The following is a 504,909-nucleotide window of genomic DNA, read 5'->3' on the forward strand; positions in this document are numbered from 1 at the left end:
ATATACAACAACTGATTATGAAAGTTGAGTCTCATGAAAGTGGTTGGAAGAAGGAAAATCACACAAATACGAGAAAACTCTACAGCTCCAAAATACAAAATGCTAATTGTAGTGCAATCGATGAGTATATTTTAAATTCCAAAAATAAATCTAAAAGAGCCTTGAATGTCATTAAAAGGGAAATATCAACAAAGAAAACAGTACCTATCCCTACTGCCTGTGAGATACTCCATGAATATTTAAATGAAGCTAGCACCATGACACCATTCAATAATGCTACTATAGATGCAGAAGTCCTGTTCACTCAGTCAAAGCAAATAAGTGAGAAATTTACTTAGACCTTAATCATTTTACTTAATACTCGCAAATCAATATGCAAAGAAAGCAATTCCTAAACAAAAGACTAATTTGGAATCAGTAATTTCATAAAAAGTATATAGCAAAGGAAATTAAAATGCAGTTCTCTCATAGTCAAACACAGTACTAGATGAAAGAATTTTCCCAGATGTCTTAAACTCATAGTTACATTACCTATGCACAAAAAGGTGATGAAACCTCCCAAATAACTACTTGCCAATTTCAGCAGCATCAATCCTATCCAGGATAACAGAAAACTGCATTCATAAACAGATATATAACTATTTTGAAAACATGAGTGCCAGCACTAGAAATAATAGAGCATATGCAAATTATTCCAACTTGTAATATGGATTTTGTGAAGCAAATTTAATCAAATTATTGACATTTAAAACTAAAGACACTGTACTAACTCAGCAGCTCCATGACTTTGGGAAGACAGCTTCAAAATATTTAGTAGGAATGGTATTGAAAATCTATTCTTTGTTGGCAAATAAATATGTCACTCTCAAATGGAAATGTTCAATTTTACAGTTGAATGACTTTTCACAGGATAGCATCCCTAAGGCACTCAGTTGTTGTTCTTTCATGGTGTGTCGCAGGAATGTTTTAAGTCTCTTGAGCTTCAAAAGGCTTCATTCAGCTTCTAATGTCGACATAGGTGTCGTTATTAGAAATTTCAAAACTTTTAACAGTCTCATCAGATGTGTCACGAAGTTCATCCTCTAGAATCAGGGAAAGAAATGGAACTGTGCCAAAACTGCTCTCAACTCAAGCTAACGTAGATGACTTGAACCTCACCCACCTAATTTCTTTTTTACAGAAATGTATATGTGTCTGTAATTTCAAGGTATTTGTGTGGAAAATATATGATGTATTTGTCAAACTGATTTACATCAAATACAATGGCTGCAATGAGGTGTCCAGTGAAATGAAAATGTAATTTTGTTTCAGAAAGTATGGCAACGCATACTTTCAAAGCATCTCTTTTTTTTTTTTTTTTTTTTGCCCATCAAAAATCTGTGCCTTCATGACAGGCATCATTTCATCATATTTGAAACTAATGTCATGAAGGATTGAGTCAATGTCATCTCTGATGTTTTGCATTGCCTCTTCAAAGTTCTGGATGTCTTGTTTTGCTTTGGTTGAAGCTGATTAAAAAGTATGTCTGCATGAGGAATTATCTTACAGAAAAATGATAGAAAATGAGTTCATTATCTTGCAGTCTTTGTTTGTATGAACCAGCTTTTTCAATAGTAAAAGATAGTTTTATGCTCTCACTTGTTTCAGTTACTTCCATAACAGCAATAGGATCTTCCCTGTTTTCAAAAACATCTTTTACCACTCCAGAATGGTAATTCCATCTCATGACACACACATGGGGCAAGCTTTTTAGAATAATACTATGCAACACTTTTGATCTTATTGGCGAATAAAGAAAGAATGAAGAAATACCAGAAAGATGTGTAAAAAGATGCGGGCTTTGCAATTAACAGAGGCTGCCGTAGATATAATAAGGTTGAACTGATGTGCATAACAGTGGATGCAGTTTTCATTTGGGTTTTTGTCTTTAATTAAATTAATTTCTTAACCCCATTTGACTTGCCACTCATAACATTTGCACCATTGTAACTCTGAGCTATTAGTTTTGCTCAGTCATGACCAATTAATGGTTCAATTTCTTTCAGCTATGGTATGAACATTCTGACTTCCTGGATTAACAAAGTTTTTTCATCATGGTACACTTCCAACATGCAGTGCAGTAGTTCATTCTCAACAGTCTTAGAAATACCTTTGAACACTGATGCTTGACTAAAATGAACATTAAGATCTTTATCCTCTTCCACACTGAAGTACATTAGCTCACGGAAAACCCTCTATTTTGACAGGCATCAGATTCATTGTGGCCCCTGAGAGCCAATTCCAAAGCTCCAAAGAATTGAATACAGTTTACAATTAAATTTAATATATATCTATTCTTTTCTACATGTTTGTTGTGGCTGTCAGTGGTTTGTCTATATTGCAAATCTAATTTCTGCTGACTGTTGGTTTTGGCTAGAAATGAAAGACTAAGCACATTATTGACATGTCACTTTGATGTTTCATGTACTAATATTTTAGACCATACATGCCACAAATCCATTTGACCTTTGGTAAATTTCTGGATTAAACTTAGAGCATTGATTTTTTGTTTGCTGCTGCAGATTCAGATTCAGGAGTGGCCTACCTAGTGTTTTTATCTGAAGTTTTTCACTGAGAGTCCTGTCACTAAATGGCATTTTTAATAACTCATTTACTTTGTTCACATTTGCTATTTTCACAGTCAACTGAATTTTCCCTTACAGATAACACTGTGTACACAGCTATATACTGTCAGTTACCTGACCTCACAATAACTACAACATGTATAAACAGAAATACGACACTGTTGTTTGAAAACTGGATGCTCAACAGGTGGTGAATATATTAGTTTTTTTGTTCTGTTCCTATAGCTCTGCTGTTGTGAAATATACCAATGTTGAAATAATGCATCTTAGTTTCAAAATCTAAGGGCATAATAATATTCAAATTGTATAATACTATATATAATGGTAATTAAGTTTATTATTGCTGTATTTGATTTAAATAAGCATTAATTTGAGTGTAGGAATGCTTTAGCATTAACTTGCAGAAAGATAATAGGACTGGGTTACAAGAAGTTTGCACCCTGATGTATTCTAACATGATTGTTAGATGACAGATCACATGTTTCTAGAGTTCTGCACTGTACTGCTCTCTGGTGGAAGGAACACGAATCTCCAAAGCCAGACCAGCTATGGTTCCATTCACGACCATAAGAAGCATGTATAAACCGATGGCTGAGCATCTTCGGTGGAACTCGGAAGAGTTGCGCCCTTCAAGAATTGTTGTGTACAATTGTTAAAGAGTTAGGAATTGCACCAGATGCAGCAGCAGTCACAACCAGTGGCCCAGCAGCAATGCCAGTGCCAGTTCCAGTTCGAGTTCCAGCAGCACCAGCAGGTTCCAGCAGCCCAGCAGGTTCCAGCAGTCCAGCCACTTCCAGCAGCCCAGCAGGTTCCAGCAGCCCAGCGGGTTCCAGCAGCCCAGCCAGTTCCAGCAGCACAGCCGGTTCCAGCAGCTCAGCCGGTTCCAGCAGCCCAGCCGTTTCCAGCAGCCCAACATCCCAGCAGCAGAGCAGCCCGCGGCGGCACCAGCGACAGCAGCTGCAGCAACAGCTGACGCGGTCCGGCCCATCACCGCCCCCGGTGGTGGATGTTGCCCCTGCTGCCGCTCTCCCATCAGCAGCAGCGCAGTGGGGCTTTGGCCCTGGCCAGCATCCTCGTCTTCATTTTCATCTTCTCCATCATGTGTGATTCATCGTTTTCTTCGTCCTTCTTCTACCCCTGTTTTCTGTTTCCCCTGTTCCGTTTCCCTTCTTCCCCTTCACCATGACTACCCCCACCACCACCGCAACCACCATAGCCATCATCTATACCTCCCCCTCTGCCACCGCCACCATGATTACGTGCTGCGCCCCCCCCCCCCACCCATCCCCCTGCTTCTCACCCTTCCCACTCCTGCGCCCTTCGTAGCCCCATCTCCTGCCCCCTCTCCACACACCCCCTTATCCACTCTTGATCCCTTCCTTCCACTCCGCCATGCTGTTCTGTCCACTACTACAGCCCCCGCCACGGTGGTCACCTGAAGAGCCATGGCACATGCCACCATCACGCCGACACTGGGACCTGCCACCTCCCGCCATCTCCCGGTCACACCTGTCCCCCAAGCCTCCTTACACCCTTCTGCTGCGTTAAATGCCCCAGCGACACCCACACCTCTTCAACTCCTGAGAAATCCCAGCCTTTCTCTCCTCCGCCCCTCCGAAATGCCATGGACATCTCCCCACCTGCCTCTTCTGCCCCCCCCCCTCCACTGCCCTCTCCTCTCCCTCCCCTTCCCATAAATACCTCCTGTGCAATCCGGACCCATCCCTCCTGGAGGCACAGAACCTCACCCTGCTCTTACTCAAACACTTCCCAGGAGCCCCTATCTCTCTCCTCACTCCCTGTACAGACTCCGTCCTCATCACCTTCACTAGCCCCACCCTCCATACCAACATCCTCTCCCAAATGCCTATTGCCCACTTTGGCCCCAATGCCTCCCTCACCCCAGCTCCTCCACCTTCCTCTTCCCGCCAACCCCAACCCCTGCATCGCCCACCGACCCTCACCACAGTGACCACTCGGCTTAGTCCGATGATCACAGAGGCGGAGGTTTTGGCAGAGCTCCAGCCACATCCCTATCTGGAAATGATTGATATCCACTAAATCTACAATCCTACTGGCCCCACCCGCCTCATACAGGTCTTCTCTGAGCACACCCCCTCCATCGACCTTCTCCTAAAACAGGGTGCCCTCCTGTTCCACCACCGGTATAAGGTTGACCCTTCCCATTCCCCTCCCCAATCCGTCTGCTGCCAGAGGTGCTTGCGTTATGATGCGACTTCCTTTCCCATATCAACCGTACCTTCTCTTCCTACATGACTGCCACTGACCTCAACATCCATAGTCATTCCGCCACCCAGCTACGGCAGTGGCACCGGTTCCTCACCACCCTCCAAGGTGACCTCCTTCCCCTTCCCCAACACACCCATCCTGAATCCAATACCACTCCCAATGTCGTCCTGATCTCCCCCAACCTCCTTGCCTGCATCACAGTGGACGTCCTCGACCCTATTGGCAGTGACCATCTCCCTGTCCTCCTCACCATATCAGATGGTCGTCGCCCCCACCCAGACCCTCACATCAACCCCTCCCCCAAAATATGTCCATGACCATTCCCACGCCAACTGGAATGCCTACCAGGATACCCTCACTACCCGGATTGATAGCCAACCCCTTGCCTACCACCACCCCGATGACATTACCCATGCCACCTCCTTTCTCTAGCAGACCATGTCTGTGGCCGTGGAGGCACACATCCCTACCGTCGCCATCCACCCGCACCACCCCACCTCATCCCCAAAGGCCGTCCTCCTCCTTCATGAATCCCATGATCTATACAGTGAGTTCCTTCACACACGGGACCAGGACACACTACAACAGCACCGGCAAGTCCAACGACATGTCCGAAACTTGCTCGCGGCCAAGAAACACCAGGACTGGTGACAGACATACATCCGCCTTAATGCTACCCTGCATATTAACTCGTCTAAGTACTAACTACTGGTCAGCCTTCTGCCACCTTACTGGGTCTAAACCTCCCCCCCCCCCTCTACTACCCTCTCCTTCACGATGACCACCCCTTTCCTGATAACCTTAGTAGCCCCAACCATTTTGCTTCCTACCTATTCAATATCTTTACCATCCCTGATGATCCCCAGTTTGATTACACCCTTTTCCCTGATGTACATGATTGAACTGACACCTCTGCCCCTCCACTTGCTCCTGGGTTCCAGTACTTGGACAACATTCCACACACTGAACTCAACACCCCAATCATAACTCAGGATATCATAGCTACACTACACAAGAAACGCAACACCACTCCCAGTCACAACCGTGTTACCTACCATCACCTCCGTTACGCTCCCGCCTCCTTCCTCTCCACCCTGGCCAGACTATATAATGTGGTCTTGTCCATTGGCTTCTAGCCTGACCTGTGGAAAACCTCATGGATCCTGATGTTCCTCAAACCAGACAAACTGCCTTCCGCTGTCTCATCCTACCAGCCCATCAGCCTTACGTCAGTCTTCAGTAAGGTTCTGGAATCCATCCTCACCCAATGCATCCACTGGCACTTCCTCCTTCCCTCTACCCAATACGACTTTCGACCATCCCTCACTGCCGATGACCTTCTCCTTCACCTCACTCACCTCCTCTCCGAACAACTAAATTCCTGTCATACCCCCATCTTCCTCTCTCTCAACCTTGAGTGTGCCTCCGACTGTGTATGGCATTCGTGTCTCCTCTTCAAGCTCCAAACCTTCACCCTTCCTCTTAATTACATCTGTCTGATTACTTCCTTCCTTTCTCACTGTCCTTCCTATGTCACCATCCATAACGCGGATTCCTACACTTTCCACCCCTCCGCCGGTGTGCCCCTAGGTTTCGTCCTCTCCCCTCTTCTCTACCTTCTACATATGGCGGACATGCTGCTGCCTTCACCCCCCATCTACCTTCTCCAATACACTGATAACTCTGCCTTCCTTGCCCTCGCCCCCACCCTGCAACACTCCCAGCACCTTCTCCAATCCCATCTTGACCGGTTCACCACTTGGTGTAACCAGTGGCTGCTCAAGGTCAATCCTTCCAAAACCCAGGCAGTCACTGTAGGCAAAACCACCCCTTCCTTCCTCCTCCTTGATTTTTATCTCACCATCTATGACCGTCCTATTAACCTCACCCCCACCCTCAAGTACCTTGGTGTCACCCTTGACCGTCGCCTTTCCTGGACCCCCCATCTCCGGACGAACCAAGCCAAGGCATGCCCGACTTCACCTCCTGAAACTCCTCTCTGGCCGCCCATGGACCCTTCCACCATTCTCCACGCTTATAAATCCCTCATCCGCCCCATCCTCTGTTATCCCCATCCTGCCTGGATTTCCACCCCTCCTACCTTCTACAAGACCCTTCAAATCCTGGAAAGCCATGCGCTCTCCCTCGCCTATCGCATCTACATCCCGTCCCCCATGCGGATCCTCTACAACTTAATTCCTTTCCCCCACCTCCTCCTCTTCCTTGAATGGACACGGATCCTTTACACCTCCCGTAAAATTGATCCCTTCACCCGCTTGTCTCTCCCAACCTTTCGCACCTTTGTCCGCTGCCCTGCCTGTACTACTGCATCACACCCACTCTCCATCTTACCACACTCCATACCCTTGCCCAAGGTGGCTTCTGCCAACTCCACCTCCCTGATGATACCCTCATCACCTACCTCCACCTACCCCTCCTACCAGCTTTGATCCTCCCCTTCCTACTACTGTGTTTTTTCCCCCAGGGCTCCCTCTTTTCCCCTCTCTTCTCCTCACTTCCTCCCTCTCCTCTCTCCCTCTCCTGCCCCCCTTCCCAGGCTTCCACACCCTCCAATACCCTGTCCCCTCCCCCTCCCTTCTTCTCTCCCACTGGCATCTTCCCCCCTCCCTCCTACCATCCCCTCTTCCCTATGGCTGGCCTCCGACTTTTTCATGAAAACAGTATGTTTTATTTCGTCGCCACTGTGCTAGTGTTTCTCTTCCCAAATGTATGTCTTCCTGTTTAATGTATGTTTTTCTATGGTCGAAGAGTGGCGTAGATAGTCCACTGCCAGCCTGCATTTATGTAAAGGTTTGAAAATAACAATAAAGGAAATGAAAAAGAAAAGATGGCCAAGCCTTTCACACAGTGATTGTGAGAGCAGATGGTGCCAATCTGCAGTTGGCTCCAAGCTTCAGAAAACCACCACGAGAGAGCGCGCAGCAAAACGTGCCTTTTCAAATCAGAAAATACATACACCGAAACATGTTCTTTGTGCAGTTTGTATAGATTTCTCTTTCTTTTTCATACAAGTGGCACCATGGCACAGTGGCACTACCTCAGAAGCCATCCCTGCTATTGACTATAAAATTTTGATACCTGTCTCATCACTTATCAATCTATTATTGACAATGATGAAGAAAGTACTGGTTCACCTATTTCATACTTTCCAAAGTTAAAATAACACTTGAAAACCCTGAAGCCAAATTGGTTTCTACTCTCAGTGAATTGCTTTCTGCCGAATTAACAATATTCAATTCTCCTTCAAACTTAACTACGTCCAACTACACCACATGTAGATTTAAAGTTCATTCTCTATAAAAATGTACTCATTGTTGGCCATACATGTATTGCTGTGCATGCATGGCAACACTTATCTCATATTTGATGTTTGTTGCATTCATCATCTCCAAAGATTGCACTGAAAGTTTTTCTCTCCATACTTACTTGCATGTTGACATTTAATAGCATGGGTTTCCTTGAGGATGTGGATAATGATGGTACAGTCATCTGAAGATCAATTATTTAATCAACAAGTTTCTTGTATTTGTTTCGTGACAAAATATAAATAACACACTTCTGTTTCAATGTTGTGTGACATTAAAAACAACTTGATTCTAACTACACTCATCATAACAGTGGAGCACAAGATAATTCTAATCTAAGCACAAAATCAATGTGAATTCCATGAGTGGTAGCAAATGCACACTTCAGACCACACCAAATCACAAGCTAGTCTCTTGAGAGAAAATTCTGAAGAAAGACATCAATAAAGAGTGCCACAGGTGTCACCAAAGGCAACCTTTAACTTATTTTACCGGTTTATGAATGTTCTTTTACAGCTCACAGGCATGTCAAAAACCAACACTCTAAATATTAGTAATAATAAGAACTATACCACTGCCCATTAAAATTGCAGCACCAGGAAAGGTAACAAATAACAAAATTTTACTTATTGTCTGCAGCAGAGTAGGAAGAATATACAGCACTGCCACCTCTGACAGCAACAATAGGCCTAACCTGGCTTGGATGCTAGACACATGGCATTCAGTGCTGCTTCATCATTGTATGTCAAGAGTTCAATGTAGTGGCTGGCAAGTGGTGGCATGTCAGTCTCTCAGCACGAGATGACCAGATGTCATTAGAGGAGAGGGAATTTGAGAACATACTAACCACGATAGTGTCCTCTATATCAAGTTGAGTCAGGACGGCACTGGCAGAATGTAGTCTTGCATAATCTTCTTGAAAGATGTTACAGAGGTCTCAAAAACAGGGTACAATAAGGTGAGTATATGACATGCTGCTGGTGTCAGGAAGGGGATCAAATAATGAACAAATTTTATTATGGACATTATGCTTTTAGTAGCTGTTGGTGAGCATGTTGGAATTCTCAGATGGAATCACAAAGGTAAGGTAGGTAATTGATAGTGTTGGAAAATTAGTAAACATTCACTCCTCATACTATACATCTTCTCACCTTCCAGTTTTCACATCTATTTCTCCTTCTCTACCACTTTCAGCCTGGACAACTATCCATAAACAGTCAATATTAGCGTATGTATTGTGTAATGCAACTGCATATCTGTGTGATGGCGTACCAGAGAATGTGTTTCACAAAGTCTGGAGTATTGTTTATTATCATGTGTGTCTATGCACCATACATCAGTCAGCTACATGCAAATAAAGTTAACAAATGTGTTGGAAAATGTATGCCATGGATGATCGAAGATTCAAACCTTAGGCAGATCTGAGTATTTATTTTTTTTTTCCTTGGTATCTTATAATTTCTTTCATAAGTCTCCTATAAAGTAATGTGATAGAAATGTATGTATCTAGCACCCTTTTGTCAATAGGGCCTAATCTACAAACAATAAATAGTACAAATCAATGAGCTATAAGATAAATTAGTTGTAAAGCATAGATCTTTTCCTTGTGATGGTGATCTTACAGGTTTCATAACTCAACATTACCATTTAATATTATACACTTCTCAACTCATAGATCCCTTCACTAGCACACTGAACAAAACATTAGTCATTCCCTGCACAAATCTTGCAAAAACCCTGCATTGCCACTTCCAATCTGGCTAATGGCATCAATTTAGTGAGATAGAGAGCCCACAAGTTTCTACATGTTTGCCATTCCCAGCTGATGGCACTTATTAATAATTAGATATGGTAGAAGCACCAGAGTGCAGGGACTGCTATGTTTCAGCTACTGTTCCAAATGTTCTATGGTGTCTGATGATTTAGTCAATCATTCAAGCTGCAATATAGGGCCTCAATGTTTTTTAAATCAGGAACATGTATGTTTGGCCCTGTGGAAAATTCTGTAGTCATCTCGGAAAACTGAAGTCAACAGAATGTTCATCACAAAGATGTAGAAGAAACGGCAACACATGATCACCAATATTATTGATATAAGTGTCCTAGTTGATGTTCATGGTAACTTATATTAATAGGCCTATTTCATGGTACGAAAAACACCCCAAAAGTATCATGGAACTACACACACTGCAGGTTAAATTTCTCATTTGGTATCAGTGCACTTGACACCCTAAGTTATTTGAAAATAGAACAAATAAAGACTCATCAGCCCATACTACACACCTCCAGTCAGAAACTGTCAGATACTGTGTAGTTTTGGCCATTGAAGAAGTGAAGCTCTATGTACTACTGTGAACAATGGCCTTTATGAGGCACTTCACACTGAATGTGCACAGCGTGCAGTTCTTTGCAATGTTCACTCACCAATGGTTGAGAAGGCCTGCATTCACTGACCACAGCTATTTCTGAAGGGTTTTAAAACAATTATCATTGAGAACATGTGACACTAGTCACCAGTCCCTCTCAAAATCCTTTTATGACACTGTTCCTACACTTTGGTTCATGGATGTGAGTGCTACATCTACATTGTAGATGTGGTCAACAGTCCACATTAATGCAACTACAATCTGGGCTACTTAATTCACATACAGTCTTACGATTGTCCAAACATAATAGCTCATTTTCTGCCATTGTATCATATCTCCACATCGACCTACCTTACTCTATGATTCTAAATAACCAGCTGGCACATGCAAACCATTTCACTGCTGTGACTTACATCAGTCACATGACATGACCAGTGTGCACATTTAAAGGGTGACTAATATTTTGTCTAGTGACATTACTTTCAGTATTTTGGGCTCACCTCAAGAGAATGGACGAAGTATTCATTGTACCACAGGAACAATCCAGTAAGTGGCTCATCACAGTAGCCATCATTAATTACTTTTATTGTTGTCTCATTGAATTGTGTAACAGCTTGCTGCTCTTCAAAGGTATGGCGTCCAATATAAATCAAACGATGTAGAAAGGTCCTCTGAAATTATTTAAATTACTTTTCAATGAAGTTTTTCTAAAAGAAATGGTTAATTATGAATTACACAAGCAATACTATATTATCCTTCATTTTAGCTGTAAATGATTTTCCTTTATTTTTATATTTACTAGGTTTTCATTTATTAGCTATATTTTTATATTTCACACATACTTATAATAACTGATATCAAATTTTATAAAATTAAGTGAAAGTATTCTATAACTATAGAGTTCATGGAAAATGAAAAACTAAAAAAAAAAATTAAACAATAATTTAACAGTATCATGGATGTCCATTACTTGTGTTGGACAATACACTACAAGAGGTATCTCACTCACTACATATTTCTAGCATTTAACTGTAGTGACTTTGATAACAATGTTTTATACTACTGAGTATTAAGATTAATTTGTGTAGTTGTTTGCTTTAATGTGCTATGATAAAAAAGTAATGTATCAGTTAGACTTCTGACTCTTGACAAACAACACAATGTAGAGAAGGCAAGGAATGTACTGTAAATTTGAAGGATCATAGTTTGGTAACAAGTTATGTGGATAATTAAAACATATCACAAATTTATGGAACTATATTTTCATTCTTCAGACAAGCGTAACTGTTAGCTAATTTCTATTCTAAACAAGAAAATTGGCAGCATTGATCATAAGAGGTTTGAAATCAATTATTACAGCAAATTGATCTCATTCACTGTGTGATTATCTACAGTGCAAATATTAGATTCTCAATTACTAATGCAATAAAAGCACATATTACAACTTCGTATGGTGTCAATACAGAAGAACCATAGCAGCTAACAAACAAAATTTAGAGTAATAAATGATTTCAAACCCGTTACAACTAATGCTGCCAATTTTCTTGTTTAAAATACTGATATTTTGGTCACTGAGCACATGGTTTCCAATGGAATCCAACCTCTAATTTCTATTTGTATTCATCAAAGATGTTCATACTAACAATTGGTCAGCCTATTAGGAGGCTTCACTTACATAAGAAAACTGCAAATAATACAATAATTTACTCACTTTTTTAAACGTATGACATACAGACATGACAGAACTGCAAAATGAGTAAAAGATCAGGGTTTAATACCTTGTCAGTGTCAAAGTTGTTGACAGATAGTTAACAAGATAGAAATAAACAATAAGTGGGAGCTAAAATGCCTCAAATTTTTTTGAAGACAACTGCTAACGCCCACCTTAAGTACTTAATAAAATCACATAAAACATAAATTGGAATGCAGATCGACTCTCTTAAACACTGAGCTACCTCGCTTGGGGACAAAACTATTGACAAAATGTAAAATCTTAGCATGAAAGATGGTTTGAACTCCACAGCATCATTTTAGGTACAGCCAGTCAGAGGCTGCAGGGTTTTCCTGACTTCCAACAAAAAACACATTGTGAACATGTTTCTGAGATCCACTATTTAATATGGGAGTACACTGAATTCATCTCACTGAAAATTACAAAACCATAAACCAGAAATGGAAAATCAACAAGCAGCTATACAAGGTTACCAAATAATCAATGTTTCCTAAGATTGGCTCTCATTATAACATCAAATAAAACTGAGGTAATTTCCAGCCAAAAGAAGATTTTACTAAGTGCCTACGCAGAAGGTCTAGACTTGACATTTAATGAGCTGAGGAGATCAACTGTGTACTATGTAGTCAGCACAAGAAAGTAGGGGATATAAAATTAACATTAGAATAACAATGTGACAGTTGTTACAATACAATCTTTGTCAGACTTAATGCGTGTATCTTCTCCTGCATTTATGGACAAAAACTTCAGCAACTTACCAACAATAGGATTGTTCAATGTGGCCATCAGTTTGTTATGCAAGCCATCAGCATTTGTTTCTGCCTAGTGGTAGACAGTCAGTTCTTGGCTGTCACCTGTGACTGAGCAGCAGAGCATAAAGTTACATATTAACCTATTCCTGTGCAGTTTCTTATTTTAATACTTAAATTCTGTGCATTTTTTCACATTTAAGATGTAATCTCTTACATTTTAGTAACTGTAAAATGTAGATCTACCCATTCTGTAAAGCAACTGTCATTTGTTTGTTTTGAAGGGCCAGTAACAGCTCAATTTTGGCTGCCACCTGCGATGCACCAGTAGAGTAATAAGTTACTCATTTAGCTTTTTCTATGTTTTTTTAGCTTAATTCATAAATTCTGTGTGTACTTTTATATTTAAGAAGTGTAATCTCATGTTTTAGTAATGTTAACTATAGTTTCATGTATTCTGTAGAGGAGTTATTTGCTTGTTTCAAAGGGCCAGCAACAGTTCATTTCAGCCTAGTGAGCCAGTCAGTTTCTGGCTGCTGCCTTTGGTGTTCCAATTGAGCAGCTAGTTAGATATTTAGCATTTGCTGACTTTTCATTATTTAATTCTTAAAATCCCTGTGCATCTTTGTATTTAAAAGGCGCACTCTCATGTTGTAGTAACTGTAAAGTGTAGATTGACACTGTCTGTAAAGCAGTTATTTCTTTTGAACAGCCAGCTATGTAGTTTATCAAGGCCCACGATTTCTACATATATGTGATGTGGTCTGTTGCATTGGAAAAGATGCCAACAGGTGCACGAGTGTGCCTTCAACTTTGGTGTGCTGGCAGGCACTGGTGGTCATCTTTCCATAGCTCTGGCCAGACAAAAAGCATGGCCACAATTGACACAGAGATATTGATGCTGGGGTGTGACAGACTATGGATTCGGTTGAAAGCACTGCACGAGAATCCTTCTAGAAGAAACGGGTGTTACAAATCTGTTAAAACATCATGCCAAAGCTTGTGGGCAGAGCTTGTAATGGGCACTAGCTCAACCCAAAAAAGCCACTGGAGGTGTCCTGACAGAAATTGTCCAGTTACTCATCACTCTCCTGTCTTTGGGTAACGTTCTCAAGGTCCACAGGAGGAGAGATAATGGCACAAGAGTGGAACAAGCAGTTAGCAACAATACTGTCTATTCCTGAAATATCGTGGATGCCCATGGAGAATTGTTGACACTCCAACTGCCAGAACTGACACAGAGAACAGTTATTACGTTTGTTCTAAAATGCATGAGTTATCAGCTTGTGGTTGGTTAAAATCATGAAGGGACAGGTTTCCACAGATGGGCAGAAGTATTTCACCACTTCATACACCACAAGCAACTCAAAGTTGTAAGCACTCCAACTACATTGCACTCCGATAGCTTACAGGAGAAAAAACCAAGTAGCTGCCAACATATTGTTGAAGCACTGCATGTATGGCAGTGTGGCTGGTGTCTACAACCATAGCTAATTAAGAACTACACATGGGTGATCAATCAGCGTCACTTCTGCAAGGCTCTGTTTGGACTCAGTAATGCTTTTCTCCAACGCATCAGTCCTTATCTCAGAAGTCCTTCCTTTGGGGTGGGTCCATGTACAGCTGCCATCGAGGGTTATAGAGTAGCAGTGTCAACAAAAGTTTGCCATGCTGAGGTAGTGCTACAATTCTTTGTACATCTGTGGACATGGAATGTTCACTGTCATCTGCAACTTCTTTGGCAGTGGTGTGGATCCGCTTTGGGTGGTTAAATGCCTGAGAAATTCTATTCCTTGTGCCCTGCATATGCACTTCATGAGATTAATGATAATCCCCCTTCAGTGAGGCGCTGGATGATGGTCATTAGGTGTCAGTTACGGAGTCCAGGCAACTCTGAAAATACAACCCTCACAAGATGCCATCCAGGAAACGTTGCCAGGTCTGGGCAGCATTCTGAAGACTGACCAGCACGTACATGCTCTCAAGAAGTGCAAAGGGCATGATGATGGCTGTTTTAAGTATGTCATCATGCTCCCTGAGGCTAAAATACTGCAAATGCATTACTGGATATCGGTCTAGCACATTTGTGCATTTAAGCATGACAGTCCCACATGGCATCCATGAACTGTCCTGTTTTGGGCCTAAGTGCAAGGCAGAGGAAATTTTCTACTTGATGTTCGAACAACACCCTGTTGCAGTAGGACATCAAACTCAACCTTTACTACTGTGAGTCGCTTGGGCACAAACTGATGTGGACAGCATGAGGTGTGGGGTGGGCATAGTCACAGTGTGGTGGACTGTCGAACATTTGACTTTCCTCAGTGCATCAGGCGGGCGAGTGAGCTTCAGAAATTTGTCCATAATGTCTATTTATGGTCCAAAGCACTTCACAGGTTTTACACTGAAGAAAGCAACCTGCTGTCACTGTCCTGCTATCTTCAAACTTGCTGTCGAATCAGTCAGCTGGGTGTTTGTAATATTGGCTAGTAACTTGATGGGGCTGAAAAAATCCGCAGCCAGAGTTGGCTCAGCCACAATGGAAGGTCCACACAAATATGCAGTGTTGTCCAAGGTCCAAATTTTAGTGATGTGTGACGTACATTTTTTTGGATTAATTACTTGCAGCAGTAACAAGACAGTTGTCGGTAGTCCTGCAGTCACTCAGCAGGGCTTGCAGGAATAACGACAGGTATGAATCCATGTTGACAAGATATTCAACACTGCCAGTCTATTCCGCGGCAAAGAGAAGCTTAGAAATAACACTGAAGCTTGAGGCACTTAGATCTGGATGCAGCTGGCATTTGGGTGCATGCAGGGTGGCTGACACTTTGCTACACCGGTGCTGAAGTGAGCCTGGTACCATCAAGAGCTGCTCAATAGCTGCTCTGATGTCAGTGGAGTGCCGCTAGATAGGCTGGTGCTGCATTGCTGGTTGCACGAGCCAGGTCGCTGGTAGCTGGATCGGCTGCTCAAATGGTTCAAATGGCTCTGAGCACTATGCGACTTAACATCTGAGGTCATCGGCCCCCTAGAACTTAGAACTACTTAAACCTAATTAACCTAAGGACATCACACACATCCATGCTCAAGGCAGGATTCGAACCTGCGACCGTAGCAGTCGCGCGGTTCCAGACTGAAGCAGATCGGCTGCTGCTATGGCACCTGCTGCCCTCTGTCTGTGCCTGAGCGAAGTGGTCGACCTGCATACTGAGTGTTGCCTTCTGGCCGAACAGATTTTGGATTAGGTTTGTGATCGAAGCAAAAACACAGAAAAAAACTGTTCATACAAAAAACTCGATGGTTTGTCTACTTATGGTTCTATGTCACACACATGAACGAAAGTTCGTCACCAAGTGTTATGCACAGATCACGTCTGGATCACCAGTGACGACGGAACATGCTAATATTGCTGCTCACATGTCAGTTGCGCAGTGAACTGGCTTTATTGCTGTACACTTGCACTGGGTTGAGGGACAAGGATAAAGTGATGGTATGGCGACGGAACTCGATGAAGTTTGTTTGCCATAAATATATTTACTCTGCACAAAAGAGTAAACAAGTAACCGACAAATGAAATCTATTTATAATGTCTACTAGCTGGCGAATGCGGTAAATGATGTTCGCACAGGAGTGCTCCTTGAGGGTATATAGGCCTCAGTGATATGTGCATGTCGTCCAATCACGTGACCACGCAATAACAATGGACTAAGTCTGGAATGAAGCAAACTTTCTTTATGATTCAAGATTCAAGATTCAAGATTCAAGATTCTTTATTAGCCATTGATCATGCAAGATGAAATAGGCTTCGTCAGTACATAAAATAATATTAATATTCCAGACACTATATATAAGGCATAGATATAATTAGCATATGAGTAACTTACAAATAACATAAACCTTAAGCAGGTGACTACAATGCTTAATACATATTCTTGTTTCAGATACATACAAAGGTACCAAAAATGAGTTACATTGTAGTAGCAAACACGGTAGTTACGTAACACATCATAACACTGGCAAATAAAGTAGTTACCTAACGCAGTTGAAATACAAAGGTATTAAATATGAAATATTTTGTAACAGTATATATAGTAGTTAATTAAGTTAATTATGCAATTACAGGTTTATCTCTGTGCTACTCAGATCATAATATTCTTGCATAGAATAAAATGGATTGTCAGATAACCAATTGTACAAATTTTGTTTAAGAATTTTTGTGGGCATGTCCCGAGCAGATTGCGGTAGTTTGTTGAATATTTTCAAGGTATTCACTTTGTGTGAGTTACTACTTTTTGTTAGTCTGTGTCTTGGTATATCATAATCTGCCTTCCTTCTAGTGTTGTAGTTATGAATTTCTTCCCTGACAACACCTTCCATACCATTGTTTTTAATGTGTAACACACAGATATAAATATACAAGTTTACAATGGTCAACAGTCTTAGCCTTATAAAGAGAGGACGACAGTGCTCCGTGGGACCGACTTTACACATTATGCGCAGCATTCTTTTCTGCATCAACAAAATTTTGTTACTGTGAGAGCTGTGCCCCCATATGAGAAGGCCATATGTAATATGTGACTGGAAGAGTCCACAGTACATTGTTCTCAGAAAGTTCATGCTAATCATGTCCCTAAGTTTCCAAAGGAGATAGGAGACTCTTGAAAGCTTTTTGCAAACCTGATTTACGTGTTCTTCCCAGTTAAGTTTGGAATCAATATGCATTCCTAATAGTTTTACAGTTTTGTTTTCTATGGTTTTGGGTAACCCTAAGAGAAGCTGTTGTGTTTTCTCTGAGTTACACAGTAATTTATTGGATGTGAACCAGTGGATGGCTGATTTGAGTGATTCCTGTGTGTTATTGTCCAAAGCTGAGATGTTCTGATGTGAGGTGAGGAGGGTTGTGTCATCTGCATAGCATATGGTAGTACTATTTATGTGATGAGGTAGGTCATTGATGGCTATGATGAAGAAGAAGGGTCCCAGAACCGAGCCCTGTGGTACACCAGTACTAACTGCTGCTACAGGGGAGTAATTATTTTTAACTGAGACAAACTGTCTTCTATTATGAAGATATGACTCTATTACTGCTAATGCTGGGTTACATACACCATAAAATTCTAGTTTTGCAACCAGGGTGCCAAAGGGAATGCAGTCAAAAGCTTTGCTCAGATCACACAAGACAAGTGACACCATATTCCGGTCTTCAAAGGCTGTTAATGTCTGGTCAACAATTTCCAGGATGGCCGCAGTGGTATTTCTGCCCTGTCGGAATCCGAACTGACTATTGCTCAAAAGGTTGTGTGTCTCAAAATAGCTACTTAATTGAGTGTACATAAGTGACTCAAATACTTTAGAAAATATTGGCACAATTGAGATTGGGCGATAACTTTTAGGAAGATGTTTGTCACCCTTTTTAAACACTGGAATAACTTTGGAAATTTTGAGGGAGTCAGGAAACACTCCTGACTGTAAACATTTATTAAATATGAATGCCAATGGTTTAGCGATCGAGTCTACAGTTTTTTTTACTATGTAATTGGAGAGCCAGTAGCAGTCCATACTTTTAGAATTTGAAAATTTTGTGACTGTTCTTTTAATCTGAGCAGGTGTGATACTATACCAGTTAAAGACATGATCTACTGGTGGAAGGGCATTAAGTAAATCGCTTGCAGATGTATCTGTTTTTTCTATCTTACTTTCAATTTCTTTAATTGAGCTAATGAAGTAGTCATTTAGTTCCCTTGGAGTGAGCTGAGTTTCATGTGTGTGACGTGTGGGATTTTCTTGTGCTACAATCTGCCATGCTGCCTTGCACTTGTTTGTTGCACCTTCTATGTACCCTTCATAAGCAGCCTTTTTTGTCTGTATCAGCTTAAGTTTGTAGAATTTTTTACATTTTTGGTATGCTGCATAAAAGGTGCCCTCCTGCTATGATCTTTGTTTACATGCATTTTTATATGCTGTGTATAGTACGAGCATGTTTTTTCTTATCTGGACCAGTTCGTCTGTGTACCATTCCAGCTTTTTATTTTTATATGTTCCAGAAGAGTTGGTTTTAATTAGTGGTGAGCATGAATACCATAATTCTGTATAACTTTTAAGGAAGTTTTCAAAGGTAGTTTCAACATCAGACTTCTCAGATGAACACTTATAGACAAAGTCCCAACTTGCATCCTCTAGTATACGAATAAATGACATAATGTATTCTTCTTTTTGTCTTCTTACCCATGTCATATTGTGCACACTAGTGGAATTTGGTTGCTTACTAAAGAGATTAAGAAGCAATGGGTCGTGGTCTGCAAAGCACCCATTTGCAAGGCTAACAGTGTAGCTGCCACGGGGAAAATTCACAATAATATTGTCTATGCATGAATTTTTACGTGGTGTTGGACACTGGATGGTACAGTACAGATTAAGGGACCTTAATAAATTAAGAAAAGTTCTTGAGGGCTCATTACTTGTGTTTACCATTTCTATATTAAGATCACCACATATGGCAATCTTTGTTTTATGCATTAGTATTTTTCTAACCAGTAGTTCAAATCTTTCAAAAAATGTATCAATGTTGCCATTGGGAGATCTGTATAGGCTTACAATTATTAGATTTTCATCAGTCATTTTTATACAACTAAATTCTGCATCTAACTCTGTACAGTAAGATGATACATCTATTTTTGTAAAGTTGAAATTATCTCTGATAAAGATCCCAGCCCCACCATTTCGCCTCTGCTTTCTGCACATTATGTCTGCAGTGACGTATCCTTGAGGTACAAACATATCTACCTCATTTGCAACTAACCAATGCTCACATACACATATTACATCAACATTCTTAATCTTACAGAAATGTTCCAATTCTAACATCTTATTTCTAATACAACAAATATTAACTTGAAGTAATGTCAGCATATTATCTCTCTTTTTGTTTATCTGGATACAGTTTGACTTTGAATCACAGTTTATATTTTTTACATTACCTACGAGTGGTGTGCTTGTCAGATTGTTGATCCCCATGTCTGTTATGGTGTGCTGTTGCTGATCTGGGGCCAACAAAAATCCTGACTTCTCGCAGGTGGTTGCCTCTTGTGAATTGGTCGGCTGCTGCTGGCTTCATTGTATACAAAATCCTGGTCCTTTAGCTGTTTCTTTCTTCTCTCTCCTCTCCCATATCTTGGCTGCAGGATCTCTGAAGGTGGTGCTTCTTCTTCAGCTGGTGGTGTCACAACTTCTTCTTCTGGAGGTGACAACACTGGTTCTTCTGCTGGTAATAACACTGATTTTTCCTTTATAGGGCAAAGTGGTGACTCTTCCTTTTCTTCCTTCACTGGTGGCAGTGTTATGGGTGGATGTATCTGTTCTTGTGGTTTGTCAATTTTTTCTAATATTTCTTTGCACAGAATTGTTTTACCAAAATTGTTTCTGTGCAACCCATGCTTTGTAAAATGATCTCTCTGAGAGCTTGTTGCATCAATAAATGTTACATTGGCGAAACTGCTACAGATCTTTCTAAATTTTCTATTTGTTCGAATAATTTCTTTATTTACGCATGAAGCTTCCATCAAGTCGTGTCTTTGTGGAATGCTTACAACATATACATCTGAATGTGTAATTTTCCCTAATGTTTCACGTAGAGCCCTTGTTGCATTGACACTTTCGTTTCTATAAACGTCGTTACCTCCTCCAATAATGACACATTTCGAACCTTTTGTTACTGATGTTTCACAGTTTTTTAGCACTTCTCGTAGAGGAGCCCCAGGCTTGGTGGTTCCACTTACTTTTCGTTTATTTTGCATAGTGGCCATTTTACCTGCTAAGCCTCTTCCGTGGCTAGCTGAAAAAATGTAAACATCGCCCTTACTCTCACTTCGTGAACCATTTTGCGAAACACATCAGTAGCTCACGTTAAGCTCAACCCATGTAGTCCATGGCTTGTGCACCAGACCTGGAATATGTGTCTACACGGCACTATAGCCCATCTCAAACTGGTTTGTTTTTTACTCCTATGTGCGCCATACCATTGTCATAATTTGGCCTAACAGAATATCTGCTTGTCAGCGGATACCATGTGCCACACGCTTTGTGCTGATTGCCGTTCACATATTTCTGCAGCACAGTTGTCGCAATAGTACTGTCTGAAACTCGAGCAGTATTTCTCAGCATATAACGTATCAGGTGAATCACAATGCTCTTCCCTTTTTTTGTGGGTAGGATTGTATTTTTAGGTTGTGTAGAAAGCTGTTTCCTGAGTTAGCCCAAATCCTACCCTATCAAGACATTGTTCGAAATCTGGATGGCTTCTTCAAAGCTCAGAATCATGTAGCTGCTGTTTGTTTCAAATTTGTTCGTATACTTCACCATAACAAGCGATCTTGCAAGCAATGGATCTCTGAACCAAAGTGCTTGACTAAGAAGTAAATTTAACTGCACTTGTAGATCCTCATTTCAAGATAAAATGCTTCATGATGCCGTCATTCAAAACCTTGCTGATAACAGAATACGAACTAAGATTCTAAAGCATTGGAATCCTGGTTTCAGTTACGAGTTCAAAGCAATAGAAGCTCTGGAAGTTCAAGCCTTCAGTGAGCTTCTTCACTTTAATGTGCTTCTTGTTGCAACATTGACAGCAGATAGCTCGCAGTAACCCTACTTTTGCATAGTGCGCAACAACTGCCGTGACAGGCAACACCCCAAATACAGTGTGAGATGCATATCTGCGACCTCGGGTAGTCAAACCTTCCTACGTCTTGTGCGAAAGGTTGTGTGGCACATGACCTTAAAAACTGTTTCCTCCACCCAGCAGAATATCAACTCTACCATAAATCAGAACACACACAACAGATGTGCTTGCAAAATGAATGAAAATTAAATTCTATTTCACACAAATATTGAGTTGAGAAAATGGAAATAAACATGATCTCTCATTCTGAATCCGTATCCACTCCTCCCGGCAATTTACACAGCAATTGTGGATGGAAGCAATGGAATCGCATAGTTAAACACACAGTGCAAAACTTGTCTCGTTCTGATCACCTCTTCTCTACTAGATATACAACTAAACGCTTCGTCAGTCACAATTCAAAGAAAGACAGTCTTCCAAAAGTTAGATCAGATAATCAAATTCAGAGGACAAACCACGAACTGTTCATTTCTCTGCAGATTTGATATCAAAACGTGGTCTAGTGGTAGTGTCTTTGATTCATAATCAAAACGTCTTTGGCGCCGGGTGCGATCCCCGCCACTGCCTAAATTTTGATAAATAATCAGCATTGGCGGCCGAAGACTTCCGGCATAAGAAGTCAGCCTCATTCTGCCAACGGCAAAGGGGCGGAGGAGCGGATAGAGGTTCAGGGCACTCTCTTGTCCTAGGGGTGGGAAATTGCCCCTAAAGGCGGAAGAATCAGCAATGATCAACGACATGAGGATGGAGAAGGCAATGGAAACCACTGCATTAAAGACACGTAACGTGTATCCACAGGACATGTGGCCTGTATTTGAAGAAGTGTCATGATGATCTCTCCATTGGCAAAAGATTCCGGAATAGTCCCCCATTCGGATCTCCGGGAGGGGACTGCCAAGGGGGAGGTTACCATGAGAAAAAGATTGAATAATCAACGAAAGGATAACGTTCTACGAGTCGGGGCGTGGAATGTCAGAAGCTTGAACATGGTAGGGAAACTAGAAAATCTGAAAAGGGAAATGCAAAGGCTTAATCTAGATATAGTAGGGGTCAGTGAAGTCAAGTGGAAGGAAGACAAGGATTTCTAGTCACATAAGTATCGGGTAATATCAACAGCAGCAGAAAATAGTATAACAGGTGTAGGATTCGTTATGAATAGGAAGGTAGGGCAGAGGGTGTGTTACTGTGAACAGTTCAGTGACCGGGTTGTTCTAATCAGAATCGACAGCAGACCAACACCGACAACGATAGTTCAGGTATACATGCCGACGTCGCAAGCTGAAGATGAACAGATAGAGAAAGTGTATGAGGATATTGAAAGGGTAATGCAGTATGAGAAGGGGGACGAAAATCTAATAGTCATGGGCGACTGGAATGCAGTTGTAGGGGAAGGAGTAGAAGAAAAGGTTACAGGAGAATATGGGCTTGGGACAAGGAATGAAAGAGGAGAAAGACTAATTGAGTTCTGTAACAAGTTTCAGCTAGTAATAGCGAATACCCTGTTCAAGAATCACAAGAGGAGGAGGTATACTTGGAAAAGGCCGGGAGATACGGGAAGATTTCAATTAGATTACATCATGGTCAGACAGAGATTCCGAAATCAGATACTAGATTGTAAGGCGTACCCAGGAGCAGATATAGACTCAGATCACAATATAGTAGTGATGAAGAGTAGGCTGAAGTTCAAGACATTAGTCAGGAAGAATCAAGACGCAAAGAAGTGGGATACGGAAGTACTAAGGAATGACGAGATATGTTTGAAGTTCTCTAACGCTATAGATACAGCAATAAGGAATAGCGCAATAGGCAGTACAGTTGAAGAGGAATGGACATCTCTAAAAAGGGCCATCACAGAAGTTGGGAAGGAAAACATAGGTACAGAGAAGGTAGCTGCGAAGAAACCATGGGTAACAGAAGAAATACTTCAGTTGATTGATGAAAGGAGGAGTTACAAACATGTTCCGCGAAAATCAGGAATACAGAAATACAAGTCGCTGAGGAATGAAATAAATAGGAAGTGCAGGGAAGCTAAGACGAAATGGCTGCAGGAAAAATGTGAAGACATCGAAAAAGATATGATTGTCGGAAGGACAGACTCAGCATACAGGAAAGTCAAAACAACCTTTGGTGACATTAAAAGCAACGGTGTTAACATTAAGAGTGCAACGGGAATTCCACTGTTAAATGCAGAGGAGGGAGCAGATAGGTGGAAAGAATACATTGAAAGCCTCTATGAGGGTGAAGATTTGTCTGATGTGATAGAAGAAGAAACAGGAGTCGATTTAGAAGAGGTAGGGGATCCAGTATTAGAATCGGAATTTAAAAGAGCTTTGGAGGACTTACGGTCAAATAAGGCAGAAGGGATAGATAACATTCCATCAGAATTTCTAAAATCATTGGGGGAAGTGGCAACAAAACGACTATTCACGTTGGTGTGTAGAATATATGAGTCTGGCGATATACCATCTGACTTTCGGAAAAGCATCATCCACACAATTCCGAAGACGGCAAGAGCTGACAAGTGCGAGAATTATCGCACAATCAGCTTAACAGCTCATGCATCGAAGCTGCTTACAAGAATAATATGCAGAAGAATGGAAAAGAAAATTGAGAATGCGCTAGGTGACGATCAGTTTGGCTTTAGGAAAAGTAAAGGGACGAGAGAGGCAATCCTGACGTTACGGCTAATAATGGAAGCAAGGCTAAAGAAAAATCGAGACACTTTCATAGGATTTGTCGACCTGGAAAAAGCGTTCGACAATATAAAATGGTGCAAGCTGTTCGAGATTCTGAAAAAAGTAGGGGTAAGCTATAGGGAGAGACGGGTCATATACAATATGTACAACAACCAAGAGGGAATAAGAGTGGACGATCAAGAACGAAGTGCTCGTATTAAGAAGGGTGTAAGACAAGGCTGTAGCCTTTCGCCCCTACTCTTCAATCTGTACATCGAGGAAGCAATGATGGAAATAAAAGAAAGGTTCAGGAGTGGAATTAAAATACAAGGTGAAAGGATATCAATGATACGATTCGCTGATGACATTGCTAACCTGAGTGAAAGTGAAGAAGAATTAAATGATCTGCTGAACGGAATGAACAGTCTAATGAGTACAAAGTATGGTTTGAGAGTAAATCGGAGAAAGACGACGGTAATGAGAAGTAGTAGAAATGAGAACAGCGAGAAACTTAACATCAGGATTGATGGTCACGAAGTCAATGAAGTTAAGGAATTCTGCTACCTATGCAGTAAAATAACCAATGACGAACGGAGCAAGGAGGACATCAAATACAGACTCGCTATGGCAAAAAAGGCTTTCCTGGCCAAGAGAAGTCTACTAATATTAAATACCGGCCTTAATTTGAGGAAGAAATTTCTGAGGATGTACATCTGGAGTACAGCATTGTATGGTAGTGGAACATGGACTGTGGGAAAACCGGAACAGAAGAGAATCGAAGCATTTGAGATGTGGTGCCATAGACGAATGTTGAAAATTAGGTGGACTGATAAGGTAAGGAATGAGGAGGTTCTACGCAGAATCGGGGAGGAAAGGAATATGTGGAAAACACTGATAAGGAGAAGGGACAGGATGATAGGACATCTGCTAAGACATGAGGGAATGACTTCCATGGTACTAGAGGGAGCTGTAGAGGGCAAAAATTGTAGAGGAAGACAGAGATTGGAATACGTAAGCAAATAATTGAGGATGTATCCAGAATGAGATTTTCACTCTGCAGCGGAGTGTGCGCTGATATGAAACTTCCTGGCAGATTAAAACTGTTTGCCCGACCGAGACTCGAACTCGGGACCTTTGCCTTTCGCGGGCAAGTGCTCTACCATCTGAGCTACCGAAGCACGACTCACGCCCGGTACTCACACGCGAAAGGCAAAGGTCCCGAGTTCGAGTCTCGGTCGGGCACACAGTTTTAATCTGCCAGGAAGTTTCATTTCAGCGCACACTCCGCTGCAGAGTGAAAATCTCATTTTGGAAACATCCCCCAGGCTGTGGCTAAGCCATGTCTCCGCTATATCCTTTCTTTCAGGAGTGCTAGTTCTGCAAGGTTCGCAGGAGAGCTTCTGTAAAGTTTGGAAGGTAGGATACGAGATACTGGCAGAAGTAAAGCTGTGAGTACCGGGCGTGAGTCGTGCTTCGGTAGCTCAGATGGTAGAGCACTTGCCCGCGAAAGGCAAAGGTCCCGAGTTCGAGTCTCGGTCGGGCACACAGTTTTAATCTGCCAGGAAGTTTCAATTGAGGATGTAGGTTGCAAGTGCTACTCTGAGATGAAGAGGTTAGCACAGGAAAGGAATTCGTGGTGGGCCGAATCAAACCTGTCAGTAGACTGATGACCAAAAAAAAAAAAAAAAAAGTACCTTTTCAGTTAGATACTGGTACTTCAGTCACACTAATTAACCAAATTACTTTTGAGCTATTGGGATACCCTCAACTAGAAAAAGCACACCTGAACCTTAGGCCTACAATGGCGAAAGTTCTTTGCAAATAAAATATAGATACTGTAAACGACTATATCAGTGCTTTTCACAGTAGTTCAGTCTCGTTCTAGTTCCAATATTTTTGAAGTGGATACTTTTGATTTCTTTGGTTAAGATAGTCAAAACAACGTGCATGCTACGAGGGTAAGTCAATTATTATCCGCAATTTAGTTATATTTTTGTTTATTTTGGTAGTACTGTCGTTTTACGTTGATGACGCATGCTTTGTTTATTTGTTGTTATATCTTTGCAATTTTCAGGCTGCTAGGTTAGTTTTGTTATAGCTGCGATGCTGTTAATCATGGCTGCACCGCAGAAGTGCAACGTTAAGTGATCCGTTTTTTGTGGTGGGAAGGCGTATTCTGGGGCCGAAGTTCGTCGAAGACGTTTGGTTCAGTACGGTAACATTGTTTTGCCAGAACGGAGTGTCTTCGAATGGATTGAAAAATTCCGAAATGGTCGCACAAGTGTTACGCACGACGAAGGAATCGGACGACCGTTTACCGCCACAAATGAAGAAACCATTGAGCGTTCACATGAAATGATTCTCTTAGACAGACGATTAACTATTGATGCAGTGGCACATCGTCTGTAAATTAGTCACGGTTCTGCCTACGAAATCATCCACAACAGACTTGCTTTCATAAAGTTTGTGCAAGATGGGTCCCAAAACAACTCACACAGTTGCATAAACAAACGCGCTTGGACACCTGCAAAAACACATTTGGATCGCTATGGTAACGAAAGGGACAACTTCTTAGACAGGATAATTACTGGTGACGAAACATGGCTCCATCATTACAAGCTGGAGAGTAAACGGAATAGTATGGAATAGAAACATTCAAATTCGCCGTGCAAGAAAAAATTCAAGACCCAACCGTCTGCAAGAAAACTGATGCTTACGGTTTTTTGGGACGCACAAGGTCCAGTACTGGAACATTATGGGGAAAGGGGCACAAAAATGAACAGCGTACGTTACAGTGAGATGCTTACTGCCAGGCTAATGCCTGTAATTCGAAGCAAACGCCAAGGATTGCTGTCAAAAGGTGTTGTGTTGTTGCACGACAATGCCCATCAGCATACTGCTGCCCACACTGCTGAAAAGCTCCAGAAACTCAAATTTGAAGTACTGGATCATCCTCCATATAGTCCTGATCTTGCCCCTTCTGACTATCACTTGTTTGGTCCACTCAAACAGGCATTAAGGGGCTGTCGATTTGCCTCAGATGAAGCAGTGAAAGAAGCTGTGCATGCCTGGCTCGCCCTCTTTCATGAGGGCATCAGGAAGCTTGTACAATGATGGACCAAGTGCGTTGAAATGCAAGGAAACTATATCGATAAATGATGTTCTTGTAAGTTTCCTATTTGATTACAATAAAATTTTATAAGTACTTTGCGGATAATAATTGACTTATCTTCGTATTTTTTATATTTGTTTTGTTTTGTTGTGGTTTCAGGGTACAAAACTGGTACGGTCATTAGCGCCCGTTCTGTGGCTTAGGGAAGGGTAAAAAATACCAAACTGGAAATCAGCAGCAATTGGAGCGAAACTCATAAAGTGGGGAAACTAAAAAACAGAAGGAAAGCTTAGAAAACCACCATAGAAGGGGGGGGGGGGGTTGTTTTCCCCAAAAAAAGCTTCAAATGACCGACGTCATCTCACTGACACTTATTTGTTTATTTATTTGCAACAAATTCCATTACAATAATTGTAATACCATGCTGCATGTATGTATTGTCTGTGTGTGTGTGTGTGTGTGGTTCAAATGGTTCAAATGGCTCCGAGCACTATGGGACTCAACTGCTGAGGTTATTAGTCCCCTAGAACTTAGAACTAGTTAAACCTAACTAACCTAAGGACATCACAAACATCCATGCCCGAGGCAGGATTCGAACCTGCGACCGTAGCGGTCTTGCGGTTCCAGACTGCAGCGCCTTTAACCGCACGGCCACTTCGGCCGGCTGTGTGTGTGTGTGTGTGTGTGTGTGTGTGTGTGTGTGTTTATGTTTATGGCGTGTAATGTAATGTTTGTGTTGTGTGATAACAATGGTGGTGATGAGAGAAGGAAGAAGGTGACCCGGTACCGGCCCCATAGCGTGCATGTACAGGCGCTCAGTGCCAAGGTTATCAGCGCATCGCTTACTTCTCGCGAATAGTACCTGGGGGACTGTCAAGCATGACGTTCTCATCCGACGGACGGATCACCGTCAATAGTGTCACATGCCTCGTTCCATGAGATACTGCGGAGAGCTTTATTATTTAAACTAGGACATTGGCACAAAGTATGGTGATGAATTTTAGGTCACCACCTCTCCGCCCCTTTCTGGCCAAACACTGGCAGTGTGCATGCTACTGATATACAACTTTACTATGCCAGTATTCATCAGTTACGTGAAAAAATAAGGACATTCGTTCAACTGCGACATGAAGGATTTTCATGCGCACGTTACACTTAAGGACAACGTAAAACCAAAGTTTTATCGTGCTCTTCTGGTACCCCACGCCATTCACGATGAAGTTGGTTCTGCAGTCAACAGATTAGAACAAACAGGACATCTGAAAACCGTTTCTACAAGTCAGTGGGTACCTCCCCTTGTGTTCAGAAGAAAACCGAACGGGAAGATCAGACTTTGTGTCGAGTTTAAAGCGGCAGTTAATACTCAAATAGTAATTAATTCCACAGATTAATTAATTTATGGATTATCTAGCAGGTGGACAATTCTTTTCAAGAGGTGATTCAGCCGATACTTATCTTCAACTTCTCATGGATGAAACGAACAGAACTGAGGTGGTTAACATACACCTCGACATAAATAGCAGCGCCTTCCCTTCGGAAGCGCCTCGGTACTGCAATATTTCAACGCTTTCTTGAGCAAGTGACGTCCAAAGCCCATTCGTTTCAAATTGTTCAGATCATATCGTTATAAATGGACAAATATCAGAACAGTATCTCAAAAATTTATAGTCTCTTTTTCAGGTTTTAATTGACGCAGAACTCAAGTGTAATTTAGATAAATGTTCATTTTTCAGTATTGAGCTCGAGTACTTGTGACATGTCATAGACATCCCTCAACTAAGCATTTGGAGGTCATTATCTTCTCATACAACTGTACGAGAACTCCCAGCTGTTCCTGGCAAACTAGTAAACTATGTCAAATTCATTACGAACGCAGTGCAAACAGCCGCTCCTTTGCATTGCCTCCAGCATAAAAATATTCGTTTTAATTGGACTGGAGAATGCAAACAACCGTTTCAGAAGCTGAAGAAAGGTTTGCTTAGTCGCCCATGTCTTATGCATTTTCATCAGCAAAAACCAGCAGTGCTCGCAGCTGATGCATCATCACATAGAATAGTGGTAGTTTCATCTCACAATGTTGGCAACACAGAAGATTCCGGAACGTTTGCGTCTAAGACGTTGAACAAGGCCCAAGTCAACTGCGGCCAGTTGTTTTTTATCAGGCGAAAGATGTACCTGGTCACACAGCACAGAAGCTGCATGCAACATTAGTCACAACTTCTTTCCAACTGTCAATATGACGTCTTTATCGCTTTACGGCACAGCGTGTAAACACAGATACTCTGTCTCGCTTACCTATGGGAAATGATACCAATATCGATGCATCAGAAGTTTCTTGTCCTCAAATTTATTCACAAGCACTGCAAGCTTTTCCCACTGATTCTTGGAGGATCGCACCAAGATTGCTCAAGTAGTACATTCAGATGGGTTGGCCTCATAATCCGAAATCAATCTCAGATGCAGTAGTTCGCAAATACATTGCACAACACGAAAGTCTTTCTCTTCAGAATGGTGTAATTTTCTTACATTATCCTAAACAACAAACGCCATCCCTGTTTCTCAGATTTTCGTTCATGTGTTGAACCTATTACAAAGAGGATACTGGGGAATCGTTAGAACTAACCAGTTAGCGTGCCAGCATTGTTTATGGCTCGAGCTTCATAAACAGATAAAAATTATCACCACCCACTGCCACCCAAGTGCGCGTAACCAGTCAGTGCCACGCCAAGTGTTCTTCTATATGCTTCGACCTGGCAGTCCTTGGCAACGTATTAATATTGATTTTGCTGGTCCTTTCTGGAACACACAATGACTCATATTACTGATGCATAAAGAAAATATCCTTTTGTCATTCCAATGCATGCGACTACTCGCTCTAACACTATCAATACACTAATGTCTGTATTTTGTTTAGAAGGTTTGCCACAAGCAATAGTTTCAGACAATGGCCCACAGTTTTCTTCGTTGAGATTTCAACAGTTTCGCTAACTGAATGGAATTCAAATTATTCAAATGGCGCTGTTATCTCCTCAATCGAACAGTTCAACTCTGATGTTCAAACTTCATGTACTGCTCTCAATGGAAAACGCTTTGTTGTTACTTCTGAGCACCTATCACATTCTGCCTGTTCATGACGCTTTGCCGCACAATTCTTACATGGTCCTCGCGACGAAGATCCACATGGAGGACAACGTTTTCTATTGTATCTGTAACAAGCCTCAAACCCAAGAATCCACCGTCATCACTCATAATCTGGCTGTGCTCATTATATCACCCACAGTGTATCAGTCACCCACAGACGGCATGAAAATTAACTTCGTTACTGCGCTCATAGTGATCCTGCATTGATTTTTTCAGACACGCTGCCTGTAACCCAATCTACTAACCCCCAGAAGCTCTTGCCGGTGCCTGACGTCTGGGTGCAGGAGTCTTCCGATGACTCTGCCGTGGAGATCGACCCCTGCTGCCTACGCAGCCACTGCCATCTCCACAGCAGCTTCCACATCCGCTGCCCCGTCGGAGGTTCGAGTCCTCCCTAGGGCATGTGTGTGTGTGTGTTGTCCTTAGCGTACGTTAGTTTAAGTTAGATTAAGTAGTGTGTAAGCCTAAGGACCGACGACCTCGTCAATTTGGTCCCATAGGAACTTATCACAAATTTCCAATTTCCACACGCTGCAGCCGCCCCCGTGACAAAATCTTGGCTACGTCCTTGCTCCAGTGCTAGGCTACAACGTTGCGTCACTCCCCACTCAACGTTTTCTTACCTTTCATATACTTCGACTCTTATAACTGCATCCTGATTTCTGTACAAGTTGGGAATAACCTTTTGCTTCCTGTGTTTTATTTCTCTTCCCTTCAGAATTTCCTGGGTTGCAATAAACATTGTCACAAGATTTCCCAACATTCCACAAAGGTTATAAACGTAGGTTTGCCTTTCTGCGTGCTATAGTCTAAGTCGTGGTGTCACTATATCTTCATCTGTTCCCAAAGTTCTCCTGAACCCAAGATGATTTTCCTTCCCGTGCCTTATATATCTTGTACATCAGGTGGAATAGGTCTTCATGGCTGACTCTCCCAAGGATGTCAGTCTTCGATTGGCATTGAAGTGAAGTCGTATACTCCAGAGGCTTTGTTTTGACTCAGGCCTGTCAGTGGTCTATCGCAATATATCCTACCAACTCATGTTTATCTGCATCCTGCTCCTTTTCTAAAACTCTATCTTCAAGTTGATTTCCCTTGTTTCGTATCTTTAACAACCACAAATCATGCAGTTATTTATTGCACTTATGTCTGTTTATATTTAACCTTTTAATGCGTAGTTTTTTGTATTAATGACTTTTTGTATATGAGCTTACGAGTTATAGATGTCAGAGAAACTAGTGAATGAACAACAGTTATTTTTTGCGCTATATTTTTTATTGGCAACCTAAAATTGGTACTTTTGATGAACAGAAAAGTACTTTTGAATGCAGTTGTACCAGTGTACCAACTTTGCTTATAAGCAAATGTTATCCAGTGATTGAAAATTTGGGTTTTTATATATACTTTTATGTCGCTAATTTTGTGTCCTTATGCCGCCTTTTTTTTTAAAAAACATCCGACACTATAGCCCGATTTTCTCCAAACTGGATCTGGCAGCACAAGATCCCCAACCCTATCTTTAACACATTCGTTATAGCCCTTATACTTAATACAAACTGATTTTGCATCATAAAAATATTTCTCACATACAATAGCACATATAAATTACCATTATAGTTTCCAGAGTATTATATACCAATTTCATGTGAAAAACTTGACTGCGATACGAAATTAGTTGACAGTAAATAGTTGTTGCTTTGATCGGTCGGTGATCGGCCATCTGACAAAAACAGTGCACCAATGTTTTCCAGCGAGTTGCCTAGCTCAGCGATTTACAGTCACATAGGCTTGCACAACTGTTCTACGTCATGCAGCGGGTACAGATAATATTCAAGAAGGAAGTCAGCGAAAAACCACTTAAACCTTTCTTCGGTATTGAGCAACACAATATATAAACTGTACTGAGAGATAACATCCACATTAAACGAAACTATAAGTTCAGATTAATCTCTCAGAAAAAATTTGCTGGCACCATATGTTGTGACTTGGCAAGACAGCCAAGTCACTATGAGGAAGCCGAAAGGCAAGCGTTTAAGCTCACGCAGGCTGGCGTGAGGTCTGGAGCATTTAAGGAAGTTAGACTTAGCAAAAAAGGTCGTAGCTGTTGGAATACTTAACTTTAATCCATAATTGGTGAACATCGGTCTGACGGTACAGGCATCACAAGATAAATAGCAAATGATAATGGCGCCTTGCTAGGTCGTAGCAAATGACGTAGCTGAAGGCTATGCTAACTATCGTCTCGGCAAATGAGAGCGTAATTTGTCAGCGAACCATCGCTAGCAAAGTCGGCTGTACAACTGGGCGAGTGCTAGGAAGACTCTCTAGACCTGCCGTGTGGCGGCGCTCGGTCTGCAATCACTGACAGTGGCGACACGCGGGTCCGACGTATACTAACGGACCGCGGCCGATTTAAAGGCTACCACCTAGCAAGTGTGGTGTCTGGCGGTGACACCACACCATATTCTTAGGCTGTTCACTGTACAGTGCTGTAGCGACTAGATTCTCGCTTGACAGCGCAACACGGCACCGTATTTGTCGGTTTCCTGTTTGGAACGCCGCCATTGTCACTGACTGTCTTTCGATGTCGGTCATTTCTCAGGAGAGGGGAAATGTCATCAACGTGCATTGACGACGAAAGAAATGGACTAACCACGTTAAGTATTAGCAAGAACTAAAAGCGAAAATGGAAGGCCGTTATGATTGAATATAAAATTACATCCGTCTTGTTTCTGGGCATCTTTTCGTTTTCAAAACAAAGTCTCCTGTACGTTGTACATTGGTCCATGAACTAATTTTGTAGAGAATTTTATGGCGCACTGAGGTCCGTAGACACATGCGCTTATCAGACAAACGAAAACTCCTCCTATGAAAGAGGTAATGAGCTTCTGCAAGTTAACACTGATGTTGCTGTCATTCCGCGTTATAAATGGGAACTCTTTCTCGGTTCCTCTGTCTCAGTGGAAATGCGTAACTCTTCACCGCTCACCATTATTTCTCCGAGTACGAACCCTATACTCACTCAGGTCCTCTGGAGAACTAACAGAGTGGCCTGAAACATGTTCCCTGTAAACCTACAATGATTGCTCTTTGTCAAGTTCACTGTTTTCTGTTCCGCGGTTTGACAAACAACGAGTGACTTTACGATCTGAGCTTGTCAATCTCGTCTTCATTAAGCTCTCTTCATGCTGTGCCACTGCTTCACACTATTTACAAATGACTCTAACATGTGTATTAGGAATAATAAGAATGCGTGGGTGTATCCTCGAGGAATAGTTAACATTAACACCTGTGAAAATGTGATGAAGGAAATATTGTGTACAGAACCTAATCGACACCGGTATATTAACATTATGCGAACGGACAAACAAAATTTTGATGTCTTGTTGGAAATATTTCAACCTCAGCTTGAGTAAAAGCACATAGTTATTTGAAAATCTGTTGCTATTCCGTGACAATGTACCGTAGCGTAGAATCGAAAAATCTTAACTTCTTGATTTTCTCGAGAGATCAAAAAGTTTTAACTTCTTGATTTTCTCGCTCTCACTCTTCCAAGTTTTCAAACTAGAAAAATATGTCCGGATTTCTAGTCCAATAGAAAAAAATCCTCAAATCATATAAATGTATAGTAATTAGGACTATAATTATATTTGTGTCTTAGCAGAATGCTTGATGAAGAAAATCAGAGAGTTATTCAGGCTGGGACTGCATATTGCTAAAGACTACTTTGTGCTACACAGTTCCTGGGGACATCGAGGTTGGTGTTTCATCTACATCTACATAAATAATTCGCAAGTCGCCATGGGTGCATGGTAGAGGATACCTTGCACCTTCCCTTACACTCTCGCAAACGGAGAAGTCAGTCGCATATGCCAGTTCGCTAAATCTTCTCAACAGTGCTTTGCTAAAAAAAACATTCTGCTCTCAAGGGAATCCCATTTTTCACGAAGCACTTCAGAATATTTGAGTGTTGATCGAAACGACCAGTAACAAATCTTGCATCCTTCTTCAGAATGCTTCGATGTCTTCATTCCGACCTCGTGGGGAGCCCAATCACTCGAGCAGTACTCAAGAACGGGTCGCACTAGTGTTCTATAGGCGGTCTCTTGTGAGATGAGTTACACTTTCCTAGAAGCCTCACAATAAACCGAAGTCGACCATTCTCATCGCCTACTACCGACTTTAAATACTCGTTCCATTTCGTATCGCTCTGCAACGTTACATTCAGATCCGTAATTCCCAAATTTTTGACTCCAATCTGCTGGGGTCATCGAAAAATGTGGATCTGCGAGAGTGTATCCGATTTAGGCAGATTGAAACAAAGTTTTAAGTAATTACGCTATGAAAACATCCACGCTGGAGGATCATCTGAGAAGGTTTCACCTTGACAGAACCAGTAAAGATTTGAAATACTTTGAGAAATAAAGAGGACTTCAAGAGAGACCCACAGTGGACATTGTATTCACTTAGACGTCACAAAGAGATGATGATAGCTTGCGGGCGTTTCACAGTATCTAGCTACTTACAATCAAATCTGGAACTGGGGACACTTAATTTTGACAGCCACTGAACAGATTTTAAAAACTGCTCTACACAAACCCGCTTATGACATACTCAAAAGAACTCTTTGAACAGCAACACAGTTCAAAGACGTACTGATGGAATGAGTTACGATATTTAAAGCATCTTGTATAATTATCTGCAAACGACAATTTCTCCATACAAATGGCCGAGTCACCTTTACCTGGCAATGAAGGTTATTGACAAAAATGTTCCTTTGTAATCGACCAAGAAATCCATGAAGAACTGCTCTTCTTGAAAACTTTGACAACAGGCTAAAAAAGGTGAATCAGTATTTAATGTTCTGAAAGATTATTTCATGAAAAAAGTGACCCCTTCATGAAATATAGTATTAGCTGCAGTTTATGGAGCACCTGCCATGTTTGGGCGCTATCGTGGAATTATTGGTCATTTAAGACAAAACGTGCCCTCGGTGTTTGCAATACACTGCATCATCCGTCGATAATATTTACTTGCTAAAAATCAGAGTGGCAGGTTGCATTGATCTCTCATACTTGTGATTAATGCAGTAAACAAAATCCGAACCAACACGTCGAATTCTCGATTATTTATGCAGTTATGCGAAGAAAATGACGAGAGGTTTGATCGGTTACCCCTTCACACTGAAGTAACACTGGCTGTCAAAAGACACGTTTGACAAGATTTTTCTCTCTTGTTGAGACTGTTTCAGAGTTTCTGGATGTTAAATATCCAATGTCAAAAGATAATTTAATCAAGTGGAAAACTAGACATTGTTTATTTAACTGATTTGCTTACTAAATTTAATGAGGTTAGCTTGCAGCTGCAATGTGACAGCCTAAATTTGAGAAAAATAAAATCTTTCATTTTCACTTTTCTTGCCAGAATTAAATCAGTGAAGGCGAACACTGGTTGTCGAGGATATTCCCAGATTGTCACAGATAGACTGCCAGAATGATGACATTTCAGCCTATGTTCGACTATTAATTGTCCTTTAAACAGACTTTGAAACTAGGTGTGCGAATGTTTTAATTATGAAAATACCTAACTAAATCAGTCCATACAGTGATAGTTGAGGAAACGGATCTGATATTACAAGAACTAATAGGAATAAGCGCTAACGAAGAATTTAAGGTACTGTTTAGAAAAAAGTAGCAATTCTGGCATCAGGGAGATATAACTGTTACGTATCGTGAGTTATGGACTATAGGGAGAAAGTTTTTGATAGCTTTTCCATCTTAAAATCTTATGGAAAGGGATTACAGCATGGTTGCCAATCTACTTGCAAATAAAAAAACAGATTGGTAATCAATGATTTTAATTTTGTATGGAGCCATGGTCATATATAGTAGGTAATAAAGCATCTGGCTCATCCCTCCCATTAAAAGCATCAATTTTAGTAGCTTTGCATTTTGCGTTGTTAAAATTAATAAATGTACGAGTATAAAACATGTTTTTAAAGCTTTTCAATTTTACAGTTAAACCTATCAAAGTGAGTAGCGTTGTTATCGGCTGTCAAAAACAAATTTGAAGATGATGAGTTTGTAAAAATTCTATGTGTGAAAGGCAGGCGGTCTACTTAAGAAGTCTTCAAGCCACTCCGCATGCTCGGGACTTTGTTAACAGTCTGCAGTTGGACATTGTGTCAAACTCTATCTGTAATCTAGGAGTATAGAATCTGCATGTTGCCCCTTATCCGTGGTGGGCAGGATACAAAGCGAGAGAAGGGCAAGCTTATCTTCGCACGAGCGATGCTTTCTAAATTAATATTGAATTCTGATCAGAAGCTTTTCTGTCTCAAGGAGCCCCAACAGACATTCTCTTTAAACAAAATAACTGGAATTTCTTCAAACTAATAAAACACATCGCCACATTAGATACCGCTCAGGAAGACATTTGTGAAGTGTAAGGTCTCTTAAAACCAATGTTCACTATCTCAGTAAAGAATGGAAAATAGATTCATCACTCTTTTATCAAACAGATATTCCGAATCGCATTTTGAATGAACTTAAAAGACAGTAAACATACCCCTAGCGTGAGTCACACAAAACAAATGTCACTGGTCGTTCGGTGCGTTCACACCGAAGCTAGTGAAAAAATAGTTACCAAAAAAGCATTTCCTTTGCTTTATACCACTTACAGACACTACTGGTGAATGTCTGCCTGATGTTATCTTTAACTAATCGGGAGGACGGTATATTCCTTTCAAAAGCACATGTGGCTAAGGATCTGATAACATTTGGACAGGGAAAAATATAAGACTTTAACTCTCTAGCACGTGTTATCTCATGTGTGCTCACTCGTTGGACCTTGTTGTGAAAGATGCAACATTGTCATGTCCTATTTCTGTCAACCTGTCAATTAAAAAAAAAATGGCTCTGAGCACTATGGGACTTAACTTCTGAGGTCATCAGTCCCCTATAACTTAGAAATAGTTTAACTTAACTAACGTAAGGACATCACACACATCCATGCCCGAGGCAGGATTCGAACCTGCGACCGTAGCGGTCGCGCGGTTCCAGACTGTAGCGCCTAGAACCGCTCGGCCACTCAAGCCGGCAACCTGTCAATACAGTTCAAGAAATTTTCAAGTTCTGTACTGCATCTACGTATCCGTTTGGAACACCAAATAGGTACCTTGCAGCGGCCTAGATTCTACAGTGAACAAGTGCATGTTGCTGATTATGAAGCTGGCGAAGATTCTAAAGGCAATGCATTTGCAAGAAACGTCCACTAGTATTACAACAAAGATAACAAGAATACAGATTTCTTTGTTGGAAGGTGATCCGGTATGAAATTTACTTTAGCATGAATTAGGTGAGCAAAGTTCTCCAAAGAGTTCCTGTAAGCCTACAGAATGCTGTGGATCTAGTTGAAAGGGTTGGCAGCTTTCCGAAGATAAGATCAGACTAGGAATTTAATAGTGTGGTAACACATGTAAAAGAGTTTAAAATTCGTCCCAGGCGAGTGAAGAAGAAATTTACCAGCGAATCTAACAGGCACCTATCGATGAAGGTGAAACAGAAATCACGTTTAAGGTAATTATTTTTGATGCAGCTAACTGCTCACCAAAAGACAGGTTTGAGCTTATGGACAGTCACAGTAAACACTTCGGTTTTCTTTACGACAGTCATGATCTGCAGTTGTGGGATACCCCTGTGTAAAACTAAACACCGCAAGCATTGCTTTTGAGACTGTGTTGTGATGAATGTAACCAGCTGGAACGAACTAAACAGTAAAGTTTTGATCTTAAGGCCCATTCTTCCAGCTGGAAGTTCTCCGCAAGGCTCTTTATCTTACACCATAAAAAACTACTTTACTACATCATACCCATTGCCCCTATGAGTTTACGGATACTCCTGACTTTGTCTAGATCTGTAGCTAGTAGTGAAAGACATTTTTTTTTTTCAAAATTAAAGTTGATAAAGACATACATTAGATCAGTGATACACAGAGCGGGCCCGCTGGTCGTGTATTTCCTTTTCCATATACAACAGGAGGCAGCTGTGCCTTGACAAACGCTCGGGTTCCTAACTTTTCCCTTTCTAAACTCGTGTTCGGTTCAAGGCGCGCGTCCTGGAATCGTGCACGGGTTTATAATTGGTGTGCCCACTGATTGAGGGCTACAAACCAGTGTTTGTTTGGAGTATGTTTTGTATGTGATGATTGGGGAATATAAAGCAAAATCTGTATGTATTTTTTATTAATAGGATAGAAATAAAACTATATTCAAAGACGTATACAATATGTAAGGCAACAACATAGCTAGATACATAAAAACTAATTCATTACTATAGCCGGCCGCTGTGGCCAGCGGTTAAAGGCGCTACAGTCTGGAACCGCGTGACCACTACGGTCGCAGGTACGAATCCTGCCTCGGGCATGGGTGTGTGTGATGTCCTTAGGTTAGTTAGGTTTAAGTAGTTCTAAGTTCTAGGGGACTGATGACCTTAGAAGTTAAGTCCCATAGTGCTGAGAGCCATTTGAACCAATCATTTCTATAAAATCAGTTTTTTTTTAGCAGGAGGTTCGTTATCATCGATATTTGATGCAAATTTGTGAACACGTTTTCTTTTCTTCAGTTCAGACTTGGCTGGTCGTCCTGACTGAAGCCTTCCATTGCCGCCTGGAAGACCCATTTTCTTGCAGCGTGCGATCGTTGTAGTTTGTACACTAATTTTTTGAGATCTTTGCCGATGTTTTCCAGCAATAAATGATACAATACTTGATGGAGTCTTTATCTTCGACAAATCAAGATTTAGTTTGGTGAGAATTTTTGTATGTTCAGCATCTGAATTCCTTTCCAAGGTATTAGTATTTCGAACATCATTGTTAAAAGTTTTCATTACTGATAGTTATGTTGCTTTCTTACAATTTATTCGAAGTGTAAATGTTTCTGGTACTCCATCTGGTGTAATAGAGTCAGTTTTCTGTTTTCTTTATTTGTACTTGATTCACACGTAATATTTTCGAAGAACGACGCTGAAAATTGGTCAGCCAGAGCGTAATTTGTAAACTGTTGACGATTCTGAGTCTTTTAAATATAGTCACGTGGTAAGCACGGACCCATGCTTTTTCTCCCTGCAACAGAAAGATGTTTACATAATCGGCCCCCAGCTGCATTTGGACAATCACACGTTGCAATTTTGCAATCAACTGTGTACAGATTAGTCCTCTTTTTGGCGAAGTAAGTATTGTCATCCACGTGTGTAATATCTTCAATATTGTCACTTGCTTGGCAAAATTTTTCATACGCTAACGCAAGATTCTCGCCCTCCTACCGGCAAACTGAAACAACCTTTTCTTGTGGTTTGATTCAAAGGTCTTCGCGGTAAAGTCCACTAACGCGCACGTATTAAATATTTTACAGCGCTGCAATACTACGTCTTTAAAAATTCGTACTGAGATTCACAGTAATTCTCTGTTATTCCCCCGGGTGATATGCTAAACACCACTCCTCACACCGTTCCCACAAACGTGTTGGTGCTTTTCCAGCTTTTTATTTTTCTTCATTTGCTCCTATTTAATAAATCAGAAACAGTGACTTCGGCTTTTTGCATTGTACTGGAGAACATTACAGTTCGGTATTTCCTTAAAGCTGGTTGTCGATCGTCCTTATTAACGACATTACCACTTTCCCACAAGCAACGCCAAAGAGCTTGATTGGCTTGAAATATGCAGAGAAGTAATGTGCGATTTGGAAGTACACCTTATAAGGCATTCCTTTCTATACTGTTGTCATTTGTCGTAATTATTTTTGCGTGAAAAACTTTCTGGGAAGTCTCTAAATAAGCTTTTGCTGATTGAAAGGCATTTATGTAATTGTCTGGAGACTGACTTGCGTGCAAAATTGCAACAACAGGCATAGCACCAATTTTCATTTCAGAAAATATAAATGTTATACTGGCATTTGTTTGCTGACAGGATAGACTCGTATCAAAAAACACCGTTTCATCAACCAAACCGGCCATAAACATTCTTTGCATAGATGTTATTGTAATCCACACCTATGTTCTTTGACAAAATATATACGTTTATGTTATATAACTCAATCTCCTTTTGCTTTAAAACGTCGATAACATTACTGAAGTCTCGCGTCCCGTGGTTCATTGAAACCTCTGCCAGGCACTTTATTGTGAATAGTAGAGTAATCGTGTGTAGATGTAGGTTCGATGACGCCATTGTTAATATAGATACATGGCTTGACGGTCAAGTGGATTTTTTGTGCGTTGCACAACTTAATGTAAACGTCTTTCTCACATTCCTCAGTGAGAACCATTTCATGATAAGACGTGGCTGCAGCAGCTGTCATGCTCTCTTCAAAATACGGTTCAAATTACTTTTTAACGTCTTTAGAACAACGCAGCACCCTCAATACTTGGGCTACATTAACTCGATGAGAACGATTATAGTTAAACTCTATTAGGACAATGATTATAATTAATCTCTGTTAAGACAACGATTATAATTAATCCGTATTAGGGCAGTCAATCCCCGTCTCAATGGTGAATTTTTAGGGTACTCTTAGTTACTTTTAAAAACGTGATTCCTATATTTGCTTTAAAATTAAAGTTTCTATTTTCGCCTTTCTTTTTGTCTTTGTTTTTGTTTCGTTCCGGAAGATGACAGTTACATACTTCTCTAAAATAATATCGCACCTGCTACGAATAACGTCCCATCATAATCCAAATGGTTTGAGATGACTCCGAAAATGTTTCAATGAAATAACCATACTTTGCGTCGTATTCACCTTCATATTATAAAGAACATCGAATTTTACATTGGTAATTATCATTCTCTCCATCAAATTTACAATTTCAAAACTGTCCGCCATACCACGAAGAACGACCTTCAAAAGTTCCGTATTAACCGACAGTACACGCTGGAAATGTAACGTCAAGCACTGCACAGTGAAAATCAAACGTGACTGACGGATGAAACACGAGCGACCTGAAGTAAACGCGCGAACTTCGTGACCATGTTCCATGCATCGCCTTAATTATGTGTTTGGAAGAACATTACAAACCCGTGCACGATTGGAGAACGCGCTCCTAGAAATGAACATGAATTTAGAGGGGGAATTTAACGTAACAAACCCGTGCGTGTTTCAAGACAGTATTGGCTCCTACTAAACACGGAGAAGGAATAACGCCAGCCGGTCGCATGCGGTCTGCCATTGATCTGGTAGCGGCACGCCCCTAAACATTCGTTTTCTATTTTGTTTTCTTTACTCCTACGCTGAAAGAACTTCCCATCTTTGAACTTGCGCGCTAGCGCAATGATACAGTTGCGGCAATACGAGTTGTATATGACAGTGGAGTGAATGACGTGCTTCTGTAAAAATATATTATTGTTACATTTGTTAAACAAAATGAATATCTGGGAAACAAATTAGTGAACTAGTATTTATTACTTTTTCCGACGCTTTCGCTGTCTCAGAGAGGCGTTCGGCCCAAGGTACTACCAAGTCTGTACTCCCCTGCCTTAGATCAACACTTTCGTAGCAACAATTGTGTGAACTGTCAGTCTAGCCACTGAAAGCGATACCTTTAAATTAAAAGACTCTGATTCTATTTTGAAAGATTTTTCTAAGTTAAAGGCGAGGGAACAGGCCTGTTGAATGTTATGCTTTCATCTGAGAGAGAAATTGTACGTACACTGAAACGCTGAGTTTTCTTCTCGTGTGATATAGACTGCCCACACAAATTAAGTTGCCACTCGGCATGTTGCCTGATGGGAGCGACGGCAAATGAGAAAAACCGTTACGGTTGCTCCCTTGAGCCACAGCGCCGAATGTCAACTTAGTTTGTGTGGACAGTAACTTGCGCAGTTAAACAATGACTTATGTTTAACATGTCTATACAAACTACTATGATTTTCTTTATTTATTACTTTTCCAGATGAAAAGTGAAATAATTTGTAAATTATAGAATTAAAAAGTTTCGTTATGAAACTAAAAAATTAACATACAGTAGGCCTATAGTAGATTTTTACTGAAACTAGAACAGTAGGTCTTATTGCTTCTGCCTTCGCTAAAAGCTAATGATCACAGGAATTATCTTAAATGGAAGTGAATTGTTTCTTTTTTTAATATTTAGCACTGGAATAAGATTAAGAAATTTATTTCTGTTTCAGAGAAATCTCTTTGTAGTACTTATTTCACAAGGATAAACAATCCATTTCCACGATCAATATATTTGGATTTTTTTAAAGGTCTTTTAAGAAGAGCCCAAGAAAACGGAACCAATGTGTAGAAAATTATCTAGACTGGCCCTGCTTATGAAATATAGATTTTTAATTGTGTTTTCTCCACAAACGTCTAAAACATTAAAATGTCATGTAAGACTAAGGACAAAAAATCCCTTGCTGCCACTCGCATTTTGCCATGCGGGATCTACGTTGATAATACATTCATGTTTCGAGTACACATAAGTTCTGATAAACCACTTTCGAGGTGATGTTAGTAATTTGTAGGTCTACTCATTTTCTAGCTGCAGTGAGAAACTTTATACTTATAAGAATTTAACGGAGTTAAAAGGAAGTGTGTTCATTTTGAGGTTCGCAGTCGTTGGCGTAAGTGAACGGGGTAAATATACTTAGCTCACAAGTGCCGTCATCATTTATTTAAAAAAAAACTAAGGGTGTTGATTTAGACTTACTATAGTCAAAGTTTTGATACAAATAGCTCCTGTAAGTTTTAATTTACGATTATTTGACAAAAAATTTAAAAATATAGGTTTGAAACGATGCTTTATATGTCTTCGTCATGTGGGCCTTACCCTGACAAATAAAGATTAAGTTAATCATATGGATACTTTTGAATGTTGTGGTGTTTATTACAGGTTCTCCATTACTGACACCGGAAAACACTAGTTAATTCGACTCATATGAAAGTAACTGGCAGTTTAACCGATGCATTCCGCTACTTGACTGGCAAATTGTCTCTGTAATGCTTGTTCTTAGAAGGTCTCAGTTTACACATACTCCTCGGGTATTAGCGATATAGTCTTACACACATTTTTATCAACTCTAAAAGTATTCTACCTGAGTACTTACTCTTCCAGCTGCCGCTAAATTCCCTTTAAGCACATCATAGAGGGATCTCCTTTCTTCCATATTGCCGACGAGATTGAAGGTTGTTTATTCGTGCGGAGGCGTTGTTATAGTTACGAGCAGAATATACGTATCGGTTCTAAAAAATGTTCGATAAGACCTCTGATGATTACTGAGTTACTCACAGAAGATTTTTGACAGTGTAATGGAACTGTCTGTGTCTGACGTTCAGTTACCTCTCGGAGCTGGTATGAAGTAAGCTGAGCTTTGGCGGGACTTATGAATGTAGTGATTTTTAGACAGCGCGGATTTACTGTCTAGGGAACATGTAAATAGCTAACTAACAAAATAAGTACGTAAACACATTTACTTCAAACACACCTTCAAAAGCATATTTAGTGCATTACATATTCGTTCTCGACTGGTGAAAGCAGCAAATAGTGCTACACAAAATCACGTCTGCTTTCTAAACCAGTAGAGATAGCATTTTAGATTGCAAAAGGTGGAATAATTTTGATTTTCAGCTATGTTGTATGTATTTTCCCTCTCGTGAAAAAGCCAAGTTTTAGGCCTTCTCCCCCTTGTGCGTTATCCACCATCTTAAAAAAACCATGGAGTATGGTTTGGTTCAATTTGTAGCTACACCCACGTAATCACTTTATTTATGCTATCCAATATTCCACGTGAACTGGAGATCGTCTATACTTTCTTCTTCAGCTTTGTCGTTCTCATCCTCGACGGCATCACTACCCTCTATTGGAACAGCATCGATAATGTCCTTGTCATTTAAGATCTCGAAATCGGTTCTTCGTCGTCGTCGACTAACCAACGGTTCAAATCTTCAAGATCAGTACCTCGCTATAGAACATCACATGCAGACTGGTGACTGCTGTTGAAACCTATGTCAGTGCAGCGTTCACAGTTGCATTTTCTTCAATGGAACACTTCTTCCAGCAATTTCTAATAGTGGTCGGACCGATACTTTGCCACGCCATATCTCCTGAATAAGCAACACTTTAAAGATTTACACATTTCAAGAACATTTCCATTTCCTCACCTGAATTTGCTCGTATGAATAATGCCGTCATGTTTTTTTTCGCAAAAAAGTTTTTTTTTATTTTTCCATCTTCTGACTACAACACATCAGCAGGTGGATGTGCTGGACAGTGATTAAGGATTATTAAAGCTTATTCTCTCAAGAGACCGTAGTTGCTTTCTCACTGACAGAACAAACTCTTCCTGAAACCAATTGCTGAAAACGTCATATGACATCAAAGCATTCTTTGAATGCGTGGTAAGTGAATCATAATGATGACATGTTTACATGATTGGAACATCTAGGGCTTTTACTTTCACCTATTCAAAGAGGTTTCAGTTAAGGCTGCCCGATTTATTTGTGGCAAAGAGGTGAGTTATTCTATCTTTATTCATTTTCAAACCCATCTTATTCCGTGATTCTTATTATCGAGAGTTCTGGCGGGAAGCTGTTGATAATAAAGCGACATTCAATCACAATTATTCACTTTTTTAATAATTTAAATTTTCATCTACCATTACTTTGTACAGAATTTCGGGAAACTGTGAAGCAGAGACACTATCGCAAGACCTTGCTTCTCCTTCAATCGTTAGGCGAATTCTGAGGCGACGTTTACATCTTGAAAACCACCCATCGGAAACTATAAAATTCTTCTTGCCATATATATATAAAAGTGAAATTTTTCGGCTTGGGCTTTTATAATTGGTCCGGAAAGTGGTACACCTCCACGTCTCTTTATTAAAAACCACCTATAAAGGCATTCGTCAAGTTCACTGTCTTTTCCCAGCATAGAGCTTTTTCTGTCCATTCCAGCATCACTTTCAACTGTGTTTACAAAACTGCTTAGTTTATTTTCTTATTTCACCTGTCCCCTGATTGCTCCTCCAGCTACACCACACGCGCGTGATAAAATTGCTGTAATGACGCCATTCTTCATACGATCAATAATTTTTAGTTTATCACTCGCAGAATACGCTTTCCGTTCCTGAGACTTCGTAACAAGCACAAACAAATCTGGACAATCAAAGAATAATTTACGATCCACATGATGGTTGCTATCATTTCGGCTGTTGCCAAGCATTGTATGCATAGTGATTTTTTTGACTACGTCACAGTGTTATACGTGAGATTTGTATTCAAAGCTTGTGTCCAGCAACAATCCCAAACGTTGATAAGACAAACAGAGACTGGGTTTAATTACGTCCATCTATTTTAGTTATTGTTTAGAGAGCTTGGAGGCTGCAGCAGTAAATTATACTGCAGAAAGACTACATGCAGACTGTAATGAGATTTTTTTCAAGCTTATAAGGTATACTAAGAATTCAAAAATCTTTCGTAAATGATATTTTATTTTGGGGAACATATTCCATACTACGTTATACCCGAATCCACTGTATATCGAACCTTGGTACATTAGGCTTCTACTGTAATTGGCTTTCCACCTTCTTAAGGTCATTCATTACCATAGGCGTCACCAAGGGGGTGGAGAACAAAAGGGGGCACTTGCTCCGTCCTGGAGCTTGGGTACAGTATTTTTATTTATTACAGGATTATCTCAGATATCTAGTAGTCATTGTCTCCGACTACAGAACACTGCAGATTTAACACCGACGACCGCGACGGGAAATACTGCAATATATCCTACTTCTTATTTTTGTTTTTTAAGGATAATTATGACGATTCAATTGGCGTGGCTGCAGTTTCGGCGCCTTTCTGCAATCAAGATGGATGCGAACCTTTACAGAACAGTACCGAAGTAACATCTTCTATCTTTTCTGTCGTTTACTCGTTCAGCCATTACCGTGCTACGGGAAAGACTCAGTTCAACTCTCCTGAGCGCCAATTCCTTCGCCACTTCCCCAACACATCAAAAACATGGCAGCTGCATACGTGCTAGTCACCCATCCGTGATTTTCACACCCTTGCTGCACAATATAATCACGACAGTAGTTTACCATTTGTCTGTCCCCGATTTTCACACCCTTGCTGCACAATAGAATACGACAGTAGTTTACCATTTGTCTGTCGGCAGGCTGGCTTGATGATACAGTATACAGTTTCACATGACGCAAGTGCGTATTGTAGTACAATCGGAAGAACACAGCCATGCTATGCTGTAAGTTCGTACAGCTATGCCGTAATCTATCCAACCGAACAAAGCACTCAAAAGAACTATTACCATTTTACGTTGCAGAAGAGAAGGAAAAAAGTGTAAAATTCCGGGCCGAAAAATGTGGCCTCCAAGGTGGGACCTTCTCGAAGTCAGTCAGTGCAACACAGCGCCTAATGCAGTCACAGAGTACGATATCTGCATTCTAGCAGGAAAGCTGTAGAATAATGTAAGGACAGGGGTTGCCTTGCTGCAGTCCTACGCTGCTAAAAGTTTATTCTACAGACCAGTTTGATAGTGGTTCTGAGAGGTTTTTTCCACATGCATTTAGTCGTATAATGGCCCTGGGCTACACTTTAACTAACCAACACAAAAAATGTAGCCTTCAACACACATTTTGTTCAACTTCAGTTATGCCAATCGACACTAAAAAACTGAAATCATGGAAGTAATGCAATAAATCCATTAACATGCGAAGTGTTATAAGCAAACAAAGTTTTCCAAATGGCATCAAAGTTGAATAAACCTTTTTTTTTAAATTTATTTCCTGTTTCTCTGCTTTGAGGTGTATTAATGTGGCATTTTTGTTGATATTCAGTAGGATTATCTCAATAATTCCTTTTTTTTTTTTGGCTGATGAATGGGACACAACTCGTCGGCTTTGACCAATGATAATTTGTTTATTTCTGAACCATAGATAATAAATCGCTTATTTTGGGATACGAAGCGTCTAATTGTATATTTAAATAGCATTAAAAGAAAGAAACTGTGTATTCGTTAGTAGTAGGGAGAAGGAGGCATGAGCGCAATTTTGATATCAAATTGATATGCAAATTAATTAAATTGACCAATTAATTACCCCTCTAACCACGTCCACCACCCCACCCCCAGATGAAGTCATGTGTTTTTCTCAGCCTGCAGGTGGGTCACTGCACCCTCTCCCCACCCCTCCCCCTCCATCTCCCCCTACTATAACGGTGGGAATTTCGAATTTTGACGGAAATTTCACATTTTAGCGGGAATTTCGAGTTTTTGCTGTACAATTCAATTGTCAAGCACAGGACTTAATATTAACGGAAATTGTCGATGGAAATTGTTTATAAAACGGAAATAGGTGGTAGAAATGGAAAAAAATCAAAGGACGGGAAATCAGTGAATGATGCTCTGAGAAGGACATAATTTGCATTTCGTAGGACAGGGATACTCTTGTTTAACTTCCGATCGCTCTATCGCTTTGTATACTGCCATCACAAAGTCATTAAGACGCTCTGCGGAGCGCTGCCCATGACGCGAGTGCAATAGTCATGTGCCAGGGTTCATCCCTTACCCACCTTCTGCACCACGCCACCTTGCATGTTCTTGGGGAGGGGGGAGGGAGGGGGGGGCTCGATCTGCATTCATGACGGCTGCTGGAGCTGCCTCGCCTCCAGACACGCCTACCCCCACCTCCTGCCCTGCTCGGTTGCTCGAGATTAAAGGGCGCCGCGCCAAGTGCGTTCATTGCTCTCCGCAGCAGATCTTAGATGACACAATCCGCCACGTTCACCGCTTGGCTTGGTGTCCGGCGATCTGCACGATGGTCACCCACACTTGCGGCCTCCTCGGCTACCACATCACAGGGGGGCAGCAGCCAGCCAGCAGTTGGAAATCGGTAGATGATTGTAATGTACAATGCCATTCTCAGGGCGCGCTTTGTTGGGCATCTACCATGAAGAATAGATTTGTTTTCGAAGGTTAGTGTCTTTCCCCACAGCTCTGTCCTAACGAAAACAACAACATGTAGTTCTAGGGATGCAGCTGGCATTGGCTGTACCAGAGTCTCAGAATGATTAAGGGGAGTTTTTCTGAAGATAGCAGGTGCGTCCACTTTTCCAGCCACTTGCCAGCAAACAAAGGATGTTTTCAGAAGGGGGCTCTATCTGTTTCACAGAACTGTTTTGTCCCCACAGCTGCCAGCCGCACTAAGCCTACTTGAAGAAAAAAAAACAAATGTGAGGTTAGCATCCTCACCCCACAGCTTTACCCTAACAACAATACGTATTTCGATGGATGCAGCTGGCATCAGAAGTATCAAGCTATCTGTTTGCCTCAGAATGAAAAAAGAGTATTTTTCTAAAGCTAGCGGCTGCGTCTAATTTTGCAACCACTTGCCAGCAAATCAAGATGTTTGTCTCAGAATATTTTGCCTCCCCCACAGACGTGATCTCTTCCTCAAACACCTGCACCAAGCTTGCTTAAAAAAAAGGCAAGATGTAACTTGCTGGTATGGTATTCTGAATTTTTATTGGTAATCTGCAAAATAAAAGGCGGAGTCTGAAGGTATACAGGGTGCAGCGAAATTCGCGCACTCGGCACTTGGGCGTCGTAACGCGACTCCTCACGTGCCAATGATAAAAAATGTCTGTCACAAAATTTCGTCCGGTGAGTACATCCGCAGAAAAAGGACGTTAAAGAGTGGCAATCTGGCAACACTGTAACTAAATGTACTAAGTATCTCTGTAGGAGGTATCGTTTGTGCTGTACAGTTGGTGCAATGGCTGAAGTTTTGGGTTAGCATGTAGGAGATCGAGGGTTCGATCCTGGGTTAGGGCGTATTTTTTTATTTGCTAATTTCATTCTGTATCCTAAATTTACAACATTTTGCAAAACGCTGAACATAACAAATACGTAGTTAGACAAATAAGAAATAGGCAGTTGAAACAAATGACCTGTCATAAGGCAGAATAACTACAAAAACAATATCAATTTCGAGATGATAAAGATGATAGCACAGTACAATAACACAACATATTCTTGTCATTTATACTACATGTAATATGAGCACTCAGATGTCGGACATTAGCAACCAGTGGCAATAATAATGTCCATATTAATGACCGCATGACCTTCACAACAGAATACGTTGTCCTCAGAACAACAGGTGCACAAAACGACCTCCCTGCACGTCCAAACATTGCGCAACCCGCCGGATCATACAGCTCTGGACCCTTTGCAGCAAATCTGCGTCCACAGTACCAAGAGCAGCATGAACTTGCGGCGGCGGAGTAGAGTACACGTGCTCCTGCAAGTGTCCCCACAGTAATAAATCCGGGGGATTTAGGTCAGGTGAACGTGGTGGCCATAAAACTGGACCTCCATGTCCGATCCATTTGCCTGGATATTTTCTGTCCAAATACTGCTGCACACTAATTCCAGAGTGTGGAGGTGCACCATCATGTTAGCCGGCCGGAGTGGCCGTGCGGTTCTAGGCGCTACGGTCTGGAGCCCAGCTACCGCTACGGTCGCAGGTTCGAATCCTGCCTTGGGCATGGATGTGTATGATGTCCTTAGGTTAGTTAGGTTCAATTAGTTCTAAATTCTAGGAGACTGATGACCTCAGAAGTTAAGTCGCGTAGTGCTCAGAGCCATTTGAACCATCATGCTGGGACCATATTCTCTGCTGAACATGTAGTAGAACGTCTTCCAGCGCGTCAGGCAGATAGGAATGCATGATACCTTCGTGCAGGCAACCAGTCAGGCAACATGTAAAGGCCCAAACACCTGTCTCCCAATATTCCAGCCCAGACGTTGATGCCAAAGCGAACTTGATATCCATGATCGCAGGTGACTTACGGGTTAACCTCACACCAATGGTGGGCATTGTGCAGACTGATGACACCCTCACGAGTGAATGCTGCTTCATTCAACCATATTATGGTGTTCGCAAAGTCATCGTTGGCTTCCTGTTGTTGTTGGAACCATTCACAGAACTGTATCCGCTGATGGCGATCTACAGGATGCAAGTGTTGCGTGAAAGCATAATGATAGGGGTGCAGGCCATGCTCATGCACCACGTTAACGAACGTGTGTTGCAAGACACGCAGCTGCCTTGCTACGCTATGTTTACTTCGCTGAGGTTCTTGGTGAATGACCTCCAGAATGGTTTCCTCAGTTGGAGTACGGCGAGTCCATAGATGACCTCTGTCATACAGTGGTGGAAGGAGAGAACCTGACTCTGGAAGGGGCAGCTCCAGACGACGAAACACATTTTTATCTGGATAGAATTGATGAGGATATCTAACAGCATATTCACGACCAGCAACACCAGCCCGGTCATCAGAAGCACCAAGGACCAAAAGCATATCCACATAGTCATCGTTCGTTTATGCCGTACATCTGCCACACTGATTTAGAGATTTACAATGAGAAAATTCTATACGTCTATACATGTACATTGGAGTCTGTCACGGGCGCATTACTCCGCTCGCAACTAGTCCCTGTCTGGTGGACAGCGCATACAGTATAAACACGCCGTCAGTCATGCGCGCTGTTCCACCTAACACGCATTACACCTTTGACAGATATTGCTTTGCATGATTCATCCTGACACCGCTAATTGTGAAATGTTTGGTTTCAAATTACACTGTTTCCCTAACGGTAACAGACGTGATGTTTCCACAATCCCCTCAATAGAATAATAATAATAATAAATTGAAATACATACTAAGCAGCATGCGGTTACCAGACTCGATGTTGAAAGGCATAATTAGTGGTACCATGGTGATAACACATACAAATACACTCCTGGAAATTGAAATAAGAACACCGTGAATTCATTGTCCCAGGAAGGGGAAACTTTATTGACACATTCCTGGGGTCAGATACATCACATGATCACACTGACAGAAGGCACATAGACACAGGCAACAGAGCATGCACAATGTCGGCACTAGTACAGTGTATATCCACCTTTCGCAGCAATGCAGGCTGCTATTCTCCCATGGAGACGATCGTAGAGATGCTGGATGTAGTCCTGTGGAACGGCTTGCCATGCCATTTCCACCTGGCGCCTCAGTTGGACCAGCGTTCGTGCTGGACGTGCAGACCGCGTGAGACGACGCTTCATCCAGTCCCAAACATGCTCAATGGGGGACAGATCCGGAGATCTTGCTGGCCAGGGTAGTTGACTTACACCTTCTAGAGCACGTTGGGTGGCACGGGATACATGAGGACGTGCATTGTCCTGTTGGAACAGCAAGTTCCCTTGCCGGTCTAGGAATGGTAGAACGATGGGTTCGATGACGGTTTGGATGTACCGTGCACTATTCAGTGTCCCCTCGACGATCACCAGTGGTGTACGGCCAGTGTAGGAGATCGCTCCCCACACCATGATGCCGGGTGTTGGCCCTATGTGCCTCGGTCGTATGCAGTCCTGATTGTGGAGCTCACCTGCACGGCGCCAAACACGCATACGACCATCATTGGCACCAAGGCAGAAGCGACTCTCATCGCTGAAGACGACACGTCTCCATTCGTCCCTCCATTCACGCCTGTCGCGACACCACTGGAGGCGGGCTGCACGATGTTGGGGCGTGAGCGGAAGACGGCCTAACGGTGTGCGGGACCGTAGCCCAGCTTCATGGAGACGGTTGCGAATGGTCCTCGCCGATACCCCAGGAGCAACAGTGTCCCTAATTTGCTGGGAAGTGGCGGTGCGGTCCCCTACGGCACTGCGTAGGATCCTACGGTCTTGGCGTGCATCCGTGCGTCGCTGCGGTCCGGTCCCAGGTCGACGGGCACGTGCACCTTCCGCCGACCACTGGCGACAACATCGATGTACTGTGGAGACCTCACGCCCCACGTGTTGAGCAATTCGGCGGTACGTCCACCCGGCCTCCCGCATGCCCACTACACGCCCTCGCTCAAAGTCCGTCAACTGCACATACGGTTCACGTCCACGCTGTCGCGGCATGCTACCAGTGTTAAAGACTGCGATGGAGCTCCGTATGCCACGGCAAACTGGCTGACACTGACGGCGGCGGTGCACAAATGCTGCGCAGCTAGCGCCATTCGACGGCCAACACCGCGGTTCCTGGTGTGTCCGCTGTGCCGTGCGTGTGATCATTGCTTGTACAGCCTTCTCGCAGTGTCCGGAGCAAGTATGGTGGGTCTGACACACCGGTGTCAATGTGTTCTTTTTTCCATTTCCAGGAGTGTAGTAACCAAGTTTCGACATGATTCACAAAGCACGTTCCCAGTCCTACTGGTAACGTAACGCACTAACGAAATGTAATGGACCTGAATGATGCAAGAATAATAGTTGGTACTAATCTTACGGGACATTGGAGGAGGGTACAAAGAAAGCAGGTTTCGCATCTAGTATGTGAAGTGGTGCGAATAAATTAACGCCCAAGACGTGGAAAGGGCTTCTTTCAAAGCTGACCAATCTTCCATTTCTACGATTGTAGTATGTAAGTGCAAATGTTTTCTAGAGGACCCGCTGCAATTGCTGTTGCAATTGCCAGTTACCGTACCACCTGGACTACATTTACCAAATAAAAAGCTTACACCTCAACTGTTTTCGATTATAGCTTTTTTCTATGCATTGTTAAATACGCACTTGGTCTGTGATATGTATGCGCCATCACACGTGCTCACGAATGTACGAGAGATGTCCTACCATCAACGCCGGCCGAGGCGGCCCAGCGGTTCTAGGCGCTTCAGTCCAGAACCACGCGGCTGCTACGGTCGCAGGTTCGAATCCTGCCTCGGGCATGGATGTGTGTGATGTCCTTAGGTTAGTTAGGTTTTAAATAGTTCTAAGTTTAGGGGACTGATGACCTCAGCTGTTAAGACCCATAGTGCTTAGAGCCATTTGAACCAACACCCAACACTTGGCAGCAGTATGGTATCCAATACACACTTGGCAGCAGTATGGAATCCAATCTCCACAAGAACGGCCCCACTACACATCTTAGTCTCAACAGCAAGTTTCCATTTCACCTGTCAAGTCTTGATATTTCATTGAGTTCTACACAGTACCTCTACTCTGTAGACTGTAGTAGTTATGCTATACTCTAAATTCCTCCCGTACAGGCCTCGGAAGACCCCACGGTACCGACCGACCGCCGTGTCGTGCTCAGCCGATACGCGTCACTGGATGCGGATAAGAAGGGGCATGTGGTCAGCACACCGCTATCCCGGCCGTTGTCAGTTTTCGTGACTGAAGTCGCTACTTCTCAGGCAAGTAGCCGCTCAGTTGATCCTAGAAGGGCCGGATATACCCCTCTTGCCAACAGCACTCGACAGACTCAGACGGTCATCCACCCAAGTACTAACCAAGCCCGATAGAGCTTAATTTCAGTGATCTGACAGAAACCAGTCTTAACACTGTGACAAGACCATCGGCATTCGTGCTATATTGTAATAATCGCATTCACCTATACCTCATATGTGAATCCAAACGCAGAAGGAAGTTTCTTCAAGAAACACCAACTTCTGCCCTGTAAGAGAGGAAAAATGGTGAAATATCAAGGGGAGAAGGTATTTGGACTTTCTTAAACTATAAAAGATGACATCCAGCCATAGAGTTGCGATTCTGAAGTCCATTTGCCATAGGTACACAATACTTTGCCAAACATGGGAGGCGAGGATCGTTTTGATTCAGTCCTAGGCTGTTAAGTGTTGGATCTACTGACCAATTATATGATTTTTTGTAGGTTTCCTACATTATATTAATATTAATAGGACAAACATATACGCACTTCGGATTTTCTAATGACACATGCTTTCCTTAAGGTATAACAGTAATCTAATTTCATAAAAATATTGACTGGATGACTATCAAACGTTTAAGATACAGTAAACTTAGCACACATCCTATCAGTTTTATTTCTTGGAACTCAGATAATCAGTTAAATAAAAAATGGCACTTTTGGAATCTTTCCCCGCCCCCACACTCTTGACTAAATTTCTGCGGACATCCACAGACAGGAGCTAATGTCGCTTCACGCCTGACATTTGGCTTTTGCTGTCTTGCAGAAGACAGCGAGTCGATAACATCAGCAATTTCCCGATTCAGTCTGCACTTCTGCTGATTTAAATCTGAATATTCAGTATTTTCTCTGTTGAGTTTGCTTTTTTCTCACTTACTACTTCCCATTCTTTGTACATAACTAGTGTATCTGCCTGAGTCTCGACACTGCCAGCACGAAAGTTAATGTGATTCCGGGTGTTCAGTCAGTTGTTGCTTCCAATAGTGTATAAAACAGAAACAACAACTCGACTGAACACTCAGAAACACAACACTGAACAGTCACTGTGACAGAAGCTTAGAGATCACAGGGCTGAAGTGGGTAACTGGTTTACTTTATCGAGGTAGACTGAATATGTTTACACGTGTTCCACTTGGTGCTGGATCTCGGCATGAACATGTGTACTGATTGATGCACACTTGACAAGCAATAAAAATCATGCTGCAGCAGCACTCATTCGAATTTTATTGAAGAAAATAGCTAAATTCACCTAGGAAGAAGATCGTACAGCGCTAGAAGATAAACATGCTCAAAAAAAATAACTTCTCGTTCCTGCATGAAACTTCTCACTAGCTTCACTTCAGCTAGACTTTCCTCCGATTTAGTTTTCGAACATATATTTTTTTCTTCTCTTCGCTGTCGATGCACCACGAACTGTTGGAATTGTGTGAACAATATATTTCGTGTGTGACGGCGCAAAGTGCACTGTGTAAAATAGACCTCTTTGGCATTGTCTAACACTCTTTGTGTGCGCTAATCATTCTGTTGTGTTCGCTGTATATTTTTTTTGTTCTTGAATGTGCAAATATAGTTATTAGTAAAGTGTCCTTTTTTTCTCCTTAATACTTATTCAGCTGCGCAAATTCCAATAGGTTATGGGCCCAGGCTGCATTTGAAATAAGTATATCAATAAAATAGTAGGGAGAAAGTATTGGAAAAGTTACAATTTACGTGAAGTGCGAGTTATCCTTACAAGACGATCGCAATTTTTTTCCCCATTATTTTTCGGTGTTCTTTACGGCAATAAAAAGCAAGTTACCGTTAAGAATGAGTGCGGCACAAATTCCACGGATTGAAAAACTTATAGGTCGCGAAAACTATGCAACCTGGAAGTTCGCAGTAGAAGCGTATTTACGTTTAGACGACCTATGGGACGTGGTAGATGAGACAATGAAATCCACAGATCAGAATTATTCAAATAAGGATAGGAAAGCAAAATCAAAATTGATATTACTGATTGATTCGGTGAATTATGTTCACGTTGAAAAAGCTGCTTCATCGAAAGAAGTCTGGGACAATTTACGAATTGCATTCGAGGATGGTGGTCCTACGAGAAAAGTACGATTATTACGCGAGTTAATTACCACTCGTCTGGACAAATGTAAGAGTGTAGACGAATACGTTAACAAAATAATAACCACGTCGAACCGACTGAGAAACATCAGATTCGAGATCGCTGGCGAATGGATAGGAACATTGCTGTTGGTAGGACTGCCCGAAAGGTATGCACCTATGATTATGGGACTTGAAAGCTCGGGTATACCAATCACAGGCGACAGTGTTAAGGTGAAAATCCTGCAGGACGTAAAGAGTGCTCCAAGCTGTTGTACATTGGAGAAAGAAGGCGCGTCTGCTCTCTACTCAAAAAACAAAAAGAAGAAATCGGTGAGGTGCTATAAATGTCAGAAGATGGGACATATTGCGTCTCACTGCAAAGAAAAAGTAAGCCCAAGATCAGACACTCAGCAAAAGAGGTATGTTACTGATAGCCCAGAGAGAAGGACCAATAACAAAGATAAAGCACTCTCATGTTTGTATTCTTTTGGTGGGATGAGTAATCGTGATATGGAATGGATTTTAGACTCAGGTGCATCTGTGCATATTGTTAAAGATAAATCACTTCTTTATGACATCAAAGATAAGACTCATATGGGAATATCTACTGTTGATGGCAACAAGCTCCAGTGTCACCTGGCTGGGAAACTAGATCTACATGTAAGTGTAAATGGTGAATCAGATATGGTTACAGCATACAATGTTCATTATGTGAAAAATGTGGCAACTAACCTGCTGTCTGTAGGGGAATTTGTCAAGAAAGGAAATACAGTCACTTTTGACATGCAGGGTGCAAGAGTAATCAGTGAAAGTGGTGAAGTTATAGCTACAGCAAGTAACGAAAGGGGTATTTTTAAGTTGGATACCATTGACAGTAAACATAAAAATGTTAGTGATTCAGTATATTCAGCAGAAGGTTTTTTATGGCACCGGAGGCTTGGACATCTAAATAGAAAGAGTATGTCTATAATAAAGGATATGGTACAGGGAATACAGAATTTTAGTGTGTCCAAGGATCCTTGTGAGACATGTATAAAGGGAAAACAAGCAAGGTTACCCTTCAAGACTAGTAAGAGTAAATCCACAGAAGTCTTACAGTTAATCCACACAGATGTAGTGGCCCGATAGAGTATGAATCCATAGGTGGGAGTAATTATTTTCTTACGTTTATTTATGATTACTCACGATATACTCATGTTTATTTTCTTAGTTCTAAAGACCAAGTGAGAGATATCTTTGAGGAATATTGCAATATGGTTGAAAGGTGGACGGGAAAGAAGATCAAGATCATTAGGTCTGGTAACGGGAGGGAATATATTAACCAGAAATTGAAAAAACTTTTGGCAGAAAAGGGAATCAGGGATCAAACTACCATAAGGTACAACCCATCTCAAAATGGGGTTGCTGAGTGGGCTAATAGGACCATTGTTGAGAAAGCAAGGAGCATGATGACTGACGCTGAATTATCCAAAGATTTTTGGGCAGAGGCAGTGTCAACAGCTGTATATTTGAACAATAGATCACCTACAAAAGCATTAAAGAATAGAACCCCTTATGAGATATGGATAGGAAAGAAACCTGATCTAAGCAATATAAGGGTTTTTGGGTGTGATGCAATGGCACATGTTCCAAAACAGCTAAGAGGAAAATGGGATCCGAAAGCTAAAAAGTATATTTTTGTAGGCTATTGTGAAAATTCAAAGGGCTACCGATTAATGGATCCATTGACTAAAAAGATTGTCACAAGTAGAGATGTAATATTCTTTGAAAAAAGAAAGGACTCAAAAGAGAGCAAAACCACTAAGTCAATTGCACCTAGTTCAGAAGGTGAAACCTTGTGCGAGGAAATAGAAAGTGAAGAAGAGGAAGACGACAGCCAAGGACAAATGGATACAATTTATGATGACAATGAGTTAGAGGATGAAAAAAATGAAGAAAACAATGTGAGGCGTTCTTCTCGTGTACCAAAACCGAAGGAATATCCGGATTTTGAGCTGTATACAGCACAGTCTTTTAATGATGAGCCAAGAACAGCAGAAGAAGCAATGAGTGGCCCAAACTCTCAAGAATGGAAAGAAGCGATGAAGAGAGAATTAGAATCTTTATATCAGAACGAAACCTTTGAATGGATAGATATGCCAGGAGATAAGAAACCACTGCAGGCAAGATGGGTATTCAATTTGAAGAACCCTGAAAGCTCGTCACCAAAATACAAAGCAAGACTTGTGGTAAAAGGATATTCACAAAAACAAGGGGTAGATTACGAAGAAACTTTTTCACCTGTAGTCAAGTATGCATCATTGAGATATCTTTTAGCCTTGGCAGTAAAACGAAATTTAATAATTCATCATATGGATGTTAAAACGGCATATTTAAATGGGAAATTGGAGGAGGAGATATATGTCATTCCACCAAGGGAAGCCATAAAAACCAGATCAGAAAGTAAAAAGATTTGGCGTTTGAGAAAAAGTATTTATGGACTTAAACAAAGTTGACGTTGCTGGAATCGATGTCTACATGAAACTCTAATAAATATGAATATGAAGCAATCCAAGGCAGATCCCAGCATTTACTATAAAGGGAGAAAAGAAGAAATAATAATAATGGCGATATGGGTGGACGATTTCTTTATCTTGACTGAAAATGAAGGCCAAATGAGAATTTTCAAGAAACAGCTGCAAACCAAGTTTAAGGTGCATGATTTGGGAGAAGTCAAATGTTATTTAGGTATGCAGATTACTAAGGATGAAGAAAAACAAGAATTGAGCATAAGTCAATCATCATACACGGAAAAAATATTAAAGAAATTTGGCATGAGTGATTGCAAACCCATAAGTACTCCAATGGAAGTAGGAGTGAAGTTAAGAGTAAATGAGACTGATGTGGAATATGACAAGAATGTTCCTTATTTAGAAGCAGTAGGGAGTCTGTTATATTTGTCTCAAACGTCACGACCCGACATTGCTTTTGCCACCAATGCAGTGAGCAGATATTGCAGAGACCCAAAGGAAAAGCACTGGAAAGCTGTAAAGAGGATATTCCGATACCTAAGAGGAACCTCAAACTATGAGTTAAAATACCATAGAGATATTCGGGACCACATAGAGCGACAGAACATTGCCGTGGACTATCTGCGCACAGAAGACATGTTAGCTGACCTTCTGACCAAACCCTTGGAAAGGGAGAAGTTTGAGAAGATTGTGGGACTATTTGGTTTATCTTGTGGAAGTAACACACAAAATATAAGTTCAAGGAGGGGTGTTGGAATTGTGTGAACAATATATTTCATGTGTGACGGCGCAAAGTGCACTGTGTAAAATAGACCTCTTTGGCATTGTCTAACACTATTTGTGTGCGCTAATTATTCTGTTGTGTTCGCTGTATTTTTTTTTGTTCTTGAATGTGCAAATATAGTTATTAGTAAAATGTCCTTTTGTTCTCCTTAATACTTATTCAGCTGCGCAAATTCCAATACGAACAACAGTTTCCTCTTTGGTTCTGACATCTGTGAAAACCAATCATTTTAAAATGATTGAATTAAACATGGCATTAATTACTGAAGGCGTATCTTAAGTACGTCAGACTTTATTTCTTCAACAAACAATGATATCACCTCTTGATATGACCTGATTGACATAAGGAAAATAGAAGAAAAACCTCGTCTCATGTCGTCAAAGACAAGAAGTGCAATGAATTCAAAATAACAGCTATTTTAATTCCGAAGATTTCATCGAGTCAAATAAAATCACTGTCATATTTTGTCAGGGTTTTGAACAAAATCATCCTTGCCTTAGGCTCTCTGCATCTTGTGGTTTGAAGAATGACACAGAGAGGTTATCGCTAGCCTTGATCGCGATAACCCACGCTTCTGCCATCAGCTTTATCTCTCGTGACATGATAATACTCAGTTTCTATAAATATTTATGAGCTGTGTGACTGCTCAAGTTACCTGCTAGAGAAACCAAAATTGCAATTTAACTACAGCTACTCAAAGGAGATAGAAAGCTCGGGATCTTTGCTGATGGACAAACTTGTGGTTGGTACATAATTTTAATTTCAACTACAGAACAGATCTCATTATGACAGAATTACAGCATTAGAATAACAACATAAAAATTTAATTCGGACCTTTGTCCTCTTAAGCAAATATACAACTGACCTTAGAAAAACTATGTGATTGGATCATGAATTAATATAACAAACAGTATTTTAAAGATAAGAATTAGATTTGATTGCAAAAGAACCACAGACAGTCACCACCATAAGCACCCTATTCGGTTCATTGCTTACGTAACCACAATTTACATAACTCTAATGATTCACCTTGCGTTACTTATAAAAAGATCTTTTTCGTCCCGGAGGACAGGCCGGATATTTAACTAAAGGATGGGAGCGCGGCTTATACGCGGTGGTACTCGGAACAAACGAGTAAAAAGCAACCGCCAAGCAATTTCGAAGATGATCAGGCTGCAAGCCAGGGCAGGAAACACGCTTAACGCACACACGATCTCAGCCTGTACGCCAAGGTGACAAACCCCATCTGCCTCACATACCAGAACATTTCTGCAATAGCAAATAATTCACGCGACAGACAAATTCAACTCGTGATTCACCTTTTTCAAGACCATGAACGGCTTACTAACTATGTGACTATCTGTAACATAGATGAAAACCAAACTGAGACATTTAACGAATAGGAGAACAATTAAAATTACACTGACTTAACAAAACTCTGCCCTTCATATTAAAAGAAAGTCTAAAACTAAAACTGGGCGAAGAGCACACTAATGAACATACTACATCAAATTAACACTGCAAGGAACCTTTAAAAACAAGCAGTAAAACTCCATGCCCTTTTGCACTTCCCGAAATACTTAGACTCTGCTACGCGGAAACAACACGTGGAAGCCTTAGACTTCCTTAACTGGTCTCCGGCAGAGACAACGTGACACCAGAAGTTTCACAAATCTTCACAGGTTAACAGCAGCATATGAATCATACGTAACTTAATGCTTCCAGTTACGCGATGAGAAGATGTCCAGCCTGAGATGACGGACCCGCCACCGTTTCGCACGCAAACGCGCCGACTAATCAGCACCGTACCCCCGTCGCCAAAAGGGCAAGGACGGCGAGGCCCAGGCACTGAGGATCGAGACGAGGGCCTGCCTTCAAAACATGTTGCCTCGTTGAACGCCGACCGGAGAGAGCCCAGAGCCCTCGGCCACACGCCAAGCCGGAAAACCAAAGGCGGAACAGTCAGAGATACAAGACCAGACGAGTGTCGGTATCAGCGACGCAAGTGGAGCATAACTAGCGCCAGTCGCCATGGCTCAATTTTCTGTCACCAGGTTGATTCACTCTGGCTTAAAACCTGATTAAATATATTTTATTTTGTCAACTAATATACCAAATGGAACTCTATTTGCGTGTCCGTAGCTAGCATATTTCTTTCTGCTTCTGTCGAGCCTAGATGACATACCATTCTGATGATCCTCATGAGTAACCACAGATTTGATTTTGCAGCTAGCATCACCAACTTCGGTTACTAAAATGTCGGCGAGACAGACACCTACTACACTCCTGGAAATGGAAAAAAGAACACATTGACACCGGTGTGTCAGACCCACCATACTTGCTCCGGACACTGCGAGAGGGCTGTACAAGCAATGATCACACGCACGGCACAGCGGACACACCAGGAACCGCGGTGTTGGCCGTCGAATGGCGCTAGCTGCGCACCGCCGCCGTCAGTGTCAGCCAGTTTGCCGTGGCATACGGAGCTCCATCGCAGTCTTTAACACTGGTAGCATGCCGCGACAGCGTGGACGTGAACCGTATGTGCAGTTGACGGACTTTGAGCAGAGCGTATAGTGGGCATGCGGGAGGCCGGGTGGACGTACCGCCGAATTGCTCAACACGTGGGGCGTGAGGTCTCCACAGTACATCGATGTTGTCGCCAGTGGTCGGCGGAAGGTGCACGTGCCCGTCGACCTGGGACCGAACCGCAGCGACGCACGGATGCACGCCAAGACCGTAGGATCCTACGCAGTGCCGTAGGGGACCGCACCGCCACTTCCCAGCAAATTAGGGACACTGTTGCTCCTGGGGTATCGGCGAGGACCATTCGCAACCGTCTCCATGAAGCTGGGCTACGGTCCCGCACACCGTTAGGCCGTCTTCCGCTCACGCCCCAACATCGTGCAGCCCGCCTCCAGTGGTGTCGCGACAGGCGTGAATGGAGGGACGAATGGAGACGTGTCGTCTTCAGCGATGAGAGTCGCTTCTGCCTTGGTGCCAATGATGGTCGTATGCGTGTTTGGCGCCGTGCAGGTGAGCGCCACAATCAGGACTGCATACGACCGAGGCACACAGGGCCAACACCCGGCATCATGGTGTGGGGAGCGATCTCCTACACTGGCCGTACACCACTGGTGATCGTCGAGGGGACACTGAATAGTGCACGGTACATCCAAACCGTCATCGAACCCATCGTTCTACCATTCCTAGACCGGCAAGGGAACTTGCTGTTCCAACAGGACAATGCACGTCCGCATGTATCCCGTGCCACCCAACGTGCTTTAGAAGGTGTAAGTCAACTACCCTGGCCAGCAAGATCTCCGGATCTGTCCCCCATTGAGCATGTTTGGGACTGGATGAAGCGTCGTCTCACGCGGTCTGCACGTCCAGCACGAACGCTGGTCCAACTGAGGCGCCAGGTGGAAATGGCATGGCAAGCCGTTCCACAGGACTACATCCAGCATCTCTACGATCGTCTCCATGGGAGAATAGCAGCCTGCATTGCTGCGAAAGGTGGATATACACTGTACTAGTGCCGACATTGTGCATGCTCTGTTGCCTGTGTCTATGTGCCTGTGGTTCTGTCAGTGTGATCATGTGATGTATCTGACCCCAGGAATGTGTCAATAAAGTTTCCCCTTCCTGGGACAATGAATTCACGGTGTTCTTATTTCAATTTCCAGGAGTGTATTTTGTAATTCCCTTGAGTATTCATGTGACGCATCTTAGATACGTAATGTCCTGAACGATGACACACAGACATGATGTGTGTCTTTAAAGTATAATACGACAGATGCTTTTTTACATAAAGTGACAACGCATTTCTTTCAGCGTCCTGCTTCCAGTCAACGAATTCCTGAAAAGATTAAAATTCAGTCTCTTCTGGCGAGAATGGAACTTCAGATTTCAACGCCAACTGATTAATATAGCATCTCTTAGAAGCTACTGAAGGCTAGCATTATAGACATTTTATTTGCTTACTACAGCTGTTCTCCGATGCATGTGTGTTTCTCTTGTTACACATGAAATAATACTTCTGGCTTAACTGTTTGCCATATAAACTACATAAATGTTTCGATAGCACGAAATTTTCCTGGATTTACCTGTGTCACGTGGTTTCTCAGATCCTTGAAGTAATCGTAGCTTTTCCCACGCTTTGAATATATGTACTTTTCCCTTCATTCATAGTGTTTGTGATGGTACGAGTCTAGTGCGAATTAAAGAAGGAATAATTTTTCTCTCTTTAACCACACCCCAAAAATTTTATGGCACATTACTGAAAACTGCACACTCTTTACGCACAGACAGACCAACTGGGTTAAAAGCCGTCATTAATGAAGCCACCGAACATGCGTCCTTTTCATCCACTCTATTATATCTTGAGATATTTGTCCAATAACCATAGTAGCACGTCTAGGGTTAGACTCAAGTTTTAGGCCTAAAGATAGTCGACCTTCAGATCCTACTTTCACATTCGCTTCAGCAAAACCGCCCCTGTAAAGTACTAAGTGTATTCAAGAACTGGACAAGAATATGGAGACACCACGAGAAAAGCATGCTTGACAAACAAATGCAGATGCTAGCCAGCCTGTTGTACACACATGCTCATAAATTAAGGATAATGCTGATACATGGTGAAACAACGCTCTGGTGGGCGGTTTGCGGGTTTAAATCACCTCGGGGTATGATCATGCGGTGCATTTGACCTGCGGCCGTCGCACGGTGGCGCTGGCCTGGCAGCAGTCCACATACGCAGAGGGGTGTTGGCGCATGTCAGAGTACGGTGCAGCGAGTAAGTGTGCAGACGTTTTCAGACGTGCTAATGGTGACTGTGTTTTGAAAATGGCTCAAAGGACACATTCTGATGACGTTATGAGGGGTAGAATACTAGGGCGACTGGAGGATAGTCAAACACAGCAGGTCGTAGCACGGGCCCCCCGTGTGCCACAAAGTGTGATCTCAAGATTATGGCAACGAATCCAGCAGACAGGAAACGTGTCCAAGCGCTACAGTACGGGACGTCCACAGTGTACAACAGCACAAGAAGACCGATATCTCACTATCAGTGCCCGCAGACAGCCACGGAGTACTGCAGGTAGCCTTGCTCGGAACCTTACCGCAGCCACTGGAACAGTTCTCCAGACACACAGTCTACAGACGACTGAACAGATATGGTTTATTCGCCCAGAGACCTGCAAGGTGCATTCCACTGGCTCCTGGTCGCAGGAGAGCCCGTAAAGCCTGGTGTCAAGAACACAGAACATGATCATTGGAACAGCGGTCCCAGGTTATGTTCACGAATGAGTCCAGCTATAGTCTGAACAGTGATTCTCACCTGGTTTTCATCTGGCGTGAACCAGGAATCAGGTAGCAACCCCTTAATGTCCTTGAAAGGGACCTGTATGGGGGTCGGGGTTTGATGTTGTGGGGTGGGATTATGACTGGTGCACATACACCCCTGCATCTCTTTGACAGAGGAATTGTAACAGGTCAGGTGCATCGGGATGTCATTTTGCACCAGTAAGTCAGCCTTTTCATGGGTGCAGTGGGTCCCACCTTCCTCTTTATGGATGATAACGCACGGCCCCACCGAGCTGCCATCGTGGAGGAGAACCTTGAAACAGAAGATATCAGCCGAATGGAGTGGCCTGCCTGTTCTCCATACCTAAAACCCATCGAGCACGTCTGGGAAGCTCTCTGTCGACGTATCGCTGCACGTCTTCAAACCACTAGGACACTTCAGGAGCTCCGACATGCACTGATGCAAGAATGAGAGGCTATACCCCAGCAGCTGCTCGACCACCTGATCCAGAGTATGCCAACCCATTGTGCGGCCTGTGTACGTGTGCATGGTGATCATATCCCATATTGATGTCGGGGTCGGGACGGTTTTCTCAACTTGTCACCAATACTGTGGACTTACAGATCTGTGTCGTGTGTGTCCCCTATGTGCCTATGCTAATAGCGCCAGTTATGTGTAGTGCCACGTTGTGTGGCACCACATTCTGCAGTTATCCTTAATTTATGAGCATGAGTGTATTACACCTCGAACGGTGTCTCTGCAATGTCCTCAATACGTTCTAAGCGGCGGTTATGGTCAGAACAGTGTTCTGTATAATTGTGAGGGCGTTATGTCGGAGCTAAGTGAATTCGAACTTGGGAAATAGTCCGCGCTCGTATGGTGGGTGATTCCGTAGCCAAAGCAGCCGAAGTGTTCGGTGTTTGAAGAGGCACCTTATCGAATATTTATATACCGCTTATAGGGAAAGCGTTGAAACATCATATGCTAAGTTACAACGCGGACTAAAGTGTGCACTGAGCGATCGTGACAGACGGTCATTGAAGAATGAAATAACTGGATAGCCTCAAAAGTCACTACAGAACAGAAGGTCGCACACGCGAATACTGTCAGCACCAAAACAACATAAAGGAAGCTCCATAAGCTGGGAATTGCAGGGCGAGCTGGTATTCCAAAGCCACGCATCGGTAAAGCAAATGTCGTTAACAGGAAAATTACGTGCCGAAGCCATAAAACCTAGGCTAAGGAGAAATGGAAGAATCTCATTTGGTCGGATGAATCTTGTTTCAAACTGTTTCCAACTTCTGGCCGTGTTTAAGTCCAAAGAGTGAATCATGGCGGAGGTTCAGAGATAATTTGGTGAGCCATATTGTGATAGTCCATGGGGTCTCATGGCTACTCTGCAAGGTTGTATTACTGCCAAGGATCATGTGACCACTTTGGCTGGTCAGGTCTATCCCATGGTAGAATGTTTGTCCCCCAATGGTGAAGCTGCGTTCCAAGGCGACGAGGTCCCCATTCACAGGACTGGTTTTGTGAGCACCAGGATGAACTGTCGCGTCTCCCCTGGCCACCACAGCCATGTTGTTATACCTTTGTGGTTTACTTTGGAGAGAAGGGTGCACTATCGCTATCCATCTACATCATCTTTACCTGAACTTGCTACTATTTTGCACGAAGAATGATATAAGACTCCTCTGAAAGCCGTATTTATCCAGTCCTAGATGACTGGAAACTGTTTGAATGCCAACGGTTTCCTACATTGTGTTGCGCACGGTAACTTATTGTGTTTATCGTGTTTCCACCTTTTTGTTCACCCTTGTGTACTGGGCTTGACAATGTTCATAAATGAATTGTCTACCCTTCAATATCTGTACGCTGGAAGTTCGCCTGTCGTGAGTTCTGTTCGAATTCGTACCTTTTCTGGGTAATTTCAGAATTTTGCAATCACAGTTGAAAGCATAATTGGTGTTCTTTATGTTTCTGGGCACATCCCAACCGTAACTTTCTAGCATCATGCTGGTGGTGACCCTAACAACCATTCATTTCTTATCATTGTTCTATTTTAATTATGTAAATTCATTCTCAGATTGTTTTATAATCTCAAAGATTATGTGTCAAACGTAATTTTTGTACACTGTTTGAATAAATATTATTTTGTTGTTGTTGTTGTGGTCTTCAGTCCTGAGACTGGTTTGATGCAGCTCTCCATGCTACTGTATCCTGTGCAAGCTCCTTCATCTCCCAGTACCTACTGCAACTTACATCCTTCTGAATCTGCTTAGTGTATTCACCTCTTGGTCTCCCCCTACGATTTTTACACTCCACGCTGCCCTCCAATACTAAATTGGTGATCCCTTGATGCCTCAGAACATGTCCTACCAACCGATCCTTTCTTCTGGTTCTCCAGCCGTAAGCAACGGGCGAGGCCCCTAACGAGTTCAGGAACTTACCAATAACGTTTTCCGATGTGTGCGGCAGTTGATTTTTCAAGTAGGCTATTAGCTTCATGGGGAGTAATCTATAATTTTAAATGATGCGGGGTAATAGCTGCAGCACCAGTCTAATTAGCATACCCACGGAGTACCTGCTAAGAAAGAGGTCATTGTCACAGCGTACTCGACTATTGGCAAGCTCTTGAGGTCTGCACTTTACCGTCCTTGTTTATTGAACTTTTTTTCCTTTTTTGGTCCATACTGCCTCCTCCAAAATATGGGATCCAGAGTTCGCACGAACAGATGTGTTTCACAGGTCGAAGATGAAGGAGTGCTCATAGCTCTTAAGATATGCATTTTAGAACCCATGTTTACTGGAGGTTTTTTTTTTTCTCCGTTCTACCACCTCTGAAAGTTACCTGCCCTACAATGATGGCAACAACAATACTAACGGTAGGCAATGTTTGCAAATCCACATGCCACCTAGAAGCTCTAACTGTAATCCAGTTCCATCTTTGGAAGGAAGTGATTTGTTTGTAGAATAACGACCAATACACGTTTGCGCACTGTCCTTGTGGGAGAAGGTATAAGTTACCTTAGACAAATCCAATATCAGTGCCATTCCCCACTCTTCAATAAGACGAGGCAGAAATAAACAATGTGTGTGTTATTGTACGCACACTATATAGTGGCAGTTTTGGCGGGGAGATTTTTGAACTATAGTTGCATGAGGTACCGGTAGAAGTTGGGCCTGAACTACCACTGCCAACCTAAACAAACAATTCTGGCGCAGCCACTACCAAATACGTACTTTGTTACTCCAATTTGCCTTTTGTTGCAGACTGATTTTTTTCTTATTCTGAAATGAGTGAAGAGAGTAATCCTGGTGCATAAAGGGCTCGAATGCGACTCTCACCATGACGAAATGAATCAGCGATCGCTATGACCGTTACGTCAGTTCTACTTTCGTGGAAGCACAGAACGCGGACGTAGGATGGCAGCCCTCCGAGAGGGAGGCGGTGCTTATTTCCCCGCACCTCTTCTCTCCCCTCGGGCAGTCGACTTCTCGTTTGTTTACGGTTTGCGACTCACTGCCACGACATACTGTCTGCGTAATACCACCTCGCGCTTAACCAGTCGCCGACGTTGCCTCCGCACCACGGCATCACGCTGTATCACTGGTCAGACCAGTGGAGTACGCAGCCGTGGTGTGGCGAATCGCCACCGCCGACCACATCGAAGAACTCCATACGGTGCAAAATGGGGCCCTGAAGCTCACCATGCGCCTTCCACATCTGTGTTTTCACGTACTCTCGGCTGAGGGCATGGGCATCAGATTCAGGCCCGTACGAAAAGGTGGGTCTATTCCACAACCGGATCGTCAGGAAACTGGACCACCAAACGCACCACAGGCCGACTGCACGTTTTCCCAACATGCTGAGGGAGTAGCACTCCACACAACCACTGAGGAGGACATAGAAAACACAACTACCTAAGGCCAATCCATACAAGAGAGGCCACAACGGTTCCACAACACCGAGGAGAAGCGAGAATAGTACGCAAGTGCTTTGCCTGCCTCCAGTCAAGCCTGGAACACTTGCCATTAAACGCGACTGCGAACACCTCCTGCTGTTCCTGAACTACGTAAATGATTTAGTAAACAATGTGAGCAGCCATCTTTGATGGTTTGCAGAGTATGCTGTCATTTACAGTCTTGTTAAGTCATCGGATGATAAAAAACAATTGCAAAATAATTTAGACACGGTATCCGTATGGTGTGCCAACGGCCTTGCCGCAGTGGTAACACCGGTTCCCGTCAGATTACCGAAGTTAAGCGCTGTCAGGCTGGGTTGTAAGTTTAGTGGTTAGTATCGTTATAAATGGTTAGTAGAATATGCCATCATACAGCCTATCCGTTATATACATGTAGCCTCCCCTTTTTACTTCCCATGTTAATTCCTCTATACATTCACGTTCTTGTTAATTATGATCTAATCCAAAAGAGGAGAGAAGATATCATCGCCCATAACGAGTTACCTCGCATTTCCGAGCCTGGCGTTTTTTTTTCTACGTGCTTGTCCCCGTACTTCCACATCTCCCTTATGTCTTTTTTTTTTCCTTTCATCATTTCGAATTCCCACACTATAAGGAGTACCATAAGCACCTCTGTCCCCTTCTCGTCATCGTTACTGTGGCACAACTGTCTCTTACCTGTGAACATATTACAAAACAAAATAACAACATAACATTACTTTCAAATAACCTTATTATGTCTGGCCTTCATGCCATTTAAATTGGTGGGACATCATTTTTTTTTTTCACACTGTGTCAATGGGCAGTGCAGCCCCAGTTATTCTTGTATTCCTTACAATCCTCCATGGTTGTTAGTGAGGTTGTAAAAAGTGCGTATCTTGGTTAGTATTTATTACCTTCTTTGTCTCTCCCTGCAGTAAATGTCGCCGCTTTATACTTATATGGAAAAAATAAAGATTTCGTTTTATTTTGCAAGAATCCTTCGTTACAATCAAGTTTATCCCCTGGCCAGCTGTTCAGTCACATACTTTACTATTAGTCCACTTATCATTTCGCCCTTCACATCCTTCGACTAGTTTTAAGGCACAACACTTGCTCGCTGATCTACAACAAATATACAATGTCATTCACTTTCTTCCACAATATACTCGTACAAAAAAATATCGCATGTATTCTGGATGTGGGCCATCATATTCAGCCTCACACATTACGTCCCGACACTCGTTCATCATGGACAAATACAAAAAAAATCATCTACTGTTCCCCTCACAAGTGTTCATTCTCTCTTTTGCTTACTAATTTGGCAAAACAAACCCAAGCTTTCCAGAAGCCGCGTGCTTTCCTGTACATTCTAGTATTCCACTCCTTCTCATAATGCACATTCCCTCTGCTACTGGGTTTTATCAGGCTCCTGGCAAAACTTATGCACTTAACTATAGTTTCTTATTGTCAGTAATATAAATCCCTCCTTTATGATATATTCTACGCACTGTACTCCCGAGTTGGTCTCTTCTTTCCCAATGCCTACATTTACTCCAAGTAACTCGCAATATAATTTGAATCACCACATATTTCGCTACCTATCACCTGATTTCCCTTAAACCTACTAGATTATGTCATTTCTTCTTATCCCAAAGAACTTGTTCACATTTTGAGTAACTCCCTAAAAGGTTTAACATGGCTAATATGGTGTTTTCCCCTTTATTTACCTGGCTTGAGATTCACCAACGCTACGACACTGGTATAACTAATGTCCCGGATCCTCACTTGCCCATAGTACAGCAGGAAGAATTTATGACATACACCCTTCTATCTGCTTGATAGTCTACACGGTTGTGTCAGAAACTACTGACTTCTTTCATAGCTCCTTGTTTTAGCGTTACTTCCCATTCTTTCTTTTCTCTTCGCCGCCATTGTTCTTAATTTCTTTATTGCCGACGCTGTCACTACTTTGTGCCATGGTGTTACCTGTTCGAGAAATCTACCATCTCTACAACCTTGTCTCATGCTGGCTTTCTTCAGTACAGTTATCAGAGAGATTCCTGGTGCACTACGAGTCAAATTATTCATCATCTCCTGAAAGTCTGTGAGGGACGTGTCCCACGGTGCATAACGTTTACTGCTATAGTGTGGTGGGGTGCCAGCTTCCGCTTGAAAAGTCAGGGGTTCAGTACACACAGGAAGTAGAGATGGGCAACACGATTCTTTTTCCCGATTCGATTCCTACGATTCAATCTCACATTGCGAATCGATTCCTACGATTCGTTCACGATTCTTTCACGATTCATTCAAATCTGCGATGGCACGATTCTTACGGAATGCAAAAAGTTCTACATCTTACCCACAGATGGCAGGCCATGTCTGAAATTGTCAATGGGGTTAGAATCGAACTGCGTCATGAAAAGATATGCATATGATGTTACAAGTATGACTCTCGATATATGCGTGCAATGCCTTAATTGATGAAAGGTTACGTTTGATTTCATTGCATCTATTGTTTTATTTCAGTATGCCAGGAAAGAGGAGTCGATTTGTGCGAAAGGTGGTGCAAAATTGCTTCGTTTGTTCACACGCATCCTCTACTTGATTGCCATCTGGCGGTCGTAATCATTCGGCACGACTCGGCATGATTCGAAAGTTGCGTTCGAAGCATAGCGTACAGGGGGGTGAAACTCATATAGGGATTTCCGGTAACACGACGTTGGTTTGGTCCCAGGCCACTTGGAGCGCTGCAAGTTTAACAATTTATAGTCTCGTGTTCCTATTGGATGATGTAGTCTTCCATAATTGTTTTGGTATCGTAGCAACGTGACCGTGATTTATCGTTTAAATTACAGTGTAAGTATGTTGCTATTAATCTGCTTAATTTTTGGATGCATTCGTAATATTTGATGGTGTGATGATTCAGTATTTACTTTTTTACTTTTGTTTCATATAAAACACGAGGTTGTATCATCACATTACGTTCTGTGGACTCTTGTGTATTTGTTCCTACAAAGAAATACAATTTCCGTTGCTCAGTTTCCTTAAAGGGTAAGTATATGTCTTATCTCTGTTAATATTTCCTTGTATTTCATAGAGAATCCCATGCTAGCAGCTTTTGACATAGTTTGTATTCAACTTTCCGAATCCTGTAATGGAATATAATTCTGGCTTTGATTCATCTTCCTTTTTGCCACGAAGTACTCTTAGTGACATAATAAGTATCATTTATTGTGCCGTTTACTACATACCAAATATTGGACGTGTTACAATTGATTCATATTGCCTTGAGTGTGTTCTATTTCCCGTTTTCGACAGTAAATATTCTGTACAGTACATAACACTCTACACAGGTAAAAAGTGTTTGTTGCTGTTGTATCGACAAAGGTTGTGTTCTCACATAATAAGACATTTGTTTCGAAGTCACACAAAGCAGGTCCTTCAAGCAGTTGAACATTTACACGTATTATTGTGGCAATATCCAATGCAGTAGAAATCTTCTCGCACTTTAATGCTCAACACAATGTAATACAGATTTACAGCTGTAACTGTTACTGATAATGTACAGTTGAATTTGGTATCTATCATGGTATTTAGATGCTGAAATATACTGAAATGGTACAATAAGCAGTGTTTCTACCACCTGATAGCACTGTTTAGCACTGTTTAACGAAGTAGTGTTGAATATAGAATATAGTGCAACTACGCTCACACAGTTATATATAGAGTGATGTGCATATCCGTAGTAGAAATGAGAATTTGTTTCGTTTTTTCACTATTTTGTAGCAATAACACATCAGATAACAAGCCATGATAGCAGTTATCAATACTTCAGTACAGGATAGCTGCATTTAGACATAAGCTAATACGATTTTTGATAGTGAAATTAATTTCACATTGAGTTTTCTTTAACATTAATCAATGTAAACCATACCTGATCTTTTTTCTCGTTCCTAATTTTTGGTTTGAATAACATTTCAGACACATGAGGATGGATCATACAGGAAGAGAAGAATCCAGTATGAGATTGAAATTGAAATACTTGTGCAAGTTTCCTGGATGCAGGGGTAGTTATTATGTAAAAATAAATTCCAAACACAAGAATAAACATTTCTATAAATTTCCAGCTGCATCAAAAAGTGAGACTTTAAAGAAGTGGAAATTGATCTGTAATATAGATGAAGGTGTCAACTGTAGTTATTATTATGTGTGTGAGGATCATTTTTATGAAGCAGATTTTGTGAACTTTACTAGACACAGGCTAAATCCTGGTGTTATACCAAAGCACATGGAATTGGTGTTGTATCATCCTCCCCCCACCCATCTGTGTTACACTGGTGGTGGTGGTGGTGGTTTCACCACATCGGGTGCAAATATAAGTGTGCAAGAGACAGGTCACAATGCAAAATCTACAGTAATACAACGAAGCAGTCCCCCTTTGCAGAACACAGATGATGGAGAGTACAGCTTTTTATCCTCACCTGTTTATGATGTTGAAAGTAGTGCAGGTGTAATGGGATTTGGCGTTTCTAAAGGTGATTTAACTCCAAGAAAACACAAAATGTATAAATTGCATAGAATTACAGTTTCCAGAGTGTGTAAATTGAAAAAACAGCTACAGAATGAGAGGAATAAATTGAAAATTCTAAAAGAGTTGTATGATGACAGGAAATTTCAGTTAATTGAAGAAGAGTTGAATGATGTGACTAAAACTTTTATTAATAGTCAGTTAAGAAATGCCAATATGCATCCCACAGCAGTTCGGTGGTCTATACAAGATAAGGCATTTGCTTTATCTAAACTCCTGGAAATTGAAATAAGAACACCGTGAATTCATTGTCCCAGGAAGGGGAAACTTTATTGACACATTCCTGGGGTCAGATACATCACATGATCACACTGACAGAACCACAGGCACATAGACACAGGCAACAGAGCATGCACAATGTCGGCACTAGTACAGTGTATATCCACCTTTCGCAGCAATGCAGGCTGCTATTCTCCCATGGAGACGATCGTAGAGATGCTGGATGTAGTCCTGTGGAACGGCTTGCCATGCCATTTCCACCTGGCGCCTCAGTTGGACCAGCGTTCGTGCTGGACGTGCAGACCGCGTGAGACGACGCTTCATCCAGTCCCAAACATGCTCAATGGGGGACAGATCCGGAGATCTTGCTGGCCAGGGTAGTTGACTTACACCTTCTAGAGCACGTTGGGTGGCACGGGATACATGCGGACGTGCATTGTCCTGTTGGAACAGCAAGTTCCCTTGCCGGTCTAGGAATGGTAGAACGATGGGTTCGATGACGGTTTGGATGTACCGTGCACTATTCAGTGTCCCCTCGACGATCACCAGTGGTGTACGGCCAGTGTAGGAGATCGCTCCCCACACCATGATGCCGGGTGTTGGCCCTGTGTGCCTCGGTCGTATGCAGTCCTGATTGTGGCGCTCACCTGCACGGCGCCAAACAAGCATACGACCATCATTGGCACCAAGGCAGAAGCGACTCTCATCGCTGAAGACGACACGTCTCCATTCGTCCCTCCATTCACGCCTGTCGCGACACCACTGGAGGCGGGCTGCACGATGTTGGGGCGTGAGCGGAAGACGGCCTAACGGTGTGGGGGACCGTAGCCCAGCTTCATGGAGACGGTTGCGAATGGTCCTCGCCGATACCCCAGGAGCAACAGTGTCCCTAATTTGCTGGGAAGTGGCGGTGCGGTCCCCTACGGCACTGCGTAGGATCCTACGGTCTTGGCGTGCATCCGTGCGTTGCTGCGGTCCGGTCCCAGGTCGACGGGCACGTGCACCTTCCGCCGACCACTGGCGACAACATCGATGTACTGTGGAGACCTCACACCCCACGTGTTGAGCAATTCGGCGGTACGTCCACCCGGCCTCCCGCATGCCCACTATACGCCCTCGCTCAAAGTCCGTCAACTGCACATACGGTTCACGTCCATGCTGTCGCGGCATGCTACCAGTGTTAAAGACTGCGATGGAGCTCCGTATGCCACGGCAAACTGGCTGACACTGACGGTGGCGGTGCACAAATGCTGCGCAGCTAGCGCCGTTCGACGGCCAACACCGCGGTTCCTGGTGTGTCCGCTGTGCCGTGCATGTGATCATTGCTTGTACAGCCCTCTTGCAGTGTCCGGAGCAAGTATGGTGGGTCTGACACACCGGTGTCAATGTGTTCTTTTTTCCATTTCCAGGAGTGTATTTATAAGCGTAGTCCCTGGTGGTACAGATATTTGGCCACATACTTCTCCCTTCCATCTGTCAGGCTGCTCAAGGGAGTGCTTTCCCACATACCATTTGATACAGGACTTAATCCAGCTTTATTAAACTTTTTAGCAAGGTAAGTAAGTAATATGAATGAAAATGACAAGTATTGTGCTCTACTTTTTGATGAAATGTCTCTGGATGATGGTATGTACTATGATGCACACAAACAGCTAATCTATGGGTGTCAGGACTTGGGTCATTTAGGACGTTCACGTGTAGCTGCTAGTCAAGCATTGGTTTTTATGCTGAAAGGCATTCACAGAACTTGGAAACAAGTTCTAGCATATTACTTTACTGCAACCACTTTCCACTACACCCATTTGAAATCACTCATTGTTCACATCATAAGTGAACTTCAGAATATTGGGTTCAAAGTGGTTTGTACTGTATGTGACCAGAATGTGACTAACCAAAAGGCCCTTAAGCAACTGTGTGAAGCAAATTTGTTGAAGCCCAGTATATTTCATTTTGTCGTCAATAATCAACCAATTGTTACCATTTATGATGTACCACATCTGCTCAAAAACACTAGAAATGCTTTGATAGATAATAAAATTCAATTTGAACCTCACAAAGCAGCAAAGTTTGAGTACATCAGTACAGTGTTCTTTTTGGATTAAAAAAAAAAGGTTCAAAACTCTGCTCAAATTAAAAGCACAACACTTTAACTTTTCTGATTCCCATTTCAAAATGAAGGTAAAAGTTACTGTTGCACAAATGAGCCATACTGTTGCAGCTGCAATTGAAACATATGTTTCTACTCACACATTACCATCTGAAGCTATACATACAGCTGAGTTTGTGGAAAAGGTAGATAATCTCTTTGATTCACACAACAGTAATGAGCAATATCCCAGGGATGGAAAACAATTTAGGTGTGCTTTATCAGAAAATTCGCCACATTTAGAAATGTGGTATAGCATATTGAGCGAATTAGGCAGCTGGCAAATAATAGATTTGAAAACGGGAAGAAACAAGACTAATATGTTTAGCTTCATAAAAGGTTGGCAGATTACATTACAGTCTATTATTTTCTTGTGGAGGAGCTTGAAAGTGGTTGGCTTTAAGTACTTAAATTTAAAGGCGTTCAATCAAGATGATTTAGAAAATTTCTTTTGTTGTATAAGACAACATGGTATTGCTAATACAAACCCAACTTGTTTTCATTTTGTACAAGCTCTGAAGACTTGTGTTGTCAATCATATGACTTTGCCTTTCAAGGCCATGAGTGTAAGTAACTGTGAAAATGATGATTACACTCCCTTGAGTAGTTTGTGTCACTTTTTGGCAGCTAGTGGTAGGAGTGAACATTTAAGTGAATGTGAGATGAAAGACACTGATACACCTGAGCAAATTTCTTCTTACTCAGATGGTATCATCAAGTCTGTAGATCAACAATCCTTAACCTATGTAGCAGGCTATGTACTAAAAGCCATAGATGTACCAGATGATTGTGAAACATGTAATACCAGTCTCTACTCCTCTGTTGTGACTGAAAATCATTTGTTTACCTCATTTAAAGAGAATAGTGAGGAGCATTCTCATTTGAAATATGCAAGCGAAAGAGTCATGATTTTCCTAAGGGCACTCCATGATCAGCTGTATGAGTATCTAAATAGTCATGGTCACACAACAAAACTACATGATAATTTAAAAAAAAAAAACATTTGTTCTGTCTCATACAACAATTTGTAATAAACATGACATTGAAGAGAGACTTCTGAAGACAGGTATTCCATTTATAATATACAAGTATGTGAAAGAAAAGAAATTTACAAACAAGAGGAAATTGTGTATGCAACAACTTGAAAAGAAGTTCAAATCATGTTAAAAGACTTTGTATTTTGTTTATTATGTGTACAATGAGAGTAAGCTCCCTATACATATACAAATGTTCTTGTATCAAAATCATGCCTTTCACTTGTTATGACAAAATCTGGTAATTCATCAGGCACATAACTTAACACTTTCTAGATGTGATGATTGGATTCTAAAAGTATAATGAATAAAGTGCTGTCAAGGGGAATTTGTGTTAATTTTCAGTAGTTTACCAAACAGTGTTTTCAAAGAGGAAGTAAATAAATAAAAATGTTAAAAATAAATGTTGTACCAGTGTCTTCTTTCATTATTTAAACATGATGGGTGTTGCCAAAATAACAGCCAAGTTGGGGAAAAAAGAAAAAAAAAGTTGTGTTGCAGTTCATTTTCTTTGTATGTCTCATTGGCAAAAACATTTTGGCTACATTCATGGAGTGTCTACCTGCTCTGCTCCCAATTTGTTTTTCAGTTTTGTAAAGTAGTATTTTGTGTGTTTCATAAATTTATTTGAACTGTGCAGAAGTTCAATTTCAGATGACTGAATATCCATAAATAACAATCAACAGAAAAAAATAATAAATCGGATTTTGTAGACTTTACAGTACATCCTTGGTTTGTAGCACAGATTTTTTTGTAAATGACCTCTTGGTTATCCATTAGCTGTGTAGTTATTTATTTGTGTAACCTACTATTCCACTTTCGATCATGCGAGTGGACATAATGTGCTTTAGGATATGTGGAAACGTAAAAATCATTTATATATGCATGCAATGTCAGATGATTTTTGTCTGCCATGTGTTAAAGCTCGTTTATTTCCACATGATAATGGCCACACGGCCAAAATCGCAATATTGAGTTTTACAAAAAAATTTCACAGTCAAAAGGTGACGAAATTTACGAAAATTTTCACAATGTAAACTGCAGCTACGAGTAGTTAATGTTTGTTTTTGATTGAGATTTCTTTTATATATTACTTTGCAAGATCTCAAAAACCTTTATTACTGCACTATGCGGCCCACATTCAAAGATTAAATGAAAAATATTGTCCTCTAATTCGCGTATTTAGAAATAAACATAAGAGATTTTCGCGCCATATTTTTTTCGTATTGAAGTTCACAGCCAGGCCACAAGTAGCGCTGGTGTCGTTCTGTGTTTCCGTATAATAATGTGGTCTTTGCACTTCTACTATATTGGTGTTCTGTGATAGCGTACTAAGAATCGATGAATCGTTGGAACTTGGAATCGTCACGATTCGAAAACACGCAATCGTTCTTACGATTCTTCTGAACGACGATTCGTCCGTATCGCGATTCGATTCTTTATTTAGAGTCGTTCAAATGAACGACTCATTCACGAATCGCCACAACTCTAACAGGAAGCAGCTACATGGGTAGCGGGGGCTGTGTGTAGCGGACTGGACGATATTTAGGTTAGAGGTTCTCAGGAAACTACAGAAAGGGCGTCAGTGTAAAAGGGTGCAGATCGATCACAGGAAGGGAGACTAGTAACAACTGGTATTGTAGCTGTAAACTGTCCTAACTATGTTAGAAAACAACCAGAGCTCCAAGCGCTAATAGAAACCACTGAAGCTGAAATCGTTAGAGGTATGGAAAGCTGTCTAAAGCCGGAGGTAAGTTCAACCACAATATTTACAAAGGACATAACGGTGTTCAGAAAGGATAGATTAAATACAGTTGGTGGTGGAGTGCTTATCTTTGACAGAAGTAGTTTACCTCCTTTTGTTCTTTGCGGCCCGCAGCGCAAAATATGTCTTTTAATGACATGATTATTATGAATAATAGCCAGCTACACTGCTATGTAAATTGTTTATATTTTATATCATTCACGATGAGCCCATTTCGGCAGATTGACATCGTCAGATGCTCTGTAAATACATAAGTAAGCCATGGTCATAATATAATGCTCTTGTAACTATGATCTGAAAATCGTAATATCGTTGCTGTCATGTCCTGTCTTTCTTAGAATTATTACTTTCTCCCAGGTGTACACTGGAGATGTATATCGGATTCTTCTTGTTTTCCATGCACGCTACTTTTCTGATGGCGTGGATGACAGTGGGCCAGCAATATTACATATTTACCATTATAGATAAGAGATTGTGAAATTCAGCTATTTTTTATTATTTTAATAGGGTTGTTTCTAATTATGTTTTTGCCTGGAGTTCGTTTTCGTTTTATTTCAGATTTTTATTTTATGTTTTTAATTTTTTCGTAATGATTGTTGTTGCCTATGATTTATGTTAGTGTTATGTCTCTGTTTCATACTACTCATATTGTTATCGCTGTTACTATGGATATTGTTATTCAGCGTCTCTGATTTTATTATTTTACCAGTTTTCTTGATTTATAACATGAATAAAGTTTTCTATAAACTTTTTGTGCTTTTGTGTTACTAAAAATCAAATGAATTTCACACGTCACTTATTTATAATGGTAACTATGTAAACATGTAATATCGCTGACCCACTGTCATTCACGCTGTCAGAAAAGTAGCATACATCGAAAACAAGAAAAATCCGATATACATCTCCAGTGTACACCTGGGAGAAAGTAATGACTCTAAAAAGACAGGAAATGACGGCAACAATGTTAACATGTAAGGTAAAAACACCATATGATGTGTTATAGCTTTTCAGATTACAGTTACAAGAGCATTATATTAAGACTATCTCTTACTTACGTACCTCGTATTTACAGAGCACCTGACGATGTCAATTTGTCGAAATGGGCTCATTGTGAATGATATAAAATACATACAATTTACATAGCAGTATAGCTGGCTATTATTCATAATAGTTTACCTCCTCGTGAAATTGAAGTAGATGGTTACTGTGAGTTAGTATGGATAGAGGTTATACTTGACAACTGGAATAAATTGATAATTGGTTCCTTTTAGCGACCCCTTGACTCAGATGATACATTTGCTGAACAGTTCAAGGAAAAGTTGAGTTGTAATTGTGACATGAAGTGAAGCAGGAACAATGCGACCATACTACAAATCTATAGGAATACTGTACAGTTACTGTACTGGTCACTAAATAACAAGCCACCAGCTGGTAAACCAATGTCTTTATTTGACGCGTTTTGGGTAGAACCTATCCTCATATTGTCATGAACATCTTGATGATTAGATGTATATAGGCAGTATGTAACAAACAAAGCTGCCACTGGTGTTGCATGTTCGGGGACTCTACCATCTCTGTAACCTTGTCTACTGCTGTCTTATTCTTTAGTGCAGTTATCGAAGCGATCCCTGTTGCACTGTACAACAAATTATTCATCACCTCCTGAAAGTCCGTGAGGAACACATACCATGATACGTGATGTTATCTGCCATGATAGCTTTGTTTGTTACGTACTGTCTTTATACATCTGATCACAAAGATGTTCACGACAAACTGAGGGGGGTTCTACACGAAATGCGTCAAATAAAGTTATTGGTTTATCTGCTAGTGCAGCAACTGTGCAGTACTCCTATTGAAAACATTTGTGTCATTTCAAATAGATACCCATCCCATACAATTGTAGTTGGTGGTGACATCAACCTCTCCTCGATATGTTAGCGAAAATAAATGTTTAAAGTCGGAGGTAGGCATAAAACAACATCCGAAATCGTACTGCATGCGCTCTCACAAACCAATTTCGAACAATGAGCTCAGCAGCACAACCCAAGTATAAATGTTTGCGAAAACGCGTTTGATCTCATAGCAATATACAATCCTGAGCAAATAAGGAGCATCATGACGGACAGAGAGATCAGTGACCAAAAGGTTAAATATCGTAACATCCAAAACATCAAAAATAAACGTAAAATACATCTATTTAAAAAAGCAGATAAAAATTCACTTAACGCTTTCCTAAGTGACAGTCTTCATCCGATCTGACTACGTAAGCGAAGTCCTGATGTGGTTTGCATCAAGAGAAATAGTATTGACGGCATTTGAGAGATACATACCAAATAAATTAATAAGAAGTACAACTGATCCTCCGTGGTACACGAAACAGATCAGAACACTGCTGCAGAAGCAACCAAAAAGCGAATCCAATTTAAAAGGACGCAAAAACCTCAAGATTGGCAAAGTTCTACAGAATCTCGAAGTTTAGCGGGAACTTCAGTGCCAGGTGCTTTTAGTAGTTTCCACAACGAAGGTGTGTCTCGAAATCTGGCAGGAAATCCAAAGAGATTCTGGCCATATGTAAAGTACCGGAAAGACGCAATCAATACCTTCACTGCACGGTAACAATGGTGATATTACTGACGACAGTGCCTCTAAAGCAGAGTTACTAAACGCAGTTTTCCGAAACGCCTTCACCAAAGAAGACGAAGTAAATATTCTAGAATTCACATAAAGGAAAACTGTAAACATGAGAAACTTATAAGATCTGTAAACAACTCAACATCCTTAGGATTAAGGACTCAGATATCATGGTGAGCTTTGACATCGTTTCATTATTCATCAGGATGGCTCTACATGGCTCACTAAAACTCATTGGTGAGAAATTTGACGAGAAGATCACCGACTTTTTTCAGGCATGTCCTAATCGCCACGTATTTTCTATTTAATGGACAATACTGTGAGCAAACGGAGGGAGTCGTCGTGGGCAGCCCATTCTCGCCAGTGGTTGCGAATTCGTATAAGGAGCACTTCGAGGAAGAGGCTCTGACGTCATCCAAATGGAATCCCACCTGATTTTTACCTTATGTGGATGACACGTTCTTCATTTGGCCCCAAGGAGGAGACAAACTCCTTGACTTCCTTCGACACTGAACTCTACACATCCCAAAATTAAATTTGCTGTGGAGACCGAAGAAGGAAGAAGACTACCATTCCTGGACGTCATGTTCAAGAGAAGGCACACTGACCTATATTTGCACACAGATAACTGCCACCATCCTGTGCAGAGGAATGGGATACTAAAAACATTAGTACACGGGATGCACAGAGAGTCTGCTCCAGAAACTTGAACAACTCAGAACTATGTTCCAAAAAAGCGGATACCCAGAAAGGCAGACTAAGAGCGCTATTCGCCCCATCAGTGCAGTATAACTTGTGGAGACGGAAGCAATCACGGAGGAAGAGGTAGCCACAGACTTTATACCGTATACCGGCGCGTTGTCGGAAAATTCGGGCCCTTACTCTAAAAGCATTGCTACGAACTTTTACCTGCCCAGTAAAACACGAGCATTACTGGCGAGTGTCAGAGATGATCTTGGTCTGTGGAAGACCGGCACATATAAGATACCGTGCCAATGTCGCAAGACAGTATACTGGACAAACAGTGTCCACCACTGAGGACCGATGTCGTGAACACCAGCGGCACACTGGACTAATCTACCAATGTACCCCAACAAGTCGACGGTCGCAGAACACTGTTTGTCAGAAAATCACGCTATGAAATATGACTGTGCCAGGATTCTAGCAGAAACTTCTAAGTATTGGGACAGTGTTGTTAGAGAAACCATCGAAATTCATACAGGGATAATCTTACCAGTCAGAACGGCAGCTATACTCTCAGCAAGCCTTGGGAACCAGCACTGGGTCTAATTTAGAAGGTGCTTAGCAGACACAACGATCTGGCCACCAGGGCAGACAGAGCAACTACATCAACGCTGTCATACGCGCCCACCCAAGTACCTCCGTGACCGTCCACGCTCGCCCTTGGACGCGGACCGCGGAGGAAACGGCTTGCAGTGTGGGGGGGGGGGGGGGGGGGGAATATAATTTGGCCGTGCGTCCGATGTTCTCGACATTGTAATCATCAAGCTAGATGCACACTAGAGATGGGCAAAGTCGTTCCTCCTTGGGAACTAGTTCACCGGTGATCGCTCTTTTTTGGGAACCGTTCATTTTTACTCATTCACCATTCATTGTGCTTGGGCTATGGTTCTTATGAAAAACTGAAAATTAGTAGCATAGGTGACAGAAGATGGAAGGCGCCAAGAGGGGGCACTTGCCTCCCCCCTAGAATACAGTGTTTTTATACATAACAGAACTCTCAGACACTTGTAATTTTCGTGATTCTACAAAACATCTCGTTTAACCAACTGTAGCGTTGTGTGGCTGATTGCAGGGAAATAATATAAGTTGGCGCACGAAAAACCGGCCCCGAGCACAGACTGCTCGCCAATTAAGCACGATTTGTTGACAGCTACGAGCAGAATAGATAAACATGTAATAACAGGCAGTGAAGAAATAACAAATAAGCTAATGCAAACAACTTCGAAACAATAGGTGACGACTGGTAAGCGACAATGAGCAGTCTAGTACTTGGGGCCGATTTTTCGTGGGCCACCCTGTACCACTGAAATAATCTTTACAAAATGTGACACCACACACTCGATTACGAAGCACGGGCTTCATTCGATTCTTAGTCGGTCTGCCTTCCATGACAATGAACATGCTCTTTTACCTTGAATCAAAAAAAGACGGAAAATGGCCACTCGCGTGTGCCGTGCCGACGTCCTTTGCATGTGTAATAACAAAAAATCTTGCCTTTTTACAAGTATTTCTACTGCTGTTTATCGAAATAATGTAGTAAGCTGATACGCCGTTTTGTTACCTGAAAAGATGTATATATTACATACCACGTAATTTTTATGTAATTTACGTAATTATAAAATACATTTTAATTACCGGTCGTGGACGCTGAATAGAATACGAAAAGAACCAGAAGTTTAGAGTTCAAAAAAGGTTTGTAACAGATCTAGAATGGGCGTGCAAAGCGAACGGAACGAATAACAACTCGAAACGGAACTAACTATGAGCAGTCGGCAGTGGAATTGCGACAAGTGGCCACGCGACGGAGGACGAGTGAGCGAAACCGAGACCGAGACAGGCGGGAACGGGACCGAGGCTGGAACGAGACCGGCCTACGTGCCGTTGCGGGAACGAGACCGACCGTTTCCCGTTCCCTGAAACTATAAGTAGAAAGCCGAGAACGAAGTGACCTATGAAAGACCGTTCCTTAGAATTAGTTCCTCGCTCGTTCCGTTCATCTTGGTGAACCGTTTCTTTGGACCCGTTAATTCGCGAACGACCCATCTCCACTGCACACAACACAGTCGCGACCACCCACTGTGCATTGTCATCCGATAACCCGCCAGTGATCTTCGACTTGGACACAGACGGGGTGGCACCACAAGAACATCGCAGACCTCTTCGTAACACCAACTGGGAGCACTTCCACCAACACCTAGCAGAGACATTCGCCTCCGCTCCCGATCCGGCGGAGGAGGGTGTGTGCAGTACTAATCGCATTCATTCACTACACACTAGCAGCGGCAGATTCAGCCTTCCGCAACCGTCGAATAAGCTGTAGAACAACTCCAACTGGTAGCTACACAATAAATAAGAGCATAAGAAAGGTTGTAGATTTTCTTACAATAGCTGGCGGGGGGGGGGGGGGGGGGGGGAGTAGAAGTGGCAGTCACATACCTGAAGACACTGCAAAAAGTGCAGAACAAAACTCTCCGACTGGCGCTGCATCTAATCCGGAACTTCAACATGAGACATTTTCACGTCATCGCCGGCCTCCCGATGCTGAGGCAATGCATCCGTGAGCTCGCCACAAGATTCTGCGCGACAGCGCTAAACTCGGCGAACGCGCTGATCAAAGGACTGGGAAACCAAATACACTGGCGCCCGGCTAAAGGATGGCTGGAGTGACACATCTGGCAGCAAGTGAAACTCGAAAAATACAACACCAACACGAGAGGTCACCACTTCCGTCATGTGTTCAAATCAGGAACAGTAGGCTCTGCTTAACCTGCATCCACCGTGCGTGAATGCTCACGTGCATCACATGTCTATCAGGAACGAAGTGCATCAGTGCACGTGACGATGGCGACTTGTCTGATCGTCGAAATGTTGTGCCCGTTGGACACTGTGGACAGGCAGTACACCTGTGGATTGCTCGATCAACAAATACGCCGAGAGAAACTGAAGAATGAGCACTTAAAAATAAATATATCCTCGGTGTAGCGAAGCAGCTTAAAACACTTAAGAAAAGGAAGGCTTTCAGTCCAGATTGCATACCAATCAGGTACCTTTCAGAGTATGCCGATACAATAGCTCCATACTTAGTAGTAATATACAACTGCTTGCTTGTAGAACGATCCGTATCCAGAAATTGGAGAATTACACAAGACGTACCAGTGCCCAAGAAAATAAATGGGAATAATTCGGTGAATTGCAGATCCATATCACAAACGGCGATCTGCAGTAGGATTTTGGAAGATATACTGTGCTCTAACAGTATGAATCACATCGAAGAAAATTATTTCTTGACAAATAGCCAGCACGGATTCAGAAACTATCATTCTTGTGAAACAACTAGCTCTTTATTCTCACGAAACAATGAGTGCCATTGAGAGGGAATGTCAAATTTATTCCATATTTTTAGATTTCCAGAAGGCTTTTGACACCGTTCCTTACAAATGACTTCTAATTAAATTCCGTTCCTATGGAGTATCGTCTCAGTCGTACGATCAGCTTTGTGATTTCCTGTCAGAATGGTCACAGTTCGTAGTAACTGAGGGAAAGTCATTAAGTAAAACAGAAGTAATATCCGGCGTTCCCCATCGAAGGTTGTAGGCCCTCTGCTGTTCCTGATCTACATACGTGATTTAGGAGACAATTTGAGCAGTCCTCTCAGATTTCTGGCAGATGATACTGTCATTTCCCGTCTTGTAAAGACATCAGATGATCAAAACCAATTGCAACATAATTTAGAAAAGTGGCAGTTGAGTCTAAACAAGGAAAAACGTGAAGTCATCTACATGAGTACTAAAAGGAATCCGCTAAATTTCAGTTGCACGATAAATCATACAGATCTAAAGGCGGCCAGTTCAACTAAATATTTAGCGATTACAATTACGATCACACAGATAATATTGTGTTGAAAGAAAACCAAATACTGTGATTTATTGGCAGAACACTTAGAAAATGCAAATATTTACTAAACCGACTGTTTACCCTACGTTTGTACGCCCACTTCTGGAGTACTGCTGTGCGGTTTGGTTTGCTCATCAGTTAGGATTAATGGAGGACATCGAAAAATTCAAAAGAAGGGCAGCTCGTTTTGTACTACCCCGAAATAGGGGAGAGAATGCCACAGATATGATACGCGAATTGGTGTGGTAATAGTTAAAACAACGGCGTTTTTCGTTGCAGCAGGATCTTCTCATGAAATTTCAATCACCACTTTTTCCTCAGAATGTGGAAATATCTTGTTGGTGCTCACCTGCATATGGAGGAATGATCATAATAATAAAATAATGGAATTTACAAAGCCGTGACATAAAGTCACGCAGTGGGAAAGCGACTGTGGTGAACCATATATGTATAGTCTGTAGGAAGCTGAGAAGTCTGTTCATGCTGATTAAGTTAATATCGTGTAACTATCAGGTACTGGTTACCTTCAGTGCCAGTATTATCTGATGATGACATACGCTGAAACGCGTCATTGTGATAAGAGGATACTCCGAAACGCGTCATTTTAATCAGTAAAGTCATTTTTAATTTAGTTAATGACTTGTTGCCTTCCCACCTACTCAGCTTTCTATAGACGGCATATATGGCTCATCATGATTGCTTTCCTCCTGCGTGACTTTGTTACGTCGCTTTGACTTTATAGAAAACAACTTATACGTAGGTGTTTATCTGTATATGAAGATAATTTAGAAGATGTTTTGTTATTTTTCAAGCAAATGAACGTAAATGAGTGCTGAGACATGGTTGTAGATGGGATGATTTGTTCGAAAGAAAGAAGACTTTGAAGAAAGCTTGGAACAGAATACTAAAGCGGGAGCACGAAAATTGAATAACGGGTACGGATGATTCTGTTTTGGAAGATATTATTGAGCTAATGGTAAACCTAAAGATGTGCCAGGAATGTGATGTCGATGATGTGGAAAGTAGCTCACTAGTGACCGTAATGATCAAAGTTTCCAGATCATGTAGGGTAACGAAATTGTTGGAAACATATTTGCAGGCAAACGAACTGCAGGAAGAGATGAAACAGAAGAAAACATAGATGCAGTAAATGATGCAGGACCATCTCATGTGGAAGCATTTCAGGCTCTGGATACCGCTTTCAAATGGTTCAAAAAGAAACAGAGTGTGTGCCGTAAGTTTACTACAGTTAAAACGAATTCCTGACGTAGCAGTAATGAAGAGGAAAAATTGTTTATATTATACGTTAGTTACCTAATAGCATTGCGGAGGCTCTTCAGCTATACTGGAATAGCACCTTAGGAATAAACGAAATGGGGGTTGTGCCTCAAACCCAGACATAGATGCTTTAACCAAAAGGAACTACATGCTTCCAGAAACCTTACCAAGTCTCAAACATCTATGATGTATATATGTAGACTGAAGTGACGAATTAAAGTTTGTACCAAGGTCGGGATTCGAATTCAGGTCTCCTGGTCAAAGGGCACGTGCACTGACTACTACGCCTCCCTGGCACTGACGCTTTGCACAACTGCATGGACTATCCCAGCGTGCCTTGTTCCGAAACCCAAATTCCCTTTGAGGCCTCAGCCCAATTGATATCCACAATAAACTCGAACAGCACTGCAGGGGCTCTCCAGTTGTTCTGGAATAGCACCTCAACATCGAACGAAAGGGAGTATCCAGAAACCAAGGCTGTTCGACTTTAGGGCGAATACCGAGTGGTCTGTGGTATCAACGGGAATTTGGACTGAGGAGGGAAGTGTGCTAGGGTAGTCTGTACAGTTGTGCAAAGCCACCGTGGTAGAGTGGCGTAGTGGTTGAGTGCATCTGCCAAGTGAGCAGGCAACCCGGTCTTGGTACAAATTTTCATTCGTGGCTTCAGTCTGTGTATATATATCACAGATGTACGATGATGATGATAATGTTTGGTTTGTGGGGTGCTCAACTGCTCGGTTATCAGCGCCCGTACAAATTCCCAACCTTCGCTCATTCCAAGCTCGCCACTTTCATGAATAATGATGAAATGATGAGGACAGCACAAAACACCCAGTCATCTCGAGGCAAGTGAAAATCCCTGACACCGACGGGAATCGAACCCGGGACCCCGTGCTCGGGAAGCGAGAACGCGACTGCGAGACCACGAGCTGCGGACTACAGATGTACGAGACTTGAGAAGGTCTCGGCAACCATATAGCCTAGTTTCATTTAATTAAAGCATCTATGCCTGGATTTCAGGCAGGATCCCCCATTTCGTTTACTGCTGAGGTGATATTTCAGTACAGTAATTATCAAATATTTTAAATAAAATTGAACTATAGTGACTGTCCTATGTGACTTTTGTTGGGTTTTTCATGATTAAGATTGCGGTACTTCAGCAATTTTAAGAAAATAGGAATATACATACGAAACTGTCTTTAACCTCTTAATAAACACATTCTTTTGTTGATTTTACTAAGTTTAATTTGTTTTTATTGTTGTGAATAAACACCTGAATTATGTATTAACCACAGAAAGATAACCACATGGCAATATACCTAAAAGATAGTAATATACAGGTGGTGTAGATTGTCTTCCTAGAGTTAATAATACTTTTTCTTCATACATTCAGCTATCCTGATTTTCTATTATCCGAATGACTTAGGACAACAGTTAATCTGTTTAATCGAATCTCCACTTTTCTATATAGCATGAGTTTCTTTTCATTCTGCTTTCCAGTTATTTTGGTGTCGACAACGTGACATCTCAATGATTATCATACTTTGTTAACATGTCCTCATAGTACTGTTTAACCCTTTTTTCAATACATAAGTAGTTTTTTTTCTTACATTATTTTTCATGACTTGTTTTTATTAAAATATAGTATGTGGTACCCTCTTTTGTCTAGGAATTTTTCTAAGTAGAAGCGAGGTCACTCGTGAATTATATATGAAATCTTACTCTTTTTCAATTCCTTTGCCTGTAAGTTACAAAAGATGAGAAATGAAGGACAGGTCGACTAACAATCAAACTATACCTACAAATACCTCGTATTGTTATCCTTAGTGCACACCAATGACGCACCTACCACTACCATCGCCATTCATTCCACAAATATGGTTACTTTGCAAACAGTTTCTACACTGTTGCCTTTTTATTTGCTACGTATACAAGACTGGCTAGGAGTAGCACTCACTTCAACTTCACTCAGAACTGACTTCCCCTTCCCATCTTCACACTACAAATTCCTAAAATATTTTCTCCTTTTATCGCACTAACCTCTTCGGCCACACATCTTCCAACACGGCGTTAGTTTCACAGGCTAATAAATCGCTTCATACAATAGTCTACTCTGCTTTCTAGACTCTACCACATTCACTGCATCAGGCTATCTGGCTGACAAAGAATCCCATAAAACATCCATCATCCCGTGACGAGAAACCACCATTAAAACAACATTCTGCCTGAACGTTTGGACCTTTTTTTCTGCACTTTATACGTATCATTACGGCCTTCCCATAAGTAATTGTCTTCCTTACTCCCATGAAACTGGACCGCACACTTCCGTCACTGCTTGAAAAATGTGCAGTCGCACCAGCACTGTGTTCCTACGCGCAACTCAGGTCATCTTAGTGAACTCTCTCCATTCCTTTAATCTTTTAATTAGAACATATTTAATAATTCTTTGTCGCTACATCACAATGATGCCTCCTCCATATCTTTCAGTGTTTTATGTTACTGAAGCACCAAAACGGAAGTTGGACAACATTACACTGCTGCCTCCTCCAGGCTTTCATTCTATACTTAGTAACGCTGGTATGTCTTTTACCACCTTATTTCAATGACATCGATAAACATCTCAAACATTTCATTCGAGGATACAATTATTGACCTACTCATTATTTTGTATATTTATATGATATATCCGCGTGTACGCTTATCCTCTACCGCGTTACATGATTATTCACAACCTACTGCTTACAAATTTTCGAATGGCTATTTCGATAAATATTTACTTTGGTTTTACCTCAGGTAAGTTTCCCACAGAATCTTACTCTGGAAGATCTGTAAGGTTTTACATCTTCTACACTAATGTAAAGATATCAGGTCTCCAAGGAACCTCGAATCGAGTATACCGTGGGCAAAATAAACAGGTGGATTCTATTGTAACAGTTTCCGAACAAAAATATTGTAGACTAAATGTATTTTTACTTGTATTCGTTAGTATATAAAATTTATGTTTCTTTTCTTAAGCACTGTTCAGGTCGTGGCAATCAAGCAGATTTTTTGGAGATATCGAATCAGCGCATCACTCCCAACAACTTTCCTTACGAAAAAAGTTCGGTTTCGAGAGCCCTATTCAACTTTTATAATTTTGGGCGAGTCACGCATTTAGAATTCCGTAAATGATTACTTTTTTCCCACTTTTTGGCAAATTCCAAACAATGCTGTATTTATCTTTCAGTTCATTCTTAATTGGTTGCGTGAAACACATTTACCGTGAAACTCTCGGGCATGTCATTTACGAGAGAAACGTTTAAACCCAGTTTTTTGTCACATTTTTCACTGCATCCTACACATGTTTAGCTACGTAGTACTACACAAAACATAGTCAGTAGAGATATAACTCTAGGAGAAAACTCAGCAATGATGTAGTCGAAGATCTAAAGAGAAATGTTACTGTTAGGCTGTATCGATAAATTGCTGATTGAGAAAAGAATGGGATCTGTGTTGCTCAATAGCTTATGTTTTTATTGCAATCGTATAATGAAACCAGATTTTATTCCCGATTAGATCTCAGTATTCCGATAATGCAGAGATTAGTAGACACATTGTAGCAGAGCCTGATATCTGGAGAGGTACGGGAGAATGAATCGATGTTGGCCTTGGTGAATCAATATTGCAGGCGCTTGTGTGAAGTGGACTGAGGCAATCACGGGTAGTTAGACCCGATTTGCCCACCTGGGGTGCTCCTGAGTACTGGTCTAGAGTATTACCATTCTACAGCCACACTCGATATGAGGTTTGACAGTCTCATACGTAAGCTGATACCACTTTGACCTTGTTTGTTTTTGAGATAGCTCGGTAATTGGCACTGTTCTGGAGACACTCCGATTATTGATAAAGTAAGGTGGTATAAAAACCGCTAGCATCGGGCGGCGCACGTCGAACCAGTCACAGAGATGTCGATGTCCGCCGTGATTGTGTTGCTGTTGTGTGCAGTCTGCAGCGCTGCGCCGTCCGCGAGACCTCGTGGTCTCTGGGCTCGCTTTGGCGGCCGAATTGTGGGCGGCGACCCGGTGGACATCTCGCAGTACCCGTGGCAGGTCTCGATCCAACTGATGGGCGGGCACTACTGCGGCGGCTCCATCATCAGCAGCACCTGGGTGCTGTCAGCAGCACACTGCTTCTACGGTAGCCGCGCATCAGAGTTCTCCGTGAGGGCGGGTACCTCTATACGCGAGAGCGGTGGCACCGTGTACCAGACTGCTGCCATACAAATACACGAAGATTTCAGCTATTCCACTGGAGATTATGACGTCGCCGTCGTTTCTATCTCGGGATCATTCTCTTTTGATGGCAACGTCCAGGTACGGCCTATAGTTAGTCAGAGTCATAAATTACAGCGGAGTACATGGACGATAAATAGTTTAGACAAGAAGAGAATAGAGGCTTCAGAAATGTGGTGCTACAGGCCGGCCGGAGTGGCCGAGCGGTTCTAGGCGCTTCAGTCTGGAACCGCGCGACCGCTGCGGTCGCAGGTTCGAATCCTGCCTCAGGCATGGATGTGTGTGATGTCCTTAGGTTAGTTAGGTTTAAGTAGTTCTAAGTTCTAGGGGACTGATGACCTCAGATGTTAAATCCCATAGTGCTCAGAACCATTTGAACCTTTTTTTTGTGCTGCTACAGAAGTATGCTGAAGATAGGATTGGTAGATCACAAAACTAATAAGGAGGTATTGAATAGAATTGGGGAGAAGAGGAATTTGTGGCACAACTTGACTAGAAGAAGGGATCGGTTGGTAGGACATGTTCTGAGGCATCAAGGATCACCAATTTAGTACTGGAGGGCAGCGGGAGGGTAAAAATCGTAGAGGGAGACCAAGAGATGAATACACTAAGCAGATTTAGAAGGATGTAGGCTGCAGTAGGTACTGGGAGATGAAGAACCTTACACGGGATAGAGTAGCATGGAGAGCTGCATCAAACCAGTCTCAGGACTGAAGACCACAACAACAACATGTAAAGCCCCTTTTACACAACCGGCATTCTTGCTTGTCTCATTGGACCACTCGGGGTAAGTGAAAGTATTTCAGCGCCCCTGGCGTTTTGTTCCTGTTCTGAGTCTCACCTGTCACGATTATTGGTTTTCGTTTACAGGTCGCAATTGACTGATTGATTTACATAGAGAAACAAACCGACAATGGTCTTTGCTCACTGTTGCCCGCACCGAAACTAAATTCACTGTCCAGTTTCAATCCCTGTAAATCTAGTAACGCCAACTTGAAACTTTGAAGAGTAGTAGGAGGCCTTTTACTAGTTCTTTGTTAGATGCTATTTCTTCTTGAGGAATTAATGAACCGCATATGCTGTGTTTTTTGACCTCCAACGCCGTGGTGCGACTTCATCCTCCTCACCGCATAGCCTGAGCTATGGTGTTTTTTAAAGCTTCCATGGCGAGTCATCAGTTCTACCATGAGTTCAACCTACCTCCTGTTCAAACCCAGGATTACAGAAATTCTCTTGAAACATGGCTACTGTAGCTTACCATGTCTGTTTTTGGATCTTAGTCAAGTATTCTGCTTCCTGCATCCTAATCCATCTACTTAGTTTTGTTCCTGCCATCGGCCTAGTGATGGATCTGACAGTTTCCGGTCAAACAAATGGAGTCGTCATCCTAGACAGCCTATCAGATTGTTCATTGCTACTATGTGACCAGTAGATCGCCCTGTTGCTTCGATCTCGTTTCAGGGGCTGACAGAGATTTCAGAGTTGCTTGGCTGTCTGAATAACGCGTTACCGACGACAGCTGCGAGTATAGTGAGAGCTATCTGTTGTGCAGTTTGGTACCTGTGCGCTGAAAGTGAAGTTAAGGGGTTTTGTATGGCTACAGGAAAATAAAGGGAGAGAAATTTAAATTGCGAGTTATTCCAATAAATATTAAACCTGAAATGTTAGAATTAGAATGAGAGTTACTTGAGTGATAAGATAGATATTAATGTGCTTCACAGAGAAGTCTTTCCCTTTAACTGAGAGTGCCTGTAAATGGATCTCAGCTTTCAGGATAGTCCAGCTATACCTGTGTTTAAAAAGTTTACTTGTATGATAGGAGGTCCGTACTGTCGCCGTAATGATCAAATGGCAGCGTTACGAAGCTGTAGCCTCCGCACTGCTGATGTTGCACGCCGCTCTCCTGAAAAGCTTATTTAAGCTTATTTCCCACGTTAGACATGCGTAGCCACCTACACCCTTAGGATGCGAGAATGTAGTTCTCTCAGTTTTGGGGGGGAGAAAGTATTAGTAAATTACAGTTCCAGTTCAAAGATGACCTATTGCGGCGGGATAGGACAGCCTGTAAGCTCGAACTAACACTCAAAAACCGGCAAAGACGAAGGTCTAATCTTGCGTACATGTAAACTTGAAGCACGAATTTCCAACGTTGTTAAAATGATGAAATTACTCGCCTTTGAATATATATTTATTTATACGATAGTTCTCTTTAACAAAACAACAACTTTCGTGTTTCTATTCACAGATAAATGAACTCTAACGAATTCCTTAATGACTGCCGTGTAACAGCAAAATTAAAACCGCCCCGACAACACGTCTTTCTACTCCAGTATCTCAAGCCGTAGTAAAAAGTATTGTTAATCCAGTGTCAAGGATGCTGTATCAGCAAAGGGTACCACAGCATACACAGAGTTTATGTACATGGTCACTTTCTTTCGCTGCAGAAAATACGTTAATTGTCAAGCGCACCTAGAGAAGAGTTTGTTGAACTACAATCTGTGCTGTACAATACTGTCAAACTGATATACACAATCCATTTCAAAATTATCACATTTCTATTCTTTTAAGTCGATTTGTAGAGGGACCATCCTTTTAGCGAAATTAATCGAAATGTAATATCAGACTGAAGGCACGAGGAAAGATAATACAGTTTGTTGAACAAAGCAAAATTTATGGTGGATGTTCTTGGCAAAGATCTTCTGGTAAATTCTCAACACTCCTGAGAACTGAAAGAATGGGAAAGAGTTGTCCAAACATTTCAAAACATCTATACTCATTTGCTCGAAAAAATACGCCTTCAGAAACATGTCAAACAATATCCAGAAGACAGTAAATTGCCCTTTTTTGTTTTTTCCTTTGTATCTTGTTTTGTTGCTAAGTGACATGCAACGCAGAAAATTATTTGTTCCATTAAACATATTCAACCTTTTCACTGTTAAAACAATTTCCGTTAAGAAAATTTTTATATATTTACGTTCTTATCTGTGCATCGCATAGGCTTTTTTTTCAGGTATTTGGAAACGCAGATACCTCATTGCTTTCAAACATATTGTCGCTGCTGTGGGAAAACACTATATCAAAAACACCAATCCCTCGTGCAACCATTGCAGTGTGCCAAGAAAACAAGTAAACAACAAAATGCAGATTAAGAAGAAACAAAAGCACTATAACAGAAGTGAGCTCAGCGAGAATAGGCTATCTTCTCACGTTTACATGGCGCTCCCAAAACCGGACATCATAAACCTATTTCACAATACCTTTTCTGGTTGGTCATGTAAAACTCCAAAATCTATTCTGGAAATCCATGACTAGTTGCCGGTTTTCCACTTTCACAATCGGCTTTCGCTCCCATGTAAACGCACAATCATTTTTGAAACATGCTCGGATTATCAGGTTACGTCTTGTTTTCAGAATATTCGACTAATACGGACAGGATGACTCATTGTGCAATGAAGGAGAAGCAGAATTATTAGACTGAGCACGAAACTGTCTATCTTTAATATTTAAGTGAAAAGGAATAGGCACTGTGCTGACTAAACCAGAAATTGGAACAGCTGTTATCCAGACGCTATATTTACCTGAGCTAGCAAATCCGCTTCAGCCCGTAACTCGTAAACACGACAGCGAAAAACAGTTTTCGGAACTCGTTTTTCGTCTTTCGGCAGATGTGTCGCGTGTAAACGTAGTGAATAGACGACGCCACAGTCTCTTCTTTCTGCACTTGAGCAGCCTGTTACCCTCTCACGTCAAAATTAAAATGTGTTTCTTTCGATGGTTTATTCGTTATTTCTCTTCCGCATGTCCCTATAAATGTTTCCACAAGTTTCATTGTTTTTCATGGAGGCCCTCTCAAGTAGCGAAAGTTTAATTACAATTTTTTTGGAAGGAGAGCTAGAAATAGTGGCGCGATGTCATACAAGCCAGCGTTGCCAGTTACTAGGATACTCAATAAATGTAATGTGTGGTGTAAGGCAGAGAGCACACTGGAAACACTGCAAAGTGCTCTCCGACTGACTGTGCAGTACACCTCGTGCACTCGCCTTCTCGTTTACTCACCACTCTAGCCGCTGATTTTTAGTAACTCCCTAAGACCGACTTTCAGTACTTTCTTGTACGTGGAATTGTAAATCTGTGACTTCTGTATACTTCACTGATTTCCTTCCTATGCTTACTATTTGCGATATGTACAGGCGATAGGCAAAATAGTGTGAACACCTCTACTTACTCGGGAATGGTTTATTAACAAGGGGTTGGACCTCCCCATTTGCCCGTAATACAGCTGCGATTCTTCTTGGAATACTAGCATATAATGAATGTATAGTCTCCAGTGGAATGTTATGCCGGTCTTCGATCAAAACCTCTTCTAACACCTGTACTGACGAGGGAGGCGGAAATCTGCTCCGGAGTCTGCGCCCCAACACCGCCCACAAGGGTTCGATTTTGTTCAAATCCGGGTACTGTGCTGGCCACGGAAGACGTTGCAGTTCGGTTGCATAGTACTCATACCACGATTGTACTATCCTGGCCGTGTGAATGGGTGTATTATCGTCTTAAAATATGGCATCATTGTTGGGGAACAATTGTTGGCTGTAACACGGCCTTTGAAGGTAGCGAAGGGAGCAGCAGAATACCATAATGTGGCTGCCCATACCATCACACTTCCACCTCCATGATTAATCGTTCGAATAAAGCAATCAGGATTATAGGCTTCTTTTGGCGTTCTCCAGACATAAGCCCGACCAGATGTTAGAAATAACGAAAACGTTAGCTCGTCGGACCAAATAACGTGTTTCTACTGATCAGCCGTCCAGGATTTACGCTCCTGACACCATGTTTCACGCTACTTTTTCGTTGGTTGTCGTCACTAATGGTTTCGTTATAACAGCTCATCCATGAATATTCGCTTTATGGAGTTCTCGGCAGACAGTGTCGATAGCTATGGAGTCTCGAAGATGGCTATTTAGCTCTGCAGTTAACTGCCATAGTTCGTGTTGTTTTGACACAATTCGTGTTAGCGTACGATGATTTCTGTCATTTAGTTTTGATTTGCGTCCACTATTACGTTTACACGATGCGTCTTTCCCAGGTTGTGTGTAGGCTATCATGACTCTCGAAACATTTAATAAGTTGGCTGTCTTGGTTACTAATGCTCCAGCTAATCGGACCCCCACTATCTGCCCTCTTTGGGACTCTGTTAGGTCTTTCATTGCACGTCGACATCGGCGTCAGAATGCAAATAAGAAGTGTACGCTACTCATAAACAACCTGCATTGTTGCCTAGTCCGTACTGAACACGCACAGCCCAGCGCGACACATGCCTTACCTGCGTTGTTGAGCGTCGAACACAACCATCCCATTACTAACACTGATCACATTATTTTGTCTATCCCCTTTATTATGAGACTACAACATTTCTTGCCTTGCAGCTTGAACCAAGGCTTATTTGGAAAGGGTATGGATCCTTTTTTTCAAAAGGCCTTTCCTGACTCTTAACTGCACTTGTTTCTGAAAAAAATATTTATAAATTACTCGTTTGCTAAAATTTTTTACGCTCTAAAAGAATCATTTGTCCCACATGAGAGTGATAAAGCTGCACATAGCGTAGACTATTGCAGATTTTGAATTACATAGCCACTGGGCGACAGGAGAAGGAACATTTTGTTTCATTAAACAAAACAATCCATTAACAAAAATAAGACTGATATTTTGGGACATTTGTGCTGGATAAATACAACAGGCTGACAAAACCTATCTCTAAATATCTTAGGGAAAAGAAATTAATGGAAGTTGGATCCGAGAAGTTAAAAAAGATTTAGAAATCCACAACACGCAGGTTCAAGGAACGGCAGAAAGAGGTATTTTCAAAAGGAAAATTAAATTTATAAGGATTCCAAGGCAGTAACAGTGAGAGAACGGGTGTAAAGTGGCCAGAAGAAAGAAAAAAAGGAGATGAAGTGAAAAAATGAGACGGTATTGAAGAAAAAGAGAAGTGCGAATGAAGAGGAATTGAAATTATCTGAAATCATTACGTCGTCCTAATTGGCCAAACCAGTAAGGAAAAGAATCTGAAATGGAATCCTTGCGAAAGGTCTTGTAAGAAGGAGTTATACAAATCATGATTATTTGAAAATTATGTAACGTAAATACCACCCTCTTATGAATGTGGCGTTCATTCAGTGTTGGAACTTCCCCATTGATCTTTCCGACATACTACAACGACGGAAAAAAGAATCGCGACACAAAGAAGGAGTTGTGCGACATCAACGAAAGTTGGTGGCCGTGGATCTCCATCTGAAGGATGCAATGTTGAGGATGCCAAATCGGGTTTGCTTCAAGTACACACTGTAACAGTGTAACAGGCATGAGCGTTAGTTACGTTTTAGACTGGACACCGTGAGATGATGTAAGTCAGGAATGCTTTTAAGATGACGAAGACGTCTTTATCAACACCTCACTGAGTTTGAAACAAGGTCGTGTAATTGGGCTACGAGAAGCTGGATGTTCCTTCAGCGATGTTGCGGAAAGACTTGACAGAAATGTAGACACTGTAGATCACGAGAATGTACGGTCGCAAGAAGACCGGGCAGCCGGCCACGTGGCGCTACTCGGTGGGAAGACCACCGCGTTCGGTGTTAAGTTTCTGGCGCAAAGTATTGTATTTGCAGCAGCAATTTGAGGAGCGCTTGGCGCCACAGTGACATAACTAAACTGTTACAAATTGGTTACTTCAATGACACTTCCGCGCCAGATGCCCTGCAGCGTGCATTCCGCCCACCCCTAACCGCAGCCATTTGTTACTTCAGTGATGTCAAACGAGGGCTCATTGGAGGGCGGGCTGGAGGTCTGCTTGCTTTGTGAAACCTGCTTCTGCGTCGGTGCCAGTGATGGCCGTGTGTTTTTTAGAAGGAGGCCATCTAAGGGCCTGCACCCACCCTATCTGCATGCTAGACACACTGAATCTAGACCTGAAGTTAAGGTCTGTGGCGCGATTTCGTATGACAGCACGGGCACTCTCGTGGGTATTCCAAACACCGTGACTGCAAATTTGTACATCAGTTTGGAGATTCGATCCGTTCTGCTGTCACTCACGAACTGCATTCCAGGTGGTGTTTTCCAACAGGATAACACTCTCCCACATACCGCTGCTGTAACCCAACATGCTCTACAGAACGTCGGCATGTTTCCTTGGCCTGCTCGATCACCAGATCTGTCTTCAATCGAGCACGTACGGCACATCATCGGACGACAACTCCAGCATTACCCACAAGCAGCATTAACCGTCCCTCTATTGACCAACCAAAGCATCAGGCATGGAACTCTATCCTACAAAGTGACGTCTGGCACTTCCATAACGCAATGCATACACGTCTCTATGTTTACATTCAAGATTCTGGCAGTTACACTGATCTTAAATGTATCAGAATTTGACATTTACAATGGCTTTTCTCGCGCTTACAGTAACCTGTGATCTTGCAATGTTAATCACTTAAAAATGGTATCTAGACAAATGTATTGTAGAAATTTCATTGCTCGGCGTTAATTAATTTTTGGTGTTGCAATTTTTTCTGTTATTGTAGCTCACCACAATTCACTTTGTGTAAAGAGCCGCGTCATGTGGAAGTAGATTATAGTGTAGTCCCAGATGTAGATAAAACTAGGGATGAAAATTTAACTCGACCTGGACAATTCAGCATGGCAAGCCGCCGGCTCCATAAAATTATTAACCTCGTAATTTTATGGAGTACGTGGACGGACATCTCAGTCGTTCACTTTCTTTTTCAGTCTTCTAGGAATTCTCACAAACCTTTATATTTCATCTTATGAGCGGATATGGCCGAGCTACAATAACTGAACAAGGAAATCCGAAGTGCCTCAGCGCAACTTGCGAATTTTCCTTGATTTAATAATTTTATACATCGAAACCTTATTATTTGAAACTTCCAATTTCTATGTCCCGTTCTACAAAATAGTTACTTTATGATACAATGAATGCTATGATAACATCTTGATCATGTCATAACATTAAAGTGACATTCGCTGTGTGTCATAGGTACTGCTATCAGGCTGACTGGATTTTTTGTCCTGGTATCTTGGGGAAATTGGTGGTCAATTTTCCAAATTACATTGTTTCTTACGTTCCTCATCAGGGAAATACTACAACACTAGGTCTGCAGGGGAAAGTGTGCAGTAACTTGTGCCAGCAAGGATTAGACATTTGACACAACGAGGGACGGGTCGTTGCGTTGTTCTACTACAAGCATAGGGGTGTATCTAGGGATAGTATGTACGTGGATAACGTACAAGACATATGACTAAACAAGCTGTGATCTTATCCCACAAGGAATAAGGTATTAGCAATATAACTGACTTACTGTATTCCTTGTAGCATATATTAGCCAGTGCAGAGCAGTCTGAAAACAGAACACTGAAATCAATTATTATTTTACGGCGAGTTAACCATAAATCACAGGGAGGTGACAGAACTATCTGGCCAGACTCTCGATGCTGTCCACCATCCGGCAATTATGCTGATCGCTGGAATATTTTTGTACCAATCCTATCCCTAGCCTCTCTGCTGAGGCTGAGAAGTCGCACCCTACCACCTTGTCATGTTACGACAAGCCAAGAATATTTGCCCAAGTATTTGCATACAATGCTGTTATTCGTTCACGGTGCAGCAACATTTGAAAAATCATTTTTGAGCATTGAAGGTCTTCGATATAGGTATGTGTAAAGAATTATGATTTAGAAATGAGTGTGGCAAATATCAGTGTTTTAAGGCGAGGTTGGAGTAGATCACCTAGGATGTTTGACGACTTTTAGGAAAAAAACACACTCCACATGTGATATTTAGGTGCTTGTTTGATAAAATTTCAAAAAAGTACGACTGTTTTATTATTATGTACACTAATGAGTCGAAATGGGGAGAGGTTACTGGCTATTTGGCATGCGCTGAAGACAAATTCGTGTCGTTGTTACACTGAAGATTAACCGTACAACAAAACATCTAATTTTCCAACAGACCTTGAAGAAAATTTTCCCTAATTGAAATATATATAATCGCCATTTCGTCGTAACTTCCTATGACTCAATTGTTTTCCTTATCTGTATTTCCATCTGAACTAAGGTCATTTTACAGCTAAATCAGTTTTACGCCATACGCTTGTAATAATAAATGTGATATGGAGCACACTGTTAAATGAATTCCACACGCTAGCAATAGGTGTGGCGAACCGTTATTTCCAAAAACTGCGAGATCTCACAATCACTTTAAATGCGCGTGCACACACACACACACACACACACACACACACACACACACACACATACAGACATACACACGCAAACACTCATACAAACACACACAAACACACATCTTCATATCCCACAGAAATGGCATAAAATTATGTTTTGTCTTTATTTTATATTTAATCGATTAACAATGAGTCTTTCTGTTTCATCATTTACTGCATCATATTATTCGCTCTATTTGTCACTGCTTTCACTTGAAAGGATTCTACTAACATTTATATTCCTTACAGACAGTCGGTCTTGGCACTGCAGACATCGAAGCTGGCACATCAGTGACCATCACCGGGTGGGGCGCCTTGGATTATACACAGACCCTACCTGAGCAGCTTCAGGCTGTCACCACGGTCATCGTCGCACGTCGTGACTGCAATATCTATTACTTGGGTGGCATCACGGAGAACATGATCTGCGCCGGTGAATATGGCAGAGGTGCCTGCAACGGAGACAGCGGCGGACCGCTGGTTGTTGGGCCTACGCAGTACGGCATCGTCTCCATGGGCTACTGCGCTCAGGGAATCCCCGAGGTCTACACCAGTGTCGTTGCCGTACGATCGTGGATTAGCACAGCGACTGGCGTCTAGCAGACTGCCAAAATTATCTGTTTAACAAATTTTGGTACTAGTGTCATGGTCACCTGGCTCTCAAATTACTGTCAAAGAACGTACTTCATGCTGTAAAGAGCGACTGTAGTGTATGGTTAAAGTTTCGCCAAATAATAAAAGGAATTAAATCAGTTATCGAGATAATCACATTCTGTGAAGTAGACACTCCTTGTCCGTGTCCAACTCTACCTTCCTGGCGCTCTCTCTCTCCACAACCCCCCCTCCCCCCCCCCCCCCCACACACACACATTTTAATTGTAGGCATGATTATAATGAAACTGACAAACTAGAGGGACGATTCCTGATTGGAAATGGAGGAAAGAGATCCTATATACATGTGTCCGGAAATGCACCGTCGCCAGTGTAGATGCGCTGATGACCATGTGCCGTGTGTTCCTTGTTTGTTACAGGTTGTGTGATTGATGCAGTGTACTGTAATTAATAGAATGGTCCGGTATTCATGTTTGGAACAAGCCGAGATGGTGTTTGCGGTAGGGCCAAGCAGATGTAAACATTCTATAGGCAGCACGGCTAATATGTTTACAGACACCGAACCACATCACACAACAATTGAAGCCCTTTTTGAGCGTTTGTATGATCATGGGTCCTTTCAGACAGACGAACGTACAGGGATGTGGCGGACTGTTCTTACACCAGACCAGGAGGATCGAGTTCTGCCTCTCGACCGTTTCTATCTGCTTGGCAGCACACAAACAAAATCTCGGCTTGTTCCTCACATGAATACCAGACCGTTCTGCCGCTTACACTGCACTGCGTCAATCACACAGCTGGCAACGCATGAGGAACACACGGCAGGTGGTCAGAGGAACTTTCGTTCGTCGGTGCCATCTATCCTGGCAACGACGCTTTTCTGAACACTTGTTCAAAGGACTTTTTCTCCTCCATTTCCAGTCAGGAATCCGCCCTGCAGTTTGTAAGTTTTATTAATTTTTCACTCTGTATACAAATACATAGGAGAACTGTTCGCTGTATTGTGTAAGAGTCTATATAATAATCTGAAAAGCTCAGGTTAGGCCGTCCACTATCCCTCCTCTTCTGGTGTCTTCCAAAGGCTACCTGTGACGAATTATTTAATGGATAAAGGCTTTTATTCCTTATGTAGTTGGTATTACGACCATGTGTCACCACGCCGCAGGTTCAAAAATGGCTCTGAGCACTATGGGACTCAACATCTGAGGTCATCAGTCCCCTAGAACTTAGAACTACTTAAACCTAACTAACCTAAGGACATCACACACATCCATGCCCGAGGCAGGATTCGAACCTGCGACCGTAGCAGTCGCGCAGTTCCAGACTGAAGCGCCTAGAACCGCTCGGCCAGGCTGCAGGTGCAAATCATAGTGTAACCTGGAATTAGAAGAACCCGCATCAATCATTACCCAATTAGATTTTCTCTGTTAAATTCTGTTCTTCCATAGCAGATCGTTTTCGCTAACAAGGAGACCCAGGGATAACTTCGGCTTGGAAAGTCGAATTAAGACGCGTGAAACAAACGAAGAGTCAATACATTGATGTTCCAACACGATAATCTCTTATGTTAATGTCCTCTTTCACATACTTTTACAATGAAAGTGTTTAACGATAAGCCTCTTCTTGAGTACGTAAGCATTTGAATAACTCACTTAAAGTGATATCATTAGGTGCATTTCGTTAACGTTCTTCACGTCAGCTACGAGTCACGAGTCGGAGATACAAGCTTACTGGTAATCAGAATACTGCGTGACAAACTACCATTCCGATATCGGTCATAAGTGTTTTGTAAGTTCTCAGTACACCGACAAAAGTCGCCATCAGCCTAGGTGCCGTTAATCGTTCTATTCAGTTCACTCGCCGTACTCTCACGCACTGAATTAACAGGCGTAGTAACATAGTTCACTGATTGCCATTTAACTGTCAAATAACTATTACGCTCATTAAACGACCATTCTCAGTTCGTAAAGCTTGTTTAAAGTTCCGTATGCATTGATTACTGAAGTGCAAGATAATCAGCTAAACTTCGCAACATTAACTGTCAGAGATATTGCTATACATCAGATGCTATACAATGTGTAAGAATATTTACTGTCATTTAAACTTCAATTTAAACTTCCATTTACATCCTCTGAGCTATAAAAATCTCCATTCAGAGTTGCTTCGCTAATCTTCCTTTAACTCAAAAGTCTCAAAATTAAAGCTTGTGAGAATCTTAGTTTATCTTCTGAGCACTTATTACTTACAATCAATTACCAGTACATACCTATCTGATATAATGCAATTTTTAATGTCCAGAGTCGGACCTCAGATACAAAAGTGCAAACAAGGCCTTTTTTTAGTAATTAAATTCAGTCTCGACAAAATTTTACACGTGGTCTGCGGCCGACTAACTGTCTGTTGCTCTTCAACAGCGCCCGGTACACTCGCTCCCACGTCGTCAGAACAGCACTGGAACGCCTTGCAGAAAACGATAATAGATCATGAACAAAAATAAAACAAACACTTTTATTACATCATATAAAATCTATGATTCAAAACTATAGCACCTATTTATACTTGCCTGGTGTCGCTCAGCGGAACCTATCAGTGTTTGTGACAATCTAATGTAAACACTACGGCAGGAAGTTAATGAGATACTTCCCAACGACCGGTGCATCTCCCCGTCATCAGAGACAAATTATGCGCCACTCCCAACGTCTTACGTAGAATAGCATGCCACAGTGGTACACCGTTAAGGATAGATGCGGCTAGCACGGGTCGCTACACATAGTTTGCGTAACCGATAAATTAGCCGTTACTGAGCACTGGCTGAATACAGGACGCGTGTTGTACGACAGAAATGTACAGAACTTCAATGCATATTCCTGTTTCTGGGACAGTGTTATCAGAGGAACTGTTCTCATTCGCACAATTGTTGATTAAAACTAACAGATGCACTGAATATCGTCTTAACAGTGCGTGCGGTCAGTTGCCTGCCGCCTTTTGAAACCCCGTCTGCGGAAAAACACGACACAAAAAGGAGATAGGTGGTTCATAGCTCCGTGTCTTAGGATTCAGTAACACACCTGATGGCAAATATTCACTGCAAAACAACACGAAACTTTGTTGTTCAGCTACCAACCAGAACACCGTTTCGTCGCGTCCTTTTTCCGGTTGGCGCCAGGACTATTTAACCTGAGCATCGCAGCGTGTGACACTTACTCAGGAAACCTGCTGAAACTGCTAATTTATTTAGGGACACTGAGTGAGTTCCAAAAAAATCGGCTGAAAACAGCGACACATAGCAATGCATGTAACGATAATGGGGAGGAAAGAGGAAGGGGATAACGTAAGCCAATGCTCAGGTAAAGAAAGAAAACTGTTCATAAAAATCGAGGTAAGTGAAGTGCGAGGTGTGTAAGGAAAGTAATGAGACTAATTTTTTTTAATATAGCAAAATTTTTATTTTTTTCAAACAATAACATTGTTCGCTTCAAAATAGTTCCCCTCGGCAGCTATACACTGTTGGAGTCGTTGTTCCCAGTCTTGCCAGCAGCGCTGAAAGGCTTGAACTAGTAGGGCCGTTAACATGTCGGTCATATTCTTTTGAATGTTCTCCAAAGTTCCAAACTGACGTCCTTTTAAGATGTTTTTTTTTTTTTTTTTACTTTCGAGAAAAGGATAAAGTGACAAGGATGGAGATCACGTGAATAGGGAGACCGCGGATCCACAGAAATGCCTTTTGAGGTCAAAAATTCAGTGATGGAAATGTCTGTGTGACATGGGGCGTTGACAAGATGCAGCATCCACTTGTCTGCAACGTACAGTCTCACTCGATTCCCGTTTTCCTGAGCCTTTCAAGGAAATTTTTGTAAAACACTTGGTTGACAGTTTATCCTGGAGGAAATTTTTTTTATGCATGGTACCCTTGCTGTCAAAAAACCAAAGCACAACTATTTTGATATTTGATTTGCTCATTTGAGCTTTTTCCGGTCGAGGGGAGTCTTCCACTTTGCCAATTTTTCTCAGGATCGTACTCAAAAATCCAGGTTTCATCACCTGCGATCACACGAATAAACCTTTTGTGGTCATTGGCAATCTGTCAAGAAGATCAATGGACAAGTTTCCTCGATTGTAAGCTGGAGATCTACCAAAGCAAGGTCCATCTTCAGTCTGTTCTCGGATTTTCGAAACGGATTTTTTCAAGCGAAAAACCTGTGCTCTTGTAAAGGAATGTTTCCCATGGAACTATTTCAACTTTTCGGAGGTCACACTAGCGGATTACGCAAGTTTAACACAAAACTTGATGGCATAACTTTGATCTAAATTCCGTTGTTCCATTTTCGTAACACACAACAAAAGCACAACTTCACTGATGGCGTTCTCAAAAATCATGTGATGACTGTACGAAGCTGAAACTAGTACTGAGCATCTGGAAGGGATGAACATAGCAGTCAACAGAGGCACAACAACACAGTGTTGCCAGATCGCTCACAGAGTTGCCTTTTATATGATATGCGTCTGCGTTTCTAACGGAAGAGTTCACAGAGACTGCAGAAGAACTAAAATAATCAGCATTCACAAAAACAAAAATCAGAAGTCAGTGATACAGAACAATATGCCCTTCCAAATCTATACTACTATATAAAGAGAGGTTGTAATTTAACATTGTTCCCAAGAACTTCGAAAGTACTCGACGGATTTACTTCAAATTTTTACATGACACTCTAATAATCGTTTGCATGGGTATGGTTTACACATTGCTAATGTATATGGTAAATAAATATGTATGTACTTTATGAAAGGGAGAATTTTTTTATCAAAAGGCTCCGAAAGTTATTGCCCAATTAACTTCAGATTTTTACACGATAATTTAATTAATGTTTGAATGGGCATAGACTACACTTTTTTTAATTTACATGATGGCTCTGAGCACTATGGGACTCAACATCTTAGGTCGTAAGTCCCCTAGAACTTAGAACTACTTAAACCTAACTAACCTAAGGACATCACACACATCCATGCCCGAGGCAGGATTCGAACCTGCGACCGTAGCAGTCCCGCGGTTCCGGACTGCAGCGCCAGAACCGCTAGATCACCGCGGCCGGCTAATTTACATGATGTATAAGTATATATACAGTATATAAATGGGAATGGTTGTTTACAAAAATCTCGAAAATTAGTCGCAGTCTTCTATAAAGCATAAAACATAATTTACGAGCTAGTTCTTTAGATCACTTCGTTTCAAACAAACATGTCTTCAATTGTTGTACATCTTTAACCACCAATACGGCATTTTTCGCCATTTCATTACAAACAGTTTTACCAATCCGACGCGTTTCCGAGTGTTGCTCAGTGTGCTGGTGTTTTGAAACAGAATTTGTTCACGGACATAAGATAAATGAGCTACTGCTTTAATTCGTCTGCTTGAAACAGACCAACTGTTGCAACTAGTTTTCAGAGTTTCTACAAATAAACTTATGTTGTTGAGACACTTTAACGAACACTGTTCAATATATATAAGTTATTGGATTCAATGCTAGCTGGCCTCAGCCTGTTGTTGCTTGTACATCGCGGTCGAAAAAGGCAAATTAGGAAAACAGTTAGCACAACTTTTTCAGTAAGTTTGGGAATTAATTTTTGCAAACACTTTAATCTCTCCCTTATGAAGTGTCTAGTCCACACAAATGCAGAACTTTATACCTCTATAAACAACGTAACTTCGAGGTTAACGTACCCTACAGTATAGAAAAATCAAAACCTCCAGCTCTCTCTATTTGAGGTGAATGTTCTTGTTTCGAACGTCATGTTCATCATATGTGCTGTGAACCAAACGATCACGAAAGCCCATGGACAGCTCTTTTCGTCTTTTGACACAGCGTATGACGTCAAACTGACGCCATGTGTGCACGAAGTCTTGCAACTGTAGATTACCACGTAGGTTACCGAGGTGTTTTATGTCCGCTCACAGGGTATGGAAGCATGTGCGCTCAAAATCAGTCTTACCGATTAAACAATATTTTGCGCAGCAGCATTGCAAGAGTCTTGGTTGAATGCTGCGATTCGTTACTGCTAATGCGTTATTCAACAAGTAAACATATTCAGCGATGCAAATTTCGATTAGACGGAACATTTCAGCAGTCGTAGTATGTTTGAAAGCAGGACAATGTTAGCATCTGCCACAGAGTAAACTCAATTTGTAATTTGTACTAACTGTATTGGAGATTAAGCTGGTGTACCTATATGGGTGTATGTTTTATTTTTTTCTGTCTATTTTTCTCCATTCATTCGCCTAAGTTGTTCACGGCAAAAATTAAACGCGGTATGCCCAAAGCAATCAATGCTGTGGAGCTAGCGAGAAAAGATGTAGAACATTAATTTTCTATGTTTGTAAGAACTTCTATCGGATGTTTCCCGCCCATGACAGAGAGAGGACGCGGATTTCTGTTTAGTTCACTAATAATATGAAATATATTAATTTATAGTACGAAGTGAACTTCACTTACTAGTTCCTTATTTCACCTGCTCTATCTGTCTGCTTTACCGGTAACTGTAACACTTCAGAGAAGCAAGCTGGACGCCGGAAGAGATAAATAACTTCAAGGATCGAAGAACTATCGTCTAATAAACCAACATTACACGTTTCAGATTTCTCGTGTGTACGAAATATCATAAGTCTGTCTGGTGTGTGCTCGCTGTGCTTAAATTATCTGAAACATACGCTCTCCAGCGAACTCACTAATTGTTACGCCTCTTGTACGACGCCAGATTTCCATCGCAATTATTATTCTTAAAATTATTAATTAATCAGCAGAACTGGCGACCGTTCCCTGGATGATGCGAGATAGATTATACAGGTGAAATAATTAAATGATATAAAACACACTGTGAAACGTGTTATTGTACTAATCGTTTTTTTATTTACTTTGTTTCATGATTGGAATATTGCCGAGAGAAAACCAACGTCAAATACCACATAAATTACAAATCGTACCAACAACATTTAAGAAGATGGTCCATAAGATAGGAAAGAACTCCAACTCATAGCTCGGATGATCGCACTTGGTAACGCCTCGACCAAAAGTAGTAGCACTACCTTACCCTATCCAGTCATAAAACTGAGGCATTTTTTAAAGCAATAGAGGTTTGGGTTAACATTATTTTGATTTTTAGGAACGTGGATACAAAAACTGTAAACGATAACAATAAGCTGCAATTGTTGTTGTTGTTGTGGTCTTCAGTCCTGAGACTGGTTTGATGCAGCTCTCCATGCTACTCTATCCTGTGCAAGCTTCTTCATCTCCCAGTACCTACTGCAACCTACATCCTTCTGAATCTGTTTAGTGTACTCATCTCTTGGTCTCCCTGTACGATTTTTACCTTCCACGCTGCCCTCCAATGATATATTGGTGATCCCTTGATGCCTCAGAACATGTCCTACCAACCGATCCCTTCTTCTAGTTAAGTTGTGCCACAAACTTCTCTTCTCCCCAATCCTATTCAATACCTCCTCATTAGTTAAATGATCTACCCATCTAATCTTCTGCATTCTTCGCTAGCACCACATTTCGAAAGCTTCTATTCTCTTCTTGTCCAGACTAGTTATCATCCACGTTTCACTTCCATACATGGCTACGCTCCATACAAATACTTTCAGAAACGACTTCCTGACACTTAAATCAATACTCGATGTTAACAAATTTCTCTTCTTCAGAAACGCTTTCCTTGCCATTGCCAGTCTACATTTTATATCCTCTCTACTTCGACCATCATCAGTTATTTTGCTCCCCAAATAGCAAAACTCCTTTACTACTTTAAGTGTCTCATTTCCTAATCTAATTCCATCAGCATCACCCGACTTAATTCGACTACAATCCATTATCCTCGTTTTGCTTTTGTTGATGCTCATCTTATACCCTCCTTTCATGACACTGTCCATTCCACTCAACTGCTCTTCCAAGTCCTTTGCTGTCTCCGACAGAATTACAATGTCATCGGCGAACCTCAAAGTTTTTATTTCTTCTCCATGGATTTTAATACCTACTCCGAATTTTTCTTTTGTTTACTTCACTGCTTGCTCAATATACAGATTGAATAACATCGGGGATAGGCTCCAACCCTGTCTCACTCCCTTCCCAACCACTGCTTCCCTTGCGTGCCCCTCGACTCGTATAACTGCCATCTGGTTTCTGTACAAATTGTAAATAGCCTTTCGCTCCCTGTACTTTACCCCTGCCACCTTCAGAGTTTGAAAGAGAGTATTCCAGTCAACATTGTCAAAAGCTTTCTCTAAGTCTACAACTGCTAGAAACGTAGGTTTGCCTTTCCTTAATCTTTCTTCTAAGATAAGTCGTAGGGTCAGTATTGCCTCACGTGTTCCAGTATTTCTACGGAATCCAAACTGATCTTCCCCGAGGTCAGCTTCTACCAGTTTTTCCATTCGTCTGTAGAGAATACGCATTAGTATTTTGCAGCTGTGACTTATTAAACTGATAGTTCGGTAATTTTCACATCTGTCAACACCTGCTTTCTTTGGGATTGGAATTATTATATTCTTCTTGAAGTCTGAGGGTATTTCGCCTGTCTCATACATCTTGCTCACCAGATGGTAGAGTTTTGTCAGGACTGGCTCTGCCAAGGCCGTCAGTAGTTCTAATGGAATGTTGTCTATTCCCGGAGCCTTGTTTCGACTCAGGTCTTCCAGTGCTCTGTCGAACTCTTCACGCAGTATCGTATCTCCCATTTCATCTTCACCTACATCCTCTTCCATTTCCATAATATTGTCCTCAAGTACACTGCCGTTGTATAGGCTCCCTATACACCCCCTCCACCTTTCAGCTTTCCCTTCTTTGCTTAGAACTGGGTTTCCATCTGAGCTCTTGATATTCATACAAGTGGTTCTCTTTTCTCCAAAGGTCTCTTTAATTTTCCTGTAGACAGTATCTATCTTACCCCTAGTGAGATAACCCTCTACATCCTTACATTTGTCTTCTAGCCATCCTTGCTTAGCCATTTTGCACTTACTGTCGATTATGAGTTTTCAAAATGACAGTTCATTCTTACATCTATCTATAAGTAGTTGGACATCATTCAAAGTTGTCAGTCTGCATTTTTAAAGTAAATGAGTAACATCTATGTAGGACGTGCTCTCGTTGTTGACTCACATCACAATTATGTACATCCAATATGTGAAAATACATGGACTGACAACTGTGAAACTCAATAATTTTAAAACAAGTACTGTGGACTGTCATTGTGAACTGATTGAGTTATTGTTAGACTCAATGACTCATTTGATGGACTCACTTAAATGAACCACTGGAATGTAACTGTCTTTTAACAGGAACAATACTAAGTGATAACTGCAATATTTTCAAATCAAAAGGAACTGTTTACTTCATTCTGTAATTGAAAATGTTACCACTGTTATGGTGCATGCTAGCCTGAAGACCTGTGTTAATAATTTGTTTGTAGTGTAAAAACTGGACACTGTAATTAATAACTGAACTTCAAAGGAATTAAATGTGTGCATTATCATCATCTAAACTGTGGTGTCATGTTGTTGTGGTCTTCAGTCCAGTGACCGGTTTGATGCAGCTCTCCATGCTACTCTATCCTGTGCAAGCTTCTTCATCTCCCAGTACCTACTGCAACCTACATCCTTCTGAATCTGTTTAGTGTATTCATCTCTTGGACTCCCTCTACGATTTTTACCCTCCACGCTGCCCTCCAATGCTAAATTGGTGATCCCTTGATGCCTCAGAACATGTCCTACCAACCGATCCCTTCTTCTGGTCAAGTTGTGCCACAAATTTCTCTTCTCCCTAATTCTATTCAATACCTCCTCATTAGTTATGTGATCTACCCATCTAATCTTCAGCATTCTACTGTAGCACCACATTTCGAAAGGTTCTATTCTCTTCTTGTCCAAACTATTTGTCATCCATGTTTCACTTCTATACATGGCCACTCTCCATACAAATACCTTCAGAAACGTCTTCCTGACACTTAAATCAATACTCGATGTTAACAAATTTCTCTTCTTCAGAAACACTTTCCTTGCCATTGCCAGTCTACATTTTATATCCTCTCTACTTTGACCATCATCAGTTATATTGCTCCCCAAATAGCAAAACTCCTTTACTACTTTAAGTGTCTCATTTCCTAATCTAATACCCTCAGCATCACCTGATTTAATTCGACTACATTCCATTATCCTCGTATTGCTTTTGTTGATGTTCATCTTATATCCTCCTTTCAAGACACTGTTCATTCCATTCAGCTGCTCTTCCAGGTCCTTTGCTGTGTCTGACAGAATTACAATGTCATCGGTGAATCTCAAAGTTTTTATTTCTTCTCCATGGATTTTAATTCCTACTCTGAATTTTTCTTTTGTTTCCTTTACTGCTTGCTCAATAAGCAGATTGAATAGCACCGGGGATAGGCTACAACCCTGTCTCACTCCCTTCCCAACCACTACTTCCCTTTCACGTCCCTCGACTCTTATAACTGCCATCTGCTTTCTGTACAAATTGTAAATAGCCTTTCGCTCCCTGTATTTTGCCCCTGCCACCTTCAGAATTTGAAAGAGAGCATTCCAGTCAACATTGTCAAAAGCTTTCTCTAAGTCTACAAATGCTAGAAACGTAGGTTTGCCTTTCCTTAATCTTTCTTCTAAGTCGTAGGGTCAGTATTGCCTCACGTGTTCCAACATCTCCATGGAATCCAAACTGATCATCTCTGAGGTTGGCTTCCACCAGTTTTTCCATTCGTCTGTAAAGAATTGGTGTTATTATTTTGCACCGTGGCTTATTAAACTGATAGTTTGGTAATTTTTATATCTGTCAAAACCTGCTTTCTTTGGGATTGGAATTGTTATATTCTTCTTGAAGTCAGAATGTATTTCGCCTGTCTCACACATCTTGCTCACCAGATGCTGGACTTTTGTCAGGACTGGCTCTCCCAAGGCTATCAGTAGTTCTAATGGAATGTTGTCTACTCCCAGTTCCTTGTTTCGGCTTAGGTCTTCAAGTGCTCTGTCAAACTCTTCATGCAGTATCATATCTCCCATTTCATCTTCATCTACCTCATCTTCCATTTCCATAATATTGTCCTCAAATACATCACCCTCATACAGAACCTCTATACAATCCTTCCACCTTTCTGCTTTCTCTTCTTTGCTTAGAACTGGGTTTCCATCTAAGGTCTTGATATTCATGCAAGTGGTTCTCTTTTCTCCAAAGGTCTCTTTAATTTTCCTGTACGCAGTATCTATCTTACCCCTCATGAGATAAGCCTGTACAGCATTACATTTGTCCTCTAGCCATCCCTGCTTAGCCATTTTGCACTTCCTGTCGATCTCATTTTTGAGACATTTGTATTCCTTTTTGCCTGCTTCATTTACTGCATTTTTATATTTTCTCCTTTCACCGATTAAAATCAGTATTTCTTCTGTTACCCAAGGATTTCTACTAGCCCTCTTCTTTTTACCTACTAGGTCCTCTGCTGCCTTCACAACTTCATCTCTCAAAGCTACCCATTCTTCTTCTACTGTATTTCTTTCCCCCATTCCTGTCAATTGTTCCCTTATGCTCTCCCTGAAACTCTGTACAACCTCTGGTTCTTTCAGTTTATCCAGGTCCCATTTCCTTAAATTCCCACCTGTTTGCAGTTTCTTCAGTTTTAATCTACAGTTCATAACCAATAGATTGTGGTCAGAGTCCACATCTGCCCCTGGGAATGTCTTACAATTTAAAACCTGGTTCCTAAATCTCTGTCTTACCATTATATAACCTATCTGAGACCTGTCACTATCTCCAGGATTCTTCCAGGTATACAACCTTCTTTTATGATTCTTGAACCAAGTGTTAGCTATGATTAAACTATGCTCTGTGCAAAATTCTACCAGACGGCTTCCTCTTTCATTTCCCTCCCCCAATCCATATTCACCCACTATGTTTCCTTCTCTCCCTTTTCCTACTCTCGAATTCCAGTCACCCATGACTATTAAATTTTCGTCTCCCTTCACTACCTGAATAATTTCTTTTATCTCATCATACATTTCATCAATTTCTTCATCTGCAGAGCTAGTTGGCCTATAAACTTGTACTACTGTAGTAGGCATGGGCTTCGTGTCTATCTTGGCCACAATAATGCGTTCACTATGCTGTTTGTAGTAGCTTACCCGCACTCCTATTTTTTATTCATTATTAAACCTACTCCTGCATTGCCTCTATTTGGCTTTGTATTTATAACCCTGTATTCACCTGACCAAAAGTCTTGTTCCTCCTGCCAGCGAACTTCACTAATTCCCACTATATCTAACCTCAACCTATCCATTTCCCTTTTTAAATTTTCTAACCTACCTGCCCGAATAAGGGATCTGACATTCCACGCTCCAATCCGTAGAACGCCAGTTTTCTTTCTCCTGATAACGACGTCCTCTTGAGTAGTCCCCGCCCGGAGATCTGAATGGGGGACTATTTTACCTCCGGAATATTTTACCCAAGAGGACGCCATCATCATTTAATCATACAGTTAAAAGCTGCATGCCCTCGGGAAAAATTACAGCCGTAGTTTCCCATTGCTTTCAGCTGTTCGCAGTACCAGCACAGCAAGGCCGTTTAGTTAGTGTTACAAGGCCAGATCAGTCAATCATCCAGATTGTTGCCCCTGCAACTACTGAAAAGGCTGCTGCCCCTCTTCAGGAACCACAGGTTTGTCTGGCCTCTCAACAGAGACCCCTCCGTTTTGGTTGCACCTACGGTACGGCTATCTGTATCGCTGAGGCACGCAGGCGTCCCCACCAACGGCAAAGTCCATGGTTCTTTAAGAGTAAATTTCACTTTTATTTCATATTTATAACTTTAAAAAATTTACAAAATTGAACCAATTAAAAATGTTGTGCCGACTAAGGGGAACATAGTGTAGAGATGCTAAATGTCGCCGCAGTGGGTGCGACGACAAATGATAGTGACACCGAAAATGTGAATCATATCGACAACACTCTGGAATGTTACACAAATTCAATTTATGATGCTGATAATAATTTCATGCTTCATGACGCTTCCATGCTCGGTGGACGAGACTAATTCTCAAATCTCACTGAGAAGCATTTTCTTGCATGAAGTCAGTGAAAGACTTGCAAGTGCGGAATCTACAGCTACATCTACGTGATTACTCTGCTATTCACAATAAAGTGAATGGCAGAGGGTGCAATAAACCACCTTCAAGCACGGGAAAAACGAGCACTTAAATTTTTCTGTGCCACTCCAGATTTCTCTTTATTTTATCGTGATGATCATTTCTCCATATGTAGGTGGGTGCCAACAGGAAGTTTTCGCAATCGCAGGACAAAACTGGTGATTGAATTTTCATGAGAAGACCCCGTCGCAGACGAAGAACGCCTTTGTTTTAATGTTTGCCACTCCAATTCACGTATCATGTCTGTGGCACTACATCCCCTATTTCGCGGTAATACAAAACGAGCTGCCCTTCTTTGAACTTTTTCGATGTTGTCAGTCGATCCCACCTGATGCGGATCCCACACCGCACAGCAAAACTCCAGAATAGGGCGGACAAGCGTGGTGTAAGCACTCACTTTTAATACACCTGTTGCACCTATTAAGTGTTCTGCCAAAGAATCGCAGTCTTTAGTTTGCTCTACCCACAAAATTATCTCTATGATCGTTCCAATTTAGGGTATTTGTAATTGCGATTCCTAAGTATTTAGTTGAATTCACAGCCTTCAGATTTGTGTGACTTATCGCGTAATGGAAATTTAGCGGATTTCTTTTAGTGCTCACGTGAATCACTTCACAGTTTTTCTTTATTCAGGATGAATTGCCACTTTTCGCACCATATAAATATCTTATCTAAATCATTTTGCAGTTCGTTTTCGTCATCTGATGACTTTACAAGACGGTAAATGACAGCATCATTTGCAAACAATCTAAGAAGGCTACTCTTATTGTCTCCTGTGTCAATAATATTGATCAGGAGCAGTAAATGACCTATAACGCTTCCTTGGGGAACTCCGGATATTACTTGTTTTACTCGATGACTTTCCGTCTATTACTACGAACTGTGACCTTCCTGATAGGAAATCATGAATCCAGCCGCACAACTGAGGCGATATTCCATAGGCATGCAGTTTGGTTAGAAGACGCTTGTGAGGAACGGTGGCAAAGCCGTCTGGAAATCTAAAAATATGGAATCAATCTGATATCCCCTGTCGATAGCACTCGTTACTTCATGAGTATAAAGAGCTAGTTGTGTTTCAGAAGAACTATATTTTCTGAATCCGTGCTGACTATGTGTCAATAAATCGTTTTCTTCAAGGTGATTCATACTGTTCGAACACAGTATGTGTTCTAAAACCCTACTGTAAATCGACGTTAATATATGGGCCTGTAATTCAGCGGTTTACTCCTATTTCCATTTTTGGGTTTTGGTGTGACTTGAGCAATTTTCCAATATTTAGGTACGGATCTTTCTGTGAGCGAGCGGTTCTATATAATTGCTAAATATGGAGCTATTATATCAGCATACTCTGAAAGGAACCTAATTGTTATACAATCTGTACTGGAGGCATTGCCTTTATTAAGTGATTTAAGCTGCTTTGCTACACCGAGGATATCTACTTCTATGTTTCTCACCTTGGCAGTTGTTCTTGATTGGAATTCAGGAATATTTACTTCGTCTTCTTTGGCGAAGAAGTTTAGGGAAATCATGTTTAATAACTCTGCTTTAGTGGCACTGTCATTAGTGACTTCACCGTTGTTATCGTGCAGTGAAGGAATTGAATGCCTCTTGCCACTGGTATGCTTTATGTATGACCAGAATATCTTTGGGTTTTCTGCCCGAGGGAAAATGACAATGTTAAAAAATGTAGATGGCTCCTCTATAGACTGTGTAACAAATGCAAAATTTCTAGGAATGAATATTGATTCTCAGTTGAAGTGGTGTGAACATACAAAGGTACTTGCAAACAGAATGTCATCAGCGTGTTATGCCCTTAGAATTCTATCATCAGTGTGTAACATGCAGTGTCCTTTAGTTACATACCGTTAATATGTACACTCAATTCTTAGCTATGGCATTTTTTTGGGGGAACAAATGCACAAAATATGAACACAATTTTCAAACTCCAGAAAAGAACCATAAAAATCATACCCAAAAATGGTAGTCGAGCTCACTGTAAAGATCTGCTCAAAACATTGAGAATTTCAACTGCTCCGTTTCAATACATTTACCAGTCAGTTGTACACATCAAAAATAACATTGGTAGTTATTGCACAAACAGCTCTGTCCATGACCATGGAACAAGAGCTAGACTCAAATAACATTTGCCAAGAAAAAATAAACATAAAACTCAAAACCGCATTTTCTACCAAGGAATAAAACTGTACAACAAATTACCGAAAGAGATACAAGAAATTGCAAAAATACACTTATTTAAAAAGGCAGCTAAAAAGTACCTGTTATGCTTTAAACGGTGAAGGATTACTTAGATAAAACAGAGCAGGAGTTTGGTAAAAAAATGTGATACAAATAATTAATAATAAAGATTATAAAACATCCAACATTCCACATAACACCTTCACAGTACATATTTTTCCTTCTATTTTCCCTTTCTAGAGAAACATACCCCCAAGCTGTGCTTTGCACAATACTAGCACCTCTTCCTCTTTCTTAGCTCAACATCTCACTCATTATAGAGGGATGCTTACTCAGTTCCTCAGCATAGCAAATGGGAAGTTGTGGTACAGAAAATGGCCCAGTGTGTGTGTGTGTGTGTGTGTGTGTGTGTGTGTGTGTGTGTGTGTGTGTATGTGTGTAGTGAGTGAAGTGATATGAAACAATGTGTGTATAGCGTGTGCAGTGACTAATAGTGAGATATAAGTGAACAGTGTGGCATTACATTAGTTAATAGCTATTTGTAAAAAGAAGTATTGTATACCAGGAGTAAATCTAAAGATTGTCTATAACAAGAAGTCTGTAAATGTATGTGTATGCAAATTAGTTTATTTTAATTAGTCTAAACTTGTAAATACTTTGACATGTCCTATATCCCAGTATGAAGGAATCAATGGATGAATAAAGCTACTACTACTTCTACTATTACTACTACAGAATATACGGTGCAGTGCTTAAGGGGAGCCTCCACCCAAGAATTTAACTTTTATTCTACCTAACTGATAGCAACCAAATTTTAAAATCGTGTTTATTATGTAAAAATGTAGCAATACCCAACTTTTGAAGTCCATAAGTTCCTTGGCTTTCGAGTAGGAAATTCTTTATATGGTTTTAATGATGCTCTTGAAAACCAGCTTCTGGTACTCGCGCCGCAATTGTCACATGCCAGATTTTGTAGGTGCATTCGCAAGACATAGTTCAACGGTTCTGTTCATTCATTTTATGAGAAATATAAATAATTTGCTTTCAGTTTTTATTTCAAATTTCAACCTTAAATCTTCTTTAATTATCGGTACATAAATGTGATGATAAAATAAGCAAATTACGTTTTAGATAATATTAATGCTTAGAGATATCCAAACACATCGAGACTACTTCCTGCAAAAATTTCATTCAGATTGGTTAATAAAGCTGGCACTAAGCTAGGAAAACAAACTTATGGTAAAATGGATTTTAGCATTTAATCAAAAAATGAATGTTATTACAAGACATATATCCATTAAAAATCACTGGCTTCAGAACATTTTCCCATCATCCTTATACAAGGCGTCTTCTTGTAATTTAAAGATCAAGCTAAATCTTTTCTTGAATTTTCTGAATAAAAATCTACTCACAATCTTCTTGAGGAGATGCAGTGCTAGCGATACCTGATTGTAAGCCAACATTTATTTCCTTGAGACTTGTTGAATGTACTGAATAGGACTTCAGAGAATTCCCTAAATTTACTTTTACACAGTCAATAGGCAAAGTAATAGATTTCCAACGACTGACTGCCAGTTGTTTTGCTTCAGTTTTTCAGGAAATCTTACAACTTTTTTTTCCAAGTTTGAGTTTATGACAAGTTTGGAGTAAAGATGGTTCTTTTTGATGGCGACAGGAAATTATCTGGGACATCTTTCGGTGTGCCACAGACCCTTATGCAACTCGTATTTCAAACATTTCTTATATGTACTTGGGTCATTCCATGTCAAGTGCCATAAATTTAGACAAGCTCTCCACTCGACCATCTCCAATTTTGACGAAATTTTTACAGAATGTACATATAGACCTTACATGAAGCTCTGCCAAATTACAGCTTCGTAAGTAGTATGGTGGGGCCACTAGCCACCTTTTCGTAAAGGCTCGTTTTTTGACATTGCGACTGAAATGAATAAATGATCAACTTTGTTTTACCATTGTTCAGGATCTGATCGGCCTGTCGTGCTGAAACTTTGTGATCCTGTTCAACTTTTTGGGTACAATTGCTTAGTTGTAGTACAAATGGTCAAACTATGGTAAATTCATCATAGTGTGCTATCAAAGTGGCTCATAAATCTTGTCATACCAAATTTTAGCTATACTTTATTGAACTGTATCTACTGAAAGAGTAATTTTCTGAAGCTAATACTTTAGTTATCTGCAGCCTGCCAGCATGTCATAAAGCTCTGCAAGTGGCACTAAGATTGCTCAAATAACTGTTATCGAAGTTCAGAGTGTGCTAAAAAATTTAATCAGTCAATTTTGGCTTCCTTTCAAAAGGTCATATCTCAAAAGAGGTCACTCAAATTTGATTTTTCTCGGCACCATTGAAAAGAGCTCACCTTGTTTGATAAAAAAAAGTTTTTATTTTGGAGACTTAGCATTTAAGAACAAATAAACGTTTCGTTACATTACATTTCTCGACATTGCGACATAAATGAATAAATGAACAACTTTGTTTTACCATTACTCAGGATCTAAGAGACCTGTCATGCTGAAACTTTGTGATCCTGTTCAACTTGTTGGGTACAATATCTTAGCTGTAAAACAAAAGGTCAAACTATTGTAAATTCAGCATAGTGTGCTATCAAAGTGGCCCATAAATCTTGTCATACCAAATAAACTTACATTGATATTACATTAAATAATATATGTACCAGTCATACTCTTTATGGTTCTCAAGCCAAATATTTCAGTTCTTATTAATTCATTTGCTGAAATTTGTTACTAATAGCAATTACAGTAGATTCTAACAACCTATAATGTCGGCCCATTCTTGTTGCTGATGGAGCTGGATTGACAGAAATAATGTGATGGTTTGGAATCCAACAAGCATTCTGCCTAGCTAGCCAATAGAATGAATGTACAGGTCCATTGGGGTGCATGAAACTGACTAAAACATCATTTTCTTCTTCCAAAACTTCAGACACATAACCAATCCACCACTTTCCATCATATATACAGGCAATGTATTGGCCTGATTGTATGCTGATATATCTCTGAATGAAATTGTTGCTTGACTTTGGTAAACATTTGCCACAAAAAAATTTGTATCATTGGATACTCTTCTAATATAAACTTGCTTTTCATTTAATGGCACAAAATGGTCATTCTCTCTTGTTCCTGATACAGTGAGCTGTTTTTGAACCTTGCTTCCTGCTCAGTTTTTAATGTTTCAATTTCTACTTTTGAAACAAAAATGAATTGGATTCCTCTGATATTCTTTGTACAGTACTTAAACAAATCAGTTGGTGTCAAAATCTGATCCTCAGTTGGTCTTTGACGGCTTGCTTTTACTTCCAGGCACTTCACAGTTCCTCCAATTCCATCACATGGAGATTTTCCATGGCTTGTAGCAAAAAAGTTCCATTCAGCTGAGATTCCAAAGTCATTTTGATGGTGGCAGAGATTCAGAAAACTTTTGAAGTTTTTGTACTGTGCTGCTGACCAATCACTGAAGTAGTAAATGTGTGTGATTTTTTCAAGGAGACACTTTAAATCCTCTATTAATTTCACTATAAATGCATGTTTCAGGCTGTCGCTTATTATACAGTAGCTGATGCTGCTGATCTCCAAGTTATTTCTGGAGTACACAACAAATGAGTGTAAAGTTGCTTGACTGTTATTCCAGTGAAAACCTTGCACCCTGGACAATGAAGGAATAATTTTCAGCAAAGTCCATTAATATGATCAGTTCATTTGGCTTACAGCTTTCTTTTATGCATTTTGGGTGCTTGCTCTGGTGCTTTGCAACATAATGATGAGTAGAAAATTTGTCAATTTTTGAAATAAGATCTTCAATAAAATTCTCGGTGGTCATCTGCTTGGTTTCTAATGTATCTCTATCAGTGTGCACCCACTGTTTGAACTCAATGGTATCATCTGGATCACTGTCTTCAAAACTACTTTCTAAAAACTGTTCCAGTAGTTCTTTTCCCAGACAGATTCCGCGGTGATCAAGCATGCAGTCTTTGGATTCCAGATCACACACTGTTTTAGCAATCTGACTCTTATAATCTTCTTTAATTGGAGTGCTTTCAAGCATCAGTTTCACATTCTGGTGTAAAGTGCAAACACAGACTGAGTGGATTCCTGCAGCACCCACAGTGATGCACCATTTTGGCCTCAATTCGCAAAATTTGGAAAATCCTATTTCAGGCCCATGCTGAAGTCGATATGCAGCAAACATTTCTTTCAAATGATTCAGAAGAAGGTATTTTTGCATCAAAACTTTCTTTCCTTCTATTCTAATTGATGCACAGTCTTATTTACCCGAACAAATTCGGCTAAATTCTTCATTCTGAAAAAATGTTACCACTCTTTCTTTTACGGTATCTGGAATCTTCTTGCCACACTTGTTCTTTGGCAGAGCTAATATACCATTTTCTGCCTGTAACTTCCTATCTGCTTTTACCATCCTCTCTGAAACACCAAAGTCTTGCATTGTCTCTTTTATAGTCCAGCTTTGTGGTACTAATGTCAGTATTTGCAATTTTTTCAGGCTGCCTTGACAATTGCAACTTCTCTTTCAATTATTTCATCAGCTGCTTATAATCTTCACAATCAGGACATGTCTCGCTTGTACTAGGTGTTTGAATATCTTTTGGGGCGAATGCTCTAGTAGCAGCAATGTTTTTCGCAATTGCCTCTTGAGCTTCGCTTATTTTTCGTTTTGTGTAACCTTTCAGCTCCCTTTTTGATACTCTCTGAAATTTTAGAGGGGAGACCCAAAAAGCAGTTAGACTTTGTAAGGGATCCGTGATCCCACGAACATAGATGCTAGTATCCGACGCCCAGGTCGATAGTAGACAGGAGTCGATTGTCAAGCGCTGCAGGAGGCAGTGAGACGAGTGTCGAGGGCATGAGTAGTACTGGAGAGTGTCGAGTGAGAAGTGGTGCGGGAAAGACGGGCAAGAATGGTGGTCGAGTAAAATTCACCGGAGTATGACGAGTGAGCACGTCCCCCTGATCAACGTGGGGTTGACCCTCACTAATACCGATTCGCGAGTGATATGAAACAGAAAGTGACAAGTGCCGAATTACGTGTTTCGCGTCAACCGCGTCGGCCAGCAACAACCATGGATTGCAGTGAGGATTGTTGTGAATGTTAACCATCAGCATTGCGTGTGACGAAATACCTAAAATCAACAACCAATAAAAACATATAACTGTGATTAGACGTGTAAGGCGAAGGTAGCAACTGCCTCAGAATTTGTATGTTCGTAGAAAATACAATACAGTTTGTACATCGCAACCTTTGTGGTCCTTAATAATAGACAAACTTTCAATCATTCCACTATTCAGCTGCAAAACAGCCGCTCTGAGTTGAAATACTCCCGAAACCACAGCAGAAAAACCGATAGCCTTTCATCCATTAAGCACACAGTCATATAATCATAACAATTAACTGTTTGGCGGCTTCGGTAAATTACCCAAAATCCAGTACAGCAATTTAATAGAGGGTGTTTCATCTTGGCTCCCGTGAAAAGGGCAGTTGCAATCTTCGGATCTGAACAATGGTTTTTTAAGCACCATTTTCGGTTTTAGTGGAAAGACATTTGCAATTATCGGACGATTTTAGTGCAAGAATAACTCGGTATTGTCGTTACCGCGACAAAAATTATAGTATTCCAACTAGAAACAACGTAATGAAACGTATTTATGGTGAAATTAGAAATCGCGTGAACGAAGCACATTATTTAGACAATACAGTGCAAAAGTGACTGAGGAACAGTAAACAATTTCTTTCCACAAGTTCAAGTGACAAAAGCAGTGTTAATAAACAATATATTGAAGTACTGACACAAAAACCTGCATGAAGTACTGTAAAATTCATACTCTAAGAAAAGGCGCGTTTGTGCGTAACCGCGAGAGAACCAGCCAAAATTCCGTTACGAAAGTATCAGGAACATGTTTTCAAGTGACTTTGTATCCGAAATTATCCTTCAACAGTGCAAATAGCCCAATTTAATGTGGACCCATAAACTGTTACTCCGTTTGCGAGTGTTGATTGTGGCGTAATTGTTGGATGACGTCACACAGACTGTGAGCGGCTAGCCAAGGAAGGATGTGGATAGGCTTCTGTAATTTATGGTGTTCAATGGAGAGGTCTATTTTGCCAGTCTGTGTTAACCTAATACAGTGAAGGATTATTTCGTTATTAGCTAATTAGTAAGTGTTTGAGTTACTAAGAGGCTATTTTTTTATTTCTTTTTCTGGTCTGTGCATAGTGAATAGTTAGAATGGATCCTGAATTGAAAGAGAAGGTTGTGGAGGAGGTAGTTAGAAAAATGGAGATAGGGCAGGAGGACAAGGATGAGTCAGGAATTGGTAGTAGTGCAATTATTATTATTATTGTCAATGGACAGCCCATTGGGTCATTTAACCGGTTACCCTGAGACACCAGTAAAACCTATACAGTTTGTACATCGCAACCTTTGTGGTCCTTAATAATAGACAAACTTTCAATCATTCCACTATTCAGTTGCAAAACAGCCGCCCTCAGTTGAAATACTCCCGAAATCACAGCAGAAAAACCGATAGCCTTTCATCCATTAAGCACATGGTCATATAATCATAACAATTAACTGTTTGGCGGCTTCGGTAAATTACCCAAAATCCAGTAAAGGAATTTAATCGGGGGTGTTTCAACTTGAATTGAGTGATACTTCTGGATATGCTTCATCTTCTGACTGGTTTGAAATTGAGTGTGATTTTTCTGCTTTCTTTGCTAAAAATTGTTTTCTGCAAGTTGGACAGATCTTCTGACCAGGTCTCACATTGCTCTTAGTCATAGATTGCAATTGTTTTGCTGTTTCCACATTGACAATCTGTAAACCCTTTTCAACAAAATGGTTCTTTGCACCAAAAGGATTACAATAAGATCTCCGTAGAAAGTCATATTTGTCCACAAATATTGCTTTGTGATGAAAGCATATTTGTGCATTTTCAGTAAGACATGTCTCACTTATTTGGTTTATTAGTTCCTGTTGCTCTAACGAAAATTCTTTGATTGCAATGAAACCTTGTTGATTTGTGTGTTTTCAGATGACATGCAGAATTATCTGCAAGGCCAATGACACATGGTACTGGAACCTCATTGATATCCATAACTCTACAATTAAATTTATGCTTCAAATTGCCGTTTGTTTCAATATTAGATAAAGTAGAAGTGGTGTATATTTCCAACTGAAAAATATTAAACAAGCATAGATAATGGGAACTTCCTTGAGAATACAGCAGAAAAAAAATTAAATAACCTGGTAAACATTTCTTAAGAGTCACCCTGTACCTTGAAATAATTTTTACTTACCGAAAAGAGATGTTTATCCATTAATGACAACATGCTCTACATCATTTAAAAAGGCACACACAACATCTGAACACTCTCCACTACATAACAGTGTGCTTCAGACTGATTGTTGAAGCATGTTACCGAATTCCGTTGTTGACACTTAACATTGTTGACACTAAACTGTTCTGTCTCCAAAATAAAAACAACTTTTTCTGATCAGATGAGGTGAGCTGAAATAACTCAGCTATTATTTGAGCAATCTGGATGCCACGTGCAGAGCTTTATGACATGCTGCCAGGCTGCGGATAAGTAAAGTATTAGCTTCAGAAAATTACTCTTTCAGTAGATACAATTCAACAAAGTATAGCCAAAATTTGGTATGACAAGATTTATGAGCAACGTTGATAGAACACTATGATGAATTTACCATAGTTTGACCTTTTGTACTACAACTAAGCTATTGTACCCAAAAAGTTGAACAGGATCACAAAGTTTCAGCACGACAGGCCGATCAGATCCTGAACAATGGTAAAACAAAGTTGATCATTTATTCATTTCAGTCGCAATGTCAAAAAACGAGCCTTTACGAAAAGGTGGCTAGTGGCCCCACCATACCACTTATGAGGCTGTAATTTGATAGTGCTTCATATAAGGTCTATATGCACATCCTGCAAGATTTTCATCGAAATTCGAGATGGTCAAGTGGGCACCCTTAGGCTACTTGACATGGAATATGACCCACGTGTAATTCGAATGGAGCTAGTCTGTGATCTGAGCGTATACACTCCAAAGATGTGAAGAAGCCACTAAACTCTCTTCCAAAAAAATTGAAGTTTTAGGGTGGAGTCTAACCTTAAAATAGAGAGTAGCCGTTTTCAAAGCGATGGAAAGTAGCGTAACGTATCAGTGCAGGATGCCTAGTCTATATATTCGTTGTATGCGATGATATCTTGACACACTTAGTGTTCTATTAACGTGCTTCAAAACTTCGAACATAGTGAAAAAATTCAGTTTACAACAACATTACAATAGATTCCATTCAAAATATTATGCACATGCGAGCTGATGTGAAGAAAATAAGAAAAATGTTTTTAAGCGATATGACTGAAGAAACTACTCATCATACGGGAGCAGAGAAATAAACGACTCAATAATTTTCCAATATTTTCACTATTAAAAAACATTTTTGTTTTCAGGAGGGACAACCAACTTGCGCAGTTTCACTGATTTTCGGGTTAAGTTGACTGTGTGGAAGCTTGGCTGCAACTAGAACTTATACACACAGAATGTGACGTTTGCATGATTAGTTTCACAGCAAAATTAGTCTCGTAGACGGCAGTTTCCTAAAGGAAATTTTGCCAACTTAACAAGTCTGCAGCTCTGATAAAGTCGATGTTTAGACTTTTCATGTACATTCTACTCTTTTATGCAAGGAAGAGAACGACTTTGCTCCTTTAGTGACAAACTAAATAAGTCATATTCACACGTTTAGTGTTTTCTACATTTAACTTTTAAATAAAATAGCAACAAAATATAAATTTGTTAATTTAAATTTCGTCCTGAAACGGCAGTCATCATTAGGCTGCAAAAGTCGTAAGAAATACAATGTTCCTTACTTAGCTGCCCCCCCCCCTTGGTTCTCTGCATCATCAATATCTTAAAAGAGATATAGAATTTCTTTATTGGATGTCATTGTCAGTTCTCATTAATACAACAGGCTTAAAAATAAGTTTGCCACAAAACGCTTTAATGAGGCGTCTCCTAGCAGTACATTGTTGCTCACTGCTGTGGTGTGAGCGCGAGCTAGCTCTCATGAGCAGGTGTGCTGACCTCCTAGACTTCTTAGTGTGCCTGTACCTGCGAAAAGCCGATTGACCCGCAAGAGCCCCAGGCTCCTTGCAAGTGTCACTCCATGCACATGTCACTCTGTGCAATTGTTCCAATCCCGTGAAGTGATGCTGCTGCACGATAACACTCGCCCGCATACTGCTAGACTGGCGCACTATACAGGAGCAGAAAATACGCTCCGAATATGGCTCGACTAGTTCTTCGCCTCAAAAACACATTATTTATATAGTCGCGGAATCGAAAAGTTACCCGGCGTTGGCAAACTGTTATAAATAGTGAAGGATAATATATTACTGTTGACTAAAATCTCTGTTATTTATATCTGTTGTATTTATTAAACTTCTGGCAAAACGCTACGAACTTATGCACCAACCAATATTTCACATACAGGAGACTAAAATTCGGAATCTACAACCGGCATTCAGATCGGGTCACGTGGTGTCCCTCGCTCTCTGCTTTGTAGACGCCATATTAATCGTATTTTGTTTTTATGTATTATAACTTGTGTGTTAGGACAGTAGGCCGTTTCAAGGCAATGGCGCTTTGAAGATTTGTCACAAACGTCACTCCTGGTGCGATTTGTTACAATTAAATGTCACTTAACGACAAATTGGTGGTAGACAGACTTTAGGAGTGCTTAACATAAACAATAAAGCGCTACGTATGTGATCTCGTAGTTGGAGATGTCTGGTTATGCAGTTGAATGAAGTTGTAACGTTTATGCAACAAATATATAACGTAGCTACAGCCCATATTGCCTATGTTCGCCTTTGAACATGGACATGATAAGCAACCTGAGCTACCAGTAAACAGAATCTAACTAACCTGCATAACACTGTGTGCTTGTTGTATGAGTGTCAGTTTCACAGTCATTTAAGCCCTCAACAGATCGTTGCACGAAAAACTTAACACTAACCTTTGGATAAGCCATCTGACTGCGTATTTGAATATTAATTTACAAGTGATACAGAATCTGACTTGTGCAACGGAATTTACTGGACTACTCGTTCGACCTATACTTGAGTGTTGCTCATCAGTGTGGGATCCGTACCACGTCGTGTTGACAGAGGAGATAGAGAAGATCCAAAGAAGAGCAGCGTGTTTCGTCACAGGGTTATTTCGTAAGCACTACGGAGATGTTTAGCAAACTCAAGTGGCAGACTCTGCAAGAGAGGCGCTCTGCATCACGGTGTAGCTTGCTGTACAGGTTTCGAGAGGGTGCATTTCTGGATGAGGTATTGAATATATTGCTTCCCCCTATTTATACCTCCCGAGGAGATCACGAATGTAAAATTAGAGAGATTCTAACGCGCACAGAGGCTTTCCGGCAGTCTTTCTTCCCGCGAACCATACGCGACTGGAACAGGAAAGGGAGGTAATGACAGTGGCATGTAAAGTGCCCTCCGCCACACACCGTTGGGTGGCTTGCGGAGTACAAATGTAGATGTAGATGCAGAAAGTACATGACATGTTGTGGCGTGTCAGTGTCTCTGTTTTGGCAATAAGTTTTGCAGTCGCCTCTTTAGATGACTGCCTTTTTCCATGTGGTTTACAGCAATTCGCAGCAGCGGCGACTAAAGCTTATTGTTACTAAGAATGAATATAATGAAAAGGAGTTTGCTTGGGTCCTGTTAACTATTAAATAACTTGTGAGAAGGGATTTCATTAATTAAGTCTATTTAAAACTTCAGAATCATCATGAACAAGTATTAATAATGGCAATGACAATGATATATGTGCCAGTCAAGGACGAGTGCCAGATGAACAGATTATTTCAGTTTCAAAGTTACATTAACATTTAATAACCACAGCAGTTACATATGAATTAGATGTGGAAAATAATTATTATTATTTGGATGATAAGGAGGCTTCTTTAATTACAAGCAAAACATGGGATTATTGCAGACTCGGACTAACAATCACGAGCCTAACACTGCAATTGCTTTTGAGCTATGCTTGCGCATTTTACCTTGAATTCCATCTTCAAGCGTAGTTAAGCCATCTAAATCTCTCCTGGCTATATAAGTGGAATCAGGCCTTGAGCGTGCAAAGGTCTGCCATGGACCGACGTGAGGGCAGAGTGACGCGTCTTCCGTCTCCGAGCTCTGGACCGACACTACTCCTTCCACTCTTACAGACAAACTTCGTCTCACAACAATGCTTAGAATCGCGCTCCTATGTTTCGCCCTCAGATTGTTATTGTCGATATCTGAGCGTTTACATAACGCAAAGAATACCGTTAAGTTGACTATATTGTTTTCAATGTAATGGAGAGTGCTGACACTCCTTACAAAGTACGAGTATGTTCACATTGTAATGGTCGCCTGGTCGTAGATATTGCTAATTGCTATAATCGCACTATTTCACTCCCATTTACGGAGCTTGTTAGCACTTGATGTTAGGTTGGCGCCATTACAATGCATTGTAGTAATCACTGCTGCTTGCTGGATCGCTGCTGTGTCTCGATGTTGATGCTGGCTCTAAATCTGGTTGTCTAGGGTTAAAAACATGAGGTCCCGTGTTTTGTTTTGTGTGCTTTTGATGATAAAGGATGAACGAAACCAACAAATATGTAAACTTCAAATATTTATTTCTCTGGTGGCCATCTTAGTTCCACTGTCCACCAAAGACTATGACACAACACAACTTCCTTTACATGTTCTTTGGATTGTTTATCCACCTCAAACAATAACACACTAACACACTGTACCAAAGTGACATTCCGACTGCCTCTCGACCCTTCTTGCTGCTCGTATTTATAACATTGTCAAAGAACTACTAAAAAGAGATATAGTTTACAAGTCACATGTACATCTGTTATCATAATTTGTGCAGAAAAGTTATTAATTTGCATCGAGTGACATAATTTAACATGTTATTAAAATGACAGACAGATTTGTTGACTAGACAGAATAATTCTTTGTTACAAAAAGTCCGTTTTCTAGAAGTTTGTCAATTGACTTCTCTAATTTGCATAAATAAGTAATTAACATGAATTATTAAGAAATCCATTGGTTTTCGTCTAAAACAGGATTGATTTCGTGAATACTAAGTGAAACCGCTCCTAGTGAACAAATAGGTTTCACTGGGTGATTTTTATTTAAGGAGATCCAAAATACCTAAGTTGTACACTATTTTTAGTACTTCATATTAATTATTTAAGATGAACTCAGTGTTTTTACATGATGACATTTGCTGTATCAGTGATCAAGTGATATTAACTTCTGTGTGGGTTAGTTATTCAGTATAATTTAATGGGTTGACTGTTTATGGAGACATGTTACGCAATCATTGTTAACATACACAATAACTTTTCTATAATCATAAATACTCGTTAAACTGGTTGAATTTGGAGGGTATCACATACTTCGGTACAGTAAAGCCTTTAATATGTTCCATTACAATACCCCCCTCGGGTAATATCATTTACAGACTGTTAATGATATTAGCCGACTAGGACAAATGTGTCAAATGGTTAAAATTAGGAAAAGTACTACTTTAATAATTTTTTTTTGTTTTACTATGCATAATGTGAATGTATGCAATGACCGTTACACCATTCCAAAATGACTTTTTCCCGCAAACATTTTAGTTGTGTTGTTTCAAATGCATTTTGAGTTATGTCATTCAGTATGACAGCATAATAAAAATAATTAGTAATATATGAAAGTAAAAAAAAAATGTTAATCTTTGCTCCCAGTGAGCCACATGGAAAATGATTAAAAACAGACACAAATATATCACATGCGATTTTAAGATATATAAAAAATATATGTAAATTATTTCAGAGTCAGTTCTCATTGAGTCACAGATTAATCAAGATAATAGAAGGGACATAAATATATTACATAGATGGACAGGTCATATGTCCATAGGAAAATATTGCAACTGTCTGCTCTTTTTGAGCCACATAAAAGAAATGAAAACAAAGAACATAAATATAAGTATGGACATGATATATAAACACAAACACTAGAGAAGTCACATGTATGAATATAATATGCACTTGCAAAAAAAGGAAATATTTAAAAAACTTTTCTCCCATTGAGACGCATAGTCAAGACAGTACAAGAACATATTAATACTAAAATTGGACACTTAAATTGGTCACAACATAACACAAACATCAAACTTGGTGAACATCTGATTAACTGTAGAAAATTGTACACAAATCTTATGCCTAAGAACACAATAGTCACAAAATGATAGGTCTTGTACAACAATTTTTTCATTGTCTTTTATTTGGTGCAAGTATGTACCATATTCAACAATACAAAAGGAAAGTAATAAATGTTTGTCACCTTCTTGCCCATTGCAAGTAAAGAAGATGTCTCACAATTTAATATTCAATAGTGACAATATAAATATAAAAACATTCTCTCAGAGATCTGGAACTTCTCCAGGGTCTGTAGGATGAGTGGTAGTTGCTATTAGACACACCCAGTAAAAAACTTTGCTGATAACATGCTTTATGGAAAATGGGTAAGTAACTGTATTCAAACAGGGAAATGTGCTTAACCATGTTTATATGGTTTCAATTCAGTGATGTTTCTTAATCCAAATAACCTTCTTGATCTGGGAAAGATAAGTCTATACGAATTAGGATGTGGGCTTTCTTTTATTTCAAATGGACAAATGTCAATGTTTACTTTAACATATGGACAACCTAGCTCAACATCTTTGTCTATTTCAGTATTTTCAAACAATAGATCATTTTCAATTTCTTTAGTTCCTAAGTCTAATGTCTCTTTCCTACACTTAGACACATCCCTCTCTGTTTGCAAAGCATTGACATTCAAACATAAACCTTTATTTTCATCTGTTCCTTTTAACACTGTGTTGTCACTTAAACTACTGTTTTCACCCCCTTTTTTATAAAGTCCACTACGGATTCTTGTCCACCATGTAGGATACAAGGTTGCACTTACCTTTGCTAATTCTTTCCAAAAGGCATCTTTGTTTATACAGTTTCCATAGTTGTTCCACAAAACTTCTAAAAACTTTTCCCCTTTCTCTTGAAAACACACATTTACATTCCATCCCTTTTCTTTAATATTATTATTATTACCATTCTCATAGATTAGTGTTTCATAGTTCCCAATAGGCAATAGCTTGTCCTCAGATACACATTCCCTAGTCTGCATTTCACTTACATTAACCTCACTATTACCCATGTTTGTCACATCACTTACCTTTACCTCATCATCACTTTTCAATTCTATAAATACCTTTATTTCTTCCTCCACACTCTCATCAACAACATCACTTGATTTAGGATCATTATTTAAATGTCCCTCTATTACTTCTTCCTCCTCCTCCGCAACAACCCCATCTTCAGTTTCCCCCCTATGTATCTGAATCTCAGCAATTGAGTCTTTGGCTCCATTAAACACTTCGTCATCCCCCTTCTTATCAAATAAACCCCCCAAAATAGATTCTATTTGTGGTGTGTCTGACTTGATATTAACACCAGTATCTTTTTCAGCCCAACTATGGAACTCTGCAATACCTTCAACTTCTGCACTTTCACTAACTACCTATGCTTGAACACTGTTTTTGTTAACTGTATCACTTTTACTCATAGTATCCCAAAACCTTTTATTAAATTCTAATTTATTCATTCTAACAACATCAGTGTTTTCATGGTACTTACTCCTTACATTGTATCCTCTCCTTTTCCAGTTTCGGTTATGTGTTGTCCTATCATAATATTGTCTAGCCCCAAAACTACGGACATCTAGTGGGACTGTCCACCGTTTCCCGGCTGGTTCCCTCGGTCTGTCCGTTTGTAGTTGTCGTTTTGTTCACTAGTTTCAGCAAACCCCCTTCTATCTTGTTCTCTTCCCCAATACCTACTTCTATCATTCCTGTTATCTCTCCTCCATCCTCCCTCCTGTGTATTGTTTCTGAAATCATTTTCATATCTCCTATCTCCCCTATTTGGAGCATTATTTCCAGAATTTTCAAAGTCTCTCCTCCCATAATAATCTCTATTTACATTCCTGTTCCACCCCCCATACTGGTTGTTGCCAGAGCCAAAACTTTGGTTATTTTCTCTTTCCAAGGCCCTATCTAATCTATCTACAAATTTCAGGAACTCTTCCATTGAATCGTCTGGTCCATGGACCAATTCCCACTGCAGTCTCTCTGGTAACCTTCTTTTTAAAACATCAGTTTGTGTCAGAATATCAAAAGAGTTATTCAAGTGAGCAAGCTTTTTCAATTGATCTCTGCAAAATTTTTGCATTCCCCCTACTTTCCCTCTATACACTGGTCCATTTAGAAATTCTGACTTTAATCTGGCTTGTATGGATTGTGACCAAAATTTGCAAATAAATTTAGCTTCAAACTCTTCAAAAGTATTCCAAGAATCATTATTCTCATTTGCCCAGGATAGGGCCTCCCCTTCTAGAAACCGTTTTACTAACTTAATTTTTATGTTATCTGACATTCCTACCACAAACATATCCTTACATTGGTGAATAAAGTCAATAGGGTGCAGATTTTCACCAGGAAAGCATTTCACTTGGATGTGCCCATACATTGTATTTTGATTGTAAATCGTTTGTTTGGACATCAATGCGTCCTCCAATTGTGTACATTTAGTGTGCATATTTTCTACTTTTGTATCTACATTAGTGGTATACAGGTTGTATTCTTGTTTAAGGTTTTCTGAAGTTTTGTCTATTCTCTGATCTAATCTTTCAACTTCAGTATCTACTCTGTTGTAGATGACAGCAATGCTGTCTGTGTTAGCTTGTATGTTTTCATTTAAACTTTCAACTTTAACTTGAAATTCTTTTCTAAAGTGTATCAACTGTTCTCTAGTGTCCTTACTGAGGATAGTTTTAATTTCCTCACACTGCTCATTGAGATGAGTACTTAATACATCAAAATTGAAACTTAACTTATCCAGTCTATCTGTGTTTTCTTTCAGTTTCACACTTATTTCTTCACTGGATTGTTTAAGTTGCGAGCTTATTTGAGTTGCAAACCCTGCTAGCCACTCTGTTAAGTTTACTTGTTCACCATCCCCTGGTTCAATTTTTACATTTCCTACGATCTCATCACTCTCAGGTAGAGACATGTTAACTATTAATTATTTTAAATGACAACAACAACAAAATACCTTGCTTTATGCTATGATGTCGTGATCGGTGTTCCTGTTGGTTTCTTCACTTCTATTTGGTTTTATTGAAGCTGAGGTCTTGATTGATGAATTCCGTTGACATAATCCAGACATTAATCTTCCGAGCTGTGTGATGATGGTTTTTGGTAGTCGCACAAACACACTTTATTTATTTATTTATTTTTGACATATTTTCACTGTTGCCACACTGCACAAATAAACTTTTTTTGGAATGCTAAGCACTTACGAAATTTATCGCTGCACTATTATCATCGATGCACTTAAAGATCCCGGCTGAGCCCCCACTTTTGTAATGGTCGCCTGGTCGTAGATATTGCTAATTGCTATAATCGCACTATTTCACTCCCATTTACGGAGCTTGTTAGCACTTGATGTTAGGTTGGCGCCATTACAATGCATTGTAGTAATCACTGCTGCTTGCTGGATCGCTGCTGTGTCTCGATGTTGATGCTGGCTCTAAATCTGGTTGTCTAGGGTTAAAAACATGAGGTCCCGTGTTTTGTTTTGTGTGCTTTTGATGATAAAGGATGAACGAAACCAACAAATATGTAAACTTCAAATATTTATTTCTCTGGTGGCCATCTTAGTTCCACTGTCCACCAAAGACTATGACACAACACAACTTCCTTTACATGTTCTTTGGATTGTTTATCCACCTCAAACAATAACACACTAACACACTGTACCAAAGTGACATTCCGACTGCTTCTCGACCCTTCTTGCTGCTCGTATTTATAACATTGTCAAAGAACTACTAAAAAGAGATATAGTTTACAAGTCACATGTACATCTGTTATCATAATTTGTGCAGAAAAGTTATTAATTTGCATCGAGTGACATAATTTAACATGTTATTAAAATGACAGACAGATTTGTTGACTAGACAGAATAATTCTTTGTTACAAAAAGTCCGTTTTCTAGAAGTTTGTCAATTGACTTCTCTAATTTGCATAAATAAGTAATTAACATGAATTATTAAGAAATCCATTGGTTTTCGTCTAAAACAGGATTGATTTCGTGAATACTAAGTGAAACCGCTCCTAGTGAACAAATAGGTTTCACTGGGTGATTTTTATTTAAGGAGATCCAAAATACCTAAGTTGTACACTATTTTTAGTACTTCATATTAATTATTTAAGATGAACTCAGTGTTTTTACATGATGACATTTGCTGTATCAGTGATCAAGTGATATTAACTTCTGTGTGGGTTAGTTATTCAGTATAATTTAATGGGTTGACTGTTTATGGAGACATGTTACGCAATCATTGTTAACATACACAATAACTTTTCTATAATCATAAATACTCGTTAAACTGGTTGAACTTGGAGGGTATCACATACTTCGGTACAGTAAAGCCTTTAATATGTTCCGTTACAACATCCAGACACATGCAAATAATTTTTCCCATCTTCATGTTCGTAACAGATTCTGGTTCTTTCTTATTCACGTAATAGAAGTGTGTTCCGCAATATTCGATTTTATTTACATGAAAAGCGCGCTTTTACGATAAAAAAAAAGGAAAAATAAAACTCCCGAAAGTGTAACGACCAGCAATATTCGTATTCTTGATAGTCATAAATATCTGTCCGCCTTTTTCCAATAGGTGGATAGGCAGGGAACCTTAAGAGCACTGCTTAAATTTGCTGCGAGTGAAACGAGAAGCAGTGACATTTATATTCTTGCTTCACACAAATATTTAGCTGTGACTGAATCGTTAGCAACCCCTTCGTAAATTCGGCGGTCGAGATAAAGATCGCACCACCCATCGCGTGAGGGACGTCACATGACCCGAACGCCAGCCAAATGCCGCATGGCCGTTGTAGCTTCCGAATACAGTCACTCGTATTCCACACTGATGTTCAAAGTTTACAGAAGTGCATTGCTATCGAAGTTTTCTCAAAAATTCTCGCGAAATTTGAAGTGAGAACATATTCTCTCTGTAGAACTTCCAGGCGTCGCAAAGACACATGCAGAGTGAAAAGCATGAGGGCAACTAAGTGGAGCAGTCCAGCTTGCAAAAAAGCGGCAGTCTTCCATTGGCAGCAGCTGTGAACCTGCGAAACGAAGAAAAGGGACTGTGGACACCTGGCCCAAAGGAAGGCCAACATTCCACTCCACAATATGGAAAATTAAAATTTGTAACAGTGAATGAACTAATTCACTGAAAGTGAGCAGCGTTTTGTTAATGGTAAAAATATAACTTGACCATCACCTTGTTAAAAGATGGAACTTAACATTTAGTAAAGTAATTCAGTTTCCTCTACTACAGCAACAAATTATTTTAAAAACTCAGATAAATAGATGCTGGTAATATCCCACATGTAGAAATAGTGACGTAAATTCTCATGCCTTCAATATAACAACGACGAATAAATGACGCAGTGGAGCAACTAGCAGAAAAAAAATGCACATCTTCATCTACATACATACTTCGCAAGCCACCGTACAGTGCATGGTGTAGGATACCTTGTACCACTACTATAAAGTCGTTTCCCTTCTTGTTCTATTCGCAAATGGAGCGAGGGGAAAACGACTACCTGTATGCCTTCGTATGAATTTCTCTTATCTTACGCTTGCGGTCCTTACGTGAAATATTGATTGGTGGCAGAAGGATAGTTCTGCAGTCAACTTCCAATGCCGGTTCTCTAAATTTTTGTCAGTTGCGTTCCTCGGAAAGAACGTCACCTTCCCTTCAGGGATTCCCATTTGAACTCCCGAAGCATCTCCGTAATATGTGTGTGTTGAGCGAACTTACAAGTAACAAATCTAGCAGTCGTCTTTGAATAGCTTTGACGTCATCCTTTAATCCGACCTGATGGGAATTTCAAACACTCGAGCAGTACATAAGAATGGGTGGCACTGTTGATCTACAAATGGTCTTCTGGAGGGATGAACCACATGTTCCTAAAGGCCTCCCAGTAAACCGAAGTCAGCCTTCCCTACTACAATCCTTACACGCTAGTCCCATTTCATAACGCTTTCTAACATTACGCCTTGATATTCAAACGACTTGACTGTGTCAAGTAGGACGCTAGTAATACTGTATCCGAACATTACAGGTTTGATCTTCCTACTCATCCTCATTAACTTCTAAGTTCTAGGGGACTGATGACCACCGTTGTTAAGTCCCATAGTGTTCAGAGCCATTTGAACATTTTTCCACATTTAGGGCTATCTGCCGTTCATCACACTATCTGGAAATTTTTTCTAGATCGTCTTGTATCCTCCTACAGTCGCTCAACTTCTGCACCTTCCCGTACACCACAGCAACATCAGCAAACAGCCGCAGACTGCCGCTCACCCTGTCAATCAGATCAATCATGTATGTAGAGCATAATGGTGGTCCTGTCACACTTCCCTGAGCACTCCTGACGATACCCTTGTTTCTGATGAACTCTCGCCATCGAATACAACGTATTGGACCCCTATTACTTAACACTTCTTCGTGCCGCTCACGTAACGGGGAATCTATTCTCTACGCTTACGTTCTGCACTGGGGAACCTTGTCAGACGCTTTTCAGAAATCTAGGAACATGGAATCTGACTGTTGTCCATCATCCATAGCTTGCAGGATACGATATGAGAAGACAGTCTGAGTTCCGCACGAGTGATGCTTTCTAAAACAGTTCTGATTTGTGGACAGAAGCTTTCTCGTCTGAGGAAACTTTAGGCTATGACATTCGAAGTGAGAAAATGTATAAGAATTCTGCTGCAAACGGATGTTAAGAATGTAGGTAAATTAATCCCTGATCTCAACACATGTCCTATCATTCTGTCCCTTCCTCTTGACAATGTATTCCATATATTCTGCGGGGAGCCTCTTCATTCCTTACCTTACAACACCTAGTTTTCAACTTTCACCCGTAGCATCACATTTAAAATGCTTCGATTCTCTTCTGTTCCGATTTTTCCACAATCCATGTTTAACTGCCATGCTTTGCTGTGCTCCAGATGCACATTCTCAGAAATTTCGTCCTCAAATTACGGCCTTTGTTTGACATTAGTAGACTTCTCTTGGCCAAGAGTGGCCTTTTTGTCAGTACTGGTCTGCTTTTTATTTCCTCCTTGATCGGTCCGTCATAAGTTATTTTGCTGCCTTGGTACTAAAATTCCTTAACTTCGTCTACTTTGAGATCCCCAATTCTGGTGTTAAGTTCTTGCTATTTCATTTTTGTTGCTCTCATTACTTTCATCTTTCTTCTGAATCCATATTCTGTACTCACTACTCTGTTCATTTGATTCAACACATCCTCTGATTTTTCTTCACTTTCCCTGACGATTGCAATGTCATCAGCGAATCTTAAATCTCAATCTTGGACTTTTGTTTCATTTCCGTCATTGCTTCTTCAATGTGTATATTGAACACCAGTTTAATCTGCGCACTTCGTTCTTGGTCTTCCAGTCTTATTGTTCCCTCCTGCTTCTTGTTCATATTATATATCTACGTCTACATAGACACTCCGCAAGCCACTGTAAGTGGCTCCTGTTCCACTCGCAAATAGAGCGAGGGAAAAACGACAGTCTGTACGCCTCCGTATGAGCCCTAATTTCACGCATCTTATCTTCGTGGTTCTTCCGCGCTATGTATGTTGGCGGGAGCAGCATCGTTCGGCAGTTAGCTTCAAATACTGGTTCTCCACATTATCTCAGTAGTGTTACCCGAAAAGAACACCGCCTTCCCTCCAGAGATTCCCATTTGAGTTCGCGAAGCATTTCCGTAACATTTAAGTTTTGTTCGAACCTACCGGTAACAAACCTAGCAGCCCTCCTCTGAATTATTTGGGAGTCTTCCTTCAATCTGACCTGGTACGGATCCAAAACACTCTAGCAGTACTCAAGAATAGGTCGCACCAGCGTCCTATATGCGGTCTCCTTTACAGGTGAACCATTCTTTCCTAAAATTCTTCCAATAAACCGAAGTCAACCATTTGCCTTCCCTACCACATGCCCGTTACACCTCATATCGCTTTGCACCGTTACGCCCAGATATACCCGTCTTTCCCTTTAGTTTACCCCTATTTTTTTCAGAATTGCACCATTTTACACAGTCGAACGTTTTTTCTAGGTCAACAAATCTTACGTACCTGTCTTGATTTTTCTTCAGTCTTGCTCCCATTGTCAACCATAACTTCCGAACTTCCTCTCTGAAAGCCAAACTGATCGTCATCTAACAGATGCTCACATTTCTTTCCCATTCCTCTGTATATTATTCCTGTCAACAACTTGGATGCATGAGCTGCTAAGCTGATTGTGCGATAATTGTCGCACTTGTGGTTTTAGAAATTCTGATGCAGTGTTATTTATCCCTTCTGTCTTATTTGAACTGAAGTCGTCCAAACCTCTTTTAAATTATGATTCTAGTAATGGATTGCCCGTTTTCGCTGTCGACTCCTTTTATCTCATCATCAGACAAGTGCTCCTCCTCACAAAAGCCTTCAGTGAACTCTTTCCACCTATCTGCTGCTCATCTGCATTTAACAGTGGAATTTTCACTGGACACTTAATGTAGCCGCCCTTGCTTTTAAATTCACAGAACGTTGTTTTGACTTTTCTAAATGCTAAGTCCGTCCTTCCGACGATCATATGTTTTTCGATTTCTTCACATTTTTCATGCAGCCACTTTGCCTTAGCTTCCCTCAAATCCTATTATTTCGTAGCTACTCATCCCTTATATTTCTGTATTCCTAAATTTCCCTGAACTTTTTTGTACTTCCTTCTTTCGTCGATCAGCTGAAGTATTTCCTCTGTTACCCATGGTTTCTTCGCAGTTATCTTTCTTGTGTGTAAGTTTTTCTCTCCAATTCCTGTTACTGCCATTTTGGAGACGTCCTTTCCTGCTCAACTGAACTGCGCACTGAGCTATTCATTATTGCATATCTGTAGGGTTAGAGAACTTCAAGTGCATCTCTTTCTTCCGTAGTACTTCTGTATCGCACTTCTTTGCGCAATGATTCTTCCCTATTAGTCACTTAAGCTTCAGCCTACTCTTCATTATTACTAAATTGTGATCTGAGTCTATATCTGCTTCTGGGTGAGCCTTACAACACAACACCTGATTTCGGAACCTCTGTTTGGCCAAGCTATAATCTAACTGGAATCTTGTCTTATCTCCCGGCCTCTTCCAAATATATCCCATCCTCTTGTGATTCTTGAACAGAGAATAAGCTGAAAATTATTACAGAACTCATTGAGTCTTTCTCATCTCTCCACAAAGCCCATATTCTCCAGTAGCCCTTTCTTTTACACCTTCCCCTTCCAGTCCCCCATGACTATTAGATTTTCATATCCCTTTACCTATTGAATTATCCGTTCAGTACTCTCTTACTCTTTGCAAAACCGAAATGGGATTCCATGCAGACATCAAGACTTATTTGTTTACAAAGCCTTCCGTTGCTTCTCCGCACCAGGGATGCTTATTACTACATCCGCCATAAGAGAGTCTGTGCGATGGTCAAACGATGGTATGTGTATACGATCCTATTGTGTGAACGATTTCTTAAACCTATTGCGTGAACGATTTCTTAAACGCGAAATTTAAAATTTTGGCTTTTCTTTTGCTGTCTACTATCGCTACGAGAGACTGGTCAACAAGTGACTGGACAAAAGCCATAGACGTGCTTAGCGATTTTACGTAGGACTAAAATTTTCTCGGGTTCTCGGCTAGATCTTTGGGTAATGTGGACGGTGGTAGTTGCATGTTCACCCATCGATCGTTTTACATACACACGAATTTCTACCAACTTTTGCCTGTCGTCATTTTCACGTGGTCTTTTGAACCAATAGTGCAACAATTTTCCGAATTTTGTTATTAAACCGCGGTGGATGTTTTCCATCCTTAATCCAATTACTCGACACTCACAATCCATTTCAAATTTGCCCATAGTTCTTATAAGTCCATCATACAGGAACTAAATGGTATTACTAATTACAGAGAAACTGAAGGTGTGCTAGCCGTTCGAAACGCGTCGTAATTAATAAAACACTTTCAGTGTTTTCTATTTTTGGAATAATGAGTCACTGTTGCTGCACCAGGCAAAAATGGAGCGGAGTAATGTCTTGCGCAGATAATTCGATAGACCACACGATTTTAGATCTAGCAGCTACAAACAGGCCTGACCTTTTTGACAGTGTCAGAATAGAGACAGAGGTTTGTGAACATGATGTCATCATAGCGACGATGATTACTAAAATTAATACATCTACCAAGAAGTCTAGGAGAATATTTTTGCTTAAAACGGCAGATAAGTAGTCGCTATCATCCCACTTACAGAATGAGTCGACATCCTTTAGTTCCAATATGATGGACTTAGAAGAACTACAGGCAAAGTTTAAACGGACTGCGAATCACACTCTGGAGAAGTATGTGCTGAGTAGGTGGATTAACGTCGGAAAAGACCTACTGCAGTTAAATAACAAAAATCGGAAAATGCTGAGGAAGCAAAGATTGTTGATCTATTGGTTCAAAGAGAACTCGCAAATGATTACAGGCAGAAACGGGTGGTCAGTGAGGATTCTGGCGAGATCCTCTCCTGGAAATGCAGAACCTGTAGTAGAAATAAGTTGATAGAGGAGCAGCAGCGTAAGATCTGTGCCCTTCAGGTGCAGTTACGCACAAAGGAGGAGCTAGATAGGCCGAGGAGGGTGAATGCTGCTGGGGAACGGGAACTGGCAGCTGGCAAGAAGGCAGCTAGGACGAGGTTTTCAGACAGTTATACTTTCCGTATATGCAACAGATTTGACCAACTGTCAGAGTTGAGGGGAGAGGTGTAGGTGTAGGTAACATGCAGCAGCCCTCAGCCGTTTGGAGGCCTAGGTCCATTGCAAAGTCTAACAGAAAGAAGAAGGTTCTGCTGCTAGGTAGTTCGCACACTAGAGCTGTGGGCCAGCAGTTGCAGGAAGTGTTGGGGAGTGAGTACCAGGTCACCAGCATTGTGAAGCTTAATACAGTGTTGGCTCAGGTGACTGACAGCATAGGGGAGTAATGTAAGAATTTTACGAAAGAGAATCACGTCGTGAACATCCGTGGAGCTCGGAATAGTCTTGAAAGGGACGGGGAGCATGATGTAGGGGGTGACCTGGTAAAGATAGCTACTCTAACTGGTGGCACTGATATGCACATCGTGCATTTGTTTCAGTGTCATTATCAGCCTCATCTTAATGCTACTGTTACGCGTGTTAACTTGGGGCTGGATGATGCACTGATGGCTGAGGGTATGGCTCAAATTGCAGTGGTGTCAGTAGATCAGGTTACACTAGGCATGGCCTGCACCTCAGTAGGTATGGGAAGGGAAGACTGGCAAAGCTTATGGATGACAGTATAGAAGGCGGTGGTGGAATCACTCTGGAAAAATTTCTGAAGCGGTTGGTGTTAGAGCTACACCTTTTTTAGATTGAAGTCAGCTGATAAGTATCCCTGCTTAAAGGAAGTCCCTCTAACAAAGGAATCACCTTCCGAGGACGTCAGGTATCCAGATAGTGAAGGAATTAGCTTATTTCATCAAAATATAAAAGGTACGAGGGTCACTCCAAAAGAAATGCACGCTATTTTTGTAAAAATAAGTTTTCATTCTGCATGTGCGAAAGTTTTACAGTGCGTCGATACATCGTTCCCGCTTGTTCTCAAACTTACATCAACCTGTTCCCGTGAGTGGCGTCGTCACAGCATGTCTTCGAGATGGCTGCTATACTTGACGTTTGTCAGACGCAACGTGCTGTCATAGAATTCCTGTGCTGTGAAAACGAGACAGTGGGAAACATCCACAAGAGGTTGAAAAAGGTGAATGGAGATGCTGCTGTCGATCGCAGTACAGTTAGTCGGTGGGCAAGCAGGTTACGTGATGAAAGCGGGCACGACAATATTGAGGATTGTCCTCGCAGCGGCAGGCCTCGTACTGCACACACTCCAGACAATGTGCAGAGAGTTAACGAATTGGTGACTGCTGGCAGACGCATAACAGTGAATGAATTGTCACGCTACGTTGGGATAAGGGAAGGAAGTGTTTGCAGAATACTGTAAGTGTTGGCGTTAAAAAAGGTTTATGCCAGGTGGGTTCCCAGGATGTCGACAGTGACTCACAAAGAAACAAGAAAAACGGTCTGCAGCGCACTTTTGGAACAGTACGAGAATGGTGGAGCCGAATTTCGTGGAAGAATTGTGACAGGTGATGAAACATTGCTCCATCATTTTTCAACAGAGACGAAGAGGCAATCAATGGAGTGGCATCATGCAAATTCACCCAAGAAAAAAATATTCAAAACCACACCTTCTGCTGGAAAAGTTATGGCTATGGTGTTTTTCGATTTCGAAGGACTCTTGCTTGTGGACATCATACTAAGTGGAACTACCATAAATTCTGATGCGTATGTGACGACACTGAAGAAACTTCAAGCTGGACTGAGTCGTGTTCGACCACATCGGCAAAAGCAGGATGTTTTGCTGTTGCACGACAATGCACGGCCACATGTCAGTCAAAAAACCATGGAAGCGATCACAAAACTCGGATGGACAACACTGAAACACCCGCCTTACAGTCCTGACCTGGCTCCATGTGACTATCATATCTTTGGGAAACTGAAAGACTCTTCGTGGAGCAAGGTTTGAAGATGATGACTCCCTTGTGAATGCTGCCAAACAGTGGCTCCAACAGGTTGGTCCAGAATTTTACCATGCGGGTATACAGGCGCTGGTTCCAAGCTGGCGTAAGGCAGTTGAGAGGGATGGAAATTGTGTGGATAAATGAAAATATTGTTCCTAAAGGATGTATCTACACACTGCAAAACTTTCAAACATGTAGAATAAAAGACGGATTTCAAAAAAAATATTGTAGATTTCTTTTGGAGTGACCCTCATAGATGCATACACCTCCACATTTATAAGTTCCCTGCAAAAGCTACTTATTAAGTCAAAGTCTGGTACACGTACAAACATGAGATAAATTGAAAAATACTCGCAAAATCTTTAAAGTATTAGCTACACTATTACAACTGTGTTATGAGACCAGCAGCAGCACGAACAACATCTAAATGACAGCTAAATTCCTTATGAACTTTACACAGTGCCTCTCCTGTTAGAGAAGCTATGACAGATGTTACTCTGTTTTTCACTTCTTCTATGTCACGAGGTAAATGGGAGATGAACGCACTTTCCTTCACATATCCCCTCAAGAAAAAAACGCATGGGGTCATATCTGGCGATCTTGGAGGCTAAGAATACGGGGCAGTATTTTGGGGCTCCATGCCCAGCATTGAGGCAGAGTGTCGTTAAGAAACTGATGTACGTTGTTATGCCAATGTCGTGAAGCTCTATCCTGTTGGAAAATGAAGTCATCGGAAGTTGTGGAAAAAGCCAGTTCTGCAGCATTTGAAAATAGCTCAACCCTGGATAGGACGCACAGGACCCCGAGACACTGCCCTACATTCTTAACCTCCAAGATCGCCAGACATGACCCAGTGCGATTTTTTTCTTGTGGGGATATGTGAAGGAAAGTACATTCACCTCCCCTTTATCTCGTGACATAGAAGAAGTGAAGAACAGAATAATAGCCACCATAATTTCTGTAAACGCAAATACATTATGTAAGGTTTATGACGAATTTAGCTATTCTCTGGACATTGTTCATGCCACTACTGCTGGCGGACACAGAGATCGTTTTGTAAACGCATAGCTAAAACTCTAAGATTTTGTGGGTATTTTGCAATCCACTCCATATTTGCAGTACTTTTTATCAATAAATATGGAAAATTTGAAGTCAGGTCATTCTTTTTGAAGCTTACCATATATCATTGTTAGAACTACTTAAGTATTTTAAAGCTACATCTGTGAAGATTGGTATTTGGCTTCTTGATTACAAGTAAAAAGAAGGAAAACTTATTCATTGTTTTGAAATTGGACTCCTAAACGAGTGATAAAGGGCATGAGATTGTTTACGAAAATATTTTGTTGTGAAAGCATTTTTAATACTAAATCATTGAAAATTTAAATTTGGCTTCTCAGTTAGAAATAAAAAATATGTAATTGTCAATGTCAATTAAATTCGCCAAAAGCCATGTAACTTAAGATGATACTTATTTTATTTTTAAAGCTACTATTTTCAGCATTTTATTATGCCACCTTCAGGCCCCTTATACACCTCTCCAAACGAACGAAAATGTGATATACGGCCATAAATCACTGGATGTCGCGAATTATACAGCCATAAATCACTGGATGTCGTGAGTTCAATCGTTTCACTAGTGCTTCAGTCGAAGACTAATGTCGCTTGGACAATTAGCAAGCTAACCACAGCCACTGAAGTAAGCACGTGTACAGCCTGCTCATCGGATTAGTGCAATGAAGGAGCATGAAGAACAATGTATGTTTGTGAAATTCTGTTACAAACTTGGCAAACCTTTCACAGAGACATTTCAGATGCTTAGCCAAGCATATGGGGTGGACTGTGTGACTCGCACGCAGTGTTACGAGTGATTTAAATGTTTTCAGCAGGTCAGAATGTCGGTCTGTGATGATTCCAAGTCTGGACGTCCGTCCATATCAACAGATGACGTCCATGTGGATAGCGCTCATGCTGTGATTTGCGGAAATTGTCGTTTAACTTTCTGGGAAGTTGCTGAGGAAGTAGGCATCAGCGTAGGATCATGCCATCAAATTTTGAGTGAGAAACTTGAGATGTGTCGTGTCAGTGCAAAATTCGTACCGCGCTTGTTGACTGAAGATCAGAAACAGACCCGTGTTTAAATGTGCGAGGAACTGCTTGCCACTGTTAATGACAATGAAAACTTTCTTAAGAACATCATAACAGGTGAGATGTACAGCTATGATGCTCAAACGAAGATACAGTCGTCACAGTGAGTGGGTCATCATTCAAAAAAAGCATGCATGAGTACGTCAAAGATCAAGGCAATGTTGGTTGTGTTTTTTTGACTACAAAAACATAATCTATCATGAATTTGTGTCCTGTGATCAGGTGGTAAACAAGAAATTATACGAGCAAATCCCACTGTGCATGAGGGATGCTGTACACAGGAAGAGCCCTGAATTATAGGAAAACCGCCAGCAGCTAGAATGAGAACTGTTTTAATTACTTAAAATGGCGACGTTTTCCTTACTTGAACAGTGTGCAATCATTCGTTTTCTGAATTTGCGTGGTGTAAAACCAACTGAAATTCATCGACAGTTGAAGGAGACGTGGTGATGGAGTGTCGAAAGTGCGTTTCTGGGTGCGATAGTTTAATAAAGGCAGAACATCGTGTGACAACAAACCGAAACAACCTCGGGCTCACACAAGCTGGTCTGACGACATGATCGAGAAAGTGGAGAGAATTGTTTTGGGGGATCGCCGAATGACTGTTGAACAGATCGCCTCCAGAGTTGGCATTTCTGTGGGTTCTGTGCACACAATCCTGCATGACGACCTGAAAATGCGAAAAGTGTCATCCAGGTGGGTGCCATGAATGCTGACGGACGACCACATGGCTGCCCGTGTGGCATGTTGCCAAGCAATGTTGACGCGCAATGACAGCATGAATGGGACTTTCTTTTCGTCGGTTGTGACAATGGGTGAGACGTGGATGACATTTTTCAATCCAGAAACAAAGCGCCAGTCAGCTCAATGGAAGCACACAGATTCACCGCCACCAAAAAAATTTTGGGTAACCGCCAGTGCTGATAAAATGATGGTGTCCATGTTCTGGGACAGCGAGGGCGTAATCCTCACCCATTGCGTTCCAAAGGGCACTACGGTAACAGGTGCATCCTACGAAAATGTTTTGAAGAACAAATTCCTTCCTGCACTGCAACAAAAACGTCTGGGAAGGGCTGCGCGTGTGCTGTTTCACCAAGACCACGCACCCGCACATCGAGCTAACGTTACGCAACAGTTTCTTCGTGATAACAACTTTGAAGTGATTCCTCATGCTCCCTACTCACCTGACCTGGCTCCTAGTGACTTTTGGCTTTTTCCAACAATGAAAGACACTCTCTGTGGCCGCACATTCACCAGCCGTGCTGCTATTGCCTCAGCGATTTTGCAGTGGTCAAAACAGACTCCTAAAGAAGCCTTCGCCGCTGCCATGGAATCATAGCGTCAGCGTTGTGAAAAATGTGTACGTCTGCAGGGCGATTACGTCGAGAAGTAACGCCAGTTTCATCGATTTCGGGTGAGTAGCTAATTAGAAAAAAATTCGGAGGCCTTAGAACTTGAATGCACCTCGTATTCTAAAATATTTCACCATGAATAAGTTGTTGATTATGTCATTGAATAAGTGAGATTCGGCTGTTTCTACGTTTATTTCGCGATAATGTATGTCTCTTGGTAATTTACCACTGCATGGAATACAAATTATTTCGTTAATTGAATAGAAAACCCTTAAAAAGCATTATCCTTACAAGACATATAACTGTCTGCTTTCTAACCGCTTGGAGCGCTAGAGTAGCCCCTTTGTCTAACAGAAACAACTTTCGCGTCAGAGAGTGTCGAGACCATGGAGTATAAATATACAATGTATAACTTATATCTAGGTGTCAGTCGTGTTGGAGCTCTGACGGTGTTTACTTGTGAGTGCGTGAATGTCGTTTGTAATACTTGTGAGCTCTGCTGAGTGTTGCTAGTCGTAGTACTTGACTCGACTTTGATTTGTTGTTTGGTGTCTCGGAATAAATGGAATTTATAGGCGACAGGAGTTAGGGTATTTGTCAGTCAGGGCTCTGGCTATGTCAGCCAGGTCGAGGCTGACTGTGAATAGTGCCAAGGACAGGATTCCACAGCTGTACGAATCTTCCGATACCCCTCCACATGGCAATGTGACGCCTGCTGATCAAGGTCCACCCTGGCATGATACCAGAGGCGCTGGTACCAACACCTCCCAATGGGTTAAGGACTGAGCTCACCTTGCCTTGCACCACAAGTCACCAGTAACCACTGACAGTGATACCAATTCACGAGCCCCTCATAAGAGACCAATCTTCTACCTTGTCATTCGATGACACGCATGGCTGCCTGGTGATAGACCTCATGCTCAACAACTCAGGTCATGTCGGCACTAAACGCTGATGCAACCAACCACCGTGTGGACACCGTATCAAGTGCTGTTTCCTGTTTCAGCTATACAGTCTCGATGGCCCAGTGGGCCTTCTGGGGACTCTACCCCTGTTGGTCACCCCTCCCCCCTCCCCCTTGGCTGGACATCCAAATGGTCATCCACTCATGCCCTTCACAGTGGCTGTAGTTGGAATTTAGATGTATCTCTCCCACAGGAAGCTGCACCTGTTGGTGCCATGGACCAGGTCACGGTTCCCCCTCTCGATCCCACTTCTCAGAATCAACCTCCAATACCACCAAAAAAAAGGAGAAGATACCTCTTATCATGGTTTACAATTCCATGAATTACATTAAACTGAACACTGAACTGCAACGCCTTATTACAAGTTAGCTGCAGGCACTTTACCAGAAACACCAAGTAAAGTACCTACTTGACACAAAGGGCGACTGTCTCACAGTCCTCAAATTTGTGAAGTCAAAGACCATGAATTACTACACACATCAGGCTTCAAGCGACAGAAGTTACAGAAACAGATGTTAGGGATACTCTGTCTCAAGTTCCTCGACCTTTTGGTCCACTAACATAACAACAGGAAGCAGCTCATGTTATCTTCCATATTAGGAGAGAAGATGTCGAATGTATCCGCCAAATCAGGTCTTTCATATGCCAAGGTGCGTATTGAATCATATGAAGAGCAACAAACTACTCCTCTGCCATGGGTGTCAATGTTTGCAATACACCACTGTCTTTGCAATGTGTCAACTGTGCCAGCCTGAAAGCATCAGAGAACTGCAAACTCACAGCTTCAAAAAAAAAAAAAAAAAAAAAAAAAAACAAACCACATGCACACAATGCTTCAGCACCTCTCTTGAACTCCACCATATGGCCTCCCCGAAGATTTGTCCTACATATCAAAAGGCGATGAAGTCTTCACATCCTCCAAGAAGGAAACGAAGGACGAATCAGCCACCATTGCCACCACAGACACACACCCATTTCCCTATGTTATGGAGCCAACCCAACAATAATCAAATCACAGATGATGAGTGCCTGAAACATTTGCAACACAAAGACCTCTTCTCGTTCCATCTCCTATAACTACTTTTGCTGGTGCAGCTCAGTATCCTCCTGCTAATTCGTCTCCTGTGATGAATACCAACGCCCACCAAACAGAAAAACCATGTTCTGCCTCCCAACGCCAACCTGTCAAAGCGACTCCACCCCCCCCCCCCCCCCCCATTGTGGCACCTTCTCCAACTATCACAACGCCTGCCCACCTCAGGGTCAAGCAGCCTACCCAGGGTCAGACAGATGCTTCATTTCAGGATGACATGTGAGAGATCCTCCAGGTCATCTCGCAGTCCCACATCAGAGCTGTCACTCGTGAAACAACTCAGAAGATCCATCGGTCACAGGACAGACTCACAAAGATCATCATCCTGTTGAAGGACTCAACTGGATTTTGTTATAGTGGCAGATCACCAACCACATATCCACCAGTCCCCTTGGGTTCCAGTAGCCTGTTTTTTTAATGCTAAGGGCGTTTAACAGATGAATACGACCACCATGTGAACATTTTACTTGTTATAGAACCCCACCTCAAACTGGCCGACGATTTTCGTCTGCACAGGATGGTCTGCTATCACAGACGGCCTCCATCGCCGAGATGGGGGCACAGTTCCTACATAAAACACTCATCCACAGTCACAAGGCTATCCAACCACTGTAATATGTAGGGTTCACAGTGGCCACTGTCTTTGCCCACCTTGGAGCCACTATTTCTGCTGCAGCTCCTCTAACCTGCTACTTCTTGAAGCGGACCTCCCCAAGTTGACGTCATTTGACAGACTCATTGTTAGAGTTTATCTGAATGCCAAGCATTCGGCTTGACATTCACACATTGCTTATCCCTAGTGCAGACTCCTCCTTGAACTGGAAGATATTCCAGCAGTATCTGTCTATGGCTCACAGATTCCCACACATGTACCAGTCCGCTCCAACTGCCAGCCAGATGTTCTGGATGTGTCCATTTTGGAGAACATAGCGGCGCCGTTTTCGTTGGAAACTCTCCACAAACATCTGACCACATACCAGTTCTCCTGCACCTTACCAATGTAGCTCTGTCCGTAGACGTCCATTTTGCCTTGACCATCACAGATCAGGACAAATTTGCCAAAGTCCTCAACATCATCATCCAGCAAAACCTCAACCTGACAACACCGGCCAATCTGGTTAGCGCTGTAGATTACCTAACTCCGAAAATCCAGAAGGCAATAAAGGCCTCTATTTCCATTGTAACCAGGCTTTAACCCCCTTGGGTGACTTGCCTCCCCTATTGCACAAACTGAAGATCCAGAAGAACCAATACTGCAGTGGTGGAAGCAGTTCCTCGACCCTCTGGACATGTTCACATGAGGCATCTCCAGCGCGAATTCTGCAACCTCCTCGCTGATTGGAACATGGAACAATGGGAGGGCAAGATGACCGCCTTTCTCCTCCATCATAAGTCGGAATGGCTTGTTGTTTGAGCCCTGAGGTTGTCCATGGTGACAACCAGTCATCTCATTTGCATGGCAGAGGGCTTAACTTTGATGTCCTCCGTGTGGTGGGAAGTCTGGCCAAAGCATTTGAAGCGCAAAATCAACTGCTCGTCCAGGACCTCACGCCTGATGAACTCCGGAATGAACACATTATTCAGAAGGCAGTTGCTGCCTTCAGAAACAGTCCAAATCTTACTGACCCTCACCTTACGACCCTGGCAGAATTCTGACAGATCTTCCAGCAGAAGTGTGGGCAGTCAGCTCCTGGACTGGACAACATCTTAAACAAACACCTCGGTTGGCTCCTGTGAAGTCACTGGTCTTATTCACCAATGTTCTGAACCAACATCTCATGACTGGCCATTTCCCTTGACAGTGGAAGCAGGAAAAACTGATTACAATCCTAAAGCCCTTGAAGGAGCCTATGGTCCATACCAACAACTAATGCCTTTTGAATACCATGGCGAAAGTCCTGGAATATTTGATTCTACATAACATTTCTCAGCCTCTGGCAGTGGGTGGGACAATCTGTCCAGAACAACTTGGTGTCACTTCCCACTCATTGGCCAAACAAAAAGTTCTCAGGGTCACAGAACAAGTCAGTAAGGACTCTGAATCCACGTCATACCTGGACCTATAAAATTCTTATGGCCGGATTTGGCTGGACAATCATGTGTACACAATGCTGACGTAGACGATCATCCTGGACTTGTATGTCAAGATCGTGGATGATTTCCTTCATGACAGGACCTTCCTGATTATTCAGAAAGGCAAATGCTTGAGCATATGTCACACATAGGTGAGTACCCCTCAATGCTCTGTGTTGTCTTCCATCCCCTCTAACACTTATGTTAATGATATGCCAATCATCCCACAGCGCCACCTGGCGAAATATGCTGATGATAAGGAGCTCTATATGACTGGCCACAACCCAGACCATCTCATTGCTTGTCTCAGAAGTAGGTGGATGCAATGGTCACTTGGTGTTGTTGAAACAAGATTTCCCTCAATGCTAACAAAACTAAGTGGTCTACTGCGTTAAATGGCACCCTATCCTCCATCACATCACTTTACAGGCGTCCAGGTCCTATGGTCTCTGGATACCAAATGTGTAGGAGTCCGGATGGACAACAAACTACTTTTCCACCGATATGCAGGGGTACATCACCCAAAAGGGGCTGAAGCTGATAAAACATTGTGCCCCCACTTCACCAACAGAGAAGTGATCTTAGACATCATGCTCTGTCTGTACCTAATGGTTGTTCAACCTTCCTTCACCTATGGCTCCACTGTGAGGGCCTAGTGTCTCCTGGGTGCAGACCCTCCATCGCCTGCAGAATAAGGTGCTTTGGTGGAACCTGATTGCCCCTCAACTCATGAGGATTGTAACACTGTACTAGGAGACAAACATCATCTCTCTAAAGGTGTCTGTTCGAGAGAAGGCAAGGCGACTCTATGACAATGTGAATGACTGCACGAAATGGTCGATGGGTTGCAACACATTGGCACTATAACTCCCCAGCTCTGGCACCGCCACCTTGTTCCTCTTATCATCTTCAAGGACTCGGATTTGGATACAGCTAATGATAATCCTGGTACAGCCACTAATAATATGTCAGTTTTGATATGGTCACTCATTATATGAAATCCTTGGTACAGCCAATACTATAGCTTTCTATGCAGCTGTATCACTTCTTATTGGCAACCTTGAACTCCCACCGTCAGATGGTAGTAGGCGACTTCAAGCCCCGCTGCCACACATTCAGCATACAGTACAATGATGTCATTGTAAGATAGGGAGATTTTACTCCTACATCAAAACAGTTATTAGACCACTCTAAACCGATGGATCTAAGGACAGCAAATCTGCAGGGTGCGCCAACTGGTTGTGCTCAGTTGACCTCGGGTCTGCAACTCATAGCACTTCCTGTTGATAGAGTGTGAAAGCTTACAATCGCCTTTCGATCAAGAAGCTGTTTGGTAGATTCCGAGCGCAATTCAAAATTGTATGTGTTACTGAAGATTTAAAGCTCATGTACATTGTTGCAGTCTTCCCATCACAATCTATCAAAGTGCCTAGGCCACTTATGCAGATTTTAGGACCTACTGTTTATGGTAATGAAGAACTATACAAAAATTTCTGGAAAATTTTCCGATAGATGAAAACATAGGTAAGTCCTCCAAAAAATACCAATAGTTTTTCAAGAGAAAAGTGTTCCAGTTCTTATTACATTAACTGACTAACACTATGCGTTTCTGACTATAGAGTAATACACTCATGGATTGGTCTGAATCCCATGTTTACCACCAATGGCTGCACAGATGTCATGAAGACTGGTTCCCTTCATTAACCTTGAGCTGAATTTGATCTTTAGGTAGCGGAACTGTATGTATTATTGGAGCAGCTTCTATGCAGTATCACTGTTTACATAGTTTTTGCCACTGCATGAAATATTTTTAAAATTAGACGAACTGTTTTATAGTGGGTATGCTGGGTGACAAAGGAAATTTTCTTGGTAAAGATGCAACAGATGCAGAAATTGCTAATAACATGCAAACTTTTGCAGGAGTTCGTGTGTTTAATTATGAAGCCTACTTTAGTGCCATCAACAGTATGAGTTTAGAATAAAATCTGCACGCACTGACTGATTGCCATCAGTATTTTTGCTGCTCAATAAAAAGCAAACAAAAAATTTTTACTGCTAATGAAAATAACGTAAAAAATAAAGCAAGCTCTCACAGCTCTGTTTTTATGTTGAGAACCATGACAAAGTAGGTGACAGTATGTTTCTTTGATACAGTCTGAAATTTAGAAATGTCTCCGAAATGAGATTTTAAACTGCACATACAACAAATGAGACATTCTATATCAGACTGTTCAATTTTTTTTATTTTATTTCATCAGTTTCGGTTTTAATGGAAGGACATAAATTACACATATGATAAGCCTAATGTTTAGTATGAGAGTAGAAGAAGGCAACATTGTTCTTTGGTATGAGAGTAGAAGATGGCAACATTGTTCTTTCCATACTTTTGTGGGTTAGCAAGATTTGAAACATACAAGATTAAAAGTCAGGGAGAATAATCTTTAAATACAAACTGTACTAAGGATTTGAAATTTAAGCAGAAATCTGTATTCCCTTAGCTTCTAAAGTGACTTTCACTCTCCTAAAGTAAAGAAAGAAGCTATGTCCATTTGTAAGTACTCTTACTTTTGACTCAAATTCTGCATTAGACTCCAGCTGAAATGTTGGTTTAGCTGACAGGCTGACCTGCAGTGCAGCCCGAGATCTAGGTTAGAGTGGAAGATAACAATTTGGTTATGAGTAGGCGAAGCCAAATGATGTGAAAGCAGAAAATCTCGTTATGGTGACAAATTGACAGGTAGTGTCATATTGAAAAATGCAGCATTGGGGGAGGGGGGATTCCAAAACGTAGCTTTTACCTTAATTTTTACAAAAATTTTGATTATCATGCCTGTATCTTGGTCAGTTTAATGATAAAAGCTATTATTATGTCTGTATGATGCTCTGCACAGATTGTTCCTATAGTTCATCATTTTTTAAATGAAAGCTGTCTTAATGTAAAAAGACATACAAAAGAAAACCACAGGGACAAGACACAGAATGAGAAGACAACTGTCTGTAAGCTTTCGCTGTCTGCCACTAGAGAGCGCTATGAGCTGCTTATCCAAAGCCAACCGAGTGCACCCAATCGGCACCAAGATATACTGTCCCTAGACACAAGTTAATCTATACCCTATGGTCGCAGCATAGAGTAAATATCTCTGGAGTGAGCATTCACAAGCGCAGAACAGATTTTGTGTTGTCAACTGAACATTAATTGCCGGCCTGGTCACGTGTTCTCGGGACGTCGTGTTTTTGTCCGTATAGCGACCTGTATATTTCGAATGTCACTGCATCCCTAGTACAGACGGAGTCTTTTCGTACGTGTCACGGATTATTTATATATGTTGCGCAGGTATTTTAACAGTATCCATTTGATACCGGGAATAAACCAGCTACGTAACTTTAAAGGGCAAGTGATATTGCATTCTGCTTCTTTGCGATGTGTGTCACAGTTCAGATGCACTCAATTTTTGGTAGTTTTCGGTATGATACGGCACTTTATAGTATTACAGAGCTTGACGTACATTTTTGCAGTGATAGTCTTGCAAAACGATTTGACAGTACGCTAGAACTTTTGCAAGTGTCCGAAAAACACCGAATTTGCCACACATTAGCGATTATATCCCTGCTGATTCGTCCATATTTCTGCGTATTTATTTTCTCGTTTTTGCGACCTAAAGCACAATCTTTCTTACTGGTGACACTTTGAAGAGTTTATTTAACGCATTTTACGTACTAGTTCCCAGTTCATTAAATAAATAGTAGACTGAGTAAGAAGGGGGAAAAAGGCGATCGGAGAATAAATGTACTGTAAAGCAAATGCAGTTGGCCATGTAACAGTCAACCCACATAACACCATTAAGGAAAGTGGAAAGTGACATAAATGAAAGAGTTTGGGGAATGTTTACTAATATTTTACGCTTCTTAATTAAATGGTGAAGAAAATAAATTGAAGACAAAATACACCAAACAAGATGAATGTGTACTTTGATTAGCTACACTATTGTGTTTTTTATTTGATTTGTACAGAAAATGTATTTAAGCTGAATTTAGGAATTGGTAGTAGGTGCTGTGGAAAAATAAAAATAGTTGGTATAGCATCTCCCTTCAGCCACACACGTCCAAATTTTTCTCTATCTAAACATTACTCTTCAAAGTGTTTTGAACATACTTTGGAATATTTTGTGGGGACAAAATCACTCCTCCTTATTTTCTGGAGCCACATCTTTACCTCTTGTTCATCCTTCGGGAAACTAAAATATAAATCACACATAATCATTCTCCATGTCCTAAACACTTAACATGGTCTCCTACTGTAACTTTATCGTAAACAAAAATGTTTGGACACACATATTATACGAAGACAATTACAGACTCCCACTCTATTGAATTTACCTGTCTCCCGTCTTTCAAATCTATATACATAATCAACAAGTCACTGATAAATGAATGGAGGATACTATTTGCTGAAACAACTAACCATTCCCTTTCCTGTTCCACTAGCAAATTTACGAGAGGAAGCGATTGTCTGTAAGCTTTTGTACGAGCCGTAATATCTATCTTATAGACATAAAATCGTAGAAAAATAGGTCTACAGAATCAAGCAATAATTATAATGCGTCTCGAAATTTTTAAACATAGTACCCATGAAAAGTTACTATCCCTCCTTTCACATGTTTTTCTTTGCATCCGTAGCAACAACAGCAATTCACCATCGCTATTACACTATCAACAATCAGTGAAAACACAACAAAAACTCTTGATATTATAAACTTCAAACTCTGAGGGAAACACACACGCACAGCGAAGTCCCGGAAACATGTGACAATCCTGGTTTAATGTTGACAACTTCACAACATGTGCAGAACGCAATGCTCACTCCAGAGATATTTACTCTATGGGCCACGGTGGTTTTAGGGATAGTAACTCTGACGGGCGAATTTGAATGCATTCATTTGTTTCAGTCATCCAGTGTTTAAATATCTATGCTATGTCAATTTGCGCGACTAACAAGTGTTTTGAAAATGTGGTTTGAGGGGTTGAAGTGACTAACCCATTTGCATAAAAACAGCTGTTCTTTCGCAAGAAGTGAACGATATTTTGTGTTACAGAGCCTGTCGATTTTATATATTGAACTTTTTTTACTTATTTATTTCGTGTTGTATGTTTGAGATATGGATGAACAAATATTTCCCCCATCGCCGAATTGGTATTCTAGTAACGTGATATCCTGCGGGGAGTCCGGTCGCATTGCTTACGCTTCTCGGAATAATATAGTTTTAGTTAACACTCCAGCAGCACTTACTGTTGACTGTAAGATAATATGTGAAGCGCATAAAGATAAAGTAAATGCTATAACTTTCTGTAAGTCTGATGGGAATAATAGCTACACAAACTGGCTGGCTTCTGTCGGCGGCGATTCGGTAGTTAAAATGTGGGACACAAACCTGTGTACAGTTGTTTTGGCTCATAACGCTCATGGAGTACGTAAGATTTATATAGCACATACTACACTGTGTAACATTTTTTCACCGTATAACGAGAGAGTTTGGAATTCCAGATGGCTGACAAGATAACTTGCATGGATTGGTCACCGGCTGACCCTCATTTAATTGTGTCTGCCGACGAATCGAATTTAGTTTGTTGGGATTTGAAAAGCAACACAACACGCTGTGTCAAACCTGGAAAGTTATTACCTACCAGCCTCTCCTGTTCGTGGCATGAAAAATCTATTGTTGCATTAGGCACAAAATACGGATTAGTATGTGTTCTTGATATAAGAGGTAGGGGAAATACAGTCTGTTTTTTTTACTACTATTTTCATATTCCACATGTCATCTAGTGTGTCAATGCAAGAACTTCCGCTAAATAATATATATGTTAAATGAAATTGTTTACGAGGCAAAACTTGGCATTGTTGGCTGATAAAACGTAATTCAGGTGCTTTTGATGTTGGTGTCTAGCAAGAAGTCATGACAATGTTACTGAAAAGTTATATTTTAGTTTTCTGATTTGCCCTTTTCTTTCTTCATAGTTAAATGCTGTGATGGGTTACTAATATGAAAAATATATATTTAGAATGTGGACAATTGACAATTCAGTTGCTTGTAGACACTGATTTTCTGTTCCAGATTTTAAACTCTGTACTTAGTCTACAAAACTGAAAGAGAGTTTATTTTAAATATGTTTCAAATTCCACCATTTATAGATTCTCCAGATATGTACAGAATATATACGTGCTTGTAAAGTTTATGGCAGTGATTTGTGTTGTAATGCCCCTGAAAGAGTAAAGACCATATGTTCTGAAAGGCACATAATGGTTTGAACTAAATTTGTTGACAGAAAGATAAATTACACTTAAATATGACATTTTTTCTTGCATTAGGCATGGTCCCACTTGGGATACATTGATGCCCTAAATTCTGCACAATTGTTGGATTAGCTGAAGTGTTTGATACTTTGTCAACTTTCAAACACATTTCAACTTAACCTCGGGCTATGCTGCAGATTAGTGTGTCACCAAAACCAAGATTTCAGATGAGTGAAGCCACTGTTAATCATTTTTGTGTACTGTTCAACATCATATGATTTTTAATTTAGGCTCTACAAGACATTATTCATTAATGACTCCTGTTCATTACTAACTTTTATAGATGAATGGGGTGATGGACAAAGCATAACTCAATTTCTGTTTGTCTGACTGCACTGTGTGCAGTAAGCATACTGCGGATAAAAAGGAATATCTGATAGTAGTCGTTGGGTTTGCCCAGTGTTGTCTGAAATGTGCGGTTAATGTCATAAACAACATGGTGACTGTAACATGATTTCAGCAGAGATTTTTTCAAATAGGCTGAGCTAAAGCTTACTCTATCAAAACATGTGGCCATTTTGGTTTCATGTTAGCTGGCAAACTCAACAAATCTGAGAAAATATGCACCTTAGCTGTGTATTTCAAACTTATTATTTACAAACTTGCAACCTCTAAGTCCATGGATAACTCGACACAAGCCTGAAGTAGTGTTACAACTTAGGTAGGAACTGCAGTTTACATAATGTATTAGCACTGAATTGGGATGTCTCTCTCAGAGTATTGTGCAGAGTAGTCAGCAACAGAATTACCAGTGGGAACTTGATGCAGTGTCAAATGGAGAAACCTGCAATAAATGAATTATTAAAATTTCCTTTTAACTCCTGCTGCTCAGTATACCAACTTGTCCCCAGTTTTTTTTATTTTATTTTAAATGTATAACATCTCTCCCATTTCTTATTAATTTCTTGACCTCTCAGTATTCTTAGTTTCCTTGTCTAACGCCACTGCTGATAGCCCCACTAATTGACCATTTGTTTTATTGCCGACTTTCCATTTTATTTAATTTTCCTTTAATTTCCAAATATTGCACCTAACACTTTTGTTGTCGTTTTTCTCATTTGTATTTTTATTTTATGTTTTTGTTGTATTCTGTTTTGTCTCAGTTGCTCACATGTTATCTTTTTTGTTGGTATTCAATTATTACATTACGTGTTAATACTAGCACTGAGCCCATGCAAAGATTTGCCGTTTACCATTGCACAGATGTTTTGTTGCTTGTACAGTTGTGGGTATTGCTTGCAATGTATAGGCGTTTCACAAAGCTAAGTGCCTCCTAAATACACTGGTGTCCAACATTAAAGGAAGGAACCGAAATCTTGCAAGGTTGCATTTATTTTGCCACAAAACAGTATTATCAGGTGATAGTGAAACAGAAATAATATAGAGAATACAGAATGTAAACAACTGCAACATGCATAATGGGAGACAAAAGTGTTTTTCATTTTTTCCCAATGTAACGGATTTACATACACTTTCTGACAACTGGTTAATGCATTCAGTGTGGAGTGTGACCACCTCTGGCAGTAATACACACTTGACAAATGATCCCTGCTGTGAATGATTCCTTCAATCTCATGTTGAACCAGTAATGCCCATTCTTCCTGCAGCACTACTTGGAGGTCTTGGAGAGGGTTTGGTGGGTGCTGACGTGATGGAACCCATGCCCCTCGTGCATCCCAGACATGCTCAGTGGGATTCAGGTAGAGAAAGTAAGCAGTTCAAGCCATGCGTGCAATATATTCCGTTTCCAGGAAAACATCAACCACCTGTTCTCTATGAGGTCGAGCATTATCCTCAGCATTACGAAGTCTTTGCCTACAGCTCCTTCCAAGAGCTGCGCATGAGGTCCCAATATATCATCACAATACCTGACAGCAGTTAAACTTTGGCGACTTAACCATACAATTTCATGAAGAGGTGTTTGAATGGTGAACATAATCACTGCCCACACCGTTAGGGATCATCCTAGATACCAGTCTCTTTCCACAATGGTTGGGTTCCGAAATCATTTTCCACGTTCTCTCCACATACGAATCCATCAAGAAAGTTTGTCCTGCCCAAATTGGGACTCATCTGTGAAAAGGCCATTGGCATACTGTTCAACTGTCCAGGTAGCATGTTGATGGCACCACTCTAGATGTTCTCCTCTGTGAAGAAACAAACATCCAACAATAAAGCCAACTCTGCTGAAGCCTTCTGTACACTGTTTGCCGCACTTCAATGCATCCAGTGGATGCAACGAGATTCAGTACTAAGGCGGTACCTTACAGCCAAATAATGGTTCTCTCTTCCTGATGTTACACATGATTGGCCCAGCCCTTGTCTTCAGGACAGTTTCGATCTCTATAAACTGTCGCCACATCCAAAAAACAATAGAACGATTCACATTAAGCTATTGGGCTACAGCGATTGTGGATATGGGACTACCTGGCAAACACTGTAATGTTTGACAGGTGCTCTGACATTGTTGGCGTGGTTGTCTGTTGACCAGAATGCCATCTTCCATGCACAACATGTTCATACAGATATCTGTTGACATTTTGTATGATTATGTCATGAATTAGACGCAGGATGGAAAAATAGTGGTTTGTTGGTTTAATTTTGGACACCAGTGTAGTTCTGAATGGTCAGTTCCCCGAGGAATTTGGGTAGCTTTAGCTGGGTATGGGTGATTCCTGAACTGATCAACACCTTTGCAGGTATGCAGGGCTGTGCTCAACTTGATTTTTATTTCCCTAACTTATGGTGGGACCAAAATTGCTCAAAATTCTTTTGATAGGTCAGTTGGAACTGCCATCTAAGAGTCCTCGATTTTCTAGTCCTCCATAGCTGTCAGTAGTTAAAGACTAAACTGCTGATGAAAGCTGCACATACTGTTGAGTGGAAAAACCTGTAACAATCTGATTATTAAAATATCCTTTTTTATTGAGTACTGTCTCATTTTATCCACATTGTCAGTTGATTTGGTATGGCCACAGGACGACATTGGATCAGTAGAAGTTGCTTAGTTACCAGTCTGCTTTGAGGGTTGTATACAGTGTGGCTCATAGAAACTGTAATAAAAAAAAATCTGAAATTGCTGGTCATGCTGCAACTACTATTAATCCAAAGATGTTCTGTATCTGAACAAAACTTATCATTGTACAAAAAATGCAACTGTAGAATATAATAAAACATTTTTTAAACATATCAATAATGACAGAATAAGTCTGTAGTAAAGGATAATCATTCTAAAGAAAAAGAAAGAACAAACTTTCTAGAAGGTTAATCCTTATACAGGGTGGAGAAAAATTGTCATGAAATTTTAACCCTGGATAGCTGATGCCACTAGGAACCAAAATTACTATAGTTGTGTAGATTGACAATGCACCATTTTTAAACTATGGCAACTTGGCGCCACATGCTACGATTTGGCTGTGGGATTGCCCTGTTGCCATTTGTCGGTTGACGGGCAGCACTTTGGTTATAAGTTCACACATAGAAACGTCCCTTGCCCCGTCACTGCCCCAACATGATATGCACACGTGTCAAATAGGTCTTGCTGTTCGCCTCCTCCTCATGTCGGAGGCATTCATGCATAAGCTTCGCTTCGGAGCATGCACACATCACCTGTGATTTAGTCATACAGTAAGCATGGCGGCACAGTATTCGTTTGAAGAACGACGAGATACAGCTTTTGTTTATGGACTAGCCAACAGTAATGTGCATGAAGCTTGACAGTTGTATGAGGAACGGTACCCAGCAAGACGCCACCTGCAAATGTTTACAGCAGTTCACCAACGACTTGGCGAAACAGGCTCATTAGGGGGATATGGTGGTGCTGGAAGACCTCAAACATGACAGGATGCTACATTTGAAGAGACTGTTCTCGAGGGCTTCAAGGAAGCACCTACGACAAGTACTCCAGTGGTTGGACATGAGATGGGGTTCACTCATTTGTTAGTCTGGGCGGTTTTGAGGGAGATGGTCAGCATCCATTTAGTTTCCACCCTGTCCAAGACCTAAATCCTGTGGCGGACTATGAACATTTGCTGGTGTCTTCTGCGACGTGTTGCACGAGATCCTAACTTCCCCGCCATTGTGTTGTTTACCGACGAGTGCACCTTCCATACAACATTCGAAATGTTCATTACTGGGCAGGGATACATCTTCACATCATATATGTCCATGGGCACCAGGAATGATTTTCGCTCAACATTTGGGCGTGGATTGTTGGTGACAATCTGATTGGACTGGTCCGTCTACCTCCTCGACTTGCGGGGGCAAATTACCTTTACTTTTTTGCAAGAAACTCCACCTGGCCTTCTGGAAGAGGTTCCCCTGGACATACGGCTATGCATGTGGTTGCAGCATGATGTTGCGCCCACACATAAGTCATGCTCTTTGCAGATATTTAAATGAACTCTTCGACAGCTGGGTAATTGGCAGAGGTGCTCGTAGGACATAGCCCTCGTGATCGCCAGACCTCAAGCCACCGGAGTTTTTCCTGTGGGGATTCTTCAAGGTTCGATTCACCCACCCAGACGTGAACCTCCTAGAAACAAACAGGAATTAATGGATCACGTTTAACATGCCGCCAAGCACATCAGGGCAATTCCAGGAATCTTTGAAAGAGTTCGGCAAAACACCGTTCAATGTTACCAAGCTTTTCGCATCAGAGGGTCGCCAGTTCAAGCAACTGCTTTAAGTAAACAATGTCCTAGCTACTGAAAGGTCCATTTCAGGACCAGCACAATTTGTAAAAGACTTCCTGTGTGCTGTCTAACAGCTGTCGACGGATTTGTCCCTGTACATCTCATCATGAAACTACAGTGAATGTGTCAGGATCCTGATGGATTCGCCATCAGAGTGGAAGGCTGGCGCACCAGTAATGAGCTTGTGGGCCGCCTTGGATAAATCGTGATCTCTGGCAGGTAAAGCATTCCCAGTCATGCGTTGTGAAGAGCATCCAGCAACAGGGCAGTCCAGTGGCCAATCAGAGCGTGTGGCACCAAGTCTCCGTAGTTTAAAATTTGTGCATTGTCGACCTACACAGCATTAGTCATTTTGGTTCCTAATGGCATCAGCTATCCAAGGTAAAATTTTGTGCCACAATTTTCTCCACCCTGTATATATTGAGAATGCATTTGTATAAGTTTAAGATCTGTCAGATGCCTCTAGAATTGTATTATCACTTGCAGAATCATAAACTGAAGCAATCAGAACTGCTCTTGAGTGTAAAATGTTAGATGAATACCATATGTTGAACTATACAACATGTCAGTATATTTTGTGTGATTCACTTACTTTGCCAGGTTAGATTAAATAATGATAGGAACAGTGAAACAAAAAGTTGTTCAGTCGTTTGTTGGAAAACAGTCAGCTCATTTGCTTCTAGTTTAATGAAAAAGTCGAGTTACTCATTTTTTATTTGAGCAAAACCAGTGTATGGGAATAACATATTATTTCCAGTCAACTCGGTTGTAGTTTGTATGTATGGTTGGATTATTACTCATTTCTTATGAATGAACACAGTCTGTACTATTTCCATATGTTAAACTACAGCAGTGATACAGAGTTGGAGTACACATACCCCAAAGGATACCTGTGCCGCTGGGGGGGGGGGGGGGGGGGGCTGTGATGGAATTTCAGGGAGTAAGCCAGATCAGACATGTTCATTTACTTATGTACTGAATATACACTAATTCTTCTTTTCATAATTTGCAATTGAGTAATAAATTGCTGTGGATTAAATTGTTCCAGATGCAGTTAATGCATTACTAGTTTAGCTGATATATTGTTTGGGGTACAAAGTTGAGTGAAAAAGTTCCCTTACGGGCACATGAAAAAGAAACAAACATTGCCAAATTTTAGCAGTAGTTTGCATTCCATTTTACTTAAAAGGTAAAGTATTTGAATCTAGCTCGTAAACATTTGTTCAGCTATTTATTTGTGTGGAAGTAAACATGATGATGAAGTCCCATACTCTTTGACAGAGCGTTGGGGAACGGTGCGGGAGGCCCACACTGTCGTACTAGGCAAGGTCCTAGTGGAGGTGGTTTGCCATTGCCTTCCTTACAGTAAACATACTGTAAAGAAAATCACCAGATATGTAGGCACAAATCACAGTAATGCACACAAACCTGTTTAAATTTCACAGGTTGTGAAAAGTGGTAGGTACAGTATTTAATGGGTGTGAAGAAGTGCTGTTCATATCTTTATTTCAATTTCAAAGTTAAACTTGTCTATACCCAACAGCCTGAAAGTGTGTTTGCAAACCTCTGGGCAGCTGGGAGAGACAATTGGACTCAGTATCAATCTAGAGCTTTCATGTCATTAAATCATTAGTGCTGACTTCACTCTGTCTCTCTTACTGTCATTCCAATATTTCCTTTTTATCTACTGCCAGTACGTATCTTTTAGTTTGAATAGTGCATTTCCTTAATAGTGAACTTTGTGTTGATCAGAACACTGAAATATTCAGCGGTGTGGAAATGGGACAAATCGTATGACTGCATAGAAAGTGATCCTCAAGATAAGTTCCATATGATTTACAGTGTACAGTATCTGCAAGGATGATTCATATTCTGAAACTACATTAATTAAAGAAATTCAAAGAAAATTAGCAAATGGAGATGAGTATTTTCACAAAAATACTTTCAACAGGTGCCCGAGAAACACATGATTAAGCCACCGAATAATTTAAAAATATTGTTTTTTGTTCACACCACCTCAGAATTTGACAACATAATTATAGTTCATGTATAACTGAAAAGGGTAAGCAAGTATGTAAATGGAACTATTCATCCCAGAAATGGAGTGAAAATTTCTGTATAATAGGGTAACTGTCAAGAGACTAGTCAGCCAGTTGTCTCACATGTATACCTGCATAAAATGTTTGATGATATTCCATTCATGAAACCCTCTCTCTAACTTTCGTGTCAGTGGTAGTGTAGCCTGGGACAAAATGTTATGCAGCCACCTGGATGCAACAAAGTAACAAGTGCAAATACATGTTCATCCCTGTGAACTTGTTACATTATTGCCTTCATTCCAATACCCATCTAATTAGCTGCAGCAAGGAGTGGAACACATGGGAAGCTACTAGTGACAGTACGAAACAAAAAGGGGTGGTCCATCCAAAGAACGCCAAAATACACACCACCAATGCTCTGTAGCTAAAGCTCAATCAAGAACTAGAAAGAAAGAGGTGATTCCGAAGCCATCAGAACATGTTTGCTAGTGCTGTCAAAGGGCTCTGGAAGATCTCTTAAAAGCAGTGGACAATGTAGCATGCTGTATGCTTACATATTGGCAACAAGATGAGGGAGCATACTTAGAAAAACCTTGCTGACAAAATGGAACATGTTCTGCCAATACTGTCAAAGGAATGCAAAATGTCATCTGTACAGAAGCTGCAGATGGTGTGGCCTGGTATGTGCTTACAGTAGTGGCAGCAAGATGAGAGGGTATACATAGAAAAGCCTCTGCAATAAAATGACTCACTTACTTCAGTTGAATCTAAATGTGGCCAAGATTCATGTGGAGGAACTTTAACTCCTAACACAGAGAAGACATCTGTGCCTTTGCGAGACATATGGAAATCTTTTTAAGATAATATAAACATTTTATCAAGAATGAATACTGCTCCTTGCCCCTCTCAGTGCCTTGCTACAGTTATTTTAGCAATGTGTACATCTTACGGAGCAAGAATATGTACAGTGTGGCTCTCACTAACTTTTATTGCACAGATGCTCCATTCGTTCTTCCTTTCTGGGGACTTTCTAATGCATATTATGTGTGCTAAGGCACTCTTTCATCGGCCCCATTAGCAAACTGTTGGGGAATCTTACACCTTCAGAAAGATTATCTTCTGTGGATTGGGCTACACGAGCAATTGTATAGGTCCTTATCATTTACCTCTCAAAATTCTCCTCCACCTGTAGAGACAGTGCTCTGCAGAAAGTGGTTGTTTATTGACACTCTGTATCACCGTTTTAATAAATTTAGCATATCGAGCAGTGCTTGTAAGGAAGCCCTCGCTTTGGATGCTGAGTAACACAAACTGGTCACTATTTATCCAGTTGGCTGCATTTACACACCTCAGTGACAGGATGGGTGGATCACATGATGACCGTGATCCAATAATTGCTGATGCATCCATTCCAAAATCAAGGTAGTTGCAGAGAACACAGTGTTCTTCTCAGAGGTTATCAGAAATTGGTTTCACCATTGTGCACCCCCTTTTTGTGCCAAAGACAACCTTAATGTGGAGTAATGAATTTTGTTTTTCCTTCTGGCATTGTAATTATGTGCATTGGTGTTCTGTATAAACTGTAGTGTATTATTTACAACAAAATACATGAGGGAAGAAATATAATCTGAAGCAGTAATCAGAATGTCTAATACTTTAAACAGATTTCTACAATATGATTGTGGGTGAGCACCACATATTCTTATGGCACATTTTTGAGCAGTGAAGACTTTCTTTCTTAACCCTCAAGAAGGCACACCTATGTATAAAGTGTGCCAATCACAAACAACATTGTCTGTACCATTTCATTGTTTTTTTTTTTGTTTTTTTTTTTTTTTTTTTTTAATTTTATTGCTTCAGCCAACACAGTGAGACGTTGTGCTATTGTACATTCAAGTGAGCAGCAGTATTATAAAATAAACCAGAAACTAGCTGAGAAAAATTTTACGATCTGTCAAGTAAATGACCCACTTTCTGAGATGGCAGCACATTCCTACAGTGAGGGGTTTGCTTACAAGATAATTAGCAATTGAATAAGCAGTTGGTTAGGATCTCTTGCAACTGTGCTGTTTAATGCTTTGAGTTGATCGTTACAGTGGGTAACATTGTACGTGACAACAGAGTGATATAACGAAAATTTATTACATTATTTTTTTTTTTAATTTAACATTGACTTAGCTGATATAAAGTAAGTTTATTTTGTCATTGTTTAATTAAGCTGAGACTAAACTGGTTTTGCTCTTACATGGTACCTTGGTAACATAAAGACATCTATTCTTTACATGTGCACAAAGTACGCTATGTGCTCGCTTGTGTCATAAAAAATGTTTGAGGGTGAAAGATGAGTTAATCCAGGACATTATCCCATATGACATTAATGAATGAAAATTTGTCAACTTACTGATTTCTCTCTCCCCATTTGCAATGAGTTCTATGTGCTAATGTGGTTGAAGTAAGTTGTTTTAGGAGTTTCAAAATTGTGCTTTTTCTGGTTTAAATTCTCATCATTAAGGACACACATTAATTTTGAAGTTTCTGCCCTGTTTATTATTTCCTCGCCATGTGTTACACTTATCATTGCTGTAGTAGCCCTAGATATGCGGAACTAAATATGCTGCATCTTTTTGTAATTGAGGATGCTACCATTCGCAGAGTACCAGTCAGTGACACTTTTAAGAACATTGTTTACCATTATTTCTGTTTTTGTACATATACGTGGATTGGTTACAATACTAGTGACATCTGCAAAAAGAACTATTTCTGCTTGTTGTATATAAGATGGAAGATAGTTTAAATCTGTGAGAAACAATAGCAGATCTAAGATTAATTTCTCTCTAGCCAGAAATACGTCCCCGTACTATATTGGTTGAACTACTACGTACAACATTCTGCATTCTTTTGGTTAAATAAGACATTATCCATTGATTGTCTATATCATCAATCCCATAAAACTACAATTTATGTATGAGAATACTGTGATTCACACAGTCTAATGTCTTAGATAGCTTGCAGCATATAACAATTGACACTTTGAGGTAGACCGTTCGCCGAGTGCAAGTCTTTCGATTTGACGCCACTTCGGTGACTTGCGCGTCAATGGGTATACATTTTACTAAAAAGATTACATTACTATGGGAGATGTTCGATGGTTTATGACTAATGTGGGAGTTGCTCACTGGCTTAATGAGAAATTATTTCCAGACCAGCCAGAGAGCATTGCACAAGGGGTTACCAACACTAATCTTCATGAGTTCCATCACCAAGAAACCTTACAACAGTCCCTTATCCATGTGACAGCTGCATTAGGCACTATCTGTGGCTTGTGACACAACACCTGGTCATGAGAAAATTTGATGTGCCCTTAGTGGTACTTCACAAGGACAACTATAAATACCCTCCTTACCCTATTCATTTGTATTTGGAATAAAGGAAACTACACCAACTGTCCAAGGGAATCCTTTAGTGCCCCTAGTGCTTGTCGAAGTGTTCATCTCACTTTGTCAGTAGGCCTGTGGCACTGATTGTGTACCACTTTGTTCTTTCATGTGCAGGCAGCTCCTAAGTCACTTTCAGTTTTTATTTCAGGGTATATCCTTCTGCTGATACCTTGATATTGTTGAAGGTAACTATTCAACTTTCCTGTGCAAGCAACAACTCATTAGGATCTATTTCATTCTTTGAAAAGGTGTATTTTGTCAGAGTGTTCCACCAATGAGCTTTTGAGAATATTTATGCACATTCATTATGACCCTTTCTCTTGCAGTTTTCTTCCGCTGTCAGTATGGAGAAATCTGTTGGAACTGTTCAGACAAGAGAATGTAGTCCCTCAAGGCTTTGTTTTCAGTGTTATGAAGAGCTGTTGCCATCGGAAGTATTTCATTCACTGTTAGGAGGCCATTTCAGTGTTATTTATATATGGATAAATTCACTCTCTCTTCTGACCCTCCAGCAGCAGTTCACAAGTTACAGATCATTACCATGTTGAAGCAATGAATACAGTGCACTAGCTTTTGGTTCTCAACACAATTACCAGTGTGCATCAGTATCAACTTTTCTCGTATAAAAAAATTTTTGGACTTCTTTCCACGTCAATTTAGGGTAAAACCTTGAGCTTTTGATGATTGTCTTCAACAGGAGCAACTGACTTTCAAAATGGCTGGTGTGGTGGCATTATATAGCCCATAGGCAGTTTCTGATTGATCGATTATTACGCAATGTTACTGCATGTGGTATCAGTGTCTGTGCTGTTGGCGCCACTGCTCCAGTTGTAGCATAAACATTGTGACAAATGTCTCTGGCTCTTCTCTGCATTTAGAGCTGCTTCCATGCACCGCTGAGATTATATCCACTGCCAAGGCTGAAGATCTCACACATTCTTATTTCTGCAGCCTCTTTAATTACAGAATCCCAGTTTGTAGAAGCCTAGGACAAAATTTTGGTTTCGTCAAATAGTATTTTATTATGGTAATTCAAATGAAAAATCTTTAAACATCCACAAAATTTTGAAGAGTTGTGCAGTAGAGTTGGTAGGTGGTATTAGTGTTTCTTGAGGTTCAGAAAGTGACAGATAGGTGGCAGAGTAATGCTACAACACAGGAAAGGTGGCAGAGTAATGCTACAACACAGGAAAAGGCAGCAGCATCCAAACAAGATGGCCAGCCCACTGTCTACATGCACTGTAATTGAGCAGTATGCATTTTTGTCTAGTGGAGATGTTAAACCAATCAAAATTTTTCGCAGAATGATGGTGCAATATCGTGAATCATGCTTATCATTGCTCTAAATGTATGAGTGGTATAGGAAGTTTAAAAGCCATGTAACTTCTGTGGAGGCTGCCCCAAGAACAGGGAAGGCTCACCGTGTAGCGACGGATGAGAACATTGCATTAGTAGAGGAGCTTGTAAAGGAGAACAGATGCTTAACTGTGAATGAAATAGCAACAAGTTTGAAGATTAGTATTGTACTGTATTGAACTGGGGACCTAGAAATGACAGAGAGGCTTCGTCACTGTCGTATTAGCCCTCGGTGGTTCACAGCCCCACAATAGGCTACAGCAGTCCACTCACCCCACCGCCGCCCCACACTGAACCCAGGGTTATTGTGTAGTTTGGCCCCCAGTGGACCCTTCCCAGGAACGTCTCACACCAGACGAGTGTAACCCCAAATGTTTACGTGGTAGAGTAATTATGGTGTACGTGTATGTGGAGACAGTGTTTGCCCAACAATCGCTGACATAGTGTAACTGAGGCAAAATAAGGGGAACCAGCCTGCATTCTGTGAGGCAGATGAAAAAGTGCCTTAAAAACCATCCACAGACTGGCCAGCACACCAGACCTCGACACTAATCCGCTGGGCAGATTCATGCCGAGGACTGGCACGCCTTTCCGTCCGGAAAGCAGTGTTAGACCGCATGGCTAACCGGGTGGGCTAAGATTAGTATTGGTTCAGTGCAGAATATTTTCACTGTGTACTGCTCTTCAAAGGTGATTCATTTCTGGGAAAAATTTGTACTGGCTATAAGACTTGGGTCTACTACCATTGCCAACTAGAAACGGAAAGGTCAAGCAAGGAATGGCGCTACGGCTCATTGCTGAAGCCAGAAAAATTCTGCATTTAACTCTCTGTTGGAAAAGTTATGCTCATTCTCTTCTAGGATGCAAGTGGAGTAATTATGGGGCATTACATGGATAGAGGAGTTATGGTAGCCATAATTCATATTCAGACATACTGAAAAAGTCAGCTTTACCTGCAACGATCAGGAGTAAACGACGAGAACATCTGACTTCAGGAGTACTGCCATACCATGGCAATGCCCGACTGAAAACAGCCTGTAAGACAGTTGATCTGGTACCGCGCGCCGCGGAATTTGAATCCCCACCAGATGTCATGGACATCGAAGACCCATAGAGGTCTCTGTACCATTGCACCATAAGCTGTGGCGGCGCGCGCCTACTGGCTCGCATTTAGAGTGAGGGCGCCACAATGGAACATGTGGTTGCAGCGGCCAATAGCAGTATTCCCGATCGAGTACTTAAGCGCCTGCCTGTCGCTCAGCCTCCCAGTCTAACCTCGCATGCGTCTCAGGACATATCGCCTCGCATTAGACAGCGTATTGACTTTCGTGTTTTCTTTACGAGTGGATGTGGTTGTCTTATGGTTTGTGACTCTGTTGTCTGTTCTTGTTGTGTCGTAAGGTCCTTCGTTGGTCGTGTCCATCCTCTCCTGTTGTGTTGTTCAGTGGGCTGCTCTGCGGGGCCCGTCGCGTTTCCATCATTACAACCCTGCGACCGTTCTGGTCGCCGTTACGACAGTTGAAACTATTCAGGAAATTAAATTTGAATGTCTGCTACATCCTCCTTATTCAGCAGACCTCACTTCTAGTGACTTTCAGCGACGAAGAGGTGAAAACGGAGGTGCATGACTGGTCCACACACACACACACACACACACACACACACACACACACACACACCAAAACAATACCTCCAACATGGTATCTACACACCTCCGAAGTGGTGGAATACGTGATACGTGATACGTACACAGTGTCAGGGAGACTCCTCTGAAAAATAGCATGTGTATTTTGTTCATTGTTGCAGTTGAAAATATAGCACCTTTTAGGTTTCCATTAAATTGCCCTCATTTGTTTGTTTGTTTGTGAGGCTGTGCTCAGCAACTGCAGATTTCTCCAGTTCGTGAGTTTTAATATGCTGTTCATGTTCAGCACAGCAGTTGGAAGTGGTGCAGATGGACTGACATGTAATTGCGTCCATACTCAAGGGATGTAAATCCCAAGGATCTTGAAACGAGACTGTCCTCAACAGGGTTTAGCATCTCCTTAAGAGGTTGGAAAATACTTTTATACCTCATCTTTACAGGACTCTACCTATTTTGCTGGATGTAGCTCCACAAAAAGGAAGGAATGCAATCAGTGGCTCAACGTATAAATATTCAACATTTCCACATTTCCTTTTCTTGGAGAAAGGTGACTCCATATTACAAGTTCCACAGTTGTTCTTTTGGAACCACTAAGGTATAAATTGGTGGGAGTCAGCTTGTGGTACACTGAGTGGCCAAGATGCCCATCTAAATTTCAGTGTACCAAAACATCAAAAAGTGGCAGCTTTCCCTCTTTCTCTGTCTTGACAGTGAACTGGATGTTTGGGTGCATACTGTTCATGAAAAGGCTCAAAACATCTCTGCTGTGTAGCCAGACTATGTACCTGTCATCAACGTAACAGTAAAATGAAGATTGAACATTTTGATGAACATGCATTAAATTTGGGTACCCTTTGTCAATCTGCAGCTGCTGAGTGCAGCCTCACAAACACATACATTGTGTGAATCTTTTTGTTGTACCTGTCGCGACTCAGCATCTTCACTACATGGTGAGTAGCAACTTTCCTTCTCTGGCATTGTTACACACAAAGTACTATTTGACGAAACGAAAGTTTTGTCCCAGGCTCCTACATACTGGGATTCTGTAGTTAGAGAGGCTTCAGAAGTAAGAATGTGTGAGAAGATCTCCAACTGTGGCAATGGGTATAATCTCAGCGGTGTATGGAAGTGAGCTCTCAGTGCAGAGAAGAGCCAGAGATATTAATCACAGTGTTTACGCGATGGCTGGAGTGGTGGCACCAGCAGCACAGACGTTGACACCATCTGCGACAGCATTGCATAATTACCGACCAATTGGGAGCTGTCTGTTGGCTACACGTTACCACAACAGCAGTTTTGACAGTCATTTGTTCCTGGCAAAAATGAAAGCTTGAGATTTTACTCTGAATTGACGTGGCAAGAAGTTCGAAAATGTTTTATGCGACAGTGCTGTCGTGAAAGACTTTGTTCTCGTCAACTGTTCTTGACGCATTTGTACTTGCGTTTTGCAACTTAGTAAATAATTCTGAGCATGAATGTTCCTTAGATTATGAATCTTCATGATTACCATGTGTTATCTCCCCCAGCTCTTTTGTGGGTACATACGTTGCATGCACTGGGCGAGCTGTTGCAGCGTTTCTTCTCTCCTGGACTGCATTTCCTTCCCAATACTGCTCCTTCCCATCCCAACTCCTCCCCTTTCTGTGACTCTCCATCCCTGCTACCCTCCCTCCTTCCTTCGACCCCACTCTTTCTTCCTCCTGTTATGATGACCTGGCTACTCCCTCAGTTCCACTATGCCTTTTTGGCTTGTCTCTCATATTTTCACTCCTCCTACTGGGGCTTTGACTTCCCTTTCCAAATTCTGTTACTGTCATATGAGCTGTCGCCCTTGCCCTCTCCCTACCCTGCTGTAGCCCCCTCTCCTCCCCCTCCCTGCAAGGTTGCCAGCACATGTAGCCAGTCTATGTGGTGGGTTATGTCCCCTCTGGCTGAGCCTCCTGACAACAAAGGAATCATACTTCTGGTACCTGAGGTGTCACTGTCCCCTGTATGCCTAGGAAGGGTTGCTGGTCTTTTTTGTTCATCAGAACTCTTGGCAAAGGCCACCCTGCCAAGTGACCCTTGCTGCAGCTGGGTGGTGCTCACAGGATGAACCCCTGATCAGAGTGGGTGTATTAGGGTGGACACTCTGCAAATGAAGTGTACTAAGCACTGTACTTCTGTCTGCTCTTCTGCAGCCATCTCTTGAGGTGGGAACAGTTCTCTCTCTGCTCCTACTTCTGTTTACTCAGCCTTCCCCTCCCTGACCACCCCCTGGGAGGAGTGCCAGGCCTGCTGTTTGGGACAAAACCATTTCCACATTACTTGCTTTGTTCTAAGACAGATTGGGAAACTTTTGCCACTACCAATTCGCACCTTTTTTTTTTATTTTTTTGTAGAACCTGTTGCAGATAAGCTCAGAAAGTCAGAAAAAAACGGATATACAGGGAAGATAATTTTGGTGAAATTGACTCACTTAGCAAGATGTGATCTGGTTCCCTACTGATTAAAACTTCTGCCAGTCAGTTGACTTCCTTTTAGCACTTACAGACATCCCTGTGGACATTACTCCTCATTAGTCTTTAAATGTGACTCAGGACATTATTTTTCACAGGGATCTCCTTCTTCAGCCTGAACAGGAACTCAGGACTTACCTGGAATAGTGAGGCGTTCGTGTTGTGTGGCCTGTTCAGAGTGGTCCTAAGGACAATCAAGTTTATTCCACTGCTTTCATTTTGGCTTTTGATGTTGTTACCGTTCCAGAACATGTTATGATTTACTGTTGTAACGTGAAACCCTGTGTCCCATCTCCCATGTGTTGTTTCCAGTGTCTCCATTGTGGTCACACATATTTGCAATGTGAGGTGAATCCTATTAGCAGACACTTGCTTCATGTGTGGACTCCTTGCACCCAACTGCCCAATTGTGTGAAATGTTTTGGCCTACATTCTCCTCGCTCACCAGATTGCCCAATCTATAAAAAAAGGAAAAGAGGAATCATGAATTCAAAACTCTTGATCGTCTATCCTACTCTGAGGCCCAACAGAAATTTGACTATCTCCAGCCAGTATCTTTAATGTGTATCTTTGCTTTTGTTGCATACTTCCCTCCTCCTGGACCCTCCTTACGTCCATCCTGTCTGCCTTCCCTTCCCTTCTCTTTCCTTCTCCCTAATGGTTCCCCATTTCCTCCTCTTCAAGAACTGCTCCTTCTCCTCAGCTGGAGAAGATATCCTCTTCTCTGGTACCTGCTGGGTATGGGACTCACTCTAGGAACCTCCCTCCCTGGTGTCTCAGACACAAGAAGCCTCTTACTTTGAGTTGGATGTGAGACTCATGTTCTGTGGGCCTCAAGGCTGCTTGTTATCTTTCAGGTCCTGATATTGCTGCGACTTGCTCTCTTACTGCCCCAACCGCGCCTCTTCTTGTCCTCCAAAACAGAAAAAGAAGATCCTTAAGTCTTTTGGAACACATTCCCCTCCCCCTCCTGCCAACCACATAATGCCTCAGGGGATTTCACCCCCCACCCTGTCAATTAGGATCTATCTGGCCTCTTGTACTACTCTCCTTCAATGGAACTGTAATGATTATGATCGTCACCTTCTGGAATTGCATTCTCTTCTTCCTATCTACTCTGTAGCTAGTGTTGTGTTGCAGGAACCTTGTTTTGTGGATACTCATTTGCCAATTGTTTGTGGTTTCCAAGTCTTCTGCTGGCACTGTATTGGGCATTTGGGAGCTTCTGATGTTGTCTTTATGTTGGTCCGCATGTACATTGTTAGTTCTGTGGGATTTATTCTCTACAGTAACAACATGCAATCTTTATCCCCCCCCCCTCCAACTCCCCCCCCCTGCCCCCGACTGGTCTCCTACACTTCCTGCTCTTCTTGCCCTCCTTTTACAACTCCCTCCTCCTTCCTTTTCCTTGGAGATTTTAATGTCAACAACGTGTTGTGGGGTGGTACTGTGATGACTGACTCGGGCAGGATTGTTGATAACCTGCCTCCTCAACATTGGAGCCCACAACACTTTAGTGTGGCACATGGCACTTTCTCAGCCATTTCAACTTCCATCTGTAGCCAAGGATTCCTCCCCTCCATTCAGTGGGGAGTTCGTGACAATTTTTGCGACAGTGATAATTTTTTGATTGTCTTATCTTCCCTTCGGCATCACTAGCCTGGATGTCCTCCCAGGTGGGCCTTTACTAATGTGGTTTGTGAAGCCTTTTCCTTGGCTGGCATCTCAACCGCTCCACCACACGACAACATTGATGACTCCATATGGAGTTTGACTGATGCCATCTGTTTGGCAGCTGCTTTGGCGATTCCTTTTTCCTCGGGTTCTCTCCGATAGAAGAGTGTCCCTGGCTGGTACCTCCAAATTGCTGCACCTATCAAAGAGCACCCTAGTGCCCTTCAAGGCTCCAAATGGCATCCATCTCTCGAACATCTCCTGGCCTTTAAACAGCTTCATGCCCAGGCCCGTTACCTTCTTAAACACCAGAAATCGATTTGTTGAGAACAATATGTCACTGTCATAGTGCCACACACTCCCTCTTTGCTGACATGGGCAAAGATAGTTGCATTTTTGCCGCCGCTCTCCTGGTTTCCCAAGAATTTCCCTGAATGGTGGTATTCTCACCAACCTGGATTTTACCGCTGAGCATTTTGCTTGGCATTTCACCCAGGCCTCAGTGTCGTCCACTATTCTCCCACATTCTGTCTTCTCAAACACCTTCTAGACAGACTCCCTTTATCTTGCATTCCCCGCCACCGGGAGCCTTACAATGCTCCATTTGCGAGTGGGAATTCGCCATAGCCCTTGCTATCTACCCTGACTTGGCTCCTGGACCATACCAGGTGCAAACTGTTGCACCAGATCAGGTACAAAACCAAATGCTTCAACAGATTTTGGTGACTAGTCAATTTTTTTGTGTACTTGCCCTTTTCATCAGTGTCTGGAGCAAGGGGGGGATTTCCTTCCCAGTGGAGAGAAAGTGTCATTATTTGAGTTTCAAAATCGGGTAAACTACTTTGTCAGATGGATAGCTATAATCCGAGTAGTTTAACCAATGTCCTTTGAAAGTTACTTGAATGTATGATGTGTCAAAGGTTGTATTGGATCCTTGAATTCCAGAATCTTTTGGTTCCGACCCAGGGTGGTTTTCACTGCGGCAGCTCCACTGCAGATAATTTAATCCACCTAGAGTCTGCTATCCAAATGGCTTTTGTCCGGCATCAACACAGTGTTGTTTGAGCTGTATAAGGTTATGGTACCACATGATGCCAGCACATCCTTGCCAACTTACATGAGTGACTGGTGGCCGGTCTTGATTTTTCTCTAGAACTTCCTTTCATTCCGCACTTTTCAGGTACAGGATGGTGCCTTCCGTAGCAACTTCCATCTATTGGAGAGTGGGGTTCTGCAGGGTTCTGTTTTGAGTGCCCCTCTCATTCAAGTGACTGTCAATGGTCTGGTGGTGACTGTGAGGGCCTATGTTGTCCTCCTTTTTGTATGCTGATGAGTTCTGCATTTATTTTTGTTCATCTACAATAGGCATTGCTGAACGTAGACTGCAGGTAGTAATGTACCAAGTGCAATCTCAGGTTCTAACTCTTGACTTCCATTTTTTGGCTGCCAAGACCTGCATTATGCACTTTTGTCTTCACTGTCCAGTCCATCCCATCCACATCTCAACCTTGACAGCCAATCCCTCAACATGGTGGACTCTTACCATCTTTTGGGATTGGTCTTGGATACGTGGTTGACGTGGCTTCTCCATCTTTGTCTGGTAAAGTGGACATGTTGGTCACATCTCAATGCTCTTTGGTGCCTTGGCAACACCAACTGGGGTGCAGACCGCTCTACTCCGATATGGCTCTACACAGCATTGGTCCAGTGCCATCAAGATTATGGGAGTCTCGCATATGGCTTGGCAACACCTATGACTGTACAAATACTAGATCCGATACACCTTTGTGACGTATGGCTGTCAACTGGTGCCTTTAGTTGTAGGTTCCGCACCAACAACAGTTAATCACGTATGTGTTACACATAAACTTCTTCCCAGAGCACCCAAACTACCATCTCCTCTTTTGAGATACAGAAATCTATTTCTCACAATGGCAGCCCAGGTATGGAGTTATAATCACCATCTGCATTTGGAGCCTTTTTTCCTGAACTCCAGATTTCCCCTCTTAACATCTCTTCATCTTGCCCACTCACGTATACTTACATAGTGCATCCCCCATCCACAGCTCTGTCTTGACATATGGTAACGTTCAAAAGATTCTGCTCATCCTGCAGCCCTCCACTGCCAGTTCTTCTCCATTCTCAGTGCATTCTGGGATTCAGTAGTAGTCTATACTGATGGCTTGATGTGTGCTGGTCTCGTTGGCTTTGCCTACATTCATGAGGGATTTAATTAACTCTGCTCCTTGCCCTATGGCTGCAGTGTTTTCACTGTGGAATTGGTAACCCTCTCTCGTGTTCTTGAGTGTATCCATTCCTACACTGTTGACTCCATCCTTATCTGTAGTAACACTTTGAGCAGTTTACAAACTCATGACCAGTATTACCCTTTCCATCCCTTGGTCCTGATTTTCCTGGATTCCCTTGTTGCCCTCAAACAATGTGTACACTCAGTAGTCTTTGTCTGGACCCCAGATCACATTGTGATCCCGGGGAACAAAATCATTGACAGACTGACTAAATTAACTATTGGCAAACTTCCTCACAATCAGTTTCCGACATTGGACCATCGATCGGTATTATGCCATGAAGTTCTGATTTTTGTGCCAGACTTATAATCTTCCTGACACGCGTCCGCAGCTCATGGTCTCACGGTTGCGTTCTTGCTTTCCGAGCATGGGGTCTTGGGTTCTATTCCCGGCGGGGTCAGGGATTTTCGTCTGCCTTGAGATGATTGGGTGTTTGTGTTGTCCTCATCATTTCATCATCATTCATGAAAGTGGCGAGATTGGACTGAGCAAAGGTTGGAAATTTGTACCGGTGCTGATAATCGCACAGTTGAGCGCCCCACAAACTGATCATGACTACCCTTGGTGTTTGCAGATGATGCCACAGTGGTCCACTCCAGCCCTCGCCCTATCTGCTCTTGTGCTCTTTTGCCCCCTTCTCATGTACTATGTTTGACTTGATGTTCTTCCTTTGTTTTCCTGTGCTTCTTTCACCCTGTTTGTGTCGCTAGTCTTTTCTGGGTGTTGTCAGGTGGGGTGCCTCTGGTAAGTGGGGGAGGTTGTCCGCCGTTGCACTTTCTGCCTTCGGTGGCCTCCTGCTACTCCCTTGGTGGGGCATCTAACCTGCCTTTCTTCCTTTCCCTCCTTTTCTTCTTCCTTGTTCCTTTTCATGGCTTTGTTGACCTTCAGTAGGTCATGGGGTAGCACATTTTGTATTATAGTGAAATTGGGGAGAGAGTCACTCAAATGATACTGGATTTGGGGTGGACATCATTGAAACAAAGGCATTTTTTGCTGCGGCGGAAACTTCTCATGAAATTTCGATCACCAACTTTCTCCTCCAAATGTGAAAATGTTTTGCTGACGCTGACCTACATAGAGAAAAATGATCACCATAATCAAATAAGGGAAATCAGAGCTTGCTCGGAAAGCTATAGGTGTTCATTTTTTCCGCGCAGTATATGAGATTGGAATAATGGAGAATTGTGAAGGTGGTTCGATGAACCCTCTGCCAGGCACTTAATGTGATTTGCAGAGTATCAATGTAGATGGGGTTTCTTTCCTTTGGTTTTGCACACTAGGTCCTCCTTTGGTGTTTAGTTTTGTTGACTTGTCTGTTAATGGTAGGAGAGATTGACAACCTCGTAGTTTGGTCACTTTAATGATTAAACCAACCAACCAACCATCTGTTAGTAGATTGAATTGAATTGCTCCTTATCTAACATCATGAAGTGTCTTACCTGCAGGTTATAGGGAGCAGAGTTCATCTGATCCAATTTAAAAGGTAGTTTTAAAAGTGGTTTGCATTATGCATTCCAGTTGTATTTTTCAAGAAGTCCTACTTGCTTGGAGATTTTGGATGCCATCCACTGTAAGGGGATGGGGTTTGCCGATGGTGCCTACAGGATCGGCTTCATACCAAAATATTTTACTACATCTGGTGAGTAATTACTACCTATCTGGCAGCAACTCCTGATGGTGTGAAAGACATGATCTTGTCAGACCCATAATCACCAGTATTTCACCTGGTTGAATGCCGAGCCATGGAACCAACATTTTCAAATTCCCTCACATGTGGGATTTGCACAAGAGCTGACCTACTGACACTAGTGGCAAAATTCCAGACCTCCAGGAATGGTATCAGGTGCCAATCTAGATATTCAACAGGTCCAGTCTCTGGGAACATATTTTAATTTCATTCATAGAATGATTTTATTAATGAGATACTTGTGCTGGAGTTGTGTGTGTGTGTGTGTGTGTGTGTGTGTGTGTGTGTGTGTGTGTGTGTGTCTTTGTTGAATGTTCATTCACTTTACCTTCCATCATCATTACCGTGCATTAGAAAACCATTGCTGGATAAGGAGCTCTGATATGCGTCTCCATGTACTAATGTATTCAGCTGCACTTATCCATGTTGATGCTGTATGTATTTTGATGTCATCTACCAACCTTCCATTAGGTCATTGCCTCAGTCTTTTCTTATTTTTTGGAGTCCAACAACAAACTTCCTTGGTCCATCTAGCATCTATACATACAGCTATATGTACTGTCCACCTCCATTTCATTTTTATTGGAGTCAGAATTCTGTCTCCAACTCCAGTCAGTTTTAGATAGTTTTTCACATTAAAAGTCCATGTCTCGCAGTTACAAACGGCACAACTTTCAGTAATGGGCACTTGGGAAGCTTAATTTTGAAAACTAATTTACCAAATGTACTGTAGGCTGATTTTACTTTCCTGTTTATTTCATTTTCTGACCATCCAGGCAAAGTCTTAAACTGCCCTTATTATTAGCTGAAAAGAACCAGTTTTGCTTATTCCTTACGTCAATTTGTTTTCGGGATTGCAAAGGAAGTGCTCTAGCAGAGTGACTAACTTGTTCAGAGTGTATTCTCATAAACCACGTTTGTTGTTTTGCTTTCGATTACAAATAATAATAAGTTTTGCAGTTCTTCAACATGAGAACATGCTACACGAGTTGTCTGTAGTAAAAATGTGATTATTTTAAATTCACCGTGCAGCATTAGAATGTTTTCCTGTAAACTTTTTTGATAGTCACATTGTACACTAGTCTTACTGGAAAGTGGAGCCTTCAAAAGCTGAATGGCAAGTTAGTTGAAACGAGTGGAATTCATTATGTGAACTCTGATTTGCCTTTTTCCTGATTAGTATTTTCTCTTCTATGATGTTGTTTAGAAACATTTTTGTGAGGACATACCGGGGACACTGAGTGAATCCATCATCGTCGTCATCAACATTATTATTATTATTATTATTATTAGTATTCACATATGGGCCCAAAAGGACCACTCGAGATACAATCCATCAACGTCACTTTTGATGGTTGGCCTTCCTTTGTGTCCAAATTTGTTTCATTCTTTCAGAATGAAGTTTCTTTCTTTAACCAGACCATGGTGTTCCAGTCCGTTTTCTAATTTCCCTCTGCCCAACTTTCCAAGCAAATATCTTTTGCCTGAACGTTTTTCTATCTGTAACATCTGCTTGAGCTATATCAGCTACTTTAAGATCCTCCCTAATAGCAGTGATCCATTTAATTGGCTCAGTTTTGGCTGTATTAATTTTTTTGTAGAATTCTACTATTTGTTTTGTCAACCTAGTGGGTGCCATTCTTTTAATGTGTCCATAATATTGAAATCTTTGTTTTCTCATGTCACCATTTATGTCTGCGTATTCTTCTATTTCCTTATTACTCCTCAGCTTATACGTTTCCCCATCAGTAATTTTGGGGCCTAATACACTCCTGGAAATTGAAATAAGAACACCGTGAATTCATTGTCCCAGGAAGGGGAAACTTTATTGACACATTCCTGGGGTCAGATACATCACATGATCACACTGACAGAACCACAGGCACATAGACACAGGCAGCAGAGCATGCACAATGTCGGCACTAGTACAGTGTATATCCACCTTTCGCAGCAATGCAGGCTGCTATTCTCCCATGGAGACGATCGTAGAGATGCTGGATGTAATCCTGTGGAACGGCTTGCCATGCCATTTCCACCTGGCGCCTCAGTTGGACCAGCGTTCGTGCTGGACGTGCAGACCGCGTGAGACGACGCTTCATCCAGTCCCAAACGTGCTCAATGGGGGACAGATCCGGAGATCTTGCTGGCCAGGGTAGTTGACTTACACCTTCTAGAGCACGTTGGGTGGCACGGGATACATGCGGACGTGCATTGTCCTGTTGGAACAGCAAGTTCCCTTGCCGGTCTAGGAATGGTAGAACGATGGGTTCGATGACGGTTTGGATGTACTGTGCACTATTCAGTGTCCCCTCGACGATGACCAGTGGTGTACGGCCAGTGTAGGAGATCGCTCCCCACACCATGATGCCGGGTGTTGGCCCTGTGTGCCTCGGTCGTATGCAGTCCTGATTGTGGCGCTCACCTGCACGGCGCCAAACACGCATACGACCATCATTGGCACCAAGGCAGAAGTGACTCTCATCGCTGAAGACGACACGTCTCCATTCGTCCCTCCATTCACGCCTGTCGCGACACCACTGGAGGCGGGCTGCACGATGTTGGGGCGTGAGCGGAAGACGGCCTAACGGTGTGCGGGACCGTAGCCCAGCTTCATGGAGACGGTTGCGAATGGTCCTCGCCGATACCCCAGGAGCAACAGTGTCCCTAATTTGCTGGGAAGTGGCGGTGCGGTCCCCTACGGCACTGCGTAGGATCCTACGGTCTTGGCGTGCATCCGTGCGTCGCTGCGGTCCGGTCCCAGGTCGACAGGCACGTGCACCTTCCGCCGACCACTGGCGACAACATCGATGTACTGTGGAGACCTCACGCCCCACGTGTTGAGCAATTCGGCGGTACGTCCACCCGGCCTCCCGCATGCCCACTATACGCCCTCGCTCAAAGTCCGTCAACTGCACATACGGTTCACGTCCACGCTGTCGCGGCATGCTACCAGTGTTAAAGACTGCGATGGAGCTCCGTATGCCACGGCAAACTGGCTGACACTGACGGCGGCGGTGCACAAATGCTGCGCAGCTAGCGCCATTCGACGGCCAACACCGCGGTTCCTGGTGTGTCTGCTGTGCCGTGCGTGTGATCATTGCTTGTACAACCCTCTCGCAGTGTCCGGAGCAAGTATGGTGGGTCTGACACACCGGTGTCAATGTGTTCTTTTTTCCATTTCCAGGAGTGTATTTTCCTAATAATATTTTTTTTCTTTTCAATTTCTTCAATATCCCTCTTTCTATTTAATGTTTCTGTTTCATAAAGTCATTCAGGTTTAATCACAGTGCTGTAATGCCTAAGTTTACTGAATGTAGAAAGTGATTTTTTTATTATAAATATTTTGTATTAATCTGAACGCAGTTGTCATTTTTGGTCAGCAATCTTCGTTCGCAACTTTTTCCAGAGTGTTTTCTTGTATGATTTCCCCCCAAGTATTCAAACTGAGAAACCCTTTTTATTTTTCTATATTTTGTGTTCAAAAACTTTGGTACTTGTTTGTTGCATGTATGAATATATTCCGTTTTTTCGAATGATATTTGTAGTCCTACTTTTTCCGCAACTTCTTTAAGAATTTCAGTTTGTTTTGAGCTATGGTAATATCCCCATTAAGATGGTAGATCATCTGCAAAGGTGAGGCAATCTACTCTAATGTTATTTCTACCTAAATTGATTGATTGATCTATGGTTTGACTCGACTTTTGCTCTTGCCATTCTGTAATCACCTATTCTAAAACACAGTTAAACAGTAATGGGGAGAGTCCATCTCCCTGTTTAACACCAGCCTCTGTATCAAATGGTTCAGAAATTTCTGCCATGAATTCAAGTTTAGCGCTAATGTCAGTTAATGTTTCCTTAATCAGTGTTAGAGTTTTATTATCTAGCCCTTGCTCCTTTAAAATCTGGAAAAGAGATTCATGATCAACTGAGTCATAGGCCTTTTTAAAATCCACAAATGTACATAAAACATTGTTACCAGAAATCTTTTGGTGCCTAAGGATTAGTTTTAAATTGTTTTGGACAGGATCTGTGTGGTCAAAAGCCTACTTGGTATTCACCAGTTTTAGGCTGTAACTGTTCTGCTTGATTGAGTAAATAATGCGAGAGAATTTTTTATGTGACCAGGAGAAGAGATACTCCTCTGTAATTATTAACAGCAGTTCTATCCCCTTCTTTTGTTTTAAAGAGTTTTTGAGGTTGAAGTTTTACTGTTATTCACATTAAATAATGGTCAGAATCTATATTAGCCCTTTCCTAACTTGGACGTTTAAAATTTCTCTGTAGTTCGGGTATGAAATTGCTACATGATGGATTTGGAAAAAAATCCCAAATAAATGTATTGGGTGCCTGCCAAGTTTCTTGTTTGGAAGGGTTCTTTTTAAACTGTGATGACATGATTTTAAGGAAAATTTTTGCATATTTCAACAGGTCCTTGGCCATTTTGGTTATCCATTTACACACTGGAAATCCACCCTCTATTATGAGCATTAAAATCACCCATTAAAATTATAACATTGTTTGAGGGAGTTTTCAAGGTGATGCTTTCTAACATCTCCCAAAATTCATTAACTTCTTCAGGTTTTTTATGGTTATCCTCATTGACTGGCATATGGGCATTAATTAAAATGTGTGCCTTATTTGCACATTCAAGAGAAATTGTCATTAGTCTGCTATTAATTGGTTTTACCTCCATTATTGATTTTAAAATATTTTTGGAGACTGCAAAAGCAAGTCCCAGATGTCATGTATTATTAAGTATTTTTTTATCAGTTTTACTTTTAAAAAGGCAATAATTGCTGAAATCCATGGTGTTATTGTCCATCATTTGTGTTCCTGGAATTGGCAGAATTTGAATATTCTTTTCTTTTAATGTATCTCCCAATTTATGAAGTTTACCTGGTTGCAAAAGTGTTGGTATGTTATGTGTTGCAAAAAAAATTATTTCTTTCAGTTTTAAGGTGACCAGAGACTCGGACACCCTCTGTTGAATCACACTGCATTTTAACCTGGCCGCCTCAGAATCCGAAAGACCAGTTGTGACAGTAATACTGGCAGTGAATTGACCACCTGGGGTAATACTGTGATTATCAAAATGCTCCGTGGTGATTGTACCTGAAATCTTGTGGGGTTGATTAGACTCATTGAGTGAACTCAGTATGTTAAGCTTGGAAGGGTTAGTTCCAGAATATAAATTTCAGCCGCACCACTGGTGAACAGACATTGACCACTTTGCCACTTGCTACAACACAGACATAAAGTTGATTTGGTTTTATTTTGCCTTGGTCCATGACTGCTTATTCTGTAGTCGCAGCTATCTTTATTATATTGCACAACTCATTGGGTAAGACGATTTTTCCAGAGTGCAGATCAATGTGATATGTACCATTTCCAAGTTGCATCCCAGAACATTCAAGAATATTGTAGAACATTTGAAAATATTCATTAACACTGAGAAATATTCATAAAAGCTTGAGAACATTATAGAACAGTCCCATATTTTTTCCATGAAATGTATATTTATGAAAAAAAGACAAATGATACCGCAGTGACCACCAGGATGTGATGGTGATGACTTCGCTCATATCTCTGCAAGCACATCATCAACTCCCGCACAATCACTATAGTGCACAACGGGGAAAGTTAATTTACAGTGAAGTGGCCTATTTGTGAAAAGTGGGACAGGAGCATCTGTCAAAGAAAGCTTGCAAACATATATCTAACAGAAATGCAAAATAATGTGCCAGTATTTGAACATCATATTTGTTTCACAATTTTTACTGTTACCCAACTGAATACAGCTGTTACAACATCTAAAATAGTTTCTTTGATACTTTTCAGGTGATGGTAAAATTCTGTACCGAATGCGTGGTCATTCGACAGAAGTTGTATCATTATCATGGTGCCCTGTCAGCCAAAATGTGTGCAGTCAGCAAGAGGAGAACAAAGACATGTTGCTTGCATCGGGTGGAAAAGACAAAGAAGTCTATGTCTGGCGTGCTGGAGGTGATGGCCGCTACGAGCTGTTGCTGAATTTACCTGATGCTCCTTTAACTAGTCAACACAGGTTTGGAAGCTTGGAATCTTCTGCAGTTGCCGAAATTTACCAATATATTTAAAAAGATTATTATTTGTAAAATAAGCAACTTTTGATATGTTCTCATTTGAGTGAATTTTTATTAGTGCATTGTGCAGGTTCTGGTAATAGTGATATCTCTTACAGTTTTCTGCTAATAATGGTAACTGTTACGGTTTGGTTACAAATGTGAAAAGTTTAATCTAGGAGAAGACATATCAGATCTGATAAATGTGCCGTGCACAGTAACTGTCTATCTAAAAATCTTGGAAAGTATCAAATCATTTTGAATACAGAACTGTTTGAAATTTAGTGCTTATTATAGATTTCTGCCAAGCATTTCAGGGTGATCATTTTGCCTAGGTGACAATTTTCATTTGTGTAACATTTACTGTATAGTTAAACTGATATTCATCTACCCTGTGGTGTAGAGGACAATGAGGCACGTCAATCTTTTGCCGTATGGAACTTTGCCTACTGCCTCTCTCTCCAGTAGTCCCTTCTCCTGCAGTGAATTTTCAGATCAGCCTTAAAAAGTCATTTTTGAGGGCTTTAGTCCTATCTTATCTCTCACTTTTACTTCCTCCATTTACCTTAGCAAGCAGTCTTTTGACATTTACTGGAGATGTCCAGACCGCTTCAGTACTTGCTTGTGTAAGTTTCCGCTAGCACCTTTTCACTTAAGTTTTTCCGAATGACAATGTTTTGAAACTTACCTATGCCAGTTTGGTTTTGCAATTTTGGAAGTATCTTATTGCTTCTCCTTGCATCTTTTTTGAACTCTCACATCCCATCAAATATTTACATCCATGTTCTTCATCTGTTTGTGTTATAGATCAGGAAACTTTAAACTCACCAGTGAGGTTCCGTGATGTCATTGCCAAACTTTCTGTGTCTGTGTGCTTGGAGATTCAATTTAGAAGCCTCTGCTACTGCTCATTTAACTGAAAACTCATCGCTTTAGCCTGTTGTTAGGTACAAACGGACTCAATCTGCTTAGAAAGGAGAGCGAGTACATGAGTTTACAAGTATAACTGCATACTGAGGCGTTGCCGCAATGTACGGAATCGCTGGACGTGATGATTGTCGTGAGTGTGTGTGTGTGTGTGTGTGTGTGTGTGTGTGAGAGAGAGAGAGAGAGAGAGAGAGAGAGAGAGAGAGAGAGAGAGAGGAGGAAAATGTCAATATTCAGGGATATGACAGGAATGCTTGTTTGAAGCAAAAAAATTCATATGGACATAAGCCCTATTCCAGATGGTTTCTGAGCTAGAACACATTTAATGTACATTTGCTTTTGATATAATATATGCATATATGTGTTTTACCAACGCAAACTCTGTGACTTCTTATTTGAGCCCAACCTACCTTGTTGCCTGGAACCTCTTTGCTCAGGATGCCTTTCTGCCATGGAACTAGTGTGCTGAATGCATTTTCATCCATGGTGTGATGTGAGTGAAGTAGTGCGAGGGATTGAGAGTGTATCAGAGGGAAGCATCAGTTAACTGTGTTTTTACATTTACTGGTTAAAATTCCACACATCTTTATTAATGAAGATTATGCAGATATAGCAGACGTTTATGGTTTGTGCAGTGGTTGTACTGCTGCTGCTGCTGAAGAAGAATACTGTCAGCACTTTCAGACCTCTGGAATTCCTGGTCATTGAGAGTTTACTAGAGCTTTCTGTGCATTACATGAAACAGGTATTTTTTCAAGTTCCCATTTTTCGTAACACACTGTTGAAATGGTGCAGTGTGGTCCAACTACCGCAACACAGCTACTTTCTGTGCAAATCTATGTCCCACGAACACATGCTGATAGTTTTTAAAGCACATTGTTTAATGTTTAACCTGACAATGTATTGAATAATACAGAAAAAATGATGACGTTTGTAAAATGTGTTCTATCTCAGAAACAATTTGGAACAGAACATAACATATTCATACGAAGTTTTTTCCTTCAGTTGGTTGTTCCTGCCGTATCCCTGAAAATTGACTATCCCATCAGGGTAACCCTGTATGTATATGTGTAATGGGCAGTCAAATGAAAACCAAACAGACTGAAAAAAGTAAGTAAACTGTTTATTATTACAAATGTAGTAAATGTAACTGTAATACATTTGTTCCAGTGTGAGAAAAAATTGTCAATGCCTTCATGGCAAAAAGTTTGCAGTTGCCTACAGAATCACGATTGTACCCAAGGGTGTATCTCTTTGTCCAAGGCAAGTCAGTGGGCACAAATGTCTTTCTTCAGGGCACCAAAAATTTGCAAATCACAAGGGAAGAGATCAGGACTATGGAGGATGTGTAAGGGTTTCCCAGCAAAACTTCTGCACGGTAGTTGAAACCACAGGCATACCAGCTCCTGGAAAGTCGTGACCTCCTTCGACTGCAAGGGCCTGCTTCTCATCCACTTTCCGGAACACGGCACCACGTTTAATGCACAGTAGTACGTGGACACTTTGTAAAAATTGAAGCTTGCCCTTGAGTCCAAATGCTCAAGAATGTTGACAGATACCATCATTCTCTTGGTGGATAATGCCTGCCCACATGTTGGCAAGGATATATTGAATATGCTGCAGAAGTTTTGCTGGAAGCCGTTAAATGTCCCCCATAAGGGTCCATTCTCTCCCCATGTGGTTTCCATATGTTTGGAGCTCTGAAGAAAGACATTCATGGCTCTCTATTTGCTCCAAAGAGCTGCACACCTGAGTATAATCATGATTCTGTAGGCAATGGCAAACACATTGCCATGTAGCCATTGACTGTCTTGTGTCACAATGGGATGTAGATGTTAACAGTTAATGATGGTATATATCTGGGGATTGTGAGGGCCATCCATTAAGTACCCTGTCTGCCAATCCGTTCATCAAATTTTTCATCTAGAAAGTCCGTGACAGTAACTGCATAGTGCTGGGGTGCCCCATCCTGTCACTACATAAACTTTCCTGTGTTCTAAAAATGGACTATTCTCCATTGCCACAAGTGGATTTGTAGAATCCCAATAGACACAGTTATGTCTGCTCACTCTGCCATTCACCTAAAAAGTTGGTTTGTCACTCCAATGAATACTTTTGCACAACTTACATCTTGATTTTTGTCGCAGTGTGTATAAAATACAGAATTCCGTGCGCCTATCTTGATCATCTTCATTTAGGGTTTGAAGTAAAGTAGGCCTATATGATCTCTTTCAGGTGTTTCTGAATTCTCTGTGGGCTTGGTTGTGCAATTCCATAATCCTTGGACACTTTTCTTTGAGGTTTAGTCAGTAGCAGACTTTGGCTTACCTAAATGAGGAAGCTCCACCATTGACACAGTCTTTTCAAATCTTAATAAATCCAATTTGCAGATATCTTGTTAAGATGGAGATTGGATGTTTGGAAAACATTCTATAAAAATCACACTAATCACCGTAATTATGATCATGTTTCTATCTTGTTCGCAAAACAAATGTGCACACTGTTGTGTAGTTAACTTTCTGTTCATTGTTTCTCAGATAACAACAGTTAACAAAACTTCAAGCTCCACTACACACAGCAGGCGGCTACACAGGTAGCAGGGGTTGTGTGGCATGGACTGGGCGGTTTTTTAGGTTAGATGGCCTCGGGCAAGTACAGAAAGGGCAACAGCCTCAAAGGGTGCGGGGCAAAGTCAGGACATGCGGGGACCAAGCAGCAATCGGTATTGTAATTGTAAACTGTCGAAGCTGCATTGGTAAAGTACCAGAACTTCAAGCACTGATAGAAAGCACCGAAGCTGAAATCATTATAGGTACAGAAAGCTGGCTGAAGCCAGAGATAAATTCTGCCAAAATTTTTGCAAAGGCACAGACGGTGTTTAGAAAGGATAGATTGCATGAAACCGGTGGTGGCGTGTTTGTCGCTGTTAGTAGTAGTTTATCATGTAGTGAAGTAGAAGTGGATAGTTCCTGTGAGTTATTATGGGTGGAGGTTACAATCAACAACCGAGCTAGGTTAATAATTGGCTCCTTTTACCGACCTCCCGACTCAGCAGCATTAGTGGCTGAACAACTGAGAGAAAATCTGGAATACATTTCACATAAATTTTCTCAGCATGCTATAGTCTTAGGTGGAGATTTCAATTTACCAGATACAGACTGGGACACTCAGATGTTTAGGACGGGTGGTAGGGACAGAACATTGAGTGACATTATACTGAGTGCACTATCCGAAAATTACCTCGAGCAATTAAACAGAGAACCAACTCGTGGAGATAACATCTTGGACCTACTGATAACAAACAGACCCGAACTTTTTGACTCTATAAGCACAGAGCAGGGAATCAGTGATCATAAGGCCATTGCAGCATCCCTGAATATGGAATTTAATAGGAATATAAAAAAGGGAGGAAGGTTTATCTGTTTAGCAAGAGTAATAGAAGGAAGATTTCAGACTACCTAACAGATCAAAAAATTTTTGTTCCGACACTGACAATGTTGAGTGTTTATGGAAAAAGTTCAGGGCAATCATAAAATGCTGTTTTAGACAAGTACGTGCCGAGTAAAACTGTTAGGGACGGGAAAAACCCACCGTGGTTCAACAACAAAGTTAGGAAACCACTGCGAAAGCAAAGAGAGCTTCACTCCAAGTTTAAACGCAGCCAAACCTCTCAGACAAACAGAAGCTAAACAATGTCGAAGTTAGCATAAGGAGGGCTATGTGTGAAGTGTTCAGTGAATTCGAAAGTAAAATTCTATGTACTGACTTGACAGAAAATCCTAGGAAGTTCTGGTCTTACGTTAAATCAGTAAGTGGCTTGAAACAGCATATCCAGACACTCCGGGATGATGGTGGCATTGAAACAGAGGATGACACGCATAAAGCTGAAATACTAAACACCTTCTTCCAAAGCTGTTTCACAGAGGAAGACCGCACTGCAGTTCCTTCTCTAAATCCTCGCACAAACGAAAAATGGCTGACATTGAAATAAGTGTCCAAGGAATAGAAAAGCAACTGGAATCACTCAACAGAGGAAAGTCCACTGGACCTGACGGGATACCAATTCGATTCTACACAGAGTACGTGAAAGAACTTGCCCCCATTCTAACAGCCGTGTTACGCACGTCTCTAGAGGAACGGAAGTTTCCAAATGATTGGAAAAGAGCACAGGTAGTCCCAGTATTCAAGAAGGGTCATCGAGTAGATGCGCAAAACTATAGACCTATATCTCTGACGTCGATCTGTTGTAGAATTTTAGAACATGTTTTTTGCTCGCGTACCATATCATTTCTGGAAACCCCAGAATCTACTCTGTAGGAATGAACATGGATTCCGGAAACAGCGATCGTGTGAAACCTAACTCGCTTTATTTGTTCATGAGACCCAGAAAATATTAGATACAGGCTACCAGGTAGACACCATTTTCCTTGACTTCTGGAAGGCGTTCGATACAGCTCCGCACTGTCGCCTGATAAACAAAGTAAGAGCCTACGGAATATCAGACCACTTGTGTGGCTGGATTGAAGAGTTTTTAGCAACCAGAACACAGCATGTTGTTCTCAATGGAGAGATGTCTACAGACGTTAAAGTAACCTCTGGCATGCCACAGGGGAGTGTTATGGGAACATTGCTTTTCACAATATATATAAATGACCTAGTAGATGGTGTCGGAAGTTCCATGCGGCTTTTCGCGGATGATGCTGTAGTATACAGGGAAGTTGCAGCATTAGAAAATTGCAACGAAATGCAGGAAGATCTGCAGCGGATAGGCACTTGGTGCAGGGAGTGGCAACTGGCCCTTAACGTAGACAAATGTAATGTATTGCGAATACGTAGAAAGAAGGATCCTTTATTGTATGATTATATGATAGCAGAACAAACACTGATAGCAGTTACTTCTGTAAAATATCTGGAGTATGCGTGCGGAATGATTTGAAGTGGAATGATCGTATAAAATTAATTGTTGGTAAGGCGGGTACCAGGTTGAGATTCATTGGGAGAGTCCTTAGAAAATGTAGTCCATCAACAAAGGAGGTGGCTTACAAAACACTTGTTCGACCTATACTTGAGTATTGCTCATCAGTGTGGGATCCGTACCAGGTCGGGTTGACAGAGGAGATAGAGAAGATCCAAAGAAGAGCGGTGCGTTTCGTCACAGGGTTATTTGGTAAGCATGATAGCGTTACGGAGATGTTTAGCAAACTCAAGTGGCAGACTCTGCAAGAGAGGCGCTCTGCATCACGGTTTAGCTTGCTGTCCAGGTTTCGAGAGGGTGCATTTCTGGATGAGGTATCGAATATATTGCTTCCCCCCTACTGATACCTCCCGAGGAGATCATGAATATAAAATTAGAGGGATTCGAGCACGCATGGAGGCTTTCCGGTAGTCGTTCTTCCCGTGAACCATACACGACTGGAACAGGAAAGGGAGGTAATGACAGTGGCAATAGACTAGACTCCATAAACAACTGAACAATTTGAAAAATAAAATGAAAATCTAGTCCAAGCTGCACTGCTAACTTTCCTAATTGTTGGGTATGAGTGTACATTGTTTGTGAATCCATTATTTTTCACCAGAGGAGCAGCCCTACAAAAGAATCATAGACTCATTGTGAACCTCCTTAGCCTCAGCACTGCAATTAACATTCTTTGGTTCCCCGTTTGGCAAGATCACCAGACTTAAAAGTTTCAGTATCAGTACAAATAGATTCACACACACTTCCCATATATTCATTACTCATCATAAAAATCAAAGTTATCATCATCATTAACGCTTTCACCCCCTCCTCCCCCCAACATTCTTACTCGTCTCTTCACTGTGTAGATTATGAAAACATTCTACATCTAGTCTACATTCATATCTTCACCCAGTTTCTAAATCTCTCCTATTGCATGTATCAGACTTCATTGCCTTCAAAAAATTTCTATCGAAATGTAATCTAACCATCTGCTGAGGCCCCTTACTATTGAATCCTCCTATGTATATCTTGCAAAGAGACCATGAGGATAAAATCAGAGAGATTAGAGCCCACACAGAAGCATACCGACAATCTTTCTTTCCACGGACAATACAAGACTGGAATAGAAGGGAGAACCGATAGAGGTACTCAAAGTACCCTCCACCACACGCCGTCAGGTGGCTTGCGGAGTATGGATGTAGATGTAGATGTAGATTTCACATTACCGTCTTTGGTCCTTTTGCCTGATTCCCGTGTTTTCTCTCACTCCAAACTGACAGACACCTATTGAGGTAACCTTCAGTCGTCCTGATCAGTGCCTCTGTTGTCTTGTCTCAAGTTATGGTATTCCCTCCTCTCTCTCCCATGGTCTATTCCTGTTATCTATTTCTCTGTTACTCTTCATGTCTCTATCACTCCATTGATTGTCCCTTCTATTTCCTCATTTCTGAAGTCATTCCCATCGCTCATCACATAGTTATCCTGATTATTACTCTGATTCCACCAGTTTGGTTGATATCTCTAATTCATACGAAAGTTACTGTCTTTCGCTTTCCATTTCGTTCTAAGGTGCTGTTGATTTTGTCCATGTATTTTCGGAATTACTCTGCAAATTTGTGTAGTCCATACACAAGTCTCCGCTGTGCTCTATTTGGAAATCTCCTTTTCAATGCATCAATTTGAGTGAGTTCATTACATGGTTTGTTTAAATGAATTAGTCTCCTAAGTTGTTTTTTGCAAAATGAAATTGCTTGCCTGCCCCTTTCTATAAATCGCTCCATTCAAAAATTCACTCTTTATTCTTACTTGCTCTGTTTCAGACCAAAATGTATTAAAAGAATACCTCTTAGATTCATCATAAGACATATCAGTATTAATATTTTGATTTACCCATGATAGTGCCTACTTATCCAAAAACTTACAAATTTGATTTTTAAATTCTCAGTCATACTACTTACAAAGTTTCCCCCACATTGGGTAAAAAATCAGTTGGGTCAATTGTACTGTCACCTGGAAATTGCTTAAGCAAAAGCAAGCACGATTGTTACTAAAGCTTTTAGCTACAAAATTTTCCTGCAACTCAAGAAATTTCTTGTTCGTATCATTTGTTTTGCTACTACATGCAGCTGTATTGGTAGATAGAAGTGTTTTTTACCTTAGTGACTTTGAAGTCTAATCCGATACTATTATTACAATGATTGTCTAATTTTCTGACTTCCTCTTATTTATTACATTTTTTTGTTAAAAAGTAATTTTCTGATCAACTATGAAATTGTGTTCAGTACGAGTAATTTCCATGGTGAGTTGTGTCAGGAGTACCATCTTTAGTTTCCACAAACACAAAACCTTTTTCCAATCTGTTTCTTCTTCATTTTTAAGCTTTGTTAGCTCCTCTTTGTTTTTAGTTATTCTTGTGTTGCTATTTTCCAGTTGTGTTTTAAGGTCCTTCAGTGTATTGTTTCAGCAATTTGACCATCTAAGGTACTAGTTAAACTATTAGCTGTTTCGGTAATTCTGCCACTTAAAGCTACAGCTGTTTTAGTAATTCTACCAGTTATGTTTTTTGTTTCACCTATTAACCTTGACAATAATTCTACAATTCCACCGTTCAAGCCTGCAGCTTCAGTTATGTCAAAACCAAGAAATGATGGACAAGCACTCACATTACCACTTCCTGCTGCTCACTGTAACAAATCTATTTGTGTGCTACCTCATTGTTAACTTTGCTTTCACTTTCATTATCGGTAATGCTGTTGTTCAAACTCGAAACATTGTATACTACATGTTCCTGATTTTCTGCTGGTACAATGCCTTGCTTACTCTTGCTTGCCATATTGATAAACAAACACAGTGCTAAATACTTTGAATGAAAATTTCAGTCCTCACACTAAAATTCTAGTTTTCAAACAAAATTTTTTACCACACATGAAAAAGAATAACAATCAAAGTACTTTTCTCAATTGTCCTTGACGACATAATTCCACTCCTCAAATTTTTTTTTTTTTTTTTTGTCTACTTTTCAGTTCTCGTCTCTCTATTCACTTTTTGGTGACAATATATAATCCATTTCAGATTTCCATGCCAGTGCTTTCTTTTAAATTTTCCATTGTATCATCCATTATTGTATAAATCACCCTGAAAGTCAGAAAGCCAGCCGAAGTGGCCATGCGGTTCTAGGCGCTGCAGTCTGGAACCGCGAGACCGCTGTGGTCGCAGGTTCGAATCCTGCCTTGGGCATGGATGTGTGTGATGTCCTTAGGTTAGTTAGGTTTAACTAATTCTAAGTTCTAGGGGACTAATGACTTCAGAAGTTGAGTCCCATAGTGCTCAGAGCCATTTGAATCATTTTTTGATTTGAAAGTCAGAATTCTGTAGGCAAAACCTCATTAGCAGGACAGCCATAATCCCAGACTCTCCATCAAAATTAAAGTATCACAGGACTGTCTATGTGTCGTGGTTAGCAGAAAATACTTATCTTCATTTTCAGTGAAGTCCAGTGCTGCAGTGTGATTATTATCTGCTCCAACAAATTTGCTGCAACTTCCTAAGCTGACCAGTCAGTCTAACAATTTATTATATCAAGAGAAATTTTAAGTAAACAGCTTGACACGACGTTTCAGTTTCATAGTTACAAGATTATTGTAACTGTAACAAAACTGTTTCTCTCGAAGCCATAACAAAACTGGCACTCAAAAACTTTAATAAAAATGACCCCCTCATGACTGAATCGCCACTGCTTACATATCATTCCAATAATTTCAGGTGAGATCATGCATTATTACAGACAGAAAATTTAAAGTTTATAATCAAAAACCAGTTGGCGGTTTACAGACTGATAGTACTCAGCATTAATTCTCTCGTACCATGCTCCAACATGAAGTTGTACTTGACTCTTAGTTTCTAATACTGAAATTTACAAACAGTGTTCACTAACAATGTGTTTTACAAAGTCGCTTATATCATGAGAGTTATTAGCTTTTGCTAACATGTACATGACCAAGCAAGGTGGCACAATGGTTAGCCCACTGGGCACGCATTCAGGAGGATGATGGTTCAAACCCACGTGTAGCCATCCTGATTTGGGTTTTCTGTGATTTCCTTAAATCACTTCAGTTAAGTGCTGGGTTGATTCTTGTGAAAGGGCACAGCCAACACACTTCCCTAATCCAATTGACATCACTGTTTGTTTGCTCGCCCCCTTCCCCTACGGAATCAACCAACCAACCAGCCAGCCAGCCATGTACACGAGTCCTTTACATAAATACAAACAAAAAGTTAGTTTCACTTCTTGTGAAAAGTATTCTGGATTCTGGAATGACAAAATGAGAATTGTTTATGATTTATGTTCAAGTATCAATTACTAGCAGTCAAACCAAACCAGAGATGTTGTTGTACTCAATAAAATTGAAATTAATTTAATGACAAAATAATGAAGTGACCTTAAAAATGACCTGAATCGGACTGTAACAAAATTTATGTGAGCTAGTAAATGTGGCAGCCCGACACCCGAGGTTAACACTTCGTCGTACTTACATTAACAATCACATATTGGCAAATTTCATTCTTCACTTTTTTTAATTGTTCCTTGACTGTTTCGTTTTCTCTGTGTTGTTGATATTATGTACGTATCAGCAAATATTGGTTGCTCCTTATTTCAAAACATTAATAAATTGTACAATTCTTCTCCATGTTAAAATAATTCTTTTTTGCTGTTATCTTAATTATTGTTAGAAAAGTGGTCATTCTGTCAGAATTCTTGTTTTCCTGTTGGTGGATCCACTGGTGTGAAAACCTATTTGTCATTGCTTGGTCATTAGCCATTTAATTTTCAACTAATTTAAGTAACTCCGCGCTCTCTTTATCTACCAGCTGCCTCATTTTCTCCTCCAGCTACTTTCTAAATCTAACCTTAAAGTCTTGTAATGTTATAACTTCTGCAAGAGGGTCACTCACTGTGTTCTGAAGCTTTTCATAGAACCTTTCTTTATCCACATTCCTCTTATCATAATTAGTACCATACACCATGATGGAAGATGTTAGCTCTAAACTTGGATCCCATGTGCATTGTTGATACTACTCTTGCATTTTTTGTCTGTTTGATACTGACTCCACTATATGTGAATACAGAATTATTATTTAGTGTTCCCATGCCTTGTACCTTCTTTATTCTGTGTCCATTGGCCCTAACACTATCAGCCTCACTCCCTCAAATACTTTTACCTCCATTTTCTCTTGCACATGTATTCCATGTTCCACAAGTCTTTGTTACAGCTCGCACAAAAATAGCATAATGCCTTCACAAAAACACATTTTGATTTTGAGCTGTGACTGAGGCCATCCCTCAGTTAACTGTTGTCTGCTGACCTGCACACTTCGAGGATTGTAGAATTTGCAGTTTCTTAACTACATTGCAGCGCACTGGAGTCCTCATGCTCCGTAGCTGCCGGGAAAGTTCTTCAGAATTTGGCATGTGCGATTATATGCTATCCCATTGGAAAAGGCAAATGAGGACACAAAAATTTCATTAAAAATGTGCTTGAGAGAGTTGCAGTAACCACTAACTTTTATATCACACAATAACAAGAGTGGAGGTGGAGAAGAAAAACATATCTAAAAGTACTTCCCAAGGCTTCTTCACTCCAGGAAAGACGTGGAAAAAGAGAAGGGTTATTTTACATTTAGGTAATATTGATGAACAGATTGTCAAGACAAAATTGTTAAGGCTTTCGTGGCCACTTGTTGACAAACTGCCTATTGGCTTCTGTCTCGGGTTCTTCGGCCGACGTTCATCTAATGATTTTTCTGACGTTTCGCCAGCACGAGTGGCTGGCATTGTCAAAGCTTCACCCTCCATTCACCACCGGCAATGGAGGGTGAAGCTTTGACAATGCCAGCCACTCGTGCTGGCGAAACGTCAGAAAAATCATTAGATGAACGTTGGCCGAAGAACCCGAGACAGAAGCCAATAGGCAGTTTGTCAGATTGTCAAGAGACGGACATCTATCTTCTGTATGACTTGTGTTCTTTTTTTCACATTTTCGATATTGTAGTAAGCATCATATGCAACACTTCATTTTTTACACTTTTTTGTTTTGCCGATCATTTCTTTTTCAGTATTCTAGTGCGAAACTTGACATTCAACATCCATATTTGTGAAATTATTGGTTGTACTGACATAACATGTTAATGTAAGCCTTTGCAGGTATGCTAGCTGTAGCTCACATTTATGTGAGATGCGCATGTGCGTAGGCTTCAACTGCCAAAATGCGTGGTGGTCAATTATATCACAACCCCGCGCCACTATCGATTCCTTTTCCCGACAGTGCCATTTGCGCAGGTTGCCAGGTTACTTTGTGGGTACACTAATAATGCTGACATTTCTGTATAAGTAGATAAGGCAAGTTTCACAGCGAGATTGAACTTTATTCATAAACACCCTAATCGCTTAACATAAAACAAATAGTGAGTATGTACAACAGAGTGTATTTGTGCTGCTGTGTAGCCTTCTCTTTCTGACAGACGAAATAAATTCGTGAATGGAAATTTTCTGCTTATATGGCACTTTGATAAATGTTTTGTTACTATTGTGGCTAAGTTGATCAGCCTGGTGTTGTATCAGCTGTTGAAGTTGCAAGGGTGCATGTTCTGTGACATCGGGTTATTATAGCTGGCGTTATCCTGAAAGACTGATAAGCAGTCAGCTGATTCAGAATGCGCCAATAGGCTTTCCATTTAACTTCACAGGAGATTATGTTGTTTGGTGAGAGTATGTTTTGGGTAGAATGCTACTTTCAGCAGTTGTATCACTGCTGCCTTTTTTTGAGGAAGACAAGATGGGCATCTTTTTGTTTCCTGAGCACTGTGCAAGAAGGAATATAGATATTCTTTTTCTGCACCATATTCTGAATTGTAACTAAACCACTGAATAAGTAGGCCATTTCTTAATATCAGAACCACTTTCTGCAATCTTTATTTTATTATAGTAGAAAAAAAATCTAGGGGTGAATCTATAGCATTTGCTTGATGACATTGCCATTTTCCTGGAGCAAAGCCATCATAATCTGGTACTGCAGTTTAAAGTAAAAAGAAGATAGGTAAGAGACAGATAAACAGTAAAATATAAGGTCATTTGAGACCTTTGGTTTTTATTGAAGTCACTATGAAAACTGTGGACCATATCAGTATTACTGTTAATTCACTTGCGTCCCTTCATTTATGACATTTTCGACAGTGGATATCAGTTGTACTAAATGAGTCTCAAATGTCATTTAGTGACAGTTCAGAACTCACAGGACTTAAAACATTAAGTTGTGTAGGTGCCATGTAATGATGAGTGTTTTGTAATATGTTCTTCTTTCCTTTCGTGCCACCAAAGAAAGGGACCTTCTGCCTCTGCTGGTGGTTCAGTGAACTGGGTTTCTGTGTGCTGGCCAACTGGAGACACACTGTTGACTAATTCACTATGGGGAGAGCTCCTAAGTTGGAATGTACGAAAGATCGCTGCAGCTAACAGGTACGTGATTTAACAATAAAACTTTTGGTCTGGTTTATAAATCTTTTATTCTTAAATACACTCTTATTGATTCCAGTTTGCATTGCTTTTGACAATGGTGGTTACCGTATTTACTCGAATCTAAGCCGCACTCGGATCTAAGCCACACCTGAAAAATGAGACTCGAAATCAAGGAAAAAAAATTTCCCGAATCTAAGCCGCACCTGAAATTTGAGACTCAAAATTCAAGGGGAGAGAAAAGTTTATGACCGCTCCTCCAAATTGAAACAAAGTTGGTCCATTGCAATATGAGACACGATTCAGGTCGAATGAATGACGATACAGCTACAGTAGTTCGATTTGAGTCGTAAGCTTAGCAGTTAAGCTTTACCAGGTAGCCATTGCTATGCGTCAGGCGCTCCATCTGTATTTATATGGGTACCCTTCCTTCCTTCACGTGATTCATTTCGTTTGAATTCATTGCTTGTTTTTGTTTGATCTGATAAATGCCATTCTCTTTGTTATAGGTGTTTACGTCACTGTAAGCTGAAAATGCCTTATTGTACTGTGTCATCCATTGTTTGTCGCATTCTGATGATGAATGTTTACGACCTGTCGCCGATCGCGACATGGCTTGCTTTAGTGCGCACTGCCGCTGCTTACAATTAAAAAAACAGAGAGGAATCGTCTCATTAGCGAAACAATGGGAAGAGACTGCTATTTGTTGTTACTTACACTGCTGCTTTCTTTGATAATGATCAGCAAGAACCAAATAATAGACTGCGTATGATAGAAGATGTTCTGAACAAGAGTTCGAAAATTTTTCTGTTTGAAAATCTTTGCAGGTGCCTCTTTAGTACATTACATTCTGCACAGAAATTAGATTCATCTTAAATTTAAAAATATAGTCAATTGCTGTGCTTCATTTCTGACTGTATCACTATTAGGCATAAGAATAATACGAATATAAATATGACATGATATGTATATTCTTCTGCGTTTGCTGTTGTCTCACACTAGTTTCGTAGTTTATGAGGCAGACAGGATTTAAATGAGATAGCAGCAAACACTAAACAATACATGGCAAAATGTTTATATTCGTATTATTCTTACGGTGAAGAGAATACTGCATGTCATTCACAATTCATAAAAGTTCCTATTAGCAACCAACTCTTCTCACGAGTAGGAAAAAATTCAGAACGTGGAGTTGGCCATATTGACAAACATCCCAAACAGTCTTGCCAGTGGATTTTCATAGTACATTGAAATGCTGCTACATTAGAAGATGAACAATACGGAATTTGTATTTACTTCGTTGGATAATGTATGAAAATGCAGTGGTCGAACCACGGGGCAGAGAAAAAAAGCCCATCTTCCACTTTTTTTTTTTTTTTTTTTTTTTTCTGACGCAGAGGTTTTGCCGCCAGTATTTATCTTTGTGCAGGCCAAGGCATGCCTGTGTAGCGCTACATATATTCGACGGCAGAAGTTAGTTGTGGCGGCACCTACCAACATTTTTCAGAACTTCTGCTTGCTTTGCACTCGATTCTAAGCCGCAGGTGGTTTTTCGGATTACAAAAAATGGAAAAAAGTGCGGCTTAGATTCGAGTAAATACGGTAACCATCCAACACTATATGAAATTATTTAATTGGATAGATAAAAAAAATCTACTCACCAAGTGGTGGCAGAACACACACATAAAAGACTGTTGTGTATTCTGCCACTGCTTTGTGAGTAATTTTTTATCCATCCAATTAAATAATTTTATCAATAATTGATTGTTTTCATTGTTATATTAGCAACACTATAGGAAGATATGTTACTTAGTATTAATGCCTTCTTTTTAATATCTTTACAAGCTGTCACCTTTTTGCAAGTGTTAATCTTCATAATAGGGAAAAAAACTGCCATTTTAAAATTCTAGTAGCTGAGTGTTCCATTTTGCTTTTATTGTACTGTGGAATATTTCTCCAACTTTGGGGATACTTTAATTCAGAGTTTTATTCTTCATTTACAGTATTACATTTAATTAAAAATTATATACCTATTGATAATATGCTGCAGACTTAATAAACTATAAATGTGGCATCTAGCCCTTCCATAATATTTTTACAATAATTTATTTGTCCTTATTACTTTGTTTAGAAAAGGTGAAGGCACTCGAAGGAAACCATGGAAGTTAATTCATTCCTGTCATGCACGAGGTTTATTCAGCATTATGTGCATTCCATGCATGGAATGTGGAGTTCTCAATAACACTTTGGAAGAAGGTGATTAATTTTGAAATTTTTCTTTCTCTGATGGCTGTGTGTGTGTGTGTGTGTGTGTGTGTGTGTGTGTGTGTGTGTGTGTGTGCGCGCGTGTGTGCGTGTGTGTCCGTGTGTGTGTAGATCATGGCTGAAGTCTTGGCTGAGATAGTGGCAGCCTCAGCATAGCACACAGCGAGTGAGAGGCTAGTGTTAGTTATCCAATGAGAAGTGAGAAAAGAGGCAATGTTTTTTAAACACTGAAGGTGAAATCTTTTCATTTCTACAACTTTGACGTATTTTGATAGAATGTGGGTTATGTTGATTGGCTTAAGGCATAGCCTGAAGTCTAGCTTTGGTTGAGGTGTAAGTTGGCAAAGTAAGAAATTTTATGCTAAAATGCAAGGATCTTGATAAATTTGTTGCGCAGTTGAAGTACTTATTCAGATACAGTAAGTTATCACTGGTTACGTATATCTCACATTCCTTTAAATTGTCATTAAGACTGTAAGATGTGCGACAAATTTATTTTAATTTTTATGGCCATTAGTTTGCGATTACAATACCTGTGTTTTGGAATACACTGTGCATTTTGTCCTTATATTGACATTAGGATCTGACACAGTTTGTGCTTTCAGTGTGAACACATTGTCTTTTGCTCTCTCATTGGTTACTTATAACCAATTGCTGAGAACTCGTATGTTCTCAGCGCACTTCAGAACAAGCACAGCCAATGTTGCTCCACTAAACACTGAAGTAATGGCACAGCCCTCAATCAAATAATGTATCCTCGTATGCCAGTTCATTTCAATATGTTGAACTTAGACAGTCAGAAATTTATTTGTATTATGATGTTGTAAGTAATGACTTTACTATGGAGAGTTTTGGTAGCTGCAATAGGTCTTTCTTTCTACCAAATGAATTTTTAAATTACTACGAGTATCATCAGTAATCAGTTTGTTCTCTCCTTAAATTATCCAAGTGTGTTTTGTTTAACATTATCATAAGTTTTTATTACTCATAGTACTACACTATGTAGCATTTATGTAAATATGATATAATCATTTGTAGGGGTATAGAGTCTGTGATACCAAAATTGTGGTTCTGTACAAATATACAGAAGTACATTTCTGTATATAATACAACCAAGTACATAAACGTTACTTATGGCGAAGACTGACACCAGTTTCTGAGAGAACACTTCTTGGCAGTGTCAGGAGATAACAAATTAGCCACTGATGGAGCTTTGAAATAAAATGAAACACAGTTGATTGAAACAGTGAAGTTACAATGAAGGCATAATTTGTAAAACCGTGACTACCTTGGGGACCATAGAAACCAAGATTAAAAGTAGTTGTTTTGAGACGAACTAATTGTAGATCACAATTTCCAACAATTTGCATTACCATAAATTCACAATAAGTCCATAAGTTTGTTACGAAGCAGTTAGATCTTTTTACAGTTGGGAATTTATCAGTCGTAGCTTTCTTGCAAATGTTGTGCAGAGACACAGCAAACTAAAGTCACAAAGGCACTGCAGACTTCCTTTGTCTGAAATTCTCCAAATTCAATTTGAACTGTTAATCTTAATTACATACCACTACTGCTCCATTTAACCCTGACAGCCGTCACATGAAACTTAAAACCATAAGCAAGTTGTATAAATATCTACATCATCCAAAGAAGGTATTTTCATCATCATCATCATCATCTTCTTCTTCTTCTTCTTCTTCTTCTTCTTCTTTCTTGTGTTTTCCTTATTCTCTATTGGTTCAAGCATTGTTTTTCTCGATGGGGTCAGCATTATTATAAGGGTTTTGGCATTGTAAGAGAAAATGTCTGTGCAGATGCCATTCCTGAAGTCACCACTCTCTCCTGGGACAAAATTTGTGTACTCAATCTCTTTAAATTTAGAATAAATCTCACATTTAAGTGTGAAATGTTAACTAAATGTTTGTGCAGCATGTATCTGGGGCAGGACATTTGTACTAGCCCAGTGTTTATCTAGGTGGGTGTGAGAAACCACCTAAAACCACATTCAGGCTAGCTGGGTCACTAGATCTTGTCATTAGTCTGCAATATGTATTCGATCCAGGGCAGGCACGTCTCTCCAAATTCCAGCTCAGCTATCCAAGTGCTTGCTCTTCATTCTAACAGTCATTCATTTATAATGCAGTCACCAATATCTAATCAGTGGCCTATAACACTCTAGCTACCCTTCAAAGTAATAACATTATTTTGTCCACAGTTTGTAAAGAAGTGTAGTCGTAGATATGCATGACACAATTTTAGCCACTTTCTTAGATGTTCACAAACAACCACAGATAATTGACAGGACTCTCGGAAAGTTAACTTTTTTCATTTGCACTTTTCTGAAAGTGCCAGATTAACACTGTGTTAAAAATAAAGTAATACCCACATCAGCTCAGCATAGCGTTTGCAACTAAATTGTTTTTCAGAAACAGTGTGTTTTCTCCATTGAATCTTTTCTTTTTACATGACATTGTTATGAGCCTTCTTACTTGTAAGGGACTGATTATGTATTCTGTACAAAAAAAAGGACCCCTTTTAATTATAACTATAGATAGGTATCCACTGGGAAATTTTAAACTGTCTGTGAGCAATCTGGATTCATTACTATGTTGTCAGACAGCAGCAAGCAATTAAGTCTGTGGTGACTTCAGTGTAGTTTTTCTAAGGAATTCTGATAGGCAGTAGGACCATTGGTGAAGCTCAACATAAGAAAATAACTGTTTACCCACTAACAAAAGCTCTCCCTGATAATGATGCAGAGTTAGTTAGGATAAATAACATAGTGCCTTACAGTATGGATACTTCTCAGTGGAAATCAGTTGGAGTAATTAATGACTCCATGACAAGTGTTTTTAAGAATAATTTAAAAGAGATAACCTGGGATGAAATTTATAATGAACCAAATGGTAACATAAAATGTAGTCCATTCCATGATAAGTTCATATCATAATTTGAAAATAGCTTTCTCCGTAAGCTAATCGAAAGGACATTAAATAGCCATGTAAAAACTGTGGCTCACTAGAGTGATTAAAGTATCTTGTGACAGAAAAAGGAAATTCTCTCGTTTGGCAAGAACAATTAGAGATCCTACAGTAGTCAAATACTACTCAAAACTACTAAGAAAGATTATTAAAAGAATCAATGAATATGCACATGATGTCAGAAATCAGTAATTCGAACAGGCTTAAGGCTTTATGGAATGCAGTGAAACAAGCGATAAAACAACCAGCCACAGAACAGGTTAACATCACTATTGAACTGGATGAGTCACAGATCGTGGATGTATTTTATAATCATTTTGTAAATATAGGAGAAATAAAGTATAGGGAGAAACAATTTAAGAGAAAAATCACAGTGGTGTGTTGGAAAAGTAACTCTCAGAAAATTATATCACTTCTCATTCTGAAATTAAGAAAATTATACATTCTTTCAGAAGTAAAAGCTCCTCTGGTTTTGGTGGATAGAGTACTAAAGATTTGTTTCCCTACCCCCTCCCGCCCAATGAACCATGGACCTTGGCGTTGGTGGGGAGGCTTGCGTGCCTCATGATACAGATAGGTGCAACCACAATGGAGGGTTATATGTTGAGAGGACAGACAAATGTATGGTTCCTGAAGAGGGGCTGCAGCCTTTTCAGTAGTTTCAGGGGCAACATTCTAGATGATGACTTATCTGGCCTTGTAACATCAACCAAAATGGCCTTGCTGCGCTGGTATTGCGAATGGCAGAAAGCAAGGTAAAACTACAGCTGTAATTTTTCCTGAGGACATGCAGCTTTACTGTATGCTTAAATGATGATGGTGTCCTCTTGGGTAAAATATTCTGGAGGTAAAATACTCCCCCATTTGGATCTACGGGCAGAACCTACTCAGGAAGACATCGTTATTGGCAGAATCAAAACTGGTCTCCTATGGATCAGAGCATTGAATTTCAGAACCCTTAATTGGGTACGTAGGTAAGAAAATTTAAAAAGGGTAAATGGATATGTTGATGTTAGATGTAGTGGGAATTAGTGAAGTTCAGTGGCAGGAGGAAGAAGACTTCTGGTCAGATGAATACAGGATTGCAAATAAAATATCAAATAATGGTAATTCCAGGAGTAGTTTTAATAATGAATAAAAAAGTAGGAATGCAGATAAGCTAGTACGAACAGCATAGTAAATGCATTATTGTAACCAAGAAAGATACAAAGCCCGCACCTACCACAGTAGTACAAGTTTATATGCCAACTAGCTCCGCAGATGACAAAGAGACTGAAGAAATGTATGCTGTGATAAAAGAAATTATTCAGATAGTTAAGGGAGATGAAAATTTAATAGTCATGGGAGACGAATTCTATTGTAGGAAAAGGAAGAAAAGGAAAAGTAGTAGCTGAATAAGGCCTGGGGGTAAGGAATGAAAGAGGAAGCCGCCTGGTAGAATTAACTTAATCATAGCTAACACTTGGTTTAAGAATCATGAAAGAAGGTTGTATTTGTAGAAGATGCCTGGAGATGCTGGAAGGTTTCAGAGAGACAATGGAAGGTTTCAGATAGATTATGTAATGGTAAGACCGAGATTTAGGAACTAGGTTTTGAATAGTAAGACATTTACAGGGGCTGATGTAGACTTTGTAATATCTCTTTATATTCGATGAATTATTCCGATACAATTCTACCCTTGAATGACGTTTACTAATTTTCTATCTTCATACTCGCAGAATCCATGCGAAAAGTAGTTCATACAATAGCTATGCCATGAGCGCATAAGTATTCTTTGTAGTACTCTTCTTGGTGGTTGTTAGAAAAAAAAAGAAAGGGAGCTTCCGAGATTGTCTTCGTGCCGATTAGCATGAGCTTGGTTTGGAAGAAATGTAATTTGATTATTGAGATTTATCACAGAAGATAACTGATACGAACTGTACGATTAAAAAGGAAATATATATATATTGCTCCTTCAAAAAAAGGTGTGTATGTGACATTTGGGAATTAATGATATTTATCGATATATTGCGTAGTTGTTAATCAGAAGGGACTTCCGAAAGACTGGATACGAACCTGCATTTAATAATCCAAGAGCTCCATTACTTATTCGGAAGGTTAAACTTCATCAAAGCCAAATATTCGCTTGATCTGAGGTTTCCCGACTGATTATACAACGCTCTCAAAATTACGAGGCATTTTATTTGTACAGATTAGCAGACTGCCGCAAAGCACGAGCCTGCAGAGAAGAAGAATCATCACCTGATTTCATTCTAACAAGTAAAATTTCAGAATCATTTTTGAGTGACTTATGACTGTGTTTCCTATCATGAATGATTGATTGCTCAAATGAATTGAGAGCTACATAATTACGTAGATAGGAGAGGAAAAATTACAACTTTTACCACAATTTATTGGTTATGAACTGTAGACTATAACTGAAAAACACTGCAAAAAGGTAGGAATTTAAGGAGATTGGACCTAGATAAACTAAAAGAACCAGAGGTTGTAGAGAGTTTCAGAGACAGCATTAGGGAATGATTGACAAGAACAGTGGAATTTTCTGTGTGTTTTTGCTTTTAGGAAGCTTTAATTTTCGAGTACTAGCAATAGTGTTCCATAGATTTACTATAACATATTTCACTAATTCCCACACTATTCCATAGATTTAGTTTTGAATAAAGTCCAGAGACAGTTAGTGCTTATTTTCATTGTTTCCAACCAGAAGTGTCTAGTAACCACAGTTTAGTCAGCTATCAGCCACCTTTAGTGAATTAGCAGTTTAGTTAAAAGTTGATTACTTAACTCTCTACAGTAAATTGTTGATTTTTTAGGATGGATAGGATGTGTGACTGCTGTGTACGGATGCAGGAGGAGCTGGCCACTGTTCATGAACAGCTGAACATGCTGATGGCCGCTGTCAGCCGTCTTCAGGCTGCTGCCTCGGAGTGTAGCGGCAGTGGGGAGTCTGGTGCGTCACATGGTACACCTCAGGTGTTACATGCTTCACCCACGGTCCCTGCTGTCGAGACACCTTCGCAGGTACTGGACGTGGTTGGGTCACCATCTCCCCAAGGGGAGTGGCCGATTCAACAGCGTTCACGTCGCACAAGGTGGAGGGTCAATGTGGAGGCTGACCATGTGGCATCACCCACTCTGCCTGTGAGTGGACATGCGGCTGCTCCTTCAGCAAGGTCCGAGCAGGCACACGGGGGGAGGAGTTTATTAGTGATTGGGAGTTCCAATGTTAGGTGGGTGATGGAGCCCCTTAGGGAAATAGCGGAAAGGTCGGGAAAGAAGGCCAGTGTTCACTCTGTCTGCTTGCCGGGGGGTCTCATCCGAGATGTGGAGGAGGCCCTGCTGGCGGCGATAGAGAGCACTGGGTGCACCTGACTGCAAATTGTTGCTCATGTTGGTACCAATGACTCCTGCCGCCTGGGTTCAGAGGTCATCCTCAGCTCATACAGGTGGTTGGCAGATTTGGTGAAGGTGGAAAGCCTCGCTTGCAGGGTGGAATCTGAGCTAACTATTTGTAGTGTTGTTCCCAGAACCGATCATGGTCCTCTGGTTTGGAGGCGAGTGGAAGGCTTAAACCAGAGGCTCAGATGATTCTGCGGAGATCTGGGGTGCAAATTTCTCGATCTCCGCTATCGGGTGGAGAAATTTAGGGTCCGCCTGAATAGGTCAGGCGTGCACTACACACAGGAAGTGGGTACAAGGGTAGCAGAGTGTGTGTGGAGTGCACATGTGGGTTTTTTAGGTTAGAGAATTCCCTCCTCAGGCCTGACAAGAGCCTCCTGAGACACAAAAAGGGTAGCAGTAGGCAAAATGCAACAGGGAATGACAATATTAATGAGGTAACAGTAAACTGCAGGAGCGTCTATAGAAAGGTCCCAGAACTGCTCTTATTAATAAATGGTCACAATGCCCACATAGTACTAGGGATGGAAAGTTGGCTGAAACCAGATGTAAACAGTAATGAAATTCTAAACTCAGATTGGAATGTATACCACAGAGACAGGCTGTACAGTGAAGGGGAAGGCGTGTTATAGTGATAAAAAGTGCAATAGTATTGAAGGAAATTGATGGAGATCCGAAATGTGAAATAATTTGGGGTGAAGATCATGGTTAAAGCAGGCTCAAACATGGCAACTGGATGTGTCTCTAGGCCCCCTGGCTTAGCAGTTGTTGTGGCTGAGCACCTGAAGCATAATTTGGAAAATATTTCGAGTAGATTTCCCCATCATGTTATAGTTCTGGGTGGAGATTTTAATTTGCCGGATATAGACTGGGAGAGTCAAACGTTCATAATGGGTGGCAGGGACAAAGAATCCAGTGAATTTTAAACAGTTAACGGAGAACAGGGAATCAGCGATCATAAAGCGGTTACTGCATCGATGATTTGAGCCATAAATAGAAATATTAAAAAAGGTAGGAAGATTTTTCTGTTTAGCAAAAGTGACAAAAAGCAGATTTCAGAGTATTTGACAGCTCAACACAAAAGTTTCATCTCAAGTACAGATAGTGTTGAGGATCAGTGGACAAAGTTCAAAACCATTGTACAATATACATTAGATGAGTATGTGCCAAGCGAGATCGTAAGAGATGCAAAAGAGCCACTGTGGTACAGCAACCAAGTTAGAAAACTGCTACAGAAGCAAAGGGAACTTCACAGCAAACATAAACATAGCCAAACCCTTGCAGACAAACAAAAATTACATGCAGCGAAATGTTGTGTGAGGAGTGCTATGCGAAAGACGTTCAACGAATTCGAAAGTAAAGTTCTGTGTACTGACTTGGCAGAAAATCCTAAGAAATTTTGGTCCTATGTCAAAGCGGTAGGTGGATCAAAACAAAATGTCCAGACACTCTGTGACCAAAACGGTACTGAAACAGAGGATGACAGACTAAAGGCCTAAATACTGAATGTCTTTTTCTAAAGCTGTTTCACAGAGGAAGACTGCACTGTAGTTCCGTCTCTAGATTGTCGCACAGATAACAAAATGGCAGATATCGAAATAGATGACAGAGGGATAGAAAAACATTTAAAATTGCTCAAAAGAGGAAAGGCCGCTGGACCTGATGGGGTACCAGTTCGATTTTACACAGAGTACGGAACTTGCCCCTTCTTGCAGCGGTGTACTGTAGGTCTCTAGAAGAGCATAGTGTTCCAAAATATTGGAAAAGGGCACAGGTCACCCCGTTTTCGAGTAGGACATCGAACAGATGTGCAGAACTATAGATCTATATCTCTAACATCGATCAGTTGTAGAATTTTGGAATACGTATTATGTTAAAGTATAATGACTTCCCTGGAGACTAGAAATCTACTCTGTAGGAATCAGAATGGGTTTCGAAAAAGACAATCATGTGAAACCCAACTTGCGCTATTCGTCCACAAGACTCAGAGGGTCGTAGACAATGGTTCCCAGGTAGATGCCGTGTTTCTTGACTTCCGCAAGACATTTGATACAGTTCCCCACAGTCGTTTAATGAACAAAGTGAAAGCATATGAACTATCAGACCAATTGTGTGATTGGATTGAAGAGTTCCTAGATAACAGAATGCAGCATGTCACTCTCCATAGAGAGAAGTCTTCCGAAGTAAGAGTGATTTCAGATGTGCCGCAGGGGAGTGTTGCTATTCACAATATTTATAAATGCTTTGTGAATAACATCAGAAGTTCACTGCGGGTTTTTGCGGATGATGCTGTAGTATATCGAGAGGTTGTAGCAATGGAACATTGTACTGAAATGCAGGAGGATCTGCAACGAATTGACGCATGGTGCAGGGAATGGCAATTGAATCTCTATGTAGACAAGTGTAATGTGCTGTGAATACATAGAAAGAAACATCCTTTATCATTTAGCTACACTGTAGCAGGTCAGCAACTGGAAGCAGTTAATTCCATAAATTATCTGGGAGTAGGCATTAGAAGTGATTTAAAATGGAATGACCATATAAAATTAATCGTCGGTAAAGCAGATGTCAGATGAGATTCATTGGAAGAATCCTAAGTAAATGCAGTCTGAAAACAAAGAAGTAGGTTACAGTACACTTGTTAGCCCACTGCTTGAATACTGCTCACTGGTGTGTTATCTGTACCAGATAGGGTTGATAAAAGAGAGAGAGAAGATCCAATGGAGAGCAGCGCGCTTCGTTACAGGATCATTTAGTAATTGCGAAAGCATTATGGAGATGATAGATAAACTCCAGTGGAAGACTCTGCAAGAGAGATGCTCAGTAGCTCGGTACGGGCTTTTGTTGAAGTTTCGAGAACATACCTTCACCGAGGAGTCAAGCAGTATATTGCTCCCTCCTACGTATATCTCGCGAAGAAAGCATGAGGATAAAATCAGAGAGATTAGAGCCTACACAGAGGCATACCGACAATCTTTCTTTCCACGAACAATACGAGACTGGAAAAGAAGGGAGAACCAATAGAGGTACTCAAGGTACCCTCCGCCACACACCGTCAGGTGGCTTGTGGAGTATGGATGTAGATGTAGGTGTAGATGTAGAAAGAGATACAGTGGAAGAAGAATGGATAGCTTTGAGAGATGAAATAGTGAAGGCAGCAGAGGGTCAAGTAGGTAAAACTATGAGGGCTAGTAGAAAGCCGTGGGTAACAGAAGAGATACTGAATTTAATTGATGAAAGGAGAAAATATAAAAATACAGTAAATGAAGCAGGCGAAAAGGAATACAAATGTCTCAAAAATAAGATCGACAGGAAGTGCAAAATATCTAAGCAGGGATGGCTAGAGGACAAATGTAAGGATGCAGAAGCATTTATCACTAGGGGTAAGATAGATACTGCCTAGAGGAAAATTAAAGAGACCTTTAGAGAAAAGATAACCAACTGTATGAATATCAATAACTTAGATGGAAAACTAGTCCTAAGCATAAAAGGGAAAGTAGGAAAGTGGAAAGAGTATATAGTAAGTCTAGACAAGGGTGATGTACTTGATGGCAATGTTATGGAAACGGAAGAGGATGTAGATGACGATGAATGGGAGATATGATACTGCTTGAAGAATTTGACAGAATACTGGAAGACCTAAGTCAAAAAAAGTCCCCGGGTGTAGACAACATTCCATTGGAACTACTGATAGCCTTGGGAGAGCCAGCCATGACAAAACTTTACCATCTGGTGAGCAAGATGTATGAGACAGGCACAATACCCTCAGACTTCAGGAAGGATATAATAATTCCAATCCCAAAGAAAGCAGGTATCGACAGATGTGAAAATTACCGAACTATCAGTTTAATAAGTCACGGTTGCAAAATACTAACACAGATTCTTTACAAATGGATGGAAAGACTGGTAGAAGCTGACCTTGGGGAAGATCAGTTTAGATTCCGTAGAAATGTTGGAACACGCGAGGCAACTTTGCTTAAGGAAAGATAAATTAAGGGAAGGCAAACCTATGTTTCTAGTATTTTTAGACTTAGAGAAAGCTTTTGACAATGTTGACTGGAATACTGTCTTTCAAATTCTGAAGGTGGTAGGGGTCAAATATGGGGATCGAAAGGCTATTTACAATTTGTACAGAAACCAGAAGGCAGTTATAAGAGTCGAGGGGCATGAAAGGGAAGCAGTGGTTGAGAAAGGAGTGAGACAGGGTTGTAGCCTATCACCGATGTTATTTAATCTGTATATTGAGCAAGCAGTAAAGGAAACAAAAGGAAAATTTGGAGTAGGAATTAAAATCCATGGATAAGAAATAAAAACTTTGAGGTTTGCTGACGACATTGTAATTCTGTCAGAGACAGCAAAGGACCTGGAATAGCAGCTGAACCGAGTGGACAGTGTCTTGAAAGGAGGGTATAAGATATCAACATCAACAAAAGCAAAATGAGGATAACTGAATGTGGTCAAATTAAATCAGGTGATGCTGAGGGACTCAGATTAGGAAATGAGACACTTAAAGTAGTAGGGAAGGTATAAAATGTAGACTCACTGTGGTAAGTAAAGCATTTTTTAAGAAGAGAAATTTGTTAACACCAAGTATAGATGTGCCAGGAAGTCTTTTCTGAAAGTATTTGTATGGAGTGTAGACATGTATGGAAGTGAAACATGAACAATAAATAGTTTAGGCAAGGAGGTAATAGAAGCTTTCAAAATGTGATGCTACAGTAGAATGCTGAAGATTAGAGGGGTAGATCATGTAACTAATGAGGAGGTACTGAATAGAATTTGGGAGAAGTGGAATTTGTGGCACAACCTGACTAAAATAAGGGATCAATTGGTAGGACATATTCTGAGGCACTAAGGGATCACCAATTTAGTAGTGGAGGGAAGTGTGGAGGGTAAAAATCATAGAGGGAGACCAAGAGATGATTACATTAAGCAGATTCAGAAGAATGTAGGTTGCAGTAGTTATTCAGATATGAAGCAGCTTGCACAGGATAGAGTAGCATGGAGAGCTGCATCAAACCAGTGCATGGACTGGTGACATGTTTTTTGGACTGGATGGTTCTGAGTGTTATTTTGTTATCTGAATCCCTGAAAGGCTTTGTGTGTGTGTGTGTGTGTGTGTGTGTGTGTGTGTGTGTGTGTGTGTTTGTTTGTTTGTGTGTGAGTGGTTATATCGTGTGTCTTAATCATCATACTTGTAGTATTTTGATCCAGTCTTTTGTTTTTCATTATGATGAAAAACTACAACTCTTTTTCTTGAAGCAATATTCAGAACAATTTCCATAGATTATCAAGTCAGTGAAAGGTTCATTGTTTGGATTTAGTACCCTTTGCTGATGTGGCATCTGTATATCATATGGTGGAAAAATCAATGTTTCAAAAAACACAGAAACAAAATGTTAAGTGTGTGAATAACAATAACGAAAGTGAAAGTGATGGAGTGATAAATGCTGAATGCTTATTTACCTAGTTTATTTTATAACACAATTTGCCAATGTATTGTGCTGACCATGCAGGCCACCTGTTCAGGAAAATGTTCCCAGACAGCACTATAGTGAAAAAATACGTCTGGACAAGAACAGAAACATAGTTTAGATCAGGGGTCTTCAAAAAATTTAGCCTGAGGGACACTGGCTCTTCCACTAATTCCCAAGGGCCAAGACCTATACACTCTTAAGTTTTCTTAAGGCCTGATAATCTAGTGTTGCTTGGAACTTCTCAGTACAATTCAGAAGTTTTTGTGATGCTTACCACTGCTACCAGTCTTTAGGAGCTGACACTGAGTGTCTTCACAGCAGTTATTATGCAGTCATATGCTCATTGTTTGATTTTGAGCTGTGGCCTTAATTTCATTTCATATACATTGCTGAAAATACCCACTATTCATGTAGGCCATTATAATGAGCTTTCATGAAACATTGTTACTTCTGTATGTCATTAAAATTGTAACAAGTGGTCAGAATGTAGTGCAAGCTGCATATGGCTTTAGCACTGTGCGTTATTTTCCCACCGCAACTTCATCCACATCTGCGAACAATTGTTAAGTGGAAAATTACAGTTACATAAATCTCATTAGTAGCACTTACAATGCTTGGTTTCATTATGTGAACTGCCTATGTATGCCACTTCAGCGCAGTAAATTTTCAGGATATTAATGATGATTACAGTTAAAATGTTAAATTACATTAAATATGTCACGTAATGTGTATCTTAGTTGGTCATAAAATAAAAACAACCGATTATTGTACAAATTTTGATTTACTTGCATTGTAAATTTTACACTGTACAGTGTTACACCACTTAGTGAGCAAGATTCAGTCCTGAATTATGTTCGTAATCAATAGTCATTAAGTGAAATACTTTTTCCATATGGATTAGGTTAATGCATTTCATTCCAATAATATAGGTACTCGAACACATTTGTAATACATTATAAAAATCTTGTAGTTACAATGCATACATCCTATTTTAGAAGAAATTTGTCTTAAGATATTTGTTTATGCCTGTGCTTCAAAATTTGTCAAAAAAGTGACATAGCATTATCATTAATAAATTCGTAGTGGCCATAGCTATTGCCTTATGGGAATCTTTAATGAATTTGTATTAGTTAGCGATGACAAATAGGAATTGGAGTTCATAAACAGATACTGCAAGGGAAAAGTTCGCCATGTGCTAGTGAAGGTGAAAGGGGGGGGGGGGGGGGGGAATATTGCTACATTCTTCCGGAGAATTTGCAGCATTACCAGGGAAGTCCGAGAAGTTGTATGTGTGGGTGATAAAAGCTGCAGAATGAGAGCAGTAGTTTACAGTAGAATACATGAAAGATTTTTCATACCTAGAAGTCATAGATAACGATCCAGGTCAGAAAGTGGTTTTTGAAATCGTTATTAAAGACTGAAAACATAATGCTAATAGACTCTTTATCTAAAATATTGTTCATTACGCAAATCAGTTTCCTATGTTTTCTTCTACTCATGTGTGGTCACTCACTCAGCAAGGTTTGACAGCAATAAAAAAGATTAAGATGGGCCAGATACCTTGCATTTCTGACCCGTTACCACGGGCTGGATTGATGGTGTCCATGGCATGCTGTTGGCCTGTGGGTTGAAGTGTGGAGACCCCTGGTTTAGATAATCAACTGGTGATGAACATGTGGAGATGTTGTTGATAGTAAAATTAAGAATAGAAGGTGACTGCTTCCAGTAAATCTTTGACAAAGAATTTCTCAGAAAGACAAAATCTTCAACAGTTTCTTCCTTGAATCAATACAAATATGTTGTAAAGTGTTTGTGTAAAGATAATTACATATCTGTGCTGCCATCCTTTCTCCATCCTCACCATGTATTGGATGTTTAATTAAGGAGAAACATGATAGGTCCTGAACAGGTTGAAGAAACGCTTTCTTCTTCAGTAAGTGGGGACACAAATTAATTAGTGTATTTCAGAACATTTAAAGAGTGAACTTCTATTTTATTTGATAATTGTTTCAGTTCATTAGTACACACACACATCATCATCATCATTCTGATTCTGTACTGTGGAAGCAATTTCTAATTCAGCCATGAGAAGAAAAGTACAGTGCTTGTTTTTATGATTGCTTAGTATTACTCAATATTCAAGCATAACTGAATATCAATGGACTACATAGCTAGAGTTATAAATATCATGAGAATTTTACAGATTTATTTAATGACGTATTTTCCATGAAGATATGTAATACCAACTAACTTCAAAAGTGCCAAGCCTATGTTTACAATTTTCATATGTATGTCATAAAGCAATATGATTAAAACTGTATTATCTTTTTTTTATTATTTTCACTTAGAAAACATCTCAACCTAATTCCATTTACCAGGGCTACACTACAGATAAGGGGATGGAATCAATATTTTGGATAGGTGTAGTGTTTTCATTTGTGTGTTTATAGCCATCGTATAAATTTTTGTTGTCATAGGGAAAGACCCACATTAGTTGCCTCAGGATTCTACTGAAAAGAGTCACAGTTTTTGACCATTAATATAGCCTGATTTTTGGTTAGGGTTCACATGTATGCCAGTGCTTTTACTAAGACTTTTAGGGTAAATTCGTGTAAAAGGTAGAACTCCAGAATAAATATTGTTTGCAAGGAAGCAGCTACTAGCAGAGCAAAATATTGCAACTTAGACAAATCCATAGATCTTATAGAGAACACTCATGAGTGTATTCCATCAAAACAAGAAGCCTTGTGAACAAATAGAATACACTTCCAATGTCAATACAAGAAAATGAAAGGGCAAGTGAGTTATCGATAGCTGTCTTGGATATCCAGATGGATAAAAGCTAATGTCATATACTCTTCCATGGAGTAATTGCTGTTACATCCCAGGCTGACAGTTTAAATAAAACTGTTATTCGAATGCTGTACCATAGAGGTTGATCTGGGACCATACTAACAAGTATTTATGAGTTACCAGCAGGAATTTCTCAAGTTCCATCCAGCAGTTACTATGGTAACAAGAGTTTGGAGATTTAAGTGAAGACCGGCCGGAGTGGCCGAGTGGTTCTAGGCACTTCAATCTGGAACCGCGCGACCGCTATGGTTGCAGGTTCGAATCCTGATTCATGCATGGATGTGTGTGATGTTCTTAGGTTAGTTATGTTTAAGTAGTTCTCAGCTCTAGGGGACTGATGACCTCAGATGTTAAGTCCCATAGTGCTCAAAGCCATCTGAACCATTTAAGTGAAGCTTTAGTATTTGTGGGGATTTTAATGAAACTGGTCCTCATTGTGACCTCACAATACAGCAGCGCCTTTGATAGTGGTATTGTAGTGCGATAGAGATGTAGGACTATGGTTGCATCAAAAAGTCTCATGTGCATACATCTCCGTTAAGAAGTTTTGCCATATTTTAGAGGGATGGCAGTTCACCCTAGTCACAGACCACAAGCCACTGATATATGGTTTCCACCAGCATCCAGAGAAAGCATCACCTTGTCAGCTGCACCATCATATCGGACAGTTCATCACCCATATAGTCCATGTCCAGGAAGACCTGAAAGTGACAGTGGATGCTCTCACTTGGGTCGAAGCAATCACTGACACAGTTGATTTCAAAGCTCCCGCTGCAATGCGACAACCAAACAGCGAGCTGCGAGACTTTTTGATGCAACCATAGACCTACATCTCTATCGCACTACAATACCACTATCAAAGATGCTGCTGTATTGTGAGGTCACAACAACCAAACCACGACCATTTGTGACTGTTGACTATCCGCAGCAGGCCATCATCTCCTTACATGACCTGTTGCACCCTGGGGCACAGGCCACTAAGAACATGGTGTAATGAGCTTTTGTATGGCCAAACATGGACAAAGATTGTAAGCAATATGTGTGCCAAAGTGTGGCCTGCCAATGGAACACAGTTAGCCAGCATTGGAGGGCACCTCTTGGCTTGTTCATTGCGTCAAACTAGAGATTTGAGCATGTGCATCTGGTAATCGTCTGACCACCCTCACCATTGGAAGGGTTTACCTACTGTCTTACAGCCATTGACCATTTCCCAAGCTGATCAGAGATGTTCCCTATGGTCAACATTACTGATGAAACTGTTGCAACCACATTTTAGAATTCTTCAGAAATTTGCCAGATGACCACATTGAATGCTCAAACTTTGTATGCAACCTACATGTACAAATCCGACAGCTACGTCTCATTGCTCTGAAGGCTCAGCAGACCTGTCACCCCTATGATTTTTGATGAGCTATGGAGATGTGATTGTTTCTGTACGACATGACGCAGTGTGCAAGCCACTACAGCCACCTTACAACAGACCGTATTGGATTATCAGTAGGGAGGAATAGACATTCATGATGGGTACACCAATCACCATCACCATTGACAGGCTCTAAACAGCTTTCAGCACCCCATTCTGTGGTACAGACACTCATTCTTGGGTGCACCCACCGCAGACTTGACAAATGCACCAGCTGTTCCACCATAGATAATCTGCAGTGGACATAAGAGGATACCGCTGATGACTCAGCAGCAGCAGCCTGTGCAAGACCTGTTGTTACCTGGTCCAGATGAAACATCCTATTCAACAAGAAATATCATTTGACACTGAAGGGCAAGTGGTGAAGTTCAGTGTTCAGTGAAGTGCAGTGCTATGTATGCAATTGATTACTATTTATGTTTACTCTCTGTGCTCTAATTATTCTGTTATTTACATTCCCTGTGTTTAAAAAAATGGTCATATTAGTTACAGAATAGTTTTAAATGTTGCGATAAAGTTAATTTATTAAATCCACAACACTGTGTTTGTATCTGGTTGATTAAACAGGAGGGGGGGAGAGGAATGGACAATATCTGGGTTTACAGTGAAGAGATAAGTATACTTAGGACCACCTTGTACCTAAGGTGACATACATTGTTTGGGAAAATATATAGGACTATTTAGCTTTTTGGTATGCAGTTGGTTGGCAGCCTTAAAAACGATTGAACAATCCACTTTTTGATGCTGTTCAGCGGCCATTGAGAGAGTTGGAGGATTTTTCTTGTTTTTGCTCAGTTGAAATAAAATTTCCTGCCTTTATTTCTACCTTTTTTCCTTCAAAGTTAAGCTCTATAGATTTTCTCTATATGTATAAATTAAAGCAGTATTTATTGTTATAGTGTATCAGACAGTTGCCCAAGAATTTGAGTTAATTCAGTCACATTAGCAAATTACTGTAAAAGTTCATATCCAAGACCACTTCCCATTCTTATACCTAGGGCCATGGACCGTGATAAAAGGATACTATAGAGCTTGTCAAGACAGTGCATAATTTTTGCAGCAAATAAAAATATCAGAAAGAATTTTCAACTTATAAATAATTTCAGTGAAAATAAAACTGAATGAAGGGCAAAAAGATGTGAAGACCTATGGTAGCTGCAATCACGAAAACAGTGAAAGAAAGGGTGTTAGATGGCTTATCTCTAAGAGAAGCTACCAAACAGTATTTGTGTTCCAGAAATATTCTCCAGAAAGACTCATACCATGGAGCTAATTTCAAGTAGGCACATGTGTGTTGTTTCAAAAGATGTACTTAGGAACTGTTTTCATAGAAGAAAAGGAATTTTAACTTGAACAGTATCTCTCGCAATCTGGTAAAACATGATACAGGTTGTCACATGAAGAGATTAGGAAATATGCTTTTGTGTTGCACTGAATTCCTTGAAAATAAATAGTAAAGCTGGAAAGCAATAGTATGCAGACTTCATGAAGTAGCTTAAATATCTTCTTCTTAGGTCTTCAACGATGTGGTTGGTTAGCAGCAGTTCACTATGAATTTGTGTGTTCAGCCTTCCTCTTGAGAGCAGTACAGGTGGTGCAGCTGCTATCCTCCATGATGTGTTTGGTGTATTCTAGTCTTGGTGTGCCTCTTATATTTTTCCCTTCTACTGTCCCTTAAACGATACTTTTCCTGATACCATCATGTCAACCTAAATATGCCTTTAGGTTAAGAAAACCAGGAGCAATAGCTACTGATTTTAATAAAGTTAATTTTCAGCTGTTTTTGAAAAATATTCTTAAGTTATGGAAAAACACACATTCATTCCAGAACACATCTACAGCATCAATGAATCAGCCATGTGGATACATCATATTCAGAAAAGTGTTTGCTCCTGGAAGAGGAGCCGAGCAAGTGAGATGCATTTCCTTGGGGGCGGGGAGAGATTAGATTAGATTAGATTAATACTTGTTCCATAGATCATGAATACGACACTTCGTAATGATGTGGAACGTGTCAGGTTAATAAAAGAGGTCTGTACAAGATATTACATTACACAAAATATTGCGTGACACAAATGTTTAAGTTGGGTTTTTTCCCCCTCCCGTAATTTATATCTAAAAATTCAGCCAATGAGTAGAAGGAGTTGTCATCTAGAAATTCTTTTAATTTATTTTTAAATGTTGGTTGGCTATCTGTCAGGCTTTTGATGCTGTTTAGTAGGTGACCAAAGACTTTTGTGGCAGCATAATTTACCCCTTTCTGTGCCAAAGTCAGATTTAACCCTGCATAGTGAAGATCATCCTTTCTCCTGGTGTTATAGATATGCACACTGCTATTAACTTTGAACTGGGTTGGATTATTAACAACAAATTTCATAAGTGAATATATATACTGTGAGATCACTGTGAGGATCCCTAGATCCTTAAATAGATGTCTGCAGGATGACTGTGGGTGGGCACCAGCAATTATTCTGATTACACGTTTTTGAGCAATGAATACCTTTCTATTCAACGATGAATTACCCCAGAATATGATGCCATACGAAAGCAGTGAATGAAAGTAGGCATAGTAAGCTAATTTCCTGAGATTCTTATCACTAAAATTTGCAATAACCCTAATAGCATACGTAGCTGAACTCAGACGTTTCAGCAGACCATCAATGTGTTGCTTCCAGTTTAACCTCTCATCAATGGACACACCTAAAAATTTTGAAAATTCTACCTTAGCTACAGACTTCTGTTCAAAGTGTATATTTATTACTGGAGTTGTGCCATTTACTGTACGGAAATGTATATACTATCAAAATTTAAAGAGAGTCCGTTTGCTGAGAACCACTTAATAATATTGTGAAATACAGGGTGATTCAAAAAGAATACCACAACTTTAGGAATTTAAAACTCTGCAACGACAAAAGTCAGAGCTAAGCACTGTCTGTCGGCGAATTAAGGGAGCTATAAAGTTTCATTTAGTTGTACATTTGTTCGCTTGAGGCGCTGTTGACTAGGCGTCAGCGTCAGTTGATGCTAAGATGGCGACTGCTCAACAGAAAGCTTTTTGAGTTATTGAGTACGGCAGAAGTGAATCGACGACAGTTGTTCAGCGTGCATTTCGAACGACGTATGGTGTTAAACCTCCTGATACGTGGTATATTAAACGTTGGTATAAACAGTCAACTACCCGAGGCGATGGATCAGCCGCCAGGCAGCCCGTGACAGAGCACTTCATCACTGGCCTCCAAGAAGCCCTGATCTTACCCCCTGCGATTTTTTCTTATGGGGGTATGTTAAGGATATGGTGTTTCGGCCACCTCTCCCAGCCACCATTGATGATTTGAAACGAGAAATAACAGAAGCTATCCAAACTGTTACGCCTGATATGCTACAGAGAGTGTGGAACGAGTTGGAGTATCGGGTTGATATTGCTCGAGTGTCTGGAGGGGGCCATATTGAACATCTCTGAACTTGTTTTTGAGTGAAAAAAAACCTTTTTAAATACTCTTTGTAATGATGTATAACAGAAGGTTATATTATGTTTCTTTCATTAAATACACATTTTTAAAGTTATGGTATTCTTTTTTAATCACCCTGTACATCATTTACAATTACATCACTTAGTTCTTGGTTTTTGGATGTTATTACTATACTTGTATCATCAGCAAAAAGAACTAACTTTGCATCTTCATCAATGTGGAATGGTAAGTCATTAATGTATATCAAGAACAGTAAAGGACCTAAGACCGAACCATGTGGGACCCCGTACCTGATAGCCTCCCAGTTTGAGGAAGCAGCTGTTGTTTTAATATTACATGAACCACCTATTTCAACTTTCTGCATTCTTCCAGTTAAGTATGAATTAAACCATTTGTGCACTGCCCCCCTCAAACTATGATGATTTAGCTTATCTAAAAGAATTCCATGATTTACACAATCAAAGATCACAAAAAATACCAATGGGTGATGTCCGGTTATTCAGAGCATTTAATATTTGATCAGTGAAAGCGTATATAGCATTTTCTGTTGAAAAGCCTTTCTGATAACCAAACTGACATTTTGTTAGTACTTTATTTTTACAAATATGGGAGACTACACTTGAATACATTACTTTCTCAAAAAATTTTGATAGAGCTGTCAGAAGAGAGATTGTGCTGTAGTTGTTGACATCCGACGTATCCCCCTTTTTATGCAATGGTTTTACAATGGCATATTTCAGTCTATCGGGGAAAACACCCTGCTCCAAAGAGCTATTACATACGTGGCTGAGAATCCTACTTATCTGTGGGGAACAAGCTTTAAGTTGCTGGAAATGCCATCAATTTCTCTAATAGGTTTCTAAGATTTTAACATTACTCTATAAAACTTATTAATGTATGTTATTCTGTTAACTTTACCTCGGCCATGTGCTACAATTTCTAAATACATGCATATTAGCTGCAGCACTGAGCCACTTAGCTCTTTCACTTGTTTTTCTTTTTAGTATTATAGTAGTTTTAAGAAAACTTCCGAAATGAAATTTTCACTCTGCAGCGGAGTGTGTGCTGATATGAAACTTCCTGACAGATTAAAACTGTGTGCCAGATCGAGACTCGAACTCAGGTCCTTTGCCTTTCGTGGGCAAGTGCTCTACCAGCTGAGCTACCCAAGCATGACTCACGCTCCGTCCTCACAGCTTTACTCCTGCCAGAGTCTCATCTCCTACCTTCCAAACTTCACAGAATCTCTCCTGAACATCGCCTGATGACATTTCAGGATTTTTTTAATCCCCTGTGTTACCTCATCTTTGTTCCCTAGATTAATTGCCAGGAGACCAACCTTACAATCACAGAAAGAATTCCCACTCTGTGCCTCAAAACTGATCGTGACCTGAGCATCCTCCCACCACATAAAGACCTCACCATAATTGTTGTGGATCACAGTAGTTGTGTAATGGAGGGTCTTTCTCCAGGTGTCCAGCATGTCCACTCAAAAGGCCTGCCTACAAGCCCAGTCTCAGAAATGCAGCATAAACTCCAGTCCCATCTCAAATACCTAGACCCTTCCCCAAACCTGGCCTGACTGTTTCCCTCCACATTTCCACTGTTTCATTGACACCCACTTCCTATTTATTTGGCAGTACCTATAGACCAACTTCATATCTTAACTTTGATGTGACCACATTTTATTTGAGTATTAGCACAAACTAAACATCCACAAAGATGCAGAGCTTCTGCCAAACTGTGGCCAAAGGACAGCTAGTTGACTCGACCAAGTTGGGGAGTATGGTGTCAAATGTGATTTGGTTGAGTGCAAATGCCGTTTTACAATCTCTGTCATTGAATATTCGTATCTTGTTGTCCACTGAGTGAGACCGAGATAAGGCCAATTCAGAAAGGTTTTGCTGCCACAATTGAAGTTTAGGTAACTCATAGAACTCGTAACAGGAAAATCGATGCACTGAACACGGAGTGAAGAAATATTTGGTATGTATTCCCCGAAATTTTGTGGTTTCTCAGATTCCTTCACATGATGTGTACTACAGAGAATGCTAATATGTAGTTGAATTAAAAATGCAACTTATGTCAAAAAGCAACTCTTTCTACAGTTCCAGTGTAACAGCTCATTTGAAAACTGGCTGTGGTAACTGACACTCATAAATTTTGCCAGTGAGTTGAATAGTCAAGCCAATTTTGGACCTCGTGTTGAATACTCAGTACTTCATGGACTTTTGTTCCAGCAAATTCGACTGAACTTCCTACAACCAGTTACAAAAACATGAATAAGAGACAATGACATTTCTCCAGTTCAGGGGAAGTATTTTCTTGAACTATCCTAATTCCTCAAGAAACATGAGATTCCAGTGATATTTTATTGCCAACTAAGATTGTAGGTTATGAATACTGATATTATAATCCACAAGACAGACAGGTATTAAGTTGCTTGTGAAGTTTGTAAAAGTATTTTGTCTTATACTGGACAAACTGCTTGCTCGACAGAGGAACCTTGTGTTGAATATGCTTTCTTCAGTATAACAAGTCTGTGGTAGTTATTTCTACTGTCCATCTAATGGATTATGCCAATGTGGGTTCCTAACTAGAGCTTCAGCTATCTGGTGTTTGCTGTTTAAATAGCTATAGAAATGGTGAATGGCTTGTGGTTCTCTCTCATAACAAATCAAACTGTTTTACCTGTCTTAAAGTCATGGAGCTCTGTTAAAATGGCAGCGTTCATTATTATCTCTGCGCGGCATTTTCAGTTAAGTTAATCTTAATTCATGTGTAATTATGTATGTGCACTTCATGGACCTCAAGGTTCAACACACTTTGAACTGTCTGGACAGAACACAAAGCAGCTGTCTGGTTTGTGAAGCACTGAGTAGATTATGTCTACTAAAAATCTTACTGAGTACTAGAAGATTGTTTCATTCCTTCAGTCTTGGTTCTAGAAGAATCTGATGTCATTTGCTCCTAGCTCCTACAGTTATTGGGGACATACAAATTGTTACCAGAGGATTTATACTGTATGTATGATGGACATGATCTAAATGTTCTTTGGGACAATGTTAATGGCATCTACTGTTACCTTTCAGTGCATGATCTGCTGCTTGAAATGTCTTTTGAAGTTTTTTTATCCTCTTTGCTATCTGCAGACTTAATTATATGACCTGCACACTTTCCTCAATTGATATCATTGTGTAAACTGACAAGTGCCTTTTGGGCAGTGGAAAGAAAGTGGAAATATTTTTCCAGGTAATTGAAGCCTCAAAGAATGGGGGAGAACAACCAGATTCAAAAACAGGGGTAAACAGTTCACAATTTTTTGTTAGTGTTCCACAGCCACGTCATTCATAGACATTCTCTACCATTTCATCTGATCAAATTTGTCTTGGAAGCTGTGGCTCAAAATTTTGTATGTATGGAATGTCAGCTTAGTGATTTTTTTAAATCTATGGTTTCCATGCAGCAGCACGTAAACAAGTGGTAATGTACCGTTGAACGATGTGATAAAAGTTTTTCTAACATAATGCTATAAAATGGTTTGTTTATCTATTTTGTGAGACTTAGCATTTACATGACATTTATTAATGGGAATAAAAGATTAAAGTTTCCTTGTTTGATAGGAAAAATTCGTAATACAGAAACGCCCATGGTGAAATCTTAAAGGCAGCGTGATGCATTAACAAAAATTTCACTAAAAACTAGAAGAAACTTTCAAACACTCTTAGCCACATAATTTAAAGCTTCTCATATGAAAGGTTGTGTGTGCATACATTTATTAAGTGTCACTTTGTGAGCCAGGCTTTGCTTCCTGAGGGAAACTGCACTAAATTTATAATTATTGTTTGGTATCTATGTGAAACACTAATCAAAAGTTGTTTATAATTTTACTTTAGTAATGAAATCACTTCAGTACTGTAAAAAAATATAATGCAGATGAACTTCAGCATAGACTCTTTTCTGCTAACATTATAACACAATTTGTCTTAGGAAGATTTCTGGCTTCAGACTTGGTCCTGGGTCCCTTTTGTAGTGAAAACTTAATTTAATTTGTGAAGTGTCATTGGTAATATACTCTGTGAAAGGCAGGGATCTGGGTTCAGATTTATAATTTTCCCAGGTTTGAACTATAAGCAAACCTAAAATTGCTCCTGCTGCACTGTTAATTGAAATTGATGTTTAGATCCAGATTGAAAACATACTGCTCATAATAAATTTAAAATTGCTTTGTCAGTATTTGTTTTATGGGATCCTTTTTTTAAATTGTTATTCTACAGCTTATGTAGTATCATGGAATACATAGTTGTTACATTTGTGATGCCTTGCATAAACATGCCTTTCATAATCATTCTGTACAATTTGTGTCTTACAGTTTTCACTGTTTTTTAATTATTTCTTTCGATATAATGATTGTATAGTGCATAAATGTATCTTTTGTTTTAGTGAAAACTGACGCCAAACAATGCGAAAAAAACCACATTGTATGGACAGCAGCACAAGATAGACACATCATTGGTTGTGATCTACATACAGGAAAAGTTGCTTTTGATATAGCGACCATGGGTGGATTTGTATATTGTCTTGCTGTGTCACCCCTTGACACTAACAGGTATTGTAAATTTGAAAGTTCAGAATATTCTTTCTACCCTCTCTCTCCCATCTCTCCCCCCTCTGTCCCCCTTCTCTAACCCTTCTCCCCCTCTCTAACCCCTCTCCCCCTCTCTAACCCCCCTCCCCCTCTCTAACCCCCCTCCCCCTCTCTAACCCCTCTCCCCCTCTCTAACCCCTCTCCCCCTCTCTAACCCCTCTCCCCCTCTCTAACCCCACTCTAACCCCTCTCCGCCTCTCTAACCCCTCTCCGCCTCTCTAACCCCTCTCCGCCTCTCTAACCCCTCTCCGCCTCTCTAACCCCTCTCCGCCCTCTCTAACCCCTCTCCGCCCTCTCTAACCCCTCTCCGCCCTCTCTAACCCCACTCCCACCTCTCTAACCCCACTCCCCCCTCTCTAACCCCACTCCCCCCTCTCTAACCCCTCTCCCCCCTCTCTAACCCCTCTCCCCCTGTCTCCTCCCTTCCCCTTGTCGCCTCCCTTCCGCCTTTCTCCTCCCTTCCGCCTGTCTCCTCCCTCCCCCCGTCTCCTCCCTCCCCCCGTCTCCTCCCTCCCCCCGTCTCCTCCCTCCTCCCCGTCTCCTCCCTCCTCCTCCCTCCTCCCCGTCTCCTCCCTCCTCCCCGTCTCCTCCCTCCCCCCCGTCTCCTCCCTCCCCCCGTCTCCTCCCTCCCCCCGTCTCCTCCCTCGCCCCCCCGTCTCCTCCCTCGCCCCCCGTCTCCTCCCTCGCCCCCCCGTCTCCTCCCTCGCCCCCCCGTCTCCTCCCTCGCCCCCCCGTCTCCTCCCTCGCCCCCCCGTCTCCTCCCTCGCCCCCCGTCTCCTCCCTCGCCCCCCGTCTCCTCCCTCGCCCCCCGTCTCCTCCCTCGCCCCCCGTCTCCTCCCTCGCCCCCCGTCTCCTCCCTCGCCCCCCGTCTCCTCCCTCGGCCCCGCCTCCTCCCTCGGCCCCGCCTCCTCCCTCGGCCCCGCCTCCTCCCTCGGCCCCGCCTCCTCCCTCGGCCCCGCCTCCTCCCTCGGCCCCGCCTCCTCCCTCGGCCCCGCCTCCTCCCTCGGCCCCGCCTCCTCCCTCGGCCCCGCCTCCTCCCTCGGCCCCGCCTCCTCCCTCGGCCCCGCCTCCTCCCTCGGCCCCGTCTCATACTGGGTTCTATTACCTAAGATGTTTTTGAGCAAATCATGTACCTGAGAACCTACTCAACATGGTAGTATCTGTTAACAGTCTGCGGTGGGGCATTGTCAGAGCTTTCTGGAAATCTAGAAAAGTGGAATCTGCCTGTTGCCCTTCATCCATAGTTTGCAGTATAACATGTGAGAAAAGGGCAAGCTGAGTTTCACATGAGCAATAATTTGTACAATCTTCTTAATTTGTGGACATAAGATTCTCGGTATCTAGGAAATTTATTATATTTGAATGAAAAATTCTGCTGAGAACAGATGTTAAAGTTGTTGGTCTGTAATTTACCCTTCTTATATACAGGTGTAACCTGCCATTTTTGTAAAACTGAACTGGGATTCCATACGGACCTGGTGATTTGTTTGTTTTGAAGTTTTTCAGTTGTTTCTCTATGCCAGGGACGTCGTCCATACTGAAGTCATTATGATGGTCAAATGACAGTATGTTTGTGCGATTCTCCTGCATGAAAAATTTCTTAAGCGCAAACAAAGCTTAGCATTTGTTTTGCTGTCTTCAACTGCCGTACCAGACTGGTCAACAAGTGAATGAATGGAAGAGTTAGACCCACTTAGCAATTTTCCATAGGATCAGAATTTTCTCAGGTTCTTGAACAGATCTTTTGCTAAGGTACAATGGCAGTAGTTGTTGTATGCTTCATATATAGATCTTTTTACAGACACATGAATCTCCACTTACCCATGCCTGTCACCATTTGCACATTGTCTTTGAGCTGAGAGTGCCACAGGTTTTGCTTCCTCAGCATTTTCGAAATTTCATTGTTAAACTATGGTGGGTCTTTTCCAGCCTTAATCCACATACGATGGCATACTTCTACAGACCATGATTTACGATTTGTCCGCAAGATGAGTCCTAAGAATGCTGACAGAAGACCACAAACAGCAACACATTGAAACTGCCCGCAAATTTCTTCATTGCCATGCAGATGAAAAGGACAACCTTTTGGATTCAATAGTCACGGGTGATGAAACTTGTGCTGGACTTCACACCTGACCCCAACTAATGATTACAAGAGTGATGGCATTCCGATTCACCCAAGCTGAGAAAATTGAAAAGAACACAGTTTGCCAGTAAAGTCATGGCAGATATGTTTTCGGATCGAAAGGGGATATTGTTGATCGACTTTTGTGATTCAGAACTGAAGAAGAGGAATGTTGAGCAAGGGCATAAGCCTTTCCCCATGACAATGCTCGCCCCTACATCGCCCATCAAACTATGGATCTTCTGCTACAGTTTGGATGGGACATCATCATCTGTCCTCCCTGTATCCCAGACTTAGTACCCAGTGGGTACCAGTTGTTTCCCTATTTGAAAGAACACTTGGCTGGAAGGCACTTCAGTGACAACAGTGAGGTGAAATATGAGGTCCTATGTTTCTTTAATAGCATGACAGCAGCCTGGTATGTCATGGTCATACAGAAATGTATCGATTGAAATGGCAATTCTGTGGACAACTAGAAAAATGTTCAAGCTTCAAAATTATGTACAATTTATTGTAAGTAAACATTTCTTTATATTAAAAAAAACTGGAGATCTTACTTTTGGGATCACTCCTGTGGATATCAAAATATAATGTGTTATAGAATGTAAAGCTCTTACACAACTGTATTATGAATAAAGTAAACTTAAGAAGGCAGTAATATTAAGCAGAGGGGGCAAAAAAAGGAGTGAGGATCATCTTACGAACTTTGCATTACAAATTCAGCATTCTACTAGTTACTTTACAAAGAACAGCAAGCATTAATTGGCAGATAATGTTACATATGATAGGTACATAATCCATGACGAGAAATGTTTAGTCATTTCACATAGTCTAGCAGACACGTATGGAAATATATCTTTTCTTCCAATCTGATGCAAATATATTTTGCATGTTTCTGCATTCCTTTCGCCTTATGGAAATTGGTGAAGCCTACTACCAGGCTCTGCCCTCGAATAGCAGTATACTAATCGGGTCCAAAATGGCTTCCTTGTACCATGTGATGTTCGATTGGCCATTGGTACCACTCAGTCTTTGGCAATTCAGACATAAAAAGTTGTCGCTGCTTTCTTTATTCAGAGCTTTGTTTCCTATTGACTGCTGCCTCCTACATATGTTCATTTTTGTCTCATACAAAGTGTTGTACTTTTGTTCTTGTTGCCGTCGTCACCAACCTTTTATAGGACCACAGCTCACTTAACTCCCTGACAATAATTTTTTTCTGAAGTCAGATAACTAATTCTGTTGTCTTTATTGTTGCTGCAGTATTGACAGATGAATTACTTAATTTCTTTATCTACATCACTGCTGATGGTGCCAAGTAACGAAACAATATTTTGCAGGGAGTCATGTTTCTTTTTAATATTTTTAAAACTATGACTCTGAACATTCCAGAGGCATTCCTGTGCCTCATAGTGTGTGAGAAGTTTGTAAATTTTGCTTCTTTTCCACTTCATTTCATCAAGGACTACATGGAAAGACAATACGCAACACTATAGACAGAGCAAAAACGAATACTAGCACAGCGTAGCAGCATTTATTGATAGCAGGCCAAGAACAGAAATCCTTTGATCTGTAATGACACAGCCCTGGAACAGTGGTTTTGTTGTGGAACATGTTTTGTACTCAGTTTAGACACACCTTAAGGAAGAAGTGAGCAGACCTAGGCCTGTGCTCCATGAACTATTTTTGTCATTCATTGAATGTATTGCCATAATGAGGGACTGTGTGACATTTGTTCTGTGGTTCTTTGAAAGAAAAAACAAAAATAAGATAATTTAAAGCATCCCACTCTGGTAGTTTTTATTAAGCCTGTGTCATGAACATTGTTACAGTATAATGGTACTCAAAGTTTCATGTAACTGTTATTTGTACATCCCTTAGTTGCACATTTTTCTTTTTAAAGTTACACATTATCATCCATCTGCCCATTCCATCTTCTCAGTGTTCATGTCCATCATTTCATTTGTTGGCCCTGTGTAGGAGGAGATTGCAAGTTTTATTTTTCAAGCTTTATTTTTCCCCATGTGGCAGTGTGCTTGTTAAATGGATACATGTGCGTACATTACCATACTGTGCTGCTCCACATTGCTTTTTAGATGCACATTTATTACCATAATAGTGGAAATGCTGACATTAAATTGTATTTCTTATTGATATTCTGATTCATTTGTTTTCCTTGTGGCAGATTGTAATGCACCAGTCCCTCCAAAATGTTCTGTTCGCTTCCCATTAGGGGTGACTGACCTTTCCCATCTGCTTACCTTTTAGCTGTAGTGCTGGCTTCTTGCTGTAGAGGTGGGGTGTTGATTGCACCATTTGACCTTCAGTAAATCCACAATAAAGTCTCCGTAACATCTTGGTGACATATGACACCAGTTGTGTAGTTGTTATTTGTCTGTCTTATTTATCAACATTTTGTGTTTATTGTGACAATAAATCAGTAACCCCCTGCAGATCTGGGGGTTAGAATAAGCCCGAGGTATTCCTGCATGTCATAAGAGGCGACTAAAAGGAATCTCACATATTTCGGCCTTTATGTGATGGTCCATTGTCGGGTTTGACCTCCACTTTTCCAAATTTTCCCAAAGAGCGAGCCAATTGGGGAAGGGCGCCTTACACGGTCCATCATGCGCTGAGACCTCATCCGTCCTTTGTCGATGTGGATCTGCACTTCCGCTCATTCTCCAGCTGTTGGGTGAGGTCACCCTCCTGGGTGCATTTTCCTCCATCCACTGTGTAGTATCGTTTTCTGCGCTGACAATGATAATGGACATGTTTGCTTGGTTACACCTGATATCCAGCACGGTAGCCAGTCCGTTGTGGTAGGGCCGCCATGTACCCTGTTAGTTGAAGCCCCCTGACCACACAGGGATCGCTCTGCTGAAGCCTGCGCCATTAACTCCCCGTGTATGCCAAGGAATAGATGCCTGTCACCCTGGGGCATCAGGACTCCCAGCAATGGCCATCCTGGTGCGATGGTGTCTTTCCATTGCAATAGCAGGAGAGCACCATCATACCAGTGCTCAAACCTGGCAAAAACCCACTTGATGTGGATAGCTATCGGACCATCAGCCTCACCAACGTTCTTTGTAAGCTGCTAGAACGTATGGGGTGTCAGGGGTAGATTGGGTCCTGGAGTCATGTGGCCTACTGACTCATGCCAGGGCAGTTTCTACCACTGATCATCTTGTGTCCCTCGAGTCTGCCATCTGAACAGCCTTTTCCAGACGGCAACACCTTGTTGCCGTCTTTTTTTATTTACAAAAAGCATATTACACCACCTGGTGACATCATATCCTTGCCACATTATACGAGTGGGGTCTCCGAGGCCTGCTCCTGATTTTTATCCAAAATTTCCTGTCACTTCCTACTTTCCATGTCCAAGTTGGTGCCTCCCACAGTTCGCCCCCATATCCAGGAAAATGAAGTCCCGCAGGGCTCTGTAGTGATTGTATATCTATTTTTAGTGGCCATTAAGAGTCTAGCAGCAGTGTAGGGCCGCCCGTCGCACCTTCTCTGTATGCAGGCGACTTCTGAATTTTGTACTGCTCCACCAGTACTGGTGTTGCTGAGCAGCGCCTACAGGGAGCCATCAAAAGGTGCAGTCATGGACTGTAGCCCATGGTTTCCAGTTTTCAGCTGCAAAGTCATGCGTTATGCACTTCTGTTGGTGTTGTACCATTCATCCTGAACCAGAACTTTACCTTAATGACGATCCACTCATTGTAGTAGAGACATATTGATTCTTAGGACTGGTTTTCAACACTCGATTGACTTGGCTTCCTCACTTTTGTCAGTTTAGGTGGGGTGCAGATCACTCTACACTGCTGCAGCTCTACAGAGCCCTCGTTCAATCCCGCCTTGACTATGGGAGTGTGGTTTATGGTTCAGCGGCAATCTCAGCATTTCATTTACTCGACCCAGTGCACCACTGTGGTGTTCAACTAGCGACGGGAGCTTTTAGGACGAGTCCAGTGACTAGTGTCTTGCTGGAGGATGGGGTCCCTCCATTGAAGCTTAGGCGTGCACAACTGCTCACCAGTTACGTTGCACACATTCGTAGGTCTCCTGAGCGTCTGAATTACCATCTCTTTTTCCCTACCCATGGTGGTTCATCTCCCGCAGCAGTGCCCCAGGTCAGGGCTTACAATTGCAGTTCGCATCTGATCCTTTCTATCCGAACTGGAGTCCTTACCTTTACCACCTACACTTGAGGTCCATTCACGTACACCTCCATGGTGTACACGCAGGCTGTGGCTTCCCCTGGACCTATCACGTGGCCCTAAGGACTCAGTTGACCCCATGGCTTTCCGCTGCCACTTCCTGTTAATTCTTGACATGTACCGAGGCCATGAAATGTTTTACACCAACAGCTTGATGGCTGATGGTCACGTCTGCTTTGCTTATGTCCATGGAGGACATATTGAACGGTATTCCTTGCGCAATGGCTGCGGTGTTTTCACTGCAGTAGTGGTGGCTATATCTCATGCTCTTGAGCACATCCGTTCATGTCCTGGGGAGTCATTTCTTCTGTGTACTGACTCCTTGAGTAGCCTACAAGCTATCAACCAGTGCTACCCCGTCATCCTTTGGTAGCAACCATCCAAGGGTACAGCCCTGGAACAGTTCAGTCGTTCAGTGGGATTTGTCTGGACCCCAGGTCACGTTGGAATCCCAGATGCCAGGTCATGTTGGAATCCCAGGCAACGAACTTGCCGACAGGCTGGCCAAATAGGCTACGCAGAAACCACTTATGGGGATTGGCTTCTCTGAACCCGACCTGCGTTCTGTCTTATGCCGCAGCCGGCCGGGGTGGCCGAGCGGTTCTAGGTGCTACAGTCTGGACCGCTACGGTCGCAGGTTCGAATCCTGCCTTGGGCATGGATGTGTGTGATGCCCTTAGGCTAGTTAGGTTTAAGTAGTTCTAAGTTCTAGGGGACTGATGACCTTAGAAGTTAAGTCCCATAGTGCTCAGAGCCATTTGAACCATTTTTATCTTATGCCACAAGGCTTTCAGCTTTGGGAGATGGAATGGCATAACAGTACTCACAACAAACTGCGTGTCATTAAGGAGAATACGAATGTGGGGAAGCCTTCCATGCAGGCCTCTCGCAGGGAACCAGTTGTCCTTTGCCATCTCCGCATTGGCCATACGTTGCTAGCCCATGGTAACCTCCTCCAACCCGAGGACCCACCTCGGTGTCGCTGTGGCTCACAAATGACTGTCATCCATCTCTTGCTGGACTGCCCACTTTTAGCCACTCTGCGGTGGACTTTTAACTTTCCCAGCACCCTACCTTCATTGTTGGGCAACAATGCCTCAACAGCAGCTTTAGTTTTATGTTTTATTCAGGAGGGTGGTTTATGTCATTTTATCTAAGATTTCGCGCATGTCCTTTGTCCCTCCGTGTCCTCCACCCTAGTGCTTTTATGGTGGAGTTTTCAATGTGTTGCAGAGTGGCTGGCTTCTCCCTTTTTATTCTCATGGCCATTGTAATCCGTTTTCTTGTTTTACTCTCTTCTAACTGTTTCTTTAGTCTCTCTGTTGTTTTCTTGTCCTCTTTTGTTCATTTTAGTGTTTGTTACCTTTCCTTTATTCCTGTGGTTTTTCCTTTCTTTCCGTTTTGTGTTGTACGTCTTGTTTGTTTTATTCTCCCCCTTGTGGCATTGTTTCATTTGGAACAAGGGACTGATGACCAAGCAGTTTGGTCCCTTCCCCTCCTCTTTTAAACCAATCAAATCAGTAACAAACTCCTGGAGTTGGAAAGACACCACAATATCATTTACAGTAAAAAGTTGTATGATATCAGTTAAGGGTTAATGAATGTCTTATACTGAACTTTACTTATCAAGCTCATAAATGCATTTATTCCAAGTACCTGTCTTGTCTGAAAAAACAACATGTAACAGATGTATTTTTAAACTATTATGACTTTATTATTATTATTATTAAATGTGAAAATAATCTTATTTGGACCCTAAAATTTTCTCTCTGTAATTATTTTTCAAGTATGTGTGGATAAAGTCAATATGACTATAATTGACAATGTTTTCTTAGATGGAGCTCAAAGCAAACAATAACTATGTACTCAGTAACAAGTGCTCTCTGATCGTGATGCACAATTTGTTAGGATAAAAATTACGGAGACTTTCATTACAGATTTCCCTCAGCTAAAATCAAATTCAATAATTAATGACTCTAGGACAAATATTTCGAGATGGTTGGGGATGCAATTTATACTGAACCAAATGCTGACATAAACCTTAATCTATTCAATGATAAATTCTTATCATGATTTGAAAATAGCTTTACTCTAAAAGTAATCAGAAAGGACATAAATAATCATGTGAAAATCCATGGATAACTAAAACGTTTAAGGTATCTTTTGAAAGGAAAAGAGAAGTGTATATGTTGGCAAGAAAAAGCGGAGATCCAGTAGTACTTGCACATTACAAAAATTACTCAAAATTAAAAGTTTTTAGATAGTCAAGGAACATGCACCATGGCACATTTACATCTACATGGATACTCTGCAAATCACATTTAAGTGCCTGGCAGAGGGTAATTGCGAGTAATTCTGACAACAGACTTAAGTCTGTATGAAATGAAATGCAGCGAAACGAGACAGAACAGTACATCACATAACAGGTTAACATCACTAATGATTAAAATGGATGGCTGTAAGTGATCAGTAACAGCTAATAAATATGTGGAATAATCATTTCTTAGAAGTAGTAGGAAATATAAGAACAAATGGTTCAGGAAATAAAATCAGAGCAGTATGTAGAAAAAGAAATGCTAATAAAATTCAATCAGTGCATTTCTCAAGCACTTCTTCTTCTGAAATTAAGAAAATTATATCTTCTCTCAAAAATGAAAGCTCATCTGGATTTAATGGCGTGTCCGACAGGACACTGAAGACTTGTTCCCTGTATAATAAGGGCTACGTTTCTAATGTATATGATACATGGAGGGCATTTTTCCATAGAGGTTGCAATATGAGGTTAAAACCCTCTATAAGAAAGGTGATTAGGAGTGATGTCAATAACTACCAACTTGTTTCAGTACTCATACATTTTCCAAAACTTTTTAGTAGGTGGTACACTGTAGAACAGTATAACACTTGAGCAACAGTAATATCCTTGGTAAATCACAGTTTGAATTTCATAAGAATTGCTCAATTGAGAATGCCATTTATGTGTTCATTCACCAAAATTTCACAAGCATTAGGTAACCAGATAGCACTGACTGGTATTTTCTTTGATCTCTCTAAGGCCTTTGTATTTGTGAATCACAGAATGCTCATAGATAAATGGAAGTTTTATGGAATTGGTGATATAGCCAACCAATATCATATCTAACCAAAAGAATGCAGAAAATTGTTCTTCATAATGTAAATAGGTGAGTTTTGGGATTGCAGAGGGATTACGCCAACCTTTTGCCACAATATTTTGGCTGATAATCATGCAGCCATCTTCAGGTGAGTGTTTTGCAATGGAGATTGGTAGTTCATTTTGCTAAGTTTATGGCAAAAATCTTAAAGAAACAGTATGCCAAAGCAATCTCCCACTCACCTATAGAGACTTCTGCTCTTGTCAGTTTGGCAGAGGACAATTTGCAATTGCAGAGGGCTGGAATCTACGGAATACCTTGCCAGTATGGCAAAGCCTACATTGGTTAGACAATGTGCGCAGTTCGTGAAAGATGCATTGAATATGATCACCACATGAGAATTTTGCAACCTGATAAGTCAGCCATAGCCAAGCATTGTATCTCCACGGTACATTCCATGGATTATTCTGCCATGGAAATCTTGGCCTCAATGAAGCCCTTCTGGAGGCAACTTTTAACTGGGTAAGGTGTGGGAACCAGTGATTTCTTTAATTTCTTCCAAAAGAGCACGAGCACGCATTTCGATGGAGAGCATGCTTGTAGTTTCACCATTATGCATTTCCCTGCGTGCCACAGATGGAGCAATATACGAAGAGGGCGCTCATGTAGTGACTGTCTTCATGCATGCTTCTCCACGCCAATTTTTGGTATAAAGTTAGCAATGTGAACTACCAATCCCCAGTACAAAACACTCACCTAAAAATATCAGAATTAATGTCAGCTAAAATTCTGTGACAAGTTAACATAATGTGACTGCGATCCTAAAACTTCATGGAATACTCTTTATGCCAGAAAAATTTTGAGACACACAGGTGAGATTCTTCTGATACGGGAATTGTTTCTTTTTTCAGATGACACTTGTACTGTAATCAATCCAAATGTATACTAAACAGTGGAAGAAATGGTAAATACTGTTTGCAAAAGTATTATTGAGTGATTTTCTGCTAATGGTCTCACTGTGTTTCAGTTCTACATGTCTGGAAGTACTACACCAATGAAAAGTATGACGTGCTGAGAAAATAATATGTTTGATGTAAATAACCCACTACACTCCAGAAGGGACAATGAAGTACATAAGTATTCCACATTAAGTATCACTTCAGCACAAAAGGGGTGCGGACAGTGCTGCTACAAAAGTTGTTGATCACTTACTCAATGAAATAAAATTTCTGATATGAAGCAAAGTAAAATATTAAAAAAAAATTTGAAAAATGTTTTCCTTGACATATCCTCCTGTATTGTAGAAGAATTTTTGTTTATTTAATAAGGAAAAAGATCATGGGTAAGAATACTAATTTGCATCTTTATTATTTAAAACAAATAAAGGAAAAAAAAAACCTCTTGGTCCTCGGTCAGCAGGCGCACACATTTACAAAAAATGTGTACTGTAAATGTAAAATGACTTGTTCCATATCGCTATGATTAATCGTATGAATGATACTTGGAATGTGAAACTATATCCAAAAAGCAAACAAATTTTTGTCTTGCTTTATTTTCAGGATCGCTGTTGGAGTAGGGGATGCAATGATTCGTGTGTGGAATCTCAGTAATAAAAGTAAGATTGATATTACCGCATTTTGGCAGAAGATTAATGGGAAAGTAACAGCAGTAAGTATTAAATATTTGTGTAATAGTAATTGTTGGTGACATATTTTTATGGTTTACACAGCATCTATGAAAAGTATTATCAGCAAGTATGATTTTTTGGGGGCATAAATGTTAGAAAGTAATATTTTCACTTTTGTTAACGCTATGACTACAGTGGATTGCTACAACAGTCAAAGCACTCTGTGACATGAGTGCCGTTGACTACAGCATTTGCAAACTCATGGTGCTGTCAACTGCAGTAGAAGTTTTGAGACACATGCTTGTTTATCATTTACATATGATAGAATACAAGGCCCATTTGCTTACGACACTTCTGGTATACTCTCAACAAATCTTTTAATTTGCTGTAAATCCAATAGATGCTGTTTCAATGTACAATACACTGCTTTGTTTTCAGTCTAATTTTTGGTAGGTGTGTACCAACCATTGACCTTTGCTATAAAAGCAACAGGCAGGAATTCAGTGTACATCACCTGATTTCATTGTAAAGCTGATGTCAATGCTTTCAGCAAAATTTCACCACATTTCTTAGTTCACTGTAAATACAGTAGATGATGCTTCGTGTACATGTGTGTTTTCTGTCATTCCTGCATTGTGCTGTGATACTGTTTTGTTAGTACAGACTACAATAAAAATTATAAATATCATAAATAAATTCTCTCAACTTTCCCAGTGCCAGTTCAAACGTCTGAACAATAAGCAAGTTGAGAAATTGCGAGTAAGACGGAAGTATTCATCATTCACTGCACGAGGAGTGTGCTGATTAGTATCTGGGGTACACACACAGTGTTCCATGCAGCAGTCAAAGGGTTAATTTTGGATCTCAGCTATGTTTCCATTTTGAGGAATTTGTAGTCATAAACAAGAGAGTCAAAACTAACATGTTCTTAAAAAGTAACTGAAGAAATTCCATGATCATGAAATAAATGAAAGACTAAAAATAGGAACAACCTGTGAAGAGTTACGTATTAGAAGAGGCTGTGAAAATTATTTTTACTTTTCTGTTTACTGAACACAGATTACCTATGGTGAACTGCGTCAAGGGGAAAAAGAAAAACTTATGTCTATAAGAAACAGTAATTCTGCTCTGATTTAAAAGAGTGAGAAATATTGACTTTAGGGTGTGGGAAGAAGAGAGAATAATTAATTTTTCATCAAGAATGAATGTAGAGTTGATGAACTTTGAAAACAAATGTTGTGAGATATAGTAAAATGATCAGTCAAAGAGAATACCATGGAAGAAGCCAGTGTGTAGTAGGTGCTTGAAATAAAATGGCAGCTGAAATCCAAATAATTATCAGTTCTCTGCCAAATCTTGTAATGGGTATTTTGTTAGTGGAGATATAGTATTGCACCTTCCATGATGCAAACTAAATATATCTAACCCAGATTTATTATAAGGAGATGGTACCTAACAAATTTAGGGACCAGGGCAGCTGTATTTCAAAAATATGCTCCTCAAATCACTTTAGTACTTTGCTGGCCATAAATCATAGATAAATGTCCTGCTGGAAACCACAATGTTCAGTGTAGTAGAAAATAGATCTGAAGAGATTCATTATTCACAACTCTTCTGCTAGCCGCATGTGATAAAGACCCCAAATTGAATGTCCCCTGTGGCATAATATTGCCACCACAAATACGCCCCTCACTGTGTGTCTAGAGTTGGCATTATTCTTGAATACTGTTATACAATATGAACATAATAATGTTTAAGATAAATGTGATATTTGGAACACACAGCTAATTAAACTGAACGAACAGAAATAGAGTTTTGACTCATATAATGATACAACATATTATGCTTGAAGGTGTCTCGGGCATGCAGCCGGTTGACTGGTCATTGTAGAACAAACTTTTGATGGCGTAACGTGCCATCATCATCAGGTTACTCCTGCTGACTGACGTCCTAGGCTGGCGGGTGGTGTGGTATATATACCTGTCGCCTCTCCCCTCCACTGACTCTGCGTATGGACCGGGGGATGTGCAGGCCGCGGTGGTGGGGGTCGCTCGCGCTGACGAGATGACTGATGGGTGTCAGTATACATGCCGCCTTCGGCGGGTGTGGTGCCCCTTTCCGCTGCTCCTGCAGAACTTTTATTGCTGGATTCCACACTTGGCTGAGTTGAAATCCGTTGTCCTTGTTAATAAGGTTCTCGTGCAGCCGGATTTCAATTGCTTCCTTGTATACACATTGAACTTCTTCGAAGTACCTTTACAGATGAGACAGCGAAGAAACTTCGGCCGCGTGCTGCTGCACCACCAAGACTCTACGGACTTTCAAAGGTACACGAGATGGGCACTCCTCTGAGACCGATAGTGAGCACTATAGGAGCGCCAACATACCAGCTTGCCAGACACTTGACCGCAGTATTGAGTCCATTGGTTGGCAAATGTGGGCACCACATCAAAAACTCAGCTCAGTTTGTGGAACATATGGGGAAACTCAAGTTGGCCAGCTCAGATCTTATGGTCAGTTTCGATGTTGTATCACTTTTCATGAGAGTTCCACTCAAGGATTTGCTGGATCTTATTGAGAAGAAATTTGGGCCCAATTCACGAAAGTATTTAACTTTGTGTTCACGTCAACATATTTTCTTTTTGATGGACATTACTACGAACAGACAGACGGTGTACCTATGGGTAGCCCTCTGTCACCTGTGGTGGCCAACATGTACATGGAAGAGTTTGAGGAGAAAGCTTTAGAATCAGCACCACTAAAACCAACAGTTTTCTACAGATATGTCAAAACATATTCGTCATTTGGCCACACAGGGAAGAGAAGCTCCAACTGTTCTTACATCATCAGAACTCTATCCACCCCCAAATTCAGTTCACCATGGAAGTGGAGAAAAATGGTCAGCTACCAGTCTTGGATGTTCTGGTACAGAAAAAGCCTGATGGAACACTGGGACACAGCGTCTACCGGAAGACAACCCACACGGATCTGTATCTTCACCCCTCCAGCTGTCATCACCCGTCACAAAGGGAAGGAGTACTAAATACATTGGTTCACAGAGCTCGTGTGATTTCCGACGAAGAAAGCTTAAAACCGGAACTAGACCATCTCAAGTATGTGTTCCAGAAGAACAGCTATAGTGACTGACCGCCAAATTCGACGCGCCTTTAAGCAGAAGACCACACCACAGCCAACACCTGATGATCCACCGAAAGCAACAGCCTACATACCATACGCAGGCAATGTATCTGGAAAAATAGGCAGGATTCTAGGACTTCATAACATCAAATGCATCTACCGCCCACCGCCAAAGATCATTTCCCTTGTAGGGACAGTGAAGGACGATTTAGGACTCTGGAAATCTGGAGTTTATTTCATACCGTGTGAGTGTGGCAAAGCATATGTGGGGCAAACCATTCGCACGATCGAGGAAAGGTGTACTGAACACAAACGGCACAACGATCTCCAACACCTACAAAATCTGCAATAGCAGAACATTGCCTCGAGACAAATCATCTTATGAAATACAAGAACACAGAAGTCCTGCACAATACATCCTGCTTTTGTTACTGTGTATACAAGGAAGGAATTGAAATCCAGCTGCACGAAAACCTTATTAACAAGGACAATGGATTTCAACTCAGCCAATCATGGAATCCAGCAATAAAAGTTCTGCAAGAGCAGCGGAAACGGGGCACCACACCCACCAAAGGCGACATGCATACTGACACCCATCAGTCATCTCGTCAGCACAAGCTACCCCCACCACCATGGCCTGCACATCCCTCGGTCCATATGCGGAGTCAGTGGAGGGGAGAGGCAGCAGGTATATATACCACACCACCCGCCAGCCTAGGACGTCAGTAACCTGATGATGATGGCATGTTACGCCATCGAAAATTCATTCTACAATGACCAGTCAACCCGACTGCATGCCCGAGAGACTTTCAAGCATCTCATTCGCCGGGAAAACCTACGAACACACGCAACATATTATAATTTTTCAGTAATAAAACAGTGTTAATGGCAAATGTTATTTCCCTTTCCCGGGTGTGTTCTTTACTGCAGGTTGTTGCCTGTTATTTTCTTAGTGGGCAAATAACTAACAAAATGCAATTAAAAATTATTCAGGAACATATGTTTCTGTGGCATTGTGTTCTGATTTCAGCTGTGTCTCAGGTTATTGTCTGTTAATGATTCACTGGGTGAGCAAGCCTCCACTGTCTTCATTCACAGAAGAGCCATAGATGTTTATGTCTTGCTGTTTTTCTTTGTCATTTCTCATTTCAGAGCACATAAACATGCCTTTCTTGTAGTTTCCTAGCTGCCAAGCCATCATTCTGACCTTTATCAAAGTCGCTAAAATACACTGCCATTCCTAGTGTCTGATTATTAAGGATTTGATGCAATAATTTCTCTGTTTCCCTGCCATCTTCTACATGCATTGTGTGCTGGATCAAATGTTTTTTATGTGACCAATGGGTTTGCATTCCTTCAGTAATGGCGCTGAGCTTTATATTGATAAAGCTTGTTTGCTTGTGGGAAAATGTCAAAAGGGTTTTCAAAAGAAAAGGCACGAAACGACACTGTGGGTATAATTGACGTCATTATTCGAAAGTAATCACCAGAGGATTGAGCACAACTATCCCATTGTTTCACGAGCTGAAGAATTGCCTGTTCAGAGAATCCCTGTGGCCATGACAGAAGCCAGTCCTCCATTGTGTTCTTCAGTTCACCGTCCTAGTTGAAACGTTTCCCTTGGAGATGTTTCTTTGGTGGACCAAATACATGGAAGTTGCAGGGTGACATGTCTTGGCTCTAGGGCAGATGCCCAAGCTGCTCCCACTTGAACTTGGTCACTACACTTTGTGTGACCTAGGACACATGTAGACGTGTGTTATTTTGGAGCAGAATCCTTCCCTCCATGAACAGCCCAGGCTGTTTGCTCCTGTTGGACTTCCATAGGTTGTGGGGTCAGTATACATCACGGGTTTGTCTGTGTTCAAGGAATTCGGTGAGTATGGGACCTTAGTTCTTGGGAAAGACAGTGAGCATCATCTTGCCTGCTGAGGGCACAACTTAGAAATTGTTTTTTTTTTTTTTTTTTTTTTGGGGGGGGGGGGGGGGGGGCGGCGATAACACTACATTTGCGTCCTACACATCTCACTATGTTATCGCAAAGCAACATAAGCACATTTCAACTGGTTTGGTTCTTATAACGTTTCGTACCTTTTCACTTGAACACTCCCTACACATGCACAGTAAACAATGAATATTTCACATTTTATATGTTGAGTATGTATCTTACATATTTTCTTGCTTAATGTTTAGTTGGCCTGGCATCCTATAGAAGAGGATCGACTCGCTTATGGAACTGCTGAGGGCCGAGTTGGTATAATGAATGTTTCATCTGGTGGCCCACCTACAGTATTGAAGCTATATCATCGCAGGACAGTTTATTCACTTACCTGGGGTCCATCTCTATCAAAAGGTAAAAGATTAATTGTAAGCTACACAGTTAACTGAGCTATTCTTACGGTCTTATAGATTGTGTACAATAACTCACTTTTTTTTATTTCTGTTTGTTGTTGTTGTTGTTGTTGTTGTTGTTGCAGTTGCAGCTCTCTATGTTGATCTATTTGTCATGCATCTTCATCTCCAAATAATTATTCCAACCTCATCCATTTGAATCTGCTCACTGTAGTCAGTCTTAGTCTCCCACACAGTACAATTCCTCCCACACACAAACACTCGACTTCCTTCCATTACCAAATTGGTGATTTCTTGATGTCTCAGGATGGGTCCTTTTCTTTTAGTCAAGCTTTGCCACAAATTGCTTTTCTCTCCAGTTCAATGTAGTTGCTCCTCATTACTTACTTCACCTATTGATCTAATTCTTCTGTACCACCATATTTCAAAAGCTTCTAGTCTCTTCTCCGAGCAGCTTACTGCCCATATTTCACCTCTGTACAGAGCTACACTCTAGGTTAGGCCTGGCCAAGATGTGTGCTCCCAGAGTGCACTCGCATCCTGTGAGCGCAGCTGAGTGTATTCACTGCTCTGGCTTCACCCACCACTGCACTATTCAGAGCAGCTGTGCGAGTAAGAAGGGTGCACGTGCAGGAAGCTCTCTATTTGTAGCATCGTTCCCAGAGTGGATCGGGGTCCTTTAGTTTGAAGCCGAGTGGAGGGTCTCAACCAGAGGCTTCGTCGTATCTGTGATTGTCTTGGCTGCAGATTTCTAGACTTGCGCTATTGGGTGGGGAATTGTAGGACACCCCTAGATGGGTCAGGGTTGCACTACACAAAGGAAGCAGCTACTCGGGTAGCAGAGTACTTGCGGCGTGCACATGGGAGTTTTTTAGGCTAGGCAGTAGTGCGAGTTGTCCTGATGAACACTCACCAGTCGACGTGCAGGCATGGGAATCAGGACACGCTCAGTGTAAAGACACTTCAGCTATCACGATATTAGCAGTAAATTTTCAGAGTGTTCGGAATAAAGTTGCTGAATTTACTGCTCTCCAGGAAGCATGTGGCGCGCAAATTATTCTCGGGAATGAGACATGGCTGAACCCTGAGATAGAAAGTTCTGAAACATTTAGTGAGGGTTGGAACGTGTATCAGAAAGACAGATTAGACACCATAGGAGGTGGTGTCTTCATTGCAGTTGACAAAAATATTGTGTCTGCTGAGGTTGAAGTAGAGTGTGATTGTGAAGTTATCTGGACACATTTAACAGGGCTAGGGGAAATAAAGTTAATTGTGGGTTGTTATTACCGGCCACCAGGTTCCACCGTGACAGTTCTAGAAACATTCAAAGGGAGTCTACATTCTGTATCGCAGAAGTACCCGGATCATGCTATGTTAGTCGGAGGCGACTTCAACCTACTTAGTATAGACTGGGATGTATATGGATTCATTACAGGTGGTACAGACAAGCCGTCGTATGAATTACTTTTGAACACATTATCCAAAAACTGTCTTGAGCAGCTAAATCGACAGCCAACGCGTAATGGAAATATTTTAGATCTGGTAGCCACGAACAGACCAGACCTCATCGACAGTGTCAGTGTTGAGACAGGGATTAGTGATCATGATGTTGTCATTACGACTATGGTTACGAAAATTAAAAAGTTGGTCAAGAAGGCTAGGAGAGTATTCTTACTAGAAAGAGCAGATAAGCAATTGTTAGCATCCCACTTAGTAAATGAATCGACTTCATTTATTTCTGGTACGATGGACGTGGAAGAATTATGGGCAAATTTTAAACACATTGTAAATCACGTATTGGACAAGTATGTACCGAAAAAGTGGCTTACGGACGGAAAAGACCCACCGTGGCTTAACAGCGCAATTCGGAGAATGCTCAGGAAGCAAAGGCAGTTGCACTCGCGGTGCAAGAAAGATCGGGAGAATGAGGAGAGGCATAAGTTAGTAGAGATTCGTACTGCTGTAAAAAGAGCGATGCGCGAAGCATTCAACCACTACCACCGTCATACCTTAGCAAAAGATCTTGCTGAAAACCCAAAGAAATTCTGGTCTTACGTAAAATTGGTAAGCGGGTCAAAGGCTTCCATCCAGTCACTCACTGATTAGTCTGGCCTGGCAACGGAAAACAGCTAAACAAAAGCTTAAATTTTAAATTTAGCATTTGAGAAATCTTTCAGGCAGGAGGATCATACAAACATACCGCCGTTTGAGTCTCGTACAGATTCCCCTATGGAGTACATAGTGATAGAGATCCCTGGGGTTGTGAAGCAGCTGAATGGGTTGAAAATAAATAAATTGCCAGGTCCTGATGGGATTCCACTTCGGTTTTACAGAGAGTACTCTACTGCATTGGCTCCTTACTTAGTTTGCATTTATCGCAAATCTCTTGCCCAACGTAAAGTCCCAAGCGACTGGAAAAAAGCGCAGGTGACGCCTGTATATAAGAAGGGTAGAAGGACAGATCCTCAAAATTTCAGACCAATATCCTTAACATCGGTTTATTGAAGGATTCTCGAACATATTCTCAGTTCGGATATAATGAATTTCCTTGAGACAGAGAAGTTGCTGTCCACACATCAGCACGGCTTTAGAAAGCATCGCTCCTGCAAAACACAACACACCCTTTTTTCTCATATCATCTTGCAAACCATGGATGAAGGGTATCAGACGGATGCCATATTCCTTGACTTGCGGAAAATGTTTGACTCGGTGCCCCACTGCAGACCCCTAACTAAGGTACGAGCATATGGGATTGGTTCCCAAGTATGTGAGTGGCTCGAAGGCTTCTTTAGTAATAGAACCCAGTACGTTGTCCTCGATGGTGAGTGTTCATCGGAGGTGAGGGTATCATCTGGAGTGCCCCAGGGAAGTGTGGTTGGTCCGCTGTTGTTTTCTATCTACATAAATGATCTTTTGGATAGGGTGGATAGCAATGTACGGCTGTTTGGTGATGATGCCTGGTGTACGGGAAGGTGTTGTCGTTGAATGACTGTAGGAGGATACAAGATGACTTGGACAGGATTTGTGATCGGTGTAAAGAATGGCAGCTAACTCTAAATATAGATAAATGTAAACTAATGCAGATAAATAGGAAAAAGAATCCTGCAATGTTTGAATGCTCCATTGGTAGTGTAGCGCTTGACACAGTCGATTAAATATTTGGGCGTAACATTGCAGAGTGATATGAAATGGGACAAGCATGTAATGGCAGTTGTGGGGAAGGCGGATAGTCGTCTTCGGTTCATTGGTAGAATTTTGGGAAGGTGTGGTTCATCTGTAAAGGAGACCACTTATAAAACACTAATACGACCTATTCTTGAGTACTGCTCGAGTGTTTAGTATCCCTATCAGGTCGGATTGAGGGAGGACGTAGAAGCAATTCAGAGGCGGGCTGCTAGATTTGTTACTGGTAGGTTTGATTGTCACGTGAGTGTTACGGAAATGCTTCAGGAACTCGGGTCTCTAGAGGAAAGGAGGCATTCTTTTCGTGAATCGCTACTGAGGAAATTTAGAGAACCAGCATTTGAGGCTGACTACAGTAAAATTTTACTGCCGCCAACTTACATTTCGCGGAAAGACCACAAAGATAAGAGAGATTAGGGCTCGTACAGAGGCATATAGACAGCCATTTTTCCCTCGTTCTGTTTGGGAGTGGAACAGGGAGAGAAGATGATAGTTGTGGTACGAGGTACCCTCCACCACACACCGTATGGTGGATTGTGGAGTATGTATGTAGATGTAGATGTAGATGTAGAAGATGTGTTTGCGACACAATGCAACTGCTTCTAAGAGGGGAATATTGCAGCATACCTTTATAAGCAGGAGTTTATCATGTGTGTTTGTTTTCAAATTATTATTTTCCTACCAAAACTTTTATTACTTGATTAAATAAGTATGTTAAATAGTGCTAAAAACATTACAAAATGCTTTGCATACAGCCATTTAACATTAAGTAGGTATAATGAATGTTTCGTCTGATGACCCACCTACAGTATTGTAGCTACCGTATTTACTCGAATCTAAGCCGCACTTTTTTTCCGGTTTTTGTAATCCAAAAAATCGCCTGCGGCTTAGAATCGAGTGCAAAGCAAGCGGAAGTTCTGAAAAATGTTGGTAGGTGCCGTTGAATATATGTAGCGCTACACAGGCATGCTTTGTAGGCACAAAGATAAATACTGGCGCCAAAACCTCTGCGTCAGTTAAAAAAAAAAAAGTGGAAGACGAGCTTTTTTTTTCTCTGCCCCGAGTTTAGACCACTGCATTTTCACACATTATCCAACGAAGTAAATACAAATTCCGTATTGTTCATCTCCGAATGTAGTAGAATTTCAATGTACTACGAAAATCCGACTGGCAAGACTGGGATGTTTTTCAATATGGCCAACTCTACGTTCTAAATTTTTTCCTAACTGTCAGAAGAAATGGTTGCTAATAGTAACCTGATGAAATGTGAATCACAAGCAGTATTCTCTTCACCATTCACCATAAGAATAATACGAATATAAACATTTTGCCATGTATTCTTCCGTGTTTGTTGCTATCTCATTTAAATCCTGTCTGCCTAATAAACTACGAAACTAGAGTGAGACAACAGCAAACACAGAAGAATATACGTATCGTGTCATGTTTATATTCATATTATTCTTATGCCTAATAGTGATACAGTCAGAAATGAAGCACGGCAACTGACTAGATTTTTAAATCTAAGATGACTCTAATTTCTGTGCAGAATTTGATGTACTAAAGAAGCGCCCGCAAAGATTTTCAAACGGAGAAAAATTTTCGCCTAACTCTCGTTCAGAACGTGTTCTATCATACGCAGCCTATTATTTGGTTCTTGTTGATCATTCTCAAAGAAAGCAGCAGTGTAAGTAACAACTTGACATTGCTTCGCTAATGAGATGATTCGCCTCTTTTTAGTTGTAAGCGGCGCTAGCGGGCACAAAAGCAAGCCATGCCGCGAGCGGCGACAGGCCGTAAACACGCACTATCAGAATGCGACAAACAATGCATGACACAGTACAGTGATGCATTTTCAACTTAGAGTGACGTAAACACCTATAACAGAGAAAACGGCACTTATCAGATCAAAGCAAAATAAGCAATCGATTCAAACCAGACGAAGCACATGAAAAAGGAAGGGTACCCGTATAAATACGGACGGAGCGCCTGACGCATAGCAATGGCTACCTGGTAAAGCTTGACTGCTAAGCTTACGACTCGAACCAAACTACTGTAGCTGTATCGTCATTCATTCGACCTAAATTGTGTCTCATAATGCAATGGACCAACTTTGTTTCAATTTGGAGGTGCGGCCTAAAACTTTTCTCTCCCATTGAATTTTGAGTCTCAAATTTCTCACCATCCTACTCACCCTTAAATCAGTTTTTGCCTAATGGCTACCTTCATTTCAGCTAACAGTTACTGTCATTTGTCAGACAACACGTGCATCATATTGTCTCTTTGGCTTGTGTTGTAGTGACGTTCAAATAAGTGTTTTTGCAGCTCATAATAGTGCAGTGTTATATTATGAGTAAGCACTTTGCATGGCCTGTAAAAGATAGGAACAGTAACGTAATAGTGCAGAGACACTACAGTATTTCCAATGCAGAACATAAACTTCATTTAATACAAGCAGTTTTGTCAGAAAAGTGCTTGGGTTCTAACAAGTTGACTGCTTTGCTCTAGCAGCTTTCAGATATAGCCTTCATTTTCCTGTTCCCCTTCATCCCATACTGCTGACACCATTCACCGCTGGGCTCTGAGAGCTAGGCACGAGCGTGGCCAGAGCATTCGTGCTTACGGAGTGCTGTTTGACTAGGCCTCCTCTAGACATATATCTTCAGAAAAGACTTTGTAACACTTAACATTTATATTCAATTTTAACCAAATTTCTCTTTCTCAGATACAATTTGCCAGCCTTTGTAATTTGACCATTGTCACTTATTTTATTGCCCAAATAGCAGAACTCATTGACTACTTTTACTGTCTCAATCCCTTAGCATCATCTGATTGAGTTCAGTTACATTCCAGTACCCTTGTTTATTTTGTTGATGTTCATTGTATACTCTCTTTTCAAGATACGATCCATTCCTTTCAACTGCTCTTCCAAGTCATTTGTCATCTCTGACAAAATTGCAGTATCATTGGCAAACCTCAAAGTATTTATATGTTCTTCCTTAACTTTAATTCCATTTCCATATTTCTCATTCATTTCCTTTATCGCTCACTCAATTTAATAACATCAGAGATAGACTACAGCCCCATCTCACTCTCTTCTCAAACACCATCTCCTGTTCATGCCCCCCAATGCTCAAAACTGCAGTTGGTTTCTGTACAAGTTACAGACTAGTTTTCATTTCCTGTATTTTATCCCTTCAGAATTTCAAAGTATTCTAATGAACTGTGTCAGAATCTTTCTCCAAATCTAGAACTTCTATTTATGGAGGTTTGTCTTTTTTGAGTCTATCTTCTAAGATAAGTTGTAGTTGCACATTCTCCCCAAGGTTGGCTTCTACCAATGTTTGCAAACTGCTATAAATAATTCATGTCAGTATTCTGCAACCATGGGTTATTAAACTGATGTTTCAATAATGTTCGCATCTATCGGTACTTTTTTTTTTTTTTTTTTTTTTTTAGAATTTATTGCAACTTAGTCTAAGGGCACTTCACCTGTCTCATATATATTGTTTTATTATTGTTAGCTCTCCCAAGAATGTCAATAATTCAGAGGGAATGTCATCTACTCCAGTGTCCTTGTTTCAGTGCCCTATCAAATCCTTATATATGTCTTCCATCTTATCATCATCCACTTACACTTCTCTTCCTATGCTATTGTTTAGTTTTTAGATATTTCTTTATCAGTGGCTTATTTGTGTGTGTGTGTGTGTGTGTGTGTGTGTGTGTGTGTGTGTGTGTGTGTTCTGCTATGCTCAATTAGAGTGTGTGTTGTTGGAAATAGAAATTACTTTGACATGAAACATAACATTGTTCAAGCATAAATAAGTACTTTATACACTGTATTTGCACTGTTACCTTATGATAAACCAATGTTATACATAGTAGAGCAAAAATCTAAGGAAAATACAAATTATCTAAGGATGCATCACAACTCACCAAATGAAGGAGACATTTAGTAGCAGATATGCTTGAAACAGAGAGATCTATGAAAAAAAAGGCAGCGATTAGGAAAGATTGTACAGGATTGGTACTTTCGTAAAACCATCCCTGATCACTCTAATGTCTGTTTTGTTATTGCTTTCTCTTACTCCAAATCCGCCATCTATTAACTGTTCAACTTAGCCAGTATTAAGTAGTGAGATATCCTTATATAAATACTTATATTATTGAGTTTTGAAAAAAGTTCTGTTATCCTGTTACTGTGCCCAAGAATCAGATGAAAAAATTTTACAGACATGAGAGATTGTCAGGATTTTTGTGGCACTGAGAATACTGAAATTTATAAATGTTGTCCTCTGAGATGCTTTGGTTCAATTAATGGTAGTACATCTCCAGTTCACCCTCATTGAAAAATCAATTGACACAGCTAGTTGTAGTAGGGCTGTATTATTTAATATAGACTCTGAACAATAATGAAAATTTTAAGTACACCAAACATTGCTCAGGTAAAGTTATATAAGATATCAGTGGAGAAAGGATGAAACCATCCAGGGATTGAACTCCAAATCTTTGGATTAGAACCCTGATACTTAAAAGTAGAGTTATCAATCCATTCTTGATAGTACCATTGAACCGTAAACATGTGAAACCCACCTTACTTTTTTTTTTTTAAATATATATATATATATATATATATATATATATATATATATATATAAAATGTCTGCTTGTGTCTGTGTATGTGTGGATGGATATGTGTGTGTGTGCGAGTGTATACCTGTCCTTTTTTCCCCCTAAGGTAAGTCTTTCCGCTCCCGGGATTGGAATGACTCCTTACCCTCTCCCTTAAAACCCATATCCTTTTGTCTTTCCTCCTCCTTCCCTCTTTCCTGACGAGGCAACCGTTGGTTGCGAAAGCTTGGATTTTGTGTGTATGTTTGTGTTTGTTTGTGTGTCTGTCGACCTGCCAGCACTTTCATTTGGTAAGTCACATCATCTTTGTTTTTAAATATATTTTTCCTTCGTGGAATGTTTCCTTCTATTATAACCCTATATATATATATATATATATATATATATATATATATATATATATATATATATATATATATATATATATATATATATATATATAGACTTACCCAACAAAAGCGCTGGCAGGTCGATAGACACACAAATAAACACAAACATACACACAAAACTCAAGCTTTCGCAACAAACTGTTGCCTCATCAGGAAAGAGGGAAGGAGAGGGAAAGACGAAAGGATATGGGTTTTAAGGGAGAGGGTAAGGAGTCATTCCAATCCCGGGAGCGGAAAGACTTACCTTAGGGGGAAAAAAGGACAGGTATACACTCGCACACACACACATATCCATCCATACATACAAGACACAAGCAGACATTTGTAATTTACAAATGTCTGCTTGTGTCTTGTATGTATGGATGGATATGTGTGTGTGTGCGAGTGTATACCTGTCCTTTTTTCCCCCTAAGGTAAGTCTTTCCGCTCCCGGGATTGGAATGACTCCTTACCCTCTCCCTTAAAACCCATATCCTTTCGTCTTTCCCTCTCCTTCCCTCTTTCCTGATGAGGCAACAGTTTGTTGCGAAAGCTTGAGTTTTGTGTGTATGTTTGTGTTTATTTGTGTGTCTATCGACCTGCCAGCGCTTTTGTTGGGTAAGTCTCATCATCTTTCTTTTTAAATATATTTTTCCCACGTGGAATGTTTCCCTCTATTATATATATATATATATATATATATATATATATATATATATATATATATATATATATAAAGAGAGGTCGTGCTGTATATTTCTAATCTACTTTTTGTACTCACCAGGTTAATGTTCATGCATCATACTATCTTCAGGTACCTGCAGTTTGTATTGGTGGTTCTTCCCTTTCTCTAGTAACTTATTGCTTACTTCCTAAAGGCCTGGAAACTGATGTCGCGCAGCCTGGCTAAGATTTGTGCTCTCAGAACGCACTCACAATCCAACCATGAGTGCAGCTAGGTTTGCTCAGCACTCCAGCTTCCCCCACCACTATGATATTTCGAGTAGATGTGAGAGTTACAATAATATATTCTGAAGGTTGCACACGTGAAAAACTTAAGATGGTGTATTTGCAGCACAGTGCAACTACTTGTAAGAAGCAAATGTTGCAGCATGCTCTTATAAGCTGGAGTTTATTATGTGTGTGTGTTTTTTACTTTTTATTTTTCTGACAAAGCAAACATTTTTATTATTTGATTAAATAAGTGCATTAGATAGTGCTGACATGGTGAGCAGAACTACAGAAAGCGTTACATACAGGCATAAAGTTACGATTTATTTTTTTTATTTATTTACACGTCTCATTATATAGGACCAAATTGAGGAGCAAATCTCCAAGGTCATGCAACATTTCAGTATATGAAATTACAACGTAAAAGTAATAACAGATAAAATAAAATGTTATGAACCCAACAAAAGTCAAGCCATAAGTTTAAGTAAATGCAATCAACAATGTAACATAAGACTCAGCTTAATGTTTCAAGGAACTCCTCAACAGAATAGGAGTAGTGAGCCATGAGGAAACTCTTCAGGTTTGATTTGAAAGCACGTCGATTACTGCTAAGATTTTTGAATTTTTTTGGTAGCTGATTGAAAATGGATGCAGCGGTATACTGCACACCTTTCTGCACAAAAGTGAAGGAAGTGTGATCCAAATGCAGATTGGATTTCTGCGGAGTATTAACTGAGTGAAAGCTGCTATTTCTTGGGAATAAGTTGATATTGTTAACAAGAAACGACAGTAAAGAATATGTGTTTGGAGAGGGCAATGTCAAAATACCCAGACTAGTGAACAGGCGTCAAAAAGAGGTTCATGAACTTACATCACTTATTGCCCGAACTGCCCCTTTCTGAGACAAAAATATCCTTTCATAATGGGAAGAGTTACCCCAAAATATAATACCACATGACATAAGCGAATGAAAATAAGCAAATTAGACTAATTTTTGAACAACCACTTACTTCAGATACCCTTCGAGTAGTAAAAATGGCAGCATTAAGTCTTTGAGCAAGATCCTGAATGTGGGCTTTCCATGAAAGTTTACTAGCAATCTGAACACCTAGAGATTTGAACTGTTCAGTTTCACTAATCATATGCCCATTCTGTGGAATTAAAATGTTGGGTTTTGTTGAATTGTTTTTTAGAAACTGTAAAAATTGAGTTTTACTGTGATTTAGCATTAGTTTATTTTCTACAAGCCATGAACTTACATCATGAACTGTTCTATTTGACACAGAACCAATGTTGCACACAACTTCCTGGACTACCAAGTTAGTGTCAGCACCAAACATAAATATTTTAGAATTCCCTGTAATACCAAAGAGCATGTCATTTATATAAATAAGGAACAGGAGTGGCCCCAACACCGATCCTGGAGTACCCCCGATTTGACCATACCCCACACAGACCCCACATCACAGCCATTCTGAACACTGTGAATAATGACCTTTTGCTGTATATTCTTGGCATTTGAAGCTTTTTGTTCAGTCCATCCAGTACCTCGCAGAGAAAAGAGAATATAGCATTTTCAGTTGTTAAACGACTTCTAATGCCAATGTACATTTGATAGCAAATTAGGTGATATAAAATGATAAATTGTCCTTACATACACAGCCTTTCAGCAACTTTAGCAAACATTGATTCCATAGAAACAGGTCTAAAGTGGTCCAAATTATACCTTTCTCCCTTTTTATAAAGCAGCTTTACTACTGGGTACTTCAATAGTACAGGAAAGTGACAATTCTTAATGGAAAAATTATGAATATGCCTAAGTACTGAGCTAATATGTGCAGCACAATACTGTAATATTCTACTAGGCACTCCCATCATATCCATGAGAGTCCTTAGTCTTCAGTGATTTAATTATTGGCTCAATCTCCCTCTTGCCAGTATCACAGGGGAGTATTTCATACATCAGTCTCGGAAAGGTATTTCCCAAGAGTGTTATATGATTACCTGTGGAAACTTTATAAGTTTTTATTTAACTCACCAGCAATGCTCAGAAAATGATTGTTAAATACTGTACATATATCTGACTTATCAGTAACAGAAATATTTTTAGTGCAAACTGACTGTGTATCATTGACCTTGTGCTGATGACCAGACACTTCCTTCACAACTGACCATATGCTTTTAATTTTATCCTTTGAATTAGCTATTATATTTGTGTACCACATACTCTCTGCCCTGCTAATAACATATTTAAGCACCTTATAATACTGTTTGTAATGGACTACTGTAGCTTGATTGTGACTACATTGTTCTACATGATATCCTTATCCCACTAGTCAGCCACTCAGGCTGCCTTTTATTGCCAGTACCCCATTCAGAAGATTCTAATGGAAAGCAACTCTCAAAGAGCATGAGAAATGTGTTAAGGAAAGCATTATGTTTGTCATCTATGTTATTGGCACTATAAACATCCTGCCACTCATGTTCCTTAACAAGGTTTTTAAAAAAACTGGTGCCGTTGGATTAGCTTTCATACATAGTTTGTAATTATATGTGACATTTGTTTGAGCACAAAAGCCTTTTAGTGTTAAAATTTGTGCATAATGGTCTGAAGGGCTATTCATCCCTTTACTGTCAGAATACACATCTAGTAATGAAGAATGAATAAAAATATTGTCTATGGCTGCACTAGTGTTTCCCTGGACCCTAACTTGGAGAAAACACAGTCTGCATCAGATCAAATGAGTTTAGGAGATCTACTTAAATCATTTTTGTTGCACAATCATATACAACATTAATACTGAAATCACCACATATAACTAATTTCTGGTACTTCCTATTAAGTGAACCAAGAACCCGCCCTAGCTTGAGCAGAAATGCTCTGAAGTCAGAGTTAGGGGACCTATAAACAACAACAATTAGAAATTTAGTTTCACTAAATTCAACTGCCCCTGCTCAGCATTCAAATATCTGTTCAATGCAATGCTGTGATACGTTTATGGACTCAAATGGAATACTGGTTTTTATGTACATCGCCATTCCCCACTCCGCAAGTATCTCCTTGAAAAACAGTCAGCTAAACTGTAATCTGGTAAAGGAAGCCTCTAAGTTGTCTAATTATCTAAGTAGTGCTCCGTTATTATAGCAATAATGTCAGAGTTAACATCTATAAGCAGTTTACTAACTTTATCTATAATACCTCTTATTTTTTGATGAAGTGTGCTAATTCCTTCTCTACTTGGGTACCTGACCACCTCTGAAGGTGATTCCTTAGTTACAGGGTCTTCCTTTAAGCATGTATACCTATCAGCTGACTTCAATCTAAAAAAGGTACAGCTCTATCACCAACTGCTACAAAAAAATTTTCCGTGAGTAATCCCATGACCACCCACTACACTCACCTATAAGCTTTGCCAGTGTTCCTTTCCCATACCTATTGAGGTACAGGCCATGCCTAGTGAACCTAGTGAAATCCACTCTATTGATAGACTCAACTGGCACCATTGCAGTGTGACCCATGCCCTCTGCCATCAATGCCTTCTCTAGCCCCATGTTAACATGCCTAACAGCCGTGTTATGATGAGGCCGATCATGACACTGAAACAGCCACACAAAATGCACGTTAGTGCCACCAGTTTGAGTAGCTATCTTTACCAGGTCACCACTTACATTATATTCCCTGTCACTACCAAGGCTTTTCTCTGCTCCAACCACTACCACCACCTGAGCCTCTTTCATAAAATTCCTGCCTAAGTCCCCTATGCTGTCAGTCACTTGTGCCAATCCTGCACTAGGCTTCACATGCTGGTGACCTGGTGCTCATTCCCCAAACACTTAATATGACTGCTGGCCCACACCTTTACCATGAGAACCACCTAGCAGCAGAACATTCTTCTTTCTGTTAGAGTTTGCAACTGGCTAAGGCCTCCTAACTGCTGAGGACTGCTGCATGTTACCTACACCTACAGCTACAAGAGGCTGCTCTCCACTCAACTCTGACAGTGGATCAAATCTATTGCACATACGCAAAGTAAAACTGTCTGAATACCTCCTCCTCCTAGCTGCCTTCTTGCAAACAGCCAGTTCCCATTTAGCAGCACCTTTCACCCTCCTCAGCGTATCTAGTTCCTCCTTTGTGTATTGTAACTGCACCTGAAGGACACAGATCTTATGCTCCTGCTCCTCTGTCAACTTACTTCTACTACAGATTCTGCATTCACAGGAGAGGACGCCACTAGAATGTCCACTGGGTTCTCCACTGCATCCCCCCCCCCCCCCCCCCCCTGCCCAATGAAAATGCTTTGAACAAATCCCACATGGTAACCCACTACTCACAAACCTACGACAAAGCCCACACTTCTCACTCATGGTAAAATTGTACAGTTACTCAAAAAAAAGCTAAACGTCTACGTTACCTAAGTCCAATTACACCAATAGAACTATTTATAGAATTAACAATAGTAGTCTTGATTTCTCTCTCTACTAAGAAAGCATTAACTTTTCTTAATACTACTGAACAACAACTAATACCAGTACCAACAAAACTTCACACATTTTGTTAGCTAAAACCAAAAATTCAAGCAGCAACAAAGTTAAAGCTGTGACTGAAAATTTTACTAAAATATTTCATTAGAAACAGTAAAAAATGTCAGCTGAAAACTACTGCACAAAATTTACTGAAAGACAACACACAGAAAACTGTAAAAAACACAGTAAGTGAATGTTTCCAGAAATTTATTAAACAATTATTTTGCCACGAACAGCATGAGACACTCGGAGCTTAAGAACCGCTGCAGCTGCAACTGCATGTCGCGAAATCTAAACACACTGCTCATATTTGGATGAACGATTGAAAACTACTAGATTTAATTTTTGAATACAGTGCACAAACAATTTTGACAGTACTTAGGTTTATAACCACTACAACTGGAACTGCACGCTGCAAAATGTAAACACTGCTGAGGTGTGAGACACGGATGAAGGACACAAGCACACTCGTAAATAACAGACTACTCGAAACAATAACACAGAAAGAAAGACTGAGATGAATGCAAATCCAGTAATAGGTTACTTTTAAGCAAATATTAATACAAATAAACTTTAAAATAAGTAACCAAAGATTAAAATTTTATAAAATATTGATGAGCAATTTTAACAACAGTCCAGCACACATGACGTCACACCATAGATCTCCAAAATGTATATAAATTTGTACGCATTTCAGTTTTAGAATATATGAGGGCTACCCAAAAAGTAGATTACATTTTTGTCTGCAGCAACAGTGGGTGGGGCTAGCACAACCCTATTGTTATCTGAGCATTCATCTGTCCAGTTGACATCCAGCTATGCCAAAATTATGAAGATGTGCCATTTCCCATTATTTCACAATAACAGTTTTAAATGTGTGCAACAGTTGAAAATCTCAAAAGTTTAAAGTAAAGTCAGTAATAAGGTTTTTGTTCGAAGAACCATAAACCAATTGAAATTTATTGGCAGCTGTGTGTACTGTAAGGAAACAATGTAATCACTGAATGTGGATTGTGCCAATGGTTTAAAAGTGCCTGGACTAATTTTCATGATGAAGAGCAAAGTGTACAGGCAACTGTTGTGACTGAGGAACTGGTTGTAAATGTCGATGAGAAGATCCAAGAAACCTTCCAACTCAGAATGTCAGAACTCTGATTTAGTTTTTCACAAGTTTTACGAAATTTGTTGCATCAAATCATTGCATTGACACTAGGCTGCCACAGATTTTGTGCAAGATGGGTACTCTTGACAGAACCACAAGAACCGGTGTATGGCTGCAACATTGACATTTCCACATTCTTCACCAAACAGTTATGTAGATGTCACTCAGGAACTTTTAAAGGTGGTTATAACAACTGACGAAACATGGGTACAAGGGTATGACATCAAAACCATGGGCCAGTTGTCCCAGTGGAAACTGCCTGAAGAGCCAAGACCAAAAAAATTCAAGTTCGATCATGTGTGAAGTTTCTTCGCGTTGTTTTCTTTGATTACAGTGGGGTAGTGCACCATGAGTTCCTGCATTATGGTCATACAGTCAGTAAGGAATACTACCTGACCTGGATGTTATGTACCGTTTTTGTAAAGTTATCCAAAGAAAACGATCAGAATTGTGGCAAAACTACTTGTGTAAATTGTGTCACAGTAATGCTCCCGCTCACATCTCAGTGCTTGTTCACAATTGTTTGACAAAAAACAAAACTATTACATTGCCTCAGCCACCATATTTGCCAGACATGCCCCCCCCCCCCCCCCGCCCCCCGCCCCCGATTTCTTTCTATGCCTGATGCTGAAGAGCACCATCAGATGATGTCATTTTGCCATCATTGATGAGATAAAAACAGAATCACTGAAGGAGCTGAGCACCATAACATATAGTGTATTCCAGAAGTGCTTCCAAGATTGGAAAAAGAGCTGGCACAAGTGTGTTATGTCTGAGGGGAGAACCTGACTTTAAAGGGAAAAAGTTGATGATGATGATGATGATGATGATGATGATGATGAAATAAAGATTCTTTAAATAAAAGAAAAATTCGTGTTACTTTTTGATCACATCTCGTACTGGTACTGTTGCCCAGTCCAGCTTCCATGTGCTGAATATTTCTGCAGCACTTGGCGTGACAACTTCGTCTGCCACTCTAGGTTTCACCATTATCAGTACATAATAAATACAGCTACTCTGACAACTAAAGTTTTTCATTTTAAAGGTCCTGTAGAAATGAATTACTGCATTGTAAAACACATGGGTATATCAACATTGTTTCAAGACTAAGAACTGCATCTTTCCGGTGTTTTTAGTAGGAATTTAGTAGCCTGTGATGAAAGTGATGTATTACTTGAGATTCACTTCACTGACATAGTGTTATTTCATAGTTACTCTTCCATAACACCTGTTGCTCACCATATATTCATCACTATAACAACTCAAGGAAAGGATGATGTATCTTTCTCTGATATTGCCCTAATGCATCGGCAGTCATTGGGAACCACAGCAATAACATTTTCGCACTGTGTTAGTAGAATCCATATTGTGAAATGTCCTTGATAATTTCATATATGATTTTTTTCATACACAGTAGCAGAGGAATCGCTTTGCCACCGTGGAATAGATTGCAGGCATGTAGTACATACTTTCTGGTAACAGTGTGACTGTGGCACATCCCCAGCTGTCCAGTCTAACTGTCTCCCCCCCCCCCCCCCCCCCTCCATCCCCTCCCCCTAATTGTTCACACATATTAGTTGCCTCGCAATAACTCCCATGTTAGATATTTTCTAACAAGGACAGTTTTTATGTATTTTAGGTGTAAATTTGATACAAATGTATATTTACCAGGTAAATTATTTCTTTGTTATTACCAACACATTAAAATATCTATAAACATAAAATTAAGCATATATATTGCTTAAAATAAAAATATTTCAGTTTGTAATGCTTAGACATAGTTAATTGTTACAGTCAGATCTCTCCTAACAGCATTTCAAAATATTCATACTTGGTTAAGTTGTATATACGTTTGACATTGTGTCAGCTGTTGGGGTAATCTAAATTGCTATATTATTCTTTAAAAGAAGAAAAAAAAAACAAACAGGATCGCTAAGATTGCTTGTAAATCTTTTTATTGACTATCAGTTTTGACAGATCTGTGCTGTCACCATCTGGATCTTGTAACATATTAAAAGAAGTTAATCTTTACAAACTCGCAAGTCACATAGTAATGTTGGTTCACTTTACAATAAAAGATACCAAGTGAGATCAGTATGTCACATATAAAATACCAGAAATGTAGAACTCAAATACTGATGTGCCGATGTCCTAGCATGCTCATTCACCTAACACCACAATGTAATGGCAGACAGTGAAAACCTCATAACTCTGTTCGTTACATTTTACATGGGAACCAATAGTGGATTCTTAAAAAATAATATAAAGTGACACAGAAAACATTGCTACATGTGTGACTGTTTTGTAGAAACGTAGTTATTGACAGATGAGAGAAATCTATGCACTTTCAAATTTCTCTTTGATAGTGGAATTACTGGTTAGTGATTTTTCACTGTCTACCATAGAATGGCAACTCAGAAAGACTTTTCCAGCAGTATTGACATCTTGGTTACTCTCTTGATTCACTTGTTCCTTCTGCTGTGGAAATCTACAAAACCTTCTGTTTTATATTTAAAAAGAAAGATGATGAGACTTACCAAACAAAAGCGCTGGCAGGTCGATAGACACACAAACAAACACAAACATACACACAAAATCTAGCTTTCGCAACCAACGGTTGCCTCGTCAGGAAAGAGGGAAGGAGAAGGAAAGACAAAAGGATATGGGTTTTAAGGGAGAGGGTAAGGAGTCATTCCAATCCCGGGAGCGGAAAGACTTACCTTAGGGGGAAAAAAGGACTGGTATACACTCGCACACACACACATATCCATCCACACATACAAGACACAAGCAGACATTTGTAAAGGCAAAGAGTTTGAGCAGAGATGTCAGTCGGGACGGAAGTACAGAGGCAAAGATGATGTTGAAAGACAGGTGAGGTATGAGCGGCGGCAGATTGAAATTAGGAATTAGCAGAGATTGAGGCCTGGCGGATAGCGAGAAGAGAGGATATGCTGAAGGGCAAGTTCCCATCTCCGGAGTTCTGACAGGTTGGTGTTAGTGGGAAGTATCCAGATAACCCGGACGGTGTAACACTGTGCCAAGATGTGCTGGCCGTGCACCAAAACCTTCTGTTTTCTTTTGCAAGTGGTGTGGTGTGCCAAGAGTTGATGTGTGTTTAGGCATATAGTGCAATTTCGTTAGTATGTTTTTGAAAGGACCACAGATTTTGAATGTCATAAGTGGAGTAAACATGCTACCAAAAACTACCTAATTTGGCATAATGTATTATTATTATTATTATTATTATTATTATTTTTATTTTTAATTCAGCTGTGAAAATGTGAAGGTAAAAGTAGCACATTCAGAGTAATATGCAATCTCGTAATGCCACACTTCCTAACATGATATATCTATGAATTATAATTTTAAACAAACCTTTTTTGAGAATACATTTGTTATAACTTCAAGTTAAACAAATATATTTCAAGGATGACGCAATACATGAAGTCACAGATCAAGTAAACAGAGTAAGACGTGTGTACACTTTAACAGTCAACTCATAACTGAGTCCAAGTCTAGCAGCCGCTGGCTGGCTGCTTAGGTGGCGCTGCTGCAGCATGGCTGGCAGACAGCGCCGCATGTAGAGGACACGCGTAACTGTGCGGCAGCACTTTGAAAGATCGGCGAGTCACAACAACATTCGAAATATCTCACCCAAAAACTCAAAACTATATAAGAAGCGAACCTATTTGAAATTCATTGACACTGGCAACAGCCATGCTGCTGGACATTTACACTTAAGCCAACAGCCGATTGGAGTGTAGGTACATAACATGGTATGAGAGCATATCCCCTAGCATCCAAAGTACAAATCCATATTTTAGGAACATATCTGAAGGACTTGGATATCAACATTTAATTTCAATTCAAGTTGATTTTTTATATGTTAATATGTACATGTATATGTTAATCACATTAAAATCCAATTTCAATTTTACTGTGGATAAAACCACCAGTACTCATATGTAACTAGTAAAAAATAATATTTTGTATAGATAAAGTAACCGGTTAATAGAGAGATACTGCCACCTAAAACAATTTGAACAATAAATAAATAAATAAATAAATAAATAAATTTGAACCTGGCAGATGATGATTTTATTTATTCCCAAAGAGGGGCACAGTTTACACATCTTTCCCGTAAGTTTAGTCACTACTGATCATATAGATTGTCATTGCTAAAACAATTGGTATACTGTATGTATTAACCTAACTACGCTACACTACACAACATTATACTACACTGCACTGCTTAGTCTTATCTTCACAGGCATTTAAAGAACATGTCAGTTGTTGCTTATTTCTTCTTTTCTAATTTTAATATCATGTTGTCCATCTTCATTAACATTTTCAACACTTCATCAGCTTCAAAGCTTAACACACAGTGTTTAATTGTGTTCATGGCTTCAGTGGCTTTCAATATTGTAGGGACTGGCAGAGGTTCTGTTTATCCTTATCCTCACTTTCTTGTTTCTCTGCCATCTACTCCTGCAACACTTCATCAGTTGTCATGGACTGACAGATGGCAACACCTTCATCACACTCTCCATAAACATTGAAGCTAAGGCAAGTGGTATTTTTATGCTGCCCTATTATTTGCTGCCATTGTTCAGCTGCATTGTTTTCTGGTGTGGTGTCTTCTTCTGCAATGGCATTATTTGCTGATGTGATCTCTCCTGTAAGTGCCAGTATCCGATTAAAACCAGCCAGCCTTCTGAAAACAGTTGAATATTGTGATTTCTTGCACAGAATCTCAGGCATTTTCCACAAAATGCATAGAATGTAAGATCATCACTTTTCTTGTTGTACCATGAAGACATGCCGGCCTCTTCTGTATAAGAAATTTTCTGTGTTTTTGTTTCAGACATTTTATAATGCCTTGGTTGAGTGCTTGAAGGTGACTTGTAAAATTGGCAGGAAAAACATTACATTTGTATTAAGAATTTACAATGTATCTTGAGGATGTGCTGCACATTGGTCAATAAGAGGATGATTTTACTGTTTCTGACACCCAGCTTTCCATCCCAAGCGCTTAGATATTCTTCACATATGTGTGTCATTACTCATGCTTTCAATTATATGTATATATGGGTGGAAATGACCCCATATTTTTGAAACCATGGACTTTCTGTCTTGCCAGTTACTAGTTGCACAAACTTTTCTGTTCCAGTTTTATTGCAACATGACAGAACAACCAGCCTCTCTTTGCTGAATTTTTCACCGTGGCATTTCTCTCCTCTGAGCTCAAGGATTTTGTGACGAAGAAGGTGAAAAAATAGGCATGTTTCTTCTGTATTGTAAATATCATTGGGACTATACCTCTCAATGATTGATGGAAGAGTATTTTCTATGATTGAGTAGTTTTAGTGTTCACACTTCCAATCTCACCTTGAACAGATTCACACACTAAATTGTGTCGGCTGTTAAATGCTTCGATCCAGCCATGGATGCCTTGAAATCTTTGAGTCTTAGTTGTGCCAAATATGTAATTTTAGCATGAAGCTCACTACCATCAACTGGAATGTTCACTGTGTGAGCTTCCTTAAATCACTTTAGCAGGACACTTTCCAGTACTGGAAACTGACCATCATGGTTAAGTTTTCTTTTGCCTTTTCCCCCTTCTAGATATTTAGCTTAAATTCTTTTTCGCTTGTTCACTATGGTGTTTAATGTTGATAGAGGAATGTTCAGTTTTTGTGCAGTATCAGCACGCTTCATGTGGGAGTTTTTGTACACTTCTTGAATAATGTTCCACTTTTCTTCATAAGTGAATTGCCTTTTATCCATGGTGTATCAATACACTTTTTGACACAAGAAAGAAAATTATGCACTGAGATTAAACAAGCTCTGATGTTACGCTATACCACACTCAAACAAAGAAAGGCCAGTGACTGAGTTACACATGGTTTATCGTTTATGTTTGGGTGCTACAACATCGCTCCTGCTTCTGAACGGCACTTGTCAATAGGTCGCAAGTTCTTGGACTAGTGCCAACCTATACAAACTACATTACTACCCTGTACTTCCCGCGTGTCAAATTGGTCAGTTCCACCATAGCTGATGAACTGCACAGTTGCTGGCACTGTAAAACACCATCAAATTTGAACGCACTAAGAGGGAAGAGAGAACATATAAATGAATCTGTTAACACGCATTTCAATGCTATTAGGATTGGAACTTCCAAACCTGGACATACTATGTGGGAAAATGTGGTAATGAGGAATGTACTAACGAGATCCAACTGTACCAGTTTAATGCTGTAAGCACCATGCTCAGTTCTGTAAGGAATCTTCTCCTTTGCATTAAGTCATTTGTCTTTGCCCTGTATATTATTTGAGCCTTTGTTGCCCCAATGAGCAAGCTAAAAAATAGTTTAACAGACTACCAGTTGCTTAGTCTTGAAACAGAATATTCCAATTATAGATCATTGACAACATCTGCACCTCCTTTTGTGGGATTGTAGAATGTAATCACTTCATATTTATTCACTTCACCACTCTCAATGACTGTACTCCTGTCACTGTGGGTGGTAGATGCTATTAGTAAATTAATTTTCTGTTTTTTGTGTGGAACATATGCACATAGGTTGCAATTGTTACCTGGTTACTCTCCCAACATGAAAATATTGTCGTTTATTGGCCTACTCGTTACTGACAGGAGTTCCAGTGGAAGTTCTCTCCTATTCCTCTCCAGAGTACCTACTACTGTGTGTCGATGATCAGTGTGCAGCTCATTAGCGACTGGTATGGATATAAAATAGTGGCCCATCATCATGTTCCTACCTGTGTTGTCAGTGTATTGAATTAATAGTAACATCTCATTCCTTCATCACTGGGTATTTGAAGTGGTCCAGCAGGCTGTTTGCCTGCATATACTTCCATATTTAGGGTGTGAAAAATTCTTCCATGACAGAGAACACACAGTTTTATACAGTATTTTACTGGCTTATTTGGAGTATTCCATCTGAATTACTTTTAGATAGAATAATCAGTAATGAGAGTTTCGGGTGAAGTTTACACACCTCCAGGCCAATATCAGTTGAATTAATTGAATTAAATTACTATCAGATCCCATCTTCATTAACATTTTTTCACCCGTCAAATCCACTATAAATAAAAATCTATTGTATCACACCATCTCTTAACTATAAGCTACAGCTTGACCTGAAATATTATCTAATTATAAATCAATGAAAGATTTGCTGATAATGGTGATGTACATACAAATAAGTCCATGGAATTCTTCCAGATTATTTTCTGTTGTTGTTAATGTTCATACACATCCACAAACTCATTAAACATTTAATAGGTACCAGGTTGTGTGTTTCCTTCTTCTGCACCCTCATAGACTTTTGTCAAATATTACAGCTTGGAGAAGAGTATCAAACTGCCATTCACTCATTGGTGCAATTACAAAACTCTGGTGCAGCCCCATCGGTGGCCCACAATTCATCAGAAGTGAGATGCTGTGACTTTTTCACTCTTGAAGTATGAAACACCAAGGAAAACAGATAATTCTTCGAAATCTGTATGTGGGTAGTCTTGAGCTCTTCATGGATAAGTTCCTGGCATTCTGTCTAGTTCTTTGTTTGTGTATTTTAAAACGCGGTGAATTACACCATCTCAGAAATTTTTTTTGCAGTAATCCAGAACCTTTTTTGGATTTTTGGCTTTCCCTTCACACCTGGAAGCTGTTTCCCAATATTATGGCAAGCAGTTTTTGCTAGAGGGGCTCTATGCTTGAACCATTTAGTTTTTCCATCCCTATCTTGATACATATGACATTTTGCAAAAATTGGGGGTACAGTAGAAACAGTTTTAAGGGCCCTGTATTTACATGGATACTGGCACCATCTTCTCCATACAGGCAGTGTCTGCACAGATAAATTATTGCTTATGAATGGATCACTGACAAATTTTTTTCTTTGTCACTGTCTGTATTCAGCCTGTGCGAATTCTGGTGGTGCTCGAATTGACGCAGACCCAATGTCCAAATGAAGTGAAATGCATTAGTATTTAATGTATAAAATTACATGGTTCCAGAATGATGTGGTTCACCGATGTAGGTGATATCACAACAGCAAATTTTAGATCAGAATAGCGTATGCTAGTTGCCAAATATGTCAATGTTACTATAATGTAATTAGATAGATAAAAACTCTACTCACCAAATGGCAACAGGAGAACATACATATAAAAGGTACTACAAATGCAAGCTTCTGAAGCCAGTGGCTCCTTCTTCTGGCAGATAGTTTGAAGAGGAAGGAAGAGGGGTGAAGGAAAAGGACTGGTGAGGTTTAAGGAAAAGGGCAGAGTTCAGAAAAGCCACCCAGAACCTCGGATCAGGTGAAACTTACTGGACGGGTGAGAAGGAAACACTTTTCCGAAGTCTCTCCATTTTCCTAACTCTCACCAGTCCTTTTCCTTAATCCGTCTTCCTTCCCCTTCAACGCTTCTGCCAGGAGGAGGAGCCACTGGTGTCAAAAGCTTGCATACATAGTACCTTTTTCCCTGTTATATTTTCAAAAACTGGTTATTTTCAATGTTTTTATAAGGCTTTCATAAAGACTTGATGATTTTCTCATAACAGAGTCATTTTCCCTTACATACAATGTAATATGCTGCAGTAGCACAAAGTATGTGTCTTTGTCCTAGATAGTTAAACAAATCCTCTTTTTTCAGTATTTAGCTCCTTCAAAAGATAAACATGCAAAAACATTTCATGTTTTGCAGGCCGTTCTTTTGTCCATCTTCTTCTTACTGATTTGTTTATTTTTATAACTTCACAAATAACAGCATTGACAGACTAAGCATCTTGTAAGCAAATTTAATTAATCTGGGCTTGGTTAGAAAATATTCTGCACTCTCGGACTACTGATTCAGAACTGAGTGAAAGCTGCATTGAGACTGGAAGGTGTGGATGTGAATTGAATACTTCAGACCCGATGTGCAGATGATCATTGTGAACATGGAATCACTTGCAGACTGCTCTATTGCTGTGTTGAACTCGTCGCACTCTGACTTTGCATTGGTATTTGAAGACAAGTCCCTTACATGAATACTCTCATCTCTTGCTTTCTCTAGCCACATTAATAGCTATTTGTATACTATGACTCATTCCCTCTAAAATTTAATATATTTTTACAGCTGACAGAGAATGTCATGTTTTCCATGTACACATCTGCTTCATTCAGTATGTAAATGAGAATACTTAACCTTTCTTATAGAGGATCTAATATATGCAGAATTTGTGCAGGAGGAAAAATTGACCCAGTCACACATTATTAGCACAAAGAAACAAACTGAAAGAGAAGCACAGTGGCGATTCAGAAGTGTAGAAGAAATTGTTACTTAATAACTTCCATGTGAGGAAAAAATCTAACACTGTGCACTGCTTCAAAGAAAGTCAGTACTAGCAGGCTTTACTTTAGTTTAACTGACAAAGGACCCCTGGACTTCAGAGAGATCAAAGAAAGCATTGCTACATCAACACTTCAATATCATTAAAATGCAGTATATTCAAATATTTCAGTAAAATGATGAATGTTAGACTTTTTTCTCTAGTATGCGCTATCGTGGGATCCTTTCCAATCACTTCTTGTGTATTGGAAATGGGCAACTGCCTCCATTTGAGTTTTCTGTGATGCAGTGATGCATCAGTTTTAGTTTTTTTTTAACAGAAGGTAAACACTGAAAAAGTAAAAAATTCAAACTTCTCCTTTTCATCAGTGTTAGTTCAAAAGCTCTTCTGCAGGCAACTTCTGGGAGAAGTAATCTGCATACTGGAAGTTCATCATTCTGTATCAAGATCATAAATGCAATAAAATTTCTCTACACAGACCCCAAACCAGGTACTTAGTTTCTAAATAATTCTTGAATATCAGGAATTTTGTTTCATTGACACAATGAATACTGTACTTTTAATTCTTGTACTTCAAGTACTAATACCTTTAACACCCTCTGCATATATTTTCCAATCTTCTTTTTGATGTGGCCTAGCGCAGGCGAAGTTAAAAATATATTTTTATTTTGCTTTTGTTCTCTCTCTCTCTCTCTCTCTCTCTCTCTCTCTCTCTCTCTCTCTCTCTCTCTCTCTCTCTCTCCCCCTCCCTCCCTCCCTCCCTCCCCCCTCCCCCTCTCTCCCCCTCCCCCTCTTCAAAAAGAGACATACCTCTGTATGTCATCTGTTCTGTGTGGTTATCCATGGTTAATAATTTTTTTTATATGATAAGCTTCATAATGTGATACCACACACAGTAGTATTTCCATGTTCTGAATTCATACCAGGCTCACGGATGCACTTTCTGTTCCGAGCACACAGCACATTTAAGCACTGGTGTACCCTGCTTTGATTTGGAAAGGATTGTTTGGAAAATCCTTGCCAATATATGGTAGAAGATCCTTATCATCAAAGCTCTTTCCTTGCTAGCTTTCCTCCATTTCAACAGTTTGTCTTACCAGAGACAGAAGACACTCTGGTATTGGCATTTTTTTGCCATTAATACTCAATAGAGAGCATGAGCATTTTAAAATGTACAGATGGAGTAAGTACAAAAAGAGCTTTTTATTCCGCTTCAAACTGTTCCACACTGGTTTGACTGGACTCAGTAGCATGCCAATACAGACAACTGCCCCCATACTCAAGTCATAATACATAACAAATGGAGGTCTTGTAATCCTTTCACCAGTGTTTCTGTCAGTCTTTTCAGTCTGAAACATTTTGTAATATTACTGGTGGTCAACAACTACACTCCTCATTTGTGGTACCACTTGCAGGGCAGGTCAAACATTGGATCAGTAGATATAAACTGGATTTCTCCTCATTTCAGTTTGTCTTGTAGTTTTGGGCATGTTGTGCATGTTGCTGTTAACAGTAACACACATGTTAGATAAATTGTTATGAAGCCAGAGGGAGAGGTGTGTGCTTGAATGAATACCAATTGTCAATGTAAACAGCATGACCCGGGTTCAGATATGGCTTCATGAGTGTTACCACTATGTTGTCAGTTTTCCCCAAATTGTGGAAGCCATTTTCCATGGTTGCATCCGTGTACTCAACTAAATCTAGGACGTAACTTTTCCAACAATCGCACAACACATGTTTTTATTCCAGACCTAATTCTTTTGGACGGAATGTATTGTTTGAAAGATAATTGCTCTTTAAACATCAATGCAGAGCCTCAGTTCGAATGAAATACAGTCTGGAATGTTGTGCAAACTTTATCCACAATGTTTCTAATTTTGAATGGCCTGTTTCAATTGTTGCTGGCAGAGTTATCACTAAAATAAAGCGTTCTCAAAATAAACTGAAAACAGTCTTTGGACATAATTTTGTCAAAAACTAGTGTGTTCCAGAATCATTCCCTGGACGATTAGTCAATAATTTTCAGCTTTTTCACATGAGCCATAAGCAGACACATAACAGTGGAGGAATAGAGTTCCTCAGGTCCCATTTCTATCCATCTGGACAAATGAGGATGCACCGATTCTGGCATATTTGCCTTGGTGTATAAATAAAATCTATTGGTTTCATCTGCAACAGATTTCATCAGCGCTTCTGTGAAAAATATCAGGAAATATGAGAGAATACTGGAGTTTTGATCTAATACACACTTGCATCCCAAAGCTGAAACATCGAATGCAAGCAGAAATCAACAAAAATCGCTTTTTTCCTAGTCAAACATGTCGCTAAAGTGTGCTCTTTTACCAAACAGTTAGCTCTTATTATCAGGAACTTCAGATTCTGAAGAAATTTCATCTCTTGTAGAGACGGATGGATGTGTTGTATTGACTCAGAACTGTTGTTTCAGAATTCTGTTGAAGTGTCGTCACTGTCAAAGAGTTCATTCTGACTGCCACTTCTAATTAGAATCTCTAAGACTTCTTCCTGTTTACAATCATGATGGCATGCCATTTTCCCAATCAAAAATGAGTATGCAAACAGCAATGCAAATAAAATATCAGTATCAAATGCACACAACCCAGGCATTGAAAAGCTACTGAGCACTCAGAACAGAAATACAGCTACATGGCTGCTCTACCTGGCCCCTCTATCTGGCTGTTAAGTACCTCGCGCGGTAATACATCAGGAGCGCACAGAGACTGCAGCGGCCAAATCTATTAACTTGCTGGGAGCACAAAGGTGGCAGCAAGGGGCCACGTGTATACACTTCTAGATCAGCTGATGGAAGGATCAGAGAAGCACGTCAGTGCCTCCAGAACATTACAGAATGGAATCAGCAAAAACTGTTAACATGTTTAGAATAGTCAAAGGATTAAAATTCAGGGTGAAAAAACATTGATAAGATTCGTTGACAACGTTGCTATCCTCAGTGAAGGTGAAGAACAACTAATGAATGAAATTAACAGGCCAGAGAGTACAGAATATTGATTGAGAGAAAAGCAAGGAAAGACAAATGTAATGAGACACAGCAGAAGTCAGAAGGGTGAGAAACTTAAATTGGTGATCACAGAGTAGACAAAATTAAGGAAATGTGCTATTTTGGAAACAAAATAACTCAGGTTAACCTCCATTCAGAGGCTGTTGGACGCAGTGACTGTTATTTTGACTTGTAAATAATAGATTTCAGCTATCAGTCACCCTTTGGAATTTTTATTGGCAGATCTAAATTTCAGCTAGAAACTAGCCACTCTCAATGCACTATCGTTTTTGGTCAATGCATGTAATGTCTGTTGGTCGGGCTTTGTCCACAGTTCATTGAATACTAGTATGGCTAGTTTCTAGCTGAAATCTAGATCTGCCAATAAAAATTCCAAAGGACAACTGATAGCTGAAGTCTACTATTTACGAATCAAAATAACTCATAATGTATGAAGCAAACAGGACATAAAAAGCAGACTGGCACAAGCAAAAAGGGCATTCCTGGCCAGGAGAAGTCTACTGGTATCAGACATATGTCTCAATTTGAGTAAGTAATTCCTGAGAATGTATGTTTGGAGGTCAGCGTTGTATGGTAGTGCTTCATGGACTGCGGAAAAACTGTAACAGAAGGCATGTGAGATGATGTGCTATAGGAGAATGTTGAAAGGTTGTTGTTGTGGTCTTCAGTTCTGAGACTGGTTTGATGCGGCTCTCCATGCTACTCTATCCTGTGCAAGCTTCTTCATCTCCCAGTACCTACTGCAACCTACATCCTTCTGAATCTGTTTAGTGTATTCATCTCTTGGACTCCCTCTACGATTTTTACCCTCCACGCTGCCCTCCAATGCTAAATTGGTGATCCCTTGATGCCTCAGAACATGTCCTACCAACCAATCCCTTCTTCTAGTCAAGTTGTGCCACAAACTCCTCTTCTCCCCAATCCTATTCAATACCTCCTCATTAGTTGTGTGATCTAACCATCTAATCTTCAGCATTCTTCTGTAGCACCACATTTCGAAAGCTTCTATTCTCTTCTTGTCCAAACTATTTATAGTTTATGTTGCACTTCCATACATGGCTACACTCCATACAAATACTTTCAGAAACAACTTCCTGACACTTAAATCTATACTCGATGTTAACAAATTTCTCTTCTTCAAAAATGCTTTCCTGACCATTGCCAGTCTACATTTTATATCCTCTCTACTTCGACCATCATCAGTTATTTTGCTCCCCAAATAGCAAAACTCCTTTACTACTTTAAGTGTCTCATTTCCTAATCTAATTCCCTCAGCATCGCCCGACTTAATTCAACTACATTCCATTATCCTCGTTTTGCTTTTGTTGATGTTCATTTTATATCCTGCTTTCAAGACACTGTCCATTCCGTTCAACTGCTCTTCCAAGTCCTTTGCTGTCTCTCACAGAATTACAATGTCATCGGCGAACCTCAATGTTTTTATTTCTTCTCCATGGACTTTAATACCTACTCCGAATTTTTCTTTTGTTTCCTTTACTGCTTGCTCAATATACAGATTGAATAGCATCGTGGAGAGGCTACAACCCTGTCTCACTCCCTTCCCGACCACTGCTTCCTTTTCATGCCGCTCGACTCTTATAACGGCCATCTGGTTTCTGTACAAATTGTAAATAGCCTTTCGCTCCCTGTATTTTACCTCTGCCACCTTCAGAAGTAAGTGGACTGATAAAGTAAAGAATGAGTTTGTTCTCTGCAGAATCAATGAAGAAAGGAACATATGGGAAACACTGACAAGAAGAAAGGATGATAAGTCATGTGTTGAGACATCAGAGAATAACTTCCCTGGTATTAGAGGGAGCTGTAGAGGGTAAAAACTGTAGATGAAGACAGAGATTGAAATACAGCCAACAAATAATTGAGGGCATAGGTTGCAAGTGCTACTCTGATATGAAGAGATTGGCACTTCGTGGTTGGCTGCATCAAACCAGTCAGAAAACTGATGACTTAAGGGGATAAACAAAAGTGATGTCCTCTCAATAGATTGTCATTATGCAATAGGTCCCCTAAAGAGACTCCTACCCTATACTCGTTGATTCTCTTCTGTAGTGTTGCTGCACAGTAAGGGATTGACAGAGAACATTGAAAAAGTTCAAAGGGGGGTAACATTTTGTGTTGCTGTGGAATAGGGGAGAGAGAGTCACAGATATGGTACATGAGTTAAGGAGGCAGTCATTAAAACAAAGGTGTTTTTTGTTGTGGCGAAATCTTTTCATGAAATTTTAATCACCAATTTTATCCTCTGAATGTGAAAATATTTTGTTGAAGCCCACCTACATAGGGAGAGATGATTGTCGTAAGACAACAGGGGAAGTCTGAGCTTGTGTGGAAAGAGTAAAATGTTAATTTTTTCCATGCACTGTATAAGGTGGAATGGTAGAGAAATTGTCTGAACATGATTTGATGAACATTCTGCAAAGCACGTAGGTGTGAGTTGCAGAGTAGTCATGTAGATGTAAATGTGCATTATTGATAAGAATTTTGTGAGTAATCACTGTTAAGATATTTATTCACTGTTCTGGATGTGTCAAAAGTGCTTTTACACTGACAACTTTTACACAGTATGTTTTCGTTAATAACTTTATGCATTCATAATGTTTTGTGAAGTTTGATTTTGTGTTCTGTTTGCATTGATTCTCAAAACAATGGGTAACCTTTCCAGGTTCCTCTGAAGCTGCTGATAAACATTTGTTGCTCTACTCATGTGGCGATGGTGAGGTTGTCATATATGATCCAAAGAAACCAGACGCAGGTTTGAAAATATTTTGTTCATAACTCTTTCTTGTGTATTAATGTATTAATTTGATTCTGACCATTGAGGCCATTGTACAGTGTACTGAACTGATTTCAAAGCGTTAATGAAAGGAAGTCTGTGTGTTGCTGCTAATTTCGAATAATTATTTTTTGTGTATTAGTTGTGTGGAAAATATATTAGTAAAAAGTTCTGTTGATGAACGAAATAAGTTTACCAATCTAGTATATTGCTAATTAAGATCTTGGAGGGAAAAAGCATGTGACCTCACAACTGTTCTTATTTGTAATAGGTCCAGGAAAATATTGGGAATGGTGGTTTGAGTAGAGCTACTCTTAAAGTAAATTTCATATTACGCAAGCTTTTTTGTAATATGAAAAAATGTAGTGTACATGTTGCCACACATCAAAGATATTTCCAAAATTCATTGTTTTTTGCTGGGTTCCTTAAAAAAAAATTTGCAGTGTATGTGTTGCCACACGTAAAAGATCTTTCCAAAACACACTGTTTTTCCTGGTTTCCATTTCCCAAACTGTCTGGAAGTTCTATGCCAGTATATAAAACCTTTATCAATCAAGGGACTGATAAGTTTCACAGCTCCGAGATAAAGTATAATGTCAGTTAACACTTTCATCCAGGGTAGGCTTACAGTGTATTTTCATCTCGAAGAAAGTGTATTTTCACACAGGAAAAAGAGTATTTGTAACCAAGAAATCCAGGAAAAATCCATGAATGTTTTTTCCTTGTTTTTATACACCAATCCATAAGCTGCTGTTAGAAGTTGAACATGACAAATATGACTGGATTTTTGGTTAGGCTAGCCCCAAGTTTTGAGATATTGGCAGAAGAATTATGCCAACAAATGAATGTTACATATGGTTTAACCCCCCCACTCCCCCTTTTAGACACTTAAGTTGAGAGTTGTTCAGTTCATAGGACAGGTGTTTTTTTCCAGTAATATTAAAGTAAGGTGTAATAATGAAACACTACCAATGTGCTGGCATCTTTTTGCTGCATTTGAAGCAAATATATCATTTGAGAATTTATCCTCTCTCTTCACACTTAGATATGGAAGTGATTTTTAAGTCAGGGTAGTGAATGAATAATGACACCCTCCTTTTTGATATTACCGATTCTGTGTAGGATGGTTATTTCTTAAAGAAGTAGACATCAAATTAACTTCAGTGAAGATGTAACCAAAAGCAAGCTTCAGTAAAGATATAGCAAAAGCAGGGATGTTAAGAATACTGATTGTAAAGATCTACAAAAGGAATAAAAAGATGGAGTTTGCAAGCAAGGATATGTTATGAAACTGTGGATGTTATGTACTGTGGATTTAAAAGCTGTCTATAATTATTGCAGTTCACCAGTTTTGTGTGAACACACAAAGGCTGAATGTATATGCCTGAAATTGTAATCCTGCATCCATAATTCTATAAGATTGTGTACATACCAAGAGTTATGAGATTATTTATTGTCTTAGAAAAGGTAAATATTTCATAGGGAGCAAGTAATTAGTTTTGTATAATGTCATTGTGTTTTTATACACATTCATCTCTTAGTTATTGGAATAAGGGCTTTAATAAGCTTGTTATTGATCAGCACAGTACAAACTCCTGTGCATCATCAGTTGTAGATAATTGTAATCAGTCCAATGTATGGCACACAAGTTTCATTAATATGACTTCTTTTAACATAACCATTTTGCATTTTTGATAAAGGTATTGATTCATGCCACATGCTCTTTGTTACTGAAAGCCCTCCTCATCCTCCTCCCCCCCCCCCCCCCCCCCCCCCCCACTCTCTCTCCAAGTGTCAAGTAACAGGGATGTTTTTGTTATACGTGACTCCAAGATCCAAGAATTGCTCATATTTTGCTCCTGTAGTCTTACAAAATTCTCCCTGGGTAAATACTGACGACTGGCATTCTTACAAATACTGTATGAACATATCAAACAGATGATAATGCCTCTCAGAAAGTAGAATGGTCATTGGTCATGAAGAACATCACTTGGTACTCTGAGAAAGTCTGGCAGCTGCACTGGTTTATAAGTAGACCAGATGCAGGAAATAACGTCTTTCAAATTGTGGAGAAGTGGTACCTTGTTAAAAATATCCTTGTATTATTATTAAGCAGTTGATTTTTAAGTTGCTTTCCAGTAAACTGTCTTTCAGTGTCCTATCAGCTGAAGTTATGTGACATTGGAATTCTTGGACCATGTAACATATGTTGCTAAGAAAACAGTATGTAAAATAAGGGAAAGGCAACCACTCACCTATAGCAGCATAGAAACACATGACAGGGAACACTGTTCATATTAACTTCTGAGCTCTTGTTATTTTACTAAAAAAGTACTACATCCATGCACATAACCACATAGATTGGTTATTGTGTGTGAATGAATGTTTGAACTTTAACATGTAAAACAACAAGAGCTGGAAAGCTAATGTGAATGGTCTTTTTGTGATCCACACCTCAGTCCGCTACAGGTAAGTGGGTTCTTACCCTTATTTTACATATTATTCCATCTAAATCTGTTATTGTTTAAGAAAACACAATAATAATAATAATAATAATAATTTTTCTATCATCAGCAATTTTTTTTCTGTTTGTTGGAATAATCAGTAACCAGCACAAAAGAAATTTTATTTCTTTACCTGTTTCAAGCACCTAGTGCCCTTTTTCAGAAGGCTATACTGAAAAATATACCATAAATAAGTATAAATTAGATAAGAATATTAAAATTTAAGAACAAAAGGTTTAAAAATTTAACAATGAATAAGTGGTAGTTACTTACAATTTTCGCATTATTTGTAGGCTTCAAAAGTAAGAGATATGCAGCATATTGCTGTGGCCCTAGAAAATACACCAATAATATTTAATAAAATAATGAAAACATTAATGCAAAAATAGCTCTTATATGCTTAAATGTGGTTCATAGTGTGTGTACAAAAATGATATAAGCAAACGAAACAACAAGTGTAGATATTGTGACATAACTAAAGCTAATCTTCTAATAACATGCATATCTTGAGGTTATACTAAAGTATAATCAAACAAAGAACAAAAACTTACGCAATTTTAGTTGCCATAAGGCATTAATGAAATTGTAAGTGCAAATACTCAGTGTAGTAAGCAATGTATAAAAACCTATGATAAATATAATAAGTTAATACAAACAAGTGGTGCTGTGGATGGGAATTGTGGGAAATCATCTCAGAAACAGCTCTAGTGGGGTCAGTAGTGTGGTAGCTGGGAAACTGTTGGCAAAAACAAAGTGAAAAGTGCATCGTGTGGCTAGAACCTGTAACTTGGGCACATAGAGAGAGAATTTTCTATCATTAGCTAGTATTAAGTATCAGAAAGTGTTGGCACAATTGTGTACTTCTGCAATAGTGAAACAACTAGTACTGGAATGTATGCAGGTCACAAGTACGATTCACAAAAGAATAGTAATGAGCAGCATTCGTAACAATTGTATGGTACCGTAAGTTGTAGAACACATTGCTGAAATGGTGTAGAGATGTCAGTAGTGTGCTACCAGGAAATACTTTCACACAAACAGTATGGGAGATGTACTAAGGGGTAAGGAGCAATAACTGGAGTAAATAGAGAAACAATTCCTAGTCAGTATCCAAAATGAAAGGTCAAAAATTATTGGAGGAGAAAGGAAACATGGGCATCAGTGTACACTTCTGTTACAGTGGAATAACTAGTTCAGAAATATATGCAAGTAACAGCTCAACACAGTGGTAAATTGCCAAGCTACAGTGTGTAATATACTAACAATCTACTGACTGTAAATAGCAAATCTATGATGATCCATGTATAGCCACTTTCTGCAAATTACTGAGACTAATGTAGCAATTGCAACCTGCTGACTATGACTTACTGAACATAACTACAAACAAAGTGTTGTAGTAACGATTGTCACTTACCAAATGACAGTGTTCTACCTATGAGAACTGCTGCCACTTACACGAAATGAAATGAAATTTCGTGTGGTGAGGACCTCCTGGTGGATGGACCTGATCGCCTGGTGAAAGTCTTTTGAGATGACGCCACTTCGGCGACTTGCGCATCGATGAGGATGAAATGATGATGAAGATGATGCAAACACCCAGTCCCTGAGTGGAGAAAACCTCCAACCCATCCGGGAATCAAACCCGAGCTCCCCAGCATGACAAGCGGATACGCTGTCAGCTACAGTGGTGGACACCACTTACCTTTTCAGGTAGCTAACCATTTATTATTGCAGATACTAAGCCATCTGCAACCTACAGGTGCATTTTTGCTAGAGATGGTTAGCTCTGTATAAACAGTGGCCTATAGAGATACTATTCTTAAACTTACAGATGCTCTAGTTTATAGTTACAAATAGTGTTGATTGGTAATAAGCACTTTTAGTCATTCAGTGTTAGATAATCAAACCTATTGTACTTATGAGTGTCACTAGTTATATTTACTTAATGAAGCCTATTTAGGACTTTGTACACATTTATGAACTAGTTATTCCACTGAAACAGAAGTACAAAATGATGCCTATATTTCCTTTTTTCTGTAGTTGTTTTCAGCCCTTCATTTTTGCACTGATTAGAAATTGTTTCTCCATTTACTCCAGTTACTGCTTCTCACCCCTTAGTGCATCTCAGGTGCTGTTCGCGCACTGTATTTCCTGCTGCATGCTATTGGCCCTTCTACACCAGATCAGCAAAGTGTTCTAAAACTTACAGTCCCATACAATTTCTACGAATGCCGCTAGTTACAATTCTTTCATAAATTGTACTTATGACCTGCATATATTGCAGTACTAGCCATTTCACTATAATCAGTCCATATTTATATATTACAAAAATAAGTGTAAAATGTGTGTTCTGCTAAAACTCAGAAACAAGTCCTGGTACAATCAAGGGAGTTATATGTTGTGGTAGCCATTTGTCACCCATTCCCACCCATGAAGAAGGTTCCCATTTTTACCTGAAGGGTGTGCTTTTGAAGATATAAGAGCTGGGAAATTTTGCCCTCTAGAAATTTCTAGGACATTCCAGAACGTTCATGGGTATTCGAGAACATTCCAGAACATTTGAGAGCATGCCATAACATTCCAGAACATTCTCAAATGTTGTGGAATGTTCTGGAGGATTGGGACCATTCAAAGCCATTTTGGTATGAGTAGAATTCGCCACTGATGGTGCTACCCATTAGTAGGGGTATATAAAGAAAGACCCATCATGGGTTCGAATGTCAGTTTCTTATCAGTGAGAAAGAGAGGAGCTGGAAAAGTAGTGCAGTGAGTGAATAAAAACAAACAGTCAAGGTTGAGTAGTCAATGTGATACGGTGACTGAATATAAATTGAACATAAAGTGTGTAAAGTGTACTTTGTATTTGTTAATAAAAAGTTAATTTGATTTATATTTTAGGCACTGCCCAAATGTAAAAGTAGATACGTATGCAAAAATAGAAGTGGAATGGATGCTTTAAGTAAGACTGAATCGGAAGAAACTACACACAGAAGACTACATCCACCTTTGATGACATTGGAACATTGGTAATCCTACCCTCATCATACACATGCACGAATACACTCAAGATGCCATGAACTACATATGAACATGTGGACGACCTGACTTCTTGAGAACATTCACATGCAACTCATGGCCAAAAATCAAAGAACAGCTAAAATATGCGCAAGCCCCCAGGCACTGACACGACATGATAGCTTGAGTTTTCCAACAAAAACAAATTAGATGTATTAAAGTCATCATAAAATACCACATCTTTTGAACTGTTAGATGCTGGATGTACACAATCAAATGGCAAAAATGAGGACTACCTCACTCACACAATCTCACATGACTACATGATTGAATTCATCCCACACACCTTGACAAAATCATCCGAGCTGAATTCCCCAATCCACAAAAAAATACAGAACTGTACGACATAGTTGTGAAAAACGTGATTCCTGGAGCATGCGAGTCATTACAACCCAATTCGCCATGTTTGAGTGATTGAAAATGTAAGGAAAAAAAAAAAAAAAAAACCAGAACCATAAGTGGATGACACACAAACCGGAGTTGATGGCTACCTCAAGTACAGAAAACGACAACCCAAAAACAGTGGCTTCACAGCAAAAATACGAATATGAAGCAGTGACAAACTGGAAACAAATAATCACTGGGTATTACCATATAACACACTACTTTCTAAAATGTTCCAAGCACACGTAAAACTAGAATACTGGAATTCAGTGAAATCTATCAAATATGTATGTAAGTATGTGAACAAAGGCAGTGGCAAGGTTGTATTTCAGATTGCCAAAGACTGTGAACAACAAAAAAAGAAACAATGAGTTCCTCATGTACCAAATGGGAAGATACATAAACAGTAATGAAGCAGCATGTCACATTTTCAGTTTTCCCATATAAGAATGCGAACCAGCTGTGCAATATCTAGCTGTACATCTGGAGAATGGATAGAGGGTTTAGTTCACAAAAGACACTGCCAGAAAAATTTCAAGCAAACCACCTCGGACCACAACATCAACAGCTTTCTACCAACTGTGCCAAATGGATCTATTCATGAAAACATGACTACATGTCGACATCCTTACATATTATATGTGGAACACAACAAGGGAAAAATCTTTTGACGACAAAAACAGGGAACTCCAGTAGGAGATCATCCAGGAATCATGAAAACTGGTGGCATTAGGCCAAGTATACATCATACATCTGAACAATGCCGAATGTTTCCATCTTTGTATGTTGCTACACGAAACATGGGGACCAACAAGTTTAACAAAGCTCAAGACCATTGACAGTTACCTATGACAGATGTACAGAGAGAAGCGTGCCACTTAAGACTACTGAATAACAACAACCACTAGGAATTCACACTACAAGAAGCCTCACTCACAGCCTCAGCTGAATGAGTGAAAGACTTAATTTGCATGATTCTAAAAACATGTAATCCATCAAATTCAAAACAACAGCTGTGGAACTCCTTTAAAGAGAGTTTGAGTGATGACATCCTGTACCAAATTCGACAACCTCACCATGAACTGACCATCAAATTAAACGACAACATCTTCATTGGAACACTCATTTGCCTAGAATATAAATGTTTAGCAATAAGCAACCAGACCTTAGTAAAACTTCAGTTGCAAGCATCCTGAAAAAATGCTGTCAGTGCTAAAATTCAAAATTACAAAGGAAAAAGCTACAACATTAATGAACTACTTCAGTACATTGTTCACAACAAAATCACTACTCAGTGACAATCAGTAAGAAATTTACAATGTTATCATGGGCCAGATCAACAACACTGGCATAATTATTTACTTGGACGCACCAGGCAGCGACGGAAAAATGTTTCTAATAAATCTGTTGCTGGCAGAAATATGTGTTGAACAACACATTGCTCTTGCACTCGTATCATCTGGCATTTGCAGCCACACTTATGGAAGACCAACGAACTGCTCAGTCTGCCCTACAACTACCATTGAATATAGCTGAAGAACAGTTCCCGGTATGTAAAACCTCAAGAGCATCTGGACAGGATGAACATCTAAAGCAAGCTAAAATTATCTTCTGGGACGAATGCACAATGGCACATAAAAAAGTACCAGAAGCCAGGAACAGAAGATTACAAGACTTGCAAGGAATCTCTGAAGTGATGGGAAGAAGATTTCCTACAAAAATTTCCGATTATCCTTGAGTCAACACCCCTGACCCTGCGGGTCCAGGGTTAGAATAGGCCCGAGGTATTCCTGTCTGTCATAAGAGGCAACTAAAAGGAGTCACACATGTTTCGACCTTTATGTGATGGTCCCCTGTTGGTTTTGATCTCCATTATTCAAAATTTTCTCGAAGAGCAAGCCAATTGGGGAAGAGCGCCTTACATGGTGCATAGTGTCCATCATGCGTTGAGACCTCTCGCGTCCTTTATTGACGTAGATCTGCACTTCCGCTCATTCTCCAACTCTTGGTTGAGGTTACCCTCCTGGGTGCGTTTGCCTCCATCTTCTGTGCAGATCGCTTTCTGCATTGTCAACGATAATAGACTCCTTAGCTCATTTGCACCTGATATCCATCTTGGTAGCAGTCCGTGGGTGTAACCCCCTGACCACATAGGGATCACTCTGCTGATGCCTGCGCCATTAACTCCCCACATATACATATGCCAAGGAGTAGATGCCCGTCATCCTGGGGCATCAGGACTCCCAGCACAGGCCATCCTGCCAGATGGCCTTTGCTGCCACTGGGTGTCACCCGTGGGGAGGGCCCCTGGTTGGAGTAGGTGGCATCAGAGCGGATGACATGCCATGAAGTGTACTATGTCATCTCTTGCTGGTGGTCAAACACCAGCAGTCTCTAAGTGGTCAAGGTCTAACTTCAATGCTAAGAAATACGACCCCAAATAGTCGTTGAGCAGGTCACAACAACAATCGTTTCTGTGGCAGAATACGCGATCCCTCGTCCTTTATGGTGCCCTCGGTGAAAGACAGTCCCTTGGTGGTTGCCAGAAGTCGGTGAGGCAATTAAAGAGCATCGGTGAGCTCTACAGTGACATAAGTAGCACCCTCCCCTAGGACACCTAATAGCCTTTAAGCGGCTCCGTGCCTGCATTTGCCAGCTTATAAAAAGATGGAAACAGGAATGTTGGGAGAGATACGTGTCAATCATTGGGTGCCATACATCACCTTCCTAAGCCTCCCCTGAACTGGGGTTCTGGGCAGCTTTTCTGAACTCTCCCCATTTCCTAAATCTCACCAGTCCTCGCACCCTCAAATGGCAGATGAAAAGGATAGTCCTCTCATTCATTGCATGCCACAGTGAACCCTATAACGCCCATTTACAGAGTGGGAGCTCCTCAGTGCCCTTGCACATTGCCCCGACACAGCTCCTGGGTCAGATCAGATGCACAGTCAAATGATTAAACATCTCTCGTCTGACTACAAGTGAAATCTCCTCATCATCTTCAACCTGATCTGGTGCGATGGCATCTTTCCATTGCAATGGCGGAAGAGCACAATCATACCGGTGCTCAAACCCGGTCAAAACCCGCTTGATGTGGATAGCTATCTGCCCACTCGGTCATCTTGTCACAATGTTTCAATGAGTTTCTTACCCATCATCTTCCACCACTCGGCTGATAACCCAAGAAGAATTCGTCAGTGGAATACGCCAATAAAGACTGCAATTTCATATGTTAACAAGCAGTTTGGCGCAAAATCACCTGCTGTCCCTGCATGTTTAATGACTGTTGGTTCGGCAGTAACTCAAGTTTCATTTATGCACACTATATTTTCGAATATCTCATCCATTATCGTATGCAGAAATCTGCACCACCATGCAACCACATCTGTCCTTTCCGTTAATATTTTGTATCCACTAAACACTGAATAACTAAAACCTATGTCATTCAGCACTGTATGCAATGAAAATTTACTTCCTGTAAAAAAAAAAAAAAAAAAAAAAAAAAAAAAAAAAAAAAAAAAAAAAAAAAAAAAAACAAGTAATTTAGATAAAGTGGGATGTTTCCTTCTCTTATAATAACTATATGTATGATGACAAATAGTGTCTTTCTGAAAATAGACCTTGTCTGTTTCTACCCTGGTGTGTGCAGCCTTGTTGTGGCACTTGCACCACAACCTGTACTGTACTACTCTTTACCTATCATTACAACAGTGTTCTTGCTTATTTTCAATGCTTTTGCAGTCCTCTTAATGACCTGAGCATCAGGAAATAGGGCACACCTTTTTTTCCTTTTCTTTCTCAAACTAGTCCCTCATCAAGCACACAAATTTGCAGGCCTGGGTGTGTAGCATATTTTTCTTCCTCCATTTCATTTTAGATGTTGAGCTGGCACCACTCGTCGCATTTGGCATTGTTTAAAACAAAACATAAACAAATAAACACTAAAAACAACAAAAATGAAATAAACAACGAACTGGAACTATTAAAGACAAAACAACAAAATGACAACACTGGTTGCACATGAGGCACTCACTGGTACGTTTTAGACACATGCGCATCAGGTTTCCAGAGCAACAAATGTCTCTCCTGCTACCTGGTCAAGTGCAGTCCTTCGTCAGTTAGTTACCTGCAGTTGCTGGCCAACAGAGCGACACTACTGAGCTGCCAATACCAAAGACTTGTCTTTAAGACTGTAACTTATTTTATTTATCATTAGGTTTTTATGTTGTCCTTATTACACTGCTTATGCTCACCTACATATACATTTTCATTGATTTATTTTAGCAACCACAGTTGCTTAAGTTTTTATTCCATTAATTTTTCATACTTTTATTCCCTTCCTAACACTAGCCTCAAGATATGCATGTCATTAGCTGATTTGCTTCAGTTCTGGCATGTTGTCTGCATGTGTTGTTCGGTTTCCTTATACTATTTTAGGGATAAATTCTAGTGTCCGATTCCACTTGTCAGATTTGAGCAAAGACATCGTATCTAAGGCAAAGACGATACGTATGAGCAGTCTCATAAAGCAACGGATCATACTTGTAAACAAATGAATGTAGCATGCGATAAAATTACAATACTTAGCTATGAATTATATCGAAATGAATTGAAGATATTGAAAATAAATATGAACAAGAATTAAAAATTAATTTTCCTGTCTGATGAGACTTATTCTCTTAATTTATGCTAGTAGAAAAGCACAGAGAATCTTTAAATTGCATCACAGTAAAGCACTTGTTGAAGTCATAGTATTATAAAATAACTAGAATTGACCTTATACATAGGTCAATTCTAGTTACCGATTCCCATATTAGTAACTTTTTTGCAATAATTCAGAGAGCAATTAAAAGTGCAAAAACCTTATTACCCTCCATTTTAGTGCAGACACTTGCTGAAAAAAACAATCCGATTAATAAACCATCAAATAGTTGGAACCAATAACTAGATTTGACCCATATAGACGGTCAGTTCTAGCTACCAATTCCAAATACTCGATGGTTCATAATTTTGGACATTTTTGCAGTTAATTTATGGGCTAGGTTTCTGTAGGAATTCTAGATTACTTATTGATCTCAGAACTACTACAAAAAAGTAACAAATATTGTAGGTACAGATTCCAGACTTTCTCTTTCTCATGGCAGTGAATAGAGGAATACGGAATGTAGAAATCCTGTAACACTTTAGTGCACACACTAGTCGTTAAAACAGCCTAAATAACAAATCGTGGAATTAAACTATATAGGTCAGTTCTAGTTACCATTTCCAATATTATTCATTTTTTCGCTGAAGTTCAGACAGCAATTACAAATGCAGAAACCTTATTACAGTTCAGTACACAATGTACTGTGAAATGGTTGGAATCTGTAATGAGAATTTAAGTATATATCTTTTTTCTACTTACCAATTCCAATATTTGATAGACTCTGCTTTTTGTGAATTTTCATTACTTGTCTACTAGTCCCGTTAGATTCAATAACTATTAAACATTTTCGCTCTTTCATAATATGATGTCATCATGTAATGTACTGTAATGGATTTGCAGGTTCTCTGTGCTTTTCTTACTCACATATTATGATAATTTATTTCAGACATGTATACTCCTTTTTCTGTTCTTATTTATTTTTGTTACCTTCAGTTCTCTTTGATATAATTTGTGGCTGCAGTATCCCATGGCCCATGCTAGCGGATACAGATTGGTTCAACAACCTTCCTATTGTTATTGGATTAAAGTGAATAAATATTTATTCCATGACTTAGAGTTACTCTGTGGCGATTGATGAAAAGCAAGAAAATCGGAATGTGACGGGACTTTCTTACGAGACAGGATACCGAGAGGATGTGTAGGAAGTGTGTGCAATGAAACAGTCATTGTTAGCCACCATTTTGTATAATTTGTGTTTTTTGAGATTCACAAGTGATATTTAATGTTAATGTGGAGTTTAGTAATGGCCATAATACAGTCTGTTGCTTTTCAAAGGTAATTGCGCGTATTTAATTTTGATCAAAGAATTCTGGGATTAACTATTATGTACTGCAAGCTTATATAAGACTTCGAATATTTGGTGGTTGATGTTTGCTGTAGAAGCTACTTCACTAACACGGTCAAAAGCATAGAGAAAGTTTTCTCTGCTAAAATGAACTCATTTCACTCGCAGACAATCATTAAATGACGAAATGTGAATGGTAGTGTACCAATCCCAGAAGATCCTATAGAAGTTTTCTTTCTCTTACATTTCAGTAATTTTACAGGCAACCATTGGAGTTGGCAGCTGCTTCTACACCAAGAGAGTAAACTTGTCTGTGTGTACAAAATTATGTATGTTGCGGGGGTTGTCGATGACACGTGGAATATTGCACTTCACAGATATACAGAGAAACTACACACACTAGTTCAGTAACAATGAGTTTAATATTACCAGCTTAAACATTAATTCTTCTTTTGAGCAGTAAAATACAGTAAAAATGGCTAAAACGAGACAGGACGTACAAGGAGTGAAACATAGACACCGTCAACTATTCGTGTCCAAAAACAAATTAATACATGATCATTCAGTTATATGTATTGAGATTTGTTGTCATAAATGTGTATTTTATGTTACGTATTTGTACTAATGTTGTGCTTTGTATAATTTCGTGTACGACTGATGGAATCATTCTATGTGGCCCTCAGGGGCTCAGCATTTGTTTGCTGAGTACAGGCTTGGTGACCCCGGGGTTTCTGAACTGGGGCTGGTACGCGTCACCAGTCTCCTGCCACCGTAAGGTCTGGGCATGCTTCAGCGACCACCATGCGGCATGGTGGTGGAACATTGTGTGTCTCAGGGAACGGGGGTCTGGGCTTGACCACCTAGATCGCGAGGATGGAATAAACCTCTGTTAAAAAAAAAAAAACTCAATATCAAGGTATGCTGCACGCTGATGAGATGCATGGCTGTTGAGGTGCAACAGTCATTAATGGGCAACCTCTGGGGAACCTGCCGCACCTCAGTTGTATGCTGGCCGGAGTGGCTGTGTGGTTCTAGGCGCTACAGGTTCGAATCCTGCCTCGGGCATGGATGTGTGTGATGTCCTTAGGTTTAATTAGTTCTAAGTTCTAGGCGACTGATGACCTCCAAAGTTAAGTCACATTGTGCTCAGAGCCATTTGAACCATTTGAACCTCAGTTGTATAAGGTGTACTCAGACACTCAGGGCTCTGTCTGAGTGGACCCTTATTTCCCTAGCTGCTCATGCGACTGAGATGGAACCCTCAAAATTTTCTTCTTCTTCTCCTCCCAGCGGGAAGGGCGTACCACCTGGGAGTTCTCACGCCCATTCATCCAAAAGAATGAGGGAGGCTAGTCCTCCTTATAATCATTTTGTTGTCAGTAATGAGGCTCAAGGAGTCATGAATAATAATGTCCTTGTAGTGATCAAGAGGAAGGAGGAGACATTTGAATAAGTGTCCCCCTTCTATATCCATGAAGGCTTAGAAGGGCTGGCTGGTACCCTAAAGTCTGTTAAGTGGTTGTGCAATGGTTCCTTGTTTGTTGAGACTAACCGGGCAAAGCAGGTGGAACTCTTCCAGAAGCCACAGAAATTGGGTGAGTACGACATCATTCCTTTACTCCAGCAAAGGTGTGGTAACCCGCCGTGATATTATGGATATAGATGTTGCTGAGCTCAAACAAGAATGGGCACCACAGAGGATCATAGATGTGGAGCAAAGGACTCACAAGAACAATGGAGAAACTGAGAAGACTGACACTTATATTGTGACCTACAATTCTCCAACGCTATCTGAACACATCATGGCAGGTTTCCTGTGACTTAGGGTTCAGCCCTATGTACCTAACCCTATGTGATGCTTCAAATGCCAGCGTTTTGGCCATAGAATGCTGACTTTCAGAGGTGAAGCGACTTGTGGGAAGTGTGGAAAGGCAGCCCATGAAGCTGGGATGGACTGTCCCTCTCCATCAGTCTGTATTAACTGCCCTGGAAGCCACCCAGTCTGGAGCCAAGCCTGCCCTGTTTTGGCAGAGGAATGAAAATTCAGGAAATCAAAGTGACCAAGCAGATCCCCTACGCAGAAGTCAAAAAGGACTATCAGGCGATGAAACTCCCTGTCTTTGCCACTTCTTATGCTTTGTTGGTGCACGAACCTGTTACTGCGGTTGACGCTTCGACTCAGATGACGTCCATTGTTCCTTTATCTACCTCTAGCACCTGTACTTGCACATGTACGTGCCAAAGTAAAGTGAAAGACATAGCAATCCAGACAGCTATGATGACAGAGACCAGCAATCCTACCACAGTGCACAGCACGAAAGCATCCCAAAAGCAGTGTGCCCCTCAACGCCAAGTTTATTAAAAAAAAAAGGGCTCTCACCCACCCCTTTCCCCCCTCATCCTTGCTGGGAAAGTGAGCAGGGAAAGGATCCCAACATTCGGGTCAGAAGCTGACCTGGGTGCCATCAGAAGTCATTCTGGCACATCTGACTGATGAAGACAATCATGGATTTTGATGCCTCATCACCAGACCCAGCCAAACCTAAAACCCCACCTCACCCTACAAGTGCCTCACCATCCAGTCATAAATAAAGGAGTAAATTAAGACCACATTGATGAAATGGCTCCCATACTTCAATAGAATACAAATGGATACAGTACTCATCTGGCAGAACTAAGACTCCTTGTACAGGGCAGACCCTTTTGCCTCAGCCTTCAAGAGACTTATTTTAAAGAGACTAACACACCTGTTCTTGGAGGCTATCACATGACAACAGCATTACAAGCAGTTGCTGTTCGGATAGTGGCCCATGTTGACATCACAGTGTGCTCTGTGTACTTACCACCCCATGAGCCTCTTGATAGTGGGGTCCTCACTCATCTTCGTGATTAACTACCCCAACCCTTTCTCCTTTTGGGGGACTTCAATGCACACAGTGCACTATGGGGTTCTAACACCACATGCCCGAAGGGTCGGGTACCTGAGGATATGCTACACACAACAGATCTTACACTGCTGAATATGGGTCAAGCCACACATTTCAGCACTGCAACACGTTTGTCTACAGCCATAGACCTCACCTTGTGCTTGCTTGCTCTTGGGGACACTGCTCAGAGGGCAGTGGACGATGACCTTCATGATAGTGTCCACTTCCCTGTCTGGATCCATCTGCCTGATGGAGCAGATCCTGAAAGAAAGCCACAGAGTTGGTTATTCAAGAAAGCTAAATGAATGCTTTACAGGCAGTTAGCTGTTTTCAAGCAAAGTGAAGGCATCCAGGACTGGGTGATCACATTACAGCTGTGATTCACCATGCCGCTGATGCATCCATCCCAGAGACTGTGAAGTGCCTAGTAGACAACCTGTCCCTTGGTGGAATGATGAGTGTCGTTTTGCAATCAGGCACGGGAGGGCAGCTATGCGCAGATTCAATTGATGCCATACAGATGACAATCTTGTGGACTTTAGAATGGTGCATGTAAAGGCAAGGAAAACATTTCCAGAATGAAAACATCCACCAGGCTGCGGCTAATCCATGTCTCCACAATATCCTTTCTTTCAGGAGTACTAGTTCTGCAAGGTTCACAGGAGAGCTTCTGTAAAGTTTGGAAGGTAGGAGATGAGGTATTGGCAGAAGTACAGCTGTGAGGACGGGGTGTGAGTCGTGCTTGGGTAGCTCAGATGGTAGAGCACTTGCCCGTGAAAGGCAAAGGTCTTGAGTTCGAGTCTCAGTCCGGCGCACAGTTTTAATCTGCCAGGAAGTTTCGCAAGGAGAATAATTCAGTAGAGTAAGCAGAGCTCTTGGCAAGAGCTCCTGAACTCCATGAATAGGTCCACACCCACATGTAAAGTATGGGAAGCCATTAGGAGGATCTCAAGGCACAACTCTTGACCGCCAATAGCAGCTGTACAAATACAGGGGTCTCTTGTTACATCGACAAGGTATATAGCTCAGACATTGGCTGAATCATATAAATCCATTACGGCCGATTCCAGCCAGGATCCCCACCTTCTGTCAATATCGGGAGGCACAGGAGAAGGCTGATCTTGATTTTCGTTCCACCAACATGAAAGAATACAAACAGCCTTTCTCTCTGTGGGAGCTGGATTCTGCATTGTCAGTTGCTTGTATTACAACCCCTGAAAACGACCTGATGACCAACAGCATGTTGCAACAGTTGGACCGGCGGTCGATGGAAGTCCTCCTTCAGCCCTTCAATAAAATTTGGACAACTGGCGACTTTCCCAACTTGTTGTAGGAATTTATTTTAATCACAATTTTAAAACCAGGTAAGGATCAGATGGACCCTGGTAGTTATCATAGTATTAGCCTGATAAGCTGCTTAGGAAAGACACTGGAGCATATGGTCAATTGGCACCTAGTGTGGGTTCTGGAAACCAGGTCCATACTCAGTTGCTCCCAGTGTAGGTTCAGGAGGTACCGATCCACTCTTGATAACCCAACCCTGCTCAAATCTGCAATTCAACAAGATTTCCTTCATAACAACACCTTATCAGTGTTTTCTTCGATTTGTAAAAGGCTATGACACTACTTGGAGGCATAATATTTTGTCGCAACTCCATCAATGGGGATTTTGTAGACGTCTACCGACCTTCATATGGTCCTTTCTCTCAGACAGATATTTTAGATACAGGGTTGGGAATGCCCTGTCTGACCATTTTAAGCAGGAGAATGGTGTCCCTCATGGGAGTGTTTTAAGTGTCATTGCTTTCACCATTGTGCTCAATAGTTTATAACCAGAGTAGTGGTCAGGTTTGTTACTTTAGCCACTATATTTGCCTGTTCCACAGCTATGGTTTCTACATTTGCAGAAATAGCCACCTGGAGAGCTGACATATTCGCTTACTCAGCGAACACTTTCACCTGTGTAGCAGACGTGTTGGACTGTTCCGAAGCTAAATTTTCAAAATAAGGCTGTTGAAATATTCACTTCTAAAGCATCTACATCTACATCTACGTCCATACTCCGCAAGCCACCTGAAGGTGTGTGGCGGAGGGTACCTTCAGTACCTCTATCGGTTCTCCCTTCTATTCCAGTCTCGTATTGTTCGTGGAAAGAAGGATTGTCGGTATGCCTCTGTGTGGGCTCTAATCTCTCTGATTTTATCCTCATGGTCTCTTCGCGAGATATACGTAGGAGGGAGCAATATACTGCTTGACTCTTCGGTGAAGGTATGTTCTCGAAACTTTGACAAAAGCCCGTACCGAGCTACTGAGCGTCTCTCCTGCAGAGTCTTCCACTGGAGTTTATCTATCATCTCCGTAACGCTTTCGCGATTACTAAATGATCCTGTAACGAAGCGCGCTGCTCTCCGTTGGATCTTTTCTATGTCTTGTATCAACCCTATCTGGTACGGATCCCACACTGCTGAGCAGTATTCAAGCAGTGGGCGAACAAGCGTACTGTAACCTACTTCCTTTGCTTTCGGATTGCATTTCCTTAGGATTCTTCCAATGAATCTCAGTCTGGCATCTGCTTTACCGACAATCAACATTATATGATCATTCCATTTTAAATCACTCCTAATGCGTACTCCCAGATAATTTATGGTATTAACTGCTTCCAGTTGCTGACCTGCTATTTTGTAGCTAAATGATAAAGGATCTATCTTTCTGTGTATTCGCAGCACATTACACTTGTCTACACTGAGATTCAGTTGCCATTTCCTGCACCATGCGTCAATTCGCTGCAGATCCTCCTGCATTTCAGTACAATTTTCCATTGTTACAACCTCTCGATACACCACAGCATCATCTGCAAAAAGCCTCAGTGAACTTCCAATGTCATCCACCAGGTCATTTATGTATATTGTGAATAGCAACGGTCCTATGACACTCCCCTGCGGCACACCTGAAATTACTCTTACTTCGGAAGACTTCTCTCCATTGAGAATAACATGCTGCGTCCTGTTATCTAGGAACTCCTCAATCCAATCACACAATTTGTCTGATAGTCCATATGCTCTTACTTTGTTCAATAAACGACTGTGGGGAACTGTATCGAACGCCTTGCGGAAGTCAAGAAACACGGCATCCACCTGTGAACCCGTGTCTATGGCCCTCTGAGTCTCGTGGACGAATAGCGCGAGCTGGGTTTCACATGACCGTCTTTTTCGAAACCCATGCTGATTCCTACAGAGTAGATTTCTAGTCTCCAGAAAAGTCATTATACTCGAACACAATACGTGTTCCAAAATTCTACAACTGATCGACGTTAGAGATATAGGTCTATAGTTCTGCACATCTGTTCGACGTCCCTTCTTGAAAACGGGGATGACCTGTGCCCTTTTCCAATCCTTTGGAACGCTACGCTCTTCTAGAGACCTACTGTACACCGCTGCAAGAAGGGGGGCAAGTTCCTTCGCGTAATCTGTGTAAAATTGAACTGGTATCCCATCAGGTCCAGAGGCCTTTCCTCTTTTGAGCGATTTTAATTGTTTCTCTATCCCTCTGTCGTCTATTTCGATATCTACCATTTTGTCATCTGTGCGACAATCTAGAGAAGGAACTACAGTGCAATCTTCCTCTGTGAAACAACTTTGGAAAAAGACATTTAGTATTTCGGCCATTAGTCTGTCATCCTCTGTTTCAGTACCATTTTGGTCACAGAGTGTCTGGACATTTTGTTTTGATCCACCTACCGCTTTGACATAAGACCAAAATTTCTTAGGATTTTCTGCCAAGTCAGTACATAGAACTTTACTTTCGAATTCATTGAACGCCTCTCGCATAGCTCTCTTCACACTACATTTCGCTTCGCGTAATTTTTGTTTGTCTGCAAGGCTTTGGCTATGTTTATGTTTGCTGTGAAGTTCCCTTTGCTTCCGCAGCAGTTTTCTAACTCGGTTGTTGAACCACGGTGGCTCTTTTCCATCTCTTACGATCTTGCTTGGCACATACTCATCTAACGCATATTGTACGATGGTTTTGAACTTTGTCCACTGATCCTCAACACTATCAGTACTTGAGACAAAACTTTTGTGTTGAGCCAACAGGTACTCTGAAATCTGCTTTTTGTCACTTTTTCTAAACAGAAAAATCTTCCTACCCTTTTTAATATTCCTATTTACGGCTGAAACCATCGATGCCTTAACCGCTTTATGATCGCTGATTCCCTGTTCTGCATTAACTTTTTCAAATAGTTCGGTTCTGTTTGTCACCAGAAGGTCTAATATGTTATTGCCACGAGTCGGTTCTCTGTTTAACTGCTCAAGGTAGTTTTCAGATAAAGCAATTAAAAAAATTTCTCTGGATTCTTTGTCCCTGCCACCCGTTATGAACGTCTGAGTCTCCCAGTCTATATCCGGCAAATTAAAATCTCCACCCAGAACTATAACATGGTGGGGAAATCTACTCGAAATATTTTCCAAATTATCCTTCAGGTGCTCAGCCACAACAGCTGCTGAGCCAGGGGGCCTATAGAGACATCCAATTACCATGTCTGAGCCTGCTTTAACCGCGACCTTCACCCAAATCATTTCACATTTCGGATCTCCATCAATTTCCTTCGATACTATTGCACTTCTTACCGCTATAAACACGCCTCCCCCTTCACTGTTCAGCCTGTCTCTGCAGTATACATTCCAATCTGAGTTTAGGATTTCATTACTGTTTACGTCTGGTTTCAGCCAACTTTCTGTCCCTAGTACTATATGGGCGTTGTGATCGTTTATTAATGAGAGCAGTTCTGGGACCTTTCTATAGACGCTCCTGCAGTTTACTATTAGCACATTAATATTGTTATTCCCTGTTGCATTTTGCCTACTCCTATCTTGCCGCGTCTCAGGAGGCGTCTTGTCGGGCCTAGGGAGGGGATTCTCTAACCTAAAAAACCCCCATGTGCACTCCACACGTACTCCGCTACCCTTGTAGCCGCTTCCGGCGTGTAGTGCACGCCTGACCTATTCAGGGGGATCCTACATTTCTCCACCCGATAGCGGAGGTCGAGAAATTTGCACCCCAGATCTCCGCAGAATCGTCTGAGCCTCTGGTTTAAGCCTTCCACTCGGCTCCAAACCAGAGGACCGCGATCGGTTCTGGGAACGATACTACAAATAGTGAGCTCTGATTCCACCCCGCGAGCGAGGCTTTCCACCTTCACCAATTCTGCCAACCGCCTGTACGAACTGAGGATGACCTCTGAACCCAGACGGCAGGAGTCATTGGTGCCGACATGAGCAACAATTTGCAGTCGGGTGCACCCAGTGCTCTCTATCGCTGCCGGTAGGGCCTCCTCCACATCTCGGATGAGACCCCCCGGCAAGCAGACAGAGTGAACACTGGGCTTCTTCCCCGACCTTCTCGCTATTTCCCTAAGGGGCTCCATCACCCGCCTAACGTTGGAGCTCCCAATAACTAATAAACCCCTCCCCCCGTGTGCCTGCTCGGACCTTGCTGAAGGAGCAGCCACATGTCCCCTCACAGGCAGAGCGGGCGATGCCACACGGCCAGCCTCCACATTGACCTTCCGCCTCGTGCGCCGCGAACGCCGCTGAACCCGCCACTCCCCTTGGGGAGAGGGTGGCCCAACCGTGCCCGGTACCCGCAAAGATGTCTCGACAGCAGGGACAGTGGGTGAAGCATGTAACACCTGGGGTGTACCTTGCGATGCACCAGACTCCCCACTGCCGCTACACTCCGAGGCAGCAGCCTGAAGACGGCTGACCGCGGCCATCAACACGCTCAGCTGTTCGCGAACAGTGGCCAGCTCCTCCTCCAGATATGTGAGACTGCTCCAAAGCTAAATTTTCAACTGTTGTTGAAATATTCACTTGTGTAGCAGACATATGAGACCGATATGCAGCTAAACTAGCTACGGTATTCATCAAAAGTTTCATTTGATTTAAGAGTTCGGCCATAGGGTCTTTGGATTATCCTTGGCCAGCATCTGCCGTTTGCCCTGGGTTTTGTTCATCACCACTGGGCTGCAAATTCGCTTCCTGTTCCCTCTCCATTTTAAACGGTGATCTGTTTTTAACCATAAGAATTCAGTTGTTCACTATTTTTTTAATTACTTTACTCTGGACACAATTCAGCTTTGCCCCATGAAAATACACATCAGATTCTATACTCCAGAACATCTCTCCACAATTTGAACATGTCAAAACAAAGAAAACAAAAAAACAATAAAAAAGAGAGAGAGAAGCATATATCACTCTGCATATACTAAAGTATACAATAACTAAATCTACAAATATTCCTAACCTAGTCATTATCTGCAAAGACCAGATTAATGTGTGCAGTGAGTTAGCGTGCCATTCTTGTGCTTGCCTTTGCTGCAGAATAGAACCGCATGAAGTTCATATGTGATGGACCCGCATTATCGTGGCTGCCTGACGTCGGATGTAGGTCGCATAGAATGTTGATGATGATGATGATTTATGGTGGAGGGTGCTAAACAGCTAGGTCATCAGCGCCCTTGCATTAATGTTATATCGAAGAAGATTTTCACAATCCATGGAAGAAGATCAGTAAACTGGAAAACTACTTTGGATCCCACCACAGGAAACATAAAGCAATCCCAAGAAGGTGAGGTTCATAAAAGCTCGTAACAAAACCCCAGTGAGAGACAGCGGGATAACTAAATAAAATCATGTACAAATAACTGTGGCTGGATGACGACTTAGACATAATTCGTGACCCAGCCACTCTGACACATTAAGATCTTACACCCAGTATTTCAGGAAGAATTCTGGACACCACACAAAATTTTAAGACACGAACAACGCTCACCTTGTTATCAGTTAAAATAGAGGGAAGATCCTGTGGAAGTTGAACCCTCAGGTCATAATATAAAACACACTCAGTTAAAAGTTGTCATACTGACAGCTGTGCCCTGCATCTCTGACATACTGGAGACTCCTCCCAATGCATGAGGAAGCCATGTGTCAATGGACAATGTCCCACTCTAAGCTGAATAAGGGCTACTTCTTCACACCGTTGCGAGCGAAAGAACGTGATCCACGGTCGCACTGAAGTCTTGATGGAACGTAGTTTATTGTTCCTCACTTCCAGCCACTGAGACTCCCACCAACATATGGCCTTCCTAGTCACAAATGAAGTGACAGCCTGCAGAGGTACTGAACAGCGGGCAGCAGGAGGAAGGGAGCAAACCTCCTTAGCAGCAGCAGCACCAGCAGCGAGTGCATTTCCCTGGATGCCTATGTGCCCTGGAACCCAGCAAAAAAGGACTAACCTTGTTTTGTCTTTGAAGAGAGGGAGAGATCCTGCACTTGTAGCGCCATCTGATCTGTTGGGTACATCTGCCCAACAGCAAGGAGGCCACTTTGAGAATCAGAACAGAGGATAAAATTTTTGTCGCAACACAGTCTCATATGCTCCACTGCCCTCAGGATAGCAAACAGTTCCACGTAATAAACTGAAAACTCCTCTGGGTGCCCTATCCTGAGGACAATATCGGGGAACACGACGGAACAACTGAAAACATCTCCCTGCTTAGGACCATCCGTGTAGACGGCAATAAAATATGTGTGGCTATGTAAAATTTTATTAAATTTTATTTTAAAAACGTGGTCTGGGGTACAGTGCTTCTTGTAAGCAGTCAGTTCTAAAAGCAATCTGGCCCTTGGTAGTAGCCATGGGGAGACCCTACTGCACCCCTGGCTTTGGACCTGAATGCTCCCCACCTGTAATAACTGAAGGCTATCCCTTGCACAGATCCCAAATGGCCACGTTCCTTGTGGTAGATGATTGAACAGCCGTTCCAGTGGTGGCCGAACAATGTAACTGGATGCTGGTGATGTAGGAATGGACAATGCCCTATATGCTTGGCATACCACGAGAAGAAGACGTCGAATAGACAGCGGAGGCTCACCAGCCTCTGCACACAAACTAACAACAGGGCTACATCTACATCTACATCTACATACATACTCCGCAATCCATCATACGGTGCTTGGCGGAGGGTACTTCATACCACAACTAGCATCTTCTCTCCCCGTTCCACTCCCAAACAGAACGAGGGAAAAAAAGACTGCCTATATGCCTCTGTACAAGCCCTAATCTCACTGATCTTATCTTTGTGGTCTTTCCGCGAAATGTAAGCTGGTGGCAGTAAAATTTTACTGCATTCAGCCTCAAATGCTGGTTCTCTAAATTTCCTCAGTAGCGATTCAGGAAAAGAACGCCTCCTTTCCTCCAGAGACTCCCATCCGAGTTCCTGAAGCATTTCCGTAACACTCACATGATGATCAAACCTCGTGCGATAGGCCCCTGTTGACAGCCTAATACCGTCATGGTGAACTGCAACCAGCATTTTAACATATGACGGCCTTGCTGACCCATAAATCTGTCATCCAAATTCAAACCGGGGTCACACCAACCAAGACCATATAAAGTTGGAACAGACACACTCTGTCAGCTCCCCAAGACCTATGACTGACACATTTTAGGATGTTTAAGGGCTTGAGACATCTCGGTTTCAGTTCTTTAAGGTGTGGCAACCTATTAGCGTCTGATCAAAGATAAGACCCAGATACTTCACCTTTTCCTTAAGTCCGCCGCTCATGGTCTCGCGGTAGCGTTCTCGCTTCCCGAGCACGGGGTCCCGGGTTCGATTCCCGGCGGGGTCAGGGATTTTCACCTGCCTCGAGATGACTGGGTGTTTGTGTTGTCCTCATCATTTCATCATCATCCAGGAAAGTGGCGAAATTGGACTGAGCAAAGATTGGGTAATTGTACGGGCACTGATAACCACGCAGTTGAGCGCCCCACAAACCAAACATCATCATCAACACCTTTTCCTTAAAAGCGAGAACGGTGTCCCCCAGTTTTAAAATGGGCAAATGAAACAGACAGCGGGAACGATTAAAATCAACACAAACTGTTTTTTCTAATGAGAATTTAAAACCTGTGGTGCAAGACCATTCCTCCAACCGCCTGATCGTCGGTTGCAATTGCTGAGTATCTGTGGTGAGGCTGGACGATGCACCGAAGATGGAGAAGTTGTCCACAAACAAGGAACATAGTACTGGACGTCACACAGGAAGTGAATATGCAGCCCAGTGGTGATGAACAAAACACAGGGCAATCGGCAGATGCTGGCCAAGGATAATCCAAAGATCCTGTGGCCAAACTCTTAAACCAAATGAAACTTTTGATGAATACCGTAGCTAGTTTAGCTGCAGATCAGTCTCATATGTCTGTTATTCTAGCGAATATTTCAACAACAGTTGAAAATTTAGCTTTGGAACAGTCTCACATATCTGCTACACAAGCAAATATTTCAACAACAGTTGAAAATTTAGCTTCGGAACAGTCCAACATGTCTGCTACATAGGCGAAACTGTTCGCTGAGCAACCAAATATGTCAGTTGCCCAGGTGGCTATTTCTGCAAATGCAGAAACCATAGCTGTGCAACAGGCAAATACAGTGGCTAAAGTAACAAACCTGACCACTACTGTGAGTAATTTAGTTGCAGAACAGGCAGAGTTAGCGGAGAAAGTAAAGGGTATAACCAATAAAATGAACGGACTGCCCACAAGGGAAGATTTTGTTAAAGTATTAGCTGATGTGACTACTTTGACAAAGGAACAGACAGAAATCAGAAAAGAAATAAATAGTATGAAGCAAACCCATGAACAATTTCGAAAGCAATCACCTGTAAACTGTTTTAGATACAACAATGGAATGGGGATCATTGAGGAGTTAATGGAAGATGTAAATCCTGGGGAACGAGTTTGTAATAAAGTGCCTGTATCAGCGACCCGTGCCGAAATAGACATATCCATCTGAGTAATCATGGATACCGAAGCTTCGATAAATGCAATCTCCAACAAATTATTTAATCACCTATCCCAGAGGCCAGAGTTATCGATGGTGCCGATATGAACTTGTAAGATCATTGGAGCCGTAGGTACCCACTCACAACCAGTCCAGATAGAAACTTTGCTAGCTGTAAGAATAGGAAATACAGCAATAAGATGCATGTTCCTAGTAATTCAAAAATTAATAGAAGATTGTATCAGTGGATTAGAGACTATGAGGAAGAAGGACTTAAAAATAGACTTCTTGTCTGGTTGTGATGGTTTGCCTTCTTTACTGGCTAAAAAAATAGGGGGTGAAAGTGCAGTACAGTCTACTGTAAATGATTTAACCAACAGGTGCACATTTGCTTTTCACAGTTGTTTACTTTCAGTTTTCACAACCCCCCTATATACATTTAATATGACCAGTGCACTATTGTTTTAATTTTCGATAAGCCTCATTAATAGTTTGCAGGCAAACCTCCACATACTGCTACAATAGTTTACTTTAGAACATCTACGAGCAGTAAAAACCTAACCACAAAGTTCACAGTTCTTGAAGAACAGAAAGATACGTATAGAGCAGACACTGTCACTGTTTTAACACATGGCCTGATTATGTAACAATTGTTGTTCTAACCAACACAGGTTTCTCGTCTGAAACTTGGCCGTGGACTTACTGTCTTGGGACGAAAAATCGGGCCCTTTTATATCCTCACAATAATGGGTACTGAAACTACACATTGTTTGAAATTAAATTTACAGAAATTGCAATTAAAACTTAACTCATTAAATTAACTGAATACGTCGAAAAATTGGTTCTTTTTAACAGTTTCTTCTACTACAAGAGTTAGACCATATTATTTGCTTAAATGATGAAATTAACAAATATTGTTATGCAAACCATACTTTTGACAAAACTGGTAATTACTTTGGAATTAGTGAAGGGCTGATTTCGCTAACATGTTTTCGAATAGAGCCAATTATATACTTTAAGATTACTATTAGTTTTTCCTCCAAATGCTTATAATTAATACAGAATTTGTATTTGAATATAATAGAGGGAAACATTCCACGTGGGAAAAATATATCTAAAAACAAAGATGATGAGACTTACCAAACAAAAGCGCTGGCAGGTCGATAGACACACAAACAAACACAAACATACACACAAAATTCAAGCTTTCGCAACAAACGGTTGCTTCGTCAGGAAAGAGGAAGGAGAGGGAAAGACGGAAGGATGTGGGTTCTAAGGGAGAGGGTAAGGAGTCATTGCAATCCCAGGAGCGGAAAGACTTACCTTAGGGGGAAAAAAGGACAGGTATACACTCGCGCACACACACACATATCCATCCGTGTCTGTGTATATGCGGATGTCCCACTAAAATAATACAAACTTTTGACCACTGGGACTTCTACATCTCACATTTGTCTAGTGTTACGATGTAGTGAGATGCTTTCGGAACTTGAAGCAAAATACTGCAGACCATGGAATGGATATATAGAAGGCTGTGAGTGATCAAATGAGGTGGTACATGTTTATGGCTGGCACAGGGCATCATTTTCACGATGTCACCTTCTTCTCCATTCCAAGAATGTCTGAGGTAACTGTTGTCTTTTGCTTACATTATAGATATTGTGTGGAAATATTACTATACACGTTAAGTAATTCAGCTGGTTTGTACATAATTTGTATGCAGTAGGATGTGTATGCCCCAGGAAACTTCATATAATGTAGAAAACATTGGTGCGTGGTTTGTCAAATGCTCAAATGTTATGCTATAAACTTGTGTGTGTTATTTCATGTTTTTCATTGTCAGGAGAAGAAATGTGTTTTGGGACTGATTTGTGATTTTTCCTATAATTTCCACCCTGATAAAACAATTTTAAAATTAAAAATTTCACTCTGAAAATCCTAGATTCAAAAGAAAACATTTATCTAGTTAGGTTTGTGATAAATTTTAACTTCAGCAGTGTGGCTTATTAGTCATTGCAGACTTTACCCCCCCCCCCCCCCCCCCCCCTGCCCCTTTCCCCCAAGCCAGCACTCAACATTTTTATTTAACTGCAGATCTTTGCATTCGGAATATTGTACAAGCATTTCACTTCTTGCTGTAGGAAGCTTGCTCAGTCTATGAACGAAATAATTCTAGGTAGTTTGGTTAAATCAGCAAACATCTGTCACATTTTATTTGGCAGTCCTATTATTTGTTGCATCCTCATAATTTTTATTTTTTTTTTATTTATTTATTTTTTTATTTTAATCAAAAGTGCTTTCATGGGATTTTAATGAATGTGAGCAAGTTAATTGTGATAAATCAGAGTGGATGTATTCTTTAAACTGAATGGAGACAGTCTTCTACCATCAAATCATCACCCTCAGCTCCTCCATAGGAGAACGAAATTGATTGTTAATGAGGGTGTGGTCATTCCTGTTTTGATTATTGAAATTTTTATAAAATCTCCAATTACATCTGTTGCTGTTCCCCTCTCTTCTGCAGTATGACTTGTGTCAGTGCAGACTTTACACTCCATCCCCACCCCACCCCACCCCACCCCACAACTTTGCAACAGCACAATGCCACAACGTGGCTGATAATCATAAAAGATTTCACCAATGAAATTCACCAAGATAGGTGCATTCCAGCATTGAATGAGTACCATAACACTGCAACGAGGGTAGATTTGCATTCAAAGGTAAGATAAATGATATGTTTTAATCAGACAGATTGTATTGTATTGTATTGTATGGAACTGGCAACCTAGAAATGATAGGGAGGCTTCTTCAGTGGTCATTGCGGACTTTACCCCCTGCCCCCTGCCCATTTCCCCCAAGCCAGCACTCATCACCTCAGTGGTACGCAACCCCACAACAGGCTACAGCAGTCAACTCACCCCACCACCGCCCCACACTGAACCCAGGGTTATTGTGTGGTTCGGTCCCCAGTGGACCCCCCAGGAACGCCTCGCACCAGACGAGTGTAACACCAATGTTTGCGTGGTAGAGTAATGATGGTGTACGCATACGTGGAGAAAGTGTTTGCGGAGCAACTGCCGACATTGTGTAACTGATACAGAATAAGGGGAACCAGCCCGCATTTGCTGAGGCAGGTGGAAAACCGCCTTAAAAACCATCCACAGACTGCCCGGCCCAGGCTAATCAACAGATAGTAATGCCATGACAAATCTTTTACCTCCATAGGAGCTACCCATCACTGTAATAAAAATGATGCGTCTACCAGCACTATGTCACAGACTTGGATGCATTCTACCTTGCTGCTGAGATGCAGCTACATTATTGTCATATCAGTCATATTTGTTCTGTGAAGCAGCAGTTCGTATATAACTAATTCTGCAGAATTTTAATGTAATTGGAAAAATTAGAATGATTTTGTGTCTTAGAAGATTTCATGTTCTCCGTCGTATGATTTGTCCTCTTCGCTTGTCAATGTTGTAAGTGTTTATGGATCAGATATTTAAAAAAAAAAAAAACACATCTTGCCTTTTCAACAGGATGAACAAAATTTTATATTGTACTTTCTTTTCCTTTTTTCTTTAGCTCCACATCTCCTGAATTCTGAACTGAGAAAAGAAAGCAGTCTACAGAATAAAGGCTCTAAGACAGAAGTCTCCTGGAATTCCGAGTGCAGCTTGTTGGCTGTTGGTAATGACGATGGGTTAGTAAGTTTATTTTTGCATGTTTAGTAGGTAAATGTGAACCTAATCACCACTTCCCAAAGTTTCTGTTCCTTTCTGATGGACGAGTATGCGCAAAAATTAGTTCACAGTTAGCAGATACCACAGTACTTTTGACTTCCTCCTCTCTGGTTTTTGCTGCTGCTGTGTGATTTGAATGATTCTAGCAAAAAATACTCTTAACTGTGAATTAGTGACAGGTTACTATTCAGAATACTCTGTTATTTTGATTCACTGGAATACTTTTCATAATAGCTGCTGCATAATACTGTTGTTCAGCATACTACAGTAGTTATTTTTAATTTTTTTCTTGTTTTCTGTGTCACGAAATCTCCCTTTAAGTAGTTATCTGTGTAGTGTTTCATAAATACTGAATTTGTGATAGATTAGTCAGTAATGTGAGAATTGTGCATTGGTCTTTCACTTGCATGAAGGCAAATGAAGAATTTGGTGAGGTTCTCTCAAGAAGTTGTGGATTGTGTAAGAGTAATAACAGAATGATAGAGTAGAGAAGAATGATTCATTAGAAATGCCTCTTTTTTATTTAGACTGATTAAAGGGAAAGAGACAGTGGGAATTGGGAAATAGTAACAAGAGAAAGACAAAGGTACAGAATTTGTAAAATGTAGGATGAGGGAGATGAATAGGTGTAATATTAAGGTAACAGTGTGATGAAAGCAAAGCTGCACATAGCCAGATTACAGAGAACATAGGGGCTTTGTGTAAATATTTTGGTAGAGAAAGATCAAGTGATGTAGTAGGAAACATGCTAATGATTAGATGCAGAAAAGGAGAGAAGTAAAAACACTGGATGCATTGATGGAGTGAGGGCTGAGTAGTGCTGGAATGGGAACAGGGAAGGGCTGTATGGGTGAGAAAAATGACCAACGAAGTTTGGGGCCAGGAGGGTTAGGGAATGTAGGGTATATTGCAGGGGGAGTTCCCACCTGTGCAATTCAGAAAAGCTGGTGTTGGTGGGAAGGATCCCTACAGCACTGACTGTGAAGCAGTCATTGAAATGAAGAATGTCATGTTGGGCAGTGTGCTCAGCAACAGGGTGGTCCACTTGTTTCTTGGCTATAGTTTGTTGGTGGCCATTTATGTGGACAGACAGTTTGTTGATTGTCATGCCCAAATAGAATGCAGCACAGTGGTTGCAGCTTAGATTGTAGATTACTTGACTGGTTTCACAGGTAGCTCTGCCTTTGATGGGATAGGTGATGCTTGTGCTGGGACTGGAGTAGGTGGTGGTAGCAGGAGGATGTATGGGACAGTTCCTGCATTTAGGTGTATTACAGGGATATTAGGTAAGGGGTTGGGAGCAGGGGTTGTGTAGTGATGGACGAGTATATTGTGTAGGTTTGGTGGACGGTGGAATACCACTGTGGGGTGTGTGGGAAGGACAGTGGGCAGGACATTTCTCTTTTCAGGGTACAACGAGAGGTAGTCGAAACCCTGGTGGAGAATGTAATTCAGTTGCTCCAGTCCTGGATGGTACAAAGTTACAAGGGGAATGCTCCTCTGTGGCCATACGGTGAGACTTTGAGAAGTTCTGGGAGACGGGAAAGATAAGGCATGAGAGATTTGTTTTTGTACAAGGTTGGGAGGATGATTATGATTTGTGAAGGCCCCAGTGAGACCCTCGATATATTTCAAGAGGGACTGCTCATCACTGCAGATTCGATGACCACAGGTGGCTAGGCTGTAAGGAAGGGACTTCTTGGTATGGAACGAGTGGCAGCTGTCAAAGTGGAGGTATTGCTAGTGGTTAGTAGGTGTGATATGGACAGAGGTACTGATGAAGCCATCTTTGAGGTGGAGGTCAACATCTAGGAAGGTGGTTTGTTGGGTTGAGTAGGACCAGGTGAAGCAAATGGGGGAGAAGCTGTTGAGGTTCTGGACGAATGTGGATAGGGTGTCCCCCACCCTCTATCCAGAATGCAAAGATGTCATCAGTGAATCTGAACAAGGTGAGAGGTTTAGGATTCTGGTTGTTCAGGAAGGATTCCTCTAGGTAGTCCATAAAGGTTGGCATAGGATGGTGCCATGCGAATGCCCATAGCCATACCCCAGATTTGTTTGTAGGTAATGCCTTCAAAGGAGAAGTAATTGTGGGTGAGAATATAGCTGGTCATGGTGACTTGGAAGGAGGCTGTTGGTTTGGAATCCATCAGGTGTTGGGAAAGATAGTGTTCAACAGTGGTAAGGCCATGGGCATTAGGGATGTTAGTGTAAAGGGAGATGACATCTGTAGTGATGAGCAGGGCACTGTGTGGTATAGGGACAGGATCTGTGGAGAGTTGGTGGTGGAAATGGTTGGTATCTTTTATATAGGGGAGTAGTTTCCGGGTAGTAGGCTGAAGATGTTGGTCTATGAAAGCAGAGACTATCTCAGTGGGGGCACAGTAACTGGCCACAATGAGGTGTCCTGGGTGGTTGGGTTTATGGACTTTAGGAAGCATGTAGAAGGTAGGAGTGCAGGGAGTGGTAGGGGTGAGGAGAGAGATGGACTCCGGTGAGAGGTTCTGGGATGGGCTCAAGGAATTTGAGGAAAGACTGGAGATCCTGCTGGATTTCTGGAATGGGGTCACTGTGGCGAGGTTTGTAGGTAGATGTATCTTGACAGCTGGCAGAATCCTTTTGTGGTTGAAAACAACAGTGGTGGAGCTTTTGTCGCCAGATAGGATCGTAAGGTTGGGATCTGTTTTTAGATGGTCGACTGCTGCTGATTCTGTGGATGTAAGATTAATTTGCATGTTGAGAAATGATGGTGAGGCAAGGTTCGAGGTTAAGAAGTTCTGTTAACAGGGGGTGATTTGGGGGCTGTGGGGGTGGATCACGGTTGACTGGAGGACTGAACTGAGTCAGGCAAAGTTCAACATTGGTCTTTGTTGGAGTCTGATTGGTAGGGTTGGTGGCGAAACAAGTGGACCACCCTTTTGCTGAGTGTGCTGCCCAACAAGACATCCTTCATTTCAGTGACTGCTTCACAGCCTGTGCCCACCAACACCAGTTTTTCTGAATTGCACTGGTGGGAACTCCCCCTTGCAATATATCCTACATTTCTGTAATCCTCCTGACCTCAACCTTTGTTAGATATTTTTCTCACCAATCCAGCCCCTTCCCTATTCCCATTCTAGCACTACACAGCCTTCACTCCACCATCATACCCAGTCTTTTTACCTTTTATGTTTCTACAATCCACCCCATACCCTCCACCTCTCCCCCTCTTCCCTGCCCTCCGTCTAACCTCTCAACTGCATCTAGCTGCCCTACCCACTCTCCACCTCACTCTTGTACACTCCCCAGGAGCACTTCACTGTCCCTCAGCCCTGTCCTGCTATCCCTACTCACCCCAGCCTCCTCCTTACCTCCACCCAATTGCCACTCCTATCATGCAAAGTGCTACTGTTCTTGCAGTGTGACTTCAGCTGCCAGAGGCTGTAATTACGTGTGTGAGTTACGTCTGTGCGTGCATGCAGGCGCACTTTGTGTGTGTGTGTGTGTGTGGGGGGGGGGGGGGGGGGGGGTCATCTATTTTCGATAAAGTCTTTTGATGGCCAAAAGCTTATATTTTGACAGTCTTTTTGTTGTGCCTATCTGCGACTCAGCATCTCCACTACATGGTGAGATGCAACTTTCCTTTTCATAATGTTTGTACATTCCATCCTGGATTTTCCATTGTTTGATTACAATAGTTTTTTTTTCCATGATAAGCAAAACATTATTTTATCTGCATTTTGCAACATAACTTTTATGATTCTGGGAGACTGAGTTTGACATAAAAAGGTATCTCTTGAAAATGGGCTCTGGTGAAACTAATTGCAAAAAAGTAAATATAGTTGAAGCTGTGGTGGAGTGAAAGAGATGTCTCTCTCTAACACTTTATTGAAGGCACCGAACATGATCTACAAAAAATATTCACATATGTAAAAATTGAACACAGAGTGAAAAATATTGAACGAAGGTTTTGCATAGATCAGAACCTAGAAACATGCTTGTGAGTTGTTACTGAAGAATAAATCTCTTGTAATTGTGTGCAGACCTTGCTGCAGAACTTACCTAGATTTTGTAGCCTCTCCTAGTTAGCACCATTCTTGATCATGGCATAGCTGAAAATCTAATTGAGTATGGTATGGTGTTTGTCCCCAATGAACCACGGACCTTGCCGTTCGTGGGGAGGCTTGCGTGCCTCAGCGATACAGATAGCTGTACTGTAGGTGCAACCACAATGGAGGGTTATCTGTTGAGAGGCCAGACAAACGTGTGGTTCCTGAAGAGGGGCAGCAGCCTTTTCAGTTGTTGCAGGGGCAACAGTCTGGATGATTGACTGATCTGGCCTTGTAAGACTAACCAAAATGTCCGTTCTTTACAGACGAATGGAAAAACTGGTGGAAGCCAACCTCAGAGATGATCAGTTTAGATTCCGTGGAAATGTTGGAACACATGAGGCAATACTGACCCTACGACTTAGAAGAAAGATTAAGGAAAGGCAAACCTACGTTTCTAGCATTTGTAGACTTAGAGAAAGCTTTTGACAATGTTGACTGGAATGCTCTCTTTCAAATTCTGAAGGTGGCAGGGGCAAAATACAGGGAGCGAAAGGCTATTTACAATTTGTACAGAAACCAGATGGCAGTTATAAGAGTCGAGGGACGTGAAAGGGAAGTAGTGGTTGGGAAGGGAGTGAGACAGGGTTGTAGCCTATCCCCGATGCTATTCAATCTGTATATTGAGCAAGCAGTAAAGGAAACAAAAGAAAAATTCGGAGTAGGAATTAAAATCCATGGAGAAGAAATAAAAACTTTGAGATTCACCGATGACATTGTAATTCTGTCAGACACAGCAAAGGACCTGGAAGAGCAGCTGAACGGAATGGACAGTGTCTTGAAAGGAGGATATAAGATGAACATCAACAAAAGCAAAACGAGGATAATGGAATGTAGTCGAATTAAATCAGGTGATGCTGAGGGTATTAGATTAGGAAATGAGACACTTAAAGTAGTAAAGGAGTTTTGCTATGTGGGGAGCAAAATAACTGATGATGGCCGAAGTAGAGAGGATATAAAATGTAGACTGGCAATGGCAAGGAAAGTGTTTCTGAAGAAGAGAAATTTGTTAACATCGAGTATAGATTTAAGTGTCAGGAAGACGTTTCTGAAGGTATTTGTATGGAGTGTGGCCATGTATAGAAGTGAAACATGGGCAAGAAGAGAATAGAAGCTTTTGAAATGTGGTGCTACAGAAGAATGCTGAAGATTAGATGGGTAGATCACATAACTAATGAGGAGGTATTGAATAGAATTAGGGAGAAGAGAAATTTGTGGCACACCTTGGCCAGAAGAAGGGATCGGTTGGTAGGACATATTCTGAGGCATCAAGGGATCACCAATTTAGCATTGGAGGGCAGCGTGGAGGGTAAAAATCGTAGAGGGAGTCCAAGAGATGAATACACTAAACAGATTCAGAGGGATGTAGATTGCAGTAGGTACTGGGATATGATGAAGCTTGCACAGGATAGAGTAGCATGGAGAGCTGCATCAAACCAGTCACTGGACTGAAGACCACAACAACATGACACCACAGTTTAGATGATGATAATGCACACATTTAATTCCTTTGAAGTTCAGTTATTAATTACAGTGTCCAGTTTTTACACTACAAACAAATTATTAACACAGGTCTTCAGGCTAGCATGCACCATAACAGTGGTAACATTTTCAATTACAGAATGAAGTAAACAGTTCCTTTTGATTTGAAAATATTGCAGTTATCACTTAGTATTGTTCCTGTTAAAAGACAGTTACATTCCAGTGGTTCATTTAAGTGAGTCCATCAAATGAGTCATTGAGTCTAACAATAACTCAATCAGTTCACAATGACAGTCCACAGTACTTGTTTTAAAATTATTGAGTTTCACAGTTGTCAGTCCATGTATTTTCACATATTGGATGTACATAATTGTGATGTGAGTAAACAACGAGAGCACGTCCTACATAGATGTTACTCATTTACTTTAAAAATGCAGACTGACAACTTTGGATGATGTCCAAGAATGAACTGTCATTTTGAAAACTCATAATACTTTGTATAATGGCTAGGTTGGAATTTACTGTTTTTGATGTGATACAAGAATCAGCGGAGTTTTACATTACAAAAAAAAATTTTTGGTTATTTTTCTTTTTCTTTCTATGACTGCTGTTAATAGTTTATGGCAATTTTCACACACTCAGTTGATTAACAGTAGTCTGATCTAGACAAGTTGAGATATTATATTTAAGACCTCTATTTAAAATGTTAAGTTCTGCTGTATCTGAGGATATGTTGGTTTTCTCAATGACCCTCTTATAGAAAGGAAAATGAGTGGTGGTATAAATTGGTTTCTTTTTGTAACAGTGAGATTTTTGAGCAGATTCAAGGGATAAAAGTTTTTTGTAGCGACATTGAATGATCGGATCTCGCTCCACGATTAACCACTCGTGAATGGATTTTAAAATAACATCATAGTGTGTGGCATGCCATAATTAACTAAGTTTTAAGAGTAACAGAAGAGAGTCTTTCTTACAGTATGATTCATTGTTAATCAAGAAACACAAACATTTCTTCATAACCACAGAAGGGGCATAATTTTTCTGAATTTTCGTATGTGCTGACACATATTTAGGTATGGATTATCCATTGCCTTTCCTGTGGGGAAATGCAAAGTATCTTAGGAACGAACAGTCAACCACAATATTTTATGTTCTTCCCTAGTACCGGTCGAGTCTGGATGCGCTTCTTCCATTTCAATAAATGTTAACATTTTGTAATAATTGATTCCAGTACATGGGATATAGTATTTCATGCATTCGGTTCTACATAAAGTGACAGGTCTCCAAAATCTTAATGAAAGTTTAACATCTTCTCTTGTTTTTGTGACATAATGCCAATTATCATGGCACTCACTGCTCTATGGTATGTGGGGCTTGTGGTCTTGCGGTAGCGTTCTCGCTTCCCGCGCACAGGGTCCCGGGTTCTATTCCCGGCATGGTCAGGGATTTTCTCTGCCTCGAGATGACTGGGTGTTGTGTGTCTTTCATCATCATTTCATCCTCGTTGTTGTTGTTGTTGTTGTTGTGGTCTTCAGTCCTGAGACTGGTTTGATGCAGCCCTCCATGCTACTCTATCCTGTGCAAGCTTCTACCCAGTTCAAAAGTAATAGCAGTGTGCATAGCTATAACACCAGGAGAAAGGATGATCTTCACTATGCAGGGTTAAATCTGACTTTGGCACAGAAAGGGGTAAATTATGCTGCCACAAAAGTCTTTGGTCACCTGCCAAACAGCATCAAAAGCCTGACAGATAGCCAACCAACATTTAAAAATAAATTAAAAGAATTTCTAGATGACAACCCTTTCTATTCATTGGCTAAATTTTTAGATATAAATTAAGGGGGAAAAAACAACTTAAACATCAGTGTCATGCAAACATTAATGTCATGCAATATTTCGTGTAATGTAATATCTTGTACAGACATCTTTTATTAACCTGACACGTTCCACATCATTACGAAGTGTCGTATTCATGATCTATGGAACAGGTATTAATCTAATCTAATCTGTGGTGCATCTCTGAGCCAGGATGAGAGTGCTTGGAAGAAACCACATAAATCAGCAAATACCATGGATCATAATAAAGCAGCTATTGTCATGCCCTGTAGAAATGCTGCTTCCAACCAGATCAGATTACATTCCCAAACCATTGAAACTTCCAAAGAATATAAAAGCCTAAACACACTGTTCAAACTAAAACATATCTGCTGGTGGTGATCATCATTCATTGGTTTGTAGCAGTTCTACCTGCTTTATTTAGTTCTTCATTTGTTGATCCTCGGTGTCAATGTACTAGCTCAAAAATGGGGTGTGGAACTCGAGTACAGACTACTTTAAATGATGTAGGTGACAGATGCTCAGTTGCATTTTACAGTCTTTTACTTCCACTTTTCACAACTACCCCATATACACATTTAATATGGCCAGTGCACTATTGTTTAACTTTCCATGAGCCACATTAATAGTTTGCAGGCAAACTTCCGCATACTGCTACAATAGTTTATTATAGAACATCTACAAGCAGTAAAAACCTAATCACAAAGTATACAGTTCTTGAAGAATAGAAAGGTACGTATGGAGCAGACATTGTCATTGTTTTAACACACGACCTATTGGTATAACACTTATTTCACTGTTTAGTTGATGCATTGTTGTCATTCTAACCAACAGAGGTTCCTCATCTGAAACTCGGCTGTGGGCTGACTATTTTTTGACCAAAAATTGGGCCTTTATTTATGCTCACAATAATAGGTACTGAAACTTAACAGAAATTACAATTAAAACTTAACTCATTAAATTAACTGAATGCATTGAAAAATTTGTTCTTTTTTAACAGTTTTTTGTACTAAAAGAGGTAGTTCGAATTATTTGTTTAAATCATGAAATTAACAAATATAAGTACGCAAACAATACTTTTGACAAAACTGTTAACTACTTTGGAATTAATGAAGGGATGGTTTTGCTAACACGTTTACAAATAGAGCCAAATAGATACTTTAAGATTAGTATCAGTTGTTCCTTCAAATGTTTATAATGAATACAGAATTTATGTTTGTTTGTAGGTCAAAAGTAGAATTTAAGTTGCGAGACAATTATTGATTTCCCCCAACAACAAAAGATACTAACAAGTAATGGTCAATATGAATTAGTAAACCAATTACCTACATAAAACTAAGCACAAGATTAGATTTGGTGTTATATTCTTTAAAACTGAGGGCGAACCTTTCCCTTTTATGAAAACACAGATTATATTCACACATGTTAATGGTAATTAGTGAAAAAAAAAAACGAATTGAAGGAGGCAGATGGCAAACAGCTTGCTTCGTCACAGGTTCTGTAAGTGTTGTGCAATACATCACTACAATGCCTCTGCTGTAGCCTCCATTGTAATCCAAAGGTGTAGAGGGGCATGATCAGCATGGTCACCATCACAGCAGTTGGTATGCTGCTAATTCTGCATTTTATGGCTAAGCAGACCAATCTCTTCACCTTGCCAATGCTACATTTACTCTCAACCTCTAGCCACGAGTCATACCCCAGGGGCCTAAATATGGTAAGATGTCAGTGTCATCCAGCTGCAAGCCTAGAACCTCATGTAACTAGTTTTGCTATTTAATTAAAGATTAGTAGTGTAATTTTTTTCTTCTTGTGGTTGTATTAAGATGTCTTAAATAATTATTCAGCCTCTAAAAATTCCTTTGAGGACAACTTTTTTTCTAGTAGGATTACAGGTTTTATCTGGACTCCAAGGGCTAGGTTACTCACATTTCCATCGTAGCTATTGATAACTAATAATGAAATTCATGCAAAAATTTTGATTTTTATCATTTGCAATGGAACAAACTGAATTGCCTTGCACAAGAAAACTACTATAGTTTACATTGTGACGCACACTAGTTCTTTGGCATTATTTTGCACATTTATTTGTGAAGTTGACTAAATCATTAAATTATTGATATCAATAGTTATTGTTATACTGTTAGTTCCTCGGGACTGTTCTGGGATGGGAAAATGTACTGACTTTTTCACAGGGATTCGTGTAATGCACTAGTCCAAAAAGTGTCGAGACTGGATTAATAAAACATAGAGAAGCATTAAAATGGTGTTTGAATGTTGTAGATACTCAACAAAGTTCCCTTCGTCTGAGTACAACACGCAGAAAATTCTTACAAGCATGTGAAACTGTCAGAAAAGTAATTCTTTGGAATCTTGTTCATCTCTGGCGTCACATCGGCTTGAATGTCAGTCATGTCATCATGGCTGTTGACCCTTCATTAGAATTTCTGCACTTTGTTGTTTTGCAGTAGGTTCAAATTGATAACATAAAGTCTTGCCACCTGTACGATTTTTTTGAGAAAAGAACTATCCGTGTTCCACATTTCAATCAAGACAAGTTGGGAAATTACCTTCATACCGACTGCTACAACACATGTATCAAGGTAACTTTGAACATTAATAACTTCTAAACTGTACAAGATGGACAAAAACAAATTACATCACTCGATTTCAGAGCTCAAGCGAGTGTCATTTGGTGTGTCATACACCTCCCTCCCCATTTAAAAAAAATGGCTTGAATCGAAAATGGTGGATTTCAACATGGCGGCCATGAATGACATTCACTCCAAAAGTTACAGCCCCACGTCAAACCTATGTTCCCATTATCACATTTCAATTTTCCCTTTAATCTTCCAACTTGTGAAGGTGTCCAAGGACTTTTGACTCACCCTGTACTGTTTGTTGATGTAATTACTGAGCGAGTCACTCATTGTGAGAGTGTTAAGAGCTCTATGCATTGAGTACCTTCTGAGTTGCCTATTTACACTGTGATCCAGTGTTTCAGATAGTCTTCTGTTAACTAACACATCGAGGGAAGGTTGTCGAAAATAGTGCATAAAATGGAAACAACAAATTGGCTGTACACCCGGAAGTATACCACTAATAGATCGGAGCATCCCATTGGTGAAAATGTGTGTGTGTGTAAGAAAACTTGAAGAAAAAGGTGTGGGACATGTAAATGTAGTAAGCACTGTCTTCTTTTGGTCAAAGATTATAGGAAGCAGTGAATAGTAAGTAGTAAATATGCATAAAAAATAACAAATAAAGAGAATAAAACAAATAATGTATAATAACTGTACCGTACAGAATCACCATACAGATTGAGTTTTATTTTGTTTTACTTTTTGCAGGTCTGTCCAAGTCTGGAAAATTCCTGATTTATTAGAAATCAGACTTTACCCTCATAAGAAAGCAATACAGTCTTTGGCGTGGCATCCTGCTAGCACCTATACTGATACAGAATTCTCAGTATGTCGAAACTGGTTGGCAGTTGCATCTAATGAAACAGTAATTAAAGTATATGATTTAAAGCGCCTGTTGGAAGGTATGTAATTATTTATAAGAAAAGAGCAACGTTCATGTGGTGTATTTAATGAGTCGTGTATCACTGCATTATCCTATTGTGTCCAAAATCATCACACTCCATTCCTTTAACCAAATGGAAGATGTTTTATTGATGGAAAACAAGTTTGTGTAAGAGCAGAGTTTATCATAACATTTTTTCAGGTTGATTTAAAGAACATTAAGTTTAAATGTTAAATGCTCGAGGATGTAAACAAAACTGTGACTAATCGTAGTATTGAGAAGGTCTCATGCAATCCTTTGCAATGTTGTGTGATTTTTGATTTCCTTTTTGTCACTTACACTTGCAAAAATGTGATCATTGGTGACACTAACAATGTTGATTCCAGTGCTCATCAATCCTTGGTTTGTGTGATTTTGTGAATGATTAGCTGTATTTTTAACTATAGTTTGTTGTTTTTATTACTCAGATATGTTTTGCCAAATCATTTGAGGCATCTGCAGTGATCTTTTTTTATATTTGGGGCTGTTTTTGTCTACAGATGTTCGTGTAGAAAAGACCAGCTGTACTCCATGCTCTTCATTAGTATGTCATAGATTGTCCATTTTTATGTTTGGCATATTGTTGCTGTGGTCTCTTAAGTATAAACACTTGTTACAAATATTTTGAAAGACAATCTGAAAAGCTAAGAAAGTATTAAGAGTAAATTAATGATTGTTGAACAAGTGTGCAGCACACTCCTGACCTTGCTAGCCATCTACATTGTCCATTAGAGAATGACACTGTGAGTGGAACAGTAATGACACGAGAGTACAATTTTTGTGCACCAGGAGAATTACTGTTAAGAGACTTTTGTAATGTACGTAACAGAGCAGTGTGTAGCACTAGTATTTGAGTCAAGCTATTAAAATATTCAGTAGTCATCATCTTTCACCTTTCATGTGCTAATTAAACTATGCAGATAAACAGTCAGTGGTTAATCAGGTTGCTGACTTGCAAGGTAGATGTTGTGGATGACTAATAGATGCATAATTTATTAACAAATACATGTAGATATAAATAACTCTGAACTATAATAAAGAAGACTACGTACAACAAAGGGAGTATACAAATGGTACGGAAATCTATAGATATGATGTACATGCACAGACAAACAAATGATTACAATTTCTGAAAAAAATGGATGTTTTATTCAAGAGAAAATGCTTCAGAAATTGAGCACATCAGTAACGTGTTGGTCTACCTCTGGTCTTTATGCCAAGCATTTATTCAAATTAACATTAATTGATAGACTTATTGGATTTCCTACTGAGAGATATCATGCCATATTTTGTCCAACTGGCACATAGATCATCAAAATCCTGAGGTGGTTGGAAGGCCCTGCCCATAATGCTCCAAACATGCTTGATTGGGGAGTTATTGAATGACCTTCCTGGCCAAGATAGGGTTTAGCAAGCCTGAAGACAACAGTAGAACCTCTCTCCATGTGCACATTAACTTGCTGAAATGTAAGCCCAGTATGGCCTGCCGCAAAGGGCAAAAAAACGGGACATCGAAGATAGTCAATAAACTGTTGTGTTGCTAGGATGCCAAAGGGGCTATAAAATGAAATGGCACACAAGACAATTACTCCTGTCTGTCAGGCTGTAGGGTGGGCAACAGTCAGTTTGGTATCCCACCGCTGCCCAGTGTGTCTCCAGATATATCCTTGCTGGTTATCGGAGCTCAGTTCGAAGAAGGACTCATCACCAAAGACAGTTCTACTCCAGTCAATGAGATTCCAAGCCAAAGATGTGTCTGGGGATGTCCCGGACAACAGTGGTGTACCAGTCTGACTGTTGCCCAGCATACGGCCTGGCAACCATGAATGATGGTCTGTGGTGCCATTTCTCTTCATAGCAGGATCCCTTTGGTTCTCATCCACAGCAGCCCTACAGCACAGTGGTACGTGAACTGTATTCTATGCCCCATTTTGTTTCCCTTCATGGCAAGCCATCACAGTCTTGCAATTTCAGCAAGTTAATGCCCACCCACACATGGCGAGAGTTTGTACTTCTTGTCTTCGTGCTTGCCAAACCCTACCTACACCAGCGAGGTCACTGGATCTCTCCTCAATTGAGAACATTTGGAGCATTAAGGGCAGGGCCCTCCAACCATGTCAGGATTTAGATGATCTAATGTGACATTCATTTGATTGATGATTTTGTGCAAGCTTTAACAACAGTAGAAATATTAAGTGGAAGCAATGCAGATGCAGACTTGATGTGAGAATCTTCTGCTTTATACTTATATGGTGGAGAATGCAGTTCGTCATTGTTTTCCTCATATGCAGTTTGTCTTATCTAGACCATAGACGAATAATATCTCGAGGCATAATTCCCTACCTTGAACAATTTAACTGGTTACTTGGCTCTGTCATCATTTATGCCAAGAGGAAATGGTTTAGAAAGTTAAATATTTGATTATATAGAAGGCATTAGGGAGTGTAAGGGCCAGCAGTAAATGGCAGTGATGTGAAGAGTTAATGAGGCTGCCAGGTCGCTGGAGTCTTGGTAGATCTGTGTACACTCAGCCATGCAATACCTTAGATAGTGAATAGACATTGTTTAATAAAATAATTAAAATTTAATTACAGAAAAAATAACTTACTTCATTTAGTACAAACACAATTATGCTGTATTAAGAGTTGAAAACAAGAAAAAGAAGCCACAAGTTAACATTTAAAAAAATGAAAGATCGGTGTTTAATTACAGAATGTACGTATAGCCACCTTGGCTGCATAAAATCGTTGTCAAATTGACCATGGTTTCGACAGCTCTAAGTCTGTCTTCATCAGAATAAAAATTACATAGGTTTATCTAAAAAATATAATGACATGGCTCAAAAATACAATATAATTAATAGGATTACTTCAATATATTGTACAAACGGTGTACTTACATGTAATCACACCATAGGTGAAAAACATCTGAGCAAAAATGCTCTTGTCAAGTTGAAAAAATCACAAGAATAAAAATTAAACTGTAAAAATATAACATGTTTGTCAATTGGAATAAAATGTTCCATTGAAATACAATGGCAGTCACAAGGTCACTTTGAGTGAAACAACTGCATCAAACTGCCGCTATCATCAGACTAGACGGCTAACAGGCCTAGGCAGCCACAAGTTGGACATGAAAACAGATTTGCACCATCTAGCAAATGATAGCACTAGTTGTCGAATTCATTAGAATGAGATATGGATATCTACTGTGTGCATCGATGGTAATCACCCACCATGTACTTGGCAAAGGACCAGCAAAATCAGCGCTTATGCATTTCCAGTGACTGTCAGGTTGAAGCCAATTTACAAATTTTTGGCATGGCACTGCTTGGTTATCAATGAACACGTGACTGTGGAGCAGTCATCTGTTCTCTTTTCTCGTCCACCTCAAGCCATGTACAGTGCTGGTGCACTAGCTGCTTAGTTCTAATGATTCTCCAGTGTCTTCTACGTAATAGTTTCAAAACATGTTGTTGCAGTGAAGTGGTAATCATGAATTGTTTGTTCATTCTGAGGAGAAAGGCTGTTGTATTGCGCATAGTATTTGCTTACTTTGGCATCTGGAATTGTTTCCAGATTACGGGCCAACCCATCCAAATGTAATACTTGGGCAATTGTAGTGATTGATCTCGTTCAGTAGCTTGTGTGATCTCTCAACAATCAATGGTAAAATCTTGCTGCGTGTGCATATTAGGTTGGTCAGTTTGAAGACAAGAAGCTTCTGATGCATTGAATTCCTGATCATTTCCCATAGGTAAATGAGACAAGAGTGTCTGCATTTGCTGCTGTGCAGTAGGGCGATAGAAAATTTCATACTGATAATTGGGCAGAAGTAGTGACCAGTGTTGCAGGTTCATGCTGTATGATCAGGCTTATCTTTCATCGGATGAATAAGAGCAGACAACAGCTTTTGATCCCTTATGAGAAATTTCAACCATGCCGATTTTGATGAAATTTCATGACACATATGATGGTGGCTAAGGCTTCCTTTCCCAGCTGACTATAACTGTCTTGGGCCTCATTCAGTGTCTTCGAAGCGAAAGCTATGGGGCATTCAGCGTTTCCAACCTTGTGAGATAAAATTGTCCGCACTCCCTATGATCTCGCATCAACTGCAAGCACTACTGATATTTTTTAGTATCGAAATGAATAAGACATGCGTAATTAAGTGTGGATTTTTCAACTTTTTAAATGGTAGTTTGCATACTCCAGTCCATTGGAAAGGAACATTTTCACACTGGACGTGATTCAAAGGAGCATCAATTTGCACTGCAGTCCAAATAAATTTGATATAATAGGTCAGTTTATCAGAACTGGCTGAAGGTCCCATACATCCTTAGGAGGAAGCAATTTCCAGATGGCCACTAAATGCTCGGTCAACGGGCGAGCGACATGGATGTCAATGAAATGTCCCAGATATGCAATTTCTGTATTGAAAAATGAACACTTCTATAAATTAGACTTATGCCCTGTGCCAGTTAAAACTAGAAAAAGAGATTTGAGATGCTGCTCCAGCATTTGTCAGGATACAGAGATGTCATCCAAATAATTTAAACATGACAAAAATTTCAACATAGCTTGTTCAAGAAAGTATTGAAAAAATGCAGAAACAGATGCGCTTCCAAAGGGAAGATGCTGGTACTGATATGAGCTAACATCTTTATTGACCTCCTTTTTTTTCCCCTTTTCTTCCTCATCCAGGGGAAGTTGGAGGTAAGCATCAACTAAATCGGTCTTGGAGAAGAATTGTCCAGTTAGCTCCTCAGTACATAGAACTGCGAAAGAATCGATAACCATTTGAGTGTCAAGTGGTGCTTAAAGTCAGCAAAAGTCTAATTCTCCTGTTCAGATTTCTTGTGATAACCAGAGCAGATGCCCATTGAATACCTGAAATAGGTTTTAAGACAAGTTCAGAAACAACTTCATCATTAATGGCATGAGGCATTGGAAGGCTGGAGTGATACTTTTGTCTGAGCATTGTATTTGCTTGTGATTTGTGTCAGAAAATGCTCTACACATCTCAATGTGCCATCAAACAAATGTCCTCATTTTTCAAATGATTTATAAATGCTTACATGAGAAACTTGTATATCAATAGCATGTATATTGTCCTCAATATCTAATCCAAACAAATCAAACGCATAGATGCCAAATGTACTAAGACATGAGTGTGTTTGAACTATTGTGAATAGCACTGATACAGCCATATTTCAGTATTTTACTAGCGAAGTACACATCTCAAACACAAAGGTACTTTATCCCCAATTGCTCATAAGTAGTTTGATGAATCAATTGTGACTGAAGCAATACTATGTAACTGGAATGGTACAAATTGATTGCAAATCTGTAAAGATATAAGGAGTTTGTGGGTTTTCTCCATATGAGACTGTCCGTTCAGCTTTTGGAGGACTGCTTTTTCTGTTTTGCGAGGGACAGAGCCATTTGCTGTTTCTTCATGTGAGGAGAGCTGATGCAAATTAGCCAAGTTTTGTACTCTGTGTGTTGATTCGCAATTTGTGCACTTGCATCCACAGTCACTATGAGCATTGCCAGGAGAAGCGGGTATAAATTCATAATGTGAGATCATATTAGTCTCCATTTCCTCAAATCTAGGTTGAATTGGGACAGTGTGTGCTTTGTGCTTCTGATGGAGGCACACTTGCTGCTTGTGTCCTGATTTTTGACAGTGTTGGAATTTCGCTTAGCAGGAGGAGGAGTGTTTGTGATTGTGTATGACATAACACGTGACACAAGACTTTACATGTGAATTTGCAGTATAAGTTGCTGGGCATCTCATGTCCTGCTTATGCCATGGCTTCCAGCTGTTGAGCTATGCAACAACAGGCAAATTAAAGTTAGTTTTCATATTCTCTGAGCTTTGATTGCTTTAAGTTGGTCATTACGACAAGGATTGCAGTGCTTCAGAATTTCATTGTGTTGTCTGCAAGGTTCTGAATAAAGGCATCGTGAAACTTTTCATCTTGAATAGAAGCTCCACAAGTGCAGCTAAATTTATAGTTTCCAGTCATGCTGTTGAGTTCAGCGATCCACTTTTAGCAAAACTGATTACTATTATGATGTGTGTGAAAAAGTTTAAAATGAGCAGCAGTTACATGAATCTACACTTCAAAAAAATTCATCAAGTTTGCTAGTGACTTCCTCGTAGGATAGGGCTTGGGGTTCTACAGTTCTGTATGGAACCTAAATATGGACACTCCTTACCCAAGGACAAAAGAAAGAACATCATGAGTCACCTGTGATTTTGTAGGCTGTGAAATATTTGAGCTGGATTTAATACTCCTTCCACTCCTCTTGTTTCTCATCAAAATAGTGGAAGGGAGGTGGCAGCAGTGGCACTTGGCCTCCAGAGTTCTGTGCTTAAGCTATAGTTTCTTGTGCTTACTATGGATTTAGCACTCTGGTAATGCTTGCCATTAACTGTTGAATTTGTTGGCTCTGAAACTGAATAAGTGCAGTGTTTGTGCTCCAGAAGTTGCCATTATATACAAAATTTAAAACACTGCAAGAATAGATATAACAAATTAAGGAATACTGTAATAATAATATAATAATAATAATAATAATTGACCAGACATAACGTCTGAGAAAAGAAAGAAAGAAAGAAAGAATAATAATAATAATAATAATAATGCAAAAATGAAGAAATCGAGACACTTTCCACTTCTAGATATTTCTAGAAAAGACAATTTCAGTTAATTCCACTGGCAGTGAAGAAAATTTTGATTAGTTTATTATGCAACTGTGTCGAAACTACTTCTGCGGATCCAAGTAGTCACTATCATGAATTTGTCAGCAGAAATATCTGCTACATCCATTGATGTAATGAACTGGATGTACATTTTAGAACTCAAAAACTATAGAAGGATAATACATAATCCTATATAAAGCATTCATAAGTTATAATCCTTTAGTCTCTCTCTCTTTTTCTTTCTTTCTTTTTCTGTTCCACTAGTACCAGTTTCGAATAGTTGCTAGCACTTGAAGTAGCAATGCCATTACACTGGATTCATAAAGTCTCACTGACATTTTACTATGTTCGTAAGATCTCACTCCACTGTCATCCGTACACTTGGTGTGATCAGGTAGTAGTCTGACCTCTGATGATAATCTGAAGACAATCAGAAGTGGAGCTCTGAGTGCAGTGGCTTCAAAAGACATGGATCAGTCATAATTGCAGGCAGCGAGGTGATGCAAATGCAGCATCACCTGATGGCATGTGTAGTACCACCTGGCGGTATGTAACGAGTCCTCTGTAGCAGCAGTTCATTGATAGCTGATTTAAAGGTATCTTCTGTGAAGATGAGAGCTGTGGGCAATGCACTGAGTGCAGTCAATGAACAGACCGTTGATACTGCAATATTCCTTGTTGACTTTTAACATTAATGCCAACCACACACACACACTTTGTTTTAACAATTTTATTGTCAGGCACAGCACTTTCACCTATTCGCTGATTGGAACTGGCAATAAAGTTGTTACGACATTATGTTAATCAGACTACTCTTTCGACCAAGTCTGTTTTACCGACCTATTGTTTTGTTTAGAAATTATTTGTTTAAGAATATAAATTGTTCAATATAGTACACTGATTTGAGCCATAAATGTCAGAAAAATGTATTTGCACATGGGGAATTGAACTCAGATATCCTATTTTAGTTTCCATTTTTTCCTCCTAAGTACATATATTTCTAACAGACTTGTCATTAGATACATATCAGTGACCCTAATCACAGCCCCTCTCTGAATTTGTTTTTGATATAGGTATAGTGCAGATTATACACTTTGAAGTTGATTGCTGATTGATGGAACTGATACTTTTAATTATTTTGTTATGTTGTATTTTTTCAGGTTTCATTGTTGGTTTGTAGCACTGATATTATTTTTAAATTTATTTTTGCACTTACAATGCCCATCAGATTTAAGTTTTTATCTTCCGTGTTATTAGAAAAAGCGTTTAACTTTGAATGGACATGCTAATAATTGCTTGGTAAGCTTTTGCTAATTTTTGTAAATATTAGATTCCAGTTCATTTTTTTCTGCTTTAGGTAGTGCAACCACTGACAGAAAACCAATGGCTGAGTTGAGTGGACATTTGAGCAGGGTAGTGAGTGTGTCTTGGAGTCCACATATTAGTGGCCAGCTTGTATCTGCTTCGTATGATGGAACAGCGCAGTTAAGTATCTCATATTAATAAGGATTATTGAAATGAATTGTATATCAGTCAGTGAACTTAGTAGATTAAGAAAAGGATGGATTACTTTATTATTGAGAGGATCAGTGCTTTGCATGTTGGACTCGTGCTTAATTATTGTGAGCTGTGGTCCACTATTTCATATAGAATATCTGATTGTACTTTTAACAGTTTGCGGAGCTGACACACATACAAATACATCCCAACAATTTATAATATGTTGGTATTTCATCAGAAATGGTCTGTAGGAAATGTGGAAAATAAATAAAGGTTACGGTAATCATTGTGAAGTTTTTATGCCAGAAATCCTAGTCAGTTATCCCTGTTTCAACATTTGATAAGTAGATGTTGCTCTTCTTTTCAAATATAAACATTGAAGGTCATGTTGGGAGAGAGGAGTACTTGTCTCAGAGTACTAGTTCAAAGAAAAAGGAGAGACTGGTTGATAGGACACATCCTGAGGCTGGCAGGAATCATCAGTTTGATAATAGATGGAAGTTTGTGTGTTGGGGGGGGGGGGGGGGGGGGGTAATTACAGCGAGAGACCAAGGTCTGACGACAATAAGTAAGTTCAAATGGCAGTTGTTACCAGAGATGAAGATGTTTGCATGGGATGGAGTAGCGTGGAGGACTGCCACAAACCACTCTTTGGACAGAAGACCTCAACAAAAAGCACAGTTTTAAAGCTGGAATAAAAAAGGATATTTCAGAAATAACTTGCAACAAAAGACTCCATAGTCCAGTGTTGACAACATCAACAACAATGATACTTACTTCAGGCGACAATTGCAGTATGGTCAGTTGGCAAATTTAAAGGTAAAGAAACTCCCTAGTAATCAGAAGTGTTTTTTCCTTCCCATGAGAGGAAAGAGGGATAGGTTGGGAAGGAGGGGAAGACCACTCAGGCCTCCTTCATGTCTCGCCCCTCCGCCCCTCTTGTCCTCACAATTAGTTTGGTCCCTCTTCTCAATCTTCTCAAACATATTCCTCATTTGTTCCTGTGAAAGGAACTGGCAGATCAAAAGCTGAGTATTCTTTTAAGTGTCTATTAGCTACACTGAAGTTTCACATCTTGAAGGCAAGTACTGGCCATTCTGTCCCCTTGCAATTTTACAGTTTTGTCTGTCCATTTCAGACACTGTATAATCTTTGTTTTGAAAACGTCATTTACTTAACCAAAACCAATCCAGATTGTTTTTACTGTGCATGCTATTTCTTTTCAGTGTATATATTATGCATTTGAGGTCTAAAAATTACATCTGGTGCTGTTGAGAATAGTTTTCATTAAAGAATCTCTGTGACTGACACCTTGTTCTTTTTTGTGTTTGTGAGTATCCTGAAGAAACCTGATGAAATATATAATGTTCACATATGTATTCTCCAGTATACTAACATAGGTTGAACAAGTTCCTTACTTCATAAAGTTATTTAGTGTAGATTTGGTTGAAACTGAGTCGAAAGCTTTCTCAAAATCTAAGAGTTTCAAAGTTGTGATTTGTACTTTTGACTTGTTTCTAAATTTTGCTCGCACCTTATGAATGGTCCACCATGGTACACCAGCTACTGATAGCTGCTTGTTCATTTGCTTTTTTAAAATCTAATGTTTTTCTTTGTGTTGTTGGTAAGTTTAGTGAATAGGTATACTCTGTAAGTCCAAATAGTTTCGGGAATGGCTTCATAAAAAAATAGAAAAATGTTTTAAGATGGCGGTTTAAATGCATCAGATAGTTTACGTATCCCCCCCCCCCCCATACACACACACACACACACACACACACACACACACACACACACACACACACACACACACACACACCTACACTTACATTTACACTTTGATTTACTGAACATTAATACAAGCATGTGCAACTGTTGGAAACATTGTTTGGAATGTTGTTTAACTCGTACGTGACAGTCTTGAATGTCATTTATGTTGTCAGAGTGCTGACACTTCATGTGAATTTCTATACTTTGTCCTTCTGTGGTAGGTTTGTATTGACGCCAAGTCTCATAACCTGTGACAATAAAACTGTGCCCCCCCCCCCCCCCCCTCCCATGTGAGAAAATAATTTTTCACATTTTGGATTTCAATCAAGTCATTGCGGGTGAACATGCATCATTTTTCTTCGGAAGTCAAGGTGTGAGGAACAGATTTGGGTCACACTTTTGCCTTCTTCAAAACATTCTGGAGAATGTCTTGAACACTTGATTTAGAGATATTGCTTCATTAAGATTTATTACAACAACATTGACACACTACAGGCACATAACCAATACTTAACACTGCCTGCTAACAACTGATTGGTTGAATGCACTTCTGTTGTTTACAGTTGTCAGTTCAAACTGCTATCAAAGTTACTGTGCCTCTGTTGTTTACAGTTGCTACTGGAAGTTGCCACCACAGTTACTGCGCCTCTGTTGTTTACATTTGTTAGTGGAAGTTGCCACCACAGTATCTGCGCCAACATCGCTTGTACTCCAGGAAGTTCCTTTTGTATGACTTATCCTCCTGCTTTAATCATTTCTACTGAAAAATTCTTTTTTTTCATACTTCAAGTGGATTTATGTACTTCATTTGGCAGTATTTCTAGAATATAACTATTTTCATTTTCGACCATTTGTGATTTTCATTCATCTTGTGAACGATTTGAAATTTTAAAACATCCACGTTGTCTTCATAAAATGTGTATCCATTGTATGTTTCTAGTCACCACTCTCATCACTTGTGACTTGTTCATTGATTAAGATGGTGTAATGATTAAGACCACAGGTTCATATTCAAGAGGAGTGGGGTGTGATTGTCCGTAAAGCCTTCGAGCTTCAGATTTTCCCTAAATTACCTGAGGGTAATGGCCTGACAGTATGTTTCAGAAGGACAGTTGTTTTTATTACCCATCCTTGTTCATTCTGATTTTGAGCTGCATCTTTACCAAGGAACACTCAGGAGCATTGGCTCTAGTTTAATTCTCATGTCACTGAAAAGGTGCTTGAAACAAATATTAGAGTCATTGATGGTAAGAAAGAGCTGAAATCCTTAAAAATGAATAAAGCTTCAGGGCCCAATGGCACACTGGACTCACATTCAGTAGGACAGTGGTTCAAACTCACATCCATCCATCCAGATTTAGGTTTCCTGTGGGATGGTTTCTTTCAGAGGGACGGATGTTTTCCTTCCCCATCGACATAATCCGAACTTGCGCTCAGTCTCTGATGGCCTTGATGTCAACAGGAATTAAAATCAGTCTTCATTTCTTCCTACTAGGGCTCAATGGCAGGATGTCCAGCATCCTGGAAAACCTAGAAGATAGGGAAATCTCAGGGAATTTTTTTGTTCTAGGGAACACAAGAAATTTTTCCATTTTCCATAAAAACCCTGGAAAGACATGATGTCTCATTTGACTTTGGCCAGAGGCATTTGTCTGCATTCTGCTTGGCTTGATACAGTACTGTGCTAACTGTTCACCATCAGCAGCAAGCCAACCAGCTCAGCCTGGCCAAGTCCAGATGAGCTATGCAGAGGTTTGTTGTTGTTTACATGGAATAGCTGGTATGCCTGTCACCATAGCCTGGGCATCCTATGCTAGTTTGTTGTTGTGTCATGATTCTTTGTGTTTGTAACACACTGTGATGCTCAAGGATCTGTGATGTGTTTGGGTGGTTTACATTTACATCTTTTCAGATGTACTGCTTTGTTTGCTAACATGGTTTTTATCACAAAGACATGTGCTTTTCGGGGAGGTTGTGGCCTATTCAAATCCATTAATTTGGAACCAGGAATACTAGGGTGTGATAGGTTTGCACACAGTTCATTTTTTGGACATATAACAAAAAATTACTGTTGTGCATGCTAGCAGCTGTCTATCTCTTTATGTTGCGTACAAATAAGATTGATTACAGATCTTTTGTGGTTGGAACCTTATTGTGTAATTAGAACACTAACCAGGAGTCGTTGGGGCTTTGGCATGTAGTTGTTGGCTTAATTGACATTGAGCTAAAGCTTGCAGTGGAATGCAGGGGGTCAGATGTTGAGTGGGGACTGTGGAAGTAGGTGCCTAAGGTATGGGGGTGAGATGACTTTTTGCATCACTTCTACCCACAATGACCAGTATTTCCAATTCTGCTGTGGGTTTTAGTCAACATAAACTACTTTCAATTACACACATGGAAGGAAGATTTTATCACTTTGCTTTGGACCCACTCAGGGAGACACATAAGTCAGGGGGAGTGGTGGAAGTTGCTCATGACAAAGAAAAAAGCACAGTTGTGAAATTTTCTAGTGGCATCCTGTCTCTGTGAACTCTTGGATCACATCTCACTTTGTTATTTAAGTATGATCCTGTCTAATGCCTATGTTACCTCAGGCTTACTCAATGAACTGTAAATGTGCATTCAACCCTTGCTGGACTGAGTATCGAGAATTTTGGTGGATCATAGAGCACACATCTGAAAAATTCAATGTTTGGTTCATGTTGTCTAAAACTTGTCACTCAGAAATACAGACAAGCAAACCTTGTCCAGTCTTGCAAAGGAAAGAAGTAAGCTGGGCTCCAGGCTGCTAGGAAGCTTACATTGTCTATATCTATGCTGTTCGCTGCAAATAGACATGAGTTTGTGATTTTTGCTCCATATGCGACTTTCAGTTCAACTTTTGCTATTGCATTGAACATGGCCTCTGCAGTGCCACCTGCCACCTCTGGATGCCTCCAGCTAAATGTCAACTCTGACAATGGAAAAGACAATCTTGATGATGCCCTTGATTCACCATGTGTACCGGAAATAAAATAACCAGTTTCAGTGAAAAAAAGCAGTATTTCTAATCAGCTTCCATGTACTTTTAGTCTGCTGCAATGCAGGCAGGGAGTGCATCATGCAATTGTGGTGTGTCCTAGCTACCAGGCATTACCCTGAAGGCAGTCACATCAAGCACCTACTACAGGAACTTCTGGACTGTGGCTGATGATACTAGATTATGTGCAGAGGGATGCCATGATGAAGACGGAGATCCATTTCTATCTGTTGGCTGCTGTGAGGCACCAGTCTTCTCAGGACATTGGCACCTTAGCAGCCAGTAACATTGCCTCTAAAATGCAGCTTCAGAAGTCAAAAATAAAATGTGGCATTGCATTTAGACTAGAGCCATTTTTCACAAAATAACTACAGGAGAGTGTTGTTGCATGTGATGTGATAGTGATGGTGTTTGATATGTTTGCATGTTTTTGGAATAGTGGTTGTGCCACGTTTCAAGCTGGTACCTCACTTCAGTGTTTTTGAGAAAAGGTGCTATAAAAGATTTAGTTGAATTTGAGGCAGGTGCATCCAATCTGAGGTAAATCTAAACACGCAAGTTATTCATTTGTCCATGGATGGCCATTGTGTAAATGAAGCATTCCTAAGAGAGCTGTAAAGCCAGCTCAAAGGCAAGGGTAATTGAGAGGGGACATGTGGCCTACATATAGTGCAAGATGGCTTTAAGACAGGTTTTACTAGCTTTAGTTGAAATCTTGTTCAGTTTCTGAGAGCTTTGTGTAATCTTCTCAATGTTCCCTCCTGCCAAGCTGATTTCAACAATATTACAAGCACGTCTGTTTTCCCACAGAAGCTTTGTGCTGTTTGTTGGGTGGAAAATAAAATTGTGCCTGTCTGGGCTCAGCAAATGTTTAAAAATGTGTAAAGGCAGTAGAAAGAGTGAAGAAGGAACAGAAGTGGGCAAAACCAAAGCCTAAGGTCACTACTGTAATTCCTGGGAGTCTTAACTACGAGGTAGTGTGTGAGTCGTTTAGGGGCAAGATGCTGACAGTACATTTCACCTTTTTTGAAACTGTGGCTGCTCAGGTTGACTTTTTTATGACTAAATTTCAGTGATATGCTTGTGTAACTCCTTTCTTCTGTAATTCCCTGTTGTTGGTTGTCAAAGAATTAATTGAGAAAATTTGTCCAAGCAGAAGTTTGTAGAAACAGTGTAGCATCAGCATTGATCTGAATAACAATAAAATCAGTAGCAGCCTCAGAAAGTGGACATCAGGTAAGAAGCAGTGAAGATCTGGGTCAATATTACATATCGGAGAAATATATCTTGGTGTTCCAGAATGAGTGCCTTACATTTGTGAAGAGTATGGTATCCACAATTATGGATAAATAGCCCCTGGCTTATTTCTTTATGAAAGGCGTTCCATGTTCTGTCCCCGAAGTGCCAATTAATGCTGACCATGAGAATAGACAGTTATGCACTGCATTGATACGTCTCACTACCTTATATTGCTTTGGTGGCCATGATGATGGCGCCTTTGCCAATGGCGCCTTTGCTGATGAGTTCCAAAGTTTAGTGGAGATGATGTCAGTAAAGGAAGTCCTCGAAGAATTTGATGGGGATCATGTTCGCATCAGTCAGTTCTGGATTATGGCCATTTGGGTGAAGAGTAGACATGAAAATTTGAAGAGATTTATCAAGATTTCTTGCAGTCTTTTCCATGACTGTGCCAGCCTTAGAAGAGGTTTCTCTGACAACTCAATCCTGGTAAAAATTTGACTGAAACCTTTCTCATAGCTGTTCATACTGTTGGCGAAGTCATGAAGGTCACTGGGGGGGGGGGGGGGGGTTGATCTGTAATCATCACAAAACAGTAATACACAGCTTTAGAAATGCATGTGATAGGTGCCATGACATAGTACCAGAGAAAAGGACAGTTGAGAAGTCATCAGAAGAAAATGAGAGAAAGAAAAAAGTGAGTAGAGACGACCTAAGAGCACTACAAACTATAAAAAACAAAGCTCATGGAAAGAGATGAGAAAGAGATTTATCTGATTCAGGTAGTAATTCCATCACTGCAACTACTTGTTTGTGACTTACTGTCCATTTATGTGTCCTCGTTAGACTAGTGTATTACTGTGATTCGTCAGTTTCTCCTGGCATATTTGTTGAGCAAGCAGTCCATCGGTATGCTGCCAGTTCATAGTGTCCAACGGACACACTATTTCGGCGATCAGACATTCAGACATGTCGCCATCATCAGGTGCGCTGGCAAACTGAACTCCTGAGGGTGTGCTTCTGACCATATCCCCTACCCTGAGAGCCGTTCCACCTGTGATCCGCACACCTGTCTTTGTATCAGAGGTCACAGAGATGCAAATGTCGGCATCTGTGGTAGCGTTGATGTAGAGGACCTGTTTTCCCTTGTCGCCAGATCGTTTTGTCTGCTGAAAGTCTTCGTGATTAAACTTAGTGCTCATTCCCAAGTCATACTAAAATTATAGCCACAGTTTTGGTTGGTGACATTTTCCCTGTTGCGAATTTCTATATCTCTCTAATAATGCTGTCCCAGTATTTGGAAGCCTGTGCCAAGATCCTGGTACGTTCATACTCCATCACGTGATTCTTGGACAAACAGTGCTCTACAACTGTGGACATGTTGGGATGCATGAGTTGAGCATGCCTCGGGTTTTCTCGGCAATGATCTTAAATGGTGTGTCCTGTTTGTCCAATATATGAGGGCTGTTCAGAAAGTAAGGTGACTTTTCAAATTTTGCAGGCAATGTAAATTACATTATTGATATTTTTTTATTATGTTGGTACACACATCCCGGACATATGTTCACCGTTTCAAGTGAACAGCATACTTTGTGTTTGACAGATAGAAAGGTTAGACCTGTCTTAGTGTGCTTGACGATTTTCGATTATTATAAAAGTGGAGCAAAGAATTTGCATCAAATTTTGTGTGAAAAATGGAATCAAATGTGCTAAAACACTTGAAATGTTGACAGTGGTATATGGTGAGTCTGCTCTAAATAAAAAAATATGTTTACGAATGGTACAAGCTCTTCCAAGATGGCCGAGGAGATGCCAATGACGAACTTTGCTCTGGACGCCCCAGCACATCAATAACAGGTGATAATGAAGCTGTGAAGAAAATTGTTTTCGAAAATTGTCGGATTATTTTAAGAGAAGTTGCTGAGAGTGTTGGCATATCAGTCGGCTCTTGTTGTGCAATTTTTTCTGATGCTTTGTGCATGAGATGTGCATCAGTGAAGTTTGTTCTAGAATGTCTCAATTCTAATCAGTAGAACTGTCGCATGAGCATCGCTCAGGAGCTCTTGAATGACATCAGCGATGATACTGATTGGCTGGGAAGGGTCATAACTGGTGATGATACATGGGTTTACAGTTATGACATCTAAATCAAAGCCCAGTCATCCCAATGGAAGCATCCCGCAGATCCAAGACCGAGAAAAGCATGCCAAGTTCGATCAAATGTCAAAGTTCCGCTCACTGTTTCTTTCAATTACTGTGCATCATGAATTTTTGCCTCAAGGTCATAGGGTCAGTAATGAGTATTACCTTGATGTTATGCGCTGTTTGCGAGAATCAATACACAAAAAAGTCCAGAATTATGGAAAACCAATTCATGGCTTTTGCATCAAGACAATGCACCTGCTCATTCATCATTGCTTGAGAGATTTTTTGGCCAAAAACAACACAATAACTGTGCCTCAGTCACCATATTCACCGAATTTGGCCCCCTTCTACTTTTTCCTGTTCCCAGACTGGAAAGATCTATAAAAGGATGAAGATTTTCAACAATTGAGGAAATAAAAACTTCATCGCTGGAAGTACTCAAGGCTGTACCAAAAAGTGCTTATGAGAAATGCTTTGAGGATTGGAAGAAGTGTTGGCACAAGTGTACTGTATCTGAGGGGAATTACTTTGAAGGGAACAACATGCATATTGATGAGTAAATAAATATTTTTTTATAAAAATATAAAGTAACCTTACTTTTTGAACATGCCTCATATGTCTTTCCACACTGACATGGAATCTGTTATACTCTGGCCTTCCGCAAACTGAGATCCTCTTTGAAATCAAAGATGATCTCAGTTTGCAGACAGTCAGCATGTACTGGATTCCGTGTTAGTGTTAAAAGACATGTACTGGACAGGCAGGGAGCACTGCTGAAGATCGTTACCGAGAACACCTGAGGCACACTCAACTCATGTATCCCAGTTAGTCAGCAGTCACAGGGCATTGTTTGTCTGAGAATCACGCAATAGTGTTTGAAAGTGCCAGGATGTTGGCACAGTCTTCCAAATACCGAGACAGCGTTGTTGGAGATGTCATAACAATTCACACCAGGGACGATCTCTCAACTGAGATTGGGGCTTAATCTTAGCAAGGCTTGGAAGTCAGCACTGAGTTTAGTCAAGAATACTCTCAGCAAACAAAACAATCTGGTGACCAGGGCGAACAGAGCACCTACATCATCCATACCACAGATGTCAATGCTAGTGTCTCTGTAACCGCCGAAGCAAGGACATGGTGCGGACCACAGATGGAATGCCTTGCAGGGGCAGGGGATATAGTGGGCCGCGTGCCCTCTGGAGCTCAATTCGTTAGCGCATCTGACACTGGCAACACATCTGATCACCGAAATATTGAGCCGTTGGACACAATGAACCGGTAGTACACCTGTGGACTGTTTGGTCGACAAATAAATTGGGAGAAACTAAAGGATCACATCATAGAACTTTATGGGGAGGAGATGTATCACAGCATGAAGAAATTCGAGAAGCTTTAGAACTTTATGGGGAGGAGATGTATCACAGCATGAAGAAATTCGAGAAGCTTTACCATCAGAGATGCCTTTTGCTGAGTGCTCTAGCATTTCTGAAGAGATGTTGTGCCCAGCATGTTGTGCCGAACTTTGCTAAGGTCAGGCAGCACATCGATTCTGCAGCAGCCAGGAAAACTGAAAAGCGTGCCAGCCTTGCCTTGATACATGAGAGAGTGTACTTTTCTCGCTGGAGCCTTGAGTATACTTCCCAGGAACTATTTAGATGATATTTGCAGTTGGCTAATCATTTTAATTATTGGACATAGGACTGGATTTATAGTGTTACCTGGGTGGCAGCCAATTCTGCTCAAAGGAAAGCTACAGGACGTCAAATATTAAAGTTGTCACGTCTCTCTGACAATTCATCACTGGAGGCACCAAGTAAGACCGTGAACAATCTGACTGACTTGGAGCGGAGTAATGATGCAGTTTCATTTCCTGAGAAGGGAGTTAACTTTGCTCCCACTTCGGTCATGGACATCATCAGCACAGTTGAACAGTTTGCAGCACAACTACTGCCTAAAATAGCTGAAGAAGTATGTTGTGAAACCTGCCATGCTCTGACGAGAACTAAGCTTTTGAAATCATACATTACCAGCAGAGAAAGGGCGGCCATTTGGGACCTGAGAGGGTGCCCTGAGAGTGTTGTCTTACTTCCTGACAAAAGCAGTGCAACTTTTGTTCTTTCCCACAAGGACTACTTTGGGATAATGCAGAGCCAGCTAGATGAAGTCTCCTACTGGAAGACCAACACTCACCCCACAAAGAAGGCGAAGAACGATACTAGGGCTCTTCTCAAGGACACGGGTTTACAAGAGGGGGTTGCCAGGAAACTGTTACCTTAAGGACTTGTACTCTCAAAACTTTATGGACTTCGTAGAGTCCAAAAGATGAGGTGCCTTTGCACCAGACTGTCAGCAACATTAGGGCACCTATATATTTGCTGACAAATTACCTGATAGAAATACTAAGCCCTCTTGTGGGTAAATGCACTCATCATATCTGCAGTTCCATGGTTTTTGTAAAATGTCTCAACAACTTCAGAGTGAAAGACTCAGATATCCTGGTGAGTTCTGATGTCATTTCATTGTTTACCAGGGTACCTCTATGAGAGTCGCTAGAGCTTATTGGTTAGAAATTTGACACACAGACCACTGGATCTTTAGGCATGTCCTGGCCTCCACATATTTTCTGTTTAATGGAGAATACTATGAACAAATAGGAGGAGTCACAGTAGACAACCCACTCTCACTTGTGGTTGTGAATTTGTGTATGGCATACTTCAAGGAAGAAGCCCTGTCGTCTCCAAATTGAAACCCATTTGTTTTTTCTTTATGTGAATGGCACTTTTGTTATATGGCCCCACAGAAGGGGCAAACTTGCTGACTTCCTTACGCATTTTAACTCCTTACATCCCAACATTAAATTCACTATGGAGACGGAAGCAGAAGGAAGATTACGTGCCATTCATGGACTTCATGGCCAGGAGAAGAGCTGATGACACCTTGGTTCATGGCACGTACCAGAAGAAGACAGACACTGACCTGTATTTGCATACAGACAGTTGCCACCACTCTTAACTGAGGAATGAGGTACTAAAAGCACTAGTACACTGGTCATCCTCTATTTCAGATGCAGAGTGTCTGCCTGAGGAACTGGAAAACCTCAGAACTGTATTTCGAAATAAAAGGTATCCAGAAAACACACTAGATGCGCTCTTCACCCCACAACAGTACAACCTGTGGAGATGGAAGAGGAAGAGGCAGCCACTGCCTTTATACCATACACTGGCACACAATTAGAAAAATCGGAAGCACATTAAGGAAACACTGAGTAAAGATTGCCTTTTGCCCTCCAAATAAAAGTGGGCATCATTGAGAAGCCTCAGAGGTGAGCTTGGTTTGGGGAAGGCCAGTATATACCAGATTCCATGCTAATGTCGAAAGATATATATTGGACAGACAGTGTACACTGTTAAAGATCGTTGCCAAGAACACCAGAGTCACACTCGACTCATGTATCCCAACAAGTCAGCGGTTGCAGTGAACTAGTTGTCTGAGAATCACACAATGGAGAACGAATGTACCAGGATCTTGACGCAGACTTCCAAATACTGGGACAGGTTGATAAGAGGGGCCATAGCAATTCGCACCAGGGACGATCTCAGCAATTGAGATTGCTGCTATAATCTCAGTAAGACTTGGGAACCAGCACTGAGTTTAATCAAGAAGTATCTCAGGAAACAAAATGATTTGGTGATCAGGATGAACAGAGTGCTTGCATCAATGCTGCCACAAATGCCAACGCTAGAATCTCCCCAACCGCAGACCGTAGAAGGGATGGCTTTTGCGGGCAGGGAATATTAGTTGGCCACGCGACCTCAGAAGCTCAGTTCATTAATGGTGACATGTCTTATCATGAAATATTGTGCCTGTTGGACACCATGAACAAGCAATACACCCGTGGACTGTTTGTCTGTTACTGTTCCTTCTTTAATCATTTTGTTCAGATGGTATTTGGATTTTATTCTTAAATCTCTATGTAAAAAGTGTAATTTTTTACTTGTATACATAATGCTCTTCATTTTTATGTCTTGTGTGCTGCCAACAGCTGATTGTTCCTAATTTGACTAGTTATTAATAATGTTACTTCATACTTCCTTTGCTACCAAGTCTCATACACTGTCCAGTCACATTAATGGACCAACTGCCAAAATCCTGAATATGATCTCCAAGACCAGATACGTGCTTGTGTTGATCCATTGGGCCTTCCAGAATGATGTCATCTAGGGAATGCCACAAAAACATTCCCACAGACCATAACATTTGCCCCTTTGGCCTAGACCCTTGCTTTCAGACTTTCATGTCATACTCACCTACAGCCATCTATCTGATGGAACAAAACTAGGTTTATCAGAACACTCAGTGGATGTCCCGTTGCTGTTATTAGTTTGCAAATTCCAGACATAATTGCCACTGAACAGCAGTCAGCATAGGTGCATGAACTAGGTGCTTGCTGTGGAGGGCCAACGGCAGCAACATTCGCTGAACAGTCATTGAGGAGACACCATTGGTATCCCTGTGATTCATCTAGATGGACAGTTTTGCAACAGTTGCACATCTGTTCACCCATACACATCTCTGCAGCTGTAATTCCCCCCCCCCCCCCCCCCCCATCACCTATGGCCTGTGATGTACCACTGTTGCCTCAATGCGTTGTTAGATAGTGCCATTTTGAAACTTCCTGGCAGATTAAAACTGTGTGCCAGACTGAGATTCAAATTCAGGACCTTGCCGAAGAAAGGCAAAGGTCCTGAGTTCAAGTACGGTCCAGCACACAGTTTTAATCTGCCAGGAAGTTTCATATCACCGCACTCTCTGCTGCAGGTGAAAATTTCACTCTAGCACCATACTACCATGCACACTATACTATACCACAGCAGTATTTGAACAGTTTACAAATTTAGCAGTAATGAAAATGCTTCCAGCTTTGGCCCGAAAGCCAACAATCGTACCCTTTTAGACATCAGATAAATTGCTCCATGTCCGCATTACAACAACAACTGCACTGTATTCTGCGTCACCCAATGGTCTTTATATACCATACCATCCCCTACTAAAGTGCGCGTAATTTATGTTGGAGGCCGAGTTTAGGTTCGTTCTGCGCATCTGACTTCACAAAACACAGTCAGCCAATGAACAGAGAACGACGTTGCCACATCTCGACTGCAGTGCAGAGCATGGACGAGTGTCTTCAGTTTTAGAAACTTTCAGTCATAAATAAAGTAATAGAACAAAAGCAATGTCTTGATAGCAGACATTCTTTTATAGAAAGTTTGGAAAAAGCATTCTTTATACCAATTGCTTCATATTCTATTAATTAATTAAACCAAACAAGCAATAAGACTCCTAATTCAGGCGATAGGAAGGAAAGGTGTTTGTATCAATCTCACGAACCGCTTTTTCGCAATAAAGAACAGCGGTAATTGTTTATTTCCTATTGTACTTCGACGAAGTGTGAGTAATTCATAGTCATACCAACAGCGTTTGTCAGTATTTTGCGTGACGTGTTATACTCCTCAGGCGTTATGTAGTCAGACGAGGTGCGTTAGCGTAACGGTTAAGGTGTTGGGCTGCTACGCGGAAGGTTATGAGTTCAAACATTATGCGGCGCTTAATATTTTCATTATTTAAAAACAATATCGAAGTGCCTTACTTCACGAATTATATTCGTTTGAATGCAATTTTTTGAAATTTCTAGTGCTTTGTCTCTTCATTAACCCTTTCGCTGCTACAAAGACGTGCTCCCTGCATTCCGCGCTGTGTACGATTTTGTCACTGCACTGCTTGCCTGTGCAGACACATCGTGTTCCAACTTCTTTGACACTCTTTTCAATTGATTTCACAAAAACTATTTGGCCCAAAAATTTGATTTTTACACGTCTTCTTGACTGATACCTTCCCCCCATAAATGACTTAATTTTGTTTCGATGTTCAACGCAGTTATTATGCAGCATTAAATATAGTAAACCATTGCACGAAATTTTGAAGAGTTTGCAGAGGTAAAAGTCCATAGAGTATACTTTCCGTATGGTCGATTTTAGTTGCCACAATGTTGAGAATGAAATGTGGACAAGATACCTAAATTTCATATAAAATTTACTATATAACAATATCTCATTTAATTGAAGTACGACATAGGTGTCGTATGTAATACTGAGAAATATTCCGTCTTTCGCGACTGTAATAAAAGAATTATTTACACCGGACGTGTTTGGCTTTATTTTAAAGCACTTCAATCAAGGAAAGGTATGGCACATACACAATGGTACTCATGTTCTCTTTCTCGTTTTTGTTCCACAGTCGCAGTTTTACCAATGGTACTGAAATATATTCCTCTTCTGCAACTGCAATAAGGGACTTGTTTAGACCAGACGCATTTCTCTCTTTTGAATCATCTTCAGTGGACAGTATTTTGTCTCCTCCATTGCCAAGTCACCTTTCGTAGTTTTGTGCTGCGGTAACACAATATCCAACGTTTGTATTGGCAGATCAGTGTTTTAGCAAATAAATGATGTTTGTGTGTGCCACACACAAAAATTATATTTGACATAGCTCAGAGCACTTCACTGATAGACGGTATATTCAAATCCTAATGTTTTTGTAAGTCCACAGTTTTGTTTAATGTATTTTGTCTACTTCCTGTTAATTGATTGAAGTGCTTTAAAATAAAGCCAAACGTGCTCAGTGTAAATAAAACTTTTGTTGCAGTCGCGAAAGACGGAATATTTCTCAATATTACATACGACACCTATGTCGTACTTAAATTAAATGAGATATTGTTATACAGTAAATTTTATATGAAATTTATGTATCTTGTCCACATTTCATTCTCAACGTTGTGGCAACTAAAATCGACCATACGGAAAGTATACTCTGTGGACTTTTACCTCTGCAAACTCTTCAAAATTTCGTGCAATGGTTTACTATATTTAATGCTGCATAATAACTGCGTTGAACATCGAAACAAAATTAAGTCATTTATGGGGGGAAGGTATCAGTCAAGAAGATGTGTAAAAATCTAATTTTTGGGCCAAATAGTTTTTGTGGGATCGATTGAAAAGAGTGTCAAAGCAGTCGGAACACGATGTGTCTGCACAGGCGAGCAGTGCAGTGACAAAATCGCGCACAGCGCGGAATGCAGGGAGCACGTCTTTGTAGCAGCGAAAGGGTTAATGTGGTCGTGGTGGCTGTACTTCATAAATTGCGTGCTCCCACCTACACGTAAGCTTGCGAACTATGCTATACTATGGCGCTGCTTCTATTGGTGCGTGCGTCGTGTGCAACTGGCAACGCAGCAATCTCCCGCGTCTGGGCGGGCATGCGCAAGCCGCCAAGATAAAAGAATTGAACTATAGTGCTGCCACATCCATCGGTGAGTAGTTCTTGGACATTGATTTCAAACACAGGCAGTGGTTAAATTAATGTGACTGAACCATCTAATTTTCCTGTGGTCCCCCCCCCCCCCCCCCCCCACCCACCCACGCCCTGCCCCCTCCCATCCACAACACATTTTCCACTTAATTCTGTTGTCATATCCCGGTACGTTTATTTCTTGGTTAAAATAAACCATGTTCATTTTAAACTAATTTTTTTTCTTTGAACTCTGAGTATATCCCTCATTACTTCCTACATGTTGGCAAAATTTTTGGTTTTTGTCATAAAATCAATCAAAACTGGGTAGGCTCTAAGCACAGTGTGACCCTGGAAAAATCAAAAATTGGCCTAGAAAACCTGGAAAACACAGGGAATTTTTTTGAGTCTCACTGGACACCAAGGAAGGGAACCCTGTCAGATTCTATACTGATTTTGCGGCTGAGTTAGCTCCTCTTTTAACTGCAATCTGCCTTAGATCGATCAAACAAAAAACCATTCCCATTAGTCGGAAAAAAGCACAGATCACACCTGTCTACGAGAAGCGTGGCAAAAGTGATGCACAAAACTACTGATCAGTATCCTTGACATCCATTTGTTGTAGAATCTTACAATATACTCTAAGCTCAAATGTAATGAGGTATTTCAAACAGAATGATCTCCTCATGCCAGCTAGCACAGATTCCAAAACATCAGTCATGTGAAGCCCAACTCATTCTTTTATCTTTTGATGTACTGAAAGCCATAGATCGAAGCAGTCAGGTAGATGCTGTATTTCAGGACTTTTGAAAAGCGTTTGACTGAGTACCACATCTGTGCTTGTTATCAAAAATAGGATTGTAGTGGATATCGAGCAAAATTTGTGACTACACGGGCTAACATAGCAACGAAAGTAATCCATTTTTGAAGAAATAATGGAATCTACTTCCCGATGGCGGGAGAACACATGAATAAAGGTATTTAAGTTTACAATCTTTTGGAGCCAGCGGCTCCTTCTTCTTGCTGAAGGGTTGAAGGAAAAGGAAGAGGGGTGAAGGAAGAGGACTGATAAGGTTTAGGAAGAGGGCTACATTTTGGAAAAGTCGCCCATAACTGTGGATCAGGTTACCATATGGGATGACAAGAAAGACTGACTGTTGGGTACTGCATTGGATGAGATATGAAAACATGAGAGATACGGTAGTAGGCAAGGCAAAGATTACTGCTGAAACATTATACACAAGTTAATAAGAGTGGATAGCTAAGTGCATTGTATAGACTGATCCGAAAATGAAAGATATAGGAGACGAAAAGGGAGTGAAGAAAGACAAAGTTACTCAGAAGAAATGCTGAGATAGAAAGTACTATGTAAGTTAAGCTAAATGGGTGGCAAGAACCAAGGACATGTTGTAGCGCGAATTTGTTCTTGTTTTATATATATTGGTTTTTCACTCCTACTTGCATAGTGGGCGCCCTGGATTAAACACAGTCACGTTGTATGTCTTTGAATAGACAGTTGGTTTGTATTTATTAAAATAAGACCATTGACTTACAATGTCATTGAAACAATCGAAGCAATACGTTAATTTGCAAGATAGAAATTGTCTTCCACATCTTTATAAATGTGATGAAATGTGACATTTTTCCTGCTTACTCCAGTGTTCTGCACTCTGCAGGAAAGAAATAACTGTTTGTTTCTTATGTTTCAGGTGTGGGATGTTAGATCTCAACAGCCGATAGCAAATTGTTCATTGCACAGTGATGCTGTACTGTGTTGTCTGTGGAGCCCTCTTGATCCTGATTATATTATAACTGGCTCAGCAGATAACACACTGTGTGTGTGGAAAATCAGCAAACAGACTAATAAGGTTCCCATTGAAAACAGTATGTATAGTCATAATTTAGGTTTTATTTAAAAGTAAAAGTGTGCTTAAAATATTTAAATAATTTATTTATTCTCTTAGAGACATCAACCCCTATAGAACTTGTAACTAGTAGAATAAATGTGATTCACAACCCAAACTACATTGTGTGTGCATGTGTGCGCATTTGGTCGCGGCCGCGCATGCACGTGTGTGTGTGTGTGGTCCGCGCACGCCTGTGCTTGTGTATGTGCTTGCATGTGTCAGCACCCAGACCAGCTCTGTGGTTTCGAAATAGACAATTGATTTGCTTCACTTAAACATTTCTATCTCAAGTTAAAACCCCTAATAAAAATACAATAATATCCATGACAGTGGCAGAGTGGTGATACTTTTGGCCAAATCAAGGTGCTCTCACAGTGTATACACGTGATGCTGTGAAAATGTGAAAAACCCAGTGCCTGCATGACCTTGGAGCTGCATTGTCCCCAACATTAGACTCGTGCAACCTGGCTAAGACCAATTGTTTTGATGCATCACATCTTAATCCATGTTCTGTCATATTAGGTTAGACAGATAGCATCACAGTCATGTGGCAGACCAGAATGGTTTTTTCTTAATGGCAGAAGAGAGTTCTGTCTTTCCATCCCACCCATTATCTGAGAATCAATTGTTTATGACTCTGTGAACAATGTTTATATGATGATTGTTTTCCTTTTTATTGTTTTCGCACCTTATATCTATATTGTGGTGTAATCTCCCCCCCCCCCCCTCTCTTTCTCTCTTTTCCCGTCCCCCTCTCTCTTCAACATCACCTCCACTCATGTGCTTTTCATCTCACCCTCCCCCTCCCCCCTGCTTTCCACCTCAACATATGTCTTCCACCTCAACTTCCCTCTCTTCCACCTCACTTTCTAATTTCTTCCACCTCACCTTCTAATTTCTTCCACCTCTCCTTCTAATTTCTTCCACCTCACCTTTTGATTACTTCCACCTCACCTTTTGCTTTCTTCCACCTCACCTTCTAATTTCTTCCACCTCACCTTCTAATTTCTTCCACCTCACCTTCTAATTTCTTCCACCTCACCTTCTAATTTCTTCCACCTCACCTTTTGATTTCTTCCACCTCACCTTTTGATTTCTTCCACCTCACCTTTTGATTTCTTCCACCTCACCTTTTGATTTCTTCCACCTCACCTTCTAATTTCTTCCACCTCACCTTCTAATTTCTTCCACCTCACCTTCTAATTTCTTCCACCTCACCTTCTAATTTCTTCCACCTCACCTTCCAGTTTCTTTCACCTTGCCTCCCAATTTCTTTCACCTCATCTCCCCACCTCTCCTTTACACATACCCTCCCCTCTCTTCAACCTCCCCACACCTCTCATCACACCCTTCACCAAACCTCCCTTCTCTTCACTCTCGTGTCCCCTCCCTTCTCTTCACTCTCGCGTCCCCTCCCTTCTCTTCACTCTCGCGTCCCCTCCCTTCTCTTCACTCTCGCGTCCCCTCCCTTCTCTTCACTCTCGCGTCCCCTCACTTCTCTTCGCTCTCGCGTCCCCTCACTTCTCTTCGCTCTCGCCTCCCCTATCTTCTCTTCGCTCTCGCCTCCCCTCCCTTCACTCTCCCCTCCCCTCCCTTCACTCTCGCCTCCCCTCCCTTCTCTTCGCTCTCGCCTTCCCTCCCTTCTCTTCGCTCTCGCCTTCCCTCCCTTCTCTTTGCTCTCGCCTCCCCTCCCTTCTCTTCGCTCTCGCCTCCCCTCCCTTCTCTTCGCTCTCGCCTCCCCTCCCTTCTCTTTGCTCTCGCCTCCCCTCCCTTCTCTTTGCTCTCGCCTCCCCTCCCTTCTCTTTGCTCTCGCCTCCCCTCCCTTCTCTTCGCTCTCGCCTCCCCTCCCTTCTCTTCGCTCTCGCCTCCCCTCCCTTCTCTTTGCTCTCGCCTCCCCTCCCTTCTCTTTGCTCTCACCTCCCCTCCCTTCTCTTCACTCTCGCCTCCCCTCCCTTATCTTCACTCTCTTCTCCTCCATATACCCTTCCTTCCCTTCAGCCTCGGCCGGCCAGTGTGGCCGAGTGGTTCTAGGCGCTACAGTTTGGAACCACTACGGTCGCAGGTTTGAATCCTGCCCCGGGCATGGATGTGTGTGATGACCTTTGGTTAGTTAGGTTTAAGTAGTTCTAAGTTCTAGGGGACTGATGACCTCAGCAGTTAAGTCCCATAGTGCTCAGAGCCATTTGAACCTTCAGCCTCCCCTTCCTTCCCTTCAGCCTCCCCTCCCTTCAATCTAACCTGCTTCCCTACAATCTCCCACCTTCCGTTCAGTTTCCCATCTCGCCCTCAGTCTGTCCCCTTCCCTTCCCTTCCCATCCCTTCCCTTCAAACCGAGCAAGGTGGCACAGTGGCTAGCACACTGGACTTGCATTAGGGAGGATTACGGTTCAACCTCGCGTCCGGCCATCCTGATTTAGGTTTTCTGTGATTTCCCTAAATCGCTCCAGGTAAATGCAGGGATGGTTCCTTTGGAAAGGCATGGCCGACTTCCTTCCCCATCCTTCCCTAATCCGATGAGACTGATGACCTCGCTGTCTGGCATCCTCCCCCACACAACCCAACCCAACCCAGCCTTCCCTTCCGCCTCCTTCCGCCTCCTTTCCCCTCCCGTCCCCCTTCCTCCTTCCCCCTTCCCTTCAGTTTCTTAAAATTCCACTCCCTTCCCTTTCTGCATGTTCACCACCACTCCCCTCACTTCACCTGCCCATCTCCTTTGCTCTTCAGCTGCTCCTGCCCTCTCTACAACTTCCCCTGCCCTCTCTACAACTTCCCCTGCCCTCCATTCCACCACCCCTCCTTCTCTTGCCTGTCTCCCTCCCCTTTCTACCACTTGCCCCATGCATTCTCTTTAACTTCACCCCCTCAGACCCTTCCACATCCCCTCAACAACTCCCCCCCCCCCCCCCATGTTGCTTCTACAGCCCTCCTTCATCTCTTCCACCTCCTGCCTCCCTTTCTTCTGCCTCTCACTTTCCCTTTCTTTCACCACTCCCCCATCTCTTCCAACTAATTTCTGCCATCCCTCCCCTTTCCCACCTATCCTTCCTCCTCACCTTCTCTCTGCCTCAAAATCTCCCTTGCCCCATTGGCCTCTTCATTCTCCTTGGCAGCTCCCATGTCTGCATGGCCTCTTCATTTCGCCCGATCTCAAACCTCCCCTGCCCCATCTCGAGCCTCCGCCCACCCCCAGCCCATCTTGATCCTCCCCCAAACCCCGGCCCATCTTGATCCTCCCCCAAACCACGACCCATTTCGAGCCCCCCCCCAACCCTGACCCACCTTGAGCCTCCCCCCAACCCCAACCTACCTTGAGCCTCACCCAACCCCGACCCAATTCGAGCCTACCCCCAACCCAGTTCGAGCCTCCCCCAACCCCGACCCACCTCGAGCCTCCCCCCACCCCCAGCCCCAGCCCACTGTGAGCCTGCCCCCCACCCCCGGCCCACCTCGAGCCTCCCCCCATCCCCGGCTCACCTCGGGCCTCCCCCCAACCCCAGCCCATCTCTAGCCTCCCCCCACCCCCGGCCCATCTCCAGCCTCCCCCCACCCCCTGCCCACCTCGAGCCTCCCCCCACCCCCTGCCCACCTCGAGCCTCCCCCACCCCCTGCCCACCTCGAGCCTCCCCCACCCCCTGCCCACCTCGAGCCTCCCCCCACCCCCGGCCCACCTCGAGCCTCCCCCCACCCCCGGCACACCTCTAGCCTCCCCCCACCCCCGACCCACCTCGAGCCTCCCCCCACCCCCGGCCCACCTCGAGCCTCCCCCCACCCCCGGCCCACCTCGAGCCCCCCTCACCCCCGGCCCAGCTGGAGCCTCCCCCCACCCCAGGCCCACCTCGAGCCTCCCCCCACCCCCGGCCCACCTCGAGCCTCCCTCCACCCCCGGCCCACCTCGAGCGTCCCCCCACCCCCGGCCCACCTCGAGCGTCCCCCGCACCCCCGGCCCACCTCGAGCGTCCCCCGCACCCCCGGCCCACCTCGAGCGTCCCCCGCACCCCCGGCCCACCACGAGCTTCCCCCGCACCCCCGGCCCACCACGAGCTTCCCCCGCACCCCCGGCCCACCTCGAGCCTCCCCCCACCCCCGGCCCACCTCGAGCCTCCCCCCGCCCCAGGCCCACGTCGAGCCTGCCCCCCCAGCCCCAGCCCACCATGAGCCTGCCCCCCACCCCCACCAGTGTGCTCTCCAGCCCATCTCGAGTCCCCCTCACCCATCTCAAGCCCCCTCCCAGCCACATCTCAAGCCCCCAGCCCCCTATCTCAAGCCTCCAAGCCCTTATCTCGAGCCCCCACCCCCACCCCCCCTCCACCCCGAATTCATCTCCAATCTCCCCGCTGGCCCAATCTCCGAGCCGTAGCCCTCCAACCGCACCCCAAGCCACTCTGCCTGGCTGAGGCCTGCGAGCGAGGGGTTCCTTTGAGATGCCTTGGCCTCCCCCCCACACTTCTCTCAGTTGAGAATGGCATACCCATCTAGCAGATACATGCCAGAAGCTGGGTGTTGCCAATTGTCCCAACAGCGTAGACAGGGTGATTGTGACTGCACCATCCAGTGGATGGGTTTTGTTGTGGGTGTTTGGAAAGGCTCAGTAATAATGGCGGAGCATATTATTATTGCTTTTGTTCCCACCAGACATATCATTTACCCATGGAGCAAAGTACTATATTAGTAGTATAGTGGTGTGGATGGTGAAATCTAGTTTGGATTGTGTTCTCAGTTTTCACCCAATGTCTGTCCTTTCAAGCACATCTAGAATGTTGTTAAATAACACCTTACAAACAACTGCCTTCTCAGAATCGACATGTATATAGTGAAGTATATAGGAATGCATGACACTAATTGTGTGTTTCCTCTTTTTATGTGCAGAACATGTGCAATTCGTTGTGGTATGTAGTTTGCTAATTCTTGACAGAGGGTCAATTGTAGGTCCACAGTTTCTTCTCATCTAATCTCAGTTTCTTTATTTCTGTTTTCATGTAAATAAATGAAGGTTTTCTATCTTTCTTTTTATTATTAGCTTCCTATCTCCCACATAGTCATTTTCTTCTTATCACTTAGCAATGAGCAATTAAAATTTGTAGCTAGAAATATACTCTAGCATTCCTGTTGTTTACTATTTATTTGCATTTTACAATGACCTTTAACTTCTTTCTTTTCAGGGAAACAGAAGAAACAGGCAAAAATGCACAGCAAATCTGTTTCAAAAATGCTAGCACAAAATGCAGAGGATAAATTGCCCCAAGGTAAGAAGATCAAAATGAAGAATTATACTGAAATACATTAATATTCTACCAAAATCCAGAACATCATTTATCTTTCTTTCATTTAGAAAAAGCTGTTGAGATGTATGAAACATGAAGGAGCTTTAGTAAGAAGTTTAATATATTTGCTGTACCCTAAGTTACGTTATTCAGATGAATAATTGTAGTTACTGCAAAAGCTATTTAATTTTTGAACACTTGTGCTCCGTAAAAATATAAACACTAGGTCCCATTCTTGATATTAAAACTTCAGAATCTCAACAATTTCCGAATTGACATAGATTTAGACATACAAGCCTGCAGGTGCCATTATTTGTCATGACATGAATCCATGTTTGGACACAGGATTCACATAGTCCATGACCAAGGGAGTCAATAAGTTGAGTTAAACTTGCAGATTTTTTGAAAAATTGCTACAATTACTGGCAGATCCAATGCGTCCCAAAGCCAACACCATACTTCCACTTCTACTTCTCCAGCAGAGCCAGACCCAACTATGGAGAACCTAAGATCAACAGCAGTGGCCAGCAGATACATAATCTGTAGCCTAGAGTAAGATAGCTTGCAACAGTGTTACAAAATTTAGAGCAATGTTACCCAGCTGAATATCCATGAGCAGTCCAAAAAGGAAGGGCATGCCAAGAAGATATTGCTGGATACGTGAAATGGATGACTTCTGATACCATGGTTTACTCAGTCCCTAACTGAAAAGTGCCAATGGAATACTAGCCAAGATGTGTGCCTCATATACATTTTCAACCACTACTATTTCAACCCCCCCCCCCCCCCTCCCCCAATGAACCATGGACCTTGCCGTTGGTGGGGAGGCTTGCATGCCTCAACGATACAGATAGCCGTACCGTAGGTGCAACCATAACGGAGGGGTATCTTTTGAGAGGCCAGACAAATGTGTGGTTCCTGAAAAGGGGCAGCAGCCTTTTCAGTAGTTGCAGGGGCAACAGTCTGGATGATTGACTGATCTGGCCCTGTAACACTAACCAAAACATCCTTGCTGTTGTGGTACTGTGAACGGCTGAAAGCAAGGGGAAACTGAGGGCATACAGCTTTACTGTATGATTAAATGATGATGGCGTCCTCTTGGGTAAAATATTCCGGAGGTAAAATAGTCCCCCATTCGGATCTCCGGGCAGGGACTACTCAAGAGGACGTCGTTATCAGGAGAAAGAAAACTGGCGTTCTACGGATCGGAGCATGGAATGTCAGATCCATTAATCAGGCAGGTAGGTTAGAAAATTTAAAAAGGGAAATGGATAGGTTAAAGTTAGATATAGTGGGACTTAGTGAAGTATGGTGGCAGGAGGAACAAGACTTTTGGTCAGGTGATTACAGGGTTATAAATACAAAATCAAATAGGGGTAATGCAGGAGTAGGTTTAATAATGAATAAAAATATAGGAGTGAGGGTAAGCTACTACAAACAGCATAGTGAATGCATTATTGTGGCCAAGATAGACACGAATCCCACGCCTACTACAGTAGTACAAGTTTATATGCCAACTAGCTCTGCAGATGATGAAGAAATTGATGAAATGTATGATGAGATAAAAGAAATTATTCAGGTAGTGAAGGGAGATGAAAATTTAATAGTCATGGGTGACTGGAATTCGACAGTAGGAAAAGGAAGAGAAGGAAATGTAGTAGGTAAATATGGATTGGGGCTAAGAAATGAAAGAGGAACCTGCCTGGTAGAATTTTGCACAGAGCATAACTTAATCATAGCTAACACTTGGTTCAAGAATCATGAAAGAAGGTTGTATACATGGAAGAACCCTGGAGATACTAGAAGGTTTCAGATAGGTTGTATAATGGTAAGACAGAGATTTAGGAACCAGGTTTTAAATTGTAAGACATTTCCAGGGGCAGATGTGGATTCTGACCACAATCTATTGGTTATGAACTGTAGATTAAAACTGAAGAAACTGCAAAACGGTGGGAATTTAAGGAGATGGCACCTGGATAAACTGAAAGAACCAGCGGTTGTAGAGAGTTTCAGGGAGAGCAAAAGGGAACAATTGACAGGAATGCGGGAAAGAAATACAGTAGAAGAAGAATGGGTAGCTCTGAGGGATGAAATAGTGAAGGCAGCAGAGGATCAAGTAGGTAAAAAGATGAGGGCTAGTAGAAATCCTTAGGTAACAGAAGAAATATTGAATTTAATGAATTTAATTAATGAAAGAAGAAAATATAAAAATGCAGTAAATTAAGCAGGCAAAAAGGAATACAAATGTCTCAAAAATGAGATCGACAGGAAGTGCAAAATGGCTAAGCAGGGATGGCTAGAGGACAAATGTAATGCTGTACAGGCTTATCTCACGAGGAGTAAGATAGATACTGCCTACAGGAAAATTAAAGAGACCTTTGGAGAAAAGAGAACCACTTGCATGAATATCAAGAGCTCAGATGGAAACCCAGTTCTAAGCAAAGAAGGTAAAGCAGAAAGGTGGAAGGAGTATATAGAGGGTCTATACAAGGGCGATGTTCTTGAGGACAATATTATGGAAATGGAAGAGGAGGTAGATGAAGATGAAATGGGAGATATGATACTGGGTGAAGAGTTTGACAGAGCACTGAAAGACATAAGTCAAAACAAGGCCCCGGGAGTAGACAACATTCCATTAGAACTACTGATAGCCTTGGGAGAGCCAGTCCTGACAAAACTCTACCATCTGGTGAGCAAGATGTATGAGACAGGCGAAATTCCCTCAGACTTCAAGAAGAATATAATAATTACAATCCCAAAGAAAGCAGGTGTTCACAGATGTGAAAATTACCGAACTATCAGTTCAATAAGTCACAGCTGCAAAATACTAACACGAATTCTTTACAGACGAATGGAAAAACTGGTAGAAGCCGACCTCGGGGAAGATCAGTATGGATTCCGTAGAAATGTTGGGACCCCTAAGGCAATACTGACCCTACGACTTAGAAGAAAGATTAAGGAAAGGCAAACCTACGTTTCTAGCATTTGTAGACTTAGAGAAAGCTTATGACAATGTTTACTGGAATGCTCTCTTTCAAATTCTGAAGGTGGCATGGGCAAAATACAGGGAGCGAAAGGCTATTTACAATTTGTGCAGAAAGCAGATGGCAGTTATAAGAGTCGAGGGACGTGGAAGGGAAGTAGTGGTTGGGAAGGGAGTGAGACAGGGTTGTAGTCTATCCCCGTTGCTATTAAATCTGTATATTGAGCAAGCAATAACGGAAACAAAAGAAAAGTTCGGAGTAGGAATTAAAATCTATAGAGAAGAAATAAAAACTTTGAGGTGCGCCGATGACATTGTAATTCTGTCAGAGACAGCAAAGGACTTGGAAGAGCAGTTGAACGGAATGGACAGTGTCTTGGAAGGAGGGTATAAGATGAACATCAACACAATCAAAACAAGGATAATGGAATGTAGTCGAATTAAGTTGGGTGATGCTGAGGGAATTAGATTAGGAAATGAGACACTTAAAGTAGTAAAGGAGTTTTGCTATTTGGGGAGCAAAATAACTGATGATGGTCAAAGTAGAGAGGATATAAAATGTAGACTGGCAATGGCAAAGAAAGCATTTCTGAAGAAGAGAAATTTGTTAATAACTGATGATGGTCAAAGTAGAGAGGATATAAAATGTAGACTGGCAATGGCAAAGAAAGCATTTCTGAAGAAGAGAAATTTGTTAACATCAAGTATTGATTTAAGTGTCAGGAAGTCGTTTCTGAAAGTATTTGTATGGAGTGTAGCCATGCATGGAAGCGAAACGTGGACGATAAATAGTTTAGACAAGAAGAGATAGAAGCTTTCGAAATGTGGTGCTACAGAAGAATGCTGGAGATTAGCTGGGTAGATCACATAACTAATGAGGAGGTATTGAACAGAATTAGGGAGAAGAGGAGTTTGTGGCACAACTTGACTAGAAGAAGGGACCGGTTGGTAGGACATGTTCTGAGACATCAAAGGATCACCAATGTAGTACTGGAGGGCAACGTGGAGGGTAAAAATTGTAGAGGGAGACGAAGAGATGAATACACTAAGCAGATTCAGAAGGATGTAGGCTGCAGTAGGTACTGGGAGATGAAGAAGCTTATATGTGTTTACAATATTGTGAGAAGGAAAGTTGCTACGCACCATAGAGCGGATGTGCTGAGCTGCAGATAGGCACAACAAAAATGTTGTGTGTTTACATTGATGTTAGTCATTAATCTTTCCACAACTTTAACATTTATCACATATTTACTTTTTGTCATTAGAACTCCATAAATCTGCTATGCTCATGTCCAGGCAATCTGTGCTGTCTTCCATTCTTTCTTTTCCTAGCAATTAGTCTCATAGTTATTTTCCTTATTGCACAGTGTCTGGCTACATAACCTGCCAACTATTCCTTTCTTCAGTATGGCTCTCTGACTGACTTCTTTCTTTGCCTATTGGAATGTGTTTGGATTTGGCACTCAAATTTCATTTGTGTGGTTGTAATTTGTGGTATTTGTATTGTATTCTTTCCTAGACTTCCACTTTTCACACTTCACTTCCTTGCAGTATCCTCGGAATATACTGTTCAGTAAACTGTTTCTTCAACTTTAGAAATACTGTGTAGAAAAATTCTATATTCATGTGTATCATTTTCATTGTTGCTACTCTTCAGTAATTTTCTTGTCTTAATTGAAAAAATTATCCTGTGCATCAATTTTTTATCTCCACACCTCCATTGGGACACAGATAAGTGGCACCAAAAAAGTGAGCTCATACTCTAGTCAATGTAAATGAATCTTTATTTCTTTTGTCAGCTGAGCTGTCTTTCTTGCAACCTACCAACTCTTATTGTTCAATCTTACTGTAGTTTAATTAAAGAGTGTTTTACAGCAGACACTATTATTTATAAAGCATCTTCTGTGGTTATTCTGCAGATTGGATACATAAGTCTGTGCAGTTTTGATTGTTTTATATTGAAAACAGTATTTTTATTTGTAAAGTTGATGTGTACTTTACTTCCGGTGTTTCTGCCTCTTGCTTACATATTTTCCAAATCACTGCTTCTTGCAGTAGGAAGATGGAGAAACCAATAGTAACTGCTGTGGAAGATGGTCATGCAAACAAACATATTTTCCGTATGTGTCTGCCCACTATTTCACGGATATTGCTGTATCTTTAGAGCGTCGTCTTATCGTGTCTCCGTATTCATGATGGGGACTGTGAATTAATTACGCCAAAAAGTTTTTTGTATGTACGGTTGCGAATTTTCTTACAGTATTTAGAAGTTCATTTAACAAACATAAAAGAATATCCGTTTGGTATGAGTTAAGGTTGCCCTATTACTGGCAGAGATTAAGTCCAGAATGGTTGTAAGATCATATAGCATCCTCAAAAAAGTGCACTGTTTTGGTGTATCAAATTATGATCTTTATTTGTTCTAAAAAACATTTACAAAATACATAAACATGTTGATCACACCAATCCATTTTCGGTACGAAAAGTGTTTGGCATATGACTTTCTCTACTGTGCTGGCATGCAAGAACTGTTGATGAAATTTGCCATGACTGTCTGACAAGACTTTTGCACTTCACTGACAACACTACAAATTTCTTCTGTTAACTTGCATATGTTTTGTGGTTTATTGATATACATTGATGATTTATGATAACCCCAAAGAAAAAAAAGTCTTCTGATGTTAGTTGCCATTGTTGGTCACCACAGTGGGCGATTCGGGGACCTGGAAACTGTTCGTGGAATAATTCAGTTGTTTTGAGGGAAGTGTGATAGTGGCTTCATCCTGCCAAAACCACAAATTTTGAACATCCATTCCATTGAAATTACACTACGAAAAAAATTTATTTTCATCGCACTGGTGACCCGCTTCAAGGGCTGATGATGCCACCCACCTGAAAGCCACACCAAACCATTATTTGCTGTGTATGTATTTTCCTTTGTTGAAGCCTATAAGGATTTTCAGATCCTCAGATATGGCAGTACTGTTTATTCACAAATCCATTTAAGTTAAGTGCACCTCATCACTGCAGATCATTTTCCTCTCAAAACTGTTGTCTCCTTAGAAAACAGTCAACAAAAGTCTCATTTTCTCATGATAGGCTTCTTTCAGCTGCAGCATTAACTGAATTCTGTTAGGATGATAATGGAGATCAAACCAAACATCCTATGTGCCATTCTTGGGAATGATGAGGAATCTTAACAAAATTATACTATGTTGATTAGTACCAATGTAATTTTTTTTTTAAGGACTCTTTAGGTTGTAGTGGAGAGACAGATAGATCTTTACCTCTTTTAGATGAGCATCTTCAGACTTTTACCTATAGCTGTAATTCATAATTTAAGATGTAAAACACTTATCCACTTCCATTTTCTAGTTCATATCCCATTAACACTGTCACTCTGGGCACAAACCTTGAATGTTAGATTTTGTGTCACTGGATGAGATGGATGAGGATGAAAGGGCCATGAATTTCAGTATAGGAAGTAAGGACTGCCTTAAATGCAGTGAAGAGTAGAAAAGAAACATACATTACTGCAAGGGAAATCTTTAAGTGCCTGTGTGAAGAATAAAAGTAGTGGAATTTCTGTGACTACAATAATGAAACAATGGAAGGGGAATATGTAAGAGTCTTTTAATTGTGCCCATCTGCAACTTGGTTTGCCTTCTTTACAGTAAGTAGCAATCTGCCTTTTCCTACATTATGACTACAATAAAATACATGACACAGGGTGAATTGTTTAAAGATGGCTGCAGTAATTAATTCAATACTGAATAAACAGTACTACAACAAGGACATACCCAGGGGCAGCCTACTGCTGTTTCACCCCCAAAACAACATCTTCACAAACTGCACTCCCGTCCCGCTCCATCAATCAGACTTAACAATTCAGTATCAGTTTGAAGGCAATCAGAACTGGTAATGGATATAAACTAGTAAAATGTACCTAGAGCCATTTGTGGTGACATTTCAAAACTGTTTCGCCCTTTGCCCATCCTCCATCATTAGTGTCAATCGTGTACTTGAAAATGTAGTGAGCAGAGAACCCTCAGACGCATGCTACATGGTTTGGTTCAGAGTGGTAAGCAGAAAACTGAAAAGAAAAATTTAAAAAAAGCATTGGTAATTAGCAATTTATGTTTAAGGGAGAGATTTATTGAGAGGGGAAAGAGCTTAAAAATTGTTTCATAGGCTTGCAGGAAGTTTAAACAGTATGAACTGGAAAAAGCTTGTGAATATATTGAAGGAAAGATGAGTGAACTGGAAAGGCAGACCACTTTTAAACTGACTGTATTGGAAACAAAAGGTTTTTACAAGTCAGAAAGGAGAGAATGCCAACCCGATAGAATTAAGGAATGGTCTAAGACAAGATAAGATTGTTGTCTGTCGCCCACTCTTCAACATATATTTAAAAGGCAGGATTGAGTATTATCAATGGAAGGGGGCAAAAATGGTGGTTGAAGCACATGACATTTACAGATAGTATGGTTATTTTAGCCGGGCATGGAAAAGAGGTCCAAGAAATGGCAGAGGAAATTGAAACTATTGTAAGAGATCATGGAATGAAAATAAATGAAAATGGTGACGAGCTAGAGATGAAATGACAAAAATAATGGTGAATTGAGAGGAAATGGAATATGTATATTTTTAGTTCCTAGGGAGTCAAATAGAAAGTAATCGGAGGTTCAACATAGACATTTAATTTAGAACAGCTGTGGAAAAATTTGTAACTGAGATGAAGGAAAAGTTGATAAAATTTTTTGTTTGATGTATCTTATTGTATGGTGCCAAAACTTGGATTGTGAGAAATGAGGACAGGAAGAGGCTGGAGGCTTTTGACTGTGGACACAACAGAGAAGGGTGAAAGAAAATTGATTGACAGAGTGACAAACAAACAAAAATCTGATGAGGGTGGGAAAAGAAAGGCCTCCCCCTTCTCAATCTTCCCACCCAAGCCACACACCCCATATAAAAAAATTCACCCTCCTTACCCCTTGCTGATGTGCAATTACTAACCCCCAGACCGAACATCAGTGAGAGTTCTTCTCTTTAAAGCATGTCACTCAGTTGAATCTGGTACATCTTGAGTGTTATGGTAACTTAAAGATCATTATTTACAGGAATATATGAGAGATGGTCAAAAAGTTTTAATAGTGACCTTCAGGGGGAAAATGTGATTAATGTTTTGTTTGTTCATAGGTACATGTCTCCATGACACACCACTCTAGCTTGTTGCTAGATGAGCCAAACCAAAATGGTGCAGCCCTGTTGATATAGTGTAGTTTCATGCGGTAATTCATCTTTGGTAGCAGCGGAAATCAGTTTACTGCATGATACTACTGTTTTATCTGTGAGCTGTACCATTTTGTTTTGGCACATCTAATGGTATGCTATGGTACTGTGGACGTGGGAAGTTCAATATGTACCAGGATGCAGACATGTACCTACCAACAAATAAAAATAATTATAGGGCACTTTCTTTTTTATCTGATAATTAAGTCTTCATGGCTAACCTTCATACAAAAATTCTTCTTACCAGGTTCATTTAGTCATTTTACCCCTAAAATCCACTGAGACAGTGTAAATATTGTTTTGACCACCATTCACTATTGTTATACACATAATCAAGACTTTGTGCATTTGAGAAACCATACATTCTAGGAATTGCTGCAGATACAGATTTTTTCCCATTATAATCTTGGTTCAATATTAATACTCTGTATGCAAAATGAAATGTAGTTGGTAAGATTCTGCATTCTAGTTTCGATTTTCTTTTTAGGTAACAGCGTGGGAAATAATGGAACTTCAGATGCAGTGGCAGGTGGGATTGAGTATGCAACAACTGAAAAAGGTAAAAAATGTTCTCTTCTGTTTTGTGTTAGTTGGTCATATACACACTCAGACAAGTAGCTTAGTAATGTATGTATAAAAAAAAAAATACTTAACTATTCTGAAGGAGCATAAAACAGATCATGAAAAAAGAAAAGATCATCAGCATTATTGAATGCAGCAGTATGTGGGACAAGCAGTGCTTATAGACATCTACATCTACATCCATACTCCGCAAGCCACCTGACAGTGTGTGGTGGAGGGTACCTTGAGTACCTCTATCAGTTCTCCCATCTATTCCAGTCTCGTATTGTTCGTAGAAAGAAGGATTGTTGGTATGCCTCTGTGTGGGCTCTAATCTCTCTGATTTTATCCTCATGGTCTCTTCGCGAGATATATGTAGGAGGGAGCAATATACTGCGTGACTCTTCGGAGAAGGTATGTTCTCGAAACTTCAACAAAAGCCCGTACCGAGCTACTGAGCATCTCTCCTGCAGAGTCTTCCACTGGAGTTTATCTATCATCTCTGTAACGCTTTCGCGGTTACTAAATGATCCTGTAACGAAGTGCGCTGCTCTCCGTTGGATCTTCTCTATCTCTTCTATCAACCCTATCTGGTACGGATCCCACACTGCTGAGCAGTATTCAAGCATTGGGCGAACAAGCGTACTGTAACCTACTTCCTTTGTTTTCGGATTGCATTTCCTAAGATTCTTCCAATGAATCTCAGTCTGGCATCTGCTTTACCGACGATCAACCATATATGATCATTCCATTTTAAATCACTCCTAATGCTTACTCCCAGATAATTTATGGAATTAACTGCTTCCACTTGCTGACCTGCTATATTGTAGCTAAATGATAAGGGATCTTTCTTTCTGTGTATTCACAGCACATTCCACTTGTCTACATTGAGATACAATTGCCATTCCCTGCACCATGCGTCAATTCGCTGCAGATCCTCCTGCCTTTCAGTACAATTTTCCATTGTTACAACGTCTCGACATACCACAGCATCATCCACAAAAAGCCTCAGTGAACTTCCAATGTCATCCACAAGATCATTTATGTATATTGTGAATAGCAACGGTCCTACGACACTCCCCTGCGGCACACCTGAAATCACTCTTACTTCAGAAGACTTCTCTCCATTGACAATGACATGCTGTGTTGTGTTATCTAGGAACTCTTCAATCCAATCACACAATTGGTCTGATAGTCCATATGCTCTTACTTTGTTCATTTAACGACTGTGGGGAACTGTATCGAACGCCTTGCGGAAGTCAAGAAACACGGCATCTACCTGGGAACCCGTGTCTATGGCCCTCTGAGCCTCGTGGACGAATAGCGCAAGCTGGGTTTCACATGACCGTCTTTTTCAAAACCCATGCTGATTCCTACAGGGTAGATTTCTAGTCTCCAGAAAAGTTATTATACTCGAACATAATACGTGTTCCAAAGTTTTACAACTGATCGACGTTAGAGATATAGGTCTACAGATCTGCACATCTGTTCGATGTCTCTTCTTGAAAACTGGGATGACCTGTGCCCTTTTCCAATCCTTTGGAACGCTACGCTCTTCTAGAGACCTACGGTACACCGCTGCAAGAAGGGGGGCAAGTTCCTTCGCGTACTCTGTGTAAAGTCGAACTGGTATCCCATCAGGTCCAGTGGCCTTTCCTCTTTTGAGCGATTTTAATTGTTACTCTATCCCTCTGTCGTCTATTTCGATATCTACCATTTTGTCATCTGTGCGGCAATCTAGAGAAGGAACTACAGGGCAGTCTGCCTCTGTGAAACAGCTTTGGAAAAAGACATTTAGTATTTCGGCCTTTAGTCTGTCATCCTCTGTTTCAGTACCATTTTGGCCACAGAGTGTCTGGACATTTTGTTTTGATCCACCTACCGCTTTGACATAAGACCAAAATTTCTTAGGATTTTCTGCCAAGTCAGTACATAGAACTTTACTTTCCAATTCATTGAACACCTCTCGCATAGCCCTCCTCACATTACATTTCGCTTCGCGTACTTTTTATTTGTCTGCAAGGCTTTGGCTATGTTTATGTTTGCTGTGAAGTTCCCTTTGCTTCCGCAGCAGTTTTCTAACTCGGTTGTTGTACCACAGTGGCTCTTTTCCATCTCTTACGATCTTGCTAGGCACATACTCATCTAATGTATATTGTACGATGGTTTTGACCTTTGTCCACTGATCCTCAACATTATCTGTACTTGAGACAAAACTTTTGTGTTGAGCCATCAGGTACTCTGAAATCTGCTTTTTGTCACTTTTGCTAAACAGATAAATCTTCCTACCTTTTTTAATATTTCTATTTACGGCTGTAATCATCGATGCAGTAACCGCTTTATGATCGCTGATTCCTGCGTTAACTGTTTCAAATAGTTCAGGTCTGTTTGTCACCAGAAGATCTAATATGTTATCACCACGAGTCAGTTCTCTGTTTAACTGCTCAAGGTAGTTTTCAGATAAAGCACTTAAACAAATTTCACTGGATTCTTTGTCCCTGCTACCTGTTATGAACGTTTGAGTCTCCCAGTCTGTATCCAGCAAATTAAAATCTCCACCCAGAACTATAACATGATGGGGAAATCTACTCGAAATATTTTCCAAATCATCCTTCAGGTGCTCAGCCACAACAGCTGCTGAGCCAGTGGGCCTATAGAGACATCCAATTACCATGTCTGAGCCTGCTTTAACCGTGACCTTCACCCAAATTATTTCATATTTCGTATCTCCATAAGTTTCCTTCGATACTATTGCACTTCTTATCGCTCTAAACACGCCTCCCCCTTCACTGTCCAGCCTGTCTCTGTGGTATACATTCCAATCTGAGTTTAGAATTTCGTGACTGTTTATATCTGGTTTCAGCCAACTTTCTGTCCCTAGTACTATGTGGGCATTGTGACCGTTTATTAATGAGAGCAGTTCTGGAACCTTTCTATAGATGCTCCTGCAGTTTACTATTAGCACATTAATATTGTTATTCCCTGTTGCATTTTGCGTACTCCTACCTTGCCGTGTCTCAGGAGGCGTCCTTTTGGGCCTAGGGAGGGAATTCTCCAACCTAAAAAACCCACATGTGCACTCCACACGTACTCCGCTGCCCTTGTAGCCGCTTCCTGCGTGTAGTGCACGCCTGACATATTCAGGGAGACCCTACATTTCTCCACCCGATAGCGGAGGTCGAGAAATTTGCACCCCAGAGCCTCTGGTTTAAGCCTTCCACTCAGCTCCAAACCAGAGGACCGCAATCGTTTCTGGGAACGATACTACAAATGTTAACTCAGATTCCACCCCTTGAGCGAGGCTTTCCACCTTCACCAACTCCGCCAACCGCCTGTACGAACTGAGGATGACCTCTGAACCAAGACGGCAGGAGTCATTGGTGCCGACATGAGCAACACTTTGCAGTCGGGTGCACCCAGTGCTCTCAATCGCCGCCGGCAGGGCATCCTCCACATCTCAGATGAGATGTGGAGGAGGCCCCCCCCCTCCTTAATTGACCTGGTCGCCCAAGACTCCTCTTAAGCGACCATATTGATGGCGATCTCAGTGCAGACGCCCTTTCAACACAGGATGCTGTGAAACAGTACTCCCATCCTCAGACTATCCACTACACCCAGCCTCCAGGTCGCTGGATTACAGGAGCACGCCACCACTCCCTAGACCAGGGTGTATTTATATTCCTATCTCCATTATCAGATTTACATTTACCTTGACATTTTTATAAATTCAGTGTGATGATGGAGCATCTCCATGTTCAGTTTGAAGTGTGTGTTGTAGGTTATGATTAGTTTGTGGCGTATCTGCACAGAAAATAGACCAGTAAAAATGAGGATACATTTGAGTAATCGATAATATTCTATCAAAGAAAAATTTAAACAAGAGAACTTATAAATCATGAGACGCCTTGCTGGCTGGTGCTTCCCTGCTGGAGGCAAGATATGTAGTAGTGTCCATAGACAAACATAAAAGTAAAAGTGATGTCACAATCGTAGCTTTCAGAAATATTTATTCCTTCCTATTTGTTCCAAAAGCTAAGGTAGAGTCATAACGGGCTGATAACTGCAGGATTTTGTAGAAAGAGAAACGTCTGAGGGAGCGGAAAATGGTTGATGAGGCATATAGGTCACATATTAGCTGGGTAAGTGCAAGAAATTGCTGTATTTGAAACTGTAAAAGAGCCTGGTGTAGAGTTACACTTACCAACAACTGTCATGGAAGTATGTTCTGTCTGGGCAACTAATAGACAATAAACAAACTGCTTTCAGTCAGTTGCATAGACGGAACATACCTCCATGAATTTTGAAGCAACTAATGAACAATGGAAAACAGAAAAAATGATGCGATGACCAACAAATACTTCTTCTTTGAGGGGCAGACACACAAACAGATCAGGGGTACGGCCTAGGAACTGGGATGGCTCCTTCATAAGCCAACCTTTTCATGGGTCGCCTGGAGGGGGCTTTCCTGGGATCCATAAGTCTTCAGCCACTGGTTTGGTGTAGATACATTGATGAGACCATTATCATATGGACTGATCTGTTAAAAATCCTGGAATATCTTAACACCTTCTCCCAATTAAATTTCATGTGGTCCTATTCTGAAACCTGTGCCACTTCCCTTGATGTTGATCTTGTCCTCATTGAAGGCCAACTACACTCTTCTGTCCACATTAAATCTACTAACAGGCAACAGTACTTACATTTTGACAGTTGACAACCTTTCCATGTCAAACATTCCCTCCAACACAGCTTTGGCATTCAAGGCAAATGTATTTGTTCAGATGCGGACTCCTTACAGCAATACACCACTATTCTCACCACAGCCTTCAGGACATAATTACCCCACCAGCGTAGTTCAGAGGCAGATTTCCCAGCCATCACATCCAATCTGTTCGGAGCACACCACTTGTCACTCAGTATTATCCTGATCAGGAATGTATTACTCAGCTATTTCAACAAGGCCATGACTTCCATAAATCATGCCCTGAAATGAGATCGATTCTGTCTGATATTTTGCCGACCACACCTAGAATATTTTTTCATCGTCCTCCCAATCTCTACAATATTCTTGTCAGACCCTATGCTTCTTCTGCACCCATTTCCCTATCACAGGGCTCCTAACTCTTTGACCATCGCCACTGCAAGACTTGCCCTATGCACCCTCCTACAACCACCTATACCAGCCTTGTTACTGGCAAAACATATACCATCAAAGGGAGAGCCGCCTGTGAAATGACATGTCATATACCAGCTGTTATGTAAACACTGTTTGGCCTTTTCCATTGGCATGACTACCACCAAATTATCAGTTAGGATGATTGGGCATAGACAGAGGGTATATATGAGGGCAGTTCAATAAGTAATGCAACACATTTTTTTCTGAAACAGGGGTTGTTTTATTCAGCATTGAAATACACCAGGTTATTCCCCAATCTTTTAGCTACACAACACTATTTTTCAACGTAATCTCCATTCAATGCTACGGCCTTACGCCACCTTGAAATGAGGGCCTGTATGCCTGCACGGTACCATTCCACTGGTCGATGTCGGAGCCAACGTCGTACTGCATCAATAACTTCTTCATCATCCGCGTAGTGCCTCCCACGGATTGCGTCCTTCATTGGGCCAAACATATGGAAATCAGACGGTGCGAGATCGGGGCTGTAGGGTGCATGAGGAAGAACAGTCCACTGAAGTTTTGTGAGCTCCTCTCGGGTGCGAAGACTTGTGTGAGGTCTTGCGTTGTCATGAAGAAGGAGAAGTTCGTTCAGATTTTTGTGCCTACAAACACGCTGAAGTCGTTTCTTCAATTTCTGAAGAGTAGCACAATACACTTCAGAGTTGATCGTTTGACCATGGGGGAAGGACATCGAACAGAATAACCCCTTCAGCGTCCCAGAAGACTGTAACCATGACTTTACCGGCTGAGGGTATGGCTTTAAACTTTTTCTTGGTAGGGGAGTGGGTGTGGCGCCACTCCATTGATTGCCGTTTTGTTTCAGGTTCGAAGTGATGAACCCATGTTTCATCGCCTGTAACAATCTTTGACAAGAAATTGTCACCCTCAGCCACATGACGAGCAAGCAATTCCGCACAGATGGTTCTCCTTTGCTCTTTATGGTGTTCGGTTAGACAACGAGGGACCCAGCGGGAACAAACCTTTGAATATCCCAACTGGTGAACAATTGTGACAGCACTACCAACAGAGATGTCAAGTTGAGCACTGAGTTGTTTGATGGTGATCCGTCGATCATCTCGAACGAGTGTGTTCGCACGCTCCGCCATTGCAGGAGTCACAGCTGTGCACGGTCGGCCCGCACGCGGGAGATCAGACAGTCTTGCTTGACCTTGCGGCGATGATGACACACGCTTTGCCCAATGACTCACCGTGGTTTTGTCCACTGCCAGATCACCGTAGACATTCTGCAAGCGCCTATGAATATCTGAGATGCCCTGGTTTTCCGCCAAAAGAAACTCGATCACTGCCCGTTGTTTGCAACGCACATCCGTTACAGACGCCATTTTAACAGCTCCGTACAGCGCTGCCACCTGTCGGAAGTCAATGAAACTATACGAGACGAAACGGGAATGTTTGAAAATATTCCACAAGAAATTTCCGGTTTTTTCAACCAAAATTGGCCGAGAAAAAAAATGTGTTGCATTACTTATTGAACTGCCCTCGTACATGCAACACACAGTATCCTGTTGTGACCTTGTTGTCTGTTTCACCACATGCGCCATCTGGACACTGGACACCAGTTTCTCAGAACTCCGCAGGTGGGAACTAGTGCTACAACATGTCCTTGATTCTGACCATCAGCTGGCCTTAATTGACGTTAATTTCTTCCATCTTTTCATTTCTTCACAGAAACTATTCCTTTCTTCGCCCTGTTTTAGTTATCTACATCTTCCATTTTCTTATTTTTTGCCCTCTTCCTCCCACCTGTGTTATGTACAATGTACTTAGCTTTTCATTCTCATTAACTTGTGCAGTAATCTCTGTCTCGCATATTACCCTGTCTTCCACTTTTAAGCTCTCATGTTTTTAACTCTCATCCAGAGCAGTCCACATATATCAGTCTTTTCATCTCATCCCGTCCAGTAAGTCCCTCCTGACCCGAGGGTGTGTGCGACTAACCCTTTTCCTAGATCTCTCCAGTCCTTTTCCTTCACTCCTCTTCCTTCCCCTTCAACCCTTCTGCCGCAAAAAGAAGCCACTGGCTCCAAAAGCTTGCATAATCACAATCTTTTTTTATGTGCGTGTTCTGCCACCGCATGGCAAGTAAGTTTTTATCTATCCAATTACATTACACAACTTTTTACAGAATTATAAGCAAAAAGTCACAGGTAACCTCGATGGTTACTTGTGAAATACAAAGTATTGGGCAGCCAAGTGGTGTGTCCAGCATTGAAACAATTGTTCATTGTAATAACGTCATGCTTTGTAGTGATATTTAAGTGGTGTCTCAACTGTTTGGAATATGTTGTACCTGGAGTTGTCATCAAGCATTGTGAACATATCTCAATAACATTATCTGCCTCAAAAATTAATAGGCTGTAGAAGACACATTTTTATTACTGTACAAAAAAGCGTGAATCTTTAGTAGAAGTTTTAATATACCTAGCGAGATGCAGTCAGAATGTTAGACAGTGGGGATAAGGGGGCAAGGGACGACTTCCGCCACCCCATGGCTAACCTTCCGACTGCGCCTAGCTGCTCTACTCTATCCCCACCACATCCCTGCATGCTAACACAAGCAGTACTTTACCACCACTATCCGCTATCCCTCCCACTCCCTATCCAAGCCTTCTTACCCTCATCACCCAGATTGTTTCTCTAGCCGAAGGTAGTGGTTATGTGTGAGTGAATTGTGCTTGGGTGAATGTGTGTGTGTGTGTGTGTGTGTGTGTGTGTGTGTGTGTGTGTGTGTGTGTGTTTTGCCTATTTTAAAAGTAGGCCTTTTGGCTGAAAGCTCATGTGTTTAACATTCTTTTTGTTGTGTTCGTCTGTGACTCAACTTCTCTTGAGTACGATGAGTGGAAATCATCTTTTACATAATATTGTTGTTATCATTACCACACATGATGGCATTGAGGTGGCATATTGGGAACCTTCATGCGTGACCCTTTTGGTAGATGACTTAGGCAAAATTTTTATTTTGTGTGATGAATGGCTGCTTGCTCTGAATTAACAAAAATGTAATTTAATGCAAGTAAGTGGGGAAAACAATCCCATGTTTTAGAATGCAGTGTTAATAGTGTACGGCCTGACACAGTCACAGCCACTGGTGGCTGGAGCTCAATTTCTTTGGTGCAGCCTAAATAAAATGTCAATAAACTTTGTAATGAAATTATTCCAAATTGTTTGTTATATAAACTTCATTTACACCATACTGCTTAAAAAGTAGTAAATATGGTAAATTATACAGTTCTAAATATTGACATAATCCACAAAATACTGAAGCTAATAGTAAAGTACAGACAGAAGTGAACTCAGTAACTTTTTGTGTGTGTAGTATTTTGATCGATTGATATGCACTTAAACATGTGACTTTTAGCTCTTTTCCATACTTAGCAAATTAAGGGCCATGTTTAGAAAACCATCTGCTTTTTCATTTTAAAATCACTATGAGAATACTCAGGCTTTAACCACGCAGCTCCAGAATATGGAAAGCGATGAGAGTGAAAATTTGAGCTTCTGGCAGGCCTGTACCAAGGCCATGAAGAAAGAGGACCCCCACCGTGGGTGCAAGCACAGAGGGTATGCAAAAACAGCCTAGTTAAACCAGCAAGAAAGACAATTTAAAAACTGACTGGGAAAGGCATGTGAGCTCCTGCCCTACATGATCCTATCTCCTGCCTGCAAGAAGCCCTCCCTCTGCACGAGACTGAAAATGCGCGTCCTAGTCACAGTGTCATTTCGTCAAAGTAGCACATAAATGACTACTGCTGAACATGTGTCACTTGAGTTGTGTGTCAACAGTGCACTGGGTTCGTACAGCTGCTGCCTAGACAGCTAGCTCATGTTCAACAATGGAGCTTTTGTGCTACTTCGCTGTAGTATTTTTAGGATCTCAAAGATTGGCAGTTGGGACTCGAAGAAAGTAACATGTTGTTCAACCAAAGGCTTCCTAATTCTGTCAACTGAGGACTGAAATGAAACTGTTTAATCTAGACTGCTTCAATATATTTGAAAGGCTAATAAGTGAAATGGGAAACAGAAATCACGTATATAACCCAATGTTTCATTTCACTTTAATTTTCTGGCAGAAAAGAGCTAGATGAAATCTCTGCATCTTACTTTGAAAAATATGTAGCTAATTTTTGTGCCAAATATAGCAAAAACACCGATACAACAGATCTACCAAAATGAAATTTTAACTCTGCAGTGGAGTGTGTGCTGATGCGATATTTCCTGACAGATTAAAACGTGTGCAGGACTGAGGCTTGAACTCTAGACCTTTGCCTTTCGCTGGTAAGTGCTATACCGACTGAGCCACACTAGCGCGACTCACTACCTGTCCTCACAGCTCTACTTCCACCAGTACCTCGTCTCCTTCCTTCCAAACATCACAGAAGCTCTCCTGTGCAGGGAAGCTTCTGTAAAATTCTGAAGGCAGAAGGTTAGGTACTGCCAGAAGTAAAGCTGTGACGATGGATTGTGAGTCATGCTTGTGCAGTTCAGTCAGTAGAGCACTTGCATGTGAAAGAAAAGATTCTGAGTTTGAGTCTCGATTCAGTACACAGTTTTAATCTGCCAGGAAGTTTCACAGCAGAGCTACTTAATTAAATGGCTGCTGTCAAATTCCTGTAGAAAGAGCTGGTGAAGAGCACTGACATGGATTCCCATTTGGATATTTTGAATCCCCTCCCATGCAATATGGGTTATGAGATTCTTATCCAGTCATGAGTTGTGGTGCTAGCAGTGTGACCTAGTGGCTAGTGTTGCTGGCTTGTGTGTCATGGGGCATCATTTCAAACCCAACCACCAGCAGTTATTTAATATAAAAATAACCCAATTTTTAAAAAAATCATTACTATTATGTTATTTGAGACATGTGCATGAACAGTGTACTGTTGGAAAGAGTAAACTTGCTAGTTTTACATGGTTCCCACTAGGTAACAGCAGTGTGCACCCACTTCAGTTCAAATAAGAGTGGTGTTGTGACAACAAAAAGTGTCTTGTGTTCTACATGTTGCGCATTGTGGGTCAGTAATAACTGCGCAGCCTGACTTTCACCCTAGGTGTGATATGGATCCTCACACAGCACAGAACATTAGATGATGGCATGAACAATTCCAAGAAACAGGTTGTTTGTGTAAAGGCAAATCGCCGGGCCATCCCCGAGTGCCTGACGCAGACGTCGAACACATCCGCCATAGTTTCACAAGGAGTCTGCAGAAATCCATTCGCATGTGCAGCTCGACAGCTCAACATGCCTCCGATGTTTGTATGGCATGTGTTGCGTCGACATTTACACATGAAACCATACAAAATTCAGCTACTGCAAGCTCTTAATGAAGGTGACAAACACAATGTGTGGAGTTCTGTAACTTCATTCTTGGCAGGATGGGGGATGACAGTTTTCTTCCACACTTAGTGCTTAGTGTCGAGGCAACATTCCCTTTAAATGAAAAGGTGAACCATAATAATGTGAGAGTATGGGGTATGGAACAACCACATGAAGTTGTGCAATGTGAGAGGGGCTCTCCAAAATTTAATGTATTTTGTGCAGTTTCACAGGAAAATTGTATGGTCCATTTTTCTTTGTCAAGAACACTGTTACAGGAAGCACATATCTCGATATGCTGGAGAACCTTCTTTTTGTACAGTTGCAGACTGATTCGAATGACTTTATCTACTAACAACGTGGGGCACTTCCACATTGACATCTGGAAGTGGGGGAATTTTTAAATCAAAGGATTACTGAACGATGGATTGGTCGTACTGGACCAAATGATTCAGCCTTATATTACTGGCCTCAAAGGTCACTGGATGTGACTGTATGTGATTATTTCTTGTGGGGTTTTTATAAAAGACTTTGTGTCTTGGTTACCAACAACAATGAATGAATTGAGACGATGCATAACAGCAGCTGTGGAAGCTGTAACTCAACACATGCTTGCTACTATGTGGGAACAATTTTAATACCACATTGACATATGCCATGCATTTCAAGGGGGGGGGGGGGGGGGGGGGTAATGAACACCTAAGAAAAGCTGTGGAAAAAGAAATCATTATATGAAGCATGTGCATAAATAATGCTGTATGGCACATTTTGCAGTTGTTGGGAAATTGACAAAAACTGTTAGTTCCAGAGAATTAATACGATATAGTAATGTAATAGCAGATATGTATTGTTTGTGCATACTGACTGTGGAAGATACTAATTTCTGGTTTTTAAAATTGTGCTAAGTACAGATTTTTCGAAAATAAGTAAGTTTTAAACTGGAATAACACTGTATGGCAATGAATATACAGCGTTATTCCAGATCAGTCAGTGCTCTTTTGTAATTATAAGGTGTCTAGAATCCAAAAATAGTAAGTAAGAGATTTAAAACAAGATACTAAATAATATTTATTGTAAACTGAATTGCTTGATCTTAAAAAAAAAAAAATAAATAAATAAATAAATAAATAAATAAAATAAAAAAAACATTAGTTTATCAAGTTTAGGCTCAAATCTAGTACATTATAGTCAGTTGTCACACTGCAGGTTTTCATAAAACTGCCTGTATTTTGGTTCCAAATATTTCGTCATGTCCAGTAGATCCCTTTTCTTCTCCTTATGAACTTTCAGCGTCCCGTTATAGAGCAACCGGAATTCAGAAGGCAATGGACAATTTTTTACTTAATGTTCACAACCATGCTTTACAATACAGTGTCTTTCCCATCGGCGAAGCACATTGTGGGTACGGTGCATGCTTAAACCTCGAGGATCATCACTACACAGCTTCAACCAAAGTACATCGGTAATTTTCAAAGCAGGCGCCTTCTTCAAAAGCAACTTGATGGATCCTATGTCCTTGAAGTCTTCCATCATCATCTCATGAATGGTCTGTTTTGAAGGGTCGACAAAGGCCTCAACAATGACGTGCTTCCATTCTGAAGGAACCATAACTTTTGACACTTTCTTTCTTTTCTCGATGACTGCAAAATCCCTGTCACAAGGTAGGAAACAGTGACCCGAACATAAAAACGTCTGATGTATTTCTGTAAAGTACTTGCAGCTGATCAGATAGAAATAAAGCTCTAAAACTCTCCAGTTGTTCTGCCCGACACAGCGGTCAGACCAAACAATTAGTTTTCGTTCCATACCTTGTTCAAGCGTATCATAATTGTGCGTCACAAATTTAAGCAGACAGGAAACTAATTCAGCTGAACCTCTCCTTGCGGTGGATTCATCCCACAAATTTACGGTGATGTTTCCAGTACCAACGTCATGAACCGTGAAATTATACGACGACAGCTGTCTCTGGTAGAATACTGTGGAATGAGTCAATCTAAGACAAAGTAAAACCTGTTGTAGGTCAACACATATAACATGTATATTGTTATTCCTCTTAGCCATTTCCGTATCGTTTTTTAGGGCTTTGAATGCTTGGTCTGCCCTTGAATGATGCAACTGACTCTCAATTTCGATCTTGTGCAGTTCTATTTCATCCGAAGCTGCAATCATTTTGTTAAACAACAAATCGCACAGTCTGCAAGTATCTGATCTAGGTGTTCCGAAACGCAGATTAAAATCTGTTTGAAACACACTTTGATAGTATGACCTGCTTATTAACTTATCAGGAAACTTTTCGGTAAACAATCGATACATTCTACAGAGGTTGAGACATTCTTTTGAGGATTTATTCGTGCTGTAATGGCTCATCTGCTTTGGGAAACTTGATATGTGTTGCCGAATAAGAGGCCTGTCGTCATTTGATATGGCATGTGGCCTATTGCAATGTTTTCCTCTACCGTCTTTAGGAGTGGTTATTCCACCTTTTACTTTACGTTGCAGAGTCTGCATTCATCGCTGGGTGATGGAAAATATGTCAAGCAATGTTCTTTGACACACTTCTTTTGAGTAAACTTTGTATTTGAAAGTAGCTTGTTTTCGTGAAGTATCGTCTGTCTTACCTCTCTTGCGCCTGGCTGGCACGCCTATTTCCATGGATTTTATTAAGTATATGGACTGCTCATCATATGTTAAGGCATGATATTATTCGTACAGCTTTAACTTCATTTCCAGGTTTATGTCCTTGCATCCTTCTTTTAAGCACTCTTCTGCATTTCATACACAATCCTGAATCACGAACACAATCACTATTACTACCTAATATTCAACTAGATTATCGAATTTCACATTCTCTTTTAATAATATAGCATTACTCAGACTGAGTATTCTATTTTTTCGCCAAGAACTGTAGTTAATTTCATTCACGTTACATACTTTTACTGTAATGTTTTCAGAAGATACACATAACATCTCATTAGAGCCATGTACTCTACAGGGCACGTCGCCGCTTTACAGGACACATATGCTTCTCTAAAGACATACACCTTTTTACAAAACCCATACGGCATTATTCCGCTCACCTGTGTTGGAGGCTGTTTCGCAGGAACTACCTTTCCTTTTCATGATTTATGTTCCAGTCCAGCATCACGAAGCCTTTTCCTCTTAATATCCTGCCAGCTACCAATGTTAATTTTCCTTTTCCGTGCATTATTTGCACGTTTCAAACCACTTGCGGTAAGCGTCACCTTGCTGCACTCCGCCATTCTTGTAACATACAGCATTGTTCGCGCAGAGACAAGAAAATTGTGCACATCTCGTCGCTGTTTAGTGCTGCCCTCGGACGGTGAACATGTCAATTATAACAGCAGGCGATGCAAACTGCCGTATACAGCATTATTCCACGTGATTCTACGAAGTATCAAAATGTGCCATACAGCGTTATTCGTGCGCAAGCTTCATATGTTTGTTAATTTCAGAAATATAGAAATGCCAAATCAGATGATTCTTTTTGATACAACCTGTATATCATTTTAGGAAGGTTCTCAAAATGTCTTGTGTTTGTGTATTCTGGAGTGTTTTATGTTTCTGTAAATAGCAGCACTCTCTGTCCAGGAATTCAGTTCTCCTCTGACTGGATGTTGTTGTCAGTAATAAACAAGCTTTCAGAACTAAGTGCTGTACTTCTTTTACAGCACTGTCTTTAGACTTGGACTTCATTGTGGTTTCAGTCTAACAATATTCACTTGTACATGTAAATTTATGGCTAGAGTTCATTTAAAGTGTATATTAATTGATATCATAGTGAACTGTAGATCATCAATACTGGTTTTGAAGGTCATAATGAGTTTCAGAAAATTAAGAGATTGAGTTTTGCTGTGAACCAGCTTTAAGTCTCTTTAGATTTAGCTGGGTGAAGGGCAGGGACTAGTGAAGGTTGAGGTCAGGGTGGTTATGGGAACGTAGGATATATTCCAGGGAGAGATCCCAACTGCACAATTCAGAAAAGCTGATATTGGTAGGAAGGATCCAGATGGTGCACTCTGTGTAGCAGTCACGGAAGTGAAGCATGGTGTTTTGGGCAACATGTTCAGATATTGGGTGGTCCAGTTGTCTCTTGGTCACAGTTTGGTGGTGGCCATTCATGCAGACAGACAGCTTGTTAGTTATAAAGCCCACGTAGAATGGAGAACAGTGGTTGCAGCTTAGTTTGAAGGTCACATAAGAGGACCTACTCCACTCCAATCACAGGCATCTCCTATCCCATCAAAAGTAGGGTTACCTATGAGGGCAGTCATGTGATCTACAAACTAAGCTGCAGCCACTGTGCTGCTTTCTATCTGGGCATGACAACCAACAAGCTGGCTGTCCACATGAATGGCCACTGACAAACTGTGACCAAGAGACATGTGGATCACCCAGTTGGTGAAAATGCTGCCCAACACAACATGCCTCAGTTACATGACAGCTTCACAACCTGTGCCAACAGAATCTTTGCTACCAATACCAGCTTTCCTCAGTGGTGCGAGTGGGAAATCTCCTTGCAGTCATCCTATGTTCCCGTACCCACTGTCCCCCACCCACCCCCTGGTCCGATCTTTGCTAGATCCTGTCCTCCACCTGGCTATCCCCTTCCCTGCCCTCACTCCAGCACATCACAACACAGCCTTCTATTCAGCCAACAAACACACTAGCCTTTTTTGTCCTTTTGCCTCTATGTCTCTCCTTTCCCACCTCCCACCCCCTCCCTCCTCAAGCCTCCTCCTTACCCGAACCTCTTGCTTATTGCTTCTCCCATCAGGCACAGTTTCTGTGCACAATCCAGCCTCACCTGCCAGAGGCAGTAGTCATATAAGTGTGTGTGTGTGTGTGTGTGTGTGTGTGTGTGTGTGTGTGTGTGTGTGTGTGTGTTTTCTCCACTTTTTCAACCTTTGATGGATTATAATGAGCTTAACACAGATTTGAACAATTTGGAAGCTCTTGCTTACAAAATCAACTTTCTTAATTAATGTAATTATTTTTAAGATATTATTGGTAATTAATTTTTTCGTAAAGCACACACCATTAACAGTCACCAATTATGTTCCTATTCATGTTCTTAGTTGTGAATTGATTTTTTAGGTTCCATTGGAAAACAACTGTCCAAGTCAACAAGGCTTCAGATTCGTAAATCACACTTTCCAGTCTCATCACAGCAGCGAAGTCTAGGAAAAGTAGAGGACTTCGCTCGTATACAGAGGATGTTATCAGGATCTAATATTGGCCCTACTTTTTTTGGGGCCCGTGAGGATCTTGTGAAGCTTCTAGATTCTGAAGGTAAGTGTATATGGGGATACTTATGCAGTGATGGAGGTGATTTGTACACAGTCCATAACTCTCATCTCTTATCCACCCTGCATTTCATCTGTCAGTGTTCCTAGGATTGTTCTTGTTGTTAATTTGATAAGTCTTAATGAATACAAAGGAAGTAAGATTAGAATTTAAAGCCTGGCTGATGACAAGACCTTTAGAGACACAACAGGCTAAGGAAGTTAGGTATTTCATTTTCAAAGACCCACTTAGTGAATATAAATAATGATAGTTCACACTACGGTTTTGACAAAATTTTAGTGTTACTGTCTGACTGACTAGGTGGTTCGGTTCTTGGGCCAGATGAAGAGATACTATTAGCATATCTGTCATGGCCCAATTTTTCTTGAACTCATTCATGTCCTTGATGGCCTGCTGTCATGTGGCCAAGTGTGCAATCGACAGATCAGGCCTAACATCTTGGTATTATTTTGAAATACCTTCTCCTTTCCAGGATTGAGGATTTGCCAGGTATGTGTTCTCTTCCAAACTGATGAAACTCCACTTTTAACCTTGCTATCCTATAGGCAACACAGTGTAATCCTGTTCGTGGATCCAGATTATTGATGACAAATGTACGAGGGTCCTTCAATAAGTAATGCCCCACATCTTTTTCTCAGAACTTATTTATTGTTAAATAGTCAGAATTTGGTGACAATATATATCAACATTTCTTGTCCATGTCCTATTTTTCTACGTAGTCTCCATCACGTTCTGTGGCTGTTCGCCAACATTGTGGAAAATGATGTATTCCCTGCTGGTAAAAGTTCTTGTCATGTAGACATAGCCATGTTTTCATGTTTCAGCACTCCAGTGCTGACCAACTTAGAGCCAATTCTCAAGCTGTGTTGCGCCGGTTGGCATGAATAATGGCATCCACATGATTCAGCGTGTTTGCAACAGTGGCTGTGACAAGTCATCCCGAGCATGGCTGATCATGGAGCTCTATTTCTGCATTTCCTGAGGCTGTCAATTTTTTTACCCATCACCCAACTGTATTCCTATCAACTGCAGCATCGCCATACACTGCACACAAATATTTATGGATGTTCACCTTCTTTTTCTGCACACAAGAATTCAATAACAGCACACTGCTTGTAATGTGAGTCATACGTAGATGCCATTTTGATGCTGTACTACGGCTCTGCCATCTGCCAGAATGGTTCGAAACTTCACCGGTGCACAGAACAAACATCAAATCTGAAGCACCTACAAGGAAGTTTGTCTATGTATATTAATGGCTTTTTTTACAAAATGTGGGGCATTCTTATTGAATGACACTTGTAGTTAAATGTCAAGCCTATTCCCTGCTGTATGATGATCATGTTATTTGTGTAGATTCAGTGACATTGTGTTTTCCTATACCACATTTACTAGGTTAAGGAGCTCATCTGTAGTGCTTGAACCTCTCCAGTAAATTCTTCTACAGCAGCCACCTGCACAGGCAAGCAACTGAAATCATACTAGGCCTCTGTACGTGAAATATAAGTCTCCAAATCTCTCAGAGGTCACAACTTCCATGTGAAGAAAATGAAAAACTGAGAAAAATGATTATATTCTCTCCATGTCTGTTAAGATGACAAGAATCTCTCCTCAATCCATGGTGATCCACTGAACTCGCAAATCCAGATTGTTTCCGCATGTATATTCAGTCTTTCAGTGCTACTGAATTACTGGCTTTTGCCTCAGTAACAATCATTCTATTTGATTTTTGCACCTTTTCTGCTAATTGCACTCCTCTGCTCCTCTGATATTTGCTGCTTTCTGAGAGTACTTCATGTTGCTGTTACAGTGAAACCCCAATTTTAGGTTTTCATGCTGTCCAGATGTAAAAAACGCTAAATCGAGGAAAATGCGAAATCGAGGAAAACATTAAGACCCCCAAAATACAAATACGTAATTGGCACAAATTATTAAAAATCACAATCTTCTCCAATACATTGTATAAAATCTATATAACTGAATGAAATTAAATGTACAATACAATGTTTCTAATTTAATTTGTGGTAATGAATTTCATCACTTCTTAAAAAATCACAGATGTGTAGCAACAAGTGGAAACTTAGAAAAAAGTTGAAATTGGTATCTGGGTACAAGGTAATCAAGCAAGTTTCCGACTACAAGCACAAATTATATGTCAAAACAAGTGTTTTTTAGAGATCTTTCCTTTGCACTCACCTAGGAAAAAGTCAAAATTGGTGAACATGGTGAATTAAACTGAAAATATCACAGCAGCTGAGTCATTAAACCATAAGCATAAATGTAGACATCTGCTTAATGACAAACTTTGTCTTTGTTATGAGGCATGCATCATATGCTTGCCACTGTCAAAATGTTATTTTAGGCTGAATGAGAGAAACAGAGACTTGAAAAAATTAGTTCACTTCCCCAATTGACGTTGCAAGCTTATTAGAAGTCGGCTCAGTGAATTTCTCTACACTGTGTAAAATGTAAATTAAAAAAAAAAAATCAGGTGCTACAGCTTTGCTTCATGTATTGTATCACTATTGCCAATCTTAATGATCAACAGTGTGTGGTGCAAACTATGTATGTGTGTAGTGTGTGTAGCTGTTGTGACTGTATCATATCAGATTTGAACACCAAAGTCTTTAAAGTGTGCTATTGCAAAACCCTTGTTCTGTTTCGCGTGACATTTCTGCCATGCAGATGATCTGGATGAAAAGTACATTTTCAGCACTTTACAGAATGCTTTCACCCCTATGTGAACTCCCATGGTTGAAGGGCCTCTCCTCCTCTCTACGCATCCAGCAGGTGAGCTCGTATTGTGTGTATTAGTGTGGTGTGGTGGCTGCCCTGGCTGTTGGGTAACGTAATAAGTCGCCAGCCGATAAGAGCTCACTAGCCGAAAATGGTCGACACTTCCTTGATTCTGACCGAGCGTATTCTTTGAGAATCAGTGTTTGAACTTAAAAGGTTGATGATTGATGTTGCTGCTGAATACAGTACATTGGAAATGCAAGTAAAAAGATGAGGCTGAGTTATAAGCGGCACAAGAAGAGACAGCAGCTGGGCCCCTTGGTTATGCATTGGCTCAGTCCGGAGCAATTCGTGTCAATTAATTTGTTTTCCCGTAGCTGCCACAACCTAGCAGTAGTCATATCATAACTGCATGGAGAAGCTAAACATTGCAAGTTGTATTGCCAACACCGCTTGTGGATTATGTCAACATTTCCCCTCTCACATCTCCCCTGTCTGCAACAGCATAAAATATTCCTTTAACTCCGTAACCACTCATGGTGCGAACCATCTATCTTTTGTGCCACTTGTAATTCGTTCAGTCAAATCAAATGTCAATAGGAAGAAAACAGGATGAAATCGAGCAAGACATCAAGAACAATGTAGGATCGAGGTAAACCTTACTAGGAAGAAAAGTAAAATGTGGTAATTTTTTGTGTTGCTTTTATGGGTTTTTCACAGGTGCTATGAATTTGTGGTGTAGAATTGCGAAAAAAGGAAAATCGATGTTCCACTGTATTTACATCCTGATGTTCAGAAAAGTTTCAACTGACATCATGGGAAACAGTGTTCCCAACATGATTTAGGGTGTGGTCTTAACATCAGATTTCAGTGTTGATAACCCTTCCTAAAATCCAAACTGTACTCAAGCAAGAGAAATCTAACCATCATTAATGGTGCATCATTAAAAGAGACACCTGTATGTGTACAGACCAGGTGGATCTCTCACTTGAAAAGCTCCAGAAATGCCTGTCACTGTCTCAGTTTCAAGAAATTGTGCACACATTGCATCATTCTCTTATGTCATATTTAATATATGTAAAACCTCTCCCTCATTGCTATGTTTCCTTATAAGGCTATGTCTGGAGACTTGAAATAACATTCCTGGCCTGGCTGTGGCTCCTACCTCCCTACCCCATTTCCCAGTCACCCATTTAAGGGGATGTGGGCTCTAAGGTGAAAACAGTAATTTCTTAATTTGAATTTTTTTCGCAATTGCATAGGTGCATTACCCTAGCAGAAGAAAAGCCTCTAAACTATTCTTCCAAATTCTTTCAAACAACCTGAAGAAGTCTTCCTCCAGTACAGAAATCCATTGTCACTGTCTTATGATCTTCTTCTGTGATTTTGACAATGTGTTCACTTGCAGCAGAGAAAGTGTACGCAGGTGTTTTCACACACTCCTTCCAAGTTTTCTTTTTCTTGTAAGAGCATCTTGGAGAAGATTCAGACACATTACTACCACTTTGTCGGTTGCTCAGATTTGTGCAGTTGCATTTCTTGATCAGTTATGATGATAAACATTAACTTTGTGTGGACTGAAAGTACAAATTTTCACCTTCAAGAGTATTTATTTAATGTTTCATTGTTTGAAAGCAAAGAAAGTCCAAAGCAGTAGGGGGACAGTAATTTCCAAATGCCAAATGCAGTTGTTCATGGCATTCACCCACACTCAGAAGTACTTCGAAGTCACATTGTTAGACTTCTACTGTATCCATGGCTAACATGAATACCTAATAGTGCTTCTCATACTCACACACTATTGAATCTTGTATCAGTGGAATAGAATGCTACCACATATATTTCTTGGAAGTGTGACAATGTACCAGAACCAAGTCATTCTCAAAAGGAGTTCCCTGCATCTGTGACATCCACTGTCTAAGCCATACAATTCTCTTGGGTCAAGCCAAAAAGCAGTATCTTTGTGATCTTAGACTTTCGTGGCTGAGTTCAGGTTTGGTGAAACACGATTCCCTGTGCTGGGAATTGTTGTTCCCGGCCAATGCTCTCTGATCATAAACATTGTTTGTGTTTCAGCAACCACTGTGTGTTCTATCAGGGTTTCAGCTGCTCTTGATCACAAGGAGAATATAAACCTCCATTAAGAAATAAGCAAAAAAGAAAGATAAAACACCTAACCTCAAATTGTGCTATGTGCTGAAGGGGTGGGCAGCTATTGAGGTGAAACGGTCATCAACCAGATACCTCAGTTGTACAAGGCAGGTGGGCTCTGGGTGGTATTCTGTATTGTTAGCTGCTTTTGGGATCACCATGGTGAACTCATTACACAGAAATGTCCCCAATAGAAAAGAGATCCGTATTGACTGCTGTGAGCTTCAGCTCAGAAAAGATGGCCAGTAACAGGATGGGAATGTGTGTCAGAATGTATTCCAGATAATTAAGAGAAAGGGCATTAGTTTGGAAAATAATCACTTTTCTATGAACGTAAGAGGTACAACACTTAGCTAGTATACTGTTTGAGAAACAGAAAACCATTGGTAGAAACAACTATGTCATGTGAAGCTGACCATATACGCTGAGCTGATGGAGTCATGGAATAGCAATATGCACATACATGGATGTTGGTAGTATCACATACACAATGTAAAAAAGGGCAGTGCATTGGCAGAGTTGTCATTTGCACTCAGGTGATTCGTGTGAAAAGGTGTCTGAAGTGATTATGGCCGCACAATGGGAATGAACAGACTTTAAACATGGAATGCTAGTTGTAGTTAAATGCATAGGAAGTGCCATTTTGGAAATCATAAGGGAATTCAGTATTTTGGGATCCACAGTGTCAAGAGTCTGCCGAGAATACCAAATTTCAGGCATTGCCACACGCCACAGACAGTGCAGTGGCCACCTACCTTCACTTAATGACAGAGAATTGCAGTGTTTGCTTAGAGTTGTCAATGCTAAGCAACACTGCATGAAATAAATGCAGAAATCAATGTGGGAAGTATGACAGATGTATCCATTAGGACAGTATGGCTAAATTGGCATTAATGGCCTGTGGCACAAACAATGGATGTGAGTGCTTTTGCTGCAGCACAACATCACCTGCAGTGCCTCTCTTGGTCTCATGACCATATTATTTGGATCCTAGATGACTGGAAAACTATGGCCTGATCAAGTGAGTCCTGATTTCAGTTGGTAAGAGCTGATTATGGTAGGATTTGAGGGTAACACAGACCCCAAAAGCCATGGACCCAAGTAGTCAACAAGGCTCTGTGCAAGCTGGTGGTGGCTCCACAATGATGTGGGCTGTGTTTACACGGAGTGGACTGGGTCCTCTGTTCCAACTGAACTGATCATTTACCAGATATGGTTATGTTCAGCTTCTTGGAAAACATTTGCAGCTATTCAGGGAATTCATGTTCCCATGACAATGTGCCATGTCACTGGGCCACAATTGTTCATGACTGGTTTGAAGAACTTTCTGGACAGTTCAAGTGAATGATCTGGCTACACAGTTTGCTTGACTTGAATCCCATCAAACATATGTGAGACATAATGGAGAGGTCAGTTTGTGCAGAGAATCGTGTGCCAGCAACACTTTCGCAATTATGAATAGCTTTAGAGTCAGCTTTGCTCAATACTGCTGCAGGAGACTTCCAGCAACTTGTTCAGTCCATGCCATGTTGAGTTTCTGCACTATGCTGGGCAAAAGGAGCTCTAATACAATTTTAAGAGGTATCCCATGACTTTTGTCATCTCATTGTATAAGGGGAGTGAAATGCAAACAAGATAGATGGAATAAGTAATTAAACTGCTTATTGTTTCAAAAGTATGTGCCATAACTGTTAACACTTTATCCCTCTGTGAGACAAGATGGCCAGTGCCTTCATGGAAAAATGTTTACCTTGCCTACTGAACCATGGTTGTACCCAGCTGTGCACCTCTTCATCCAGAGCAAATCAGTGGCCACAGATGTCTTTCTTCAGGAGTACAAAAGTATGGAATAGCATGTGGAGAGATCAGGATTATATGGAGGATATGTAAGGACTTCTCAGTGAAATTCCTACAGTGTAGTCTAAATGACCGTGGTGACATGTGGGTCTGCCTGTATTTGTGGCCATCAGTTTGCTTTAGTACAGTCATGGTTCAGTAGGCAATCACTAACATTTTTTCATGAAGGCATTGACCCTCTTCTGTCCATCGTGAGGTAAATGTATTAAAAGTTAAAATATTGAACAGTTTAATTACTTTTTTCCATCTGCACTGTATTCATTTGACTACTCATTATATATTACTAGCCGTTTCCTGTGGCTTCACTCCTGTATGTGTTCAACATACATCTGCTTCCCCCCCACCCCCACCCCCTCCCCTCTTAACCCTTTGTGTTCACCTATTCCTTGCCCAGCCCCTCTAACCACCTCATCCTCTCACCTCTATCTGTCCATTATCTACTCCGCACTCTGTCGGTTTCTTCGTTTCCTTTTCCACACCAACTCGTCATTCCCCTCTCTCTGAACATACAGTATCTTCCTATCTCTCCTCCTCCTCCTCCTCTTCCTCCTCCACCTCCACCTCCACCTACATCTACCCTCCGCCCCTTCCACCTGCCTCCTCACTGCCTGTCTCATCCTCCCCCCCCCCCCCTTCTACCAATCTTCTCCTCTCCCCCCTCTGCCAATCTTCTCCTCCCCCCTCTCCAAATCTTCTCTTCCACTTTTCTTTGTACATCTCTCCCCCCCTCTTCCTTTGTCTGCCCATCTCCTCCTCCCCTCTCTGTACAACTCTTCCTCTGCCTTCCTTTCCCCTCCCCCACCTCTCTCTCTCTCTCTCTCTCTCTCTCTCTCTCTCCCTCCCTCCCTCCCTCCCTCCCTCCCTCCCTCCCTCCCTGTCCATCCCCTACTCCCCCCTCTCTGTCCACATCATCCTCCCCCTCTCTTTGTTTATCCCCTGCTCCACTCTATCTCTCTGTCCACATCATTCTTCCCCCCTCTCTCCCTATCCATTGCTGTCTGCCCCTTCTCTCTGTCCATTCCATCTATGTTCATCTCAACCTTGCCACCACCCATGCCATTCTGTATGTGTAGCTCTACTCGCACAAAACACCTGTCGTGCGTGGTAGCCTACACGTCGGGGGCTTGAGAAATGGTTTTGCCCCAACGTTAGGCTGTCGTGCAATGCAGGTTGATGAAGTACGCTGCTATTATTCCCACACAACATACGTGTCCTACAGGGCAGCCTATATGGGAAGGGAGGAGGGGGGACACTTTTGCCTCTTTGTCCGCTGCTATTGAGCTAAGACATTATAAACCCCGCAGTGCTAAATATGTATTGGAATTGGATGGACTTTATAATTTCCTGCCTCCTCCCCCCGTCAATCTCTTCCTTCCCCTCTCCTCCTCCTCCTCCTCCTCCTCCTCCTCCTCCTCCTCCTCCTCCCCCTCCCTCTCTCTGTCCCTTTCCTACTCCCTCTCTCTCTGTCCATCCCTCCTTTCCCTATTTCCTCAAACCCTTTCGCCCTCTATCTCCTCGTCCCCCCTTTCCCCCATCAACGTTTAACACAAGACTAATAGACACTGAGTAAAACAATCAGATCAGTGTCTCCCTAAATACACCATCACAAGAGACCTAAAGAATTGTTAATATTAATATCTTAACATTGAAAATTGAAATAGCGAATTTTGATGTTAATTATAGGAGGAGACCAGTGAAACATACATTCGAAGGTGCTTTGGTATAGAAATGCACACAAAAAGTTGTGTGTATGTTGACATTAAGAGAGGTAAAAGAAATAAGACGTATGCAAATGTAAAAAGTTTGCCTCTGTGTCTCACACTGCTATGAACTTCTGTCCTGCATAATGATTAGGGGCTATGGTAGAAATTACGCTTGTAAGTAACAATGGTTCATAAAATCTCATTCTAGGGATGTTCATATTTAAATGTTGTGGATACTCCAGTTGCAGTAACACACACACATATCGCATTACTTTTAGTTCCTTTTGTCTGAAGGCAAATGGAACTATCTTTCTTGTTCATTGGTCTGCATTACCACAGAATTTGAAATAAGTTCCTAACATTCAGTTTCCTCATTTTGGATAGCTGTGACTTCCCTTAGTATACGGAAACTATATTTGTTGTAGGCTATGCCTTGAAGAATACTAATGGGTGGGACTGAAAGACAAACAGTTAGACAGAGACAATTGTTACTTAGACACAGTATAATTGCCAGCCAGATGAAAACAGATAGACAGAAAAAAAGTTAACTTTTATTGTTTCAAAAATAATTGCCATAACTTTTAATACATTTATCTCAGTGTGAGAGAAAATGATCAACGACTTCATGAGAAAATGTTTGTAGTTGCCTGTTGAACTGTGATTGTACCCAGGGATGCTCCTCTTTGTGCGAAGCAAATCGACGGCCACATATGTTTTTCTTTAGGGCTCCAAAAATATGGAAATTTTGTGGGGAGAGATCAAGACTGTATAGAGAATCTGTAACGGCTTCCAAGTGAAGCTTCTGCAGCATACCGTATTTACTCGAATCTAAGCCGCACTCGAATCTAAGCCGCACCTGAAAAATGAGACTCGAAATAAAGGAAAAAAAATTTCCCGAATCTAAGCCGCACCTGAAATCTGAGACTTGAAATTCAAGGTGAGAGAAAAGTTGTAGGCCGCACCTCCAAATCGAAACAAAGTTGGTCCATTGTAATATGAGACACAATTTAGGTCGAATGAATGACGATACAGCCACAGTAGTTTGGTTCGAGTCGTAAGCTTAGCAGTTAAGCTTTACCAGGTAGCCATTGCTATGCGTCAGGCGCTCCGTCCGTATTTATACGGATGCCCTTCCTTTTTCACGTGCTTCGTCTGGTTTGAATCGATTGCTTATTTTGCTTTGATCTGATAATTGCCGTTTTCTTTGTTACAGGTGTTTGCGTCATTCTTAAGCTGAAAATGCATTACTGCACTGTGTCATGCATTGTTTGTCGCATTCTGATAGTGCATGTTTACGGCCTGTCGCGGCTCGCGGCATGGCTTGCTTTTGTGCACGCTACCGCCGCGTACAATTAAAAAAAAAGAGAGGAATCGTCTCATTAGCGAAACAATGGCAAGAGACTGCTATTTGTTGTTACTTACACTGCTGCTTTCTTTGATAATGATCAACAAGAATCAAATAATAGACTGCGTATGATAGAACATGTTCTGAACGAGAGTTGGGCGAAAATTTTTCTCCGCTTGAAAATCTTTGCGGCCGCTTCTTTATTACATCAAATTCTGCACAGAAATTAGAGTCATCTTAGATTTAAAAATCTAGTCACTTGCCGTTCTTCATTTCTGACTGTATCACTATTAGGCATAAGAATAATACGAATATAAACATGACACGATACGTATATTCTTCCGCATTTTGCTGTTGTCTCACTCTAGTTTCGTAGTTTATTAGGCAGACAGGATTTAAATGAGATAGCAGCAAACACGAAACAATACATGGCAAAATGTTTATATTCGTATTATTCTTATGGTGAAGAGAATACTGTATGTGATTCAAATTTCATCAGGTTCCTATTAGCAACCATCTCTTCTCACAGATAGGAAAAAATTCAGAACATAGAATTGGCCATATTGACAAACATCCCAAACAGTCTTGCCAGTCAGATTTTCGTAGTACACTGAAATTGTGCTACATTCGAAGATGAACGATACGGAATTTGTATTTACTTCGTTGAATAATGTATGGAAATGCAGTGGTCGAAACTCGCGGCGGAGAAAAAAAGCTCGTCTTCAACTTTTTTTTTTTAATTTATTTACTGACGCAGAGGTTTTGGCGCCAGTATTTATCTTTGTGCCTACAAAGCATATATTCGACGGCAGAAGTTAGTTGTGGCGGCATGTACCAACATTTTTCATAACTTCCGCTTGCTTTGCACTCGATTCTAAGCCGCAGGCGGTTTTTTGGATTACGAAAACCGGAAAAAAAGTGCGGCTTAGATTCGAGTGAATACGGTAATCAAAACAACCTGCCATCCAAATGGTTGATTCATATGTTGCCATGGTTGTTGAGAGTATGCTACAGAAGTTTCATTGGAAAGCCCTTATACATCCTCCATACAGTCCTAATCTCTTCTCATGATTTACACCTTTTTGGAGCTCTGTAGAAAGACACTTCATTGCCTTTAATTTGCTTCAGATGAAGAACTGTAAACCTGAATACAATCTTTGTGTTTAAGCCTTCATACTCCACTGCTACTGTCTGTCACTCACACTGTCTGCTTCTGTCTTTTTTTCCAGTGCTACCTTCTCCACCATACTTCAGCAGCTCAAAAATGTTTTACTGTAATTTTGGGCCAAAATGTGCCATCACTTATACCTATGTATTAAAGTTTGTTGGACTGGGAGGGTCCAGACCTCCTATATATGGTCTTCTCTGTATTTTTCATTTCCACGTCTCCTCCTCTATTGCTCACACTGCTTCTATCTCTATCCATCTCTCGTTCTCTTTTACTGCCACTGTCTCTTACTGACTATTAATATTTCCTCTCTATTTGGCCCCCAGTGCTGTTGTCTTCAGTCATACATATATATATATCTCTCTCTCTCTCTCTCTCTCTCTCTCCCCCCCCCCCCCACCTCCCCCCCCCCCCTTTTTCTCTTTCCCTCCCAATGACACTGTATCCTTTCTTTTCCATCACGTCATTGCCTCTCTGCTGCTTTCTCTCAGCACAAAGAAGTGTGAATATGTTTGCATGCCAGAATTTTTGGTGAGGGAAGGCAGAATGGGGTTGAGGCAGCTGGTTCCCCATTCTTCTGTCAAAGTCATTTAAAGAGGAACATATTCATTTTCTTAGTGCTCCAATGCATTTTTTCGCTGGTTGCCTTCTTTACTCTCCTACAGCGAAGTGTGCTGCTTAAATAAAACATATTTTATAGGTGAGTAAAGTTTTGACAACTTATTCTTTGTCACATATAAACAACAAACAAGTTTGCATAATATAAGGTTAACACAAAATCATTTGCCTTACATTTGTACTGAATACTTTGCTCATCAATCACAATTCATCAAAAAACACTTGGCTTACGATTTTTACAAGGAGCATAAAAAAACTGGAATTATTTTTTAAAAGCTATATATTTTCCAACTGTTTACAAAACAGTCTTATCCCCTTTAAAAGACTATCCATTGTAATTAATACATGTGCCCCACTAGTGCTTCCACTGTTCGAAAGATTTTTTGTAGTCATATTTAGAAACGGCTTACAACTTGTAACGGAATATATTAAAGGCTTTACTTTACCGAAGTATGCGATACCCTCCAAATTCAACCAGTTTAACGAGTATTTATGATTATAGAAAAGGTATTGTGTATGTTAACAATGATTGCATAACATGTCTCCATAAACAGTCAACCCATTAAATTATACTGAATAACTGACCCACACAAAAGTTAATATCACTTGATCACTGATACAGCAAATGTCATCATGTAAAAACGCTAAGTTCATCTTAAATAATTAATATGAAGTACGAAAAATAGTGGCCAACTTAGGTATTTTGGATCTCCTTAAATAAAAATCACCCAGTGAAACCTATTTGTTCACTAGGAGCGTTTTCACTCAGTATTCACGTAAGCAATCCTATTTTAGATGAAAACCAATGTAATTCTTAATGATTCATGTTATTTACTTATTTATGCAAATTAGAGAAGTCAATTGACAAACTTCTAAAAAACAGCCTTTTTGTAATAAAGAATTATTCTGTCAAGTCAACAAATCTGTCTGTCATTTTAATAACATGTTAAATTATGTCACTCGATGCAAATTAATAACTTTTCTGCACAAATTATGATAACAGATGTACATGTGACTTATAAACTATATCTCTTTTTAGTAGTTCTTTGACAATGTTATAAATACAAGCAGCAAGAAGGGTCGAGGGGGCAGTCGGAATGTCACTTTGGTAAAGTGTGTTTGTGTGTTATTGTTTGAGGTGGATAAACAATGCAAAGAACATGTAAAGGAAGTACTACTTTGTGTTGTGTCATGGTCTTTGGTGGACAGTGGAATTAAGATGGCCACCAGAGTAATAAATATTTGAAGTTTACATATTTGTTGGTTTCGCTCGTTCTTTATCAAAAGCACATAAAAAACACGGGACCTCATGTTTTTAACACTAGACAACCAGATTTAGAGCCAGCATCAGCATCGAGACACGGCAGCGATCCAGCAAGTAGCAGTGATTGCCACAACACAATGCATTTTAATGGCACCAACCTAACATCAAGTGCTAACAAGCTCCGTAAATAGGAGTGAAATAGTGTGATTATAGCAATTAGCAATATCTACGACTAGGCGACCATTACAAACTCCTCCCTCGTGTTTTCCTTGACGTCTTCAGTGTGGTCAAATGGGTGTCCTCCCATGCCCCTTTTCATGTGTGGGAATAAGAAAAAGTCGCATGGAGCTAGGTCAGGTAAGGTGCATCAACTGAACCATGCCATTTTTAGCAAAAACTGTCTAACAGAGATGGCTGTGTGTGCATATGATGTTGTGGTGGAAGAACCAGTCTCCTGTATGCCACAATTCAGCTCGTTTTGGGCTAACATTGTTCCACAATCTCCTTAAAATTTTCAAATAAAAGATTTGATTAATGGTCTGACTTGGGGAGCAGTTTTATTCAATATTTTCGTTGATTTGGATAGTTGCTGGATGTCCAGAATGAGGTTCGTCATCAATCAACATGCCGCCATTTTTAAATCGAGCAAACCACTCGTACACTCGAGTTTTTCCCATAGCATTATCTTGGTAAACTGTTTTCAACATTAAAACAGTTTCATCAGCATTTTTACCGAGTAGAAAACAAAATTTCACAGGTGAACATTGTTCACTTTATCTTACCACCATAAAAACCAAAACATGTACAAAACAGCGCTAGCAAAAACAATCACTGCAGATAAAGAGAACAAGCCACGTTGACAACACAGGCGGTGCTGAACTGGCAGTGAGTTGCACTACACATGCCTAGTGGCAGAAATGCATACTACACAAGCTCTGCCTGCAGTAATGTTATTTTTTTTTCACTGCAATACCTTGTGGGTGTATTTGTGTTGTGTCTAGACAAGACAGCCTAGACACAATGAGAGGAAGCCGAAAGGCACGCGCTTAAACTCACGCAGGCTGGCATGAGGTCTGAAGCAGGATACGTAATGAATGCTATAAAGAAAAGTACGTAGCTTCTGGAATACTTAACTTTAATCCACATTTGTAGAACATCGCTCTTGATGATACATTAATAGAATCTCAATATCAATTGAATACGGCGCCTTGCTAGGTCGTAGCAAATGTAGCTGAAGGCTATGCTAACTATTGTCTCGGCAAATGAGAGCGTAATTCTCAGTGAACCATGGCTAGCAATGTCAGCTGTACAACTGGGACGAGTGCTAGGATCTGTCTCTAGACCTGCCGTGTAGCGACGCTCGGTCTGCCATCACTGACAGTGGCGACACGCGGGTCCGTTGTATACTAGCGGACCGCGGCCGATTTAAAAGCTACCACCTAGCAAGTGTGGTGTCTGGCGGTGACACCACATTCCTCCCCCGCAAATCGGCGAACGGTTGTATTATAAGGCTTCCGCCCGCTGTGGGGAGGACCCCATGTTGACGTATGCGACGAGGTGGGGAGCCTAACAACAGGCGAGGCTGTGCCACCCGCACCCGGCCATTCGGTCCGAGGGGAGCTAGGAAACGCCTGAAAACCTAGTCCAGGGTGCACGCCAACATGCGGTGTATGCGCCCGTAGATAGTCAGGAGGGGCCGAAGGGCCGACCTCCATTGAGTCGGAGCACCCGATTGGCGAAGACGACAGATGGTCCGGAGCGGGCAAGAGTTCCATGGCGGAGGACAGCTGGTCACGGGAAGCGATCGGCGGCGCGTGACCCAGGGAGGCGTCCGGCGGTTGCAGCGATGCGTCCACTGCGGGCGGCGGCGGCTGCGGCGGCAGCGCGACGCCATGGGGCAAAATGGAAGGCAGCGTCGGTAACACCTGGGGATGAGGCGAGCCAGTAGATGGGTCCCCAGGGCGCTGACCGGACGGCACCGTCGCTGAAAGCAGACGGGGAGCGGCAGAACCCATGCGACGACAGAGGCGCAGCTGATTGAGATGCCGACGCACCTCACCAGCGGCCCCCAAAACCAGATACATCGCGCGGCCGAGGCAGCGAAGAATGCGCCCTGCGAGCCAACGCCGTGAACTGCGATAGTTGCGATAGTATATAACGTCGCCAGGGGCAAAAGCAGGTGTCTGCCGCTGCACAGGAACCTGATGCGACGGATGCAGCAAAGACATCAAGGTTCGATGAGGGCGACCATGAAGCAACTCAGCCGGCGAGCGACCATCGCGGGGCTGAGAGCGATACGAAGACAAAAAGAGGAATAACGCATCCTCCCGAGAATGCGACTCTTTCAACTTCAACATCTGGAACTTGAAAGTCCGGACCAAATGCTCAGCGGCACCGTTTGAGTGAGGCGAAAACGGCGCAGATGTCAGATGTTGAATACCATTGGCCGTGCAGAATGACTGAAATTCTGCGGACATGAATTGTGGGCCATTGTCGGAAACAATAGTCTGTGGAAGACCTTCAATGCAAAAGATAGCAGACAACATTTGGATTGTGGCAGAAGACGTCGTGGAAGACATCCGGACAACAAAAGGAAAATTACTGAAGGAATCCACCACAACCAACCATCGAGCATTCCAGAATGGACCAGCAAAATCGATGTGTAAGCGTTGCCAAGGGGAAGTGGCTTTCAGCCATGCAAAGAATTTCCGCGGTGGTGCGGATTGTTGTCGGCACACGCCATGAAAGAAGATCACATATTCGTAATCGCAGCATCGATTCCGAACCAAGTACAGTGCTGACGAGCAAGTTGTTTCGTTCTCACTATACCCCAATGTCCTTGGTGGAGAAGCCATAAGACAGAGGACTGTAATGAACGTGGGACCACGACCCTGGACTGATCATTATCAGAACGCAACAGCAAAACACCACGTCGTACAAAAAGTCTCTCCTTGTGAGCAAAAAATCGGCGAACCAACGGATCCTCGATCCGTGACTTTGACAAGGGTCATTGCGTAGCAACAAAACGCAAAACGGTAGCAAGGACAGGGTCAGCAGCTGTGGCTGTAGCTACACGACGAAAATCAATCGGAAACGATTCAACCACATCATCGGTTTCCGAGTCAATGAACATGCAAGCAAGTTCGGAGGAATCGAATGCTCTATGCTCAGCAACAGGTAAACGGGACAACGCATCGCGTTTCCGTGCTTAGCAGTGGACCGATACAAGATATCCTAGCGGTACTGCGAGAGGAAAATAGACCAGCGAATGAATTTCTGCGCTGTACGTGGAGGTACAGGCTTGGACAGATCAAAAAGCGATGTCAAAGGTTTGTGGTCTGTGATGATGGTAAAGTGACGACCATACAAGAAATCATGAAACTTTTTAACACCAAATACGAGAGCCAAAGCTTCTTTCTCGATCTGTGAAGAATTTCTTTGTGCAGATGACAGCAATTTGGACGCAAAGGCAATAAGGCGATCATGCGAACCCTCTTTGTGCGCAAGCACAGCACCGATCACGAAATCCGATGCATCAACCACCAACAAAAGGGGTTTCTGGGGATCGAATGGCGTAAGGCAAGTATTGGAAAGCAACGCCGATTTCAACTGGCGAAAGGCGCGTTCGCATTCAGTCGACCAGACGAACGGAACACCTTTACGGCGTAAGCGATGAAGTGGAGCTGAAATGGAAGAGGCATGTGGAACAGATTTATTGTAATAATTAATTTTTCCCAGCACACTCTGTAGCTGCTTCAAATTCTGCAGCGAAGGCAAGTCTTGTAGGGCACGAAGGTGCTCTGGACTGGGATGTATGCCTTGGGCATTGAGTACATGTCCCAGATATGGCAAATCACGAGCAAAAAACACACATTTGTCCTTCCGCAAGCGAAGACCATTTTGTCGCAAGACCTGAAATAATGTTCGGAGATTGGCTAAATGTTCGTCGTCCGTCTTTCCGGAGATCACAATATCGTCCAGATAGGTTGCTGCAGTAGGGACCGATGCACAAACAATGTAGATATTGTGAAACAATGCAGGGGCAGATGCACACCCGAATGGCAGTCTTTTGAATCGGTACAAAGCAAGATGCGTGTTAACCACCAATACGCGCTGGGATTCTTCGGCCACCGGTATTTGCGAGTACACATCTGCTAGGTCCAACTTCGAAAAATGTTTACCCGGGCACAGTTTGTCAAAAAGATCGTCCGGGCGGGGTAAAGGATAAGTTGCAATCACTAGTTGAGGATTCACTGTTGCCTTGAAGTCCACGCAAAGTCTCAATTTTCCGGAACGTTTTGGCAAAATTACTAAGGGTGAAGCCCAGAGAGAAGCCTGCACACGTTCAATTACACCTTGTGATTCCAAATCGTGTAATGTTCTTGCGACCTCATCATGCAATGCGTGGGGAACATTGCGCGCTCTGAAAAATTTCGGTTGCGCGTTTACTTTCAGTTCCAAATGTGCTTCATAGTTCTTAGCGCAACCAAGGCCCGGTGCAAAAATGTCTGCAAATTCTTCACATAGACGAGAAACACTGGCTGAAGGCACAGTCTGGTTCACTGATAGGACCTGAATGACTATAGACAAGTTAAACAACTGAAATAAATCTAAACCAAACAAGTTCACTGCAGAAGAAGAACGAAGGACGTAAAAAGACACAAGTTTTGTTTGTCCCTTGTATGTTGCAAGAAGACTGCACTGTCCTAACACAGGGATATGCTGTCCTGAATAACTAGTGAGCTTAACATTTGCGGCATGCAACGGAGGTTTGCCCAGCTGTGTGTACGTGTCGTGATTGATCAATGAAACTGCAGCTCCGGTATCGAGCTGGAACGGAATCACTTTTCCGTCAAAGTCCAAATCTACAAAAAGTTTATTGTCCTGCTGACGACAAGAGCAACTGTGTCGTGCAACGTGAACTGACACTGGTACAGAATCACTTGCGACCGGATGGGATTTCCGTCGACGTCGACACACACTATTTGTGGGACGAACACAGTCACTGTTAGAGAGAGTAGCACAGGACGGAGTGGCAGTAACTACATGAATTTCCATGGGCGAAGGTTCACGAGCCTGGGTATGCTTGGTTCGATTCCAGCGCGAAGCAAAGGGCCTGGAATGGTTGTTAGTGTCCGTTTTGAGCTTTTTCTGGAAAACACTTTGATCATGACCTTTCTTATTACAGAAAAAGCAAATAGCTTGGCGTGACAGGAAATTCTCACGCGAATGTCTAGTAGCACACCGCGGGCATGATTTCACTGCATTTGCGTGCTTGCGCGGTACATGTGGCTGCGCGGACATGCGCGAGGGCTGTTTACAGTTCCGTGCAGCTCACCCGGTGGGCCGGTTAATGTGACACACAGCTGGCGAAGTTTCAAATGATTCCTGAGCAAAGTCAAGTGTGTCTTGCCGATCCAATATGTCTATCACTTGTTGAAGGGAAGGATTGACTAGTTTCAAAATCTGTTCCCTTATGCGAACATCAGAAACGTTCTGTGCAATTGCATCACGCACCATAGTATCTGAATAAGGGAGTCCACATTCACATTCAAAAGCACAATCCCTAGTAAGGCCTTGCAATGATGCAACCCACTCCCTATTAGTCTGACCGGCCGTACGTTCTGTACGAAAGAACGTATACCTTTTTGCAACGACATTGACTGATTCCTTGAAATAGGCATCTAAAGCAGACAAAATTTCTTCGTAGGACAGAGTTGCTACGTCGCGTCGGGGAAACAATTTCACTATCACACGGTAGGTGGACACACCGACACAAGAAAGGAGATGAGGCTGCCGCTCGTTACCTTGAATTCTGTAGGCGGCGAGATGGAATCCAAATTGGCGTGACCACTCCGTCCAGCTTTCCATTTCCGCTTGAAACGGACGAAAAGGTGGTGCAACTGCGTGTTGTGGCTGCGGTAGTGATGAAGCGGCGGCGGCCGCATCGTTTTGCATTGCACGTTGACCTTGTACGATCTGTCCAAGGGCATCCAATAAGGCCTGCGTCTACTGATTCTGCAAGCGATAAAATTCGGACAGTACATCTGGAGAATGTGGCGATGCCATGACACAAGTAAATTGGGGCAAAGCAAGTAGAAAGAAGAAGACCCTTTTGAGACTCGTCGCCAAATATGTTGTGTCTAGACAAGACAGCCTAGACACAATGAGAGGGAGCCGAAAGGCACGTGCTTCAACTCACGCAGGCTGGTGTGAGGTCTGAAACAGGATACGTAATGAATGCTATAAAGAAAAGTACGTAGCTTCTGGAATACTTAACTTTAATCCACATTTGTAGAACATCGCTCTTGATGATACATTAATAGAATCTCAATATCAATTGAATACGGCGCCTTGCTAGGTCGTAGCAAATGTAGCTGAAGGCTATGCTAACTATCGTCTCGGCAAATGAGAGCGTAATTCTCAGTGAACCATGGCTAGCAACGTCGACTGTACAATTGGGACGAGTGCTAGGATCTGTCTCTAGACCTGCCGTGTGGCGGCGCTTGGTCTGCCATCACTGACAGTGGCGACTTGCGGGTCCGTCGTATACTAGCGGACCACGGCCGATTTAAAAGCTACCACCTAGCAAGTGTGGTGTCTGGCGGTGACACCACAATTTGCACAGATGTGAGGTGCCCATTACACAGAGACAGCTCAACATAAAATTTTATTGGTGAAATGCTGACTTAGAGCCCTTGCCTTGTGTTCACTACATTGCTTAAAACTACACTTATGCCTCATACCAGATAATATTATGTGCATATGTTTGCTTGGTATGTACTGTAACTTTGAACCTCCAGATACTGATATCATAAAAAGTTTCAAGGTTCCCCGAGAACATCATCTTTAGAACAAACTTATGATAAAAATATGATTTGCTATGAACAGAAATTATATAAGTGGCTAGCTGCATAATTAATACTGGGTGGCTACAAAGTGCAGCTACTCATGGAGATCCAGTTTGGGTTGTAATAATCTTATGGCAGTGAAACTCGGTAGATGTGCTAATGCATTAATGCCAAACCAATTGAAAAAGAAAAAAAAAGAAAAAAAAAAAAACTGATTCCTCTTGTGGTCAATAGGTGCGAATCTGGCCCTGTACACTATTTGTATGATGGTATGGCATCCACGCTGTCATTTGACGAGCCATAATGTGAGTGAACAATATGACTATCAAGAAGAGAGACTGTGTGCTATTAGTAAAAATGTTTTATGTGAATGACAGCAATTACAGTGGTGCATTCAGAGATTATTGCCAACTGAAAGATTTGAGGAGAGATCTGACGTCTTTAATATTTTAAAGAAGACATGAATGAAGTTCGAAATCACAGTTGAGTGTGGTGTGATACCTGGACGCTTTAACGCCAGAGGTTTTCCAGATGTATAGCATGCAAGATCACTGGATCAAATTCGATGTGACTTTTGGCTCTGGGAATATCTAAAAGAATGCATTTGGCATGGACAAGTTCGGTCTCTAGGTGATCTGGAGGCCAGCACACAGGAACGTGTTCAGATTCCACTGCAAGCAAATGTTGGTCACGTCATTTTATGGATCCAGCACCTAGTCGATATCTCCGGTGGTTGCATTGAACAAATTATGTAAGTGGCAGGCAATAATAAAATCAGTGTTATGCCTTTCTCACCTGTTTGAACTTTGTTGCCCACATTCTGTTGCTAATCCATTACACATGGAAACAAGTCTATATATCTTTCTTGCATTTACAGATTTGCACCTAGTGGCTAAAACTGGAACTAAAATTGGTTCAACATTAACACATTAGCACATCTATAAAGTTTCACTGCCATATGATAATTACAGCCACAATGAACCTCTGTGTGTAGTTGCACTGTAAGTATAACCATTCATTATTTTAGATACCCAAAAATCGTGATTTTCCGGGAGTATCTTGATAATGGGTTCATATTTTCAAAAATGGAAGAATGGAATTTCTAGATGAATATCTAAAGAACGTACAATTAAAATGAGAACCATTTGCTATAGTTAGTTATTTAGATAATAGTGACCCAAAGTGTAAAAACAGCTAAAAACTGGGTTTTGCTGTTTCCTACATAAGTACGGTAACTTTGAACATCTGGATCTCAGTAATGTATGATGATAGTGAAAAAATATCATCTTAAGAACATGTGGTAAAAATTTCAACAACTACCAATTTCAAATATCTACCAGAAGTAGCCCCCCATGAACCATGGACCTTGCCGTTGGTGGGGAGGCTTGCGTGCCTCAGTGATACAGATAGCCGTACCGTAGGTACAACCACAATGGAGGGGTATCTGTTGAGAGGCCAGACAAACGTGTGGTTCCTGAAGAGGGGCAGCAGCCTTTTCAGTAGTTGCAAGGGCAACAGTCTGGATGATTGACTGATCTGGCCTTGTAACAATAACCAAAACGGCCTTGCTGTGCTGGTACTGCGAACGGCTGAAAGCAAGGGGAAACTACGGCCGTAATTTTTCCCGAGGGCATGCAGCTTTACTGTATGATTAAATGATGATGTCGTCCTCTTGGGTAAAATATTCCGGAGGTAAAATAGTCCCCCATTCGGATCTCCGGGCGGGGACTACTCAAGAGGATGTCGTTATCAGGAGAAAGAAAACTGGCGTTCTACGGATCGGAGCGTGGAATGTCAGATCCCTTAATCGGGCAGGTAGGTTAGAAAATTTAAAAAGGGAAATGGATAGGTTAAAGTTAGATATAGTGGGAATTAGTGAAGTTCGGTGGCAGGAGGAACAAGACTTCTGGTCAGGTGACTACAGGGTTATAAATACAAAATCAAATAGGGGTAATGCAGGAGTAGGTTTAATAATGAATAGGAAAATAGGAATGCGGGTAAGCTACTACAAACAGCATAGTGAACGCATTATTGTGGCCAAGATAGATACGAAGCCCACACCTACTACAATAGTACAAGTTTATATGCCAACTACCTCTGCAGATGACGAAGAAATTGAAGAAATGTATGATGAAATAAAAGAAATTATTCAGATAGTGAAGGGAGATGAAAATTTAATAGTCATGGGTGATTGGAATTCGAGTGTAGGAAAAGGGAGAGAAGGAAACGTAGTAGGTGAATATGGATTGGGGCTAAGAAATGAAAGAGGAAGCCGCCTGGTAGAATTTTGCACAGAGCACAACTTACATCATAGCTAACACTTGGTTTAAGAATCATGATAGAAGGTTGTATACATGGAAGAACCCTGGAGATACTAAAAGGTATCAGATAGATTATATAATGGTAAGACAGAGATTTAGGAACCAGGTTTTAAATTGTAAGACATTTCCAGGGGCAGATGTAGACTCTGACCACAACCTATTGGTTATGACCTGTAGATTAAAACTGAAGAAACTGCAAAAAGGTGGGAATTTAAGGAGATGGGACCTGGATAAACTGAAAGAACCAGAGGTTGTACAGAGTTTCAGGGAGAGCATAAGGGAACAATTGTCAAAAATGGGGGAAAGAAATGCAGTAGAAGAAGAATGGGTAGCTTTGAGGGATGAAGTAGTGAAGGCAGCAGAGGATCAAGTAGGTAAAAAGACGAGGGCTAGTAGAAATCCTTGGGTAACAGAAGAAATATTGAATTTAATTGATGAAAGGAGAAAATATAAAAATGCAGTAAATGAAGCAGGCAAAAAGGAATACAAACGTCTCAAAAATGATATCGACAGGAAGTGCAAAATGGCTAAGCAGGGATGGCTAGAGGACAAATGTAAGGATGTAGAGGCTTATCTCACTAGGGGTAAGATAAATACTGCCTACAGGAAAATTAAAGAGACCTTTGGAGATAAGAGAACCACTTGTATGAACATCAAGAGCTCAGATGGAAACCCAGTTCTAAGCAAAGACGGGAAAGCAGAAAGGTGGAAGGAGTATATAGAGGGTCTATACAAGGGCGATGTACTTGAGGAAAATATTGTGGAAATGGAAGAGGATGTAGATGAAGATGAAATGGGAGATACGATACAGCGTGAAGAGTTTGACAGAGCACTGAAAGACCTGAGTCGAAACAAGGCCCCCGGAGTAGACAACATTCCATTGGAACTACTGACGGCCTTGGGAGAGCCAGTCCTGACAAAACTCTACCATCTGGTGAGCAAGATATATGAAACAGGCGAAATACCCTCAGACTTCAAGAAGAATATAATAATTCCAATCCCAAAGAAAGCGGGTGTTGACAGATGTGAAAATTACCGAACAATCAGTTTAATAAGCCACAGCTGCAAAATACTAACACGAATTCTTTACAGACGAATGGAAAAACTAGTAGAAGCCGACCTCGGGGAAGATCAGTTTGGATTCCGTAGAAATACTGGAACACGTGAGGCAATACTGACCTTACGACTTATCTTAGAAGAAAGATTAAGGAAAGGCAAACCTACGTTTCTAGCATTTGTAGACTTAGAGAAAGCTTTTGACAATGTTGACTGGAATACTCTCTTTCAAATTCTAAAGGTGGCAGGGGTAAAATACAGGGAGCGAAAGGCTATTTACAATTTGTACAGAAACCAGATGGCAGTTATAAGAGTCGAGGGACATGAAAGGGAGGCAGTGGTTGGGAAGGGAGTGAGACAGGGTTGTAGCCTCTCCCCGATGTTATTCAATCTGTATATTGAGCAAGCAGTAAAGGAAACAAAAGAAAAATTTGGAGTAGGTATTAAAATCCATGGAGAAGAAATAAAAACTTTGAGGTTCGCCGATGACATTGTAATTCTGTCAGAGACAGCAAAGGACTTGGAAGAGCAGTTGAATGGAATGGATGGTGTCTTGAAGGGAGGATATAAGATGAACATCAACAAAAGCAAAACGAGGATAATGGAATGTAGTCGAATTAAGTCGGGTGATGTTGAGGATATTAGATTAGGAAATGAGACACTTAAAGTAGTAAAGGAGTTTTGCTATTTGGGGAGCAAAATAACTGATGATGGTCGAAGTAGAGAGGATATAAAATGTAGACTGGCAATGGCAAGGAAGGCGTTTCTGAAGAAGAGAAATTTGTTAACATCGAGTATAGATTTCAGTGTCAGGAAATCATTTCTGAAAGTATTTGTATGGAGTGTAGCCATGTATGGAAGTGAAACATGGACGGTAAATAGTTTGGACAAGAAGAGAATAGAAGCTTTTGAAATGTGGTGCTACAGAAGAATGCTGAAGATTAGATGGGTCGACCACATAACTAATGAGGAAGTATTGAATACGATTGGGGAGAAGAGAAGTTTGTGGCACAACTTGACCAGAAGAAGGGATCGGTTGGTAGGACATGTTCTGAGGCATCAAGGGATCACCAATTTAGTATTGGAGGGCAGCGTGGAGGGTAAAAATCGTAGGGGGAGACCAAGAGATGAATACACTAAGCAGATTCAGAAGGATGTAGGTTGCAGTAGATACTGGGAGATGAAGAAGCTTGCACAGGATAGAGTAGCATGGAGAGCTGCATCAAACCAATCTCAGGACTGAAGACCACAACAACAACAACAACCAGAAGTAGAAATGATGGAAGTGGCCATTCCCACAATTTGTACTTCTCGTACCCAAAAGTCTTGGTTTTTCAGCATTTTTTCAGGAATCACCCATGAACAAAAGTTGCTTTTATAAGCTGCCTAAGAGCTAATGCAAAAGTACCAACCATTTTGCTCCATTTGCCTGGGCTAGAGGAAGTGTATAATGTTTAAATTTTGACCCTGTACTGTAGGAAAGCTACAGTATGCCCATTCTTCTGATAGGTGTACAAATGTTTGCTGGGCTAAGGGCTATCCAGAACACTTGACCCTTATCGCAGTGACCGATAGAACACAAGGTATGACCCCCTGAAAATTCACATTTTCATGTGCGGCATTTTGGAACTTGGTGGTACTGTGCAAGGACAGTGAAGGCATTGACCATCTTGTCTCGCACTCGGATAAATGTATTGGCAGCTGTGGCATTTGGTTTTTAAATAATAAACAGTTTACTTACTTTTTACCTGCCTCACTTTCGTCTCATTGGCCCTTACAATGAGAATGTGCACATGGATAATGATAATTCTATTGTATCAGGCTACTTTCCATTACGAATGTGGGTGCACTCAGTGACAATGATCTGATTTATAAATGGTAGAGCACAGCAATCAGTTGTCTTTTTTTTTTTTTTTTTTTTTTGCCTAGCCATTATCACCATTATCGATGCTAAAAAATACAAGAAGTACATGGTCAGGCGATACTATAAAAAGTTACTGCTCGTGGCATAATCCATATGTCTTATACATTAGATTACATACCACTATTTTCTAGTCTCAATGCATGTCTGTTTTCTGTTGTTTGGGCGTCAGTCACAGTTCTTTGAATACTACTGTATAATGAAGGTAGGCTGTGTGGAGAACATTGATTGGCTGTATGGCGTCCTCTATATGAGCTACATAATATATAACACTCAATGGAAAGCAGCAAAAAACTTCAAATTTACATGGGAATTACATAAAATAAAATACTGTAAAACTCACTCAAAACGGAATTGCCAGGGACTAAAATAATTTTCCAAATTGGACAATTTTCTAGATTACACAAAACTCATTGAGCTACGTAAAATTTGACAGATATCATGCTCCTAGAAGCGGCTATTCAGCAGACTTTCCTCCGTCAGCATCACTATATTGGCATATTCTTCGATATCAGTAAGGCGTACGATACTACTTGGAAACACTGTATTCTCGCACAACTGCATCATTGGGGCTTTCGTGGCCACTTCCCCATTTTAATTCGGTCTTTCCTGTCTCAGCATTTTTTTTGGACCCGAGTTGGTCACACACTGTCTGATCAATTTGAGTAGGAGCATGGTGTCCCCCAGGGCAGTGTTTTAAGTGTTACCCTCTTTGCAATAGCCATCAGCGGTATAACATCTATGGTACGGAGTCCAGTACAGTGCTCCAGTGTTGCAACGATGAGCCATCAGTTGCAACTTACAGTGCAGTGGTTAGAGGAGTGGGCTGCCAAGACAGGTTTTCATTTTTCTGCCGATAAGTGTGTATGTGTTCACTTTAATCGTTCTCATCATCCTTTTAATGTGCTTGCCTTGCATATGGGGGACACTATCCTACATTTTAGAGAGGCAGTGCAGTTTGTGGGCCACATTTTTGACTCCAGATTGTCATGGTTGCCACACCTGCAAGACTTGAAAGCCAGAACCGTGGAGGCACTGAACATCCTCAATTGCCTCAGCCACAGGTCTTGGGAAATGGACAGGGTGTCTCCCCTCCAGTTTTATTGGGCTTTTGTGCATTCGTGGCTGGACTACAGGTGCACAGGGGTCAGCAAGGCCCTCTTATTTGCGGATCCTTGATGCTGTCCACCATACAGGTATTCGGCTGGCCACGGGTGCTTATCGAACCAGTCCCATACGCAGCCCCTGTGCTGAGGCCGGGGAACTGCCACTTACCATCCAGCAGCAGCTTCTCCTGGTATGCCAGATGTGTAAGTTTCTTGCATCTCCAACCTCACCTGCTAACCATATTGTTGCTCATCTTCCTCTGGACTGTCTTTTTTCCCCACCGTTCCCGAGCCACGATGCCGTTTGGAATCTGTGTGCGTGTGCTCGGTGTGGAGCCCATATGGCCCCAAATCTGGGGTTTTAACCACTTACCCCCCTGGTTACTGGAGAGGCTCAGAGTGATTTTAGATTTGGTGCAGTACAAGAGAGATTGCACTCACATTCAAGTGTCATTATAGGTGATTACGGATGCAGTCTTTTATTCGTAGTGTTGAAGAAGCCAAAAGTGTGTTTGCTCTTGCACAGTCAGTTTCTGTCCTGGATACACATGGTCAGCACACCGCTCTCCTGACCATATGTCAGTTTACCAGACTGGAGCCTCTACTTCTCAATCAGGTAGCTCCTCAGGTTGTCTGAGTGCACTCCACTTGTCATTAGCGGCAGAACAGATGGTCACTCATGCAAGTGCTAGCCCAGCCCGACAACGCTTAACTTCAGTGATCTGATGAGAACCAGTGTTACTACTGCTGTCTTTCTTCAGGTCACCAAATATGTGAAAATCACTTAGTGAAAGATCTGGGCTGTACAGAGGATGTTGCAGTGTTTGAAAGTTTCTTAAGAAAAAACTTTTAAAGCTAGCACTTTACACACATACTGTATAGGCAGTTGATAATTGAGTTGGGGGAGAAACAACAGAAAAGTCTTTCAGATTACGTGCTATGCTGTCACATATGTTTTCTCTTTGTCATACTTTCTACAAAGCTGCACACACACAGCCAGCACTGTCTCAATTAGAAGCTACCATGATAATGAACTCTGTAGTTTGATGCAGAAAGGAACATGAAAATAATAGTGGGTAGATACAACCAACCAGGACAAGTCTATGCATGATGTGTCTAAAAAGTTCGGTGTATGGTGTCATATCTGAACAGCAATTTGGCACATGTGTGCTTGCATGCGCATGGGTCTTGAGAGACTTGAGGAGAATCAATACAAGGCATGCACTGCATGAGGCCAGTTGAACGTAATCATTGTCAGAGAAGTGCCATAGTGCAATGGAGTAACTTTTAAACATCAAGTTCTGCTACCAGTCAGGGAAAACTGCAGCAGAGACATGGGATGTTGGTGCAGTTGTACAGGAGGGGAAACTGTGAGCAGAAAACGTGTTTACGGATGGGTTTAAATGCTTCCATGAAGGGAAGGAAACAACTAAGACTGAGCCACGTTCAGGTTGGCCATTGACAAGCAGAACCCCTGAAAAGATCAAGAAAGTGTGACAAATGCTGGCACAATATCAGCGATGGACTCTGAGATTGAATGTAGAGGAATTGGGCATTAGCGAGGACACGGTGCACACTATTATCTATAATGATTTGTGTAAGTGGGAGATCTGCTCCCGATTTGTACTGCACAAGCTCACAGACGAGCAGCAAGCAAAACGGATGGGAACTTCTGCTGATTTCCTTTCCATGTGTGACCAGGATCCATTGCTTCTGAACACCATCGTCTTGAGAGACGAGACCTGGTGCTATCAGTTCAATTCGCAATGTCATTGTGTTCACAATCTTCCCCGTGACCAAATAAAAGCTGTCTGCAAAAATGCAAGGTGGAAATACTGTTGATTGCCTTCTTCGACAACAATGGCATCATCCACAAGGAATTTGTTCCTGCAGGTCAAACCATTAATGCTGCATTTTACCAGTCCGTTTTGAACTGATTGCTACAGTCTGGCGGGTTCAGCCAAAGTTCACACAGGACTGGAAAATGGATGCTGCTCTATGACAATGACCCTGCACACTGCGTGATCCATGCGCACCAATTCCTGGCACAGAAGATGGTAACTGTTCTTGAACACCCTCTGTACCCCCTTATCTGACTCCTGCGGCCTTCTTCCTGTTTGCCCACTTGAAGGCAGCCATGAAAGGTGAACGTTGTGCAGATGTGAATGCGAACTAAGATTGTGTGACAGCCATTCTGCAGTCGATTGCACAGGAAGTCTTTGCTTATAGTTTCCAGAAGCTGTACGAACATTGTCAAAAGTATGTTTTAGCATGTGGTGACTATTTTGAAGGGCCATAAAGAACATTTGTTTGTATCTGTTGGTTTATTTGTTGTCTGATAGCATTAACAGAACATTTTAGACACACCACGTAAGTTGTATTATTGAGTTACCAATGATTTTCTCCGGCAGTGTGTGTGTGTGTGTGTGTGTGTGTGTGTGTGTGTGTGAGAGAGAGAGAGAGAGAGAGAGAGAGAGAGAGAGGGGATGACAGAGTTTACAGTTCACTTTGATTGTTGAGGCTCTGTTGTAAAGCATGTGTCTTCTGTGACAGTCTAAAAAGGAGGAATGGGAAAACAGTAAAACAGGAGATTAAATCTTTAGAAAGGAAAGAAGTACTGCGAAATGGAAAATTTATAGTAGTTAAAACCAAATTGGAAAGAAATTACATCTATCTATTTAAGAGCTTAGGCTTGTTCCTTCATAAAATTTTATAGGATGTTTGTCAATGGTAATGACAAAACAGGTGTAAAATTACTTCATGCCCATTCACTTATGCATAAACAATCTTTGGTCTAAATGTGATGCCCTGTTATGATTGTGCTATGGTCATCACATTCTGGTGGCTCTTTTTTACAGTTGAAAAACCTATATGTTAAAGGACAAGGTCCTGTATGGAGGTTAATTAGAATTACCTCATATTGTTAGAGAATGGAGGCATGTCATAATTGTTTTATTCTCCCTACAACCAGCTCGCCCACTTCCTATCTATGGCTAACAGCCCCTCTCAAGAATGGCATTACTGTATGCAGGATAATAGTGCATTCAGATGTCACACTTTTCTCCACAAGCCAGTTCAACTGCTCTGTCTACCATCTCATTACTGTGGTTTCTAATGTGTGTTAGTAAGCAGCATTATGGTAGCTGTTTACACTGATTTGAGGGGAAAAGATGTTCTGATGTCTTAGACAGATGGGTTCATTTGCTATATAGTCCAAAAATGCCAGAGAATCAGAACTGGTGAGGAGCTTCAGTGCTCAGTCACATCTGATCAAGAGTGAAGAAGGGGGATTTTTTTCTTTTAAGCTATTAAGGAAACTTGATTGTGGATCAATCCAAATAATAATTAGTCTACAGCAACTAGACAATGTCGACTGAGTTACTATGTGTTTATCTTACTGGCCTTTATATTTTCTTGCTTTGGCTTGTCAATAGGCAGCCACGGCCTTTGACACTGGTATGCTAGTTGACTTATCTTTGGCATAGTTGTAAAGTTTATCACTAGTATGTTGAGATGCTCATGTAATATGTTATTACAAGGGGTGTGTGAAAAGTCCATGCAAAGCCCGAGAGATGCACCACTGGCACGTATCGAGGTCATGTTTAGTTAGTAGCATCTTTGGAAAGAACGCACACCAAGTATCAGCCATATTGGTCTATTCCTTTGTGTTTGGCATTCGTGTGAATCAAGGAAGTCGAGTGATCGTCAAAAAATGGACAAAAAAGAATTTTGCGCGGTGATTAAACATTACTTTATGAAAGGCAAAACGTCTCGGGAGACTAAAGAGAAGCTGGATAAACATTATGGTGACTCTGTACCTTTGATTAGAACAGTTTACAATTGGTTTCAAAATTTTCGGAGTGGCCATATGGACACAAGTGATGCTGAACATTCTTGACGCCCTGTGGAGGTTACGACTCCAGAAATCATTGATAAAATCCATGATATGGTGATGAATGACAGAAGAGTTAATCTGTATGAGATTGATAGTGCTGTGGGCATCTCGAATGAATGGGTACATAATATTTTGAATAAACATTTGGACATGAGAAAGCTATCTGCAAGATGGGATCCGCAATTGCTCACTCTTTCTCTAAAACAGCATTGTGCGAAGTGTTGCAAGGATGGTTTGCAGTTGTTCAGGAAGAATCTGCAGGACTTAAAGTATCATTTCGTGATTGTGGATGAAACATGGATACAGTATTATATTCCTGAGACCAAACAACAATCTAAACAATGTGTTACCAAGGCGACTGTCTTTCGGGATTCACAAGGGATAATCCTTATCAACTGTCTGGAAAAGGGTAAAACTATTACAGGTGAATATTATTCATTGTTATTGGACAGTTTGAAAACCGAGCTGCAAGAAAAACACCAGCGATTGGACCGCAGGAAAATCCTTTTCCATCACAACAATGCACCAGCACACACCTCAGCAGTTGTGGTCGCAAAATTAGTGGAAATAGGATTCCAACTCATTTCACATCCCCCCTACTCTCCAGACTTGGCTCCCTCGGACTAGTATTTGTTCCCCAATTTGAAGAAATGGCTGGCGGGACAAATATTTTATTCAAACAAGGAGGTGATTGCAGAAACTAACAGCTATTTTGCAGTCTTGGACAAGTCCTATTATTCGGAAGAGATCAAAAAATTAGAACAGCATTGGACGAAGTGTATTAGTCTAAAAGGAGACAATGTTGAAAAATAAAAAAAGGTTTACCCCAAACATATAAGTATTTTTAATTTTTGCATGGGTTGATTTATGATGAGGATTATTGTGCATGCAATAATATCAGCTGCTCTCACATGTCTGTCTGTCTGGGGGTGTGTGTGTTTGTGGTATAATGCATAGGTGCCCCCCCCCCCCCCCTCCCCCAGTCCTTCAACTAACCCATTGCACTACGACATGGCACACGTACATTGTTGCTGCCGAGCTGTGCGTTCGATCGGGCACGAGCAATGGTGCACATCTATGCATTGTACTATTGAGGTAGCTAAACATTATACAGTGCATATATTATGCGACAAATTTAATAATTTTTTGACATGGTTTATGTGCATTGATGTTAAAAGTTGTCCTCTCCTCATTTTACACGAAATAGTCTGTGCTCTGCATGGTACAAGCTATCCGCATATCAAATTTCACAAAATTAGTTTAGTGGTTTCGTTATGGAAAGATAACAGACAAACACACTTTTGCATTTATAAAACTTTAAATTATGACATTTTTTTCTGTGATCTGATTTTGATGAAGTAATCCCTCTGTGTTTCCCCAAGCTATGCTCATATTTCCTGTAAAATCCCATGAAAATTTGTCTAGTAATTTTGGAAATTAGTGTATTCAGACAGACATGATGGCCTTACAGTTTTATAATTAGTATGGCTGAGAAGTAATAATAGTTTTTATCTATCACTTGTAAAACAAATTAACAATAATTTACAAGCAGTAAATTAAATGTAATCGAGCGTGATCCTGCTGTGTCAAGTATTTGAACTCCACTAGTTTTTAGTTGTGTACTCCCCAGCCACTGTTGTATGCCTGTCTTCTTCTGTAGTGTATCTGTCTTCTGACAGGTTTCAGCTGGAGGCTCTCCAGTGCCCTGCTTAATTTGAGAGTTTCTCTTGTGTCTTATATCATTATTCCTTCTTGTAACTTCTTTGTGGTAATATTATTCAGAAACTGTTGTTGCCTTGGAATAATTTGTTGCAGTTAAATAATGAAATAAAATATTTTACAAGTGTCATTATTTTTTCTCCCTAATAAATTTTCAGTTGATGTTGGAACAGCAGCTGCGTTTGTTAAATATCAAATCATAAATTCCAAATTCTGTCTCTAGTAATTCTTAGGATTTTTCAGACACTTAATAGTTTTACAGCTCATAAAATATTGTATTTATTTAAAAATTTGAAATTGTGTTGTATTGTATACCTCAGTATAAACACATCACTTTGAATTGAGCTGAATCTGATGAGAACTGAACAAGATGGTTCAGTGATTCAAACATAGGACTTCTATTTGTGTTCAAATGACTTCCGGCCTTCCACATTTAGGTTTTCCATGGTTAAACTAAATCTCAAAAAGTAAATGCTGAGATAGTACCTTTGAAAAGGGCATGGCTGACTTCTTCCTCATTCTTCCCCAATCGTAGCTTGTGCCCAGTATCTAAAGTCATTGATAGTACATGAAACGCTGATCATCATTTCTCTGGGGTAAGATACACATCATCCAATTTTCAATACACCATGATAATTATAACATTGTGGTCTTGTAACAAACCCCTGGTTGATTATTACTGTAATTTTTTAGGCTGTTCCTTTGTAATTTATGGTAGCCTTTTTTCTTTACTTAGAAATGATAGTCTTGGTACAGATTTTGTCAACTTCCTACTCTAAAACTTCTGCATTTATTTCAGAGAGAGATATATTTGTTAAATAGTAGAGAAGTTGCTTCACTTAGTGCGTAAAGATAATGTGGTAAAGCTTGCTGGTTCCTTTTTTTTACAGAGGAATTGCATACAAAAAATGGACATTTTGAGTTTGTGCAAGAAATGGAACATTGGAAAGGAAACCTGGCAAATATAATAAAAGAAGCAACTGAGAGAAAGAGTTTAAGTGATTGGCTGGTTTCATTATCACCTATGATCTCCCAAAGGTAAACATTCTTGTGAGGTACTGCACTTTTTATAATGTACTGTTATAGTACACTTGAAACATCATGGATATTTCAAAACTCGTGCAGATAAAAATGGAGTAATTAGAAGGTTATTACTTACAATGCATGTAACAGTCAACCCCTCATTTCTACAGCAAATGTAGGAATTTGGGTCATTAAGAGACAACAAAGCCAGTTTTATTTTGTATTTGTAATATTTCATGGTTTTGTGTAACCTTTATGTTGTGGCAATGTATTATAGTGACAGTAGTTCAGATATGATAGTTGAAAAAGCTGGGAAGTTCACCATCATTGTTTATTCTTTGTAATTTACTGGTTGTCATAATTGAGTGTTTATCAAAGTAATAATAAAGATTTGGTTTTTGGGTTCGACTCAAATCCAGTTATTTCAGAGAATAGTGATCAGCTACAATGGCATAAAATTTTGCGAGTGACTGTGGTAAAAGCTGTGGGTATGCTTTATATAACTTGAGTATGCCTTGAACACTATTTTAGATTGCTATCTGTTACCTTAAGTGTCTCTTCTTGATGATTGTTGCCTTGCTATTCATTCTGGTGGTCCAGATCCTCCTTGCCACCATCCTGCTCGAACATCCAACTCTTCTGGGCTTTTTTTCATCTTACAGGGAATGCTAAATGAAAGATCGCAACTTCAACTCCGAGCTACGAAATGACTTTGAATGACCTCTCATTTCAACTCTTCCATATTTTAAAGTTCATTACTTTTCATTAACATATATTACAGTAACTCAAATAGGCTATATCAGTCATAACAGATATCAATCATTAAAACATGTCTGACTTAAAATTCATACAGTCAGTCAGTGGAATATTGGAAGAAAATTCATTTCTCTTGATGATAATGTTAGCATTGTCAGTAGGCTGTGTATTCTGAACAGCCCATGACACATTCAGCTGGTGACATCATGTTGTAAATATGTGCATCCAGCTGAAAGATTCTGCACATTCACCCTCAACATACCTCGGCCCTCCCTCAATGACTGTGCCAAAATAAACCTGCGCAGACAACCTCTAATTTCAGCTTACTTATTTCTACCTTTTTTCCTCTATTGTGATCATCTTATGCTGGAAAGCCACCTTGATGCACTACATATTCCCACACTCAGTCTGAAGTTGTTGTGTACAGTTTTCTTAATTGTATACATTCTCAATGTTATAGTATATTTCTAACAGAGATGTTGTGTAGTGACTCTTAATTATACACATTATGCTTGTAATGCATATGCAATTTCCAAGAAAATATTTTTCCTTCAATTCAGTCGATCAAGATTATCGCAGCACTTAACTACTTTCTTTTACATTTGCAGGTATAATCATGCTTTATCAAAGTTCTTAAAATTTGTTCATGTAGGCAGATATTATTTTTTGCTGGGGCCTGATGTAGTAATAACAGGACAGATTTGCTTTAAAATTTTCTAATGTCCGCATCTTATGTTCTCATTGAATATTTTTAACACAGATCATGCAAATGTATATTATGTTGTTTTCTAGATGCAACTTATATGGATTCCTTGTTATCTTTCATGAGTACTTGCTAATATTTCAAATATTTCTGCATTAGTTCATATGCCAATGGAAAAGGTCTCCATGCCTCACAGCATGGAAAACCTTAACTAGCATGGAAAACCTCTCCAGTTGCATAACAATTGTAACTGCAACCATTTGACTACCGTATTTACTCGAATCTAAGCCGCACTCGAATCTAAGCCGCACCTGAAAAATGAGACTCGAAATAAAGGAAAAAAATTATTTCCCGAATCTAAGCCACACCTGAAATTTGAGACTCGAAATTCAAGGGGAGAGAAAAGTTTTAGGCCGCACCTCCAAATCGAAACAAAGTTGGTCCATTGTAATATGCGACACAATTTAGGTCGAATGGAAGACGATACGTCTACAGTAGTTTGGTTCGAGTCGTAAGCTTAGCAGTTAAGCTTTACCAGGTAGCCATTGCTATGCGTCAGGCGCTCCGTCCGTATTTATACGGGTACCCTTCCTTTTTCACGTGCTTCGTCTGGTTTGAATCGATTGCTTATTTTGCTTTGATCTGATAAGTGCCGTTTTCTTTGTTATAGGTGTTTACGTCACTCTAAGCTGAAAATGCATTACTGTACTGTGTCATGCATTGTTTGTCGCATTCTGATAGTGCGTGTTTACGGCCTGTCGTCGCTCACGGCATGACTTGCTTTTGTGCGCGCTACCGCCGCTTTTTAGCGAAACACTGGCAAGAGACTGCTATTTGTTGTTACTTACATTGCTGCTTTCTTTGATAATGATCAACAAGAACCAAATAATAGACTGCGTATCTATTATTTAGTAACCTTGCTGCGTATGATAGAACATGTTCTGAACGAGAGTTAGGCGCAAATTTTTCTCCGTTTGAAAATCTTTGCGGCCGCTTCTTTAGTACATCAAATTCTGCGCAGAAATTAGCCATCTTACATTTAAAATCTTGTCAGTTGCCGTGCTTCATTTCTGACTATATCACTGTTAGGCATAAGAATAATACGAATATAAACATGACACGATACGTATATTCTTCCGCGTTTGCTGTTGTTTCATTCTAGTTTCGTAGTTTATTAGGCAGACAGGATTTAAATGAGGTAGTAGCAAACACGAAAGAATACATGGCAAAATGTTTATTTTCGTATTATTCTTATGGTGAAGAGAATACTGCATGTGATTCCTATTTCATCAGGTTCCTATTAGCAACCATCTCTTCTCACAGGTAGGAAAAAACTCGGAACGTAGAGTTGGCCATATTGACAAACAAACAGTCTTGCCAGTCGGATTTTCGTAGTACATTGAAATTCTGCTACATTCGAAGATGAACAATACGGAATTTGTATTTACTTCGTTGGATAATGTATGAAAATGCAGTAGTCGAAACTCGGGGCGGAGAAAAAAAAGATTTTGGCGCCAGTATTTACCTTTGTGTCCACAAAGCATGCTTGTGTAGCGCTACATATATTCGACGGCAGAAGTTCGTTGTGGCGGCACCTACCAACATTTTTCACAACTTCCGCTTGCTTTGCACTCGATTCTAAGCCGCAGGCGGTTTTTTGGATTACAAAAACCGAAAAAAAAGTGCGGCTTAGATTCGAGTAAATACGGTATATTATCAAATAATAATTTACCTCTCTTATGGGTAGAGAGTGTACAATCTTTCTTTCTTTATTTCTGTGGCTGCCCCATTTCAATCCCTACAAATAATGGTACATGTTTTTTCTTTCTTAAATGCACCTGACCAACAGCGTAGCTCAGTCTTTTATGGATGTGTCTCCTGTCTTCAATCCATCCTTCCTCAATTCAGATACACTTCACCTTTTTAACTAATTGAACCATGTAACCTCTTTTTTTCTTATCACTCTGAAGTTCCTTATTTTACTTTTTTGACAGAGCCCAGATGTCAGTATAAGCTCCTCATCAGTCAGTCTCTACAGTTCTCTAATATAGACGCATTTTCTTACGTTACAGCATATCTACATTAACCTAATCTTTCCTGCATTGTTTTACATCTACCTACTGCAGCTTAAAGCTTGTATCATTTTGCATACCTTTACTGCTGTGTGATCTATGAATGCTCTTCTTTATCAAATAAACAAGTGGGAAGCCTTGTGGCTACTCCTACTGCAGTCCTTATTCTATGACTCATTGAAAGATCCTCTCACCATTACGGTTGTTTGCTCTGTTATTTATACATGTCAGTGTGCATTAGTATCTATGGTATAATAGTATTTTCACACCTATAGCTAATAAGTCTTCATGAGAACATTCGTCTCACTACATATTTTGAATTTAACAGTTCATAATACTCTGTACATATTTATTCAATGTTTTTCCTCGGGAATATTAAGTATTGTTATCAACCTCTTCCTTACATCACTATTTGCACTATCTGTCTAATTCACAGTGTACTTCTCACTATGGTGTCTGCTCTTGTCAAACAAGCAGCACTTCATTAGTTAGGCTTTCAAATGTTTACCACATCATTCACTATGTCTCTGTCACCTTGCTCAGGTATATTCTCTCCCCCAGAATTGCTGGCACGCCTAAATACAAATTTACTACGTCCTTTCTTGCCTTTTGTCCATGTCCTATCATCACATGTGTAGATCAGTCTTGGCTATTCATTGAAAACAGGGTGTAATTAAACAGATAAAAGTTCCATGATGGAGGTTATTGAATGTGGACAAAGGTAAAGATAGAATTGGACCTTGCATACTAGTAGGAGGAGAATGGTGTTGTTAGAGCTGGAGAAGAAAAGAAGACGGATCCCAAAGACTGGTTAACCCCCCCTCTGCACGACAAGGATCCCAACTTGGCAGATATATCCCTATGACCTTGGAGGATGTACATCTTGAGCATGTCCTACAGAACAAAATGTTACAGTTCATCCTGACTGTGTTCCTGAAAAGTAGTTGCAACAAACCCCTATTGTAAGCATGTTGAGACTGATGCAACAACACGTGATAAAAAGAAAATCTCTAATTTATAAATCGTAAAATTCCTAAGTTGAGTCTAATGTCTTAAATATCACACACTTCCTCTTGTTGTTATTTAAGTATGTTACTGTAATGAAATTTATTTCTATTTTATCTTTTGTTAAGATACATAAATTTGTGCTATTTTGTCTAAAACAGACATGGTGACACCGTGGCTGTGTACAATTAATGTAGGTTGAGATCTTACAAAGAAGACAGCAACCAATTTGTGACATGTATGCTGCGACACAGCTAGCATTCATGAAATATTTCCAGAATGAGATTTTCACTCTGCAGCGGAGTGTGCGCTGATATGAAACTTCCTGGCAGATTAAAAATGTGTGCCCGACCGAGACTCGAACTCGGGACCTTTTCCTTTCGCGGGCAAGTGCTCTACCATCTGAGCTACCGAAGCACAGCTCAGATGGTAGAGCACTTGCCCGCGAAAGGCAAAGGTCCCGAGTTCGAGTCTCGGTCGGGCACACAGTTTTAATCTGCCAGGAAGTTTCATGAAATATTTCCTTTATTTGTTATTCAAATGGCATACAACTAATTTTAAATACCTTATCTATGGTTTCAGTCATGTCAAGGTAATATTTTCTTTTACTTGAAACAAATGGTACTCATTCACAAATCTGAAATTTCTCTAGTACTTTTGATGCTAATCATTTATAGCAATAATATCGTAGAAGTTCAGTTAACAGTTGATGAATAAAAAATGAATTTGCCTTATCCTTCACCTACTTGGTCATATTTATAGTTACCATGAGTTATACTATTATACAGAGAAGGGAACCACGAATGGTTACAGGTTTGTTTAATCAGTGGAAGAGTGTCACAGAGATAGTGAAGGGACTAAACGGAAGACTCTCGAAGATAGATGCAAACTATCCTGAGAAAGAATAAGATTTTCACTCTGCAGCGGAGTGTGCGCTGATATGAAACTTCCTGGCAGATTAAAACTGTGTGCCCGACCGAGACTCGAACTCGGGACCTTTGCCTTTCGCGGGCAAGTGCTCTACCAACTGAGCTACCGAAGCACGACTCACGCCCGGTACTCACAGCTTTACTTCTGCCAGTACCTCGTCTCCTACCTTCCAAACTTTAAAGAAGCTCTCCTGCGAAAGGCAAAGGTCCCGAGTTCGAGTCTCGGTCGGGCACACAGTTTTAATCTGCCAGGAAGTTTCATATCCTGAGAAAGTCTGGTAACAAAGTTTCAAGAATCAGCTTTACATGGTTACTCTATATCTACATCTACATCAATACTCTGCAAATCACATTGAAGTGCCTGGCAGACGGTTCATCAAACCACCTTCACAATTCTCTAGTATTCCAAACTCGTATAGCGCACGGGAAGAACGAACTCATATATCTTTCCATATGAGCTCTGATTTCCCTTATTTTATTGTGATGTTCATTTCTCCCTTTGTAGGTCAGTGTCAACAAAATATTTTCACATTCGGAGGAGAAAGTTGGTGATTGGAAATATACTAGAACCCCCTACATATCGCTGACATGGGGATCATGAAGATAAGATTAGAATAATTATGCATCCACAGTCACATTCTAACAGACATTGTTCCCAATCTATGTATGTGAATGGAACGAGAAGAAACCTTAATAACTGGTACAATGGGACATACCCTCTGCCTTACACCAGAGTGATTTGCAGAGTATAGATGTAGAAGTACATTTACATCTACAATGGACACTCCGCAAATCACACTTAAGTGCCTGGCAGAGGGTTCATCTAACCACCTCCACAATAATTCTCTATTATCCCAATCTTGAACACCTGTATCTTTTCATGTGAGCTCTGATTTCCTGTATTTTGTGATGGTGATTGTTTCTCCCGATGTAGGCTGGCATCAACAAAATATTTTCACATTCGGAGGAGAAAGTTGGTGATTGAAATTTTGTGAGAAGATTCTGCCACAATGAAAAATTCCCATGTTTTAATGATGTCCACTCCAAATCCTGTATCATTTCAGTGACACTCTGTATTTCGCAGTAATACAAAAGTTCTTCTTTGAACTTTCTCTATGTACTCCATTAATCCTATCTGGTAAGGGTCCTACACCGCACAGCAGTACTCCAAAAGAGGATGGACAAGCGTAGTGAAGGCAGTCTCTTTAGTAGATCAGTTGCATTTTCTATTTGTTCTTACCAATGTAAGTTGTTTGTAATTATAATTCCTAGGTATTTAGTTGAATTACGGCCTTTAGATATTCTTTAACCGAAATTGAACAGATTTCCTTTAGCACTCATATGGATGATGTTACACTTTTCATTATTTAAAGTCAATTGCCGATTTTTGCACCATACATATATCTTTTCTAAATAATTTTGCAATTTGTTTTGGTCTTCTGATGAATTTGTTGTTGTTGTGGTCTTCAGTCCTGAGACTGGTTTGATGCAGCTCTCCATGCTACTCTATCCTGTGCAAGCTTCTTCATCTCCCAGTATCTACTGCAACCTACATCCTTCTGAATCTGCTTAGTGTATTCATCTCTTGGTCTCCCTCTACGATTTTTACCCTCCACACTGCCCTCCAATGCTAAATTTGTGATCCCTTGATGCCTCAAAACATGTCCTACCAACCGATCCCTTCTTCTAGTCAAGTTGTGCCACAAACTTCTCTTCTCCCCAATCCTATTCAATACCTCCTCATTAGTTACATGATCTACCCACCTTATCTTCAGCATTCTTCTGTAGCACCACATTTCGAAAGCTTCTATTCTCTTCTTGTCCAAACTAGTTATCGTCCATGTTTCACTTCCATACATGGCTACACTCCATACAAATACTTTCAGAAACGACTTCCTGACACTTAAATCTATACTCGATGTTAACAAACTCCTCTTCTTGAGAAACGCTTTCCGTGCCATTGCCAGTCTACATTTTATATCCTCTCTACTTCGACCATCATCGGTTATTTTACTCCCTAAATAGCAAAACTCCTTTACTACTTTAAGTGTCTCATTTCCTAATCTAATTCCCTCAGCATCATGCTCTGTGTTCCAACATTTCTAAGGAATCCAAACTGATCTTCCCCGAGGTCGGCTTCTACCAGTTTTTCCATTCGTCTGTAAAGAATTCGCGTTAGTATTTTGCAGCTGTGGCTTATTAAACTGATAGTTCGGTAATTTTCACATCTGTCAACACCTGCTTTCTTTGGGATTGGAATTATTATATTCTTCTTGAAGTCTGAGGGTATTTCGCCTGTCTCATACATCGTGCTCACCAGATGGTAGAGTTTTGTCAGGACTGGCTGTCCCGAGGCCATCAGTAGTTCAAATGGAATGTTGTCTACTCCCGGGGCCTTGTTTCGGCTCAGGTCTTTCAGTGCTCTGTCAAACTCTTCACGCAGTATCTTATCTCCCATGAATTTACAAGACGATAAATGACAGCATCATCTGCAAACAACCTAAGATGGCTACTCAGATTGTCTCCTAAATCATTTACATAGATAAGAAACAGCAGAGGGCCTATAACACTACCTTGGGGAATGCCAGAAATCACTTCTGTTTCACTAAATGCTTTTCCGTCATTTACTACAAACTGTGACCTCTCTGACAGGAAATCACAAATCCAGTCACGTAACTGAGATTATATTTCATAAGCATGCAAGTTCACTACAAATCATTTGTATGGTACAGTGTCAGTAGCCTTCTGGAAATCTAGAAATATAGAATCTATTTGAAATCCCATGTCAATAGCACTCACTTCATGTGTGTAAAGAGCTAGTTGTGTTTCATAAGAACAATGTTTTCGAAATCCACATTGACTGTGTGTCAATAGACTGCTCTCTTCAACATAATTCACAACTTCCAAACACAATATGTGTTCCACTATCATGCTGCATATCGACATTAATGATATGGGCCTGAAATGTAGTGGATTACTCCTATTCTCTTTCATGAATATTGGTGTGGCCTGTTCAGCTTTCCAGTCTTTGAGTATGGCTCTTTCGTCAAGTGGACAATTGTATATGGTTGTTAAGAATGGAGCTATTGTATCAGCATACTCTGAAAAGAACCTGATTGGTATAGTGTCTGGACCGGAAAACTTATATCTACTTCTAAGTTTCTTGTTCACATCTGTTCTTGATTTGAATTCTGGAATATCCCCTTCATTTTCTTTGGTGAAGGAATTTTGGAATGCTGTGTTTAGTAACTTGCTTTGGCAGCACTGTTGTCAATCCATTTCCATTGCTGTTGTGCGGAGAAGGCATTGATTGTGTCCAGCCACTAGCATACTTCACATATGACCAGAATCTCTTGGGATTTCCTGTCAGGCTTTGAGAGAAAGTTTCATTTTGGAAACTATTATAAGCAAATCACATTGATGTCTGCGCTAAATTTTGAGCTTCTGTAAAAGATCGCCAGTCTTGGGGATTTTGTGTTTGTTTAAATTTGGCATGCTTTCTTTGTTGTTTCTGCAACAGTGTTCTGACCTATTTTGTGTACCAAGGATGATAAGCTCCATTGTTTGTTAATTTATTTGGTACAAATGTCTCAATAGCTGTCGATACTATTTCTTTGAATTCAAGCCATATCTGGTGTACACTTACTGGTAGAATGTTAATTTGGAAGGAGTGGAGGTTGTGTGTCAGGAAGGCACCAAGTGAATTTTTATCTGCTTTTTTGAATAGGTGTATTTTTCATTTATTTTTTGTGGATTTGGGGGCTACAACATTTAGTCTCGTTACAACAACCCTGTGTTCACTGATCCTAGTAACTGGTTTGATGCTTGTTGTCAACTCAAGATTATTTGTTACTAAGAGGTCATGTGTATTTTCATAACTGTTTACTATTCACTTGGGTTCATAAACTAACTGCTCAAAATAATTTTCAGATAGTTTAGCACAATTCCAGATGATTATTCATGACTACGTCTGGATTTAAACATGTATTTTTACCAACATATCAACGGTAAATTAAAATCATGACCAACTATGATTGCATGAGTCAGTTACATCTTTGAAATTAAACTCAAGTTTTCTTTGAACCTTTCAGTAATTGTATCATCTGAGTTGGGAGGTCAGTAAAGGGATTGAATTATTATTTCATTCCAGTTACCAAGAATATGATGGCGTACATTCCTAGGTAACAAGTGGATTGAAGTTTTTGAGCATACCGTATTCACATAGTGCAAACCCTATACTTAACCTGTATTTGGCTTGATCAAGAAAACTGCTTTTGCTTGTGATATACTGATTATTTTGTAAGGCCTACTTTATCTCAGAAAAAATCTGTATGTTTGTTTCTTCTTCTTATGCTGGAAGTCTGATGATTTCTATTCAAAATTTAAGCAGTGGCTGGGTTCAAATCCAGGACCCATGACATTTTGATTACTAATCAAAGATGCTACTCCTAGACCTTGACACTTCTCCTGATCGTGTGTTAGTTGGTATTATTAATTGGGAAGCACTAAGTATTTGATTAAAATGAAGACCAAAAATGCACTAAAAATGTAACTGTACGTGTTTGTGTCATCTGTTGATTACATAACATAAAATGATGATGTGAAGGAGTGTAGGGCCTGGACAGTTTTCACCCAAGGATGTTATTTTTACGTTTTTATTTGAATTTTTCTGACAATGGCAAAGTCAATTATTTTTGGTTAGTCTGATTTGTGCATTGTTTTTCTGTATCTACACAAATACTTAAAAGTATATCTATGATTTTCAGAGTGTGGAGAGAGACAGTAGAGGTTTATGCCAAGCAGCTTACTGATGCTGGTTTTTATCATAAAGCAGCCTCATATTTATTGGTGTTGAATAAAGTGAATGAAGCAGTGAAAATGTTGTCATCCAACAAACTTCATCGGGAAGCATTGAGCATAGCCAAATGCAGACTTTCAGAAGACGATCCTTTGATTAAGAATGTGCTACATGAATGGGCAACTCATCTCGTAAATGGTGGCAGCTATGAACAAGCAACAGAGTGGTAAGTTAAGACACATAAGATATAAGTAATAACTTCTGGCTCTTGTCATATCATTATGAATATGACATCAGTGGCCTAAACATTTTAATATTGGAAGTGTGTGTGTGTGTGTGAGTGTGTGTGTGTGTGTGTGTGTGAGCTGCGGAGGGGGGAGGAATTTTTAGACAGGTGGTTAGTTACAATCCCTAAATTGAATGTTGAAATGCGGCACTGCTTATACATAGCATGACTTCTTTCACATACGACCCTACTTTTTAGAGGATAGGAATTGCGTGTCACTGAACTGCGATAGGAGATAATGGATTGGCATGTAGTAGAGGTCTTGCACCTAGGTTGTGTGCAAGAAAAAGACCCAGGTGGTGCAGGATTGCAGGTAGGGTTTGTGTGATAATAGACTAGGATATTGCATTTGTTGGATGGGTAACAGAATGCTATCTTGGACTATGAGGGTAGGATATAAGACAGGATATTCATTATCTCAGGGCAATTTGAAAAGTGGTAAATGCACTGGCAGTGGATGTAGTTATGTTTTTCAAGGCCTGTGTGACATTCCATGAAGAGAGATGTACTGGTTAGTGATTGATTGACAGTGGCTATTGGTTTTTTGGTGTCAAACAAATGAGCCCATTATCACACCTGTGGAACAGGATGTTCCACCCAGTCACCACTGAATGCCTTTCAATAATTCTTCACCTCTAATTTTGTTTCTCATTTAGTCCCTATTGATCTTGTAGTCCAACACCACATCTATGGAACAAAACTGAAACAGATTTCTATGACGTCTCCTTCAGTTACAACAGCAAATCTGTGGCATCTGTGAACTAGTTACCGATTAGAACTCTTCTGACCACCTAGTAGCACACAGGCATGGAAATTCTCAATCACATTCTTTACCAGGGCCTCAGTTACCTCTCACTCTATCCCAAAATAAGGAATATCCTACCCAAAATCTTACCATCATTACCAAACATAATATGCTGCTTCCCATCAAATCTATTCAATATTCCAATCCATCCCCAAGCTAAAGCAATTCTGCAATATTCAGGTAATGCACCTGTAGACAGTCAAGATACAAGACATGTCTTACACAGCCTTCCGCCACCTGCTACTGTAGTCCTGTCACATGAATTTCCTATCCTATAAAAACGAAAACAATCAATTATTGATCAGATTATTTAATTGGATAGTACTCCCTAAAAGCTGATGACTCCATCATTATCCTCCCAGCCGACAAAGGATCTACCACTGTAGTACATGACCGAAATGAATATGTTAGTGAAGGTCTATGCCAGCTGTCTGACACCTCTATATACAGCGTCTGCCATCAAGACCGCATCCCTGTGATTCAAACTGACCTGCAGTCCTTCCTTAAAAACGCAGGCCCCTCATAAGGACTAACACCTCTATCCATAGAACTTCTCACCACACCCAAACCACACACCCCAACATTTACCTTCTTCCTAAAATCCACAAACCCAATCATCCTGGTCGTCCAGTAGTTGCTGGCTTCAAAGCACCCATTGAACATATATCTGCCTTAGTTGACCAACATCTGCAACCTATAGTACAAAAACTCCCCTCCTACATCAAAGATACCAATCATTTCATAGATTGTCTGAGATACATGCCCATCCCAGTCCCACTACACACCTTGCTTGTCACCATGGATGCCACTTCCCTCTATACAAACATCCCTCACGTATATGGTCTGCCTGCTGCTGAACATTTCCTTAGTCGGTGCCCACCTGATCCCAAACCTATGACATCCTTCCTACTCCCTTTTTCAACTTTATACCTGTACCTGTTTTGGTTTAGGTACATTAACAACACCTTTACTATATGGACTGATGGTGAGGCTGACCTGCTAAAATTCCTGGAATCTCTGAATAGCTTCTCCCAGTTAAATTTTGCATGGTCCTGTTCTGAATCCCATGTCACTTTCATTGATGTTGATCACATCGTCACCGAAGGCCAGCTACACGCTTCCGTTCACATTAAACCTACCAGCAAACAACAGTACTTACATTTTGACGATTGGTGTCCTTTCCATGTCAAATGTTCCCTTCCATACAGCCTTGGCATCCAAGGCAAATGTATTTGTTCAGATGCACACTCTTCACGGAATACACCCCCAATTTCACCTCAGCCTTCACTGCACATGATTACCCCACCAGCCTAGTTAAAAAGCAGACTTCCTGGGCCATCACATCCAATCCTGGTACTGCTGATCCCTCCACAAAAAAGCTTCAGAACACACTATTGGTGACTCAGTATTATCTTGGTCTGGAATGGGTTAATCAGCTACTTCAACAGGGCCATAATTTCCTAAAATCATGCCCTGAAATGAGATCCATTCTGCCTGATATTTTGCCCTCCACGCCATAGCTTTCCATTGTCTGCCCAATGTCCACAGTATTCTTGTCAGACTGTATGCTTCTTCTGCACCCATCTCTCTACTGTATGGCTCCTACCCCTGTGGCCATCCCCACTGCAAGACTTGCCCTATGCACTCTCCTACCACCACCTATTCCAGCCCTGTAACTGGCAAAACATACACTATCAAAGGGAGAGCCACCTGTGAAATGACGTACCATATATCATCTGTTATGTAAACACTGTTTGGCTTTTTACATTGGCATGACTACCACCAAATTATCATTTACGATGACTGTGCATAGGCAGAGGGTATATACTGACAACTTGCAATATCCTGTTGCAGAGCATGCTGTACAATATGACATTTGTGACCTCGGCGCCTGTTTCATCACATGTGCCATCTGGATTCTTCCCCCCCAGACACCAGGTTCTCAGAACTCCGCAGTTGGGAACTAGCACTAAAACATGTCCTTGGTTCTTGGTACCTACCAGGCCTTAATTTACGTTAATTTCTTCCCTCTCAGCTTTTCTTCACTGTAACTACTCTTTGCTTCACTCCGTTTCAATTTCATCCATCTCTCATTGACTTTCCTGTCTATTTTTCACTGCCCCCTCCTGCCTCTGTTATGTACATGTTGTGTACATAGTTACACGTAGTCAGCGTGTAAGAGCGCGCACCGCTAAGCACAACAGCGCAGGCGCAACGCTCGTCCGTCTCCGCAGTAAGAGATGGTGCTGCCTTAGAGACGGACCAAATTCTGCTTCCGCCGATCCGCGTATTAATATGTAACGCAGTGAATGAGATTGCTGCTTACGTAGAACCTTTTCTCCTCGCGGATCACACTTGCGCACTGATACCTGAACGCGCGAGGTATTATAATGAGTGTACAGACCTCCAATTAGTCAGTCTGCATTAGTCTGTACGAGTCTGCACCAGTCTGTACCAGTCTGCATTAGTCTGTACCAGTCTATAGTCAAGTTTCAGTCTGCACCTAAGAAGATTATCATATTCCTGTACATAGCCATGAAGATAAATGTATAGACACTTTGTCAAGTATCAGAGATATGTGAGAATAAGATTAACATACCAAGACCAAAGGAACTTTGATTGTCAGTTGTAAACAGCATCCAAAATCAAGTTACGTAATGTCTATGCTTTTTATTATTTTAATAAATGTGTGTGAAAATTAATGAAGTTCTGTTTAAAGTTGGTCAGCTTCTTGGAGGTCTTTTGCAGCAAATCATGGGTTTCATGTTCCCAAACAATGATGGAATTTTTATGGATGATAATACACCATGTCACCGGGCAACAATTGTTCACGACCGGTCTGAAGCATATTTGGACGCTTCAAGTTAAGGTTATACAAATCACTCAGTATGACCCATCACACATTTGCAGGACATAATCAAAAGATCAGTTCATGCACAAAGTTCTGCACTGGCAAAACTTTGGCAATTATGGGCGGCTATAGAGGCAGCATGGCTCAGTGTTTCTGCAATGGACTTCCAACAAATTGTTGAGTCCATTCCACGTCAAGTTGCTGCACTACTCCGGGCAAAAGAAAGTCCGACATGTTATTAGGAGGTATTGTATTACTTTTGTCACCTTAGTGTAAACCAGCTTTACTACAATTAGTCCACAGCATTTAATATGAATGTGACAACTAACAAGCTGCTTATTCACTTCAGTGGCCACTGCCAACTCGTGGCGAATCACAAACTCACCTACCTAATTGGTGAGCCTGCTTAACACCACATCAGTGATTTTAGTAGCTGATTAAATGTGTGTGTGATTTGGTTCCACTTCCGGCGATCATACCTGCTCAACTACCTCAACAGGAAAAAATCTCTGTCTAGCGTACTCTACATTCTCACAATCCTCTTGGTCTAGACCTCTGCTAATCACCCTTCCCCTTTTAATTTTTCTCTCCATTAATTTTCCACATGACCCTTTCCTGTACAAACCTTAAAAGGCCATGTACCCCTAGAGCTTGGCTTACAGAAATGTTAGTAACAGCGCTACGGTTCTCTCTGTGACAGGTCATGCAGCACTGCTTGCATATGTTGAGCTTTTCTGTGCAGCACTTGACATGAAGGCTCATTGTGCCACCAATCACAGAAAAGGCTAGGCACGACATCCACTGTACCCATTGCTGCTTTATGAATTGTTACCAAAGTGCTGGAGCAGACATGCCAGTCACTATGAAATATTTCTCATCCATTTTAAGAAAACTAGTAGATTTTTTCCATGTCTTATAGCCTCACATCTTTGCTTGATGATGGAACTTTTTTTTTTTTTTTTTTTTTTTTTTTTTTTTTTTTTTTTTTTTTTTTTTTTTCCATTATAGTGAAAGCATTGAAATTAAGTAAACCATTGAACAAAATTTTAGGAGTAACATTGTATTTAAAGGTGAGAGCAGAAAAATGTCTACCTCAATTCTCAAGATATTAGTTTGTACATATGGCAGAAGGTTCTTATGCAGCGTATATACAGTGTACCCAGTTCTGTCCATTGTCCATCCTACTGTCTGTATTTCATAAATGGTTCAGGATATTGGAACGAGTTTTTCTGCAAGTGATAGCACACAAAGAGGCACTGACCGACATCAATACCTCCCCTCAGTGCAGCACTCTATGAAGAATGGGCTGCCATTCCCCAGGAAACCTTCCAGCACCTGATTGAACATATGTCTGCGACAGTGGAAGCTGTCGTCAAGGCTAAGGGTGGGCCAGTGCCATACTGAATTCCAGCATTACCAGTGGAGGGCACCACGAACTCGTAAGTAATTTTCAGATAGGTGTCCGGATACTTTTGATCACATAGTGTATCTCGTATGTTATCCAAGAATTCTACTATTTGATCATCTGCTGTGTTCATTATTTCATATCTCAAATCTACCCTTGAGATTTTTGACAATGTCTACGTCTTGTATCCAGGTCCCATCTCCTTCATTTTGTAATGTGACTTTATCAGTTTTGACATGCTGTTCATAAGCAGTAAATCATGTCCAGTTCACATTTGCCACTGGAAATGTTTTGCAGTTTAACATGTGGTTTAAAAACTCTTCGATACCATTACATAATGCATTTGAAATATTCCGATGTCTTCAGATCTGTTACATTTATGAAACTGTTTTTCATGATTCTTAAACCTAATGGCGGTGATGATTCAAATCTGCTATGTGTTATTTTCTAACGGATTGCTTCATCTTTTCTTTACCTCAGTTCATGTTCACTACTTTTTCCTTTTTGTATGATTGAATTCTAGTTCCCCACAAGATTTGATCTCTGTTAAGGACCTGAACATTTTTTTCCTACATTCTTCAAGTGTCTTGATTATCTGTGGTGCTAGCAGGCATGTAAACTTGCACTACTGTTATGAATGTTGGCTTTCCATCCATCTTGCCTATGATGATGCTAATTGCAGTTGAGTATAGTGATACTAATCCATTGTTTGTGTGCGATCTTCATATAGTAAACATTTGAGGCAGTCAATTGCAAAACTGGTGTTGTCCATTGTAAGAAATTTTAGAGGACAGGCAAACAAGGCTAAATAAATCTTAATTATGATATAAATTGAACTTCTTCAACCAAATAGGAATGCATAATTTTGATATAGTAACTTGTGAGTAATTGGAAGTATAAATAGATTAGACAAGTTTTGGAACAGTGTACTGCAAAGACTTAGTTCTACTACTCACTCTCTGGTGAGATAAGCTTGTACACAGAAATCTGTGAGGTCGCTTACTTATGGCCTTATGTGAAAGGCAGTCTTACATAGGTTCAATTTCTTGCACCAGGCTATTGGAAACCATCCCCTATAATGATCACTAATCTCCAAGTTTCATACAAAATGTACTCACTGGCAGAGCATATATTCAGGATATCTACTAAACTGTTTTGTAGTTATTTCTACTGCAGTAATAGGATTTGCTTTTCTATCCATATAATCGAGGATCCCCCCCCCCCCCCCCCTTTTTCCCTCAAATGTCGATAAACGCTCAGTTGTTCAAAATTTAGATTTTTATAGTTAAAATTGCACTCATTGCCAAATACAATCTGTGAAACAGTTTCGTCAGAAGCCAATATTTGCTGTTATTATAGGGTATTGAAAACTATTAGTTTATGCATAACTCTATATTTGCTTTCAGCCAGTTAAAGCAAAAGTTGATAAAAGCTAACTGCACTTTGTTCCTGGGAAACCCAAAGTGAGAATAACAATGTAGGACATCATTGTTGATGATAATGTGAGAATGTTTTCTGCAACAACAAGAAATTGGTGAAGTGTGTGGTAGGCTTTGGCCCTGAGGTTTTGAGAATTTCAGCAGTCCCTGGACCTCCAAGACTTTCGAGAATAGTTTAATTTTAAGTTTAAGTTCTTTGTGTAATTTCGCATTTGCTATTGCAATTCATGACGAAAAGGAGTTTTGTTAGACAGACAGTTTTTCTTGGGGGGGGGGGGGGGGGGGATGGATCATGTGGTATAATTACAAATTAACAGCTTCCAGATTTTTTTTTGTTTTGCTGTAAAACCATACTTCTTGCCAAATTTATGATTCTAGGTCAATGAGAAGAACCATACAGTTTTCGATGAATGAGAATGTGACATAATGGCCGTATCTTTTGATTCCACTTACTTAGAATCATAAATCTTTGACACCACCAAAGAAATATAGACCTTGTTATGTCACATAAATGTGAACTTCATACATCTTCCCTTTCTTGAGAAAATGGGTCCTTACAGATGGACCACAACACACACACACACACACACACACACACACACACACACACACACACATACACTATTTCCTAGGATTTAATTACACATTAACAATTTTTGGATTTTTACATTTACTTGTACTGTCAAATCTTGCTGCTTGCCATTGCCAAGTTTCATGGGTTCAGGTCAATGGGAAGAACCCTATAGGTTTTGATGAATGAGTTTGCAAGTATCAAAATATTTGCCATAAAAGGCTATATCTTTTGACTGCATTGATTTGTACGCTTACTTTTTCTACACAGCCAAGGAACCTTAGACCTTAGTATGTGACAAATTTGAACTTGGTATGTCTACCCACTCCTGTGAAAAAAGTTTATTTACTGACAGACAGATGGACAACAAAGTGATCTGGGTTTGTTTTTCTCAGTTAAGGAAATGAATCCTAAAAGGAACATAAACTGTATGCAAGCACTTGTTGCCAGAACCAGCAATAGAAGTAAATTAGTGGTTTACATTAACAACATTAACTCCTGATTATTGCCCAGTTGAAACCAGCTTTCTCATGGAGAAGGAACATCAAGAAAGAAGCAGAAAGGATGAATACTGTTTCAGTAAATTTCAGCATAAGGAAAAAGGCTCACCAGGCAGTACCTGTATGTGCCGCAACATCAGGGATGTCCAAAGACAGACTCTCGAAAGGAAATCAATTAATAACCAACTACCAGTCATACCACATTTGTGCAAAAAAGTTCCATGCTGCTGTAATGGAGGACAAAAATTCAAATGTGGATAAAGTATGTTTTGAAAAGGACAGTTGCTACTCACCCTATAATAGAGATGCTGAGTTGCTGATAGGCACAACAAAAGGACTGTCAGAAACTGAGTTTTGTGCCAACAAGACATTCATTGAAAATAGACCACACACACACACACACACACACACACACACACACACACACACAGGAGCATGGTAGTTGCATTTGCCTGCACTCAGGCAAATGCAACTACTATGCTCGTGTGTGTGTGTGTGTGTGTGTGTGTGTGTGTGTGTGTGTGTGTTTTCTTGTTGGCCAGAAGCTCACTTTCTGACAGTCCTTTTGTTGTGCCTGTCCGCGACTCCGCATCTCCAGTATGTGGTGAATAGCAACTGTCCTTTTCATAATACTGCTTCATTCCATCCTAGATTTTCCATTGTTTAAAGTATGTTTTGATATACAACAGAATCAGGCAATACCGAAGCTCTCCATAAGTGAAGTATTATCTTTAAGACTGGGTTGGCTGTACAGTTTGTACTTTACAATTTATTCCCAAACACAGGCACAGGAAAGTATTACTTTTCTTATTTAACATGAAACAAAAGCAGCCAAGTAGCCTATGCTCTGTTGGATTTTCTGAAAAACGTTGAGGCGACCCAGCCAGAAAATGGTTCAAATAAAATTAATTTATTTTATTACTCCTGTACCAGTCAAAATAAAAATACAGTAATTGTGCACACTAATGGACTTCATGGAATAAATCAGAAAATTTAATAAGCTGGTACATTATTTGCCTTATTGTGGCCACCCCTGTAATCCCGACAGACTGTTTGCTAGAGTGGATAAAGACTACCAGAACAAGGAGGATATTCTTTTAATGTCTCAGTACTATAAACTGCTGGAACAACATGGTATTGTCAAAATACTAAATAAAGGTTGAGAAGCAATGGATCTTAAGCCCTTTCCAAATAAGCAGATGCCAGAGTGAGATTCATTGGAAGAATCCTAAGGAAACACAGTCTAAAAACAAAGGAAGTAGGTTACAGTACACTTGTTCGCCCACGGCTCGAATACTGCTCATCAGGTGGGATCCATACCAGGTAGGTGTGATAGAAGGGAGAGAGAAGATCAAACAGAGGGCAGCGCGCTTCGTTACAGGATCATTTAGTAACCAAGAAAGTGTTGCGGAGAGAATAGATAAACTCCAGTGGAAGACTCTGCAAGAGAGACGCGCAATAGCTCAGTACGGGCTTTTGTTGAAGTTGCGAGACCATACGTTCACCGAGGAGTCAAGCAGTATATTGCTCTCTCCTACGTGTATCTCGCGAAGAGAGCATGAGGATAAAATCAGAGAGATTAGAGCCCACACAGAGGCATACCAACTGTCTTTCTTTCCACAAACAATACGAGACTGGAATAGAAGGGAGAACCGATAGAGGTACTCAAGGTACCCTCCACCACACACCGTCAGGTGGCTTGTGGAATATGGATGTAGATGTAGAAGAATGCGTGCCTTATAGAAGGTCTAACAAGAAGGTATTTTTGTTAGTATTAGACACTTATAATGGAAGCCCTGTAGACGTACGGAAATCCAGACATTGCAACCAGGAAGTGAAGAAAGCAGCCACTTTGGAAAAGAATAAATTGAGCAGCAGGGAAGAGAAAAAGTATGTCTTAAAACCTATGAGGCACTTTCATGAACCAGAATAATCCGAAGAATTTTATAAGTACGTTGTTTGAAAGTTATCAAAAGATTTCCAGTTTAATATTGCTATTGACAGTATTTTGTGTTGTATTTTGATTTGTTGCTATGTTACACATTTGCTTATCAAACGTTTATGGAAAAGTGCGATACTAAAATGTTATATTGAAGTACGTAATTGTATTATTATGCAAAATGAACAGTAAAGTAGCTTTCTCTGCAGTTACTGTTAAAGATAAAAAAGAAATTGAAAAAATTTGAATGAGTATGTTAACAAAACATTTAACTACCATCTTTACATTTATTGAATTCCGAAAAAACCTGCAGACTTTTTTCTTCTGTCTCAAGATAAACAATGAAAATTTTATACTCATAAACACAGAAGTGTGCCTAAAAATCTGTGTAAATGTTAAATTAGCTCATTTATGTAATTAGTATTCTTAAGATTTTAAAAAATGTCATACCTTAAAAATTTACTTTGTTGCATTTATCAATTTTGATGAAAACGCTCCTCAATTATTGTTCGCAAACTACTTGTCATCTGTGAAATATTTCCCCCAAACATAGTCACCAGACTGTATATTGAGTGTACACGAAACTTAATTGAACAGTGGTTGGTTTAGTTTACAATACTGTAAGAAGCTCTGACCATCATTAAAACCTTGGACCTCCTTTCTGTAAAGATGATACTTGGCACTTCGTGACTTATCCGTATATAATTTTTGCAGCCTTGCATGTAACATACCCCATACTGATGTTGATTTTTTACAGACATAATTTCTGTTTACAGATGTAGTGCCATTTATGCATGCATTTTGTAATTTCAAAAGCCAGATTTAGAGAAATTGACATATTTGTCTGCAAAAGAAATTGCTGCAATCCTCTCAAACTGAATTCATATACTGGATACCCTAATATCTGTTGTTATGTAGTGATGCAGTTATTAGCTGCACTCGCATTTGTTGTGAAAAGAAATGACTTATTCAGTTGTCATTGCTTATGATATTGGTTGTCACTTACTTGTTTTTGCTATGCCTATGATTATCTAAATGTGTAAATTATTTACTGACATGTGAAAAACCAACTTAATTTCAGACCTTCAGCTCAAAATTACACTACTGTGTCTCTTAATAGGTGATTAATTTGTATTCGTTGTTTCGAAGTCCACTTGAAATGACTTCTCTATTCAGTTACAGTTGCTAGTCCATTTATCTCCCTAATCAATACCAAAATAAATACTTTCATAATCTGGATTCCCAAGATATAGTTTAATTATATTCAGATAATTAAAAGATGATCTTTTGGGATATTCTCCTTGTATCCTCAAAATATAATTGAAATCTTCAGAAATTATAATAATCTTGACTTTATATTTGGGGAGCACATTGGGATATTAGCGTTATTTCCTTTTCTAAATACAAATAGAAATGAAATTTTTTCGTACAGAGCATTGTGTACTAGGTGATTAGGTTATTAATTGCATTATGTAATTAAAATTAAGGATCTGATCAGTTTTATATTAAAATTATGTGTAATGTAGTAGTCATAAGTGGAAAAAAGAAGATGGAGATAATTAAAACAATGACAATTTTTTCTGAATTGATAGTGTCAGAATGTAACTGCAGTGGCCCAAAACATAGGCTGGCCATTCCCACTGTGTTTTAAAGTCCTTACTGCCACTGTTGCTGTTGATCGTTCCTTTGGTGGGAATAAAAAGTACAACAGGTATATAAAGCAGAACTGTGTGAACTACTGCATTATTTAGCTTCAGACTGACATTATGTGGAAGAAAGAAGACAGAAGCGTTAACTAAACCTTAGGTTGAGTAACATATTGAATCGTCTATGTTCAGATGAACTTAAAATGTAATGAAAGAAGCTCTGGTAGTGTATGAAAGAAATTCATAGTATGTGTTATTATTTTGAGGTCAATTTTAGATTTTCCAGGATTTACCTATGCTTGCAATTTCTCAGATACCTTTTAATTTAGCCATACTCACATTGTCTGGTGAGTATGATGTTTTTCCCCCCTGCATGATGTAACAACAGTAGTAATTTTTGTGGTGCTTATTGTTGTTTGTTGTATGTTATGAGCTGAATTAAATATTTGCAGCTTGTTGGCGACAGGTGATATGGTGGAAGCAGCTAAAGTGATTGCGAAGCGACCAGAACCAGAGGCTCTGTGCATTGCTGTCCAGATTGCACAGAAAGCAGGGGATCTAGACCTTGCTAATGCTTTTCTAAAGAAAAGTGTGTGTGAATATCTCCTTCGTGAGAAGTGGGATTCTGCACTTGAAATGCTTCACCACAGCATAAACAACAACGTGAGTGTTGGATTCTGTTGTCATCAAAAATGATAATGGCAGCTCATATAACATTTCCACCTTCTTGTGATTTGTCCTTTATTTTTTCTCTTATCCCTTTAAATCCTCCTTCAGAAACATTGTACCTCTTGTGTGCAGGTTTCTTTCCCCAGAAAACTTCTCCCCTCCCCCACAACTCTTTTGAGTACGTACCAAAGATAGGCCACAAGCCATTCATCTACTTCTACATGATTACATGAGCTACAATCAGGTGCCTGGCAGAGAGTTAATTGAACTGTGTTCAAGCTATTTCTCTACCATTCTATTCACAAACAACAGCTCACAGTAAAAAATGAACACTTAAACCTTTCTTTGTGAGCTCTGAATTCTCTAGTTTTATTATGATGAACTTTTCTTCGTAAGCTGGTAGGCGCAAGCAAAATATTTTTGCATTCAGCGGCGAATGTAGGTCATTGAAATTTCATGAGAAGATGTTCCTGACTTTCCAGTAATTACTGGAAACTTTGACCTTTCTGACAGGAAAACACAAACCCAGTCACACAACTGAGGCAATACTCCGTAGGCACACAATTTTATTAGAAGCCGCTTGTGAAGAACTGTGTCAAAAGCTTTTAGGGAATCTAAAAATATGGACTCAGTTTGACATCCTCCGTCAATAGCATTCATTACTTCATGAGAATAAAGAATTAGTTGTTTCACAAGAACAATATTTTCTGAATCTGTGTTGGCTATTTGCCAAGAAATAGTTTTCTTTGAGGTAATTCATAATGTTGTTCCAAAATCCTACCGCAATTGACATGAGTGATAATGGTCTGTAATTCAGTGGATTATTCCTATTTTCGTTTTTGGGTATTGGAGTGGCCTGTGCAAATTTCCAGTCTTTAGGTATGGATCCTTTGACGATCGAGTTGTTGTATATGATTGGAAAGTGTGGAGCTATTGTGTCAGCATATTCTGAAAGGAACCTATCTAGTATACAATCTGAGCTGAGGGCCTTGCCTTTGTTAAGTGACTTAAGCTGATTTGCTACATAAAGTATATATACTTGTAAGTTACTCGTATTGGCAGTTGTTCTTGGTACAAATTCTGGAATATTTACTGTGTCTTCTATGATGAAGCAAGTTCAGAAAACCATGTTTAGTTATTCTGCTTTGGTGACTCTGTCATCAGTAACATTACCATTGTTATCACGTAGTGAAGGTACTGTTTGCATCTTGCCGCTGGTGTGCTTTACATACTGCCAGAATCTCTTTGGATGTTCTGCCAGATTTCGAAACACAGTGTCATTGTGGAAACTATTAAAAGCATTGAAGATCACACTAAATTTTACACTTCTGTAAAACTTTGCCAATCTTGCAAATTTTGCATTCTGTTAGAGTTGGCATGCTTTTTCCATTGTGTTCTGATCTGTTTTGTGTACCTTTTGGGATCAGTACCATCTCTTATTAATTTATGTGGTACATCTTTCTGTTAAACTTGGCATGCTTTTTCCCTTGTGTTCTGGCCTTTTTTGTGTACCTTGAGGGATCAGTACCATCTCTTATTAATTTATGTGGTACATCTTTCTCAATTACAATTGTTACTATTTCTTTGAAGTTAAACCACATGTGTCCTACACTTAATGATTAGACTGGAAGGAATGGAGTACTTTTTTCTATCCTGTCCTGCAGTTTTACACTCTGCCTATGTCTTCTCTCAGACTTGTCCTCTAAGACAGATTTCCTGCTGGCACCCTAGCTTGTTTGAAGGACATTATCACTTTAGGTACCTGTACAGTAGTATCCCCTGGACTGTGCAGGAAATGCACTATCATTGTCCAAGTTGTTATGTCCCTTTGCATGCGGAGGAATATGTGCCTGTCCGTTTGGGGGCATCAGGTCTCCATGCAGTAGTCATCAAGCCTGGTGGCCATTACTTTGGCTGGGTGATGCACATGCCCGAGCTCTTGTTCAGAACAGACCGTGTCATGGCAGATTTGTCATGTGGTGACTAAATAAAAGGTATCGGCGGTGGTCGTGAGCTCCAGCAATCTCTTCAGACAGATTTGAATGCTTCAATAGGATCATTACAGCCTCAAGAACTTTCAGTCCTTTCCCATGCCACAGAGAAAAGTAAAATCAACAGCACTGAAGAATCTTTCTCTCCTAAATTCCTGGTTTGCACCCATACTGATGGGGAGTCTTTTTTCTATCTAGTAAGCCAATGTTCTTTGTAGACAATATCAAAAATATAGTTGGAAAAATCTATTCTCTCAGATACTTAAAAGGTCATTCTGTGTCAATCTAATCGGCAAATTCTGTGTAGTCTCAAGTGCTACTCTCTTGCAAAAAACTTGGTGACATACCTGTTATGACAACCTGAACAAGGTACAAGGTTTAATTTTTCACCAGGACTTAACACTGCAGACCTATGAAAAATTATGTGAAAAATTGGAGAAGATAGGGGTCCACTTTGTACGAGGGTGGTTTGAAAAGTTCTCAGAATCACCATGAGAGGTCAGTGCTAGTGCAACGATTTGTTCATGTGATACTCATTCGACTGTTGCCTGTAAACATGTGCCACATCAGTGCTCTTGGAAGAGAGCTGTGGTGCTGACATGGCTCTGTTGTTGTTCCCGCATAGTGATTTGCGAAGGTGGAAAAAATCGAGATTCGAGCAGTGATTAAATATCCATAAAGAAAGGTATGAAAGCAAAGGATATTCATGTCGATTTCCAGGATACACTGAGTGACTCTGCTCATTCATATTCACCTATTGCCAAGTGGACAAATAAATTTAAATTTGCTTGGGAGAGCTTAGATGATGATTCATGCAGTGGTCAGCCAAGATGTGTCACTACTCCAGAAATCATTGCAAAAGTACACAAAATGGTCATGGAGGATGACCAATTGAAGTGTGTGAAATTGCTCAAACTTGTCAGATGTCATCTGAAAGGGTATATCACATTTTAACTGCAGAATTAGAATGAAAAAATTATCTGCAAGATGGTTGCCGTGACTCTCGACATGTGCCTGCACACGTGTGCCATTGCCATGACAAAATGTCACGAACTAAGTTCTGAATTGTTGCCACTCTCACCTTATTCACCTGATATGGCTCCGTCAGACTTCCATCTCTTTCCAAAACTGAAAATTTTTGTTGGTGTACAAAGATTCACTTCAAATGAAGAATTGATAGCCAAAGTTAACAACCATTTTGCAGGCCTGGAGAAAACTCATTTTCGAGATGGGATCAAGGCACTGGAACATCGTTGGACCAAGTGCATTAATCTACAAGGAGACTACATTGAAAAATAAAAAAAAGTGATGTAAGTACTTCTTTTCTCTTCCGTTCTGAGAACTTTTCAAACCACCATCATATGTTGTATACTTTAAGGTTTGCCAGACTACAAGATTGATACCAGGCACTCATAAACATAAAAAAAAAGAATGCCAAGTCCAGGAATGTAAGATCGCCTTTCATATTTTGAGGCATAGGAAAAGTACAACAGCTTAATATTGAATTTTGTCATTATTGAGGCTAGGTCATTGCTAGTAACTTGAGTATTTACTCTCTCAATGCCAACATCTGGTAGGTGTGCAAGTAAATTAGTCCATAAGGGAGATATGCCCTTCCCTGTTGTGGCTGGTACAATACCATCTTCTCAACTGTCTGGAGAAGCAGCATTTGCCTATTGGCATCTACTGATGATAGGCAACCCTCTCCCTCAAAGTTTACATATCAGCAACCTGATACCAACTGGCTGAAGCAGTCATGAAATGTGGATCCAATAGCCCCCTGCTCCTTTCCATTTCCTACCCTCGCAGCGGATAAGTCCTCCCAAGAGCCTCAGTCTATAAAGTAGTTACGGAGGAAAATAAGAAATCTTGGGAGAGGCTACTCTATTGATTCCAGAGGTACCATATCCCCCTAGCCATTGGACTCAAAACCTGTGTCTACAGATGATGCTCTGCCCACACAGCTGGCAGACTGTGATCCTGGTATGTGAGCTTCATATCTAAGCAGGACACACTTAACATGATAATTCAATGGAACTGCAGTGAATTACTTTGTAACCGGCCAGATTTACCTGGGGACTGGACAGTGGTACTTTTGGACACTTTAATCCGACAATTATTCTCCCCCCCCCCCTCCCCCGTTGGTGCTTTTAATGCACACTACATAATTGAGGAGCATAATGTCTTTTGGCAGGGGCCTTCTGACTGACCAACGTCTCGCGCACCTTGATCTGCATCTTCTCAACGATAGCACCTCTTACCTATTTAACTCCACTTATGGCCCTTTTGTGGCTATAGACTATACACACTATTTCCTCAATCTTGTATTTTTACTACAGTGGTCACTATATTATAATATTTGTGACCTGCCATGTTGGGCCCTCTGAAGGACCAGATGGCAACATGTATCTCTAACACCTTCATCCCCTCTCCATTAGAGTAGATTAGATTAGATTAGATTAGATTAATACTAGTTCCATGGATCATGAACACGATATTTCGTAATGATGTGGAACGAGTCAAATTTTCCAATACATGACATAATTAAGTTAATTTAACAACATACTTAAGTTAATATAACAACTTTTTCATTTTTTTGTGTTTTTTATTTTTATTTTTTTAAATATTTTTTGTTTCTTTTTTTTTTAATTTATATCTAAAAATTCCTCTATAGAGTAGGAGGAGTTGTCATTCAGAAATTCTTTTAATTTCTTCTTAAATACTTGTTGGTTATCTGTCAGACTTTTTATACTATTTGGTAAGTGACCAAAGACTTTAGTGCCAGTATAATTCACCCCTTTCTGTGCCAAAGTTAGATTTAATCTTGAATAGTGAAGATCATCCTTTCTCCTAGTATTGTAGTTATGCACACTGCTATTACTTTTGAATTGGGTTTGGTTGTTAATAACAAATTTCATAAGAGAGTATATATACTGAGAAGCTACTGTGAATATCCCTAGAGCTTTAAATAAATGTCTGCAGGATGATCTTGGGTGGACTCCAGCTATTATTCTGATTACACGCTTTTGTGCAATAAATACTTTATTCATCAGTGATGAATTACCCCAAAATATGATGCCATATGAAAGCAACGAGTGAAAATAGGCGTAGTAAGCTAATTTACTAAGATGTTGATCACCAAAATTTGCAATGACCCTTATTGCATAAGTAGCTGAACTCAAATGTTTCAGCAGATCATCAATGTGTTTCTTCCAATTTAATCTCTCATCAATGGACACACCTAAAAATTTGGAATATTCTACCTTAGCTATATGCTTCTGATTAAGGTCTATATTTATTAATGGCGTCATACCATTTACTGTACGGAACTGTATGTACTGTGTCTTATCAAAATTCAGTGAGAGTCCGTTTACAAGGAACCACTTAGTAATTTTCTGAAAGACAGTATTCACAATTTCATCAGTTAATTCTTGTTTGTCAGGTGAGATTACTATACTTGTATCATCAGCAAAGAGAACTAACTTTGCCTCTTCATGAATATAGAATGGCAAGTCATTAATATATATTAAGAACAACAAAGGACCCAAGACTGACCCTTGTGGAACCCCATTCTTGATAGTTCCCCAGTTTGAGGAATGTGCTGATTTTTGCATATTATGAGAACTACTTATTTCAACTTTCTGCACTCTTCCAGTTAGGTATGAATTAAACCATTTGTGCACTGTCCCACTCATGCCACAATACTTGAGCTTGTCTAGCAGAATTTCATGATTTACACAATCAAAAGCCATTGAGAGATCACAAAAAATCCCAATGGGTGGTGTTCGGTCATTCAGATCATTCAAAATTTGATTAGTGAAAGCATATATGGCATTTTCTGTCGAAAAACCTTTCTGGAAACCAAACCGACATTTTGTTAGTACTTCTTGTTACAGATATGTGAAGCTACTCTTGAATACATTACTTTCTCAAAAATTTTGGATAAAGCTGTTAGAAGGGAGATTGGACGGTAATTGTTGACATCAGATCTATCCCCCTTTTTATGCAAAGGTATAACAATAGCATATATCAGTCTATCAGGGAAAATGCCCTGTTCCAGAGAGCTATTACACAAGTGGCTGAGAATCTTACTTATCTGTTGAGAACAAGCTTTTAGTATTTTGCTGGAAATGCCATCAATTCCACGTGAGTTTTTGCTTTTAAGCAAGTTTATTATTTTCCTAATTTCAGAGGGAGAAGTGGGTGAGATTTCAATTGTATCAAATTGCATAGGTATGGCCTCTTCCATTAACAGCCTAGCATCTTCTAATGAACACCTGGATCCTACTATATCCACAACATTTAGAAAATGATTATTAAAAATATTTTCAACTTCTGACTTCTTGTTCGTAAAGTTTTCATTCAATTTGATGGTAATACTGTCTTCCTGTGCTCTTGGTTGACCTGTTTCTCTTTTAATAATATTCCAAATTGTTTTAATTTTATTATCAGAGTTGCTGATTTCAGACATGATACACATACTTCTGGATTTTTTAATAACTTTTTTTAATATAACACAGTAGTTTTTATAATGTTTGATAGTTTCTGGGTCACTACTCTTTCTTGCTGTCAGATACATTTCCCTTTTCCGGTTACAAGATATTTTTATACCCTTAGTAAGCCATGGTTTGTTACAAGGTTTCTTACGAGTATATTTAACTATTTTCTTGGGGAAGCAGTTTTCAAATGCATTTACAAAAATGTCATGAAATAAATTATATTTTAAATTGGCATCAGGTTCATGGTACACCTCATCCCAGTCTAACTGCTGTAGGCTTTCCCTGAAATTTGCAATTGTTAAATCATTGACTGAACGTACTACTTTGGAGGACTGTTTAGTATTGCTGAATGGAGCTATGTCATATATTGTAACTAGCTGTGCACCATGATCAGAAAGACCATTCTCAACAGGCTGAGCATTTATCTGGTTAAACTTATCTTGGTCTATAAAGAAGTTATCTATCAGTGAGCTGCTATCCTTTACCACCCGAGTAGGAAAATCAATAACGGGTGTCAAATTGAAAGAACCGAGTAATACTTCAAGATCATTTTTCCTATTACCCTCTTTCAGAGAATCTACATTGAAGTCACCACAAATAATAATTTGCTTCCCCCTGTCTGACAGATAGCACAACAAGGAGTCCAAATTTTTCAGAAATAGATGAAAATTTCCTGATGGGGACCTATATACAGTTACAATTATAAATGTGCCTTTATTTAATTTAAGCTCACAGGCACATGCTTCTATATGTTTCTCTACACAAAACTTTTTTGTTTCTATACTTTTTGCACAATGATAACTTTTGACATATATGGCAACTCCTCCTTTTTTCATATTTTCTCTCATTACATGTGCAGAGAGCTTATATCCACTTACATTTACCTTATCCATATCAGTAACAATGTGATGCTCAGACAGGCGTAGTATATCTATTTCATCCTCAGCTTCTAAATCTTCTAAACAAACCAGAAGCTCATCTATTTTATTCTTTAAACTCCCAATATTTTGATGAAATATACTTACATTATTTTTAATTATACTTTTATGAGAACCTTTCCTTATTTTAACACTTGCAGTACTCTCCTGTCTGAGTTTCTCATTGTGCTTAGGCCTAGTTGCTATACCAGTGGTCACATGGTGTTCAGAGAGGCAGATTATGTCAACTGGGTTGGGTGACTTTAATTCATCAATGCAATTACCTAGGACTGAGATACAACTTGGTGGAGATAAAATTTCTGGTGATTGGTGAAAATTTATAATTGACAGCTGTGATTGGTGATCCAATGTGCTAGAATTGTGCTGTGTATCAACAAGGTTGTTAGCTATGTCTTCAGCATAATCGTCAGACCCACTGGAACAGCTATCCCCCTTTCTAAGAGGCCAGTACCATTGTAGACCAAAGGACTGTCAGAAGGCCTGCAACATAGTCAGGTGTCATCCTTCACAGACCGCCCTCATCACTATTATGGGAATCCAAACAAAGGCTTGCTATCTAATTAAACACAGTAAGAAAGAATGTTAGGTGCACTGTGTCGTTTCCTTAGGAACATGTCCCTCTTCATCTCAGGTGTGGGCCAATCTCTGTAGTCCACTGGGTTACCAAAGATCAGTAACTGTTCCAGGTCTTCTCCTTCATAGTGGTATTTCTACTGATTGTTCAGTTCTTATGGAACACATTGTGCCCACTTTCCAAATATTGACATGCTCTTCTTATCCAGCTACCTTTTGAATACATGAAATACAGATTGAAGACTTCCCCCTATGCTTTGCCTTCCACCACTGTGAATCATGTAATGATCCTTTCACAGACTAGGAAATGCTTCAGGTTACCTTTTACTTTTCAAGGCTCTCTACTTTATTTATTTATTTATTCATTCATTCATTCATTCATTCATTCAGTTTTTACCCCTCGAATCATTCACAGTAGAATTAGTAAATCACTCATCTCACACAGATATAAGAGAATGGCATCTGTCAACACTCAATGCTGAGTGTTACACTCTGCCTTATTGCCATCAATGGGGTAGTGACCACCACTGGACCAGTGGTTACCCTTGCGTTGTATGTCAATGATTTTTGCATTTGCAGTAGGTTGCAATCAAATAAGGCAGAAGATGCAGATATCATTCCCTCAGAATTAGTTAAATCAACGGGGTAAGTGGCAACGAAATGACTATTCAAGTTCATCTGTAGACTGTTTGAGTGTGAAGACATAGTATACCATCAGACTTTCAGAAAAAAATCATATAAACAATCACACATCATTTGACAGACTACTGTGCCCTACCCTCTAATAAACTCTGTTCTATCACTGAGTTTACAGCTGCTTGGCACTCATTCTTCTGCTCCGACATCCTGTGTTGCCTTCACACCTGTAAGACTGGTCTATAGTTTTATCTTATGTAATCGGCCACCCTCACGTTTTGGTTGCAGAGCTGTACCTACAGTAGCTCACATCCTGGTAGTACGCCCCCTCTTCCTGATTCTCCATGCCAAGCATGGTCTTCCAGATTCTTTGCCTCTAATGTTGGTCGACGACATATGGACAGTTGAACTTGTTCCTCATTTCCTCTGAGAAAATGGTCTTCATTCGTAGATCTAAATGTTAAACTGCTTTCGAGTGGGGGCAGGATGGTTAAGTTTGGGGTGTCTCCTGCCACTTGCTTAGCCTGAAGAGCCTAACCCCTATCTTCTCTGCCAACCATCCTGGTCAGTCCTCATTTACTCTGTTTTTAATTACTTCTAGAAGTGCTTATCCCTTTTCTTCTACTGCACCCTATTTTATTATTTTAGGGATTCCCCTTCATACAGCACTCCAATAAAAGGCAATACATTAAAGATTCCCTAGCTTTATTAGTAGTTGATGATGATTTCGGAAAGGGGGAGGGGACTGCTACAAGATTTCATGCTACCCCTGAGAGAGTGGATTCTGTTCCTATTTTCAACACTTTGACTATAACAGATCTGGGGCTGTTGGGAGGGATGCTTTCCATCACATGCTGAGCCCTGCATGACTGAATTGCACCCCACCCACATACCAGTCTCATCATTTCTCTCACCTTATTTTGCTATAGTTGGACCTACTAATGTTCATTAACTGTTTATCCTGTTCACTTTTACTTTTAAAGACCACCTCTTAATTATTTATTCTTCTGTGTCAGGTCTCCTCATTGCAGATGAGCCCCTTCTGTGTGTAGTTTGTCTAGGGGGTGGGGGGGGGGGGGCGTATTGTATCACAGCCGTCCACAATACGAGCACGAAGAGTCTCTACATTTGGTACCGGGGTTGTGTAGACAAGAGCTTTCAAATGCCCCCATAACTGAAAGTCAAGAGGGTTGAGGTCAGGAGAGCGTGGAGGCCATGGAATTGGTCCGCCTCTACCAATCCATTGGTCACCGAATCTGTTGTTGAGAAGCGTACAAACACTTCGACTGAAATGTGCAGTAGCTCCATCATGCGTGAACCACATGTTGTGTCGTACTTGTAAAGGCACATGTTCTAACAGCAGAGGTGGAGTATTCCGTATGAAATCATGGCGGTGAATCGAGGAAGTACAGTACATACTGAGGAAACTAAAATGAGCTCTAACATGGAAATTAAGCGTTTCCAGACACATGTCCACATAACATCTTTTCTTTATTTGTGTGTGAGGAATGTTTCCTGAAAGTTTGGCCGTACCTTTTTGTAACACCCTGTATATTAGCATGCAGTGGGACACAAACCTACATCCATTCGTATCATAAACCGCGAAACTGTCTATTACATTGTGGCTTACTCATTCGGCTACAGTCTCAAGTTTCAATGATCACATTTCTTCAAATCTTACATCGTTGCTGCATTATTAACTGTATTTTATGGGCAGGGTGATGCATTTGTGATAGATTTTCATTGTGCCATTGCTTTGAAATGGCATGCTGTAGCACATACACTACAAATGAAATAAGCAATTGAAATTCACTCAGTAGTCGTTCATTCATGCTTGCAAAAGTTGATGGTCAGAAGGTCACTAGTGACATCACGACTGCAAAAAGTAGTGCGACAGTTGAACATGGAACATTTCAACGTTAAATATGTCACTGACATCATTAGTTTTACAACACTTCTTATGAGGACACTGAGAAATTTTGTTGAAAAACACTTATTTTGCGTTACTTTTTTAAAGACCAACAAATTAGCATTACTTCCTTAAAAACTGCTGAATTCACACTATTTTCTTAAATACCACCAAATTCGTGTTATCGTTTAAATGAATTTTTCATGTCCCTACCCATTACTGAACCATGGGTGATGACTGATACTACATGACTTTGTTGCTGGACATGATGCTTTGCTGGCAATACATCAGGTGTAAGCAAAACCACTGAACTGCGCTTGGTAAGAAATTTAGGTTACCAAGTGTGGCAAGTAAAATGTCAAAGTCAACTGTGTCAAAGGTTTTGCTGAATTCTAAGAAAGCACGTGATAGTTGTTTCTAAGGCCTTGGACAACGTATGGTTGTAAGCAGAGGTGCCAACTTGGAATTTTTTTATTTTTTTTTTTTATTTTTTTTTTTTTATTTTTTTTTTTTTTTTTTTGGGGGGGGGGGGGGGCAAGAATCATTTTATTAGGTACTACATTTGACAGATAACTTTGCGTTTCCATCTACATGTTCGACACTCCAAACCAATCCTATTTGCACATGACACCAGTGTATTGATTGGAGGTGGAAGTAGAAAGGCTCTTAGGCTGTATGCTGAAGTCACAAATGAAAAGATTTCAGATTCAGAGTGGTTTGTGAGGAATAAGCTACTGATTAACCCTTTTTTTAAATAAAAAAAAAGGCCACTATACAATTCCACACGCAGCAAAATTAAAAATCTGTTAAAACCAAATGTTTATTTGGAAAACCAAAAAATTGTCACTGAAACAAAATTGCTTTGTTTACTTACAAGACAATCTGAAATGGAATTCCCACATCACATTCTTAAATTCTAAGCTATCTAAAATGACCTATGCAATGAGAATTATACGGAACAACACAAGTGAGTTATGACATTATATTCTTGGGAAATTCCCCTCACAGCATAACAACTTTCAAAAAACAAAAAAAGGTTGCGAGGATAATGAAAAATGCAAACAGCTGAAAATCATGCAAACTACGATTGGCTGGCGACTAGCCCCACCCCTCGACTCGCTGAAACGTCAATCACAATGTCATTTCAGTCGGAGTATAGGACAGTAGTGGTACAAAACAAATATATAAATAAAGTTGAAGAAACATACATTAATTTTTGATGGCAAATGTACTCCTCAGATCATTCCTGCATATGAACTCGTCACATATGGCATCAAGGCGAGTTTCATCGATTCATCTCTATGGGCGTTGAGAAGGGCGATGGCATTAAGACGATCCTGCCTCACTATAGAACGGAGATACGTTTTCACCCTCCACAGACAAGAAAACGATCGCTCAGCGGTGCAGGACGTTACTGGAATCGTCAGCACTACACATATGAATTTCACTAGTTCAGGCAGTAGGTCAAACAGGTGGTTTTCCTGTTGTCAAAGTTACTTGTTTCATCAGTATGCCCATGTATTGCAAGCCCCTACACTGCTAAATAACAGAGGGAAGATATGATTTTTAGTATACAAGCTCGGTTTTCTTTTATTTGTGTCAGTTTTTCTTTGGAAATCTGGCTAAATACATTGTCATTCGATTTTAAGGATTTGAATTTCAGTACAGCTTCTCTGTGGCAGCCCGATGCTTCATGTGGTTTCAACTTTTCTAACCCTTTCTTCCAGTTCGAAAAACCAGTTTCCATGAAAGTTTTTTCCATTTTGTGAGAAAACTGAAAAAGATTTTCTTCAAACACCTGTCTGCAAATTGCTGTTTCCAAGAGGGCTGATAACAATGTTGTTTTTTTCCAGGAACAGTGTTTTTTGTCACCGCCACAGTTCCGTCACTATCTCTGTCTTTTTTGTCACACACATCACCACTAACACTGGGTCTAGATTCACCATCACTAACACTTGCCACATTGTCACATTTCTTCCTAATTATAAACTTGTCCATTTTAAACTGGACAGTAAGGGATGAAGGATTAACAAGTGAACCGAGTCACAGTAAGACTAACTGACCACTGGTGATGCCCAGCTCCGGAGTATTTATGTTCGCTGCCAACATTAGCTGCGGCCTGCGTAACAGTACTGTGCACCTAACAAGAAGTAGCTATGTAACAATAGTGTTGATTATTGTCAGGGCCGGCTCTATGGAGGGAGGGGGGGGGGGGACCGTGCCATCGCCTGGGGCGGCAGATTTTTTGGGCGGCAAATCCATCTTGCGTAAATGAAGGAATGTGAGAATAAATTGGAAATACAAATTATTCATAAAATCAAGGGTCTTATTGAAAATTATATATGGTACAGAAACAGTGTGCTCCGATTTACGAAAGAAACGTTTCCTCCAACAAAAATGGCTTAAAATGTATTTCACTGTAAACATATCACTGACTGCTACTTTGATCTTAAAGACTTATTCACAACAAAGAGACAAATGAGTGTGATATGTGAAAATAAGCCGTCATGTATGAAATATATTGTGGGAAAAGTTGACTATGTCGAAAGGGGGGGGGGGGGGGGGTTGCGCTTGACATGTTCGTCCAGGGCGGCAAAATCCATGGAGCCGGTGCTGATTTGTGTGGTGTTGTACTTAGTGATTGTCAATAGAATTTACAAAAATGAAGAGTCTTTAACGTTACCGAGTCCTAGTGATCGCCATAAAAATCGGTGTCACTATTGCTCATTAGTTTCTTTTAGAAGCTGCCAGCAGGCTGCTGTGGGAGGAAATGGAGCTCGTCCTAGCAGCCACAGCGCACAGCGCTGCGAGCTCATGGTCAGCTTTCGTTCCCCGCATACCTCCGTACAGTAAAAAAGTGCGAATAGTACAGATGCAGGGGACAAACCCTGTCATAACAGTTTGTCATATGCAGAGGTTGGAGGAGTAACAGAAAGGAATACGCAAAAGCTTGTAAAATCAGTATTTTTTTTTCCCTACATAATCATTACATACTATTATGCAAAAATGTATGTGCAAGTTTTAACAAATTTCCCAGTAAAGGATGAGGAAGGGGGAGAGAGCGGTGTGAAATGCACGTTTGAATATTGGGGGGCGGGGCGAGGCCCCTACTTTTAACTATTGGGGAAGCACAAAGTACCTTGGCCCCCTCCCTCCCTCCCCTAAGTCGGCGCCACTGGTTGTAAGTATTGTGAAGTACTGGCTCAGTTCTTTGGTTGGGACAGTTGGATCAGCTGCAGCTTTTACTTGACCTGTACCAGGACTATGCAGGTACCTTGAAATCTGTATTGGCAGAATACATGAGAAACACGAAGGATGTTGTGTGTAAATTTCTTGATCATGCAGTGGTTACAGGGGAGACCCACACGAGTAGAAAGAGTGCCATGGACAAGGATTCATGTAATACTCTAGTAAATATCTTATCCAAATATTACCTTGAGCAGTTTGGATGGTAACATTTTGGATCAACAGCTGTGAAATTGACTCTTCTTTTGAATTCAGTTCTCCCAAAGGAGGGAACTGGTGAAAATACAGTTGCCGTAATGTGAATGACTATGAGTGTTAAGAATAAATGTTAGGAAAGGTAAGAAAATATTGGTTTAGCAGATGTGATGAGAAACAAATTGCACTTTACCTGAGCAGCAAACATCAAACATTTATCACTGTAGATAAAAATGTGTATTATCAAAGTAAAAAATTTGAGATTATTGAACAATATGCTGTTGACATATATGTGCTAGACAAGTTTGTGAGAGATGGGAAAGACCTGTTTGAAAGTTGCTTTAAAAGTTAAGAGATCATTATTACAGACTTAAATGAATTCAATGCCAAACTGTCAAAATGAGTGCAAGGAAAAGCACTCCAAAAAGGATTCATTGTATCTGGAAGTAAAATTCCGTCTAACAATCTCACAAAAATCCTAGAAAACACTGGTCTTACCTTAAAAATCTATAAATAGCTCAGTGATTATTCTAGTAGAATGGTATAAAATGGCCAAAAACCCTTAATTTTGTCTTCTAAAATTGTTTTGCCTAGGTAGATCATTCCACAGTTCCGCCTATTAATTATAACACAAACTCCAAAATTACAGGTTTTGATAAGGAATTGCAGCATAGAAAATCAAACAGAATTTTGCTCATTTCTTCCAGTAGCTGCAAAACTTCCAGCTGGGCCAACAAGACCTCGTGGTGAGTTTTGACATGGTACCTCTCTTTATGAGGTGCCACTAAGAGACTCCCTAAGCTTCATAGGAGCAAAATTTGACCCAATGCTAATGAAACTGTTTGAATTTGTGCTTATGTCTTCGAGCTTTCTATTGAACAGAAATTAGTAAAAAAGCAGCCCTGGAGTCGGCAGTCTACAAAACCTCATTTGTGTGTTTATCAGAACCTCAAATTCATGATGAAGATAGAAGAAAACAATCAGCTTCTTTTTCTGGATGTACTCATCAAGCAAAGACAAAACAGCACACTATGACAAGCATTTACCATCAACCAGCAAATACAGATTTGTACTTGCATGCCTCCAACTGTTATGGCCCTTCACAATGAGAAGGTGTCCTAAGTACACAAGTTCACAGAGTGTGTGAGATCACAGACCATTATAGTCCAACAAACAAACTGCAGCACTTACAGGCCGTGTTCCACACAAACAGTTACTTGTGACCAATAAGTGAGACTGAAGTCGTACTGGGATCAGTTAAGGATGACCTAGAACTCTGGAAACTGGCAGTCTACCACATCTCTTGCCAGCATGGGAAAATTTGTGTAGGCCAGAGCAACCAAATAGTACAGGAGAGATGCACTGAGCATAAACGCTACACAGACAATGAACAACCAACAAAATCCACTGTGGCGGAACACTGCATCTCCTACGGACATGCCATATATTTGATGGCTCCAAGTTGTTGCATCAAGCCAGAAAATTCTAGGACTATATTCTAAACGAGGCTGTAAATATCGAAATACACAGCGGACTAATACATAAAGACAGCAGCTTTCAATTAAACAATGCCTGAGTTCGAGCCTTGAGCTTGATCAAAGCACAAATACAAACCATATGGAAATCCGCTCCTGTTATAACAACCAAAGAAGATGAGGATGCATTGTTACCTCACCGACAGGCCCCTTCCTGTGACACTGACCACGGCACTATCAAGGACCGTGGATCAACCTCCAGTGTCACACTTCTCTCACTGCCGCACCAGGTCCATGTCCAGAGGCAGCCGACTGGAGGTTGCAGAAGGGGGGGAGAAAGGATATAAAGATGGTGTGCAGCAGAAATCAGGAACACCTGAAATGGCAATAAGTCAGCTTGCCAAAATAATACACCTTCTGGATGATGCTAGCTGGCTGAATAACTGAGGAGAAATATTCAAGATCAGATAGAATAGTTCAAAAGAGGAAAGGCATCAGGACCTGTTGGGGTATCTACACTACTGGATATGTATATTATGCAGCCAAACTTGCTATCCTTACAGCAGTTCATTGTAGATCATATGAGAAATTAAACATTTGCAAGTGATTAGAAAGAGGATTTGGTCATTCCCATACATAAGATGGGTTGTTACACAGGCACACATAACAGTATACCTCTATCACTGCCTCTGATCTGCTTCAAAGCTGTGAAACATGTTTTATGCTTATATAGTACTCTAGAATGGAGGGCTATGAGTCTCTTTGGTAGGAATCAGCCTAGATTTCAGTAACATAAAAATTGTGAACCTGTGCTCTATTCATCCACAAGGCAGTAGATAGTAATGCCCTTGTTGCTGTAGTGTTCATTTTGTTCTGCAATTTTTTGCAGTTGTCTGCATTGTTGCCTGGTCTACAATGTATGAGGCTACAGACTGCTGGTCAAGGTTGTGGTTTAGAACTTAATAATTTGCATATTGTTCACAGTGGAGAAAAAACTTAAATTGTGTTCTTAGGGCATACCACCCAAGTTCTTAAAAGGTCATTATTGTTCATGGTATGCATAAATGAACTGGGGGATAATGGTGGAGACTGTTCCTGGACAGTTCCTTAGTACAAATGAAAGTCAAAGGAAAATTAGAGCAAATTGCAGAAAAATGCACATAGACATGCACGGTGCAGAAACTGGCAGTTGACCTTAATCATGAACAAATGTAATTAATTGTGATTAAATAGAGAGAAAGACTCATTAGTGTTTAATTAAATTATAGGTGATAAGTTCGTACTTGAAAATGTTGATAGTACAACAATAGGAGACTGTTTCTGTTATGACCTAAAGTGGAATAACAGCAAAGCAGTTGTCATACTAGAATTCTTGTACGAATGCTAAGTAAATGTAATGTGACCAACAAAGAGTGAGAGAGCCTACAAAATTTTCCTTCAACCATTTCATGATTAGACTGTTGCTCATCTGCCTGGAATGCTAACTATTATCTGTTTTCAGAATGAAATTGTCACTCTGCAGCAGAGTGTGCGTTGATATGAAACATCCTGGCAGATGAAAACTGTGTGCTGGACCAAGACTCGAACTCGGGACATATTGCCTTTCGTGGGCATGTGCTCTACCGACTGAGCTACCCGAGCATGACTCACAACCTGTCCTCACAGCTTTAATTCCATGAGTACTTCATCTCCTACCTTCCAAATTTCACAGACGCTCTCATGCGAACCTTGCAGAACTAGCACTCCTGGAAGAAAGGATATTGCGGAGACATGGCTTTGCCACAGCCTGGAGGGTGTTTCCAGAATGAAATTTAGGAGACAAGGTATTAACGGAATTAAAGCTGTGAGGACGGGTCACGAGTCATGGTTGGGTAGCTCAGTCGATAGAGGAAGGCAAAGGTTCGAAGTTAGTCTCTGTCCAGCACACAGTTTTAATCTTCCAGGAAGTATTATTGTGTGTTTCATAATGATTGGTTTCAGACTTTTAACTCATATTGTAGTTACCTAATTTGACAAACATTGATGTGTTGTTCCTTGCCGAAATTGTCAAAATATATTCTTTAATTTAGAACATGAAAATTACATTTTACTTTAAAATGGGATGCAATATATAGTAATATTTAAGAGAGAGAGAGAGAGAGAGAGAGAGAGAGAGAGAGAGAGAGAGAGAGAGTGCCTTTTTGAGCATATTTTGGTGAGTGTCAACTCCGAGGAGTCATAGAAGACAGACCATAATTATGCGAGAAATTTCCTTTGCACAGTTTATAAAGATACAAAGTCATTTTTTTCCCCCTATTTTCACGCAAATCTTTGTTTCACCACTGTGAAGTCAAATGCAAGACACTGCGATTGAGCTTATCATTGTAGCTATTGTGATGGAGAGGGCACAAGTGGTTGAACTTTTTAGGTTGCATCATATGTCATTACAAATGAATACTTTCCACTCTAGTCAGTTAAGAATTTATAAAGCAGTTGCGTTAGTTGCAGCAATCTGTGTGTGGGGTGGTTTCGGAGTGCTGCCTCTGTTGTCATGTGTTCTGTTGCTGTTGCGAGTAGAGGAAAATAAAATGGGAAATTGCAAGTGAACACTTGATATACAATCAGCACTCAATAAATGAACAGTGAAATACATAAATGAAAAATTGATTAGCTCGAATAAATTTTGTGAGAAAAATGATGAGTGAAATAAAACCTATCTTAATCGTTTTGCTGCTGATTAAGGTCTCGCTCTTGCTATTGCAGTCATCTACTTGGATCAGCAGCCATTCTATTATTATGTCAAGATTGTGGGCCTTGTGTGAACATATGTTTTGAAGTTTGTGCACATTACTAACTGAATTCCTCAAGGCGCTTTGGGGAACAAGTACCGGAATGGAGCGACACTACTGGAAAGTATAATTTATATTAATATTCTTGCTGGCCTTTGTTACCTTGTTCTTGGCAAATATCCTAATAAGATCTGTAGCATCAAATCTGCAGTGACCATAGACAACCACAGAAGTTTAAATTCCTTGGTCACTGAGAGCAGTACACTTGCCGGAAGGTATTCGTGTGATCTTAAATATGGTTGCAAGTGTTCCAGTAGGCATTAGTAAATTCCTCACATTAGATGGTAGCTCATTTTGATTGCTCTCCACCCATTCAATAACAGAACCCTTCCTTCATTTCATAGATGGATTTTGTAATAATGGATTTATTGTCATGTGGTACAGAGCCTAATCTGTAATAACTGCAGATCTATTGGGATTTTTGTGAATGCTCCTAAACCAATCTCCATAGTGTCTGGCATTCATTTCAGAATGAAATCTGCACCTTCATTTTGCCTAATAAAACATAAGGTAGCATTTTACACAAACCAGTCTTCATTCCCAGTGTTGCACATTATTATCATTTCTCCAGAAAGGGTCAGTCTTTGAATTCCTCTGCTCCAGCCATTTCACTCTTGAACACTTCCTGTGTAATAATCATATACTTTTTGTGATAAATTAGACATTTTTTGTTCCTGCCATCTCAACTTTCTGGACGGATTTGCATCACACCAACTATCATCAGTGTAATAAATATCCCATCCAGTGTTTCTCAAGTTTTTTATTTCCTGAAAAAACTTGTCTCTTTTCCTGCTACTTGGTTGTTTCTATCTCTACACACACACACACACACACACACACACACACACACACACACATTGAATTCACTTGACAGTACTGTTACTAATACGAAGTTATTTGAAAGCTCTCTTTACTGGCTGTGATATGGAACTGTTCACACCCTTCACTCTTTTCTTTTTTGGTCCCACAGCAAGTATGCACACTGATCATTATGGACTTTTCACAGCTTTGTAATTTCACCAAACTACAAAGCAATTAAATATATCATGAGCAAAGTCTCACTTGAGTACACAGCAAAGAATGACAACAAAAGTGTTTCCTACCCAAGCGGAAGCCCCAATGTAAACACTGTAGCAGTAAGCAATGAAATGGAAATACATTTCGGAGGCCTGGCAACATAGCAAACACAAGCTCATGACTCAAAGAGATACAAAAGTAAATAAACTAAACATATGATGTGATTTCTGTAGATTTTTGTGCGTAAAAAGATCAAAGTTTGAAAGGTAATAACAGAGCTTGCATTTACACTTTTCGTTTTGTTTGTATATATCGCCATTAGGGGAATTGTGGCAATATGCACTCACTGTTGTTAAGAGAGAATGCTTAATCAGAAAGCAACAAAAACGCACCTGTAAGTAGAAAATGGTTGTTTCTTTGTGCAAAGAAAACTGTTATTGTAATTACAGTCAGGCTTTTGTGACTCGCCAATGTTGACACTAACCAAAAAAAATGCTCTAAGAAGCATGTTTTCTCTTAAATATTACCATGTTCATCACCCTCTCTTCAACTAAAATGCAATATTTATAATCACATATAAAAGTAGACATTTCCTCAGTTCTGGTGAGGTACAACACATCAATGTTCATCACTTGATGTAAACATAATATGAGCTCCAAAGTAGGGGTCGATCATTATGAAATAGATAAGTAGGTTTGATAGAATGAAGCTGGACATTTCATCGCAGATCATACAGTTGCCCATCCAGCTCCAATGTCACATACTAAGAGAGATACACTGAACATCATTGGAAGGTTTACTGTTTACTGAAGAAACTCCAAAAATCGTCAAGCAACCCATGATCAAAATGTTCATGATGGCAAAATCTGAGAAATTTCAGCTCTTGCAGATTTTTACTGAGAGTTGTTGCAGAAATGTTCAAATGCATTTATGTTCTGCTTCAAATGATTTCTGAGTTAAATGGGTGTAAAGATATTACTTTTTTCACTGGTGTTGTAGTTCTTTGGCAGAGATATCGGTGTGAAATAAGGGATTCTGATCCAGTAAGGACCGAGTCAGTAGTTGTGGTTATATATGTAGTGAGATAACTGTGCCAATGGCATAAGAGAATCTATGAGGTGTTGTTTGTGTGACATAATAAATACATTTATTATGTACATAGTTGTCCACCCTGCAGCTGAGAAGTCAGCATGCCTGACTGGCATGTGGATGAGGACCCAGGTTCAGTTCAGTTGTTTTCCTTGGTGGGAAGGCTGCATTGGGATGCACTCAGCCTCATGGTGGCTATTGAGGATCTATTTGAGTAGGAAGTAACAGTTCCAAGTTTAGAAAGTTGAAAGCAGTCTTGAGATTGTGATGCTAGCAGCAATATCATCCATACCACATCTGAATTACGATACTGGTAGAGGAGGCATTGCAACTGGTAGGTACTGAGTGATCCATCAGTGTTTGAACGTAGAGCCCATATATATATTCCTGTGCAGAACCTTGGGGCACCGCTTTAAACAGCTATGGTGAACATAATATCTTGTGCAAATACATAAAATTAGTTCTTCAAAATCTCTGGATATTTTGTCATCTTTATCAGTTAACTGTCATTGTGATCTTTGGCCTGAAAACTGATTTGGTGCAGCTCTCTAATCCTGTCCTGTGCAAGTCACTCCATCTCCGAGTAAGAACTGTGGCCTATACTTGGATTAAAATACCTTTTTGATTGATGTTTCAGCAAGCCAAGTGGTAAGGGACAGCTGTTAGCTTCTTTCTTGAGAGCCACGTGATCACAGTGCTGCCTGTTTTGCAAGTGCAAGCAGAGCTTTGTCAAGCATGGAATGCATCTCACTGGCAACATCTTCCCTGCCACTGCAATCTGTCAATCACAAAGTTATTTTATTGAAACTAAACATCTATCAGAAACTGCTTACTGTATCCATGCCTAGGTCTCCTTCTTAGAATATTTATCCCCCACACTTCCCTCATTACCAAATAGACTATTACATGATCCCTCAGGAAGTGTCCTATCAAGTGATCCCCTCTTTACGTCAAGTTCCCTAATTCCATCAAGTATGTCCTTATTAATTATTCAGTATACATGGTGTATACGCCCTGGGAAATCCGGGAAAAGCCCACGAATTTTTTCATCCGGAAGAAAGTGGGAATAACCTGGGAATTTTTAAGAATTCTGGGAATTTTTCATTGTTTTAGTTTTCAGTTAAATTTTTGTAATTGTGACTGATAAGAATTGACTCTCTAACAAAGAATATTGCTATATCCTTCTACTTCAGAATAATACTGTGCGCTGCAAAAAAACATAAATGGGAGAAAAAAAAAGAAATAAAATCTAACTTGCAAAGGAAATGCTCCAATTGCAAAACAAAACACAGCATACACACAAGCGTCTGCAAACAACAAAGTATGTCGAAGGCTTTAGAACGAAGACTATGCAAAACTTCACAACAACCAATGATGTGCGTGACCTCACAGTTGTTAACATTAGGTTTGTTTGAGCAGTTGCCAGCGGACTGATGCGCAATTGAGTCACGTATGAGCAGTACCTTCTCCCACTTCTGGCTTCTTAACGTGTGGCTGTTGGCTATATTGGCAGTAGTAACAAGCAGTCATATGCTACCAAGAACAATTTTTCTTGCACGCCCATACTGCTATATTCATGCACGCGCAGATCAGTCTGAATTGTGGAGGGGAGGATGTAGTCCCCACTTGACCAGTGTTTACATGAAGTGATTTTGCTGTTTCCTCTTCATTTACAGCTCTCATGTCAAATGGACACAAAACAGATTTCTGTGGCTGGGAGCCATCAAGGGAATTAAAATACATTCACATGCTTACAGAAGGCTAAAATATGTTATTAGTTACAGTTTTCTTATTTCCACATTTTTGGCAGTCAAGTGTTAATCACCTTGCAGAACAATGAAGTTATTTTTGTCAGCTTGATAAAGAAAATTCCCTTTTATTAATCTTTTCCATCCAGGCAGCCAATTTAGTTGAAACAAAGGGTTTCATTCCACACAATTGGCTGGTTTCAACTTTTTCCTGAATTAAAAGTGCATTTGTTCATCTTCTGACACATATAGCATTATGCCATAATAAAGAACCAATCATGAGATAATACGGTCAGAGTGTTCCAAGAAAATTTACATCCCGAAAACCACATTGAAAAGTTTAATATCAGGTTGGGGCCTACTTCATCAAGAATCTGGACATATTAATGTGCACTTTAAGCTGAATCATGCATTTTAGTGTGGTTTATGAAATTCCAATGCTCTTGGAGTATCATCTGATGTCCTGTTTTATATATTTAGAACGAAGACTATGCAAAACTTCACAACAACCAATGATGTGCGTGACCTCATATATATATATATATATATATATATATATATATGACGTAATGTAAGATCTCTTAATGCTTTATACACATGAACATAGGGGCTTCCTCCACCATCATAGCTGCACACGCGCAGTAATGCCTGTTTTCTGGCGCTCTGTGGCAAATGGTGAAACAAACCTATTTCTAACAGGTAGCAGGAAAATATTGTGAATGGTGGTTTGAAAAGCGTTACTTTCAAAGTAAATTTCCTTTTACACAAGATGAATTATGTTACCTGTGAGAATGTGTGATGAATTTCTTAAATCACAGAGTGTTTAACTGGCATTTAAAACTTAACACTTTGAGGACCAGCCACTTACAAGAATTTCAAGCCCAGAAAACCAGACATGTCGTTATTAAAATTTTATTGGGCATTTGTGTGATATATCTGTGAGTGTAACACATGCAGGAACAGATCAATATTATAATTGAAGGCTTAGCTTTTCTTGTAGCTTATTAATCTTTGAGACCAATTTTATATGAGGAAGTCTAGCTTTTCTTGTAGCTACACCGTGTGTATTAATTTAAACTATTAACTTTTCCAATTTGTGTGTTCGCGCGCTTAACAGTGATGCTGCTATTGGCTGACTACATCATGTGCCCTATGCTCTGAATGTGTGCTGTCATTGACTGGCGAGATCACATGATATGAGCTACGATTGGCTACAAGAGGGCATCGCAATCTGAATTTCAACACGTCGGAAACTAACACGCTGTTTTTGGTGGAATTCGAATGTATACTTTTGTAACACGAAAATATGCAGCATAACATGTTGTTCACATCAAAGATCTTTCAAATACGTGTTTTTTGTGTAAAGTGCTGGAAAGCTCCACATCGGTGTATAAAACCTTAACCATTTAAAAGGTTGATAAGTTTTTCAGTTCTGAAGGAAAGAATACTGTCACTTAACATGGAAAAAGTGTATTTTCATCTGGGAAAAACTATTTTTAACTGGAAACTCTGGGAACTTTTTTCCTTGCCCACGTATACACCCTTGTATACCTATCTACCTGATCTACCCACCTAATCTTCAGCAGTCTTCTGTAGCACCACATTTCATAAGTGTCTACTCCCTTCTTGTGTGAATTACTTACTGTCTGTGTTTCATTTCTGTACAAGGCTATGCTCTAAAATATACCTTCAGAGCCTAAATGCAGTTTATAGATGAGTGTGGTACTGTATGTGGCATAGATAGTGAAACTTTTCAAACATCACAGAAATTAATGCAGCTTAGAGAAGCACACTTTACTCTACATGACATGAGTTTAAAAAGTTATAGTTGCAAAATACTAACACGAATTCTTTACAGAAGAATGGGAAATCTGCTATAAGCCAGCCTCATAGAAGATCAGTTTGGATTCAGGAGAAAGTTAGAAACATGCAAGGCAGTACTAATCCTACAACTTCTCTTAGAAGATATATTAAGGAAAGAAAAACCTATGTTTACAGCATTTGTAGACTTGCAGAAAGCTATTGATAACATTGACTGGAATACACTGTTTGGAATTCTGTAGCTAGCAGAGGTAAAACACGGTGAGTGACACACTATTTACAAATGGCACAAAAACCAGGTGGCAATATAAGAGTTGAAGAGCCTGAAAGGGAAGCAGTGGTTGAGAAGGGAGTGAGACAGGTTTACAGCCTATCCTCAATGTTACTTAATGTGTACACTGAACAAGGAGTAAAGGAAACCAAAGAAACATTTGGATTAGGGATTAAAGTTCAGAGAGAAGAAATAAAAACTTTCAGGTTTGCCAAAGACATTGTAATTCCGTTATAGATAGCAAAAGACTTGGAAGAGAAGTTGAACGAATTGACAGAATATTGAAAGGAGGATATAAGATGAACAAAAGCAGAACAAGGTTAATGGAATGTAGTCAAATTAAATTAGGTGATGCAGAGGGAATTAGATTAGGAAATGAGTCACTAAAAGTAGAAGAAGAGTTTTGCTATTTTGACAGTAAAATAACTGATTATGTCCAAAGTAAAGAGGGTATAAAATGTAGACCGGCTATGGGAAGAGAAGTGTTTCTGAAGAAGAGAAATAGATATAGATTTAAGTGTTAGGAAGCCTTTTCTATTTGTCTTCAGAGTAGCCTTCAAATGTGGACGATAAGAAGTTCAGACAAAAGAATAAAAGCTTTCAAAGTGTGCTGCTACAGAAGAATGCTGAAGATTAGATGGATTAATTGTGCAACTAATGAAGAGGCACTGAATAAAATTGAAAATAAAATAAATTTGTGTGGCCTAACTTGATTAACAGAAGGGATTGGTTAGTAGGACATATTCTGAGACATAAAGGGATCACCAGTTTAGAAGGAGACCAAGAGAGGAATACAGTAAGAAAAATCAGAAGGATGTAGGTTGCAGTAGTTGTTCAGAGATGAACAGGCTTTCACCGGATAGAACAGCATGGAGAGCTGCATCAAACCAACTTTGAACTGAAGACTATGACAACAACAACAACAACAACAACAACAACATTAACAGCACACAGACAAGAAAGTGAGAAATTGTTTGGTGAGTTGGAGTGCAGGCAATAAAAAGGACAAATTGACTTCAGGAAAGTCACAGATATTAATTATATGTTGGAGAGAAGGTAATAGAATGCCAAAGTGATGATACTTGTAGAGAGTTTTGTCAGTTTAGTTTTTCAGGTTCTGTACCATGTACAAAACTAATAAGTCTGGAAACAGTCACTAGATAAATTATTCAAAGATTTGTGTTTTTTTCCCAAGGAAAAAAAGGGTTTGTAGGAGGAAAATACAATATTCTGGAAGGTGACCAAGCAGACAACTTAGCATATGTTTATATTTCAAAAGATTACTGTAGCAAAAACAAGGAAATTTTTATCATCATCCTGAAATGGTTTCCATTATTCATTTGTCAGATCACAAATTTACAAAAGTTCACAATCACCTCATTTATCCACTTTTCTTGTGTATCCTTTTGATGTCATCTAGTCTTATGAACAGGAAACTAACAGTGTTAGGTATGGTATTTTGAATGACCAGATAAAAATACTAGCAATTTTACAGTTAAGGCAAATGCAACTGAGATGTTGCCTCATACAAATGGTAAAATTTGAAGAGGTTTAATCAAGCAAGAAGTATAACATGTTTCCATAATGCTTATATAAACTTTCCAGGGGCCATATGAAAAAGCCCAAACATCAGTTTCAAAAATTATTGGACTCTTGTCCAATAATGGTGTATGGCTTATAAGGAAAAACAAGACAAATCCAATTTAAGATCAATCTGTTAAGTCAGACCTAAGCTCCTGCAGTAGATGACATTCCTTCAGAATTACTGAAATTCTTGGAAGAGCCAACTATGACAAAACTGTTCTGCCTAATGTGCAAGATACGGTTCATGAGACAGCGAAATACCCCCTCACTGAATGAAGAATGCAATAACTACAGTTCAAAAGACTGCAGTTGAATACTGCCAAACTATCAGTATAGTAAGTCATGGTTGTAAAATATTGGCAAGAATTATTTGCAGAAGAATGGAAAAATTGATAGAAGACAACCTGTGGGGAGATCAGTTTGGATGTGCAGGAACACATAAGGCAATACTGACTCTACATCTTATCTTGGAAGACATGTTGAGAAAAGGCAGGTTAATAGATTTACAGAAAGCTTTTGACAAATTGGAATACTCTCTTTGAAATTTTGAAGATAGTAGGAATACAATACAGACAGAAACCAGATTGCAGTCGGAGGACATGAAAGGAAGGCAGTAAGTGAGAAAGGAGTGAGACAAGGTAGTAGCATATGTGATTCAATCTGTGCATTGAGCAAGCTGTTAAGGAGACCAAGGGGAAATTTGTAAAAGAATATAAAGTTCAGGGAGAAGAACTTTAAAAAAAAATTACCATTGAAAATGCAAATCTGTCACAGATGGCAAAGAAATTGAAAGACCAGTTGAAGTGATGGGATAGTGTGTTGAAAAGAGTTTATAAGAAGAATATCGACAAAAGTAAAACAAGGCTAATGGGATATAATTGAATGTAATTGGGCTGCGCTGAGGGGGTTGGAAAAGGAAATGTGACACTAAAAGTAGTGGGAAGGTTTTGCTATTTGAGCAGCAAAATAACTGATGGCCAAAATAGAAAGGCTATAGATAGCAGACTTGCGACAGTAAGAAAAACATTTATAGAAAAGATATATTTGTTAATGTCCAATATAAATTTAATATATTTTGTCATAAAAGCATAAATGTCATATTTTGTTGTTAATCATTGTTCTCACACATGCCACATATATCACTTTCTGTTTATCATTGCTATGTTTTAATGCAGTTATTACATCTTAAAATATTTGCTTGTATTAGACACTCTTTTTGTTTTGTTTTTCAGAACACTTTGAAGTTTTTGGTCATTGTTCATAAAACATTGATTACCATGAGAAATTCATCAATGGAATCATCTGATAAAGATAACTGGGCATGGTTGCAAGGTTATTCAAAAAATACTGAACCACTGACTGAGAAAATAAAAGCTTTGTGGGTGGACTATAGTGGTACACCATCAATTGATGTTATCCAAGAAGGAATTTTGGAAAAAAACTTCAGTCTTCCTTTATCTGCAAAAGAGGTAATAAATTTAGCACAGAATTTCAGTGGGGCATCCATGCCGCAGAGCTACATATTTTCTTGCTCAAATGTTGTTGATGAAAAGATTTTATAGACTCTTTAATTTTGTATTTTTCAGAAGTTCGTAATGATTGTTATATGGTCTTCTGAAGTAGTGTGTGTGTGTGTGTGTGTGTGTGTGTGTGTGAGGGAGGGGTGCTACAAAAAAAATTGTCATTTTGAATAGACATAATGAGGGGGATATTCCCCAAATGACTAAATGCAAAGGAAGGAATATTGGGTTCAACATCCCATCAACATCAAGGTCATTAGAGATGGAGCAAAAGCTCAGACTGTGATGAGGATGGGGAAGGAGATCACCCATGCTCTTTCAAAGAAACCATTTCAGCATTTGTTTGAAATGATTTAGGGAAATCGTGGAAAACCTAAATTTAACCACTGCATCACCTCACTCGGTAAAATGCAAAGGAAATAAATCTGTGTTACAGTGTGATAATATCACTGTTGCAGTCAGTCATAGTTACAAGTAGTTGCAACCAGCAACTTAATTAAATGTTCCATTTCTAGTTTTGAACCATTTCAGGCACATTGTCAGTTCCATGAATATAAGTCGTTCCAAAAATTGTATTGCAGGTGCAGCCCGCCCTCTTTGCAAGAGGTGGTACTAAGACCAGAGATAGCGGTAATAAATTATATACATGAGGTGGGGAAGGGGGGAGGGATACCAGGTTACAGGTTGGAGAAGAGGAACCACCGCTTCCTGATGGAGTGTGCAGGGACTAGAGGTGGCAGGACAAGGCTGCCAGATGCAGTGTCTGGAGGCTTTGGAGATGGGAGGGTGAGTGAAAAAGGGGAGTGGGAAGGAGAGGAGCAGAGAAGTGCAAGAGACAAGTGAGTGCATTGGCAGAGAGCAGTGTGCAGTGAAGGTGAGGGGATGTGAATTGGATGGAGGTGATAGGATGGAGGGGGCAGAAACTATTGGGTGGAGGGTGTTGGGTAGTAGGTTACCATAGGTTGAGGCCAGGTTGATTTCAGGAATGGAGAATGTGTTGTAGGGATAACTTTCATCTGCACAATTCAGAAACGCTGGTGATGGATTTGAGAATCCAGATAGCCAAGTCTGTGAAGCAGCCATTGAAATCAAGCATGTTACACTCAGCTGCATGTTGTACCACAGGGTGGTGCAATTCGCTCTTGACCACAGTTTGACTATGGCCATTCATCCCGGAGAACACCTGGTTGATAGTCGTGCCAACATGAAAAGCTGAGTAGTGATTGCAGCAGAGCTGGTAAATGATAAGATATATGGCTGCTTTCACAGGTGGCCCAGCCTTTGTTGTGGAGGATAAGCATGTGAGAGAACTGGAATAGGAGGTGCTGGGTGGGTGGATTGAGCATGTCTTGCAAATGGGTCTTCCACAGTGATACAGTCCCTGTGACAAGGGGTTGGGATTGGGATTGGGAGTGGCATAGAGATGGACCAGGATATTGTGGAGGTTGTGTAAGTAGCGAAACGTCACTTTAGGAGAGGTGAGAAGAATCTTGGGTGGGATGTCACTCATTTCAGTTCATGGTGATAGATCATCAAGTCCCTGGCGTAGGATGTGGCTCGCTCATTCCAGTCTAGGGTGGTACTGGATAATGAAGGGGCTGCTCTTGTTGTAGCTGATTCTTGGTAGTGGTGGAAGGATTTGGAGGGGGGGGGGGGATCATTGATGTGGCCCAGGAAATGTTCTTGTGGATTGTGCCTGTATGTGAAGACATTTGTGAGACCTTAAGCATACTGGGCAAGGGAGTTCTTATCACTACAAATACTCCATCCCCAGGTGGCTATGCTTTATGGGTGTTTTTGCAAAAGGGATGGCAACTGTCTAAATGCAGTTACTGTTGGTGTTTGGTGGGTTTAATGTGGACAGAGGTATGGATGGAGTCATAAGATTGGAGGAGGTCAACATCCAGGAAGGTAGCACACTGGGTTGAGGAGGACCAAGTGAAGCTGATGGGACAGAAGGTGTCAGGTTGTAAAGGAATGAGAATTGGGTGTTGGTCCTGAGTTGATCATTAATATATCATTAACGAACCTGAACCAGATCATGGGTTTTGGGAGGCTAGGGAGGTTTCCTCTAGGTGTCCCACAAACAGGTTGGCATAGGAGATAGCATGCAGGTGCCCATGGCTGAGTAGTTGTGTGTTATCATGAAGTTAGTAAGGTGTGTGAGGAATGAGGTTGGGAGAGATAGTGTTCAATATAAGTAAGACCATGGGCATGAAGGATGTTGGTGTGTAGGGAACTGGCATCAACAGTGATGAATAAGGATCCAGAAGGTAAGGGGTGGGGTTTTTGGATAATCGGTGAAGGGGGGTATCTTTGATGTGGGAGGGTAGCTTTTGGACAATTTGTTGGAGGTGATTGTCAATGAGGACTGAAACTCTCTCAGTGGGGGGCACAATAACCACCTACAATAGGACATGCAGGATTGTTCAATTTGTGGATTTTGGGAAGCATGCAGAAGCTGGTTGTGAGAGGTGTGGGGGGTGAGAAGGCAAGTAGATTCAGGGGAGAAGTTCTGGGAAGGGTCTAAGGCTTTAAGGGGGGGATTAGAGGTTATGCTGAACTTCTGGAACGGGATCACTTTGGCTGAGTTTGTCTTTTATGAGTCAAGTCAATTGCCAGTGCCCTTATTCCAGGTAGTTACTTTGATTTGTAATGGCAGTGGTAGCGCCTTTGTCTTCAAGTAGTATGATCAGGTAAGGATCTGCTTTGAGGCTGTGTATGGCTGCCATTTATTCTGCTGAAAGATTTGTGTTCTTGGGAAGGGACTTGGGTAAGGATAGTGAAGCCATGATGGAGGTAAGGAATTGCTGAAAGGCTACCTGGGGTTGGTTTGGTGGGAAGGCGGAAAGAGTCGCGGTTGAACATTGGTATGAACTGAACTGGGGAAGGCAGGATTCAACATTTCAGTTAGACTAGCTGTGATTGCAATGATTGGTGCAAAGAAGTGTTTCCATAGCAGAGAGGAGAGGGTGAGTAGGTCTTTGATGAGTTCATCAAGGATAATTTGGATGTAGGGTTAAAGGTAAGACCTTTGGATAGGATTGAAATTTCTGTGGGGTTGAGAATGTTGATGGAAAGGTTAACAGCAGTGTTCCAGGATTGTTTGGCTCTGGATTTGGTGAAGTGTTGATAGGGAGTTTTGGGGGATGTGGAAGTTGAAAAGGTCAGTTAAGCATGGTCTGGATGCTGTGAGGGGTTGAGGAGGAGGAACTCTTTGGGTAGCATAGGGCTTGGATAGTGGTTTCCCGAAGTAGGATGTCAGCAGGTTGGATAACTTATGGAGATGGTATCTGTAATGCTCTTCCAGATGCTGTAGATCAAGGGATACTAGGTCATACTAGTCTCAGGAAACAAGGACTCGAGACAACATACAGCGCTTCGTATTAAATAAAACAGTAAACCAGTGAAAAACTGCTTTTAATAAATATTTTAAATACAAGAATGCACTTGTACAATCCGAGAAAACATGCAGCATTTCTTATTAAATAAAACAGTAAACTAGCGAAAAACTGCGAATATCTTGGGGGGGGGGGGGGGGGCGCGGGAGCTGCCCCCCCCCCCCCCCCCCCCCCCCCCTCTCCCCGACGCTCGCTGGGTACGCCCATGTCACCAGCCATCATGGCAAGTACAGCTTGGAAGCGGCGGGAGGTACGGCATGAATTGTTCCAACTTTTACACTTTTATCAGTTCAAGTCTGCTGAGTAGAATACCTTGGTGTCAAGACACTTAACCACATAATACACTCCTGGAAATTGAAATAAGAACACCGTGAATTCATTGTCCCAGGAAGGGGAAACTTTATTGACACATTCCTGGGGTCAGATACATCACATGATCACACTGACAGAACCACAGGCACATAGACACAGGCAACAGAGCATGCACAATGTCGGCACTAGTACAGTGTATATCCACCTTTCGCAGCAATGCAGGCTGCTATTCTCCCATGGAGACGATCGTAGAGATGCTGGATGTAGTCCTGTGGAACGGCTTGCCATGCCATTTCCACCTGGCGCCTCAGTTGGACCAGCGTTCGTGCTGGACGTGCAGACCGCGTGAGACGACGCTTCATCCAGTCCCAAACATGCTCAATGGGGGACAGATCCGGAGATCTTGCTGGCCAGGGTAGTTGACTTACACCTTCTAGAGCATGTTGGGTGGCACGGGGTACATGCGGACGTGCATTGTCCTGTTGGAACAGCAAGTTCCCTTGCCGGTCTAGGAATGGAAGAACGATGGGTTCGATGACGGTTTGGATGTACCGTGCACTATTCAGTGTCCCCTCGACGATCACCAGTGGTGTACGGCCAGTGTAGGAGATCGCTCCCCACACCATGATGCCGGGTGTTGGCCCTGTGTGCCTCGGTCGTATGCAGTCCTGATTGTGGCGCTCACCTGCACGGCGCCAAACACGCATATGACCATCATTGGCACCAAGGCAGAAGCGACTCTCATCGCTGAAGACGACACGTCTCCATTCGTCCCTCCATTCACGCCTGTCGCGACACCACTGGAGGCGGGCTGCACGATGTTGGGGCGTGAGCGGAAGACGGCCTAACGGTGTGCGGGACCGTAGCCCAGCTTCATGGAGACGGTTGCGAATGGTCCTCGCCGATACCCCAGGAGCAACAGTGTCCCTAATTTGCTGGGAAGTGGCGGTGCGGTCCCCTACGGCACTGCGTAGGATCCTACGGTCTTGGCGTGCATCCGTGCGTCGCTGCGGTCCGGTCCCAGGTCGACGGGCACGTGCACCTTCCGCCGACCACTGGCGACAACATCGATGTACTGTGGAGACCTCACGCCCACGTGTTGAGCAATTCGGCGGTACGTCCACCCGGCCTCCCGCATGCCCACTATACGCCCTCGCTCAAAGTCCATCAACTGCACATACGGTTCACGTCCACGCTGTCGCGGCATGCTACCAGTGTTAAAGACTGCGATGGAGCTCCGTATGCCACGGCAAACTGGCTGACACTGACGGCGGCGGTGCACAAATGCTGCGCAGCTAGCGCCATTCGACGGCCAACACCGCGGTTCCTGGTGTGTCCGCTGTGCCGTGCGTGTGATCATTGCTTGTACAGCCCTCTCGCAGTGTCCGGAGCAAATATGGTGGGTCTGACACACCAGTGTCAATGTGTTATTTTTTCCATTTCCAGGAGTGTATTTGTAAGCACTACTGGATGTCCAGCATAATTTTTTTCTCCATGAACATTTTTTCGTAATGTGTAAATTATGGGAAAAGTATGTTGACGAAAAATTGGGTGCAGATTAACATAGTGGACACAATAAAAAATGTCGTAAACAGTGGGGAAAGATTAATTCCGGGAACATAAAAGCGAGGTCTTACTTCATGTATAAACATGCAAAAATTCACCAAATGTGTAAAAAGAACAAAAAGCCACACAAATACATAAAAATACATGCCAGGCAATATTCGCCTATTGAGATAAAGGAAGAGGGGAGGGGGGGGGGGTGGCATTGATTTACTTGATGCTCACACATTTGTTTAGCACAGGTAGATGTGGAAAACAACATACAAAAATACATGAGGGTTAGGGAGGCAATGGGATCAGCATGAACAATTTAATTGTTGGTAGGAAGAATTTGGGACATCAGAAGCTGCACTGACAATCTGCAGTCACGTAATCTGGGTCCTCCTCTCCACCACCAGCTTTTCTGGACTGCATAAATGGGAGTACCCCTACAACAAATTCACCACTCCTCCTGAAATCATCCTGGCCTCAAACTGCAGTAACTGACTGTCCCCGCCCAATAGTTTCTGCCCCCTCTGTCTTATCAATTGTGTCTAGTTCACATCCCCTCAACCTTATTGTGTGGTGCTCTAAGCCAATGCACTCACTAGTCCAATGCCCTTCTGTGCTCCTCTCTTTTCTACTCCATTTTTTAACTCCTCTCCCTCCCCCCACAGCCTCTTGATGCTGTGCATGGCAGTGTTGTCCTTCCACCTATAATCCCCACATGCTCTGCCAGACAGGACTGGCCCTTCTCCCTCCACCCATAACCTGCTGTTCCTCCCCATTCCCCAGTTTGCTCTGGATTATTGCTCCCTTTCGACGCAATTCAGGTACATTTTGGTCAGAATGGGTAGAGCTAACGGTCATGTGTACTTGATGTGTGCTTGCTTCTGTGAATGTTATTCTCTTTTCTTTAGTTTTCCCGTGAAGAAGGCTTTGACAAGAAGCTTAGTGTGTAACATTCTTGTTGTTGTGCCTGTTTGCTAGTGTCATGATTATGGTTAATAGTAACTATCTTTTTCATAATTTTTCAAAATCCCTACAGTACTTCCTAGGATTAGCCCTAATATACATTCTCATAATACGTGTTGAAAAAGAAAGTTATATATAGCTGCTGGTAATAATAATTTTGTGTAGCCCATTATCCATGTGTAAATCTTTCAGTTGCATGCCATATTGGCTACCTGTGTATCTCTAACCTATCCCAGTTATCCAACAGGAGAAAGGGGACCAACAGGTTAATTCCGAACTGAGGCTATGCATCATTTCTGGCAAAATTCAACGCCATTGAGAAGTAAATGCTTGGTTAAAAGCCCAAGTGAAATACCCTTGGTCTGGCTGGAATTCGATCCCTTTTGGTTTCCAGGCACGCACTTGCCTGCAAGACCAACATGCCTGATGTAGATTCTGGTCAAGCTTCACTGCTCTCTGGGTCTGCACCAGCTGATTACTTTACTACTTTTCATGCCAGATGCTACTGCTTTTTGTGCCAGATACTACCTGCTTTGTACCAGCTTGTAGCTAGTATCATTGCCGGGAAATGTCATTCCCAAGTGACAGTTAAATATAGGGCAGATAACAATATATTACTCACTTACCATTACTGAGTGGAAATAAATGTATACATGAACCTTCCTTATGATTCAGTATACCTCCTAGTGAAAATGTGTCAAAATCGCTACTGTAGTTTTGAGATTACCTTGAAGATACAGGCAGAAACCATGGTGGAGGACTTAAATTTATAATCTGGACTGATATTGAACTTAACTTACGTAATTATTGAGGCAGTATCAGGATGCTCCCATTAGCATTGCTTTTTGGCCATTGAGTTAAGAATGGGACTGAAATATAAAGGTCTCTGGTTACAGATTGTAACTAAGTCCTCACTTCTCGATCCATCTGTCACCCTGATGCTTCGAACTTGATGAGCTGTGGACTTGCTATGCAATGCTACTACTTCTGGCTGTGTGACTTCATCTCCATCTGCAGAAGGTCGAGGGCTGTACAAGATGTCAGATCAGGGCTGTACAAGATGTCAGATCTACTCCAACAATTTACAAAATGACGTTAATTCTTCTGTATTTTATGTTCACTTTTTCTCTTTCTACAACTTCAATGGTAATTCTGGGCCAACAGAGCTCAGACAGTTTCAACATACATTCACCTTACTTTGACATTAACCAACGATTGAGAGGCAGTTGTGATTATTGGTCATTGTTGTTTTTAATTTTTTATTTATTTTTTCTTGATATTCTTGCATGCCTCTTTTTGCTCCTGGTCTACCAAGGCACCATGAAGCCCATGTCCAAAAAAACAAGTGCTGTGGCATAGCAGATGGAGCATTTTTTCCACCTTCGTGTCTTGACAGTGTCTAGATCTGACTTTATTTACTGTTCATCTGCCCAAACATAATATGAGGGATGGAACTTTAATAGTGGTGACTATTTATTTACAGCTTGTACAAAATAAATACGTGGTTCAAAGTTTCATTGACCTTCAAAGTAGTCACTAGCATTGTGTATAACCCATTGCCAGTGATGTGTGAAGTCATAGGATACTCTTAGCAGTGCCAGTTGTGTTGACAGTTCAAGTGGCGTGGTCTATTGCCAGATGAATTTGTAGCCATTCTAAAGTGAATGCCGTGAAGTGTTTCCTTCAGCTTAGAAACTGATTTGAACTTACGAGGGCTTAAGCCAGGGGAGTGCAGTAGGTGGTATAGCACTTAGCAGCCCCATCAGTCAAACAAATCAGTAAGAACTTGCACTGTACGTGCTTGAGCATTGTCCCGCAAAATGATGTCAGGTCCTGCAGAAAGTGTCATCTCTTCTGTCTCTATGCTGTTCATTTTTGGAACACAACCTACGACCAGCTTAGAGACAGAAGTGATGACACTTTCTGCAGGACCTGACCATCATTTTGCAGGACAATGCTCAAGCACGTACAGTGCAAGTTCTTACTGATTTGTTTGACTGATGGGGCTGCTAAGTGCTATACCACCTACTGCACTCCCCTGGCGTAAGCCCTCGTAAGTTCAACTCAGTTTCTAAGCTGAAGGAAACACACGGCATTCACTTTAGAATGGCTACAAATTCGTTGGGCAATAGACCGCGCCACTCGAACTGTCAACACAACTGGCACTGCTAAGAGTATCCTACGACTTCCACATCACTGGCAATGGGTTATACACAATGCTGGTGACTACTTCGAAGGTCAGTAAAACTTTGAACCATGTATTTATTTTCTACAAGCTGTAAATAAATAGTCGCCACTATTAAAGTTCTAACCCTCGTACAAGGGTGTTCTCAGCTTAGTAACTACCTGAAATACTTTTTAACGTTGCAGAAAAAGATTGATTGCTACTCACTGCAAAGAAGACACATTAAGTTGTAGACAGGCACAATTGAAAGACACTTGCATGAAACTTTTGACCATAGGATTCAACAGCAGAAGAGAAACACACAACATTCACGCAAGCACACATCATGCACACATGACCACCAACTTCGGCAGCTTGAACCAGAATGCAACTACAGTATAACCTTGTTAGTGCGAACTCGCATAAGATGAACTCGTGGTTAATGCGAAAAAAATATTGGTCCCACCAGGAATACATTAGTTCTTATGGTATGTTTTATCGGTTAAGGCAAATTATGAACTCTGTCTCATTTTCTACCATAATTAAATTTCACTGTAACACAAACTTCCGACCTTAGAGTATTCTAAAGTGTAATTTTTTTCCGAAATGAATGTAGGAAATGTAGCTACAAAGCTAATTATACTTATTGTTGACTCGTTTTTAACGTATTGTAGGTCGGTAGCCGCAATTATCACCTCTCAATCAGCGTATGCTGTCATTGTAAGACATTGAATAATGTGTGCAGCAGCATTTAGGAATGTACTCAGTGCCAGATTTGACAGGTGTTCTGTCTTTCCTAGCCATGTTGAGTTGGAATACTGAATAAAAACTACAGTTACAACCGGTACCGTAGCACGCGAAAATGGTAAAGAGGAAACAGACAGCTCTAAATGTACAGTTAAAGCTTAAGATTCTAGATGAAGTGGACCGTGGTACCTAGAAAATAGCAATTGCAAAGCAGTTTGGAATACCTAAATCTACGATTATTAAGAATAGAGAAAAAATTATTAATGCTGCGACATCAGGTTCTGGAAACAAATATAAATGGCTTCGTACCATCAAGTATGAAGACATCGAGACGTTACTGCTAGAATGTTTCAATCATATGTGTGCATCTAACAAACCTTTAACTGGCCCTGTGATTCAGTCAAAAGCAAATGACATTGCTAAAGATATGGGCATCGAAGACTTCCGTTGGTCTGCTGGTTGGTTGTATCAGTTCCAAAAGAGACATTCAATTTCATCTGTACAAATTTGTGGTGAAGCAAATAAAGTTGAAGAAGAAAGTGCGAACAGCTGGTTGCATGAATTCAACCGAGTGAGGGAAAAGTATACCTCGTGTGATCTGTTTAACATGGATGAAACTGGATTTTTCTACAATCTTTTTCCAAATCACACCCTGGGGATAAAAGGTGATAAGTATCATGGTGGAGCACGAAGCAAACAACATGTGAGTGTTGTACTGTGCTGTAATGCTGACAGCAGTGAAAAGTTTCGTCCCTGGGTTATCGGTAACTCCGAGAAACCACGTTGTTTTAAGAACATAAATATGGTCACTTTACCTTGCATCTACTCTCACCACAAGAAAGTTTGGATCGATGGCACATCATTTCGCAAGTGGCTTCTTCATTTCAACAGTCAAGTGGTTGCTCAAAATAGACATGTTGTTCTTACATTGGACAGATGTACTGCCCATAACGTTCATGATCTGAACCTATCCAACATAAAGGTTCAGTTTTTTCCACCCAATGCCACAAGCCGCCTTCAGCCTTTGGACCAAGGCATAATCTCTCTCATAAAGAGAGCTTATTGTAAGCAGCTTGTAAGAGCTGCAATTTGTGCTGCTGAAAACAATAGTGCAACCCTAAATTGGAATCTGCTTGATGCAATAAAAGCCATCGCAGCAGCCTGGAACTCAGTATAGCCACATCATATAAGGAAGTGCTTTAATGGAGCTTGGAGACATAGCAACACTGAAGATGTCCACAAGTTAGAAGATGCCACTTCACCTGATGAATGGACAGTTCTGCAGGACGTTGCGAACCCTGGGATTAATTTCGAAGAATTCATTAGTGTAGATGACGATGTTGCTGTATGTTCTTCTGTGGAATTGGGTGTGCCAAAAGCTGTGAATGAGGTGCAAGAAAATGAAGAGGAATAGAATACAGATACCATTCCACCTACCCGTCAGGAGATGTTTACAGCCGTGGACTGTTTAGAACGGTTCGCTTCAACATCCGACGTCACTGCTGGGTTTATGGACGCTATCATTACAATTGGTTGTGAAATTTCAAAATATTATCATTCCCATGAAAGTCAGTGAACCATGACCGATTTTTTTCCAAGACAGTAACGTACATTATTCGTGAGTACTTGGATTTTACAATCACTTTATAGTGTTATAAGTCTACAATAACGTGATTGATAGTGTAGTGTATTACACATTAGTGTACTGCTGTACACGTATACTTATTAAAATCTGTGTTTTTCACTTAACACGAATTTTTTTAACACGAACTCCTTATTTTTCGGTCCCTTCGTATTCGTGTTAACGAAGTTTCACTGTATCACGTGGGATGGAAGTTATCAAGTGGGATGGGAGCAGCAGTCTGGAGAGGATGGGGAAGGGGAAGCGATAGTAGCATACGGGTGGGAGGAGAGAGGAATGCTTTGTGGCTTTGTGTGCAGGTACTAGAATGCCAACGGGTGCAGCATTAGGAGGTTGTGCAACAGGGAGGTGGGGTAAAATAGGAATGAAGGAGAGGAGCGGGGAAAGATATGTGGGTGTGTTGGCAAAGGGCGGCAAACAAAGAGGATGGGGGACAAGAATGGGGAGGAGATGATAGAACAGAGGGGGTGGTAACTGTTGGGTGCAGGATGTGGAGACAGTATTGTTCCGTAGTTTGAAGCTGGGATAATTACAGGAGTGGAGAATGTTTTGTAAGGATAACTGTCATCTGTGCATTTCAGAAAAGCTGGTGGTGGAGGGAAGGAGCCAGATGGCTCGGGTAGTGAAGCAGCCATTGAAATCAAGCATGTTATGTTCGGCTGTTTTTTGTACCACAGGGTGGTTTACTTTGCTCTTGGCCACAGATTGGCGGCCATTCATTCTGGTGGACAGCTCATTAGTAATCATACCAGTTACTAGGGTTGCCCAGAAAGTAACGTACTGCATTTTGTTTCTTCAGCAATTCTTTATTGAAAACAATGAGAACTAAACACACAAAAGAATGGTGTTTTATCTACACACCACATTTTTCCATGTAATCTCCATCCCATCCTATGGCCTTCCTCCAGTGCAACACAAGGACATGTATGCCCTTTCAGTACCAATCCTTGTACTGGTTGTGGAGCCAGCACTTCACTGTGTGAATCACGTCCTCATCGTCCTCAAAATGTCTTCCACAAATCACATTAATGATGAACACCAACATCAGCTCACTTAACATATAATTTGTGACAGCCGTGGATGGTCTCCTAGATCAGTGCAAATCTTGGAGCTCCACCATTGCCTTCTGATGACCTCATCCTCTGTGCCCAAGGACTAACTGTACTTCTGTCGACAGCAAATGCTCCATAGACTTTTCACAAGTATTAGTGAATATTCTCCACAGTTTCTTTCTCTGCAGTGAGAAATTCAATAACGGCACATTTCTTGTAATGTACATCACCTACAGACACCATTTTGAAACTGTCCTGCAGCTACACTATCTGTCAGAAGTGATGGAAACTTGATGCACTCACTCAGGAGACTTCAGATAATACATACGCAATGTTTCACATTCGTAGTATTGTTTTCGGCCGAGAAAAAAAAATGCAATGTAATACTTTCTGGGCAGCCCTCATGAAAAGCTGAGTAGTGATTGCAGCAAAGCTAGTAGACGACATGCCTGCTTTCACACGTGGGCCAGCCCCTGATGGGGTAGGATAAACGTGTGATAGTACTGTAATAGGAAGTGCTGGGTGGGTGGATTGGGCAGGTCTTTTATGTGTATGACTGCTGTGTACTTCTCTTTTGTTACCAAAGACTGTGGCCAAAAGCTTTGTGTAAGTGTCTTTTAATTGTGCCTGTCTGTGAACTACTGTGATTTCTTTACAGTAAGTAGCAATCTATCTTCTCCTGCATTGTTGATATTCCTACCTGAAGTTTCTAAAATATGTTTACCACTCACAAAACATCTTCATTGGCCTAAAAGGATAGTGGTGGAACATGTTACTCCAAAGAACCTTGTGTTACACTATATTATGTACAAGAAATGTAAGAAGTACCCATGTCCATTTTATAATAAATGTTACTTGTTTCACTATTTTCCTGTGTCCAACTTGGAAACAGCATGTTCACACAGTGAAGATGGAATTGATGTTTGTACTGCTGCTTCGTTCCATTTTTCCTTCAACACTATATGCAGTGAAGGGAGTCAGGAAGACCACAAGAAAAGACTTCTATTAAAAGAATGCCTACACAATGCATCTTTCTCTTGTGCTAGTATATAGACAAAAGGAAAGATCTGCATGCATCAAAGTTGCCAGAGCACACCCAAGGAACTCATTTTGGTTACAAAGGCCATGTGGCACCACAGTACCCCTACAGTCAGCATCAGATGCCTTGAAACCTCACAACAGATTAAAACAGTGTGCTGGGCTGGGACTGGAATGCTAAACCTCACCCTTTGTTACAGACTCAGATGTTGAGGTTTGCCTCACAACTCACCATTAGAGATTTTCCTCTGCCATTACTGCTCTCATACTTCTCAAACTTCAGAAAAATTCTCCTGCATACTTCTCTGGACTAGCATTCCTGGAAGAAGGGAGAGTAGGAGAAAAGTAAAGCTATGAGGATGGGTTGTGAGCTGTGCCTGCACAGCTATCAGTAAGAGCATTACCTGCAAGAGGCAAGAGTTTGGGTTCGTGTCCTGGTCCACCACACCGTTTTAAACTGCCAAGAAGTGTTAAAACAGTGCACACTCCACTGCAGAGTGAAAGATTAACTATGGAGACATAAAATATTGCTGCAAGATTTTGGTGTACTTCTTGGGAAATGTGTAAGGTTATGTATAATTAAATTTTGTTTAGAGGTCTGCCAATAAAATTCATTACATGGGAACTAATTATACTGAGGTTTGAGCTACTAATTTCATGTCTGAAAGCAAAACCTTTCTGCACTTGATCATTTATGGAAACTAAAGACTAGTGGAGGGAAGTTCTTAGTGATGTTTATTAGCTTTTGTACTATTTTCAGTAATCATAATTTTTACATATCGGAGCATTTCATAATTATTTAATTGGATAGATTACAAATCTACTCACCAAGAGGTGGCAGAATACACACACACAAGTCTGTTGTAATTGGCAAGCTTTCGGAGCCAGTGGCTCCTTCTTCAGGCAGTAGGGTTGAAGGGGAAGGAAGAAGGGTGAAGGAAAAGGCCCGGAGAGGTCTAGGAAAAGGGGTAGATTTCAAGAAAGTCATCCAGAGCTGCAGGTTAGGGGAGGCTTACCGTATGAGATGAATAGGAAAGACTGACTGTTTGGGACTCCATTGGATGCGATTGTAGGTCTGGAATTTAGGAAGGCTTAAGGCTTTTTAGTTTACACAACAAAGTACAGATTTCATAATAGTACATAATAATACATATTTCATAATAGTAAACACTGAAGTGACAAGCATTATCACTTTAGGATATGATTTTTCTCAAAAGGGTATATCATTAATGTAGTTACTTGTGGGTAGTTTTTCTTTTATTCAGTGTAAAGGAAGCTAAAGTCATTGGTTACTAGACCACCAAAATGGGAGGGAGGTCCTGTTATATCTCCCATCAACAAAGTATCAAAGACAGGGCAAGTTGAAGACCTGAAGAGCAAGTTAAGTTATATAGAGGTGTAAACACTATAGGCCAAGATGTGGAATTTGTTTAAAATATGACAGCACCCAAATTTCAACTGGATAGTTACATTACACTACTTGCAACATATTGTAATGAAACATGTAAATTATGGATTTTTGTAGCCCATTTGTGGCAGTGTTGAATCCCAATTTTAATTACACAGTTGGTGGAAGGAAACTGTGTTCTAATTTAATATTGTTTTCATTTTGTCTTGACAGTTGTGGCTTGCAGTAAGTGAAAATGTGTGTGCTGCGTGCAGCACAAATGGTGAGGAGAGGCTCCATCACTTAATTCATGCTCTTGGTAAATGTTATCAATTTGAACTGTGCAATCCTGATGACAACAGTCTTCTTCAACTCAGTATGTGGCTAGCACCTAGAGGTGAGTATTGAACAATTGTTTTGAAAAGAAATAAAGATTTTCCCATACTACATGATCAGTGAGTAAATTCACTATTAACTGTGCACTACGGTGGTATTCATATTCAGAATTCATAGCATTGTAATTTGGGTATCAGGTTCAATAACCTTTTACAGTTGCCTCATGAAGAATTATTTTTGTGGAATTTCATGTATTGCATTAAAATTATTAATATTTTGGGCATAAAGTCACTCAACTTCTCTTAAAAAGGCCATAATAATAGTAATAACAACAAAAATTTTATTCTTGTATTTTATAGAGTTAGTATTGTGTGTACTTTGTAAGGTACTGAAGCTGAAATCAGTCAGTTTCACATAAGAATAAACAGAAATCATAACAGCCTTGATCAAAAGTTCATATATGTAAAATTAATTTTACGTTATCATTATTATTATTGACGAACTGCCTATTGGCTTCTGTCTCAGGTTCTTCGGCCGACTTTCATCTAATGATTTTACTGACGTTTCACCAGCACGAGTGGATGGCATTGTCGAAGCTTCACTCTCCATTGCCAGTGGTGAACTGGAGCCGAGCTCTCGGCCACGGACTATATGTACCTGGCGCGCCAACGTCCGAGGGCCTGCGGTCATTTCCGGTGCGGTTCTCCTCTTGCTACCCGCGACGGTCGTTCGCTGCAGTACGGGAAGCCATGATCCGTTTACCTTAAAGGTTTCCTCTTTCTTGTTGAAACAGTTCGCGTGTTTTTGTATTTCTACAGCTTCTCTGAACTAGCGCGTTTGATAGTGCTTCTCTACAGCCAGAACTTCGTGTCTGCGAATTTTATTACGTGGTCGGTCACACTCAGTGCCTGCTCTGCCACAGCCGATTCCTCCACCTGCCCCAACCTGCAATATTGCTTATGTTCTTTGAGCCTGATGTTGATCGATCGTCCAGTCATTCCGACTTAAACTTTTCCACATGTGAATGGTACACAGTATATTCCCGACATTGCAAGTGGGCCCCTTTTTCCCTTTGCCGATCTAAGACACTCTTTGATCTTCCTTGTCAGTTTGTGCAATATACAGCCGATTCTGTCCGTCACTCTGCGAATGTATGGCAGAAAGGCCATACGTGACATTTCTTTTTCTGATTCCTTACTTCGCCGAGTGTTTGGCTCTGTTACACTTCTAATATAATTTGTGGAGTACCCATTGCTCCTCAGGACAGTTCCCAGTGTTGCATTTCTCGTTTGAGTGTTGCGGCTCACATATTCGTCCTGCTCTCGTTACGAGCATACTAATTATGCCTCTTTGCTGTCTTGTGTGGTGGTTTGATAGTTTGTGCAGGTGTGTGTTGGTTTTTGATGCATGCTGTGTCCCAGGTTTTCACCATCCCTTGTGACCAGCACATCTAGAAATGGCAGTTTTTTGTCCTTTGCTACTTCCATGGTAAATTTTATGTAGGCATGGAGGCTGTTCAAGTGTCTTAGGAAGTCACTGAGCTGTTCTTCACCATGGCTCCATACAACGAAGGTATAATTAACATATCTGTATCACACCTTAGGTTTGCAAGTCGCCAAGTCCAGTACCTGTGCTTTGAATTGTTCCACGAAGAAGTTGGCCACCACTGGACTAAGAGGACTACCCATGGTGACACCTTCCAGCTGTTCGTAGAAATCGCCATTCCACGTGAAATAGCTTGTGGTGAAACATGCACAGAAGAGCTTTTAGGTGTCTTGCGGGAAAATGGAACCGATGTGCTCCAAAGTGTCACTGAGTGGCACTTTCATAAACAAAGAATCAACACCAAAGCTGACTAGGATGTTTTTTGGTGCAAGTTTCAGTTTCTTCAGCTTCTCAATGAAATGTCCTGAGTCCTTTGTGTATGTGTCGGTCTTCCCCACATGTGATTGGACCAGAGAGGCCAAGTGTTTTGCCAGTTTATATGTCGGTGAGCCAGGAATGCTAACAATTAGTCTTAGTGGAACGTTGTTCTTATGGATCTTGGGTAATCCATACTACCGAGGTGGTAGGGCTTCTGTGTTGTGCAGGTTTCTCTGTATGTCCGCCGGCAGAGAAGACGCCTTGATTAATTGATTTGTATTCCATGTGATATGCGGCATCAGATCTGTGCTTAGTTTTCGGTACCTCGTCGGATCTAATAGGTCTCAGATCTTTTGCTCATTATGGCTGAAGAAACTGAAACTTGCACCAAACGAATCAGCTTTGATGTTGTTTCTTTGTTTGCTAAAGTGCCACTCAACGATGCTCTGGAGCACTTCGGTTCCATTTTTCCGCAAGACATCTAAAATCGCTTCCGTGCATGTCTCACCACAAGCTATTTCACATGGAATGGCAATTTCTACGAACAGCTGGAAGGCATCGCCAAGGGTAGTCCTCTTAGTCCAGTGGTGGCCAACTTCTTCATGGAACAGTTCAAAGCACAGGTACTGGACTTGGCGTCTTGCAAACCTAAGGTGTGGTACAGATACATTGATGATACTTTCGTTGTATGGAGCCATGGTGAAGAACAGCTCAGTGACTTCCTAAGACACTTGAACAGCCTCCATGCCTACATAAAATTTACCATGGAAGTAGAAAAGGACAAAAAAACGCCATTTCTAGATGTGCTGGTCACAAGGGATGGTGAAAACCTGGGACACAGTGTGCATCAAAAACCATCACACGCAGATCGATACCTGCACAAACTATCAAACCACCACCCAAGCCAGAAAAGAGGCATGATTAATATTCTCGTAATGGGAGCAGGACAAATGTGTGTGCCACAGCACCTCAGATGCGAAATGCAACACCTGGAAAGTGTTCTGAGGAGCAATGGGTATTCCACAAATTATATTAGAAGTGTAACAGAGCCAAACACTCGGCGAAGTAAGGAACCAGAAAAAGAAATGTCATGTATGGCCTTTCTGCCATACATTCCCAGAGTGACGGACAGAATCAGCCATATATTGCGCAAACTTGGTGGTAAAGACGATTTTGAAACTGACAAGGTAGATCAAAGAGTGTCTTAGATCGGCAAAGGGAAAAAGGGACCCATTTGCACTGTTGGAAATATACCATATACCATGCATATGCGGAAAAGTTTATGTCGGAATGACTGGACGATCTATCAACACCAGGCTCAAAGAACATCAGCAATATTGCAGGTTGGGGCAGGTGAAGGAATCGGCTGGTTCTGGCTGTAGAGAAGCACTATCACACGCACTTGTTCAGAGAAGCTGAAGAAATACAAAAACACATGAACTGTTTCAACAAGAAATAGGAAATCCTTAAGGTTAACGGATCCTGGCTTCCCATACTGCAGTGAACGACCGTCACAGGTAGCAAGAGAAGAACCACACCGGGAATGACCGCAGAGAAGCCCTCGGACGTTGGTGCGCCAGGTACATATAGTCTGCAGCCGAGAGCTCGGCTCCAGTTCACCACTGGCAATGGAGGGTGAAGCTTCGACAATGCCAGCCACTCATGCTGGCCAAACGTCAGTAAAATCATTAGATGAATGCCGGCCGAAGAACCCGAGATAGAAGCCAATAGGCAGTTTGTCAACAAGTGGCCACGAAAGCCTTAACAATTTTGTATTATTGTTGTTATTATTATTATTATTATTATTATTATTATTATTACCAAAACAATTTAAATATGTGGAACACAAAAGAATAAGTTTAAGAAGTGGAAGTGATGCTTGAAATCACTAAAGAACACTTTTAAGTACCATTGAATGACCTAAGGGATAAAAAAGCTAATGATATTGATAACATCACAGATGGTTTTATAAAAGTATGGAACTGGCCATATTCCAGAAGACTTTAAGAAAAATATTGTAATATGCCCAAGGAGAAAACAGGTAGACACGAATTTCATAAGACGTAGAGCATTCTTTGGAATAATACACAAGTGCATCAAGAATAAAACTAAAGCGAATTTACGTGAAGACCAGTTCAGCTTCCATGATGCAAGAGGTACAAATGAAACCATCCTGTGCCTTTGCAATATAATTGAAGAAAGTCAGAAGAAAAATTGACATAGCTTTTGTAGATCTGAGGAAAGCATTCAACATTTTCAACATTGAAGTTCGGTACCTTGTCCTGCCAACCAGATTTTGGTTTTACATGGTTTCCATAAGTCATTTAGATAAATGCTGATGTAGTTCCTTCATAAAGGGCACAGCCAGTTTCCTTTCACAGTCAGAGCTTCTCTCTCTCTCTCTCTCTCTCTCTCTCTCTCTCTCTCTATCTCTGTCTCGTCAGCATTTTAACATTAAATCTTAATCTTCCTTTCTTTTTTAGGTGTTTGAGTGAAGTCTGTTTTTAAATTTCATTCACATTATTCTACTGACATTTATGTTGGTTTTGTTATTATAAAAATGTATTCTGATGCATTTTCGCTATCAGCATAAATTTTATATCACTTTTAATCCAGATATTTGTCTCTCACTCTTTTCAGTTTTACCCCTTCCAGTGTGAGTATATTGGAGGCACTAGTGTTCTTTCAACACATTACACAAAATATCAAAAATTGATTTTAGTAGTTTTTTGTTATTACATTCTTTGGAACAATAGTGCAGCAATGTGCTTAAAATGGAAATGCTTGGAAGCTTGAATTGTGTTGGAGGAAAAATTTTAGTGCCTTGGAATCCAAGTGCAAATAATACAGTGACAATTCTGAATGAATTGCACTGTATGGTGCATAATTTTCATGCAAATTACATTAATTTTAACTATTACTAATATAATTGAATTTTTATTAATTTAATGGTATTAAATTTTATATCACTTATATTTTCAGGTCCCCTTCAAGATGAACTTTTCAAAGTTTCTGATCACAGCAACATGTATTTGCATAAGAGCATAAGATGTTATATAGTTGCTGAAATATGTCGATGGGTTGAAAATATTTCTGTGGGATCCGAAACAAAGAGTGTGAGCCAATCCAGCAAAGATGTAGAAGGCTCATGCGATGGATATGATGATGGCGTCACTACCAATATTGTAGTTGCATCTCACTTTTACAATGCCAAAGAAGTTACAACTTCAAAAGATGATGAGAAGATTCAGTCAGAAGAGAAAAATGGTGTAAAGGTCTCCATTACTTCAGAAGAAATAGTCCAGCCTGGAAAAGATGCAGAGAACTCAGAAGAGAGCTTTTGTGTAATTGAAAGAGAAAGCAATGATAAGAATGGGGAAGAGGTCAACACAGATAGTGATAAAGTATATACAATTGTAGAAAATGAACAGATCAGTCAATTACAAACCACTGCAGGTAATTTAAAAGAAATTACTACTGCAAAGGACAATGAAGATTGGGCCTGTGTATGTGAAATTCTTAAACAGTATTTTCCAGATGTTATAGAAGAAAGTGCAATTAGACATTTCAAAAACCAGCTGGAGGTAAAAAAACTGGAGCAACAGTTAGCTAACTGCATTGCAAAATCTCAACAAAATACATCACCATTATCAGATGAGCACTCTGAAAATGAAAAACTTTTGGCAACACTCACAAAACTTAAACAAGAAATAACAGTGTTTGAAACCCAGAGAGTTAATGTACCAAACCCATTTATAAGTTACTGCAAAATGGTTAATGTTTGTCAGATAATTGCTGAGAAATTTCCAGTTGAGGGAAATGAACTGCTGGAAAACGTTAAAAGTTCATGGAATTTGAAAATCGGCTCATTAAGTTAAGGGTGGTGCAATTTCAATGCAGACATGGGAGTTGTAGAAATACTGATGCCCCTTCAAACTTTACAGCTTCTGACAACAATATGTAATAAAACTGTGTGAAATGTTATGTGAAAGTAAAATTCCAACTTAAGACATGTAAATGTCATATTTAAAGCACTTTTTGATGCCTTATTTTTTTGTGAACATCATGTTATATTTTTTGTTACAGTAATGAATTTGATTACAGTATTGTTTTCACATTAGTAACAGAGAACTCATTTGATCCAATTATAAGGATGCGCAATTCAGATTTTCTACCATTTTCAGATATTTGTGAATGGCTGTGATGAATACTAAAATAAATTATACTTTTTTGTGCTAACTTAGAAGCTGTTCATTATTTTATTAATATACTAGTTCTGCAAGTCATAAATATTATTTGAAGCTTTATAAAAATGCTAAAGTTCTAAACAGAAGGTTAGCATCATTCTCACATTTTTAGAACAATTACTTGCATATTAGATTGTTTGGTTAAGTGTTGCAATTACATATCGGTAAATGATTTCAAAGCTCAGCCTAGTAAAGCCATGCGCCGCCCTGCCCTGCACAATTTTCCAAACATTGTGTCTCACACTAGAGTGTTATTTTCTGATCAAAGTGCGGTTTTTGCATTTCTCATATAAATAAGATCCCTCTTGCTTTTACGAGTTGTAAAGCAGCTCATCTTGTGTTATGATATGGGCCGAGATGTCATCGTAATACCTATTCAGAAAATTGCATGAATGGAAATTCATATTTAGACATGTTGCCTATGTGGTTAACACCTGAGCTTAAACACAAGGAAGTCATGGATCATGTGTGGTTACAGCAGGATAGAGTTCCAGTACACTTTGCTTTTGAGTGTGTGAGTTCCTTGATGAACAGTTTTGAGACCAATGGATTGGGCATGCTTCAACATCATTTCCAGTCACAGTGAAATGGCCACCACCAAGCCTGCATCTCACCACACCAGACAGTTATGGCATAATAGTGCCCCTCGTGTTCCACCATCAGTACAAGATTAAGGAAGAATTGTGGTAAACTGTTGAGAAAGGCCTTTTGAAGCAAAACTCCTGCTTTGTGTTGGAAAATGTCGAGAAGAACATGGAGACACATAGATCTCTATGTGAGGGACAATGATGTACATACAGATCAGCTGGATACCGAGGTGTGATGTTCAGTATAATTTAGCTCTTCCTTGCATTTTATTGATGATCATTATCAATTTTTATGCTTTTCATACTTCTGGACTGTTCATAGGGTGCAATTGAGAATCATTACACCATATTTCTAAGTCTCTATCAAATAACTTGTGAGGTTTTGATAGCTTCAGTAATGAGTGTATTCTCTTCACAAAACATAACAGTAATTTATTTTTGTTTACACCATCATGTGCAATATGTCATGTCTGAAATCAGAATCTGAATGAATAACAAGCATTATTTTAACATCTGTTTTTGAAACAAGCTTCAGTTGTTTCTATCTGTGCTTTGGAACTCAGTGCATCTCCAAAGCAGGCTAGCAATCCATGGATCTTTGATTCCTCTCTCTCTCTCTCTCTCTCTCTCTCTCTCTCTCTCTCTCTCTCTCTCTCCAAGTTGTGGTCACTATCCCATGTCGTAGTCCTATAGAGCTTACCACACACAAATAAAGATAACAAGCTTCACAATATCTGTATCTTTACCTAAGACATCTTATTTTATAATTTTCGATTGCAAGTATTATTCATTGGTAAAAAGACGAACGGATACATATCACTCCTCTGGAGTTGTGTCTATCATCACATATCCTCCCCATTCTCCTCCACTCCAAGACACATCATCTCACTGTAATATAGTTATTTGCTCTACTAGTTACGTAAGGTTGTACTTTTTAAAAGCCTTCTTCTCTTTGTCATAAAGTCTGTGGTATTCCCCCCCACCTACATCTATGCATAACACAAACACTACACTGAATACAGTTTCAGTAAGAATCCACGCACATCTCTATCAGAGAATTAAGACAACTGTATTAGAGTCAAAGGGCAACGGCCTTGCCGCAGTGGATACACCGGTTCCCGTGAGATCACTGAAGTTAAGTGCTGTCGGGTGCAGCCGGCACTTGGATGGGTGACCATCCAGCCGCCATGCGCTGTTGCCATTTTTCGGGTTGCACTCAGCCTCATGATGCCAATTGAGGAGCTATTCGACCGAATAGTAGTGGCTCCAGTCAAAGAAAACCATCATAACGACCGGGAGAGCGGTGTGCTGACCACACGCCCCTCCTACCCGCATCCTCAACTGAGGATGACACGGCGGTCGGATGGTCCCGATGTGCCACTTGTGGCTTGAAGACGGAGTGCTTTATTAGAGTCAAAGCAATGTGCATTTACATTTGTACTGATGTTCTTTTGTGCTGTAGTTGCAAGAAAGAATTTTCAACATTGAGTTCTCTTCAGTAACAGACTGTGTCTACACTTTCATTTCATAATGGGCTTCATTTTTGTGAAGTTAATCTGTCATGGAAATCTTTATTTTATTCTATTTACTGTAATTCCTTTGTCATCTTGATCTATATTGTTTCTGCCACACTGTTTCAGATACTCTTCATATTTTTAATATTTTACTATTTCTTAACTTCCTTAATGTTCTAAAACTTGGGCACACTTTATTCTGCACAACATCGGACTGAGTCTCACAAATTATATATTTCATTACTATTACAATTATGTTGTACCACTTTTTACCTCATGCCTCACACATACTACTTCTTTCCCATCAACTTTTCTCATCAGAGACGGTATTCCTATATAAAGAAGGCATAACATTAATATGTGCAAGAGGCATTTCTTATTGTGAATGCATGATCCATTTTTGGGTTTGGAAGTGTAATGGAAAAGAGAAGGATCTCGTAATGAGAACATAATTAATGTGGACATATATTTTATTTATTTATTATATGGCATAAATCACTATTCTTATACACTTATGTAAATTTAATTACAAATTGACATCCAGGCATTGACTATAATCGATAGCCTCCTCTCTTGCAGCTAGCGAGTCGATAAAGGTTGTCTTGTAAGCTCGAACTGGGCATTCTTCTACTATATGCTGGATTGTTTGTTTTTCAGCACTACAGTCACAATTTGGAGTTGGTATCTTTCACCATTTGTAGAGGGCATCAGGACTTCTTCCATGGCCAGTGCGTATGCAGTTTAAAGTTGTCCACACTGACTGAAATTTGGCGGCTTCTCATTTATCATAAAGCTTTGGCATTTTGATGGGCAATGTTCTCACCAGAGATTGCGGTTGTCAAAGTTGGAGGTCATCATCTCTTTAGCAGGGAGTAGTGGTGGCCTTCTCAATTTAAGTCTTCTGTGCACCAGGTCAGCTGTATCACTAGGTATGGACAGCTGAGGGCTGTTAATTACCTTTTTGTATTCTCTGAGGAGAGCATTTGTTTTTTAACCGTATCTCTGATGGTGGTATATGCCTCAGGGTTGTCAGCCATACAATAGGGGCAGATTTTATTGTGCCGCTGACGATGCACATGGTGTTGTTTCATACCACATCATTTCTGTGCTGTTAATCTGTACTGGAGCACGACCAGAAAAGCCTAATCGCTGATGTGCAGAGTGTATCTGCTGTGGAGCCCCAAGTAGTGCTGCACAATTGGTGGGTGATATGATGTTTCTTGTCCTCATTTTGCTGCAGTCTTTGTCAGGTGCTCCTTGTAAGAGAGCATTCTGTCCAGTGTAACTCCTAGATATTTGCAGTAGTTGTTATAGTTAAGGCATTTTCCTTCAAATATAATGTTGAGCTTTCTTCTTGCTGAGTGGTGAGTGGTTGTATAGGTGGAAGCACGATACTTCGATCTTGTTCGGGTTTAGCCGCAGTCTGCATTTGCAAAAGTAGCCACTCAGTGACTTCGGTTCAGAGCACAGGATGTCTTCAGTGGCCTCAAATGATCCATGTTGTGCAGTTAGGGCCCAGTTGTCTGCATAGCCAAACTTCCTAGATTGTGTTATGAATGTCTGAAATGTAAAGATTGAACAACAGTGACTGAGCCCTGTGCTAGCCTATTATTGAGCACCTCGGTGGAGCTCTTTCTTTCTCCAGTAAACACTTCAAAAAGCTACAGGTGTCCCCTGGGTGGTGCTAAATAAAAGTCACTTTGAGGCAGCCAAACAATCCTCAGTCTTGATGATTGATCTCCTGGCTAATTGTACATCAACTATCATTAATGTGGACAGAGGGAAAGCTAGGCATGTTACCCAAAAGAGGGAAGTATGGAAGGAAAAAGATCAGGAATGCTGAGACCAAAGAAGAAAAGAAGCTAGCTAGCCCCAAAGACAGACACCCTTCCCATCCCCCACCCCAGAATCTATTTCGGAGGGGGCTGAGGAAGGACTTCACTGGTGGGCCAGGGGACCAGCTTCAACCCCACAGGCTGTGGAAATTGATCTCAACATCCTGCTATTGTGAGGCAGTGTGGATTACCCATCCTCCTCATAAATGTTCCTTGACTTTTCATCTCTAGTTTTTTCTGTTAATCAAATGATGGAAAGTCCTAGATGGAATAACAATAATACTGTAAGGATAAATTTCTACTCACCACATAGAGGAGGCGTTGAGTCACAGACAGGCACAATGAAAATTACTGCTAGTATATTGAGCTATTGGATAAAGTCCTTATTCCAAAATAGAAATTAAACACACACACATTCACACCAGTGCAACACACATATGACCACTGTCACAGGGCAGAAAAAGGACTTTGTTCAGAAGCTTAATATTTTAGCAGTCCTTTTGACAGTGCCTGTGTGTGACTAAAAAACAAGACTCCTCTCCGTAATGAGTTGCAATCTATTCTTTCCATGTTGTTGTTTTTCAATAAATCACTATGTAGATAGATACTGATAATAAAAAATACTATCAACAGAGTATACAGAATAGTAAGAGGGTAGGATCATTGTGTAGAAAATAAAATCAGAAAAAATATGACAGACAGCTCAGGACCTTTTAGGTAACAACTACACAAAGAATGTGAACTCCCTGAGGGATCACATCAGTCTTGTCTTTCTGTACTGCACAAAGGAAGCAGCTACTCGGTTGGTAGAGTACTCGGTTGGAGAGCACATGGCGGTTTTTTAGGCTAGGCAATGTTGTAACCGCAGGAACAAGCCAAGTCTAATTGCAGTACCTTGAGAATAGTACGTAGGAAGAAGTTAAAGTTGTAGCGCTGGATGCCATGCATGGCCGAAGGGTCAGCCGAGGCGGCACTCAAACTGTTGGACAGTGGCGCTTGATAAGAAAGTAAACAGCCAGCAGATACAAATGAAGGTCTGTGTAGGGACTCATGATAAGCAATCAATTAAGGAGTATCAACAGAAAGCATTCCTGGCTAGAGAGAGAGGTCTGGGAGTGGAAAGAGAAAGAAAGAGGTCCCTTGGTGGGGACAGTGTTATGTCATGAGGAGCCAATGAAGGGCTCAGGACGCAGTGCGTGACCATATAGGGAGAGGCACCTCTATTCCTCCACTCAGCCTCTGAAGAACAATAGCAACAACAATGCTTTAACAATACCAAATAAGGACAAGTTGCCTTCGACGCTACGTCATGCCAAGCGCTGGCGGGGTCGAAGGGGAAACGCTAACAAAACCCGAGAGCACACCGCTCTGGGGGTCTTTGTCGTCTTGTAGTCTTGTCTGGTCGAGTAGTTGGAGCATGATAGCAGCAGCCGAATTGGGCTGAGGAACGGGCTGTAGGCAGGCAGCCGGAGATAGTCGCTGGAGAGCGTTAGGGCGTAGCCGCGGGACTCTAACGTAGGGTGCTGGGAAATATTGCAGAGCTTCTAGTAGGCAGTCGGAACGGTGGAGTCAGTCACCGTCTCTGTATTAGACTTGGCCTTCCTGTGAATGCAATCACCACGCAGTTAGGGTGAGCTGTATTTATTCAGAATAAACTGCAATTTGTTAAAGTTATCAAGACTTTAATTCTACCCGCTTCCTAGCCTTGTACCTTCACACCAGGGATTTCTACATCTTGGCCAGATCAGAAAGTCTCCCTCTCACTAAGGTCAGCCGGCTAAATCCCATCCACGAACCGTGTCGCTCAGTCCCTCGCAATACCCACGCTTGGGACGCGACATAAATAAAACTTTTGGTGCCAGGTGTGGGGTGTTTTGTCTCTTTGGGCGACATAGTATGTTATGGGAAAAACCTGCAGGAGCATGACGAAAAACTCCGGGAAATATTTGACAGGTTGCGAGAGCACAATTTGAAGTTGCAACCAGACAAGTGTGAATTCCTGAGGAAGGAGGTAATCTTCCTAGGCCATTGTATCACGGACAAGGGAATATCACCGGATATGGCAAAGGTGGAGAAGGTGAAGTTCTTCCCACAGCCGAGAACAACAAAAGAACTAAAAGGGTTTCTAGGATTGATAGGGTAATATCGAAGTTTCATTGCAAATTTCAGCAAAATTGCGAAACCTCTCCATGAGCTCTTAAAGAAAGGAGTAGAGTACCAATAGGGAGAACGACAGAACAATGCGTTCGAGGAACTGAAAGAGAAATTAGTGAATCCTCCGTTACTTCAGTACCCTGACTTTACAAAACCATTTATAATCACAACGGATGTGAGTAACGCAGTGTTGGGCGCCGTGTTATTGCAAGGGAAAAAGATTGGCGAAGACTTGCCGATTGCATGTGCATCCAGAGCACTGAACAAAGTAGAACTGAACTATAGTACAACGGAAAAAGAGTTGTTGGCTAGAGTGTACACGGTAAAGCAGTTTAGACCATACTTGTATGGGCGAAAATTCACAGTGGTGACAGACCATAAGCCACTAACATGGATATTTAGTGTGAAGGATCCGAGTTCGAGGCTCCTAAAGTGGAGACTGAAGCTCAAAGAGTACGACTACGAGGTAGTATATAAGCCAGGAAGGCTAAACAGTAATGCGGACGCGTTAAGCTGGATAAGGCATGAAGGAGAGGAAGAGATAGATTCAAAGCGAAATGTGGAGGCAGAAAGAACCCCCGTAGCACAAGCAAAGGCGGAACAGAGTCCCGTAAACATGCGGCAAGCGCAAGTGTCAGGTGAGATAGACCAGGAAACAAATAGTAGTGAGGAAATTAGCCCCGAAGAAAAGGAGAGTATATTAAAAGAGATGCACGATAATCCCTTGGGAGGGCACCAAGGAATGCATAGGACATTCGAAAGGATAAAAGCGTACAAGCAGTGGCGCGGAATGAAGTGGGACATTGAAAATTATATTAGGAAGTGTCCATCATGTCAAAAGAACAAAAACACACAGATGAAAACAAGGATGCCCTTAGAAATTACGGACACAGCTGAAACAGTATTTGCAAAATGTGCAATGGATATAGTGGGTCCACTAGATGTATCTAGTACAGGGAAAAGGTACATGCTAACATTCCAAGACGATCTGAGCAAATTCACCGTAACAGTCCCATTTTACAAGCAAGACGCTGAAACAGTAGCGGAAGCATTCGTAGAAAATATAGTACTAAGATATGGGATTCCATCAGTTTTGTTAACAGACCAAGGATCGAATTTTCTGAGTGACGTGTTTAAAAGTGTATATAAATTGTTGAAGGTAAAACATATAAATACCACAGCGTACCACCCTGAGTCAAATGGTGCTCTAGAAAGGAGTCATAGAACAATTGTAGAATATCTCAGACACTTTGTAACAGGAGATCAAAGTTCATGGGACAAATAGGTGCCGTATGCAATTTTTGTGTTCAACACTACACCACACAGCAGCACAGGTTATACACCATTCGAGTTAATTTACAGAAGGAAGGTTAACATACCAGGAGTACTGCAGCAAGAAACACCGCAGGTAAGTTACGATTATGATTCGTATGTCAATAAGCTAAGAGCAAGAATGCAGGAAGCCCACAGAGTGACTAGGGATTCTATTATAAGGAATAAGGTAATCAGTAAAGGACAGTATGATCTGAAGCAGAACCCAAAAGAATTCAATGTAGGGGACAAGGTGTTATTACACGACGAATCAGTGAGACGTGGTATATCTCTGAAACTAAATTCGCAATGGAGAGGTCCATTTGAAGTGTTAAAAGTGGAAGGTCCTAACGTAGTCATAAGAGTTAAGAGAAATAAGGAAACAAAAGTACATGCCAACAGGCTGAAACAGTTATTTTAAATTTCAGGTATGGCACTCAAGTGGAAAGTAGTGCAACTCATCATAGTGATAACAACTACAGCTTCGTTGCATCAGGATACGAAACGAACGATTTCAAAGTGACCCCAGTACCAAGTTCATCAGGACTATATTACGATAACGTAGGACAAGTAGAAATATACAGTACCACATGGAGAATAGTCACATATGTTAACTTAGATGTAATAACAGAAAGATTTCAGAAAGCAGAGAGGTACGGTAAGGCAGCGGTACAGAGGTGCCATGAAACATTGAAACAATTAAACGTAGGATTAATAGAATGTGGAGTACTAGATCAACAAGTTACATATCATGTGGAAAAGATTACAGGTCTGCAGCAACTCATACAGCAACTCACTAAACACAAAAGCAGAAGAAAGAGAGGAGTATTCAACTTTGTAGGTAAGTAAGATACTGTTCGGAACATTGGACAAAGCGGACGCAGCGTACTATAAAGAAAGAATAGACGCTATGGAGAGGAACTCTGAAGGGTTGCTGAGGTTAACTGAGGAACAGGTGGCAGTGGTAAGGGCCACATTAGCAGGAGTAAAAGAACAGTATATACACTAGAATCAAATGAACACATTCTAAGGACAGGCATTCAGAGACTAGAAAGGTTCATGAAGGAATACGTGAAGGAAACAAATATGGGTTTCGAACGAGTAGCATCTTTCGCCACTCCAAGACATATCATCTCACTGTAATATAGTTATTTGCTCTACTAGTTACGTAAGGTTGTACTTTTTAAAAGCCTTCTTCTCTTTGTCATGAAGTCTGTGGTATTCCTCCCCACCTACATCTACGCATAACACAAACACTACACTGAATACAGTTTCAGTAAGAATCGACGCACATCTCTACCAGAGAATTAAGACATCTGTAATAGAGTCAAAGGGCAACGGCCTTGCCGCGGTGGATACACCGGTTCCCGTGAGATCACTGAAGTTAAGTGCTGTCGGGTGCAGCCGGCACTTGGATGGGTGACCATCCAGCCGCCATGCGCTGTTGCCATTTTTCGGGGTGCACTCAGCCTCATGATGCCAATTGAGGAGCTATTCGACCGAATAGTAGTGGCTCCAGTCAAAGAAAACCATCATAACGACCGGGAGAGCGGTGTGCTGACCACACGCCCCTCCTACCCGCATCCTCAACTGAGGATGACACGGCGGTCGGATGGTCCCGATGTGCCACTTGTGGCTTGAAGACGGAGTGCTTTATTAGAGTCAAAGCAATGTGCATTTACATTTGTACTGATGTTCTTTTGTGCTGTAGTTGCAAGAAAGAATTTTCAACATTGAGTTCTCTTCAGTAACAGACTGTGTCTACACTTTCATTTCATAATGGGCTTCATTTTTGTGAAGTTAATCTGTCATGGAAATCTTTATTTTATTCTATTTACTGTAATTCCTTTGTCATCTTGATCTATATTGTTTCTGCCACACTGTTTCAGATACTCTTCATATTTTTAATATTTTACTATTTGCTTAACTTCCTTAATGTTCTAAAACTTGGGCACACTTTATTCTGCACAACATTGGAGTGAGTCTCACAAATTATATATTTCATTACTATTACAATTATGTTGTATCACTTTTCACCTCGTGCCTCACACATAGTTCTTCTTTCCCATCAACTTTTCTCATCAGAGACGGTATTCCTATATAAAGAAGGCATAACATTAATATGTGCAAGAGGCATTTCTTATTGTGAATGCATGATCCATTTTTGGGTTTGGAAGTGTAATGGAAAAGAGAAGGATCTTGTAATGAGAACATAATTAATGCGGACATATATTTTATTTATTTATTATATGGCATAAATCACTATTCTTATACACTTACGTAAATTTAATTACAAATTGACATCCAGGGATTGACTATAATCGATAGCCTCCTCTCTTGCAGCTAGCGAGTCGATAAAGGTTGTCTTGTAAGCTCGAACTGGGCATTCTTCTACTATATGCTGGATTGTTTGTTTTTCAGCACTACAGTCACAATTTGGAGTTGGTATCTTTCACCATTTGTAGAGGGCATCAGGACTTCTTCCATGGCCAGTGCGTATGCAGTTTAAAGTTGTCCACACTGACTGAAATTTGGCGGCTTCTCATTTATCATAAAGCTTTGGCATTTTGATGGGCAATGTTCTCACCAGAGATTGCGGTTGTCAAAGTTGGAGGTCATCATCTCTTTAGCAGGGAGTAGTGGTGGCCTTCTCAATTTAAGTCTTCTGTGCACCAGGTCAGCTGTATCACTAGGTATGGACAGCTGAGGGCTGTTAATTACCTTTTTGTATTCTCTGAGGAGAGCATTTGTTTTTTAACCGTATCTCTGATGGTGGTATATGCCTCAGGGTTGTCAGCCATACAATAGGGGCAGATTTTATTGTGCCGCTGACGATGCACATGGTGTTGTTTCATACCACATCATTTCTGTGCTGTTAATCTGTACTGGAGCACGACCAGAAAAGCCTAATCGCTGATGTGCAGAGTGTATCTGCTGTGGAGCCCCAAGTAGTGCTGCACAATTGGTGGGTGATATGATGTTTCTTGTCCTCATTTTGCTGCAGTCTTTGTCAGGTGCTCCTTGTAAGAGAGCATTCTGTCCAGTGTAACTCCTAGATATTTGCAGTAGTTGTTATAGTTAAGGCATTTTCCTTCAAATATAATGTTGAGCTTTCTTCTTGCTGAGTGGTGAGTGGTTGTATAGGTGGAAGCACGATACTTCGATCTTGTTCGGGTTTAGCCGCAGTCTGCATTTGCAAAAGTAGCCACTCAGTGACTTCGGTTCAGAGCACAGGATGTCTTCAGTGGCCTCAAATGATCCATGTTGTGCAGTTAGGGCCCAGTTGTCTGCATAGCCAAACTTCCTAGATTGTGTTATGAATGTCTGAAATGTAAAGATTGAACAACAGTGACTGAGCCCTGTGCTAGCCTATTATTGAGCACCTCGGTGGAGCTCTTTCTTTCTCCAGTAAACACTTCAAAAAGCTACAGGTGTCCCCTGGGTGGTGCTAAATAAAAGTCACTTTGAGGCAGCCAAACAATCCTCAGTCTTGATGATTGATCTCCTGGCTAATTGTACATCAACTATCATTAATGTGGACAGAGGGAAAGCTAGGCATGTTACCCAAAAGAGGGAAGTATGGAAGGAAAAAGATCAGGAATGCTGAGACCAAAGAAGAAAAGAAGCTAGCTAGCCCCAAAGACAGACACCCTTCCCATCCCCCACCCCAGAATCTGTTTCGGAGGGGGCTGAGGAAGGACTTCACTGGTGGGCCAGGGGACCAGCTTCAACCCCACAGGCTGTGGAAATTGATCTCAACATCCTGCTATTGTGAGGCAGTGTGGATTACCCATCCTCCTCATAAATGTTCCTTGACTTTTCATCTCTAGTTTTTTCTGTTAATCAAATGATGGAAAGTCCTAGATGGAATAACAATAATACTGTAAGGATAAATTTCTACTCGCCACATAGAGGAGGCGTTGAGTCACAGACAGGCACAATGAAAATTACTGCTAGTATATTGAGCTATTGGATAAAGTCCTTATTCCAAAATAGAAATTAAACACACACACATTCACACCAGTGCAACACACATATGACCACTGTCACAGGGCAGAAAAAGGACTTTGTTCAGAAGCTTAATATTTTAGCAGTCTTTTTGACAGTGCCTGTCTGTGACTAAAAAACAAGACTCCTCTCCGTAATGAGTTGCAATCTATTCTTTCCATGTTGTTGTTTTTCAATAAATCACTATGTAGATAGATACTGATAATAAAAAATACTATCAACAGAGTATACAGAATAGTAAGAGGGTAGGATCATTGTGTAGAAAATAAAATCAGAAAAAATATGACAGACAGCTCAGGACCTTTTAGGTAACAACTACACAAAGAATGTGAACTCCCTGAGGGATCACATCAGTCTTGTCTTTCTGTACTGCACAAAGGAAGCAGCTACTCGGTTGGTAGAGTACTCGGTTGGAGAGCACATGGCGGTTTTTTAGGCTAGGCAGTGTTGTAACCGCAGGAACAAGCCAAGTCTAATTGCAGTACCTTGAGAATAGTACGTAGGAAGAAGTTAAAGTTGTAGCGCTGGATGCCATGCATGGCCGAAGGGTCAGCCGAGGCGGCACTCAAACTGTTGGACAGCGGCGCTTGATAAGAAAGTAAAACAGCCAGCAGATACAAATGAAGGTCTGTGTAGGGACTCATGATAAGCAATCAATTAAGGAGTATCAACAGAAAGCATTCCTGGCTAGAGAGAGAGGTCTGGGAGTGGAAAGAGAAAGAAAGAGGGCCCTTGGTTTGTTAAAGTTATCAAGACTTTAATTCTACCCGCTTCCTAGGCTTGTACCTTCACACCAGGGATTTCTACATCTTGGCCAGATCAGAAAGTCTCCCTCTCACTAAGGTCAACCGGCTAAATCCCATCCACGAACCGTGTCGCTCAATCCCTCGCAATACCCACGCTTGGGACGCGACAGCAGTAGTCGGAGGTACTGTCATGAACATTTGCCAGTCAATAGACATGTAGGGAAATTAGACCACATTCAGAGTAAAGACAGTTCAACTGTAAAAATTTTATCAGTAAATTGTCAAAGTATTCATAACAAATGCTCCGAGATATTTAGTGAGTCTTGGAATGTTTATCGGAAAGACAGATTAGACGCTGTAGGAGAGTGAGTGTTCATTGCAGTTGACAAAAATATTGTCTTTACTGAGGTTGAAACTGTGTGTAATAGTGAAGTTATCTGGTCGTGCATAACAGATCTAGGTGAAACTGAGTTAATTGTTGGATGTTTTTATCAAGCACCTGACTACGCTCTGATAGTTCTAGAGTCATTCAGAGTAAGTCTACGGTCAGTTGTGCATAAATACCCAGATCATCAGCACTAGTTTTTGGTGACTTCAGCCTACCAAGTATAGACTTGGATGTGTATGAATCCATTGCAGAGGATATAAACAGACAGTCTTGTGAAGCACTGAAGCACTTTTGAACATGTTTTCCAAATACTGTCTTGGGCAGCTAGTTCGCCAGTCCACAAGCAATGGAAGTATCTTTGACCTGGTAGCTACAAACAGTATAGAGATGGGTATTAGTGGTCATGACACCATCATAGCGACAATGGTTGTGTAAGTTTATAAATCAGTCAAGGGGGCTAGGGGAGTGTTTCTGGTAGAAAGAGTAGATAAGCAGTTGTTAGCATCTCACTTAGACACTGAACTATGATTTAGTTCCAGATTGATGGCCGTAGAGGAATTATGTGTTAAGTTTAAACATATTGTAAATCATGCTCTGGACAAGTATGTGCCTAGTAAGTGGATTAAGGACTGAAAAGACCCACCATGGTTTAATAACGAAATTCAGAAATTGCTGAGGAAGCAAAGGCTGTTGTACTCTCAGTTCAAAATAGAACAGTAGAGTGTTTACATTTTGTGGCGTGCAGTGATAAAGCAAAGTACTGATAAAAGTTATTTGTGCACTGTTGTATAGTTATTAAATGTAATAGTTTTCAGTGGTATTTCATGCTGTTTGTGGCGAAATCACGATTTAATCAACTTTTGGAAAGGTTCAGTCACTGTGGTATTTTTAAGTTTTCTGTGTGTTGAAGTCATTTAGTACATTTTGTGCTTTGGTTTCCAGCTGACTTTTCTTGTTGTTTCTAGTGAATTATTTCAGTAAAATTTTCATTCAGTGTTTTAACTTTGTTGAATGTTCTAGTGGCTGGTTGAATTTTTGGTTTTAGCTAATAATTATGTGTAGTTCTGTTGGTATTGGTATTAGTTGTGGTTTAGTAGTATTAATACAGGTAGCTGCTTTCTTAGTAGAGAAACAATTTTGATACCACTATTATTAGTTTTGTAAATACACACATCAAAAAAAGTTTTGCTTCACCTCGGTTCTGAAAGTTCCGGAACCTGTACACAAAACTGGAATAGAGATCAACTTAAATATCATTTCTGCCCTTTTTATTGTTTATGAAAACAACACATTGCATGTTGTATCATCATACAGTGAGACCTTCAGAGGTGGTGGTCCAGATTGTTGTACACACTGGTATCTCTAATACCCAGTAGCAGATCCTCTTGCACTGATGCATGCCTGTATTCGTCGTGGCATACTGTTCTCAATTTCATCAAGGCACACATGGTCCAGATTGTCCCACTCCTCAATAGTGATTTGGCGTAGATCCCTCAGAGTGGTTGGTGGATCACATTGTCCAAAACAGCCCTTTTCAGTCGATCCCAGGCATGTTCAATAGGGTTCATGTCTGGAGAACATGCTGGCCACTCCAGTTGAGCATTGTCGTTATCCTGAAGGAAGCCATTCTCAAGTTGTGCATCATGGGTGCACGAATTGTCATCAAAGAAGACGAATGCCTTGCCGATATGCTGCTGATATGGTTGCACTATTGGTCAGAGGATGGCATTCACATACCATACAGCCATTACGGTGCCTTCAATGACTACCACTGGAGTATGTCACACCTTGCTGGACAGTGTGTCTAAGGCATTCAGCCTGACCGAGTTGCCTCTAAACCTGTCTCCAACGATTGTCTGGTTGAAGGCATATGCAACACTCATTGGTGAAGAGAATGTGATGCCAATCTTGAGCAGTCCATTCAGCATGTTGATGGGCCCATATGGTGTCATGGTTGCAAAGATGGAGATCGTCATGGACATCAGGAGTGAAGTTGTGCATCACACAGCCTATTGCGTACAGTTTGAGTCGTAACACAACGTCCTGTGGCTGCACAAAAAGCATTATTGAACATGGTGGCGGTGCTGTCAGAGTGCCTCCGAGCCATAATACGTAGGTAGTGGTCACCCACTGCAGTGGCAGCCCTTGGGCGGGCGGCTTGAGCGAGGCATGTTGTCAACAGCTACTGTCTCTCTCTCTATCTCTTCCATCTCCGAACAACATCGCTTTGGTTGACTCTTAAGATGTCTGGACACTTCCCTTGTTGAGAACCCTTTCTGGCTCAAAGTAACAATGCGGATGTGGTCGAACCATGGTATTGACTGTCTAGGCAAGGTTGAACTACAGACAACACGAGCCGTGTACCTCCTTCTTGGGGGAATGACTGGAACTGATCAGCTGTTGGACCCCCTGTCGAATAGGTGCTGCTAATGCGTGCTTGTCTACATCTTTGGGCAGGTTTAGTGGCATCACTGAACAGTCAAAGGGACTGTGTCTGTGATACAATATCCTTAGTCAATGTCTGTCTTCAGGAGTTCTGGGAACCGAAGTAATGCAAACTTTTTTTTAAATGTGTGTAGTTCTACTGGTGTAGCTGAACTTAGGTAAAGTAGGCGTATAGGTTTTTTTTTTTCTTTTTTCCAGTAACTGTAAAATTTTACCACGAGTGTGAAGTGTGGGTTCTGTCATAGATTTGTGAGTATGGGGTTACAGTCTGGGATTTGTTCAAAGTATTTTCATTGGGGGGAACGCAGTGGGAAAGCCAGTGGGCATGCTAGCGAGATCCTCTCCTGGGAATGCAAAATCTGTAGTAGATATAAGTTGATAGAGGAGCAGAAGCATAAGATCTGTGCCCTTCAGGTGCAGTTACAACACGCAAAGGAGGAACTAGATAGATTGAGGAAGAGAGTTGAGTGGAGAGGACCTTCTTGTAGGTGTAGGGAACATGCAGCAGTCCTCAGCAGTTAGGAGGCCTAGGTCAGTTGCAAAGTCCAACAGAAAGAAGAAAGTTCTGCTGCTAGGTAGTTCGCACGGTGGAGGTGTGGTCCAGCAGTTGCAGGAAGTGTTGGGGAGTCACCAGCATTGTGAAGCCTAGTGCAGGGTTGGTTCAGGTGACTGACAGCATAGGGGAGTTATGTAGGAATTTTACGGAGGAGGATCAGGTAGTGATAGTGTGTGGAGCAGGGAACAGTCTTGATTGGGACAGTGAATATGATGTAGGTGGTGACCTGGTAAAGATAGCTACTCAAACTGTGGCACTAATGTGCATTTCGTGCAACTGTTTTAGTGTCATGATCGGCCTCATATTAATGCGCCTGTTAGGCACAGTAATATGGTGTTGGAGATGACACTGATGGTGGAGGGCATGGGACACATTTCAGTGGTGCCAGTTGAGTCTGTTAGTGGATTGGGGTTCACTAGGCATGGTCTTTAGCTCAATAGGTATGGGAAGGGGAGGGTGGCAAAGCTTATAGGTGACAGTGTAGTGGGTGGTGGTGGGATCACTCATGGAAAAATTCCTGTAGTAGTTGGTGTTAGACCTGCATCTTTTTTTAGATTGAAGTCAGCTGATAGGCATAATTGCTTAAAAGATGTCCCTGTAACTAAGGGCTCATCTCCAGAGGACATCATGTTTCCAGAGAAGGAATTAGCATATTCCATCAAAATATAAGAGTTATTAGAGATAAAGTTCGTGAACTGCTTATAGATGTTGACTCTGAAATTATTGGTTTATTGGAGCACCACTTAAATGATTTGACAATTCAGACACTTCCTTTACCAGGATACAGGTTAGCTGGCTGTTTTTGAAGGAGTTATTTTTGGGGTGGGGGAGTGGCCATGTATGTAAAAAACAGTATTCAATTTGAGCCCATAGACATATCATGGCACTGCACTGAACAGATGTTTGAATGTTGTGCAGGAGCAGTTGAATTTAGTGAAACTAAACTTCTAATTATTGTTGTTTATAGGTCTCCTAACTCTGACTTCAGAGCATTTCTGCTCAAACTAGAGAGGTTTCTTGATACACTTTACAGGAAGTACAAGAAATTATATACGTATGGTGCTTTAATATAAATTTTTTATATGATGGTGCAAGAAAAAGGATGTTGGTAGATCTCCTTAATTCATATGATCTCATGCAGACTGTGTTTTTTCCAACTAGGGTGCAGGGAAACAGTAGCACAGCTATAGACAATATTTTTATTCATTCTTCATTAGTAGATGGGCATTATGTTAGTAAAAGTGTGAATGGCCTTTCAGACAATAATGCAAAAATTTTAACACTAAAAGACTTTTGTACTCATCAGATGTCGCATATAATTACAGACTATGTAGGAAAGTTAATCCAACAACAGTAGAGAGTTTTTTAAATCTCGTCAAGGAATGAGAGTGGCAGGATGTTTATAGTGCCAATAATATAGATGATAAATACACTCCTGGAAATTGAAATAAGAACACCGTGAATTCATTGTCCCAGGAAGGGGAAACTTTATTGACACATTCCTGGGGTCAGATACATCACATGATCACACTGACAGAACCACAGGCACATAGACACAGGCAACAGAGCATGCACAATGTCGGCACTAGTACAGTGTATATCCACCTTTCGCAGCAATGCAGGCTGCTATTCTCCCATGGAGACGATCGTAGAGATGCTGGATGTAGTCCTGTGGAACGGCTTGCCATGCCATTTCCACCTGGCGCCTCAGTTGGACCAGCGTTCGTGCTGGACGTGCAGACCGCGTGAGACGACGCTTCATCCAGTCCCAAACATGCTCAATGGGGGACAGATCCGGAGATCTTGCTGGCCAGGGTAGTTGACTTACACCTTCTAGAGCACGTTGGGTGGCACTGGATACATGCGGACGTGCATTGTCCTGTTGGATCAGCAAGTTCCCTTGCCGGTCTAGGAATGGTAGAACGATGGGTTCGATGACGGTTTGGATGTACTGTGCACTATTCAGTGTCCCCTCGACGATCACCAGTGGTGTACGGCCAGTGTAGGAGATCGCTCCACACACCATGATGCCGGGTGTTGGCCATGTGTGCCTCGGTCGTATGCAGTCCTGATTGTGGCGCTCACCTGCACGGCGCCAAACACGCATACGACCATCATTGGCACCAAGGCAGAAGCGACTCTCATCGCTGAAGACGACACATCTCCATTCGTCCCTCCATTCACGCCTGTCGCAACACCACTGGAGGCGGGCTGCACGATGTTGGGGCGTGAGCGAAAGACGGCCTAATGGTGTGCGGGACCGTAGCCCAGCTTCATGGAGACGGTTGCGAATGGTCCTCGCCGATACCCCAGGAGCAACAGTGTCCCTAATTTGCTGGGAAGTGGCGGTGCGGTCCCCTATGGCACTGCGTAGGATCCTACGGTCTTGGCGTACATCCGTGCGTCGCTGCGGTCCGGTCCCAGGTCGACGGGCACGTGCACCTTCCGCCGACCACTGGCGACAACATCGATGTACTGTGGAGACCTCACGCCCCACGTGTTGAGCAATTCGGCGGTACGTCCACCCGGCCTCCCGCATGCCCACTATACGCCCTCGCTCAAAGTCCGTCAACTGCACATACGGTTCACGTCCACGCTGTCGCGGCATGCTACCAGTGTTAAAGACTGCGATGGAGCTCCGTATGCCACGGCAAACTGGCTGACACTGACGGCGGCGGTGCACAAATGCTGCGCAGCTAGCGCCATTCGACGGCCAACACCGCGGTTCCTGGTGTGTCCGCTGTGCCGTGCGTGTGATCATTGCTTGTACAGCCCTTTCGCAGTGTCCGGAGCAAGTATGGTGGGTCTGACACACCGGTGTCAATATGTTCTTTTTTCCATTTCCAGGAGTGTATAATACTTTCCTCAACACATTTCTCATGCTCTTCGGGAGTTGCTTTCCATTAGAATGTTCTAAACAGGGTACTAGCAGTAAAATGCATCCCTGGGTGGCTGACTAGTGGGATAAGGATATCATGTAGAACAAAGTGGGAATTATATCAAAACATTAGAAGTAGTCACAATCAAGCTACTGTAGCCCATTACAAACAGTACTGTAAGGTGCTTCAAACTGTTATTAGGAAGGCAAAGAGTATGTGGTAAGCAAATAGAACAGCTAATTCACAGGATAAAATTAGAACCATATGGTCAATTGTGAAGGAAGTGTCTGGTCAGCAGCACAAGGTCAAGTATATAAAGTCAGTTCGTAGTAAAAATATTTCTGTTACTGATAAGTTGGATATGTGTATGGTATTTAACAGTCGTTTTCTGGGCATTGCTGTTGAATTAAATAAAAACTTAGTTTCTACAGGGAATCATATTACTCTCTTGGCAAATGCCTTTCCCAGATTGATGTCTGAAATACTCCTCTATGATACAGACAAGGGGGAGATTGAGTCAATAATTAAATTGCTGAAGACTTAGAACTATCATGGAGATGATGGAGTGCCTAGCAGAATGTTAAAGTACTGTGCTGCACGTTAGCCCTGTATTTAGCCATATTTGTAATTTTTCCTTTAGGAATGGTCAGTTTCCTGAACGATTAAGGTACTCAGTTGTAAAGTCACTTTATAAAAAGGGAGAAAGGGATAATGTAGACAAATTTAGACCTATTTCTATGCCATCAGTGTTTGCTATATCTATTGAAAAGACTATGTATGTAAGGATAATTCATCACTTTATGTCACACAATTTTCTATCAAATGTACAGTTTGGCTTTAGAAGTCATTTAACAACTGAAAATGCTATATTCTCTTTTCTCTATGAGGTAGTGAATGGGTTAAACAAAAGGTTTCAAACACTAGGCACATTTTTTTGATTTAACTAAGGCGTTTGATTGTGTTGATCACAAAATATTTCTCCAGAAATTGGACCATTACACAATTTGTTCACCTTTTACTATTGCAACAGACAGCAAAAGGTCATTATTCACAGTGTTCAGAATGGCTCTGTGGTGTGGTGTCTGAGTGCGGTACGGTCAAGTGGGGGGTGCCCCAGGGATCAGTAATGGTGCCACTCCTGTTCCTTATTTATATACATGATATGCCCTCTAGTATTATGGGTAACTCTAAAATATTTCTGTTTGCTGATAACAATAGCTTGGTAGTAAAGGATGTTGTGCACAACATTGGCCCGATTTCAAATAGTGCAGTTCATGATACAAGTTCAGGGCTTGTAGGTGAAAGTAAACTAACGTTAAATCACAGTAAGACTCAGTTTTTACAGTTTCTAACGCGCAATTCAACAAAACCTGACATTTTAATTTCACAGAATGGGCATATGATTAGTGAAACTGAACCTTTCAAATTTCTAGATGTCCAGATAGACAGTAAACTGCCATGGAAAGCCCACCTTCAGGATCTTCTTCAAAGACTTAATGTTGCCATTTTTACTATTCGAACGGTTTCTGAAATGAGTGATCATTTGACACAAAAATTAATCTACTTCGCTTATTTTCATACGCTTATGTCGAGTGGTATTATACACTCCTGGAAATTGAAATAAGAACACCGTGAATTCATTGTCCCAGGAAGGGGAAACTTTATTGACACATTCCTGGGGTCAGATACATCACATGATCACACTGACAGAACCACAGGCACATAGACACAGGCAACAGAGCATGCACAATGTCGGCACTAGTACAGTGTATATCCGCCTTTCGCAGCAATGCAGGCTGCTATTCTCCCATGGAGACGATCGTAGAGATGCTGGATGTAGTCCTGTGGAACGGCTTGCCATGCCATTTCCACCTGGCACCTCAGTTGGACCAGCGTTCGTGCTGGACGTGCAGACCGCATGAGACGACGCTTCATTCAGTCCCAAACATGCTCAATGGGGGACAGATCCGGAGATCTTGCTGGCCAGGGTAGTTGACTTACACCTTCTAGAGCACGTTGGGTGGCACGGGATACATGCGGATGTGCATTGTCCTGTTGGAACAGCAAGTTCCCTTGCCGGTCTAGGAATGGTAGAACGATGGGTTCGATGACGGTTTGGATGTACCGTGCACTATTCAGTGTCCCCTCGATGATCACCAGTGGTGTACGGCCAGTGTAGGAGATCGCTCCCCACACCATGATGTCGGGTGTTGGCCCTGTGTGCCTCGGTCGTATGCAGTCCTGATTGTGGCGCTCACCTGCACGGCGCCTAACACGCATACGACCATTATTGGCACCAAGGCAGAAGCGACTCTCATCGCTGAAGACGACACGTCTCCATTCGTCCCTCCATTCACACCTGTTGCGACACCACTGGAGGCGGGCTGCACGATGTTGGGGCGTGAGCGGAAGACGGCCTAACGGTGTGCGGGACCGTAGCCCAGCTTCATGGAGACGGTTGCGAATGGTCCTCGCCGATACCCCAGGAGCAACAGTGTCCCTAATTTGCTGGGAAGTGGCGGTGCGGTCCCCTACGGCACTGAGTAGGATCCTACGGTCTTGGCGTGCATCCGTGCGTCGCTGCGGTCCGGTCGCAGGTTAACGGGCACGTGCACCTTCCGCCGACCACTAGCGACAACATCGATGTACTGTGGAGACCTCACGCCCCACGTGTTGAGCAATTCGGCGGTACGTCCACCCGGCCTCCCGCATGCCCACTATACACCCTCGCTCAAAGTCCGTCAACTGCACATATGGTTCACGTCCACGCTGTCGCGGCATGCTACCAGTGTTAAAGACTGCGATGGAGCTCCGTATGCCACGGCAAACTGGCTGACACTGACGGCGGCGGTGCACAAATGCTGCGCAGCTAGTGCCATTCGACGGCCAACACCGCGGTTCCTGGTGTGTCTGCTGTGCCGTGCGTGCGATCATTGCTTGTACAGCCCTCTCGCAGTGTCCGGAGCAAGTATGGTGGGTCTGACACACCGGTGTCAATGTGTTCTTTTTTCCATTTCCAGGAGTGTATTTTGGGGTATCTCTTCCCATTCCAAAAGGTTATTTTTGGCTCAGAAACGGGCAGTTCGGGCAAAAAGTGGTGTAAGTTCACAAACCTCTTGTCGACCCCTATTCGCGAGTCTGCATTTGCATTGGACTTCTTTAACTCTTGTGCAGAAAGGTGTGCAGTATACTGCTGCATCCATTTTCAATAAGCTACCACTATAATGCAAAAATCTTAGCATTAATCCACACACTTTCAAATCAAAACTGAAGAATTTCTTCATGGGTTGCTCCTTCTATTCTGTCAAGGAGTTCCTTGAAAAATTAAGCTGATTCTTCCAGAATGAGATTTTCACTCTGCAGCAGAGTGTGTGCTGATATGAAACTTCCTGGCAGATTAAAACTGTGTGCCGGACCGAGACTCGAACTCAGGACCTTTGCCTTTCGCAGGCAAGTGCTCTACCGACTGAGCTACCCAAGCACGACTCACGACTCACTGCAGAAGTAAAGCTGTGAGGATGGGGCGTGAGTCATGCTTGGGTAGCTCAATCGGTAGAGCACTTGCCCACGAAAGGCAAAGGTCCCGAGTTAGAGTTTCGGTCCGGCACACAGTTTTAATCTGCCAGGAAGTTTCAAGCTGATTCTTGTTGTAATGTAGTTTGTGTTTACTTAAACTTATGGCTTTACTTTTTTTGGGTACATAAACATTTTATTTTTTTTGATTACTTTTATGTCGTAATTTCATGTATTAACATGTTCCATGACCTTGGAGATTTGTTTCGCAATTTGGTCCTACGGAAGTTGATGTGTAAATAAATAAATAAAAACAACGCATGCCAATAACGACAAGCAAAGATTAGTAGAGATATGTGCATCTGTGAAAAGATCTGTGCACAAAGATTACAACAGCTACCACCGCCATACCTTGGCTAAAGATCTGGTGGAGAACCTGAAAACTTTGTGGTCCTATGTAAAATCTCTAAGTGGGTCTAAGACTTCCATCCAGTCACTTGTTGACCAGGCTGGTTTGACAGTAGAAAATAGCAAAAAGGAAGGCTGAAGTTTTAAATTCCACGTTTACGGAACTGTTAATATGGGAGAATAGCACAAACGTACCTTCATTTGACCATCACACAGTCTCTTATGGATGACATAGTAATAAGCATTCCTGGCATAAAGAAACAACTGAAACAGTTGAAAACAAATAAGTCAACAGCTCCGCGTGGAACACAAATTCAGTTTTACAAAGAGTAGTCTTCGTCATTGGCCCCTTGCTTAGTTGGAGTTGGCATTTATCGTGACTGTCTCGACCAGCACAAAGTGCCGAGCGACTGGAAAAAAGTGCATGTGACTCTTGAATATAAGAACGGTAAAAGAATTGACGTGCAAAAGTACAAACCAATATCCTTAACATCATTCTGCTGCAGAATTTTAGAGCATATTCTGAGTTCGAATATAATAAATTCCCTAAAGACCGGAAAGGTCCTGTCAGCGAATCATCATGGCTTTAGAAAGCATTGCTCATACGAAATCCAGCTTGTCTTTACACACGTACTATACTGTGAACTTTGGATGAAGGACAACAGGCAGATTCCACATTTTTAGACTTCTGAAAAGCGTTCGATGTGGAGCCCCACTGCAGACTGTTAATGATGATATGTGCATACAAAATAGGCTCCCAGATATTTGACTGTCTCAAAGACTTCTTAAGTAATAGAACCCAGTCTGTTGTCCTCAACAGCCAGTGTTCATGGGTGACAGGGGTAACACCAGGATCGCCCCGCAGAAGTGTGATAGGACTGTTGCTATTTTCTATGTAAGTAAATGATCTGGCAAACAGGGTGGACAGCAATCTGCAGTAATTTGCTAGTGATTCTGTGGTTTTCAGGTAGGCATTGAAAATAAGTGACTGTAGGTTGGTACAAGATGATCTAGACAACATTTCTAGTTGGTGTGATGAATTGCAGCTGGCTCTTAATATAGAAAAATGTAAGTAAATGTGGATGAGTCAAAAAAAACAAACCTGTAATGTTCAGATACAGCATTAGTAGTATCCTGCTTGACACAGTCAGGGCATTTAAATATCGGGGTGTAATGTTGCGAAACGGTATGAAATTGAATGAGCATGTGAGGATTGTGGAAGGGAAGGCGAATAGTCAACTTTGGTATTCATCTGTAAAGGAGACTGCATATAGGACATTAGTGCGACCTGTTCTTGAGTACTGCTTGAGAGTTTGGGATCCACACCACATCAGATTGAAAGAAGAGATTGAAGCAGTTCAAAGGCGAGCTACTAGATTTATTACCGGTAGGTTCGATCAGCATGCAAGTGTTACAGACATGCCTTCGGAGCTTAAGTGGGAATCTCTCAAGGGAAGAAGACACTCATTTCGAAGGAAACCTACTGAGAAAGTTTAGAGAACTGGCATTTGAAGCTGACTGCACAATGATCCTACTGCTACCAACATACTATTTGCATAGGGACCATGAAGATAAGATTCAAGAAATTAGGGCTCATACAGAAGTATATAGACAGTTGTTTTTCCCTCGCTCTGTTTGCGAGTGGGACAGGAAAGCAAATGACTAGTTTTGGTAAAGGGTACCCTCCGCCACACACCGTATGGTGGCTTTCAGGGTATGTATACAGATGTAGATCTGGTGTCCCATTCCCTTTACTAATACATCATGTGGTGCCTCTTCCACTACAATTCCAGTCTCAAACGTAACTATGCTTTTACATTTTGTAACCAATCTCTCTTTTAGTTTCACAATCAAATCAAAATCATACAACTTTTCAACAGGAACAATTGTAAGTCTTCTTTTATTAGTAATCTTCCCTTAATATTACTATTAAATCATGATTACAAATTTTTGTACTGCAATTGGACAATTCAACCAAACTGACATCAATTACTACACAACAACAAAAATCATTCCAGTTATTTTAAACTGTCTACAAAATTCATATATGCATTTCTCCCAGCAGTCAAGCTATATCCGTGTTCTAAATAGTCCCTTCCAACCAGATTCCTTATATACAATAGATTTTAAATAAACTTCTGCTCTTAATGTAAAAAATTCTGCTATTTTCTCCTCTTCAGTCAATGAATGAGGTTTACTGATGGATGACTCGATTTTTTTCATGAACTTTTTGTTCATTGAACTCATTTGCACCTTCCTCCAATGCTGTGAAAGTGGCATCTGAGATAGCTTCTTCATATTAAGGTCTGCATTGCTCTAAAAGTTTTTGTCTTATGCGTGTCTGAAATTTGTTTTAGATCTGTATTTAATTCACCAAAATGTTGATTTACTTCATTCCTAACTTAATCAGGATGTAATCAACCTTTCAAAGCCAGTACAGTTCTATCTAATTTGACTTTTATCTCCGTAATACTAATATTGATTTGTTCTATCTTTGCTTTCAGCTCAGTAACCAGTTCAGAAATAGCTCATAAAAATTTCCTTGAAATTCTCTTCCATACCTCTTGTTAATACTAGCTTACAGTTTAAATAATAATAATAATATTAATAATACATGAACAATACTTCCCTAACTCACAACAGTTACCGACACTTGTTCTGAGAACTCACTACTTAATTTGAACTCCATTCTCTTTTAACACACAGTATCACACAACAACAAAAAAATTGAAAAATGTTATGGTGTGCTTACAGCTCACATGGCTCAGCCATGCAACATGCTGTGTCGTAATGTGAACTGCACTGCACCACCATAACTTACTCTCGGCAAAATCATAAAGTGGTTCACAATTGTGTCTCAGGCTGCAAATCAGTAGGTAGTTGCCAGTTATCTGCCACAATCAGTTGCCCTCCACCAAAGACATTGACCCTTGCTTTTCTCTTACATCTTCTTATAAAATCTTCTTTATTGTATACAAAGCTGTGATCTTTGATTCCAAGTAATCAGCACCAAATTTCCTCATGATACTCATTTTCAGTGCTTGTGTTAAGATGCTATCATTCTTCCTTCAATCTGTTGTTTGTTCAGTGTCTAGGGGCACACCACAATTTTACGATAATAGTTCATGTAAAGCAGGTTTCTCATCCTTATAAGAAGGTGACCCAGAACTCCACTGATGAACTTTCAGAGGTTGTTCGTGAATACCTTCTGAGTATTTTGTTATAAGGTATCCACAGTGTACAGCAGCTCATTACAGAGTTATTGTACTTTTTTCGATTTCTTGACCCCAATTCGCTTTTTATTTCTACTGCACTGAAAACAGTGCACACCAGTGCAGATGTCAGTGGTACATGCTATGTGGCTTTTTCCATTTGCTCATGGCAACTTCTGTTGACAACAGTAATGTTCTCTTTAATTAGTTGCCATGAAGTTTTCATTTAGTACTGCTCGGTGCTATCTAGGGTTTTGTTTTCTGGCAGTGTTAGTTGTGCAATATCAGTGATACAGTAGTACTATGGATGGGTTTATTGATGAAGGGCTGGCTGATTTGCACCTCGTGTATGGGTTCATCAAATGCAGTGGAACAGTGGCCTGATGACATGAAGTTGAGCTGTCCTCACAGTGACATCAACCATGTCAGCTGTATGTAGTCCCATACAAGAAACTAAATCCGGTGTTTTGTGTTGCACGTTTTAGCGGTTATATGTTGTAGGCTGTTTCATTGTTGTGAAGGTATTTTCTCAGAAACAAAGGTAAGTGGAGAAACAAACTGAATAACTCTTAATTACATTATTACTCCGGAAAGAGCCCCAGGAGACACATGGTGCTGTAAGGTGTGTTCACACGGCCTGGTGGGCTGATGGATGCCGGGCCGTGCCGCAACACACCTGGGTGTCAAACCCATTGTTTCGCATTGCAGTGTTCTCGCATATGGCAAGAGCTGGCTCACTCTGCACCAGTGACATCCAGGATTTTTGTTATTTGCAGCAACAGGCATAAGCCGATGGAGCTACACTTCAGCTTCAACAGTAAACGTATCAGATGTCTCCCGTCTGCTTTGATCAGAAGTGTCATACCAAGTGTTAATCCACTTCTGTAAATGTACCCTTTCTGTCAATAGCTCTCTCTGGGCATAAGAAAAAAGAATAATCCATAACATTTCAGTGGTGGAACAATTACAAGCATTAGCTGTATACCAAAATACTTTCTCTTTTGTGCGCCTTTATTTATTGGAAAGATTTTGTCTAATATCTTGAACTGGTTCTAAAATAGTAGTATGGCTCATGTTACATGAACCATTGTATCGTCTCTTTCCCGCATGTGTATCTCCCCCCCACTCCATGCGCGCACACACACACACACACACACACACACACACACACACACAAATTTGTTGCATTTTCATGAGTGTTTTGCAGGATGGCATACATGAGTGGGGGAATACGTCCGCTCCTGATGGCTATGTGTTGTAAAGTCAGGCATTATCACTTTAGTATAGACTGTTGTCTAAGACATATTTTCGCAACGTGCTTCCTTAATGGATGTAGAACATCACATAACTGAAATTAAACTGTATCCACCTGTCTGGTGTTAGAGATTGGACACACACCACTACCATGATGAAGTTTCTAGGTTACGAAACAAAGTGGCTAAGGAGTGTTTTTCAGATTGTAAGCAGAAATATGAATTATCTTTTTTTTGGAATTTATTTTATTTACAACAAAATGAAATGCAGATAAAATATAGTTAAGTGCTAAGTATTTTGAGTTCCAAAACTATTTTTAAAGGTCATTTAATTATTTTAAGCTACATTTTTATCTAAATATTCAACAAAAGTGTTTCTGACTGTTTTTGAGTGTAATATGGAATTCTTGTTGAATGTGACACCATCTGTTTGGATATCAGCATTGTCAGAGAACTGTTCAGCTTTAACAGTGCATCCTTCTCTGTCAATGATGATGATGAAATGGTAAATGCACTTAGATATGTGACCAGCAACGTCAGTGGATGTTTCAGTTTCCTTCTTCAGTGGTTTTCATGCATCTCCCATTATACTGAACCAGGCAAATGCCCACAGAAATGCAATTCCACTTGGCATTAGTTTCACCACACGAATTTCTTAAAAGAAATTTTAATTCCAAGAGTTGCGCACAATTCATTGTGAGAAGAAACAGAACCAGCAGGCCAAACTGAATTACCTCAAGAACCTTTGGGTCACCAGTCTGAGATGTTGTCATGAGCTGCAATTGATTTTTTATTGGTAGGGTCAAACAACATGCAAGTGTTACAGAGATGCTTCAGGAACTCAAATGTGAATCCCTGGAGGGAAGACGACATTCTTTTCAAGGAATACCATTGAGAAAATTTAGAGAACCAGCATTTGAAGCTGACTGCAGAATGATTCTTTTGCGTCTAACACACATTGCACGTAAGGTAGATGAAGATAAGATAAAAGAAATTAGGGCTCATACGGAAGCATATAGAAAGTCATTTTTCTCCTCATTCTATTTGCATGTGGAACAGGGAAGGAAATGACTAGTAGTGTAGTAGTGGTATGGGGTACCCTCTGATAAACGCCAGAAGGTGGATTGCGGAATATCAATGTAATCGCCACTATCAAGTACAGCATCACTAAGAAAAAAGAAGAAAAGTAGTGGGCAAAATAGTGAAGAAGAATTTTTAAAAATTGAAGCTCGAAAAGGGTGAAGTAGCAGTGATGAAGGCATACCAAGATATCACCTAAAATGATGATACTTACTACTTCCTGATGGGCAATGAACTCCCTTCCTCGTCAGATGCAAATGTTTGTAAAATTCAAAATGCAAGAACTTGTGTGTAATGAATAGGAGGCAGTGAATTCAACAGAAAGTTCTACATCTACATCTACATCTACATTTATACTCCGCAAGCCACCCAACGGTGTGTGGCGGAGGGCACTTTACGTGCCACTGTCATTATCTCCCTTTCCTGTTCCAGTCGCGTATGGTTCGCGGGAAGAACGACTGTCTGAAAGCCTCTGTGCGCGCTCTAATCTCTCTAATTTTACATTCGTGATCTCCTCGGGAGGTATAAGTAGGGGGAAGCAATATATTCGATACCTCATCCAGAAACGCACCCTCTCGAAACCTGGCGAGCAAGCTACACCGCGATGCAGAGCGCCTCTCTTGCAGAGTCTGCCACTTGAGTTTGTTAAACATCTCCGTAACGCTATCACGGTTACCAAATAACCCTGTGACGAAACGCGCCGCTCTTCTTTGGATCTTCTCTATCTCCTCCGTCAACCCGATCTGGTACGGATCCCACACTGATGAGCAATACTCAAGTATAGGTCGAACGAGTGTTTTGTAAGCCACCTCCTTTGTTGATGGACTACATTTTCTAAGGACTCTCCCAATGAATCTCAACCTGGTACCCGCCTTACCAACAATTAATTTTATATGATCATTCCACTTCAAATCATTCCGCACGCATACTCCCAGATATTTTACAGAAGTAACTGCTACCAGTGTTTGTTCCGCTATCATATAATCATACAATAAAGGATCCTTCTTTCTATGTATTCGCAATACATTACATTTGTCTATGTTAAGGGTCAGTTGCCACTCCCTGCACCAAGTGCCTATCCGCTGCAGATCTTCCTGCATTTCGCTACAATTTTCTAATGCTGCAACTTCTCTGTATACTACAGCATCATCCGCGAAAAGCCGCATGGAACTTCCGACACTATCTACTAGGTCATTTATATATATTGTGAAAAGCAATGGTCCCATAACACTCCCCTGTGGCACGCCAGAGGTTACTTTAACGTCTGTAGATGTCTCTCCATTGAGAACAACATGCTGTGTTCTGTTTGCTAAAAACTCTTCAATCCAGCCACACAGCTGGTCTGATATTCCGTAGGCTCTTACTTTGTTTATCAGGCGACAGTGCGGAACTGTATCGAACGCCTTCCGGAAGTCAAGGAAAATGGCATCTACCTGGGAGCCTGTATCTAATATTTTCTGGGTTTCATGAACAAATAAAGCGAGTTGGGTTTCACACGATCGCTGTTTCCGGAATCCATGTTGATTCCTACATAGTAGATTCTGAGTTTCCAAAAACGACATGATACTCGAGCAAAAGACATGTTCTAAAATTCTACAACAGATCGACGTCAGAGATATAGGTCTATAGTTTTGCGCATCTGCTCGACGACCCTTCTTGAAGACTGGGACTACCTGTGCTCTTTTCCAATCATTTGGAACCTTCTGTTCCTCTAGAGACTTACGGTACACGGCTGTTAGAAGGGGGGCAAGTTCTTTCGTGTACTCTGTGTAGAATCGAATTGGTATCCCGTCAGGTCCAGTGGACTTTCCTCTGTTGAGTGATTCCAGTTGCTTTTCTATTCCTTGGACACTTATTTCAATGTCAGCCATTTTTTCGTTGGTGCGAGGATTTAGAGAAGGAACTGCAGTGCGGTCTTCCTCTGTGAAACAGCTTTGGAAAAAGGTGTTTAGTATTTCAGCTTTACGCTTGTCATCCTCTGTTTCAATGCCATCATCATCCCGGAGTGTCTGGACATGATGTTTCGAGCCACTTACTGATTTAACGTAAGACCAGAACTTCCTAGGATTTTCTGTCAAGTCGGTACCTAGTATTTTACTTTCGAATTCACTGAACGCTTCACGCATAGCCCTCCTTACGCTAACTTTGACATCGTTTAGCTTCTGTTTGTCTGAGAGGTTTTGGCTGCGTTCAAACTTGGAGTGAAGCTCTCTTTGCTTTCGCAGTAGTTTCCTAACTTTGTTGTTGTACCACGGTGGGTTTTTCCCGTCCCTCACAGTTTTGCTCGGCACGTACCTGTCTAAAACGCATTTTACGATTGCCTTGAACTTTTTCCATAAACACTCAACATTGTCAGTGTCGGAACAGAAATTTTCGTTTTGATTTGTTAGGTAGTCTGAAATCTGCCTTCTATTACTCTTGCTAAACAGATAAACCTTCCTCCCTTTTTTTATATTCCTATTAACTTCCATATTCAGGGATGTTCTCCAAAACAACGATCATGTACTAATTTAACTTACTTCAATGTTAAAGGTAACTTTGGTTTTTGTGTTATACTCATGTCAAAATATGTTCTGCTTTGAAATTTTTGTCTTGAATGTTCTTCAGCTGATACTGAAATGTATTGTTACTCATTCTGCAATATGAATAAAAGTTTTTCAGGGACATTTTTTAGTTCCTCATGTAAGGAAGAAACTCTCCTAGATGTCAGTCAATATTCATGGGGTGATTCCATTATCACCCATTTCTTATGTGTGCATCAAAATTTGACAAGTCACTGTAATGTGAAAACAAAATCAACAGAAAATTGAAATTATTATTACGTAAGATGACTTTAATTGGATAGTGGTGAAAAACTTCGGGCTGCACCTGTGTTATCTTCAAGCTTCACCTGCTAAAAAGTGAGTGTGCCTTGCTGCTGGGGACAACCCTATCAAGGGGGGAAAACCTATACGGAAACAGAAACAGACAGTAACACAAACATCTCATCCTTTAAATTGGTTTGGACTGCGTGAAGATCCTGTGAAACGATCAGTAGCAATTCATTTACCTGTTCTGAATTGTTTGGGGGTGTGCTGACTCCATGCAGTTTCCTTTCAGTTGAAGAAGAAAAATTGAAATGCAAGTGCCTTAGATGCAAAGAGAACTTAATAATTTTGTCATTGAAACATTCAGCAGAAGTCCAGTGAAATGCATTTCCACTTAGCCTTAGCTTCTTTACATTGATTTCCTTAAATAAATACTAATCTTTAGAGCAATGCACATTTACATTGATTTCCTTAAATAAATACTATTCATTAGAGCAATGCACAGTTCTTTGAAAGTGGATGTAGGGCTGATACAAAGCTGTAATTATTTACACTTTGTGGTACTGCACTTTCCCAGAGCTCCAAAAGTGAAAATGTCAAAGATAAACATCTGGCGTATTTATCAAACTTACATAAAAATGTCCATAAATGTGATTATATTTTGTATCATCTGCTGTTTTTCATCTCCAACTGGATAGGAATTGAGTAGTATGTTGTGAACATTGCTACAGTCAATCCACAGCAAATTTAGATTAATTTATCATTCTCTTCTTGTTCCAAATACAAAATATACATCCTACTAATTGTAGGATGTGGGCAACAAATAATTGTTTGCTTTTTATAATGTAAAGTGTGGCCCATTGTAAAACCATAGTAGATGTCTGTTCAGTATACATGGACATTGTCGAGTGAAATATTTGTAAACATTTGGATTTTTCTAGACATGGATCATTAAAATAACAAGAGGGACTGACACTACACCTGCATTGATCACTAGTACTCATAATTTAGTTTTTTCTCTCCTGTAGTGTTTGACACTAACCAAAACCCGAGCAAGCTCCATAGGATTGCGATCATGACATTGATGCCACTCAATAACTCTCATTTGCTTTTGAATGGAGATAGATACCAGTGTCACTACTATTTCAAAACTCTTTGGTATTTTTAGTTATATTGCAGTCGCAGTAATTTATGGTAAAAATATATGTAACAGTAAGGTACCCACTATCAAACTTTTTCACTACAGGATTTGATAAGTGCACATAGTTAATAAATAATGTCATTTTGCAAAGACTGTTTCGGATTGTGAATAGGTAAATGGTTTATTAAGAAGCTAAGATGCTGTACTATGTACAAAAATCAGATTTTTTTAACTGAAGACTTTTTTCAAAATCTATTGGAAACAATATGGAACTAAAAAAGTCATGCGAAATGAAAATTGGGCATTTTCATTTTTCACAAGGAAAGCAAAGCTTTTAAGGAAAAATAAGTTAGTAAAACAGTGTGGCATAGTCATTATATACTGCCAAGTGTTTTTACAATGTGTGAATCAGAGAAGTGGATTTTTGTCAACCCAGTCTAGCATGCAATGTGAATGCAGCCTTATACTAAAATACTCAGGACATGTCCCTGAACAACCTTTGAAAGTTTGTCAGTGTGTCTTTGTGGTTTGGAAACCAGATACAGCCAACAGCTGCCAGTGGAGAGTGTTACAGTCACAAATCATATTAACAAGCACGTCTGTTGTGATGCAGGCACTGTTTCTCATGAGAGCACAACTTGCACGCACAACTGCAGTCTCATGCAACTGAGACCACACTGCGAGCAGAAGCACCAGTGCATGATGGGAGTGGCGACTGTGTGGGGGTAAGGAGGAGGCTAGGGCAGGGAGGGGGAGGGATAGTGGTGGAGGTGGCATACAGTGAGCCTGCAGGTTAGACGGAGGGCAGGGGTGAGTCAGGAAGGGGAGGGGGAGTGCGGAAAAGGAGAGAAATAAAAAGACTGTGTAGTACTGGAATTGGAACAGGGAAGGGGCTGGATGGATGAGGATAGTGACTAACAAAGGTTGAGGCCAGGAGGGTTATGGGAACATAGGATGTATTGCAGGGAAAGTTCCCACCTGCAAAATTCAGAAAAGCTGGTGTTGATGTGAAGGATCCATTGGTTTCACAGGGAGCCCTGCATTTGATGGGATAGGTGATTTTAGTGACCGGACTGGAGTAGGTGGTGGTGGGAGGATGTATGGGACAGGTCTTGCATCTACGTCTATTATGAAGGGATGAGCCATGAGGCCTCTCCCGCCCTGCCTCATCCTCCTCCTTACCCTCACCCAGTCACCACTCCCATCATACACTGGTGCTGCTGCTCACAGTGTGGTTTCAGTAGCCTGAGACTGCAGTTTTGTGTGTGAATTGCATTTGCACGCATGCGCTCACATTCATGTGTGTGTGTGTGTGTGTGTGTGTGTGTGTGTGTGTGTTTCTATTGTTGACGAAGGCCTTAACAGCCAAAACCTTTAATTGTGAGAGCTTTTTGTTGAGCCTATCTGCGACTCAGCATCTTCGCTATATGGTGAGTAGCAACTTTCCTTTTCATAATATTGACACATTCATCAAATTCATTTTTATTTGTTACCCTGTTAGTTTCCAAATTTATTTATTTTTTACGTCATGCACATTGATATAAAATGACAGCAGTTGATTACTGGGAATTACAGTATGACTTAGCAACCTTGATGCATTTATAAAGTCAAGAAGCTCTTTCAGTGGCTTTAGCGCCACAACAACCCAGGTGATTTATTGATTCCACATAATGCTCAGTCTTGCACAAGCTTGAAGACTTCTGAACACAATACTAAATAGTGTTGGACAGTGTTACCCCATCCACCCTACAGCTGATGCCATACATGGAAGACATTTTGTGGATAATGAAGAGGTGATTCACACAGTGAAGGCATGGCTACACAATCAGAGCAAGGTGTGGTACCAACAGGGCATATGCAAACTTGTGTCTCGCTGGAGGAAGACCACAAAACAAGGAGGAGATTACACGGAGAAATAGAAAGGATAGAAGAAACCTCATTTTTTGGATGAACTGACAGATGTTTTGGACATAGTACAATGTGCAATTTATGTTTGTGAAGTCGAGACCAATTTACAAGTGACAGAAGAGTTGTTAGATTTGGTGCCAATGAAGGACACAGCGGACATTGGCTGGATGAATGCTGTTGAAGAGACAACTGAAGCCATTGGCATGATATAGAACATATTGCTCTCTGATACCACTGATTGAGTGTCAGCCATGCTAGGGGTACAAAATGGAGGATAGTTGTGCCAAAAATTACAATGAGCAACAGACTATTTGCATGGGATCTGTTACTCTGTACATCAAGAAACACTGTGCTAAATTCGCAGATGTCAAGCACATTATGAAACTGGTGGTAGAAATAGTAAGTTTTCATAAGTTGCATTGGTTGTTAAATCATCACTTTCAGATTAGGGAGCTCTGCCAGGAATGCAGGGTTACCTTGTTACAGCTCTGTTTGTGATCTGTGTTGTTGACAACGGTAGTCATTGCAGTATCAGTACAGTAGTACTAAGTAGTAAAACTTATTTCTTTTATGTATAAGTAGAAAAATTTATTCCACAACTAATGGCATGCTATAGAGACTCTTTCTATATCTGCGCTTAAATGTTGTAATAATTTTGAAGGGAACAATGTGACACACACAATACTGCTGGTGTAATACTATTGCAAACCCAAATTTATTTTTATTTTATTTTTGAAGTTGTATTCTCGTGTATCAGGAGCCAGTAACAGTGTAATATTGCTCTTCATGATACGTTGTACACAGCTTCAGATTTTCAAATTTCCTAATGTAGCAAGCCTCACGTAAGGCATTCAGTGTTCTTCATATGACTGTACTGCCATCTAATGCTATGCATTTAACTTTCCTAGATTCCCACTCAGACAGCGTGGTGTGGTAAAGGACAAAGTGTGCAGTCAGATGAGAGAGATCTTTACGTGTTCAAGAGCTACACGTGCTTGCAGTATTCTTGGCCAATCTGCTCTACCATTTGCCTAAGACACACACTTGATGCTTGAAGCTTGGTACTTGCTTGCTAATTCTTCCTGCAACAACTGGCCTGCACCTCTACTGAGATGACTTCATAAGAGCAGTACTTCCACCCTTTTTGCTACTTCCTCTGAACCCACTGGTGTCGAATTGAAAGCCTGCTGTGCCTTTCCCATACCTAAGTCTACTGAGACTCGATGTCTTAACTGAAGTAGTAGGGCAGAGTCTGATTTTTGTGCAAAAGACAAAATTGTTCTCTTCCCATTGACCCTATTTCCTGCTACCAGTTCCCACTTCACATTACCCTTACTACTGCTCAATCTTTCCATTTCTTTTATAGAAAAGTCAAGCTCTACATTAAGTGCTCTGATTTTCTATAATCCTGTCTTGTGCACAGAGTGTCACTGACATCTTCTTTCCCCAATTTAGTACATCCCCCCTTAATGAAGCTGTCTATCACAACAGCTGCACTGCACACCAGACCCGACTTTCTTAGGAGAGTTGAAATATTCATGATTGTTAAAGATGACCTTGAAACCTAGGCCAGCCTGTACTCTACCATCAACACTTAAGTAATATAGCATGTTCTGTGTACTATTATTGCAGCACAAGACAAATAAAATGCAGTTACGTGGAAATTTATTCATCTCTGGGCTCTAAAAATTTAGATATAGATATGCAATATGACATTTTAAAAAATACAAATCATGAAACCACAAAAACAATAAATTATTGACAAAATAATTTGGTGATTAGACTTTTTATCTATCCAATTAAATTATTAAATCATAAAACCAGATCTTTAGTTGAACAACTGGACAGGATGCTAATGTACATATGAAGAACAAGAGTCCCTTAAATGTTACACTTACCACTTATGAAAAATATATATTTGCACACACAAAATCGCAGCATATTGAGTCAGTCAGTGACATTTACTTTATTCGTAGCACAGTTCACTAAAGTAATTTTAGAAGCGCTGGACAAAGGTGGAAATGTAAGTGGTATCTTTTTAGACTTGTCCAAGGCCTTTGATACAGTTGACCACAAAATCTTGCTTCATAAATTAGGGCAAATAGGAATAAGAGGTGTGACAAAGAAGTGGTTCAAATCATACTTGGAAAACAGAGTTTAATGAGTTGAGATATCACAAGTTTCAAACAATTTCCTTATAAAACACCTGTCTGACCCAAAAAATGTGAATATAGGCGTCCCACAGGGAAGTGTATTAAGCCCAATATTGTTTCTTATATACATTAATGACTTCCCACAAAGTATCGGACATGGAGAAAAAATACTTTTTGCTGATGACAGCAATATAGTAATAACAGGTGAAAATCCAACAAAACTGTCAGAAAGAGCAAACGAGGCTCTCAATGATGTCTACAACTGGTCATTAAAAAATAAAGTAACCCTAAATGTAAAGAAAACTAACTATATTAACTTCGAATTGAACAAAAAACACAATGCCACTAGAATAAAAGTTAATAATAATGAATTAGAATGTGTAACAAGTACCAAATTCTTAGGGATGAATGTAGACAGCCAATTGAAATGGACAAACCATGTCAACATTTTGGCAAAGAAATTATCCACAGCATGCTATGCTCTTAGAATCCTTGCACCGGTATGCAATAATACCTGTCTTAAAATAACATATTATGGATATATACACTCAGTCCTCAGCTATGGGATCATGTTTTGGAGAACAAGTGCCAGTAACAT

General features: G+C 40.8%; 2 protein-coding genes across 2 annotated transcripts; both read left to right on the forward strand.

Moving 5' to 3' along the window:
• The first annotated feature begins 90,806 nt into the window (after positions 1-90,806).
• On the forward strand, positions 90,807-101,181 carry LOC126176683 (trypsin delta-like). Its single transcript, XM_049923845.1, has 2 exons — positions 90,807-91,215; positions 100,677-101,181. Exons 1-2 carry the CDS (start codon positions 90,808-90,810, stop codon positions 101,025-101,027), a joined length of 759 nt encoding a protein of 252 aa, XP_049779802.1. The 5' UTR covers position 90,807; the 3' UTR covers positions 101,028-101,181.
• Positions 101,182-154,924: 53,743 nt separating this feature from the next.
• On the forward strand, positions 154,925-468,394 carry LOC126174816 (gem-associated protein 5). The gene is made up of 22 exons (XM_049921193.1): positions 154,925-155,440; positions 155,518-155,740; positions 183,505-183,730; positions 197,027-197,164; positions 199,290-199,414; positions 223,470-223,635; positions 234,692-234,800; positions 240,091-240,250; positions 270,153-270,242; positions 298,564-298,681; positions 309,478-309,671; positions 317,760-317,884; positions 335,126-335,303; positions 340,486-340,569; positions 349,350-349,421; positions 365,050-365,244; positions 397,861-398,008; positions 408,225-408,482; positions 420,151-420,361; positions 447,420-447,656; positions 462,202-462,364; positions 467,149-468,394. The coding sequence occupies exons 1-22, from the start codon at positions 155,132-155,134 to the stop codon at positions 468,042-468,044; spliced, it is 4,425 nt and encodes a 1,474-aa protein (XP_049777150.1). The 5' UTR covers positions 154,925-155,131; the 3' UTR covers positions 468,045-468,394.
• The last annotated feature ends 36,515 nt before the right edge of the window (positions 468,395-504,909 follow it).

This window comes from Schistocerca cancellata, chromosome 3, assembly GCF_023864275.1.
Source record: "Schistocerca cancellata isolate TAMUIC-IGC-003103 chromosome 3, iqSchCanc2.1, whole genome shotgun sequence".
Classification (NCBI taxonomy): domain Eukaryota; kingdom Metazoa; phylum Arthropoda; class Insecta; order Orthoptera; family Acrididae; genus Schistocerca; species Schistocerca cancellata.

Excerpts from the sequence above, each read along its gene's own strand:
- LOC126176683 (XM_049923845.1), top strand. The coding sequence starts at position 90,808 with ATGTCGATGTCCGCCGTGATTGTGTTGCTGTTGTGTGCAGTCTGCAGC. Across the intron at positions 91,216-100,676 it reads CTTTTGATGGCAACGTCCAG|ACAGTCGGTCTTGGCACTGC; the intron begins GTACGGCCTATA and ends TATTCCTTACAG.
- LOC126174816 (XM_049921193.1), top strand. The coding sequence starts at position 155,132 with ATGGATGAACAAATATTTCCCCCATCGCCGAATTGGTATTCTAGTAAC. Across the intron at positions 270,243-298,563 it reads TCCAAAGAAACCAGACGCAG|CTCCACATCTCCTGAATTCT; the intron begins GTTTGAAAATAT and ends TTTTTTCTTTAG. Across the intron at positions 309,672-317,759 it reads TTTAAAGCGCCTGTTGGAAG|GTAGTGCAACCACTGACAGA; the intron begins GTATGTAATTAT and ends TTTCTGCTTTAG.